The following is a 576,716-nucleotide window of genomic DNA, read 5'->3' as shown; positions in this document are numbered from 1 at the left end:
TTTGTAAAGAATCTGCTACATGCTAAGTAAATACACTCACGATTTTTCAAATTGCAGCTGCAAATTAGGCTCTTTCTTTGGTATCCTACTAAATTTGGGCATAAATGTGGTCTGTGTATCACACTCATGCCTATCATTTTTGTAGTGATAAATAAAGAATAGCATGAAACTTGGATACATAAAGTAAAATCAGGGCACTGCATATGCCCTGCAGCAGTTCCCTATAAACTATAAAAGTATTTTAATTAGTGTTGTGTTATGCAACAGTGGACAATAAAGCTTTTACTACGGAAAGCCAATATGGCTTATGGTCGAATTTCTATTTTAAGAAACATTAAAGAAGTTTTTATAACTTAGGGTTTAGGGTTGAGATCACTTGATAGGGAACGTTTAAAGAAATTTTAAAGGCATTGTGTGTACGCTGAACTCCAAGCAGTTAAATATAGAAGAGTGAGACAAGCACTCAAAAGAGGAGAGTCATTTGTAAGCTGTAAAGGGAAGTCAGAAATATACCATTCCAGGAAAACATAATGTCCAACAATTTTCTTATGATGCTTTTCTCTGAAATTGTAGGATCAATCAATGCTCTGCACAAAACTGCACAAAACTGGTATGAAATTGGTCCAAAGTGGCAGTATCATTGAACTTGTTGATATTTGAAAAAAAAAAAAAAAAAAAAATATATATATATATATATATATATATATATATATATATATATATATATATATATATATATATATATATGATTACACATGATTGTTGACCTTGGCTTTGTTTTTCGGATGCTGATATAACAGTCCTTTGTTTAAGCAGTAATACATGAAATAAAATTAAGGACTAAAGCTACTTAGGTATTATTGATAGCCAGGTGCATAACAAACGTAAGGGACATTAGGGACACGTCCCCACACTTTTGTAGATAAATGATTCTGTCCCTGTATTTTTTATTTTTTTTGGTACATTGCACATGCCCTGACTAACAATCACAAATCTCTGAGGGAAAAAAAAGCACAATACCTTAAAAAATTTTAAATAGCATTTTTCAAAAGCATTTTTCAAGGTATTGTTTATTTTGGACTGACTGAAGCAGCTGCAATTAAGCTAATCAGAACAATCAGAACTAATCAGAACTAATCAGAACTAATGCATTGCATGAAGTCAGTGGCAACTTTATGAAAAGACTTTCACATGAAGTTTTGTGGGAGTTATTAGCTGTCAGACTGGACTTGACAAGAAGCTATGAACACGCACAATTTGATAATGTTCTGGTATAAAAATGATAGGGACGCGTTTGGCACAGAGCACGCCTAAATGCACGGACTGCTGCCAGCTTAAGTGCATTGTAAAGAAGCTCTTTTATAAGCTAAGGTTAGTAAATGGTAATATTTAACCACATCCATTTTTTTGTTGGAACATACCAACTGTACATCTCAGTAAAAAACAAAAGACAATTATGTATTTTTTTTCAACCAAGCAAAGTCAGTGGAGGCTTTTTAGTGGATTTATTTCATTTGTTTAGACTAAAACATCTGTTTGGGAGCCTGGTGTTCCATACTTGAAATAAAAGTCCTCATCGGGATATCTGTCTGCTGCTAAAAATCAAACTCCTAATCAGAATCATACATTAGCCATGTACTGGTTGAAGTGTGATATTTTAGAATAGGTGAAATATATGCAAGAAGAGTCACAAATAAATTAAGAATGCATAAACAAATTCCAATATAAACAGAACCCAAATTTTATAATATGGATTGTGGATGTGGGGGGTGCGAGTCATATACTGATAGCTGTGTGCCCTTCACTTTTAAAATGGCTGCTATGCTCCTGTTGAAAGTAAATACAATTTAGCCCACTTTGTGAGTAATAATGTGCCAGTTTTGCCTACCAGAAGTGGTCCACTCAGCTCTTGCATTTTGACACCTGGCTCCAAGCCAGCAAGCTAGACTATTTATCCATTTGAAGTTTGAAAATAAGTTGAGATTTCTTTCAGCCCCAATGCCTCTAATGATTAGCTTCACCAGATAAAACTGAGTATGAGTGCCAGGTCTCTAAATGGAAACTTCAGAGGAAACAAGATGGTTTGAGTAGTAGGGGGTTTGTGTTGAAATGGAATAAGCCTTAAACCTAAATTGCAATTTAATGGAACCTGAAAGGAGATGGCAATTACACACATTATACTGACATTTAAAACTATACATTATGCCACATAAAACATCTATAGACAGCAGTTCTGCACTTCATTGGATGTAATCTGGAGGTAAATCACTGAATAATGCAAGGAGGTGTGAAATTAGCTGACATTCAATCAAAGTGCGTGGCCTACAGATGTAGTCTACATGGCTGTGGGTGACAGACCATGGAGAAAAGGATAATGTCATTTATATGGCCATATAGCATCAGACCTACCACAGACTGAGATTTCCTTTCCACAAGGGCCAAGAATGTACAATGCACTCCAGAATTATTGGCACCCTTCATAAAAATGAGCAAAAATGATTGCATACAATATCAATGTGTTTCACTTCCTACAACCACAGAAGCACTTTCCTAGAACAGCTGATCAACATCCTGTTTCTCTGGAAACTTTGTGTACTTCACCTAATTTTACTACATGTACTACAAGTGCTTATGAATATTTTAGCTTTATTTGAGTCATATTTATAGGCGATAATACAACACTTATATCGGAATAAGATGAATGGCTCCTCTACTCATTTCTAGCACTACATAAAGAAAAAGTATAAGTATTACTTACAAATGAAAAAGCAGGATAAAGCTGAAGGCCTGGCTGTTGCGTTTGCTCAGGAAGAGTACGCCAAGAACATGCAGGTTTGGATGAAGTTCTTCCTGAAGCTTCAGTACTGTGCTGTCTTTCTGCAGCAGACCTGCATCTGAATGCATAAAAACCAGAATCAGAATGAGTTTAACTGACCAAATAAGATTCACTTCTGTGGAATTTGACTTGGCGTTTGGTGGTGCAATGAATGGAATAGGAAAACAGCAGCTTTATAGTGGCGCAGCACAAGACAATGTTGCTTTTCTCTTTTTATTTGTCTCCCTTTGATAGCTGCTGCTAGTGACAAGTACATTTGAGACAATAAGCGTGCAGAATGGATGGGTCAGGGAGTGAAACGCCTCAATCTGGCAGCGCGAGCGCCATGGACGAGTGGAGCCATCCTTCAGCTACGCACATCACTCTTCATCTGGCGCTGTGGCCGCGTTCAACCACTTTTATGGGGTAAATAATGAATCAGGGAGCAGATAAATGGGAGGAATGGTGAGAACACGGAGAGGACAGATGAATATGGATGGAGATAAGGGAGGAAATGAGGATGCCTGTCAGAACATTGAGAATAATTCATACTCCTGCATGAGGGGGCTAAGAGACGAAAGAGAGGCCTGTTTACATTCATGGATTCTGCTCCACGTTTTCTACTTCCTGTCTTGCTACTGCTCCATCTCTGCCTTAAACATGCTCCGTGATCAGTGACGTTCTCTATCTGGGTATTAGCTTCATTTTGTCCTATTAATCCTGTGTCCTTGTGAAGTCATGTATGTTTTGGTATAACTGCAATTCCAAGCTGTTTTCCCAGTGCTTTAGTTTTCTAGCTCCTTGATTTTGTAATTAATAAATTCCTAGTCTCACACTAGTTCAGGATAGTAGCCAGCCACCTGCCACAATCTGTGGATAATCTTATTTCATTTTGTAAACCTGGATTTTGCAAATAAACTCAGAGGTGCCAAAATTACTAACAAGAAAATCCTAGCAGGCAGAAACAAACCCCCCTGAATTTTTCCATAAAAACTCTGGCATATGCTGGTGGACAAGATGGTTCCATGATCACAGCACAAACCACAGCCCCACTCTCTGTTTTTTTATTCACAAAACAGGGGTTCACAAATTCACAGGTCAAAGCTCACCTGATAAAGTCAGCACAGCACAAAGTAACTGCTACCAAAAGCAAACGTGTGTCTTCCACATCCAGATGCCCTTCCCTCTATTTGGCCCAGTTATTTGGCTTTTCCACTGGGCAGATTTTATTTGTTTTTAGCTGAAAAAGTATGGTTTTCTTGGGCCTTATAGCAAGGGACTGCAAATGTTGGCACCTCTGTCCATACCTATATCCTGAGTCCCTGTTTTACACCCAATTTTGCTGTTTTGTCACAGCTGGTCCTCTAGGTTTTCAACAAAGGATGGATTGTCTGCTGTTTTTGACTACAGTCAGGAATCAGAATGAACTTTGGCTTAATTTAAAAGGAACTTTGGCTTCAAAGGTGTGATGACATACTGGTATGACTGGTATTTTATAAGGAAATCAGAGTAACACTTTCTTCTGCAAATACATGTCATCTGACATAACCATATCATATATGTTTCATGGAAGATGGATGAGTTATCATGACAGTTTTGTCCAGTTCTATAGCAGTGTGGTGTTACTATTACCCAATATAGTCTTGATAGTTGTCTGATGTCATGATAGGTAACTCTAGTTAGCATCTCTTTTATTACATATACTATGACAAGTGTGATGAAACATACCTCATAACAGATATAAAAACACTCTGGCTGCATAAAAATGTCACCTGAGATACATAATGTCTCACAAAAGTTAAGGATTCTATCATGACATATTATAAGCATATGATACCATCATAAAGGGGTTAACATAGTGATTTTAACATGCCAAAATAAGAGATGCAGGAAAAGAGGGGTCTCATTACTTTTGAAAATCAAAAATTTGATGGGAATGATCTCAGTTGTACTATTGCTTCTTACCAGCATTTAAAACAGAGGCTTTTTTTATGTGTTGTATAAAATACATTATGACAGTTTTATGTGTGTATCCTGCACTATCTGTCATAAAATATGATTCAAATATGCAGGATCATAAAATAAATGGTCATGCCATCAAACATTATGGTACATATCCGGACGCTTACATCATGAGTGTAACATAATATTTTTAGATTATTGGACGATAACTCATGGCAACTGATGACAGCATATGACACCTTCTATGGCACGTTAATGACATTATTATGTCAGTCTTTGAACAGGATTGAAATGAAGTATTAGTGAAATGAGAAATGGAGAAACTATTAGTGTCATGCTATACTGATTACTTTGCAAAAAATAATTCCAAAGGGTATTGTATACCATAAAAGAAGCTATGTAAATGAACATTAATACAGAATAGCTTACTTTTTAATTAACTGTGACAGTGGGTCTCCAGACGCATAAACTGCTGCACGCTCCTCACCCTACTGCCGCCCGGGTGCTGAACAGACAGAGCTATTTCAGCACCGCTGCTGTGGGCCGCAGAAGAGCACGTGGCCGTGGGGCGGGGGAATGGATCACGGCTGGCAGTAGATAATTGCTGTGCTTCTTACACTCTCAGGGAAGACTGGAGAGAATAGAAGGGTGCTGCGACCTCAGCAAATTGAGCAGTTTCTGTCTATGTGGCTTTGCTTAGCCTTTCTATTCTTTGTCTTTCAGACAACAATGACAGCAATGACAACAACGCTCTCCCCCAGCGACGTGCCGAGAGCCCTCACCCCTGCTGCCTACAGGAGAGTCTCGGACCTCACACCACCACTGCACTCCGCTGCCAGCCACAGTGACCACTACCACGCTCTACCCTCACCTACAGAACTAAAAGCTTTCTTAACCACCAACCCAGCCTCTGTCTGTGTCTGTATCCTGCCTGCCTGCCACTACTGTGAGTTTCTACATTAACACAAAGAACAGGAAAAACTGTATTTTTATATGGTCTTGCTAAACTATGAAACTATGAAAAAATCTTGATAATGTAATAAACGCTAAATGTACAGTAGCCCCTTCTTGTTACATGTGGAGTAATGCTGTTCTTATAGAAAACGAGCAGATACCATAATACTATTATCAAACTGTTAATTTTTCATACATCACTATGTTTATTTCATATATGTTTAGCACAACTGAATCTCTTTCAGTCAAAGACTATTCGCATAGATATATAAATATTTATGAAGAGGCAGATATAAGTCAGTTGTATCAGCTGGAGATTGCTATGTATGCCTTCTTCAATGCATAACCAGTGGTCAGTAGTTTCAGGCCAAAGTCTGAAATTAATGCTGAGGACTGGACTAACTAAAATGTAAAAGGGTAATGGCAAGTAAGTAAGTAAGTAAGGAAGGAAGGAAGGAAGGAAGTAAATAAATAAATTGTTGGGTATTAGGAATATAATTACCTTTTTGTAAGGGGAATAAATGCTGATGCCTGAACTAACTGAAATGACACAGCTTTTCAAACAAATTAATAAACAAACTAATAAATGTATTTATATTAATGTGTATATATGAATGTGTTTATATTTAGCCATAGATAGACGCAGAATTATGAACTATGTTTGCGAGACTAACTGAACTGTAACAGAGTAAAGTTAAATGGGTTTTCAAACAAACAACCCAACAGACAAACAAACAATTGCCAATGTATTGGGAATTATGACCTTAATTACCTTTCTCTGAAGGGAATAAACATAAAATTTGGTTGACACAAGCAGAATTAATGTATTTATGGTAATGTGTTTATGTTTAACCATAGATAGATGCAAAAGTATGAAAGATGTTATAGAGTCTTCATCTGCATACCTTTCTAACTTCATCTAAAAAATTAGAGACATAAAACAACAGTGAAATGGCCTTTCAACTTAATTCCTAATGGCACACTAGTTTGTACCTTTCATTAAAATGACGAATAACTCTGTAAATCGTTTGTGTCAGTCAGCCACCAATCTCGGTAATTATACTTTGGTATGGCAATCAGATTGGAGTTTTTTTTCAGACATTAAGACTACTGTAAGAATGACAGGGGAATATGCATTGCAGGGATGAAAGCTACATCATTAATTTCTGAGAAGGGCCCATCTGCTCTGGAAAGAACGGACAGCCGAGTAATTAAGACAGAAAGCTGCTCGATCTCAACACCTGTCTCTGGATTTCTCACTTTGAGGCAGCAAGACGAAAGGAAAAAATCAGTAAGGAAGCACAATATAGCACCAGAAGCATTGGTAAGAAATCTCAGAGTGCTGTGGTATAATTATAAGGCTCATTATGGTTGCCAGTGCGGTTAGAGGTATAGCCTTCCATTAAATACCAGTTACGATGGCCTGTTCCCATGCAAGCCTTTTCTGATGGACAAACTAGTGCATCATGCTACAAATTATCAACACTAAGACTAAGATGAACATCTGGAGTAGAAGACTATCTACTACAATAATAATAATAATAATAATAATAATAATAATAATGATAATAACAATAATAAATTTTATTATTATTATTATTTTAAATAATTAATAATAATAATTCTTTATTTTACAATTTATAAATAAAATGCAATGATTGACACAGATGCAATAATTAATGCACAGACAACAAGCAATAATTTGAGCTTAAAGATATGTGGCTGTTATACAGTTTTCCCCCAATACTTTAGCAAACAACCATTTTCTTACATAATGTATCATTTTTTTTTAAAACAGTGTTTTCAAAATGATCAGCACCCCAAACATTAATATTTCTGGAAGCCTTCATCGTAGAGAAAAACAGCACTGGCCTACTACATAACACTTGTAAAGGGTCTTGGACCACTCCTCCAAAATGTTTAAAAAAAAACATTTCAAGATCCATTCATATTTTCAGTACGGTTCAAATCCAGAAACTGAGATGGTCACTGCAAAACACTGTGTTCCTGTAATGATTGACTTGGATGCATGTTTGAGTTCATTATCTTGTTGAAAGATCTGATAGAAGCTAAACTGAAAGAAGCCAAGACTTAACCTCCTGGCAGAAGCAGCCTGGTTTGGCTAAATATCCTGGTACTTAGCAGGATTCATGATGCCATCAATCTTCATAAAAGCTCCTGGACTACTAGCTGAAAAACAGCCACAAACCATCAGTGATCCACCGCCATGCTTTACAATAGGAATCAGGTGCGTTTCCTTGAATTCAGTCCAATTTTTTTTTTCCCCGCTAAACATGCTGATGTTAGATTTTGGTCTAAAAACAATATAGTCCTTGTTGCAGCTTGGAACTGAAGCTTGATCAGGTTTAGGTGCTTCCTTTTGAGAACTGCTCTCAGGAAGAGTGTTATGAGGGTGGTGTTTCATAGTTGATTTTAAAACGTGACAAATCCAATAATCAAAACTAAACTGTACAGTTCTGAAAGTGTGATCTTTGGGGTCTTTGCTTCAGTCACCATTGTCCACACTGAGTGGGGGGACAGTGTGTGCATGGGTCCAATTCCTTGCAAATTTCTAACCATTATAGACTTTTGAAAACAATTATTATGCCCTGATTGTGCTTTTAATGGTAGAATTTTTGACATTTTAAACAATATTTTAACTGCTTTTATTACTGCTTATACCTGAATTAAAAATATTTGTCTCATTTGTAAGTCTAAAACACATTATCGAGCCAAACACACAACTGCAAATTAGAAAACACAACAGCAAAAACTAAAAAGAACAAACAAACAAACATTAGCGCAAAACAGAAAGGGTAGGTGGTCCTCACATCACATGCTCAAACTAATATCATATGAATGGCTTTGATAAAAATGACTGTGAATAAAAGCACAGTAGATTCATTTAGGCTTATATTTCCTCGTGTGGTAAACCTTTTTTCAGTTCTCTGTTTTTGTTATCTTTCAGACTGACACATGCTGTAGCCAGGCAGCAATGAGCATGTGACGTGCAACAAGGACCTGCCTTGAGCTTGTGTTTCTGATTTAGCTGTTGTGTTTTTGGTTTGTTACGGGCCACCATAGAATCTATGCCAAGGTGCACTGAAGCTGTCATGGTGGTTTGCGGTGGCGTTGTGTTAGATTTTGTTGTGTTAGATTTTGTTGTGTTAGATTTTGTTATAGACATAATTTGTCACTCATCTTTACACGTGTTAATCCTGGTCAGAAGACAACAATTTCTGTAATTATTACAACTAAATTATTTATTTAGTATCCAGATATTTATTTATTTATTTGAAGAATTTTTTTTTAGGTTTCTGTGAGAATGATTTGTGTTCGTATATTTTCCTCTAACAAATTTCTGGTGTTGACTGCATGGTTCTTCATCTATAATTCATCATCATATTCTTGTTATGGTTTATTACAAGTTCATCACAAAAGCTCCTTTTCTCTTCTAATAAATAATAAAACACACAAATGTGCTTGTAAAGAAGAATAAAGAAAATGGTTGCTCTGCTTGCTGGCACTTAAAGCCCGTTAATGGTTGGGAGGAATATTATTTATAGTTTATTAGAGCTTTTCCAGAAGTCAGAGTCAGGCCAGGAAGTGCAGTCAAGAACACGAGTAGGTAAGTCAGAACAGGCAGATACATAACCAGTAACACAGAGGCAAGCAGAAAGGTCACAACCAGAATAACACAAAGCAAGAAACTAGAGTAAATAAGCTCATGTACAAATAGGTTCAGCAATGAATGATGCACTAGTGAGACTTGCAAGAACTGAGTCAAACTGGAAAACATCTGAGCATCATAATGAGTCCACAAACAAGTGACAGGAGCTAATGAGCAGGTGAAGGCAGAACAGAAAGAGCAATTAGAAACAGAAGGACCAAGCCTGAGACTTCAAAAGGTGCAGATACTCAGTGACAGTGTCCGAGTGAACACTCATTATCTATAGGTAATTAAAGAAATCAACACCTGTGGTGGATAGTAATGAAGTAAAAGTACAGTCACTGCTCATTTTAGTAATGTTTTTTTATTTTACGTTACGTTTTAAAATGTTTCAATCAGGTTTAACTACCACTACATTTTAAAAACTTTAGCTACTCTTTCTTTAATAAATCTCTCTAGATACATTTGTTACTTACTGCAATATTAACTTTTTTATGCTGCTTTAAAAAATCTATGACTTTATGACTTTAAAATCGAAAATGCTGGCATGTTTCCCAGCTCTTCAATCACCAAAAAGCCAACTGATCAAAAAGCCAATTTAAAGAGGCGTCTCATTCACAAACATCATTACTTTTTACCTCATCAAAACTCCAAATATAAGACTGTGATAAGAAAGTTAATCTATTATAATCTTTTAATCTATTAAAAGTTAAATCTATTATCGTTAACTATTACTACCCAAACTGACAATTTCAAAAATTGTCAATTTCTAGTTACCCACTGACTTTGTTGTCTTGGCAAGTTAGCATGTGTCAACTAGCTATCTAGTGTTTGACACAAACAATCAAAGCAGTAGAGTGACTGAAATGTGTTCTAAGACTTAAGTCTGCTGCAAGTCTGTTGCCCTGGTTAGGACTAACATGTGATAGACATATATTGATTCACCATGGAATGAAAAAAGATGAAGAATGAAGAAAGACTTTTTTTTGTCACATATACATTAGAGTGCAGTAATATTCTTTTCTTCATCCTAGCTTGTTAGGAAGTTGGGGTCAGAGCACAGAGTCAGCCATGATACAGCACCCCTGGAGCAAAAAAGGTGAAGGGCCTTGCTCAAGGGCGCCATTGTGGTAGCTTAGCAGTATTGGGGATTGAATCCCTAACCTTTCTGATGAGTAACCCAGAGCCTTAGCCACTGAGCCACCACTGTCCTAAAAGTGATCAATCAGAATAACTTTGTATTGATCTGCAGTGACCTTTCCTGACATCTGCATTTAGCTTGATACAAATAAGAATAAAGTGAGAGTCCTCCAAATGGCTTTTGCTTTCTCAGGTATATTGAAAAGTATTTTGTGTTCGTACTTATTAGTTTTATTACTATACATATACCATAAGAAGACTGGACTTGACTTGATTTGTTCAGTCGATAAAACATGTAAAACAACATGTTTACTGTTGTTTTCTCCATTTAAAAATATCTAAGTATATCTGATATTAAGTATGAATGATACCAGGTACTTGGTGAGTAGTCTGTACTACAGATCTACATAAGTGTTACTACTGTTTACTTATTCAACACTGATTACCATTACCATGTGCTATAGCCATAACACACAGTATAAAATCATAGCATATCAAATGCTATAGCCTAACCCAGGTCGCGGACTGGATGCAGACTCAACATAGAATTTCAGCAGACCAAACTGAGTGCTTGAAAAATATGGTAGCAGAGCTGGTAAACATATGAAAAAAAACTGCCAGTAGTTCAGTGAGTTTTCTAAACTTGAACCAGTAAGGCTTAAGTAGTAGATACTCTGTTATGATTCTCAGTTTATGCAATCAGATGCATTTATGTAAATTATTTAGGCAGCTCATCAGACCAGAGAGTAGCTACAGGGCTGGAGACATTAGCTCATAAAGGGATAACTTTTCACAGACTTTCATAGATTTTTCATTTTATGTTCCCTCTCTGGTCTGATTAGTGAACTCAGGACATGGCAAAAAAAATCAATGATGAAAATGTTTAAAAATGAATGGACAAAAGTGTATATGTTTTTCTCCCCATGTCAAATTCAAAACCGATGTGTCTCATCTGTTCAGAGTCCATGGCACTAGTCAAAGTGGTGATCTGAAGTATCACTATAAAACAAAATGTAACCACTTTGAAGTGTCTTATTTATGCCTATAAACTAATAGTTAGGCATTTAAAGGTAACTGTTGTTGCCATTCGCTCATGTTAATTGCTTATTTGGACCTTCGTAAGCAAAGCATTAACTGGACCATTACAAATTTAATGCCTAAACTGCTAAACCACCATACTCTCACAAAAACCTTCCCAAGATTTTGCATAAACCAATTCATATGAAAAGTTAGAACTGGTTAAGAAAAAAAAATCTGTCTGATAAATCTGTCTGATAAATTTCAAAAATAAAGATCAGTTCAGTTAAGCTTCAGGCTGCTATGTTTGAATTGAATCCATATTATAAAATTGCTTAACTATGGTTCACCTATGTAAAGCAAATAAATATATTTTAGCACAATGCAGCATAACTGATGCAAATTAACAAATTGCCACAAGTTCTAAAATGAAATGAAAGCACTACATGAATATATCAACCCACTTCATGTATCTGCCAATAGATTTCTTCCATTCTGAGAAAAGCACAATGCAGACATCCTAAAGTGCATGTCGTACCAAAAAAGAGCACAGTCATTTTCTTGAGCAGCTGTCACTTTTCTACTTAGAGATGCTGGATGACATTAAACCTCAAGGGATGTGGAAAAAAGGTTGCCTAGTTACAAAAATAAGACTACAATGGAGAAGCATGATAAAAAATCACTGTTGATACACCCTGTGGGAAGATGCACTGACATTGCATCTGAAGTCATCTTTGTCAAGGTGACTTTGTTACAAATTTATTATCTCGAGACCTCAGACCCAAAAAAACTACTAAATAAACTTTTCTTGTGCTTAGAATGAATGAGAAACACTACGGATAGTGCAAATTTTCATTAACAATTCATATATTACAGCTGGCTTGGATACAACTGAGAATCCCCCAGGAGGAGCTGGAATCTGTGGCTGGAGAGAGTGACGTCTCAGTGACAATTTTGGTGGGGCAGAAGGGTGGCATATCAGGTACTGTTGCTGCTACACAGCTCCAGGGTCCTGGGTTCGATCTTGAGCTCTGGTTACTGTTTGTGTAAAGTTTTGCATGTTCTCCCTCTGTCCAGGCAGGTCTCCACTGGGTTCTCCAGTTACCCCCACCTCTCAAAAACACTGGACATTTGAAATTTCCTTTAGGTGAAAATGCCCTGCAACGAACTTTGCAATCCCGTCCAGGGTGTATTCGTGCTCAGAGCGTTCCTGGGTTACTCTCCGGATCCACCATGCCTCTGACTAGGGCAAAATGATTTCTGAACATGAATGAATTTGTGATATTTCGAAATGTCACTGAAGACAATATCATCCTACTATATCATTACATATTTTGTAATCAATCTGTATCAGCATCCTTTCTCCTTTTTTGACCACTGAGCAGCTGTTAGTCTAGTAGTAATTAATCAAGAAGGCATTTCATTACTCATCCAAGGGCCTCAAGAGTTCAACTGACTAGTGGGAAGCTCACTGACATTTATATATCTGTGTGAGATTCACACCTATTATAGGTCACATGACAGTCATTGATGATAATAAATGATAGGTCGTGGTTTGTTCCACCTTGACTCATTCTCCTTTGTACTCCTTCTGCATTTTCTTCCACATTTTTCATGGGTAGTCCATCAAAATGGCACCTTGTTGAGCTTGAAAGCTCCAGCTACATTATTGTTCTTGACAAAACGTAGTTTCTGGGACCTGGCTTAATATTCCTTTCAAACACAATTACCTTTCAGATCTTTTTTACTGCCCATTCTCAAATTTAGTTGTCTCCTAAAAGTACTTCTTTAATTTCTCATATTCTTCATCTACACAGTCTGGAGTAGTTTAAATAGGTGAAATCAATTATGTATGACATAAGAGTAATATCATTAAAACACACTATATCTAGGGTATGTACTTGTATGTGTTTGCAGTAGATATGACCAAGAAAATATGCTTTCAGGTAGTCACTCTCACGATGGTAATTCTTCTTTTTTTAATCTATGCAGGTTCTGATTAAAAAATGAGGGACATATACTTTTTACACTCACTCCAAAAATTCAACCCAGACTTGAAGGTAATTGCTCCAATTGCAACTAATGTCTCTGTAAATGGTGTACCTTGCACCAAAAAATATTTATTTTGTCATGCACTTTGCACTGCCATCCCATGATGAATGAATATCTATTGCATATCACATTTTCTGGAACCTACATTCACCCTTACCATACTTAGCAGATAGCAGATGCACATTCTCTCCTCAGAGACATCCTTCTTTTTAATGGGATTCTTATCAAACTGCAACAAGCCGGTCTGTGCAGCCAGAGTGTGAACGCCTAATTGAATCATAGAATACCGAGCTGTTGCGAAAGATATCTGATGACACTGTCAACCTGGAATATAAATTAAGCAGGGCTCTGGCAACAGAAAATAGTGGTGTGCACATCAACCGGCTGTAATAAACCAAATCTTTAGCATTAACTTTTTATTTAAAAGTGCATTAACGCAGATAGGTTATCAATTTCAAGGATTTTACGAGTATAATAGACCGCATGGCATGAAAGGCACCTTCATCATGCGCTAACGGCATAAAGCAGCAGAGAACAAGTAGACCTGCTGAGGATTTACAGGGATGTAGGTGACTTTGTGGATTGAAAGTCTATTCACTCCCAGTAGTGCAGCTTTTGCTCATCTTTTCAGGGATGTTATTGCATTTGATTCACTCTATCTCCAAACAGGGTACAACTGAAATAACCACTGATATTAAATTTCTATCAAAAATGAATTTTAGCAGATGCAGTAACAGAATTGACTAATGTTAATTACTTGAAGGGGCAAATATAACACCTCGAATTAAACCTTCCAGACTGCAACATACAAGTCGTTAGTGTAATAATGATCAAGAAGCCAGAAACTAAAAGAATGCATTTTTTTAATGTTGACTCAGCCCTCCTGTTTTTGAATAAAACGCACTGCAAATTGCTCATTTGCTATAGTCACACTCACTTGAGGGGGAAAAAAAATGCTTATCCTCCTAAAATGATTTTCTTTGATGGAATGCTGACTCTCACACTTGAAGTCATTCATTAAGCATAGAAAAGAATATGCCAAGAAAGTGGGACTACTTTGAGTGATATTATTCCAAGTTAATTCTGTACATGGCTTCAAAGCCGCATCCAACTGCTGATTTGCAAATTGTGCCGAGCCAACAAAAGATGTGCCATGGCCATCATCATGGAGGTCTACTGAAGCAAAGCAATGACACCATTTTCAATTTTCGTGAACTGAAAAAAGCTCTTTTAGTTGCATTGCAAAACAATGCAGCATGTTTCACAGTAACAGAAAGATTAATATATGCAAACCACAGTGCTTGGCACATCATAATGATGTTAATACTTTAAATAGGTCACACAAGCCACTCTGAAAGATTGCGATAATTATTTGTGTAATCCTGATGCTTTGTTTTCAATCACTGATTTTAGCTATTTAGTTCTGCTACTTTCTAGATCCACTGAGCCCATACTGCTGCCATATTAATTCGCTTGAGTTATAGCTAGAGGTGGGCACACTATGAGTTGATTTATGGCCACAAGGTATATGCTGTGTATTTTGTATTCAATTAACATGTCAGGAGATACAGACATATTTAAATATGAATGCCAGGGAGAAAACGAAGGAGGTGAGCTATCAAACTGTCAAGGTGAATTATACGGTCAACCCCAGAATTATTGGCACTCCCAATAAAATTTGCAAAAATGAATATTTAAAATGGATAACACATACAATGAGTCATATTTTACAACAAAACATATGAGGGCACTATATTTTTTTATTTCTGCTGGAGAAAATAACAGCACTGAATTTCTTCCTGTAATGTCTAACAGGGTTGAAGGAACTTGTAGAGTAATTGTGGATATGTTCTTCATTTCAAGCTTCTTCTTTATGCTCTAGGATTTGTTTGTAAGTCTTCAATTCCTGATGTTTGTTGATTTGTGAAAACAAAATCATTATTTTTTTGAAAGGTTCATCAATGGCCACATTTTAACCTCCTGGCAGAGGCAGCTTAGTTTTTAATGGAACCCTCAAGAAACAGTTCTTGAGTCTTATATGCCAGTAAAACAACATCTATTGATTGGCTGTTGCAATGGCAGCTCAACTGTTGCAATGGCAGCTCAACAGTTAAGGCTCAGGGCTACTGCTTTGAAGGTTAACTGCTCAACCCTTAAACAAGGCCCTTAAACCATCAGCTCAGCCCAACCTAAGTTACTTTGGATAGAAGCATCTGCCAATAAAATTAATGTGCTGTAACCCACTGAGGTGGTCAGTGACCCTTGATGCTCACCATTAAGTGTATTATTGGGCATTGTTTGCCTTTTCTCAACTTCTAACATCCTTGATTGACTGTTCTGTGGCTTGTGTTTGTAGCACTCCTGAGTACTAGCACTTACTCCAAACCTTACATTTAATTTTAGCTTTCTCTTCTGCTAGCCCAATTTGTTGCTATTCAAAAGTAGACTACCAAATAACAAAGTGAGAACTGTTCAAATTCTATGTACATGCACAACACAAAGCTGCAAATCTGGCAACCAACATTTGAATTAAGATTTTCTCAATTCTGAACAAATTACGTATGATGTGATTAAGTGAAAACTTTATGTCCCAGGGCACCCTCATGCCTGTGTTACCTTCTGGGTCTTCCTTTTAGTTACACTGTCATAGCTAGTCTTAGCAAGCTCCTACTTGCAATTTTTTGTGCACATCCTCTTAAACCACTATAGGAAAAGAGCATAACTAATCATCTGTTCTCATTCTTTGTCCCTCTCCCTTCCCCTTCCTCTCTCTCTCTCTCTGTTGATACATTACTCCAGCTGCCTGACTTGATCCTGGTACCTGACCCTAAATGCTTCTCTCCTCTGGAACTCTACTTCTACATTGAGTTTCTTTCACCTGAGAATCACTTGCTACTGCTGAGGATGGCCCCACATGGATAGCGTAAAGATTGCCGTGAGATTGCTGTGGATGGTAGCACATGCAGATACCCTAAAGATGACTGTGGATCATTTTACTTGAATAAAATTGAAATCAATTGAATTGAAATTGGTTCCAGTGAATTTCTCAGACCAAACTTACAGTCATGGTTGTCCGTTGTCCTGAAACCTCTACTCTCACAACTTTAGCTGTTACTTACACTGACTGAGCATTTTATTAGGAACACTTACCTACTACTTCATGCAACTGTCTAATCAGCAATTGCAACTGTCTAATCATGTGGCAGCAGTGCAATTCATAAAATCATGCAGATCCTGGCCAGCAGCTTCGGGTAATGTTCATATCAACCATCAGAATGGGGAAAATATGTGATCTCAGTGGCATGATTTTTGGTGCCAGATGGGCTGGTTTGAGTATTTCTATAACTGTTGATCTCCTGGGACTATAATACACAACAGTCTCTAGAGTTTTCTCAGAGTGGTGCAATAAAGAAAAAACATCCAGTGAGCGGCAGTTCTGAGGAAGGAAATGCCTTGTTGATGAGAGAGGTCTATGGAGAATGGCCAGACTGGTTTGAGCTGACAGAAAGGCAACAGTAACTCAGATAACCACTCTGTATAATTGTGGTGAGCAGAAAAACATCTCAGAATGCACAACATGGCAAACTTTGAGGCGGATGGGCTACAACAGCAGAAGATCACGTCGGGTACAACTTCTGCAAGCCAAGAACAGAAAGCTGAGGCTGCAGTGGGCACAGACTCACCAAAACTGGACAGTTGAATACTGAATACACATTGCCTGGTCTGACAAATCTCGATTTCTGCCGAGGCACACAGATGTAGGGTCAGAATTTGGCACCAACAGCATGAATCCATGGACCCAACCTGCATTGTGTCAATAGTCCAGGCTGTTGGAGGTGGTGTAATGGTGTGGGGAATGAATTCATGGCACACTTTGGGCCTGTTAATACCAAACAATCATTGCTTGAATGCCGCAGCCTATTTGAGTATTGTTGCTGACCAGGTGCATCACTTCATGACCACAATTTACCCATCTTCTAATGGCTACTTCCAGCATGATAATGCACCATGTCACGAAGCAAAAGTCATCTCTAACTGGTTTCATGAACATGACAATGAGTTCAGTGTTCTTCAGTGGCCTTCCCAGTCACTGGATCTGAATCCAGTAGAACACCTTTGGGATGTGGTAGAAGGGCAAATTTGGAGCATGAAAGTACACCTGAAAAATCTGCAGGAATTGCGTAATGCAATCATGTCAATGCTAACAAGCCAAGAGTCTAGTCTCTGCCATAAATTGGCGCCACTGCTTCGTATAACTGCATTGCATTCTGGAACTTTGAGTCCAACATTTGCTGTCTCCACTATTTCTATGTTGGATTTGTCATTAATATGACATTCACTATCAAATCAAAGTGATTCAACATTAAAAAGAAGCTCTTTCTCTTTTGTTTTAGAAGCGAACAGCAAAACAGAAGTGCTATCCCTTATGATTGAGATTGGTAAAATTTGTCTCCTATTAAGCTCCACTGTAACTGTAAAAGCAATGTCCCCCTGTGACACCAGGGTGGCACATAACTGCTGACTTCTCATGGGAATAATGAAAATATAACATCAACAAATGAACATCAGTGTCGCTAAGCACATCACAAATGTTTCAATTATAGCATATTTAATTTGTTTCAGGGTGATTTTTTCCTTTAATATTTTATCCAGAGGCACAAACAAAGAACCCTTAAGGGTTTTACATTAAACCTTATTTTCTTTGTATGTTTGCTCCTTTAACTGCTCTTATGCTTGGGTTGTATCTACTTCACTGCTATGTTGCTTGGGGCAAAAGCATCTGCTTAAAAATAACAGAATATGTAGGTTATATTGTAACTAAGAATGCAGTCACTGCTTTTTAATCTTGCATGTTTTTCCCCTCACATTTTTCTCCATGCCCTGGCTTTAAGCTTTACTTAGCTGTTGTTCAAACTCCTACAAGGCAAAATGGGCAGACAATTTCTGGATAATCCCACTAATTAGCACTTTCAGCCTCTCAGGGTTCTGCTTAAATGATATCCTGTTGTGATGCTACATGTCAGGTGCTTCAGTAGGCCTTTGTAGAAACCATACCACCACCAGTAGCTATGATGGTAGATGATGTTCACAGGAAGCCCCTCCTCTTTTACGCTCTCTCTCTGACAGCATAGCCCTTTCCCTCTGTATCATTCATCTTCATTAGCTAACCGCTCCCTCCATGGCATGTCAAAAATACTTATTGCTTCTCCTCTGTGGGCCTCGGCTGAGCCTGATTAGTTAGCGCCGATGCAGGGAAATTTCAGCTCCTGTGCTCCGGCGGCATGCTGTTAACACTCCCCTCAGCCCTCTTAATGAAAAAACAATACAGCCACCATCTGCTTCTCCTGACTCCAGTCACGCTGCTTCTGTGTCACTCACTACACTCAAGGATGTTATGAGAATTCATCCCGTAATGAGAGATGCGAGACTAGCTTTTTTTTTTTTTTTTTTTTTTTAACAGTAAAAAGAGAACAGGCACAAGTAGAAAAAAACAAATACAAGTATATTTTAATTAGCAGTGGAGTTGTTTAGCATTCAGTCCAGGCGTATAAACAACAATGCTAAAGAGATATCATCCACACTATGTGGGGTGTTTTACTGGTATAAGAAAAAAATTTAATAAGGATATCTGAAATAAGGGTGTACTATGTCTTTCTGATTATACTACTGATGAAAATTTGTATTTTTAAGTCTGCCCATCTCTATAATGCTTTTAGAGGGTGGCCATGGTTTTAATAAACTACTCTTCTACTAGCTTCCCAAATTAAGTAATTTGAATACTTTACATAAACTATGCTTTATGAGGCTTTTTGCCTAGATATAATACAAGCAAAAAAAACATGCTAAAGTTATTTTGAAGATCAATTTACTTCGTTTTTGTTCATTTGTGCCTGAGTGTTAGGGCAGCTTTACTCTTATGATAATAATACCGTTAACAACAGTACTATAATTACAGAGTTCCACTATGACCACCAACAATACCTCATGGATTTGTAGACTAGTATGAGAGTCAGCTGATTCTTTTTTTTCTTATTTATTTCCTTTTTACAGTCATACTTTCTTTCTCAAAGAAGAGACGCGAATGCTGAATTTTACTGTGAATATTCATGCGATTTTAAAAGACTAAAACTGCTAAAAATTCCAAGGATTACAAAGGATTGATTATTTTAAGAGGCCTTGTACAATTTCTTGCGTCTCAAGACTAATCTTTAGAGGTTGCCAAAGGTATATGGACGTATATGCTAGTAGTGGAAACATCCTAGAAGTAAGTGATCCCTATAGACATGTGTTGATTTTATTGATACTGTATTGATATTAATTTTCTTTTTTAATCATAGGTAGGTAGCATTTTTGTTTTTCAAATGTAACAAACCATCAGAGCGCATTAGATTATACCAATAATTTCTTAAAAGAGGCATCCAAAAAGGCAAGATTAACTTAAAATCTATTTTAAAAAATCTATTTTCCTGCTCCACAGTACATGAGCAAACTTGTTATCTGTTATGATCTGCCATGTCTGCTCCTTTAGCTTGAATAATGAAAATTACAGCAGGGGTAGAGCTTTTTCTTACAAAGCCCACCAGCTGAGAAATAGCATTCCTGTCTATGTTCAAGATTCAGACACTCGCTCTTCAAGGTTAGGTTAAGCTGGAAAAACTAAAACTTGTTTAGTCATGTACTAGGCTTACAGCTTCTCCTGAAATAATGGAGGCAGATCTTGGGGTTTAAAGGCCTAAAAAATAGTATGTCCTTATGTACCTAGCATACATAGCAAACACTGAACCACCTTATATTTCACCTCCACCTTCAAGCTAAACCTTTATACTGGTGGAGAGAATGTGACATTTTAACACAAAATGAAATACTATGTTATGTGTGAAAAACTTGAAAATGCTGAAAATTGCCGTAGGACATGAGGTTTTGCTTAGATATCTCAGCTGTGTTATTTCCATTTGACAACTGGAGGTACTACAGCATATGCTTCCTTTCTATGAACAGCTCCAATGATACTGATACTGGTATTAGGTATAGGTCCAATACCGTGATCATTTATTCCTAATCGTAAAAAATGCTCTGATACAACATCTGATACCATGTGATACTATGTGACGTAAGCCTAGTGTATGTAGTCATGCTAATGAACAGATTGGAAAAGGCAGCAGTCTGGACTTATTTCACAATTACTGATCAAAGCAAAGAAGTGTGCAAACTGTGCTCTGTGGAAAAAATTAAGATGAAGCACCACAACATCTTCCTACAGTACAAGTAACTTTATAAAACTTATCGTGCTGGTGAAATGTGTGCAAGGTGCTTTAAATTGTGCACACATGAAGGTATGTGTGAATGTGGAGCAGTGAGAATGCAGAGAAACTGCTGCACTTCAGCTCTGCGAGCAATGAGCTCACTCACTTCCTTCAAAAAATGGCATTGATGCATTCCGTAGCTCAGTATATCTTGACATACTGTTTTTCCTGTTTGTTTTTGAAAATTTTGAATAAAAAATAAATTTAATTCAATTGAAATAAAAAAAAATATCTTGAAAACCAACAGTTCTTACAGACCGTGACTGGGCTCAACCACTGAACATTTACATGCAGGAACCCATTGGAGGAGTAAAAGAATACAAGATGCATTGCTCTTTGCACTGTATCTAAAACTAGTCTTTAAGTAATATTTAATGAATGAAGCAACTCTTTCAGGAAGCCAAAAAAAAAAAATCACCAAAAAGCACAATCTTTGGGCCCCTGTCTCTTCAAGGCACTTGGAAATGTCTTAAAGCAAAGATAGTTTCAAAAAATAATAACATGAAAAGTGTCTAAATATGAAAAAAGCTATAAAAAGCTCTGAACAGTAAGAAACTAAATCAAATCATTTTTTGCATGACCCTTGTTTGCATATGAAACCCATCAGTTCTTTTATCAGCTCTTTATGCTTGGATCAGATTCTGCCTCACGAGCAGGTCACTTTGGATAAAAGCCCCTGCTAAAATAAATAAAGGTAAATGAGATCAAGCTATTAGTGTAGTACTATATGTTCACAGTGTACCTGCATCTTCTACATCCTCTCTCTCTTCTACCTCCTCATTGTCAGGAATGGGGGATTCCACCGGGCTTACGTTCTGCATTAATATCCGTTCCGTCTCTAGAGACTGCAATAGAAAGCACCTCCTGTTCAGCCATTATTATCCTATCAGGGTTCAGCTGCTGCTAATAAATCAGAAAAGCATTGCTCAGTAGTACCTTTACTGACTCCATCTGAATGACGCGACATCGCTGGAGCAAATCCACAAAGAGGTAGATGAGCAAAGCCTGGTCAGAGTAAGCAAGCATGACTTCAAAGATCACATTTGTTCATATGATATATGAATATGAATTTTGAATTCATGAATATTAATTTTTTTGCTATATAAGACAAATTTCAGTCTTTTGTTTGATTTTCTAAATGTAAATATGAGTGCTATATAAATATGTCTGATATTACAATACAGGACATTTATAAAAAGAAAAGTTAAAATAACAATAAAATAACAACAACAGCAGCAGCAGCAACAACAACAACAACAACAACAACAACAACAACAACAATAATAATAATAATAATAATAATAATAATAATAATAATAATAATGTATATGTACATTATGTACATTGCTTTTCTAACTGTAAATATGGGTGCTACATAAATATATCTGATATCAGAATACTGGTCCCTCATAAACAAATGAATAATAATAATAATAATAATAATAATAATAATTATAATAATAATAATAATAATAATAATACTTTTATAAACCACCTTACATGCAAAAAGCAGTTCAAAGTGCTTATATTAAATATATATTTTATGAATGTATATAAATTTATATACAATTTTATTTAAAAAATGGCAATGGATATAGCATTTAATACAAGAAAAGCTTAAATAGAGCATAAATAAATAAATAAATAAATAGTTTATCTTTGAACATTCTTAACAATCATTGAATATATTACAGTAAATTGAATTGTATTGAGATAACGCAAAGCACTAAGGCAAAGAATTCATGATTATGTACAGTATGTCATCAAATGAGAACAGTTTATACTGTTATCTTCTTACCTGCATAAAGAAACCAATGAGGAACGAGACCAAGAAGGGAATCAGTCCTGCGCGAGCAATCGTTACTGGCAGTCCTATACAATCACATCCATTTCATCAGCGTAGAACTTATGCTCAGATTGTTCTATATATCTTATTCATACAACAGCAATGTTGAAGTCTAATATCTGATGGTTCAGAAGGTGTTGATTAATTTTCTAAAACAACAGTTCTGAAAACAGTGGCAGCTGTAATTCAAACCATGGGTTTACAACTGTTTATATGACTGTTTATTGTTGCTAATGACGCAAGTGACAACAGGAAGTAACTTGTTTCACAGACATTCCACATTAAATGTAACTATAAACAGTTAAAATGTAGAACGTGTTGTTCATTAATACATTAAACATTGTAATCATTGGAAAATTGCTATGGTATGAGAGGAATAAAACACTGCTGTTATAGAAAAATGACCAACTTACAGGAGTAACACCACACAGACAATAGTCACATTTACATGGACAATTTCTGTTTCAATCGGAATGAAATCAATCAGATTGATTAATCCGATCGCAGTGTTTAAAAGGACGCTGAATAAAGTAATCGGGTTGATATGCGCGTTTACATGACAGAATCGGATTTGATCTTCTGACATGCGCACAGTGCATGAATACACGTTTCCCGCCGTTCCAACATGCAGACACTAGCAGCCACTCTCTTGCCATTGCTTCTTTTTCCGTTTTAAAAAGCAGACTTAACATTTTTCACCTATTTCAGCTGCTAATTAGAAGACGATGAGCGTGTGATGTTTTATGTGGTACTGCGTGTATTTATCAAGCAATTAAAATGCCCCTTCCCGAGCCCAGAACAAGGCGTCTGTGGATGAGGGTCCGAAGCAAGGACCGGTGGGACAACGTCGTCTTGCACCACTTCACAGACGAGGAGTGGAAGGAGAATTTTAGGATGACACAACAGTCATTAATGACACTATGTTCAATGGTGAAGTGTTACATGGCACCTGGTGAGGCTACGGTCAGAGCGCCAACACCACTGACAGCCGTGCGTCATACGTCATTACGTGTTTTGTACGTCATTGCACATGTGCAGAACTATCTGGTTTCATTTTCAATCTGATGAAGTGTTTACATGTCCTCTCCATCGGATTAGAAAAGGTTTAAACCACCCCTTACGATCCGAATGAAATTTTAATTGGTTTTGGCCAATTCATTCCGATTGACGTGTTTACATGTGACTTTTTAGATCTGATTGTGCTTCTAGTCCAATTACGATCGGATTATTAGTGTCCATGTAAACGCAGATACTGATTATTCTCCTTTAACCGCATGTTTCGTCACATTTTAATCCTTACATAAAAGCGGTCATGATGTCTCTATCTGTGTAAAATTGTCTAGAAATGGACTCAACATTAAGACACTTCATAGCATCTGAATTACTTTGCACTGGGACAGAATGAGAAGTGTCTTATAAGAACTATTAAATCCTACTGAATACAGAACGGCTAGAAATAGTCTAAAAATGTGGACATTTTATTATGGCAATACCTCTTTTATGGTGAGAAGAGCATAATGCAATTATGTCAGAATGAGAAGTGTCCTATAAGAATTATTAAATCTTCGTGAATACAGAATAGTTAGATTCAGTGCACCATGTAATTGCAGTCCCTTATAAATACATATCTAGTTTTGCACAGCTCATGAAACTCAGAATATATCATTAGAAAAGGAAAACATTGTCTTGTTGAAAAGCGCACACGGACATTATGTTGAACTTTCTGTCTGACGATAATGTCCATAGATGTGGATTTTATTTTGCCATAACCAATTAAACCTGGCACATAAATTATAATTCACGTCAAGAGGTTTACTGTGAAAGCAGGTGACAACTGGGGTAAAGACCGGGAGTCATGTCAGATAAATATTACCTATAATTTTCTCCAGTCATTGTTCCCATTCAGAACGGTGAATCATGACATCCGCTTGGATGATTTAAATGTCGCAGTAGGAGATGAACACATCCTGAGATGTAACGTGTAAAATTAGTAAGTAATGAGGTGTTTTTCTGCTATAATCAGCTACTTCTGATTACGAATCAGACTTGATGTGGATGAGTGTGTAAGACATTCTAATCAACAAGTCTTTTTGTCCTGGAGCTCAATATACAATCACATTTGCTGCATTTATACTGAGGCCTATAGGACTTATATAGACCCAAGGACTAATTTAATGTAATCACACTTCATGGGTTTTCTGTAAGTCTGTGCCTCAAGGACGTCAAACTCAAATTTTGCCAACATTTTTGCCAACATTTTTGTGAGCCCTTGAAGGACCGTAAGCTAAAGCTATTAATTTTAACGTATTATTATTGATTCTGTTGATTAACAACAATTATCTGGCCTCTGAAAGTAGACTAGGACATTTTTGGAAAAAAAATTAAACCTATTAACTTTATACACTATTAGGTGATAACACTTATTAAACTGTTTGAAGGTTTTTTTTATGTTTTCTCCATTTTTCACCCCCAATTTGATCATCTGTCAATTCCCACCCACTATGGGGGAAGCCTATCACATGCTTTCTCTGAAACACTTGAAGTAAGCAAATCACATCTTTCTGAACTGCTGCTCATGCTGCATCATGGGTAGTGTAACTCACTCAGAGGAAAGCTCTATCCACCCTCTTCCACATACATCACAAATCATGCAAATAATGAAAAAAAGCCCAACAGAATAAACAAAAGTAAATCATTTGCAAATTTGCAAAAACCACCTTCTTTAAATCTGGTCTGGAGAGGAAGAGGGTTATGATGCTGATTTTTTTCTTATGTTTTGAATTGCTTTGTTATACACACCATATTTTTTCACGTTTTAGAAATCTATTTTTGTTAGGTAAATTGTAAAACACAGGTACGTTGTCCATTTTCCTAGTCAGTATCCATTGTAAGATGCAAACTTTTGCCCCTTAATTATATGAAAGGTTGGTGAAACCCCTGTTTTTAATGCTTAATGTGTACAATACGTGATATGTGATATGCTTGGATTGTACTTGCCTAAAATTCCAGTTCCCAGAATTGTTGCAACTGTAAGAAAATCTGTAAAGAAAGAGAAACATTTTCACCAGGTTTGCTCAAAATCTTTACATTCCTGTGTATCATATGTATTCCAATAAAACTAGAAAACAATGGACACAGCTGAAGTAGGCATGCTATTATTATTGATTCTATTATAGATCAAGATATTCAATACACACAAGGATAAACCAGTGTAATATTCTCACATGTGTACTGACAAGTACTGCCAGCTAAAACACTGGGTCAGTTTTCTGTGCTGTTAAACACACCACTGTTTCCACAAAGGAATGTGTGTCTGTGTGGCTTTGTGTCTATTCACAGAGAGAGAGGGAGAGTGAGAGAAACAGAGAGAGAGAGAGAGACTCCAGGGCCAAAAGAAGGCCTTGGCCCCAATCAAACCCAACTCTGAAATTCATTTGGATTTAATAATGCATGCCAGTCAGCATATACCTGAAGAAAATAAAGTGCACTTGCAGACAAAGGGCCTCTTGCAGTTTGTTTTGGAAGCTACGTGGCCTCAAGACTAAAATATTTCACACATAACAACCTCTTTTCTCTGACCTAATTAAAATACAACCCAGAACTGCTTTGATGCAAAGTAATAAGATGCTGTTGATTAACTGCTAACTAAAAGAGAAAGGCGGCTCTTGCAGACGAGTATGTGAAATTGACATTGCTAACAGCATGTGCACAATAACACAAAAACCTTCCTGAACCTTCACCTGCTTTTCTGACACAGCGTGATCTAATGCATTATCGAAAAATGAATGAAACATCACACACTAAAGTGATATGGTGAGATAACAAAGCAAACATTTTGCAAAGTAAGTGTGTACCTTGCTTTAAGAAGCTCATCCATTGGGACCTCTAATTTACACCCACACTCACAGTCAAAATGATTGATGACAATGTGAGCAGAAGCAAAGTAACCATAATGGAGCTTTAATGACACTTATATCGGTTCCTCTGGCAAACTTCCAACTTGAGTGACAGCTTTATAGTTGTTTCATTAAGATGCCACACGAATTTTGTAGGAGTATGCAGTTTCCCACAAAGTATTTCTGAGCAGATCTCTAATGGATGCTTGTTTGACATTTACAGTACATGTCCAGAAAGTACATGCGTTATTGTGGTGCTTATACCACAGTGTGGTTGAATGCTTGAATCTCAGAAGGTGTGTGTTACTTTTGTACAACAGCACAGGTAGTTCCGGCTGTAACATGTTAATATTAATGTGCTCATTGTTATTGTCATTGTCATGTTATTGTTTCTATAGTAACAGCTCATACACAGGGACTTGTATGGCTTGTAAGACTTGTAATAAACTTGTAAGACTATTAATAAAAGGATTTAAAAACAAAGTGTTGCTTAACAAAGTAACTCATAATCACTGACAATTTTGTTAGATTTTTATTTAACATTTATTTTAACGTGTGTGTGAATAAGAGAGAGAGACACAGAGAGAGAGAGAGACAGAGAGAGAGGCTGGTGATGGAATGACTGTTTATCACAGTAGTAACATAAGTGATAACAGGAACTAACTTGTCTCTTGGATGTTTCACAACATTAAATTTAACTATAAAATGTTAAAAAGCATGACGTGTCATTCATTAACAAATTAAACATTGTAAATATCGGCAAATCACTGTGGTATAAGTGGAATAACACACTCCGGACCATGCTGTTATACAAAAATAATGTCCCCTCCAGCGTGTAGTATTTACATATAACAGCACGGTATGTTGTGTGTTATTCTTTACTTTACTTTACTTTAATTAATTTCTGTGTATTATGGATAATAAATGTTGACAATGCAATGACAGAGCAAATCTTCAGCTGTCTGAATGGTAAGTTTGTTGAATGCTGAAATAAAAGAAAGAACTCTGTAAAATGTTAACTTTGTCATATTTAATTTTAGGTTATGGTTTTGTGCTTGCACTAATAAAGGATTGAAATAAAAACGCGGCACCGCAATTTCATATTTAACAACTATGAACTGCTTATAAAAGCAAAAGCTTGCTAAAATGTGCAGACAGTTAGTAAAGTCACATATAAAATGTTAGTGATTTTCTGATGTGGCTGTTGTAGGTATGTAACCAAAAACAAAAATGTGTATTAAACAGATACAAATAGGAGGTGCACTATTTTTTTTTCCTTTTTTTTTTTAAGAAACTTACCAGAAAGAAATTAAACAAGTGAACACACAAGCGGCAGTTTTACTTCCATGTGGGCGCGGGTAGTCAGATATGAGGCTCAAATAAAACCCACGTTCAATAATATGAATAAATAGGGATGGTTTAAATTAGATTACTAGTTTGTTGTATTTTGGGAAATAGAAACAAAAATGTGAAAAGAAATACAAGAAGAGTTGAGGAGAACTGTGTGAGGAGAAGTCACAGACCATGCTGACATTTCTACCTCTTGTTTTTTTTTTGTTCTAGTGTTTCTGGGGTTACAGCAGTAGGTTTCATATTTAATATTTGGAGCACTAAACAGATACAGATACAGATAGTGGCATTGCATTACACCCCTAGGCCCTTGGTATTCATGGTAATCTTCATTAGCCCACTTTTCTGGACACAAGCTTCAGAATCTTGAAGGCTACAATCTGCATTGCTCTGTATACACACATACTACATGCAAAATACATGTTTCCAATGGGAAAGCAGACTTTTGAAAACAGTAATGGTGAGCATTTTGTCGCAAAATATGAAATGCATTTATTTGCAAGTTAGTCCATGGGGAATTATATCTTTAAAAAAAATGAGAAAAAAAAACTGTTTTATTTAAAGCAGTTAGTGGCAAGTTTGTCATCAGGCTTCCTTAATTAAATTAGTAGCCCAAAGGGATGTCCAAGCTTTTTTTTAAAGGGGGGCAGGTTAGACCTCATCAAATTACCCGAGGGCCGGATATACACACACACACACAGTCATAAATATGTCTACCGCAGCGTATTAGAGTAGGAATTAAATAATGAGCTCAAAGTGCAGACTTTCACCTTTAATTTGAGCATAGCTAGATCCAAATCTGGCAAATGGTATAGAAATTACAGCACTTTTTTTTATATCTCCCCATCAAGGACCAAAATGAATTGGACTAACTAATATAATCATAAATTAAACTGCTGTTTTTAACAATTGGTTGCAAATCCACTTTACTTAAGGACTCATAAGCATAGATGTTTTTCGATGCTTATTGGTTTCTAGCTCTTTTGAAATCACTTAACTTTGTGCTTTTTGTCTGTAGAAAAAAAGCTCTTGAATTTTAGCTAACTGTTTAGCTAGATGTGTTAACACAGTCTGCTGCCACCTTCAGGTGAAAGGAAACATTGCAACGTGTTGGCCGACGCGCCGTCTATCATATGTTGTAATGGAGTAGTGGTGTTTCATTCGTGAACAAATTGGTGTTTTTGAATGAATCTTTTAAGTTAATGAATCATTCTCGTTCACTTCCACATACTGACTCATATTTTTCATTCACTTAAGTCCCACCTGTGTAAAACACGTGACTGCTTGGCGGCTTTTTCCTGCTTTTTAAAGACTGTATTAGAGTCACTTTGAAAAGTGTGTAGCACTTAGACAATTCTAATGTATTGTTCTTGTGTTGTTCATAGCATAATCCGCTATACACGAATATGTAAAAATGACTGGTGGCTAATTTTTTAAATTATTGTAGCATTGAAATCTACTTCAAACATGTATGTCATTTTTTTTCTAATTACATTTGTTACCACTCTCTCAACCTGCACTGACTGAAATGTCTTTCTTGAAAATAAATTCACCAGACCTTCTCTTTGTGGATTGGACACGCTAATTTTAATAAATCATAATACTAAAACTTGTCTCTTAGAAAACCTGGCATTTTTAAATGAATGTAATGAGTGAATAAAACAATAGCTGCGTCCGAATATCCCTACTACCCTACTATACAGTAGGCGAAAAGCAGTACGCCAAAGGAGTAGTATGTCCGTATTCTCAGGTCATAAAACAGTAAGCGAGAAATACCCGGATGACCTACAGCTTCTGCTGAGATTCTGCAGTATGGAACTAATGGACACTGCGCTATCCCATAAGGCAACGGGACTGGCGTGGAAGAGCTGTCAGAATCAAAAATGGTTGAAATCAGTGTGCCGGCTCTTTTTAAGTGTAAGTGCTATAGGTATTAAACGTTGTTCCTTGTGGTTAAACCGTACTTGTTTAACATCACTTGAGTAAATTGCTAACTTTTTGAAGGTTTAAACAAGGAAAAAAAACAGTTGCATTGCAAGTGCTCTAATCTGGCAGGCTCTTTAAGTTTTTGTGGTTATTATGATGTTGTAGGTCCAAAATGGCGGATGTAGTATGTCTGGATTGTATTCATACTACACACATATACTGATCAGTACGTACTGTATCAATGGCCGAGCAGTAGGTACTGAATTGAATGCAGTATTTACTGAATCAATTGTAGTAGGTACTGAATCGAATACAGTACATACTGAATTGATTGCAGTAGGTACTGAATCAAATGCAGTATGTACTGAATCGAATGCAGTACCTACTGAATTGATTGCAGTAGGCACTGAATCGAATGCAGTAGGTACTGAAATGAACACGAAAGGTACTGAATCAAATGCAGTATGTACTGAATCGAATGCAGTACCTACTGAATTGATTGCAGTAGGCATTGAATCGAATGCAGTAGGTACTGAAATGAACACGAAAGGTACTGAATCAAATGCAGTATGTACTGAATCGAATGCAGTACCTACTGAATTGATTGCAGTAGGCACTGAATCGAATGCAGTAGGTACTGAAATGAACACGAAAGGTACTGAATCAAATGCAGTATGTACTGAATCGAATGCAGTACCTACTGAATTGATTGCAGTAGGCACTGAATCGAAAACAGTAAATACTGAAATGAACACGAAAGGTACTGAATCGAATGCAGTAGGTACTGTCACAGTACACGATTTCGGATACACAGAATAACTGACTCATAATATCTAAAAAGACATTCACTGGTGCCACCTGAACGAATCAGAGAATGAATCTGAATGAATCTCCTGGTGAACGGAATCAAAAGATTCGAGTCACTGGGATGAATTGAAATTAGCACCGCTGTAATGGAGAAGCCGCGGGCCAGTTAACACCTCAATATGCATTCTTATGCGATCTTGCATCCTTTTGTACTCGTTCTACATCATCATCCATCACCGAAGCCCAATTCCAATACTCAAGAACACAAGTACTGAGGATGCATGAAATTACCTGGATGTGTTCTTGATATCGAGGATGCGTCATATGCAGTGCATCGAGTCCCAGAAGTCATTGGGGCAAAACAATGGTGGATGACGGAAGCCTGACCCATAACGTCTTTTTATTGACAATAATCTAAATATGCATCTACAAAGAATGATTTTGATATATGATTTAGACTGACTAATGTTATGTTTGTTATTTTATGAATGTTGCAGTGTTGAATTTATTGTCTGTTCGGTGGTCCTGTCCCACTACTAGAAATGTGCTGGGAAGGTCCAGTCTGCAACAGGAAGATGCAGCACATCTCAATTCTCGGAAAGATGTGTCCTATGTCCTCCTGTCCTTCCGAGTGTGTTCTTCCATGGTAGCATGGCAAGAACGGTCTTCACGAGAACGAAAATCCGTTCTTTGCGTTCCTATCCAAGTTGTTTGTGCACGCCCCTGCTCATACATCACGTCCGCATCACTGAATCGGAATGGATGGATTGTTTGGGTTAATCTCTCGTTTACTCCAGCTACTGAAAACAAATTGTGTTCGTGAACGAGGACAGAAGGCTCTGAAGGTTGCCATCCGTCGGATATTTGACTCACAAGTTATGATTCAGTAAAATCATTTTTCCTGTCACAGTTTTTTCAGTTAAGTAAGCTATTCAAATATATATACAGTACAGTACAGTAGTGTGTTATGTGTACAGTACAGTAGGTGTGTTATGTGTACAGTACAGTAGGTGTGTTATGTGTACAGTACAGTAGATGTTATGTGTACAGTACAGTGGGTGTGTTATATGTACAGTACAGTAGGTGTGTTATGTGTACAGTACAGTAGTGTGTTATGTGTACAGTACAGTAGGTGTGTTATGTGTACAGTACAGTAGTGTGTTATGTGTACAGTACAGTAGATGTTATGTGTACAGTACAGTAGGTGTGTTATGTGTACAGTACAGTAGGTGTGTTATGTGTACAGTACAGTGGGTGTGTTATATGTACAGTACAGTAGGTGTGTTATGTGTACAGTACAGTAGTGTGTTATGTGTACAGTACAGTAGATGTTATGTGTACAGTACAGTAGGTGTGTTATGTGTACAGTACAGTAGATGTTATGTGTACAGTACAGTAGTGTGTTATGTGTACAGTACAGTAGATGTTATGTGTACAGTACAGTGGGTGTGTTATATGTACAGTACAGTAGGTGTGTTATGTGTACAGTACAGTAGATGTTATGTGTACAGTACAGTAGTGTGTTATGTGTACAGTACAGTAGATGTTATGTGTACAGTACAGTGGGTGTGTTATATGTACAGTACAGTAGGTGTGTTATGTGTACAGTACAGTAGTGTGTTATGTGTACAGTACAGTAGATGTTATGTGTACAGTACAGTAGGTGTGTTATGTGTACAGTACAGTAGATGTTATGTGTACAGTACAGTAGTGTGTTATGTGTACAGTACAGTGGGTGTGTTATATGTACAGTACAGTAGTGTTATGTGTACAGTACAGTAGGTGTGCTATGTGTACAGTACAGTAGATGTATTATATGTACAGTACAGTAGATGTTATGTGTACAGTACAGTAGGTGTGTTATGTGTACAGTACAGTAGATGTTATGTGTACAGTACAGTAGGTGTGCTATGTGTACAGTACAGTAGATGTTATGTGTACAGTACAGTGGGTGTGTTATATGTACAGTACAGTAGGTGTGTTATGTGTACAGTACAGTAGTGTGTTATGTGTACAGTACAGTAGGTGTGTTATGTGTACAGTACAGTAGTGTGTTATGTGTACAGTACAGTAGATGTTATGTGTACAGTACAGTAGGTGTGTTATGTGTACAGTACAGTAGGTGTGTTATGTGTACAGTACAGTGGGTGTGTTATATGTACAGTACAGTAGGTGTGTTATGTGTACAGTACAGTAGTGTGTTATGTGTACAGTACAGTAGATGTTATGTGTACAGTACAGTAGGTGTGTTATGTGTACAGTACAGTAGATGTTATGTGTACAGTACAGTAGTGTGTTATGTGTACAGTACAGTAGATGTTATGTGTACAGTACAGTGGGTGTGTTATATGTACAGTACAGTAGGTGTGTTATGTGTACAGTACAGTAGATGTTATGTGTACAGTACAGTAGTGTGTTATGTGTACAGTACAGTAGATGTTATGTGTACAGTACAGTGGGTGTGTTATATGTACAGTACAGTAGGTGTGTTATGTGTACAGTACAGTAGTGTGTTATGTGTACAGTACAGTAGATGTTATGTGTACAGTACAGTAGGTGTGTTATGTGTACAGTACAGTAGATGTTATGTGTACAGTACAGTAGTGTGTTATGTGTACAGTACAGTGGGTGTGTTATATGTACAGTACAGTAGTGTTATGTGTACAGTACAGTAGGTGTGCTATGTGTACAGTACAGTAGATGTATTATATGTACAGTACAGTAGATGTTATGTGTACAGTACAGTAGGTGTGTTATGTGTACAGTACAGTAGATGTTATGTGTACAGTACAGTAGGTGTGCTATGTGTACAGTACAGTAGATGTTATGTGTACAGTACAGTAGATGTATTATATGTACAGTACAGTAGATGTCATGTGTACAGTACAGTAGGTGTGTTATGTGTACAGTACAGTAGATGTTATGTGTACAGTACAGTAGATATTATGTGTACAGTACAGTAGATGTATTATATGTACAGTACAGTAGGTGTGTTATGTGGTCGCTGTGATGTGAGCTGCGGTTCTGATACTCACAGCACTGCAGATAAATAAAGCTCCTCTTGCACTGCTGCTGCTGCAGTATCCGCGCTCTTCTGTAACACACCGGCGATGTTTCTCTCCTCTCACCGTTCTCTGCCATAACACTGCTGTGACACACTTCCTCCGCTGTAGCCTCCATCCCACAGCTTTTATTTATTAATACTAGTATATTTTAAACCCGGTGTAGTCCTGTCGCTTTCAGCTGCTTCTCATTGTGCTCAGTCTGCACTGTGGCTGTGTCCCAAACCACACACAGCCACACAGGCCTACTACATAGCCTGTTACAACACATCACCACTGTTATTTAACACACTACAGGGATCCTCAACCTTTTATCTTTCTCTCTTTCTCTCTTTCTTTCTTTTTTGGGCAATCGACCCCATTTAATGTGTGTTACATGTGTATAGAATCATCCAGGATTCATTTCTGTGTTTTCTTGCACTTGTTTAGTAAATATAAATATCTGTAATTATTATAATCATACATTAGCACTGTATATGACCAAGTTTGTTAACACACTGATCCTATGTTCTGTCTCAGTTACAACTTTCACAGTTGCTGCTACAGACTGAAAATCATCTGTGTGCTGTTTAGACACTGCAAAATATAGCACAAATGTTGTTATTTGTAGTGTTTCTGCCTAGAATCTATGACCCTGTGGTTTAGTTTTATTTTAAATGGGTACTTTGCCGTCTGGTGTAAAGTTTATATGCATAGAACTACATTTTAAATAACAGACAACCCTGTATGGGGCAACCCCAGGGCTGAGCCTTTTAGTTTATATGAACAAAATCATGATTGAGAAAAAAAATAATGAACGTTGAAATAGTGTTTATATTATGTGCTACAATACATATGTACACTTGCATTTATGAAGGCAGTTTGATTAGCGTTCAACTAGTTTGTATCATCAGTTAACATGCTAGCTAACATTTGAGAGATTAGCAATAAAGCTGTTGTTAGTTAGCCTTAGCTAATCATTTTCCATATTCTTTGACAAAAAGGCTCATTTACCATCAGTAACTAAAATGAGTTTCTTTTGTTAATCTTTCTTGTACTTTACTTAATTTAGTAACTTTCAGAAAGTATACTTTTCTTTTACTTGCATGAAGAATTTGAAGGTGTACTTCAACTTTTATCATAGTATTTATTTAGAAGAGCAATTGCACTTTTACTCAAGTAATTACAGTACTTTTACCACCTCTGTATATAGGTCACTGTAAGTATAAAACTACTAAACACAGCCCATCTCTTGTTTTGCACAATTTGTCATCTTTTTCCTGTCCATCAGTAGAATGGTTCCACCATAGGACCACTGCTACCTAAATGATTTTTCAGTGGACAATTCTCAGCACAGTAGTGACAACACCATACTCATGCCACACTACTATACGGGTATTTATGTACAGCAGTATTGCACGGATTTTAAACACATCAGTGTCACTGCTGGGTTGAGAAACAGATGATGATTAATACAACTTATCCAATTAAAAATTTATTCATGAGCAGTAGGTGACAAAAATGTATTCTTAAGAACATTTTGGGGATTTTGGGAGTTAAAAATGTAAAAAAAAATGTGCATGTAGTCCATTTTGAACAAGTAGATACTCTATTTCACTCCTGATAAAGACGCTGAATTCATTCAAATATGATTTCTGTGATAACTCAGCCTGAATGAAGCATTTCTCATTCTCACTGGTGAAACACTTCAGCAATAATGGACATAACATTAATGCCATCATTGCAAGTTGTTGCTATGGCAGCAATGAAGTAAAGGAACTGAAGAAGAAAAAGCCATCCACACTCTCAGAAGCCTTATATACTCACGAAATATGTGTTAAGCTTTAATCATCTACAAATTCTCAATGCTAGCTTGACACAAACTTGATTCATTCATTTATACACTTCAGGAGGACGGCTAAATAGATGTATAAAATAAACATTAAATAATTGGAAGAACTGCTTGCTTTTGTTCTAACAGGAATTATTCTATACAAATTTGTTTTTAGCACTGGTATTACTGGTACTTTAAAAAAATATTGGTACCTCTCCCTGAATATACTTCTGATTTCCACACTTCTGATTTGACTTCATTTATCAAGCTGGATATGGATGAATTGAATTGCAAATCATACACAGGAGCGTTTACACAAGAAATATGGTATTCCTGAAAATCCAGTTAGTTTTGAAAGAAAAAAAAACATTTTTATTCTATAAGATACTTCAAGATGCTCTTGCTTGTGTAAATTTACATATAAGGAGACTCACTAACCCGAGCCACAACTTATAGACTTTAAATTGTATTACTGGTGTGACTTAATGCAATATCATATACAGTAACATATACAGTAAGTTTAAATAGCTTTTAGTTTGTGAAACTAAATAGTTTTATATTAATGTCTTGAATGAAAACTATCCATAAATTAAGTCAAATAAGACTAGCCATTCAATTAGGACATAACAAATGCCACTCTATAAAAATAAGAGTTAGTGCGTGCTTATGGTTACTGATGAGCTGCAATGGCTGAGCTGCATTACTGGAGGATTTGCTCATGCTGTGCTTACGAGGGGCTTTTTGACCTTTAGTAATCATTTTAGTGTATTCAACTCTCTTTGCCTTTACTTGGGGTGTTGGCCATAACTAAATGTAAATCTGTTATGCAATGCACATGCTTGGTAATTTTACAGGTGATTGGCATTTATCAACATACACATGTGAGTATGAAGAAAATCAGTGTTACCACAACTTTTGGAAATGTTTAGTTCAGTTTGGCTTACAAAAACATTTACATACTTATAACTTAAGTAAATGATTGCTAAACATGGCCAGTTAAAGCTAATTCTGGAAATACATCGTATTTCTTGCTATGTTTTGGAATAAAATGATAGTGTAAATAATTTTCTTTAAAGCGGCCACCTACATTTTGTCCAAAACAACATAAATGAAAGTGCATCAAATAATATTATGACAGGGTGACTCTACAACAACTGGGTTTCGATAAATTTTGCTCCACCTCTCTAATTAGTGATCTGGTCATAAGCTGCTAAATGATGAGAATAAAATTTATACCTCAAATGCTAGAATTCACCTCTTCTTAGTTACACTGGTAATTTTAAGAACTATATGACATGCTTCTTCTTATAGTGTTGGTAGACAAGGACTACCCATAATGCACTGTGAGCATATGTCAGAAATTGCTCCAAGCAGCACTGATTGTGTTAAAGGTTATGTTAGGTATAAAACATAAAGCTAGAGGTCGTATTTGTTACACATAAACCTGTGCCCTTTGCCAGCCTTTAGCTGTGTGTTTTCCCACTAGAACACTGTCTCATACAAACATAAACATAAAAGTTTTAGAAATATAAAAGTTTAATAATAACCAGCTGATGTTTGCTGTTCTCCTCGCATGCATATCGACTGGTTAATCTGTCCTACTACATGCTATTTAACATTTAAATGCTATTTAATAAACAATTATTTTAAATTACTAGATTACTGATCTGTAAATCTATTTTTTATACTGAAGAGTATGTGAGTTATGCTTTTATGGGTTCAGTTTAATCCAAAATTACTGTGACATATGCTTCATTGCAGTTTACTCCCTGGACTAGATAGCTTAAGCTGTTAGTACAGTGATAATGTGTTCTAAACAAATACAAATACAGATATGAATAGTAAGTTGACTATTTTTTTTAACCTTCTTTAGAAACTTACCAGAAAGCTTCATGTTTAGACTAGGCGTGCACTTCAGGACTGGGATCCCAAAGGACCAAACAAACAAAGAAAAAAATTCATGCAAGTTTTTTACTTTTACTTTCATACAGAGGGTTGCCAGGTTTAACCAAAAGTTCCACCCTAAATATATCTGAAAAACCACACAAAAAGACTTGAAACTAGTGCCAATTATTCAGGCATTGGACAATGGAGATGCATATTTCTTCTTTTTCTCAGTCTTTGTGTAGGACAAGTTAACAGTGGTGTGAATTATCTATCTATCTATCTATCTATCTGTCTGTCTGTCTGTCTGTCTGTTTGTCTGTCTGTCTGCCACTCCATATAGCCCATACAGCAGCAGCACAACTAAGCTGAGGTGTCCAAAAAAGACATCATTGTTTTGAAACATACTTACAGAAACATTCATATAGAAGATAAAAGCATTGCCAGTAAGGTTCACGGTCATCTGGTTCAGGAGTTGAATAAAGTTTTTCAGTGCCTCCAGTGCACAGTGGTAGGATCTACTTGAAAGAAAAAAAAGCCCTTCCAGTCCAGACAATCTCCACTTCTGGTCTAAGTCTGAATATGTAAAATAAATAGAGATATACCATAGATAGTGGCATTGTATTGCAACCCTAATACACCAACCCTACAGCTTGTAATAAGTTGTAGTAATAAGTAATAAGGCTAATAAGTTGTGCTGGGCTGATAGATGAACATTTGGTTATGTTTAACATTAACAGCATATTTAATTGTGATTTGGCTTGTAGTGAGATTTGGCTTAGAATGAGTTGAGTGAATGATGGTGAATTGTCAGCCAGTGTTGATTGTACAGAATGGTTTTATTGAATGAACTTTAAATGACACCCATTACAGGGGACGTGGGGAATATGTAATTTAAAAGGGTTCCTGTAACAATCATCAGTATAATAATGACTGTAGGGTCAATATCACTATAAGAACCACTTCAGCTCTCACAGTGCTTACATATATTGGTGTTAATTTCCTTTTTCTTTAATAACAGTAAATTCAGAAATTCAAATTGCAGAAATAGAATTAGCAGAGCTCACACATATACCATCAAATGATTATGACTTACTGTTGTGCTGGAGAATAGCAGTGTGGGCACTGTGGACTCAGGATAATGTTACGAACTTAATAAATGCATAAATTCATAACTTTTTTCAAAATGAATTAGATATATTTGCTGAGTATGAATCAGAGCAAAAAAACAAACAAATAAAAAAAAAACACTCTTTCATTTTTTGGTCAGAAATACAGCAATAGCAATGGGTAAACAAATCTTTGCCAAGTGTGTACAGAAATAATAAAAATAACCCTAGTGTGGAGAACTCGGGCCAATGCTAAATAAATGATAATTGTAAAAATGACTAGTTCAAAACATTTTGTGTACATCACATCTAGTGTTTATTTTTCTCTTTTTGTTCATCGGGCCAAATCCCCAGAAGACACAACATTTTCGCTACACTTCAGTTCTGTCCTTTGGCTCAGTTTGTGCTTTGTGGCTCAGTTTAACAGCTTATCACCCGCAACCCAAAACACATGGCATGTTTGGTTCACTTTGTGCAGTTAGATCGATTTAGAATCAAATCAATTTCTCAAATCACTTCTACTTTAGCAGTTTTTATAGATTATTTGAATTTTTATTCCTCCCAGATTTATGCTTAATGGATAATGATTTAATTTGATTATTGGGATTATTATACAACAGTGATTACGTGTTTTCCGTAAATACCTGAAATAAGCATTGTAAAATATTGTTAAGTTTTAATTAAACACAATTTCAGTAACAATTGACTAGTGTACATCAAATAATCAGGGCCATGGTAATGTAATAATAACAAGATAATAATATAAAATACAATAATTTGGCATTTTTATTGCTCATTTTTGGCTACAAGTGGCTTAACACTGTTTTGTCAGGCATTACCAAACACATTACAGAATTCTGTTCATTAATTGTAATTGTCACTTTGTCAATCCTCTTATTCAACAAAAATGACTTATAACTGATCAATTTCATGGGGGGGGGGGGGGGGGGGTAACTTTACGTGTTCATGTATTTAATGTACAGTATGTATTTAAGGGTAAACACACTGCAACTTATATTAATTAACAGTGTTTACAAACATACACAATTCGCCTTTTCTACTGTTATATTTTATATAGGTGTCAAATAAGAGCTGTGGCTTTTATTACTTTTGTACTGACAGCATGCACATCAAGTTTTATTGTTTAATTTACACTTTCACGTTCAAAAGAAAAAAAACATCTAGTGCAGTCTGTGTTAATTGCATTTCTCTTTTGATATAAAAGGACACCATATAAATATTGTACAGCCTAAGACAAATCAGACCAAGTATTCATATGATCATTTTAATAAAAAGCTAACAGAAGCACAAACAGCAACTACATATAATTATTCCTTCTGTATGTACATGCCAGAGAAGAAAATGGCCAGAGGCAACATAACAAGCTGCCAGTTCAGTTCACTTTAGTGCAAATTTGATCATTTATTACATATAGTGCTAACAAATTTATTAGAAACTGTCCAAATGGAGCAATATTGCAAATGTGCAAATGCACATTTCTTTTGACCTAATGATGTTAATAACCAGATGTATCCAGACCGCATGCTTACCTCAAAGAAAATAGGAAGTACTGCCACAAGTAATACAGTTTTTTTTAATAAATATTTTTGATTTGAAAAAACAAAACAAAACAAAACATATTTCCTGTACAGCTGGCATATTTCACTCAAACAAATGTGTATTAAATATACAAGTGTACAGTGTTAATATTTTTGCATCTAAGCATGTATAAGCATTTAATTGAAGGCATGTCATTAACTTGACTGATAAAGCTGATGGCCAAAATATCCCTGAAGCATTCCTAAATCTCCTATTTATCAAAGATTCATCCAAGGTAAGTTCCACTATAGTAACAAGTAAGTTGACGGATGCAGATTCTTAACTCAGAGTTCTCCTAAAAATAACAGTAGTGCAAATGCTGACAACAATAAAAAAAAAAAAAAAAAAGCTATTTAATTGTAGAAACATCAATGCATGATTCATCACTCATAATTAAACCCTGCTTTAGTGAGATCTCTTTACACATGAATAATTTACTCTGAACTCTATATACAGCCCCAGAAGAATAAATCCTATATAATCACTAGCCTGGAAAACACAGCCATGTCAATGTCCAATGGTTCATACTTTTGGTATTTTCTTTTACATTAGGCAGAAATGTATATCTTAGGTCACATTCACTCAACAGCCTGTACACCTGCCCATTCATGCAATGATCCAGTCAGCCAATCATGTGGCAGCACCATATGACATAAAATCATGCAGATACAGACCAATAGCTTCAGTTAATGTTCACATGAAACATCAGAATGTGGAACATTGTAATCTCAGTGACTTTGACCATGGCATGGTTATTGGTACTGGAAGGGCTGCTGATCTCAGACACGATTTTCACACAACAGTCTCTAGAGTTTACACCAAATGGTGGAAATAATATCCTGTAAGCACCAAAAACATCCAGTGAGTGGCTGTTCTGTGTGGCAGAAATGGCTTGTTGATGAGAGAGGTCAGAGGAGGATGGCCAGACAGTTTGAGCTGACAGGACAGCTACAGTAATACATATGACCACTCTTTACAACTGTGGTGAGCAGAAATGGATTTCAGAATGCACAACACATCAGATTTCCAAAAACAGGAATCTACGTAGGAGGCTACAGCGGGCAAAGGTTCAATCAAACTGTTGCCTGGTCTTTTTCCAATCCTCAAATGCCCAGTTTCAATAAGCCTGTCAATAATATGGAAAAGTTGTTTTGTGAGTTGAAATCCCAAAATTGTTACACTAACACTGTCAAGACAGCCTCTAACCCTCAGCTGCGCCAAGTGGGGGATACAATTTTGATTATATGTAGTCTCAGTGGTCTGACTCAGGGGTGGTCTGGGAACAAAAATCAGCCCCTGAATATGCTGTAAAGTGGCTGTCTAAAAATGAAAATGCCAAATGAATTCTTCTGTTACATGAATCTAATGCAGGGCTCAGAATTAGATTTTGTCAAGTACAACTGGTGCTCCCATTTCAGGGAACCCCAGTGAGATACAAATTGTACAGTGTATATATATATATATATATATATATATATATATATACAATCAATATACAGTTATACACTGTGTTACCAGTAAAAGCCCCAAAGGTTATGTGTAACAAAAATTAGCCTTCCTAGCTAATATTAAGGTTGGTTGTTCATTGTAGTATCAAAGGACAGCCTCGACAGGACCAATTTTGCTAGCTAGTCATAGCTCAGCAGCCAGAATTTCCCTTTTAGCAGCTTAGTCAATTTTCAGAGAGACAAACAATAAAAACTGTCATTCTTACACAGCATTCTTACAAATCTTAATTAAGGCAAGAGAGTGTGCATGAGAGAATACATACATACATATATACAGTTAATAAAGAAAATCTAAATATTAATTAACATAAATTCATTCAAATAAGAATTCTCCTTCTACCTGTCCTGAGTTGAAAAATGCTTAGTCACCCTGAGGACAAAATTATGGTATCTTATAGAATTACTTGCCTGGAACTGAAAGGTAAAGAGACAGAAAAAATAATTTTAGTCTGCACCATCTTGGAGTGCCTTATTTTGTCCTTCAGGCCTACGGGACAGCTTTACCTTCTCTACAGGTTCACCAGTTTTCACTAGAATTTTTGTTCATCTGCCATCATACGGGTGAGAAACCGATATAAAGGACATATAAGATCTCCAGATCACAAGTAGCTTCAAATATCCGATTCCTTTGGAAGTACAGATTTCAGTCACATGTACCACACAATAACTGAGTGTGCTCCTCGTACTCCAGTTGTGCTGCTTTCATGCCTGAAGAAGTTTCGTTCGGAGCTTCAATAGCAGCATTATGCTGCGATTGTTTCAATGTGAGCTATTAGGGTCATTCTCAAAGAGCTCGAGACCACTTTGGATAAGCTTTTCAGCCGAGCAGATGGAGTTGAACACCTGGGACAAAGACCGATTCACGCTGCTGTGTTTGGAGTTTTCCACAGAGGCCTTCAAGATGGCAAAGCCTTGCGTTTTTCTATTCAGTCCATAGAGAATGTTCCTGCAACACAGTGAGGCAGAGCTGATTATCTTTTTCTTTAAATAAAACTACATGAAAAGATATTTTTCAAGGCAGGTTCCCCTGCCAGTACTAGTCATTACAATATGCTTAAGTGTGCTCTTGATGTTGAAGGCCGCTATTATAGAATAGATGATATAAAACAGATCTCTGGATACATATTTGCATCGACATGCTGAAGTGTTCTCTGCAAAAGTATATTTTAACATTTATAACCATGAAAATTTCACAAAAACGACATTTAAAAACAAACAAACAAACAAACAATTAGTCTAAGATGATTGGACAGCTTTTGGGGTGTTTCTATACTTCAGATTTACACAGCACAGTTTTAATAAAACAATGTCTGCTATGGCCACCTAGAAATACTCATTTCTGGGCAAGCACTCACACTTAGAAAATCAATGCTATGTCTCCCACAACCTTGAAGGACTTGGGTACGATTGAAGCTTGAAGCTGTGGAACTATTATTTGAACTTTTGTAGGGCAAAAATAAGATGCTTTGGGCCTTTCTCATAACAGCTCTGGGCCGCACATTGATTTTTTGCTGGTTCGCTGGTTTAACTGGCTGCACACACCTAAGCAGAAAAGAATGAGATCATTCTTTATCTGTAAACAGGTTAGGCTTAGGTTAGGGTCCTTGACACACTGGACCTTATCTAAAAATCAGGCCATTAACTCTCCTTCAAACCCCAGGTGAAATTAAGGTAACTTAAAAGCATAATTCAAGCATAATTTGATTAAGAGAGAACAAATACAAGTACTCATAATTATTTAGAACACATATATATTTGATTGTCTGCATCCCAGGTCCACCATGGCCCGGGTTCGATTCCCGGGCAGGGAACCAACTCAGCCACTGGGAGTGTACTCTCGGTGCCAGTCCCAAGTCCAAGATAAAATGGGAGGGTAGGCAGTAATGGCATCCTGCGTAAAAACTGTACCAGATCAAAACGTGCGGACCAATGATCCGCTGTGGCGACCCCTAACTGGAGCAGCCGAAAGAACAAAAACAACAAATTTGATTGACTGCAATTTTCTGTAATAAATCAGTGTTGCCTCTCTATTCATCTTTGCTTTGTCATATGATAATAATGTATATTCTTGTTTGTTAGGAAATCTGAGAGACATTAATCTCAGCAAATTCTTGACAAACAGTGGGGGGCATGCATGTTCTCCTCATGCCCCAGTGGTATAGAGAAGGGGCACGAGCAGTGGGGGCCCCTGTTGTTGGATTAAAAAAAAAAATCATGCAGCTAGACTTCAACATTAATGAAAATGTATAAATGTTCAAAAACCACAACCCTCCAGCTTGCATATCTGGGGGGTGGGCTTCAGAATTTCGCATTCTAGTACTACCATTCCTGTGTGCGTTTCCTGCTGGTTCTCCGGATTCCTCCCACTGTCCATAAACATGCAGATAAGTGGATTGGTTACACTAAATTGCCCATAGGTGTGAATGTGTGTGAATGTGTGTACGCATAGTGCCCTACAATGAACTGGCATCCCATTAGGGACCCCGCCTCACACCCAAAGTTCTGGTCCATCACAACGCTGACCAGGATTCAGCAGTAAGTGAAGGTGAATGAATGAATGAATGAATGAATGAATGAAAATCCCTGGCAAGCAGCCCCCTCTTAAAATAGAGAAGGAGTTCTGCATTTGAGAAAACTAAGGCAAACATTCCTGAGCAGTACCCCTTGTGTAAGTGAAGTGTTAATGCCATCTCCATAGTCAACATGAAAAATTACAAATTCAAGACGACAAGTGTGATGTGATCTTCATTCGATTTCATGAATGATGTTGTAAGAAAAGATATTAACGCTAACCTTGCCCCTAGCTCTAACCATATCCTTCATACCACTTTATATGACTTTGTATAAAAGCCATGCAATTTTCTACAAGGTCCTGCTGCTCAGCACCTTGGTGACTGTTTTAACTACAGTACCAGACTTTTAACATAGCATCAGTACATCAGTGATATAATCTCAGCCGCTTAGATGTGTGAGCTATCAATCTTTCCCTTTTCATTTCAGGGAGATAGCAAAAGATCTAAATTAGGTAATACTCAGGATACAGAATTTTGAACAGTGTGTCTATTGAAGTTTTAGTAATCCAGTAAATAGTGCATTGCTGTAGTCTAGACATGAAAAGACAAAATTATGGATCCATTTCTTAGCATCTTTCATATAAGGAAAGGCAAGAAATGCAAGGAATTTGTGTTGTTTCTCAAGTAAATAAGCTGTATTTATGACATTTTCTGTATGCAATTTAAAAATTAAAAAGCTTAATCAAGAATTATGCCAAATTTTACCTCTTGTGTAGGCCAGATTTCCTAGCCTACTTAAAACAGTTTTATTTTTTGGCTCAATAGCAATAATGCAGATTTCTTTCTTTTTCATTTGGATCTTTAATAGTGTGTTGCAATAGAAAATGTACAACAAAAAAATTAAAGTGGGCCTAGTACATAGCCCTGTGGTACACCATAAAAAGTACTGTATGAACGATCAAAAAATTTGAGACTAAAGCATTTGCCCTATCGTCAGGAGATCCTGAATCCCAATTCGAATCTCAACAATGTCACAGTCATCCATGGCCAGGAGCCAAGAGTGAAAAATTTGCCCTGTTCTCTTTGTGGGAGTGATGGTATACTCTCTCTCTTGGAAATCACAGCAACACTACCCAATTGTAGGTATCTATGAGTTCACGTATGCGGAAGAGGGTTGATAGTGCTTTCCTCTGATCACATTACGTTGCCCTGTGATGCAGCATGAGCAGCAGTTTGAAAAGAAGTATATGTCAGCCTTCATCTTGTTCATTTGTATGAACTTCACCTAGATAGTTCATTAGTTGTATGATAAGCGAGAGCTGGCTGGTAGGTAGGAATTGACAGGTGACCAAAACGGGGACAAAACTTAGAATTGTATAACAGAATATTTTCTTCTTTGAAGATATTAAGGTATATTCTGTGTCAATTGTCTCATTTTCTCTCACAATGGACAAATCCCATGTCTAGTGAAAAATAGGCATTGCACAACACAAGGGAAGGAGAAACTGTGAAAATTAAGAAATTGTAACAATATGTCTAGCTTTAAAACATTTTTTAAACTAGATGATAAAATTGAGTTAGAAAGAAAGGATAAAATTGAGCTTGAGCAAGCAGTTTCTGATGAGCCTAATCACCAATGTGACAGCAAGCGGTGAAAAAATCATCTACCCCTCAGCAGGTCATGGCCAAAGTTAGTGAGAAGCCATCCACCACTCGGCAGGGTATGTCCATAGGCCGAGTGACAGAAGGTGATGAAGAAGAAGTGCTTCATGAGGGATTTTTCACATGTGAGAATAAACCCAGTGATAAGGGGCCTGAGATTAGGAATTAAGCATACTTTGCATATAATTTATACTAAACCCAGCCCAAATGTGGGCTATATTATACAGTATGTGTAGAACAATGCAATGCCGATTCAAAAGAAATTGCAACTAACCAACCAACGAAACAAAAACAAGTAAATAAATACTAAGACGATGAAGGCAAGAGTGACATCCAGGTCAGATTAGAAATACTAAAATCATAATAATGTATAAATATACATATATTATTATTTGTTATTAATAGTTTTATTCTATATTGTATGTGTATTTTATGCATTTAATGAGTTTTTTAATTAAACTCTTTTATTATCTAATTTTTTTTTTATTAAACTGTTTCATAACAAAACAAAACATCAGCCACATCCATAATTTAAACCCTTATTCAGTGCTGTAGGCTATAATACGCTGCTAAAAATTTTTAAAAAAATGGTGAACAAATAATTATTTTAATACCACAGTACTTTTGAATTTTCAGTTCTGATTGGTCAGAAGGCATAGATGAATTTACGTATACAAATAATCTAATATGTTATCGTTTCTAGATTTATATTATAAATTATAATCATAATTTTTGGCAAATTGCTGTGGCATAAGAAGAATAAAACACTTCAGAACATGCTGTTATATGAAAATAACTGTGTTAGGCCATATAACGCCACCCTGTCATGGATCTCATATTTTATTCCTTATATCATTAACTCCCAGGTTATTGGTGGATTCCTTGAAACGAAGGTGGCTCCTCATTATTGCGTGACATGTAGGAGTTGGGAACAGAACGTATGTGCATGAGCTTTCTAAGCATGTTGCTTATTAGAGCAAGCCCAAAACTCAGGGGCAAAGTCCAGTGCAGGGGTCACAACACAGCGAGAGACAGTGCAGGATGATCCATAATCATAAACAAGTAAACACACAGAATTGAAACCAGGCAACACAAGCAATATAGAATATGGAACTAAAATAATCATATTAAAATGACGCTCAGAATTGCATGACCATGTTTATAATAATATAGAGTTTAAATATGAAAGGTAATGAGGGGAAGATTATCCATTCATCTTCAGTAAGTAGTTCATTAGAAGCCAGAGCTTATCCTGGAAACACTGGCCAAGAGGCTGGAACATACTCTGGATGGGACGGGATTCCAGTCTATCACAGGACATCATGCACACACATTCACACCTAAGAGACAATTTAGGGGCCAGTCCACCTACCAGCATGTTTATGGGAGGTGGGAGGAAACCAGAGAACCTGGAGGAACAGACAATAACCTGAGCTCAGGATCGAACCAGGGACCCTGGATCTGGGAAGCAACAACACTACACATAAAATTTATCCTAAATTAAAATGAATTAACAAATGTGTTCCAAACATATGGCAAAATCAACAGAACATAGCAAAAAAAACATTAAATTAACATTTTTACATAAGCATTCTGAATCATCTGCAATCTGCAAGCTTACTCTGCGTCATTTCCCAGAGTGGTGAGTGCTGCATATGCTTTTATGTTTGACATGCTTTTGTTCTGGCTTGAGTCCTGCCTCAGCTCCTGTCTTGCCACTGGTTTATTTCCCAAATGCGTACACCTGTTCTAAGCTGTCCTTGATTAGATTTTTTTATACGCACCTTGTTTATGATCATGGATATACCTTTGATGACCCTATCTGCCTGTGGTTTGACCTATGCATTATATTATGACCTTGGTTTTCTGGAAAGCCCAAGTGTTTTTTTGGAAACATGCTGAATATATATGCTCGAGACTATTGATGCTACTATTGGGAATTGCCAATAGATTCCATCTATCACTGCAGCTATCATGTTGGAAGATTTAAAGGTCTGTTGGAAAACATGCTGTCTACAGCTATAAGATCAACAAAAGTACTGTATCTTGTAACATGTGTTTCCTTTGAGTCTATTTTGTAGTTCTATATGTACCTTCTATAAGTAGTACTGATAGCTGTCTGACTTCGGAGCAGGGCAACAAAACATCTTTCTCTAATGCATCTTAGCTTCCTTTGTCTGTGCTTGTGAATTAGATAAAGTTGTGCTAGCCTTCCATGCATGGAATGTCTTTGCATGCAAAACGTGAACAGGGATTTAAATTAAGAAAATGAAATGTGTTGTTTACTTCACTGTACGAGAATTCAATAAGTATCTCTGCTGCTGTTCAACACAGAGCATGTGCACGTGTAGTTAATATAATTTACTTCAATTTTATAATGAGCTTATTTACTGCTAATAATTCGTAGATTTTATTTACAGTCCTGACTTTAGTTTTGCAAGCATTATTGATGTTGTTAATGGGTAATTAATCCAAAAACACAGGCTGAATACTTGTTTTTTATGTTGATATAATGATGGAAAGTGTACATGACAATTGTTACGTATATCTGGCCAATTCTTTCCCCCCCAAGTCTTTTAACCTGAGTCAGCATCGCTGCCACAATACCCTGCTGGTTTAGCCACACTCCTCAAAATCCATAAGCAATACTATCGTCTATCAGTGACACAATAAGAAGATGGAATATAGCACACAATCTCACAAGCCTGTGACTATATGCACTTGTGTCCTTCCTCTGACTGTATGTGACACTATACTAGGCATCAAGCCAATTGTTAAGATGGTTAAAAACTCACTACAAAACACACCAGAAAAAAAAAATGTAAAAACCTGCTAAAATTGGAGTAATTGCCCATTTTCAGAAGGCTCTGCACACAGATAGAGATGACTAGTAGCTTTCCTGTGAATGTCCTCCATTCACCCGTCGCTAATTTAATTAAAAACACTCCACAAAATTTTGATTAGCTTCTGATTATGACTGTCTGTCACTTAGACAATAGAAACAGCTTCCTTTAACAGAACACAACAATTTTTTTTTTCCTGTCTATAAATGTCATGAAGCAGTGAATGCCAAAAGCACATAGCCAGAGAGTCATGATTGAAGTAGATAAGAGGTCTTAAGCCAGAGGTCTCATCTGAGGTTACTTTGATACACCATGTTCATCCAGAATTGATGCAATATTACTAAAACCCAACACTCCCATGTGGCTCTGGTTGCACTCGTCTTTCCATCAGCCCCAAATCTGTATCTCTAAATCCCCCTGGCTCTGTGGGGAACTATGTAAAGGTGCGGCTTAGGAGCTCAGAGAAAAGTCACAGCAAGGAGAGACACACTGTTCTATTTGTAGAAAGCTCGATGCATGTCGACTTCTGATTGCATATTAGCATTCGCATCATTCATAGGCAATTATTTTTATTAGGTTTCCTTGCCAGCTTACTGCATTTGTCAATGACAGAGAAATGCATATATGCATATCATTAAACAATTTTTCAGGCTAGTAATATCACTAAGGCATTCAGCAGAGGGTCAGGTTAGATGGCTAACATAGAGTAGATGCATCTCACAAAAAAAAAAACACTATTATTAATTTGTTTTTCTGGTCAAATGACACTTTTCTGTTTAACTAATGAGTTTGAGGAAATGTGGATCATGTTATACTTTTAGAGAAAACAACAAGCTTATTGTATAAAATAACATAAAGAGTAAAAAGTTAAGGGGTTTAGCTGGTTCTTGGCTGTAACTTTCTAAAGAGGCACTGTTTGGAAGCAGTTCTGAAAGGAAAACCTGGTATATGTTTCTACATAGAAGCTTTAAGCGTGCTAGATGGAAGATTAGCACTGTGCAGAGCTCAATGACAGATGGTTAGCCTCTCACTGAGGTTGAAAGTAAAGTAAAGCCCATTGGGGAAGCTACAAACACTTATCCATCTAAATAACTCTTACGGAACTTTTTCTAAGAGTGTATACATTTATAACGCAGTAACTAACCAGTCCCATAGATCAGAGCCTGAAAGATTCCCTCGAAAGTTTTATATGAAAGTCACTGCCAGTGATTTCGCAAACAGACATTTGTTCCAAGAACAGCAAGGCAAATTAATCAAGTGCCAAAGTGTACATATGGAGGAACTTGAGATAATCATAATTTCTCCCTTCAACTGAGCATTTATGTACTTGACTTTTTCAGCTCTTGACATTAAACAGACAGAGATCGAGCCTAATCCTGGATTCAGTACAAAAAAAGGTTCACATTCTGTAGCCATTGCCACCTGGTAATTTGGGTATTCCAAGTGGTTCAGTTTAGCACGGTTAGTTCCAAAACAGTTTGCCATTTAACAGATGATTCATGGTGTTTGTGTGCCGCATTAGCTTCATTAATTATTATGCCAATGATAGGTTCTCACAAGTTAGCCATGTGTGTGTGTGTGTGTGTGTGTGTGTGTAATTAATATGGCTGACTAAAAAGGTCTGCAGACCTTTTGGATATATTGAAGAAATTTATACTGACATGACATTTCTGTGTTATGTTTCACAGATGTTCAAATGGACTTCAAATGGTGTATTTTATGATAACAGACAAAATATTTTCAGTTCAAAAGTTTGTCTCCCTTTGTGATATAAATATTCTAATAACTTGCAGAACCCCCCCGACACACACACACACACACACACACACAAAACATACAAATCGTTTTGAACAATTCTATTGAAACTCATACTATAACTCAGCCTTCATCAGATCAGCTCTGGAGATGGTAAGGACCTATAACACCTATAACATGTATTTGTAGATTTCTATGTATTTGTAGATTTACTGTAAAACATAGGTATATTTTTTCCCTTTTCCATTCATAGTACACAAAAACAGGACATCAGATGTGCAAGCAAAGTGAGACTATAAGAGCTGAAACTGGGAAGGACTTTTGTCCAAAATGTCCTGTTTGTTGTTTGCTAGATTTTAAGTATTTCAAAAACTGTTAATGAGTTTCACAGAGTGGGGGAAAAAAAAACCTTCCAGTGAGCAGCAGTTCTGTGGGAGGAAATGGCTTGTTGATGAGAGAGTTCAAAGGAGGTCAGACTGTCTGCTTTGAGCTGACAGAAGGGCTACAGTAACTCAACTAACTACACTTTACAACCATGGTGAGCAGAAAAGCATCTCAGAACGTACAACATATCAGCATAATGCACAACATTTCAGTATAAATTACGTTTCTGTGGATTTGTTTTGTCCTAAAATTATGCAGAGTTCTGCAGTCGACAGTGTGTGTGTATTTGTATGGCATGCCTATACTGTATATATGCATATATGATGTAGATGTAGTAAAAGTTAAACATTTCAGGCAAAAGTCCTTTACCAGCTGCGTAAGCTAAGTGCTTCTGCGGCTGGTTGGTGAAACAAAGTGTCATGTCAACGCCGGAATAGGCATCGGACTCCAGTTCCTATAATGCACCGCAGGCCCAGGTCACACAGCCATTGTCATGTTCACGTTCACCCAATTACTGATTATACACAATGTACTCATCACACACACCCATATATATATATATATATATATATATATATATATATATATATATATATATATATATATATATATATGGACTCCAAACACTTGCATAGTGCAAAATATCACTCAGTGATGTGCATTCACTTGACGTACCAAGCCTTTCATTTCCATGCATGTTTACCTGGTTTTGTGTTTGTGGTTTTTGATTCTGGTTTTGCCCTCGTTACTCTGTTTGCTAATTCCCTGACCTTTTGCCTGTTTTTTTGACCACAATATTGTCTTGAGTTTTTGGATCTGTTTGTCTGTCTTTAATAATAAAGCACTTCCTGCAACTACAGCCATCATCAGGAAGGACTTCTGTAGTATGCTTACTACATCTACTATAATTACAAATATATTGTTGCAACATCAGCTTTGTACATGGAATTCATACACATGAGCCATGCTTATTAAATAATTTGAAAATACACTCTATATGTTAAAACAAACCTGAAAATCTCTGGCAATTTAGCGAAAATACAATTCAAAAAGATGGTTTCTAACTGGCAGGCTTGAATGGGGTGAATACATTTGACAGAAATTCAAATAGGCATGTCTGCGCAGTCTTGAGTAGTCAGCCACAATAGACTACAGGGAAGTAATGCCATTATTCATTTCCTAATGAGAGCTTGAAAGATACAATTTAACATCAAGCCAAAAAGAGCTGTTGTCACATGTTGTAATGGGCATGCCATTCTATTAAAGAAGAGACTATTTAATTAAAAGTAAAAGTAACCAAAACTTGGGCTCAAGTTTCATTGGATTGATGGATGAATGGCCGTATTATCTATGACATTCACAAGTTGTTCTAAAGTTTGCTGCAGTATAAGCTCTTATACCCCAGAGTATTGGTTTATGAGGATGAAGGATGGGAGCCTCGAACCACATTATGGAGTCTGCACCAAGTCACTGCTTCTGTACATGCCCATAAAAATCCCTTGATGGTATATTTAAACTGATTTAGGCATACATGAAGCATGGATTCTCATTTAATATGCCCACATTATAAATAAAGCCTACATACCCATTACATCTGTTCCTTCATATAAACATTTAATTCAGTTACTGTACAGTCCAGTTCCTCAATTAATTATTGATCTCAGTATCTAAAGATAAAAAGAATTCTCTCACTGTTGCTTTGAAATATTTATACCTTTAATTATAGATAATATAAATTTTAAGTAGTGAAATTTGTTAATCAGTAAGAACAAATCATGCAAAACTGTAGTGAAACTCTAAGTAGCTAGCTGTGGGTGTTTAAACTGTACATTAGGCTGGATGTGTTTACCGTGAAAAGCCCTGAGGTGGGTCTGAAATGAGGAAGCTTTTCTCCAGGTCTCGCAGTACGTCGTTCAGCATGCGCACATGGGAAGGGTCGCGCTCCTTCGGGTCGTTGGCTGGGCGCATAATCTCTGACTGGAAGAAGCCAGAATTGTCTCGCAAGGATGCAGCAGCAGCCAGAAGATCAGGCCTGATTAAGGGGTCAGCTGTGGAGTGACACATGGAAGAGAGAGAGAAATTGAAAGAGTGGATAAAGGGATGAAGAGAATAATACAAGTGAATCAGCCTAATAGATCATATCGTCATAGCAAAGTGTCCTGCCAAAAATCCCAGAGGCTCATGATTTTTTTTATATACACTTTAGCTTAGATGTTTATTTTATGTCTTCTGCATTACTGGATTAGTAGAAAAGAGTCGAGATTTCTAAATATTCATTTTATAAGCATATTTAATTAGCCCAACAAGAATAGGGATATCCGACAGTTTTGAACTTGTGGGGTCTTTTGGCTGGCCCCCACAAGAAACATTATTATTATTATTATTATTATTATTATTATTATTATTATACTAAAACTGCAGCTTTTATATTAAATCATTATCCAAAAGCCTTCCATTTTGTTTACTGATATAAGGTTACTGTTAGCTGCATTAGAAGCTACATCAGAAGGTCCTTACAAGGATACTGAAACAAAAGTGTGTGTGTTTGTGTGTGCCCGACTTTCCATCAATGTATTTTAATGGGGAAGTTTATATTTTTAATGAGAACTTATACATTTTATCAAAACCAAAGATACAAAAGAAGAGATCCTTACTAAACAATTGAAACACAGTTTGTACATTGTTTGTGTGTCTGTATATTAAGGTGTAGGTGTCATCTCTACCCGCTACCATCAACTTCCCAGAATTCCATGCCATAACTGACTACTTCTGCAATGAACTCCATTTCTCAGAATCTGCAGTGACTTACAGAGCTACAAATTCTGCAACATGACCCCACCCCCCTGCGAAGTCTTGCTCCTAGCAGTGGTAGTGTGATCATTCAAAGCCTTCAGTTTATTGGGCTGTTTCTCTGGTCTGACCTCCGTTTGTTTGATTACTTTGATTCTCACTTTGCCTCACACTGTTTGCTGATCACCTGACCTTTTTTGCATGCCTGACTACAATACTGGATTTGCCCTTTCAGTTTTTGTTCTGACTGTGTTCAATAAAACCCTGCATTTACATCAAAACCAGTGCGTGATATGCGACATAAGGCTGTGTTAACTGTGGAAAAGTGTGGAATAATAATAATAATAATAATAATAATAATAGCAATTAGAAGAAGAAGAAGAAGAGGGAGAAGAAAAAAGAGGTAAAACATTACACGTACTGTTGCGAGATAAAGATCTACATTATTATAACTTCATAAATTCCATTGTTATGGTGGATAAACGAGCATATAATCTGACAGTTGTATTGTATTATAAAAAAATGTTTATATCTATGCTAAAGTGCGTGCAGGAAAATGAAGGCAACTGCAATGCAAGCAGGCTTTAGTAGGGTCGATAATTAGGGGAGGCTGTTCAGCCAGCGGAACGGCCATGACCAAATCAAAATGCAACATGCTACTTTTAATTTTGCTGTTGCACTCCAATTATGCAACACTGTCGTAAATTATTACAAGCTGCAATTGTTACATAATGATAATCCCCAGTCCATTTTAATAACCTCATGACATGTGACCAGACATGAAATGTTGATCCACAGTGAGCAGGCCTGGAGTGAGTGCTCTGCAGCAAAATATAATTAGGTGATAGAGATATCAATTGAACTTAAACCCCAGCCAAAAGTACAAGCCGCATCAGCCTCACTCCCAAGTTCCAAAGATGGTCTGTTTGTTTTCAGCACACAGAATATTCAAGTTCAGTTCAGCTTGTGTGTAATTAACCTTGGCTACTGTCAGAGTCTGTGCATGGGTGAGGTGGGTGGTTCTGCAGTATGTGTGTGTATGTGTGTGTGTGTGTGTGTGTGTGTGTATGCGTGTGTGTGTGTGTTTGTGTGTATGTCTGATAAAGTGAGAAAGATGTTAGTGGAGAGGATTCTAGCCGCTGGAGAATATGCATGCTGTACGAGTCTTCGGAGGAGAGAAAGAAAGTGAGGATAAATATAGCAAAAAGAAGCCGTTCCCACTCCACAAACTTCCACGTCCCTCTCTCTGCAGGGAGAGCAGCGCTTATGAAATATGTGGGAGGATTGCTGTAATCTATCACCCGCTCTGACACAGGGGGTGGGGTGTGTGGGGGGGGTGGCGAGGAGGGACAGTGGCGCTGGCATGAGCCCAGCAGAGCCTTAAGTGTAACAAATCAAAGGAGAAACTTGAAAATATCACATGCTTGAAAGCAAAGTGACTATGTGCAAAAGACCAAAGCCAAGGACACGGAATGGGAAAGCAAGACATAGAAAACAAAGCATCAATGTCCTGGGCAGACGCTAGCAAAATTGTCACGTAAGCTTTCAAATGGCATTTGGAAAACTCATTGTGCGAACGCCCTTTCATTCTGCAAGGACATTGTTATCTGGCTCTGCACCTTTTCATACCGCACCTGCACTTTCTTCTTTACATGCAGAAAAGTGTGCAACCATGGCTCTTAGTTCAAGTGCTTCCATGCACTGTATTTTTGTCATTTTCACTCTCTTTCACAGGTGACTCAGATAGAGATTGATCACAACCTGATGAGTTGCTTTAAAGGTAAAAAAAAAAAGAAAACAATGGGGAATGAGAACCTATTATGCAGTCTGCACCTCATCCATAACTTAATCCAGTGATGGTTTTCAAACTGCTTGTATAACCTAAAATGCAATGTGCACCCATGTGAATGATTTAATTGCACACAGCTCATTGCATTACTTCTATTTCATGTAGTGTTTGATCAGCTAGAGCAGTGGGTGGCCATATCTGAGATGAAAGAGATCACTCAACTGTCTGGAATTATTAATCTACCAAGCTTTTATTCTACATATTTATTGTTAACCAGAGGTATTGTGAAGTTAATTCAGTCTGCTGGTGGCCACAAACTAAAAGCATTAGTTCAGCAAATCATTTTATCTTCTTCACCGCATCAGACAATATAAATAAGTTATTCATTGTTAAGGAAGCATGACTGCTGGGCAAATGATGAAAAAGAGAAGTGACTCAGAGATGTTGCATGAATGTATAATTTATAAATGCTGCAAAGAAACCAACCTTCACCCCTGTACTGACAACTAAGAATGTTGGGTAACACTTTACTTAAAGGTTGTCTTCAAAGGGCTACCTGACACATACAAAGGATTTAAAAGTCTACACAGACCTGTTAAAATGCCCCCCCTATATTTTCAGGAAAAAAATCCTGTTACTTAGGGAAAAAGGAAAGATAAAAAAAACTTACAATAACCTAGTGTGCACATCCCTAAACTAATAGATTGTTGAAGCACCTTTTGATTATATTACACCACTCAGTCTTTTTGGCTACGAGTCTATCAGAGTGGCACATCTTGGCTTGGCAATATTTTCCCACTCTTTCTTGCAAAAACATTCTAGATCCATCAAATTGTGAGGGCATCTCCTGTGCACAGCCTGCTTCAGGTCACCCCACAGATTTTTAGCTGGATTCAGGTCTGGGCTCTGGCTAGACCATTCAAAAACATTGAACTTCGTTTGGTTAAGCCATTCCTTTGTTGATTTGGATGTATGCTTTGGGTCATTGTCCTACTGAAAGGTGAAATTCCTTTTCATCTTCAGCTTACTAGCAGACACCTGAAGGTTTTGCACTAAAATAGACTGCTATTTGTAGCTATTCATGATTCTCTCCACCTTGATAAAAGTCCCAGTTCTGCCTGAAGAAAAACAGCGCTAAAGAATGATGCTGCCACCACCATGCTTCACCATGGGTGTTTTTAGTGGCTTTTTTTTTTTTTTTTTGCACCAAACATACCTTTTGGAATTATGGAATTATTATACCTTTTGGAATTGGTCTCATCAAACCATAACACATTCTGCGACATGGTTTGGGGTGATTTAGTTGGGCACGGATGTTTTTTGCATGGATGCACTTCAAGAGCCACATACATGCTAAATTTCTAGCTCCACTGTTTTTAAAACTGATTAACAATGACACTAGATAAATAATAAGTAACATAACACTAAAATGATAATGCAAAATAATATGTATGGAATAACATACAACAGACAGAACCGAAAATAATTCACGTTGGGGTGATGTAGTATACACTACCCCTGAAGTGCATTATTTTTGTATAGTAGCACAGTGAGGGTGTGTTATTTTGCTTATACCACAGTGATTTTCCAGCGCTTACAAAGTTTAATTTATTAATTAACAAAATGTCACACATCTTAACAGTTTATAGTTAGATTTAATGTTGTGGAATGTCAGAGAGACTAGTTAGTTCCTGTTTTCACTTACATTATAGCTGTGATAAATAGTCATTCCCTCACCAGTCTCTTTCTCTCTCTCTCTCAATTATACTATATATATATATATATATATATATATATATATATATATATATATACTTAGTTTTTTCTGCTTTTACTTTTATTATATTATGTGGAGGGTCTGTCATACAAGTCCCTGTGTATGAGCTGTTGCTATAGAAAACATAAAGTAATCGAACAAGCTCATTATTATTAATCAATCATTCATGTTACAGCTGGTACTACTGTCTGAGCCATGCTGTTCCAGAGAAATACTGCACACCTTCTGACCAATCAGATTTGAAAATTCAACCACACTGTTTTATAAATCCATGTATCATTATACACTATTTAAGGGCATAGTATTTCTTTAAATGGACTCATGTGAATGAGGTGCCTTATCATCATCTGAAACCTAGTTTGGATCGGCCTTTTTGGGCTGGTATGCACCTCTGATCTGACCCTAACCTAGCTGAGTGGGATTTGATATGTGCAACCTGTGGCTCTGAAAACGCTCTTTCACACAGAACTGGTCATGATGGAATTCACTATTCCACAGTGCAAGAATTATTTTAATATAAATTTTATTTTCAGCTTTAAAGGACAACAGAGAGGAATTCCTTGGGGAGCTGGTGGAAGTGGGATCAAAAAACAAGCTCACACACACCTCTATACTGCATACCAAATGATATCAAGGTGTTAACGGTCCATTAAAGCAAAAGAAAATAAAGAGACTTTTCCTAGAGAAGTATTGCACAACTGACTAACTGACTTTAGCATTGGCTTCATCTAGTCTGGATATTTTCAGACATTCTCTCTCTCTCTTTCTCTCCCTCTCTCTCTCTCTCTCTCTCTCTCTCTCTCTATATATATATATATATATATATATATATATATATATATAGTCTCTTTATTTCTCTCTATGTAATATACTGTATAATACACTGTATATGTCAGTGAAACAAATATTACTATTAATACTTACATTACACAAGCTGTAAACAGTAGTTCAAAAAAGCAGCTTGTCATATTACCAAGATACCACAAAATCCTCCATCCTTAGACTTAAAGTTAAAGCTTTACCTCTGTCTGTTACAAAGTGCTGACACTGGAGACTCCTTCCATGTTAAATAAATGTCTCCTTACAAGGCCCTGTGAATTAGCTGAAAAAGTACATTAATATAAACCTGTGATTTGCTTCACAGTCAGAACTATTGTTAGAGCCATGCTGTTATTGGACAATAAATCAACACCTTCTGACCAATCAGATTTGAGAATTCAGTAGCACCGATATATAATATAAAATAAAAATATGCACAATAATGAATCATATGATCCAAGACATGACCCAAATTTATTACTTGCAGATCACCGTTTCTCTCATGCATCACAAGTGCCTGTGACACATCTCGCTTGCATCACTAAGCAGCTGCAGAAGTGTGGGTGCGTGCGTGTGTGTGTGTGTGTGTGTGTGGGTGGGTTCATGTGTGTAGAGGATGGGGCTGATGATATATTAATACTGTACAGCTTTATGGCTTTGCAGGCTGTCTGTATGAGACAGGATTATGTGGCAATTATGCACCTCACCTGTCCCGCTCTGTGTCTGCATGAATATTTAATGTCAGAAGCACAGCACCACAGAGAAGACTCAGGGGGGAGCCATGACTCTCCGTTACTCTCTCTGCAGAATGAGAGGTGACATGGATGGATATCCGAGGCCCTCAGCATCATAATTTAATATTATTGAAAGAAATTCAGCTCTGCAAGTAGGACAGTGTAGGCGCAAATGAATAGTAGGCCAGAGCTCAGAGCTGATTACGACCCCTGGGTTCCTCTTGATGAAGTTGTCTCATGATTAAATGTCACTTTTATTTTCTAGCTTTTGGGGCTAGTGTAATCGATGACTCCTTTTCCAAAAACTGTTGGGAATAAAAGGCAATCATGCCTGAGTAACCTGCTTATTTAGAATGGCTTTGGCTGGAAAAAAATGGTTCACCTTCATTTAATTTTTTTTGAGAATACATAAAAAACCATGGCCATTCTGCATTATGGGAATAAAAGATGATAGACTGAACACCTAGTTTGTGTTCATTGCACCAGTCACTGTATTTCACGTTATCATGAGATGGAGGTACAAATGCAATTTGAGGTTTTATTACAAGGGCTGCCAAACAAACTCAAAACAGTGTGCAAAATGTTATCCAAAAACAGGCAACGGTCAGGTAATCAACAAGCATCAATACTTAGCGAAATCCAAAATCACAAACAGAAGGCAGAACAAAGTCAAACCCAGACTAACACTGCACAGAAATAAAGGCTGGTTAAGCTCAGGTAGATACACACCAAGCATTACTTCACAATGTGTGGGCATTGGAGTCCTTATATACTGTGTGGGTTTGATCGTGTTCAGGTGTGCGTGATTAGAAATCAAGTGAACGTGAACGTGACAAAGTCCATGGGTTTTGGGAAGTGTAGTCCATGGCGGCCATATTTGTAGGCCGTGATGTGTCCTGGGAAACATAGTTTCCAGTTGAACACACAGGCACATTCTCCATCACTGTTGATGATGTTTTACAGATGGGTCAGTGACTTGGGCTGAAAAATATTATGCTAAATAGGGATTAAATCTAGGGGGCATATAATCACCTGACACAACTGTTACTGATGAATCTACAGTCAGAGCTAGAAAGAAGTCAGTCCCAGCCTTGCTTCTTTACTGTATAGCATTGTGTATGCTTTTCTTATCACCACTGTTGATGCTGTTCTGCTTGGTTCCACAAAAAAAATCTAGTTTAAGACATTTATTAACCGTATATACTCTGAGGTGAATGGTAAAGGTGAAAAATTATATTGATGTGTTGTTTTCTTAAAGGAACCTTGCTAGCCCATGTATAGCAGTTGCCCCTGGTAAACTTATTAAGTGACCATCTTACCTTTGAGTTTATTTTGAACGTCCAATGCTATGTCCAAGGGTGAGAAGGGAAGCACAGGATCATTAGCAAGTCGCAGGAGGGCCTCTGCTGTCATCTACATCAATAAAAGATTATTAAAAGACAATGTGAATGTTTGACCAGAGAAGTTGTAGTACTTTTATTTTGTACAATCTCTACACAGCTATGATTATCTTTAGGTGTTGGTTGGGTTCAACAACACTTTGCTTTCATAAGTCAGACTGAACTAAATGTGTTTGCATTTTTGGATTCAGTTATCCTTGTCTTGTCTCTGCCCTTTTTTTTAGTCCATGTTTTCTGCTGTAGGTCAGCCCTAAGGCTCTACTCCAGCACCTGCTGTACAGATCCCTTCCTCTGTAGCACAGTGACATCTGTTTCCTGCTATTCTTGGATGCTGATCACCTACTGAGCACCTCTGCTTTATCCATACACACATGCATGCATACAAGAGTATGCAGGAATACTTAAGCTGTCGGGTGTAAACTCCTGAATCCACCACCAAGAACTGCTTTTATTTAATCATTAATTAAAAGAAATCACCATGTCCATATGAGAATGTTAGTTCAAATAAGAATATGTAATTTAGGAATATGTTAAGATTTATAAAGAATATATTTTAAGCTGTTTTGGAAGTCTATATACACAGATGTTTTGATCCAGTTTCACAAATTGGTGACTTAGTTTGTTGATGGCAGTGTTGTTGTCTTGTCATGACTAACAATTAATTCTGACTCAATTAATATTAGGGCAATTATACGATTTGGGTGCCATTTGTGTCCCACTGATATTACAATTACAAATATGTATGTAAAGTAAAAGTAGAAGACATTTTAAACATACGTACAGTGTCCTTCACAACAACTTATGTGCATGTTTCTAAAATATTATTAAAACATTACTAAAACCTACAACACTTAGAAAAGAGCATATTTGCAAGTCCTAGCCCACTGCAACACTTTACCCTGAAATTTAATCATTATAATCTTTTTTTTTTTTTTGCACCAATGTGTGAATCCATTTAACATCTCATGCTTGAAGCATTCTTTTACATGGGTTATCCATTATATCATGAAAAAAATGTACATTTCATTCCACATCATTCACTCGACCCCTGTTATCTCAACACATTCACGCCTATGAAATATAAGGAATACTTTATAGGTCACATGATCAACACGTTACATCGTCTGAATTTTGTGAAGATGGACTGAAGAAAATTAAACTCTCATTCTTTTCTTCTTTCTTTTCATTGTTTCAATTGTGCTATTGGTTGATGAGGTACAATCCTCTTACCCAAATTACACATCAAAAGTAGTAAATTATTACTTTAAAAATGAATTTTATACAAATCATTAAAATGTCCTTAATGTCTTTATGTCAAACACAAAAAACTCCAACCCCATTACTGTCGATCTTGATACTCATTTAAGATCAAAATGCAGCCATTGTCTGCAAAGAAACCTTGTGAAAATGGGAAATAGTTTTGAATGGTTAAATGCTTAGAAGCAATTTTGAAACTGAAAAAACACAAATATTTTAACTTACAGAGTTACCAGGGTTAAATGGCACCCTGACTGTGGAAGCACCCATTATTTGTTATTGTCCTTACTTGTCCTTATTTGTTATACACTATATGGCCAAAATTTTGTGGACACCTGACCATCACACCCATATGTGGGTCTTCCCCAAACTGTTGCCACAAAGTTGGAAGCACACAATTATATAGGATGTCTCTGTATGCTGTAGCATTACAATTTTACCTTCACTAGAACTAAGAGGCCCAAACCTGTTCCAGCATGACCATGCCCTGTGCACAAACTGAGCTCCATGAAGACATGGCTTGCCAAGTTTGGTGTGGAGGAACTCGAGTGGCCTGCACAGAGCCCTTTCCTCAACCCCACTGAACACCTTTGGGATGATTTGGAATGCTGACTGTGCCTCATGGCTTCTCGTCTGACATCAGTACCTAACCTCACTAATGCTCTTGCGGCTGAATGGACAAATCCCCACAGCCACGCTCCAAAATCTAGTGAAAAGCCTTCCCAGAAGAATGGAGGTTAGTACAACAGCAAAGGGGGGTTAAATCTGAAATGGGATGTTCAAAAAGCACATATGAATGTGATGGTCAGGTGTCTGCAAACTTTTGGCCATATAGTGTAACTGAACAAAGTCCTTGCTTGCTAGTGGACTCAGATTTTGAACCGTGCATTATTCACAGGATCACAGACAAAGTTTGCTGGGTAACTCAGTGTGCATCAGTCTGCTAGCATTGCTGTTGCCTTGAAACACACAAATCACTGTTTAAAGCAGATATGAACCCAAAGGTATAAAAGAACCTATTATACTCTTTATTTGATCTTAACAACACTGTTGTTGACAATATGGTACCATTAAGACTGTGGGGTGCATATTTTCTACTTTGCCTAGTTTCCTGCAGATGCAAATTTTCTGCGGATTATTAAATCCCTTGCAGGGTAAGTTGCACTAGCGGGGAATCAATTACTGGGCAAAGATTTCAGTGCTGATTGGAGCAGAGTGAGTAATAATACCAGGAAAAACATTCATCAAGGCCAATAACACGAAGCCTGAGAAAAGCCTGTGATTACTTATTTATTTGGCCTTATTTTTTGGAGCTGCTTTCAAGCTCTTCCTCTTGAGAAGATGGAAGTAGCAGACACATGATGTGGAAGAGGCAACAGGATTGAGCAGACAGAACTATGCCAAATCTAGAAAGAGAGATTTTTGTGGCTGAAATAAAAAAGCAGGAACTGTAGAGAATTGATGTGTTATTACATGAGCTTTCATCTTGTGACATCTGCTATAGAACACAGTTGTCTGCTGTTGTGGTGATAGACAGAAACACGTGTGGAGAAAATGTTTACTGTTGATCTTGTAACACTTGTAACATGTTCTGAGTTGTAGGTGTTAAATGAATGAGAGGGTTGTACGTTTTTAAAAAATTTAAATATTTTAAAAATGGTACCGAGGAAATTTTTTACAGACATAGACTGAAAAGCCAGAATTCTGTTGCCACTTCCTTGTAGTCTTGGTAGTGTATGACTCAGTACTTGGTGGTTTCTTCTTAATTCCTATAATCTAACTGGCATTTCAGTGTACTTTACTAACACCAAAAGTATTAAACAATTATTTGGTGTTTATACCACACACTTCCCTACTTAATAGCTAAAAATTTCCCTGCATTCCAGTGTATTTCTGGAAAAATGTCCAAGCCCTTACCATCTTTTACTCAATAAATACCCAGTACTTCTTAGTTTATATACTACACACATATGCAATTAAGCGGGAAACTAGGCAGGTGTAAATTATTGGTAAAGGGATTAGTACTATTATTATTAGTAGTAGTAAATAGAGTAGTAGTAGTAGTAGTAGTAGAAATAGTGGTAAAGGGATTAATACTATTACTATTACTAATAAATAGTGTAATAGCAGTAGTAATAATAGTAGCAGTAGTGGTAAAGGGATTAGTACTATTATTAGTAGTAGTAGCAAATAGAGTAGTAGTAGTAGTAAAGGGACTAGTACTACCATTATTATTATTAGTAGTAATTAGAGTAATTTTAGTAGTAGTAGTAGTAGTAGAAATAGTGGTAAAGGGATTAATACTATTACTATTACTAGTAAATAGTGTAATAGCAGTAGTAGTAATAGTAGCAGTAGTGGTAAAGGGATTAGTACTATTATTAGTAGTAGTATCAGCAAATAGAGTAGTAGTAGTAGTAGTAGTAGTAGTAGTAAAGGGACTAGTACTACCATTATTATTAGTAGTAGTAATTAGAGTAATTTTAGTAGTAGTAGTAGTAGTAGTAGAAGTAGTAGACATAGTCGTAGTAGTAGTAGTAGTAAAGGGACTAGTACTACCATTATTATTAGTAGTAGTAATTAGAGTAATTTTAGTAGTAGTAGTAGTAGTAGTAGACGTAGTAGTAGTAGTAGTAGTAGTGGTAAAGAAACTAGTACTACTATTATTAGTAGTAGTAATTAGAGTAACGCTAGTAGTGGTAGTAGAAGTAGTGGTAAAGGGAGTAGTACTATTATTAGTAGTAATAGTAATTAGAGTAATGGTAGTGGTAGTATTAGTAGTACTAGTAGTAGTAGTGTACTACTAGTAGTAGTAGCATTACTACAGATTATAAGCAATAATGAAATAGGATCAAAATTCAGAGAATAAAGTGATCTACAAAAGTTGATTCCTGAATATTTACAAATGTGTCTACATAATAAAGGACATACACAATAAAGTACATATATTATTGTGTTGTGGTATATTACTCAAACCTTATTTCCAAGACGTATTTGAGATTCATAAGAGTAAATAGATTTGTAAAGTGTATAAAAGAATAAATGTGAGCATGTTGGTGAATTTAAAAAAACAGAAGTAATCAAAGCTTAAGCATCAGGTTCTTCCTGACAGCAGAGGGCTCTCTCGGAGAAGCTTAGCCACGCTGATAGAGTGATGAACACCAAATCACAAGCACAGAGAGGCAAAGACACTCTCAGTCTTATACCAGGCTTATGTATGCCAAGCAGATTTGCCTTTCCTGTCACATTACTTATTATTTTTTTTGAAAGCCATCACTAAGACATGCTGTGTTGAACACACTACTCGGAACACACTACTGACTGGGGTTTGGGTGTGTGGATATTTTATGCAGTGAATTTTTAGGACTGGCAGGTTGGTTTGAAGGGTAACTGTCCAGGAGAAAACACGAATAAACTCACGCTTCATCAATATACTGGCACGCAGCATGCACTAAAAAGGATAAACATATAGAAGCACATAAAAATCGAAGGAGCTTATATGTTAGGGGCCTGAAATGCATCTTCTATCTACCTTCTGAAAGATAACCTTCTGAGAAATTATGTTCAGGTGAAATGTATTTATGGCTGTCTAATGCATCTCCGCATTGCATTTAATAAATACTGACTTTGTGTAAGTATGTTGTAAGTGCAATAACAAACTGCTGTACATAAATGTACCCTTCTTAAGGTAATTCAAAATAGATTGTATTAATTAAATATATTTTAAAGAAAGGAAAAAATGTAAAAAAATGTTGGAGTTGGTTTTGGTATTCAAAATAACTGTATTATTTAGGGTTTGTAGTTATGTAATTATTTATGTAATTATTTCTTTGCAAAAGTTCTTTGCAAAGGTTTATGACAAACAAATAATTACATTCCAGAAACATTAAAGGAAGCTTACAATTATCTTTCTTACTTTAAATTTTTATAATTAAAATATATTCAGACCATCTATCTGGGTCATAAATAATCTTTTGATTAGGCTGACCTGTAGAACTCAATGTGTGTGGGCAGTGCATTGGGTTCTACATATAACCCAACAGTGTGTGGTCAAATTAACCCAAATTAATCTGGTATATTGACCCAGCACTGTGTTACAGAAATAGGTTACATTTAATTTTTTTTAGAGTGCAGTGTATTTAAAGAATACTTCAAATAGTACACTTAACACAGAGCTTAAAGTGTGTTGTAGCATAATCAAGTTTAGTGTATTTTAGTGGACTTTTCACTAGGGTAAGTCTACTACACTTGATTCACTAACATCTTTCAAGAAGCTAGTTTTCAAGTACATACTGAAAACCCACAGCCTCATTTGCGTAATCTACTTTCAAAACAAGTGTTTCATTTTTTCAAGGTTAAAACATTAGAGGAAGAAATATCAGCAGCACAACAGACTTGAAAGCATTTGTGAATTAAGTCTAGGTCTCACTCTGGACAGAATATTCTGAAAGAAAAAAAAAAAAAAAAACTTCAAAAAGAAAAAACTTTCATAAGTGGCTTATATATTCAAATGACCATTTAGCAGAGTCACATCAAGATGAGAGATTGGAAATTATGTGCAAAAAGTGTCCACAATCACAGAACTCAAGGTACAGTAAGACTCACGAAAGCACATGAACAAGCACAATTTGTAACTTATAGGTAAATATTTATTAAATGAAGAAAAAAAAAAAAATTAGAGTTTATATAACAAGAAACCAACAAAACACATACAAAAAAATTAATAAAAGCTGAAAAAACAATGTTGAAATTCCAAGTTCAAATGAGTTGCTAGTGAGCTGGACAATAAAATTCTATCAAATTATGTTAAAAATAGCAAATGAAAAATCTACACGTAGTGATCAAACCAAGTTAAAATTAGCTGAGAATGACAAACAAAACTGAAATAAGCACCTTCATGCTCTTACAAACAAAATTCTCTGGTGAAGAAAGTTAACTCTGATCTCTACGAGTTAATTAATTTATGGTTCAGTGACTGGACATATTGCAGATATGCAACATGTTCCAGAAGACTGAGTCTGGTTCATTAAGTTTCCACAATAACAAAAACAATGCAATTAGGAAAAAAAAAAAAAAAACTTGAACAAACAAATAGAAAAAAAAACCCCACCAAAACCAAGCAAACAAAAACCAAAAAACAACCCATAAACAAACAAACAAACAACATGAAATGAAATTAAGGCAGAATATTTTAGACTGTCAAAGTGGTGTAGCATGTTCTCAGAAAATAATCGAAACGTTGTTAGTATTGCTAGTCTGAAAGTTGCCAAGGACCTTGGAATTATGATATTCTATAATGTTTATAATGATTTTTTGTTTAAAAAAAATCAGACTCTGTCTTACTGAGGGTCAGAACTTAATGACTCATTGTCTTAAAATCACAGAATTATCAGAAAAAAAGTTATAATTCCAAGGTCTCAAATTAGATGTTAAATAGGCACAGTACACACTGACAGTGATTCATACCCAAGGCCAACTGTAAACTCACATTACAGTGTACTGGAATTCAATGCCCAGATATTTTAAATGGCCAACAATGCATATTACAACCTGATTTAACCACTGTTCAATTACTGTTCAATCACAATTCACAGATTTTTTTTTGCTAAGGTTGATTGACAGACCATGAGCTTAATTTGCCATCACAAATGGCATAAAATTCACTTTTACCTTTCAATGAAAGCAGAAATAGAAATGAAAGCTTGATGTACTGTAGGAGGAGGATGGCATAAAGGAAGTTATGACAAGCATCTGGCAAATGCAGGAATCAATTAAGCTTCTCATTCTGAAGTGTCACAGAAACTTGCAAGCCTGCCGTTTTACCCAACACAGGCCTGTTTTCCTGATTATTAAACACTAATTAAGGCATTGCATATGTTTCATGACAGTGCAGGTGTTCAATCTGAGAATCTTCAAAACTGTGCTGAGAGACGAACTGCAGTATTATGGTGCTACAGCAGTTACAAAAACTGGTTTGCTGATTCTCCAGAGAATTAAACACACATCAGTGAGGCATCTCATACAGCAACTGCCTTCAATGAACACGTGCAGCTTATCATAGTGACTAACATTAAATATTCCGTTTAACTCTTGTCATTTGTTCTTTTTAAAATGGTCAAATATCACTTCTAGTAAACAAACACACTGCAAAATAATATTAGTGTTAGACAACTACAATGGCACATACTCACCAACTTCTTTACACTAGATCGAAACTGGAAAGTTGAAGATTGGAACAAGACTGCATTTTTCCTTCTCCAGCTGCCCAGTTTTGTGACCCTTTGCCCACAGATTCTGAAGCTAATGTGATCGTCCACTGTTGTAGCCCATCTGCCTCAAGATTTGACATGTTGTACATTCTGAGATGCTGTTCTGCTCACCATGGTTGTAAAGAGTGGTTATTTGAGTTATTGTAGCCTTCCTGTCAGCTCGAACCAGCCTAGCTTTTTTCCTCTGACCCTCTATCTCAACAACACTGATGTTTTTATTTTTACCTCTTTTATTTTTACCTCTTCCTAAAGTACTTAAATTAGGACTTAAAAAAAAGTGTATTGCCTGAGTACTTGTTACTATATTACCTCCCCAACAGAGTTTTTGGACTGATAGGAAACCAGCATCAGCATGTATTTATTGAAAGAGACTTCAAAGCACTATTGTATGTCGCTCTGGATAAAGGCGTATGCCAAATGCCATAAATGTAAATGTAATGTTTTATTTTCTGCCCCATTCTGTGTAAACTCTAGTGCATACATTGCACTGCTGCCACATGATTGTCTGATTGGATAGTTGCTTGAATGTTCCTAATAAAGTGGTTGGTGAGTGTATGTGGCTTTAATTAGCAGGACACTCTCCACAAAGAGGATCACTTAAAATATTTCACGATTTTGAGCCTTTAAATAATGTCAACTTGGACCTAAATGTTCTGTTGGAAATGTTAAGAATAGAAAAAGCTCTAGAGTCACCAAATAAATAGCCAGCATATTACTGTACACAGTTGAATAATAAGCTCAATATTTTAATAGTTGGGTTAAAGGGTTAAGGTTTGAGAACCCTTGCCCTAGAATATAAAGAGTATGCAAGATCTATTAATTAATATGAAAATAAGATATAATGGGTAATTTTGAGTCAGTGCTTAATGGTGAACTGAACATGAGGGTTAATGGAGTGAGAAGACTATGAGTACACACATGAAAACCTTCTTTTTCAATCAAAACCATTAACATCTAAGTTATTGTGAAATTCCCCTCATAATTCAGTGATAAAAAGCTAAGGACCAAATAATTAAATAAATAACTAAACTTCAATGATCCAAGAAAAAAAAAAAACATTAAAGGTCTAGCCAGACAAAATGTTTGGTAAAAACCACAAATTATTAGGGAAAACCTATCTGTGAAAACATCTGCTGTACACTTTAAAATTCAGTGAACACAGAATTTTGTCAAATCCCTGAACTGCTATCGATCTCCTCTTTGCCTTGTCTGCTTCACAGAGGAGTCTGGCATTAAAAAGATCAAATGCACTTTGTGCTTTTGCGAGAACCATATGGTCCAGTGACAAAATCTGAGTGTGATGAGAAGAGCATTGTGCTTGGTGAATACATTCAGAGATAGTGCAGTTAGCTGCCAAAACTCGTGCCAGCACTGGATAGACAGGTATGAAGAAAACTGCAATTTAAAAAATGCTTTAATCAGTCCTGTTTGAAGCTATTTCTTGTCTACACTCTAGACTGTTGCTTACTTTCAAGATGGCCGTCACATATTCGTAAAGTAGTTGGACAAATCATAAATTCATTAGCTAGCCAACCAGATAAGTAAAAGCTCCAAGGTGCTGTCCAGTCCCATTTTTTTTTGGCAGGCCCTTGTCTTGACTAGGTTAAAAAATGGTAACAAAATGTAATAGCTAGTTAGCTAGTAAAGTCCATTAATACAAACACAAAATAGTATATAAAGTATGTAAATTTCAGCATAGGACACAACTCAGCCAGTGCCATTATCCTTTTCTGACAGAATGTTTGATGTGGCACATCATGTGTGCATGCTTGACAAAAAGTCAGCAAGTCGTTTGGCCATGAGCTATGGGGTTTTCTCTTCTCATCTCATATAAATGATGTTATTTGAGTCTGGCTAGTGGCTGTATTTTTTCTTAACATGCATGCTGCGCTAGCAGATGAATTATATAACAGGTTTGTTCTGCACTTTCTTTTACTCAGCTTTGTCAGTGCCAGGGTGTCCCTGATTCTGAAAACATTGTATATCATCCATGCATGTAATTAATCAGACTGGTAAAAACCTGATTAAAATGTGTGAGCCTGGTAAAAATGTGTGTAGTGCAGGTGGTGGGATTCAGAACCAGTAGCTTGCGCTATATTTACAGCATTTCACAACCTTTAAGCACGTTTTATATATCAATTAAAAACTCGGTTTGTTTTTTTTTATTTTTCTGGTTGTTGAATGAGAGAAGAAAAAAAACACAGCTTTGAATAAAAAACTAACAGCCTCGTAATATAATCTTATTGTCCTGGGTGCTTGAGCTACTGATTTGACCATCCTTGATGAAGTATTCAGAAAAATGTATAAGAAACATAGCTTGACCATCTCTTTTCCTTTAATACAAAGCCCAATAAAGTGTAGTCTAGAAATAATCAATGATCATCCTTCTGTTTTGTCTAGAAGCAGTATGCGTACAAAGCATGTCTGCAAAGTAAGAGGGAGCCAGTCCATTTGGGGCCTAAAATAAACAATAAAACCTTATATTTAATAATAAAATGCACTTTAAGCCACTGAATGGCTAAAACCGGGGTAATATGTTCTCTCTTCTTAGTACCCAAAAGTAGCCGAGCTGAAGTATTTTGTACTAGCTGCAGATGCAGTGAAAAAGATTTATGTAATAGAACAATAGGAAATTTAAGCAGCTTGTTGTGCTGTGTTAATTAATAATCATTAATGCATTTATATAGATAATGCCTCGAAGCTGTAACACTTCCAAAATTAGACTGAGAGAAGGTGCTTTCCCCATACAGCAATAAAAGACTCTGAAGTCAAGATCGTATTTGTGGCTTGTATATAATTGCATTGCATATAATTCTCTCTAATTTGTTTTTGAAGGACTTCAAAAATCTAACAGGGTCTACTGCTAGACTAGCAAAGAAGTAAATAATTGGAAAGAGATATACAATTTTGTGTATAAAGAGTTCAAAGTTGCCATGCTTCCCTGCTTAGAAATAATTCATATGCCATAAGAGGAAAAAAAAAAAAACATACACTGATCATTAATGCTCATCAACTATAATGTACATGACTACATGGTGCCACTTAAAATGGGAAAAAGTTAAAAATAACATTTGGTTTGGCGAAAAAAAAAAGCGATTTCCTGCAATTCAGCTGTAAACAGGGCTGAAGCCAAGCTTGGCTGTCAACAGCAATAAGCTTAATATGCTGACAACTGTTGAAGCCCTCAAGCCATACGTGTACAGCCAAAACTCTTCTGCAATTTCTGTACTGCTATCTTTCCTTAATAGTGAATTGCCATATTGTATTTCTATATATTTTATGAGGTCAACAAGGTATCATGCACCATATTAAAATAGAAATTTTAATGTTAATGTTACTAACAAGGTTATATAGATTATTTTTGAGAAAGTAAAAGGATAGAAGCATTTTTTTTCCACAGAGTCAAGCTCTTGAATATTTATACACTCTTAAAAAACTCAGCCAACCTCGACCAGGCTACGTTGACTCATTCTTGCATAACAACTTCATCATGAATAGTTCAATGCAAAAACTGATATCAAGTGAAAATATATATAGGGCTCTATTTTTGTGATCTTAGCTCATAGAAAAGCAAGACATAAGATCAGTGCATTGAATGTTTTGAATGTGACATGAATTACAGTGAAGTAATTTATGACAATGAAAATAGCAAAAGGGTAAAAAAAAATTGCCTTACACTCAATACCAGCCACATGCTGGTATTACCAAGCTAATTACAGACAAAGTACACCATATGGGATCTCAATTTTATTTTATGATATAATTCTGAGCTCACTTTTAAAATTTAAACTTCATTCTTGACATGTTGGTCTATTTTCAATTTGGTTAACATTTTCCTACCTTACCCACAATGCTGTTCACCTACATGGTGATGCTGGTTTCAGTGGGAATTAGCCCTTGCTTAATCTCTACCTAAAGAGAGCGATGCAGTGTTGCTTTAGTCCTTTAATCTGTCTTAACTCCTCATCTGTTCACTCTGCTCAAAAAGATCAGGTCCCAAAGCGTCAACTTTTACTTTAAAACTGCCATCAACAACATCATGCTTGTCACCATGTAGATCACTAACTAGCTAGGCCGAGTCTCTGTGTTGTATAGCTGAATTGTATTCTGGAACTTTGAGTCCAACATTTGCTGTCTCCACTATTTCTATGTTGTATCTCTCATTATTATGACCTTATGAATGTTGCTTGCAAATGGTGAGTGAGAAAAGAAGCTCTTGCTCTTTCGTTTTTAGGAGCTAACAGTGGAACCTGACTGTTATCACTTATGTTGGAAATTGGTGAATAATTTTCTCCAATTAAATGCTATTGTAACAGCAGTAGTGATGCATCAACAATACAGCACCACCTAACATATTAGCACCAGAATTGATAAACAAATCACAAAAGTTTCAATAGAAACATACAGTATATTAAGGTGTTTCAGTGATAGCAAATGGAAAAAAGAATAAATATACACACACCAGTTTTTATCAACTGAACATGCATAACCCCAAATTTATTTCAGTATGTGCCTGCTGCCAGTGTACACTTCTTTAAGGCATCCTTTGATTAATTCAATAAGTGTCAGAAATCGTTTAAGTGCATTGATTTAAAAGAAAATCCTGCTGGTAGAATATACTGAAATAAACTGAAAGCACTTGAGACAAAGACACCCAAAAAGACAATTTGTCCTTAAAAATGCCAGGGTAGCTCCCTCATGTCATCTTGTCTAAATTTTAAGTTTTCAATTTTGAACAGAAGAGCAAGAGGGCTTTTTAATCACCAGCAGTGATGGATGAGGTGGGAGGCTTCGCCACGCTTGGGACGAACACACCAAGTCAAGTGAGGGATGCCTGGACAGCCTCCGATCTGTGGACAAATTACACTCCTCCATTACAATGCGTGTCAGACAGGGCCGTGTCAGCTCTTATACAATGAGATGCCAGTTGGGCGAGCCAGGTGATAAAGGAGCACGTCGGAGAGTCCGCCATCAAAACACTGAGTTAAACCCCGAAGTGTCAGGGAAAATTACTCCATGACACCTCGTCATGTTATATATTAGGCTGTGATAAACTCCCCCTGTTCTGCTAGTGGTGTGTGTCGGGTAGGAGGAGGAGGAGGCAATGGGGTGGCAGAATGACTGCTCCAGTGACTGGTTTGAAAACTTGAAGGGCTCCCTAGGTCTTTAAGGTCTTGTCTGTTGTTATAAATTAAAATACCTAATCAGGCTGAGCAAATTATTATTGTTTTTTTAAAGTCCCCATGAAATGGCTTGAGAGCTGTGATTCTGTATGTTGGATTCTGTATGGAGGATTTGTCAATACTGCCAGAACTGTCAATGCTGGTGAGGATGATATCCTAGATGATAAGATGTCATGAGTTTTTTGAGTTTTGCCACACATGTCTGAGCCATGGTTGACCATCAGTGACACCGATGGTGATGGAGAGACGAATCTGATGCTTCTGAGTGGTAGGCTTGTAACTATAGTATTATTGTTATTGGTATGTAATTTTGTCCAGGCTGTTAGATCAAACCTTAATTCAGCAGGTTCCAGGTGTTCTTATTGGCAACCAACACCTCTGGCTGATGTCTAAAACATAACAATATCACTTTCTTTTACTGATAGAAAAGCCTGGATGGGGTATAAAAACAGAATCACGTACTCAGTCTGAGGTAGCAACACATTCTGGTGTTGAGTGGCCCCAAGTTGATAAAACACTCCTCCATAAAGTGTTTTGTCACATAACCATGGACATGTACAAATTCCACCCTCTTTGAAATAGTGGAAGTTTATTTTCCACCATGGGATAGTTTGAGAAGAGGTGAGAAGAGAGTGTGGGAAAATGCATAACCAAAAGCTCAGTGACATACCATGTTTGCTGTTAACTGTTAGGCCGCTACAATAGAGCAAAACCTGTTAGCGGGGTAGGACAAACAAATACGTTCAAGGGAGCATTTAATTGGACAAATAATGATAAATATCAAGCGATAGATATATTACAATCATAGATCTTTCTGATAGCAAATCCATTTGCCAGTTACGGGCAATGTGAAATCACAGTCAAGTGTGAAATTCACAATCAAAGCTTTTTGTGTTTCAGTCTTATCAGAGTAGGTCTGACAAAGAAGCAGATAAATGACAATTAGCTGGGTACACTTGCCTGTACGGTCTTGTTCTACATTAATAGCTAGTAAACAGGAAATGGACTGGCTCAATACATAATTGTGTCTGCTGTCATTTACCTCTGTCTCAGTTGTATTTTGCATAGTCATATTTCAGGATATCAGGTAGACACATCATAAATGTATAAAATAAACCTAACCTCCTGAGACGTGGACAATGTTCTTGGACACAAGCTGTCTTTGCTATTTGTAATAGAAACTCCCCACAACCATTGAACCTAAGCAATGTATTCAAGTAGAATTTGTGAAAAAGTTATGCCCTCTTTTAAAACTCTATCACCCCAAAGTACTTTGTAATTTTGTCCAGTGTTTGACCTCTGGCTTTTGGCACTTTGACTTTATGGGAGTAAAGTCAGGTGAGTCCACGTTAGCCCCTTCACAGTGAGACCCTCCCTATGTGTCACTGGCAGGTCAGGGAGCTTTTGTAAGACAATATGGGGTACGACTGCAGCATCAACCTGCCTGCAAGAAACCAACTTTTCTGGCCATAAGTGTCTGTTTATGAAACAATGATCTCAAGTAAGAAATTCATTATACTGGCTTTTTACCAGCGGTTTGATGCATCTTCCAAAATATGTTAGCGCTTTGATTTGAAATTGGCATGACCCCAGCATACATCTTTTGGGCAGATTTAGACAAATTTCCTGAACAAGTTTAACCTCCCACCCAAAGGTAAGAATGAATGGTCCTGAATGAATATTAAGATAAAAAAAAAAAAAAAAAATAGGCCAGTAGCTGACCATGGCCCTGATTTTTTTTTTTATTATTCAATTCACAGAAACCTGAATCCATGAAAACTGGGTGTACTCAGTTGTCGTCTGACGAATGTAGAGACAAGTAGATCTTCAAATCTGTTTCTACAATGGCAAATCAGGATACTTTATAATAACCTGTCCATTCCAGTCCCTAAGGAGCAGGCAATAACAATACATCTTACATGACTACTCTGTTCTGTCCTTTCTTCTCCTTACAAGAGTGAAACTTCCATATAAAATCTTCATAGAAATTATTGTGAATGAGAATATCATGGCACTAGCAGACAGTCTCCTGCTACATTATCAGGGTGTGGAGAAGAATGGTAAGGATCATAGATGCACTGCTTTATGTGGGTTTAATATCATCACTGTTATGTGCCAATATTGTGTTCTGTTAGTACCATTAGCTTTGGAGCAGTTGAAACAGGCTTTCAAGGATTTGCTAAATCTTACTGCAGATTTATCAGAAACTGTTTTTTTTTTTTTTTCTTCAGCCGAACCTTATGTACTCAACTTGTATGGCATGACTGCAGTGTGAAGACTTTGTAAGTACTCCTATTCTAAAGCATGCTAAACTTGAACTCCCTTTTGTGCTTGAAATAGATGTCTTGGAGTTTTTATCAGCTGTATAGTAAGCTCATGTGGCCTTATCTTATGAAGAATGGTACAAATTACCACTAGTAATTTATTTATAGTTTGTAACTGACCAAACAAAATCCTCTTATCAATTGTTTGCTGGAACTGTTACCCATACCCCATTGAGCTTGGCCAATACAGATCTGCTGCAATCACAGGGATTAACCATGTTGTTATCATCAGATTTTCTAAAGACTGTTAGTTACTTCCTACCAAGGGATAGTTAATGCCATGCTGGAACCAGAAGAAGCCTTCATCTATCATATATGTAGAACATTCAAGGTGCTAATAGATAATGTTACAGAAGGAGGACCACAATTTACTTCTAAAGCAAAGAATGAATCTTTTCATTAGTATCATTGCACAGTCATCCAGTGAAAAGAGATATAATATTTAACAGTACATGCACAAATCACTTTATATGTTCATACTGCTGCTCAAGAGTTTACATTATCATTACTACTATGCAAAAGAATATTCTGAGTGTTTACTGTACAGTTTGTTTACTATATTATTTATTGTATAGTTAAAGTCTACTGTTTTGTCTGTTGTCTGTATTTATTGTATTTATTGTCTTTTACACTGTCACTATGTTACTTATTGTAGGACGTCTCATGTTGTTCATGTTATCCCAGTATATCTGTATGTGACGAGAGGAATGACAATAACGCCCTCTTGACTTGACTTGATTTATAGTAAGACACCAGCCATCCCTATTCCTGAGGTCAAGGAAACCCTTTGACATGCCCACACTGGACAACACAGACAGCAGCCCAGATCTGGCAAGCTGATCTATCTGTCTCTCTGTCTGTTATTTTAGTTATAATCCTGTTTTAACCTTATTTTTAGTGATGTTTCGTCTCAAACTATATTGCTGCTCTCTTACTTAGTCATCATCAAATTTGTATTTTTAAATTGTCACTATGACCTCAACCTACCACTGTTTTTTTATGCTTCCTGGATTTCTGTTTTTACTATTAAACTGTCCCAGTATTACAGTTATAGTATTAGGACTGGGTATATTTCCCAAATGTTAGGATGACCCGAGGAAGCAGGTCTTGTGAGGTAGAACATACTGTATCTTAATGCCAACTATAACCCATACTGTAAATCCACAGACTATTATTCATAAGCAACCCAATTTGGTAGGATTTTGTGCTTTCTAAAAGACAGTGTGTAGTACTCAGAGAACTTAGTTGCCAACATCCTACCTTCACTGTGTCCTCGAGGGAGTGATTTCAAGGGCACTGGTCCTGTTAGCATCTAGCATCCACAATTTAGCATGTATAATAATGTCTGATAAAGTCACATATCCAAGAGTGATCTTCAGAACTAGCTGTTAGTTCAAAAATTGTGAGGATGACATGCCATTTCTTAAGCCAAGAGTCATTTTTAGAAATGCAGAAATATGCAGCAATGCCGAATGTGTATGACATTGATTACTATTTTCTAATCTCTGTTATTTTATCCTTATATTCTTCCATAATCTGCTCTGATTCCAGTTAGACTGTTTAATTTTTTATTGGCTTAATACATACAATAGTTAATTAAAGTGTTTCCATATTATATTTGACAACTAGAGCTAGGCTGTGTGTGTGTGTGGGGGGGGAACCTTCCAAAACTAATGAGGTCTGGACCTCGGTGTCCTCATAGCTAGTTATGGCCATGAGCCTCATAATAGGGGTTTATGAAAATTCAACTCAAATCTACTGTATATGTAGAGATTGATTATTAATCATAGAAAAAAATCTCTAATATGTCCTTCAGAATTTGTCTTATCTGCCTTGCACAAGGCTCTTTCAGTAAAATATTACTTCTCTTATTCTGTGGTTCCCAGTTTTAGTCCTTCTGCCCCATTGGGACTGAGGCACATCTGCAGAACCGACCTCATACTGCAACTCAGGCTGACAGCAATGCCGGAGAGAATGAGCACAGCCAAATCTGCCTCAGGTTGAAGAATCGACATGGCACTTTGCCTTCTGTGATTAAATCTCCTTCATGGACTTTGACACATTCCCAGCAGGAGAATAAGTGTTTAAGGTATTAATGAGTTGACCCCCCCCGCCCCCCCCCCAAGTAGCTCACCAAATTCTGTTCCAGTGAAAGAGAGATACAGAAAAAGAAAGATACATACAAGATTGATAATGTGTCTTCTATTTAGAGCAAAACAGCAATGGAAACCACAACCTCTACCTCTAAGATCTACCAGCCTATAGTAAAAATGTCAGCATCTATGTAACTTTTTCGTACAACCACCAGTCCATCATCTCAACATCTTCTTTGTTTTAATTGAAGACCACTTGAAAGCATTTACTTGGCCTGATATGTCAAAAGCTATCTAAGTGCAAAAGTAATTATTGTGAAATTATGTGCTTATCATTCAGACTAATATGACAGAAAAGAGCTTTTACAAGAAAATCTTCTCTATCCTAATGACAAGTTCATTTCAGACATTTTATACAACTGCAAGAATGAGTCCTTTCAATCACTAAAAAGCTAAAATGAAAAAGTGTATTAACTTCAACAATTCCACAGGCAGTAGAAGTGATAAGTTATCAGAAATGTGATTCATGCTCCATTTTAAATACTCTCTGTACCAAGGTGTCAGTCTCATTTGACGTAACAGGTCACATTAATTCAATTTAATCCACTTATTTTTATTTGTATAATACTATTAACAGTGGACACTTTCACAAAGCAGCTTTACAAAAATATATAAATCCCGGATATAAATTTTAAATTTAGCAATTTATCCATAATGAGCAAGTCAGAGGTGACGGTGGCAAGAAAAAACTCCCTGAGACGACATGAGGAAGAAACCTTAAGACTCAAAAGGAAACACTTCCTCATTTGGGTGACACCAGATTATAAATTATTATTTAAGTGCGATTATAAATAATTTCTCATTCTATAACTGTATACTATATAATCAAAAATGCAATTGTGTTAACAGGAACTTATGAGTATGAGCATCATAGTCATTTCTGAATTCATTAAAGTTACAATTTAAAGTCTATTGTATCGAACTGAAATTATAAACTGTTCAACAATGGAAGTGCAATAGCAATTGCAGTCTTAAAGCACCAAGGAACAACATCCACAGCCATCTTTATGGATTCTATGTGGTAACATCCACAGTAATCTCACGGTGACCTTTAGGCCATCCATGTGGGGCCATTCTTAGCCCAGCATCCAAAAAAAAATGAATTTATCTAAAATGTACATTCTGAACACATAAACAGATTGAACATGTATAACCTATGAAACAGATGAACACACTGTAATTCATTACCAAAAAATAATAATTATGCATCCATCCCCCTTGAACTTTTCCGCATTTTGTAGTGTGGACCTGAAACTGGCTTAACTGGGATTATATGTCATAGGTTTAGCTTGCTAATGAATAATTACATATTATTAGCATATTTTTCAGCAGCTAAGTTTACTACTATATTTTTGCTCCTAGTAGAATAACAGATATTAACTCTTTTCATGAATCTTGCAATTCAATTATGGTCTACAAGACATTTTTAATTTCGTTTCATTTAATTAATTTAGTTGAATGTTTTGTATGTTTTTCGACACTGCAAAACAAAATAATATTTGTCTTAGATTAAATTTGTTATCAGTAGAAATATTGTTTTAATTTGCAATAGCATTGGTGACAGTGGTACCAACTGTGGTACAAACTGTGGTGCTAAACATAATTTATTTTATTTTGCTCTTAGGCAAGTGGCACTTGATTTGAATACAACATAAATATCATTTAATGTATGTATTAGTTTTGTATTGTTGCATCTTTGCTAATCTGAGTTGTATGAAATTACTGCTTAGCTTCTTCAGTTCACCATACTGTCTGTACCAATACCACAAATGGGCTCTAAATGTGTTTACCTCGAGCCCAAGAATCTATTTAAGATATCTCAGGTCAGGTCAGGTTTTAGTGGCAGCTAGACTGTCAGCTACTCTTGCTGCCACTTGGATAAATCTACACTCCTTTGTCAACCATTAGTTTCTCAGCCCTGTGAAAGTAGCTTCACCAGAAAATCCAAGCTCAGTTAATTCATCCTATGTTGTGTCACTGTATTATCACAGGGCAAAACAAATCCATCACTCTGCTCTCCAGCTGTTTCTTTCTGTCTGACACTTTACCCCCTCCTCCCTGCAACTCCACCACCAGTGTATATCCAGTTCTTGACAGCAGCTCTTTGTTTCCTGATCTTCCTGGCTGACTGATTGCTGACAGGTTCATTAAAAAAGCTCCTGTCAAATTTAAACACATCATGGCTCAGCACATGTTCTGAAGTGGTGTTATAGTTTTTTCTGTTTCAGTGAGCATGGGGGTTCTCCCTTCTTTTCCATGCACAGAAGAGTTCATTTTTTTTAATTTGGGTTTTGTTTTAGTCTTAGGGTTTATGATTGCACAGTTGTATATGCATGGTATGTTCATGATCCTCAAAGCAGCTGGTAATGTGGTGCTTATGTAAAAAGGGGTTGAGTTTGAATGAATAACAAGAGGTACGGTTAGGTGTACTCATTTCTTTTAAGAACTGAATGTGTGCAGTGCAGCAGTGACATTTTCTTACAATTTTGGTATTAGAAATTACTAGTTGGCTTATACAATTTACAACACTTTTTTTTTCCACTGGAAAAAAAACAGGCAATGTTTTTTTCTAATCTTCAGCTCTTCAGTTTTGGTGAGCCTATAGCCAATGTAGCTTCAAATTCCTGTTTTGGTTGACAGCAGTGGAACCTGATGAGGGCTTCTGCTGTTGTAGCTCATATGCCTTAAGGTTATGCATTATCCATTCTGAGACGCTTTTCTGCTAATCATTATTTGAGTTCGTGTAAACTTCCTGTTAGCTTTGACCATTTTCCTCTGACCTCTACCATCAATAAGGCATTTCTGCCTGCAGAACTGCCACTCTCTGGATGCTCTAGAGACTGTTGTGTGTCTCTTGAGAGAGAGATTTTCCACTTGCTACAAAAAGAATATTAAAAAATTCCCCCAAAAGAACAAAATGTATTTCTGCATAAACTGATGCCATTTTTATGAGAACAGGACAAAGTTCCACACATCTTAACTTGAGAATAGCCTGTAGAATAGCCTGCTTGTAGATTGACTCTTTATGCTGAATGTCCTGCAGTAGGCATTTATATTAGGATTCATTAATATTTAATTTTTAGACTTTATGTTGTGAAACAAGTCAAAACAATTAAAGATGAGACAATTTTTTCATTTTTAAAAATAATTTTATGGAAAAAATAATTCATTTCCTATGTTGCCTGCCAAGGAAAACAAAACAAAACAAAAAACAGGTTCCTTGTTCTCCCATTTTCATGTATGAATACAATGTACACTGACCTACAACCCTTTTTAAAGAAGGAATCATCAAGGACAAGAAATGAGGCAAAAATAAAATAAATAAATAAAAACACTGTTAAACTTTCCTCTGATACCAAAAGCCTCAGTAGCTTCTCTAGGACTATTCATCCCAGAGGTCCTGGGCATGCACTATAGGGACTGTAGTTGGTAGGAGTGATTGAGTGTGTATGTGCATGTTTTGTCATTGATATGATCGATGCCAGCCTACAGAACAGTCTTGAGGGGAGCCAACTCAAACACACATTGTACTCTATGAAGCAATGGTGCTGAGCTGACTGCTACCTCTCCCCAGCTGCGGCCCGAAAAGCCCGGTGAAAAATGAGTGCGGAAAGTCTGGGTGAAAACTCCCCTGGCTCAAACAGCCTGAAGAAAAGAGAAAGTGGCCTGTGGGTGAAGTCCTCAGAGACCTGGAGGAATGGGTATGGCAGACTTATACAGCTCTAGCGTCAGCTCAGGGAATTCATTTGTATCAGCATTGGGGCTGGGGAGCTGTACAGGTTGCGCAGCCATTTCTCATCATTTTATCTTTATTTAACACAATGGCTTCAGGTGACTTGTAAGATTTATCTATAATGTAAGATGAATCTATAATGTAATGAAGTCTTAGTGTTTATTATTAGCCATTATCCCAGTTTCATCCCACATTAAGATGCAAGTCGGAGCTATTTTTTTCTAACTTATTACCACACCGAGAATTTTCATATGCTAACACTGCCTCTAGTAGAAACTAAACATCAAAGAACTATCATCTGTTTATGAAACAAACAAAAAAAAAAACACGTATATATTACAGATTGCATATTTTTTCACAAATATAAGTCAAAAGCAGTATAATGGTATAGCATTATTTATCCAATAGAGGAATTTTATAATTGAAGTAATATCAGATGTTGGGTGCTAAGAAACAACAGAAACAAACACTATATTTAAAGAGCATACAGGTTTCACCATGTGAAAGAAATATGGGGCATCACAAACTTTTTGCAGTTTTTTTTCCCTGAACTTTCCAACAACAGAACACACACATTATTTATAGGCCGACTTGTTTTATGAATTATTGAGGTTTGGATTAAACCCATTCAATTCAAGTGACACACACATGCACACACACACAAAATCTTTGATAAAGATGGGTTGTGATTTCCAGCACTGTACTGAAATGAATAAAATCACAGATCCCCTGGCTATGCTTTATGGATCCCTGGGGATCCCTGGACTCCACTTTGAGGACCACTGACTTAAGGGTAGTCTTCATAGGGTTACTTGTTACAGGTGAGCATGGGACTGGTTTTATTCCCACATCCACCTGCTGCTGATGGAATTATGATGAACCCATCCTCTCGGGCAGAAAGTTTGACCGATCCCGCCTGCTTCTGCAGTTATTATTTTTGTTTGCACCTGCATGCAATATTTTCTAACAAATATAACTAGTCTATTTTCTAAAAAAAAAAAAAATAAATAAAAAAATAAAAAAAAATAATTAGTAAATTAAACCAAAGCAACCCTGATCGTCATAAAGCAGTTACTAAAGATGAATGAATGAATGCTGTAAACATGTCATGCAGCACCGTTTGAGCACCCAGTATGCTTTCATGTTAATGAACATGGCATTTCTTTTTCTCAAGAGCTTCATAACTGACCATCCACATGAAAGTAAGAACCGTCCACTACTGTGACGTTTTTTATTTGGGTCCCGCAGGATCACAGTCCCAGTGCACACCTCTACCACATTACACCTACATGAGCTGTTTATGACAACAGACATAAACTTATATAAACATTTATAAAGGAATATTCCAATAGGTGTCAGCTGTCATACAGACATGCTTTTGTCATCTCAGTCAAGTGACAGATTCTAGTTGACATATGTTAGAGATAGAGGTACCATATATATAAAACGTATGGGTCCAGATGTCTGAGCCCACTCATGAAAATGTTCCTAATACATTCATAACTTAATACATAAATTTAATGACATCTTGTTTCACTTTATAACAAAAAGTTTTAATAAATTTCAGAATTTCTTAGTATTTGGTTTGTCTCCCTTTTGCTTTAATGATAATGTAACTCGAGCTGACATGGACTCCACAAGTTTGTGTAAAACCTTATGATCCATTTTAGATCAAGTCCATCAGATTGTCTTCTGAACACATGCTTCAATGGAAGGGATAAGTCTCAAGGAAATATCACATATGGTCAATATCACAAATGTGCTTAAAATTAAATACTGACCTAGAAACAGTGCAGAATCTAGAACATTTCTTTTCTTTGTTTTAAACTTTGGAAAATTTTAAACTTTCTAGTTTTAAGTGGAAAAATCCCAGATTTTCAGTGTGGTTGATATATTGTATATCTGGCCCTTAAGCAAAGTGTATTTCTTATATCTGCTTATAAAATTGCATTACGTGGCAACTTACAAGACAACATAATGTATATTTGCTCTAATTAGAGTCTGTTTTTGGTACTGATATTTGGTATTACCACCATTATAGCATCTGACCTGCCAGAAGTAAACAGAGCTATAAAATCAGTTGTCATTATGTTCTAACAATTATGTTCTATGAAAGTGTAATAATACAGCCTTAGAGCTACAGTGTCTAGGAGTTCTTTGGATAAAATGGAAGAAAAACACATTTATTGAGTCTAGGAGAAGAAATACTCTAAAACCTAATGTTCCTGAGCTGCTGTGAGTCACCCTGACAACCTTGTAAAAGAAATTCACAGTAATTACTGTTACTCTACAGGCATGAATTGGCAGGATAATTTGGACACACACGTCATATGCCAAATCACCAAAACCAGCTCCTATGTCATTATGCCAGAAATAAATACAGCCAAAGGCCTGATTAGCTGGCTAGCTTGCTACTATTGGCTTTGTGCTGTGTTCTGCCCTTAATGAATGAGCATGGTTAGACTGCAGCTCCTGTGATGAGGTACAAACACAGCACTGCAAGATCACAATAAAGCACAAAATTGCTGACAAACAGCTAGAAATCTTACATCTTGCACCTTTAACAACAACAAAGATGTATGTCACCTGACTTGGGTGTTACATCAACATGACATGAAAACTGATGAAAGCAGTTTTTACTTTGTATGCCTATTGGAATAAGTCTTTCTAAATGTTTATGTAGGTTTAAGCTAGTTGAAGAGCTTTATGGGTGTTGTGTAGCTCTATAAACACTACCCTTAGTTAAAGTAGTATAAATAGAGATACTATTTAGTATCAATTTAAATTTTGTATTAGTTATTTATAAAAAATACATTAGCAATTTCCTGATAGTAAACTCAGGCTTTTGCACATTATTGTGCTCTTGCATTAAAAAAAATAAATAAAAAAAAAAAAAAAAAAGAAAAAAAATTATGGTTGCTATTGATATGTTATTACTGAATAATTTCCACAAACTACAGAGGGAAAAAAAGAATACTAATACTAATACTACTACTACTAATAATAATAACTTATTAAGTCAAAATAATGAGATACTAAGTCAAAACTACAACTTCTGTACTTACCCAGAGCTCTTCTTAAAGCTAGTAGTTATCACACTGATTTTCCTGATAAAATGGATAAAACATAGCTGCCTTTGACACAGGGGCCAGCTGATTTTTTTTCTCCTTAACCTTCATGACCCAGTTGAAAAAAAAAGCTAGCATGTTATACCAATATTGACCACAAGTGGCAGAGCACATCTGAAAGGCTAACAGTAGTTATCCCGGGTTTTAGGGATTTTTAAAAACGGATAAAACCTAGCTGCTTTTTATGTTCCTTCAGGCAAACCTCAACACTGCAAAAAAAAAAAAAAATCAGTGGGTAGAGAAAGGTAAAAGGGTAGATAAGTGCTCATTTGTGATCTGTTTTGCTATGTTACAGACATATAGTATAAGACAGACTCTGAAACACACTTACATTGTATTTTTTTTTTTTTTAATCCTTCTGGGATTCTGTAAAGAAAACTGGCATCTGTTGGTCTAAATGTGCAAATTTGCACAAGGGACGCTTGAGAATAAAGTAGGTATGAGTGAGCACAAAGCTATGGACTGAGCACATGGGAAATATGCTTATGCTTATAGTGCACAACACCCATGTTAGAGCTATGAATCATGTGTTATTTCTGAAACATTGTCCCCGTGTGCTCACAGGATCCATGAGGCTGCAGGCATGATTTTATACAGCAACAAAACTTCTGCATGCATAAACAAATCCCATCGTGTAACTCACCAGAGGCACACACACACACACACACACACACACACAGAGCAATAAAACATTGCTTATTATGTGAATGAATAGATTGCTCCTGATTATGCCATCTACATACCTCACATTTTCCAAACCCTACTGGTTATGTAAAATGTGAATGAATTCTAAATTTTGTTTAAAAAAAAATTGGGAATTCTAAATTTGAGACACCTTTTAAACAGATGTGCACTGCAAATCCTCTCTTGGTTCTTTGAATGTTTCATGAAATTTTTCTTTCTTTGCTCTCTCAGAGTGTCCCATTTGGTATAGTCCCATAGGACCTCTAGACTTGGCTCAGAAACACAACCCAGCCTTTGTGTGTGTGTATGTGTGTGTGTGTGTGTGTGTGTGTGTGTGTGTGTGTGTGTCCCTGAGAACTCGCTCTCCTCTCTCTCTGTTTTTATTCAGGAAAGTTTTTCAGTCCTTCTGTGCTGATATTTTGACACTTCCAGTTTTACTCCTTGAATTCCAAATCAGACTGAAGCCTGCTTCTTTTTATTGCCATACCAATAAACTTTGAAATTTGGTTGAACATTAAGCAACAATAAAACCAAAATAGCTCAGAAAGAAAATGAAACTAAAACAGCTGTCGTCAACTGGTGTACCACAGTGTGGATGCAAACCCAGCAAAGTATTTAAATGCACTAAGTATTCAAAAAATATATATATATATATATATATATATATATACTATAGCAGTCTGTAGCTCAGCAACACTAGTTTTCTAAACATGAATCATCTTGGCTTCTGTAGTAGATCCTCTGTTGCAGCCAATCACCTGCATTTATGGAAATCATTTATGGCAGCTCATCAGATCAGAGGCTAAAGATATTAGCTCAGAAAGGGGCGAGACCCTTTCATTATGCATTCTTTATTCATTTCAAAGTATGCATTTCAGTAATCAGAGTCCATGGCACTAGTCCAAAGTGGTAACATGAAGCAGCACTTTAAAACAAAAGATAACCACTAAATCATTAATAGTTAAACTAAGATAAACTAATCATTAATAGTTAAGCATCAAAAGGTAACTGTTGTTGTCATTCTTTTATGTTAGTTTCTTATCCAGACCTTCATAAACAAGGAATCTTATGTAACTCAACTTTAAAAATTTGACTTGAATACCCCTGCACTAAACCATAAAATGAGTCACGTAAGTGAAAGTACTGGAGTGATCACAAGAGTTATAAGGGCATTTAGATTTTCAATCCCTAATGTTTATTCTGACAAACTTCAAAGGGCATGTTATTCAGTCTAAACATGCAAAAATGAACATTTTGTTATTTTTAAAACAAAAAGCAGTGAGTATGAAAAATGGGCTGTCAGGGCCCATCCTTTATCCAAGCAATCACTGTGTTTGGAGACAAGAAGGGTGAGCAATTGATTTTAATAAACTAATGCTGCAGATATGCAGCCACAAGCCACCTGCTGGTCTTTGTGCTCTCACTACACCAATACACTACAATATTCATAAGAAAAGTACACAGACACAGGTCAAAGGCAAAGAGAACTAGAACAAGTATACACAGAGACTATGGCTTGGTGACGTAAGATACTATCGTTGAGACTTTACGCTGAACCTGATCCACAGACACAGGGTATATACACTAATCAAAAACCAAACACAGTTCAGGTGAGCACAATCGGATAACAGACCAATGACAGGACAAGGGTAGAGACAGGACTAAAACAGAAAAAAAGGCACAATGGTGTAATAAATAAAAGCACATGTAGAACTCAGAACAAAGCACAAGACACGTTTTGGGAACCGTGATGTGTGCCAAGAGGAGGAATTCATGACAGTGTGTGAATACATATCTGTGAAATTGTGACAAATGCTCCTGTGTACTTCAAGTCACAAATAAAACATCAGCTAAAACCTGGTTTCGAAGCTAAATCCTAGCTGTTGAGTTTATTGATATACTGCTTGAAAGTACCTTTTTTACTATGCGCATTTATGTGAAGAATGAATTATGCTCATCCATCATGATCGCTGTGTCTAGAGGAACACTGTTGTTTGCTGGGTATGTTAGAGTGAAGAAAAACACAGCGCACTGCCTTTAAGCTTCTGTTCTAAAGTGACACATTTCGCTGTGTACTACTTTGAGACATGTAGTGAAGTGAAAAGAAAAATAAGTCTTCCAAGGTGAGAAACAGAAAGTCTTATATATTTAACCATATGCATCATCATTTAACACATTTGATCCAAAAATATGATGGTCTATATAAGAGTCTGAGACTATCATTGAGTTATGGGGAACTGTTTGACAAAGAAATAGTTTGCATGGAAATGAAGAGTCACAGCAATGCATGGGGCACATTTTTAAGATTCATAAACAGGAGAAATGTGAAAGTTTCAGTTTTAAGTAGCAATGGGGCAAACGGCTTGTCAGTAAGCAAAACTTTCACACCACACACCCCCATAAAGACACTACCTGTCCTCATGTCACATTTAGTTTATGCTCTTCACCTAAACTACATTTTCCAAATATGCAGACAATTCTTTATACTCACCACTCAAGAGCAATCTGACAAACAGATGAATAATTAAAGAGTCACTCGACTTGGAATTCTGTGGATGAACATACCTTTGCAACTGTCTCGTGAAGTCTGAATTCGGGGTCCAAGGTCTCTGCTAACGATGACTCGAAGGGGAAAAAGGCCTCGGAGAGGAAACGAGCACTCTAGATTTAAAACATATGCAGAGAGGAAAAAAAAACATGAACGATTTCAAATATGACTGAGGACCTTTCACGTTATGCTACTGCATATATAATGGATTCCAAAGGGGTATTTGAAACAAGTTTCTCATAGCAGTAACACATTAAGCCTCACCATTCAATAGCATACACCCCTTCCTTGTTCAATGACACTTCAGTAGCTTCTACAGCCAAAAGAGGGCTCATTATGAAATATCCTTTCCATTTCAAGGGTCACAGCATCATAACAGATATGTACTCCAATCAGGACCGTACCCTCCCAAACATATCAGGGGTCTGGCCTCTGAAGGATCATGTAGCTTCAATGAATGTTTTCGTGATCTGAAATGTAAACTATTGTATTCATTTATGCTAAAGATCTCCACTAGGATGCATCCTCTAGTACGTAAGGAATCATTGAGATACCATCAGGAACCAATTTCAGTAAGTCATTAGTATGCCGCAAACTATACACGTGATCATATACAGTACATGCACTAAGGCATGTAAATACATTATTCTGATTGCTGTAGAGTGGCATAAATATCAGGCAGTGACAAACCAGGAACCTAGGAAAATAAACAAACAAAAAAAGGCAAAACAAATCCAAGGCTTGTGTTGAAAGCCGAGGTTGCCTTGAAAAACCCACAAAATGACAGCTCTTTTTCCACTCCATCTGTTCCTTTATATCCTTTGTGCTAGCCATGCAGAATAGCACAACAAAGACAGATCCACATAGAAGATTAGAGGCATTAGATGCAGCCCCACATTGCCTACTCCACTCTTCATCTCCCTGAAGACCTGACCTTGATGTTTTGAAGCACAATGGCTTGCCAGAGTCTATTACTCAAGCATTTGTTAGGAGCCATCTTGTATCAGTTGATACTACACAACCTCAGACAAACAAAAGGCAGCACAGAACATTTTCTGTAATAACCCCTACAAGTAATAATACTCTTCTGGTGGTCTGATGGTTCATAAAAGGTTATTTTTGAACAAAGTGCATCTCCTTCACGGAGTTCGGTTACGAGAGTGCCAAAGCTGTGCTCTTCACAGGGCAATTTAAATAAAACCCCATTACTTTTTCTGAGATTTGAGAGCAGACTAAAGCTGTCAAGATGGCTTTTGAGAAAATATTGTAATCTCCTGACCTAGTTGAAGTAAGCCTGGGAATGTGCTGAGGTTCCTCAGGGCTGTGTCCTCAACCAAGTGAACTTTTATCTTTCAACTAATAAATTAGGGGACCAAATATATAGCCATGGGGAACTTCAGCAGGATTGTTGTAGAGCAAGTTATCATTATAACTAGCCTCTAAATCATAAAAGGATGATGGTTGCCAACATGTACAGAAGGGATGTCACTTCCTAGCAGTGCAGCCGATTAGAGTATCTCTGCTGGGGTCTCCAAAAACCTTTTAAAAATTGCAAATTAATAATTAAATTGTTGATGTACATTGTGTTAATGAAAAATTACTTCTTTTTCCAGCACTTTCTGGTTTACACCCAAATTCACATACATATTCGGTGCACTAAACATATACAAATACAGACAATGGCACTGCATTACACTCCTACTTCCAACATATACAAGCATATCACAAAATGTCTGCTGTAAGCCTTCCTCATTGCACATCTGCAGGTGCACCAGTAAAGGGAAAAACTGCTCCAATTTATTCACGAGACAACCAAACAATGTGTTATTGCTGGACTAACTGCTGAATGGCCAGATCCGCAACAAGTAATTACAAGCCAATGGCCGAAAATTGCCGTTTAGAGTCATACTGAAACACGTGCTTTGTAATTGACACTGCTACACAAGTAAATGAAACAATTAAATGGTAGTCATAAATAGCTGGATCTTAAACCAATACTTAAACCAAATACCTTTCAGAAACTACATCACAATTTTGGTTTTGGAGTCTTAGGGGTACATCTTTTGTATCTTTAGTGTGTAGCTTGTAAATTATTACTCAAAAAGCTAACTAAGATACAAGAGTGGTTGTTCAGGTGAAGTTATGTTCCTTAAATGCACCATACCACACGACACTACACCACACCACACTACATTCACATTAAAACATACATACTAAAGATACAAAAGACAAGGAAAGGTACAGTTACAGTAGGTACTTCTTTTCTGAGAGTGTAACCACACTTCCTCCCTGATCCCACAAGAGTTTCACAATCCCACATTTACATCTACAGCAATAGACAGTAATGAAGCAGTGAAGCTGAAGCTAAACAGTGTTTAATTCTGTAGTACTCTAGCACTCTCGTATATTTCAGTCAGCTGAAAAGGGACCCGCACAGTAACTGGGCAACAGCCAAATAGCTTACAAAATGGTTTTGCTGATGAGCATTCTTTACCCTTTGCAACATATCTTCAGAAATATGGAACAAACAAATCTGCGAAGTGCTTAGCACACAACTAAAATACATTAGTGCTAGCAGGCCTGTAGGCAGTGGCATGCCAGAGCTCACCAGAGGGCCAAGAAGCCAGTTGGAGCTGCTGGCGGATGGCAGGAGCTTGGAGGAATAATCACAGTCTCAACACCATGCCGAGTGGGACACACACGGTTTATGCAAGCTGCAAAATGAGGCTTTAAATGGAGTAATCAGCATGAGGCTATATATCAGGCTGCTCTAAAAAGTCTAGCTTTGAAGCATGGGACAGTGTGCCTGGAGCTGTTTAGCTCAACATCCTCTCCCAGCCACCAGAACTAATGTTCTATTGTTGGTAACAAGCTGTATGAATATTCATCCACAATGAGACAGCAATAAGTGAAGGTGCTAAGCAGCACGCAAGGCCAGCAGAGGGGAATCATCTGTCTTATCATGTAGCTATCACTAATTCCATCAGCTACACACCTCAAAGGAAATGTTAAAGCTTAAACAAGCCAGTAAAATACTAATTAGTTAATAAAAATCTTCTTTAAAGGCTGTTCAAAGGCAAAGGAAAAAGGTTTTGGCTTATTTTAGCATTCCTCATGGCTATATTGTAACTAACGTGTTTATTGAGTATATGAATATGGGAAGAAGTAAAACAAAACTAAAAAAAAAAACTGCCTGCATATTAGTTTGAACTGATGGAATGGAAGCATTGAGTAAACACCTTTTTTGTTTAAAAAAAAGGTCTTAGCACTTCAGAATAATACTAGCTGATAGTACAAACAAACATCAAATATGCATCAAATAAGATTTACTGCGATAGACCTGTGAGAGAACACACTTTCAGACCGGGAAGACACACAAGGATAACTTGCTAGAGCTGAGAGAAACTGTTGAATAAATGATGAGGTCAGGCAGTAATTTCTAAATCTCCTTTTTTATGTAATTCACAGAGCCAGGAAAGTCTTTTCTAAAAATCACTAAAAACAATTGAAGTTAACAGGCATAGAAGGACTTCAGAGACGTAAAATGGGGAAAAATACTACTGAAAAATACTTGCATAAATACTGAAAAAATACTTTGTTTAGGTCTAAAATATGACACACAACAAGTTTAATTTAAAATCTATTCAAATTTGAATAATCCTAAATTATTCAAAAATTGTGCAATTTAGGTCTGAAGCTATATGAGTTCTTATATGACATCCAAAGAAAAAAAAAAATTAATTAATTTAAAAAAGGATAATGCTGCATGTAACATTAGTGTGGTTTGAAGGTGATCTATGTCTTATATGTTTCTAAAAATAGCCTTAACCCTATGAGTGTGGACATCATACATGAAAGGTTTACAGTAGGTTGTGTCAAAACCAGTCAGTATTGATTTTTCCAAAGGCAAAATTATGGATAGTGGATGGATTGCATTTCTAGGAACCTTTAGTAGAAAAGCCTAAGATGACACATTTGCCTTTAACATTCAGATGTTTCAGAAGCCCTTGATTAGTTCAGTCAGGTGTGTTATACTGCACTTCAGATCTAACCATGACAGATGTGTCTGATCCAAACAGACCTGGCCAACTTAAGACAGTCAGATGAACTAATGATTGCTTTGTGTTTCTCTCTCATCTGGTCTCAGCAGCCTCTATCTGAACAGTCCAGATACAGCCACAGATGGGCTCAGGTGGGTAGCCATTCTGTTTGCTATTTTAGACCCAGGCACGGGAGATTGTGATCAATTAGACTGCTAGAGTTATGCGTGTCTGCTGCATTGCCTCAGGGTTTCTTTTCCTGAACTAGACTTCAGAGCTGCTTTGTTGAATCCGACTGCACCCTACTGGATCAAGACACAACAGAGTACCAATATATTAAGAAATCTGTCAGCAAAGACTTTTGACCAATGTTATTATGTCCTCTGTCCACTGCAACTTGCTGTGAGGGTGTAGAACTCAATTTCTTACAAAAATAGCATACTTTGTAATACTTCACACTACATTATAATTCTGTGGTCTGGTCTTTCAAGAGAAGGTCTGGAATGCTATATTTGATTCAGTTTTTCAGTTTGCCCAGGAGACCCTCTGCTGTGCCTTATGTGGCAGCAATGCAATGCATAAAATCATGTAGATACAGGTCAAGAGCTTCAGTTACTGTTCACATCAAACATCAGAATGGGGAAATAATTTGATCTCAGTGACTTTGACCAATGGGTTGGTCTGAGAATTTCAGAAACTGTTAGTCTTCTGGGATTTTCATCACAGCAGTCTCTAGAGTTTACACAGAATGCTGCGCAAAACAAAAAACATCCAGTAAGCAGCATTTATGAGGATGGAAATGCCTTGTGGTCATGAGAGATCAGAGTAGAATGGACAGACGGGTTCGAGCTGACAGGAAAAAACTCACATAATCACTCTTTACAACCGTGGTGAGCAGAAAAGCATCTCAGAAAGCACAACATGTCAAACAGCAAACGACCAAATCGGGTTTCACCACTCTCAGCCAAGAACAGGAATCTGGGGGTACAGCGGGCACAGGTCCACGAAAAAAAAAAAGCACAGTTGAAGATTGGTGAAAAAAAAGACATGTAGGCTAGATAGTAGCATATATCATAAGTCAGGAGTGATAGCATCTTGTCATGAGTGACTGCTGGCCATTGCAGTGGCTATGTTATTGAGATGACTGATTTAGTGATTGCTTTGATGTGGCTACCGAAAACTACTGAACATATATGAGTCAATAAGGTCATCAAGGTTTCAGATTTGATCTTTAATTTTAGCATTCAGAATTTTTTTCTTGCTGCCTAATATGCTTAGCTCAGGCTTGTCTTTGTTTAGTTGAAGGGAATTCTGATGCATCCAGGTTAAATTCAAGGTTAAGTTTGGAGTTAGGGTTGGTTGACTGGGCAGGCCATTCCATTACCGACAACACAGATTCCTATCTTTTGTAGAAGCTCTCCAAAGCTTTGAGGTGTGTATGGGATCACTGAACAAAAAGGTGAATGGAAGAGAGGGAATAAGAGGTGAAGAGAATAAAACTAAAAAAAGAGTGCCATTTGCTTCAGCGATCCCCCACTTCCTCTGAAGCCCATAACTTTTAAAGACAAACATGCCAAAATGATTAGCATCCAGCCTGTAGCTCTTCCTCTGAGCAGATGTTGAGGGCAGGCTGGGTTCCAGGCTTATACTGAGCAGATATTACCTCTCCCCAAACTGGGTTATTGGTTTATGACAGATCTTTGGCCAGACAGATCTTTTTTTCAGCCCCAAACATCTCCATCTATGATCACATTGCCTGCTAAATTCTGCTTTCAAGTTCACGGTGGAAGGAAAAAAAAAATTGAAACCTGTTTTTGAAATTGTGTAATTTCCAAGATTACAACATTATGGAAGATTAGTGAGTATTACTACATAAGCCAGTGAAGACTATAATAAGTAAACAAACAAATAATCAAGGAAACAAGCAACTAAATGAAGAAGTATTCGGTGTTCATCAGTGTAAAGTAAAGACTGTTCACAGTTCTGACTGGTGATGGGGCATTTTCAACCAAAAGCCCCTCTGGTGAGCTGTGATGCATGTTTAAATGCATTCAACATGACAAGTTTCAAATGATACAGACTGGTATTTCAGCACAACAAAGGTACAGTACATGCTGCAACATAGTTTAGCACTGACTCAGTTAAATAAATATAATATCACTGTTGAAAAATATGACAATACTTTCAAAAGTTATAAAATAATCTTCCTTAAAGATCCTATGGTATTTATATTTCAATTAGAACACTGGCTTCCTTCAAGTGTACAGTCCCAATTTATATCAGAAGAAATATTCTTGCAAATGAGATCATTTTTATTCTAATGGAAGAGATTGCATTGACTTCACAGACAAGTGAGTCATAAAATAAGGGACTAAAAGAATTAAAGGGAGTTCATTACATTTGTCATTGATTTCACTGATTGCTTTGATTTGTCATTCCACATCTGTAAAGTCAGTCTTGTACCAGCTTATTAACTGATTCTCAACAACATATCAAATGATGCTTATTTATCTTTCAATAATGTCACAAAATGTATCAATAGAGTCCACAAGAACTAGTAATGGAGATGGGTTGATAGTTTAAAGACGATGTGCTACATATAATGGACTATAAACTGGACTATGCAAATAAAATGAAAGCAAGAGGGATGGGATGCTAGTCTATAAATTATCTACTAGACATAAATACAAAATATCGTATTTATATTATATAGCCTGTAAGTTTGTCCTGACTAATCACAGAATTTAAACTTTTAGGCCCTAATTGACTAAAAATATGCAATATTTTTCATCATATATACAATGGCTTGCAAAAGTATTTAACCTCCTGGAATTTATCAGATTTGTCTGAATAACATTTTAAATACACATACATGTTCTTCCTGTCAGTATTTCTAATGCAAACTCATGTTCTCTTACAATACAATTTTTTACAAAGTCAAAATGAATTATTGCTCATCAAGTATTTAAAAAAAAACAAAAAACAAATCAAAAACTGAAAAATGGTGCTTGCATAAGTATTCACCCCCCAGTTTCCAGAAGCTCCAGATGAAAGATATTGTCTTAATGAGGATCCAGTTGTCTTATAATTGGCCTTCAGCTGTGAAATATTAAAACAGGTCCCATTTTCTGAATAAACACCACCTCAGTTGAACTGCCATTTCAGAGACTGTAAGTCTGAAGGAAAGGAGTGAAAATGAAGACTAAAGTGCATTCTAAGGAAGGTAAAGATAAGGTAATAGAATTTCATAACTTAGGAATAGGGTATAAAAATCAGATCTATGAGGTTGTACATCCCAGTAAGCACTGTTAGATCAATAGTGAGGAAGTAGAAGCTGCATCAAACAGCCCAATCACTACTTATACAAGGCTGCCCCTCAAAACTCAAAAACAAGCACACAAACAAGACAGAGACTGGTGAGTGAAGCCACAGTGATACACTCTGAGTCACTCTGAAAGATTTACAGAATACAGTGGCTGAGAGTGGACTGAAGGTGTACCGGACGATTATCACGATCCCTACTGTGAAATATGGTGGTGGTAGTATCATGCTCTGGATGCACTTTTCAAAAATTGAAGAGAGAATAGATGGAGCAAAATACAGGGGGATATTACAACAGGACCTGATTCAGTCTTCTAAAGCTTGAGAGAAACTTCACCATTCAGCAGGACAGTGGTCCCAAACACAAGGCCAAAGCATTGCAGAAGTGGTTAAAAAACAAAAAGGTGAATGTTCTACAGTGACCAAGTCCAGTGGCACTGTTTGAAAATTGCAGTCAACAAACAACTTCCAACCAACCTGACGAACCTGGAGCAAATTTGCCAGGAAGAATGGGCAAAAATTACTCCCAGTGTGTAAAGCTGGTAGGTACTTACCCCAACAGACCTACATCTGTTATTGCAGCAAAAGGTGGTTCTGCCAAGTACTAGTCTGAAGGGGTTGAATACATATGCAAGCAGCATGTTTTCTTTTTTTTCTTTTTTATTTCCTTTTTTTTTTTAAGATTTGCTGACATAAAATAATTTTGAATTTGAAAATGTTCTGGGTAAGTACATTAAAATTGAACAGTAAAAGGAAGCACCATACACTAATATATTAGTCTGTTCTCATATTGACAATGTCTTATTATATTATTGCCATAACGTGTTTCAACTGACCTTTCTCCTTAAACATATGGAAGTGTGAGCATTTTTCTATTTCCCATCTTGTTACTTCAAATAATGATTGAATTATGATGTATTTTATTATGTCCTTTCATTCCTAATACGTAAAACGTGTTAGGTATTTCAGTAAAATTAATTAAAACACCATGTTTCACACAAAAGGCTCACTTCTGTGAATAATTTTCTAGGCTGTCAGAAATAGCATGTACTGTACATTTACTATATCCACATCAATTATAACTTTTATATCAGAAATTGAAAGGTGCCACTTTGATGAATGATAGAACAGTTTCACTGTTTCTGGTGGCCCTAGTTGAACTGTAAATTAATTTTATATAAAACCATGGTGTATACTGATACATTTGTGAAAAATATGAAAAATGAAAAGCTACACGGGTTATTTATGTAATACTCTTCTGTGACGAGAGGAATAAAAATAAAAAAACAGCCAAGACCAGAGCCAAGTATAATGCATATTCACAACAGTTGTCATACATGTAATTACCCTTTTGACTAGCGGATCTGCTAAACTGTCAAGTGAGAAACAGTGTCCCACTAGACCTTAGCATGTACATTTTACACCCTAATCAGAAATGCGCCACAAAACAGGGTCACTTTGATGTGTGGGAGCCAGATGGCAGGATTTAGCTGTTTTTTTATGGTCCGTGCTCAACTGTCAATTTAGAACAATTTACCAATGCACAGGGCTGCCATATGATGCTAATTTGATTTGATTTGCATACACTGGAGGAGCATATCTGACCTCAAAACCTGAATGTCTTCCTAGTTCATGGCCAACAAACTCAAATCTTCTCAGTTTAAATCTGAATGGGTGGAAAGATGCTCAAGATCTTCTCTGCCTGAGAAGGTGGATTGCCATCTGGTGAGGGGGAGAGTTGGGAGCAAAAGTTAAACCATGCCAAGGAAGGCTGTCTCATCTGACACAATGCATTAGTGTGGAGCTTGGAAGTGGTTTCTGGGTTTCTAGCAACTAAAAATTCTGCACTAAAAATATCAGGGAAAATAAACATTACACTACTGAAGCATAAGATAATCATTCTGAGGTACTCTCATTTATTTAAGCCAATGTTTAGGTAAAAATCAGATGTATTACTTTAGAGTTTATAGTCCTAATTCAGTCTTATACACTTGTAGACATTTATATGCAAACTGACTTTTTTTTTTTACCACCGTTTTTGTTGGTTCTTACTCAACATGATCTTTGCAGGAAGACAGCCAAGAACATGCCCATGTTGTTTTATTCTTAAAGTTGAGGTGTCAAAATATGTTACAGGCAGAAAAACCCTATATTTCAAAAATGTTGGCAGTTTGTCAGAATTCAGCACCAGTGACATCTGATGATTTTTCCCAGACCACCACAAATATATTCTAACCCTGTATGTTAATTATTACCAGATCACAGAGGAAATAAATGCATAAAAATGGTAGTGTTGAAAGCCTTGAAGCCAATGTGTCATTTTGACTCCACTAGTTTACAAAGGTTCCTAGAGCTGTTTCATGCTGATGAGAGAAACAGAGGCTGAGAGTTCTGTCCTCGAACATAGAGAGTACCCTCTGTTCTAATGCAGCTTGATGGGTTGAATGCCAGGAAAAGGTTACTTTCACAGTTTAAGGCACAACAGTATTGCACAGCAGATGCTTAGCCATGCATGTGTGCTGAATGAGACAGATGCACAAACCAGAGCCTGGGAAATGTCACCACAACACACAAAGAGAAAGAGGGAAAGAGATTTAAACATGCTCGAGCAATTAGTTAAGGAACTTCTCCCTTGCACAGTTTACCGAGCCCACAAATGAATAAAAGCACAAAGTACATTCTCGTCTACGCAATCTCTAAATCTCAGAATCAATAAATGAGCTCGGTGCCAGAGTAAAACCTGATGCGTACCGGATCCATTTGTCATTTATGGTGTTTGAGATAGTAAATAAATACTACAAAAAGATCATACAGCACTTTGTAAGTTTCTACCCAGCTGTTTTTTTTTTTTTTTTAACTCAAGAGGTTGCACAATAAATGGCGGAAAGTTAACGGCATCGTGCTCACAGTGCTCTTCGGTAAAGATCACTAGTAATAGAGAATTATTTCCACACAACTCACTTTATCTATATGCTAACTGTGTTATTGTTTTATGGCTCTCCATTTTTGATACATAACAGAGATGACTCATGAGAAAATTCATATCATCCTTATTCCAAAGAGAAATAGGCTAAAGATAATAGAGAAAAGAGTTTCTGAAATTGTAAGAACTATAGGGCACTTTTAAAATAGGAATGTACTACACTGTACTGTTGTTTATTACTGTTTACAGCAAGAGTATATCACTGTACATTCACCTCAGAGCATGAATATGTATAGTTTATCTAAAATTAATCTAAGGTACAATGGTGGTCTGTAAGATTATGTGCACTAAATTAAATGTATGCTGCATTCACTGTCCCAGGCGAAAGATGCACATCCATACACAATTAACAATTTAGCTTAGCTGAATATTCCCGCCTCACAGCTCCATGGTCCCCAGTTCAATCTTGAACTCGCGTTCCTATCTGTGCAAAGGTTTGCTTGTTTCCTCTGGGTTCTCCGGTTTCCTCCCACCTCCCAAATACAGGCAAGTAGGTGAATTGGTTACTCTAAATAGCCCTTAAGTGTTAATAAGTGTTTGAACGTGTGTGTGGTGTCCTGTGATCGACTGGTGTCCCATTTGTGTATTTCCACATGGAGCAAGCTGGAGCAAGTGCTATTTTATAAGTCGTCGGTTAATGAGGGTGGAAGCCATATTGTCAAATTAAATTAAATTTGAAGTGATTAATGTGATAATTACAAATCTTTGAAAATATGCCTAACCATAACTTTCCCCATGTAAATATTGACATAACTTTTGGACTTTAAAGCCTAACCTTAGTTGAACCAGTTGAATATCTCCTGAAGGGTCTGATAACATTCTTTGTTAGCTGGGGTTAACAAGAGGACATTAGGTGAATAGGACATGAAATTACTATTCTTTGGATATCACTCAGAATTGTGGATAGCATCTCTTCTCCTTCCTCTGTATAGAAGAATTGAGTGTGACCTTGTTAATGTGGTGTGTTTCTCAATCTTTCCCAACCCCTTCAGCCCACTGTGCACGCCTCTACCTGTCATTTCACTCTCCATCTATCGTTTCCACATAATTAAATCCTGCTATCTGGTCAAAGTGCCCCTTCATGTGTTCCTCTTTACTTCTGCATCATTGCTTGGCATTTAGAGAGGGCACGCTCGCTGCCTTCACAAGGTCCAGGGCCATTTTGTACAGAAGCAAGGCTGCATTAATGGCTGTAGGTGCGGTAATTCTGTGCCCCTGGGTCATGTTTGGATGTTTTGCTTATGGAGCGTTATCTATATGAGGCATATCATCAGCTTCCAGATGCCTATAAAAGAGAATCAGCAACTGAGCAACTTGTAATGTAATGTAACAAGGGCCTTGCTCACTAGTGTATTAAACTGAAATTTGAGGGACCAGGAACTTCTGATGTTACTTATAAAAAGAAAAACCTACTGGAGACTTTGGCTTGGATTTAGGTTAATCAAACTCCCATTCAGGTTGAAACTGGGAACTGGGAAAGGGAGCTGTAGGAGGGCAGATGTGTAACAAGTACACAAATGTGCAATGGACTGAACTGCTGTCACAAGCACAGCTCTCATGAAAAAAAAAAAGAACATATGGTGCTTTTCAAATTTACAAGGAACTGTGAATCACCTTGCAGAGCATGTGCTTGTTCTTAAAAACAGTCACGGCTTTGGCTTTGTGAGGCACTGCAGCAGTGTCACACAAAAGCCCAAAGCCAAATTTAATTTTAAAAACCTTTTTGAAGGAGAACCCTATTAAAATATAACTGGGTAATGGTTGGAAGTTCTGGAGACTACATATGAGAATGAAGGAAAACACACTTTCTTTTAGTTATGTAGTAATTCATTTCAATGCCTGTGTTGTCATGTTGTAAATTGATTGGTGATCAATCTCTTGCAAGGTTACTGAAGGAAAGAATGCCTAAAATATGTGGAAACATACTGTATATCACCTGATTCAGATAAAGCTTCCTCCATCATGGGAGTGCTGTTACAAGATCATGGAAGTGACACAAACTAAAATACTATGTAAAAATACTGTACATTTAAGAAGAAAAAAAACCCAGTAAATTTCAGCAATGCACTGATGTTCCATTCAGCCCACCTCAAGCCCAGTGTTCCCGGGATAGGCTCTGGATCCAGCATGACCCTGACCAGGGAAAAGTGCCTACTAAAGATGAATGAATATGAATAAATGATCAATTTTCCTACAGCAAATCAAATAGACACAGAGCCATAACGGGGCATTAGCCATCATTGCTGCCAATTAAGCCATATATAGTTTGTATAACAGACTTGCACCATTCAATTGCACATTTATGGATCATTATGAATCCAGACATCATTGTAGTATAGATGAAACTTAAAACAAATGAACGCTTTAGACTCTCAGTGGATTGAAAATGAGAGCAATGAACTTAACTGACCTTAGTGGTTATCTGACTATTTCAAAACAGATGGTAAGATTTAATTTAAATCATATCAGCTGGGTATCTAACTGAATTTTGATAATCCTCTGGGCTCTGTCTGTGTGTGTGTGTGTGTGTGTGTACCTCAGTTGAATTGGCAGATGATGCAAACTCCACCAGTGGGGCAGCAAGCTGACTGGTGAAGAAGTCCATGACCACAGGAGACTGCAGAGAGCTGATGTTCAGGCCAGGGCAGCCTCCAGGATGAAGGCAACTTTTTACATGTTTCTGGAAGATATAATATCCATAATTAAGAAAATAACCAATACATGTGTATGAGTGAAAGATATTTATTCGTATACATAATTGCTTTTTTAAATTGTTTGTAAGTCTTATAGACAGAATCGCTAAGGAATAACATAAAATTGGCCATGCTATTATTGGAAAAGAATTCACGCCAGGGTGCTGTGGTACCGCTACCACCCCAAAGTGGATTTATCTATAACTTATTTATTCCTCTATTACCCATACTAATTTGCCACTAATTTCTTTTTTATTTATTAATCTATTAATTTATTTATTAACAACACGAATGGAAATGGCTTAGGTTCCATGTGCTGGAGGTTTTAATAAAACTTTACACACAATCTGAGAGGCAAAACAATCATGGCCAGGGGAAAATCCAAAGAGTGCAAATGCACAGATATATCATTCAGGAAAAAAATAACTCCAATCTAACACATCAATATGAATGAACAAAACCTCACAATGTGACTGTGAGTGTCCTTATGTAATCCTTATACAGGAAGTGATATAACAGGAAGTGATCATAGAACAAGAATTGGCAAGCAGGGTAGAACTAGAGTGACATGCTTTCTAACTGTTTATAATTACATGTAAAATTACTATAAAAATGATAGCATTAGAATGAATGTTCTAATAAGTATTAGGATGTGCACATTGATATAAACCTATAAGTTATGTCACAGCCTGAACTACTGTCAAAGCTGCTGTTAGAAAATTCATTAACATCTTCTGATTCGAGAATTCAACAGCGCTGTGGTATAAACACAACATAATGTTCACTGTAGAATTCTCTAGAACAGCATTGACTAAGACCTGCCCTAGGTTACTGCAGTGCTTTCTGGCTTTAATGTTAGTCAGAATTGATTTTCATGTCTTTCCATTAAAAAGGAGTAGATAAAACTAGAGCTCGATGCTGTGAGTTACAGTATGGAGTGCTGCATCAGAGGCGGTTGGAGCAGTTCAAATAAATCTTTTAAATTGAGAAAAAGTGGCTGCAGTTTAAAGATTAAGTATTTTGACTAAAGCCTTATTTATAAATACATTTACTGTAACACTCCGTGTAAGACTTGGCTGGTTTAAGTGAGGAAAAATGAGAGTGTTTGTAGTTATGCAGCAGACCACGACATCAGAATAAACAGGAATATACTCAATATACAGTATAACACAATAACATAATAATTAACTTACAATAAACTATTATCAGGATACTACCAATAAGATGAACAGTAATCATCGGTAATAATAATAATTTGATCCTGAGCTTTCTGTGTGGAGTTTCTCATGAACTCGCCATGTCTGTTTCCTCTGGGTTTTCAGGTTTTCTCCAAAAAATATTCAGGTAGGTGGACTGGCTACTCTAAATTACCTCTAGGTGTGTTTGAGCATCTGTAAATGTGTATGCATGGTGTCCTGCAATGGATTGGTGTCCCATTCAGGGTGTACTCCCACCTCACACCCAGTGTTCTTGGGAAAGGTTCCACTACCCTGACCAGGATAAAGCAGTTACTTAGGATGAATGAATGAATGAATGAATGAATGAAAGAATGAATGAGGGATATCTGTGTATACACATCATTTCATTCTCAATGAAAATATGCTTTTACTTTTACTATAAGAAATAAATATCTGAAACGGACCAGTATGGTCATTCATGTCCACAAAAAACAGTACATGTTAACTGAAGGAGGAACGAAAATACAGGAATATTTTTGAGAAAACAGTTCAGTAAACTTGCTATACGAGTTCACCATTTCAGACAATCATTAATCAGAGCCTGATCAGACATAGTTTGTCCTTGAGCCATCAGTTTATCCAAACATGTTATTGTCCAACCAATTTTAATTGGCAATTTATCAATTCTAAATGATATCCAACACATGTTCATCCTTATGGTTCAGTTCCTCTGCTGGCTGTGTGAAACTGTGAATCACTTTATCTCTGGAAGCAGTGAAAGCTATTAAATTAAAAATTAACCATGAAAACAGCAGTGGTGAGAATGCTGGAGAGCAGAGAAAGTGTACAATAGATGAGGGTGATCACCCCTGCTGCAGATTTTCCAATTATTTTTCCCTGTATAGTGATCTAAAAATTAGGCCTGAAATATCAATATCAAAGTCCAATATCAAAGAAGCAGAAATTAGGAACCAACCATCCTTTCTCCTTACAGAGCATTTAATAAGAACCACTATGTAGACAGCATAGCAAATAACTGAGTAAATAAACTACACATGGCTATCCAAAAGCAATTCCTTAAATGAAGCTGAAAAAGAAAAAAAAACAGCTAGAGATTCACTGAATCAAACTGTTATCTCATTCACTACACGTCAGTCACTAAAAAGACATTGGATTATGGAAATAATTCATTCTCATAGAAGGTGACCTTTAGAAAGGAATTGAAATAGCACATGCATTTTAAACGAGACAAAGGCAACCAAAATGTATGAACATGCCGGACGTTATTTGAGAAAACAGACACAATATGACAAACCTGGAGACGGTCAGGTGATGATGTGCTAGGGCCTGACAGCACACCTTATATCTTTGCTTAACACAACTGTTTTATTCAGAATGATTGTGATAAACACTTTTCTGCAGGACAGCAGTATAAGCTGATATCTTGAAAGTGCTGCCCAATGCATCACAATGACATTATCCTTACTGTCTCTTTGTGTTACAAAAACTGAATATTAGACTTAAACATATATTGCGGCAAAATGAAATGTATGGTGGAATTGCTAGTTTAGTGCCTGTAAGCCTCGAGATTTCTCTCTATGTTCCAATTTATGGCAGCATGTTTTTTCATACATTATCAGAACAATAGTGTCAGACTCTTGATACTCTTCATCATGTTAGATATTAAGAGCTACTGAACTGCAACATATACAAACCTGCTTGTACTTATTGATATGCAGTACCAAATCTACAAGAGCATATACTAAACATGTCAAGACAGTAACCAAGTGTAGAGTGTTCTCAGAAGTGTGAGACACTGGTTTGTCAGCAGAGAGACCCCTTGAAGGAAGGATGTCAATTTGTCAGTGAAAGGACTGTGAATCTGTAAGCAGATATTGATCGAGGACTAATGTATTACAGGGCAAGGATGACACAAAGTAGATTACACTTGAGTGCCTCTCTTTCATATGGTTACCAACACGGCACACCTCCTTAACAGTGGGGGAAAGAGTACAAAACATACTGACTCGAGTAAAAGTGTTGCTACTGTAGTAATAATTCACTTGTGTAAAAGTAAAATCACTCAATTAAGAGTAAGCAAGTTTCCTGGTGAAAAACTATTTGAGTAATTACTTTAAGAATTACTGTTTTTACATTATCACACTGTTTCCTTTGAAGCTTGTAAAATTGAAGATAGCTGATCTCTCCACTGTCTTAGACATAGCTGATCCTGTTGAAGCATTTGGCGTCTGAATTGTAGACTTTTGGAAGGAAACTGCTTTAATTTCAATTGGTTTCAAAATGGAATTATTTAAAATTTGCACATACTGTCTTTTAATTACAGTCTTCTGGGATTAACTGCATTATTATTATTATTATATTTTTTTTTTACCCTGTAAAAAAACTCACTATAAAGGACATTTATAAATGGGCTATATTTTAACTCACAAATAATTATAGTGCTCTCAGATCTCACTACACAATTCCTGATGTGTTAATAAATGAGAAAATATAATAATATATAATAATATAATGGCAAGAAATAACAATAACTAAACAATATTAAACTTTCCAGTGTGTGTTAGAATAGACAAAGAGAAACAGGTAATAGTCAACATCCCACCCTGACAAATGGGGTATCACTGGAAAGCTCAGGATGTCCTCTTTAGCGTAAAATAGTAGGGTAACTTAAAGGAGTAAAAAGAGGGATGCTAAAAAACGTAAACTACAGAGGACAGAAATGAATAGGCGGGGTCTCAGGAGGATATTTAGCTCCTGCGTCCAGTTTGCTAACTGGTTTGCAAAATGTTTCATCTTCAGATACATAGATATGGAATGGACATTGTGTAGATAATTGGTAAAATATGTAAAGAGCTTGGTAACATGCTTAACAGGCAGAGAACGCAACATTACAACTGATTCTTTAATGCTGGAAAAGAACTGAAGGTTGTTCTTGGCCATGTAGATGTCACTTTTAGCTACATCTTATTTCACAGAATTAAATTCTAACAAGTCTTGACACAAACGAAGTGCCAGTGGCTTTCTACATGTAGCTAAAATAACGCAGAATTGTTCTTCTACAGCTAATAGAGAAAGACTTACTAAAACATTGCTGTGTCCAATCAATAATAATTCAACAAGAAATATTCTCTATGCTCCGAGTAGCATCCATCAGATCACCTCACAAAATAGCAGGGATGAGAGGCTGTCCGTGGACATTAGAGCGTTCCATGTTAACACCAGAATATAACCCACTAAAGGCGTTATGGCTCAACTTTACAAACTTGTGAATGGCATCCAATCAAAAATCTGTAATACTGAGCCAGGCTTTAATAAATGTGTTATGAAGGTGTGCATTCTGCCGTATATTTCCTTTTAATCAGAATTGACTTCTTCTGAGAGGATTACATGTTAGACAGTTTTGTTTTCCCTAAATCGATTTCTCATCTGAACACAATCATCCTGTCGGGTTTTATATAGGTCAGTTTAATACAGTCTAATATGAGCAAGCTGGGATGAGGAGGGATGAGCAAAGCTTAACAGTTTTGTCCCTCATGCTAACATCTTAATTTTATTTATTATATATCTGGTTCAGAAGGCATTCATCAATGAATTTAAACTGGTGTATATATGACGTGTACCACACAAAATAGAGTTTTGGATCCAGTCTTTTTTCAATCCTTAGCCAGATTCAGTTTTAAATACACTAACAGGCACATGTGTTACTAAACAAAGCACAATTAAATGATTTCAGTCTCTTGAATTATTTGCTACGCTGTGCTCCATAATCCCCAAAGAAGTATCTGTTTTATTATAATTGGTTCCAAAGCACCCATTCTGAACATGACAGCAGTGGCATCTCCATTTTGAAGACAGCTGCAAAGTAAGATAAGTGGGATGTAATATTATTGCCATTTCACGAATGTGAATTATCGTCTGGTTAAAATGTTCTGAAATATTGAGCCTGTTAAAGCTACCTGAAGCCTCTCGAAGGTCTGCATTCAGAAATGAATAACCTGATTGGAATAAACCAATGTGAGGAGACTAAAATAACTGCATGTCCAATTAGGGCTGGCAGCACACATGGTAAAGAACTGGACGTGACCACAAAGCTTCACACACCAAGGCACCAACTGCCACAGCAGACATGCACAAAATCTTGAACAAACTCTTTTAATTCTATAGTCCAGTTTTACATTCTTCATTCTTTCTCCATTTTCACTTTCTTTGCATTTTTTAATTCAAATTCATGACAGACAAGATAAGCAGTAGTAAAGTGCTGCGAAATGATAATAAAGTGAAAAGAACATGCAAATCCATCAACTGGCGTCCATCTCAAAATCAGTGAAAGCTCTTTGCTTTTCCTGTTTTTTTTTCCCCCTATTTTTTTTCTATTGTTCTTCTAACAGGCTGAACCTCACTTAGTAGTAAGGATGTAACCAAATAACAATACATTATTAGGAATAAATGCATAATATTCATTAAAGCATTACTTAACTACACACCAGTTATATAGTTCAATCTGTACCTATTGCACCAAAATGCACTGACAGGAGGAAAAATTTACAAAAGCTTATACCACCTCCTCTACTATCCTAAATTTCCTGAGTCACTATCTGTCTTCTGAGAAAAAAAAGAGTACTTGACTTGTCTTCATGTTTATAAAATAGGTCAGAGTCTAATAATGCCATTAGGTTTAGTACATCAACAGAAAGAGAGAGCATGTTAAGTGCATGTGAAGATACTGATGCAGACAGCAGCGGCCCTTGACCATAGATTTTGGTGGGTCAGGATGACAATAACAACATAGCATTGAGCAAATTCAAGAGGTTATGCTATATGCTACTACCTAATGAAAATTTATAGATTAACCCAGTAACATACCCAACAACATACAAGCTAGCAGTTCATTTATATATATATATATATATATAATTAGTGTGATGATTAATATATAGTTAATAAAACAATAGTTTTTGCATTATTACCTTTACCCTTAAACCTATGATTTAAATTGCAGTCCTTCATTAATTTAGTAATCCACTTTAGAATCATGCCATGTGTTGTATAAGACAATCCTTAAACTAAAAAAAAAACAAAAAAAAAAAACACTTTGTTGTCTATTGAGAGCATATGTTTAAAGAAGCTTAAATGTCTCAATATATACAGATTAATGTTTGCCATTGAATATCTTTCTTCATTCCTCTCTTTCTTTCCTAATGCTTTTCCTCTGCATCTCCTTGCAATTGAAAAACAAAAAAACAAAAACAAAACAAGAATGTAGAAGAGTGGGAGTCAACTCACAGATTCAGAGTAAGGAATTTAAGGCTCAACTTGTTCCTGTCTGTTATGTATTGCAAAAGACATCAAGAAGTGAATGTTCTATCTTTTCATAAAAACATTCTCTGCATATGTGCACTCATCAAAGGGCACATCTTATTTAAAGTATATTAACTTTCTTTTCCTTTTAGAAAACTTCTTACAAGACTTGTGAGAAATGAAATCAAGGCCATCATCACTCAGATTCCTGGAAAGGGAAGGAAATAATTACTTCTGCAAGGTACAACCATTTTTCTCTTTGAAGTAGAGCTTTTGCATGTGAGAGTTACAGCATGTGAGTAGAGCAGGTCAGGACCCTCTTTATTACACTAAAATGTCACATGTGGACTGGCATTTAGGTTAATAAAGAGGATTATTGCATGCATGAATATAATAGGGCATCCTGTCCTTGGAACATGGCCTTTGACCCTCTCTGAACTAGTCATGACTTATACCTCAGGGGCTTATTAGGGAAGAAATTCACTGATGATATTTGAATAAGTTAACCTTTTCACCAACTTCTAAGGCACCAGGTGTGATTTTACAGGATAACAGGCTGTCACTATGAAAGAAAACCCAAAGGAAATCTGGTGGCCTTATGGGTATTATGTGGAAGTTGAATTTATTAAATAATTGTTTCACATATTAGTTCCTAAACCCTTAGCCTGGAATAGTAATGGGTATTAAGGATTAGTTTTGAATCAATGCTTATATAAAATATGATATAGCATGTTGTAAAACATCATGTATCTATCATGTGGCTTAAAAAATATTTAGGGTTTTAGGAAGTTTTTTTTTTTGACAAGAAAGGGTATACATTTGAATAAAGTGTCTTGCTCTTTACCTTATGGATGTCAGTAGCCAGTTGCAGGAGAGATGGTGATGCTGTAGACTGTGGTCCATATGCTCTAACTGGACTATGGAGGCTGACATAGGCCACTACCCTGTTCTCCAAAACCACCTTGTTCGCCTGGAACCACATTGAAACAGATCAGTAAATGGGTGAAATGTGCAGAAATGTAACAATTAGTTACCTTTTAGTCTGAGTCTGCTACCTGTTCTGTATTATCATTGGACTAATACTAATACAATACAATATAATTTAGGGGTGTAACAATGAATTGTGAAACGATGCATCATGATGCAAAATTTGATGATGTGAATCGTGGAAATGTGCGAATCACACTGTGGGAATCGGCATTCTATTAATTATGCATCGAGTGTGATTACACTGTTTGAACAGCAGAGGTCCCAATCTGCGTAAGCCATAGATTTAAAATATATAGAGAGCGTGCACCGGACATGATAGCTCCAGATCACAATGGCAATATAGGTTATATAGGTACACAACCACATTATATCTGTTAGAAAGAGCTCTTCAGTCGCTTTTAAACAGCACCGCTGCGATCAGTGGTGCCCAAGAAAGAAGTTACAGAAAACAGGCATTTTAACTGACGTTGGAGCTCTATTTCTAGTTAAAATGACGCCTCAGGCGCTGCTACGGAGCTCATTATGTTTCAAAGGATCACGTTCCCCAGGTCAAAGACTGGTTTATTCAAATAAATTTTGGGGATATTTTATAAATTTATTTATTTAGTTTTAAGATATGGCGAACCTGTAGTACATTTTGTTTACAATATTAAATCTGTTTGTAGCAATTTTTCACTAATTTTATACAGCCAAAAATGCAGATTGTTTTGCATTGGTTATGAGTCAGAAATTAAAAAAATATGTCTTTTAAGTCATAATTTTTTTTTCCATTCAATTTTTTTTTCAAAATCTTCTGAGAATCAAACTGAATTGAGTCATGAATCCAGTATTGTGAATTGAATCGATTCTTGAATGGAGTGTATTGTTACAACCCTAGTATACTTTTATGAAATTACCAAACAACAAAAGCCATTATGTGACCTTTTCTTCAAATATGGTTACTTTCTCAATCCCCCCCACTAAGCTACTGTAGCTCTCCCTTATCACACGACAGCTACACTCTGCAAAAAAAGGTACTAAACTGCACTTATCCTTGTTGCTGGGCTGCTACACTTATCTTTTTTACCTTTAATACGTATCTATTAACTGGAAATATGGATATAGTGTATCTTTAAAAGGGTGCAAGCTAAAGGGACAGCCCCAGCAACCAGAAATGGTGTAGTTTTGTCTGAGACCAGTAGTGATGGCAGAAATTAAACAGTGATTGGGTCTGGGTAAAACAGGGTAAAACCGTAAAACTCGGCAAAACAGAACTGGTTTTTGTGAATAACATTAACAAGTTAATAAGACCTGTGTAACTCCTAGATACAAGAGTGCTTTTTTGGGTCGGCCAGGCCCCCGTAGCTTCTCCACTGTTCTGAGAGTGTAACAACTAGAGGGTGCTTCCTCTGATCCACTGTATCTATTCGAAGATATATCACTTAATAGGAACACCTGTACATCTTCTCATTTATGCATAATAGTGCGAAAAACAAAAAAGAGTGGTGAACAGAGGGGCTGCAGGCTGATAAATGTATATTTCTCCTTCAATTTTACACCTTACACCTTTTGTACCTTCCCTACTTCATTAATTCCTGTATGAAATTCCTGTAATTTCCTCACCCTTGATATGATAATGAGAGGGGCATGTCCAAACCATGTCCATATCCAGGTGTTAGACTGGTCCAGGGTTTATGGTCCTATTATCTAAGGTTAATGCAGACTAGAGCAATCGAAAGTGTCTGTGTTGACCACATTGCCTTTGTCCACCAAGCTGCTACTGACTAGGATGGAATTTGACATCGCCTCTCTCATCAATGTCAATGTCATTTAAAGAAGACATCCTCATTTTTTCAGCAATGTCTTCAGAGCTATTCATAATGTCAGAATATGAAGTTTACTTCTCTATTTTGTAGCCCTAAATGGACAGGCTGGGAAATTGCTTTTCTGAAATACTTTTGAAATGGACACTGATATTTGCTCCCTCGCAATAGTTTTCCTTTCATTGCAGGTTTTTGAGATGGAAAGGTAAAATGTAGTTACCTTTTAACGTTCTGTGTCTCACATAAACAGGTGTGACATTCCTAGAGAAGTCTTATTATGTTAATTATTATTAATGCCCTGTAATACTTCTTAGACAGTCTTTAAGCTCTGTACCTATTCATATGAGTCACTGTTTAATAAAGTATTAATAGCATTAATAAAGCACTAGACTTTATATAGATACAGACAGATACCGGCTCAGCGTCAGCAGTGGAAACAGATAGATTCCAAGTAACTTGCTCACAATTTGGGAAAATGCACTTTAATGCTGTACTTTTTCATTGCTGTAGGGATTACTAAACAGAGATTAGTACTCTAATGTACTGTAATACTTCATACACAAGCTTTAGGTTCTGTATCTATTCCACTCAGCCACTGCTGCTTCCTCACGCCATCTCAGGGAGTTTTTCCTTGCCTCTGTCACCACTGCACATAAAGCTGTTTTGTAAAAATGTCTATTGCTAAAATTGCTACACTAATAAAGGTGAATTGACTTGAATTGAATTCAATTATATAAAGTCTTTTGCTCTATTAATGCTACAGAATTACTAGCAGCAAGCTCTACATATACATTTTCTATACAGATAACTTCAGAAATCCGAAATAGAACCTAACTAATCACAGACAGTCTACAGATAGATAATAGCTATGCAGTATATCATCAGCAGACTCGTGTTGGCTTGCGTTGTGTGTTGTGCACAAACAAGGGGTTTCACAGATTCCATTTCACATATGATATTTTTATTAAACATGAATACTTGATTAAAATGAAAATAAACCATTTTTTTCTAAACTCTTAGAAAAAAAAAGTTCCTTGAATGGTTACCAGTTCTACATTTATAACCTTTAAAAACTGAAAAACACAATGCCACTATCTGTATCTGTATTTGTATTTAAATCCAAAGTGAGCATAGCCTAAACTGGAAGCATTCAGTAAATATGAACCCTAAAACTGACCAGGCAGTTACTGACCAGGCAGTTACTAAGGATGAATGAATGACCTCTAAATGCATTGTGCATCGACTTATGTTCATGGTTATAAATGTGGCCTTTCTTCATTGCCTTATCTGTCTTTGTCCACTTGCACCTCACACCTACACGCTTCACATCTGACTGCTCACCCTCAAAAAAAATAAAAATTTGTATCTGTTTAGAACCTAGCATCTGTTCCGAATAGTGCAATTGTATTCGGTTAATGTGTAGATTATTAAGTATTGATCAATTACACAAAAAATACAAAAAATAAAAAAAAAACACTAACTGCCAGACTATTCACATTAATTCTGAAACACTTCCACTGTCTTACATCTGTCTTATTCAATTTTGCTCGGTTAACTGGTTACGTTCAAGCACAGTGTTTTTCCTCTTGCCTATGTTCTGTGGCTAGCAGCCTCCAGGGTAGCCTGTATGATGCACTTTCTTTCCTCCTACAGCTATGAAGACGGCTAAGACATAACATAAATATGCATGTAAACACACTTGACCTCCCATTAAACCTAATCTTGGCTCCCATGAGTGCTCTCAATTCATTATTCCCTATTCAAGTAGCTTCAGGAGATCATGTAATCATACACATGTGTAGCAAAAGCAGTGTGGATGTTAACATCGTAATAATTGGGGTGAGGGCTCTCGAGGAGCACAGAGGGGAATATTTAAAATTTTACCTCTCCCCACTCAAAGGAGCCGATGTTGCCGAGGGCAGAGCCTCCCAATGAGCAGAAGACAATAGTACGGTCCGGCTGCCAGAGTGCACGAGTCTGAGCTGATATGGAGGCAATGATCTGAGAGACGACTGCAGCACCACCACTCCAGTCTTCCAGGGTGCCCTCGTACCAGCTACTGTGACGAGCGCCAACGAGGACGTATCTATCTGCAAACACACACAACCCAGTAAGAGCTGACCCAAAGTAACTAGAGCTTATATGCATCCCTGAGGGTAGCTGTAATGAACATCACCTGCCTCTGAGTGACAACCACGAGGCAAAAAACTACCAATAAAAACTGACAGCCATTTGAACAAAGCACAAATATTTGAACACAAATACTATAATAAGATGTGGTAGAGGAGTCTTGAGGCAAGTTACTGGAATTCAGGGAATCAATAAATAAGAAGGAGAACAACAATCTATATTAAAAGCAAATGCTGGTTGGAAAGTCACCGTACAAGGAGAGGAACTTTTGAATCATATTTCAGCAGGTTATGACGTAGTAAAAAAGGCACAGTAAATCACAGAAGTAATACGGACTTTTAACACTGCACAGAGAGGGCAAACACTGGTCAGTAATTAAATGGCTATTTTCAGCTGCCAGCTGACCTGCATTTGGACACCGGTGGCAGACATTGTTTTAAGTGAGTAGTGTATCATGGTGTGGAAAAAGGGCTGGCTCAGCACCTGATGCTTTGTATAGTCCATGTCCTATATTTCACTCTCACTTTCTCTTCTACTCTCTCTGCCTAAAACTCTGACAATAACTTTAGGGACTTGTAGCTGAACCTATCATGTTGCAATACAGGCAGGCTTTACAGTGACCAAACACAGAGTATCTGTACATTTTTGAACATTTACACATCAATTATGAACACTGTATTGGTATTTTTCTGAAGGAAAGTGCTTGCAAGGAGTTACAAGTGAGGGAGGGATGAAAGAAAGAAAGAAAGAAAGAGGGGCAAATAAAAGAGGATGGGATGGAAAAATAAAGAAAAAAGGAGTAGAGAAGACAAAAAGACAGAATGGATGAGATAAACACAATGGAAAGAAGGAAGGAAGGAAGGAAAGAAGGAAGTACAAGAGAAAATAAATAGAAAAAAAGAGAAAATGAGAAGTATGTATCCCTAGAAAAGCAGAGAGCCAATGACACTGCAACCTTCAACATCCTGAAAGTTATGAACAAAAAGAGTGGGTTTAAAACAAAGTTGCTAAGTGGTTGGCTGAAAAGTCCATTATAATCAGAAGACATCACCAGTCAGTTCATTTTAAATTCAAGAACATTCTGTCATTCCTAAGTATCAGTATTCCAAAGAATTGATGGATTATCGGAAAGAATGTAGAGTTCTTCAATGAAACAAGAATTTCATTGTACAGTGTAATTCTATGTGCATATGACAATAAACTCTTGAATCATTGAACCTTTTAACTTTTTAATTTAACTTTTACAAACATTTAAACAAAAATAATATCACTTATTAGGTGAAAGGATAATAATAACAATAAGTATAATAATAACATTATTCTTTTTATTCTTATTTAATTTTTTTATTTATTTGCTACATCAGTCATTAATAAAATACTGTGTTTATGTGTTTAGCAAAAATATAGACAATTTCAAACCTGGATTAATCTTTCCTCTCAGGTAGCCAATGACATTATAGACTGTTCTGTATGAGGTTTGGGATCCGATGCTTAGCTTTATCCTTTGACCTAAAAATATAGAGAGACAGCAATTAATTAATTACAGGAATTTTCAAATGTGATACTTTCTTGACTTGAGCTTAATTTATCCATAATAAGCAGTGTGTGTGTGTGTGTGTGTGTGTGTGTGGGTGTGTGTGTATGTGTGTGTGTGTGTGTGTGCATGTGTGTGTGTGTGTGTGTGTGTGTGTGTACTTATGGTGGTATAACTTGTTATTAACAAAAGGGTTTTTACACCTGGTGGAGGTAATTTAATTTCCAAAAAACTCATGTCAGTGATTGCCAGCTCTATCATCACTAAAGCTCACCCACTTTCATTTTTATTATTATGGCATAGAGGATCCACAACACCTCTCATGCAGCATCTCTTAAAGCTGATGCAAAAGCAAATAAAATTCCTTCTACCCACGAGAACCTGATGCACGCCAGCCAGTGCATCAGTGAAATGAACAGGTAGGCGCTATATGCTCTTCTCTGTTGGCAATTACACACAAAACAGCACAGGGGTGAATTTTAATATAGCCAACACCCTGACAGATAAATGCATTCTGTGTGTGTGCATGTGTGTGTGAGTGAGTGTGTTCAAACAGAACGTTGGCAGATAGGATGTGTGATCTCTGCAGGTTTGGGGTGCAGACAGGATTGAAAATTCCGTTTCAACAGGACCCCCGGATCACAGGCAGATGTGCTGGCCTTGGGGGTGTAGCACTCAGACGCTGCCTTTTTACATACTATGTGAATATCAGAGGGAAATAAAGATGAAGTCGGCAGAGAGGATGCAGGATGCATGCTGCGTTTACTTACACAGCGGATGACAGCGACGGAGATGTGTGAGACTGGTTTACTGACGAGTGCTTCGCTACACACTTGGCGTAATTTAATTTAAGCTAGGACAGCAGTGGTCTCAACGCAGGCAACCTGATTTATCACTCAAAACAAGACACCAAATGACTTTAGGTAAAGAGCTAAAGCCATATTTAGCTCTGTGGAGGTATGTACAGAAAGTTTGCACATGCTAAAAGTACAAGTAAATCAATAAATGGGCTTGGCCTTGAATAGATTAACAGAAAGTAAGCATTTGGGTTCTGAAACTCGTTCGAAATGACTGTGAATATTTATATTTTTAGAATTTTATCAAAAGATAATAAGTCTAGAGTCTATATCTTGATATGAATTTATACCTCCATACAGAGGTGTGGAATCAAAACTGGGATCCCATAGGACCCAACAAAAAAGTTCATTCTCATGTGAGCATACAATCAGATATAAAGCTCATGGAACAATGATGTGTTGATTAACATCGGAGAGTATTGGACACAGTGAGATACACTGCAATGTACTATATTCATGCACTTTCAGGAAAAAATGCTTTATTCTAGTCAGAGGTAAGGTAGGTGTAGGTAAATTGTTAATTTGTTTATATTTTTTTGAAAATAGAACCAACTAAGTTTATTAAAAAAAAACATCGCAGATGGGTACAAATAAAAATAACTACAGGATTGGTCAGTAATCCTTTGAGAGCTAAAATTCTCTCTACCAATCTAGTAGAGAAAAATAATTTTAAAACTTCCAATGGATGTGGAAATATAGATATAAGTTACTTGTGCTAGGTGTACCACATCTACTGGGTTTGGAAACATAATGAAAACCATTAGTTCATAATGAGAGGTCGGTTAGTCGCCTGGTTTATTATCGTGAATGGAGAGAAACAGTAACCGTGACACCCACTGCTACCCAAGCTACTCGCCTGTGTTAATCGATACCATTATAATTAAAAGGGTTTCAATAAAGCTATTCCTTGCAGCTTCTCTGCTTGAGCACTGTAATTGCGCAGGCAATTTATTATACTTATGGCATTCATCGGGGACGCTTGGGGGAGTTGAGGTGATGTGGCAGGGAGCAGACATTTGCAGAAAATTCCAATTCGTTTGGGCCTTTCTCCCTTCGATTGCTTTTCTCTACGCTGAATAAGTGTGAGATGAATCCTGGCTGGGAGATGCACAGCAACACAAACCCCCCAAAATGGTGCAGTCATTCACATTCAGCTGCATACTGCGCTACACCAGATGTTCAGAATGTCATGAACAATACATCGCCTGGCTTTTAAACATCACACAGTGTGTCTCTTGAGAGCAGGTCCTCAAGAAGTCTCAATGGAAAGGACAGAGTAATATGATTAGAGCATGGTGGAGCAATATAGTGGGCTTAATTGAAAGGGAATTAAAAGCGAGGACACTGACAGATGGAAACAAACGATTTGAAACCTCGGGAGTGGTCAGTGTTCAGCCCAATCAATACAGAACAGATTACTAGTTTCTAAGCATTTGATCCTGCTAATGGAACACAGGTGGTGGATTGGGGCTGGAGTCATGGTTGGGGAGATGCAGAGCTCGGAGGTAAGGTGGACATAGGAGTTTGAGGCACGAGTTCCTCCTTTGCTCCAGGGAGTTTGCTCACATTGATTGCTGGACATTTGAGTGGTGAAGGTGATGTTGTATACCTGTCAGTGAAATATATCTCTAATGTCAAAATTTTCATCATATTGTGTCCCTGTAGAGCAGTTGACATATACACACACACACATACACCTACACACAAATAGGCCTAGACGAGTTCCAATTAAACACGTTCTCATCCAAACCAGTAAGCGCTGACTCATAATAACCCCAATACCAGCAGCCTTTAACTTCTTCATTCAAACTTTGGCAGGGGGATTTGCCTTAAAGCCCATGTCCTTTCATTTTGTCGCTGGAGCTGAAAATCCTTTACTGTCTATCAAGCTGAGACGGCGGCGCAGTAGCACAGGCTGGATCTCCAGGGCGACGATGCAAAGATAAGCGAGGATTTTAACTCAATAGCAGGAATTAGAGCTTAATAACCCCCATTAAAACCTGCTGCAAATGCCTCCCAGCATACACGCACAGCCAGAAGAGGGCCTCCATGAGCTGCAGCTTTATGTGTGTGTGTGTATACAGTATGTGTGTGTATGTGTGAATGTGTGTTAGAGTGAAAGCAAGTGTGAGAGGTTTTTCACATGTGTATTAGTAAGCTTAAGTCAGAGACTTTCAGCTTCCAATTTTGTATACAGGCTTTGTGGGTATTTTTTCAGTGATTTACGTAGACGGAATTGAATAGTCAAGCAATAATAACCATAGAGGGAGACAGATCAAGCTGGTAGGTGCTGTGAACTGCCATAACATGACATTGTATAACAGCTCATCCCCACAGCTTCACGGCTGCAATAAAAGGTCAGAAAAACCCATTTTCACATTTAACCTGCCGTTTACCTTCAATGATCTTTTTGTACCAACCATGACCCTTATGTTCACATGAGCAGAGCAAGCCGGAAAGCGACCATTTATTTTCTTTCTTTTTCCAAGGGATTTTTCATCATTTTTCTTCCCAATTTAATCACCTGCCAATTATCACCCACCAGCCAGTTCATCCCCATCAAACAGTGGCTACCAACCAAGGTTAACACATGTTTCCTCTGAGACATGTGAAGCCAGCCAAGTGCATCTTTTCAAACTGCTGCTTATGCTGCGTCACAGGGCGGCGTAACACACACAGCGGAAAGCGCTTTCTGCCCCCTTCTGCATACGTGAGATCACAGGAGCCCATGATTGGCACAGTGTCACTGTGATTGACAGGTGAGAAAGAGTATCTCCCACCCAGGAAGTGTGGCCAGTTTTTGGCTCTCGGCCACAGATGGCTGTGACATCATCAAGATTTAAATTCACAATCTCCAGAGGATAGGCTGAACCCATTTCTGTTGCACCACTCAGAGTGAGCCCATTCATTTTCGATGTATGTGCGTGACTGATGCCATGATTTAGTCAATAACAGAAGGAAACAAAGCAACAAGTGAAATTTGAATTGAGATTTTCTCAATTCTGTGTAAAGTAGCTATGATAAATCCAAATGATTGGCTCAAATGATTCCTCAGACCAATCAATTACCCCCCCACTCACTAATTTAGTTCCTACCGGCAATTACTTCCAATTTATTGTATGGTGCACAAGATGCAAGACAAATTATAACTGGAGTTTAATTTTATCTTGCCATGCGTGACCTCTTATTAAACCTGTATAGAGAAATTACAAAGCAAAATAAAACTTTGTAAGATGTAGGAGATCTTTCATGCCTCTGGTGACTGTATGTAGCTAGTACAGTTAGTTTGCTTTGCTAAACTGCTAATGAAGCTATTGCAAAGCCTTGCACATAATGTAAACCAAACTTAAATGCATTTTAAACAAAAGTGATGTTCATAACACTGAGTCACGTCACACGTCCATTTTTTTCAGGCTAACCCCTCTTTTGACAGGCCAAGACACATCATTCCCATTGTGGGACCCTGACATAACAGAAATAAAATTGAACTTTAAAGTCAGTTGCCATGGCAATCATCTAATATATTTCAGCCTGGAGATGTCACAATACACCTTTATGTCAACAAAATTTCAAAATAAACAGAAGCATTCTTGGTAACACTTTCTATTAAGGTCAAATTTATAATGAACTATGAACATGTTCATATAATGTTATAATGGATTCATAAGATATTATTGTCATTGTAATTATTTCTGAAAACTGTATTACACTTTATAGCTGTTCTTATTTGTGAATTATTACATTATTCATTATAAGTAGTGTTTATAATACCAGTATCAAGCTCACCCTTGTATAGTCCATGACAAGATCTGTCTTAATTTTTTTTTTCATTAAAAAAAGGAATCAAATCAGAGGGATTATTATTTAATTACATTACAAAATTGACAACTTCCGAAAGAACTTGTCAGTGTGTCTACAACTGAAGAAAATGCACTAAGCAAACTAGGACTGTTTCTTTGGTATTGGCATTATAATGTGTTATAAAAACAACATATATTGCATTCTGTTCATAATTTACAAATGCTTATAAGAATTCCCATAAACTGTAATGCCTTATCACAAACAATTATAACAATGTATATAATACCTAAGCGATGTATTATAACATGTTATCATGTTATGAATGTGTTCACAGGTCATGATGCATATGCATATGCATAGAAAGTGTTACTGTTTTTATATTGGAATAAGTAAGACTTTATTAAGTGCTTATGTAGGTTTCTGCCATTTGTCATGAACAGCTTATATAGGTATTATGTAACCCTATGAACACCACTCTTATGTATTTTATATAATACCATTATCATCTATCAGCTATCATATCTGTATATGTATCCAGACTGATGTATACTGATGATTATACTCTTCATATATTTTTCATTTCTCAGTAAAGAATGTTGCTCCATTTATACTCTGACCTTTTATCACAGACTTGTGGTTCAAATTAATTGACACTCCCATTTAATCCCGCTCTCAGTTAGCCATATTTATTGACTAGCGATAATACATATGTGGCAACACTGTTAAATCTGTAAGGTATTTCACTATTTTTCTAGCCACAGAGTCAATTAACAAGTCATTCCTGCATTCTTGCACACTGATACATAATGTATGTAGATGGTAACGGTCATAATAAATGATGATCAGTGTAGACAGATGGAAATCTGAAGAAAACCTAGCGTGTGTAACCAACTGTATATTTAAATAACATGTTGCTGTTCATATACTTCTCTAAAATAGATAACATTTATCCCTATTTATAATACCTACTGCACCTCCTGTATATAAGTCATCCATTCCCCTGTACATATCACCCTCATAGCTATATATCCTTATTTGTAATTTATTGTAAATATGCCACTTATGCAATTCTGGTTAGATGCCAACTGCATTTCATTGGCTTTGTATATGTACTTTGAACAATGACAATAAAGCTGAATCTAATCTAATCTAAAAGTGTTCAGAGTAACTGATTCACATGATCATTACAACGCCCTCTAAATTGATTATATACTGTATAGTGCTTTGAGATATGATGCCCAGAAAAAGAAAGTAATTGCACTAACACTTCCTATAAAGGTCATATTTATACTGTACTATGAGCACATTAATGTCATGTTAGGTATGATTAGAGGCAGGACTTATTAGGCATACGAAAACATTACAAGGCTTGTAAGAACAAATTTGATTCGTAAAACATTCTAGATATTGATATAATTATTTATGAGGATGTACACTTTATAGCAATATTTATTATGCACTAATTCCTGTTAAATGTTAACATGATACAGTAGGGCGTGAGTAGCATTCAAAAAATACTACAGCATCAAAAAAAAAAAAAAAAAAAAAAAAAAAAAAAAAGGACAACTTTTGTATCCACATGCATGTAAATGCTGTGTGCTCAGTGCAGATCTTCAATGTGCAAAGAAACTGAGCTGCTATTATTAATAAAAGGCTGCTGTACACTACTGTGGTGTCAAGTGCTATTTTACAGGCTGGCAGCCAATTAGTGCTGGTGGATTCCAGACTGCTAAATTGATAACAAATTTGGAAATATGTCAATTTAAGCCAGCTTTACACTGTACTATTTTTGGCCCAATTTGCTGTTGCAGACAAAAATGGCACACTGGGAAAGAATTCTTTAGTCATGAGTTGAGATTGGCAGTCTTAGAAGGCATAATGTGACATGCTAACCACTGGCCAATTTTGCCTTTGTGGCCAAAGACAGCCAATGACAAAGCTGTGGCAGTATCAGAAATTTTGATTGAATATTATGACACTTATTTAAAAGCCACCAATAGAAGGACAATATAGGATTCTTCAAAACTCATGGGATGGCTATATATATACAGTAGTGGCAATGGCGAAATGTAAATGAAAAATGCTAGAAAAAAAGAATCAAATTCCTTATTACCTTAAGCTTACATTGAAGAATATTTTCTGTTTACACAATGCTGTTTTCTGCAAGTCCAGATCGCAAGGACTGATGATGTAAGCAGAACGTAGTAATTTTTTTATCTTAGCGCTATCATTAGAGGATGTTCATCATATAATATGACATGGAGTCTGTTATAGAATTCAGTCAAGATCTTATTTAGATCATCTCATACATCTCATTCGGGACTGTTCATGACAATGAACCTCAATATATATTCTCAGTATACTTGTATACCACTAGATTTACCTGAATATTTGCTGTCTTCTAATTTGTATAGTATCCTCTTTGTTTTTATTTGTATCTCGATTTTATGCTACACTATATTGCATTTGAGGGGAAAAAAATCTGCTTTTTCAGTCCATCTTTTCCATCACTCGATATAAAGGGTTTAAATTTAAGTGCTTCTTTTGAAGAAAATAGTGTAGGTGCTATTGAAAAACTTGTGTCCTAAGAGCACTATACAAGAAAAAAGCCTGGCAGCACTGAAAGTGTGAACTGCAATTGCAACAAGCAATTTCAATAATCTGAGTGGGCTGCGGAGAAAAAAAAAAGTTTAGCACTCATTTAGGATGAATATGAAGAATATGAATATGGATCATTTTTCCTGTATGTATATTAATGTATCTTGTGAATTTAAATGGTTGATTTGAGTTGCTAAGTCTAAGTACGGGCCTATGATAAACAGGTTAGTTTTCTAAAAAGGAACAGAAGATGAATTTAACTATAACTATAACTCACACATTTATTTACTGTATGTCAAATTCATATGTTTTCTGACGCATTTGTGAACATGACTGACTTTATTCACAGAAAAACTGGCCAAAACAGACACTTTTGCCTGTAGAAATAACATGGCTACCTCTGGAGTAGTAAGCATTGGATCATGACAGGCTGAGGGGGGTGCATGAACTTTCTGCTAACTGTGAGCTGCGCCTCTGAAGGGCCTATTTCATGTTCTGTGTGAAAGCCAGCTTTATTCTGCAAGGGGAACGGCACTAGAAAATTGAATTTTGTGCAAGCAACGCCTCAGTAGAAGAGTTTACCTTTCACGCTTTCATCTATTCTTTCTCTCACTTTATCTCTCTCACACTGAGGCTCCAACACATACGTCAAGACTTCTTAATCTCTTGCACTACATTACCATGCTTTGTTTTTTATTTATTTAACTTTACCTACATCCTACAACCTTGTGATGCATTACAACAGGGGCTAAGCCCATAGGTGTAGCTAAGGGGCTTCCCTAGCATGAAGCAGGGCCACCCTTCTAACCACCCCAGGTAATGTCACTGTACTAAGCCAGTTTGAATAACAATGGAACCTCCATGACAACATTTCTGAGAAATTTAAAAACTCATTTCATCATTGTCCAACAACAAGGATTGTCAATGAGTATAATCTCATACAAGAACAAGCAAGTTTAGCTAACACAAAAAAGTGTTCACATATCTATTCCCTGACCAAAGTTACCACATTATTTGGAGGAATAGCATTTCTTCAGTTTGTTAGAAGCTAACGTTAGCTAATCATTTTGAATTCATATCGCTGTTGGTAGCGTACTTCATAAATTTTAACGTAATGTTATGTTAGCTATGACTTTTTGTAGCTTGCTAGGCAACAAACACATGTTTTCTGACACATTTGTGAACATGATCGACTCACATTGACTTTATTCACAGAAAAATTGGCCAAAACAGAAATAACATGGCTACCTCTAGAGTAGTAGGCATTGTACCACAACAGGTTGAGGGAGGTGCATATACTTTCTGCTAACTGTGAGCTAGCTGTCCTTCTGAAAGGCCTATTTCATGTACTGTGTGAAAGCCAGCTGTGTTCTGCAAGGACACTCATGGATGCTCTAGGAAATGGCACTAGAGAATTGAATTTTGTGCAAACAACGCCTCAGTAGAAAAGTTTACCTTAGCAGAATCTTTTACAACAGAGTTGCTCTAACAGTAATCACATCTGTATCATAAATGATGGTTTATATTAATGTGCCTGTTTTAATACATTGTTTCTATAGTAACAGCTCATACATAGGACCTTGTATGGCAGACACTCCACATAATCTAAGGCTAATAATAAACAGATTAAAAACATGTCATTGTTTGACAAAGAAAATGTATAATCATTCATATGGTGAAGCTTTCTGTAAGGAGATTTATTTATGGAAGGATTCTCCAGTGTCAGTGCTCTGTATCAGAGGTAAAGCTGTAACTTTAATTTATCCATCACAGGAAAATCATCAGGACAGTGGCTTTGTGGTGACCACATTGTATCACCCAGTCATGTATTCCCTATAAATCATAATGAAAGTATATATATATATATATATATATATATATATATGTGTGTGTGTGTGTGTGTGTGTGTGTGTGTGTGTGTGTATATATATATATATATATATATATATATATATATATATATACACTATATTACCAAAAGTATTCGGTCACCCATCCAAATGATCAGAATCAGGTGTCCTAATCACTTGGCCTGGCCACAGGTGTATAAAATCAAGCACTTAGGCATGCAGACTGTTTTTACAAACATTTGTGAAAGAATGGGCCGCTCTCAGGAGCTCAGTGAATTCCAGCGTGGAACTGTCATAGGATGCCATCTGTGCAACAAATCCAGTCGTGAAATTTCCTCGCTCCTAAATATTCCACAGTCAACTGTCAGCTTTATCATAACAAAATGGAAGAGTTTGGGAACAACAGCAACTCAGCCACGAAGTGGTAGGCCACGTAAACTGACGGAGAGGGGTCAGCGGATGCTGAAGCGCATAGTGCAAAGAGGTTGTCGACTTTCTTCACAGTCAATTGCTACAGAGCTCCAAACTTCATGTGACCTTCAGATTAGCCCAAGTACAGTACGCAGAGAGCTTCATGGAATAGGTTTCCATGGCCGAGCAGCTGCATCCAAGCCACACATCACCAAGTGCAATGCAAAGCGTCGGATGCAGTGGTGTAAAGCACGCCGCCGCTGGACTCTAGAGCAGTGGAGACGCGTTCTCTGGAGTGATGAATCACGCTTTTCCATCTGGCAATCTGATGGACGAGTCTGGGTTTGGAGGTTGCCGGGAGAACGGTACATTTCGGACTGCATTGTGCCGAGTGTGAAATTTGGTAGAGGAGGAATTATGGTGTGGGGTTGTTTTTCAGGAGTTGGGCTTGGCCCCTTAGTTCCAGTGAAAGGAACTTTGAATGCTTCAGGATACCAAAACATTTTGGACAATTCCATGCTCCCAACCTTGTGGGAACAGTTTGGAGCGGGCCCCTTCCTCTTCCAACATGACTGTGCACCAGTGCACAAAGCAAGGTCCATAAAGACATGGATGACAGAGTCTGGTGTGGATGAACTTGACTGGCCTGCACAGAGTCCTGACCTGAACCCGATAGAACACCTTTGGGATGAATTAGAGCGGAGACTGAGAGCCAGACCTTCTCGACCAACATCACCAATGCGCTTTTGGAAGAATGGTCAAAAATTCCTATAAACACACTCCTCAACCTTGTGGACAGCCTTCCCAGAAGAGTTGAAGCTGTAATAGCTGCAAAAGGTGGACCGACATCATATTGAACCCTATGGGTTAGGAATGGGATGGCACTTAAGTTCATATGTGAGTCAAGGCAGGTGACCGAATACTTTTGGTAATATAGTGTATATATATATATATATATATATATGAAATTTCAAATTATGTATAGGGCATGATATATGATATCTGCTTACCTGAGCCTGATACCATTTTGATAGGAACGCAGGGTTGGCTGTGGCTAACACTAGATGCAGAGAGCAGCTCTTTGGCTAGCTTGGCTGATATTGGCTGCACCAGCAGGGACGTCAGATTGCGACGATCTTCCCTGAAACTGCCATCTGTCATAAAAGGGAAAGTAAGAGAAACCAAAAAGTCGGAACCCCACTACATCATTGGATTTGATTGCCTTTAAACATTCTAAACACATCAGGAGAGGAGACGCTTAACACAGCATGAAAGAGCAAGCTAATTAGCTCAATCTAAAAGTTCTCTGCTTGGTTAATATCTCTAATGCAACTCCATCTAAGCAGCCAAATGTATTAAGGCAAACAGTTTGGACTTAGCTGTGCATACCTGTGGTGTGTATCCATAGATCTGTGCTACTATGAAATAAGAGTCGAGGGCTAAACAAGGTGGCTGTAATCCACCCTAAGTCCAGCACAGGAAATTCCACAGGGTTTGCGCAATGTTACTTAGGTGTCTGTTTGTATTAAAGCCCTTTCCCTGCTGCTGATTGTGGCTCACTGGTGCTACGCTAATGCGTTGGCAGATTTTAGGTTTGAAGTAATGGCTCTGGCAAAACCCAGTAGGGATTTTAGGTGGGTGCAATGCTCCACTGATTTGGCCTTATTAAAATGGAGGAAAGGTGTGCCTAATCCCACTTGAGGAGCAAATTTATTTAGCAGATTCAATTTTCCAGCAGCTCTCCCACACCGGTGTAATAGGTTGGCGTCATACGCTGCTAACAATCAGGAGACCACGGAGCTCTGCATACACTCGATTACTTTCCCCTGATAAAGCTATTTGAGACAAAAAAATTATTAAAAGCTGAAGTAGTGCCAAGACAGGAGTGGTCCTTGTGATGAGCTAAGTATTCACTCATTTGCCAGAGAAATGGGGATAGATCATATGGTTCTGAATGGCTCTTTTGTAAGCAAGGCTCTGATGAAATTATTTATACCTGAGAGTTGCAGAAAGAAAGATCGCATATAAGGGAATGAGATAATTTGAGTTAATTAGCTCAACAGTTATGAATGGGCATTGCAATAAAATGTTATTTGTGCCTGCATGAAGCATGTAGCAGCGTAATATACTAATTTGCCATAAATTGTGTGTATTTAATAGGATAATTCAACATATCATAAATGGATTTCTCCTCCTCAGGGATCTGATAATATGATCATGACATACAACTAGTTTGAATGAGATGGGGTTTAAAATTGAAACAGGCTGCAGTAAAACAGAGACAATAGAATTTTAAAAGAAGGAAGATGAAAAGCATTCCATAGTAAATCTACAGGGACACATTCAAAGCACGCTTCTTCCTCTGGATTGTCCAAGAGAACTTTATCTACATTTAGAAAGAATAAGCAAGGACATGGCCAGTGGCTCTTATCATGCAGTACCCAATTAGTTCTGCATCTTGAACAGCTAAAAACACTCTTACAAACTACACAGCACCCTGCGAAAAACAAAATCTTCCAAAATATTGCCCCTAGAGTGCTGCTGCATCAAAGAACATGATGGGTTTGTCCTTGGAAATCACAATGAGGCAATGTTGATGCCTTTCAATGGGCCACAGGCAGGTAGAAAGCTGATATAGTGGTCCATGTTATTGGAGTGTGTGAAGGAAAAACAAGGGCCTATTTTCTTTTACTCCTCTACCACTCTTTTATTACAGCAGACGTTATGCTTTTTCTGTTCTTTCTCTCATTTTATCTCTCACACACAATAGACTATGAGGCTCCAACACAATACTCAAGACTTCCTGCACTAGATCCCTTGCACTACATTACTAAGTTTTGTTTTTTTATTTATTTAACTTTAACTACGTCCTACAACCTTGTGATGCATTACAACTATCACAGCCTGCAGGTATAACTGGGCTAGAGGGACTAAGCCTGGATGTAGCTAAGGGGCTTCCCTAGCATGAAGCAGGGCCACCTTTATAACCACCCCAGTAAATGTCACTGTATTAGGCCAGTTTGAATAACAATGGAACCCCCATTGTTATTGAAAACTAATTTCATCATTGTCCAACAACAAGAATTGTCAATGAGTATAATCTCATACAAGAACAAGCAAGTTTAGCTAACACAAAAAATAAGTATTCACATATTTTTTTTTCTCTGACCATAGTTACCACATTATTTGGAGGAACAGCATTTCTTCAGTTTGTCAGAAGCTAGCATTAGCTAATCATTTTGAATTCATATAGAAGTTGGTAGCGTACTTTATAAATATTAACATAACGTTAAAAAAATATAAATATTAACATAACATAATGTTAGCTATGACTTCTTGTAGCTTGCTAGGCAACAAACAAATGTTTTCTGACACATTTGTGAACCTGATTGGCTCACATTGACTTTATTTATATAAGTTTTTTATGTCCAATAGGAATCCTACTCAAGCCATACATAGCCACATTACGTATTTTGCCCCACCCTAGATTGCTACCTCAGTAAAGTCATTGGGTCTATCTTGGCTACCCCATTAAAGGTCTGGCTATGCCCTTGGCTCAGCCTTCCCTCTACCGCTTAAGAAATACAAATAAGGTTATAATTTTTGCCATTAACATTGTCTTATTTGCTGTTAACTAATAGCTTGAAGTGGATTTTTTTTCACTTTAGAACCAAAAAACAACAGCACCAACAGTCAAAAGAACAAACACACATATGAAATAAAAGCTAGGGCTGATTAATTTCTAGCCCAGATTGTAGCTTCCCACAGCTTTACACAAGTTTACACATGGTGAAACAGCCACTGGGGCAACATTACTGTCACCTCCACTCACTGTCACATCAGAAGTGATTGCAAAGGCTCGCATGTAATACTAGTGGGTGTATACAATATGTATACAATGAAACACTTGACTTAAAAAAAATGGAAGCATGAATTGTGTTGCCTATCCCCGTGTGTATATGTAATAGTTTTACACTTATGCCTATATATAAGGCTTAACCCTAATGATTTCATAATAGTAACTACTGTAAATATAGTAAATATTACACATTGCATGAATATTGCTAATGAGTCAAGTTCATGCCGAGTACGTATCTCTCCATGCATCTATTTCCTGTGGGCATAGATGAACTACATGTAACAGTAAGACAAGCTATGGTAGACTAATGTGTGTCAGTCAAGGTTAGCCTGTTTACTCCATATGGTCTACTCTCTGAGGGAGGCACCTTTGTAGAGGTGAAAAAGAATTGCATAGTATAACAGATGGGTACTGGGATATAGGTTCACTTGGTTTTTTGGCTGAAATATATACTGAGCATTGGACTACAGGTTCTAATCAATGGTCTGTAGGTTCTAATATTTTAATGGCTTATTCCATAGTCTTTTCTATAAAGATGGGATTAGTCTAGACATGATGCAGGCACCAATGTTTACATACACACCTAAGTAACTTTTGTACAGCCGTACCATGTCACTAGGGAGCAGGTTTGCAATAAAAAGAAAATATCTCCCCAGCGCTGGAACACCTTCTTGACTACTTCCCAGATACCAGAGAAATCTGGGCCAAATATGGTTGTGGTTAAGCACATAAGGGTCAGTTATGACAAATGGTAATTGGCTAATTGCTGTTGTACTGTCTCCAAGCAGTAAGCAGCCACATTTAAGGTTTTAATGGCATTTGGAATATGGTCCAAAAATAGTGCAACAAATGCTTGTGTGACATTTCAATTTTGTCCCAGCCTTAACTTTTTCTTCAAGGCTGAGTAATGGCAGTGTTCTAGCAGCCAGATTTAGATGAATTCATTGCCATCATTGCACAGCGATATATGGGCCAGATAAAGTGGTAAGTGTGGGACATCACTGGGTCATTACTCATTTGCTATCAGGCTTTCCTTGCATGCCAAGGTAAATAGCCAAAATGGCAGGAGTTGAGGAGATTATGATAATGTGTATCTTCAGAAAATGGCAGAAACAGTGGCAATAGTGCCAATGTACATGGTATATCAAGCAATTAAACCAATCTTGACACAACAATGGAGAGTATATTTCTCTTGTCTCATACACAGTTTACCTTGTACAGTGCATTGATTCACATATTGCCCATGTTGTTTACTGTTGTATTGCACCATGTAGCAAAGTAGGTATAGCCAAGGTGAGAATTCACTCTGGATGGGACACAAGTCCATTGCAGGGCATCAGATACATCAAATTTCACAAGCAAAAAGCTAGTGTTATTGGGCCTTAACTAATTACTGATGCATCACAGTCTTAGAAAAGAGAGTTTGCTCTTCTAAGCTGATTAAATAATTTAGAACCAATGGTTACTTAATGGATAAGTGACTGTGTGAGAATCCTTAGATTTTTAAGCTCCTTCTTGCTGTATATTAAGAGGTTTGTTGTGACATTTGGGAATTCCAGTAGAAATTCAGATTCCCATAGATTCCCCTTGCTTCCCTTTTTGGAGTCGTACAATTTGAACACGTACAATATATGGCCAAAAGTATGTGGACGCCTGACCATTGCATTCATATGTGGTTCTTACCCAAACTGTTGCCACTATGTTGGAAGCACACAATTGTCTAGAATGTCTTTGTATGCCGTAGCATTAAGATTTCCCCTCACTAGTACTAAGGGGCCCAAACCTGTGCCAGCATGACAATGCCCCTGTCCACAAAGCGAGCTCCATAAAGACATGGTTTGCCAAGGTTGGTGTGAAAGTATTTGAGTTGACTGCACAGAGCCCTGATGTCAACCCCACTGAAAACCTTTGGGATGAACTGGAATGCCAACTGCGTGCCAGGCCTTCTTGCCCAGGTGATCAGTGCCTGACCTTACTCTTGTGGCTAAATGCATGCAAATCCCCACAGCCATGTTCCAAAATCAGGTAGAATGCCTTCCCAGAAGAGTGAAGATTATTAGAACAGTAAAAGGGGACAAAGGCCGCAATGAGATGTTCAACAATCACATGGGTGTGATTGGTCAGGTGTCCACATACATTTGCCATATAGTGTAGAATCAATATCAGAATTCAAATACAGAATACAATTTGCATTTGCTATAATGTTTCAGTCAGTCTGCAACTTTTCTCTAAGATTAAATTCACAGAAGAAGAAGTAAAAATAAGGATCTATTTATATTTCAAAAAAAGACATCCTCCCCAGAATATGCAGTAATTGAAGGCAGGATACGTGTGTAAACTCAGTGTGGTTCATTCAACTGTGATAATCTATATTCAGGAACCAGGAAAACAGTCAAGGGTCAAAAGTAAAAAGTACAGCAAGAAGCAATGAAATACGAACATAAGAAGTGAAAGCATGGAAATGCACAGAAACTATCAATGAGACTTTGCAATGATACAAAGTTACAGGAGAGTAGAAATAGACAGAAACACAGAACAGCCAAACACATTAGGGCAAAAGGATGAGCTGAGACAGGAGCAAAACAGAAACATAAGCACATGGCACCAGAAACAAAAGCGCATGAGAGTAGAGCTTGTCATACTGGAATATGCGCCACATGCTGGGAAGGGCAATTTGTGAAACACACCGTTGACTCAAAAATGTGAATGGTGATAAGCAAACCCTCATTAGAGCAAAATATACTGACAAACTAATCTTTAATAGGTTACTGCACTACACTTATATATATAGTGGATTTCACAAGCTAGCATGTCTGAGCATGACAGACATATGGCACTGCCATATGTACAACCACTGAGCTGTCATTCAAGATGTTTGCAAACAATCTTTGCATTCATTAAAAATGTCTGTAGTCTCAGGAATGACGAGTGCTTAAAGACTGTTGACTGAACTGGCTTGCTCCCTGTGAATACAAATGGAAAGGTGGTTTTCCAGCCATGTGTAATGTAATTATTGTTTCTAGCATGATAATCTAAGAGGCAGAACACTCTATATGCTTTCTCAGAGGCCTACAAGGCCTGAGGCATCCAAGATCGTTTTAAGCCACAAGGCACCCGGCAGGGATCTAGCCTCCCCAAGTACTTGGAATGGAGCGCTAAGCATTTGACTCGCTGTGTGATTATCTGGGCACCAGACTGATCAGTATTTAATGAGATGAAGGAAAGAGACCCCTACAGTCCAGTAGTTCCTTCTGACTGTCACAAATTGAATCCCAGCCACAGGCGACATATGGTACAGCTCAGAAATGATCTGCTTTATGTTCATTCATCGTTTTGACCTGTAGGCATCAGACACCTGAGAAATAAGGCCTCAAAATGTATGCTTGTAGTATCAGCAATGTTTAGCCAATTTTGCCACTGCTTAACAAAAGCGTAGAATAATCCACCCACTGAAATAGTACACTAGTCTCAATGTGTGTAATATGACTTCAACAGGTTAAAATATGGTGAATCCTTTTGCACTGGATGGTTCTGTCTCACTCACTCCCTAATTACTTAATTCAGTGAATTAAAGGAACATTACTTCAATGTCATTTGCTAACTATCAGGCTAGCTCATTGCCATATCACACCACTGTGAGGTGCATAAGAATACTGTAAGAAGGTTACGACACATGACCATCACAACAGACAAAGACACAAACATATAGGATCAGAAAATAAGGTTTTATTCATCTACCCATTAAAGTAATATTTTAATGGATTAAATTAGCAAGTCAGGTAATGACAATCAAAATACAGTCAATGTGTGACTCATTTCTAAGCCCCTAAGTCCCCATCTCTAATGTAAATGTTATAACCTACTATTTAGCTTCATTTACGATTTCTGCACATCAACCACATAGATCACATTAATTGAAGGTTATATTATTATTATTATTATTATTGAATTATTTTAGCCATAAATTATTGTTTAATATTTTGTTAACATTAAATACTTTGTTAATGTTACTTATATAAGGAAGAAAACACAATGGGGCATGCTGTCAGTGATGGGTTGGTGTGATGCCACATCAAATTGTTTTATTCCTCTTATATGACAGAAATGTTTCAAATTTTTATCAGTTTATACTTACATATTTTAATATTGTAGAGAATCCAATAAACTAGTTAGTTCCTGTTATCACTTATGTTATAGCAGCTATAAACATCCATCCCCTCAACCACCACTCTTTTTAAAATCTTTTTTAAAGACAAAAAAACACCCCTTGTAGTGTTACTTAGAAATTGCAAAGGCCTCCATTCTGAGAGACAATGACTGTTAAAGCAATGACTGTTACAATGCACTGACACTGGAGACTCCTTCCATAAATGCTAAATAAATGTCTCCTTACAAAAAAAATCAGCAATTACCCACAATTTCTGTGTGTGAAGTATCTGACATACAGATCTATCCACATATTAGAACAAGTGCCATATTATAAACCTGTGATTTGCATTATATCTGGAATCACTGGCCGAGTTTTGCTGTTATACAAAATTAATCAAAACCTTCTGACTATTCAGAATCGAGAAATCAAAAGTGCTTCAGAATAAGCTGCATTAATGCCATAGTGGGATTTTTAACATTAAGTAATTGTGCTAATAATATTAGGTAATATGCTTTTAAACACCAGTCTTACTCTGCAATGAATGCAAAATGATTTCCAAATATGGTGCCAGACTGACTATTAATCCCCATTAGAACAATGGCTTATTCCAAGGTGTCTCTTTTATATCAAGTGTTTTGCGGCTCTGCTTAACTCACTTTGCTCTTGCTTGCTTTTAAAAGCAAGTACCCTTGGATTTGTTCCAAAGCCTCACATGGCACTTAAAGATGTGCATTACAAACACTACAATAAAATAGACTTTCAAGATGAAGTTAATTTGATAATAGTTTTCCAAATAACAAAATGATAAGAATACATAATAGTTCATAATGAATGCACTATTCTCTTCCATCTCATCTATTCTTTTCCATTTCTTTTTCATGAACATTCATTCATGCAGTAATGCTAGTGGGAATTTGACAGTGTGTGACGACAAAATTTTATCATAAAAGGACAGCCTGTGTGTGAGCAGGTGAGACCGATGAAAGCAGCTTTCCCAGGCTGTTCACTAAAGTGAGAATTGCTTCAATCGATATGAACAAAGAGGGCCGTGATAAGCCTTTCATTAGCTCTCAGTAATGGAGGACATCCAAACGTTACTCAAGTGTGTACAGCCATGGTTCTTCTGGCCTCTGATGGCACACAGAAGCACATATTTCTCCTATGGTTCTCTAGTATCTGTGTCTGGATGAAAACAGCATGTCTAATCTTAGAACTAAAAAAACATCACAATGTACAGTAGGTAGAAGAAGAGGTAAAAATTCAGTTTCACCATGAAAACCTGTAGGACCACATAGAACATCAAAACATATTACTCACTACATAACCTCAGATAACCTCAGAGGAGACAAAATTTAAATTCTAAATACATTTTAATGTGAATGTCATCTGCAGTAGAACACAGAAAAACCCTCACATAACAATGATTTTTGTACTTTATTTATGCACAAAATTTTTCTATCAAGGGATTTTTCCCCCACCACTGGATCCCCTGTTTGGTCGCCTTCCAATTCCCACCCAACAGCCAGTTCTCCAGTACGTCAGCTACCAACCAGGGAGGGTGTAGGCTAACACGTGCTTCCTCTGAGACACATGAAGCCAGCCAAATGCATATTGATGAACTGCTGCACATGCTGCATTACAGGGCAGCATAACACACTTGGAGAAAAGTGCTATCAACCCTCTTTTGCATACATGAGCTCACAGATGCCCATGATTGGTTAGTGTCTCTGTGATTGACAGGGCAGAGAGAGTACACAGGATTAAAAACCACTGGTAATGTTTAAGTCTTCATACTCTTCATTTACTCTTAACATTCATCCTTGTTTAGAAAAGGACGTCTTTGACTTTTGTATGTAAATCTGTGATGACTTTTTTTATATTTATTTATTGATCTGTTAATGGGAGGAAAAGAAAAAGAAGGGAGGAAAATAGGGATGGAATGGAACAAAGATTATAGCTAAATTACAAATATATTTATCTGAAAATTTATTCCTCAAAAACAAAAAAGAAAAAAGAAATAAAAAGAACCCTTGTTTCAAAGAGATTACCTCCATATTTCTAGGCTTCTAACTTTATAGTTCCAAGAAACAGGCATACACACCATTTTTGGACACACTAAACCACCTCATCTCTTTGTGTGTAATTATTAGTATAATTTTATGAATAATATATTAGTTGGAAGGTATTGGGCATGATTGCATGTATATAAAATTTATATATAAATGCACTAATATGCATACACATAAATAAATAAATACATTTCAGGAATGAGTATTTGTAGGATAGGAACAGTAAAATTTTGCTCATAGAACATACTACGAATTAGTACTGACATTAAGTATACAATTACTGCATTCTATTTCATTCTTATATATATATATATATATAAACATTTTTTAAATAGGCATATTGGTCCTGAATAAAAAGTAGTAAAGCTTACTTGCTGTCAAAGTAATTTGGTAATGGCCATTAGAAGCAGATGAAAATAATATATGTGTGTGTGTGTGTGTGTGTAAATATATATATATATATATATATATATATATATATATATATATATATATATATATATATATACACACACATTAGTCAGCATTAATTTGGTTAAATTGGTTTTAAAGATTCAGTACTAACTATTTGCAATGCTTGTATTCATTTGAAAAATAAACTATGAATAAATATGAGTAACAAAAATACACTGAGAAAAGTATTTGCAGTCATGGCACTATTATCTCACAGAGACAGCTATGACACAAAGTAGGAAGTGCTAGTCCACAAAAACCTTTCATTTTGTTCATTTTCTCAATTACCAAATGAGATACACTATAAGAAAGATGCAGAAAGACAGTTTTTTTTTTTTTCAGGTGATGCTGAACATGTAAGCCTGAATTATTCACAGATACCTCACCACAGAAGGAAGCTATTGCTAGTTAAGTTTAGTTCTCACATTTCTAATGACATGCACTTTATGTCTGTGAGTTCTGACTAAATAATTCACAGAAACATGCTCAAGCTTTTTTGATAATTACTTAAGTTTCCATATTGCGGTGAAGGATTCACTAGTAATTGCTTTTTCAAAGCCTTTATGACAGTCCATCAAAGCTTTCAGCTCTTTGAAATGCAAAGGAGATGGCCTGAACAAGACATCACATGTACAGTATAATGCATTTGGATGAATCACTGTTAAGCGTTCACTCAGACAGAACCGGCCACGATTTTTGGCCCTATCAGAGAAGTGCACAATAGACGCACAAAAGAAGCCATAATTAGTTCACGTGGGCTTGGGCAAATTGGCACAGCCTGTAATAGGAACTGGTTAGAGTGAAGCATGCATAAACACCTAAAAATCCTACTTTTACTGTTCTTTAATGATAGTGCCATTTAGGACACTGACTGCAATCTCTTTATGAATAGAGAGGTGACTAATAGGCATTAGTGAAAAGGGAAAAAGAGGGCTTGCTGCACTAATGTGTGCTTCCTGGGTTAAACAGAGACAGGAACTGAGCACCAAGCGCAGACCTCACATTAGCCTTATTACCCGAGTGTCACATGAGCACAATTTAGACCTGCAAGCATGCTCATGCCCACCCTCCTCTGTCACATAATGGCCAGTCGGCATGATGAATAGAAAAAACCTGCACACGCTGAGCCACTCTGAAGCGAAGAGGGGGAGGAATACATTGCTGTTGTGAGAGTGATCAAAGCGAGTCCAAAGGACTAAGCATTAAAATTAATAGGACTGGTTTCTGAGTATTAGTCTGGAGGAGCTCAAGTGAGACGGCCATCACACAAATAAAGTGACATAAAGAAGAGGCCGACCTATACTGCATGGAGATGTGAATAGAGAATGGAGTCTTAGGAGGCTGTGTCCTCTATCTCTGACAGCAGCTCATTCTCTTAGACTGACGACGACTGATCTGAGTACACGGAGCACATGGCGTAAACTGCGAGGACAGCAGTCAGTGAGAAAGGAGATAATGAACAGCCCCATGAACAGAATGAGTCCCATTGGGCTCACAAGGTCTCTATCATCAAAATGTGTACATGCAGTGCAGCAGTGGGAAGTTTAACCACGGGCAGGAGATGAGCATTACTGCTGGCAATGTAACACATGCACAGGGTAGCATGATATCCTGTAAAATTAGGAGATGTGAGAAATGGAAAGGGAGATTATAGAAAAGAAATACATTTTCTGTTTTTATAACGCATTCTCAGTCTCTTTTAGGTGACACTAAAGTCTCTTACGTAAAGACCGTCTAGGGGTGCATCATTTAGAACTATGGCCTTCCTTTCTTCACTGCTGATAAAAGTGATGGTGTCCAATTGAGTCGGATGCTTCATTCAGGTGAGGGGAGACACCTTGCCCCTGGTGGAGGAGTTTAAGGCAAGATACTACAGCACTATAAGTAAATAGTGTCTTATTTCATTGTAGAGGCACTCTCAAGAGAAAGGCTTTTACAGCTAAAAAATGGCAAATTGCTCTGAAATATCCTTCTAATTAGGGATATGAATGGACATGTACAATCTCAGGAATGCAGGTCATCTAGAAACTGAGATTTATGGTATTATGGTACCATATGGTATATATATATATATATATATATATATATATATATATATATATATATATATATATATATGCGCAATTTTTATATGCTTGCAGTGGCCAAAACTATTGTTTTTACCTGTAGCTTCTTGCCTTAAATATATTGGCACATTATTCACTAATAATGAAAAAAGACAGTGTGAGATGGACAAACAGATTGGCTCAGTGCTAAAGTTGCTGTTGTGTGGTGGTGAAGCAGGAACTCAGTTTGTGGAAGAAGCTCGCTGTCTGCCGGTTTAGTGATCTATCCTCATGGGTTTTGGGTAGTGAAAGAAAGAATGTAGTTGAGAGTACAGGTGGTGGAAATAAGGTTCTTCTGCAAGGTTGCTGGGCTTACTCTATAATCCAGGAGATCTTCGTAGTAGAGCCACTGCTCCTCCAAATCGAGAGGAGCCAACTGAGGTGGTTTGTGAGCCCTGCCCTCTGGCCATCTCCCACTAGTAATGTATCAGATACGTCCAATAGTTGGTGTGAGAATGTCTGGAGAGCCCTAGAAGGTGGAATCTGTGGCTTAGGATAGAGAAGTCTGGACTGATCTTCTCACCCCACTGACACCATGACCCCCACCAGGAAAAGCATAATGAAAAAAAATAAAATAAAATAAAATAAAATGAATAATAATTAACAAAAAAAATGTAAAAAGGGCAACACAGTCTCTACTGGTTATCCGTAATTATAACCACCATGAAAATTAATAATACTTTTTTCCTCAATTAACGGAGTGCACAATAAATTTTAATCATCTGCAGATGGACACGATGTAAAATGGGCCCTCATGTCCAGCACACTTGCTGAGGCATCAAGGATCTTTAACATTCCATTGTTTTTTAATTGCTTTTTATTGTGTTTTCAGGCTAGAGTGTTCAAGTTGCAACCGACCTGGGGAATAGCAAATGCTTATTTAATGATGATTGGATTTTAATGACGGCTTAATGGCACTCTTTGTCGCCATATAGTCACTGGAAGGAGGCATATAAAACACAGGGATCACGTGGCTGTCTCCTTTAAATGAGCCAACAAGTGTGGAAATTAGGTTCTAAGCAATTTAAAAGCAGGAAACGTTGTCGGTTTCAATAATATGAGTACACTCAGACATATTCAGTAGTTATTTCTTATTCAATATGCAGTCTGCCTTCTTCTTGTACGTTTTCTATTTTTATAAAGCAAAGGTGGCTGCCAAAACAATCACAACATCATTTCGTTCAGGATTATTTCTTGAGATTATCTGGATCCTGTCCCCTCTGCAGTGGATGGAGTAAACAAATTACAAAGAAACAAGCAATAAGTGTGCTATTTCGCTTGAGGTCCCACTAGTTTTGTGGTCAATTCATCTAAACACTTCTTGAGAGCTGACTGCTGGTTTCTCCTTTTGTTATGCTTGTGCTACACAAAAGCTGACTCAGGTAAAAATCAATAAATGCACACAATTAAGGTGATTAATTAGTGAGGTATAGAAGCTCTGCAGAACAGACTATCATGGTCAGCCATGCTTGAAGTCCACAGCAACTGCAGTAGTTTGTGTAGGTTTCTGGAACCGTCACTCTCATACTTGGGTAATGTAAAGCTTTAAATTACACTGACGTGCAGGGTTATAACACACCCACATTGTTGTTTAAACTTTAAAACTGCACTAAACCTGAGGGTTCAAGCTGTATCAAACGTAGAGCCATGCTTCCTATTTATTGATGGTGTGCAAAAACACACACCTGGCAAGTCTACACACATGCTGCTTTCTTCATCAGGACTTGGCTGTCAGAGACGTATAAATCCTGCAGCTCTAATCTCCATGGCGTCCCCATGCTAACAGATAAATGGATTCAGCACCAAAGGGCTCACAGAAATGTACAACAGTAAATTCTTTTCAGGTAAAATTATTCCCATTTTGGCATGTCTCTCAGGCAATACAGCAGGGTCTGCGGGATTGTGAGTAGGGATGCCACAGAAGTGAGCAGACCATGGCTTGAGACAAAAGGCCTTGGATATATAGCAGGTACGTAACATTAAACATAAACACCAGAGCAAATACAAACCACCTTGCACTTCAGCATCTAAATCTGCCATGCAAAAGGCCCAAAGAAACAAAACTGAGACACAGAATCTGAGCACTGAATTAAAGCACTTCTCAACATGTCACAAAGCTAAATTTTAGATATTCATCCCAGGGCTGTCAAAATATATTTTACTGTTTGAACACTTTTACAGTATATTTATTCAATTCAAATGCATCCACATTCAAAAGTTTATAATGACATAATATAAAAAGTATAATTTCAATTCTAAAATCTGTAAAGCCATGTTCAATGCCATCCTCAATCCTCAATCAGTCAATCCTTGACACATGCACACCCGTGACTGCGTCGCAATAAATGAATTCTGCATTAATGCGCCAGGTTTTGAACCAATAAAACCTTTACACTTAAGACATTGTTCTGTCCATTGTCCAGTCCATTCTGTCTGTTATTTTGCTTAAAAACCAAAGCTTACTGTTAATAGACTACATGGTGTATTGAAAGAATTGTTATATTGTTTTTGATCTTATTTTTATAAAAACATCAAGGGATTTAGGCACTCTGCCTTGCATCATGCCTAAGAACACAGAGAAAGATACAGAGAGACACAGAGAATGTTCACCTTCTGTATTTTATGCTATTCAAATGTTAACATTTGCTCATACGGTGGCAGAAAAAACTACAAACTAATAAACATTTCAATATATTTGAATATTAAATCTTTTAAATAACCAAAATTTGAATGAAATGCAATCGATGAAGGGATCTGACAGCACTAGTATACGCACAGACGAATAGCCCATGCTCTATTTTTGGGATCTGAATTGGTAGCTGGTGCTATTTCCATCTGCATTGTAATCTGCTGTAGTTTTCTGTGCAATGAGGGTCAACATATGGGTACTGGCGTAGGACGCCTAATACAGTCAATGTGCTGAGCAGCAGGGGCTTCCAAATAATGGCATATATAGTGGGTATCCCTGTACAGATTGGACCTTGTCAAGCTGAGAATTGTCACGACCTTTTCAGAGTTAGGGTAATGATTCATGGCCTTATAGGGCTACTGTTGCTATTGCCCTCATCAAATGCAGAATAAGATGCCAGAGCTGCTTTAAAAATCTAGGCTTATACTGTGGATTCAGATTTTTTTTTCTCTCATGATGTTACAGACTTACATTAAATCTGCAAAAGCCTTACATTAAAGTCTGCATTAAAAAAAAAATCAGAATGAAAAGAAAAACATAACCAGGTTTTCACAAAGTTTTGTAAAAATATTAATAAAAAAAAGCCATCTTCATTGAACCTGCTTGAGAGTTTCTTGACTATAGTTCACCTGTAGCAAATTTAGTTATATAGATATGATTTGGAAAGGCAAACGGAAATGGAAAGACCAAAAACAAACCATAAGGTCAAAGCAACTGTCCATAGACTCTCGAGACAGCAACATGTTGTCATGCCTAAGGAAACTTAAGCCTGTAGACGCCTGTAAGGTGCTTTGACAAAGACTCATTAAATGGACTGAATACTTTTGTAATAGTGATATTTCAGGCTTTTTATTCATTCATTCATTCATCTTCAGCAACCACTTTGTCCTGTTCAGGGTCTCAATTGATCAGGAGCTTATCCTGGGAACACGCAGCATGGGACACCAGTTGGTTCCAGAATCCCTGCTTCTGTCCTGAGCTTGGGTCTGTATGGAGTTTAACATGTCCTCCCTCTGTTTGCATGTGTTTTTCCTCCTACTGTCCAAAACATGCAGTTAGGTGGATTGGCTGTGCTAAACTGCCCATAGTGAATAAGTGTGTGCATGTATGTGCATGGTGCCCTGCCAAGGACTGACGTCCCATCCAGGGTGAATTCACCCACGTTGCGCCCAGTGATCCCAGGATAGCCTTTTGATCCACCATTATTGAAGATGAAGTAGTATCCTTCTGTCTAATACACATTAGGCAGCCAAGTGTATTTTGTTTACACAGTGCTTCAGAATATGTATTTATAAAGTCTGATCAACCATTCAGCCAAAGCAAGCCTCAAAGAAGACTGTCACAAAGAATGTATAATACACTTATGCCAGTGTTTACCCATTTTGAACAAATTCATATAATTCATACAGTAAAATGTCATGCTATGCAAACAGTGACGTTCTTACCTAGGAAAACTGCAATGCAAATATAATGAGAATCAGTGTAATTTTAACAACTTGAAGACCATTTCTACTTCAGCACAGTGTGAAGAAATGCAAACACAGGGCTGGAGAAAGCTGTAACATTTCCATAATGCTGTTTACACCGTGTCTTACCTCTGTAATACACCCTTAGGTTTATTTGCATGTTTGTTAGTGGAAATGTCACATCACATGATGGCAATTTTCAGGCACTGTTTAAAGATGATGGTTAAAAAACGCTCAGTGGCTTGCAGTTAAACACTATCGCTAGAGTCAGAATCATCATCATCACCAGATAATCAGACATCAAATACCTCCTACAGTGTAGGCAAGTCATTTCATGTGTATTGCCTTTAATAGTTCCATGACTGTGATATATCTCACAACTTGCCGAGCTATTAACGATGTCAGATGCCTTAAAAGCAGAGCTGGCATGTTGCAGAATTTATTCTGTGTTACAAATAACCTTCACACATGTCCCTAAATCAGCCAATAAAAGTCTGGCCTGGAATAAGTTATTATTTGCGTACGTGTACTGAGTTTGACCAGTGTCAAGCCTTTTGAAAAACATTCTTGGATAGAGTTGAGAGAAATAAATAGGAGAGAGAGTGAGAAAAGAGAACCTCAAAAGAAAAGTCAGATGGGGACAGATGAGATATATTGTGATGGCTGCTATAGAAAACAACTGTTCTCGGACACTGGTGACAACCGTTTGTTCATTAAAGTCTTCAGTACAAGTCCCATAGCTGTGGTGTATTTAAATAAATATGCAAATGATTAAATTTCTATTCAAAGCCTCCTTTTGACTTCAACAAGGTGGCCAAATAACCCAGGGGAAACGATTCTTTTCGTGTGAATAGACCCACCTGTCAACTTGAAATTAACATGTAAAATTGTTTAAAAAAGGCTCACATATTCCTCACCATCTCTTTCTCAGACACGTAAAGAGGAAAAGGGCAGAAACAATAAGCAGACATGCCTTTAAGATTACCTTTATGGAAAAATCACATATATTGCTAATGTGATTATAAGCATTTCAACATTATGCCCTGAAATTGCACATGTGAACTGAAGTAAACACATATGGCATCATGTGATGTGTAATCTGAAAATGAAATCACATGCCCTATATGTGAAAAAATTAACATGTGAGAATAAATGAATCATGTGTCAAAAATCACATATGTAAACAAATTAATAATATGTAAAAATCACACTTTAAAATAAGCGAATCATGTCTAAAATTCACATGTGAATAAAAATTATGTAGCAAAAAATGAGAATAATCACATGAGAATAAATGGTGTGTCAAAAATATGATAATGCATGAGTCGTGTGAAAATCACATGTGAAAAACAAACCATGTGTAAAAACCACATGTGAAAAAATGAACCATGTGTAAAAATCAGATGTAAAAAATATAATACTTGCGTTATAATCATGTGATAATAATTGGATCATAAAAAAACCACATGTGAACATAAATGAATAATGTGGAAAAAGTCATGCACATCATGCACTATGTGTGAAAGGTCCACTACATGTGAAAACATAACATGTGAAGTGTTTCCAAACCACGTGTAAATTTGACATGTGAATCATGTGCAGTTACAATCCGAATCTCAGACACATTAGACACAGCCTAATAAAATAAGATTACAGGAAACATTTCATTTTGGTTTCCCACTCATTTGGCAACCAGAAAGAGGAAAGATTTATCCAAAATAAGAAAACAACGATGCTCTTTTAGATCCAGAGTACAAGATATTGAGTATTGATGCAGATACTGTAACCTTTCCACCTTTTGATTTGTTGTGTTTCTCTCATGGGTTGCCAGTTCATGAGAAGATAATGTCTGAAATAACTCTCCATGATTACTGTTGCTTTACTATCGGAAAAACAGGCATGGAGAATAAAACTCGCTGTGTGTTTTATGGATCATATCTGGAGATATGTCAGCTCCTATCAGACAGAAAAAAGTGCAGACCACAAAGGCAGTGGAATTTTAAGATAGCAGCAGGTATAAATGAATACATTTTGAATACTTGGTGGTCAGGATTCACAGGGCTACATGACACCTACATAAGATCTTCGGGTAACACTTTCTATGCAGGTCATATTTATAATGAAATATGAACGCATTCATATCATGTTGTAATACATTTCAAAGGCATTATGCATATAATTATTTATGATAATGCATGACATTTTATAACTATCTTTATTATGCATTATGCTGATATACATGCTAAGTAGTGTTCATAACATTATATAACCAATTGGTAATGCAGGTTGCACTTTGTACAGTGCATGGTGAGACCTATCTTGTTATTTTTCTTTAATAAATTAATGATACCATGGTGACTTTCATGAAATCCTACTATAAAACTTTACCTGAGAACCAAGGTAAAGGTATGTTAATGGTAGAAACATTTATAAATGTTGGCATCAGCTGTCATTATGAGTGATTTTGTCAGTATCATTTTTTTTTTGTTTGTTTGTTTTTTTTTGGTATGGCATTTTCCAGTCTAATGTCAGATTTATAGATTCATATAATGGTAATAATGCAACATGCCATAAAAACCTGTTTAATTTTCTAAACAATGAATTTAAACTCGCTTGACTGATGTAGCTCAGGACACTTCTATGCCAGATTAACATTAATGCAACATGAAAACAAAACCATCGTAAGGAGACTAAGACTTTTTTTAATTTGTTATTATTTCTTTTTTATTTTCTAAATAATGAACTAATGTCTCATTATAACCATTATGTGAATGTGACATCATCCTGGAAAATGTTATAACAGGAACCTATGTCATTACTTTCTACAGTTACGTCATCTTGACATTTGATGTAGCTTAGTGTACTTCTGGTATGTCAGATTCATATAATGATAATAATGCGACATGACATCAAAACCAAAGGCACTCTTAAACAGACGTGACTGTGTCATTAGGTGAATAAGGTAGATGTTATTATTTCATTTAAATTTTCTAAACAATGAACTTAATGAACTTACAAAGTCATATTATTTCCATTATGTGAAACTGACATCACCAAGGAAAATGTCATAACACAAACTTATCTCATGATTGTGCTCAGTTGTTGTGTCAAATTGTTATGAAAATTCAAGTCACTCTTATATAACTCTGTCATTAAACTCACTTGATAAGATTTTAAACCTGACATATTTTATCTGGGGCCTGATAAAATATGCATAGTTAGACTGTCATTACAGTGTCATAATTTTTCCTCATAAACAGCTTGTCAGCAGAAACTCACTTTCCTTAAGGCCCAGAGAAAATATACATAACTCTGTTATTATAAAATACTCACTGTGCTTTGTTCACTATTCACTATGCAACAGTGTTATATAGTATCATAACACAAGTATCACAACACAAACTCACTGTATGTCAACAGAAATCTACTTCATTTGACTCAGGTTTTATGTCGACTTGAGATCCCAGAACTGCTGTCTGTTACAATTTTTTTTTTTTAATATTTTTGTAGCTTTATGCCAGCTGTCATGAAGGGCTTATGTAGGTGTCATTCAACTCTATACATACTGACCTTTAATTAAATTTTATTTATTTATTGATCAGTCAGCAGAGTACTAAGCATTTTTTTTAATAAAAAAAAAATTATGAATACATTTTTTTTTTATTCAAAATCAACCAGCACTTTAAGTACTGAATGTCCTTTAATTAAAACAAAGATATGTTTACATTTATATTTATGGAATTTGACAGACACCAGCAAAACTTACAGAAGCAGATCGAAGTCTCTATCAATAAATACATCCTGATACTGGTTCACTAGGTCATGGATTAAGAGTACTATCCATCTAAAAAACTCTGTTGGGGAGGTGGTATGTGGTAGAGGGTCTAAAGCAAATACTAAAATCACTGCATAGAGTAGAGAGGTCATGTTAATGTCACCACTCTGTTTTCATTGTAAAGTTATGGTAAAAATCATGAATGCTAAAATAACATCTGGTCCCCAGTATACATGAAACATACTAATTTATCTCAGACGAACCTGCTGTGGGCAGTAAAGCACTTTTATTATTTTTTTTTTCTTATTTTTATATTTAAAAAGTGGCTTAGTTATTACAAATCTGGCCTTTAGTTATATGTTGTTTAATACTAACATAGAATTTCTGTCCGTTGTTACTGTATGTCACAGTCCAAGTCATGGAAGAAAAATCAGTGTGAAAGGAAAATGCTATGTATATCCCATCTCAAGAGTCTCATATTTTAACTTATTTATACAGGATTATGCATTATTATCTAATCCACACTAGGGTTTGTGAAGAATAATCAAATGACACAGCTTTGACCCGTACCGCTGAAACCCAGATTGCTCAAACTCACTCTCATTGTCATGCAAAACAAATGCGAAGACAATATTCCAGCAGGCTGAATAATTCATGCTCCCCTGGATGGCCATTCAGCTTTCAATGAGCGCACTAGGCTCTCTTTCTCTCTGAATACCTGACACAGAGATTTTACTAGAGAGGGAGTAGGCATGAAACATCTGCTAAGACATCTGTTTGCAACCTCCACTGTGCCCGCACTGAGCAGGCCCATGCCATCATTCTAGTAATGACATGTCCCAGGGATGGCAGACATGCGGAATGCCAGGGACAGCCAGGGCGCCGGTGAGGTCTACTGTCATGGGTAAGTGTGTTAAATACAGTAGACTGACCTTCAGAACTGTGCAGAAGCGATACACACTCTGGAATGACTTTTAAACCTGTTCATTTAGATACTGTGAGGTGCCAGGGAAGATTTAATATATGCAACTTCTAATTATGTGTTGGCACACTGGTTCACTATATGGTCTAATGGCATTTACAGTGATTCAAATACACACTGCTCAAAAAAATTAAGGGAGCACTTAAATCACACATTGGATCTCGATGAACGAAATATTCAAGTTGACAATCTTTACTTATGTACACTGTGTAATTTGCTGAGAACAAAATGATGTCATAATGGTCAGTGGAAGCCAAAGTCATCAGCACATTGAGGGCTGGATTCAAAATCACACCGAAAATCCAAGTAAAAAATTTAAATTACAGGCTGATTCAACCTGCATGAATTCCATCACGGCAACTCATAATGTAAGTCAGTAGTGTGGATGGCCCCCACGTGCCTGTGTGCACTCCCGACAACGTCTGGACATGCTCCTGATGAGATGGCGAATATTGTCGTGGGGGATCTCCTCCCAGACCTGGACAGTCTGTGGTGCTACTTGGCAGCTTTGGATGCTCCGATACATAACGTCCCAGAGGTTCTCAATTGGATTCATGTCTGGGGAAGGTGACAGCCAGTCAATGGCATCAATGCCTCCGTCATCCAGAAACTGCCTACACACTCTGGCCACATGAGCCCGGGCATTGTCATGCACCAGGAGGAACCCAGGGCCCACTGCACCAGCATAAGGTTTGACAGTGGCTCTGAGGATTTCATAACGGTACCTAACAGCAGTAAGGGTACCGTTGGCTAGCATGTGGAGGTCTGTGCGACCCTCCAAGGATATTCCTCCCCAGACCATCACTGACCCACCGCCTAACCGGTCATGCTGGATGATGTTGCAGGCAGCATAACGTTCCCAACAGCATCTCCAGACTCCAGATGTCACATCTGTCACATATGCTCAGTGTGAACCTGCTCTCATCCATTAAGAGAACGGGGTGCCAATGGCAGACCTGCCAATTCTGGTGTTCCCTGGCAAATGCTAATCGAGCTGCATGGTGCTGGGCTGTGAGCACTAGAGGACATCGGGCCCTAATGCCACCCTCATGGAGTCTGTTTCTGACAGTTTGGTCAGAAACATGCACACCAGTAGCCTGCTGGAGGTCATTGTGTAGGGCTCTGGCAGTGCTCCTCCTGTTCCTCCTCGCACAAAGGAGCAGATACCGGTCCTGCTGCTGGGTTGTTGCCCTTCTACGGCCCTGTCCAGCTCTCCTCGTGTAATGGCCCATTTCCCGGTATCTCCTCCATGCTGTTGAAACTGTGCTGGCAGACACACCAAATCTCCTTGTGACAGCGCAGATGGATGTGCCATCCTGGAGGAGCTGGACTACCTGTGCAGCCTGATTGGGTTGCAGGTACTGCCTCATGCTACAAGTAGTGACAAGGACTCTAACAAAATACAAAACTAGAGACAAATCAGTCAGGAAGGATAAGGAGAGAGCAATTGTCTGTGGCCACCACCTGCAAAACCATTCCCTTTTTGGAGGTTGTCTTGCTGTTGCCTCTCCAGTGCACCTGTTGTCACTTTCATTTGCACCAAAGCAGATGAAACTGATTCACAATCACTTATACTTCCTAACTGGACAGATTAATATCCCTGAAGTTTAATTTGGTTTTATACTGTAATGATTAAGCGGTCCCTTTTTTTTTGAGCAGTGTATATGTAGATTTTGCAGAATTTATATTCAAAATGCTCTCACACTTTCAAATTTGCATTGTACAATATAATTACCTTCATTAATACATCATTATGCCACATCACTGCTGAAATCCCATTGGTCAGAAGGTGTTGATTCATTTTCAATAACGGAATCTTCGACAATAGTGCTGGCTGTAATTCAAATCACAGGTTTATATTAAAGTGCTTTTTCTAATATGTTATTGTTACTACAGTAACATTCACAGTGACTTGTATGGCTGATGCTCTGAATAATCAAGGACTAATAACAAACAGATTTTTAAAAAGTGTTGTTATTTAAGGCATCTACTCATTGATAAGATGAAGCTTTGTGTAAGGAGAAGTTTAATAATATCTGGACTTCTGTTACAGGGGCAAGGTGGCTTAGTGGTTAGCACTGTTGTCTCACACCTCCGGGGCTGGGGATTTGAATCCCGCCTCCGCCCCTTGTGTGCGGCATTTGTGTGTTCTCCCTGTGCTTCAAGGGTTTCCTTCCCAATTCCAAAGACATGTGTTGTAGGCTGATTGCCATTTCCAAATTGTTCACAGTGTGTGGATGGGTGCGTGACTGTGTGTGTGAAATTGTGCCCCGCCCAGGGTGTCCCGCGCCTTGTGCCGAGTTCCCTGGGATAGCCTCCAGGCTCCCCGCGACCCTGTGTAGAATAAGTGGTACAGTGGATGGATGGATGGATGGACTTGTGTAAATAGTATGTTTTCCATGACGAGAACGTTTTTGCACAGACAGGGTTGCACTTTACGTTTACAGTTACATGACACACTGCTTTTTTTTTTTGATAAACAAAGAGATGATGAGGGAATGATGTTTATATATATTTGTATAATATAAATGTTTATATATTTATTCTTATTGTTATATTGTTAAATGTTATACTTATTTATTTATTTATATCCATAAGTGATAACAGGAACTAAAACTTGTCTTATGGATGTTCCACATTAAATGTTACTATAAACCATTGAAAGTACGATGTGTCATTCTTTAATAAATACACAGCTGAGATTGTTGACAAATGGCTGTGGTAGGAGAGAAGTAAAACACTTTGACATAACATGCTGTTTTTGGAAAATAATCAATTTCAAGGTGGTAACAGTAACTCCGCTTTGCATCTGGCCACATCACACCACCACGGCGTTGATTATTTTCCTTTAAAAGCATGGCCTGTCATGATTTTTTCCTTACTTACCACAGTGCTTCTGAATTCTCGAATCTGACTGGTCACATCATACTACTGATTACTTTCCTATAACAGCATTCCCCATTTTATCCCTGTTTTATTTAATACATATGAACAAATCCTTAGAATTTTAGAATTTAACAAGTAATAAATTATTTTTTCAAATCTATTACTGATGTATTAATGAAAGTTAATGAACAGGTTAGTGATGAGGTTAGAGTTTGTATATTTTCTTCATTTTCATAGTATCAAATGAAATCCAATCACATTAAGATGAGACAAATTTTAATTAATCCCTCATGGAGCTATTAAAGAAACAACATTGCAGTTGTTTGTTTGAATTCATACTAACTTCTCATGGGATTAGGTTTGTATATTGTATTTTGATCACAATTTATTGTGACATAAAAATGCAGCACAGTGAAATTCTTTCTTTTGCATAACCCAGATTGTTAGTATAATGGGATCGAAGGGCAGAGTCAGGAATGGTACTACCAGCCAAGCTGCCACTGTGAGGCCCTTGAGCAAAAGCACCATGGTGGCAGCTGCCAGGAGGTGCCAGGGCTTGAACTCATGACCTTCTGATCAGTACCCCAGAGACTAAACCGTTAATCCACCACTGCCCCTAAATATAGCACATATGGGCGTTTTATTAGCATAGCTGTTAAATAGTTGGCATTGGTTGATTTAAAATTATACTGGTATGCTGTAGTGTAAAAAACTTTATACTGTAGCTAGCTAGCTATGAGGCAGCATGACAGAGATTCTGCTGCACTGCTGCTTGTTGAAGATGTATTGTATGTAGTCAAAAGTATTAAGGCAGTTGATTATCAGAATAAATGACAATTAATGAAACAGAGACACAATAACATTGATGCAGTCAGTCCCCTATTGGGTCCTTTAAAATGGCAGCCATTATACAGGTGATGTCATGAAACATGCTATTGCACCAATATACAGTATGTTAATCAGTGCATTAAACTGTAGTGAACCAATGTTTCAGCACATATATAGAGAAGTTGTGCAAGTATATACTTATATATTTTTTCTTGGCACCCTATACAGTATGTAACTGTTATAAATGTACAGTACGAGGTTTTGTTTTGTTTCATGATTGCTATACATATTAATTGTTTTCTAATTTGATCATTACATATTTTTTAACAAACATGTATCACAGTAGGATGTTGTTTCTACATCAGCTGTGCGAAAGCTTGAATCTTTCTGTCTCTTGTCCTGATGAATGATGTGCCTACTACAGACAGGAACAATAAGAGCAGACGGTAAGTGAATGCACCATCACTTGTGAAAAATTACATGTTCCTCTTTTTAAACTGGAATCTTTTAAAAGTTAGAAAAGTACCCATTTCATGTATTTTCAGTTCCTGCTAGTAATGCATCTGATGCCTTGGCATATAGAGATAGTAATTCCAGCAGGGCTGAAGTATGAATGCTCTCCTTTTGTTTGTGTTAGGAGAGGAATCATTACTGCAGCTAAATGGCAAAACACAATGTCTTATTTGAAAATAATGATGGACCACCTTCTGATTAGCCACCTGAGATCAGATCACTGGAACAAATAGCTACACATGCAAACACATGCCACACTGAGCACTTATGAGAAAAGCCAAAGCAGCTGTACAGCATATCTAATGCTGAGAATATTTTAACCCCTAAACTCCCAGGACCTACTGTCAGGTACCAATTTGCTTTCCTCGGTCTTACAACGGCATACATTTTGCTATTAGTTTCATTGTAGAGCAGGGCTATTCAGGTACAATTTCTAAATGTCCAGCTACCTAAAACATGTTGCTTACAAGGTCAGGATAGGCAACTAACATGAATGAATGGCAACAGCAGTTACCTTTTAATGTTTAACCATTATTAGTTAGTTTTTGGCTATAACTGGTTATGTTTTGTTTTGTAGTGGTGCTTCATGTTGCAATTTTTGACAAATGCCATGCTCTCTGAACAGATGAGATATGAGGATATCTGTTTTGAGAATACTTCCTCATCCATTGATCTTTAAACATTTTGTTTCTGTCATTGACTTTTCTTTTTTAAAAGAAGCCATGTGGCCAATTCACTAATCAGACCAGAAATATAAATAAAATGAAAAATCTATGAAAGTCTGCGAAACTCTTTCCTTTCTGACCTTATGTCTCTAGCCCTGTAGCTAGTCTCTGGTTCGATGAGCTGTCTTCAGGTAAGTAATTTACATAAATGCATGTGATTGGATAAGCCACAACAGATGATCTACTACAGAAGCTGTAATTGTTCATGTTCAGACAACATGAACAATTCAGATTCAGGTTCCTGAATGGCACAACGGAATACAGAATAGAATAGAATTCAGACAATGCCACAGCCATCTGTGTCCAAGAGTCCAAGAGAACTAAATTAGTTGTGTTCTCTGGGTGTGTGTGTTCTCCTGTGAATCTGAGTGACACTACCGAATTGTGGGTATCTGTAAGCTCACGTATCCAGAAGAGGGCAGTTAGCGTAAGTGTGTTCAGCTACGCTGTGTTGTAGCATGTGTAGCACTTTTAAAAGATGAACTGGCTGGCTTTATAAATCTCTGAAAAAGCATGTGCTGGCCCTCACCCTCCCTAGTTGGTAGCTGGTGTATGATAAGGGAGAGTTAGCTAGTGGGTGGGCATCAATTTAAAAAGAAATGTTTGAAATGAATCATGGCAACAATTATAAATCAATTATTATTGACTATAATTTGATTCTTATTGATTAGAATTGATTATAAATCAATTATTATTGAAAAAGGACAGACAAATTGTGTGTAAAAAAACTGATGTGTAAATTGGCTAGCAAGGTGATTCCGTAGTATCATAAAATATTGAATTGTTGACTTAGATTTTTTTATACATTTATCCGCTCTGATAAAGTATTTTTTCAAGTACTCAGTACAGTCTGCTGAAATATATTGCTGGGTTCACATCCAGACCCACCTTGAATATAGTAATAAGCTGACACTTTAAGGAGTAAACTCCAAATGTTTGGAAAAATCCCAGTTCTAAATAAGTGTAATGTTATGAGAACAGGAGGAAAAGTTACACAGTCTGGTGTTTACTATTCCAAGTCATCTAGTGGCCTTGTAGGAAAACATTTTAGTGTTTTCTCTGCTCTAACACACCTGACTCAACTTATCGGCTAATTAACAAGCCCTTCATGAGGTGTGTTAGCGGTGCAGCGGGATTACAGGAGCAGCCTAAGTACTCATTTAGAGCCATTCATGAGCTCAACTTACTTCTTTCTCTGACTTTAAAGAACAGCCTTATTCAATGGATGTGTTGAATGTGAAAACTAGTAAACAAAAATGTGCAAATTACTTCCATGTGACTTTTCTAGACAAAAAATTTCATATCTCATGCCAGAATTTCAGTCTTCAGACATCGAGCCAAACAATGCAAAATTAGCAATGCCCAGCTATATCTTTGGTGTTTTCTCTTTCTCTGTTCTCTATATCTCACTTTTTTCACTGCGTCTCTCTCTCTCTCTCTCTCTCTCTCTCTCTCCTTACTCATTCCTTATGCATGTCTAATCAGGCACTCGCATATCCTGGAGGACTTCATTAGACTTTCAGATTGAGCTTAGCATTAGCATGCCTAAGTAACTTAATAATAGAGGTTGTTTTAAAAATAAGGTTTGCAGGACCAACGCATATAACTGATGGGATGCATACTCTGTACTCACCTGTGCTAGGGTAGTCTGGGGTTGATGGGTCACCTCCTGGGTTTAACGTCACCCCAAATGCCTTTTGCAGTAAGAGCTGATCCCCAGGGACATCACAGGGATCCACATAGATGAGACAAGCGCCGAAGCCCATCTCAGCCAGGAGAGAAAGCTGTTGAGACAAAGTCAGAAGTTTCTGAATGTATGCACTATAAACCCACCTAAAGGGGGAGCTATAGCACACACAATGCTGCAATTGATGGCATTTCAGAAAAAAGGGTAAACCAAGGGTAAAAGTGGCTAACCGAAGTGGGATATAAGCTTAATGTTGATGTGATTCTCAAGAAAGGGGGAAGTAAATGTAATAAAAATCAAGAGTAAAATTGTTTATAGGATGGACAGCTTATGAGGAGAGTGTGTGCTTGTGGATTAGAACAGTTTTTCACTGCAAAGCGAGCCACTTGAGAATTGCAATAGCCTCAGCAACTTAAGACTACAACACTTATGTGTTCTTCCAACAACACACACACACATTCAGCCCTAGACTAATGCATGAATAAATGGGACTAAGTCTCAACAAACAATTTCATCAAATACTAAAACTGCATTTCGCATTTCTGAATTTTCATTTAATGGTTAACATATGTGCCTCAGCACCTCCATATCAGATCAGATAATTGTAGAATGACTTTTCACAACCCTGCAATACCCTGTGAATCACCCTGGCAAGCCGCTAATAGTACATTCACTGACAAATCTATCATGGCCAATCTAATGGAAGTTTTCAGGTCTATGTGTCATATGCAATCTTTTTAATGCATAATCATGTCCCAAGCCCACTTATGTTATCTAATTAAAACACAAATTAGATCAACAAATTGGATAAAGTATACAAAGAACATGGATTGAGTAATAAAAAAATACACACACCCAGAGTGACCAGGTGTGAGAGGTTTGTTCTGGTAGCTCTATGCTGTGTTCTGATCATGAAGAATAAGAACAGTTACACAAAAGCATTGGCGATTCAGTCTATCTCTCAGCAGCCTCTTATGCTTCAGGTCACAGTACAGCACTCAGGTGTTCATTCTGTTTTGACAGAGTGAATATATTCAGGAGCTGCCGGAAACTTTAAACCAAGACACTGTAACCCACCTGAACATACTGAGCCATCCACTACCTCAACCTCACAAGTTCTATGCCATCGATGGATGACCTATCGGAGGAGGCACCGTCTCCCTCTTCACACAGCCCACTCTTGTCCAAGCCACCGTACTTCACCAAGAATGGATTTCTTTTCTGGTCAACGTCAAAGCCCATCATCCTGGGCTTTCCCTGGTTGAGGTTGCATAACCCACAGATAGCTTGGAGTAACAAAGAAATCACCCACTGGTCTAACGACTGTCATCACCACTGTGTCCTCACCCCTCAACTCTATGTCATCTCAACTTCTGTGGAGAGCCCTGAACACCATGCTCCTCTGGACATCCTCCCTGAGTATCAGGACCGCCAAGAAGTGTTCAGCAAGTCCAAAGCCAGCAGTTTGCCCCTCAACGGCCATACGATTGTGCCATGTTCTTAGAATGCTAACCTGATGGACTCACCGGCAATGGATGACTGGTTCCATAGGAGTGAACAGGTATAGGAGCACGCACACCAACAACTTGAACAGATAGCCCAAATCCACAAAGCCAACAGCAATCTACACAGAGGAGATAACCCTTGTTATCAGCCGAGTTTGGCTGGTGACCAAAGACTTCAGACAACCCCAAACTTGCAGAAAACTTGGTCCATATAAGATCCTCAAGCAGATCAACCCCATCACCTACAACCTTGATCTCCCACGACACTGTCGCATTTCACCCACTTTCCATGTCTCCCATTTAAATCCAGTCACCTGAGGTCCGTTAGCCACTAGCCTCCCGTCTGCCGATCTGCCAGCCCCAGTTGACATTGATGGCCAGCCTGCATACATAGTAAAAGCCATTCTCAACTTCTGGTGCAGAAATTGAAGACAGGAATACCTCATCCAGTGGGAAGGGACAAAACTGGGTTCCCGTACATGATATCCTTGACCCCAATCTATGACGTGAATACTATGCCAGTCACCCTGAACATCCAGGCCCACGACTGAGGGGGGCACCTTGTGCTCCCAGAGTGAGCCCTTTGGGTGGTTGGGGCAAAGGGGGTATGGTGCTCTGTCAAGACCACAGACTACACTTTCCAGAACACACTGCGGCCTACAAATATGGCCACTACGGACTACACCTCCCAGAAACCACAACATTTTACTCGCTCCCAATCACCGAGCTTTTGATCACACACCTATTTTCAATCTCACACACACACTCATACACACATGCTGTACACGAGACTCTCATTCACTACATTCTCCGTGAAGTAAACACTCAGTATGTGTCTCACTTCTGGCTTTACCAAGCCTTTTTCCAGTGTATGTTATTCTGGTTTTTGGATATTTTGCCTGTCTCTTGATTCACATGTTTTGTTTTGCCTAGTTAATCCTGTTTGCTCATCACCTGACCCACGCCTGTGTTTTGACATTGACTTAGGTTTGGATATGTCTGCCTTGATCTTATTAAGTGTTTGAACTGCACTTGCATCTGTCTCTACATGCCGATCTTTACCATTAAATTGGCCCTTTTGGTATTTAAGGGATTGCAAGACAGATTTCATGGAAATTGTTTTCTAATCAAGAGAAAAAACAAGTTAGGAAAAAGTTGATACACATATATGTGGTGGCCTAAGAAAACCCTTTATGTGGTAAAAACATTGACATTTTTCACTATATAGCTAACTCTCTACCACAAGTATCTCAACTACAAGTAAAGCTGTAGCATTTATGTAAGTGAAAAGGGAGAAAATTGCATTTAAAGAATCTTTTGCCTAAAAACAAATGCAAAACGTAATAATAAATTTGACCATGAAAACTTTTTCATAACTATTTTCATAACAACCCTTACTTATGGCTTTCAGAGTGATAGGCTTTTAAGTCCCGCCCATCCAGCAGTCATTGAATAGTAACTGAATGATCAATAATATAGTTTTATATAGAAAGGGCAAACAACATTTCTAGATTTCTAGCATTAGTATTATCCTGAGATGATAGGCAATAGCAAGCAAACACCCACCTACGCATGTTTAACCTAATCTACCTACCGTAAAACAATAAGGAGATATACAGTATGTTTATGATTGGAAATGAGTTCTCATGTTGATTATCAGCATCATCCACATCAGTCTCTGTCCCATCACCTGGGGTATAAGTCACTCGTGGCTTTAAAACAAGCCTCATCATCGTTTCTTCGCTTGACTGATCACGCTAACATGAGTGGAGAAATAATCGCTGAATAATTCAGCCATATACCATATTTTTCTAGGTCACTGAAACATTTTAAAACTTTGTCCAATGCTGCTCGTACAGTGTATAATCACTCTTCTGTGTTTTGATGATGATGTGATTGCGCACTAGCTTCAACGACATTTTTGACAGCTGATATTTGATAACACACTGCATTGATTAAGCTTATGTCCATTTTGTTATGGCATGTAACCATGACATTCACTGTGTGATGAAATCACACTTAGCTAGTAAGCTTTTAGACATGTTTGGGAAGGCAGACTGTTTTTAACTGCCGTGTTTGTTAAATTGCCTCCTTACCCAACATGATGTTTGCAGGCAAATAGTCAACACTAGGATGGAAAATAAGTAACATTTCCACATCATTTTGGTGAAATATAATTATAGTTTCTTAAAGCAGAAGTGTCAAAATATGTTCAGTCAGAAAATCCCAGATGTTTTAGTATTTTTGGGTGTCAGAATTCAGCTACAGTGACATCTGACAGGTTTTCCCAGACTAACACACATATTTTCTGAGGCACTGTAATTTGTGTAGTACTGCTTGAATAAACAGACAGACATTTTGATTTGTAATATAGTACCTGTAAAGTAGTCTGCGTAAACCCCATGTTATTTAATAACTCAAATCCAGTAATCATTATCAAAGTCCATAACAGGGGTCAGATCATAGAGAGACAGCAAGAAACCAGCTTAATCCATAAACAAAAGGGTCGAAAGGGGTAAACAAAAAGCACACGTCATGAATTCATAAAACATGAAAGCAGCAGTTGTCGCACTCTGAATCACGCTGCACTGGGAGGGGGAATTCATGACATTACATCATTTACTTGAAATAAGCATCACTAGCTTAACAAGACATGTACAACTCCTCTTCTGAAGAGGAACTTTAAATTTTTACTCAGATGGTATTGCATTTTGAGAGTGTACTACATCATGATCAATAATTTCAATATTTTCTTTTTCTCTTTTACAAGAGTAAATATGATCAGCTCTGTTTTGCTGTAACCAGTAGATTCTTATATGAGCTGATAAGTATCATCATTTTCTGACTGATCATTTAAGGAGGAGCAGTTAAAAAGCTTGATCCTCATGGACTACAGGACCAAGCACTCACTTTAAAGGAAATCAATAAACCTTCCTAAACAAATGCTGCCTGAGAGAGCCAGGGACACTGGTAGAATTTAAAGCAGGAGTGAAAAACACCAGAAGGTCAATATTTCCTCTGCCATTCAACCACAATACCTGTGTTCAAATGTTAAAGCAGGGTATGAATATACACAAAGTAAAATATATTCATAGTCATTCTTATAAAAGAAATCTAATTAGGCGTATGTAGATGTAAAATATGAGTAATAGGAATAATAATTTACCCTGATAATTGTCAAAGGCTTGCTTATTTATGTATACTGTATTAAAAAAATCTTTGGTGAAACTTTTTTATATCTATAATGATATGGTAATGGTAAGGTCATATCTATAATGAACTCTAACACATTCAAAGGTTATAATGCTTTCGTAAGGCATTATACACACTGTTATAATTACATAAGAACATTTATTGCCCTTTATAGCAATGTTCTTAATGCATGATGAATTGTTACAATGCATTATAAGTAGTTTTTGTAACATATTAAAATGACAGTATAGAGAAGTTATAATTTGCTTAGTTTATTATTTAATTTTCCCCCCTAATTATTAATTGCTGTGTTGTTGGGTATTATTTCATAAAGTAAACATTGCATTCTTATTTATTTATTTATTTATTTATTTATTTATTTATTTATTTATTTATTTATTTATTTAGCATTTTTAATATGTCACAAGTCTATTCTTATAAATGACATGCGAATCAATTCAGTGACACTTGTACATAATGCATGATACAATACAATAAATAAACAAATTGTACTTGTATGTGATACATGAGCTAATACTTCATTTTTCTGGAAAAATATAATTTTATATATTACATTATATAAAAATCTAGAATATTTGGTAACATTTTCTATGAAGGCCATATGTATATAGGCCTATGAATGCATTCATAACCTGTTGTAATGCATTCATTATGTATTATACATTATGGAAGTATTATAAGTAATTATTTATATTATAAATATTTATGAAATGGTGTTACAGTGTATAGCAATGTTTGCATAGCATTTATAAAATGTTAATAGAATGCATTATAAGCAACTTTGGTATAATGCATTTGTTAAAAGAAATCAAGGTCTTATGTTGCCCTATACAAAGTTTCTTTGGTATTGGTAATAATGTGTTATGAATTCACAGCTCAGTACCCCCAGAATAAAGAAGACCAATTGAGAGTAACCAACCAAACATACATCTTATGCCCTAAAGTCTCAAAAACAAACCTGAGTCGTGAGCAACTAATGATATATAATTAACAATTCATAATGCATACATTTAATGCATTTTCATAATGTGTATAATACCTTCTGAATGTTTTATAACATGATATGAATATGTTCCTAGCTATTTATAACTATGACCTGATTTTTCTTCCTCAGCAATGTGTTATAAACACCCCTTATAATGCATTATATAATGCATAATACAGGGTGTCCCAAAAGTCTCCATACTTAGGGGAATTTAGCATTTTTTAGCAAAATGTCTTCCAAAATTTGTCATACTTTGTTTATATTATAGATGTTTTTTCAGATAGCTTTTAAGAATGCCTTTGACAAAAAAAGAACGTATTGAATTCATTCTCATGGCTGGATCGGGAAGCTAAAGCAAGGATGTGGTGGACTTTAATAGGAAACATGGTAAGCACATCACACACAACACTGTTGCCAAACTGGGAGCCAAAGTTGGGAGAGATGACTGTGTGTGTACAAAGAAATGGCAATCATGTAGAGGATGTGTTGTAAATAAAGTTACATTTTGCAAAAAGTGTTAATTTCCCCTATATATGGAGACTTTTGAGACACCCTGTAGATTTGGATTTATAACATTTCATCACTAGTAACCCTTGAATCATATATTTTTTATTTGGGTGTTAGTTAGATAAGAAAATAAAACTGCTAAGACCCCCATCAAGGAGGTCAAGGAAGTTATATTTCCATTCGGTACATACAGTGAAAGAAAGGAAATTGAGGCACCAAGATTAAGCTTCATTTTTCTCTCTAAACTTCTTTTCCTCCAACTCTTTAAGAAGTGGTTTATGCTGCTGCACACAAGGTTTGAATCCTTTTTAAAGAAATCTACATGAAACTGTAATAATCACAGAAATCTTTCTCAGTTTCAGCTTCAATTAACAAATATCAGAATTAAGAAAGTGTCATTTAAATCCACAATGGTCAGAACTGACACACATAGTCATATCCAAGGACAATTTGGAGTCTGTTGTCTACCTACTTTTGTGTTTTTGGGAGGTGGGAGGGAACCGGAGAACCCAGAGGAAACCTGGAACTGCTGCTTACACTATATATATGTGCACAAAAGCAAGTGGCTACATTTTATATATAAGTCAAGTTAACTAAGAAAATTAGTTTATTTTATCAAAAGGTTTAAAGGCATAAAAAATTTCTCTATTTAAAAGTACAAACATGATTAATATACTATATACAGTATATTCAGTAATTAGTTTGGCCTGTGTAGGTATCTATAATGATCCAGCAACAAGAAAAATAAATGTGGCTTTCTTCCAGATTGTTTATATAGCACTTCCAGTTACTCCATGCACAAATAATTGGCTCATTAAAAAAAAAAAAAAAAAAATCCCCATTTATCAGACTAGAGAAGAGCACCACAGGGCTAAACGCTCCCCTTAAGGAAAATATGTGGCTGAAGTTACTAAGCTCAATAAAAAAAAAAAAAAATGGTTTAAGACAAACTCTGACACTAAGCCCAATTCCATTAGTGATAATTTGAGGTTTCTACTGCACAATGATGAGTATAGCACACTGATAGTCACAAGTCTTTCAACACCTGCAGTTGATTGTTTATTAAAGTGTTTTTTATTTATTTATTTATTTATTTATTTATTTAATTTTATTTTTTGCCACAGTCCAAACAAAATGACATAGAATAATAATCCAGTAAGGAAACCTAAATCTTTGTGAACGCTATTAACTGTTCGCACTTACAGATACAAATAGGATGCTAAATTAATGCTTATTTAACAGAAGACATAGTTGGAGGGCGAAACCTGTTAAGCCTATATATAAATAAAATATTCATTGATAGTAGTGTTAATAAATGTAAAACATAAATTGTAACATACTGTTAAAAAAGGGCAGGATGGTCAGCATGGGCTTTTTCTCACTGAATCAAAAAAATGTAGTCAGCATCCATAGGGAGGTCATTAAACATGTAGGTAACATCAAATTGAGGATAATCCATAATCAGTAACAATAATACGGGCACAAATCCAAAAATCAGTGTAGATGCGGGACAGGAAATAAGGCTCAGAAATGCACAAATACAATCGATGAGATGTTGGGAAGATACAAAGATACAGTAGGGTACAAATAGACTAATCAAGGACTTAACACAGAAAAGATGAACCCAACCAACCAAAGACAGGACAGAGGCGGAGACAAATATGAACAAAAGCACGTGGAGGAAAAGGAACATGTATAAGCAGCATTCACTGCTCTGGGAGAGGGAATCTGTGACATAAGTACTGTATGTAATGCTAGCGATTACAGTAGATCCAGATGGTTCCAATAAAATAAAGTCTTTTCTCACATTTCTCAATTCACTAAACACTTAATAATCAACATTTCCTGATTCAGTTATACCTATTGGTTTCTCCATTAGTAAGGCAACAGTTCTGACTGGAATATTACATCATATCCTTTTCAAGTGTTCAATCAATATTAAATACATGCATGGTAATTATAAGCCTAGTTACCAACTAACGCGTTTCAGTGACTCTTACTGCCTCATAATAAATCATCAATACAAAATCTCAAAACCTCTGACAGTACTTTATAATGTGAAGATAGAAATTTTTTTAAACATACCGTATTGAGTAAAGGTACTGGTCCAATTTTAAGCAGTGCTATTTTATTGGTCACGTTTATCTCAGTTTGGAATAGTCTCAAATCTTCAGAACTTCCATACTGTACATCCACCAATTCTGCCTTAGGAGAGAAAATAGATTAGACATAGATTATTTTTTTCAGCCACATTAGAATGCCAAATAGGTCTGAATTCATCAGTGGAGGATTTATATCAGCCTTTAGATAATTAGGTTTTATTTATATAGCACATTTAACAATAGACATTGTCACAAAGCAGCTTTACAGAAATCCAGATGTAGATTTAGATCTATAATGAGCAAGCCAGAAATGACGGCGGCAGACAGAACCATCCTTATCTGAGTCAGAATATAAATCATTACAGCATATATTTGTATAAAAGTGAAGTCAAACAGTATTAAGTGTGTTGAACGGATGTTCAGTATGAATGTATTGTAAGTATAAGAACGCTGGGATTATACACATCCATAACGTATTACACGTTATAATTATTTATGAAACAGTGTTATAGAGTATAGCAAAGTTTGAATTATTGGCATTTATAAAATGTTAACAGAATGCATTATAAGCAATATTTATAAGACATTATCTCCAATACTAAATAAATGCAATACATTAAGTCATAGACATCTTGACAAGTTTTGTAGTATGATTTCTCTGGTATAATTTATTTGTTAAAATAAATCAAGATAGTTCTTATGATGCATTATACAAAGGTCCTTTGGTTCTGGTAATAATGTGTTATGAATTCAACAGGTCAGCACCTCCAGAAGAAAGAAGACCAGCTGAGAGCAACCAACCAAACATACATCTTATGCCCTAAAGTCTCAAAAACAAACCTGAGTCATGATCAACTAATATCATTAACAATTCCTAATGCATAATAACATGCAATGCATTTTCATAATTAATTATAGCTGTGTTTAATACATTCTGAATGCTTTATAACATGATATGAATATGTTCATAGTTATAACTTTTCATAGTAACTGTATGTTACTGAATATTACTTTTTTACACTGGCAATGTGTTACACACTTATTATAATGCTTCATATTAATATTTCATAATGCATAATAGATTTGAATTTATATCTTTTCATCACTGTTCATCACACAACCCTGGGCATTCTTTATAGATGACTGATTTCAGTGTAATACTGTCATGATTTTCAGACAGCAAGGCACCATTGGCGTCCAGAATCCAACAATTTCACCAGTAAACCTTTAATCATATATTTTTAGGAGTGTATGGGTGTTTGGTAGATAAGAAAAAAACAGCTAAGAGCCCTGCCAAGGAGGTCAAGGAAGTTATATTTCTATATTGGTACATATATTCAGAGAAAGGAAATTGAGGCACCAAGATTAAGAAAAGCTTATTTTTTTCCCTAAACTTCTCTTCCTCCAACGCTTCAAGAAGCAGTTGATGCTGCTGCACAAGGTTTGAATCCTTTTTTTTTTTATTATTTTTTTTAAAGAAATCTGCATGAAAGAAACACGAAAGAGGCTGGGTGAACACAACCAACCAAACCTACATCTTATGCCCCAAAGTCTCAAAAACAAAGCTGACTTGAGAGCAGTGTAGACTCTGGTAATTTGGGGACAATGGTGTCTGCATATCTCACTATAAAAGTCTTTCTATTATCTAAGCTGTGTCTGGTTTATTAAGGGATTTTATTTGAAGCTGCTATCCTTATCAGGATATTCAAGTCAGGAACTGTAAACAGACATGACACTGCCAGTGTAAAGGTAGCAGGACAGTGTAGGTGCAGTGATGTATCAGCTTCTCCTGAGAAAGGGGGTGATGTAAGGAATAAAACTTGACGATCCGTGCTGTTATAGGGAAATAATTCACGACGAGATGGTATGATACAGCCTGACTTGAAGCTGACCTGAAGTGGATTATTTTCCACTTTCCACTTTTCCATATAGCAGCATGGACCAAAATGTTTTATTCCTCTTAAATCACAGTGAGCTGTCAGCAATTACAATTTCTTATTCATTATTGAACAACATGTCATATTCTTTAATCATTTATAGTTACATTTAATGTTGTGGAATGTTATTGCGACAAGTTAGTTGCTGTTATCACTGACTGATTGTTAGTGCCGACACTGAGACTCTTTAAATAAATGATGTTAATTAAATGTCTCCTATTAGAAAACTTCACCATATCAATGAGTTTTTCTTTAAATATGCAGTACGTATTTAAGTATATGTTATTAAATAACATGCTTTTAATTAGTCATTATTAGGCTTATGTAGAGCATTTGCTATACAAGTCCCTGTGAATTAGCTCTTATTATATAAATGATACTGTATTATAATAAGTGCATTAATATAAACCTGTTATTTGAATTACAGCTGTATCGTTATAGAAAATTAATCAATACCTTGTCAGTCAGAGTTGAGAATTCAATTACACTATGGTATAAATTTTTTAAAGATGTTTTCAGACATTCTTATGTTTCTTACATGCATACTAAATTCTTTATTCCCTCAATTTCGAATTAAGAATGATTAGTAGTTGAAGAAGTGAAAGAAATCTCTAGTGCAGCAAAGCTGAGATGCTATTTAAGGGCTGAAAATGGAGTAGAAAGGCATTATCTTTCCTCAATTCATTTGTCAGCAGAACTAAATGAAATGCAATTCCAGAGAGAAGAACAACATATTGTTTGGATTGGCAGAACTACAATGCTATGGACATGGGATATTTATAACATGTGTCAGCGCTGGCATCATACAATGTTCTCTCTAACTCTGCTCTAGAGGCAGATAAATTAGAAAAGGATTAGATGTGCACCAAGAAGCTGTCATGAAGGTAATGATGTTAATGAGGGCATTCATAACACAAAGCAGTTTGGTTCTGTTCACAAATCATCTCACACCCCCATCTCTGATTTTCTCTGATCTGCTTTATTGATGATCATGGAAGAATCAATTGAAAGTTCTACAAAACAGAGTTTTCAATGATAGCCACCATCATGCATTTTTAGGTAAATAGAGTGAATGGAGTCAGGCCTGTAGAAGATATTTACATCCATTTAACCTTTGAGCAATAGTTCAAGAGTGTAGATTTGGATATGAACAGTAGCAACATGTTTCTACCTGTCTCAATGGAGCACTGAATTGGCCCTGCCAATATTTTAATGATATATAAACAGCTACTGAAATTGTTACATTGACCTCTAACTCTCTTCAGATCTTAATTTGAGGAGACAGCACCATTTAGAAAATATTAGGAGCAAGAGAGAATGAGCTGAATAAAGTGAGCTAGCTGCTAAATCAACCAAATATCAGGCACTCCTGTCCCTGGCTGGGGGAATTCCGATCAGTCCCAACCACTCCAATGGACACTCTTGACCAACCTTGCCCACGTCCATGGACACTCTTGACAAATTCTGCCTGCTCCTGTAGACTTTCTTGCCCAATCCTACCAGCTCCTGTAGACACTCTTGACAAATCCTGCCTGCTCCTATGGACACTCTTTACTAATCCCACCAGCACCTGCCAACACTCTTGACCAATCCTGTCCAGTCCCACAAACATTCATGACCAATCCCACCAGCTCCTAAAAACACTCTTGACCAATCTGATCTGGGGTGCGTTTCCCAAAAGCATCGTTAGCCAAATACGATCGCAAATTCTGTCGTTATCAACATAGTTCAACGATTTGGTGTTTCCTGAAACCATACTCTGTTCTCATGGGCACTGACCCTTCCTGCCTGCTTCCACAGACACTCTTGACCAATCCTACCAGCTCTCAGGAACACTGTTGACAAATCCCACCAGCTCCCTGGGACACTTGACCAATTCTACCAGCTCCTGCAAAGTTTGAAATTGTTGGTGTAATCCAGGTGTTATACACCCCTGTCATTCCTTGTCATTCAGAACCTGCTGTCAATCACTGCCTCTGGTGGTTACTGCCCAATCAATGTGCAACAAACAAATTATCTAGGTTTTCCAATAAAAGACTACTAGCATATACTTTTCTAATCAAGTCATAGTCTAGTCCCACATTGATACCCTATAGATTTGCATTTCTCACTTTGGGAGTTTTTACTTGTCAGTGTTGCACTGACTTGCTAATTAGAAATCTAAATCTCCTACTAGATTTCAAAGAAGCTGCTTTGCAACATGTCTGTTGTTAAAAGTGCTATACAAATGAAATTTATTTGAATAACATAGACTAGCTAGTTAACTTTAGCAAACCAGCAACCCAATGCTGTCACCTAAGATTACTAACAGGTTACCAATTTATTTCTTAATTGTAAGACAATATAAAATTGGTTTAGATTTGAAAACTGGTCAGTCTCAGTATTGGAATTTCTATCCACATACAGTACATATGTATCTATGGAGAATACAGAATAAAAGTATAGAAGAAACTGTTAAAACAGCTTTTTGAAAACTGTTAAACATGTTAAAATCAAAGCCACACCCTGGCTGAAATGCAATAAAAGGTTCACTTTGGAATAAACATAGTTACTTTTCTAGGTAAATATCCATAAAAGAAAACATTGTGGTTGGTTTCCTTACATAACCCTCAGTAAATGTGCACAATATTTTTCTTTTATATTTATTCATTCAGCGGAAAGTTTGAACAAATTGCCTTTAAACATTTCCACAAACAGCCAAGAAATAACAGACAATGCCACAACTAAACACACATGGCTTAGTTGTAGCAAATGGTAGTACTCAAGAGAGCTATCAGTCGTAGAAAAGTCAGCTAATTGTAAATAAATCATTTTGCATACTCACATTTACACACATATGTACACACACCTGTTCATCAATGGCACAAAAGGACAATTGCACTTTGGTAATAGGAGTTAATGAGATTCTGTTGGGCTTCGTGCAGAACTACTAAACAAATTTAAATTCATAGCGCCTACATTAAGCTTCTATTGAGTCCTCAAGGATGAAACTGGCACACAGCTGGATAATGTGGTGGCACACACTTAGCTCTCTAAATGACTTTTATACAGAGTGAATACACAGTCGAAAGCAGCTCTGTCTCTTTCTGTTTCATTCTCTACCACAGTGGCAGCTTTACACATAGACGGATAGATTCTGAGACTACCCTTGTTAAATCAATGGCTAAATAACATGTATCAGGGAGAAAAAACCCTTCAATTAATAAGCAAACGACAATGTTCCCAATATAAGTTGATCGGTTACCAAATCCAATTTTAAAAGGAGCCAGGAAAAAAAAGCATACTATCAGACCTTAGCTACCCAACAGTTCTTTCTCTCCTTGAAATTAAAACCAGTAATTGCATTGTGGCAGGACCCGATCGTTGCTAATCTGCTGTGGGAAGAAAGTGAGCTGAGGATAAAGCTCATTGAAACTGATTACCCAAGGGACAACCCCATCCTGAACACGCTCCTAATGTATTACTGACCACTGCAGAAGTTAATCCTTGAATTGAAATAAAAAGGAATTACTGGATGAAATACAGTACAACGTTTTGTTTGGCTACAGAATTTTCTCTTTTTTATTGATTAGAATGACTATCTATTTGTGTAGATGGAAGAATGTAAAACAGATGTAAAAAAGTGTATAATCATTGTTATGATTAATTTTTTTTGAGGAGACATTTATTTAGTATGTTTGGAAGGAGTATCCAGTGTCAGTGCTTTGCAAAACGGATTGTAAAAAAAAAAAAAAAAAAAAAAAAAAACATTGTATAATCATTGTTATGATGAATTTTTCATGAAGTAGCATTTATTTAGCATTTTTGGAAGGAGTCTCCAGTGTCAGTGCTTTGTACTGTAATTGTCAGAGGTAAAGCTGTTACTTTTCTGACTTTGTGGTTTCTAGATAACTTGACAAGCTGTGTTTCTTTGTCTTATTAACTTTAAGAGAGAGCTAATGGTTGTTTACAGCTGCTATAATTATAGTGATAAAAGGAACAACATTTTTTTCAACAACATTAAACATAACCCTGAACATAATAAAAGTATCATATGTTGTTCTTTAATAAATAAACAATTGTTAGGTTTGGAAAAGTGCCATGGTATATGAGGAATAAAACACTACGGGACATGAAGTTATTGGAAATAACACAACAGTGCTTTATTTCAGGCTGCATCACACCACAGTGTCATTGATTATTTTCCTAGAAGCATGTCCCACCATGTTTTATTCTTTACTTAATTCATTGATCATATAAACAAATCCTTTCCCAATCCATATGTATGCTGTAGTTAAACAAACTTACTGTAGAATGAAAATAACTATATACAGTCAGCTCCATAAGTATTTGGACAGTGACACAATTTTCATAATTTCGCCTCTGTACACCACAATGGATTTGAACTGAAGCATTCAAAATGTGAAATGTGAAAGTGTAGACTTTCAGCTTTAGTTCAAGGGGTTTAACAAAAATTTTGGTTAAACCCCTTGATAATTGATTGATGAGCAGTTTAATGGCCAGATATGGCCCGTTTCCTCTTTATTTTATGACAAATTAAGGAGATAAAAGGTCTGGAGTTGATTCCAAGTGCTGAAAAAGTGCTGTATTTGTTAGCTGTTCATGGGTCTCACTAAGTGGTCCAAAGAGGAGTCGATGCAAGTTTAGGAGGACATCATTAGGCTGAAAAATAACAAAACAGACCTATCAGAGATAGCAGAAACTTTAGGAGTGGCCAAATTAACAATCTGGTACATTCTTAAAAATAATGAATGCACTAGCGAGACCGCAGAAGACAACTAAAGAGGATGATTGCAGAATTCTTTCCTTAGTAAAGAATAACCCCTTCACAACATCTAACCAAGTCAAGAACACTCTCAAGGATGTAGGCATTGTCAAAGTCTACAATCAAGAAACGCCTTCATGAATGTAAATACAGACGGTTTACTTCAAGATGCAAACCACTGGTAACACTCAAGAACACAAAGGCCAGATTAGACTTTGCTAAAAAAAAAAAAAAAAAAAAAAAAGCTTCGTGAAAAAGCCTGGCCAGTTCTGATGCAAGATTAACCAGAATGATGGGAAGAGAAGAGTATGGAGAAGGAAAGGAAGGGCTCATGATCCAAGCATACCACATCATCTGTCAAACATGGTGAAGGCAGTGTTATGGCATGGGCATATATGGCTACCAATGGAACTGGGTCACTGGTGTTTATTGATGATGTGACTGCTGATAGAAGTAATAGGATGAATTCTGAAGTGTATAGAGCTGTACTTTCTGCTAAGATTCAGTCAAAAGCTGCAAAACTTATAGGACTGATAGAACTCACAGTACAGATGGATAATGACCCAAAACATACCACGAAAGCAACCCAAGAGCTGGGAAAAGAATGTTCTTAAATGGCCAGGTCAGTCATCTGACCTCAACCCAACTGACCATGATTTTCAGTTACTGAAGACCAAACTGAAGGCAGCTGCAGTAAAGGCCTGGCAAAGCATCTCAAGGGAGGAAATAGCATTTGGTGATGTCCATGGGTTCCAGATTTCAGGCAGTTATTGACTGCAAGAATTTGCATCCAAATATTAAAAATAATCCTCATATTTATAATTATGTTAGTTTGTCCAATTACTTTTGAGCCTGTGTAAATGGAAGGACTGTGTAAAAAAATGGCTGTAATTCCTAAACGGTTAACACAATATTTTTGTTATACCCCTTGAATTAAAGCTGAAACTCTACACTTCAATCACATCTTGATTTCTTCATTTCAAATCCATTATGGTGGTGTACAGAGGCAAAATTACAAAAACTGTGTCATTGTCCAAATACATATGGACCTGATTGTATTTACACCAGTGTTTACAAAATTGAATGTTTTGTGCCCTTAAATCTGTAATGTTAATCTATTTATACTGCAAAAGCAAAAACCCAGTCCTGGAGCAATAGTGATGCTGTGACCAAAGTATAAGCAGGTAATGAACCTGCAATAATCTGAATTTAATCAAATGTACTAGAATCTTAATGTCTTATCTGTTTCAACTACACTAATGTGTTCTGTCTGTGACTGTTATTTAGAACTCATTAAACTTCTTTAATTTGTTGCTTCTTAGCTGAGATTCAATTTGCTGCCTCACAGGGGGAAAACAAGTTATCAAAAAGGTACTTTTCATAAAATATTCAGTTGATTAAAATTGAAATTAGGGAGGAGATGAAAAGGTGGCTAAAAAAAATTAAAGTTTATAACCTGCAGCGTTCATAATTGATGACCATGTATAAGTCATTTATAAACTACTCTTGTAGACTCATAACTACTTAAAATCAATATCAGTGGTGGCCATGAATATAATATTCATAATAATAAAGCATGCATCAGTTTTGAACACATCAATCAGTATGTTTGTATCAGTATGTGGGTAATTTTTAACATGCTGCATGGCATGGAATCATAAAGTAGACATAATGTGTGATTCTCAGTGACCTCTGAGGGATGGGATGCAGGATTCAGTCGTATTACTATAAGCTCCCCAGGCATTTCATCGATCAAAGTGAGCTATATTTGTTTTTTGCTGCTGATTGTTAGATATTGCAAATGTGGTTTCTATCAAAGCCTCAGTGGGCACTCTGAAAAGCAGCAGCTCAATGATAGATGACTGACCCCTTATTTGGCGAACAGACTTCAAAGACAGGATAAGTCAGAATTACTGCTAAATGCATCATTTTCGTCATTGAATCCTTTTAAGATGTCTCGTGCTGGACTTGAAAGGTGTTAATAGACTTTAAGAGATTTTCATTCACTTCTCCAGAGAAAGAGATCGCATCATCTAAAAATAGTGTAACTATCGTTCATTCCTGTGATGTGAACTGAATAGCATAATGGCTTTGCATTAACTTTCCAACTGGAGGACATATTCAGTGCCTGAGAAGTCCATTAAACTTCTCTTATTTGCTGCACTTTGACATTCTGTGAAGTAGAGAGGACAAGCAAGGCCATAATGCACGTTTTTACAGTAAATACTTGAGGCCTTTGAGTGTGACTTTGCTATGACCTTGGACTTTATAAGCAGCAAACAAGTAATACTGTGTTTTTTCTGTACCTCTAGACTTCCCACAGATGAGTAGGCTGCAAAGGCAAAGGACTCATTAATGGATATGGTGGTCTTTGTGTCACAGCTTGCTCCACTGGGCAGGAAACACTGCTTATTTGCCATATCAGTGATGGTATTCGGTAAGGATCCAGGAGAGCTGATGAGGACGGTGTAATTGATTATCTGGACGTTCTTCAGTCCAAACTCCTCCCAGCGTTGGGCGAGATACTTCACCCGGGCTTTCTCACTGAGTCTGGATAAGGAATCAAATTCCCTGTGGGGTTGGATGAAGAAAGAAGACATATTGATACATCTGTCTGTCATATTGAAAGCAGTCTCATAAGGCACTTAACAAAACCCTGATGAATATGCACAAGGCTCATCATCATTAGCTGAATCAGTACTGATTCACTGTTGGCTTTTGCTTAACACTGGCATTCATTAAAGGTATTTACACACTCTGTTGATGTGATAGCACCAATGAGCCACTACAAGAAGCCTGGGACTTAAAACAGACCTCTGTAATTTAGATTTTGGACAAGCTTCAGTTAACATAACTGATGAATACTGCTGTCCCTAGATGCATTTGTCTTCACACTCAGTGGAAGCACTATATTAAAAATGATATCAGGAAGAGAGAGTGAATTATCAATATGGAGTGTAACATAAAGCATGGAAATAAAGCTGTGCCTGTGTAACTTCATGTATTATGCAGATATTATGACAAATTGCACTATAGCATTGTAATTTCCAACTTATGTTGGGAAAGTTTCAAATTTGTAATATCACACTCTGTTATTTTAGGACAGCTAGGTGGCAGCTTCACCCACTAATTTGCTAAAAAAGAAAAAAAAAAAAAAAAAAAAAGGGGGCACAAAAATCAGCAGAGCACAGCATCTGGGCCTTTGCTCTGATTTTACAAATAGTATATAGTGACTGAAGCACAGAAACATAAATATTTATTGACCTTCATATTAATGGTATTTTAAGATATTAATATTAGGGGAAATAAAACAATTTGAATTATATTATTCAGTAAAAGTTGTGTTTTCTAATAACAGGTAAGCCCTGAAAACACATATATATATCTGCTGTAACCAGGACCATAACCAGTTTTTAAATATAAAATAATAATAATAAAAAAAAAAATCTGGTGAAGTCCACATTACAGAAATGTTTCATAGTTAATATTTCATAATACAGAACAATTATAAAGAACAAAAACAGTACAATTCAATTCAATTCAGTCTTATGTGTGCTTTTATTACTCCCCATTATCACTGAACAGTTGGGTCTTTTCTTTCAAAAGAGCAACAGAGCAAAGCTGTAATTGAAGAACTTTTCATATTTCTCAAAAATGACACAGTAAATTGATTTCATATTAAAGGCCCTCATAGGATAAGAGATCCATTATTTTCAAAACGTCAAAATCTTACAGAGCATTTTTTAAATTTTGCTTTGCACTTTTTTCAAAATTGCCACAACTGATTCCATAGTAAAGAACAAGTACAGATCTTTCCATTAATAAATTATCTATTTTTATCTACTTTTGATACATAATGGAACTGAGATGTTCGTTTTTTTAATATTTTATAGCCATAACAAAAATGGACTTTTTTGTTGAACTTATGCAAAATGAACATTCTATTCTAGGACAAAGGTGGTATGTACAGCAATTAATAGTAAAGCTATTCACTCAGCTTTTTTTTTTTACACATACACAATGTATAATTGCTCTTTTTCATAATCTATTAAACTATTAAACATGAACCGACATAAACTGTATCAATGAATAAAAAATGCATCACTCAGAATGAACAGATAAATTACAGAATGAACAGAATCAAATAGGATGTGCACTTTTTTGTCTACCTGAGATTTTTTTCACCCAGTGTTTTCCAGTGCTTAATAAAATAAATAAATAAATAAATAAAAACATACATAAATAAACCCTTCTTGTTTAGGCCACACCCACTTTGGGTTTAAATCTGAAACAGAAACAAATAATTGGAGCAGATACAGATAGTGGCATTGTGTTCCACCCCTAGATTTTTTTTTTTTTTTAAGAATCCAGAATTAGACCATGTAGCATCCACATTTTTATTACACCAAATGTGTTCAGGAGAGAGTGTTTCTATTTACCTTACTTTTTATTTCTTTATCATCAAAGACTCACGAGGGCATTGTGCTGTCCTTGCTCCAAGACAATAAAATACAAAGATGAATGAAATCCAACAACCTCCAAAACCTTCCAATCAAACAGATTGCTAACGTTTTCCCTCTGCCAATATGATACAGCCCTCAACAGTACAATTCAATTCAATTCAGTCTTATTCATGTGCGTTTTTATTACTCGCCATCATCACTGAACAGCTATACACCTGGGTCTTTTCTTCCAAAAGAGCAACACAGCATAGCTGTAATTGAAGAAGCTTTCCAAGTGTGACATTCTGCCAAAGGGAATGTTTCACTGTGCTGATGTACAGCACATCTTAACAATGAGTCTGTAAATCAGAATTTATATGTGTTCTCAAAACAAAAACAAACCTATTAGGAATATTATAATAGTATAGTAGCAGTAAAGTAGGAATATAATATTTTCATTATGAGCGATGTGCTATTGTTAACATTTTATGAGACATATGAATTATTTTAATGTTCACAAAATTAAATGGAAATCAAATTTATAACACTGTTATGAAGCACCACGCATACCTTCTACAAACGTCTGTACAAACTTCCTAGATAAAAAGTACCAATCTTTAAACATGTACGGTAGACAAAACAGTCACTAACATTATGAAGGCTGCTGTTTCGCATGAAAAAAAAAAAAGAAAGTATGACAGTTTACAATTTCCTTATAAAACTGCACAAATTGCGCCTTGGACTACTGATGCATTGTTAAAAAGCCTTTTTTTTTTACTGTTTACTGCTCTTTATAATGTTTTTTTTTTATGTCAATGTTTAATTTAATTATTTTTGAGGACATCTTTAATTTATAGCATTTCTTTGGATGTGCCTTTGCAAGAAGTTGGAACAGTACTGAATGTACAGAAAAACTTACAAAAAAACATCTAATGTCACCTTATGAGTTTTGGCATAAGCTTTTCATGAATTCTCCAGCACATCTACATAAATGTTTTTTTGTTTATTATTTTTTTTTTTTGGAATGCTTATATGTATATGTAATGAAGGCTTAAACTGTTCATAGGGATTATGAAGACCCTATCATTTATATAAAGTGTTACAGAAAGATCATGCTTAAAATCGGGAACAGCAACTTTTGAACTGATGCCATATAGATTTTATTCACTATTAATATTTTAACATGGAATTTAACTGAAATTGACACAACTGAAATGCTGTACTATTGCTGAGGACCAAAATTATACAATCTACTAATTCTTTATAGTGACGTGATCATTATGTCAAAATATATGCCATACTGTCTCAGAATATTCAGAAGGTTTCTCACAATAGTGACATTATTACCACAGTAATGTTAGTTATATATCAAGAATTCACAGCACATTCAAACCTCTGAGGTCAATAGTGTTTAAAATAAGAGAGAAAGGGTTTTATTTACATATTCCTGGATGAACAGAACACAATAATGTTTACACTATTATGCATTCATGTTGCAGGCTATTTGAAACAGTTTTTGACTGTTTTCACCTTAATTAAGGCAATAATTATGTATATCTGTGGCGACATGACACTTCTGTGAGTCTCATTGAGAACTTGTTGTGGTTATCAAGAACAATTATCATATGCAAAAGCATTATTTATATTGTTTTCTCCCCTAATTTGTGACATAACTGATGCAGTTATTCTTTGTAAATCACTAACAAACATCATTTATCCAATTGTTTACACAAAATAATACTCATTATTCAAGACAGCAGCAAAGTAAGGCCTAAATATCTTGCTAAAAAAAATACATTTCTTTGTCTTTTTCATTTTGTCAACAGGTGATTCAAACTACTGCACATAAGTAAGATATATAGAGTCTCTAGAGTTTACACAAAATAATTCAAAACACAGACTGACCTGTTGATGAGTGAAGTCTAAGCAGAATGGCCAGACTGGTTACAACTGACAGGAAATCTAGAGTAATTCAAATAATCACTCTTTGCATCCATGGTGAGCGGAAAAGCATCTCAAAACACAACATGCCGAACCTTCAGGCAGATGGGTTACAACAGCAGAAGACCACACTGGTTTTCTCTCCAGTCAGCCAACAACAGAAATCTGAAGTTATAGTGGGCACAGGCTCACCGAAACTGGAATATTGAAGATTGGAAAAAGACCAGGTATCCTTTTCTTCAGCTAATTACATTATTTATGATTAAAAACAGATTGACCTTCTCCATATCAACCTAATTAGTTTCTTCACAATTCTAAATGCCAAACATAAAACAAAATCTATTTATGAGAGTGAACCATGTATACACATTTGCACTTATCATTTAGTTTTAAAATATTCAGTTTTCTACATTTTTGCTACATTATTGTTCATTTAATTTCTGCCAGTTAAGCAAGGTGAAGAACATTTGGCTCATCAATTCAAGGCCAACTTCTCGACCATCTGTTTACCCTATCACTAGACATTGCATAATATTAATAACAAAAAAAAAAACCTTTGTGTTCCACATTTAAAATTCTGTCAAATTCAGCAAAAGTAAATTTCAATCAGTCTAAACTGCACTGTAGCTTTGAACCGAAACAGAATGGAGGATAGTGAAGCTCATGGCATGGTGTACAGAAGAAAAACAGAAATGTCTGGGTTGATGCCCACACAGCAGGGCGACATGCTCAACAGCTTGCCCTGGTGTTGGATACCCACTCCACAGCCTAGGGAAGAAGCACTGTGCTCTCACACAAGCCGAGCTTAAAGACTGCTGTCGGCCCAAGTTTTCCATGATGGCACACTTTTCATTTGGTGCCATCTGTTGTTGAGGAAAATATAGATATCATGGTAAAGCATCCCCAAGCTCGTGCGGAGAAAGAAAACCAAACATTTTCACAAAACCTGTCTCAAGGCAATTGTGAGGGGATTTTGGTTGTCTGTGTTTTGAAATGATTATCCTGTCAAACTAGATGTATTGTATTAGTGTCAACATAGCTCATGTTCGCTTCATGTTCTCTGCAGTTTGTTCTCTTGTTACAGTGAATGTGAGGGAGTAAGTGTTGAAGTCTAACTCCTCACTACTGACATTTAAGCAAGTTAATTAAATGCGGTTGAGCAGATTTGATTGACAGGTGGTGTATCCTTCTTGCCAGTGAAGGTGGTCACTAGAGGTTGCTTAGGCAGAGGCTATGCCACTTGACAGAATCTGTCTGGCTGGCTATTGAACTGTGTCAGAATGTTATTATGGATGATAATACCAGCAGCAATGAACCCTGCGCCATATAAAAAGTGTTCAGGCTTTACTTTACCCATGAGTCCCTGGAGAGGCTTGTAGTGTTTAAGGACACAAAGCCAAAGATGACAGATATTTGTGGAATCCTGCAGTTAAAAGAAACAATGGCTGACCTCACTGCTCTTCTGCTACCAAAGCTCTGATTTTAAAATGAATAATAAATTTATTGGAGCTAATCTATTAATTGAAATTAAAGTCCCATCCCAGGTGTAAGTGTGTTTTCAAGTTTGCACATAGCACAAAATTAATCTTGTACCACTTACTTGCATCCTCTTCCACCTGCAAATTCAATATTAAGTGAAAGAAGTCTGCCTACACAGTGATAGGCAGGAGCCACAGCCAATCAGGGGAGAGTGGGAAAAACTAGTGAATAATAGATGATAGTTAGCTATTTTCTCAACTCAGATATTTTCGGATGAGAGTTAGCAATTCGAGCAATTCTTTTTATCCTCTGGGAAGGATTTTAGCTTACTGTATGTGCTAATACTATCTGGTTGTGCCAAAAATTTGTGACAAGCTTGAGAACAAAAAACACAGATTTGAAAACTTCTGGAAATAAAAATATACACTAAATCGGACAAGGTGTTGTTTTGTTCTGTACACTATATATTAGCTAGCAAGCTAGAGTTAGCATGCTAGCAGTGTGTAAGTCTATGCCTTCAGTCTGCAGTCGTGTACCCAGTGCAGTGTGAGATTACAGTAGAGTGAGCAATCCTATTCCCTTCAAACAGAGATTATAATTTAACTAGCTAGCTAACATTAGGTGAATAGTTTTATAGGTTATGTGCTGTTTATGATATGAGCACAATTACACTGCAGAAGGTTGGCGATGCATGGGCATTTCTGCTTGATCAGGCAGTCTAGTAAGTGTTAACCAGTTGGTGGTAAATAAAGCCAAGTTCCTGTTGAGAAGTTTTGTGCTTTCATCTGGTATTTGGAAACTGTGACAGTTACATTAATGTGCACAATAAAGTTATTTTATTCTCCTAACACTTCTGTAATATTGAACAATCATAAGTCACATATACATGAGCTGCATCCCAAACTGCATACTATCATACTAAATAGTGTGTCACTACACCTTTGGTGTGATAACTATTTAGGCATTCTACTTAGTCTGCATTGTGTTATTTGGGACACAGCCTTAAATTCTATCTGAATGTATGCATACTCAGTCATGAGATTAATGCATGCAGTGGTAGAAGAACCTATGTTATGAAATTTTATTTCAATATATCTTGCAATAGCATTTTTTATTTCTACCAGAGAAGGTGAAATTCCAAAATCTTACATCCTGTAGCAACAAATTAAAGATAAACCCTTTAAATCATTGCCAGTGGTTGAGATTAACCTAGGCTAGGTAGTCTTGTCATTGGTACAAGCAAGTTTTATAGGGTTAACAAACTAAAACTGCACAAAAGCTACACCATATTACAACACGTAACTAATCCTTATAATATAGAAAATCAACAAGATCTCTAACAATCAGTAGATCTGATAATACTGTTCATTCGCTGTAGGTAGGAATGTACATAGAGTATGCATACAATAAGGTCTTTTTTGATGCTGAAATACAAGGCCATTATTCTAAAAGAGGGAGGTGGAAGAAGCCTTTGGAAACCCTACAAGAGTCTTAGAGCATTACAATAAATTACATTATGGAAGAGGTTTTTTGCTACCCATAACCAAGCTAATGACCTTCAATGGACAGAAAAATCAATAGGCTAGAAAACAAAGTGTGCTCATTTACTGTGGATAAGCAGGCTACATATGTATGCATGCAACTTGGTTTTCTTTGCTGTTATTTAACAAGGTCATCATTCAAAAAGAGAAGGCGGTGATACCTTCAGAGTAGGAGTATATGTCTTTCTGTATTTCTAGCATTCTGTATCTCTTATTGTAAGTGACTCAACATAGTTGAAAAAAGTACGGTAGTCATGCCAAATTGTCCAGTAACTCTTTTTGTGTGTTGGATATTTATAATACCTTAGAAAGGCATTCATAATGTTATATATCTGTCAAATTACCCCTCTAAACATATGACCCAATTCCCAAATTGGCAAGTGCTACTTGCACTTGGTTCCTTGTCCTCTATGTGTTTCTGTTTTTATGATGCTATGTGCCTTTGTTTTGGTTCTTGTCCTGTCTCTGCCCTTGTCCTTGTGTACCTGTTCTGTGTTTAGCCCCTAATTATGAGGATGGGTTCCCTTTTGATTCTGGTTCCTCTCAAGGTTTCCTCCTCATATCATCTTAGGGAGTTTTTGTTCTTGCCACCATTGTGTCTGGCTTGCTCATTAGGGATAAATTTAAAATTTATATCCTGTAAAGCTTCTTTGTAACAATGTTTATTGTTAAAAGCACTATACAAATAAAATTTATTTGAATCAAATTAATTGGTCTATTTATTTCCTTTTGTTCCTTTGTCTCATTGCAAAGTCTCCAAGCATTTCTGAGCCTTGAGCTTTATAGTTTGTTTTCCATGTTCTGAATCTCATCTGTATTACTGTTCTGTATTACTGTTTATGATCATGGATTAAAATGACACCTCCCCCCCCTTCCCCCAATGGATTTTACCATGATTGTTGGATTTGTCCTCATAACTATTATGCCAAGCACCTGCACTTATGTCCAGCATCATCAAGTTAAATGTTACAATATTATACATACTAACTAATAAGGTCTAGTAAAAACTTTTACAAAGGCTCATACGTACCTAGTTTTTGCATGCATGACACTTAAAACATAAAACATTATTTCATAATATCAGTTTACTTAACATGTTATATATGCTCATAAGAACATTGTAAGTGCTAATGTTATAATAGACTATAACATAGGCTCTGGCAGAGTAACTGCACTGCAACTTATAATGCATATATAATGCAATATTTCTTTTTTTCCTTAATTTGTACTGAATTCCTAGAACCGTACTATGAATATTGTACCAGTAAACTCTTGTCTTATCTGTTTATCAACAATGACAACCATAGTTAGTACAGAGCAAAATCCCCAGTTTTGAATCATCACCTATAGTGTTTATATATGTCCAATTGTGCACACTAAGAGTTAATTCAACACGCTATCTCAATATCAGCACATTCTGGAGTGTTTTATTCCTCTTATACCACAGCAAATGTTTCGCAGTGTTTATTGATCAAACAGTGGACTCTAAAGTGTGCTTTCCTGAGTAGATTAGGGGAAGAATATCTATGGCTAGAGCTATCACATTGTTTCTTAAACACTTGATCATGGATAAGCAGGCTAGGAGCTTTCAAAACAATTATTTATTATACAATTTGCAAGTTTTTGGCCTGGACACATGCAGAGTGTTATACACATCTCTAATGGACAGATCAAATAGAGAGAGAGAGAGAAGAAGAAGCAGAATGTACACCAGTTGTCAAAGCAGTCAGAAGAAATCGATAAAAACAAAGGTGAACTCCACCCGAACTCCTCAGAAACTAGATAAAAGGCAACATTTTCCTTTCAAGACGTAGGCCAAACACACTGTCTGATGGCAGGAAGACAATTGCATGGTTAATGTAAAGTGATGCCTAAGCGTGCCTGTGATCACCTCTTCTCATTGAGTCAATCCATCCCATTTGGAAGTGGTGACACATAGCTGGGTTTACAGTGATAAAGAAAGGCTTGCGGGGTCTCACAAGGGAGTCAAGCAGGCGTGCTTAGTTAATGACAGGCTTCCAGGGCTTGCTGAGAGCTACGTGAGCCCCATGGGAAAGGCAAAATGAAGTGATGTAGTGAATGACTCAGTTTAGCTCTGCATGTGTGTTAACAGGTACTCTAGAATAGGCTACATTGTTTTAAAATGTAGGCTACAGCCTAAGTTATAAAACCTAGACAGTGACCTGAGCTCCGGAATGAACTGGGGACCCTGGGGCTGTGAGGGAAGGACGCTACATTCTTCACCACTGTGCCATCCATAAAAATGTGTTAAAAACTTAATAAAGGCTTGATTTAATACATGTAATAAAGACATACTGACTTTGGCAGTTTTGATGACCTGAAACAACACCTGATTCAAAGAACATATAATAAAATATCAAAAAAAAAAAAAAAAAAAAAAAAAAGAATGTCCTGAACCAAGTGCTCAATTGGTTGTCAGTTTTTGCTGTGTTGAACTACTTTATGCAGGGTGTAAATATATCTCCCTAAGTATAGGTTGCCTGAATATTAAAACAAGAACATGGCCATGCAACATACCGATACAGTAAAAACAACAAAATTTCCAAGCTAAAAAACAATATCATTTTTTCCTTACCATGGGCAGACCTGCTGCTGTTATCCATAAAGGAAAACATCTTATCTATTCACGAGGTAAGCTGGTGTTTCCATTCTTCTAAAGTGTCTTGGCTAGTAGATGCAGAAAGGCAATATAGAAAAAAGAGACAGATTGAAGAGATAAAAACAGGCATCTACTGAGTGGAGATAAACTTACAAGAGAAAATAAAAAGCAATGAAAAAGAAGGGGAGAATATTGTGCTAAACTGAAAAATACACACATATCCTGTATATATATATATATATATATATATATATATATATATATATATATATATATGTGTGTGTGTGTGTGTGTGTGTGTGTGTGTGTGGTATGTAACCATCTTTAGATCTTTATGGGGAAAACTACAGTTTTCAACACACACACACACAAAAAACAAACATTTAATAATACCATTAAGCCTAAAGCACAGTCAGAGCCATGACAAATACGTTTTAAAGATTTGTAACAGCTAAAATTCTCACTTAAAATTAATTTCAGGGGAAGCAGATCATTTTGAAGCAAAAACACTTACATAAAAGCTAGCATAAAACTATATACTATAGCATCCCCTTAGGGTATAAACTCAATATATCACTCATTGCATGTGTTATCCATTTTTTATGACAGGTGCCAATAATTCTGATCTGGCCTCTATATCCTCTTTAAATGAAAATAGGTACAACTTATAATCAGCCAAGTAGACAGCATCTGCAAAGGCAAATGGTAGCCATCTGTGCCGTTTGGACTTGGGAATCCCTCATACTGTGGTAATAGCGACAGATGTGTACAGATATCAACCTCACATGTGTAAAGCAGTTTAGCCAGTTAAGCTATTAAGGATCTTAGAACTGTGATATATAAGGAGACATGGCCTCAAGATGCAGTACCTTACATTCTTTCAAACGCTGTCAGTTTGCAAACGAGACATGACCCTGTTCTGTACTATCAGGAATATCCCATTCCACTCGTCTCTCAGAACTGCTTGCAAACTGGCATCCATACAAGGCACAGAGAGATGGTGTTAAGGTCTTTGGTCTAGGGATTATTGTTGCTCTTGTCCTTCAAGACAAGCATTTGGCTCACTGGCCTCTTTCTCTCGCTGTACCACACTTACTCACTGCGTGCTATAATCACCTTTAACCATCAAGAAACAGCTCAAACCCATAACCTTTTTACCCTTTTACTGTTTGACTTAAAAAAAAAACTCCAAGCACTCACACTTACAATGCCACCATACAGCGTTGACACAAACAGCATTACAGGAATGAGAGATGTTGCAACTTTCCATCTTTCTGCTGTAAGACTGCATTTGTTCCAATTTGCCATCTGTTTGTTAACTCGTATTATTAGCCTATCAAATACAGCCTGTTAGGAACACATGTTCAGAATACCAGTATGAAAAGCAAAACTAGGATTTGTAACTATTTGAGGTTTCAAGAAACTAAATGCTTAGATGTAATGCAGTCTAATGTGTAGCTTGATTTCATGGTGTAAAAGACTAAGGCCTTAGGTTAATAAAATCCCAAATAAGGAGAGTGTTAATTTGTGTGTGCAACTGAATAAATTGTGTGAATGAACCTATATGTAAAATAAGAGTAGGAGATAATATTTACATAAATATTCTTATTCTTTTATTTAGACTTTGCAGCTAAGGAATAAAACACCCGGAGACAAGCAGTTATCAGCTGTAAGATAAACAGGATAAACTGGCTACTGAAAACAAATGAATGAATATTTTTAATATGTTTAATGTTGTGGAATGTCCATAAAACAAGTTACTTATCATTTACATTATAAGAACTATAAACATTCCTTTACACTTTTTTCTCTCACTTGCAGTTAAAGAAGAAAAAAAATGTAACCACAAAGCAGTCCTGAAGACTTTTCAGTGTTGGAAAACTTAAATAAGCAACTTTATATCTGACTGTTACAAAGTGCTGACACTGGAAACTCCTTCCATAAATGCTAAATAAACATTTCCTTACAGAAAGCTTCACTATATTAACAAGTATAATCTGTTTATGTTTACAGTCTGCCATACAAGTCCCTGCGGAAGCTGTTTCTATAGAAACAATAATTTATTAGAACAAGCACATTAATATAAACCTTGCAGCTGGAACTACTGTCTGAGATGCTGCTATAGAAAAATTAACCAACACTTTCTGGTGAATTGAGCATTTAACAGTGCTGATGTATCAGTGTCTCCCTCCCAAAAGACTAAACTGAAACTTACCACACATATGCATAATCGAGATTCAAGTATAATGCCAGTTAAAGGTTGTGAGTTACGGTGTATGCAAAATAAAAGAGTGTAGACATGTAGGTATGTTTATTCTGTCCAAAAGGTACAGTCCCCTCCGAAAGTACTGGAACGGCAAGGCCCATTCTATTGTTTTTGCTATACACTGAAGACATTTGGCTTTGAGATCAAAAGATGAATATGAGATGCTAGACCAGAATTTCAGCTTTCATTTCCTGATATTTACATCTAGATGTGTTAAACAACTAGAACATGGCACCTTTTGTGCCAGACCACCCAATTTTTAGACGAACAAAAGTATTGGATCAGATGGTCTTTAAGTAAATAGCACATAATATTTGTGTCATATCCGTTGCTTGCAATAACTGCGTCAAGCAGGCGACCCACTGACATCGCCAAACTGTTGCATTCTTCTTTTGTGATGCTTTTCAAGGCTTGTACCACAGCTTCATTCAGTTGTTAGTTTCGGGGGTTTCTCGCTTCAGTTACCTCTTCAGGAGGTGAAATGCATGCTCAATTGGGTTAAAGTCTGGCAATTGACTTGTCCATAAACCTAAAACCTTCCACTTTTTCCACTGATGAACTCCATTTTTTGGCAGTGTGTTTTGGGACGTTGTTTTACTGCATGATGAAGTTTCTCCCAATTAGATTGGATGTATTTCTATGTAAACTGGCAGACAGAATGTTGCTGCAGACTTCTGAACTCATTCTGCTGCTACCATCATGAGTTACATCATCAATAAAGCTTAGTGAGCCCATTACAGAAGCAGCTTTGCAAGCCCAAGCCATGACACTACCTCCACTGTGCTTGACCAATGAACTCGTATGTTTTGGATCATGAGATCCTTTCTTTCTCCACACTTTGGCCTTTCCTTCACTTTGGCAGAGGTTACTCTTGGTTCCAGAACTTTTCTGGATCATCTCTGTATTTATTTTTTTGAATTCATATCAGACCTTCTGATTCTTACTGCTGATGAATGGTTTGCATCTTGTGGTATGGCCTCTATATTTCTGCTCTCGAAGTCTTCTTCAAATAGTGGATTGTGATACTTTCATCCCTGCCCTGTGGAGGTTGTTGGTGATGCCACTGACTGTTGTTTTGGCTCTCAGACAATGTTTCAGTGAGACAGCTCTCACAATGTTTCTGTCATCAAGCACTGTCATTTTCCTTGGCCAACCTGTTTGATGCCTGGTTGTTGGTACACCAGTGGTTTCTTTCTTTTTCAGTACATTGCAAATTGTTGTATTGGCTATGCCCATTGCTTATGGAATGGCTCCGATAGATGTCCTCTCTTTTCTCAGCTTCAAAATGGCTCAAACCAAAATTAGATATTCATAACTATTAATTGTTTAAATAATCAATCTAACAGGACCCACCTGGGCAACAAGAATCACCTGTCAGTCACATGTTCCGATATTTTTGAGCTCTTAAACAAATAGGTGGATTCAAACAAAAGGTGCCGTGTTCTAGTTGTTTAACACATCTAGATGTAAATATCAGGAAATGAAAGCTGAAATTCTGATCTATCATCTCATATTCATCTTTTGATCTCAAACCCAAATGTCTTCAGTGTATAGCAAAGACAAAAGAATTGGTCTTGCCATTCCAGTACTTTCAGAAGGGACTGTTTATATAAAGAAAGTGTCTCTTTAAACAGAATAGGCATCAGAGCTGTGAATGTGCTGAGAATTCCAAATAAAACCAACATTATGTGGTAATAATGTTTATAATATACAAAGTATCTATAAGATATGTGCAGGCTAAGGGGAAAAACACCTATATACCTGCCACCTGCAGTGTGAATCAGTGGTAGAAGCACATCACGGCCAATTACATGCAGAGAAAAACACTTTACCTACCTTTCTTAAACTTTGCCTATTTCTACAAGAATGTAATATGTCAGTTCTGTGTAAATTTCTGATTTGATTTCTCACTTCCATTTGCAGTCCTATTTTCTTGTCTTGGCTGAGAAGGACCTCTGCTTCAAATGCAGCATTTATAAAAAAGCCATGGGAATAAAAAACAAAAACTTCTCCAACCAGAGACACTATAGTTTAATGTCTTTTTTTTTGTTTTCATATCTTTTGTACTTTTTTTGTAGCAGACATCTCAAGGCCTTGTCTTGGAGCAGAAGAGCTGATGCAATTTCTTAAAACAGCACTCATGCTCTGTGATGATTCATGTATACCAGTCCATAGCTCAGACATATACACAAACATCTGTATTCAGAATCCGAGTCCTGTTAATGTCTAGTCTAGCTCTTGTCATGTTCATGATTACCCTGCTTCCTTTTCGTAGTTTCACTAATCAATCCTAATCATTATTTTTGTGGTAATCTTTAACATGTTTGCTTGTGCTTCAACAGAAAAGCTTTTCTCCTATCCTCTGAAGATCGTTTCCTAACAATGCCACTACCATCTGTGGCTGGGAGTCCAAAAGAGCAAAATTGGCCTCCTCTCTGGGTGGGAGAGATGGCATACGGTCTCTCCCCTATTAATCACAGCGACACTAGCCTATCATTTGGTGTCAGTGAGCTCATGTATGGGGAAGAGGGTGGATAATGCTGTCCTCCGAGTGTGTTATGCTGCTCCATGATGCAGCATAAGCAGCAGTTCGGAAAAATGTGGTTGGCGGCTTCACATATCTCAGAGGAAGCATGTGTTAGCCTCCACCCTGCCGGGTTGTTAGCTGTTGTATGATAGGGGAGAGCTGGCTGGTGGGTGGGAATTTGCCAAGACTAAATAAGGGAGAAAAATCGGGGGGAGAAACATTTGCTTGTTTGTTATCTAGTATTTCTAGAAGTCAATGTAAAGCAGCTGTGCACAGAATATTGTATTATTATTGTTCAGTTGGGTCCTTTTTTGTAGTTTTGGATTGGTTTTATAATCACTCTCCAGTTGAGCATTTCCTTCTACACTCTCAGAAAACTCTCAGAAGACATACAGGCTGCCTGCAAATTAGCTTTACAACTTTTATCCAATATAAAAAGTCAAACAGGAAGTGTGCAAATACTGTGATTGTCCCATTTCACAGAGAAACACATGAAATTTTTCTTGTTAAGTTTGGACAAGTTTTCTCATCTTCCTTTTTAATATCTTAATTTCTCACTTCAGGCACAATGAATCCACAAGAGAAAACATAATGTGTTGAGTGGTTCACTGAAACAAAATCTGATACAAAGGTCCAGGCATTGATGATCTGAATGCAAAAATCACAGCCACTATTGAATTGTTGAATCTTTGTGTTGATGTAGATATATTTCAGCGTACATGGCACCATTTGAATTATGGCCTGGATGTTTTGCACATCACTCATTGTGATCGCATTAAATATTTCTAACTTCTTTACTTCAAGAAAAAAAAAATGGGGGCAGTAAGCAGGTCTAAATTTCCTTGATGTAATTGTGACTTCCTTTTCACAATTTTCACAATTTCAGGCTGAAAGGATCACATTTAGATTTCTAAATTGCTTTTAAACTTTAAACTCACACTACTTTGGTGCAGAAACTAAGCAAGGTTAATCCACTAATCAGTTTCTTTCAAATTTCTCAACCCCCCCCCAAGCTGCAACTTCCACAACAATGATCAATTAAAAAAAAAAAAAAAAAAAAGCCAAACACGCTGCAATTTTAGGGGCTTAATTACTATCATAAATCAATGGTTCACAAGCATAAACTTGAGCGGATACATGTCTCCATTTATCTCAGTGTGAATCATGTAATAAATAAATAAATAAATAAATAAATAAATTTAGTAGCAGTTTTGTTCTTTAATGAGTACAATGTTTTTACCTTCTGGGAAGAAACATATCCAGCACAGACTGAAGAAGATCAGAAGTGTTTTTGAGATGAGACACTCTAAGTCTGTTTTTCAAGTGTCTGTGCTTTACTTGAGTTTTTCTTTCACCTAATATTCTTCACTCTTACATACTACATAATCATATATTTGTAAAGTCATGAGGTGACAATTTCAGACAGTTTCAAGCATTTGATCTAAATTCTTAACAAATCTAAACTTTAACAGAAGTGCCGGTGAGAATGAGACCTAATACATATCATTGTAATCTATCTGTTGCTACATACACATTATATTTATCAAGGCAGTTTGTATTGTGACAGCAAGTTATAAGCAGTCAGCAAGTTTGCATTATTAGAGTTATTATCATGTTATGTAACATTTGGCAGATTAGGAACAAAGCTTCTCTTGGCTTTGTTTAAGACTTAGACTGAGATTTAGCTCATTTTTCTCACGTTACTGTGGTCCATAGTTGAAGTAGAACTAATTTACCATCAGTAATTAAATCGTTGTGTGGTTTAAAGTGGACATCATTTTCTTTTGTTGCTCTTTCTTGTACTTTCACTTTTAAAGTCCATTTAAAATGTCATACTTTTTTACTTTACCTTGAGTGAAGAACTGAAGGTTGTAGCACAACTCCTAACACAGTATTTATTTAGATAAGTAATTGCACATTTACTTGAGTAAACAATTTCAGTACATACAACTTGTAGCACTAATGTAACTCCACTACGCTATTGTATATAACTATTAGTGTATGTTGTAATTTTGAGAAAGTCTAACCTATTTTGAAAAACTTGTTCTGGAACTTAAACATGATGCATGTATTTTCAGTACAGTTTAGACACAGTAACCAGTTACCAAGTCTGAAAGTACAATGTACAAGGAAGGCAGTGCTGGAATAGCAAATAGGACAGAGGTGATGAATTAGTTTCTATCTTCTATGCAGAAGTACATTTTGAAGTAGTTACTCAAGTGTAGCCATTGCTGATGGCTACACTTAATCTAACCCTGTGTCTGGAGATAGAGTCTGATAGAGTTCCACTCCTAATCTAATACACCCGTATACAATATTCACATGCCCCTTATGGCCTTGATTATGTTGTTCATGTAAGTTCGATTAGGCTTGGAACTAAAGCCCTCAGGGAGAGGGATTATAAGGCTTGGCACCAAACCTCTATTTCTTTTCTCCTGTGTCATCAGTGATGTATGACTTTACTTACTGAAAGGAATAAAGATCTGTCTTCCTGCCGCAACATTTCAACATAAACCACCAATGTTTTCCAAATATTTTCTGTAACCCCTAGGAGAATGCAAAGTTCAAAGCCTTGTTTAATCATCGGGTCAAGACTGCAAATGTCCACAGGACAGGGAGAGAAAGTCATTATGAATTCATACAACTATATTTCTAAGGAAGGGGTTCAGTTGTGTGTAACTCTGCAGTTTCATTGCTGTGGGTCTGCAGGCTGGACGCAGGAGGTGGTGAAAGGGGTCTGATTGATAGCCTCCGAGCAGCAGTCTAGTGTGTGATTCCCTAGGGAACAGGCTGCAAACACATAACCTCAGCCTAGCAATGTGTCTCTGACATCCCTCCCTCCCATGCTCCTGCCCTCCTTCACTGTTAGTCAGTCCTCCCTTTCTGTTTGCCAGAGGTCCACGTCCTATACAAAGTGGCACTGTTAAGCCTTGCTAATATGTGGCTTTGAGAGCCACTCTCATCAGCAGGACAGTGTGAAAGAAACCAGTACCTGGATGTGTGTGTGTGTGTGTGTGTGTGTGTTGAGAGCAGTAGAGAGTGCATTAAGGATTAATGTGAATAAAAAAAAGGGGATTGGGGCTTTCATGAGACCATTAGCACTTCAAAGCAGAACATCCTGCAGAACATGGCATAGTGTAAAAATTACAGGGCAACAGATATTAGGCAGGTGTGTGGGGGGGGGGTAAATGCAGAATAGATACTATCTATCTATCTATCTATCTATCTATCTATCTATCTCTCACACATCATACATGTAACATAAAAATGTCTTTTCCTGTCTTTTAGACCATCAGTGGTCATGACAAAAACACCAAACACACCAGAAACAGTGTTTACTGTATTGTCTAGCCACTAGCCAATCTTTGAGTTCATGTATGTGGAAAAGAGCAGATAGCACTTTTTACCGAGTGCGTTACATTGCCCTGTGATGCAGCATGAGCAGCAGTTCGAAAAAAAAAAGTGGTTGGCTGGCCTCATGTGTCTCAAAGGAAGCATGTGTTATCCTTCAGCCTCGCCGGTTCGTGGTTGTTTGTATGATAGTGGAGAACTGACTGGTGAGTGGGAAATGATAGTTGACCAAATTGTGGAGAAACTGGGAGAAAAAAAGCTCACTAACAAACTTTATAATGACGCTTATGCTTCAAACATGAGTTTTGAAGAACACTTTCAGAAGCAAAGATAACTGATGAAGCTATTGTTTCTTCAAAATGTTAATTTTTTTTCTTTAGATGGTTAATGGTTCTAGCTTTCTAAAATAAACTTTTCTGAAGCCCTCTCTTGTAGAGTTACACATTAAATATTTAAGGGATCCCCGGGAGGAACAATCCGAAGAAACCTTGAGGGTGCTAAATTGAACATCTTTCACCAATAGTGTATTGTGGTAAATGGAAACACATAGAGAGTAAATCATGTTATTGCTGAGGGGAGCCATCAGGAGCATGGAGGCTGTACTGCTCCCCTAACTGCCCTAGTGCACACAAATCTGTCCCAGCAGGCCATCAGGTGGGAATGGACATAAAGCTGAGAGTCCATTAAAGTGTCTTTGAGTGTGTCTTATATAAACACAATATACTGTCTGTCTCTGACTAGATATTCAGATTTTGTCCAGTTATTCAGACAAATAGAAACCAGAAAAAGTAACTGTATAGTATTGTGTAGGGGGAATCTGTGTGGTGTGTGTGTGTGTGTGTGTGTGTGGTCAAAATGCCAGATAAGTTTATAGGAAATCTATAATGAAAAAATACATTTAGGTGACTTTGTTGTGCAAAATGATATACATTATGTACACTCCTACATACAAGGCAGCATCTTAATGGGCTCTTTGGTTTGGGAAAAGGTTCCAGGAATTTAAATTTAGGACAATAATTTAGGACAGTTAACCATCCAAAGAATCTGCAAGAAACCCTTTTTTTTTAAAAAAAGAGTGGTGATGGTAATGTAAATAATTTTTTTATGTTTGCCAACAAGAACTTTTCTGGGCTCCACATTCAGATTATGCAAATAACCTTCATGTAATTCATGTCACATTGCCAGCTTTCTTCCTAGAGATATAATCTATTTTATCACACTTTTAATTTTGAGATGTCCAACTAATAAAATAATTCCAATGTTTTTGTTAATTTGATGCTCTCGTGTTAAAAAAAACAATTAATTAATAGCATATTTTTTATGTATGTAATATTGGCCTCAGAGGGAACTGCAAATCGCACGTCAGGTTTTATCCTCTACTTATTACATCATAATAATTATTTATTTTTCCTAACTGTTTGTGTTTTCACTTCCGGAGTTCTTCAATGGCAAGGTTAGTCACATGATCTCAACCCAATAGAGCATAGTTTTCACTTACTGAATACAAGACTGAAGGGAGAAAGACCCACAAACAAGCAGCAACTGAAGGTGGCTGCAGTGAAGGCCTGGCAAAGCATCTCCAGGGAGGAAACTCAGCATTTGAGTTTTGAGAACATGGGGGAATAGAATTAGGGAATACCAATGCCAAAAAGGGGTGTACTTGGTCTACAACTATGTTTAGATAGGTTGTATGTGTCAGAGCAACATCCACATGAATGCCAGCAGAGCATTGCCCAGAGCATCACACTGCCTCTGCCGGCTTGCCTTCTTCCCATAGTGCATCCTGGCGCCATCTCTTCCCCAGGTAAGTGATGCACATGCACTCGGCCGTTCACATGATGTAAAAGAAAACCTGATTCATCAGTCCGGGCCACCTTCTTCAGTTGCTCCATGGTCCAGTTCTGATGCTCACATGCCCATTGTAGGTGCTTTCAGCAGTGAACAGGGATCAGCATGGGCACTCTGACCAGTCTGCAGCTACACAGCTCCATACACAGCACGCTGTGACGCACTGTGTGTTCTGACACCTTTCTATCATAGTCAGCATTAACTTTTTCAGCAATTTGTGCTACAGTAGCTCTTCTGTGGGATTGGACCAAATGGGCTACCCTTCGCTCCCCACATGCATCAGTGAGCCTTGAGCGCCCATGACCCTGTCACCGGTTCACTAGTTGTCCTTCCTTGGACCACTTTTGGTAGGTACTAACCACTGCATACCGGGAACATCACACAAGACCTGCCATACTGGAGATGGTCTGACCCAGTCGTCTAGCCATCACAATTTGGCCTTAGTCAAAGTCGTTCAGATCCTTACGCTTGCTCATTTTTCCTGCTTCCAACACATCAGCTTCTAGAACTGACTGTTCACTTGCTGCCTAATATATCCCACGCCTTGACAGGTGCCATTGTAATGAGATAATCAATGTTAGTCACTTCACTTGTCACTGGTTTTGTTATGGCTGATCGGTATATATATATGTGTGTGTGTGTGTGTGTGTGTGTATGGCTTAAGTATATTGGTCCTTACAGGAATGAAGCCAGTAAACAGGCTGACCTCAATGTATAATCCTGCATTGACTGAGGGGTCATGGCATGATCAGCGAGCACTAATGAAGTTACACTCCAAAGTGATAAGCCTATCCACTCCAGAGACTTTATATTCAGCCTTGAATCCACTTATGGATAAGAGCATATCTGCAGCCAGGCCTATGCTCTCCAGAATCAACCCCATTTTACGGAGCTCAAGGTCAGTGGCTCTCTCAGAGAAGGAGTGTTAGGAAATCGGGGTAACAAGTGGACACAACATATGCAGCATGCTAAACAAAAGACCTCTCTTTAGCGCAAATAGAACAAAATCTTTCTTTAGGCAGCAAGCCTTTAGCTGAATATCTGACAAAAAAAAAAAAACAGGATTTCAACAGACTCAAGACTGTCATTTTCATTCATGTCAATAATCAAAACCAAACCACTAAAGGAAATAAGACAGCTTTTCAAATTCATCATAACTTAAGGGCCCTTCTTGGATGGGCAGATTTCCAGAAACAAGGATTTGATTGGACGGTTTTTATCATTGCAGACATGAGCCCATTTCATTTTTATCTCCACTGGCGTGAGACTTAGGCAGCATAAATAATTGAAAATGTTTCTAAATACAGAACATCACAGCAGGCTTAATTTCATTGTTTAGAAAGCTAATATACTGCAATTCTTTTGCAAATAGGTTGTAAGCCCTGGCTACACTATTTAAACCGCCAAATCAGTACAGTTTAATAGCAATAGCAACAGCAGCGAAGCCAGATAATGCTGAAAATATCCCCTGTCTAGATGGCTAGATATTACAGATCTTCATCTGTGTGTGTGTGTGTGTGTGTGTGTGTGTGTGTGTGCATGTGTGTTAGGGGTGAGGATAATTCAAAAAATATGATATTCCAATTCTTGAACGCATTTCTGTGATACACAATATGTATCATGATATATAGGTGTTGCATTAAAAAACTGTGATAAATATTAATACATTTGTTTATTTTTTAATGTTTACTTTTAATAAACAAATGGATATTTTATATTTAAAAAAGAACATTTTTATTTAAAAAAAATTGATACTTAAAAAATACAATAAAAAATTATATCACAGCAGTTGCTTCCAATCAGTTTGTAAATAAATAAATAAACAAATAAATAAATAATAAAATTGTTTCTTAAAAAATACATTTTACAATTTCAACGATTAAGTACCAAAATTTGAACATGCCATCAGCTTCTTCTGGTCAGTTTGTAATATATATATTTTTTAAATTAGAAACATATTACACAATATCCACAATCTTTCAGAGAACATAATGCATCCCAGTGTGTGTGTGTGTGTGTGTGTGTGTGTGTGTCTGGAGGAAGTTATTATCATGGTACTCTCTGCTGCTCTGAAGTCACTTCAATAAAACAGAACCAGATATTTCCATATTTGCTATTTTGTAAGTGCAAAGCCTAGGCATTATTTTCTATTGGTAGGAAACAAGCAACACATCCACTGCCATGAGGCATGTTGGCAGTGTACTCTGCAACAAGTTACCCACATGCAGGGACATGTTTAAGAACTCTTCTGGCCTGACTCTCACTCCTGAACCCTCACTGAAATCCAGGATATTTGATGCTTTGAAAAAACAGTTTCTGCCACTTTTCTTTTTAGGACTTAGCAAAGGGGCGACATGTAGTTCTGGTTTCAACTGTAATGCATTATTTACTTTTACATGTACATTATCTCATTTGGAAAACACTTCATTCTCAAAACTCTACAAAGTGATTCGAAACAAAGTGAAATACAATCCTAGCATTTAGCCATTAATCTTCAGTAACTGCTTTATCCTGATCAGCGTTGCAGTAGGTCCCGGGCAACACCGGGTGTGAGGCAGGAATACACACCCTAGATGAGACGCCTGTCCATCTAAGGGGAACCATGCACTCACACATTTACACACTCATTGTACTGTACAGTGTGTACCTAAGAGCAATTTTTAGAATAGCCAAGCCAGCTACCAGCATGGTTTATCTGAGAGGTAGGAGGAAACCAGAGAACCCTGACGAAACCAACATTGACAAGGGGAGAACATACAAAAGTCTACATAGACAGCAACCCAAGGTCAGGATCAAACCAGGGAAACCTGTTGTGCTACCGTGATGTCCATTCCAGTCCAAGCATGTAGCTGTTACAAGAACAGACAGTAGCTGCAAGATAGTTATGAAAAATCAATCTTAGCCTCAGATGCACCACCCATAGGCCACAGTGTGGCTACATTTTCCTGGCCAAAAGCTTCAGAAAGGATGTAGAAGGTTGCAATCTGATTGCTTCCCCACATGTATGTGTATTTCTAAGAAGGAAACACTGTATTTCAAATAATGACAAAATAAGATTTTTGCACAAGATACAGCCACTAGATAAAAATAAAATGTGTTAATCTTGAGTAAATGACCCATATTTGCTGGAAATAACCCATAGTTATTGGAAATGGTTTCTGGTTGGTTGTTTAAAATGTCAGTCACATGGAGTTTCTCTGTGAAGGTAAACTGTTTTGACCACATTTAGTGAGAAGTTAAAAAATCAATACTGAAATATATACCTAAAATATACAAGTATTAAGGCTTGGGTTACAGTTAGTGGTAGAGTTTGTGTTTGTACCTTTTCTTACAAACTTCATTTGTATGAAACCAACAACAAAATACAACTATATCATCATCACTTTTTCGAATTTGTATGAATTTATCATGTGATCAGTTTATGTTTTTTACTACAGTAATTTTAATGTATGGAATGCAGGTGAGAATAATTGGCAGTACTTGCAAGAGGGTGGTTGTGGTATCCATCGATGGTTTAAATATATTTAAGAAATAACAGTTAAAATGTAGTGGGAAAGATTGAATTGTTACCTGACTAAAATAAAAAAAGCAAAAAATGAATCATGATCTTTGAGATGTATAATAGGTACACAGAATTTTTTTTTTTTTTTTAATGAAAAAGCAGTTGGGTCAAGCTTTACTATTCAATTATATTAAAGTAACCTACAAATCCCCTATAATAAAAGTATAGTAACAATGTACAATTATTTAAATATTTTCCTAATGGAAAAAAAATTATAGCCAGCTTTCTACTGTGAGATGACTTTGAAGAGTATTATGTCACACTGAGATTATCTCAATGTGATTAAAGAACATTAGTACATCGTCAATCAGCATGATCCAGGCATGTGGCAGAAAATGTGGTTGCATAAACAGAAACAAGCTCTATATAATAGTGGTAATGTTATGCTTACATAAATGACACTTTAAAAGCCAAAGAAGAGGAGTTTGGAGCTGTTTGTGGCTGGGTCAAACAGGACAGCATGAATGCCAATTCTTCAAAGTGTGCATTATATAATAAGGACACAAGAAGCTGTAATTCTTCCTCTTTTATATTCCATGGAAGAACTCAGCTGAAACGTCAAAGAGACATTCTCTCTGCTTCAACAATCCACTCTACTTTTAAATCTCATGTTTTATTTATGTTTTGCCACTGTCACGATCATATTCGTAGCTGCTATCCTCCTATTAATGGCTTTTAGAAGAGTATTGATGCAGAGGTCACTTTATTTTGACAATGCCAGAGCTCTGTTGTTGGCCATCTTCTACTGTACTGGAGATATTTTACTGTACTGGCGATATTTTACTGTAAATTTTCAGTGTAAATTACTATCAACTCTGCTGGCAGTAAATTCATGCAAATTATACATTAAAGAAATTGTTTTAAAAATTTGTTGCAGTGTTGAAATTCACGACACACATTATAAGAGTTATTATACTTAGGGGTCCAAGCACCAAAGTCAACTCAGCCCTATGTTCTATCAGTGGAAAATTCAGGAATAGAAAGCTCTATGTCTCTAACAAATAAAATATTATTTGACTAATTTAAATGGTTTTAATGACATAAATGTACTGAGGGAGGTCTGTGGAAGTTATTTTATAGTAGGATGCAAAAAGGCTGGGAACTATTGCAGTATAGGACCTTTAAAAGCAATCCTAGATATCCATTCAATATGGCGATGCATTCACATAGGTATATGCAAGTATGTGTGCCTGTGTGTGAGACAGTGGCAGAGTGAGACACTGCACCCACTAGGTGTATAGATATCAAAATAACTCCACAATATAATGCCTTCCTGTCCTTCCAATCCACTGTATGTAATCAGTCCTCTAGATCATTAAATACAATGAGAACACTAGGGGGGAGCTACTACTCTATACAGCTCCCTCTTTATCCCAGCAGTAGCACTAGGGAGAGGAAGAGACCCGATCTCGCTCCATGAAACACCACACACGCTCAGCGGGATTAGGCTATGCAATCACTATAAAATATCTGTTATTTCCTGATTTAAATAAATATGTCATGGAAAAAAAAATCACTGAAATATCACCCTCAAATCCATCCATGCATTTAGCACAGTGCCCTCTAGTGAAATATTCTTTTTTTCAGCCTGTCAGTCATCTAAATAGTTCACTGCTGGTGTAGTTTCAAGGATCTCATAAAGAAAGCCTGAGCTTACATTATGCTCATCTCCCTGGAGCATGACAGAGGTGAGAAAAAAAGAAGCTATGTTAAACTTAAAAAAAATGTAGAAAAGCTACAGTGCCCTTCAGTATCTGCTTAACTGACTGTGCTTTTCACATTCAAAGGCTGATTCCAAAAGACTAAATATTTGACATATCAGAGAGTCTCATTAATAAGAATTGTTGCTGCACCCTCATCAGTCGTCTTAACGAACCCTCATCACGCCCTTTTCACATGCAAACAATACGCCGAATCAAGTCTTTCTTAGCAGGGCTTAATTAGCTGAGTCGTGCTGTTCAGAGGAAGAACTTTAATAAAGATGACTAGGAAAAGCATCCTGCTATAAGACTGTCACCTGATGGTAAATGAAGCAGTGTTTGCTTCATAGGTGAGATTTCTGGAGTAGTAGGCACTCCAGAACCTAACACATGCTAGTCACACATGAATACATTGAGTGGTCACTTAATTAGGTGCATCTGCCTTATGGCTCCACTTATTGGCCATTTTATCAGGTACTTTTTCCATACACAGTAGGGTACTTTGTAGGTGACCTATATGGTAGGTCAATAAATGGAAAGTGACCACCATGGAAGTGGTAGACCATCAGTGTATATTCCCATATTATATTGTGTATAGCCAGCACATTGTAACACCTTTTCCACTGTAACTTCATTATGGCCATATACAAGTACATCACTTCTCCATGTCCATTTGAAAAAGCCAGAGGATTCGTCCACTCTTGCTGGAGATATCTTAGGAAAAAAATGGAACTATTGTTCTAATATTATTATTTCCCATCAAAAAATCTGTGCAGTTTCATACACATATCCCTATACTAATCATTAACATAGCTAACAGAGTTTCTGCATGCTCCTTCTGGTTACAAGATTGTGAGAAAACATGGGTGCAGCCTGCAGTACCATTATTACACTTGTTATAATTGTACAGCATCTTGCTTCAGGTGTCTCAGATGAAAGATGGCAGTACTGAGACAGAAAAGATGTGGATGAATTGGAATTGATACAAAGCCCATAAAGAATGATAGAATTATGGTTAAACTATAGTAAATGTGGTTATTATGGCTAATAGAATATAATCATGGTTACTATAACACAAAAAATGAAATGGGAAAAAAAACTAAAAACAAACACACAAACAAAAAAGGATAAAGTCATTATGAGGTCTGCATCATCAATCAATTAGAATATAGCTATAACAGTATGGAAATTAATGGGTGCATGCCTTTTTTTTAATCTCACTGCTTTCAATTTTTTATTACACCACCATGTATATGGGTGATAGGATGTGTGTAATACCAGACACCCAATGATCTACCGTAATTACTTAATATTTTCCAATCTACCCTTAAAGATATATCAAATGGAATAATGATATTTCAGATATTTCTTGATGTACACTATATGGCCAAAGGTCAACTCCTGATCAATCATACCCATATGTGCTTGTGGAACATCCCATTCCAGACTTAGCCCCCTTTGCTGTTATAATAACCTCCATTCTTCTGGGAAGGCTTTCCACTAGATTTTGAAGTGTGGCTGTAGGGATTTGTGCTCATTCATCCACAAGAGCAGTAGTGAGGTCAGGCACTGATGTTGGGTGAAGAGGCCTGGGGTGCAGTCGGTGTTTCAATTCATCCCAAAGGTGTTCACTCCATTTGTTCCACTACAGACTTGGCAAACCATGTGTGCATGGAGTTTGCTTTGTCATGCAGGAACATGTTTGGACTCCTTAGTTCCAGCAAAAGGGAAATTGTACAGCATACATCAGTAACACATGCTATTTAATTGTGTGCTTCCAAGTTTGTGGATACAGTTTGGTGGAGAACCACATATGGGTGGGATGGTAAGGTTTCCAAAAAAAACAGGTAGTATACTGTACATTTAAGTTCACAGCATTTTCTGAGTAGTGTTATAGTTGACTCACACAATGGTAAGATTGTGCCACTTTGCCTGTAAAGTTTGTAACATAGGACTCTTTTTGGTTTCAGTGAAAATGTACAGCACATGCTGGGGATATGGTAAACTTGCAGTTGATAAAATAAGCAAACATATGTATGTATAATGTTACTGTATGTGGGAAGTATGAAGTCTGTAAACTGAATCATCACAGAGTAAATTAACTCAAAACAAAAAATGGTAATTGTACAGGCTCTCCCCTATGTATTTAATTACAAAGTAATATCATTAAAAAAGAAAGAAGTAATAGAGTACGTATGAAAAGATTTGATTTTGATTTAAATGCAATCTTCTCAATTTCTTTGTGACTAATAACAATTTAAAGCAATAAACATTGTTTTTTTTCCCCTAATTGTTCTTGAAACAATAAAACATTTAGGGAGTGATGTTTCACAGATGTCCCATCATCACATATAACAAAAATGGTCAAACAGTGTATGTCAAGGAAATTAAATAATATTTTATAACTGCCTTCACGCTCTTTAAGAAACTTTTGAGCAGCTTTTGGATTCTTACAGTTGTAATATAGATTATATTCGAGGTACAAAAAAAATTGATGACAGATAAATAAATGGATGGGTAAGTGACCTACTGTATATGGTAGGTTGATCAATAGACCCATCATGTGGGTGGTGGACTAGCACAGCAGTGTATATTCATATATTATATTGTATAATAACAATATAATATTATAAAATAAGCATTATAAAACTGATTTTCCCCTAATGCTAAATGGCTTCCTGGTTATTCTCCACATTTTCTGACCAGACAAAATCACTGAAAAAAAAAAAAAGAAGAGCTGAACATAATTGAAATGGATGGGTAAAACTACTATTGTTATATTTACTTCTGATGCACTAAACACTTGTAACATGGTAATTACAATCCAATTTGACTACCAGCAGCTGTGACTGTCACTGAAAATAACTGCAATCAAGCCATTTCCTTTTGTGTCAAACATTGGCGGGAGAGACGAGAAGACGTTTGTGGATGTTGAATTTAAGTGAGAGCGGAGTGCTTAAAAAAAGCACCCTTCAGAGCCAAGGTGCTTAGTCCAAACCTGTTCCAGCATGACAATGGCCTTATGCAAAATGTGAGGTTCATAAAGACATGGTTTGTCAGGGTTGGTGTTGAGGAACTAGAGTAACCAAAACAGAGTCCTGAACCTAACCTCACTCAACATTTGGAGCGATGATTGCATGCCAGGCCTTCTCATCTAACATCAGTGCCTGAGCTCACTAATTCTTTTGTGACTGAATGGCCAGAAATCCCCACAGCCATGTTCAAAAATCTAGTGGAAAGACAGAAGAGTGGAGGTTGTTATAGCAGCAAAAGGGGGACCAACTCCATATTGATAGCCATTGTTTTGGAACGGGTTGATCAACAGGCACATATGGGTGTGATGGACAGGTGTCCACATACTTTTGACCTTGTAGTGTATCCCATCCAAATTTAGGTTCCATTATAGCTTACAGGAAACAAGATATTGTGCAATTTCTTCACTCCATGAGCTCTTTTTTGTTGTCCTGTGCCCAAACCAAATCAAAACCAGTTATTGCCAAGTTTCAAATATAGATGATGTTCAAAAGGACTTGCTCTATGTAACTTTACTGTAATCTTAGCATAGGCATAGCCTACATACAGTACATGTTATGCCCATGCAGCATACTACTGATCAAGCTCAACTTGCACTGACACACACCCTGCAATAATCGATTGGTTAAGGTGAAATAAAGAAGTAAGCTATTCGGCATTTATGCGATGATGCATTTTGGATATGTATTTGTGGGGGATTACAGTATGGCTTATAAATGTGGCCAGAAAAACAAGTCACTTTCTTCTAGGTCATAATAACATGAGTTGTGATGTGGCAACAATTTATACAGAGATCACTTGCCCCTTGCGAATCACAGATGCGATGTGTTATCCTGTCTGGATAGGAGGCTACTTTAGAACCGTAACTCCAAGCATGCAGTGCCTCCTAAAAATATTGAGCAGGTATTAAAAAAAATTAATAGGACTTTTGGTGCCAAAATGGTGCCCAATGGAGAAGGTACATGTCTATTTTTTTGGTGCCAAAGGTTATTGTATTTTGTATAGTAGAAAAGAGTCCAATTCTATTGCCATCTCTGAGTCATATGTTAATTGTTTAAACCAATGCCAGGATCAAGAAATGAACTCAGACAGAAAAGAGATTGTGACAAGCCACTGTCACACCTAACAATTAGAGAACAGGAGTAATGTTCATGCAGTCTGTTAGATGTTTCGAAGCATCCATTAGAGGCATACACACTCAATATATGTAGCATGGCATGAAATATAAATACATAAATGCAAATAGTGCTATGAGTAAAAGACCAATGAACAGTACAAAGGTACAACTTAATGAAAGGTTTTAGAATAATGGCCCTCTTCTTTCCTACTGAAGTACTTTCTACAGGATTGGATGGGGTTGTTTCTATTGAGTTGACATTTGACCCCTAGGATCCTGATCGACAGAAATTCCAGAGATGTTAACCAGAGAACAGTAGATCTTATGAGCAGCTCCTTGGAGACCAGTGGATCCCAGTTCCTCAATTATACCAATATATGTTGATCCGATTTTGCAAAAAGGCAATTACCTTGAGGCATAATGGCTACCAGTCAGCGTAAATGAATGTTTTAATGGAATAAACAGACACAAGGCAAATTGAACTGCAGCAGGTGCATCTGGTTTCCAATACCAAACATCACAATGAGAAGCAGCATATTTCACTGCAGATACTTGTATTCATTCATTTATCTTTGGTGAGTGCTTTATCCAGGTCAGGGTCATGGTGGAGCTGGAGCCTATCCTCGGAACACTGGATGCAAGGCCATCACATGGAACACTATGAACACACTCCTTCATATCTAGGGGCAATTTAGCATAGCCAATCCACATACTGGCATGTTTTAAGGAGGTGGGAGGAAACCGGACATCCTCTACATGAACATGCAAAACTCAACGCACAGACAATAATCTGAGCCCAGGATCAAACTGTGTACTCTGGAGATGTGAGGTGGCAATGGTACCCGCTGCACCACCATGATCAGACTGAGTGTACAAATGGACAAAAGAGATTGTGTGTCAGGGTTAGCCTTTAGCCTAGCACATATTGCAGTTTGATTTCAGAGACTCTTGTAAATATGCTATAGCTTGTTTGCTTGTGTGCTCACTGTAAACATTGTGCCACATACAGATTATGAGCGATTCTGTAGTGGTTTCAGGGAGTCAGAAACATCAGAAACACTTTTTTTGCACTCAGCTGTTTTCCAGCTCTCGGCCATGACCTTTGTTTGACATCTGTCTGTCTTGTCATGTCAAAGACGTGTTAAAGGAAGATGACTACATGTGGCTTGATTTGACAGGAGCTCAGACATGTTTGTTAGAAAATGTGTGTGTGTGTGTGTGTGTGTGTAAACTGTGAAAATTCAACACCAGCTGCCTTCCTCATATTTTTTTAATGCAAAAGTTTGCATAGCCTTAGGAAAAGCAAAGTAGATATGCATTTAAAATAACAAAACATATGGTGAGTTATGTTTCACAGATGTTCCGTCATTATCACAGATAACAAAAATGGTCAAATGGTGTACATTAAGAAAAAAAAATCAGTATAAATCATGTGTCTCTCTTTCCGATGTGATCTAAATTTTCTCTCATAACTTACTAAATATCGAACTATTCTCTAATAACACCCACACTTTTAATTTATACCTGCCTCCAAGCTGATTTTGGATCCTCTAAGTTGTAATGTTGGTAATATTCAAGGTAAAGTACGTTTTTCCATGGGAGAAGGCAAAATTTTGAACATTTGTACATTTATGCAACTACCAACTTTGTTTTTCTGCTGTTCTAGCCCATTCGCCTCAAGGTTCAATGTGTTGTGCACTGTAAGATGATTTTCTGCTCAACATGGTTGTAAAGAGTGATTATTTGAGTTAAGAGGGTGCTAATTTGAGCAGTTGAGTGGGTCCATGCCTGGTTTTTGAAATTACTGTTAAGTGGTGAAGTGTTTAAAAAGCATCACCAGAGCCATGTTGAGCCATATTCATCTTAGTGTGCAGAGTAAAACATAGCCGGACGCTCATTTATTTATTTAATATTTAATTCATTTAAATTATTCTTCTTAAAGCCTATTATTAAACATGTACAATGGAGTTTATTGGGTCAATCATTTTATGTCATTGTGTTCTACAGTACTTATACAGTATATATCTTATTCCTTTTTAATATTAATATAAAAAAGAGTTGTTCAGTGCCCTTTAGAAGACATTAAATGGTGCATTGCATGCCTTCATACAAATTAAGATGGTTTAATTTTATCCTTTTGTTATTTCACTGATGTATTAACAGGTAAATGTACTCCGAAAGTTGTATATAATCACGACTGTCATTCTAACGGTTCAGTGCTTAAATGAAACACTTAAACGCATTTATGCATACCTTTCTCTTTCTCTCTCTATCTTGATCTTTTAAGCAGACACCTGTGTAAACAGATGTTTCACTGTCACGGCATTGGTGGACTTCCAAAAAAAAATAAGAGTCATTCACGGTTAGTCATGGACAATTAAGACATATGCATGGAAAGTAAAGAAGGAAGAGAAAACTGGATTATGGAATTGTACTTTATTATCTTGTTAAGGTCAAAGTCATTTTTTTTATTGTCTCTGCAAACTTATTGCCCTTGAAAAAGAAAAACTATTGGAAAAGTCAAAGGAGTCAATAATTCTCTTCGATAAAAGTAATTAAAGCAAAACTTTGTAAGGTTAGAAATGTCTAAGGTTTAAAGATGCAGAAAGTGAAGAGAGGAGGAAGAAAAGGTGTGCTGAGAAAAGCCAACACTAATTTAATATGAAGGTCAAGAGGGGAAAGAGATAACTTCATGATGTTGAAAACATTATATTGTTATCTCCATGCTGTATTCTCTTTCCTCCCCATTATCTTGCATCTGAGAACATGGTTAAATAAAGTGGTAAGGTCCCTGATGACATTGCCTCTGGGCTTAGCTTGGTAGACAATTCTTATCTGCACACAGCATATCTGATTTCTGTATTGTTGTCCAGCGGAAAAAAAACAAAAAACAAAACGCAGACAAGCCATGAACGGAGGAAAGTGCAACTAGGAAGGGTGCTGATGCTATTCATTAACCTATAGGGTTTTCGAATACACGGTTTAGTGCTTTTCATACATGATGTAATGAGTTTTGCATAAGTATTCAAGGATCTATAAAGACTCAGCCTACTCAGAAATAGTGTAGGTGTTAAACTGTGAGCCGGAAATATAGAAAACTGATCACAGGATTGAGCCTATGGAGCATGTACATAATGAAATATAACAGTGTGTGTGTGTGTGTATTTGTGTGTGTGTGTGTGTGATTGCGCATATAAGGCACAATGCAAGGACTTCTAGCCCACGTATCATCTGCCAAGCTAATAATACAAATGACGTAAAGAGAGTCTAGATCTGGTGATCTCATATATAAAGAAGTGTTTGTTTTTTCTTCAGGAGCTATGCTTTCTAGCTTGCACTGCCTCACACACACACACAAACAAGGATGTGAATTACAGGGGTTGAAAATACTTGTGTAACTGTACTTTGTGATTGCACTTAAGTACTATTTTGAAAGATATGTACTTAGTATTATTGAAATTGAGTATTTGTATACTTACTCAAGTAAATTTACAAGAGAAAAAAAACATACTTTTTATTCCTTGCATTTTCAATTTTGACCTTCAAACTAGTTGCTAAAAATCTCAAATGCCATATTTTTGTCTGCCATGTTTTGCTGGATTTACCAATGATTCATACAGGATGAGATGTGGCCTTTGCCTCCCACATAAAACAAAAATTGGCTCTTAAAAATGCGCCACCAGATCTAAAGTATAAAAATAAATGTATATTCATTCATTATATAAATAATAATGGTAACAATTTCTATGAAGGCCATAAGTATATTGACTTGTGAATACATTCAAAACATGTTATAAGGCATTTATGAGGCATCAGGCACATTGTTATAACTATTATGAAAAGGTATTACAGTTTATAGCTATGTTTATAATGCATTAATAAATTAACAGAATGCATTATAAGTGGTGTTTCGAACAACTGCCAATAGCAAAGTGAGTGTAATCTACTGAGTGTAGACTACTAACAGACAGATTATAGCTTATAAATTGTATTTGTCAGCTTTAAGTAAAGTGTCATGTTTTAAGCAGAAATGTTTATTAAACCAAAAGCATTTCCAATGTTTTATTTCTCACATTTTTTTTAGCAACTTTATACTTCTACTTTTAAATGGTAAGAATTTAATTCAATACTCATACTTTTACTTATGTATACTTTCTCAGTACTTTTTTCCAATCATGGTGAATTAACACCACCCTCAAAAAATACAGACCACAGATTAGCATGAAAATATGTTTCCAGTTCCTAACTCATGTATGACGTCTTCTTTATGTAACCTAGTAAGATAGTAATGAAATAGATGAAATAGAACTGTCTTAACTGCCCTATGAGTTTATCATTTACCACAACAATGAAAAGTCTCAGTGTTTGTATGGAGTGAATATGTGGTGCTAGCGTACTCTAACATTAGATAAATGTCACTATGTATAAATAGCCTCTTATTTGCAGTTTAGCTGCTTTTTGTGCACCTTTTTTGCTCCTCTTTTTTCTGCTACATCTATTTTTGCCATTGCTAATATAAATACAGTTTCTTTTATATTTACCAAGAGCTAGCTGACCCATCATGGTGTAATTCACATTCCATTTCTCTGGGTTTCACTGAATGGCTTGTTTAGTTTCGAGAGGAACTGCCTGCATGTCACAGCTCATCCTTACTGGCATGCCACAGATCTATTCCAAAGGTCGATTAAGATTTGAAGAGGCTCATTGCTTAAAATAGCTCTTCCCCTGTAAGGCTAGGAGCTAGGTAGATATGGAGAAAATATGGCTGTGTTTTGTATTACATGTCGGTGTTCAGTGTAAGCCACTGAATTAATTAATACACACTCTATTAATAATTAAATAAGGTGTGTAGAACATGCAGTGTGGAAACAAAGTGTTCATAGAAATCAATTTTTTCTGACATTTGACTTAAGCAGCTGCGTAACTGAACTGTAAATACAATGAACTTTTCCTCTGTAAATAATGATGTAGTAACTTTCGGACTGAAGTCACCAACTCTGAATATGACCCATTGTGTACAAGAAAAAAAAAAAAAAACTTTTAACAGCCTCGCCAGGCTTCTCTACAATTTGCATTAGCCAAATGTTGATACACCGATCATGGTTTTTAGTCTCGACATAGCTGGTTAATCAAATTCTCAGGTATCTCTGAAGAATCTAAATAATCCATTTGGAATGATCATGATTAGTAAATCTGGCATACGTTAATTTATCTTTAATTTGTTAGGTGAATTATCATGAGAAATACAAACAGGTAAGGGTATGATTTCATTTGAAAATCGTGATATCAAGAACATGTACAGTCAGGTCCATAAGAATTTGGGCAGTGACTCAGATTTCATAATTTTTCCTCTGTACACCAGCACAATGGATTTGAAATGAAGCAATCAAGATATGATTAAAGTGTAGACTTTTAATTCAAGGACTTTAGCAAAAATATTGCATTAACCTTTAGGAATTACAGCCATTTTTTAACAGAGTCCCTCCATTTTCACAGGCTCAAAAGTAATTGGACAAACTAACATGATTATAAATATGAGGATTATTTTTAATACTTGGATGCAAATCCTTTGCAGTCAACGACTGCCTGAAGTCTGGAACCCATGACTGTATGTAAGAATGCTAATTCTGCCACTAACCTAGCTTTCATAACTCTTATGCCTTGAGTTGTGTAAATATGAATATGAAAAATATGAATTTGCAAGTGTGAGACTATGTTGGTTCAATGATCAGTGATAAGACAGGATATCTGGATTACTTAGAATAAGGTTGGACCCAATTATTTAAGTCCAGCAGACGGACTTATTTTTGTTTATCTCCATTTATCGATATTGCAGAAAGAGTTTCTTTATAGATAGCCCCTGTCCTTTTCTGAATGCAGGCTTTGGCTCTGCAAAGGGCACAGGGCCATACCACTGGATGTCATCACGAGTGAGCAGAGATTTTTTTCATTCTCAGAGCTTCTCCAGAGCGTTGACATTTGACATGAAAGATAAAGATAGTTATTTTACAACCAGCAAGTCAGGAGAAAAGTTCCAGAATGCCAAGTGTGTGTATACAAATTGCAAGGTGACAGAAATGACACTCCATCAGTATGTTTAAATTTGAAGTATAAGAGTATGAATTGAGATGGTTACGTTCTTTTTTTCTGGTGGTAACACTGAGCCGAAAGTCCATTTCTACTTATTAGATGGTCACTGTAACACTGGGTTATTAGTATTGATTCCCAGCCCAAGAATATTGATTTTGTTACAATGCTTTTGACTGCAGCATACATATCCTAATGTTGGAGCACAGCCTTAAGAGAGTGGCTAAAAGCAAACTCAGCAGCCTGCTGCAGGGAACAGAGCTGTGACAATGTGAAATACTCTCATGATTTAAAACAAAAGAGCACTGCAATGGGAGGCACACAGGACTTTTCTTTCTGCATGCTCTTTCTTTCTCTGTGCACATTTCTCCCATAGCTGCCATTGTTGGCTGTCGTGAATGTGCCATTATTGAAATGAGTGTCATACAGTAATAGCTTTGTTCTGTCTGGAGAATGGGACATGTTGACACCCGTGTTGTGTCGTTACTCAATTCCCATGGAGTTCCCTTGCTGAAAGGGTGCAGGCTGCAGAATATCTTAAAGGCGGGTGCCATATTCCACCCAAAGATACATCTATTTACTCAAAAGCATTCTATCATAATGTCATGTAGTTTATGGAATACAATTTCACAAGCTATGCTTTCCACATGGAGGCACAAGAAAAAATTCAAAGTTTTACATATAAAGGAAGGCTTTTTATCTCGCTAAGTAGAAAGTCACAGTGCATGGAGCATTTAATCTATTTTCTGTCATAGGTAAGAAACTACTATTCCAGTAAATATTGAAAGGATGTGCTATCTATTGAATCTGTGCATAGACATTAATCTCAGAAAAAAAAATGTAATTCAGTGGACCTTTTCTTGTTGCTGGAGTGGTACACTCAAGTGTGCACTTTTCATATTTCTAGAAAGATGCATTAATTGTACCTAAATATGGTCTATTTATGTAGCCTTAAATCACTATACCCACATTTCCAGATGAAAGATATATAATAAAGCTCTGTAAGATGTACTGTTAAGGGATCATGCCAGCAGCAAGGAAAGGTACAATAGTCCTTTTTTCTGAGAGTTATAGTTAATCTAATCTCTAATTTCCAACAAAAACCCATTACTATATTAGGGATGTAACCAAATTCAGATTGAACAGATAAACAGATACAAATACAGATATTAATTAATTTATTTATTTATTTAAAAAGCTGTGCAGTAAGGGTCACAAGGCATCTGGTTGAGACAAGAAGAATGCATCAGGATCTGTGGAAGCTTGTTTCTGCCACATAAGAGAAAACATACACAGACTTATCTCACACTTACAGCCTTTTATCTTGCAGTTGTGAGTTACAGTACTGTGACTTTGTGTTTCTGCTTATTAGGCTATCCCCTACCACTAACAAAGCCACAGCAACACTGCAGGCATGCTATCTTGTTCAGCCTAAGACATGGCCAGGTCCCATCAAAAAGAATCCTTTAAGGTGGTTATTTTTCTTGGTTACACACTGCTGGGTTCTGTTGTGGTTGGATTTTTGGAAATTGGAAGCACTACTTCACGAGTGTGTGATATTAATAAGAAATTTCAAGATAAAAAGTTATTTAGCAATTGTGAAATACTAACTTGCAGTTGCAAGATGTAACGTCAATATTGATGTAATATTAATTTGCATAATATTTTCTCATACATGGAAGAAACAAGCTTCCATAGCGATCCCATTCATGCAAATGCAAGCAAGCTGTCAGATATGAAGCTCAAATGAAGACCATGATCATTAACATGAGTGCAGTGTTTCTTAGTAACTACCTCTTCTGGGTCATGGTGGTTTAAATTAAGCTACTAGTTTGTTGATATTTTGGGAAACAAAACCAACTAATTTTGTTAGAAAATATCGCAGGAAGGTACAAACAAAAATAAAATAACCCAGCGGGCAGGATTAAACATGATGCTGTGCACATCTCCCGAGTGACGTAGCTGAGGTGGAACTATCAGAGCCAGAATTCATAGACCATGCAGACAGTGCTGGTTTTTCTACCTACGGTTTTTTTCCCAATGTGTTTTTCCAGTGCTACATTTACAGTATATAAACTTACAGTTTAAGCCATGCCCGATTAGGTTTAAACCCGAATACACATACACATATTTGGCGTACTAAACAGATACAGATGATGGCATTGTGTTACATCCCTATTGCCATTCATTTGTGAACCATACTCATGGGATTATGAGTAATGACACCACACAGTCAAAAGTCACTTCTAGACCTTACTTCAGTGTTCGACGTGGTTAATCATTCCACTCTCATCACTCATGTGGGAATCCGGGGCAATGTTCTCAATCGGTTTAAATCTTATTTGACTAACAGAAGCTTTTCAGTTAGCATTGCGAATTTCACCTCCTCCTCAGCACATCTCACCTGCGGAGTGCTGCAGGGCTCTATTCTTGCCCCGGTTTTATTTTCCCTTTACATGCTCCCTATAGGTGCTATCTTTAAGAGACATGGGGTGTCTTTTCACTGTTATGCTGAGGAAACCTAAATCTACTTGCCTCTGATACCAGGAGACTCAAAATACTCTTGAACCACCTTTGGCTTGCCTAAAAGAACTAACATCATGGCTGTCTTCAAATTTCCTACATTTAAATGAGAGTAAGACTGAGATTGCTATTTTTGGTCTGACGTATAAGACACCAAATTTAATACTTAATTGGATCAATTTGCATCCTATATTAAACCACAAGTAACTGGATAGTGATCTCAAACTTGACAAGGTGATTAATGTGGTTGTCAGATCAAGTTTTTTTCAACTTAGGGTCGTAGCCAAGGTCTAGTCATTTTTAACTTTTAAGGACATCTATGGCCTGATTACAATTAGTCCAGAATGCTGCCACCAGACTCCTGATGGATACACAGAAACGCAAACACATCACTCCTATTCTTGCTTCACTACACTGGCTACCAGTGCGCTACAGAATTGATTTCGAAACACTCCTACTAGTTTACAAATCTCTGAACAGTCTAGCTCCTTCATACCTTATGGAGCTTCTATCTGTTCGTAATCCCTCTAGAACTCTCAGGTCATGTGATCCATCACTACTAACGGTTTCCAGATCTAGATTGAAGCTTAGGGGTGATCGTGTTTTCACTGTGGTCAGCCTTAAACTTTGGAATAGCCTGCCTCTACACACTAGAACTTCTCCTACCATAACTATTTTCAAATCCAACTTATAAACTTATTTCTTTTCGTTGGCATTTGACCAGCTGTAGAGATAGTTTTAAATTTGTTGTATGATTTTTATGAAACAACAGTTATAATTTTAGTTTTTTCTTTTAACTGATATTATTTTACATTTTAAAATTAATTTCTAATATATATTTTTTAATATTATTTTAAAATTTTCTATTTTAGCTTTTGTAATTATTCTTTATTGTAAAGCACTTTGGTCAACCCTTGTTATTTTTAACGGTGATATATAAATAAATTTGACACTGACATAATGACACTGCAAATTGCAATGCTCTTTTCTTGGTCTTCAGGTCATCAATAACTTGATAAAAGTCACAATCAATTCCATTAGCACGCTGCTAATAGAAATAGCTCAAGAAACTAAATGAGAGTTTTGTAAAGATTGCCCCCCTGAGATAATTATTCTTAAATGCTGTATTTAGCCAGTCATTTCTCCTGTTGTGACTCTGATTGGCACCCTACCAGCAAGGTTAATACGGCTTGAGTTGATGATTAGTAGGAAACTGTCTATATAAATTGAATTTGGCACAGGCTCAGAACACATTACCAGCCTCACCAGGATTAGACAATCTTCTCTCAAGAGATACTTAAATAAAATGAGTCGGATTAGGCCACTATGACAGCCAGGGAGGGTATTTTACAAGTTATCATCCCTGTGTTCATTCACAAGGACTTGCATGGTGGACACTCATAATCTAAGCATAATGATAAGCATATTGAATATGTGATTGTTAGCATACATACAATCATTGGCACGGTGAAAGTTTCTGTTAGGAGTAGTTTATTTAACATTTATGGAAAGAGTCTCAGCGGTTTGTAAAAGTCATTAAGTGTTCAGACACAGGACTGGTAATGGGCAGTGGAATCCCAACGAAAACAACAAGCATCTTACGTTGTCTAATAGACAAAAATAGATCTGAATACATAAAAGTGAGTTAAAAATAATTTTAAAAAGTCCCAAAGTCTTCTCCTTCAATATCATTTACTGTCACTTTTTAAACTTCTCACTTTTCCAGCACATTTAGTTATTTATCAATTTCCTATGCAACATTTATTAATTTCCCCCAGCTGATATGATAATGAGAAGGGTGTGGCTAAATCTGTTGAGGTGTTAGAGTGGTCCCAGGTGTTTGGTTCCAAGATTAAGAGTTAAAATCTAATAGCAATCTAAAATTTGACAGCTTCATGATCACAACATGCTCTCATCATCACTTAATTAATGATGGCTCCATAAGCATTTTCAGAAATATTCAAACTGGTGATAATAAATGATGATAAAATTTCTCTCTTAAAGCCATAAATACACAGGCAATGTACTCCCATTGTTCATTTTTTTTTTAATTTCCTCACAAGTTATTGGTTGTGTAAAATGTAGCTGCCTTGTAAGTGCGTGTTCATTGCATAAACAAAGTGATATATTCTGATAGTGGGATTACTAATAATAATAGTCATATGTAGTTATATGAAGCCAGATTTATTCTAGCTCAGATAGATTGGGTCTGACCTGTAGTTCCAGCTTGCAGACACTCGGGGCGAATGTGCAGTAGTGTGATGCTTAATTAGTTATTTAAATATATTATGATTAAATAGGGAGAGTGAGAAATTGAAAAATAGAAAAGGACAGTAAATGACAAATGAAAGAGTAATATGAAGTTGTATATTTATTGTACTGACTGTTTCAGACTTTTGGAAATGCATATAGAAAATATCTTTGTGTTTTATTATAAATTTATTATAAATTGTATTATAAATTTATAAGCCTATTTATGACTTGTTTTTGGTGTTTTGGTGATGTCTTATCTACCCTCCAACCGATTTTGTGTTGTATAAACTGAACCCTTTAGGTATCATCTGTCAAAACCTGTGAGATTTTGTTTAGGATGTGACTTTTTATTTACACAAAAGAGACAACAGGGTTCAATTATATTTAGGGGCCGATTGTTCAATCTGGTTGTATCTGAAATTTTCTATCCTTTATAATGATTTGTTTGTGTTTATAGCACATTACTGATGCTTTAAAACATTTTCTCCCCAGTATTCACCTGTAATCTTACCTTATGGGAAGTGTATTTACTGTATCTACTTCAAACAGGAATGTGCAATTGGGTGTCTCTTAACTGAAGTGCTATTATGAAGCACCATTCACTTATTTAAATTGCTTATAAGCTTATGATTTTTATGTCCTCAATGCCAGGAATGCAGGGGAGGATGCAAGTGCAAGTTGACCGGTTTATTTTTATCCAAACAATCAAAACAAGAATGAGATTCGGGGTGCAGGCAAGGGTCAGGCGATCAGCAAACCACATAAACTAGACAAGGCAAGAGCAAGTCGAGGAAACGAGAAACAATGTCAAAAACCAGGATAGCAATACACAACCAAACAGCTTGGTAACCAACACAGAGCATATACTTCGCAAAGGTGTGTGTGAACTGTGAGTGCTTTTATACTGTGAATGTGGCTGTGGTGGTTATTGAGTCGAAGTGTGTGCATAATCAGTAATCAGTGGAGCATGAACGTGAGAGTGTTTGTGATGGCGGTGTGTTATAGTTCTTGGCGGCCATGTTTGTAGGCCATGCTGTATTCTGGGAGTTGTGGCTCGATGCCGAATCTGGCGTATCCATGACATTCAGATTAAAGTGGTGAAAAAAAAATCACACACTTAAAACACTTTTATAAAGCACCAATGTCTACAACATCACTTATTTAAGGAACCTGTTTGTCAGATAAATGGATACTGATAATGATACATGTGCTCAATGCTTTATGAATGGGCTGTTAGCAAAAATAAACCCAAGTTAAATAAGTTAAAGGTAAGGCTACAAACAAACAAACAAATAAATAAATGAGGGTTTAAAAAGGAAAAAAGTCAACCCAGGAGCCAGCCGTGAAATATACAAATAAGAAAGGGATTGCAGACTTTCTCTAATCTTGCAGACTAACATTGTTTAAGGCAAGACACTGCAGATAGAAACAACAATTTTGGTCATGATTCTTGGATAAATTTCATCTATATTACTTTGTCTCTTAAACTGTAGTAATAAAAATATCAAAACTGTACAGAAACTGTACACTCGTGACCACAGTGTTATCTAAAACTTAGCAACTTCGAAGAATGTTTATGCGCCAGGTCAAGTGTAATATCCTTGAAAAGCTTGTTTCCTGACATACTGTATACTGCATGCCAATTTATGTGTCATTATACCTGTTAGTTTCTTTTTTCAACCATATTTTTAAAAGAATATTTTTTTCTCAAAATCAGATTTTTTTTAATACCCTGCACCAAAAATCTCATGCAATCATCTAATTTCACATGTTCATTCCTATTTCAAAGAAGCATATTACAGAAGAACGACCCAATTTACATCCCGATTGACATTCGATTTTATATCAACCGGGGCATAAAATAATTTCATTATAAGAGTGCATGGTATTTTTTTGATTACACAATAAAGCAGTGGCTTTATCTTGACAGTGTATTCACATATGTTTTAATACACAAAGTGCACAAAGTCAAAATATCAGCAATCAGCTGCCATAGATGGATTGTGATATCTATTGTTTTACCCTATTCACCTTTAGCGCTTGCCTCAGTATACAGATGCGGCTGGGAACCTTGATCAGGGAGATCTGATGTGTTACATAACACTAGAACTAATCTGTGTTGCACACTTAAAGGATGAGACTGTCCACAGCATTCAGGGTTGCTAATATGTTTACGTGAAGCTCTGCACTACACACTATTAACCTGCGCGGTCTATTTTATGGTTGTTGCACACAATAGATAGAGCTATTGTGCTACAAAAGTTAAGCCTATCAGTTCAACAGCAAGACATGTTTACAGATAGGGGTTCCTATCAGGTAGAAACAGGAAAGCTTCCTAAATGTTCTATACATGTTATTATACCACAGTGCTGCTATATCCTTGAATCTGGTTGGTCAGAAGGTGTAGAATAAATTAATAATAATAATTCTATAACAGCAGCTCTGACAGACATTCTGGCTGTAATTCAAATCGTATGTGCTCATTCTAATATGTTGTTGCTTTTATAGCAACAGCTCATTCAGAAATATGTATAATCATTGATAGGGTGATGCTTCCTGTAATGAGAAATGGAAGGAGACTTCAGTGTCAGGGCTGTGTAACGGTCAGTAAATTTCCTGCCATATGGGGAGTCTTCAGGGCTTTCCACTTTATGGTTTCCATGTAATATGACAAGCTGCGCTTTTCCTGTCATACTGTATTTACTTCAAGAGAGAAAAAAGGTGAAGGAATGAATGTTTATAGCTCCTATAACGTAAGTGATAACAGGAATTAACTTGTCTCGTTGATGTTCCGCAACATTAGGCGTAACTATAAATGTTAAAAAGCATGACGTTTCATTTGTTCATAAATAAATTGTAATTGTTGGTGGTGTAGTATAAGAGGAAAAAAAACACGTTGTTATACGCAAATAATCCACTCTGTGGTGCTAAAATTAACTCTGTTTAGTGATGGGCCACCCCGTTGCAGATTATTTTCCTGAAAAACATTAAGTCTGAATCAAAGGTGCGTTTGTAAAGCACCTTTAGAAACAGAATAAGCTACGATGATAAATGTCTATGGATGACTTGCAAGTAATAATTTCGAGCAGATCTATTGTACCCTCTTATTGGTCCCTGAACATTATATTCTTCCACCTGCAATTTAATGCTGCTATTTTGACCCCTGAACACAAACAATCCAGCTTCATTGTGCAGAATTAATCACTGTGTTTCTGTGACGTCACAGCAGCTGAGTCTTGCCCCATATCCGTACCAACAGTCTGTCCCATCATTCTGCCATTAGCTTTAACAGCAGGGCTGGTCATTAGACAGGATGAACTGCGCACCAAGGGCCCCATAACTGTCTCCTCCATGGGACAGGCTCATGGCTCAGAGACCCCAGCATGGCTGCGTTGAACAGAATATGCCATCAGGCTCAGGTCTGTCTTGGCTGCTTCATAGAGTCCTCCCACTGTGAACTCCCCAGTCTGACCTTGAGATCCAGTATTTAAATGGCACAGGATGAAGAATGCTCACCAGGCCCACACTGTATCAATTACAAACCCCTAATTAAGAGTGAGTGTCTGCAGGAGATAAAGAATACCATTATAGGGGCAAAAACAGTAGGAAACAAGCTTTTTTCTTCTAGGGATTTTGGACTAATCTTATTTTGCTGGAACTGTTTTTTACCCGTGTATTCTTTGAAGTGTAAATGCTAAGAAATAAATATGTGTGTCAAAGAAACCCCTGTAGAAGAGGCTGTTTGTGAAGAAACAATAGAACAGGAAATAGGAAATAGGACTTCTGTATTCCTGTAAATTAGTCAATTAAATTGTAGTATCAATGTGTTATTGTGGTTGGATACACATTTGCCAGGATTCACCATCCAATCAAGACAAATGGCTACTCTAACATATTGGTAGGTTTTCATTATACTGGCCAGATTAAATGTTTACTCCAAACTTTGACACTTTTTGTCTACTAACTGAAGATCTATTGAGAAAATGAGGTGAGAAAAGCTGAAGCAAACCAAAGTAGAACTGAAGTGTCCTGAATTAGTTCTAATGAGGTTATTAGCATGTGCATTGAACCAGTTAGGGGAAGATCTTCAAAGCCTTTTCCAATCTCCATCCAAGCATCTCAGACAGGCTGGAGAGGCCTCCGCTTAATGTATGAGATGAGATTTAGCTCCAACCTGAGACAGACAGTCTCATTTCACCAACACTCTCATTTTCTCTAGGGCCCTCCTTCATGCTATATTGTGACTTATTGCCACAAATCCCAACAATAGATTGTACCATTTCCGACAATAGATTGTACCAATTTGTCTGCTTTGCTCACAGAGTAAATAATGCAATTATTGTTGTAAATCTTTCTATTTCCGCAAGCTACATTGGGAATACCAGGTCGTCGAAGGTGCTCTCTGAGTAAGCAATCAAAATATTTTGACATTTTGCCCATTGTTTTTTTTTTTTTCTGATTCTCCAAAAAGACCTGAGTGGTGCTGTTGGCACTGCTGCTTGAAAAATAAATGTGCCAAAATAAATAATGAATCAGCAATACCAAAAAGACTTTTGCAGACATAAGACTGTCTCAGCTGAGCGGAAATTGAATGGTGAGTTATCTTTCTGACACAAATACACATGCTTTCCATAATCCCTGGCTCTAAAACAATGTCGAGCCACTTGAGGCTTGTCTGCATTTAATTTTAACTGTAGTACCTAGTAGCAAGCATCTGTACTGCTGGGGATAGGATGTGATGTACTTTGGCTGCAGGACTGTGTTTGTCAGAAGCTCGAAGGTCCCACAGAGCCTGTCCTCAGACAAAAGCTGCATCTGTTTCATAGGGATGAATGGCTTCCTTTGGCAGGCCGGAATGCCCTTGAAGTTACTGCCACTGTGCTTCCTTCATTCAAAGTCTGTATTTGGGGCGATGATTTATGAGCTAATTAATTGTAATTGATTTAGTTGGTTTCAAAATGTAGAGATATGAATAGATGTTTGTGTCTTGTTATTATGACTCCTACATTCTACTCAAAAGTTCTTACCTGAATTTGGGACAATATTGCTAATTATGAGCTAATCAATCCAATTATAAGCTGAGGAATCCAAACTAAAACACCCCCAACATCTTGGTCAAATTCTATATGATGCAGTTGGCAACTCAGAGTTGAGTTACGCGCATGTAGAGAAGCTTTAAAACTGCGGGGTAGAGTTTGCCTAAAATAGAGGCATGTCTTAGTTACTAGCTTATTTAATTTCTCAATATTAGCTTGAGCACGTAAAGGTATAAAGTTGATGGTCACTGTCTGACAGTTATATGTAATATGTCATGATGAAATTTAGGTTTTAAAAAAAATCACATTACATACACATTACAATTTTATGACCTCAATTTAGTATCATGTGACTTTATTAAGATGTGTGCACAATTAACTTTCGGAGCATGACATATAAAAAAAAAAAAAAAAAAAAAAAAAAAAAAAAAAAGCAAACTAATAGGATGTGCTGGATCAAGTGCTATTTTATCCTTTGTCGAAAAATGAGCGTAGAAGCAATGTTGTCAAATTATACCAAATTTGCTGTGATTAATGTGATGGTCTCATTCATATATCATCATATTAGTCTTTTTATAATTCTTGTTTTGAAATTGTATCTTGCTTTTATAATAATACTTTTGACAGCAAAGGGAAAAAAATCCTATTTCCTCGCTCTGTGCAGTGTTAAAAGGCAGTGGTTGACATGCTATATGCTATTGAAAAACCTTGTCTCAGGCCCCACTAACCAAGAAAAAATCTGGAAACCTCAGAGGTGTGAACTACATGCAGGTAATTTGCATAACCTAAATGGAGAACTCAGAAAATCAACTTAAGCAGCTGTGTAACAAGTCTGAATACTCGTAACTTTCCCTGCATGAATTTAGACTTGGATCCCAAACTATAGTGATTATATTAAAAAAAAATTCTTACCTTTTTACTGCCTGGATCTTCTCTGCAGTGATGTTTTGTATAACCTTTTCCAGCATATCTGTGCTTGTGGTAGGCGTGGCCGGCTGCTCCTCAGTTCGCTTAGCATGTAGACCAATGAGCAGTCCCAGACAGAAGGCTCCTGCTCCAAACAGCACGTATTTGACAATGCAGGTAACACTCATCTTGTGCACCTTGGGAACAGTTCCACTGTATTGAAAGACATAGTTGGGGTCCTCTTGTAGTCTCTCGAACCGTCCATGGGGGGACATAGAGGGCTGGATGAACTCTTGGTCTTGATTCATTTCACCACTGGATGAGTTGCCCAAGGTCTCTGGGTCTGCACATTCTAGTTCGAAGTTGTCCAGTCCAGGCTCTTCCAACTCCTTTTCCATCTCCCACTCTAGATCAAGAGAGGCCAGCTGATCCTCACATTCTAGGTCCTGAGGGTGCATGGGGTTACCATGACTGGCAAGTGCTTTCCTGTATGCCATGTCCACACCTGCACACACACACACACACACACACACACACACACACAGACAGAAGAATTAATATGACGTTAATTTACAACAAATAAGACATAAAGAAAACACCACATAAGAAGAATAAATTAGATCGCCATCATTTTGTAAATTGTTTTTAATTGTTTAGATTAGATTAAATTCATAAAAAAGGAGACCAGTGTCAAAGTACTCCATTAAATTTAACTATCCCTTTTAAAGTGATCACCATCAAACCCAAACCAGCCCAATCGATAATAACAAAATTGCAAAAGTGCCCAGAAATTTCACAGTGGACAAAAGCTATTACTCATTTAAATTCAGCTACAAAGGAGATAAGTGATTGAAAATTTGCTGCTTGAAAACCTCAGTGTTAGGCAAAGTAGAAAACATCCACGGAACAGTTTTGATCAAACTGCAACACTTAAAGTAAAACATTCATTTGAAGTCAGGAGTAAAATACGCTCTGATAAAATGTAGTGAAAAACATCACTACTGCACACAAACACAGAACCAGCACACAGAATCATTCCATATTACATTTTATGCATTTCCAGAGTGTTTTCTGGGTTTCTGCTTCTCTTTTATTAAAGCATTAAACATAGACCAAAATTTCCTCAGTGCCGCGCAATATGTGGGTGAATCCATGAGTGAGGTGCCATATGCGTTCCAAATATGGAACAATACAGTATGTATGTACAGTAAAGATAAAAGGCATTTTAAACATAGGTAAAGTGTCCTTCACAACAACCTATGTGCATATTTCAGATAAATAACTTATTAATAAATAAATAACTTGTAAACATTAATACAACCTCTACAGCACTGTATCTTGAAATATAACAATTAAACACTTAAAAAAATAATATTATTATTGTTGCATTAATGTGTGAATCCATTTCTTGAAAAATCCATTACAAATTATTAGAATAGTACATTTTAGCTTTCCATAACTTTCACCCTGTTACCTGAATGTGAAATATTTCGAATAGTTCACAAAGGACATGTTCAACAGGAATTTGCATCATCCAAATTTCCTGAAGATTATGGCAAAAAGAAAATGAAGTTCATTCTTTTTTTTTTTTTTTTATTTTCAGGAATTGTTATTAACTGACAAGGTCAGTTTGAAAGTACGGCCCTGCTAACCAATTATAGATTATGAAATTGTAGATTGAGCCCAAACATGTTCCAGCAGGACAATGCCCCTGTGCACAAACAAGCTCAATGAAGACATGATTTTCCAAGGTTTGTGTCTAATTACACAGATGACCTGTACAGATCCCTGACCTCAACCCAACTAAAGACGCTGGAACTCCGACTGCATACACTGCCTTCATGCCCGACATCACAGCCTTCCCTCAATAATGCTCCTGTGGCTGAATGAGCACAAATCCCCACAGCCACATTACAAAATCTAGTGGAAGGCCTTCCCAGAAGAGTGGAGGCTTTTATAGCAGCAAAAGTCGACTCAACTCCATGCTAATGCCCATGGTTTTGGAATGAGATGTTTAAGGACAGATTGGACTGTGATGTTTAGGTGTTTCCAAACTTCTGGCCATATAGTGTATGTAAAAAATAACAAAAAAAAAATCAATACATTTGTTGTTGTAAGTCTTTCAACAGTATCAAGTTGTTGAAAGTCTAAAGCACAGGGAGATGGGGATGAGCTACTGAACAGGTTTGTATGGCTCATGAAACTTTCTTCAATTTAGAAGCGAATGCAAAGAAGAGATCCTCATTCACCCCCAGACCCCTGCTACGATACGGGTTGTCAAACTTTTCAGCAGAATTGACCCTCCTCCCGTCATCTCCTCCCTGCTTTCCCCTTCTTTCCACTCTTTTCCTGTCCTCTTCTCTCCTATCATTCGCTCAGGTGGCGATGGAGCTCGGCTCTCTTCTTTGCAGAATGACAGCTGACATTCAATCACCAGAAATGTCAGCAATTTAACGCTTCTCAGCTCCACAACAGAGCCATCAATTAAAGGCCAATGGAATGTACCATCTTTGACTTTTCCCCTGAGACTGATTTGACAGTGACACTAAAATGGAATGCCGCTGGAGTGCACACACTGCGCACGTTCATGCTGGGCTAAATCAATTTTCCAAACCATCCAAAGGACACATTCTGAGGAGCAATTTATTCATACAGCATTTTCCACTGGGTTATATTATATTAGATTGGATATCAAAAATACTGAATGTTATTTTTATTTTTTATCAAAAAAAAAGATACAAGTTCTTGTGACTGACACATACAAGATCCAGACAGCAAATGCTTCATATTTTCTGTGCATTTTATGCTCACCTTAACCAATGTTTATAAAACTTCTCCTTACATGAGTGTAGTTGAAATTGGTCAAGACAGGCAGAGTATCCAGTGTCACTCACGGCAGGGGAACGCTGGAGTGTCGCTTGTGGCAGATAAGACAACATGCCATGAGTAGCATGACTAACAACATCTATCAGGAAATGAATCCAAGCCCACCCCAAACAGGTATCAGACAACACTAAACTTAACTCCTCACTACGATGCAGCTCAATAAACCGCACACACTACACACCTGTCACAACATCAAAAAGGCCATGACCCAGAGTCAGTGAATGTCTCAATAAAAAATCACTGCAGATATAGAAGAAAAACAGGATATTGCAGGGAAGAATGGGAAACGCTCTCAAGAAACCTTCTCTCTGCCCTTGTCCAGCCCAAAAACCTTTCTCTCAGATGTAATTTCTTCAAATGTTCTATCAAGGCAAACAAATTAATAAAACGTTTATTCAGTCCATTTACTAAATATACATAGACTTTAGATCAACCGGAAGACAAATACATGCAGCTGTACATGCACATTTAAGGAAAGAAATTAACAATGAAAGAGGAAATAAAACATTCAAGTGAAGCTAATTTAGAGCTGTTTTCCAACCTGACCTTTTGTTTGTGAACTCTATTTATGGTTAAGTTTATATTCATTTTGTAACTCTAATAGGTCAGATTTATTTAAAGCTTTATTTATAAACACAGGTGAAGAAATTTCCCATTAAGAACAAATAAATCCTTATTTTATATAAACAGAACACTAAAACACTAAATAGACCAAAATAAATAAAATTGCATTTTGCATGTTGATAAAAAAATGTGATTAAAAAAAGCCCATTTGCCCAGGTTAGTGCTCCACATGCCTCTTCTACGTGAATGCAACTCAATTGAAGGACTAATGAGCTGATAAAGATCCACGTCTGAGCATACATTTTGAACTAAATCCCATGGCCTATATTTTAACACGAGGTTCTCATGTGCACAATTGTTATCTACATTATTTGTATTGTTATTACATATAGACTACTGCTTTATTTCCTTATTGATGATATTGATATTGATATAGACTATTTAACTGTAAATCAAACATTTCACTGGTTGTTAAAAAACTCTCTGCTGCTGAGTTTGTCAAGCAGTTGTTTTTTCTGATTGTATTATTTTATAAACTGCTTTATTTAAAAAAAAATACAGTATATACAGTATATACAGTACATATGCCTATGTGGTACCATTAATTTAAAAAGAAAAGGATAGGAAAAAAACAGTTTATGCTGTCATTTCCTCCATACAAACAGTCAGCTTTATTGACTGTTTATTCAGTGTTCCTTTTGTGCATATCTATTATGACATTTTTGAGAACACCAAATTTATACTCATCAACCTAAGACACAATCACCTCTAAATCAGCTTCACTGAAATTAATTTTTGACCCTTCATCCTTTCTCAGAGCTTGCTGAATGTTTTTTTTTTTACTGACTCACTATCACAACATCTGCATAAATTAGGGTGCATTTCATGTAAATTAGATGTACTGTATATAAGGATAAAGTTGGGATGTGCCATATGCATATTTTATATATATATATATATATATATATATATATATATATATATATATATATATATATATATATGCCATATTCTATTATTATACATAATTATTGTGTTTTTTATGCAGTTTATAGGAGTATATGCAGAATATATCCCTGGTTTTGACTCCACATATCCCAGGGTATCCCTTCAAGCAGAAAATAAAAGGGAATAAAGGGCAAATCTACATGTACAATTTTCATAATTTCATCCTTAACTCCTTGTTAAATGTAAGTATTTTTGGGCAATCCCAGAATATATGTGTGTGATCTCCTCCCTCCCCACATCCCCTCCAACATTTCTCTGCAACTGGAGTCTCAACAAATTTTGACATCACCAGTCACATTCTAAAGAATTTTATTTTTGTTTTCCAGTCGAACTCCTTTCAGATGTGACTATTGATGCCCTTACATATGTTCTCCCAAGTGTCATCTTCAGTAATTTCATTTAGCTCAAGCTCCCACTTTGTCTTTATTCAGTATGTGTTATCTATTGAATCAAGCAGCAGTCTACTGTACATGTGTGACACATGTTTTTTTTATGAGGTGTGTGTCGTTTCTGTATATTAATGAAATACTGTTTTATATTAAAATATATAGAAAACAAATATTGGTTGAGACTTCCTTTATTATTTCCCTTATGGTTTGTAATATGATGTCTTATTTGTAAATATCTAAAGAAAACACTGGATGACAACATATATTTTTCTTTAAGATTTTTTCTTTAAGAGAAAGATTGCATGTATTTCCATTAAATAATTGGTCAATTATGATAAGACCCTTCTCAGTCCATCCTGTGAAAGTAGCATCCCACCTGTTGGGTAGAAACTCAGGGTTGTCTGCTATGGACATAGCCCTTGATAAGGTTGCCGGACTGTCATCCAAACTCTCAGGGTTTGTTTAACCCAGATATTCATCATTTTCATCTTTTTCTGAGATTGGGGTATCTGAAAGGCTATTATTGACAGCGGGGTGCCTGGTATCAAGCTATGTTCAATGTTAACCCACCCCGTTTCTACATAATTGTTGATCCATGCCGCTATTGGTGTCAGCTGAGCAGCCCAACAGTAATATCTTAAATTAGGGAGACGCAGCCCTCCCCTGTCTTTTCCTAAGGTTAATGTTTTTAATATTATTCTGGGTCATCTATTCTGCCAGATGAATTTTGATACGAGTTTATCCAGCATATTAAATGCACTCTAGATGCAGAAACCCATACTGGGAAGGGTATGCTACCAAACAGTGAAAGTGTCAACACTTCCCATCTAAATAAATCATTTTTTAATAGTGTTAATTAGCTTATTATAATTTGCCTGATACAACCGTGATAGTCTGGGAATGGTAATGGTCATAATGGTCACTCCTTTGAATCCCTGAAAGATGCTCCGTCATTTAGTTCTAACAGCCGAGCTCCAGTAATCATGAGTGCTTTGAATTAACTTTGTACCCAGAGATAGATTCATATACTTCAAGACAGTCTAGGAGAGCTGGTATTGAGGAAATTGGATTTTCAATAAATAATAATATGTCATCTGCATATAGGGCAATCTTGTGACAATTTCCTCTCTCATCATCCTTATGCTCTCAGAACTCCAAACAGTGACCATTTACCCTAACAGTAGATTTAGGATTGTTGTAAAATATTTGTATACAGCTGTCACACAACAAATGTGTCATGAAAGCCCATGTATGTCAATGTCAGTTTTAAGTATATCCAATCCAGTCTATAGAACTCCTTCACTTAATTTTTACACATTGTAATTTCACACTGACGATGGAAAAGTTCTGACGATTTATCTTGGCTTCATTTTTTTACATTACAAAAACTTGCCTTTTTAACATGGGTGTGTAGACTTTTTATATCCACTGCATATATATATATATATATGTGTGTGTGTGTGTGTGTGTGTGTGTGTGTGTGAGAATCTCCCTTCTCTAATACATGATTATACATTCGAAAAAGAGTTGGGCTTAATTCATTTATGAAAGCTTTGTAAAATTCTCTGGGGAAGCCATCTACTCCCAGTGACATATTGTTTTTGAGTTTGCCAGTACTGTTCTTAATTTCTTCCTCCGTAATGGCAGAGATAATTGTTTCTGATTCCTCTTCTGTCAGTCTATTCAGTTTAATAGAGTCCAGGAAAAGTTTAATTTTTTCTTTCTTGATTGATCGTTTATCACCCTCATACAGTTTTTCTAATAATCTCTGAATGCATCTGCAATTCCTTTGGCTTGTGATGTTATAATACCAGGATATGGGTGTTTGATTTTCAGGACAGCTCGGCTAGATTGTGCTTTACGTGGTTGGGAAGCTATCAGCCGTCTTGCTCTGTTACTCATTTCATAGTATTTTCTGATTGTATACCTAAGATCACCCTCTGCCTTATATGTTAACAGGTAATCTATTTTCTGTCTACTCTGCTTCGATATTTCTAGAGTTTTCTTATTTCTGAAATTTTTATGTTGCTCCGTTGTGCATGTCTCCCTATGTCTCCCTCCAGTTCCAGTGGTTTGATTTCCCTTTGCTTTTTTATTCTGGATGCAAGTGCAATAATCTTTCCCCTTATTACTGCTTTGGCTGCATCCCACAACACAGAAGGGGTAACAGATCTATTGTCATTTATTTAAATGTAATCAGCCCACTCCCTCTGTATTTCCTTTTTGTGGACTGCGTCATTCAATATTGAGCGATTTAGTCTCCAACACTTGAACTGTTTATGTTGCCACAAATTTAGTTTTAACACATCAGTGCTATGATTTGAGAGGGTAGTGGGCTTTATGTTCCACTCAAATACTCTATGCAGCTCAGTTTTTGATATGGAGAAAATGACTAGTCTGGAATAACTCCCATGAACTTGTGACATAAAAGTAAAATCCTTTTCCTTCGGGTGGAGGTATTTCCATGCGTCAGTCAAACACAACTCATCCATCATCCCCAGAGCTGTGTTTGTTTTGTGTGATTGGGGTCTCTTTTCTATTGGTAACCTGTCCATATTCACATTCAGAGAACAATTGAAATCCCCACCTATCAGTATAATTCCCACCCCTTTGTCAGCCAGAAGTGAGGAGATTTTCTTCATTTGGTGCATATAAATTGTTATTCTAATACCCCCAACTGTTCCCACAAATTTGACATATATGCCATCTTTTTCCTGAATCGATTTTTCATGTGTAAAATAGACAACCTTACTAATAAGAATGGCAACTCCCCTTTTTCTCACTCTGTCATAAGGTACACTGAAAACTTGATCCACCCATTCTCTTAAATCCATTAATTTTACTACTGTTGATCTGGGTGGTTCCATATCTTTTGGCTTTGTAGCCAGAGCCCTGTGAGCCCTTTCAATTTTTATATCAACATTGGGAAGAGAGTTTAGAATTGAAGTGACTAGGTCTTTCACAAACTCGAACGGATTTGTTTCCATCCTCGCTATTTTTGGGGACTTGGTAGATTCTGATTAGCGGATTAGCGGACAGCTCCATCTTGCGTTGCAGCAGGTATCAAATTACCCTCCTGTGTCTCATCCCTGAGTCCTCGCTGTTGCTAATATGCTCATCAGCCTCTGTAATACATGTTTCCAGTTTTGGCATCTGACCTTTCAGTTCCTCGACCCATGTTTCCAGTCTTTCCAGCAACTCTTTTGTGCCGATGTGACCGTGTTGATTTTCCTTTTGAAGTTTTAGTTCACCAACCAGCTCTGCAATGGCTAAGTTGGGGCTAGCCCGTAACTCTTTCTTATTGTCTCTCTCTCTCATTCTCTCTCTCTCAAATTCTCATGTTTTGTCCCAGATTTAGCATGTCTGCTAATGAACTCATCTTTAGGATACAAGACATAGGATACGAGATTAATTTATTCTTTTAGTTGGTTTAACAATAAAATCACGGAGACCATGTTTTAAGATGCCTAATCGGGCATGACATCACTGGAAGTCTTTTGCAAAGGTTACTGCACAGTTACTTTTAAAATAAAATAGTAATTGTGGCATGTGCAAAGGTTTGAATACCCTTCCAGCTGTAAAGTCTAAGAAATGTTCTGCTGTGCAGCACTGATCTGAAAACATGATCTGCATGGGAGAGTCATCAGAAGGAAACCTTACATGCAACCTCAGTACAAAAGTGAACATCTGATGCAAAACAGCATATAGATAAGCCAGATGAAGATGAAGTAAAAATGGCCACAATCAACAAAGGTATAATTGGGGGGAAAAGGAGCAGCATTTGATGAAAAGAACAGCTTGCCAACTGTTAAGCATGGAGGTGGATGTATTTTGACAGCCAGTGCCACAGGAAACTTTGCACAGGTTGATGGAAGAATGAATTCCAGTAAATATCAACAAATTCTGGAAGCAAATGTGACACAGTCAGTCAAGAAACTGAAGTTGAAAGAGAGTGACTTTTACAACAGGACAGTGTTACAAAACATACCTCAAAATCCACCATGAACTACTTTAAGGGGATGCAATGCAAGGGGAAGCTTTTGGAAAGGTGTTCAAAGTCCTCTGACGTGAATCATTGAAAATCTGTGGGTAGATCTTAAATATGCTGTACATGCTGTACATATCTCAAAATTAGAAGTGTTCCACAAGGAAGAGTGGGTGAACATTCATTAAACAAGAATAGAAAGACTGGCTTGCTACAAAAAGCATTTGCAAACTTTGGCACATGCCACAATTACTATTTTTTCCCTATATATTTTTTTTAAATTCATCAAATATAATGGAACTCTGTATTATTATTTGCAGAAAGGTTTTTTTATTTGTTTGCTGCAGAGGTTGTGTTTACTTCTTTTCACTTGAAAAATCAACAAACTATGTAATTTAGCTGGGGTGCCCAAATTTTTGCATACAAATATATATCATTAAGTGTGCTCAAATCTGTGCTTGTTTCAGGGCCTAGACGTTTAGCCCTTAATTCAGACAATGTAAAAACAGATGCCTGTCATTACAGCTTTGACAAGCATTTGCAATCTGCAGCTTCTAAGAACAGAAGATCTCTAGCCAGAAGTATAAGAACTACATTTTTCTCTACCACTGTGGAGAAAAAGCTAATTGAGATTACACAAAAAGACACATCTGGTTTATCGAATTATAATTGTGCATTGATACAAGGTGCAAATAATCATCTGGTCTTCCAAAAAGGAAAAACTCTGCTCTGTGGTGTAGCACAGACAAGAATATAAGAATAAGTTGCAGTTTTTGTAAAATCTTCATTCACATCACACAATGTGCGTGGAAGCAAGATGAATATGCCTATTCTCCTAGATTCTGTAGTCACTGTACAGTGTATCCATAGAGCATATTTGCCTTCTTAGGTGGAATATAAAAATCAGGATATAATGGCATGATATAATTTTGAATTTGGAATCTTCATTAAAAAAGCACCACAGCTGAGCAAGCCATATAAAAATAAGCCTTCCTGGAAAGCAGTACCATTCATTAAAGAGTGCATAAAGCACTGACGAGGGTCCTTTTTCCTAATTCTTGGAAAAGACGCAAGAAATACATGTTCCCTATCAAAAGCTACTCTCAATGCTGCGTTTCAATAACGCTTATGAGAACATTCTTTGTTCGACTGGTTGTGAAGCAAGTGTGCCAAACACGCCAAGAATTGGCTTAAATAACCTCGGTGGATGACGTCATTTGATTACGTGCACCTGCAGGTTATAAATAGACGTGAAACAGGCATACCATCAGGTTAAACCTTGTCTTAAGAGACGCCCAGTCACGCCAACAGTGCGGCATTGAGGCGCAGCATCTCGTTCCTGCTTTTTCAGGGAACAGGGTTACAGTCAAGTAACCCGAGATGTTCCCTATCAAAAGCTACTCTCGATGCTGCGTTTCAATAACACTTATGGGAATGAGAATACCAACGCCACCGCACTGGAAGTGTCTGGACCGCTCAAGGTTGTGTAGTGTGTGCGCACAAGCATTGAAGAGGTCTCAGACATGACTCTGGGATGTTGACTCAAGGACATGCGAGCCCGGAGTAACATGGACATCCAAACTATAGAATCTGACAAATGTGTGCGGAGAGGACCAGCCTGCCGCATCACACACTTGCCGTAGAAGATGCAACCCCCCTGGTTGAATGGGCCCTTACTCCCAGAGGCGAAGCTTGACCATGCGCCTCGTAGACTAGGGCAATAGCATCCCTCACCCAATGTGACATTGTTTGCTTAGTGGCAGCCACCCCCCGGTTGTGGCCCCCATAGCATATGAAAAGCTGCTCCGACTTATGCCACTGGCTAGTGCGGTGGACGTAAATCTGAAGAGCACGTACTGGACACAGTAAGTGAAGTCTTTCTTGCTCCGGTGTCGTGAACGGCGGAGGGCAGAAGGCTTCAAGAATGACCGGATGTATGGTCGAGAATGGAACCTTCGGAAGATAATTAGGGTGAGGATGCAAAATAGCTTTGACCAGCCCAGGGGAAAAGTCTAGGCAGGATGGCAAGACTAACAGAGCCTGCAAATCCCCAATTCTCTTCAGAGAAGTAATAGCCATTAGAAAAACCATCTTTAGGGTCAGAAACCTGAGAGGCGCTGACTCTAGTGGTTCGAAAGGGGTGTCAACCAGACCCTCGAGCACTTATAGCTAAGTCCCACGTTGAAGTCAGCATTGTTTCTTTGTTTAAAAAAAAAGAAAGAAAAAAAAGGGAGATCATGTCTAGCTCATTGGTCAGGAGATGCTTGCCACCTTGTGTTAGTAATCCCTGACAACGATCCGCATGATTATTGCTTGGAGTGCCTCAGGGAAGAGCATGCCGCTTGTGCCCTCGAGGACGCTGAGTGTGAGCACTGCGAGTTGCTTCCTATCGGAGTGCTCCGCTCGAGGCTCGCTTTCTTTCAGGAGGGACAAGCCTCTGCCTCCGCGTTGAGATTGTGGGGCTCGCGTGTTGAGCTCGCTGAGAGACGAGGAGCGCACGAGCCTCCTCTCTCTCTTGAGCTCTCCCCAGATCGCGATGTCTCCACCCTCGCTGCTGAAGTGCGCCCCGGCGCTTCTTCAGAGCGAGCCGAGTACGCGGGTTCTCTTGCTTCTGGTGAAATGGAAACGGAGGGCGCTGCCTCTGAGCGTTCCTCACACGATGACAGAGCATTTGAGGAATTGCTGGAGGTAGCGACTAACGCTGTGGCCAGGCTTAAATTGGACTGGCCACAAGCGCAAGAGAACCCCAGGCACTCCAAGTTAGATGACAGATTTCTGTCGGGTGGCCAGAGGGAGAGATCCCAACATCGGTTTCTCTGTGGCGAGAGGGACTGGGGAGCGGCTCGCCGCTCTCAGCAGCACAGAGCAGCGGATCTGAGGACAATTATTTCGTCCAAAAGGAAGAAGTCCTGAGGGTCGAGCGCCCGGGACCATGGGAGTGTGCCAGACGCCAGGATCTAACATCCCCCCAACAGAGCGAAGTTTCAAAACTAGTGCCCCTTTCAGAGAAACTGGCAGCGTGGAAACTACTGCCCAATATCTCTCCATGGGTAGAAAGGACTGTAGGGAAAGGCTAATCAGGAATTGCAAGCTCTGCTGGACAAAGGGGCCATAGAACATATTCCCCTGCCAGACAGAGAGTCAGGCTATTACAGCCGGTATTTTCTGGTTCCCAAGAAAGATGGGGGGTTGCGTCCAATTTTAGATCTTCGTGGGTTGAACCGCTACCTCAGAACATACAAGTTCAAAATGTTGACAATCAGGTTGATTGTGTCTCAGATCCAATCAGGCGATTAGTTTGTGACGATCGATCTCAAGGATGGGTATTTTCACATAGAGATCTTGCCACAACACAGGAAGTTCCAGAGGTTTGCTTTTGGGGGCGAAGCTTACCATTATCGGGGTCTTCCATTCGGCCTAGCCTTGTATGTACATACGCAAAATGCATAGATGCAGCTCTGGCTCCTCTACGACTCCAGGGCATCCACATTTTAAATTACATAGATGACTGGCTAATTTTGGCTCAGTCTCAGGAGCTAGCGCTTCGACATCGAGATGTCGTCCTGGCTCATCTCGAATCTCGAATAAGCGCTCTCTTCCACCTTCAATACCACGACTGAGGTGAGACCCTTGAGCAAGGGTGTGTGTGCACTTGGATGGGTCACTACTGTGTGTGTACACTTGGATGGGTTAAATGCAGAGCACAAATTCCTAGTATGGGTCACCATACTTGGCCACAAGTCACTTCACTTTCACTTTCAAAGAATCTCTGGGGTTGAGACTCAACGCCAAGAAAAGCGTTCTCTCTCCTGCTCAGAGGACAACATATTTGGGAGTTGTAAAATGAAATACTTCCTCCAGCAGTTAAGAGGCTACCGTGTCCTAGTGTGGGTGGATAACACTGCGGTAGTCTCTTACATTAATCACCAAGGCGGACTGCATTCGCGCCGCCTGAACAGGCTAGCGCAGAAGGTTCTGCTTTGGGCACAGGACAAGTTCCTGTCCCTCAGGGCGATTTACATCCCCGGGCATATGAATGTGGGAGGAGACTTGCTGTCCAGACAAGCTGTGACACACGGGGAATGGAAACTCCACCCCGAAGTAGTCAGTCAAATCTGGGAAAGATTTTACAAAGCAGAGGTGGACCTCTTTGCTTCACAGGAGACAGCACAATGTCCCCTCTACTTCTCTCTGACTCCTCCAGCTCCCCTGGAGACTGCGTCTTTATGCATTTGCCCCAATCGCTTTGCTCCTGGGAGTCCTGGCCAAGGTCCGTCAACAAGGGTTTCACCTCTTACTGATAGCGCCCCGTTGGCCGACCAGAGTGTGGTTCTCAGATCTAATATCCCTCCTCGACGGCTCGCCATGGGCAATCTTCTCTCTCAGGCACAGGGGACAGTGTTTCATCCCCGGCCCGAGCTCTGGAACCTTCATGTCTGGCCCCTGAGGGGGACCAACTAAGAGATGCTGGGCTTCCAGCCGATGTAGTAGAGACTATTCTAAGTGCTAGGGCTCCCTCCACTAGGAGAAGTTATGCCCTCAGATGGCGTGTTTTCGAAAGTTGGTGTATGGCACACCATGCAGACCCAGTTCACTGCCAAATTGTTACAGTGCTGGGGTTTCTGCAAGAGAAACTGTCGACAGGCACATGTTCTGGTACTCTCAGAGTCTATGTGGCCGCTATTTCGGCTTGCCATGCTCTGATTGATGGGGTTTCTGTGGGAAGGCACCCTCTAGTTGCCCGCTTCATTCGTGGAGCCAAGCGGTTGAGGCCGCCCGCTATAGCGACAGTCCCTTTGTGGGACTTAGCTATAGTGCTCGAGGGTCTGGTTGACACCCCTTTCGAACCACTAGAGTCAGTGCCTCTCAGGTCTCTGACCCTAAAGATGGTTTTTCTAATGGCTATTACTTCTCTGAAGAGAATTGGGGATTTGCAGGCTCTGTTAGTCCTGCCATCCTGCCTAGACTTTGCCCCTGGGCTGATCAAAGCTATTTTGCATCCTCACCCTAATTATCTTCCGAAGGTTCCATTCTCGACCATACATCCGGTCATTCTTAAAGCTTTCTGCCCTCCGCCGTTCACGACACCGGAGCAAGAAAGACTTCACTTACTGTGTCCAGTATGTGCTCTTCAGATTTACGTCCACCGCACTAGCCAGTGGCATAAGTCGGAGCAGCTTTTCATATGCTATGGGGGCCACAACCGGGGGGTGGCTGCCACTAAGCAAACAATGTCACATTGGGTGAGGGATGCTATTGCCCTAGTCTACGAGGCGCATGGTCAAGCTTTGCCTCTGGGAGTAAGGGCCCATTCAACCAGGGGGGTTGCATCTTCTACGGCAAGTGTGTGATGCGGCAGGCTGGTCCTCTCCGCACACATTTGTCAGATTCTATAGTTTGGATGTCCATGTTACTCCGGGCTCGTGTGTCCTTGAGTCAACATCCCAGAGTCATGTCTGAGACCTCTTCAATGCTTGTGCGCACACACTACACAACCTTGAGCGGTCCAGACACTTTCAGTGCGGTGGCGTTGGTATTCTCATTCCCATAAGCGTTATTGAAACGCAGCATCGAGAGTAGCTTTTGATAGGGAACATCTCGGGTTACTTGACTGTAACCCTGTTCCCTGAAAAAGCAGGAACGAGATGCTGCGCCTCAATGCCGCACTGTTGGCGTGACTGGGCGTCTCTTAAGACAAGGTTTAACCTGATGGTATGCCCGTTTCACATCTATTTATAATCTGCAGGTGCACGTAATCAAATGACGTCACCCACCGAGGTTATTTAAGCCAATTCTTGGCGTGTTTGGCACACTTACTTCACAACCAGTCGAACAAAGAATGTTCTCATAAGCGTTATTGAAACGCAGCATCTAGTTCCGGCTTTTTCAGGGAACAGGGTTACAGTCAAGTAACCCGAGACGTTCACCCTGCTTACTATAAGTCGGATTTCACAAAAAGGCTTACTTTGAACATTCTACTCATATGTAAAGGTAAATGTGATAGCAGCATGATGGAGATATATCTGCTTCAAAAGATGAATCACCTGTTGCTGAGACAGATCCAGCAGAGCAACCAATCAATGATCTGCATCCATTATGTTCGGTTAGAAGAGAAAGAACCGGACAAAGAGTCAGAGCAAACATTTGTTTTCAACGGCTCTAAAGCGGGATCAGGGTTATTGGGTCCATTTATCAAGCTAAACTGCAATAAGAGATATTGTGTCCATTTGTACTGGCTGAAACAGAGGATCTGACATGTTAGATAAAAAGACAGACATCACAGCTTGGATCAACAAAGAGATTAAGGCCTTCTTATGATTAAATCTGGGATTAGACTAAAATTTGTTTATTACAAAATCACTGTGAGACAGCATGGACATGATGGCTAAAGCTGAACATCATAACTATTGTGGCTTGATTTCTTTTTCCAGTGCTTTCTCCCATAGGGCAATAAATTTAAGACATAGCTGTCTGGGGGAAAAAAATACATAAGTGTTTGTTGATTTGCTCCCTCGATGCCAAGAAAGAATTCTGTAAGACTACGTATGTCTGCACCATCAGATTTCAATTGGAAAAATAACATGCTTTGTTGTCTACATAATCAGGATGGACAGAAGGAGGAGAGCTTGCCTGCCATCAGTCATTCCTTAACTGTGTAAACGCCTACTCTGGAACGCCAGTGCACCTCTGATTTGAGTGAACTCTGGAGGCTCATCAGTCAACTTGCAGACTGCTCAATGGGAACATCAGGGAAGTTGGTGTGCTTTCATAGCAATCAGCAGATGTTTGTTGTGCAGTTCTGCTTATATCTAGGAATACATTGTTTTAATGCAGCTGCCCAACAGATAAATGGGAAAGCATTAATAACATCATGTCATGTTACAAGCTAGAACAACCATTTACATTAATAAAGCTAATGTACAATCATGGAAGCACTTTCTTCTTTCCTTCCTGCCTTCCTTCCTTTCTTCATTATTCTTCCTTTTTATTATGTAAGGAATAAAACATAAAGTATGTTGCTATAGGACAATGATCCATGATGGGTGGTGTGATGTGGTCTGACATGAAGCAGAGTGCATAACTTCATCACCCTGAAATTAATTATTTTGCAATAACAACACATCCTGTTGCAGTTTTTAAACATTTATAGACACATTTAATGTTGTGGAATGTCTATGAGACAAGTTAGTTCCTGTTATTACTTAAATTGTAGCAGCAATACACACTCCTTTCCTCGCCAGCCTCTTTTTTCTCTTATGAATTTAATAAGCAGCTTATCATTCTACTGAGGAATCAGAAATCACAAAGCCCTTCATCAGGAAGACTCTCCCATGGTGGACAACTTCCTGACTGTTACAAAGACCTTCCAGTGGAGACACCTTCTATACATGTTTATAATAAACCTATCCTTAAAGAAAACTTACAAGACCATGTGAAAAATGCCATGTTTTTCTTTGTTAAACAACATGTATTTAAAACTCATTTATTATAAGCCTTCGATTATGTAGATTGTCTACCATACAAGTCCCTAGGTTGTAACTACAGAAAGGAATATGTATTAGAACACGTACATTAATATAAACAAAATGAATTACAATAATGTAATTGTGATGTCTTTGGCAGCATGATAATGGGCTTGTCATGGCATTTGATATAATACATATGCTTAGTGGAATAACAGACATTTAGGATGTGATATGTGAAAATGGAGCAGCTGCATAACCCATCTCTGAATAAATGTAACTTTCCCTGCATAAATATTGAGGTAACTTTTGGACTACAGTTGCCAACTCTGAATACAGCCCATGCCTATAGGCGTAGCTTATATTTGTTACTTACTAGCCAAGACATGGTTGCATGCTTACATAGTACATATTGAAACTATTTAGAATTATGATTACATTTTTTTAAACATGTCTCAGTATTAGAAAAAATAGATGACTGCCAGCCAAAAAGAAATGTATTGTAACATTTTCTATACTATATATATCTATACTGAGCAAAATTCAGTATTCAGTATGAATATCATAAGCTTTCATGGCATCATTATAGCACATTAGGGCAGCTATCATTACCATCACAATTACCAGGTAACGTGACACTTGGATATAAAATGTCATGGCAAGTCAATGACAGCTTCCATGATATATTTATATCAGTCTTATAATGTAGATGTCAAGTAAAGCATGGGACTTATGCTCATTCCTCACCCCAGCCAGTGTATAATTTTGGCATTTGTACATAATCCACACAGTAAATTAAATGCTAACACAAAACTAATTTGCAAGCAACAGTTAAAGATTAAAGTATTAAGCAGTAATCCCCATGAGGAGGCCATATGCTACTCACTTGACTTTATAGTTACTACTTAATTTCATAGTCAAGGTATTAATTGGAAGTTGCCCTGGGGTGAGTTTCCCAAAAGTGTAAACCTTATAAGATTACCTTAATTGTGTAAAAATGTGTTCAAATGATATTCCCGTTAGCATCTTACTAATAATTTAACATTGCAAAACTAAGTAATGAGAGGATGAGAGCCCAGAATATGTGATACTGCTGACAGTGTATTTACTGCATCATGCCAGCTGATGCATTGCTACGAATAAAAGCTTAAATTTGACCAGAGATTGCACCATCAGCAGTTCTCATCAACAAAATTGTGATCATCTTTTAAATTAAAGGACAGTGTCCAACAAACCCTGCAATTTTATATCTGGCCATGTTCCCTTTTTGGTTAAAGTCAGTCACAACCAAGAAGAGTCAATGTAAATATAGCGTATCTCGCTAGTGTTCTGCTGTACACAGATCAGTCATTATCACCTAGCGCTGTCACAAACAGAATGTCACCTTCAGGTGTAAATAAGGTCTTCCACATCTGTGACACAGTGATAGATTGCCACAGTGTCTGTCAAACTCGCTACCAACAAAACCAGAAATAATGAACTGTACCTTTGAACCGACAAGCTGGCACAGAGCAGAGCCATCTTGTAGTTTTAATATTATTTTTACACACAGTGCTGGATTCAGAAAATATATGAACAGAAATGGACAAAAATACAGTCAAAACCACACTCTTATATGGTTGTGTGTGGCTATATTGGGGGTCTGACCTCCCAATTATTCAAGATGTAGTGGCAACGTGTATGAATTTGAAACTAACTACAGAACTTTGGAGGGTTTCTAAAAATTATACGTACTAAATAATTATTAAACCTGAAAATATTTTTCTAGTCATGACAGAAAGACACATATATAGAATTAACGCTGGAAGCAGCATTTTCAGGGGCCAAGAACCCAGACTCGGTGAGCCGCACATTCACAGACGCGCTACAGTTGTTACCTAATAAATCACAGGAAAGTAGAGCCATAACTTTAGGCAAAGGGATTCAAGAGTGATTTGTAGTTTTATTCATGATGCGTATGGTTTGAATACAGACAATGGTGGAATTCTCTGACTGTAGGAGGAAAGGTCTAGATGAACAATGGGCAGTGGCGTGGCATTGCTGCTGCAGCTGTTGCTACTGCTGTGACCTATGGTCATGATTGCTACTGTTTTTTTTCTTGCAATTTAAAAACATCTAAGATATTTATATTTTTTCTCATCAATCTGGGCCTTTTTTTCCACTTTGTGCAAGTATCTGAACTAAACTTATATCTGTTATATATTGTGTTTGTTTTTCAGTTGAAAATTGCTCAATAAGAATGCTATTTGATATTAGACACTGTCAGTCATGTGTTGTCTGTATGATAGCACACTGAAAGGCTAGAATGGCAGTGGACAGTTGTTTAGACAGGTCGCAAGATGATGTGAGCCAAATTTGGTGAAGATTGGAAAAAATTCAGAGAAGGAGTAGCAAAAAAGGCCCTTGGGAGCATTTTCAGCATGTTATTGAGAAGTAAGTGGCCTTGACACAAAATTTGTTGCTTAGTCTCAGGGCATGGTCCTGAAGATGCCTACCAAGATTTGTTGGCACATTATGGGCAAACCATTTGGAATATCAACATTCTTTTGATAACTTTTGTCCAGGTTGGTCTAAAGATGATGGATGCCAAATTTGGTGTTGATTGGACATAATTTGTAGGAGGACTAGCAAAAAAACAGCTTTGACAAAATCCAAGATGGTCGACAGGAAGTACACTTGAATTTCAGATGTTGGTGTGTGTTCACTTCAGCATACTCCAGGGAATTATAAGAAAAAAGAACTGTGAATTTAGCACAAATTCTTCAAATGATATAAGGAAAAAAATGAAAGTTTTTACAGTTTTTTTACCACAAGGTGGTGCAGTCACCGAACTTCTTGGATGCATTCAGGGTGTGGTCCCGGTACTTATCAAGTTTCATGATGATTCATAGATGCATTGCCAAGATACACCCTCACATCCTTACATTTGCCAGCATGTTATATGAGAATGGTTTTGAATATCAAAATTCCTTTTGTTCAAACAGGTCTCAAGATGATGTGTGCCAAATTTGGTGAAGATCGGACAAAATTTGGAGGAGTAGCAAAAATTGCAGTTAGTAGTAAGCATTTTTAGCATGTTATCGGAACTTTTCACCAGTAGGTGACGCTGGCACAGAATTTGTTGCTTCAGGTCATGGTCTTGAAGGTCATGGTCTTGATGTTTTGAAGTCTTGAAGTTTTGTGTCAGTGCGCAAAGTTGATGCTGAGATAAAGCCTCACTTCCTGTTTGGAGGCTCCACTGTCGGAATGGTTGTCCCATTACGGGGGGAAAAAAAAAAAACATTTGGAGTATTCAAAATTCTTTTCATAACTTTTGTGAGGCTTACTCTGAAGATGATATGTGCTATGATTATTGGACAAAATTTGTAGGAGGAGTAGTGAAAAAGTAGTTTTTGACAAAATCAATGGTTTTGACAAGATGGCAAAAAATCTAGGCGGAAATTGACGTCATAGGGTGCATTGAACTCGTCTCGACCCAGGGATGCTGGGCTTTGAAATTTTGGACAAACGGTTTAAAAATTATGACCATAAATATACTTCCAAAGGCCCAAATTTGACCCAATGCTGGCACTACAACGTTGGCAGCACTTGGTCCAAATTTGGTCAGAATGTTCCTTAGACCCTCCCCAATCAGTGTGCCAAATTTCACAACTTTTTACCAGACAGTTCTATGGGCTGCCATAGACAAACTAGCCAGAAGAAGAAGAAGAAGAAGAGGTACAATAACAATACAGTGCTTCGCCCCATAAATGTATCCACAGAAATTATTCTGACTTTTTTTTTTTTTTTTTACAAACCAGTCACAATACAGCCATCCCCATGAGCCAATCACACCAGCAGGCAGCTCCACAAGCCAATCACAATAAAACTGACAATACATTTTAGCTATATTTTTTGTTGCAAGATGGTGGTTTTTTGGAGGCATACATTTAATGTACTTTTGCAATAGAGACAGAATGATTTTGAGTTGTTAAGCAACGCTACAAGCAACCATTAAAGAGTCGTGTTCTGTTTATTTATTCATGCTGCTCAGCCATTCATTTAGTGGATTTGCACTCATGTACTGTACATTATTATAACTTTAGGCATTCACTTAATAGCAAATTTTATTTAAAGAATATGTAATAATGAGTGGCACAGTAGTGCAGTGAGTAACGTTGCTGCTCCAGGTTAGATCCTGAGCTCAGGTTACTCTCTGTGCATAGTTTTGTATGTTCTCCTCATGTCCGCATGGGTTTCCTTCAGGTTCTCCGGTTTCTTCCCACCTCCCAAAAACATGCCTGTAGGTGGACTGTCTATGATAAATTGCCTCTAGGTGTGAATGTGTGTGCATGGTACCCTGTGTTGGACTGGCCACCCCATCCAGGGTGTGTTTCTGCCTTGTGCCCAGTGTTCCAGGGATAGGCTCTGGACTCACCATGACCCTGAGCAGGATAAGGCGGTTACTGTGAGAAAGTGAGTAAAAGTCACAAAACTCCAAAACTCATCAGAAGAGTTAATTATAGAGGGCCTGAAGTGGGCAAAAGCTTTTAGCCAGACTTTCTTTGAAGAGACATAATGGGGTGCTTTAGTCACATTTAGTCATGCTACTCTTAAATACGTTCATGCCCATTTGGGAATATGAAGAGGCTGGTCTTTCTAGCCATCTGGCTGGCTCCCTTCCCTCCTCTCCCTTCCTTCTCTACACTGTGCTCCAAACCTCTGTATTTCAATCCACTCCGCTGCTCCAGCTTGTTGGCAGCCGCCTCCTTCAAGCATCATCAACAGATGGCTCTGCAGCAGGTAATAATGACCCAAGACAAACTCTTAAATTGATTATGCCATGCAGACAAAGGATCAGTCGTACCGGGAGGGGAAATGGCGCCATGTCAACACACGCCTACGCCACAGGCACAGGCTGATCCAAAAATGGAAAAAAGAGTGTAAATAGGGAGAAAATAAAGGCTAATGGTTCAAACTTCACCACCTAGTGTGTGAAGGTTCCACTAAGCATTCAAACAAGGGTTAATTAGCAATCTTATTCGAAACCTTTGCCGAATGCTGGCTTGAATTGAAATCTTTCAAAGAACATTGAAAAGGGTTGAATATGGTAGAGCAATGCTGTGAGCAAAGCAAGCCAGCCTCAAGTGTAGACATAATGGACTAATCAACGCCACCTGACAGCCATTACGCTAACAAAGCGGCCCCTCTGCTGGACCTATCTGCCACTTAAAGCCTCAACAACTGGCTTAGCGCCGCTCCCGTGCCGTTTCATCAGACCACATCAGGACAGCCTTATGATATCTTGCTTGGGAGCCCACATGCAGGGACCTGACACTTCAGATAAATAAAGGTGGCCACTCATTCCTCTTACGAAGCATCAATAAGTCTTGAAAGCATAACAAGCCTGCATTACCAAACAGCGACAGATTGTGACTACACTGTGGGAACCATACTTCCATACTTTCTCTTTGTCACTCTTTTCCAGCCTCTGGAACTACCTACAAGCGGCAATGTTACTAAAGGTAGCCATATTTCATGCTGCTGAAACTTGTCTTTAATCTTCAGTGAGAGTTCCTCCTTCCTGGGAGCCATAATTTGAAGCCCTGGTGTCAGAGCCAGCAAGAGCTGACAGCTGCTTGCTGGGTAAGAGGGTCTGATCATTTAGAAAAATCTATATTTCGTGTCCATTTATTTTGCTGCTGAAATTAGACATATTACGGTGGCTACAGCAGTGGCTACCCTTCATGCACATGCTCTTTCAAATTCATGTCAGATTTAAAAAATGGAGCAACAAAACCAGAAAGCAACATGAATGTAAAGTTGATTACAAAATCCTTAGCATAAAATAAATAAGATAAAGCAATTTATTTAAAGTCATTTAGTGTGCAAGGTAGATCTCACAGATGTTCCATTATCACAAGTAACATAATGTGGTGTCAGTGAGCAAAAAGCTTGCCCAGAAAGCATTGTAAAAAATAATGCACTTGTGTTTTTATTGGCTAACACACACATACAGCACCCAACAATTGGTGGTTAGCTATGGAACTGGCTAGTCAGGGAAAACTGGCAGAGAAAACTGGCACTGTAAGCACAAACAAACATGACACCTACTGGCATTGTGAAGTGTTAAGTGTTTATATGTAGAGTAGAAATGTGTTGTCTGGTTGTCTGTGCCGGTACAGTGGCCCATCAGTGAAAAAGTCAAAAATTAAAAACACAACAAATTCTGAAGCACAACAGCAGAACAAACAAACAATAAATCAATCAATCAATCTAGAAACGCAACAGCATTAGCTCCAAATGGAAAAATTAGGTCCTTATTGAACATCACATGTTTGTTGCTGATCGGACACAGTGTAAGACTATCACAACGAAAAAGATTTGCACTTTTTTCAGTCTGTTAGCCTAGTGAAATTTTGTTACTTATGTTATTATGGTAAGCTGTACATTTTTCTTCTGAATAACCTGGATTTTTTAGGCGGCTTCTCAAAGTTTACAGCATATTTAAAATAACATCATATAAATGCCCTTGACAAAAATAAGCACAAATAAAAGCAACAGTAGATTCATTAGTGTAAAAATTCTCCAGCTGTCTGTTTTCTGCAGTTTCTCAGACTGACACCTGCTGTAACGGATCAACAACGAACATGTGGTGTGAAATAAGGACCTACCCTTTCTGTTTATACTGTTGCGTTTTTGGTGTGCAGTTGTTCCAAATTTGCTGTTGCGTTTTTCCAGTATTTGCTTTTGTATTTCTGATTTGCTGGTGTGATTTTGGTTTGTGATTTTTTTGGTTTTAATGTGTTTTGTGCTAATGGGCCACTGTACTAGCACAGACAACCAGACACATAAAGTAAAGTACAAATGAGCACTTGCTTTGCATAGGTGCAATGGCTTTAAACTTAGAAATACACTTATCACTAATAATACATATGCCCACCATTTACCTTTACAACTCACTCCAGCCTCTTTTGTTTCCTCTGAACAACTTTTGGATAATTTCAGTTGTAATATTCATAACCCAACCTCCTGCTCTTTTTGCTTAACATACTGAATCTGTTGTAACTCTGCCAGATTGCTTGGGAAATCCATGAAAATTCTTGGCATAAATTATTTCTGCCATATGTCACTACATGCCTTCTTCATATCAAGTCTAGAGACCGAGAAGCACTTCTTGCTTTTGGATAATTTCAGTCTGTCAATCATCTTCTGTTGATATTGCCTTATGTTTTTGGATTTGCATCTTGTTGCATTTCATTTTTCATTTTTTTATAGATATATTGTAGATAAATGTAAATATGCTTTCTTCCCTCATTCAATAACCGTAGGGGTTATAAACCTTTGCACTCAGCTGGAACATGCACAGAGCTGAGCTCTTAGTACTTGGGACAAATCTTGAGAAAATCTACCTACTATTTGGCATTACCTCTCAGCAAATTTTTCCTACCAGGAATTTACTTTAAAATTTAGGTCACCTCAGGTGGCGTCTCTGACATGAACCATTTAAGTGTACTGGGAAAAATTTCCAAATATGCTCCTCTGCAAACCCAAAACACTGCGAAACTGCCTTGGAAACACTATTTCCTTACCATTTGTTAATTGTGACAAATCCTTAATCTCTATCTTTTGCTTGATTTCCCAGGTGTAAAAGAGGTGGTTAAAAACCCATGCTGGACAAATGAAAGAGGACATTGAAAATATACAACATCAAATAGGGCTCCACTGACCATGCCTTTATTTAGAGGTTTATAATGAAACAATCACCTCCCTGTGTGTGATAGATTTCATCCTCCCTGCCCAATTAATCTTCCACTGTGGTTGAATTATCACAGCAAAATATGTTTTTTTTTAAATGGATTAAAAAATAGCAATGCCAAACCAATTGCATGTTCAAAAAATGAACTTAAGTTTCATTTATTTTATTAATTAATGCACATGTGGTTAATTGTAATTAATTAAAAAAAAAAAAAAAAAAAAAAAAACAGCAAACAGTGTTACTAATAAGCCTCAAATTATAAAGCTATTACAGATGTATCCTGTTTTTGGGAACTCTTTTGGGAATACACTGTGACAAATGCCATGCTTAATAATTTATGAAAATAAACTGAATATGATTTTTCCTCATAGGCTACTTCAAATGTTGGGTCACTAACATTTAGTTCTGAATGCTGGCTCACTCAAAAACAAATGCTCTTTGAAATCTTTTCCAATAATATGATTTCTTTGCTAGGGAAATAAACATACATCACAGTTTATGAAACTGTAATTTATGGCCCCTATATGACATGGACCATTCGCAAGAATAATTGTTTGCATAACTACCATTATACCATCATTTCTGATCCAGAGCCATTGTATTTGCAAACACTCTACTCCTCTAGCAATGAAATGTGCACACTGAGAAGGAACCATACTCTTTAATTTCATGGCTCCTTAACTTTCATACAGTTAATTCTACTTGTGCCTCACCATATTCCCACCTATTGTGTGCAATTTCTCAAGAAATTATGGGAGGTTCAGGATAGAGGAAGATAAAGTCAACAAGTAAATCTACTGAAGCACACAAGAATGCTGGAACGTGGATGCATAATGCATTTAAAAGACAACACCATTATGTGAGTTTTAAAGAAAATTCTCGAAAGAATGACATTCATTTAGAAGCCATTCTTATTAAATGCATAAAAAGAATGAAGTAAAACTTAACTGCCATGAAATAGGGAGGAAAAAAATGGTCTATTTAAATTATGGGCAGATGTTTGCAGTTTGGGTTTTAAGCCTGTGTTTTGTGTTTAATGCATTGACCACTTTCATCCTTCAATGGATTTAAAATTCCCTCCAGATTGCTTAATCTATTCGTGATTATTTCAATGCAAACGAAACAAAAGGCACAATGGCAGCGTACACTTTTACAGGCCACGAATAATGAAGCCCCAAACACCCAGAGCCTTTTATAGAGGAACAAATAAACTCTCAGAGACCAGAAAGGAGAATAATGGGCCAGTAAAGTAAGTGTATTGAAGAGAAAATCCAATAATGGCAGACTCACACACCTATTGTATATTTAACACATCTTGCAATCCCAATATAATGTAAAGCTGAGATATAAAAGCATGCTTGGAAAAAAACAAAACAAAAAAAACCCTTTTTTTTCCTACAAACATCATGTCTATTGTTTGAGCTGCTGTCACACAAATACTAAATCCCATAGCACACTTAAATCATCCTGAGTGAATTATTTTAAAATAAAAAAGGGAAAATTTAAGTGAACAAATTCTGCTGAACTAAGCAACTGGAGCAGTGCAGTATATATGGTAAATAGTACATTCAGAAAGGATTACAAGAAAAACTAACAAAAATAGAAACCTTTATATCTTTAATATCATTATATACCATGCCTTCCAGTATTATTGGCATCCTTCATAAAAATGAGCAAAGATTTTTGCATAAAGCAAATATTACAGTAATTCACAGTAATTAACACAGTAATTAATTTCTCCTATTTTTTCCACTCCAAAAAAAAATAGGAGATACTATTTATCTTTGTTTTAACGAAAGCAATAAATAATTAGAACTACTTAAAATAAAAAGTATCTTCAGAATTGTTGACATGCCTAAGCACTACTTAAACAAATACAAACAAATTGTCATTATTTATTCAGTCTCCAGGAACTCTTTAACAATGTATTTTTTCTCCTGGAGTATAAATATGACATATGTGAAATCCCACTGTCATTCATCCATCCGTGAGAAAAACCAAATAACTTTTAACACAAAAGAAACAGATGGTTATTCACCTGCACAAATCAGGTAATGGGCCTAAATTAATGTAAAAAAAAAACAAACATTTAAGGCAAACAAGCTTCATTTTTCTGAAACAGTTGGAGCAATGAGAACACTTTTCCACCACATAGTGAAGCTGACAGTGAAGGAGTGAAACTGCATTTTTCAAATTGCACAGTTTAGTTGGCAAGTTGTTACCTGAGAGTATCATATGTGAGCCAGATCTAACTTTCTGCTCATTCTTGGTGATAAAAGGGAACAACATACAAGGAAAAGCACCTGATACGAACTATTAAACCTGGTTGCCTCTGCCAGGAGCTTCAGACCAAACATACTTCCAAATCCATGCAGAAATGGATACAAAACACAAAATCAGTGTTCTGCTATGATTATCTCAGTCTGGATTGGAAATGAAAATCTCTGGGCTCGATTGAAGAGGGAAGTTTACATATAAAAACTTAAACTATAATCCCTCTGCAAGTCTCTCCAACCTTGTTAGACGTTATAAAAGTAGAGTCTGTGCTGTAATTCTCTCCAGGGCTGGAGTCACAAAATATAAATTGCAAGGGTACCACCAATTTTGAGACCACTACTTTAAAAATTGTGAAGGGAAAAAAAAAACTATAAAAAATAAAATTATAAAGCCTATTAAAAACTCGACACATAAAACTATATAAGGTCACTGTATATTTGAGCTCAAAATGTCACTTATTGCATGTTTTTTTAATGTTAATTTTTGCTCATTTTTAGTGTCCTCCATAAATAGTGGTGCCCTTCATGAACAAATAGAGGAAGTCGCTGATAGTAGACCTTCCCTTTTTCCTGCACATAGTCAGAAATCCTACAAATCCTATTTCACACATTGCCAAAATATAGTGTGCTCACCACATCATATATAAAATGGGAGGGAAAGCTATATTAGTCCATGCTTCTACAGCTGAAAAATGTACTCTTGAAGGTAATCTGCATTCCTCAAAGGGCCCATGTCAAGAGAAGAGGGATAAATAGACTGGCTTCATATCACCAGACTGCAAACTCTCTGTACCTTCAAATAGGTCAGTGAGAGGAACATGTTCTCAGAGAAGAAGCTGGTTAGATGGGGCTATATACTGTACTGTTAAGCTGTATTCAGAAGCGGATAGCAATCTGTACATTGAGAAAGGAGAAAGAACACAAAAATGCTGCTATACAACTAGATAAAGCAGCGAAGAGCTAATAAGATTTTTTTTTTTGACACAATGGGGGGAAAATCTCCACTGTTAGGTTAATAATATATTGTGTACTCTATTTTCAATAAATTCATAGCCTGATAAGGAATAAAGGGAATATAACATGTTTGGTGATTAAAGTCTCATTATATAGTCTGGTGTGTAGAATTCTGTCAGAAAGCCTTTACACACATCTAAAAGAATGTAGCTCTACCATCCCACTGCTAAAGTAGATAAAATCTCAAAGTCCACTATCTCATTTCCCAGGGCGAACAAAGACATGTACATGACATTTAGAATTGATAAGCCCAGCATTACATTTTTATGGAGACCGAAAAAAAAAAAAAAGGTTTACAGTATACTGCAATTCACACGCTCTTAAATCAGTGCCATCAAACCCAAGTTGTTAAACACACATCGACAGTGCTCAAAATTTATTATCAGTTGAGCATAGATGTCGCGATATTACCTTTTTTAGCTAAATATTACCTTTTTTAACTTTGTGAACAAAAATAACTGCTTGTGTAATAAGGTTTTTGTGGAATTTCTAAAGCAACCAGACATTTAATAAGACTGGAGTAAACTGGAGCAGGAAACTGGAAGATTTTCTCTCAGAGATTAGGGAAAATACAAAATGCACCTACATTATTAATATCAACAGTGAACTATTGTTAATGATAACAGAAATGATTTTGCTTGGTGAATTACAGGTAACTGGAGTGTAACGCAATGCCGCTATCTCAATCTGCCTCAGTTTACTGCTCCAAATATCCTTTCCTCTATTCAGATTTAAACACGGCCTAAAACTGAAGAGTTTTGATTTTTTGGTTTTTTTTAACCGTATATGACCCTACCACACTGGAATACACTGGAGAAAATTTATAATTGGTCTAAATTTGTTTGTTTTTTAAATCATGCTTGTGCAGTTATTATTAGTGTGTACCTGCCTGTGATATTTTCTCACAAATTTAGTTGGTTCTATTTCCAAAAATATAAACAAACTTGCAGCCCAATTTAGACCACTACAACACCAGGCAGTTAATAATGAGTGCCGAACATGAGCATTGCTTTATTGGCTTTATTGTGTCTGCATCACATTCCCATTACACACCTCTAGTCTCAACCAGTTGCCCTGTGAATCCTTTCTGGCTTTCAAAAAAAAATAAATAAAAAATAGTGTACCTCCTATTCGTGTCTGTAATTGCATCCATTTAGAACACATTATCTATTCATTCCATATAATATATTCATATTTAGTTCCATCCCTAGCATGTACAGTATATTCAGTGACCCAAGTGTCAAATGTTAATGACTAAGCATATTACGAGTAAAGAATATGCATTCAGTGAATCAGCCATAAGACTGACAGTAGGCCTTTAAAGGTTTTTAGCACTTTAGAACTCTATACTATTTTCTATAGTACATAACTGAGAATATATGTCATATATATATATATTTTTTTTTACATTTTTATGTCAACTTATTTGCTGCATTTTAAAAGAGGCTATATTATGAAAATGGACCTTTAAGACTATAAGTAATTTCAGCAAAGCTTAGAACATATACAAAATCTGTAGTGCTGTTTCTTTAGCGCAGCAGTAACAAAATATTTTTACACACTGTTTAAAATCACACTTTATGTACATTACATGAGAAATTTATTTGAACAACTCTGCGAGATGCAATGCTACAACAGTTTATTAAAAATAATGAAACTAATATTGTCACTTCAGATAACATAAATATTGCAAAAATGGCTGAAAATAATGATATAGCTCCTTTAACACCTGCCAGAAATCACGCTGCAATCCATTGTACTCGGAAAAACCGACCCCCAACATTGAAAAGTGTGATGGAACGGTCATGCAATTCAGAATTCCCAGTCAGGAACTCGGGTGCCATCTATCTAACCTGTGTTTTCTGAAAATAAACAATACTGCAGCGTACACTCATCAGTAAACATGTTTTCCTTTGCATCATTTTATACTTGATAAAACTTGAGTTTACTTGATATGTAGCTTTTGTGTTGTGAAATGGTGTTTTAATGGCTTTGTTTGGATGGATTTGTAACATAATTCTGTTGATTTAAGCCCAGTTTTACTAACACAGATCATTTTTATGAGCAAAGATGAACAAGACAGTTAACTATTCTTATACATGGTTGCTCATCACTAAAAATGCAGAAATAAATAATGTAGATCTTCTTTATATGTTTATCAAATTCATAGACTAGTCATACAAATATGATCTTTCTCTGGACATCCACGTTTTTCCCAGCCGAAGCACTGGAAAATGCTCAGATCAGAACTCAAGAAAATCACCTTGGTAATTTCTATCTGCACAACTCTCTCTCTCTCGCTCTCTCTCTCTGTCGAGCTACATATGCTACTCCTGAGATACCAGTGATCCTGACCCCTTCAGCTCTCCAGACCTGCCTGATCCATCCTGATGCCCTACTTCTGGTAGGAGTTCTCATCACTTGGAATCCACTTGCTGTTGCTGAGGATGGCCCTACATGGACAGACTAAAGTTACATGAGATTATTGTGGATGGTACCACTTAAAAACCATGAAGATGGCTTTGAACTTCAATTGATACAAACAGTTTTGCTATGATAGCTTCAGCACTGCAATGTCCACGACCAGTTTTGCACTCAAGTCTCCATCAGTGAACAGCTGATACTTTCAACAAGATAGACTTCATGTGAAAACTATAATGAATTTTCCTGGTTACACAATTGCACTTTTTGACCATAGAGTAAACAGTTATAAAAGGGAATTATTTATAACTGCACAATCCTTTGGCACCCAGATGAGGATGGGTTCCTCTGAAGGTTTCTTCCTCATAGGAAACAGGGAGTTTTTTCTTGCCACGGTTGCCTCTGGCTTGCTCATTAGGGATAAATTCATATATATAAAATTCACATATTAAAAATTTATATCCTGGATTTATATATTTCTGTAAAGCTGCTTTGTGACAATGTCCGTTGTTAAAAGCGATATACAAATAAAATTGAATTGAATTGAACAACTATGTCAGATAGCTGCATTGCATTCTGGAACTTGGTGTCCAGTGTTTGCTTTCTTCACTACTTCAGCATTGGATTACTCATTAATATGACAGAAAAATGTGTGAGCGAGAAATGAAGCTCTTGGTCTTTTGTTTTGAGGAGCTAACAGTGAAACCTGACCTTTATCCCTTATCCACTGATTTTTTTTTTCTCTCCTCTTAAATGCCATTGCAGTTGTGACATCATCATAGCTGAAAGCGCTAACTTCTTATCGAAATAACAAAAATATAGCACCAACCAAAAGATTAGCACCAGAATCACTAAGTACATTGTAATCACATATAATGTGTTTCAGGGTGGAATGTTCCTTTAAACACACATTGGTGTGTCCATACTTAATTTCTCCAAATCACATAAACTTTTACTATTCATTACACTAATAGTATGAACTATTACTGAATAGCTCCGAGTAATTACTACATAATCCACTTTGAAGTGAACAACAGAATAAAAAAACACAATTATAAGGGTTTAAGATAAATGACTCTTTAGACATGGGGTGTCAATTTCAAGTCCTGTGTGGCCACATCCCTGCACAGATCAGTGTTTTTCCCTCTTCTAATCCTCCAAATTCAACTCGGTAAGGCCTGGGTAATTAGCTGATAAGTTGAATGAGGTGAGCTAAATGAGGTTGAATACTAAACACTGCAGTGGTGTGTCCCTCCTGGGCTAGCAACTGATACACATCCAATTCTATGTGCCCAGCTCTAATAACACAACATTTTGGCACTAAATTATTTGACAGCGCATTTTAGAAAGTGCATTGTTAAACAGGGAGTACATGTCAGTCATCATTTTCATCCATTGGCTTCATATATTAGAGGCAATCACTACATCACCAAGAGACAAAGGAGTGGTTTCAGTAAATACAGCAAAGGAGAGGAAGAGAAACCCAAGGATCATTATCTCTATAAAGGTTATAGAGTCAAGACTTCAATAGATGTTAAACTTATGAAAATCATACAGTTTTATAGCTACCAGCAATTCCTATTTAATGTTCATTTATAGACAGTTTGAAGTGTGTTTTCTTTTGTTTCATTAACTTCAAGCAAGAGGGAAAAAAGTGCCAAGTAGTGATGAAACTACTGTAGCAAAAAATATAAAAAGAACTAAATTGTTTTGGGGACAATCCACAAGCACTATAAAACATTTAAAAAAAACTATAAAAACATTACAACTATACATGACTAAAATATATCACATATGTAGTTCTTTAGTAAAATTTTTATAAAATGTCAGAGATGACAAACAGCTGTGGTATAAGAAGAATAAAACACTTCAGGACTTGCTGTTATTTAAGCAATATCACACAAGTAAGAGTGCAGTTATACTGAATATCAGTACGTCTGTGATTCTGCGATAGGCACGAGTCCGCATGGCAAGTGCTGTAACTCATCAGAGCCATGCCAATATTCAGTATACTCACACATTTGCAAGTACGATGTTGCTTTTATACAACAGTTCTATAAACATGAAATTAATACCGAGTAAGTGACTTCCAACACACAGTAGGCCTAAATGTTCTGTTTATTTTCGCTCCGCTAGCCGAAATAGATCCCTAAGAAGCCACCCTCACTTTAGCACTTTGGCTTGCTGGCTAGCTAGCTCACATTGATCTGTACATTCATGTTAAAGATGCTTCTGGTAAAAATGGCATCACTTCTTTCTTCTCATCTTCACCTGATGAGCTTTCATATTTCAAGCCAAAATGTATATTTCTAAAAAGTATAATTTGCCATGTCCACTGATGATGTCACTAACACTACTGTAGTAACAGTTTCAAACTAGGAAGTGGAATTTTATGTGGCGAACACAGACAGGCGGAGTGATATACACAATGAAACGTCCCAGTGCAGTTATAGGAAATAAAAGCACTATCCAATCAAATTAGTGTATAAAGGAAAACAGTTAACTTTGGATTGGTAACCATAACTCCATTTCGTGACAGACCACATCACACCACACTGTCATTGGTTATCTTCCTATGACAACCCACCCCATCATGTTTTATTCCTTACTTATTTAATATCCATTCTACCATATAGTGTCTAATATAATCCTGTAGAATTTCTGATAAATAGTCAGACACATTAGAATTTACAGGACAGAGACTCTACCAGACCATCTGTTGTAATCTATAAATTGTAGAATGCAGGGAGATGCTCAGCATAATATGTATTAGCGCAAATTAAAAAATGCAACACGTAAACACAAAGCTCAGAAATGCTTGATAAAGCTGAAAGAAACTTTGCAGTGAACCAAAGAAATAGCTGGTTATTTATAGACAAACTAATTAATGAACCAAACTGAAAAGGTGTCCATGATACAGGAAGTTTTCACTGCCATGTGAACCGCAATGCTATGACGAACTCTGTGACAGTATACTACAGCATGAGGGCCCACAAAGTTCTTGTGAATTAAGTATTGTGTTATGTAACCTGACTTTACAAAGGCATGCACTGTATATGTAGTTCTAAGTACTTATGAATGTTAGAGGCATATGCCAAGCATTATGTGTGCTCAATAACATTATAAATGCATTCATAATTTATTATAAATATAGGACTCATAGAAAGTGTTACCATAGTGTTTGTTAACTACTATAAATTTAATAGGAAAGGTAACATACTATGTAGTTAGGATAGTGAGGAATGTAAGTCTGGAACTCCCCATGAATAATGGAAATTTAATGAGTTAAGCACTTTCTAGCTCACATGAATCTAAGAATCAGACTGCAAAATCCATTCTTCTGAAGATCTCTGTTTTCTTAATAAAATATTTGCATACACACCACTTGGAAGCCTAAACTGTTTCAACAAAGGGACCCTTCATTATGGCACAGAGGCTTTAAACTGAAATTTTAACAGACAGCAAGCAATGTGGTATAGGCATGTAAAGTGCATTAGGTAAATAGCAACAAAACTCAAAAGCATTCCAACTTCAAATTAGTATAAGAAGTCAGGATCAGATCTTTGTGAGCTTAAATATTTCAGTCCACATATAAGGAATGTGTCATTCCTCAACTTCCTGCCTGCCAGCAGCTGTTGCCATGACAATGAAGAAAGGCTGTAGTGTATGTGCACCGTTCTCAAATATTGTCTAAATCTATGGCCTGAGATAGCAATAAATATGTGAAGCTATTAAGGGAAGCAGGGAAAGAAAGATTGAGCCTACATTTCACTCCTTATATGCTCTGTATTGTAGAATACATACAAGTTAAACACCATCCAAGATTTATTTGTAATTTTTTTTTTCTTTTAAATTCTTTCAACATGTGGGTCCATTTTCAATTTGGTTAACAGCTTCCTATGTTACACACAACACTATTGGACTACCCACTGATAGTGGTGCCAATAGGAATTAGTCCTTGCTTCATCACTACCTAAAGAGAGCAATGCAGCTGTACTTTAATCCTTAAATCTTTCTGGCTGTCTCACCTTCTCATCTGTTCACTCTGCTCAAGTTCTAAAATTTCAACTTCCATGTTAATCATGCTTGTCATCTCATAGATCGCCAACTAACCGAGCCGGGTCTCTGATGTAACTCAGTGCAGCTGCATTGTAAGGCTGCATTACAGTCTGAAACTTTGAGTCCAACTCTACTTTACTCAACTTTACTCTAGGAGTAAACTTTACTTTACTCCTACATCTGTGTTGGATTTCACTGGAAAATGGTGAGTGAGAAAAGAAACACTTGCTCTTTTGTTTTTCTGAGCTAATAGCAAAACCTGATTATTGAGAATATCAGAATGGCAAACAACCACTAACTTCTCACAGGAATAATGAAAACAGCAACAACTGACAATTTTGCACCAGAATTGTTATATACATCACAAATACTTCAATATAAACAAATTATTTTTCTGTAACTATGTAGTTTAGTAAATATCTCATTAGTAGAAGTTTAAAAGTATCAGGACAGCTGGGCATTTGACATTCTTTTTCAAATATATGATACTTCTAAGTAATCAGTCTCCCCCATTCTACACTGCCAGCCTTTACTGGTACTGTCAAGCATTTCCTCTAGATATTGGACTGTTTTTGCTGAAATTTAAGTCACTAGAACATTAGTTATGTCAAATAATGTTAGACAAACAGCAATCTATTCCCTAATCTAATCTATCTATTCCCAAGGTGTTTTTACGCCACTGAGGTCAAGGCCCTATACCAGCCAATCACGTCCTTTCACTCTCGATTTGGTGCCATGTTGAATGTCACAGAGCTCTCCAGAGAGAACCATATAAAGTTTTCTTAAATAGCTTTCCCACCTATATCAGCAATGGGTACACTGTAGTAAATGCACTAATTAAAAGTTAGGTCTAGACACTATTGAACATATAGCATTGAGTTATTGCAGGCTAGGAATCAAAAGCGTATCACGTCAAGAGTTTTGTAGTATTAAAAGTTTGAAAAGCCTAGGAGAGCAACCTAAAGTCACGGCCTGTGTCAGTTCCCTCTGCTGACTGGTTTTGTCCTCTGGGGTGTCTGGATCTTGCACAGGCGAGCTTCTTCCAATTATGAGTTTTCTTCTTCATTTCACCAACCCAGTTAATGAGTTCACAGTCCAAAACTGCTTTTTTTCAGGAGGACAAGGCTCTCCAGTCCACAGAGAATGATGGCCCCTTCCAGCTGTAGCTATAGATAAGCTTTCTGTACTATACTAAACTCAATATTTAGGAAGGGTTGGTGAAATTACAAAAATATTGTATTGCAATACTTCAAGACAATTATGCAATGCAGGATATGCATCAATTGAGCTCCAGTTACGTCTGTCTGGAGTTTTGCATATTCTCCCCATGTCCATGTGGGTTTCCAGGATTTCAAGTTTATTACCACCTCCCAAAAGCATGCCAGTAGGTAGACTGGATATGCTAAATTGCCTCTAGGTGTGGCTAAGTGTGGGAACGAGTGTGTGTGAATGGTTCCATGTGATGGACAGGTGTCCCATTCAAGTTTATCCAGGATAGGCTGCAGATTCAACCCTGACCAGGATAAAATGTTAACTGGAGATGATTAAGATGACAATATGTATCATCATTTAAAAAAAAGAAAAACTTCCAGTAAAAATGTAATGCAAAAACATAATTACAATAGTAGTAAATATTTGACATTAAAATGATTTAATTTATTATTTATTATTTAATATATTATTTAACACTGAAAATTAGAAAAATAAAAACTCAGGAAAAAGTTACAAAAGATATTACCATACTGACAATATGTTCAAAAATGTATTGACATAATTTATCATGGCATTGCTATTATATCACATCATAAGCTACACCTAGAGTAGAAGACCTTAATTGGAAGCCTGTATTTACACTCACAGAGTAGCTAGAATATATTTCTCCATTTCTGGAGAAAGTGTAAGCCGGTGGAGAATGTTCTGACAACAAAATCCATGTTAACAAAATGACACGGACTGAAACAAAATTACATTACTCTACCCATGCCACCTTTCTGCAAGCTAAGAATAAAACCCTTGTTACCACTATAGATCTTGAAGAAACTATTTCTCCTAGCTGCAGATTTGTGTTCTGCAAAGTGCTGTATTGATTACAATGTACTTTCCTTTTTCTGGCCTCTAAGCAAAGTGTGTTAATGCTGCTGTGTACACATAAAGGAAAGAAAAGATGCAAAATAGTATTCTCTCAGAGGAGAAATAGAAGAGCTGCTGAATGTCTCTCTGTGTCATACTAACAACTAAGGATTAACAGAATGAGCTTTTAGCTCGCAAGAGATCACTATAATTCTCAGAGGTATAAATTAATTCTGTTTCTGGTAACACTTTACTTAAGGATAATATTAATGAAAACTGACATAAACCTACATATGCATTGAAAAAAGGCATATTCCAAAACATATCAGCCATCATAGAGACTGCTGATGACATGATACCTGATTTAAGTGACATAGACATTTTGTTATTGTCAAAATAAGGTTGTTATAATGTTTAACTGGCCAGCTTACATCAGAGCTTCATGACAATTGGCTTTGACTTTGTAGCACAGTGTATTTTTGATTTGTCACATTAATACAATGGTGATAATGTGACATAAAATATCTAAACCAAAATAATAATATATTAATTCATTCACAAGCTACTGATAGATATTAGAGTTTAGCCTCCCATCTATTATTAGAATATATGCACATCAGAATATGCATGGCCTCCATCTTGCATCTAACAAGTGTAATAATTTAAATAGTTTTAATAGTGTTAGCCAGAAAAATGAGAAACTGCTTCTACAGAAATTGATTAAATGGTTAACAAGATATCTGTGGAATGGGTTAAGATGAGGTGGAGAGGGCTGGAGCCATTGGGCCCATGGTCATGGCAAGAGTGACTTAACAGGCTTTGGAGATGTAAAGGTAATAAATAAAGGAGATATTCAATTTAATTAGGTTTCAGATGCTTTGTTCAAATCATATGCTACTACAGGCAGGGGCATGTGCAGTGAATACTAAGCAGTGGCATCATTCAGACGTCCACATTCATGCAGATAAGTGGAGAGCACACATTTACATCTAAACTGTGCTTTCTTTACAGTGCTTTTCTGTGGAGCTTCATGTGTGAGTACACAGCTGTTTATCTTTATACTTTATCACTGTCATCATGATTCCACAGTAGGGAAGTGACACTCATTGCATGTAGGCGTGTGGTTGTGAATACTTGTTTTGTTTTGGGTTTTTGTGCAAGTGTCCAAGTCTGAACTGTGACAAGTTGAAAAACTAAAACGTTAACAGTATTAGCAGACCTCACTTCATGTGTCCCCGTGGGCCAATGAGAGAGCTCATTTAACAGAATGACGGCAGCTAATTAAGGAAACATTCAGGTTAGCACGACTTTTCCTAATATTTTCCGGTCCATCTTCTAATGATACAGTCCTAATGACTTAATTAGTCTCCTATGAGGGACATGGAGAGTACATACCAGATGTTCTTTGACACATAACTAAACAGCATCTGTTCTGCCTTTAAGCTCAGTGACTCCAGCTGAAGTTGAACTGCTTCATGATGAAGACTTACATGCACGCAAACCCTAAAAATAACAATAATGAAGAAACAGCATGAGAGTACATCTCTAGTCTCTGAGGCTCTTTGAAAAGGTCACAGATTCAGAGACAATCAGTTGCACTCGGGTGGCAGCTGGAATTAGAAGAAAAATATGCTCTTTCCATTTGAATTTCGCTATACAAGAGTGGCCTGATGCATAGAAAATAGCATGACAAAAGCTTGTGACTAGTCACACAAACATATAATTCTGGATTTCAGAGGTTCTTTATTTGTCATATAGTATATGGCCTAAAGCACAACTGCTCAAGGACTCCTTATCTGTTCGCCTTTGGAGACAGTTGCTCAGTGCAAGGTATTGATCATGCCTCTTGTGAAGCAGTCCTTGTAGACCAGCTGCTTCAGCAAGAATCACTTTGTGATACCTTTATTTGGAGGAAAATTGAGAGGTGACATTGCTGTGGCAGAAGGAAAAGACATGGACAATGGACAAAGGAGTCCTCCATCTGATTCCACTATCAAAAACTCAATCGCTAACAGCTGCAGGGAAACACAAAACACTGTCTGGTCAAGGTCAGGGTCAACAACAGATGATGGCTTCAACTACTACAGCAATACAATGGAGGAAGTAATGTAAGTAACTTCAGTTTATACTGCGTGTATATAAACTATTGTTTTGCAGCATACACCGTTAGACGTCTGTGTATCCTACAATTGCATGTTGGACAATGGCTACATTTACAGCCTAATAATCTGTTAATAATGAGATTAGCAGCTCAGTTTGAATAAATGTATACACTTCACTTGGAATAAACCAAATTAGGCCAATCCATATTATTTCTTGTGTTATTTCCAAAAATTGGTTTTTAAGCTTGTTATTAGAAAGACATTATACATTATACTGTACACATTATACAGTGGATATAAAAAGTATACACACTCTTGTTAAAATGGCAGGTTTTTGTGATGTAAAAAAAAAATGAAAAAGATGAAAAATGAAAGATAAATCATGTCAGACCTTTTCCCACCTTTAATGTGAAATTGAAAAGTATACAAATAAAGTGAAAAACAATAAGAAATTTTTATAGGGAAAAAAAGAAAAAGAAAAAAACTTGCAATAACCTAGTTGTATAAGTGTGCACATCCCTAAACTAATACACCGTTGAAGCACTTTTGATTATATTACACCACTCAGTCTTTTTGGCTAAGAGTCTGTCAGCGTGGCACATCTTGACTTGGCAATATTTTCCCACTCTTTCTTGCAAAACTATTCTAGATCTGTCAAATTGTGAGGGCATCTCCTGTGCACAGCCTGCTTCAGGTCACCCCACAGATTTTTAGTTGGATTCAGGTCTGGGCTCTGGCTAGACCATTCAGAAACATTGATCTTCATTTGGTTAAGCCATTCCTTTGTTGATTTGGATGTATGCTTTGGGTCATTGTCATGATAAAAGGTGAAATTCCTTTTCATCTTCAGGTTACTAGCAGATGCTTGCATGTTTTGCACTAAAATTGGCTGGTATTTGTAGCTATTCATGATTCTCTCCACCTTGATAAAAGCCCCAGTTCTGGCTGAAGAAAAGTAGCCCTAAAGCATGATGCTGCCACCACCATGCTAAACCATGGGTATGGTGTTCTTTTGGTGGTGTGTTTTTTTTTTTTTTTTTTTTTTGGACAAACATACCTTTTGGAATTATGGAATTGTTATACCTTTTAGAATTGTTATCATCAGACCATAACACATAGTTTGGGGTGATTTAGTTGGGCTTGGATGTTTTTTTGAGGAAGGGCTTACGTCTAGCCACCCTACCCCACAGCCCAGACGTGAAGAATATGAGAGATTGCTGTCACATGCAAAGAGCAATCAGTACTTCAGATATTCCTGCCTAGGGTTAGGCAGTTTAATGGTGCCTTTGGTCTCTTGGCAGCCTCCCCGTTAAGTTTTTGTCTTGTCCTTTTATAAATTTTGGAGAGACGTCCTGTACTTGGTAATGTTATTGCGGTGCTCCATTTTCTCCACTTGCTGATGATGGCCTTCACAGTGTTCCATGGTACATCTAACGTTTCTTTTGGTAACGGAATTTTTTTGTACCCCACTCCTGATCAATACCTTTTGTGAGACCCTATACAGCTTTTGACAGAAAGGTTGTATCCATAACCTTACATTTCATACATTATTTGGAATGAATAGATAGTGTGTTCTAGACAGATACTAATACAGATAAGGAGGTGCAGTATTCTTTTTTGTTTGTTTGTTTGGTCTATAGTCAGTGGTTTGCTCCAGTATCCCAAAGTAAAAACTGATCTGAAATAAAACTATATTTCTACCATATTTCACTACAACCTGGCCCTAAATGATTTTATTCATAAAGCTGCCACTCCATTCATATAGCCCACACAGATCATGCATTGCGAACAGGGCAGCATATCTCTGCTTGGGTCTCCAAAAATAATAATTTGAATAATTTTCAAAAACTGGTATTTTAATTGTGGTTTATAATGTTCTTAAATGAACTTTCTCCATCGTTATTACAAGAAAATCTTCCTGGAAAAATCATATGGGCTTTAAACTGAAAACTCTAGTTTTGATTAGCAGCATCACCTCCTCCAAGCTTTGTAATGAATCCTCATATCATGTCCAGCAAACTTTTGAAATCTTTCTGGAATGTAACAAACCCAAACCTAAAGTAAATCTGATCATTTATTTTTAGGTGGCTACTGTTGTCAACTATAATCGACAGTTCTCTGATTTAGGAAAGACCTTGTTGTTTTGAAAAGTAGTTTTCTAGCTTACTCAATCACATTAGGTTGAAAACTAGACCCAAAAAGGTCCACAGGGTGTCTGGTTGAGACCAATTATATATAACTCGAGTGAAGTAGAAAGTGCAGAAGTTCAAGAGTTGAAAAAAGTTATGGTCTGCAAATTGCTATTTGTTATTATATTTTGTCAGTGAAAAATAACGCATTTTCCAAACAGTCCTGTTTTTTTGTTTTTTTTTTGTTTTTTTTTCCCAGTGTTACTGGGAGCATAGTTGTAGGATTCACAATAAATTAAAAAAGGAAGCCCACTTTTGTTTCAGCCCACCTGAATCAGATATTTAGAGCACTAAACAGATACAGACGCAGATAGTGGTACTGTGTTACACCCCTACTTTATATTACAAATCTTTGATATCAGATTTTTATCTGCATTGAGCATTGTGTCTGCCCATTTTATGGTCATTCTACTCATTGTGGTGATGTGCATTGATGGCTGGAAACCTCCTCCCATTACTCTGAGCCATCCAGCACTCAATTAACAGTCCATTTGCATTTTGGCAGCACTCTGCTCCTGGCACTTGACAAATACCTCTTCTCCTTCTCTGCCAGTCAATCATGAATCATCCTCTCATCACAGGAGCCAGACCTCTGCTGGGAACAGCAGACGCCTTCCTTTCAACAACAGCTCCTCCTGTAAAACTTAACCTTCACAAACCAGAGCAAGATTGTGCATCACTTAATGCTATTAACTCTGTTCAGCCAGAAGGCCAAGTGCATGAAGAGAGAGGAAAGATGTGGTAAGAAAAAGGAAGGTGGTAGAAAAACATCAAAAAGAGCAACGTGATTTTGTTTTTAATTTAGCAAAACATATTAATTGAAATAGGTACAGCACTTCACTTTCATGTATGTATTCTTTATGTGAAAGGGAAAAAAAGTGTTTGCATTTCTTGCTCTAGTAATCTCAGATTTCTCAAAAAAAAAGACACAGCATCTAATTTAAACTGTAAATGGGACAAGGTATACTGAAAACACTCGGGTTCTTTCCTTTGGAGGTCCCCAAACATGCACATTCGTTCCAATTTTTTTGCAAACTCGTGCATTTTTCATCAGCTCATCTGCTATAGCCTGGATGCATCCAGGTAGAAAGCAAACAAGACCCTACAACAGCTGTGATTCTTCTACTCAGCCTGCGTTCACCCTCACTGACATGAAGCAAAAAAGACAACATATTCATCAACCACAGAGTCTATTTCAATCCACAAAACATCACACTGGAAGCAAAATTATATTTCTAAAGTATAAGGCTTCATCAGAAAGTCATTTTGTCAGGGCAATAACAATAGTATAATGATAAATCAAGAGGTTTACGTTCCTTGGACTTAAAATCTAGGAAAAGCTTAAATGGGTTAAGAACACAAATAAGAATCTTAAAAATGCACATCAGAGGCTTTTCTTTCTAGGCAGACTGAACAAATGGGGCATAAGCACCAACACACTCACCAGCTTTTATCACATTACAGTGGAAAATGTCCTTAGGAGCAGTATGGCAGGCTGGTACGGGGAACAACAACTCAGGACAGGAGGGCTTTTTGGAGTGCACTTTGCTAGACATTGACAACATCTACATATCTGTTGTTACAACAAGGCCAAATTTTTTACCCTCAGACAGTCTGCATGTTGAATAGAGCATTATTGAACACTTAAACAGTACCACACACACTCACTGGCCATTTTATTTAGATACAGAATTTACACTGTGGCCTTCATGCAGTGCTTGATTGGCATTAAGAAAACATTTCCCACACCATTACACCATCAGCATGAGCACAAAGTAGTCTGAAGTAGAAACTTCTGCTTCTGGATGTTATTTGATTTTTGCATCATTTTGTATAAACCCTAAATTTGGTGTGAGTGAAAAATCCCAGGAGACTAGCAGCAGTTTCTGAGATACTCAAACCTGGCTTCTGGGACTGATCTGGCACCCACAGCCATGACATGGTCAAAGTCACTTCTGAAGCTCCTAACCTGTATCTGCATGATTTTATGCATTGTGCTGCTACTGCTACATGATTGGCTAATTGGATGCTTGCATGAATGTACAGATATGCAAGTGGTCCTACTAAACTGGTCAGTGAGTGTATGTGCTGTTGTGTTAGACAGCTCTAGTTTGCACAAAATACTGCACATTAGTGGACTCATTATTCAGCTACACTAAATATCGCTCTACTAATTATGCTGCTGCTCAGTATGATACTCCACGTTATTTAACATTTGTTTGTATATCGTTATTTCACAGCGTTTTGATATGTGAATCTTGACATTGCTTATTTGCACTACATGTGCTGTTTTATGCTGTGTTTGTACTGTCTGAGTAATCGGGTAAGCGGAAATGAGTAAGAATCCAAATGCACTCACTGCACATGGCCAATAAACCTAGCTTGAATCTGGAACACAGTTATGGCTTACAACAAGCTTCTGGAACAGCAAAATTTAATCTGAGCTTATATGCATGTGCACCCAGAAATGTTTAGTCCAGTGGTCTGTATGCTGCAGGATCGGTTAATTACTTTGAGTACTTGGCCTAACATCTGCATAGGGAGGGCACTGAAGCAGTCTCCTCATGACACACAGTAAATTACTTGCATTAATCATTCAGATGCATTATTTGGTTGGTAAAGGTAAAATCAAAACAGTTTACTTCAATACTATTACCACTGCTTGCACAGGGACTGTACATTAGTTATCTTCATCGCACAATTGACTTGCAATTGATTTAAGGGAATTTAGCAGAAATAATATTTTTCCACAGCATTAACAGCTCACTTCACGTAGCCAAACATGGGCCATGTATGGAAAAGCAATAATTGTGGGTTTATATTTATGGCTACTGCTGGCTGAGTAATGGTGCATGCTTTATTTGGGCAAATCTAAGAATAGTATTAAGAGTCCAGAACGGGGGTCAGGGTTTCGGTGGATCAGGAGCCTACACTGGATGTGACGCAGGAATACACCCACAACAAATTAATGACAGGACAGGGATGGAGACAGGACAAACACAAGCAAATGGTGTTTGTTGCCATGGGAAATCTGCTGTGTAAGGTGGGAAACCGTGAAAAATGTGTTAGTGGAAACATAAAAGGCTTGTCAGTCAGGATACCTCAATAAAGATGGGTTTGGGGTTCTAATTACTGTGCTTAATGGGCATGCACTGTCCTGTGGAAATTAGCACTGCATGACAGCCATGACCTCTCTGAATTAACCTAATGATGAGCATTACATGGAGCTTGGCAGGCCTCCATTACATGGCTTTAGGCTTTTCCAGAGATCTAGCCATCAATAAACTCATTCAAAAGTCTTCTGAATGTATGATGTTCAGAACAGCAGAACATACTATGATGCTGATCTTACTTTAACACTCTGAGCACTCTTCCAGTCATTTCCTATGCAAAGAGATGAGAGACCGTATTTATGTTGATGAGACAACCAAGAGATAGAGTTTCTCTGGCAATTCTTAAATCGTACATGTGTGATTCCATTGCAGTGCTATTTAGCCATCTTTTTTAAATATTGAATCTAAGAAAACATGCATTCAGTCATTCAACAAACATGTTAACCTTCTCATGCTACAATATCATGTTTAACAAGGTTACCTGTAATCTATAATTTGGGTATCAGGTGTGTATTTTGAAAGTGACCTTGTTGGTCAGTATCACAATATCATTGAAAATAAATGAAAAGAATACTTCATTTTCTTTGTGATCTTCACGTATTTCAGACAATGCAGCTTCCTGTTGACCATGTGCTTTGGGGAATATTGCAAATATTTCATAGGGGTGACTGTATTCAGGTAGCAGGGCTGAATGAATGTTGTGGGGCTAGAATGAACTTTTTTTCATGAATTTTAATGGATGACTCATGAAAGAGCATATTTCAAGCATGATATGTTAAATAGATTCACACACTGATACAAAAATAATAACATGTTAATGTTTATAATTTAAGGTTGAGTATAGTTATTGTGGGCTGGGCCTGGCTGTTTTCTAAGTGCTGCAGAAGTTTTTAGTTATTTATCTGAAATATGCAAAGAGGTTGTTATTTAATATCAGTGAGACACAAATGTAATCCCATATACATGTTAATTGTCACAGGACCACATTAAATAAGAGACATTTAGAGACATATTTGGAGGCTTCAGCAGTTGTGCACTCAGGCCATAACAGCAGATCTACGTTGTATGTTCCTGTCTTCAACCTCTTCTACGTTATGCAGTGCATCAAGTCATTGTGTGTGCTGTCGCACAACAGCATGCTTGGCTAACGTGCTACATGCCTCCAGCCCTCGTTGCTGTCAACAGGACAGACACCACTCCAGTCATATGACAGGATTAGAGATAATGCCTCGAAAAGATGTAAGGCTGATGTCGTTTTTTTGGCTGCCTGTCAAACAGGGGCTTACAACAGAACAGTGGAGCAGCTCAAGCTCCAGAGGAAAAAGATGATGGTTAAGGGGTTTGTGGGAAGGGCAATTTGCCATAATGCACGGTGGTATTTTTTACAAGGTTTACAATGTTTGCAGATTGACCAGGAAATGCATCCACATCCACAAGGCGAACCTGTGTAAGATCAGGAAAACTCTTCTGATGACTGAATATGGCTTTATCCTAAATCTGCTGAAGTGTATCTTTATTCATTGTTAGTGTCTCATGTTCAAGATGCACAAGTCCAAGCAGATGCAGAAAATGCAAAACCGTATATATATATATATATATATATATATATATATATATATATATATATATATATATATATATATACACACACACACACACAGATCTATCTATCTGTCTATCTATCTATATATATACATACATATCAATCAGATATGCTTGTAAGCTTTTCTTTTGCAAACAAAATATATGCTTTTTTTTTAGATGACAAAACAAACCAACACAGGACATATAATTAAGCTGGAATACACAGCATTGTGTAATCGTCTTGCTAAAGGGCACCAAATCCCACAAGTAAAAGGGCACAAATTATTCACATCCAAAGAAACAACATCCATGGGAAATGATCAACATCTCTGGCAAAGAGGCAAGCTTTACAAATTTTACAAAACAAGAAAAACAAGCTTGTTTGTATATCTGAAGCCTTTCTGTGTTTTTGCTGCACATTTTCCCCTTGCCTAAAAAACTTCCACATCTCATAAAGCACATAGCTGCACTTGGCATGGTAGCTGAGAAAATAAGTCTGTTGAAGTCTATCCATAGCAGTATGGGACAGATAATAAACTCTACATATTAATGAGAGAAACTGACAGTAAGATGGTCAGCAAGCCAGATAACAGGTGCAGCATCGGGTTGGCTAACAGAAAGCACATGGGTGATCAAATAGTGACAGAACTGGGTAGGGTACCTTTACATTTTCATATTTTAACATAAGCTGTCAAATTAAAAATGATCATTCAAATTAGTTAGTACTGATGGCCTTACTACTCACTGTGTACACAAACCCTGATTAAAATGTCAGCTCTGACAGATGATCTACAGAATGAGAAGTGAGAAGAAGATGAAAAGTAACTCATTATTATCACAAGAAAACAATATAGAGTGGATTCTGTGTTTCAAGAGTAGATCAGCATCTTCTCATATCTTGTGTAGCGTAGAATTAGCTTTGGTAGTTTGTTCAACTCTATATAGTATAAATAAGGAGACACTATTTTTACTGGCTACTTTCATTTGTGTTTTAAAGGTGCTTTTACATATGCAGCATTTAGTCCATTTAATTAAAACCTTGGTGCTTTTTCCCTCTTGATGCAGTTGGTTTATACAAGTGAGAACACAACATTCGTCTGTAGATACGAGCTGTTAAACTGAATCGTGAGACATAAACTGAGCCAAAGGACAGCGCTGACAGAGCTGTAGTGCTGCAGAAATGCAATATGTTCTGGATATTTAGATGAACAAAAAGTGAACATAAAACCTGGATGCAACTAGTTATTTATATAATTATCTAATCATTTATTTAGGTCCAGCTCTGTGTACTCCCTGCTCAGACAATTTTTGTCATTTCTATACACACTTGCTAAAGATTTGTTTACTTTTTTCCGTTGCTGTATTTCTGACAAAAGTATCAATTTTACTCTGATTTGGACTGAGCAAAAGAAGCAGAGAGTTCTGTTAGTTTACTTACATACAGAATCACTTTTCTCATCTGTAAGTTTAACATACTGTAGTACAACTTGCCTCCAGAAAAATACATAAGCAGCAATATGCCAGGATATATATATCGATATATACATATATTTTAAATGTAAAAGATGTGACTGAAGTATTTGCCCCCATTGTTGTGAAACTGTTATGAAACTAAATCATGCTGCATTTGACTTACCTCAGAAGTGGGAAGTCGAAGCTCAGAGTGACTTCATTTTTAGTATCCCTGCATTACAGGTACATAATGAGGTGAAAAAAATATAGCTGCTCCGAATTCTCAAGAAGGAATTTCAATTTGAGGGGAATTTTCTTTGGCTTGTCCTGGTCGGAGAAGAGTTATCTCAAATCTGTAGTCGAATGCAGTATTAGTTCTGGTGCAGCTAGTTGCCATCAGAAGTCACATAATTAGTTGGAGTCCACCTGTGTGCAATGAAAGTGTCACGTGATCTCCATATAAAAACACCTGTTCCTAGAAGGATCCAGAGTTTGTTAGAGAAATAAATAGACCAATAAGACAAAGTAACAATCAAAAACAAGTCTGTAGTAAATTTCTGGAAAAGTATCAGTCAGTGTTTGGATATTTTTTTAAAAAATACCCAAACTTTGAACATCTAGTGAAAATTTAAAATAAAACACCCTTGTCAACTTTGACATCCATTAAATCCATTAAATTAAATTATTTAAAAAATGGAAACAATAGAACCACAACTCTGCCTAGAAGAGGCTGTCCACCAAAAGCCAGTTACTTTTTAAGGAGCTGGAGAGAGCCACAGCACAGATGGGAGAAGCTGTTCACAGGACAATCACAGCCTAGACACTCCACAAAGCTGGGCTTTATGAAAGAGTGGCAAGTTATATGAAAACCTATTTGGAGTTTGCAAAAAATGTTGGAGACTCAGCAAATATGTGGAAAAGGGCTCTCTGGTCCGATGAGAAATGTAACTTTGCACAAAATGCACAAAGTTCTACATTTGGCAGAAAAACAACACTGCCATCACCCTGAGAAAATTATCCTCAGAGTGAAGCATGGTGGTAGTAGCATCATGTTGAGTCACCCTTTGCCTCTTTGTTGCTTCTTTGACTAATGCCCTGTTTTTGCATTTTTATTTGTAAATAATTTTGCAAACTATATTGATCCCCTGGTCAAACTTATTGTACTCATTTTAAGTTATCCGATTTTTACTTGCAGGTAAATATAAAGAATATGTCTCACCATATCTTCTGGCATTATCATTGCATTTGCGTTACAATTACAAAAGCAGGGCCCAAACTCAACTATAACTTTCCATAAATCAAAATACCAGATAGAAATATATGAAACTGAATATTTTACAGTAGCACATATATTTTGGGTGAAACATCACCTGAACATTGGGGAAAATATATAATTTATAAATGCCAGTCTTTGGAAGTAAGTGCAGCACAATCTGAGTTGAGACAGCTATCTAGCACAGCAGCAACATGATTCCTACTAGTTCACTTTGGGTCACAGCCTCTGTATTTTGGAGCCTATTTCAGGCTGCTCCTGCTTATCGGTAAATGTTATAGACAGGGTCAGCAATTTGCCAGTAATCTAATTGCCCAGCATGTTAAGCTATTGCGTGAGGAGAGAGCAGCAAATGCCTCGGCATGTCAGCCACTACCAATCAAATCATCAAGCTAATGCCTGCCATAACCACGGTACAGCGGCCCTTATCACTACCCCCCAAGCATCTGCCATGCTAGTGGCAGCTAAACACGGAAGCTTGCTGCCAGCTTTCTGGGCTGCATGGAATGAGGCTACACCGAGACAAAAGACTATTTGAGAGCTATTACAGCAACACACATTATGTTGTAGAGATTAACATGGGAGCTACAACCCAGTTACAATTACATTTTATTGTGAAATGGGCAAGTCATTGTGTTGCTATATTAATCCACTGTGTGGGTCACTGGGATAAATGGCCTGCCATTTTGAATTCAAGCTTCAACACTTAAAAAGGAAAAGAATGTTTGACTCAGAGGAGAAAATAATACTTTAAGACATGGTGTTCTTGAGCTGCTAAGACAGTCAGAGTTTCTTGGGTCAGATTCAACAGGAGTTGTGGGTTGTGTGTATACATAATACACCATCATGGATAGCCTATCACACCACAACTCTCACAGCGGTGAGAAGTGAGAGGGAATATCAGAGTAGGTTGAAGAAGGATACCCCCAAACACCAGTATCCTCCTCTAGAGAGAGAAGTGGCACACAAAATAGAAAGAGTCAATTATGTCTAGTTATGTCTACAGTTATGAACAATTAAGTCTACAGTTATGAACACAGAGTCCAGATAGATTTTGCTTGTTTATTGCTGGAGATAAGGAGTGTATTTCTTTTGTAATTAGCTAGTTAGCCAGTTATTTAACTAGCCTTCTCACCTTGTATCTAGCTAGTGAATTAGCTATCCTTCTTACTTTGTGTTTAGCAAATAAATTGGCTAGTCATCTCACCTTGTGTCTATCTAGTGAATAAGCTGGCTGTCTTGCCCTGTTTTTAGCTAGTGAATTAGCTAGCAATCTTACCTTACTGTACATCTAGATACGGAATTAGCTAGCCATCTTCTCTTGTTAAGGAATTTGTTGGCATTTGTTTTTTTCTTCTCTGAGCCATTAATGATTAGGTAATGGTTGTAAATAAGACAATTCAAAGTGGTTTTAGTTTGTTTTGCAGTGGTGCTTCATATTATCACTATCTTTATAATAGTCTCTGAACAGATGAGAAGTTGACATGGGAAGAATAAAAGCGTACTCCTCTGTTCATTCCTTATAAACATTCTGTTTTCGGCATTGATTTATTTAAAAGAAGCTATGTCATCAGTTTGCTAATTGGATCGCAGCCTGCCAGCTAGACCGTTAGCGTTCAGATTAGGTAAACTCAGCACAAATCTATTCAGTAACTAAGACTGTAATTGAAGTTTTTGTTCTCACAACACTTCTGTAATACTGTGGAGATAACAATAAAGACAGCTGATAATTACATCCTCTTGAATAGGTAATAAACCAATAACCAATATGTCTTTGCACCAGTGGTGTTACTATTAGTATGTGGGTTGGGAGACAGTCTTGAATATTCCTTTTATGCATATAGACTGTCATTTACACCATTCAGCTTAATCCACATGGAGGAAGGGGCGCAACACAACCCAGCAAACATTGACAGCAAACATTCTTCTTTAGATTGTACTGAAATGTGCATCTTTGTTTTCCAACATATGTATATTCAGTAAAATTCTGGAGAGGTACAATGGCTTTTCTGTTATATATACAGTACAGAGGCAGGATTCTCCAGTTTCCACCTACTCCACCAGGTTCTAAGCAGAGAAGTGTTCATACCAAAGCAACAAAACATGAAACAGCACACGTCTCCTCTAAAGGTGCTGACATTTCTTTAATGAAGAAGCCTAAATGCAAGGCCCAGCCTTGTAATCCAATCTCAGGGAGCTTTGCGTCTTTGTGCAGGCCGTTATCGACTGTATTGGGGACCATAAATCATGGGAGCAGCACACAGTGTACAGCCCAGTAACTCAGCTGATGCGAGCACTTATATTCTGCTCTTAGGTCACTGATGCACTGAAGCATACACAGCTTAGATGCTATAGTAACTACAACATACCTGCCACGGGCACACTCTATCTGTTCATGACTGACCTGTGGCTGGAAGTCAGGGAGGAAAGGTGCTGTTTACTGGCAGGCTTTGACATTTCTTTGAATAGCAACCAAATGGAGAACTCAAGCATGCTAGTCAGGCAGGGTTTGACATTCTTTGTGTAGCACAGTGTAGGGGGAGGAGTAAATGACTTTTACACCTTTTATTTCAGTTCTACAAAAAACTTTCTATTCTGAGTATAAATGTTTCTATCAACTTTACATCTTACTTCAGTACATTTTCAAGGCTACACAGATATATACATATATATATATCTGACTGAGTCAGATATATATATATATCTGACTGAGTCAGATCATCTCGGAAATGGCAGGGCTCGTGGGGTGTTCCCGGTATGCAGTGGTTAGTACCTACCAAAAGTGGTCCAAGGAAGGACAACCGATAAATCTGCAACAGGGTCATGGGCGCCCAAGGCTCACTGATGCACGTGGGGAGCAAAGGCTAGCCCGTCTGGTCCAATCCCACAGAAAAAGTTAATGCTGGCTGTGATAGAAAGGTGTCAGAACACACAATGCATCATAGCTTGCTGCATATGGGGCTACATAGCCACAAACCAGTCACCCATTGCCCATGCTGATCCCTGTCCACTCCCAAATGCACCTAGAATAGGCACATGATCATCAGAACTGAAAGATATGGAATGAGACGGCACCGTGATGCACTATGGGAAGAAGGCAAGCCGGCGGAGGCAGTGTGATGCTCTGGGAAATGTTCTTCTGGGAAACCTTGGGTCCTGGTATTCATGTTGATGTTACTTTGACACATATCACCTACCTAAACATTGTTGCAGACCAAGTACACCCCTTCATGGCAACGGTATTCCCTAATGGCAGTGGCCTCTTTCAGCAGGATAATGCACCCTGCCACACTGCAAAAATTGTTCAGGAATGGTTCCTCAAACCTCCAAATTCCCCAGATCTCAATCCGATCGAGCATCTGTGGGATGTGCTGGACAAACAAGTCCGATCCATGGAGGCCCCACCTCGCAACTTAAAGGACCTAAAGAACTTAAAGGACTAGGCTTCTGTATGGCATACTGGAGGAGAAAGTAACTTTTATTTGTAGATGTTCTGTATACAGTATATGCTCCATGCGAATAATACAAAAGAGGTGTTAAAACAGATTATCTACATCCAGAAATTTGCGCTTGCAGAATAATACAATTTGATCTGTGTTTGACCACTGTTCAAAAATTGTCTCAAAATTGTCATAATGTAAATTTGAAGTAATCTTACTTTATAGGTTTTCTAACTAGAATTTCATAATTGTCCCACATCTTAAAATGGCTCTTCACTCAAATAGAACATTAATACTGAGGTCACAAATTGCCTTGTCCCTTTGGTTTGTCTGCTTTGGATGGTTTTAATAAAAACTGACACTTCAGCTGCGTTTATCCATCCACTGATGATGTAGATGATTAAATTTTTTTAGTTTACTCAAATTGTCAGTATACTACATTTAATAGCTAAAATCCTCTTGGAAACAGTCAGCGCTAACAAGTTGGCTTGTTATAACGTTTGATTACAGTGTTACTGAAGTGCATTGTGCCAATCAGCAGAAATGAACCAATTTACACAAACGTGCACATCGCTACATTTAGTTAATCATGAGTTAGGTTAGCTAACGTTATCATTCAGTTCAATTTATTTTTATTTGTATAGCGCTTTTAACAGAAGACCATGTCACAGCTTTACAGAAATCCAGATGTAGATTTAAATAACTAATGAGCAAGCTGAACAAATCTCCCTGAAATGACCTGAGGAAGAAACCTAGAGAGGAACCAAACTCAAAAAGGAACTTGTCCTCTTTTTTGTGACACTGGATAGTGGGATTATAAATTATTATGGCATACAGATGTATACTAACCATGGTTAATGACTACCTTGTTCTGGCAGCTCATACTTTAGAGTATGATCCATTTCAGCCCTATATGACAAGGTTGTGTGACTGTATTTGCTCTAACGTCCACATAAAGTCACCACAGTGTGAAAAAATAAAACCTTGAATTTCATCTATCGTGAAACAGACAAGAAATATGAGATGAATCTTCAAAATGTGTTTTGCCTTTTTTTTTGCCACACATAAATCTACTGCAGTTTCTTTGCTTTAACACTTATTTTTCACACAAAAACAAAGATGGTGGACTGGATTGTTTGCTGAAAGTGTAAAAGAATGGTTTTTGGTTTTTATAAAACAATGGTTTTTATAAAAACATGCTACTGCTTTTTTACTATTACAAGCACTTTTGATACTTAACTACATACACTGACCGTCCACTTTATTAGGAACAACAGTATATGTGCTCATTCATGCAATTATCCACTCAACCAATCCTGTAGCAGCAGTGCAATGCATAAAAGCATGCAGATACAGATGAAGAGCTTCAGTTAGTGTTCAGATCAAACATCTAAATGGGAAAAAATGTGACACCAGTGACTTTGACCATAGAATGGTTGTTGGTGCCAGACAGGTTCAAGTATTTCTGAAACTGCTGATCTCCTGGTATTTTTACTGTCAACTGTCACTAGAGTTTACACAGAGTGGTGTGAAAAACAAACAAAAAAAAACATCCAACAAGGTGGAAAAACCTTGCTGAGAGAGGAAAATGGCCAGACTAGTTCAAGCTGACAGGAAGGCTATGGTAACTCAAATAATCTCTCTTTACAACCGTAACGAGCAGAAACGCATCTCAGAATGCACAGCAAGTCAAACCTCGAGGCGGACGGGCTATAACAGCATAACTCCACCCACTGCGCCACCATGCACTACATAAATATATATAATATCTGGTCAGGTAAACATTCTAGTTGAATAGTTTTCTCTTGAGTTACTGTAAAATAAGAGTCAAATGTTTGTGAAAGGTGGATTAAAAATAACACTATTATGCAGAATTAATGTAGCATCCAGTTCTTTTAAACAGTGAGAACTAAGAAGTGACTGTGTAACGGGAAAAATCAGAGAAGCAGCATACAATGGCATGATGAAACCGAGGAAGGAGATTATGGGTAATGAAGGACAACAATCGTTTCTGATTCTTGTAAGTATTACTATGGAGATTTAGAGACGGGGTCAAGTTTCCTCTGCTCATCAGGTAAGTAGCTCTTTGTGCTAGAGCACGGCCTAATCCTCTCCCATGGAGAGAGACTGTGTCTCCGTGTAGTCGTGCGTGTCTGCAAACCACAAAGACACACTCGCATCTCTCTCTCTCTCTCTCTGCTTTTGATAATCTGTCTCGCTGTCTTATTCCCACACACACACTCAGTGTCACCCTCCCACACACCTCAATCTAAAATTGTACCTCCACTCTAGCAGAGCAAAATGGATTGCCATCAAATATTGATATCTCTTATCTGTTGCTTACACCAGTAACGACTTGGCTGCCCCACACACACACACACACACACACACACACACACAATGTCCTATTATTCACAAAATGGAACAATTTCAACTTGTTCTATGCTAGAAAAAAGAACACCACTTAAAGCAGCTAAAATAAGGAGTTGTTACTCCTGCAACAAAGACGAAACCTCTTCAAAGAGAAGAAAAGCATAAACTCTGGGTGAGTGCTGATACTCTTTATGCTTTATTCATGAAACGCTCACAATACTTCCTCTTAAAAGAGTGAAACAAAAAGAATGGTCTCTTTTACTTTATAGCAAGACTTAACAGCTTAGGAATTAAAATCCGGTGGATTACATAACTGCCATTCAAGCGAAGAAGAAAAGCTAAATGGACTCTATATGTTTGTCACACGCGAAACATATGTGATCGTATGCCCTGAAATCGCACATGTGAACTCACATGAGTGCATGTGACATCATGTGTACAATATGTGATCAACTGAAAAGTCACATCTCAATTCACATTGCCTGCATGTGATAAAATCAATCAACCAATCATGTGTAAAAATCACGTGAAAAATGTGTGAATTTCACACCTTAATCATGTGCTCATTCACATGTGGCACTCATGTGAGTCTTCTATAAGGGATCGCTGAAAACACACAAAAAAATATATATATTTTCCTAATCCTTCTCACACCAAGAGTGCTGATCCATAATTATTTAGTTGTCACAATACAATATAAATATTACACACAGAAGGCATGTGAGCATAGAACAGACCACTTAGCAGGATAGGTACTACACACAGGATCAAAACATCTAGGATACTGAAAACAGACCAAGAAGAAAAACAAAAAAAATCAGCAATGCTGTAGTTTCAGGGAGCCCTTATTATTCTACACAGAACTTTTAAAAGACTTTTTTTTTGTCTCCCTAAGAGTATCCTGCTCATAAGTTCAGTGTACAGTAAATTCACAATCTTTATTTTCTTTATTTATTCATTCGTTTGTTTGTTTATACATTCAGTGATTTACTCCATTCCTTCCTTATTTGTTTGTTTGTTTGTTTTTTATTATATTTATTGTTAGTTATTTTGTCCTTTTTTCAAGTGAGTCAGAGTTCACACCAAATAAACTTTACCAAATGCTTACAGTGAAAATGCACAGGCTTTTTTTTTTTTTTTTCTAGACTTCCAAACTTTAAATTGACTCCCATCTTGTGCCAATCCAGTGTTCCCAGGATTGGCTCCAGATCCACAGTGACCCTGACCTTGACCCAGAGGAAGCAGTTACTGAAGATGAATGAAAGCTGTTCCTACAGAGGAACCTTTCAGGGGAAATTCTAATAACGCTTTTTCCCTCAAGAATATTCTGCCCATTGGCATGTCCAGTAAATCCACAATCCAATTCCACTTCATTTATTTGTTTGTTTTGTTTGTTTATAGCAGAGGCTTTTGTCCAATTCAGTATTCAAGTGAGGCAGAGTTAACTCCAAGCTAATTCTCTTGCATCTTTTCACAGATGCTCTTTACCAAAATATTTTGTATTGATTTCTATGGATTTTAAATTTGACAAACTTGATAGAATTCGAATCAACATGCACATCAAAACTTTTACTATTTTTAAGCCAGCATGGCCTCAATTTTGCAAATTTGCAGTAATGAACTCTCAGTTCACATAAAACGTTGCAAAGTTTAAGGCTAGTGACAGACTGTGAAATCTAAACAAATCCAACCACACTGCCCTTGCTTGTTCAATAATTTCATCATATCACTTTCTTTTAACACAATTTTTAAAGGTGTTACTCCGACTGCATGATATTTTCAGCTAATGTTGAGTTGTAGCATAGGGGGGTTGATCATCAGTGTCTCCGTGTACTATGCGCTTGAGGGTTTAATGATGCGATTACAGCATGAAGGTCACTTAGCACATGTACAAACAGCAAACCTGCTACTCAAAACCCGAAGACACTACAGGAAATTACTATATGTAATAATACGCGCAGGCAAATGATAAGGCACGCATGAATACACTCATTTAACAGTGTTTTTGCAAAAATAATAAAAGTGCATATTGTACATGTATAAAAAGCATATAAATGGATGAGAAAACTATAAATAGCTTGACAGATGGCCAAATGAAGGAAAAGGTAGGGTTGATAAACATGCGTTATGTGAGGTTCAATAAACTGTGAACAATCACAATAAACTTCATAAGGGGGAGTGAAAATATTTCACATTTACAAGCAGCCAGAAGCTCCCATGCAAGTTAAATCAAAGCCACAGTACCAGCATGTAATCCAGCAGCCATAAATCACTTGTGATGATCTCCTTCTTAATCAACCTAAGCACAAACCACTAATAAAAGATGATAGCGTTACAGTTTTGCAAAGTCAAGGTAAAATATTATTTCAGTGAGGCAAGCCCAGAGAACACTTTGCATGTCAAATAAAATTTCACACCACGGTGAAATAAAAAATAGCTCAAACAATAAAGTGATTCGTTCAGTCACAAAGGTAAACTGTGTTCTCAATAACTTCTCCAGATTGATTGAATGGTAAATTGCCAGCCGCTGTATACTTGGCAGAATAAGCACCATGAAGATTGGAGCATATTCTTCCAAGAGAATAACAGCCAATATTTGCACAAATGTGCAACCCTCACAAGAAAAATCAACTTGAAAGAAATACCAGACACACCACAACACAAAACCAGCAAATAAAACAAAAAATGCACACACAAACACATGCACAAGCTGTCAAGTGTCACATAATGGAGCTAGTTTTCTTGATTTGCACTCTGTACACACCTGCCATGCTGAGACTTGGCTTGATGTAACTTTCCCGGCCCTCTGGTTCCCTAAAAACGAAGTCACCCAAGCCAAGCTCCAGTAATTACCTCCACAGTTCACCAGAGAGGTCTAATTTCCGTCACCTCCTGACTATTTCAGGAGTGGTGGCCACACATGATTGATGGGTTATGAAACCTTTTTTACAGTTCTGACATTTTGCTGAAACAAGCCGGGGTCTGAACTTTCCATCTGCTCCTAGCTGCTTCCTTTCAGCCCTCCGTTTTCCCCTGTCCTTGAGCCCCGGCACTGCACTTTGATCATGCCTCTTTAGGGAGAGGCCAGGAACCTGCAAGATTAATGCTTTCCCAGGGCATATCACAGCCCACTGCCAGCCACTTTAATCACTCACAGTCGCTTACTGTGGATGCAGAATGTGTGTTGAGCTGCTTACAAGTGCAACTGTGGCTAGTGTCAAATCTGCAACATGGTTCTGCAGGTTACTTCTACTTTCAAATCTGATGAAAGAGATGTGAAATAGGAATGGAGTACCTGGTCTATCATGCTGCTTCATCTAGCTGGCCCGATTTAATCTAAGTAACTATAAGGGCATGAAAAGGTTATGAGATGGAGGTATCTATATAAATGGATCACCATCACACATACAACTAAATGGCTACAGGCAGTTAGTAGGCTTATCAATGCCAAATGAATTTCAAGGACACTAATCTATTTCCTATTTGGGGAAAACAACAAAGTTTCATTTTACAAGGTTTCATTTCACACTTGACCAAATCTGATGACAGGCAAAACTGATTAAAACCACGCAAATTGGTTACCCGATTCAACCAGTCAGCTCAAAAAATGTTTGGAGGCAAAACAAGGAGTTAATTGAAGCAGTCATAAAAGAAACAAATAATAATAAGGTCCTTTCACTGTCCTTTTCTCCAGGAAAAGATTTATCACTTCTACAAATGAATATTTGTTTTCAAGAAGATATATAGCATCAGAGAGTGAGAAAAGGAGGCAGACGCATCAATAATCAGCGCATATCTCATCTCCCGGAAATCACCAAAACAGCAGCATTATCATAAAATAACCCCACTCATAACAGTCACTGTCATAAACCAGGCTTATTGGAACCTGATATGCCTATTTTCTGATGTCAAGAAAATGGCTCAAAGGAAGACGCAGTGTTTGCCTGCCAAGCCACTGCAAACACAAACAGGATGATTCTCTGTTTCCATGGAACACTTTAAATAATACTTTTTAAATACGTGGCATGAAAAATAGTGTCTTTCTGTCACAGTTTCTCCCTTCACATTGCAGTTCCCATGGCGACGATATCATATGTTTATATTTGTTTTGGTTTTTGTTCTAGTCCTGTCTCCACTACTGTCCTGTAATTGGTTTGTTGCCCTATTGTGGTCATCTGTTTTGTGTTAATTCTTGATTAGTTTGTCTATTTACTGTATATCCTCTCTGTAATTGCTCACTGAGAAGTCTAATCATGCTTTTGTACCACTAAGTTCCTCTATTACATTGTACTTCCTTGTTCTGACCCTGGTTCCCGTTCCTTATTTCTGATAATGGATTGCCCTATATTTAGCCTGCCTGTGTTCTGACTTTTGATACTGACTCACATTTTGAGTCTTGGATTCACCCAAATAAAAGCGCTAAAGAGTTTATGTACATGTGTTCTGCCACACCTTATGCTCGCTGCATGATACACTTGTATAGACATTCACTGGCCACTTTAATAGGAACACCTGTACCCTTGCTCATTCATGCAATTATGCAATTATATGTATAAATAGAAAATGTATATATTCATGATGAAACTATAAACAGATTAATAGACGGCAAATAAAGGAAAAGGTAGGGTTGGTAAATCTCATCCAAGATCCCTGTTCTTGGCTGACAGTGGAACATGATATGGTCTTCAGCTATTGTAGCACATCTGCCTCAAGGTTTCGACATGCTATGAGCTCTGATTCTGTTTACTATAGTAATATCAAGAGGTTATTTGAGTTACTGTATCCTTCCTCTCAGTTCAAACCAGTCTGTGCATTCTCTTCTGACCTCTCTCAACAACAAGGTGTTTCTGCACATGTGTTTCTGGATGTTTTTTGTTTTTCACACCACACTATGTGATCTCTAGTGACTGTTGTGTGTGAAAATCTGAAATAATTGAACCAGCCAGCCTGTCTGGCACCAGCAACCATGCCATAGTCAAAGTCACTGTATTCACATTTTTCCCCTATTCTGATGTTTGAGCTGAACATTACCTGAAGCTCTTGATCTGTATCTGTATTATTTTATGCATTGTGCTGTTGCAACATGATTGGTTGATTGGATAAATGCATGAATGAACAGGAACATAAGTGTTCCTATTAAAGTGGCTCTTGAGTGCATGACCACCATTATGCCATTCTTGCTAATTGAGTTACAGCTACATATTTTAACCCTTAAGCCATTTATTCGATTGGACCTATATGCATTTCTCAGCAGGTAGAATTTTATGCCACTTCTCCTTATGCAAGTAATAAAATTAAGTTTTAACATGAGACATTTTAGAAGTTAAAAGCCCATAAAACAGAGCTGTCAAGCTAGGTTCAGATTTGTAACCCCAAAAGCGCTGGGGGCAGAAAGGGTCAGAACACAAAACTATAAAAAAAAAAAAAAAATCCCACAAACTCAGAGAGGCCAGAGTGTGTGCATGTCACTCTTGGCAGAGCTGTGGGTGGACACAGTGCCTATCAGAACACTGACAGAATGGAAAAGAGAGAGAGAGGGAGAGAGAGAGAAGAGCGTGGAGCACAGGGGGCTTAAACTGCCCCAGCGATCAAAGGAACACAATTCAGATTAGGCTCCATGTCTGTTCCAGTCGCTTAGTATGCCATAAAAATAGATACCTTAATAAGGGGTGGAGAAAGAAGAGGATGAGAAAGGACAGAAAAGAGTTCAGAGAGTCAATGGTGAGACTGCATGCCAGTAACAGGACAGAAAAAGTTAGCTATCTACAATATGTCTATATAGAGAGTGACACTTAAGATGCAGTACAGCAAACAATATAAAAAAATAATAACTCTGGAGGAAAATGTATTCCATGCTGTAAAGTTTCCACATCTCTAAATGTCACTCAACACACATGGAAATTGAATACAACAGACTTAACTTATTGTTATGTTTTTCCCCCAGATTAATTATTCAGCATTGGCGTGGCAGTAACACCGAAAATACCACATGCATCGCAGTATCGACTTACTGTATTAATGACCAAACAAAATAACCATATTGATCTGAGGGGAGGGAACATTTAAGATGCCCGTTTTGTGATTAAAACAAACCACCATCTACTACTTTTTACTGGGCCAAATTTTGTGCATGCTTTAATTGACCTGTCAATAAAACCCCCACCAGGAAAAACAGAAGTAAATAATTAAGTAAGGTTTACATATAAAGCACATTTAAATACCTCACGCTGACCAAAGTGCATTACATTGAATAAAATGGTACAAGAAACCAAATAGCATAAGCAACATAAAAAAGAAAACAATGAAATAACTCAGAAAACAGCAAGATAGCAAAACAAACAAAAGTGTCAAAATATCGACCCTGCTCAAATGCCAGTGTGAACAGGTAGGTTTTAAGACAAGATTTGAATTCCAAAATAGAGTGGGCTTATCTAATAGCTGTTGGTAAGCTGTACTAGTGTCTAGGGGTGTAGACTGCAAATGCCTGGTTTCCTTTGAGTTTTAGGGCATTTTCACAATTGGCCTGAATATTTGAGTCCACAGCCAGGACAGATTCTGAGCTTGTTTTGGGGAAGTGCTCATAATCACAGGTTTACTTTCAAATAGAAGAATTCCTTCTGAACCGTGGATCAGTTTTTCAAGTAGGTTGGCAAAATTATCCCAGCGCTCAAGCAGAGAAGAGCAGTGCTTTTCACGTGCATGACATGTCATCATGCAGAAATAATGTACCTGTGAACAATTACATGAACAGCCATTTTCATATAAGAGGATTTTTAGGCTTGCAGGCTGACACAAGCTGTGCATTTTTTGTGATTCTGTCAATTCAAGTGCTCGCACCACATAGGTGAACTAATTATGATGCTTCAGTCATAAAAAAAGTTTGGTTTTATATACAGTATCAATGAAGCATTCCCTCTCATCCATAACAACCATAACAGCCCAGCACAAAATATGAAACAGGAAGTAACATGACAAGTTGAACCAATCGCATTACCTGAAATGAGGACCACACCATGAGTCCATGGAAGCCAACCCCAGACCACCAATTTCAAGAGTACCAGTGTTCTGTCTTCTGGACTGCTCCAGGGCTCAAAAACAGCTTTCACCTTTCACCAAATGTACTCAACACTCGGGGCAAATGGCCATGAGTCCAGGAAAAGAATGCAAATCTGACAACACCCTTAATTGTGACCGTTGCACAGCCAAAGCATTTTGTGAGAAAGACCTCAAGGATCTTTGCACAGTCAAAGGTGACCCAGCAATATAAAGAGGCGCCATACAATTATGAACTTTAAAAACTAATAACAAAGGAAATCAGGACAATGAATGACCTGATTAAATAGTAAATAAATGGTCCAATTCAATACATAAATTCCAATTTGTTTCCCAAAACGATTTGTCATGACTTTTCATCAGAGACCCCAATGAACCATTTACAGTCCAGCATTTATTTGGCTTTGATGCGACAGAACCCTTTAATCTGGTGTGCTAGCTCCAAACAATTTACATGTCAGATGAGGGTCAAGCACCGCATAAAATATAAGCAAACGTGTGGCAGATAAGAAGTCATCTTTGAGCAGAAAAGAGGAGAATGGTAAAAAGTGCGTACAATGTCACAAGCGGTTTGTATCTAAAGTCTGCAACGGCCCTAAGAGCACAACAAAAAAAGCATTTTCACATATTTATGTGTGAACTCTTGAATACCAAAGTAGGCCATGCACAGGTGTTCAGGGGAGATAAGACCTGTGCTTTCCTGGGTTCCCTTTTCCAAAACAGGATGTGGGTGGAGGGGTGTGATACATATTTTACTATCCATGGTTGTCAATCATTTTGAATGGATGGTACCATTGTGTGAGGCAGGGATTTTTTTCCCTTCTTTTTTGTAATTTAGAAGTGTGCTGTTATGGTGAAATATATACAGAATGGTCCGAATAGAAGATTGCCTGACAGCCACCTAAATATTTGGGTTGGGGTTATGAGACTCACCTGGGACCTGTCAAACCCATCACCGTCCATAGATGTGGGAAAAAGATATGAAGCTCTGAAAGCAGCCTTAAAGAAAACTCTCTTTGTAGAAATAAGGTCTGTTTTCAATGAATAAGTTCAAATGTACCACAATGAAGTACTTGGTATATGTCTTGCAGACCATAAAATTAGTTATGACTGCCAATGAGATATGACACTACAGCATATTGTGGGGTTAAACACAATCACTGGAACCGATTACACCACACTGACATGAGAGCACTCATAAATCTTGGAGGCTGTCAAAAATAATTCATGTAGTCTAATTCATGGCAAACAAATTGGTCTTTCTAGTGTGTCATTTGAAGCATTTGACAGCATCATTTCCAGCTAAATTATGCCACTCAAATCAAATACACTTCTACACCCTTGTCTTACTAAAACAGCCCATGCCTTACTTATACCACTAGTTGCTGCAGAGAAGAATAAATAAAGATGGTTACAAAGTCAGTAACTGACAGCAAAACCCTGACTTCAAGAGAAGCCGTACAAGCACTGTCCCATTTTTTTAATGTACACTTCAATTTTATCCTTATACGACAGCACTGTTGAATTCTTATATCTGATTGGTCAGAAGGTGTTGATTAATTTCACAGGTTTATACTAAAGTTTTCATTAAAATATACTATTGTTTCTATAGTAACATCTCATTCAGAGGTGGACGCCCCACATAAAGTAAAGCTTGCAATAAATGGATTTTTAAAAAAAAGAAAGAAAAGTGTTGCTATTTACAAAGAAAATTTATAATCGTCAATATGGTGAAACTGTTAGGAGACTTTTATGTACCATTTATGGAAAAAGTCTCCACTGGAAAGTATATTTTTATGTTTATAGCTGCTATAACATAGTGATAACAGGAATTAACCATAGGTCATTTCACAAATGTACGACAATATTAAATGTTACTATAAATGGTTAAAAAGTATGATGTGTCATAAATAAACCACTGTAATCATAGGCAAAAATGCTGTAATATAAGACGAATAAAACACTTTTTTGCTGTTATTGGAAAGCAATCAACTTCAGGGTGGTAACAGTAACAGCAACTGTGGAATATTTTCCTATAACAGCTCAACCTGATGTGTTTAATTTTTTACATAACACCCAGAGTAGTCTCTGGATCCATGACCCTGACCAGAATGAATAAATAAATGAATAGATAAACACAAACAACTTATTTAGTAATAGTTATGTGCAAATCTGCCACATGAAGAGTAATTTTGTGAGGAACATCATATAATTAATAGGATTAAAAAAGGTCAAACAAAACTAATTAAATACCAGGCCTGCTAAATTGTATTGCCTAAAGAAAGGAATTAGTCTGTATAAATATTACTTCTTAAAAGCTCACATATCTGAGGGAACAAAATCCAACAAAAAGAAAGAAAAAGCATTTGTTGTAACTTTACAGCCAGCTGGATATTTCTACCTATTATGATCTCACTCTCTGTTCTGCATATTATTTTTTTCATATGTCAATGATACTGTAGCAAGCAGGTAGGGTTTAGCAGAGTTTAGCAGGAGGATGGGTGTGATTTGGGTGATGAGGCAAAAAGGTTGAGGGGTGATTGGCACACCTGAAAATTACTCCCGATGCCGTATTTATGTTTTCTCTCTCTCCCATCAGTGAGCGGGTGTGTTTGAAATTGAGCTAGTGTGGGTAGCTGCCAGGTAGATGGAACTGAAAATCAGAGAGTTTTGTTTTGTTTGTCCCATTCTGCATGTAAGTTTAAGAGTTTAAAAGAGCCACAGGGTGCAAGCTAAGAATAAAAAAAAAATTATGTCCAAAGCTTACACTGGGTCTGCTGTGTTTTCTGATTGGTGTGCTCTCAAATGTGTTACATTGGTGCCAAATCCCGGGAACTGCTCAGAAAATGAAGTAATGTGGACAGTCTCTGGCTCACATCATCTAGTGCTAAACCTGCAGGATCAGCAACATCAGGCTGTAATCGATCTGCAGAAACAGGAGATGAAGCTCTTTGTAAAAAAAAAAAAAAAAGCCCTCACTGAGGCTCTAGCCCTTCTCAAGAGCTTCGTAACCCCCTGGTCCTCTCCTGCGACAACTGTAATAAGCTCTCTCATCCTGAAGAGGCACTCCAGGATGTTGGCGAGGTGTGTCTAGAAATGTTTCTGACTATGGCCTTGACTATGGTGACTGGATCTCCATATCCAAGAGCTGTTAACTGGTAGTCCACAGTCCACCACCCATGAACTAGCTTGACTTTTCGGCTATGAAGAAAGCCATGCTGGCATGCATCAATTTGACCATGGAAAGGCAGTCTGGACAGGAGATGTTGGAGGAAGGGGATTGGTCCTCTGCCTTCACTCAGAGGCTCCTTGACCCAACTGCAAGCAACCAGAGATGCTGATCATGCAGGTAATGTTGGAACAATTCATAGTGCAACTTCAGGATGGCACAGCGGAGTGGGTAAAGTGCTATCAAACAATTCTCATTTTACCTTTAAATTTAAAAGTGACAAAGAGCCATGGGTGCAATCTAAAAAATGAAAAGTTCAAGTTCAAACCTGGGTCTGCTGTGATGTCAGAGTGGGATGATGTTGAATTTATTACAGATACCAAAATGTCCCCGCACTGGGGAGTTTATTTGATTGGACATTTGACTGCTTATTTCCTCTTCATAATTTATTAATGCTCCCCCCATCCCTTTTTACAGTTGTGACGCATTTCACCAGGTTGCCATTGGTAATTAAAGCAGCACAGAAAGTGAGCAGACATACACTGCTGAATGGACAGCAGAGAAACACCAAGACTACAGGCAACATTCGGCAAACGATCAAAAATATTAAAACAATAGAACAGAAGACAGAGATCCAAAAACAAACATCAAATACCCAAACACAAGAGAAAAAAAAACAAACAAAAAAGAGAAAGAAAAAGCTCCACTGAGAAGAAGAATTTTAAAAAAAGTGCACAGCATAATCTCAACTAGAAAAATGGTTTAGATTAGGTAAGTGATGAACAGCAGTATCCAGTATCATCTTACAACCAGGAAAACATTTTTTAAATGACTAGTATGATTTTAACTGGAAAAACTGAAATATGTTAAGTTACGTTTGTGGCAATGCAATTGCAAAGGTAATAGCTACTGCACGCACACCATTTCTGCCATCATTTAAAAATTTGTTCAGGGACAGTATGTGCTGGAGGGCATCATCCTCTTGTTTTAAACAGCATGGAAAAAACTCACTCATATGCACCAATACTCTCCTGAGAAGAACACAGACTTGTTCAATTTAGGCATGACATAACTTTCCCCTTAATGTCCTTCAAGAATGATGGGTACAAATACATTACAGAGTGGACAGTATGAAGAGAAAATTGAGCAGCGCGAACCCACATTTCCATTAAGTAGGCTCAATCTAGAGGAAAAAGAGAAATAACTAAAATGTTCACCTTCATTTATTGGTGCCAAGGCCAGTGTCTTCTCCTCACTGATTTCATGGCTCTGTTTCATTTCTGAAGAACACAAGCTAAAAGCAACCAAAGAGCACTGCTTCTCATTCACCTCTTCCATATCCACTCCTTTTGGTGAAAAGGAGATCATCCTAGCATGATATTTCATGGCACAAATGGACAAGAGTTTGAATTTAAATGATTAAAATTGGCTTTTAGACTCAATCAGTTCTTGGTTGTAAACTCAATCAGTTCTTGGTGCTTGACCTGGTACCCTTGCATGCCCTGCTCAATCTTAGGAAATAAGGTGAAGCACCAAGAACTGATTGAGTAGCTACAGGAAAAGCTCTCTTGTTGGTTGTCAGTCAGATGGCCCCTTTCTGTGAAAATAGACTCTTTTTTTGTTATATTTAATAATGAAAAGTGAAATTCTAGCAAAAATCAGATGTCTAGCATGTGTGACATGTCATCCCTGTTATCACCAGAGTTTAATTTGTGTTTATTCACTTATTTATCATTACTGGCTCCAGACTTACATTTAATTTAGTTCCACTGTAGTTCCTGCTAATTCACAGTATTGAATAATACATTTACATTTACAGCATTTAGCAGAGGTCCTGTTCCTGAGCGACTTACAGAAGTGCTTTGTACTCTCTATCAAAAACATATCCTCATGCTAATTCATTACGTCAGGGACTAAGAGTACCATTAGCCTAAAAACCCTGTTGAGGAGGTTACCACAATATGAAAAGGGAACAAGACAAGGACTTTTTTTTTTCTTTTAATATATGCCTTACAATAGGTTATTGAATATAAGCAGAGTTTAGTAAGTGGTTAAAGACAAATGAGTTTATGTAAAGGAAAAAGAAGACAAAACAATGTCTGCAAGCCAGAATTATGATAAAAGCATATCGTCAGTTTTGATATGTGACATGAGTTAAACATTTATCCTTTACCCACAAGTGTTCTTATGTGATTATGTGTTTAGGGCCACACTTGAGACTTTGATTCCCTACGTGTCAGATTCAGTTTCATTATGTCATACTTGAACAAGCTCAGGGGGGTTTTGGAAATGTTGGATTTTTTCCCCCATGCTATTGGGAAAATTAAGTAAAATTCTCTTGTATTATGCATACAATAGCTGACATCCTCTGCTTTTCTCTGAGACATATAATGAACCATGAAAAATGCATAGGGCTGACCAAATTGGCCCTGATAAAAACATTGGAAAAAGGAAAAAATACTGATGTGCAGGCCACTAGAAAGCCAAAATGCAGCATTTTCTCTGTATCCCTTGAATTGCTAGGGCTATCGACACAATACACATTCAAATCTAGGAATCTCAACGAACTTATTTATATCTAAGCATCTTGTTATAGGGAATCTATACTTCAGTGGAATCTATGCTTTCTGAGCCAGCAGACAAAGTCAATTAGATATGGCAATTCTACAAATCTTCCTAAAATATCTAATAATTATTGCAGAGCTGGATCTTGGAACATTATTATAAAAGGCAACATCATGATGATAATTACTTTCTATTATAATTTCCCTTTCTATTTCACTGAAAGAGCAAGTTCTTCAATAATGAGTTAGAAGTTCAGGCTTTCCATTTATATTCCTCTCCACAAGAGACTGCTTCTTTAGCCAAAATCCTTGGACCTCACTTTGATAACCAACACTTTCCACTCCATCCCAGCTCTATTAGCAATCAAGCATGTCATAGCAGGTACTGCAATCCAACTTCACACACTCATAAATCTACTGGAGAGCTACAGCAGACGGAGGCCACTACTGACTACCATTGCCTGCATATTTACATCCCGACAAATATTATTGCTCCACATAGGGTGTCTTTTTTATTGTTTAAAATGTGTGTAGGTGAGATGTATGAGTCAGGTTTACATTATGTGGGAGATTTTCATGTACATTATGCACAAGAGAACTGTGTCATTGACATGTCCAGCAAAGGTTTGTTAGTCAAGTGACCATGAATAAGTTAAGTAAGCAATGTGGACATGGTTGAAGGCACCGGTTAACTGGTCACTGGTACTGAAAAGGTCAATTAAATAAAGGGCTGCTGAAGAATGCTTCTCTGCCTGAAGAGGGGAAATTACAACATTCAATTTGATAGACAGAGAAAGAGAGACAAAATGCAGAGCAGGCATAATCAACTAAATATAGGCCAAAGTCATTTAGACATTCTCCTAGAAAAAGTCATTTCATGACCTTTAATTAGACACTGAACATGACCAAACCGCACTTCACTTAAGAAGCCCTGCGCCTGAATTATTACTCATCAAACCATCATGCAGCTAATGCACACATTCAGCATGTGACCCCTTAGTACTTGACATAAACAGTTTACACCTTTTCCTGATTTGGTGTATGAGTCAGATTACACAGAATGCTAAAGGTTTGTGTATGCAGCTCCATCTCTGTATATAAACGGTAAAAATAGCACATTAATCACTCTTCACTTATGTCGCTTATTTAAATTGACGTATTTATACAGTTAGCATGACGCACGGATAAAAAAAGAGAGCAGAATGATCGCAACAACACTAAACTTCCGTCATCATAATCATGCTGCTCAAATATCCATTTGCTCTCAAGTTTCACATCTTCTCATAACTTTTTTCATACCTGTCAACAAACTCAATTACAAGCTTGACGAATCCATTACACACCAAGGGAGAGCTTTTCCTTTTCTAAAACAAGGAGGAAAGAAAAACCAAGAACATTTCCCCCCTCCGCCTGTTAGGCGAATGTCATACATAAACCAGGCACTCAGCTTAGTTTGATTTTTGCATAGAATAAAACTATACTCTTGATAAGCAATATTCAACTAAAATAATTTTAAAAATGTACAGTTGAATAATATTCCATGCTTACAATGTTTCAGATAAGCAACCAACATGACTGAATGGTGACAAGTTACCTTTTAATTCTTAACCATTAATGATTTGTTCATGGATATAAATTAGTGACTCTACACATTACCACTTTTGATTAGTGCTATTCAGCTAAATAATTTAAATAAATGCTTGTGATGGGCTGCAACAGAGGATCTGCTACATTGCACTGGGTAGTGTTTAGAAAACTAGAGGTGCTGACCTACAGCCAAAATGTTTATTGGCTTTGCTAAAGTATTCGTTCAAGTACTTGGTTCATTCCACTGAAAAACTTTGCTGGGCCCGCAACAGTCCACAGTCTGCCATAGGTTCTTGTGCAAAATATTGAGATTAAGCACAATGCAGATTAAAGAATGCTTTGCAGCAACAGCTATGGAAACAGTAACCACTTTTTCGTTTGGTGGTCCTTCATGAGACAATGTGAATAAGGCACGTTGGCAAGAACAAGGCAGTAGCACGACTGAAACCAAGGTGAATTACAACAACAGCAAAATAAAATGTTATATGTTTAGAGTTCACAAAAGGCTGAAAGCAACCTGTTGAGCTCATAAGTAATATCTATTTTAAGCCAAGAAATGTGCCTCTTACTACCTGCTTCCTAGTAATAAACATAACACAGTGAGGTCCCAATTGTTTTGTGTGATTGACAGGGTGAAACAGATTAACAGAAAATGTCTTACGCCAAGGTATCCATTTGCCTTTATGGTCTGGAGGCGCACAGAGCTTATCAATGGTCAATGATAATGCTCTGAGGGCTGATAAGAAAGGGCGGCCCACCAGGGCTGTGATACCAGACAACAGCGATGGGCCTCTGTTTCCTTTGTAATTCAAACGCTCGTGTTTCAAAAAGAAAAGGTGAACAAGAGTGAGAGTGAGAGAGATGATACTGGGCAGTATGTCATGAGAGTCTGGAAATAAAAAAGACAAGGATGAGTTATTAGTTCTCCACCACTGGTTCAGCTGCAGAAGTCTGTTCATACCGTGGGAGGAGTGTAGCACTCTTCTTATCATTGACAGCTCTTAGGACAACGTCTATGGTTTCAGATGGCTGTCCACTAGGCAGGTAACTAATAATGGCACCAAATTTGGTGGATTTACTGAAACTGGAGTTATTCTATCTTTAAAATATACTAAGCTTTATATATCAAGCATGATTGCCAGGAAGGTACCTGATACAGGCAAAGGTATGCAATACGCCTCCTGGCATTGTGAGTGTTAGGTGAAGGAAGACATTAATATGCTTTCTGAAACTGATCAGGGTTGTACTTTTGACCTGTAATGTCCAATGCACTTAGATTACTTCATGTGACAACAAGCTGACATTCATGGACAAGGTGACCAGGGTCTTAAACGGCAAAGCAGGAAACACATGCCCACACATGCACATACCTCTCTTTCTATTGTTCACCACTGAGATCTCACATTAAAGAACACTGCATATTAATCTTTACAATTAACATGTGACCTTCAGTGTCTAAGATTTATTGTGTAATCCAATTTTTGAGTTGACCTTTTTAGTTTAAACTTCTTTCATTGACATGTTGGTCTCAGTTTGGTTAACGGTTTCCTACATTACCCACAATGCCTGTCAACTAGCCATTGGTAGTGGGATTTAGCCCTTGTTTCGGCTCTGCTTAAAGACAGCGATGCAGCAGTACTTTAATCCTAGTCTGTCCAGCTTCTCTTCTTATCTGTACACTCTGCAAACAGTTCAGGTTCCAAAGCTTTCATGCTAATACCATCATAACCGTCATTGTGCTTGTCAGCTTGTAGATCGCTTACTAGCTGAGCCTAACTCAGCACAACTGTATAGTAGAACAGGAATTTTCTCCACTACTTCTGAGTTGCATTTCTCATTAAAATGACATTGAACGTCACTGGAAAATGGTGAGAGAGAGAGAAGAAGCTCTTGTTTTCAGGAGCTAACTACAAAACATGACTGTCTTCTCCTATGTTTGAGATTGTTGGATTTTGCTTTTTCATTCTGTTAAACACCATTGTAACTGTGCTAGCAATGTCTCTCTGTGATGGCAGACAGCTGCTTCGCTTAACTCACAGGAAAAATGAAAATACAGTACATCACAGCTACTTCAATGTAAACATATTTTATGTGTTTCAGGGTGGATTTTTCATATAATGAGCTACTTAAATGAAATGCCAACCCAAACGAGTGAAGGAATACAGAACAGCTTCTTTAACACACACAACCACACAGCAGCGTGAAGACCACACACTTCAGTCTTCCACAGAACTCTGTAACTTATTATTCACCCTGGGGCTAAAACTGGCAACAACAGGCTGCTATGCATACACGTCCCAGTTTTTTGATGACCACACATACTGCAAACTCCCCCATTCACATGCACACACACACACACACACACACACACACACACACATGGAAAACTCAATCAATTTACATTTAAATTGCGACTATATGTGTTGGCTCACACATTCCTTATAGCTGCCTGTGTTATCCTGCTAGTGCCTGCTGCCACATGTTGCTTGCAGAAATATGCTCTGCAAGCACACTCGGTGCACTGACAAAACACACGGGCATCTGTAAGGCACTTGCAAACATCAGTAAATGTCAAGACTTTGCTGAAATATAAGCTCCAAACAGCCAATAGTTTTAAACTGGCGTCTTCCAAGTCAACACACTTTGCAAAAGTGAAAGTGAAATAACAGCTGTTCCCCAGCTAGTGTCATCCCGTGACTAACCTAATGAACGTTATTTAAGACCGCACAGGAGGCTGCACCGCTAAAGCCGTTTAAAACAGACGGTACTCTGCATGAGTCTAGGACATATATCTGCCCGGATATAAAAGCCTGTTGCACCTTGCACAACTTCCCATTTAAACATGTCACTCCAGATAAGAAAGATTCTGAAACATTTACCTTCAAGACCTGAGCTGAGATGAGATCCTTGTGTGTGCTGTCCTCTGTCTCTCTCAGTGTCTTTGACAGGAGAATAGGCTAGCTAATAGCTTGCCAAGCAGTGAACGTGGAACACATTTACTTCTCTGTTTCTCCGAAGTCAAGAAATTACTCTAAACTGCGTCCTGCCTCACCTGGACTCATCTAACCTGTTCTGCATTTGATCGACACGACTTCCTCCTCCCCGCTACTCGTCTGCATGCACCTGTTGAAACCAGACACACCAGTTCCAAAATAATGCAGTATGAGCTAAAAGCTGTTTTAAAAAGCCCTATCCAATGTCAACTTGGACAGGACATTTTTTTCCTGTGTCCTATATTCTCTTTGTTGTTCTCTGCTTGAGACAAATGATACTTGCTAAAACATATTTTTGCACAAAATTCCATAATATATGATCATTTCTGACCCTCCGGGGAAGGTAGATCTTATCTTGTAAGAGGATAGGATGTTATCCTCGGCTTGTAAGCAGCCAGGACACTGGAGAAAATATTACGGTGGTCTTTGTATTAACTAAACAAACCCAAACAACAAAAACAAAGACACAACAAATTCAGAAAACGCAACAGCAGATTCAGAAACAGAACAGCAAAGTTAGAAACAAATTATCTTTGCAAAACATTGTCAACTGAGACATGTCTCTGTTTTCATCACACTCCTCCACGAAAGTAAAAATAAAAATAAAGCAATGAGCAACTATTAGTTATCACTATCAAACTATTGCATTTACAAAACTGTGATAAAGATGAAGTATGATAAAATCCAGCTTTTAATAAATAATTTCATTTATTATTAATAATATTCACTACAAACAGTTCTTCCACCATGCAAGGTAGTCTGATATCAGTAAACTTTGGCTGATTAGCAACATAATGGACAAAGATTTGGGGTATTTTATGGACAAAACAATGGCTTAAGTGTGACGTTTTCATTGGTTTAACCAAAAAAAAAAAAAAATTATTATAAGGCAGTCATAGTTGTACTTTTACAGATGTGATTTTATAACAAGTTCAAATGCAGATCAGCCAATCGGATTTTAAAACCAAAACTATCTGTTTATATTCCAGAGAGCAATTAAGAGCCATTTTCTAATGTTTAAAATTGTTTAATGCACAAATATGCAACCACATAACTTAACAATTAGTCAGACATGATTGGTGCTGAGACAACTTTTCTTTATGTAATTATTATGAAATATTTAGTAATGTTTAATAACTGATAGTTACATACTCAGTCACTCATGTCTCTATTGTTTATTTACACTTACCATATACAATGAAGAAATACATATTGCTTTAAACATGGTGTGATATATTTGTCATAATAATTATACATATATATATATATATATATATATATATATATATATATATATATATATATATATATATATATATATATATATATATATATTAATATACATATATACACATTTTAATTTTTCTTTAATAAATAAATTATATTTTATTATATTTTATTCTATTAATATAAGTACGTTTTTTAAGTATGCTATGCTAATTATATCAGCCTGAAAAAAGTGTAATTCTTTGGACAGAATTCATTGGACAGTCAACAACGAGTATGTGAATGCCTATGAGCTGGACCAACACTGTCCATTTTGAGTTAAGGTTGACATGTTTCTGTATTTGCTGTTTTGTGTTTGGATTTGTAGTTGCATTTTAATTTGTTGTTATGTTCCTTATTTGTTGTTGTGTTTTTGGTTTGCTTTGTGTTCTTTATTTGCATTGTGTTCATGATTTGTTTGTTGTGTTTCTCATTTGCTTTGTGTTTTTGATTTGCATTATGTTCCCGATTTGCTGTTGTGTTCCTGGTTTGCTGTTGTGTTCCTGGTTTGCTGTTGTGTTCCTGATTTGCTGTTATGTTCCTGATTTGTTGCTGTGTTTTTTATTTGCTTTGTGCTCTTGGTTTGTTGTTGTATTTTTGATTTGCTGCTCTGATTTTTTTTTTTTTTTTTTTTTTTAGTTTTTAGTTTTGCTGTTGTGATTTAGACCTGCCGTTGTGTTTTAAGTTTTGCTATCATATTTTCTGATTTATTCTGATTTGCACTTATTGGCTACCATATAACATAGCTGGTGCATATTGGATCAAGGATGTCCAAATGATATGACTGAATGAAAGAATTGCTCTTTTCACTTGGTGTCATAAAATCATGCTAAACTTGAAGTACAGTTTTCAGAGATGTGGCCATTTTTTTTGAACCACAAAAGCCTGAGGATTATAAACTGTGGTGTTCGTAGCTGTTCATACACACTACAAACTGTCTGCCGCCCTGTGACTATTGATCATTTTGGTACTGCGGTTCATCGAAATGTTATCATTTAAGTCACAGAGCTCAGTCCTTCAATGAATCTTTAATGTCTGTGTGTTCAAATAAATCATGAATAAAAAATGTTTCAGGGCAAAGGCCATCACCAAAGATAACTGCAAAGTTGTTTGTGTGTGTGTGTGTGTGAGTGTGTGTGAAGCTGATTAGTGTTCAAGCAAAATACATAAATAAATAACAATAAAAAATACCCTGAGCTCCCAAGTCTAGACTGTATATTTGAGCAAAATGTCTTTTAATGTGACTAATCTGTTTGCAGTGAAAATAAAAAGTAAAGTGTGGCTGGTTTAACAAGAGGACCCAGAGAGCTTGCTCTACATCTTCAGTTTTCCATTAACATATAATTTCATCCCCATTTGCAGAAACAAGCATGAATATAGTGCCTTCCATAAGTATTCATCCCTTGAATGTTTCCACATTTTGTAGTGTCATTCCCTGGAACCGAAATGGATTTATACAAAATGTCTAATGTTTTTAAGTTAGAAAATATTTTACCACTCTCACAAAGATTAATTAAACAAAAAATAAATATTTGTGGGTAGCATGAGTATTCACTCACATGGGTCAGTACGTGGTAGGACCATGTTTGGCTGTTTGGCAATTACAGCTGCAAGCCTTATGACATATATCTCTATCAGCTTTGCACATCTAGATTCTCATAATTTCACACTGTAAGTTAAAGTAAGTTAGAGTCAGTGTGACCATGTTAATATAGATATTGGTATTAAATTGGTATTAAACTGTCAGCTTAAAAAATGTTGGTATAAAAAAAAGAAGACCAACTACAGGCTATTGCATGATGATGGCTCAATAACACTGCCAGTGCATTCTGAGTAATGGGGTTTTGGACAGACTCACATAAGGTAGCTATGCACCTGATAATAGCATCTGCCCACTCCCATCTCCCGTTCTAGTGACAAAGAGTGATGGAAAAACAATCAGTAGAGCATGAGAGAACAGCCACTTCCAGCATTGTCATTAAACTTAGAGTACAATAACAGGATCCACCATACCCTGATAATTATAGGTAAGAGCCAGAGAAAAGAGTAAGGGTGCAAAAGAAATGAAAACAATATTTTTCTCACTACAAGGCTCATAGCAGGTGGCAAAAAGCCTCCCCTAAGTATAGCTGTATAATTGAAGAAAGCTGTTGGTCATCCTTGTTTAACATTTTCCATCTTGTGTTTTAAAAGCATTCTTCACAATGACTGAAGTGTCTAGAAGTGGACGAAAAAGCTTCAAAGGAAACAGCATCAACTCAAGCAGAACATGCAAGTATACCCTCTGTTTAACCGAAGCTAGGGCTAATTAGGCACTTGTTTAAGTTCGATAACAAAAAATAATATGCAAATATAGTCATAGGGCCAGATGCTGCTCATCAAGCAAAGTGCAGCTTATTTAACATGTCACAAAAATGTCACAAAAGTCCTTTTTAATGTGTTGAAATTCTTTTTTCGATTTGAGGAAAATTGACTTGCCTATTTGCAGCTGACATATAGCCTATGCTATGACCAGGTTATCTAGATAGAAGGCAACAAGGAGGAACAGCCTAAAACATGGCAAACTACCACTTTCTCAGAACCCTGCTGCCCACTTCAGAGCTTGTCAAATCAGCAGTGAGATGGCTACTTGGGAAACATGGGTGGTGGGATTTCAGAGAGGTAGGTAAAGTACAAAGGGAGGGATGGCAACCCATATCATTTGCTACACTGGCTCATTGGCCTGACTCTTTTATCCAAAACAACTTACAATTAAGGCAGGATATACCTCAGCAGTTGAGGGTTAAGGGTCTTGCTCAAGGACTCTACCATGGCAGCTTGGTGCTGTTGGGATTTAAATTCATGACCTTCTGATCTGTAGCTCAAAAACTTAACCACAGAGCCACCATTTCCCTCAAGCTATGGTATGGGAGGCACATGCCTGCAGAAAGACTAGGCAGAGACGTATGCAGAAAGACTAGGCAAAGACCCAGTTTGGTTAGCCTGAAGAACTGGAGTTAGTGATTGATACTCCTAGTGGGTAGTAGACAGTGCGTATTTTGCAAAAGGTAATGGAACACCAAGGGAGAGGTAATCCCTGCAAGCGGACAGAGAAGGAGAAGGTCCCAGAACCTACAGATGCAACAGTACTCCAAGCATTTCACATAATACAGTACAGTGTTGAATACCGTCATAGACCTAGGGCTAATAGCATAGGTATGATGACCATGGTAAAATGAGGGATTGCAACCATGACATTTCAGTGATGCCATGGAGGACTGGAGGTGTCAGCTGCACATTTCTTGGGTGTTAAGCTTCACAATTTGCAATCAACCTCCACCCTATCACTTTTAGTTCTTTAGGAAATGACAAAGTCAGTCACCTTTTTCACCATGTCCATGAGCTGTGAGTACAAGAGACTGATAACGCAAGTATTCTATGATTACTAGTTACCACATCAGTCATCACTGTGACATGTAAAGAATGATCATTCATCATAATGTTTAGGCTGCAGAGGTTACAGTACAGACACACATTGAATCTGAGAGGTTTTGGAGCCTGTTCTGGCATGATCTAAAACAAATTAAGCATGGGTTGTAGGCTTTTGGAAACAGAGAAGGTTAAGAGCTGCTGAAATATTCTAATAACTCATTCCATACTGGTCCCTAGTGGCACCATCTTCCAGGAAATATGTTATCCTATTTGAATATGAATTCAAAGCTGAATTGAATTAAGTTAAAATCTATTTAAAAGTTTGGAAGATTTCCTCAGTATCATTAATTCAAATTGGCTAATAACTGCAATGCTATTTCATATACGTGCTACAAAATTAGCAAAACATCTTGAAATAGCTCCAAAGGTGTGTAAGCTACAGGCCTGAAAAACATTATTACCATAAAATGTAGGTTTTCTAACTTCGCATATGTTTGTGATGGGCTGGAGCCAAATATGTTGAAATGCCTGAGCCTAGATTCAATGTTTATCAAAATTGTTTTTGAGGAGGCTGTCACTTCTTCTTAGTGACTTAATTTTTAGGTTAATTTCCACCAAAGTTCTATCAGTACTTCAGTTTACTTAGTCACTTCTGCAACTTCAAAAATAAAAATAAAACCCTCCTTGGCTGCATGTAGACTTTGCATACCAAATTAGGTGATGATACCACCATCATACCATTTGTTTTTTCATAGCACTATTTTAGCACATGACTAGGTTTGGCATCCTTTCAATTCCATCATGCTTGTGATGTTAATATATTGACATCGCAGCTAGTTTGTGTGCAAGTGGGCACAAATACATTATCCCTTTGGTGGGTTATTACTTTGATATTGCTATGATGGATATGATGGTTAACACATTGTAACAAGTCTTACATAACTGGTTCTGGTCTATCTCAGTGCATTTATTTTTGCTTTGCATTTAGACACCAAAATTATAAGAAAGGAATAGCGTGTCAGAACATTGCCTACTGGGAAGAGATTACTGACTCACTTGATGTGTCAGGCAGTTGACATTGTAGTGGCCAGTGGTTACATGTTGACACCAATCATGAAGCAAGTACTAAATGACAACACATCCTCTCAGGGTGTGAATGATATATTATTACTCTCACTGTATATTTCCAGAGTCACCATGCAGAGCATCTACTTTCTATGTCTGGGAATTAGAAGGTGCAGCCACTGTCTGAAATCAGAATCTAGTATATTGCCAATGAATTGCTCCTTGAATAGTCCTAGTTGTACAACAATCACTGGAAATTTGGTTTAATTTAACAACATGGCTTCCACTGAGGCACTGGACTTAATATTGCTCTCTGTTTGAGCCAATGTCTCACAAGAAAAATGGACTTAAGTGCAAGGTAGAATTGTGCGTAACTGAGACAGAACCCCTGTTTTAGGCAAACTCCACCATCGGAGGTCTGTGCAACATCTGTATTAAATGTTGACTACAAATATATAACTCAGCTCTGAATATGGTACTGTGACTGACTAGCTGTGCGATTTCTGCCTTTTTTAAAATTAGATGAAAATGATTGACTTGAACTTGACTGGACATCAGCCAGTGTTTAAGGTAATTCTTTAAAGTACAGCTACTTAAGATCATTCATCACTATGCTTTAAAAAAAAGAAAAAGAAGAAGAAGATTGGTGCTTTATTCCAGACAGGGATTTCTTGCTTTTGTCTTCAGACAAGGTTTTAACTTGTTATAACCCTGATCAGGTTTTGTGATTATCAGTTTAAACCTTTCAAACATATACGATTTTTGCCCATATACTTCTGACAAAATTAAAGACACATAAACCAGCAGCCACTTTTTGCTTTAGAGGAGCAGATGCACAATAGCTCATCAATATTGGCCGCTATCCGTGGCCAGTGACTTGTAAATGGAGAGCAAAACAATCAATCATGAAGAAGGAGCTTGTGATTCATGGTAATGCATTTCTATTAAAATGCCCTAAGAGAGCATCAGAGCAGAAGCTCTCCAGCCTTGGATTTCCTCTAATCAATACCTGCAACTTACATGCCTTGATGTAGCACTAAAGAGATGCATTAACCTATCTTATATAAATGGTCAAAAAAGTAAAAGAAAACCTTGCATTAAAACAAGGTAAGAGTGATGTATTCAAATGCTGCAAGTCCAATTGCAACTTAATTGGATTAATTTCAGTGGAGAGCTCTACCTGACGCCTGTGGTGCATAACGGTTGTCATGCAACGTGAATTCTGTATCTGTGTAGTGCTCCAAATATTTGTACATGTACAGTACATAACCTTCTGTTAATCACAAGTAGCAAAAAAGCATGACATGAACTAGGAGTGACATGCCTCATGATGGTTTAAAAGAGAATGATAGTATTGTGTTTGTGTTTTAAAAGAGAGTCCACTGATACCAATAGACTTAAAGGTTTGTCCTCGATGGACAGTCCGAGGGCATCTTACTTTGGGCAATGCTGTGTACCCTGTGTCAACATCAAGTTTTAGAAGAATGTGTTGAACAAACTTTGTTCTGTATCAGCATTAAGTGTGACACGGTGGCACAGTTGTTATCGTCACTGCCTCACAGCTCCAGGGATCCTGGTTTGATCCTATACTACAGTGATCCTAGGCATGCATGTGTGTACATGGTGCCCTGCAATGCACTGGCATCCCATCCTGAGTGTATTCCCACCTCACACCCAGTGTTCCAGATAGTCCAGATTCACCGTAACCCTAGCCAGGATAAAGCAGTTAGTGAGCATTAATTAATTATGCTATTATGGGTGTTTGAGAACCCATCTGGTTCTCCAAGGAATGGACTCTCAGTTGGATGTCTCATAAAAAAGCACTTATTCGTTAAGAATATAAATAAGTGTCAGTTGCCCTTTCATGAGAAATTCAAATTCAAACAAGTAGACAATATGGTTGGATTTTATTCCATTTCATATGAAGTCATAAGAGACTTCCATCCATAATGGAAGTCCAAAACTTTGTAATATTGCATGAAAATTGGTATTGTTAGCTTTCAAGCATGGGACCATGTTGTGTCTCAAGATCTTGTATGAAAGTAGTGATGCACTGAAATTAAGATACTTGGCTGAAGTCAAAATTAAGGGCTCTCTGGTACCAAAAACCAAAACTCAAACCAAGTGCTAGATATTAATTTTTAGTATTTTATTAAACTTATACTTTTAATATTATCACTACTTAGTCTGTTATATTTTTGCATAAATGATAATAATTTATTTTGGTTTTTATGCTTTCTTTTAAAGTATTCATTATATAATGTTTATTTGGAAAACTACACTGTAATTTAAAATAAACAAACACTATAATTAACAAGTTAGTCTTTTCAATACTACTTGAATAGGCTACATAATATGAAGCTGCAGGATGTATCTCTCCCACTTTTCATTACTTTGTTTTTGTCTGAAAATGCCTGTTCAGTTTGTAAGCACAGACAAGCTTGAGTGGGAAAACATATGGAGCTGTCCATTACCTCCATGTCTCTGTCTGAGCAACACCTCACCTACAGAAAAACAAGCTTGTCTACCAGCAGTCTTGTCCATGAAATGATCCCCATTCCCACTGCTTTTCCCTCCATAGTCTCGCTCCAACCTTGTGAATCTAAGGACCAAAATGGCCAGCCATAGACAGCTCATTTTACATGGGCTTAATGGAGCGGCTGGCGTCACATTTTAATATGAGCGCAACATCAAGGTATAGTGCTACAAGAAAGAATTCTCAACTGTCATCGATGACAGGCTCGGCTGAATTATTTGTCATGCTGTGACTTGATAAAGACCTGCCGGAGTGGTAGCTGGTGGTTCCGCCTGTATGACTTGGCACTCCCCGCACTTCACTCCAAATGTCACATGAATTATAATGCAAAGCTAACCTTTGTCACAAAGATTGTTGTGCTGATACCTTAGCCTGTCATACAGTGAAGGAGAAAAAAAAGAAAAGCTCCATGACAATCTTTCATCCTGTATCATCCTAAATGTAAAATTGCTCACACTCCTGTTGTTCAGGGTTATGGAGAAATTCCTTTTGGAAATCATTCACTGGCTATGTCAGACTGTATTCTCGTAATGTCCTGATGTCTGGCAAATGGATTTAATGTGGCAATTACTAGCAGATGAGATGATTCCCCAGTGACAATCTAACACACTACAATGAACAATAAACACATTAGGGAGGATTATAAACCAAGTTCTAATAAAATATTAGATTTATATCCATAGTTCTAATTAGTGCTGGCTGAAATAACAATATAATATCAATATCATGATAAATTATGTCACAATATTCTTTTCTCAAATATTGTGGATATGGTGATTATCTTTTTAATATAGATTTTACTAAATTTAATAATAAACTGACTAGAAGCAGCTGAGTTAATATTAAAGGTTTCTACTTAAGCTTTAAAACTGTAAAATATAGTTTTTTTAAAAACATATTTTATTTCCTCTCATTTCCAGTGTTAAATATGATATTTTTTAAAATTATGATTTTTTTTTTTTTTATATAATAAATTTCATTACAATGTTCAAAATATATTAGTGACTGAGCGAACTACCTAACTGCAATCTGAAAGTTAACAAAAGTAGTGTTGGAAGCTCCATGTTTTCATCAACAGTTCTGACTTGGATCTGTACTCAAACTGTAACTGTGTACACACTGTATGGTTTTAAAATCATTTCAGAAATCCTATCAAGTTCTATCATGTCAACTAGCTAGCTAGTCTTAGCTACCACTGAATAATATAGCAGCATATCTATCGTGTGGTAAAAAGTTTCAAAATATTTTGCATTGTTCTAAATTCACTCTGCTGCAATTAGCAGAAATAATCAAATATACACATCACTCAGGTAAATTAAGTAAAGAACATTAAGTTAGAGAAGACATAAATAAATATAAATAAATGGAATTCTGTGTGTTTATTATTATTACTATTTTTTTATTATAAAAGCTAACTACATTTAACTGTTTTTCTTCACATTGCATTATTTTAATACTCCCACATCTCTTGTGTTCTAGTTCATGTTCTGTGGAAATTGTAGCTAGCTAATTACATCTGTCCTGTGGCACTGTACTGCGTATGTAGAGATCACACACACACACACACACACACACACACACACACCCCCCACCCAAATTAATTTCTCAGCCAATTCGGAAAAACACTGTCAACAACTGCTTCCGGTGGGACAGTCTTGGTGAAATTGGTTTGCATTCGACATTGGTTTGCATGTCCCTGCATTTAATACTTCACACCATGTACAAATGTACACATGAATGGATTGGGTTTGATCTCAGCTGTAGTGCCTCTTGCTTCTTCTAACTCCACCAGCAACACTGTCATCTTTTGCCATTGACAGCAGGGACTCTTTAAAGCGTGTCCACCCAACTTTCCAATCTGGTTTCACTTTTGTTTGGAAGGCCACTCACCTAGAGGTTGTTTTATCACTTCCCAGCAAGAGGTTAAAAAACAGAGAAAAAAGTTTTAAACCAGCTGTACTGCTGTAAAGAAGTCCACTGAGTACAGACCTGATGCTGCATCATTAACTACCAATGTGACAGAGTGAGCACTGCAGGGTGTATAGAACGCCCTCAGATTTATGTCTCGCACTCTCTCTTGTGCACCACATTGTTTCATGTTCGATCCATTGTCATAGCCTCGATCCCCCATATCCAAAGATCAATACCTACCTCCACCTGTAGAGTTTGTTAGCTTTGTGAATTCCAAGAAATGTTCTACAATATCCACACTGGTTATCGTTACAACGAATGCAATAACAGTCATCTGTTCAGTTCTAATCACTTCAGGAGTACCATCTAAGATAATTGAGTAATGTTTAGAAGTTTGGAAGTTGCTTTATGCAGCTTGGAAGCTCCAATTCCAATTCCAATTTTAAAAATTTCTGATATTATTTAAATTAGGCCAAAGCTAGATGCTTTCAGAGTGGTCAAACAAATAAAAAAGTTTCTACGTACTACTCAAAGGCTTCTACAGTGATGTTAAACACTCACTGCTTAGTATATGCCCAGTGTAACTATTTAGGTAATGTTCTAGCTAGTTAGGCTATGCCAAAATTAGCTGGATAACAGGAATTTAGCTATTTCAGTGGAACATAAAAACTAATTTCAGTTTGTATATTCTGTTTTGACTCCACTTAACTCTACTTCACGTGTGTTCACTTTGCAGTCATGGTGTGAGCATGGCAGACAACTGTGACTGGCTAAATGCTGAGTTTGTATGCTTGGGAATTCCGGAGTGTAGTGGCTAGTTGAGTTAATGAGCTAGATGGTGGATTATCATCCGAAATCAATTCACCTCTTGGGGTGCTTCATTCTTCAACAGTCTACAGTCCTTTTTGTATTCTATGCCACTTTAATGAATAAGTCCACAGCTGCCTTTCTTAAACATTTCTGGTAATTGTAAGCTTCTGTTAGATTGGTGTGGCTTTATTATAGTGTTGTCTAAAAAAAAGACATACTGGAAATGTAGGCAGGAAAATATAAAGATGAATTTAAAAATGATGAAATTATTCTTTGAACAGGAAAAGTAGTCCTTTTCAATTACCCCATCAGTGAGTTTAGATTCAGTTCTTTGAGTGAGAAATATGCAGTGTATAGTAGAGTGTGTACAGTGCCATTCTGTCAGTGTGGATCATTTTTCCTCCATTATCAAACTGCCACATAATTTAAAAGCCAAAAACACAGAGTACATCTCACTACCCGATACATTGCTCTCAATCAGTTTGTATATAGAACCATTTCAGTATTCAATTTCATTCTACGTGTACAATGACAATAAAGATATTCTATCTATTTGATATTCTATTCCATTTCCATGGACCATCTTTTGGTGAAGTATAGAGATGAACTCACTCACTCACTCACTTTCAGTAAGCTCTTCATCCTGGTCAGGGTTGTGGTGGATCCAGAGCCAATCCTGGGAACACTGGGCATGATGGGATGCCAGTCCATTACAGGGCACCACATACACACACATACACACACACCTAGGAGCAATTGAGCATAGCCAATTCACCTTCCAGCATGTTTTGGGAGGTGGGAGGAAACCGGAGGAGACACAGGGAGAACATGCACAGAAACTCCACAGAGACAATAATTCAGGATTGAACTGGGGACCCTGGAGCTGTGAGGCACAAACGGTGCCCACTGAGCCAATGTGCCGCCCACAAAGATGAATTTAGGGATATTTTCTTGGCTCTGGTTGTGATAGGAGGAACTTATTGAAAGTCCAGTTGGTTCTGTAATAACATAGGCTGTGACTAAAACATGGGTTTCAATGCCTTAATGTAGGACTCAAGAAGTTAAAATAGAAATCACCAAGAAAAGACTACTTTACTGCTACTGCATTCACTGAACCAGATGGTCTGAACTAATGGTTGCATCATTCTATGAGGAATACATTATTTCAGCCTACACCGATTTGCCAGCATACAGTATTTTGTAAACATCAAATAAGGTAATAAAAAATGTGGCTAAATCCAATATCAAGATGCTTAATATTTTCATTCGTGTGCAAAAAAAATAAATAAAAAAAAACATTTATAACTATTGAAAGAAGGGTTCCTTGTCATTCATAACCAGCACTAACCCAATAAGAACTTTCCTGAAGAAGAAAGTTCCAGGGGAAGATGATGATAGCAGATTTCATTGCAAACCCTACGTCATACATCACATTGTGACATTGTTGAAAGGTCTCAGCATGCCTATTCATACACACAAGAAGATCTCCAGGTGATTCTCACTGCCTATGCTGGTTATCCAGGTGCATTCATTCAGTGTTAAGAATATGATGAAAATAAGTATGTAAGCCTATGTCTGAGAGCACATTAAAATTCAGCACAGGAAAATACACTTAGCTACACCTAACTAACAACCTCCCCATTAGCACCCTTTTTAATCATATTAGCAATTATATCCTCTTATGGTGATTTATTCAGCAAATCAAAAGCAAATGATGACAGTTTTTTTAATAAACTTGACCTTGAACTGCTAAAGAAATATTGGAAACTGAAGGAGAGGAGCTGATGTAACATTACAGAATTCATTGCATGAATGTCAATGCATGCTTAAAAGAGTCCCCTGACTGACCTTTAAGCTATCTAAAAGCGAATGAGAACATTTGAAGTTTAAAGGAACTCACATTACCTCTAGGGCTGCTGTCAAATTTCAATCAAGGCACGCAATGTCCGTGCATTCTAATATGGTTCTTCCCTATTGTTACAGCTACAGCCACAGGGTAAGCCTTCATACATGACATACACTCACTGACAATTTTATTAGGAACACGTCTTGTTCATTCATGCAATTATCCAATCTTATGACAGCAGCACAATGCATAAAATCAAGCAGATACAGGTCAAGAGGTCAAACTGGACAGTTGAAGATTGGAAAAAGACCAGGCAACTATCTAGTTTCAGTGAGCCTGTGCCCACTGTACCCTCAGATTCTTGTTCTTGGCTGACAGGAGTGGAACCAGTTGTGATCTGCTGTTCCACTCTGCCTCAAGGTTTGGCATGTTGTTCTGAGATGCATTTCTGCTCAGCAAAGTTGTAAAGAGTGGATACTTTAGTTAGTGTAGACTCAGTGCTCATACTGCTCACTGTATGTTTTTTGTTTTTTGCACCATTCCATGTAAACACTAGAGACTGTTGTCCATGAAACTCCCAGGAGAGCAGCAGTTTCTGAAATACACAAAACAGCCTGTTACTAGACCTGAATTCAAGCATAAGCCACTGAGTTTGCTGTCAAGCCTTTGTACACCTCAGCTGTGAAATGTTTCAGGAACGGCTAAGAGCATGGGAACCAGGTTGTATGGAAAACTTATTCACCATTCATGTTCAGGGAGGAGGGAATTAGAGCTTCATTCACTGTGCTCTATTCAGCTTTCAGTTGCAGCCCATCAGACAGGAAAGGTCACAACAGGTGTCCCATGCCATCTCTTTTCAAAAGCACTTGGCTATCCTCCATGGTTCCCATGGTGAATGTCATGCACCATTTCCACTCTCCAAATGTACAAACACCCCTGCAGATCCTTTTGGAACTCACATTAGTGCCCATTTTCACAGTTTCCTGACACCTACCAGCAACCTCTGCTGTCCTTGGAAGACTTAGAAAGCCTGCATGTGTTGAGTCTGGTTCTAATCTGGGTCACCATCTTTCCTTAAAATTTTGTGGAACTAAACAAATTATATTTGCAAGAAAATGTAAGTGAAGCTTTATTATTTATTCCTACATATATTGTCTTTGTTGCAAAGTAATTAAGGATCACCGTGTATGCAAGGTGAGTATAGAGTTTTCTGAAAACTGAAGATGTGCTGTTTGTCAAGATCTATTTTATATGGATAGAACATTTCACTCAGTAGGAACACTAAAGATAAATGGCAAAGTGGGTAACACATGTACTATGTATAGCATAAACCTTTAATGACTTTTGATGCTTCTAGAACAGCGTAGAACTAAGTTTGACACCATGTTTTTTTTTTTTTTTTTATCATCTCCTTAAAAACTGGTGAATGTCTTAAAAAAGAAGGTTTTGATTGGGGGGGGGGGTTGGCAGAAGCAGTATGTCAATATTGACTTATCTCAAAATTCTGGCTTATCTCACAATCCTGACTTATTATTTCAGAATTCTGACTTACTATCTCAAAATACTGACTTATCTCAATTTTGCCTTATCACAAAAGTTTGACTGGTTGTCTCAAAACTTGACTAATTATGTAAAAAAAAATTTCAACTTATTTCAAAATTCTGACTTGTCTCGGACTGACTTATCTCTCAGATTGATTTATTATCTCAGCATTTTGACTTACCTCAAAATTCTGACCAATAATCTCAAAAAATTCTGACTTATTTTCTTAAAATTCTGACTTATTCTCTCAAAATTGGGAATAAGCATTTGGCAGTTAAGAAAATCTAAACATTCAACATAAATCGTTATGTTGGTATAAATCAATTTTATGATATGTCAAACGTTTGAGATAAGAAGTCAGATGTTGGAGATAAGAAGTCAGAATTTTGGGATAAGTCAGAAGTTTGAGACAATAAGTCAAAATGATCACATCCTGCTTCCAAAAATAAAGGGAAAATGCTATTTTTTTCTTTTGTAACTGGAAGAAATGGGCTTTCATATTTTTCTGTTTAAACATAAGAAACATATGTTTAAACATCTGTTGAGTACATGTCTAAAGCAAATACATCAACAATGCAGATTTATTAAAAGAGCTTTCAAAGCACATACATTAAATAGAAAAGATTTTGTGTTGGAACTGACATTGGTTCATGGAAGGAAGAGGAGTCTCGGTAAATTAATATATTTTAACATTCAAATGGCAGTGAATATGTTCATACCTTTGAAATAAACCCTGTGCATCTGAGCAAAGGATACAAACCAGTGGGTGTGAAATTGATAAGTGAGATAACAATGAGTTCCTTTTAATTACACAGCTTAAATGGTAGCACTGGCTCATGCAGTGTGTTCTTCTTAACCTAGCAGGTATCAATACAGCGATTTAGAAATCACATGTTCCAAATTAAAATCAGCACACCTCATTACCTTTTTGGAATTAAATCAAGTACTGTCAAAAATGTAATGAAAAGACAGATAGTGAAAAGAAGACTGTTATTTATCAGTTTCCACTGGCTACCAGCAATACATATGAATTCTACAGTGCAAGAGGCAAAATTTGTACTACGCCTGCTTTACTATCAGCATGACATGCCATTTTGCAGCTCTTTTTCCCCCCACAATCCTCTTTCAACTTACCACTCATACCGGAGGCATTCCCAGCAGGTGGACTCAACCCTCCATAAAAAGGCATAATAGCAACGTAAACAGCAGGTTGTTGTCTGCTGGCTTTTCCTGGGCGATACAGAAAGGGCCTGAACTGGTCAAAACCACAATCGAGCATGTGTTGGAAGCAGGACCTGCAGAGGCGAGAACAACAAAGACAGTTTCTGACAAAGCTGACACGCTGTAGTCTCGGACATGCGGAATCCATTGTGACATTTTTCATTTATTTGTAAATGCATCTTTGGCAGCACACTCACTCAAAACGACAGGTTAGCTCTTACGAAATAAGCACAGCAATGGTAAAATAGAGGAATCCTGACAGTTAATTTAATGAGATTCTGCATTAGGGCCACTCATCTTACCCCTTCCCCTTTTGCTTAGGAGCACACCCTTCACTCTCGATCTTGCACCTGACTAAAATCTGGAAATGTTAACAAATAAAATTCTGAACAAACCTTAGAGGGAGTCCTTCCAAAATTTCAGGATTTTTTTCAGAATTTTTTTTTTATTGTCAGGAGGGATGGAAGTCCAAATAATACGTTCAAATTAATACAAAGATCCAGAATCTCATTAAATCAACTGTCAGGATTCCTCTAACATAAAATATTACATAAAATATAACAATAAACAGTATAAAAAAATTATTCCTTTACAGAGAATTAATGATGGAGTCTATTTAAGTCTGGAAGTTCTAATGCTCGTTTTAAAAAAAGGGGAAGACAAATAATAACTGAACTTACTATGTGTATTGCAAATGTAAATGAGGCAGTATCATGTTAATGTTAATTAATCATGTTAATTAATCAAGAAATGACCACAACAAAACATTAAAAAAGCCCTCTCTACATTTCAGCACTTTCTACTTTGCTTAAAATTGTGCTAAAATGTATAGGTACTGATAATAAAAATGAATAAATTAATAAATTAAACATGAGCAGGACTAGTCACCCTTGGAGTCCCTCAAACTTTCTTAGCCTGCCTCATAATGTGTAAATGTAGTGAGCTATATTACATCACAGTGCTGGAAATGATGAGCTCTGGTTCCTTGTAGTGACCTTGGATGACACTGTGTTAAATTGGCCAACTTTTTTTTTTTTTTTTGCAGGTTATTGCCATTAATTGCCCACCAATTTTTCATTTTATTCTGTCACTGATGGCTGGCAGGCTATAATTTTCATTTTCTCACCTCGCTTGAGCTCACTCAGGTAAAGATTATTGAGATAATGAATTTTTTAAGTGCCTGTCTTGCCTTTTTTTTCCAAAAAAAATGTAAAGTGCAGGCTTAAATAAAAAAAGAAAATAAATATGAAAAACATACCTACCATGCGGTGAAGCAGAAGAATGGTCTGTTACATGACTATTGAAGAACTCCTCTATAAAGTACTAATTAAATGTTCAGTGTCACATTTACTGATTTATGGCTCTGTTTTCAACAATTAGACATAAGACTGGTGCAGTGTATATTTATGGTATCTCCGTGATGATTATTAGCAGAGTGATGCAAAAAGAAGGGGGGTGGGGGTCAGTTAAAATGAACACATTGAGGTGTGGTTAGTTGTACTGTTGAGAAATCAGCTCCTCTCCTGTCCTTTAAAAACTGAATATGCACCATGCAGCTGTGACATTTTTGTAACATTTCTTATGTTTGGATTTCACTTACAGATTTTCATTTCAATTTTTGTGGTAGAAATAACTGGCTGCTTTCTGTTTTCTCATTCACTATTTTTTTCCTCTGATTTTACTGTTTTATAATATATATTGTCTTGGATACAAGCAGTTGATATTATTTTGAATACCAACAGTCCACAATTAATTAAAATAAAAATGCTGAGTATACAGATATCAACCTAATTCAAAGATGAAAACTTGCAGAAGGTTAATGATGTGACCCTACAAAATCCTATGTCTGTGCTAAACTGTTCAATCTACAAATGCAAATTCTAACAACATATCATCATTGTCTGATGGATTTAGGCACATTTCAGCTTAGGGAAAAAAATAGATCAGTCTTCCTATGATTGATTCTGAGTGATGTTTAATTCTTGTCTTTCTGATGTGCGTAAATGTGTGAGTTGGCTCTTCACTGGTAGGATTTGGTTTTTACTGTAAATCACATACCTGTGAGTAAACACTTAAATATATTTCCTGTAAGTTCTGTCAGACAGCTGTTTTTTTTCTACTACTAAAATCCATGTAAAATCTGTGAGAGAAATCTAATGGTATGTCATATAGAAAATGCTGCACTGCATTGGTTCTCAAAGGAAAGGAGAGGAGTTGATTTGATTGGATACATCACCAGTACAGCTAACCACACCTCTAATATATTCATTCGAACATATCCCCTTACAGCTTTACATCACTATTTGCGCCAGTCATCACAGAAAAAATTCTAAATTGTACAATGAGCCAGTCTTGCACCTTGTTTTTGAACATGCAACAAATGTCAGAAATAGAGTGTTTCCAGGGTGACTGATTTAACCTTTGCAAAGTGACCACTGGCCTTCATTTTTGCTCATGTGTTGGAACAGTAGGTGTCTTGACCAATGAAACAGGTTCATGGTGACATTTATAGTCATGAGGTCAAAACTATAACTCGAAATCAAACTGAAATTAGGATTAAATAATTGTGCAATTTGTGCAATTGCTCTGCTTTTGTTCCACTTCCTCATGAGGCATCCATCAGGTTAGCTAATGACCCCAATCTTTGCTATATATGCTTTTATGAATAGAAATAAACACCATTCCTGTCAGTGTGACAAATCAGCTTCAGTGGGTTCAGGTTCAGTAGGATTTTGTCATAGTATGAACTTGGGTATTATGATACTAATGTATATGATTCGAATATAATACGACTATAATGCTAGTGTATATCCAGGATAATACTATAGTAGCCAGTATATATCTATACTAATGTGTAATACTAAATGTAGCATTTCTCTTCTTTTCCTTCTAGGTCACCATGAAAGGAAGAAGGCATGGATTATCAGCTTGACATGTTTAATATTGGAAGCAGTGCTAAAGGCCAGTTCTTCCATCTCTTCTTGTGGCAAGCTGACCTCAGTATTAAAGAATGGAGAAATCAATATGGATTGCAAAATTATTTACAAACTTAAAAAAAAATGCAAATGTTGTGAATGATGCTACCACCACCATGTATCACTTGCAGCAATAGTGTTCTCGAAGTTATAATCTGTGTTTGGCTTTCGACCAAATGCATATCTATCTATCTATCTATCTATCTATCTATCTATAATGCTGGCGACTATAAAACTAATGTACTGTATTATACTAAATGTTGCACCTTCCCTTGTAGGTCACCATGAAAGGAAAATGAGTCATCAGTTTGTCATGTTTAATATTGGAAGTTTAATAATATCAAGGTTCAAAAGCTGGTTCTTCCAAGTCTTCCTGTGACAAGATCACATCAGCAGGACTTCCGTTATAACTGACTCCATGCCTCTGTGGGCCACTGTGATGCTCAAGACTTTTTGCTTCACAATTTAAGTAATGCAATTTGCTGCGTTCTGTTGCTTAATTTATGTCATTACTGGCAGTGTCAAGGCCCTGTTTTTGTAATTACAGGATCATGCTGAAATTGAAGCAAACCAGCATCAAAACATGCACTTGTCAGTGGAAACGCATGCAAAAAAAGTGTAAAATGTTTTTTTGTTATATTGTGTAACAGTGTAAATGTGTTTGTTATATTGGCTAATGCTAGAAATTATATATATATATATATATATATATATATATATATATATATATATATATATATATATATATAGACCTGTGAGTATAATAGCATTTACAAATCTACATGCAATTACAGCGATCTTTGTTTTCCTGTCTGTGCCTTCTCTTCCATGTCTATCTCACTGTCATCCATCAGTGGCTGATGGCTCAGTCCCCCTTTTTCACCGCAATGTCATAACTGACAGCTCTCTTCTGTGTCAAACTTGCAAAATGGTGACATTGACTCTGCCCTGTCAATTATTTATGTCCAGAGTTCAGGTTTAAGCCCAGCTCTTTCCACACATACACTCCATTCTCTTGGTCTGTCACATCCACCAACTATTACATTGTTTTCATGAGAGCATTTTTTTGAACACTACCAAGAACATTAGAATAAACTATCTATCAAAATGTTCATGCCACTTTTCTCCTCAATTCTCACTGGCATAAAACACACCTCAAATATGCAAAAGGTTTTTGAAAAGAAAGAAAGGTAGTTATGCTAACTGAATAGCCTACCTTGTCACCCAATCTTAACCCAGTCAGGTGAACCATCTGAGATGGCGTCCAAGCATTACCCAAATGCTGCACTTAGATATATTTAGGACAACATTCAGTCACTACCAAACATCAAAGTGACCTGTTAAGTTTAATACAGAGCTTTCATACTGTAAACCATCAAAAGATCTGGCTAGCTAGTCTAGCTCACTCAGCTAGCTAATGGCTTACCTGTACATGTTTCTGCAGGTTGGATGTTGAGCTGTGAAATGCCGATATCTCCACAGGGTTTTGACTCGCCTCATTTGCAGATTAGGATCACCCTGTTTGCTTTGATGCATTAAAAACTGACAATACCTGATAAGTTTGGCCAGGGATGCTTTTCTGTCTCCACCTTATCAGACACTGCAGTGGCTTTCTAAGAATTTGGTGCTTGAAGTGTAGACATTCAGCAGGATTATAATTGGCTCACAGTCTTCTGGGGTTAACAGTAGCATTATCGAGATTAATACAAGTATATAATAAATGTATTGTATAAAGTATTATAAATATAAAACATTTAATATATGTATAATATTGTAAAAACGAAACCTGAAATGATATAAAGTTAGGAACCCCTTTTTCCTGGAGATACAAGGTCTTTTTATGAAGCAATCCATTTTGGAACCTTAAACATTGTTTCAAGATGTTTGTATTTCTCCTTTTATATTGCTCGTTTAAAGTTAACAGGCAATTTCCTGCAGTTACTTTGAAGAGAAGCGTAGCCCACTTTCTCCAAATGTGTTCTTTGTCTGGGAATACAGTAAGTCTTAAAAGATACTACTCTGGAAAATCTCCATCTAATGCTAGCCCCAGCTCTTTTTTTAGAACCCTGGTTCATTGTGTAAAACAGTTTCACTCGCTTGCATTAAGGCTATAAGCTCACCCAGATAGTCACCATCTATCAAGGGTGGAATAATATAATCACAGAATCTCTTTAATTCTTAGTGTGTGCCTTCGTGTCTCTCTCTCTCTCTCTCTTTCCATTTCTTTCCCTTCAAAAAGTCTTGAGTTGCTTTCGTAGTATGTTTAGGGCCATTATCCACCTGCACTGTGAATCAGTTTTGTAGCATTTGGCTGAATGTGAGCAGAGAGTATAGCCCTATACACCTCAGACTTCATCTTGCTACTTCTGTCAGCAGTCACATCATCAATCAACACCAGTGAGCCCGTTCCATTGGCAGCCATACATGCCCATGCCATAACACTTCCTCCACTATGTTTGACACATGATGTGGTATATTTTGGATCATGAGCTGTTCCTTTCTTTCACCATACTTTTCTCTTCCCATCATTCTGGTACAAGTTAATCTTGGTTTCATCAGTCCAAAGAATCTTATTCCAGAACATGGGAGGCTTTTTTAGATGTTTTCTGGCAAACTCTAATCTGGCTTTCCTGTTCTTGAATGTTACCAGTGGTTTGCACCTTGTTGTAAACCCTCTGTATTTACATTCATGAAGGTGTTTCTTGAATGTAGATTTTGACAATGATACGCCTACCTTCTCCAGAGTATTCTTGACTTCTGTTGATGTTGTGAAGGGGTTTTTCTTCACCAAGGAAATGATTCTGCAATCATCCACTTTAGTTGTCTTACATGGTCTTCCAGGCCTTTTGATGTTGTTGAGCTCACCAGTGCTTTCTTTCTTTTTAAGAATGTACCCAACTGTTGATTTGGCCACACCTAATGTTTTTGTTATCTCTCTTATAGATTTATCTTGTATTTTCAGCCTAATGATGGCCTCCTTCACTTGCATTGAGATCTCCTTGGACTTCATATTGGTAGCTCCAGTCGAACAGCTGCCAAATGCCAACTCAATACCTGATATCAACTCCAGATCTTTTATCTGCTTCATTTGTGTTGAAGTAAGGAGGGAATGGACCGCACCTGGTCAGTTAACTTCTTGTCAGTCAATTGTCCAAATACCTTTGAGCCCCTGAAAATGGAAATACTTTGCTTAAAATGGCTGTAATTCCTAAATGGTAAATGCCATATTTTTGGGGAACCAAAAAAAGCTGAAAGTCTGAAAGATTATATCTTGATTGTTTTATTTCAAATCCATTGTGGTGGTGTATAAAGGCAAAATCACAAAAACTCTGTCATTGTCCAAATACTTCCGGACTTGACTGTATGCACACACACACACACACACACACATATATATATATATATATATATATATATATATATGTGTGTGTGTGTGTGTGTGTGTGTGTGTGTGTGTGTGTGTGTGCCTGCCTACAGTCTGCCACCACAGCTCTGTAATTTGTCTTAATCACATTTTGTCAATAATCATCATGTAAAAGCATATAAAAAACCCAAAAGGTCGGCTCAAGTCCTTGAGTGGTGACAGTATAGCGCCAGACTACCCTGCTGCAGCACAGCCTTAACAAGGTAAAGAGAGTGTCTTCAGATCAACGCTTCACAGCCTCTGTGTCATTTCATCACTCCGAGCCCAAGAGATCCCAACACAATAAACTTGTCAGCTTTCCAGAAATTACTGCAACCAAACTTATTTCCTCTCACACAGGGAGACTGGCTGACATTGGGTCTTTTATAAGACTGGGGAGGTCACAGCAACTGCTCCTGCTTGGTGTGGAATTAAGGTTATGTGTTGCAGTTGATTTATGGGTTACTGAGGAGGGGAGCAAGGTCTCATTTGAGCTGTTGATTAAGGTACACTGAGAAAGATTGAGTGCAGTAAATTATGATTGCATTTGCTATGCAACAAGTCATAATTCCTACAACCAAGAGGTATGTTGTGATTTTAAAGGACAATTATTTGTCTATCACTGAAAGCAGCTCAGTGGACGTGTAGCTGAAAAACTATTTCAGATGGTCAGGATATTATGAATTGCAATGCAGGTGCAACTTTAGATTTTTACTACTCATTATGATGAACCTGGCTTAGTCAGTCATGAGTATTTGAGCTAAAACAGTGTGTTACATGATACTCCTGTGCAGGGGTGGAAAAAAGCACTTAGAAATTATTCTCAAGTGAAAGTAGTTCAAAGTGGAAGTATACAGCCAAAATGTACTCAAGCGAAAGTCAGAATGTTACTACTTTGAAATGTACTCCAGTATTAAAAAATGAAAAAGTAAATGTTTTTAACTGATGAAATTAACTGTCATGTTTCATGTGAATAGGAACTTTTATTACTTTTGAATAAGGGACTGAAAGTAGAGAAATTAATTAATTAGATTTCTACAATTGTGAACAAAAAGGGTTGGAGGAATCAATCCTTACCTCAAATATTCTAGTGTTAATTAGTCAATATTTGAATTGCTGCCTAGCCAATTACATTACGCTGCTAGAACTGATGATAGTCTAACCTAGCATTCATAAAGAAAACAGACTAATTTAGTTGAATATTAGCAATTTAGTGAAACTCAATGTCAATTAAGTGTCACCCCAATGTCCATGCCTTCTAGGCAGGCGAAGAAGACGGCTCATTTTCTGATTTCGCATATGTCAGTATTTTGAAAAATTTTACTGCAAGTTCAACAATGTAGACTTGTAGCTTATCTATCTTCAGATGCACACAGATGGATGAGGGAAGCAGAGATCTTTAAATAAAAATGTAAGGAGTAAAATGTTTCTATTTCCAGTTTCAATAACACTCAAGTAAAGTATAAATACCCCCAAATAATACTTCAGTATAATAAAGGACTACAATTACTCAAAGGAGTACAATTTCCACCCTTGCTCCTGTGTGTTAGATCAAACAGTAATGAGTGAATGAACCTTAAAAATGAACCCAAGTAAAGTGTTGTTGAGTTAAGGACGACAACCATTAGCTGCTTTTTGTAATGCTTTTTTTTTTTTTTTGGGCAACCCACATGAGAGCACAATCTTTGAGCCTAGGCTTTCATAGGATTTTTGGTTTTTGTATGGTGCCAGCTGTGATGACAAAATGTCTGAAAATTACCAGCCTGTAGAGATTACAGATCAGAGTACAAATATCAGAGAGCTGAGGATTCAGAGTTAGCATTAGAGTCCTTCCAGCTCTTTCAAGTCTACCTCATGTGGGACCTCTGAAACAGAAAAGAAAAAAAGACAACACCCAATGGATCCAAAGTATAGTGGAGCAATTAGTTTAGCAGAAACTACCTGCTTAATAAAAGTCATTATCCAGGCAATAAGGAAAAACTCCCAGTACATAGAAAAAGTCCTACTATTAATTCCTAACAATAGCAGTTGTGGGTTAAATTAGTCTTTATATATAAATCATCAAAATGGAGCCAAGAGCTCAAGGTGATGACTCGAAGAAACATCAAAATGACAACTAATTGGTGAAAAAGGGCCTCCTGGGTCAGTGTGTGCTAAATCTTCCAGCAATGCAGCTCAGCCATTGCAGCACATCGGCTACCTCAGACTTCCAACAACTCTTCCTTCTTTTAGGAATGGCTAATCCTAATTGAATGGCTAGTCTTATTTGTCTTGATTTATGGATTTCTTTTGGATTACTTTCTTTCAAGTCATTAGTATGAGACAAACTAGTCTGACAAAATTTTCATTCCATTTGCACATACGTAATAAATAAATAAGCTATTTAAAGTTTACAGCGTAATATTTATAAAATTCCAGTAGCTCATCAAGGATCACAATAGTGAATCTTCCTATATGTAAATTTATACAAACTCAGGAGCTCAAATTTTTTTTCAAAACTAACATGATTGTCATGAATACAGCATTTCTTGTGTAAACGCTCCTGCAAACAATTTATGAATAAATTTGTTTATATCCAGTTTGATACAGTAATACAGGAAGGCAGAGACCTTACTAAAAACTTTTGTCATCATGTGGGTGATCAGATGGAAAGAACAAAAAGAGACAGATAGAGGAATATTAAAATAGAATCTCACTGACAGTGATTTAGTGTAATAATTTGTATAGATGTTAGTTTGTGTAGGCTTGTGTTCAGGATCCAGGACTGGATGCATTAGACAATTTTGTTTTCAGCTTATCCTCAAATACCTTTTTCACAGCATCAGCACAGGTGAATTGTTGGTAATCCCTGATCAGCTCAATGGTATTATAGTATTAACAGTGACAAACAGGTTTGAGAGCCCAGCGGTAGATTATCAAGTCCTGCAGATCTTCTGTGGGGTGAAATAATGGTGTTTGTGGATTAATGCAATGTATTACAATCAGGTCTCAAGGCAATATAATCATAGTTCTTTAACTGAGGGGGAAAAAACAGACAGTGCTGCCTAGTTTTTGGTAAAAACTGTTTGGGAAAAAAAAGATTATTTTTGTATTTTACACATCATTCTTGGGCTAAATTGTTACCTTTGTTTTTATAAACTGTGATCTAATCCTTTGCAGTGTCTGGTTTTGTAAATTTAATTTCAAGAAGAAAAAAAAAACAGAAATTTCTGTGTGTGACAGCTTATATTCAGAAAAGCAGATTTAATTGGATTCTCATGAATATTTTCTGGCATCAAAATATTGACACCTCAATAAACTTAGTGCTCTGCTCTGGTATTAGTTCTCCTTTATCCACTAGCCAGTCCTACATTTTCCCATCTTCAGCCCGTATCAAATAAATGGCAGGTACTCCATGGCCAAGGCTCAGGCTTGTGTTGTAATGTATGGCATTTCGGATTAAATTTATAGTGGAGGATGGGGTTTGCCTTGTTACCTTGTTTAATGGAAAACAATGAGTCTTCCACTGTAGAGTCTCCAGGCTGATGCATTGGCTTGGACAGTTCCACTCTCTCCTTTATTATCTAGAGTGCAGGCTCCTCCACTACCTAGCCATCAATAAATTTCAGAGAAAAAGGGATTAAAAAAAAAAAGACCCGGAAGGCCTTTCTATGTTAACAGACTGTCTACAAAGGTTACTCTTGCCAAGCTTTTATATCAATGCATGACACAGAACTTTGAAAATAGCTACACTCCTATTTACTAATATACCTATTGAATTGAAGAGGGCAGGACACTGCAAGGAATGGGATGGGAGGGGGGTAAAGACATGAGGCATTGGGACTGAAAGAGAAAACAAGATTGAAAAGAGTAGAAAGGAGACACACATATTAGGACACATCCCTTGACAGTGGCCATCCATCACAAGGTGAAACGTGGAACAAACACAATAGTCATCACACTCAAAAAAGAGTACTGTCAAGGGTGAGTGTGGATTCTACCTGACAACCAGAGACACACACAGTCCCGGTTTTGCTCTTTCTCAACATGACAAGCAGACATTCATTAGCTAAATAACTGATGGGGCATCCAAGCATCTATTCATCTCACAGGAGAGCCAGAGAGACAGGAAAGAAGGTTAGAGAGACATGATGAGATTGACAAAATCCCAACTGATTGGTAATGGTTCATCTTTTTAATTTCACTCTCCTCTGGGGCGGATATGAGAAACTTATTGGATACACGAACATGAAATGAGCAGGCAGTTTGACAGATTGGGATACGGTATTAAGACATGACAGCTAGGCTCCATCCTGACCAGACTGTGCCTCTGGCAGAACCTGTATTAATCCACATTAGATGGCATTTGAGGTCTAGGGATATAATGGAGAATGCCATCTGGCCAACAGCAATACAATAATATAGAGGCTTTGCATATGGAAACATGGAGGCACTATGAATAAATTACTGTGCAAACAGCAGGTACTACAGTATACACTAATGTTGATCTATGTGTCAATATGAACCCTGTATACATATAAGAGCTTCCCTCTGATCAGCACCATGACACTGGTGTTTTTCAAATACTGCAGATGAAACTACATGAGCTACAAACAGTATTTCAGTTGTGTATAACAGTATTTACAGTTGGGTGAGAGTTATGCATGAGGGGGAAATTAATTAATTAAAACAGACTTGCCTCAGTTATGTTCGATTCTGACCTTAAACTTAAGAGTATTTTTCTTGCACAATATTAGCTTGAGCGAAGAGCAATGCTTATTGCAGTTCCACTGCCTGACAGTTTGATGTACCTACAATATACCACACTTAAAATTATGTTTTAGACTGTAAATAATCTCACAAAACTACAGAATGCCATTTGAGGCCCATATTAAATAAACAAAGTATTGCCCCTTTAAAGCCCATCTCAACTGACTTAAATTGACTTCATCCTTGAGGACAGAAATTTTTGTAGATAAAGTTATGAATTAATTTAGAGTGAGCTGTGAGTGTAGTAGATGAGTGCTAGGTCAGCTTATCTTTCAAACCATTGCCATGGTTTCTTTACTGGAGACTACTTTAAATTAACAAAAATAACATTATTTTATTCGTTTGACAAATCAAAAGTTAATTTAAAGCTTGAAAAATAGCCTATATCCTGAGCACACATTATAATTTCATGACCTCGATTTACTATATTGTGACTACAGTAAGTTGTGCACACAATTAGGTGTTGTAGCATATATATAAAAAATAAATAAGTAAAATGCAAAATAATAGGATGTGCTGAATCGCATGCTATTTCAAAAGCTTTCAAATAATGAGAATGGAAGCCATTTCGTTACATTAAATCAGATTTGAAGTAATTAAAACTAGGACTAGTTATGCAGTAATGTCTTGGAAATATACTAGACTCCTAATAGATTTTTATTTCAATGCTTGCCATTTCTCATTCATATAATCACATGAGTCTTTTTTCAGTTTTAAATTTGCTGTTGCTTTTAATTTATATCGTATTACATTTGGCAGCAAAGAAAAAGCCACTATCTTAAATGCAATCTGAATGCACTCAGAAAACCTATGTAAGCACTTGCATAACCTAATTCTGAATACACGTAACTTTACCCATGTAAATATAGACAGAACTTTTAGACTTTTAGAAGTCAGCAACTCTGAACACAGCCCAGTGAGTGTAGACATGAGACAAAATAAGAATGAATTCCCAAGCAGTGCTTACAGCAAAACCCAGAGAAACTGTTATTCAATGATAACCTTTAAAAGTTAAAGAAAATACTATCTAATTATTTAAGAAAAGCATGTAAATGAAGTCACATAGCCGAAAAACGCTTGTATATTATCCATATACAATATTATTATTATGCTTGGATATTAGAGAATTGCTTATAACCAGCTCCTTCTGAGATCTGGTCATTAAAAAGCATTATACTCATAGCAAATTGTATGTAGATTTATGTCTGAACTTTGCATAATAAAGATCCTATTTTACTCAAACTTTACAATGACCAAAAAAGTGCTAAACATGAACAACTAAACTAGGAACAACTGAAATGTATATATGTCGTTTAACAAGGATCTATTCAGCACTTCATTAGCATCTCATTAATACAGTGTAAACTACAAAGCACACACTTAATGGAGAAAAATATACTTTGTAGCCCTCATAAAAAGCAAAATAATTCACCCGCCAGGCCAACCATGAGTCAGCTTCCAAATATCTAGCACATTCTAGCTTTGCTTACTTTTAGAAATAAGTGTTGCATGATATGTTATTAAAACATTGTAGAAAATAACCCAAACAACATAAAATATGTTAGTTATTAATTATATAATATCCATGTGAAGCCACTGAAGTCCAACCAAAGTGAATTCACTGAAGAAGTAACACATACTGTACATAGAATTGTAGGCTTTGTGGTGTGGGTTTATTATACTGTATATCTGCTCTGGTAGAAAGTAGGTCATGAGCCAGAGCCAAGCTGGACAGGTAGAAAATGAAGGAGAATTCCAGCTTTCCAGATGCTGCTACAATGAAGGACACATTATTTTCTGTTGGTTGATGATTGCACAAATTTCCTGGCAGATTTTCAGTTGTGGAACAGCCGAACATTTTTCTCTAGATAGTCTCGAAGGTATTGCTTTTTGTCATTATACTGTATATTAAAATGACGCAGTGTTTTTTTTTTTTTTTTTTTTTTTGAAGTTGTCCGTGCTAAGTGATCTATTCAAAGCAAAACATTGCTCATATTAGAGCATTCATTTAAGGTAGATAAAACAGCAACGCATTGACCAGTCAAACAGTAACTGAATGGCTCCCCATCAAAGGTGCAGTCTGATGCAGTTAAAATATAAACGTCATTTTTCTGCCTCCATCACTAGGTGCTGTCCATCCATCCATCTGAGATTATTCTAATTAGTGTGATATCTGCGGAATGAGTGGTTGAATGTTTGTAGGATTGATACGGAGTCATCATTGTAACCAGCAGATGAACTGATTAGATTTTGGAATTGATCCAAACAGGGTCAAGGTCACATCAAGATCAAATGTCTGAAAGGTCTGAACCTGTTTGGCAGTGAAGGCATCTGTTCTATTTGTTTTATTTTTGCATTGTTTATTGCAAATTGGTATCACAAAAGTTTACCATTTTTCTAAATTATTTCCATTTTGTTAAATGCAAGTGTTCCAGCACTTAACAAGTGTCCAGACTATTCTAGAAAAGAAAAAAAAAAAGATTAAATTCTAATTCGTCTCACACCCACACACTTAAGGTATTCATTTGACTGACCCTCGCACACTAGCATACACATAACTAGTGTTAATTCCCTTATTTCCCTTACACAGTAGTGCCTTGTGGTTATATAGTGTAGAGGAGTGATGCAGAATGTAAGCGTTGTATTTAATAGTTGCCACAAAAGTAAAAAAAAAAAAAAAGATAATTTTATTCCTCAGAACTTCTCAGAAAATGTCAATTTTCCAAGCTTCCAAGAACCACAGCAAGGAGTACAACTTTGACATCATATTAATTCAGTCTCACCTCAACAAATGTTTTAAAGTGGACAGTTATAGAAGTTGAACCAGCCTTTCCTTGTGTTAATCCAGATCTCTGAAGTCCAGCATGCAGCTCTGTTAGACACAGAGTGTAACAGGTGTCTAGAGAAGTGTTTTTAAATTACTGTTTTTAAAACACTGAAATACCTAAATCTATGAAAAATAAGTTTTTTTTTTTAAGATTTATAACCTAATTACAAATTTTGAGAAATAATGTTGCTAGACATTTTGTTAATGCTAGACTACAAAACAGAAATGTTTTAGTAAGCTACTTCATTTGTACTTAGAAGAAATTCTATTATGTTCACTTACACCACAGCACAGTTGAATGCTTAAATCTGATTGGTCATAAGGTGTGCATTATTTTTGTATAAGAGTGCAGGTAGTTTGGCACGTAACTTTGGCACGTAACTTTACCCATGTAAATAACATGAACAACAGGTTAATATTAATCCGCTTGTTCTAATACGTTATTGTTTCTATAGTAACAGATCATACGCAGGTACTTGTACGGGGGATGCTTCACATAATCTAAGACTAATAATAAACGGTATAAGAAAGTGTTGTTTAACAAAGTAAAACATGATTGTTAACTTTTTTTTTTTTGAATATTTATTGAAGGAGTGTCAGTCGTGAGCACTTGGTAACAGTCACAGTGCTTTGAAAAGTTTATCTGCACCGGAAAGTCTTCATGTCAGAGGAGTTTATGCTTTACATTTTCTTGGTAAAATGACAAGCTGCATTTCTGAAAACAGAGCGGGGGTGGGCTGGTGATGGAATGACTATCACGGCTATAACGTAAGTGAGAACAGGAATAGGCTTTTCTCTCGGACGTTCCGCAACATTAAATCTAACTATAAACTATTAAAATGCCATAGATTAATAAACTGAATATTAATAAATGAAATATTGTAATCATTGGCAAATCGCTGTGGTATAAGTGGAATAACACAACAGACTGTGCTGTTATGCGAAAATAATGCACTTCAGGGGGTAGTGGCACTTCACTGGCGCATTGTGCCACATCACTCCCTTCCAGCATGCATTACTTGCACATAACAGCATGGTCTATCATGTGTTATTCCTTCAATATTTAATAATGTACACCTACTGTCCACTTTATTAGGAACAACCGTATACCTGCACATTCATGCAATTCTCCAAACACATAGCAGCAGTGCAATGCATTAAATCATGCAGATACAGGTCAAGATCTTCAGTTAATGTTCACATCAAACATCAGAATGGAGAAAAAAACAGGAATGTTATGGCAGCTCAAATAATCACTCTTTACAACTGTGGTGAGCAGAAAAGCATCCTCAAGGATAGTAAGACAAATGTATGTGTTTTACCCTGCATACTTGGTGTCACTGTTTCTGTAGTAATACAATTATCACCTGCCACTACTACTATTACGGATTTTAATATATATATTGGCATTACATTCAACTCCGGAACTACTGGCACCCTTTTTGAAATTTAATATGCAGATTAATAACACATGCAATTAAGAGTATTCTTTTGAGTGGACTTTGTTTTAAAGGCTTTTTTTTCCTCCAGCTAGCTTTGTATTTTTTTTCATGGTGCATCCTTGAGGCTTGTCAGAAACCTAAAATCATTGTCTCATCTCATGCCAGTATATTTTCATCCATTCCAGATTGACTGATTTGTACTTTCTTCTTTTTTTTTTTGCCTATTTCTGATTAATTGTATTTTTAACATGTATTTGTGTGTTGTGTGTGTGTGTGTGTGTGTGTGTGTGTGTGTGTCGGGGGGGGGAGGAAGAGGAAGAACCAGAGAGAAAGACAGAGAGACCAGAAAGAGAAGACAGAATAAACTTCATACAAGCCAAGAGTAAAAAAGCAGTGATATAAATTCAGCTTAATAAAATCATTTATTGTGCTCCAGAAGAGTAAGTCCTATTTAACCAGAAATAAAGACATAATGACAAATAATCTACATTACAACTGCCCTCTGATATGGTTCCCATGAACAGGCATTCTGATCGTCCCTTTGAAGCTTAGATTGAACAAAAGGAAAAAAAGAAAAAGAAAAAAAAACAAACAAATTGTAAATGGCACTCGATGTTGTAATACATTCAGTCGTGAGGCTCATCTTGTCGATGGTGTGTGATATCGAGCCCTGCAGCTCGCCTCGGTAACTGATGTTTCCCAGCTCTCACCTTGGTCCTACATGCAAATATATGGGACAAATCCTCAAAGGAGCCCTCGTATGAACGGCTCATTAAATTTGAACGCTGCTCAAAAGGAGTCTCGTTTGGAAGGGAACTTGGGGCAGGGCTGCTTTGCATATACATACCTGTATTGATTGAGTGAGCGAGGCTGTGTGGTGGGCTTTAGTTAATGCTCCAGCTTCTCCTGCACTGTATTTACTGTGCTGCTCAGTAGGAACAGAGTGGACAGGAACGCAGCAGCCCAGTGGAGGCCGTGTTCTAGAAGGGAACATCTTGTTTGGGACCTGCGCCGTGTCACAGGTCACCTGGGCCCTGGGACAACTGCATAATTTTCTCCTTTTATTTTTTTGAAGTCCTCTGTCTTATCCTCTCTTTCTCTCCTCACTGGCAGTGTGCCTGTGTGTCATTGTGACTTTTCTGAATAACCCATATCTCTCTGAACTCACAAGCGCTTTAATTAATCACTCCTTGATGGCACTGTATTACTCATTGGGCTCTCAGATTTCAAATACGTTAAGGGCAATTGTGAAAGTGTTGCCTTTAGATATTTTTGTGGTGGGGAGGAGGAGTGGAGTATGTATGAGCAAAAAAAAAAAAATCATGGTCTAGTATAAAACAGTTATCAATATTTTTCATGATATAATTTGATGGTTCAAGTTCTTAACCAATGTTTTTGGTATTCTTTGGTTTCCTGTTAAACAAGTTATGAAACCAAACTGAACCCATTTCATGTTGAATATGCAAAGACAAACCAAATTAAATTTAAATTTGCCATTTGGGAAACCACTCCAACACTGAATGAACACTGCTTCATTTATATCGGTTATAAAAATAAACAGCAGCTTTTATTTTTAAGATTTTGTTTGCAATAGGCACACGAGCCAATCAAAACACAGCAGGCAGGTCCAATGCTGTGCATTTTCCTTATTTATTTCTATGCTAACCACACTGCTTATAATATGACGTTTACCTGCTATTTTGTAGACATTAGTATGTCCTAGTAAAATTTTTAAAATCATTAAAAGTGATTATTTAAACTAACAATCTTACCGGCAGTAGCCTTCAGTGCAGCCATAGCGCAGGACTGCACAGTTATTAGCTTTTCGCATCAGTACGAAAACACCTGACAGTATTTTTGTCTCTGTAACATCTCATCAAGAATCTGATCACTGACTGGCCAATGACAGCCGTCATCCTAGCTTTGTACGATAACTGTATGATATTTGCTACTTCCTCCCAAGCTTTTTTTTTTCCATCAAATCTGTATACACATCATCACAACATGAACCCATGGTTGTAAGATTTTCTTCCATTTTTGCATGTCAAACAGTAAAAGGGAACTAATTGCTGGTAGGAACTAAAGTTGTGAGTAGGGAACTGAAGAAATGTCAGACCACATGTGCCACAGGATTGGTCCAGGAAATCATCTGAGTTGATAAGTTTGGATAAGTCGCTTTACCACATCATACATAATTTGCATAGAGTTCAGAAAATCTCAATGCAAATGTCACTTGCAGAAATTGCGACTCCATGTCACGCACGTATATAGAAAACGAGCTGTCACTTGTTGCTTTGTCACTTGCCAGTGTGAATGTAGGGTAATATATTGTGTTGTTATGTAAAAGTGTTGAAAATCTACACTTTAATAAGAACTTCAACTGATTTATGGGATCGGCTGACATACCGCCCACTATTAGTATTCAAGAAGATTAAGAACGATGTCAGAAAAGCATTCCTGCAGTAGCCTTTTCTACTCATACAGATGCATGGAGGAATTTTGGAGAGACAAAAGAGACTCATGCAAAGCCAACTTTTATCTGCGTTTGACAGGTTACTTCGCCACAGTGCTATAACATGTTTAAGTGGAGAAGCAGAATATGGGCAAACTGAATACTAATTGCCTGTGTAGACAGAACGCAGAATTGCAGTAATGGAAGAACAGTTAGTCTTGTGTTCAAAAAAAAAAAAAAGAAAAATCTAATGCCTACCTAAGAATGACAGCAAAATGACTGAAGGAGGGCCAAAGTGAAAGTGACAGACATGCTAATCAGCATGGGAAATGATTTTAAAGGCGTTTCTAGTGACAGAGTGATATACTGTGGAAACTGATCCGCTACTAGTACAGCTCAGGTGAACTTTTTTTTTTCCTATTTATTTATTATTTATTTAATTTTTCACACCACCACCTCGGCACCTGCTGTGATCAGATGTGGGCAAAAGAAGATGAGAGGGCCTTCAAATCTACACTGTCAGCAGAGCCTCCCTGCATCAGTGTTCATTTTTAAGTAGGGCTACAGCGGGGGACTCAATAAAGGGGCACGCGCAAAAGAAAATCAATGCAACCAATCACATTCCAGAGAACTAAAGTTATGCAGAATGGTTCCCAGCAACTTCATTTCTTGGGGCTTCTGTTATGCAGGGGACTTCCTGATAAGTATGGCTAAGAAATAAACTAAATGATGAGGGTTATTTTCTAAGGTAAAATTGGTACAATAAAAATAAATAAAAATAATGTAATACAGCAAGCCCAAACAAGCAAATTAAAGAAAAAAAGAAACAATCATGATTATCCCACAAATGGGATCTCAAACAGCAAGTGACTCACCACTATTAAAAAGTTTTACCAAGACACATTGTACAAAACTAGTCCTTATAACCACGTTCACTCAAGCTATTTGTGAATGCACTCTATGTAGCATATCCCTGCCCCCCCCCCACTTTCAGTTTCAGCCACATCCTTTCGGGAACCGTTGCCTTTGTCCGTGCCAGCGTATTCCGATTTTGGTAGAATTGTGAGCCAATCGGAGCAGTATTTCCTCAAACGGATCCAATGGGGAATATTTTTTTTTAATAAAGACTTAATCAGCAGAACAGCCACCAAGCAGATAAATTGTCATGCGCTTCGTGCTAAAAAATATCCAGCTTCCCTTTTTTGTCCTTCAGTTCTCCATACAGACAGCACTTGTGTGATGAAGCTATATCTGCCAGAAAACCAGTGACGTTCCCACCCCAGTATATGAGCTGCTGGCAGATTCTCCAGTACTGATGCCCCAGAGTCAGAGCTTAAACAGCTTTGCGTACATATCTAGATATGTAAATAGATTCTATACAATAAAATTGTTCCCAAAAATAAATTGACAAAAAAGATTCCAAGACATTGTGCATATTCTTGAGAAGTTCTTGTCCACGCCTCTTTTTCCAGTAATGTTTTGTTCCGTATCTTACAATACCTCCATCTATAGGAGAACACATGCCTAAATTAGTAAGCAGCATCTCCTGTCCGCTCCAGAGAGAGTACTCAACAATCGAGTGCCTCTGGAAAACAATATATTTTCTTCATTTACACAGGGCCTCCCACGCGCCCTCTCTGCCACAGCCTCTGTAACTCAGTAACTGAATCAAGCCAATCTTTCAAGCCAACTTGTAGTGATACTTCTATGTCAGGAAATAGGCCTGGCTTTGTCTATGATACCAGGATTTTAAAAAAATCATCCATCTCTGTTTGTTGTTTTTCATTAAATCTGAAATTGTTTTGCAATTTTCTTCTCATTTCACATTTCTAATATAAAACGTTAGTTTTCCTCCGAATGGAGATAAAAGAAACCCCACTGTATTCCATGTTCTGCAAAATGGTGGTAGCACAGATATGCTTCACCAAAACCAAAATCCTTTGAATATATGTGTGCACGTGTGTGGCTATACTCTGGTTGTGGAATGCGAATGGGGATGTGGGTGGGGCAGTGTGTTGTTGTGCTGCACTCCTGCGTAGCTGTTGAACGGATGCAACGGTCCGAGGGCACTGGGCATGGTGCTGGGCAAGACGGTGATGGTGTTAGCGGACATGAGTGGTACGTCATCAGGTGAGCGACGCATGGCTAAGGTGTAGTCAGGTGGACAGCCGCTCCTCAAGACAAGAGGGCATTCACGCTCCAGCTCACCACGCTTCATCTGCAGCGACATGAGCTCCTCGTCGGGTACGGGTGCCAGTTGACTGGTGGCATTGGCGCGCTGAGGGCTTCCACGCCGATGCCCATCGTGCCGCCGCTTGTCCTTCTTGTAGTAGAGTGCAGCAAAGGCCAGGATGTTGAGAAAGAGAAGAGAAGCTCCAACGGCAATCGTGACACTCAGCTCGGTGGAGTAGTCACGCTGCTCCACCAGGAATGGTTGGTTGTGGTTCTGATTTTGGTTTGCATCCTGTGTCTCGGTGGGGAAAGGTGTGGGGAAGGGCCTCTTGGTGTTGGCTGGCATCTTCTTGGGAGTCTGTGGTGTCTCGTCTGGCGCAGGCACCTTGGTGGTGGTGCTGGTGGATGAGACAACCTGCGTGACCTCATTGAGGGTGTGTAAGTGCGGGACAAGCTCGAGCCAGAGGTTGACCTTGTTGGCACGGTAGTGCTCCTTGACGCGTGGTTTCAAGCCAATGTGCAGATACAGCTGCTCCTTCTGATTGTACCTTGTCCACGCCACCTCCTCAAAGCGGTTGGGCTTGGTGTGGATGAACTTGGTGTCCTGCGGCACTGGTTGGTTGGGGTCACTGCGAGTTAGGGGGAGAGGCCATGAACAATGAGTAAGAGATCACAGTTACACTGCTCAATACATTAAATATCTTTTCGTCCAAGCCTGGCAAAGACATAAGGAGCAAGTCAGCACACACTGTCAATTGCCTGCACTATGAAATATGACAGCAATTTACTGAGATCCTGCGCGATATGACAGTGCAGTGTTCTACTCTATATGAAAGTCATTAGCTGTCATATAGTCCCCGTGGGCTTGTGTGGTATGGCTGGGAAAAGGCTATACTGTCTCTTTATTGCTTGAAGAAACACTTACTGACATGAAGACATGCTTAAAGGCAATAGGGAAGACTGTATGTTCTCATTGAACATCACTGTCTCCTGACATCTGAACCTGTGTTTTAATTAACAGGAACGAGGCAGAGAACAGAAATTGCACATTTGCCAGTTACACAAATTGATTTTTCAACCTCAACTGTGATGACTTACTTCAAAGTCAAACTAACACTAAATTCACTCTGTCTCTAACTTTAACATCATTGGACAATATAAATATTATATAGGAAACCATACCAGGTATATGTCAGGAAAATTATTAGACAATTATTAGAAGTCAAGAGTCAACAACATGAATATTAGCAAAAAATGATGAAAGGATGAATATCACTTTCAAAAGAGGTGAAACTCTCTTTTATATAACATAATAAAATAATAAAATATAATTAAAATAACATTTAATTATATCTATAATATGATGTACTCTATTTATTTTTACTTCAAAACTGTTTATACAAAAATATATATACTACTATGAGTAAATGAAAGTCTGCTTCAAACTACCACTTAAACAATTACTTTTTAAACTTCTTCTCACTCACCCAGTCTTAGCAAAGTTGGTCCAGTAGGTCATGACCACAGCACTGAGCATCACATCATTCTTGGAGAAGTTGCAGGGAAAGAGCTCGGTAGGGCCGATCATAGGCAGGCCGAAGACATAAGGGATCTCATCTCCGTGAGCTGCATCCGCCCACGCGGGCACCTGCTCTGTCTGGCAGTGGTGGTAGAAAGCGTAAAAGTAAGTGGGCGAGCCGAAGCTGGAGTGCAGGTCAGCTGTGGCCACAGCAGGCGCTACCCACTGGTGGTCAGTGAAGAGCGCCAGCAGCGTTTTCCTACGGGTCTCTGGATTGTGCCGGTCAGCCCAGTCCGTGTACATGAACTTGATGGTCTCGCGCAGCACGTCTTTGCCCTCGGGGTAGCCGTACAGGTCGTCCACGAAGCTGGACACCGCATAGTCAAAGTCATTGGCCTGCACACCGCTGTCTCCATCCACCACCAGCTCGACAAACTTGAGACCCTCACCCTGGTTCACACCCAGCATAATGTCGTAGTTGAGGAACTCGCCCTGCTCCATGAGAATCTGGGGGTCGTCCGGGATCACGTCGCCATCGATGACTGGGCCGAAGGCAATGTGGTAGCGTGCTGGCTGGATGTCCTGCTCCACCAGCTCCTTGTAGTCCTTCTTCTGCAGGCACTCCACCAGTTCCATTGTGTCGTGATAGTCACATCCCACCTTTCTGGCCAGCATGCGTGCATATTTAGCTGGTTGGAAACTCACTGCCCAGCTGGACAGGGCCGTGCCGCTCTGAGCTATGGCTCTCTGGAACAAGCCTGGGAGAATACGACTATAAATTAATAACACTGATACACTGCTAACACTGATAATAAACAGAGAACATTACACAGACAGACACGGCTTAAATAAAACTCATAAGCAGGCACATTACATGCAATATAATTTCAAATAATTGAACAAAACATCATTGTTATGACAGCATTAATGTAAATTATAGCTTTTAGTACAAATGATGAGGCATAAACATAATTAGTGGTTGTCATGGAAACCTCATGCAAATCAATCAGTGCCAAGAGTGGATGTGTGCATCTGTGTGTGTGTGTGTGTGTGTGTGTGTGTGTGTCTTACATAGTGTGTTACTAAGTTAACATCTACCAAAAACCTTTGACAAATATTTGTGAGAAAAAAACTGTAAAACGTCACCAATTCAGCATGGCATGGGGCATATAATGAGGATGTGAATATTTAAATACACATTTCCCCGAGTTTAAACCTGTTTTAACCAAACCTGCACATTTCTCAGCTCCCCTGAGTCAGCTCATATACACTGAAAGTCTATATTTGATGAGTGTGTTAGAGGGACACAGAAGCAAGGGACACAGAAGCAAGGGTAGTATTTCCCATACAATTAGAATCAAATAGCAAATTTTACTAATAATATAAAATACTGTTCTACAACAATATGAAGTAAATAATTTATCCTAATGACCCACTACTGGTACGCTCATGCTACATACGCCAACAGAATACCAGAAATACTTCTCTGTATGAAAAATTGGTTTCAAAACAACAGTTATCTATTCCCGTTTTGTTATCTATTCCACAGCAGATGAAATAATTTAATTTGTGCGGTTGTAAATATGATTTTTCATTTGAGCCAAAATATATTAAAACTAAGTATATAAAACACTGTTCTTATCTAATTCAATTAAGATCCTGTCAAAAATCCTGTTTTCTTTTTGCTGTTTTTGAACCCTTACAAAAAATTTAATAAAAATAACAAAGTAAAAAATAAATAAATAAAATTAAAAATAAATGAACAAATAAAATAATGTATTAAATTAATATATTTTTAACTGCTGTACAAAAACAAAAAAAAAGAAAGAAAGGGAAATGTGATGGGAGACAAGGTACGTTTTAAGTTAAAATAAAACAAAACCAAATAAAATGATGCATTCCATTTATATAGTGTCTTTTACCACTCAAGGCTGCTGCTGTGTACACACACAAAAATTGAAAACGTAGGAGGAAAAAGTCTTACGGTAAAGTAAAATAAAGTTAAATCAAATAAAAATAGTCTGGTTAATGAAAAGAGCATCTCAATAATCATTTGAATGATGGTGATATTGTAAAGGTGTGCTAGCAGCTGGAGAGAGGTTTTGCGCAGATGGACACACGGGATGTTTATTAAAGAAAGATATATACACATCTAGAAAGAGGGATAATCAACAGTAGTTCACAAAAGATGTGGTTGTCTTCAGCCTCCACCTTCCCTGCTTGGTAGCTGTCAGATGATAGGGGAAAGCTGGCTGGTGGGTGGGAATTGGTCAAGACTAAATTAGGGGGATGGGGGGGAAAATATTTTTTTTTTCAAAAAGTTTATAATAATGTATAATAAAGGTAGCGATGACAGGAGAGGGAGAATCCAGTGGTTAGTAGGCTGGTGTAATGCTCAGCTCTGGAGAGTGTGAGGAAGAGACCAATGGAATTAATTGACTTTTCCAGGCCAATTGGTTATTTCTCCAGATAAATGTTAGGGATAAACTTGTGAAAATTATGTAAGTGACAATGTAAATACATGTTTTATAGGTAACTGCTTTCAGGTCAGACAGATTTAGCTCTTTTAACGTGTGCCAGCAGAAACAGAAATGATGAATAATATGATCTAATGCAGGAGCATCGAGAAGGCTATGACCTTGATACCATGACAATTTTGGATCCAGCAGGCAGTACGAGAACTACAGAGTCAACTCCAGATTTACTGGAACCTCTCCATAGAATGAGCGAAAATGTTTGTGTGTAAGGTCTATTTTATACAACGATCTTTTTCAATCTGTTGTTGCCTTTAATCATCATCTGTTTTTCTGGGGGATAAGAAACAGACAAGTCAACAAAGGGAGAAAAATAGATTTTAAAATACAATTAAGCAGAATTAAGGTAATTAAAAAAACAGAGAAAAGGTCTGAAAGTATTGGAAAGTTGCTGTCATTAGAAATATAGCACGGATCATATGTTGTGACCAAAACTGAACATTTTGGCCATGCTGACGTGCCATATTAGATATTACTTAAAGTAGGGATACCAATAGTGTTTTGCAAGAAAAGATATACAGCTGGCTGGGAAAAAAGAAAATAATTTAAATGTGTTAAAAGCATGACCACATATGTTTATGTGCAATCTCTAAATACTGCTCACTGCATATGCAGTATTTCAAGGAGGGTGCCAATAATTCTGGAGTCCACTACCAGTAAGTATTTTGTCATTATAAAAATCCATAAGAGTAGTAGTGGCAGGTGATGAATGGATGTATTACTGTAGAAACAGCAAAAGCGTGTATGCACTGTGCAGGGTAAACACACATCCACACACCCACACACACATCAGTATGCAGTGCTGCTGCTGGAAACAAAACAACAGAAAGTATGGATGGGTGTTGGTGCCAGATGTAGTCAGTGAGGACTGTAGCGGATTCTGCAACCGAATCAAAACCCATCTCTACACAGCAGGTTATTTGGATGAAAAGGAAAAGATGAATGAAATGCCCTGTGGTGATTTTCTTTGGGAGGCTTCGAAGTATATGATGCATACATCAAGTGTGTTGTGTTAGTACAGCAAAAAAATCCTGAGTCCATGCAAAAAGCACATGTGCATCTCAGACATATAAGAATAAGCATGCAAACAAACACAGCATGCAAACACCAAAAAGGGTCAAAAGTTGCAACCTCTGCATTGTACCTTTGGTCGAATTGCTCCAGCGGTTACCTTCAGAATAATGGGACAGCGTGAGGAGGTTCACACAAGATGCTCCGGCCCCAGATCCAAAAACTGTAATGCGTAGTGGGTCGCCACCAAAGAAGGCAATGTTTTCACTAGTCCAGCGCAGGGCTTGGATTTGATCTAAGAGCCCATAGTTGCCTTTGGCCGCCTGGTCTCCTGTGCTTAAAAAACCTGCCAAAAAAAGAGAAAAGAAAACACACCATGATTTAATGTTCATTTAACACAAACTAAAAGCTGTAATGCAAATGACCCAGGTGCTAATAACATCAGAGGGAGTTAAAAGATTCTTGTATTCATCCGCCTGCCTTTTCCACTACACCGTTTGGGCTTGTGTATGAAAGTGAGATGATGAGAAGCAGACTCGCCCCCTCTTAACATCAATTAATTGTTGTTATGACAGTTGGCCACCTCTGGAGAGCTTAAGTAACTATCTCTTAATGATTGTTTATTTCATAGAGCTCATGATTGCCTGACCTCCCCTGACAGACAAAAAATAGATCATTAACCATTATTAACCAGGAGATGGGTTTGTTTACACTGGACTTTTGGTTGTATATTGGATGAGGATTTTGTGTGTGTGTGTGTGTGTGTGTGTGTGTAGCTCCCATTTAAATCCATGCACAATTTAACTTCACATGGGAAAATTTTATCTTGTTACTGAAAATGCATTTCGAAGTAAAATGCTAGTTTATACCAGTAAATACTCTATGATACATTTTGGTATGACATTTGACATGTTGGTATGACACAAAGCATGCAGTTACGAAGTTAGTAAGATAGGTAGATACATTTAAAAAAAATACAAATGTAAAATGGAATACACACTAATAATACACACTTTTGAACACAGAAAGCAAACACAAATCAATTAAAATCATTTGTCAAAAAAAAAGGAAACCAAGCCTGATCTAGTTTATTGTACTTTATTTATAAATAAATAAATGTTAAATGATGAACTGCTGCAGCTTCACATTCTTCACATTAGAAATTCAAGAGCAGAAACTCTTAACTTTATTTAAAGCATAAAAGTACATGCACAAGAAAGATTCAGAAAAACATACGCCTCCTACCACACACTGATTTTAATTTCTGGTGGTTTAATTCATGCCTATTTAACCCAGGTGAAAATATTAGCTAAGGCTAGCTAACAACAGCTTTAGTCCTAATATCTTAAATGATAGCTAGCATGATAATAACTGCCTACCTATCACTACAACCTGCTCTGATGAGTACAGTGTGCACACAGCAAAAAAAGATACATCCCAGTGATGGAGGTTAGGTTTCATGCTCACTGTCAAAGTTTAGATTATGCTTTAGATTTGGATGTTAGGAATTTCAACTGAAGATTTGAAAAATAAAAAGTCACCTTATGACATTACAAATATATGATTATAGAGAACTGGAGTGTTTGAAAATGTAGTTAGTAGAAAGTAGAGATTTTTCTTTTGAAATGTAGTAAAAGTCAAACGTATTATGTGAAAGGAAAGCTTAAGTAAAGTACAAATGCTTAAAAACAAGACTTATGTATGGTACCAAAGTTATTGTATACAAGTGTGAAGAATAATCTCCAGCATATGAATTATTTTTTCTGGTTGAAAAGACAGAGCGAAATATTTCTTAAATATGAAAAGCAGGACTGAACAGGTTTTAAGCTGTAGTAAGCACAGAAAAGTTCAAATGAGAGTAATAAATAATGCCTAGATTTCTAGTATAAGCTTTGATAACTCAGACCAGAGGGATAGAGTTACCTTTACATCCTTAGGATTATTAAAGTTGATTTCCAGGATTACTGTTAAGATCAACAGCAAGAACTTCTGATTGGAAAACATTTAATGTAAATGAGGTATAATGCCTGCTTTCCTTAATGTACTGTATATAGCGCAATCAATAAGATAAAACTGACTATTTTAAAATCCACTTATTAATCCACTAGATGTCCAGGCAATGAGCCAAGAATTGACCATTGAGGCATTCCAGTTATTCCAGTGGTAGATTTAGAAATTTAACCTAAACCACTAGTGGCCTAACCACTAGTCCTCCAGAGACCCGCATAGATTGATATAATAACTTACAAAAAAAAAAAGTGCTGTAAAAAATAAAACACAATGTAGCATGCTGTTGTGGGAAATTAATCGACGACAGGTGCTGTGATATAGCCCGGTGAGAAGTGGGACTACTGTAACCACCCCAAAGTTGATTTTTAAAGTTATTTTCCAATAACAGCATATCCTGAAGTATTTTATTTCTCATCTACCACAGCACATATTTGTCAATTATTGTACAGTTTAATGTATTAATGCACATGTTCCGTTTTTTTTAACCATGTCCAGTAATATCTAATGTTATGGAATACACTCACTGACCATTTTATTAGAAACGCTATACTAATAGTGGGTAGGGCCTCCCTTTGCTCTCAAAACAGCACCAGTTCTTTGTGGCATGGCTTCCACAAGATGTTGGAAACACTCCTTTGAGATTCTGGTCCATGTTGACATGATTGCATCATGCAATTCCTGCAGATTTTTCAGGTGAAATTTCATGCTGCAAATCTCCCGTTTCACCACATCCCAAAGGTGTTCTGTTGGATCCAGATCTGGTGACTGGGAAGACCACTGAAGAACATTAGCATGCTGGAAGTAGCCATTAGAAAATGGGTAATGAAGATTGTAGCCATGAAGGGATGCATGTGGTCAGCAACGATATTCAAATAGGAATTCAAGTGATGATTGATTAATATTAACAGGCCCAAAGTGTGCCAAGAAAGCATTCCCCACACCATTACACCACCTCCACCAGCCTGGACTGTTGACACAAGGTAGGCTGGGTCCATGGATTCATGCTGTTGGTGCCAAATTCTGACCCCACCATCTGTGTGCCTCAGCAGAAATCGAGAATCATCAGACCAGGCTCTAGTGAGCCTGTACCCACTGCAGCCTCAGCTTTCTGTTTTCGGCTGACGTAAGTGCAACCCAATGTGGTCTTCTGCTGTTGTAGCCCATACGCCTCAGGGTTTGATGTGCTGTGCATTCTGAGATGCTTTTCTGCTCACCACAATTGTACAGAATGGTTATTTGAGTCACTGTAGCCTTTGTCAGCTCAAACCAGTCTGGCCATTCTTCACTGACCTCTCTCATCAACAAGGCACTTCCGTTGTGCATGAAAATCCCAGGAGATCAGCAGTTATAGAAATACTCAAACCGACAATCATGTCACAGTCAAAATCACTGAGATCACATTTTTTCCCTATTCTGATGGTTGATGTGAACATTACCCAAAGCTGCTGGCCCGTATCTGCAGGATTTTATGCATTGCACTGCTGCCACATGATTGGCTGATTAGATTATTGCATGAACGAATAGGTGTACAGGTGTTCCTAATAAAGTACTCAATGAGTGTGAGACATCTTCCTGTTATCAGTTACACTATAGCAGCTGCAAACAGTCTCTTAACATTAATAATAAAAAAAAAAAACGCTTAATTTACTGCGAAACCAGAACACGCAAAGTCCTCTGTCCTTTAGACTTTCCTGTGGTGGAAAACTTATTGACTGTTACAAAGCGCTAACACTGGAGATTCCTTCCATAAATGCTAAAAAAAAAGTCTACTTACAGAAAAAGTTTTATATGTTTTTTCTTTGTTATATAACATATTACTGAATGTATTTATTACTAGATTAGATTCGATTCGATTACGTAAATCAACCACTATAGTAGGAACAGAGTCCCTGTGAATGTTGCTATTACGATAGAAATGATAACATAAAACATTCTAATATATATATAAGAGAAAGGGGTAAGAGAAGGAGCATCATTTACAAGGGAATTAATAGCAAAAAATAGAAAACCATGGACTGTGTTTATTAGCAGTTAGTAACTCATTAAAGTAAAATGATGTTGCATTCTCAACCCTAATATTGTGCAAAACCTGTTTCCACTTCCACTTAAACTGTCTACATTCAAATACCCTCATTCACCCAACAGGAGGAATAAATGGTTTAGATCTAATCTTAACAGGGGCACTAATTTAAAGGCAATAAAGCAATGCTGTTAAAAGAATACAGTGATTCTGGGAAACAATAAAAGCAGAAAAGAAAGAGAAAAAGCTGTATACACACACAGATACACACACTCTCTCTCTCTCTCTCTCTCTCTCTCTCTCTCTCTCTTGCTCACACACATTACCTTTTAGAGCACTGGATATTTAAATCCAGCATGTATTTTAAATTGAGTCCTCTATTCAATTCTATTAATCTAGTTTTGTTTCTACATCAAAGGGCTGATCTGCTGGAAGTGGCCGTCATCTACAAGCATGCATTTAATTGATTCCATTTAGCCAAAGCTGCCTGTAGCACAAATCAAGAGGGCCAGCCACGGGCTTGAAAGATGATTAGCTGGCAAGCAGACATGTTGTTAGCTGCTGATGCCGTCTGAAAGAACATTTGAAATAGCCAGCAACAATACACTAGAACACAATGACAAAACACTGCTTCTGAATTCACAAATGCCATGTCCAGAGTGAATCTCTGAATGTGCATGATAGTAAGCACTCAAAAATACTGTTGCCATGGTAATATTTGAATGCTATACAGTTGGGCTTGTGTGATTATTTTTTTTCTGGCTCATTTCATGGAGAATGAGTATCCGCTGGAGACTATTCTCACTCCCAACACTCTGACTGAGGCTTGAGCAGGTGAGATCGGATACAACACACTGTCCTAATAACTGGTGCTGAAATATTTCTGTAAATACATTATTTACAGGATCAGAACATTCAGCAATGGATATAACACAATGAGATGTGATGTAGGAATACAGGAATATAATGTGAACTCCAAAGTTGAGTATTTTCCAATATCAGCACGTTATCGGAAATATTTTTGTTCCTCTTATACCGCTAAAATGTTTCAATTATTAAATAAGGACATGTCACACTTTTTATCCATTTATAGTAACATTTAATATGGTGGAAAATCCATGACACAAGTTCCTGTTGTCACTTACATTACAGCAGCTATAAATAGTCCTTCCCCTCCCCAGCCTCTCTTTTGTCTCTCTCTTGAAGTTAAGAATACAAAAAAAAATGCACCTTGTCATGTAACCAGGGGCATCATAAGTGGGCCAAAAGGGTGACTGAGTACACAGGGCCCTAGCATGTGAGGCCCTTGATGATGCTGAAATTATTATTATTATTATTATTTCAAAATTGTGAAATTGCACGTATACCATGTCTGTACTACCCGGTTTGTTCCTCACCTGTTCGACAAGCTCTGGCACACGTCTGTGTACACTCCTCCCACGAGCACAATATACGTGCAATTTGCATGATTTGATTGGTTGTCTAGGAGCAATTCCAAATGCTAATTGGCTGTGAGGGAAAGCGGACTCAGCAGAAAGAAGCCGTCATCCGAGTGTGGCTATTTTTCACGACGAGCACAATATCCAAACAAAAATCAGGATACCGGAAAAGAAAAGAGAGAGAGGAGAAGAAAAAGAAACAAAGTGATGGGAAACAACTCCTCACAAATTTATTCCCAAAGAGAGAAGGTGAGAACAAAATTGTTATTAGTGACCTAATATGCCACTGTTGTGTTGGGTAAATAGATGCTTGCTGCGTGGTAGCCTGCATTTCCCTACATGTGAGGAATAACTTGCTTCCAAGCCAGTGATAAACGCTCTTATCTCACTCTGAACACCAAAGTAATACGTAAAGTGTTTGAGCTTGAGACAAATCTCAGACAGACATGCTTTTGAAAGAAGGCAAATGCTGTTTTCAGTTGGTCTGTATTTTCTTTACTGTTAAATAGTTTGAAAGGATTGAAATGCTATGGATTACAAAGCATAATGTCTCTGTTAATAACACACACAATTCAAGTTAAATATTGTTAAATTGTCATTTTCTCTAAGGGGATGGCTGAGGTGCTCTATTTATATTTAAGTATAGCACAATTCACAAATATGGTCCAGAGTGCTGTATTAACATATATGCAAATAACATCTAATTTTATATATTATACTATACATTTACAAGATATACATCTCTGACTGTTACAAAGTGCTGACACTGGAGACTCCTTCCAAAAATTCTATATAAACATCTCCTCATAGAAAATGTCACCAAATCAACAATTCTAATTTATGTGGAGCATCCATCATACAAGTATAAATGTACAGCTGGAACTACTATCAGTGCTGCTGTTATACAAAATGAATGAACACCTTCTGACCAATCAGAATTGAGCATTCAACAACCCTGCCTACTCAGACTGTATCCAGATGTTTGCATGGTCTGGGATCCCTTCATCTGGCCAATTTATAAGGGCAACACTGTCTTTCCTATCCCATAATTCTGTGAGTGATCTCTGCTGCAGCAAAATGGCAGCAGAAAATAGCCACACAAATGCGCACACAGGTTATTTGTAATTAGTTTCGCTTTTTCAGATTTGAGAAATAGCTGGTGTAAGTGTACAGTATGTCATCGTGTTGGCAATATTGTTGCATATGGTGCCTTTGAAAGGTGTACCAAACTGTTTCCTGACAACTACATTCATAGCTGTCGAAGTGCTGCCTTCTATGACATTGACTTATGAGGCAACATAGGCAGAGAAGTGTAAAGACAGCTCACTTCTGTTGTGGACACACCTAAAAATCTACTTTTAGAATCAGGGACTGAAATCAAATTCACTAAGCAGCAACACTAACATGTCGGCAACGCTGATATATTACGCAAAATCCAAATAAATGTCATTAGATTGCATAGCTTCTCAAAAACAGGAAAGATTCATTAAAATATTCTTTGTTTAAAGAAAAAAAATACTTATACACTTTAATGATCCTGTTAAAAAGATTGCACTGCTATTATCTAGTGTAAATACAATTTTAATTGAACACAGTAAGCAATAAGGAATAACATGCAACAGTGCTGTGCTATTATGTGAGAATAAGGGTAATGTAATATGGCCCAACACAATAACAGCGTGGCCTGAAATGAGTTATACCACTTATACCACAGCAATTTGCCAACGATTACAACTTTTGAGTTATTACTGAGCGACACATCACACTTTTCAACCTTTTACCATTACATTTAATGTTGTGGAACATCCACTAGACAAGTTAGTTAGTTCTTGTTATCATTTATATTACAGCAACAATAAAAAGTTGTTCCCAAACTACCATTTCCTATTTCTCTCTCTTGTAGTTTTTTTATGGCATAAACTCCTCCTCAAAAAGCATAAACTCCTCTGTGCTGAAAACTTTCTTGTGCTGGGAAACTTTACAAAGTATGGACTCCTTCCATAAATGTTAAATAAATGTCTCCTAACAAAACAAAGATTGAATACTTACACAAATCCTCCCCAGATCTTTGTTCAATACCAAAATGCTTGCTTAATCTGTTTATTATTAGTCTTACATTATGTTGAGGGTCTGCCATAGTATCTTTTTTGGTTATCATCATAAATGGCAGGAATATGAGCGATATGAACACATTTTAAATTAAATGTGCAATTCCAGTATTATGTTACCCACAAGGAGATGACTAAAGTAGTTCAATAGGCATCTGTGAGTCGATGCCTGCAATGCACAATGAAACTAAAAGAAATTCGGATGGGATTTGGCTCCATGAGTCATGTTCTTTAATCATTTTCCCACCGAATGCCAATACGTCTGACATGTTGAATTACCATCCATTTCGGCTGAAGGAAGAACGGGGCAGTGAGAGAAAAATGGAGCAACGTAGCAGAAAATCTAATTGGGATCCCGCTTAACGTAATGTGAGAAGTATTATTCTCTCCTCTTTTCAAGGTTAGCAGACAGAACACAGCAGCCGAAGCCAGATGAGTCGTTCTATTATAGCATTTGCCACTTCTCACTTTGCAAAACCCAGCGCAGCAGCCGTCGCTGTGGTAGTGCTTTATTTGTTCATTCTTCCTGTTCCTGCACACTGGGGGGAGCAAATAGGACCCTTCACTGTGTATTGTGTCCCTAAAACTATTTAACAAAAAACAACACCTTCATATGTTTTTCCCGCTGCCATCACACGGGCATCATCCATCACCGAAGACCTCATGAGTGAGGCAGGAAGCATCTGTTCCCAACAGTTAGGCTGGTAACATAATACCGTAAGCTTCTGAAGGAAAAATAAAACTGCTATGGGGTGGATAAAGGTTTAAAAGATCCTAGGAGTTTAAAGTTGAGCAGCTTCTCTTGTTAGATGGTGTACTGCATTGTGATTTTATTACTCATTACATTATAAAATGTGCAGAATTGAATGAGCTGCCACTGAGTTGTATGTACAAGCCCTTACTGGTTGGTGGAGGTTAAAAAATTAAACCTTTTGTTAACCAGATTCAAGCTGATAGGACTATTCTTGCTTTTTTCTGCTCTGATATGCAGAAATATGAACCTGAAACATGCTGCCTTAGGCAAAATATACCCATTTTTATTCCTACAACCATCTCTTTTCCAGCCCACCCTCCCAAGTACACTTCATTAAAACAACATCACACATTGCCCAAATAAATGAACCCAAATGAAATCCATGATTTCCCCAAACAGACTTTGAGACAGGTCAAACACCCTTGGAACCATTGGAGAATAAACAGGAATATAACCAGAATGCCTAAATTTACCTCATAATGTTAGTTTATCAAATGTATATGCCAAAATAGTTATCTTCCCCTAGGTAAATACGGCTGATGAAAGCTCACTGTACATTTCAATGATGAAACAGATCATACAGTTAAACCTCCAGTCTGAATGCTGCATCATTTTGCATATATTACCCCTGTCAGATGTGTATCTCGCTGAAACCGTTCTCATCGTCTATTTCCACAGAGACTGCAAGTTTTCTCACTATGCCTACAATTTGCTAACCCGGATGAATCTTCCGGCTGCTTATCTTATAGAAAGTACTATTCAGACGGGATAAGTTTTCCGGACATATGTCTGTTGATTCACAAAGAATATGCAATGTCTGGAAGTGTTTTCATGTTCTTGCACTAACAATTCCATGTATTCTACATACACTTCCTGTTTCTGACCTTTATAATAACCGCTTGTTATAGTGCATGTGGCCAGGCAATTTGGGCTTCAGCATTAGTAGGTCACATGACCATAACTTGTACGTAAGCTATACCTGTTCTAGGAACTCAATAGCTTACCTAAAGCCCCCAGAAGTGTAGCTTCTCTGACAAATCCTTTGAAACTCTGTCTCTATTTCTGTTCTGTGTTTTTTGATTTGAGATGCTATAAAAGAACGAGCGCTTCCTGGAGTGTCTTTATACCGAAGAAAAAACACCAAAGCTCTTTTCATATAGTATATAATAGAATTTTTTAGCAACGTGTCAGTACTGTTTATGGGATATATATTACCTATGGTTATTTCCAGGTGTCTTTTAATATATGAGGTAAAATATGCCATCTGTCCATGTACATTCAGTAGACACAAGATGACAAAAATCCCAGAGATACTATGGTAATAATCATGATCCTGTAAGAAGTCATGGTTGGCTTTACGATTCATTGGAAAAGAAAAAGAAAAAACATTCAAATAGAATGCGAAATAAATATTATATAAATTCCAAGGTGATTATATCAGTTTCAGTCTAGGCAATGAGTGCAAAAAAAGTTGATTTTTTTTTTTCAAAGCCTCTCGGCTTAAACAAAAAAGCATGCATATTCATGTCCTAGTTGTTGAGGAGTATGTGTGGTTTCTTGTGTTGAGGTCTGCGAAACGGTGAGGTGTTAATTACCCTTTGCCCCCAGCTGAACAACACGAGGGGATTAATGAAGGCTAATGCAAACACTTGCGCAGCATTTCTTTCACTTGGGTGCCTTTGCTTAATTGATGCACTGTATCTAATGACACGACTAGAAAACGGAGGTCTTTTAGTCACCCCATGGAGACGCCACAGGCTCACGCTGGTTCTAACAACATTATGCGTCATGAGGTGTTCTTACACATCAACATTGATTCATTTATGTAATCAGATCATAACTGCCTATAAAAGGTGTTACTGTGTTTGGGTCAGAAATGGACATCAGGTAACTGCTTTGGAAAAGAGCATAATGATTATGGATGGTACACCTGTGTAATTTAGGAAATAAAGTAAAATAATACGATAGTTATGGTTAGAATATTGCAACCTGCACCATAAGCTTGTCCAATAGGAACTAATTGTAAATAATAATAATAATAATAATAATAATAATAAAATTCTAATCCCAATTCTACATGATTTAAGCATGTTACTAACCTGCTGCAACTCTTAAGGTAATCAAAGAGCCGATATCAAAAATGTGAGGGTCAAGTTTACATTAAAAGGATTCCTTCAGCAACCATATTGACAAACCGAGACAGATTTGCAAGACAGCTTTGACACTACACACTACACATACACATTTGTACACATATCAGCTCTAGACAGCATTCTACAGAGACTTTGACATGTAAGAAAACAAGAATTTTGTGGGGTTTTTTTGTATATTACCTTAAAAAATATTAAAATAAGTCAGTGTGTAGGGTAAAATTTGAAAATGTTGATAATGTCAAACATTAACAACATGATTCCTCTCAGAACAACAGCTTGAAACATATATTTAACTGAAACTGTGCAGCTGCTCTCTTCAAGGTAAAATCCTGTGTAGCTGCACTGCTTTGAAACCTGCTCTGAATGGTTAACTAGCTCCCTTTCCTTAGAAAAGGAAATACATACTCTCGTGCTCTTACACGCACAATACATACATACACACAGACATACATTTCCCACTTAAACATTCTAACAAATCTAATAAGAGAAGCACTAAGCAATCAGAAGAAAAAAGGAATATACAGAGAAAGAAATCTGTAGAAGAGAAAACCATTTCATAAGAAGTGAAAGTCTAAAAATAGCCCCCCATCTTCATGCTGAAATTTTTCCTCAGCATGGGAGTGAGAAACTGCAGAGTGCCGTTGCCGTTGGCCCGAAAGCTGTAGAAACACTGACCCAAAAAACTAACCTCAGCTAATGGAGGACACCCACATATTACAGACATGGTGCTGATAATGATCCAAGGCCTATCTAGGGAACAAGAAGTGTTCAGGCCTTCCCTTAGCACCAGGCTGAAATGACTCCAGAAACCTGCAAGGAACCTGCAGGCAAGGTGTTACTAATGAGCCCAGACGAAGCAGGAAATGGTGAGACAAGACCCCATCGTCTATGCTACCTCCAATAACAAAGCACACTTTTTTTGTCTTGTTTTTTTTTTTTTTTAAATTGTCATTTTGGAGTAGAAGTGGGACCAGCTTCCATATCTCAAACATTCATTGAATGAAAACGACTCCCTCTTCACATAAACTAGTTTCTCTCCTAGTGCAGTCAAGGGAGCTGCTCTGCATTTGTAGGCTTAGTCACAAAAGTTGCAAAATTACAAGAGGTAGTGTACTAATGTCAGCCTCAGACTCTCACAGAGCCACAGAGTAACTGATATCTGTTGTACACTTTTCTGTCCACAAGAATCTTTAAGGCTGAAATCTGACAGGCGTTCTGCTCTTCAATGTATACATGCAAGATGTAGTCACTGGACTGAACAGCAGAATTCTTAACAGAATCCCATCTTTCATTAAAAGTCATTAATAAGTATTGTTGTAAGAAGCTAGTTGTGAGTAAAGGATAATCTCCCCTGAGGGAAAATGTCTAAGGTTGGCCATCTGCCATGTCAGTCAAATGGACTCTTTCTGTAAAAGCAGGCAGCTCTTGGCCACATTTATTAAGGAAACATGAGGATAATGTGCAGAGTGCACACTAATGCAATGTTCCAGACTCTCTAGCAGATGTTAAAGGTCTGTTTTGTGAGACTAGTTTACTGACAACAAATAGTTCTTTCCATTATTTTCTGTATATTACAGGTGTTAAGCAATGCCACTATCTGTATCTGTTTAGTTCTCCAAATATTCTTATATGTATTTGGATTTAAATCCAAAGTGGAATTGACCTAAACTGGAAGGTTTTTTTTAAGGTACCCTACCACTATGCCCCCAGAACCACCAGAAAAAACCCTAAGGTAGCACTGTCGGCATGGTGTATGAATTCTGACAGGTCCTCAACCTCAGCTACATCACTCGAATTATATCTGGTCTCAACTGAGATATACACAAGAATGTTTTTTTTTTTAAATAATTGTTTGTACCTGCCCATGATATGTTCAAATGAATTTTGTCGGTTCTGTTTCCCAAAATACAAACAAACTAGTAAACAAACCAATAGCCTAATTTTAACCAACTAATTTAAAACTCCTGACCAGGAAGTTGCTAAGGATGCTGTGCAGTGTAACATCAACATGAACATGGTCTTTCTTCATTTGGCTAGATTTACATCTGGCCGCTTGCCTGCGCCAACACAAACGTAAAAACCTCCTGCCTGTGCAACTTATTTTTATTGTAGGATCCAAGTCCTGATGCATACCTTTAGTCTCAACTTTAGCCCTGTTAACCTTTCAAATAAAAAATCCTGAATAGTGTGCCTACTGTTCATATCAGTTTAATACACATTATGAGTTCAGGCTGAATTGTGCATTTGTACATACAACTTCTCTGCTATTAAACAATAAATAATATTTGCATTTGCAACCATCACCCATTAGTCCTCAGCACTGTTTTTTTGCCAAACTCACACAAGGATCTTTCATCTCCAGCTGCTGCCAGACTGATGGTGACAACAGGACAGTCGAGACAAGAAAGGCGGGAACTGTCTGTCCTCTCCTCTACAAGTTCCAGTCTGAGTCCTGCAGATCTGCAGTCCAGCTAAAATCAAGGTCTTTTCCCCCGCAATGAGTCCGGTTTCAATATCAAACTGAGGCAATCTGTGGAGCCAATCAGACTTTGTAGGAAGGTTATGTAGGAAGGATATCACTGTTGACTGAAGCTTTAATGAATGTTGCTTGATTTAATATATCTTACCTCAGAAAGACCTGGTAATGTAGATTAGCAATATGTAATCCTGTATGTAGACAGTGTTTTGTTTATCAGAAAAAGAAATAAAGGAGTCTTTTATCACCTGTCTGCTGAAGTGAGAGAGGTGTGTGATGTATTTGGGGGAAAAACAAGAGATGAGATGTCACTGAAGGCATGGCCGATGGAACAGTATTGAATGGTATCTCAGGGGTCGAGGCAGTTAACCGTGTTTGACAGCCATGGTTGCTGGAGCCATCACTGGACCCGCTCCTGCCCAATGGAGCACCAGGTTTCAAACCGGCAGCTGATGAAGCGCCAAAAATTCCCCGTTAGTGCACTCTGACAGCTACCCAAATGAAATGTCACGGGCTGCTCACACCATTCCGCTAGCCTGGTGCAAGGGTTAGACACAGCTATCGATCCATCCTCACACTTCTAAGGTTAGCTCACAATTATCGTCATTATTCAGTGCCCCTCTGTCTGGGGACTTCTGAGACTTTCAGCATTATGGAAAACCTTTACATTTCTTTACATTTCAGTGAAGCATCATTTGATGTTTCATGATGGGTTATGTATACATTTGCACTGCTGCTGACCTAGACATATGTGCAGAAAATAATTTAGAATTTTCTCATTTCATATTTTACACAGCTGATTTGGAAATGAAGCATTTAAGGTTTTGACTCTGTGGAAATTACTGGGTATATAAGTTAGAGCCTAAGGAAGCTAACAATGACCTGCCTTTTCTGGTGTTGAAAGCCCAATTGCATTTATTTAAAATATTCTTTAAGGAGGTCAGTTGTGTTTATGAGAAAAAAAGTACTATTATTTACAAAAGAAGCTCATGAGAGCTCATTTTTGTTAAAAATGGGGAGACATGGATTGAAGAAATATACTAAATAAAATCACTGTGTGATCTGTACAATTATAAGTGTGGTAAGAGAGAAATGCTCATGCATTAGTGGAAGCACGATTTAGCATCAACCAATCTTGCCATATTAATAACATTGATGGGCGTAGGAAATAAAATACCTTGACAGCTCCACTGAAAATGATTAAAATAACATGCCATGAATACAGCATAAACTAGGCCTACATCTTACCTTATAAAAGCAGATCTACAAGGAAAAATTCGGAATTCCAATTGGTCAATACTGTTTCTCACTATAGTGGCTGGTAGCCAATAAAATGTGCTTACACAAACTAAGAGACATGTTCATTTGACATCAGGGGTGGTTATGAAGGAATCCTAATGATGATCTGTAATTTGTTGACATTTTATGAATGTCATCATAGTGCAATTACTGTGCAAAACATGTAGACCTACCTCTTCACCATGCATTTACATGAGCACTAAAACAGCAACATTTCTGACTTATAACTCCTTCTAACACTGCTCTAACATGGTTTTAGCAGTGTTAGTACTCTTAGGCCGTTAACTATTTTACTAGCATGAAGATGTGATTTTGATGGAGATTATAAATCACTTCTGTAAGCCTGTCTGGATAAGGACTTCTGCCAAATGCTGTAAAAATAAATGCAAATGTATGCACTATAAAAACAGAATCAGAGTAATTCACAGTCTGACATACTGATGATCAGGTACTGATACTTACAAGTAATCACCTTCCTTATATTCTGCATCATTTAGTTTTACTAGGAAAAAAGTGACCAGTCGGTTGTCGAACGTTTCAAAAGAACGAGGTCACCAGAGAGTCATTTTAAAAGTACATCAAATACATTTCCAATCAAACATACAAAATAAAACATCCAGCAGACTCACATCTGAAAGAATAACCTGGCATTGTAAAGTGATATTAATTAGGCATGTTTCTTCTTGCTTGCCTTTTAGGAGTGTATCATTTATTCATATTTGTGGTGCTCTTGCATTATGAATGACTCATAAGTCAGCCGGTCCTGTTTGACAGTATTAGTATTGCAAAAATCCTGATAGATTCTGCTCCATCAAACAGCGTATCTGAAAGACTCGAGGTAAGCTTGGAAACGCTCACATCTAACAGGCTGTTGAAAATTTAAACAGAGATGGAGACCTTCTTTTGGGACTGGCTGTCAAACCTGTCTTAATATATGATATGCACAAACAGCCAGTGCTGCGGCACATGGTGGAGACTTGGCTCTCAAAGCCGGAGAACAGCAGGTCCCTGCTTTATTACGCTTCTTGAAGTAACTATGCACACACAGAATTTACTGTCTCCACTGAAAACCACACTTTACTCTAGTCAAAGGCAGATGTTTTCACTTCACGTACTTCTCTTTGAGGATGTCACAATCAAAATAGATTGCTTTCAAGGCTGCATTATAGCTTATGAATTATATGTCAGGTGTAATCTTGACTTTTGACACTTCCAGTGTTTAGATATACCCTAGTAGTATTGTTCATTCATCACTGCTTCATCTTTAGTAACCATTTTATCCTGGTCCATCAGAGCTGTTGTGGAACTAGATCCTATGCCAGGGCATGAGACTGGAATACACCCTTTTCATCACAGAGCACCATTCACACCTATGGGTACATTTTTGGGAGGTGGGAGGAAACCACAGAACCCATAGGAAACCCACATGGACATGGGGAGAACATGTCACACTCTACACAGAAATCACCCTGAGCTCAGGATCAAACAGAGGACCCTGGAGATGGGAGGCAGAACACTACCCGCTGTACCATCATGCTACCCAGTTCACAATATTAGTAGTGTTAATAGCGTTAATAAGAGTAGTGTTAATAGGACGGCATAATATCTAACAACTGAGATGATGCGATCTGTCAAAGACAGCATTCATCAATTTTCAGAATCAGGATTAGAAGCATGCTTTATTGGCCAAATACATCAGAGTGTACAATGAATTTGACTTGTTGTGCTTGTAGACATTACCCCTTTCTAATAAGGCAACAAAGACAAGGGCATAGACACCACTCATAATATAAAACATGTTGGCTATGAACTGTATATAAAAGCAGTTAGCATATACAGAAGTAGATACTAAATACAACTATTGCACTATAAGTAAGAAGAAGAAGAAGGAGAAGATTGTTGCACAGATAAATACTGCACATAAATGTTATTGTATCTTGAAGCTTTTCCAGTGTTTCGTCATGTTTATGAACACTAATCTGAATTTTGATGTAGGCCTGACATACCACTCAAGTCAGGTGACATTTGTTTGTTGACATAAGATTATACAGCACTTTCTGGGCTTACTTATGTTAGAACGCCATGAGAACTAGCGATTCCGGTATGTCACAGTTACGTGTCTCCAAAACGGGAGGTAAAAGGTATTTTGATCGCTCAGCTTTGTAGTATGGGGATACAGCCTGAGCCAGGGTTTTTCAAGGTGTTGTCTCTGGTCCAGTTCAGGGTGCGGCGGCGATCGATCCTGAATTTGGGCTACACATAGATTCTACTGAACCCTATTCTCCAGTGGAGGATCCATGTGTAGCAACTATGCTAACAGAATTGGAGCTGAGAACAGGAATTTGAGGCACAGTGCACTTGTTTGATCTTTATTGTAAAGCACTTTTTTTTTCTTATGATGCTCCGTTAGGTTTCCCAGTAAATCCCAGAGCAAAGGTAAAAACCAGTGGCATAGATAAATCAGAAGAACTGCAAAATGACTATCTTGGTAGGGAGCAAATTTCCCCAAAAAGTATAGGAATATCTGGCAGTTTTGACCTTGTGGGGATATTTGGCTGGGTTTTTAAATAAAAACTGCAAAAACTGCAGTTTTTATTTAAAAAAACTAAATGGTTTGCTTTTGGTTACTGAGGTTAAGGTTAGATTTAGGTGTAGGCATAGCATTAATTAGCTGCTTTAATCATAATGTCAATGAATCCATTCAATTCAAGGGGCCAGTCAAATAGACTAATAAGTATAATAACTCAGTAATAAATATAATAACTTTGATAATGGTAGGTTGTGATTTATAGTGCTATAACTAATTAACACACCCCTGGGGACCTCACTTTGAGAACCAGTGAACTACAGTAATCATTATGTCAAAGGAAGGTCCTCACAAAGATAGAAAAAACAGTGTGTGTGTGTGTGCGTGTGTGCGTGTGTGTGTGTGTGTGTGTGTGTGTGTGCGTAGACAGACATAGCTGGGCAACTCATGAGGGACTCCTTGGCTTTCCAATGCACCTCATGGCTTTCACTGAGCATGAGCATGGAGAGACAGCATGCCAATCCAGCGTGTGTGGCTCAGGGCCTGGCATTTTTCACCAGTGCACTTGATTCAAGTGCTCATGGGAGGCTCTTCAGCACCCTATCACTGGAGAATCCTCATTGGCCCTGCGCCTGTAACATAATGACTACACACTCCAGGCTGCAGAAATCTCAGGAATGATGTCAAACCAGAGAACGAGCACAAAGCAAGACATGAGGGATATTCCCTACACATACCTACCCCCCACCCCAAAGAAATACCCAAATCAATAAAACAGAAAAGACGAGTACCGTAACTGTTTTACCCTGACTATGTTGAACATGACTTGCTGCACAGGAGGTGCATTATCCCCATGGCTATTTCCTCCAAAATGGCTCACAGACAGCGAGGGCTTAATGTTCCCACACAGAGAAAACAGCATGCCAATGAGCACGGACAGGCCACTCTAGAGCCAGTAGATCCAAGCCCCTAACTTGGCCTTCTGTGGCTGAACAGTGATGTATGAAGCACCAACTGAGTAATAATTCCCCCCAGCCACAGAGACAGTTGGATAAGCCAGTCTCTTTCTCAATCTGTGGATGCTGAGAACAAACTGACACTTTCTGGGCTGCCCAGACATGCTTATTGAGTTTGATATGCCCAGTAAGAACAGACGCTGGGCTCAAGCCAGGCAGAGAACAGGCCAAGTGTGCCCCATGCTGTGATTATCCATGCTCGCCTGGGAAGAAGCCCCGAACCACCTCCAATTAGCACCCCGCCCAAAACATAGAGAACAGCTCCCTTTAATTCAACAGTAGACCAGCAGTACTCTGTAGGAAACAGTGCCAAGGTAAACTTCCTCCTCAGCAGACTCTCTATTGCAACATTATGGCATTACTGAGGGAAAGAAGGTACAATTTTTGTAATAGTTGAGGGGCAAAAATCTGCATCTGCATTCATATAAATCAGGTTTGGGAACAGGAGGGCTGCCTTTGAGAATTAAAAAAAAAAAAAAAACATTGAGAGAACATTCCGAGTGTAAGAAACTGGTCTTTTGAGACAAGGAGTTTTCATGCTCTCTGTGGCATCTGTGACAGCACGTCTTTATTAAATATCAAAGTAGGAACACTATGTCCAACAAGTGGTCTCATCGTGAAATGCAAAAAAAAAAAAAAAAAAAAAAAACATGCCCTAGATTTGCCAAGATTACAAGTTTGCTCAGAACCGTGAATATAACTTGTAGCTAGTCATTTCCAAACGTCCATTACTGAACCTTGAACCTTGATTATTTAATGCCTTAATGTGACCCAATGTGGTCTACATTTTATATACTTTAAGGGGAAAAAAATATACTCAAGGGGCCTTTGGATAGTAAAGGGTCCCTAGCTTCCTGAAGGGGTTCCATTTGGAAACACGCGTTAGTGTTCTAGATTTCTCAAAAATGTACACATTTCCAATTTTTTTTTGGTACATGGTAGAAACAATTAGCATGTTACTATTTTAACTAGGGATGCATCAATACTTTTTTCACATCAACTACCAGGTCAAGTACATGTTTTTTGGTAGTTGTCAATATTGATACCAAAATGAGTAACCTGCTTAGTAGTAACCAATCAGGGGCATCATGGAACATTTTATTTAGCTCAGTTTGCAGTCTGCTTTGCTTTGATCATTACTCGGGAAATACCTGCCAACCACTGTGATTCCGTATCGTCTGTTCATTAGCACTGCAACGTACACTAGGCTTACATCACATTATGAGGTTGGTACCAGAGCATTTTGTTTACAATTACAAGTAAACAAGCATGGTATCAGACTGATACACAATACAAGTACTGGTATCACTGCATCCCTAGTTTTTACAATCCTTTGGCCCAGAAATCTCTGCTTTTTCTTCAAGAAAAAAGCTAGAGTAATGTTTAAATCATGCACTTTCAGGGCAGCCCAGTACAAACCTACATCCCACCTCCCCCTATGCTGAGGCACTTTTTCACCCATGTGTTTTCACCCTTCTGACATGACCACATTTAACAATGCAGAAAGCAGCTCTTGTCAGTGTCGTGCTGAGCATTTGGATTGGGATGAAAAGGTCGAATTGGACTATTGTGAGGATCAGCAGTCAATCTGAACATGACTCAATATGGACATGGTTGTACAAGTTGTACAATTAGGTCTAGAAATCACACTGTATTGTATGTGCCATAATCATTGCCACTCCTGAGAAGTATTCATTTTAATTGCTATAAATTATAAATGCTCTGCCTGTGAAACAGAAATGACAATCCAAGGCAACCCTGACCAGGATAACGTACTTACTTACTACGAATCTTTTACTGCAAAGGAACAAAAAAAAAAAAAGGACTCCACCGTACATTACTCATAGGCCCAAAAGAATGATGGCTACAGAGAGAAGACCCTAATCTGAAGTGCCATCATTTATAGACATAAAATATCAGCCTGCACAGTAAGCATTGTATTTGAATTAACCAATTTCACCAGCTCAGGTCACATTATCATATTAGCATCGCTCCCTGGAAAGCCATCTCTCTGCAGGAAACGCAATCTATTCTCAGGCATCGTATGCAGAGCAGCCTGCAAGAGCAATGGCTTCTGGTTATGGCGAGTCTATCTGGTCCCTTCTCTTTAATCGAAATAAACAAAAACAGAGACATAAAGCATGCCAAGAGACATGCTGAGTCAGGCTACCAGAGCCATTATACCTGATTGACTCTCAGTGCTCTTATGATATGAGTGAGCTGATAGTCAGGTTTAAACAACTCTTGGCTGATGGAAGAGCCATGACACTTATGCTTGCGTGACTAGACTTAACACTGACCTCCTTGCACTAACGTGATAGATTTGTTAAATACTTTCTATAGAAGGTATTCCAAGCTCAACAAATAATCACAACAATTTTAAAAGTTGCAAAATCAGTGCTGGGCATCGATGATAGGAGATCAAGCAACAAAGCACTCAGCTTTAACAAGGGTAGCAAGCTTGTTGGCAAGAGATAAATGCTCTCCATATTCAGCTCCTCCCTCAGCCTCAGTCTTTCTCATGGCACAGCCGTAAGTGCTGGAACTCTACCTTGCAGTATTCTCCACAAATTTGCATTCATTGGCAAAAAGACAGGGCCTGCTACTGCTGCAAGTTTGAACAGGAAGTTTTGGCTCCTCAACATGCTCTGGGAATATTCTCAGCTAGGGGGCCCCAACTGTTTAAACAGGGTTCTTTGCCATGTAAACTTGAGAGCTCTGTCTACAGAGACAAACAACAAAGCAATAACAGAAATGAAGACAGCAAGCCAGCAACTCAAACCCTCTGACAACCAATCAACAGTGCGCATCATCTATTTGGCAGTTTCTTCTGGGAAAATGAAAAAGCAAGCTTTCACTCCACGTGTGAGTCAAGAAAATGTATAAATTATTTTAAAGACACTGCTATTGTGTTAAGCATTACTGCCTGATAGCTTGAGGTTTGATCTTGAGCTGTGCAGAGTTTCTGTGTGGGTTTGTTCTGGGTTCTCTGGTTTCCTCCCTGCTTCCAGAAGAACCTGTCAGTTTGTAGGCTGCCTATGTTAAATTGCCCCTGGATGTGAATGTGTGTGTACATAGTGTGATGGATTGACATCCAATCCAGGATGTATTCCTGCTTCATTCCCGGTATTCCCAAGATTCAGTCCCACCGCGACCCTTACCAGGATAAAGTGCCTACTGAAGATGAATAGATGGATGGATAGAGGGATGAATGAATGGTCTTGTGTTATCCACACCAGAATAGAGGCAGCTGTGGAAACGCATGGCCCAGAGAGTGTTCACCAAGGAGTATACTGGGATGTAACAACCAGCAGTTAAATAATACTACCCCTTTATATTCACAGTCTGGATAGTGAGCTAGGAGATTGTTCTAAATACTCAAAAATTAGGATAAAATAACGTGACAGGAGGACAGGAGGCGTTCTGGGCAACTCGCATTAAATATGGACAGAAAATCTCATCATACATAAAACCATTAAGAATTTATTAAAAAGTCACTTTATGTATACTCTATGAGTGCTATAATTTCACTCACTGTGTTGCTGCTTTCTGACCCTTTCCATGGGCTTGGGAGTAAAATGTTTAAGCAACTGTAGCAATCAGCTTAAAGATGCGGTAAGGATACTTTTTGAAGAACACCATATAATCTGTCTTAACATCTTGATAACTGCAACTGGAATAGAGGCTTTAAGGAAAGAAAAAGCCAGTAAATGTCCTAGCCTCTGAATTAACAACTAAAACAGTCACTGTGGTCCTGTTGTATTATGCCAGTCATGAAACTTCTCCCCATGGAGGTTATCGTTTATTTCTGTCAATTATTTTCCATGTACATAGACAGTCTAGGCTGTGATAGACCCTGAATTGGTTGGAATGGAACCATGACCTTGACAGAAGTATGAAATTAGGCTATTATTACAGCAGAGTTCATTTATCTTATCAAAACACTGGTAAAGAAGGCTGACGTTTGATTTAAAGTTCTGTCTTTGCTATTAACAACAAAGACTTCCACTACAAACCAGTCTAAAAAAATGAAAACAGAATGGAGAATGGATCGAAATGGAACCAAGCAAGAGCTAAGACAACAGTAAACACTTGTGTGTGTTTTTTAAGCATTAGACACCTGAAAGATTTGTAGGGCGTGAAAATGATACTAGGATACCTTTGATTCTGCTTGAGAGCCAATTATGTTGTTTGGTAAGTTTTGCTAGAATTCTGTTACACGCACAGCATACTAACGTTAGTTATGATGTTGTAGACTCGGCAGGCACACTTGTTATTTCTAGCTGTTAGCAAACAATATAACTGGCCAAAAAAGGAGAGCGAGAGGCAATGCAGACTCCTTCATTGATTAAGTCAGCTTACATTGCTTACAGCAGCTTTTGCTCTTGAGTAAATAAGACTTTTCTTTTTAACTCTATATCCAACATTTCTTACCATACCATAGAAATAAAGGTACCAAAATGTACTTTCCCTTGACCTTGTACCATCAATGATACATCATTGTAACGTTAGTGTATATCTTTAACATGGAAATGTGAATATACCTGTGATTTAGTTGTGTGTTGAATGAAAGCAAGATGCAAGTGTTAAAATCCAACATGGGCTTGATTTGGGCAAATCTGAGAATCACAAATCACAAATCCATTATCACAATCAGAATGTCAAGTGAGGGTCAAAACCAGAAAACAAGGCACTAGGGAAATAAGGCTTGGACGTAGTGACATGAATGCATGGTAAGACTTCGCAGAAAGGAACAGGAACACCAGGGCGTAGATAGACAATTAGAAATAGAAAACAATAGAAAATTAATTAAAAGATTTACACAGAACAGGTGAACACATTAGGGTAATCAACCAGTGTAAAAACAGGGGCTAGCACTAGGACAGAAACAAACGCACATAGCATAACAAAAGCCCATGGAGTGAACTCAAAACAAAGCAGAGCAGTGCTCGTTCTGCTGGGAAAACCACTGTGCACTGAGAAGGGGAATGGTATAGCTTTAAACATAATTTAACTTACATAATTGGACCTTAAGGACCACTAAGCTATACTCTAAGCTTTAATCTAAAAGTTTTTAAAGCAGGTAAGAGATACATACTAAAGGTACTTGACCAGCAACAAGGAAAAGTACAGTTTTGTAGCTTTATTCCTGAAACAACATTAATGGCCCTGAAAATCATCATGATTCCTGGAATGTGATGAAATCTGACAGTCCAACACAAACCCACACACAGACTTATGAAAAAAAAAAAAGTAGTGGTCAGCTAGTCTTTATAAATCATTTTGGCAGAGAAAGCTAACAAATTAGTAGCTAATCTTTGCCAGCTTCACTGCAATCTTGATACTTCCTTCTCTGAAAGGTTAATTGGGAGGGGGAGAGTCGCTGTGAGTCACGCATTACGGATGATTTCAAATAGAAGTGACATTTGTGTCTTTTTCGACAGAGTGGGGCATGAGCGTAAGACATCAGTACGGTGTGGGGAAGAGAGAGAAAGAGCAGGAGAGAAAAACAGACCATTATTTCTCCAGAATACATTCCATCTGAGCAAGAGATGGGGAAAATATGTGGTGCAGCTGAGGGAGGGGGGGTGTGAGATGGAGTGGAGAGGAGAGAATGAGAAGGCAGAGGAGAAGTGCTGGCAGCTGCTCGGGGGCCAGTAATGTCTGATCTACATCCCAGAGTGCTGTGATTAGCCCTGGCATACTGCGAAGAACTGCATCTCCACTGCAGGAGGAAGGGAGGATGCTGGGTTTGAAACAAACAGGACAACATGGTGTCATGATTGCAAATTAATATGAATTCACATGTCAGCAGTAGAGTTAGCCATAATTCTTATGGCTTCAGTCATGAGACACAGTGAATTCGCTCTCACTCAAATTTCTATGAATTGAGAGTGACATTAATTTGAACATCAGCAGGACGACTATGAGATGAGAATGTGGCCAGTGAGCACGGATCCATAGATAATTGAGTGGATCCTGCCATGTAACACAGGCCAAGCATGACAAACTAGTCCACTTAAAAGAAAAAAATCAAACATAAGGGGTAATGATCAGATTTTACTGTTAGCTCCTAAAAACAAAAGAGTAAGAGCTTCTTTTCTCACTATTCTTTTTTATGCAATGTTCAATGTCATATTAATGAGAAATTCAACATAGAAGTAGTGGAGACAGAAACTTGGATTGGTTAGTTATCAATCAATGAGATGACGAGCACGATGACATTAATGGCAATATTAGCATGAAATTTGAAGCTTTAGAAACTGATCTGTTTAAGCAGAGTGTACAGATTAGGTGGTAAGAAAATTGGACAGACCAAAGAATTGAAACATTTTTCTCTTTAGATAGAGATGAATGCCCAGTGGCGCCACCACACCTGGGGAGTTGAACAGCAGTGTGGGTAATGTGGGAAAATAGACCAATGTCGATGAAAGAAGTCTACACAAAAAAGTCAACTCAGAACTCAATCTTAAAATAAACCTTTTGCACAAGTGAAGATTAGTTAGAAGTGGTTTTGTATGAACCAATGTAAGTGTAAATTGATTTGTGTGCTGAAGCTTTTGAGATTTCAAATGTGACTGTCTCAGAAATAAACCTGTTTGACGCTTAGCAACTCAACTATCTAATCTAATACCTTTCTGCTAACCCCCATATTAGCGAGGAAAATAAGCCCCTCCCACCTCAGTTTCCACCTTGCACCCATCCAAACATCACCCCCCTTTTATTCTGGAAGGTCAAGTGCAGCTTCTCCGTCCCACTTGCATGCAGGGCAAGTTATAAATTATGGGCAAAGGGAGATCTCCACAATCAGCCAATTAACTCAGAATCCAGAAAGGCCAATGCAATTTCGTCTCCGCAGTGCTGCACTGGCACCAGCCACAGATTCATTACAGCTGCCTGCCTAGCTTTCCCAGGCAACTGCTCAAGCACACACATTCGCGCGCACACACACACACACACACACACACACACAGGGTCTACCAGACTCCATTCAGCTTCACATCATGACCGTACAGACCTCCCTTTCTTTCCTCTCCCACTCTCTTTTTAATGACTTTTCTTCTCCTCTAATCACTGTGATTGTAGACCAAAGGACAGTTTGAGAGCAAATCTTAATTAAAATTTAAGAGAAAAAAGTGCAAACTACATTTTTAACAGCTTTGCTGTAAGTGGGATTGTTTGGGTGAAGTTGGATATTCATGACAAAAAAAGGCAAAATATACAGTATAAGTTTATCTGTGGCTCGACCAAAATCTACAAATGGGTGACAGATTAATGGAAAACGTCTGTAGGTTATGTATGTAACCATTGTTCCCCGAAAGGAACGAGACGAGATGCAGCTCGAGTTCCTGAAGGGAACTGGTTGCTCTGTAATGCAGTGGGGGCATTTATTTTGCTGGGATAGTTTTTGTGTCAATAGAAAGTTCTTCTGACTGATCACCTTTATCCTACAATGAAACATTTCTATCTTGATGGGAGTGGTCTCTTCCAGGATGACCCCGCCCTCATCTACCATGCACGAGGTATGCTATTGGCCTTCACAGTCACCAGATCTCAACTCCATTGGACATCCATCATAACACTAATTGAGGGAATATTTTTGGAAGTATGGTGTTACAAGTACAGTTCTAGAATCTACGCCAAGCTGTTTTGGTGCCTCATGATGGCCCATGAGCTTTATAGAACAGCACCCACTTATCTCAAAGCACTTATCACACCTCACACGGCACCACGCTCCCTCCGATCCTCTAGCACTGCTCGACCGGTCCCACCATCTCTCAAGGAAGGCATGCATCGAGACTCTTCTCTGTTCTGGCGCCAAGGTGGTGGATGAACTTCCCCTAGATGTCCGAACAGCTGAGTCACTGGCAGTCTTCAAACAACATCTAAAGACTTACCTCTTCATAAAGTACTTAAGTTAGCACTTTCACAAAAAAAAAAAAAAAAAAAAAAAAAACTCCCCAACAGAGTTTTGGACAGATGGTATTTCTATTTTGTGACCTAGTGAGCCAATATCAGAATGTATTTTTGATAGACTTCAAAGCACTATTGTAAGCCGCTGTGGATAAGGGCGTCTGCCAAATGCCATAAATGTAAATGTAAATAGAAGTATGAATGCAATAAGGTCAGATAATATCCTTTCTGAATAGTGGAGATGTCTAAAATTGGGAATATACACCCAAATTTTATGGGTAAAAGCTTAAGATTGACTGCCGGAATTCTCATGTATTGTAGTTATCAACTCAAGTGGCATTAATGTAATACAGGAACCATATCAAATCTGATTTGCAGAGCACGATGGCAAATACATACAGAAGCAATGACAGACGGTTGAATGTACTGAGCTGAAATAAGCAGATAAGTACTCAGGCAAAAAGAAATAAATATATAAATAAATAACATCACCAGGAGAAGCCACTCAACTCTGCGTCCTTCTACAGTGCATCAGATTGGGGATGTTTATGTTTAAAAAAAAACATAATAATAATCCTCCATTTTTATCTATGGTCTTTTACAAGTGGTCTGTACACTTTATTTATTTTATTTTTTTTTTGAGAAGAGCACAAAAAGATGCAGACACCACATTAGCCAGTTCTTTTCCCTTCGCATATTTTCCTCTTCTCATCTCTGCATTCTTTAAATCAAGTGTTGCCAGAAACTCAGTGCTCACAAGCTTTATTTTCTGTTCTTTTTCTAAAAGCTGGTTCTCTGAACAAGATGTGTGTTGAATTAATTATCCAAATGACATTTCCTTTAGTAAGTCCCAGGCAGTCTTGTGAGATTTTGTAAACGGCACCAAGAATCAAAACACAAATGTGGCTTTTCTTTAATAGCAACAATTTTATTGGTTTTGATTATTTAGCCTCTGTGATGTGACTAAAGCCTGGGCAGAGTTTGAAGCTGACTTGCCCAAAAGGCGTCCTGATTTTAGGCTGATCTTGAACTATTACATTCCCAGATTAGACTGTGGAGTGGAGTATGGAAAGTCCAATCTTAACTCCTCTTATCTGGTGTCTTGGGTGAAAACACAATTATAAGATCATGAATCAATGACAGCAGATCTGCTATGTTTGCTTTGCTGTCTCGGTTCATTCCCAAGAATTTCAGCAAGATCCCAGGTTCCAAGAGCCACAATTACTGGTCAGGAATTGTGAGCCTAATCTGAGTGAGTGTTGTTTTATTCTTCTAGTTCCATATTCAGAATTGAGTTATGTGTGTGTAGTTTGATACACTGAAATGGTGCACATCGATATTTAGACCTCAAACGTAATTATGGACTAAAGTGCTATCCAGACAGTTCTGCTGGAGTGCTGAGTTGTGTCCTGAAAACAGAGATGTGTCACATTTACCCTGAGCTGAAGTTGATTGTTTTTGCATGATATCAGCAGTATTAAGTCCAGCACCGCTGTCTGACAGATTGATGTACGCACAGTATTTCATGCTAAAATTCATCTTTTGGGCTGTATATACACTCAACAAAAACTATGCAATAACATATTAGGACAATTAATTAATTGTAAAAAATCGAAAAAGTTTTTTCCCCTCCCACATGAGAGGAAATTGGAAAGATCATATCCAAAGAAACTGTTTATCTCAAGGATTGAATTTTATAATGATAAAAAAAAGAGAAAAAGAAATCTGTGAAATGTGGCATGATATCTGAGAGATATCTCTTACATTTTCAACATCTGTTAGGATTGTATAAATCTTGTAGATTGACACAGGCATTTGCATTTGCTTATTCCTTCATGAAAGATGGATTATAGAATCTCTGTGTATAACACTAACTTCTATGGGACATAAGATCCATGGAAAAATGTACTATATTGTACTATATTTATCTAATACTATATTACATAACTCACGTTTAAGCATATTGTTACTCAGTGTTGAATGTCATATATTACACTCTAACAAGAACCTTACAGTACCCTTGCCCTCACTGTTAAAATGTTACGCACAATCTTTAGGCTCAAGTGAGTTTGTTCTTTGTGAGATAGGCTTCATACTGCTGAGTGATGGTCCATGCTGTGTTTACTAGCCTGGGGAGAAAAAAAAAGCGAGCAAGTATAGTATGTTTGAACCCAATAAGGCTGATCTAACAGACTGCAAAATTCACCATAAACAGAGCAGCCTCCCCCAATTTAAGGCATTTTTTGCTCACTTTTAAGTCCACAGAATTCTCTGGCTGTAGAAATGCTGCTGTGTAATGGAGGGAAACATGGCTGAAGTTAAGTCATAGATAAATGAATAAAATGAGATTGTTAGCTGCATCTGGGGCTAAAAGGTGACTGAACAGTATCTACTTGACCTAAAAGTCAATTGCCTCCACTGCATTGTGTAATTGGGTAAAGATGAAAAAGAAACATGCTTCTACTGATGCTCAGTAGTCACGTTTACATGGACACTTTTTGTTTCAATCAGAATGAAATCAATCAGATTGATTAATCCGATCGCAGTGTTTACAAGAACGCTGAATAAAGTAATCGGGTTGATATGCGCGTTTACATGACAGAATCGGATTTGCTCTTCTGACATGCGCACAGTGCACGAATACACGTTTCCCGCCGTTCCAACATGCAGACACTAGCAGCCACTCTCTTGCCATTGCTTCTTTTTCCGTTTTAAAAAGCAGACTTAACATTTGCCTATTTCAGCTGCTAATTAGAAGACGACGAGCGCGTGATGTTTTATGTGGTACTGCGTGTATTTATCAAGCAATTAAAATGCCCCTTCCCGAGCCCAGAACAAGGCGTCTGTGGATGAGGGTCCGAAGCAAGGACCGGTGGGACAACGTCGTCTTGCACCACTTCACAGACGAGGAGTGGAAGGAGAATTTTAGGATGACACGACAGTCATTTATGACACTATGTTCAATGGTGGAGGGGAACATGGCACCTGGTGAGGCTACGTTAAGAGCCCCAATACCGCTGACAGCCGTGCGTCATACGTCATTACGTGTTTGTACGTCACTGCACATGCGCAGAACTATCTGGTTTCATTTTCAATCCGATGAAGTGTTTACATGTCCTCTCCATCGGATTAGAAAAGGTTTAAACCACCCCTTACGATCCGAATGAAATTTTAATCGGTTTTGGCCAATTCATTCCGATTGACGTGTTTACATGTGACTTTTTAGATCTGATTGTGCTTCTAGTCCAATTACGATCGGATTATTAGTGTCCATGTAAACGTAGCTAGTGAGGCGCAGTGTTTTTTTTTTTTTTTTTTGGGCTACTTGAACGTCCTAACGTACTTGGACGTTATGTGTTTTTAGGAAGGATGTAACTAAATAGGAAAGCATTATTTGTAATGAACAGATGTGTTCTAGACAGATTCAAATGCAGACTGCAGATACAAATAGAATGTGGGTTTTTTTTGCCAGAAAAGATCACTGAGACTGCGATCCCCCGTGACACAACAGAAATTTCACAAGGTTTTTAATTTCATGCAGATGCAAGCGAGCGGTCAGATGTAAAGCTTGTGGGATAAACAAAAAACACATTTGACATGAACATGCAGCGCTACATGATGCATTTACAGTGTTTGTTCATTCATCCTTAGTAACTGCCTGGTCATGGTGCTTTACTTTAGGCTGCTAGTTCATTTCTTTTTTTGCAAAATAGAAGTGAAATATTAAAGGCAGGTACAAACAAAAAATAATAACTGTGCAAGCTGGATTAAAAAAAGTGCACATCCCTAGTTGACACCAATTCTAAACTTTTTTTTTTTCAGTTATTTTTGGGTAGTGGTAGGATTCACATTTATAGTTAATAAAAGTAAAAAAAGTACGGTTTAGGCCATGTGACCCTTTAGGTTTAAATCCAAATCTGGAACACTAAACAAATCCAGATGGCGTCACTACTCTCACTACAGATACACGTCACTACACGTTAGGGAGGAATTTAAAATTAAGAACGATAGACAATGTGAGTGCCATTATGCATTTCTCTTCACATCACGTGACTTTGAACGAACACGATTCACTTACACTTCATTCTGCCCCTCATCTGATTGATTGCAATTCCATTTCTAAATAGCCCGCTGTGTATCACTGTCTCAAATATTTGCACATCCTTGCCTCAGAAAGGATCCGGAGACATTTGCTGGAGCCAGGGGGCAGCTTTAAATATTTCAACATGAGCCTTAGTGCGCTGGCCTGACAGGTAGAGGAGCAGGTGTTGGCGGCATTGCCAGAAGAGTTGTATCCACAAAAAAAAAAAAAAAAATGGAGCTCAGCCAGAGATAGGCCTTAACAATATGCAGGCATGGAGAGAGACAGAGAGATAGAGACAGAGGGAAGAGTCTTCTCAGAAAAATAAATGAAATAATAAAGAATAGTCTGAATATGTACTCATTCAATGATGATGGTGGTTGGAGAATGGGCAGAGTGCTGCAAGCTTTTACTACAGCTATTAAACATGTATTAAGAGAGGGATACTGCCTAGGGAAAAGTGACATGCATTTCATAGCATAAATGTCACCTTTTGCAGCTCCTGGTATTTGTTAAAAATGAGGCCTCTCTCCTGGGAAAAGAAAGCATTCATATTGCAAATATCAACCTGTCTTTAGATTGGCTGCAGACCCGAGAGGATCATGATAGAGAAGCATTTAAAAATGCAGCGTTGGTTTATAACCTATTCATCATCAAGGTCAGGGACAGTTCCTGGATGTTTGAAGGAAAGGACAGACAAGCATGCATACATGGCATTTCAAATGCAAGGTGCAAGACAAAATAATCCTGATACAAAGGAAATATGATGCACTTTAAAAAAACAAGCTAATCATGTCCTTACAGTGAGTCACAATTATGCATTAAATGTATTTTTTTAGTGCAACCTGCCAAATACCAGTTCCCTACACTGATCCTATACACTGATCAAGCATGAATAACATTATCTCATTACAATGGCAGCTGTCAAAGGGTGGGATATAATAGGCAGCAAGTGAACAGTCAGTTCTCGAAGTTAGTGTTGGAAGCAGGAAAAATGGGCAAGCATAAGGATTTGAGCGACTTTGACAAGGGCCAAATTGTGATGGCTAGACGACTGGGTCAGAGCATCTCCAAAACTGGTCTTGTGTGGTGTTCCCGGTATGCAGTGGTTAGTACCAAAGTGTTCCAAGGAAGGACAACCAGTGAACCGGCGACAGTCTGGAGTGATCCCACAGAAGAGCTACTGTAGCACAAATTGCTGAAAAAGTTAATGCTGGCTAAGATAGAAAGGTGTCAGAACACACAGTGTATTGCAGCTTGCTGCGTATGAGGCTGTGTAGATGCAGACCAGTCAGAGTGCCCATGCTGACCCCAGTCTACCGCCGAAATGATTCACGTTTTACATTACGTGGACGGCCGGGTGCGTGTGTATCGCTTACCTGGGGATGGCGCCAGGATGCACTATGGGAAGAAGGCAAGCCACAGAGGCAGTGTGATGCTCTGAGCAATGTTCTGCTGGGAAACCTTGGGTCCTGGCATGTGCATGTTACTTTGAGACATACCACCTACCTAAACATTGCTGTAGACCAAATACACCCCTTCATGGCAACGGTATTCCCTAATGGCAGTGGCCTCTTTCAGCAGGATGCATCGTGCCACATGGCAAAAATTGTTCAGAAATGGTTTGAGTAACATGACAAAGAGCTGAAGGTGTTGACATGGCCTCCAAATTCCCCAGATCTCACTCCGATCGAGCATCAGTGGGATGTGCTCAACAAACAAGTCCAATCCATGGAGGCCTCACCTCACAACTTACAGGACTTAAAGGAGCTGCTGCTAACATCTTGGTGCCAGATACTACAGCACACCTTCAGAGGTCTTGTGGAGTCCATGACTCGACGGGTCAGAGCTATTTTGGCAGCACAAGGGAGACCTACACAATGTTAGGCAGGTGGTTTTTTAAATGGATGATTGGTGTGTAATACATAGCACACAGAGTACTGTGCACCTGGCATTTGCTTTTTTAGGTTCATATTTTCACACTAATGAAGAGATTATGTTTAGCCCTGAAAGCCATGGTTGCATAACACAGGCACCTGTGAGTCACAAATGCTCTTTTGTACCATTAACAGTCTCTGACTACTAGAATCTACTAGACTCTACTTCAGGTAAATAATTAGATTTTTTTAAGGAACCAACTTCTGATCACAGCTCCATCTGCTGAATACTTCTTGTTTTTCTGAGATTCTTGATGTTCTAAACTATCAAGAGCTATCACACTGCCTGAGGCCGATTTCCAATGCCAGATACAAGCCAAGGTCAAAAGCATACATGGTCTGTTTGAGGATGGATTATGCTTAATTATACGTGTATGTTCAGGAGCAGCAGCAGTGCGAGTTCCCATACTCACTTGCGTATTTTATGTACGTCTAGAGGATTAAAGGCAATGTCCACTAGATGACATGTTAGAGCCAAAACAAAAAATCAACACTAAATGCAATAGGAAAACAAGTACTCAATAACTGTGTAGAACAGATTCAAGATTCAAGATTCAAAGCGTTTATTGTCATGTGCACAGTGAGGAAAACCAAGTTTCCCTGTACAATGAAATTCTTTCTTTGCTGTCCACATTGAATGCCAAGACAAATGCAAACTATGTAATAAATAAAAACAGACATACACATACATACAAACAAACATAATAAAGTGTAGCTATGTTGCAGAAGTAGAAATATAGATTATGTATATAGAAATATAGACTATGTACATCCATATGTGTGAGTGTGCAATGCTGACTTGTGCAAAACAATATTACAGTACATGTAGTAACAGTAATGTGTTCACATGTAGCAGTAATATGAAGTATATCTCTATGTGCAATATTGCTATATATACATATATATATATATATATATATATATATATATATATATACTGCAATATATGCTGCAATATATGCAGTACATAAGTATGAGATTTTTGACACAAAACTTGGTTGTTTATTCAGTCGCGGATGCTGAGTCACTTTGTTCTCCACTATTTCCATTGGTATAGCACCACATGGACACTGAGTGTTAATTCCTGAGGATGTGCACAAGTAAATGCGTGTAGATTCAAAGACCTGGGTTGGTCAAGTCTTTAGAGTTGAGTTATAAGACTTTGACAAAGAGGTGTAAAGATGGGCAAATAACAGGGAAGATTGTTCCAGTAAAAAAGAAAGAAAGAAAAGCAGTAAAAAAAGAAAAAGCACTAAAAAAACCCTAACACTGAACATTTTCTCAATAGTCCTTTTACAATTACTTGTCTAATGTCTCTTATAGAAACTGTAACATGGTTCCATGCTGCCAACAATTTCATTGTTGATCTGCTGCTCAAACTATTGGAACACGAATAAAACTGTTTTTAAATTATTTTCTAATAATTATTGCCTCAGAGACTTTACTGCATATTAATGAACTCAAAACTTTCTCTCTTCACCTTGACAGAAAGAGAGAGTGTTATTTTAGTGCATCTTTCAAGTGGGAAAACTGAGTCGAGACAAGAGCACTGGCCACAAGATTACTAATGGAAGATGGGGGAAGGAGTTGTTAGTTAATATCGAAGAGTTTACTCCTACGCAGCTGTCATTCATTCCAGATTCACATGTCAATTGGTACAGGCAACAGTTTTATTGGGGGGGGGGAAAGATAACTGCTCTTTTGGCGTATTTCTGAGTGATAACTGGTAGCAGCATACTCCAATGCTAAAACGTAGGCAAAGTTAAGAAACATCATAATCGTTAATTGATGAATCTGAATCATACAAGCCAAATTTTCCAAGGCTGCTTCCTTTATTTGTATTCCTTAGGGACAAGGTCCTTATGTCACCCAGATGGTCCCATATAATATGGACTGCATAACCTATCTGATTCCTACGCACCTCCCACTGAGTGACAACACTTCAGCCTGAACATATGGCAGATGTTCTATCATTAGAGGCTCATAGTCTGAGCTAATACCTTCCTGGTTCCCAAATGTGAGGAAGTTAAAAGATTCTAAATGCATACCAGCTAATTAATTCTCACTATTCTGCCCCAAAGCAGCCATTGCTCTGGTCCATGATCCTTAAACAACATCTTTATACATAATACAGTGATCATATTTTGTCTTGAGGAGACACTTCTACTGAATAGCAACTCCCCAGCTCCATCCAGGTGGTGTCAAACAATTCAGTTGAAAAATGGAAAGCTTATTTAATCTTTCCAATTTCTTAGTTCTTTCAGTCTTCCTCTCTCTTGCTCTTGAGGGGGGTCATGCCATGATGAAGGCCTATAATTGTATGTCAGCATGCCCTGTGGTGTGGCTGCATCATGCATGGCTGGCCTTCATTCTCACTCCCTATCTTTTTCTCATTATATCTGTCCAGTTCTGCAGACTGCACTGCTCTCCAGGCAGCTACTTCATGAGTGTAAGAAGAATAAAGTGAAAAAGGGAAAAAAGACAGACCGAGAAAATGTAAAAGAGTGAGAGAGTTTAGCTAGGTCTGCCCCAAGCAGCATTCCTCCTCTACCGCTTTCTCTGCTTTCTTTGCCCCGTCGACTCTAATAGACTATTGATTTTCTATCTGTTGTAGGATCAGACTCCACTTTTACCATTCACTCATGATATTTGCTGTCTATTAACCATGGGCTCCTCGGCTTAACAGCTTTCAGCATGCTGGCACTGCCCTCCACAGCCATGTCCCAATCAACTGATTAGGCTTGAGACTGGTTCAGCACAAAACAACACATCGGCATTTTCGTCAAGCTGTCTCTATCCTTGATATCATAAAGGTGAGCTGCACTTGGCAGAGGTAAGCTTTGTACATTTGAAAAATATCATCAAACAGGGTGGAGATCTCACTTAAGAAAACTGAAGTGGGTTTGCAGCACCATGGTCCCATGAGGCTTCTTCAAGAGTTAATTAGTAAATTAAAGCTTTTTAGCCTTAAAAAGGTTCTACTTGGAAACCTTCCTGACAGGAAACCACTGCTCTAGAACCCATAAGGCGTGTTATCTAAAAGTTTTTGCAGACAGAGACTCCCAGAGAGTTTTTTAATCCAACTATTCAAATATGAGGTGTATTATTTAAGTCTGTACTTTAATATATTGCCTATTTATTGGCATCATAGAGCTTTAAATCCCTGAACTTTACACCAACCAATTATTGGTGTAATTGGTAATTACTGGTTATTGAAGTTTGGATTAAACCCATTCAATACAAATGACCAGTCAAAATGGGATAATAACTTTAAGATCTTAATAAGAAATATGATCATCTTGATAATGTGGGCTGTGCTACTTAGTGACAATGGAAACTGGCAAATAAAACTGAATTGAATTGAATTAGCTATCTGTAAAGAATAGACCGCACAGATTACTGCAAATTATCACTCATCTTTTGGAGAAAAGGTCAAATAGGATAGAATATATACATATCTAATGTGGGAAGAAGTTGGTACAAAAAAAACTCACTACCATCTATGCTTGAAGTGCTGACAAAGTGATGAAGAGCTATAACTGTAACTACACAATTAAAATTCCAAAAATCCCCCTCTCCAATTTCCTACCTGTGATGTCACTCAATGCTGTGTGTGTGTGTGTGTGTGTGTGTGTGCGCGTGTGTGTGTGTGTGTTTCAATTTTGAGGAGCAGCAAGTCAGGCGTCTAGTGCAGGCTGAGCCCATGAAGTGCCAGTGGACCTCAGTGATTGCTAATAGACCTGTAATGAAGCAGGCATTCTCTCCCCAGCAATAACCATCAGCAGCACTTGTGGAAAATCATTCTTGTCTTTCACTAGCCATGCACCCTGGCCTGAGATTTGCAAAGCGCTTTTATTTGGAATACAATAGAAGAGAAACTCCCTGTACTTTAAGTTTTGTTTGGATTTCATAAGAATAGTGATGGTGCTTTCTGGTGCAACCTTGGTGGCAAAACGAAGCTGTCATGGGCACCATGGGTGTCTAATGTGATTCAAATAACAGCTTGGCGCAGCACCTTCTACTCCAAAACCTGTTTGTGGGATCTGTTTCAGTAAGGCCACAAGAGACTACTGCAAATAAAATTGCTGTATTAGGGCCAGATTTACCAAATCACAGTTACATTTTTTATATAGAGCTAACCTGACCCAGCTATAGAAAAAAGTAATGCTGTACTGTCTTCCCTGTTCAGAAGCATCAACATATTTTAGAGATCCTGTTCTGCTCCATTACTATAACCTTTAGAGGTGGAGGTTTGCAGAAATTCTAAGAAAAAAGTGCTGAATTAGGGCCAGATTTACCAAATCACTTGGAAAACTAATCTATTGAAGGAAAATGCATCCAAATAAGCCACTTACTATGAAGTCATTCATTCAATTGTTTTCATTGATTCATTCAGTAACCCATGTCATCCTGGTCTGGGTTGCAGAGCATCCAGAGCCTATCACAGTAATACTGGGCACAAGGGGGGAATACACCCTGGATGGGACTCCAGTCCATCGCAAGGCACCACACATGCACATTCACAGACATATTTCACCTAGGGGTAATTAAGTGTAGGCAGTTCATCTACTGTCCTGCTTTTGGGATGTGGAAGGAAACCAGTGAACTTGGAAGAAACCAACATGGACATCTGGAGAACATGCCAAACTCCCCACCGAGCTCAAGGACCCTGGAGCTTTGAGGCGGCAATGCTACCCAGTGCACCACCATGCCACCCTCATTCACTTATTTATCAATTGCAATTTTTTAAATTCCATATGTTCTAACATGCTCTAGTAAATATGGCCATAAATTTTTAAAATGTGCTGAGAATGGGATTATATTACAAAAAATATCCAGATATTTTAATGTACCTTTATTGTGTATTTAGCTATATTCTGTATATGACATATGTTTTTGTACAGGACTTGAAACAGTTTGTCAAATCCACTGCACTGTCACTCCCCGCTAAGATAACATCTCTGACCTTGTTCCCAACACCATCTCTACAGACCCGAGCAAACCTAGTGTCTATTGATTTTTCTAGGATTGCCTCTGACTGTGCTGGGGGCTCGATCTCTACTGAGACGGTGGTGGTGTAAAGCATAGCCTCAATGTGAATGCTCCTCTGAGCATTGGCTTAAGCTTAAGCTAGTGGTGGGCTGGGGAATACAAAACAGACTTGCTGTCAGCATGGGAGTAACACTCACACTGCTTCCAGCACACTCTGTGCGACACAATTTAGCAGCAGGAAAATATGCTGAAGGATTAAGCAATTAACAGCTCAACTTCAGGAAGACTAGCCAAATTTGCCTCAAAAGTCTTATAGGGCTGAGCTATAAAACCAAGCATGGAAATGAAAAGGCAATGGTAATGTGAGAGACTCAAACCAAATGTGAGAGACTCAAACCAAAACTTCTTCTCTTTTTGGACATTTGGTAGATGCTACAACAGCATGAGACAGCAGTTCAGAAGGAGTTATTTCCCATAAACAATTTGGAGTTTTTCACACTTTATGAAGTATGTTAAATATTGTGTGCACCTTACTATTGTCTCAAGTTGCCCTTTACTGTGGTCTTTCTTGCTTGTCTCCTCACAAACACATCCATCAAATTGTCAATGAACAGAGCTTTAACAACCACTGACTCAACTGCCAGCAGTGACAGTATGTTGAATTTTCCACATAGAGCTAACCTGACAACCCAGCTATAGAAAATAAAATGCTGTACTGTGTTCCTTGTTCAGAAGCATCAGCATATCTTAGAGATCCTGTACTGCTCTATTACTGGAACCTTTGGTGGAGGTTTGAAGAGATTCTAGGAAAACCACAGGGAGTGCCATCCCAAGCCAAGCCTAATTAGCAGCCATAAAGCGGCCAGCATGAAAAGGAAACAGGCAGAAATGCAGAGCGTGATCTCAGCATGGCTTCCTGGAATACAGATGAAACGCAGGACCCTGGAGATGGTCTCGAAAAACAAAAATGCAATCTGTCCCACACCCATACCTGTGCTGAGAGGCAGCGGTAAAGGGTGCGGCCAAGGGACAGCGATAACTGGGCAGTGGATATAAGCCTCCTGCTCCAGCTAAGGCTATTATATCCCGCTTCAACCAGCCCAAAACAGCAGAAGGTGACTGAGAGGCGGCAGGTGGCAACCAGCTAAAAAGACATGGAAGGACAAAATGTAATTGGCAGGCAAAATGGCTTCTTGTGCCTAAAAACTAACAAACTGGTGGAAAGGTTCACCTGCCTTCTACCGATGAGCTAATCCATATGGTCTCCCTTTCCCTTTCCCATTTTTTAAATTTTAATTGTCTTTTGGCTCATTGTAAAGTGCTATCTACATGGATTTACTTGTCTAAAAAAAAAGCATCCAGCCATTCTACAAGCCACCAAACTGTGATTTTGCACAGTGTCTTTAAGTTCCATAAAGTGCCAACTTTTAATTGTCTGTTAAACCATAATGCATTGAAGGGAGTTTTTCCTCAAATGTGGCTTGGAGAGGCTGATACATTTTCAGTCTATCAGAGACCTCCTGAACTGGTTTGAGGATTAAAGCTGTTTATGTTGCCTTTTTTGTCATAATCTATGTCACGTACATAATAATGCTACAGTTGTCAGGATAACAAATCACGTCAGAACCTACCAAGCAACCTAACTACCCATTATCAGATCATTCACTTAATTAAATGGAATAAGGCATACATATTAAAAATTCTCAAGTTACTTCTTTATATGAAAAAATCTCCTTATAATATCTCTGGCACTGTAAAAAACCAACAGCAAGTACTAGATAATTTTAGTATATACACTATTACGTAAAATTAACTTTTAGTTAATAATCTTTCCGTTACTAGTTAACTTAATTACACAAAGATAAATACTTAATGCTATTCTAGCAGTAACCAAGAAGTAAAGGCAAGTGGGGTAATTCATCAGACCAGGGTACTTATTGACTTATTGAGAACATTATTAATATGTAAAGTAACATTGATATATCCTTATCCTACAGAGATCGATATTCGTCGTACTCGTGCCACGAAGACGTCTTCCTTGCACAGAAGTTTTGTACTAGTTAAAATAGCTCAACTGTGATTAATTTATTTGTTGCTAATTACAAAATCTTTTTACATTAACTTCCTCAGCCTTTCTACTTTAGTGATAACTATCACAATGTAAAATCTTGTTTAATACTTATAGCACTTGTACCACTTCAGTGTTAAGGGATAAAGTACTTGGCATTCAGTTACAGTTATGCCAATTACCTGATGTGAGCTACAGTAGAACATGAACATGTCTGGAAAAGAGGAAAGGTAGTCCTTTCAGTAAAGAAGTAAACAATCAGTAAAGAAGTTGCAGATGTTGGCTGTTGGTAGAGAAGGCCTTGACATGTTAAAACACATATATACTGTATATGTCCTCAAACACAAATTTCTCAAAGCTGCTGGTTTACAAAATCAAGAATCGCTTACTGCACATGCACTGAGTACTTCCACATCAATGCTGCCTGCTAGTGACTTTGACACTAGACTTGGCAACTTGTTTAGGCCCCTTTAAAGACTTGTTCTTTGTTTTAAACTCTCTTCTTGGCAATAATTACCATTTCCTTTGTGTCAATCACTGATCACCATTGTTCCCAATGACCACTCACTAATCACCATTGTTCCCAATAACCAATCACTGATCACCATTGTTCCCATCGATCTTGCCATTGTTCCCAAAGACTGACCTCACCACTGTTCCCAATGACCCACTGATCTCACCATTGTTCCCAAAGACCAATCACTGATCTTACCATTCTCAATGAATAACCACTGATCTCATCATTGTTCTCACTGATCTCACTGATCTCACCACTGTTCCCAATGACCAGTCACTGATCATCATTGTTCCCAGTGACAAATCACTGATTTCATTGCTCCCACTGATCTCACCATTGTTCCCACTGATCTTCCTGTTGTTCCCAAAGACCACTCACTGATCTCACCATTGTTCCCAAAGACCAATCACTGATCTCACCATTTTTCCCAAAGAGAAATCAATGATCCCCATCCACACACTTCCTCTCTTCTTGGTGATATCTACAATAAAGGTGTGTCACTCCATGCGTAACCATTTCCTTCATGTGTATTTCCTGACTACTCACTACCACTGCTTCATTTTGTCTGCATTCTTGATAGAAACTATAGTACTTTGTAAAAACATAAATAGTTTGTGGTGCCATGACCAAAGATGTCTTCATTTTATAAGAAATATGTTATAATCTATTTTTTTCTATTCTGATAAAACTTCTATTCTTCTAAAAAAATCCTTCTTAATGTAAAGCATTTTGATATGCAAATGATCATGGTGATTCAATGAATACTCAAATTAGTCTATGATCTGGCGACTTCTAGCGACTTTTTGAGCATGCATTAATTACTTTCCTCTGAAAAGAATTGGCATAGCAATTTCACATTCTTTCTTGAATTCCAAATAATGAGAAAAAGAAACAAACAAAAGAAAACACAAAACACAAAAAGGTTAAGCATAATGTAATTAACACTCGGACTGTATAGAAAGCTTTTCATTACACTGAACAAACATGATTCTGGACTAATCCATCTGAGGCAGAGTGGGTGGCAAAAGAGTTAGAAATTCTCTGTCTTTCCCCCAGGTCCCCTTCTGAGCTCTCTCGCACACGCAGGGTCCAAATGCAATTTATAGCAGGAATCAGAACGTTTGCAGCTCAGCTCTTGGGCTGGAGAGATGGGGTTATCACCTCCATCTCCACGCTGGTGAGGGACACAATAAAATCATAGCACAGCAATGGGGCCACGGCAATGAGATTTGCAGGACAGCTGTAAATGCTCAATAGCTCTCTCTCTCTCTCTCTCTCTCTCTTTGTGCAAGGGCACTCTGGCATTTAACGCCACTTCCCTGCAGGGCTGGGAACTTTTACATGCGTGTGTTTGGGAGAGCTGTTTGCTGAGGTATACATTTTAATACAGGGGGCAAGAGCAAGTGCACCACAAGCTGATCGACTAACATAAATCTGTCCCTGTGGGCTGGTTCACTGGACACTGAGACACTGATTAAGCTCAGGACTGGGCTATAGAATATAAGCAAAGCAGAGTTACTATTCCCACCTGAAGTTGATTATTTTTTTAATAACAGCACATCATGAAGTGTTGTATTCCTCTAACACCTCAGCAGTTTGCCAAGATATTTATGGAAAAAAAATATATTGAATGACATGCCACTTTTTATCCATTTAGAGTTACATTTAATGTTGTGAACCCTGTCTGTGAGAAAATACATTACAGCAGCTATAAAAAGTTCACTCACCAGGTAATAAGAAAAAAAAACAAAAACAAACCCAGCTTGTCATGTTACTGAGAAACTGAAAATCGTGAAGTCATCTATCCTGAGTACTTCTGTCTGTGGAAGATTCACTGACTGTTAGGAAGTGTTGACACTGGCGACTCTTTCCATAAATGTTAAATAAACATCTCCTTAAAGAAAGCTTCTGTAACATTTTTCTTTATTAAATATGTTGTCACATATGCTAAATTTAATACACACTTTTAAAAATCCATTTATTGTCAGTCTTAGATCATGTCCAAAATTCAAGCCCATCTGAATTAGCTGTTACTAGAGAAACTATAGTAAAAAGTTACTATAGAGCTTGCATACAATACATTTCATAAAACCAATGGCCAGAGCTGCCTTTAAATCTCCCTCTTGTTCCTAAAATAAAGGAAAAGCTTCATTACTGGTCCAGGTAAATGGTAAATCTTATTTCCTTTATTTCTTACCCTCAATGTGAAGGCAAAGTGTTTAAAGATTACAATATAATTCACCAGCACACCGTGACCACGCAACCATCCATCACAGAAGAAGACCTGGCTGAGCACATCATATTCACTGAAACAGATGCTTCATCTCAATAACAGAAGCCCTCTGCTATTGAATTTGGAGAGGGATGAATATGGAAATCCATTTGGAAGGGGATATGATATTTTTTATTACCTCGCTAGCATGACACAAACTGTGTCAATATTCTCCCTATCTTGGGATAATGAATCACGGACAAAGTGCTGCATCTTAGAAATGCCAATGCATAAATAATGCAGGAGATCAGCTTAGGCTGCACGGCCCACGTGGTGCAAAATGGATGGTGTTGTGGTATAACAAGGCCTTACCGTCATGAAATGCTTTCAGACAAATGGCATTTCTTCCTCTCCAATAAATTACAAGATTCAGGAAAAGGATGTAAAACTGCAGCCTGAGTGCATTTCAAATAAGCCAGGAGAAGCCCGAATGAACTGTGTAAAGTTTACTCCTCAGCCTTTTCTATTTTAAAAGAAAACGATTTTAGGATCATATCGATTTTTTACTATAAAATCGAACTCATAGACAGATTTACTCTGAGAGTTAGTTTGTGTGTGAGTGTCTCTCTCTCTCTCTCTCTCTCTCTCTCTCTCTCTCTCGAGGAAGGCAGAGGGTGCTCTTGTTGTGTCCTCGGTAGTGCATACCCCACCTTTCAGCCTCCAGGACAGTACATCACTTCCACTTCGCTACCACACAATTTTCAAACAGCAGGAAGCTCTGCAATTACCTGTCTCTGGCTCTGCATTTGTACTCTTGCCTGCCATCAAGCAAGACAACAGGGGAGAAAAAAAAAAAAAAAAAAAAAACCTCAAACCATCTGTCTGAGGGAGGAAGCTGAATCTGTATAATCACACCACTCTTATGTTAATGGATAATGATTCTATATTAAGAGTACAGTTTCTCACGCAACACCTGATCTGCAAGCAGGAATAGGGATAAATTATTACTTTCATCTAACAAAGACCACCACATTTACCTACCCACAGTCCTGTCAATGCTGCTGTCTGCAACCGTTATCGCTGTCAAGGACTTTTTTGTCTTTTCTTTTAATCATTTGTTATTCATTGTTGAAAATGTTTGGATATTTGATCATTGAAAAACAAACAGAGATAAAGATGGAAATCTGATGGAAATTTCTTTATCTCTAATTGTTTTCACTTTGTGTGCTTGGGTGTTTTTAGTACAGCCCTATTACTAAGAACTACTGAAGCAATATTGAAGTCTCAATAGTCCTCTGAAGATGGTGGTGGGATGAATGATGAATGAATGAATAAATATGTGTGGCAGCCTGGGAAATCCCTTCATGTGGTCAAATTTTGACATTTTCTCCTGTAGAAAGTTCTGAAAATTACACACTTTCATGAACTGAAATATGTTTCTCTCAACTGTGGCACACAAACATCTCAGACAGTTTGACTACAAACTGAATTGATTAGGATTGATTAGGATTTCTATTTCGCTTTCCAACAACTTGATCAAAGACTAACATTTAGTATGTGAAGTAGTCATACTCAGCTAGCAAAGATTTAGTTGTTTTGGGCAATGTTTATGTTTTAGGCATCAGCATGATCTCTGCAGGAAGGTAGCATAGGAGAGATTAAAAATAATACAAAAAGGATTATTATAAAACTAATAAAGCATGTCCACTTTGTTTTGGTGAAAACAGAAGAAAAGTCATTGGCCAACGTTACAGCTGTGAGATATGGTGTTCTGTCCTTGAATTGTGCTTAAAAATGAATATTTGTGTCTGGTTAGCTTCTTTATAATTTCTCAATATGGTTACCCACAAGATAACCACCTATAGAAAGAAGGGGAGTTATATGAAGGCTACAATTTATTTTTTCCCATTTTCGTTCGTGTTTCCAGATATCGGAAATGTTTGACTGTCATCTGTATACACCAGTTAACCCACTTAGTAAAAAAAAAAAAAACAATAAAGTAATAATAATAATAATATTAAGAAGAAGAAGAAGAAGAAGAATCTGCTTGTCCTGGGCAACTGGGCTACTGATTTGTCCATCCATGAGATCAATATGATGGAAATTCCCCATGTTTTGATTGATCATTTTAATCTATAAACACATGAATACACATAATGTAGCTGTAAAAGCTCCAAAACTAGCTGTATAATCCAGTGTTGAGTCCCAGTTGACTGACAGCAGGCAGTGGTCCATGGTGATTCACCTCTACAGGTAGGGGTTCAGCTCAGTGGCCAACCACAGGGCCGCAGAAAAGATAAGTGTGGTGAAAAAGCCTCTTAATCTCTTCTCCCCTATAATCTCCAAGCTTACTCCCTGCCCAGCTCCAGTCTCGTCATCTTGAACATCAGCACATGCTGTCTGAGCCACATGAGCTACCCTCACATTAGCCTCTCCTGTAGCAGAGCACTGCATGCTGGGATCTGGATCTGGAGAAGAAACCTGGCTTGGCCTCTCAACTGCATACGCACTCTGAGTATTATATGCAGAGTGCTGGCATTTGGAGTTTTCAGATTTGCACTGTCTCCCAGATCATGACAATCAGGTCATAGATCAGTACAAGGAAGATGGAATTTCGGCATATCATTCTGCCTCAACTTAATATGAGCAGGATCACCAAGCAGCATATTTTTATCAAAGAATGTCTGACCCACTGAGCCAAAAAACTTGTTGGGGCCAATGAACTAAAATGTCTGGTTGCTGGTAAGGCAGTACAGACAAGACGTCAGCATTAAAACCAGTGTATATTGAAGTTCTGTTTGTGAGAGATGACCACAACAATAATTATGTTAATCTATCTAAGGAAAGACACTACAGGTAAAAATGACAATGGCAATGGCAATCAGATTTTTAGATACATTATATCTCCTCTTAAATTGTGGTAATACAACTATAAAAATGCAAAAGAAAATGTTTATTTCTGTGTTTATTGTTTATATTAATGTTTATTTTGTCCCCTCACAACCAACACATAATCTACAACTTAGCAACATTGCTTTTTCCTCTAAGCAACAAAGCTTGTTTCCTGAAATACATATCAATTTTGGATCAATTTCCTTTATAAACCATATAAACCACATTACCTAGAGTGGAAACATGTTAAACCACATTCTATTTTTAAAACTGTTTTCTCCAAAATCCCCCTTAATATTCAGAATTAAAAATCTCTTTTTCTAGATAATCTGCATTTATAAAATATTATATGATCATTCTTACCCCTAATTAGAAAGATATTACTAAGTAATTAGTATTATACTTAAATAAAATATTGATTATTGTTGGATTTATGGTAGGTTTTATGCTGAAAAAATGGTGTAAAATATTTTGTTTAATAGGACTGCATGGTATTTTCTAGATTAAACAATAATTTTGGTTTTTGGTTTACATAAATATGCAAATTTATACATATTTAATTAAACAAAGCCTGGTTTGCATAAATGTAAATATACCAGCAATTGATTAGTGAATACTGTTTTTTTTTTTTTTTTTTTTTAAATTACCCATCCATTGAGAGGAGTCTAAAAAGTCAGTTTGCTGGTAATGAAGCACAGTACACAAGCATGCCTATAATCAGCTGTGATTCCGACTTTAAAGTCACCCAAAAGATCATATTTTTATCCTGTCATGAATAATAAATTGCTTGACATAATGGATCCAGGAAAAAAAAAGTCATTAAACAAAAACATTTTAAAAAAGCACAGAAGTGCCTATACTTTTCTCTCAACGAGAAAGCCAGATTCTATGAATCTGCAAATTAGAAATGTCCCCAAGCCTACATACAGCCACACCCTTTTCCTGGTACTTGCACAATCACATGCTTTAGATTTAGAGCAAATATTAAACATCTAGGAGCCAGTTATAGTAAAAGCAAGTAATTATAAAGGGTTAATCTAAGGGGTAATATTTATTCAATTCAATTTTATTTGTATAGCACTTTTACCTTTTAACTTTTAGACAAAGCATCAAGGCAGATTTACAGAAATCAAGATGTAGATTAGATCTAGGAGTAAGCCTGAGATGATGATAACAAAGAAAAACTCTGAAAAACTCACATGGTTTGACATTACATGATAACGAGAATGTAGTATTTTGTCCACTCCAAAGCAAAACAGGCCCCAGGCAGGATTAAGGAATAGTAAAGGGTCCTAAACAAAAGGGAGGTGGATGACACAGGGTAGTGCATCGCTTCACTCCACTCCAAGCACACAGACACTAAGCACAGCTGACTTTCCATGGCCTTCTGGGTGTTGAAACAAAGTGTATGTGGCCGAAGGTGGCGCTTGCTACGTAAACACAGACCTCTTAGGTCTGCCTCCAAACCAGAGCCCTGTACATGGCACTGACGCTGCAACCAAGCTCCAACAGTCCGACAGGAACCCTATTGTTAAAGAGCCTAGTGAAATCCTCTCCACTGAGCCCAAACACAATAAAACCAATCTTCGCCAAGAGCTCAGGAGTTTACGAAATGTTTAGTTTGGTCTAGAAATCATCATCCACTCGTTGACACAGAGTGGCGCTAATAAGCTGGAACAAGTTTAATCAGTGCTGTTTGTCCCTGTGTAAATATGCAATGTGGATTTCTTTCATGCAGAGTTTAGTGAATCGTGCAGTGGCACTTCCTCACTTAACGGCAATAATGTTGAAAAAAGACATCGGCAGTAAACTCAACCTAGATGTAATTTCAACGATTACAGAAAATTAGACATGAAAATGGCTAAAATACAGCTCTGCAGCCTACCTACTGATTGCACTTAGATACAAAAAAGAAATCTGACAAATGAGGCAAGACTGGAGCTATAATGACTATCTAAGCCGGCTTCACCTGACCTTCTGTGCTTTGCAATCTGTAGTTTGACCTTTAAAGTCACACTCTCAGCTTCATTACCTCTCCTTAATGACACGCTGGACACAGCCAGTGCCACGGACTGAAATACACACGCAGCATGAAGCCATTTGCCTGTGGAAACACAGGACATTTCAATGTGTTCACTGACCACATGTGATATTTTAACACGACATGCTAAAACAGATATTGAAATGGCAAAAGTAGGAAGGGCAAATAATGGTTTAATTATTATCCTCCTTTATTAGCCAAATGTGCAATGAAAAGGAGCTGGAAATGCTGACATACTGTATGAAATACGCTCATTCATTCAGTGCTGTAAATGACATTTTAAGTAAATTATTAGATTATCCATAATGTTCTCATGCTATTTAAGATGGATGCTAGTTAACCACATTTTGTTCTTTGATAATTCTGTGCTAAAAACCCTGTTACTCATTTAAGAGTAAAATGCAGCCATTGTCAGTATAGAACCCTTGTAAAACGAGATAAACCCTTGTAAAATGAGATACTGGGATAGCACATTTTCTAAATGCATGTTTTCCAATAGTCATTGTTAAAATAATAAAAAAATATATTTAATTTTTAATTATATTCTAGGAGTTATAAGAGCTAAATGGCAATGGTTTATTTTGGAAAAGTGTTCACTCTATTAAAGGGAGATCGCGAGTTCAGATCCCAGTGATGCCACAGCCATTAGCAGCTGGGAGCCTAAGGAGCAAAATTGGCCACGCTCTCTGGTTGGGAGGGATGGCGTACTCTCTCACCCCTGTCAGTCACAGTGACACTAGCCAATCGTGGGTATCTGTGAGCTCGTGGATGTGGAAAAGGGTCGATAGCGCTTTTCTCCAAGTGATGCTGCATGAGCAGCAGTTCGAAAAAATGTAGCTGGCTGGCTTCACGTGTTTCAGGAACTACATCATATGACGTTTCCCCTTAATAAAGTCTATTGTATCTATATATCTGTTACCTATCTGTTTAAGATGGCTGGCTGGTAGGTGGGAATTGAATTTACTAAACTGAATTTACCCTGAACTATAAAGATCATACTGTAAAACAACTGCCAATTATTACAACTTAACATTGTCTAAAAAATATATGTCTGTCAATAATGCACTGTGGTCTGGGAAAATCCTTCAGCTGTCACTGAATTCTGGAAAACAGCTAAATTTGATTGGGGGGGGGGCGGGGGGGTTTCAACCAAATGTGAGTTTTCTTACAGAGTGAAAGACATTAATAATAGGAAATTTAGTCAACAGAACAGACCAGAACAGAACTAAGTGAATTATTCAGCAATTATTATTATCCTGGAGTTAGTGTAAAACAGAAATGTGTCGAGTGAAGAAGCCTTGCGTTTAAATGTTGTGAGTCACAGGTGATGAGACAGAGACTGATGTGGATGATGCTGAGAATGAATAATTTGCAAATTTGGCAGTAATGTTCTTTTTCTCTAAGTATATTAGGTTATAAATATAGAGCTAGGTTGAATTGGAATAAAATCTTTAAATGTAATTGTATTTGTTTTCACACTTGGGAGACTTTAAAAAGCTTGAAATACAGTGAGAACCTGTAGAGCTACAGAAACTGTCAAAATGTGATAATGTGAAGGCTTTTCTCAGGAGCCACACAAACAACTTCACCTTGTGAAATTAAAGGGATATCATATTATACTATAGTATACACTGATACTGTGAGATTTTTAAACTATACCCAGATACAAATTTTTAGCCAAAGTACACAATACTACACAATACTACAACACTTTGTTTCAGCCTGCAGGCGTTCCAGAACAGCTGCATCTGAGCTCTTTCACTGGTGGGAAAAAAGCTTCTCCCTAGCTAACAACTTAATTACACCTCCATTTTGTTAGTTGAAAGGGTGACTTAGGCATCTGTACCAGAGAAAAAAATCACATTATTGAACTAATTAATAACTTAATTATTGCCTCTTGCATGTCAAGCATGGTTGATTACATAATTATTAAAAATAATTGACGAGTTAGTTAATGGCACCTTGAGAGATGAGAGAGGTGAGAATGCAATTCAGCCACTGCTGATCCACTCTGCTCCTTTCATTTCATTTTCCCACCATCGCTCACGCCTTTATTTCATCCACTTTCCTTTATAGAGCTAGAGACAGAACATAATCCAGACACAGCCAGGTAGCAATCACTACGGGCTTAAAAACTGAAGAGCACAAAAACAAGCTTCTGAGCAATATCAGAAGTAGAGAGGACGAGTGTTGGTTTCTGGATGACTCTGAGACACTGTCCACTGGCTCGAGGCAATTTCCAAATCTTTGTAATATTGTTGGATTGCTTATTATTTTAAAGTCTGATTAGCAGAAGACAACTGTCTCTGCACTCCATCCAGCCACAGAATCATCATGCACTGACAGTGTTAATGAAATTAGTCTTCTACAGATCCGATCTGAGAATCCGCAGATCCTCGGTCCACTGCGTATCTTTCAATAGACTTTTTTTATTCTTCTGAAGGCCTAATAGAATTTCCGGCAACACCAGTTAATTCAAACGAACAGAGAACAAAAAAAAAAAAAAAAAAACGAAGAGGAATTTTCACATCAGCCAGAGCCATTATACATGGTGTGTATGGGCCTCTTTTGTTTTTCGTTTGAAGTCTGCCTAGCCTGAGCTTGCAGCAAGGCTGAAAAAAAAATGGACATGAAGAAGAGATGCCAGTGAGTGACTATGATTACAGGAAAGCCATTGTACCCAACCACACTGACAGACGTGTAAAAGTGGTGGAACCATTAAAGTTAGTATTTTGTGTGCGCTCAAAATGGGTCTGGTTGCCAAATGCAAAATCATTTACAAATCTGGACGAGATTGAAATGCACAAATGTTGACGTTGGGAATGAATAAATAAAAAGTGGTTTGGCAGTGTAGTGTTTTAGAGTGGCGTGGCCAGTCAAAGAAGCTGTCTAAACATGGCACATGCAAGGGAAAATATGATTAGGACAGAAATGCAAGCCATTTTGTTCTAAAATAAAATGGCCACAACAAGATAAGCATAATACAACAGTCTGTATTCAGTCTGAAATTAAAAAAAAAAAAGTAAATTTGGTTCAACCAACCCCAAAAAACAAAATCTCATCCTGCAAAACACAGGATCCATAATCCATGACCTTGTATTGTACACAGTAATTGAACATGTCCTTCTGTGTTTCTCAGTGTCTTTAGAGAGTTAATACCAAAAGTGCACCAGGCTTCATTAACACATCCTGTCTGATATGTTGGTTAGAGATGAAATGGAGTCCTTGGAGCATTAGTGACACCCAACAGATGAAATAAAAAGGTAAAAGATAACAGAGTGCAGTAAAAAAAAAAATCCATCCTAGAATGAGTTATAAAGTTATCTAGTAAAGTTTCTAAAAGGTCAGTAAGAGCCCTAAACCATGTCCAATGTAATGCTGTAGTGTAAAAGAGCAAAAACTGAATTACTGCCTGCTATAGTATTACTTCTGTTAAGAGAGAGAGAGAGCGAGAGAGAGAGAGAGAGAGATGGTATAAGGTGTGTGAAATGCTGAAGCAAACTCTAATCTCATCAAAGTTCAATAGGCATTTTTATTTAACTTCTTCTAAAATGTAGAAAGAAGACCCTAGCAAGGGCTAACAAAGGCACCATCCCTTGAATTTCTACAAATGGGCACCATATCCTTTGATAAAACCTTTTTTTTCCCCACCATCGCTTGTCAAATTATCATGTTTTACCTTTGTAGCATTCTTTTGTCTCTGATCTTAAATAGAAATGTATGCGTGGAAGGAGAGAGGTGCAATGGTTTTCTGCAGCAATGGCTGGAATAGTCATTCCTTTTGACTATGAAAAGCTCAACTATTACAAACGAAAATCTTCATTTTCCAAAGCGAGGACAGCTACGCAAACAACCATTTGAGCATGAAAAGACCCTTCAATTACATTCCTGATATGTAATAAAAACTGGCCATGGTTATAAAAGGGGAAAAAAGATGTGCGAGAGCCAAGCGTGAACAAAAGGATATTTTTTGAAGCTTGGACCATTTTTCCAAGGTAATAGAAACTAGCATCAGAGAGAACAGCATGACAGAACGATTTCCAGCAAAGCTCATGTAGTAAGGGTCAGAAAGCAAGAGCTAAATATACGATTATGATTCAGAAGTTTGGACACATGTGGTCATAAAAAGGTTTTCTCCATTTTGTAGGTTTTTCAGTTAATAAAGATAATGAATTTGTACAATGGTACAAATGAAAGTTTCTGAATTATATTGTATTTTTGAAGAAGCTCTGCTCATTCCTTTGCATCTTCTCACCCAGCTTCATACTAACATTTTTATAGGAAAATCCTAGCAGGCAATGTTTTTCACAAAAACCGCTACTGTATATTGGCAGACGTGACAAATCCATCTTTAAAAAATAAATGATCAAGCATATAGTTATGGAGCTGCTATTTAAATGCAAACTGCAGAAATGTTCAGATTTATCAGCAACCAGCTGAGAATATAAGCTTCATTAATTATGCTACAAACTGAAGGTAAGCAGTGAGGCGGTTCAACGGTTAAGGCTCTGGGTTACTGCTCAGAAGATTGGGGGTTCAACCCCCCAGCCCCACCAAGCTGCCACTGGTAGACCTTTGAGCAAGGCCTATCTGCGAGGAAAAAAAAGAATTTCTCTGTGCTGCAACGTATTTGTGACTAATAAAGTCTTCTTCTAAAAAAAATTAACATAAGTGCATGTCCATAATGTTGAACATAACAATAAACTGTCTACAACTGCTGTGTAAGACATTTACTGTTGATAAACTGACTTATCTGTAGATATTGGTAGATCTGAACATCAGTGCCATATAAACAATAGGTCTTTATATTACTGAAAAAAAAAATTTGCCTAAAGGGAAGCATGAAACAAATTGATGAAACAATAACACAAAATATGCATTGGATTTTTTTATTTTTTAATTTATATTTTTTAAGACAGAAATTTTAATAGCTTACATATATTCTAGAAAATATTAAATAGTGACACATAGTGCCTTCCACTCTGTACTTTATTATCGAATGGACAGGTCTGTTAATAATCCAAATGCTTCTTGTATAAAAAGAAAGCTTTCCCTTACTCAGATTTGGCAGCACATACACTAACCTATCATGTTTCACACCAATGTAGAAGAGAATGTACGACAATAACATTAGCTATATAATTTGTTTGGATTTTTTTCTCAGCTGAGCCCAAACAACAGTAAAAACAATAGCAAGGTCAAATCTGGTGTGATTGCTATTTAACAATAAGCAGCTTTTTTTTTTTAACCAACCAAAGAGTCCATAGCGCCACCTTCTAGTTTTCTGTTCACTCACAAGACAGATGTTTCTAAATTCACAGGTCAGTGAAATAAAGCTGGCGTGAAATGAAGGTAACCTCTACCAAAAAAAAGCTGCTTTCATGTCACATGTCCTTTACCCTTCGGTGAATTTGCATTTCCGCCAGGCAAATTTTATCTGTGTTTGGTCTGATGCTGCTTTAGCTGAAAAAGCAGAAAAGCATAGATTTTAGGTGGCTCCATATTTGTTTACCGAGGGTTCAAAATTCGTAAATGCTGAAGTTCTTCACCTGTTTTTTTTTAGTTTCAAAATTGCCAAGCACTCATTGGTGGCTTCTGTTTGTTGGGGGAAATAACATACAATGGGGTCCAAAAGTCTGAGACCACACTGAAAATCTGGGATTTTTTTTTTTAAATTTTATTTTAAATTAGAAGTAAACAGAATGTATTGGAATTTTTAAATATTTAAAACAAAGAAAGTAAATGTTCAATATCTTGAATATTTAATATTCAAGATTCTGCATTACATGTAGGCCCCTGTTTAAATGTAAGCAATTCTGTGATATTGACCATGTTAACTGCTTTGTACAGAAGGTCAGATTTTCCTCATGCCTTATCTCTTCTATTGAAGCATGTGTTCAGACGACACTCTGATGGATTTGAACTAAAATGGATCAAGGTTTTGCACAAACTCGTGGAGTCCATGCCAGCTCGAGTGCACACTGCCATTAAAGCAAAAAGGGGACATATAAAAAATACTGAGAAACTCTGAAATTCATGTCAATATTCCAGAGGTTCTACTTTTCACCCAAGCTAATATAATTTGTAATGGAAATTGTTGTATTCAGTTATAAAAGAATGCAAAATAGAAGTATTTTCACTAGTGCTCTCAGACCTTTGGACCCCACTGCAACTAAGTTGAAACTCCTTGTTTCAAGTAAAACCTATATTTAAAAAAAGTGACTCAAGAGCACATTTTGTTGTCTACTTAGGTCTTCTGTACATGTGGGTAAATATGGACAGAGCGCATACTGCCGTACATTGAGCATGCACAGCCAACCATTCATCTGAGCTGACAGGAGATTTCCATTAACTCCATGTGCAATTAATCAGCCTCCAGGACAAATGTTGTTTCCCCTCTGGCTTTGTTTAGAGTTCACCACACTCTTTAAAAAAGCAGGGCAGAATCCGATCAATGACAAATCTGCTTGCGTGAGGTGCATCGGTCAAGGCCCTGGCCACTTAACCATGAATTTATCAAAAAAAGATACTGTGATCTCCTTTGCCGCTCCCATTTGTACAACATCCTTGGAGAGGCTCTATTTTTATAGCGTAATGGTGTAAACAGCTCGCGCTGCTCAGTAGGTCAATCCAGGAATAAAGAGAGGACACTGGATGATCAGCCTTTCTTGCAATATGAAGGAATTCATTAACCTGACACACGAAGACAGCTATTAGAATTACATTTTCAAAAAGAAACATAAAATGGCTAAAAGGCTTCAATCTGGGATGAGAGAGAATATCGTTGTGGACTTACAGCGTTCTGAAGACATTTCACTAAGTGCATGAATGGCACTAGGATCTGTCACACAGTGTCGATATTAAAAGATGATATTAAAAGTGTCCTATAATGGCCTTCAACCAACATAAAGCCAAAAATATCAAAAGACCTTTCTCTGCATATACAGGACATGCCAGTGTAGACCTACATGCTATCATGGATTTTTTTTTTTTGCTGGAAGGGGGATCACCTTCAACTGCTGAGAGGAAGAAGAAAATATGTAAACTTGTAACCTTAGAAACAGTTCCCTTGGAAACAAGGAGGGGAAGTGGAGCTGCAGGTCCTTGAGAGAGACAGAGCGGGTGTGGAAGAACATAAGGACAGGCGAAGATTTTAATTTATATGGCGATCATGCTGACAAACATTAAATAAAGAGACAAAAAAACTGAGATCATCATTGGAAAAATTGGAGATTGGAAAAACTGGAGAAAAATGACAATTTGTTATGGTACATGGAAATATAGAATGTGGCTCTACATATGCCACAACTGTAAACATTGATTTTATACGGAAAAAGTAGACAAGTAATCGAAAAAAAAAAAAAAAAAAAGAACTCATAGCCCCCATATGTTCCTGCTGAAGCGCAATGAAATTCAACACACAGTCGAATCGCAATTTTAATATTTCCCTCTCTCACGGTATATGTATGTGGGATTAAAACAGAGATATAATTATTCCCAGGAGTTCACTTTCCTACTTGAGATGCTGAGCAGATACTCCATAGAATTTCTTACCCATATAAAATGCCATTTTGATGATGAAATTTTTAGCTCGGCACGTGTTAACGACAGTGTGCACACACTGCTGCGGCGCCAGACATCTGCCACCGGGCCACATCATTCACAGGAAGTGACACCGTGTTGAATCAGCTCGCCTGGCCCTCAGCACACTCCTGCAGCTGAACCCATGCACCACAAATCACTCTGCGCCGGAGTGTATGCATGTGTTTGACCATGTCACATGTGCGCTATTGCAGCACAGCCCCGAGGTAAAAGGATAAAAATTATGCACTATGTGTTTTTTCCGCATATCGGCACCGAGGGAAGGAAAAAGAACTATTTGACTTGGATGCACTTTGCTGATAGGGAAAAAAAATGTTGAAATATTTTGCACTTGCTTTAATTGCCCTTATTTGCTGCAATAAATTAATTTGGAGGAGAGGAAATGCAAATGTGCATGAATAAGTTACTAGATAAACCCATTTCACAGTTTAACAGCTGGAAGTTGTTTCTGTAATTTCCATTTTAAATTGCGGCGACACCAACACACATATTTGGGCTCGCTGTCTTCGAGGAGGATTAATCAAATTGCTTGCTACGTAAACATGCCTCCCTCTATCTAACCAAGCCAACCCGCCCCCAACCCCAACAACCCCCACCCACACACACCCCCACACACACACACACACACACACACACACACCCTCGTCCCAGAAGTGCAAAAAGCAAATCAGATTTCTCATCAATGGAGACAGAATGCTGTCTGCTAGGATCACTGGTATTAATGCAGGTTTATGAGTCATTCTGCGTGCTGGTGGAACAACTGTGAACTATGACGATGGCTTCTACGTGGGATTATATTTGCCCCAGAACCTTGGCTAACATTGCGAAGAAGCATATTTGCAAGCAGTGTTTTTCAAAACAGGAAAGGAAAAATCTCCCCTGAACTAGCATAACTACATTTAGAATGAATATATAATATTCAATGCCATCCTAGATTTATTTTATAATGAAATTTTTAAATGTTTAAATGTCTTGCACGGTTTCCTACATTACCCACGGTGCTCTTTGGCTGCCTCTTGATTATGGTGCCAAAGGAATTAGCCCTCTCTTCATCTCTATGTAAAGAGAGCGATGCAGTGGTGCTTTAGTCTTTTTAGTCTCTGTACACTCTGCTCAAACAGATAAGGTGCAAAACCTTCAACTTCAATTTCCTCCCAAAGGAATTCTGACCAATCCCAGCAGCTCTCACAGAAGATTTTACCAATCCTGCCCACTCCTGTGGTTCTTGGTTATACACATCCACAACATTTTCTAATGAACTTAGTTGGTCATAATTAACCTGACACACAGTGAGCCTGACCAGGATAAACCAGTCACTGAAGATGAATGAATGAACAATTTACACCAGACAAAATGAATGTGTCACGCAGCAATGTACAACCACCCCATACCTTCATATCTGACCTCTTGCTCCCACTTGCATGTAAAAAGTAAAACCCCATGGAAAAAGCTCCCATCACTAGAGACCCATGTCTAATATAATAATATAATAAAACTGAATAAGACTATATTTTTTGGAATAAACAGACACTGTGCTCTAAACAAATATATATATATATATATATATATATATATATATATATATATATATATATATATATATATATATATGAATAGAAGGAGCACTATTTTTTTTTTTTTTTTTTAGACAGCTTGCCAGAAGGGTTCACAGGGGATGTGGTTGAAACTAGAGGTGTTCAACTACAGGGCGCAAAAAAAGCAGGAGGTTTTTATATTCAGTGCAGGCATGAGTAGCGAGCAGACTGATATGAAACTCAGAGGACAAATAAAGACCATGTTGTGCAGTTTATTTCATTCATTCATCCTTAGTAACTGCCTGGTCAGTTACAACAAATGAGCAAACACATACCCCTTTCTGGTTGAGACCAGGTTTGCCCTCTGGTTGGTTTCCCCACTTTGGGTTTAAATCCCAGTATGGATAGAGATATGAATATTTGGAGCACTAAACAGATACATATACAGGTAGGGAAATTTCACTCCTACATTACACTAGCTAAAGGAACATTATTAGAACATTCACCAACGTATTTAAAAGTTCCTACGCAGGTTAGACTGTGATGAACGTTACAAGAATAACATTCTTGCAATGTTCTAATAACATATGCCACATAATCATGTGCTTCATAATGTTATTAGAATGCTGCTAACACACTGGTCTCACAAAAAAAAAAAAAAAAAAATAGCCTTATGGGAAACCTTATTGTTTCTACACCCAGAAATTCTGACAGACTAAAAGAACCGTAAGTAACTAGAACTGTAGCATTTTGGCAGAGGTAGTGGTGCTGCTGGTGGTCATTGCCACCAATCAGTGAAACACACACTGATTCCACACTGACAAATCTACCCTCTCATGATAACATACTGATGACAAGCTACACTGTGGTCCTTACCTCCAGCCATAACCACAAACCCATAATTCAATTAAACATCCAGAATCTCGCACATCCATACACACATGAATAAATACAACCCTACAAGCCCAACATAGACACACACCCTTCTAATGGGCTGCCACGGCAGTAATGTGTTCAGTCGAGACTCCCTGCAGACTGTCAATTTGACTGTTTCTATTGTTCGAGGTTTCGAAGTGTGCCCTATTCCAAATGTCAGCCGAGGTAATTTTAGAAGCATGAGACACAGAGCTAGACAGTTGTGCCTCAAAAACATCTAATCAAGTCACTCTTTCTCTTTCTCACACACAATACTATACAAAAACAACCTGTGCAACAGATCGCTGTTAAAACTAATGAATCTATTCTTTCCATGATCACACACAATATGACCTAAATAACTGCAAAAGGAACAGTGTAACTTCTCGAGACAAATCATGAAGCGATTTCAGCCTGACCTGCTTTAGTCTCAGGCAAGACTGAGACTGACATGGAGAGGAGAAAGAGAACGACAGCCGACAGCCTCCCATTTCATCGGCACACACTCCTCCTGGGCTGACGGCCTCATTCGGTGCAGCGAACTCCGACTCTAACTGTGCCACACTGTTGCTATAAGGAAGCTTGCTGTGTCCTGCCTGTTTATTTTTCTCATTCTGTCTGCAGGAAGAGAAGGACTGTCACTCACTGCACATTCTTCAGCTTTCTCTCTCTATCTTCCACTGTCTGCACCTTTGTGCCTTGGACAAACACGCAGCCTACATGTTCCCTTTCATTTCAAATGCCGAGTGGCATTATGGAGATCTGTTAGCCCCACAGCCCTCACACTAAACAAGTACACACACATCATGGGCCTCATTGATCAATCTTTTAGTAAAGTTGTGTGTAAATGTTTGTGTAAGCCAAACAGTACCATAAAACTTCCGCCAGATTTACAAAAGTTTTGGAAATGCTGATTTTTTCATACTCATATATGTGTATGCTGATCAAGCGCAGGAAAATTGGGTTTCACAAAATTTTCTTTATGGTATTCTTATGCTAGTGTATGCTAGTGAACTAGCAGGAAGATGTGCTTTTGAAAGAGACTACAAAGCACTTATGAGTCGCTCTAGACAAGGGTGCCTGCTAAATGCTGCAAATGTAAATAAATAAGCAATTTTAACTTGACAGTTTAATCCGTATATAAATGTGCAGTAATCTATGGAAATTATACGATCTGAATTTGATCAGTCAAGGTTTGCATTAGCGTAAATTTACACACACTCGGCTGCACGAGTAGGATACAAACTTTTTTCCCCAAAATTATGGGTTTTCATGAATGCCAAATTTCTTGTGTAAATGCTCCTATGAACGATTTATGAATAAATCTATTCATAACCAGCTTGATAAATGACGCTCACAATGTAAAGCCTTTAAACTCCCAGAAGCCATTAGAAGGTTCAGATTCCTCACTCTCATAATCATGAAGTTATAATAATTCATCATACTTATTGAATAATATACTTTAAGATGAATAACTGAATAACATGCTGGGACTTCAAGGGTTTAAAAGTCAGTAGGAAGCAGATTTTGTGTGGTGTTAGTTTTTTTTTGCAGTTGTGTACAACTAGCTTTAAGAAAAAAAAAGTTTTCATTTAATATGTAGTTATGTTTAAACTTAATGCACTTCACTGTGATGTGACTCAACTCGATGCTGTAATTACAGCGCACGCATTCTGAATCCCACCATCTGATGCTCTACACACATCGTCCGGGGCATGATCTGGCTGTCAGAAGAAAGTTTTTTACTAGCCAGATTAATTAGTTTGCACAGATGACAGATGAACCCAAGCAAACTAAACTGCAGAGAAAACAGCCATGTAACTCTCCAGCTTTCTAGAAGCAATCACCTCAAGTTTAAACATATAGAGAGAAAATAAAAGCAATAGCCAGACACAAATAATATATTTTATGTGCAATGTTGAGGACGGAAAACCACATCTTAACAACTTGCTGATTTTTTGCCATTTGCAACATTAAAACATTTATTAGAAGAGGATAATGAACTGTATATTCATTTCCCTTAGACTGTATTAATGCACTTACTTCAGTAACTAGCTTTTTATATGGTATTGTGCTGTTAGCTACCACTTTTTGCATATTTAATTACTTTTCCAGGCGAGTGAAATATGGGACTGGGCAGCACAGTGGAGCGTTCGCTTGCCCTGTGGGATAGATAATAATTTATGATTTGTTCACTCTTGCTTTTCACATTGAGAATACAAGAGGACAAATACAACAACAGATTTATGTGAACACACGTAAACCGGGCAACCACACACACACACACACACACCTTAAACTATGACTATTATAGCGTAGTAAACAAGAAAAGAAAAGAAATGAAATGAAAAGAAAAGCTCATTCCAAGGGTTTCTTAGCAACTACCTCCTGAGTTTGAACCCTTCTTGAGTTTGAATTACTCTTAAAATTAGGCATATTGATTTAGGTTGGTATTATATCTCATACTGTAGACCATGAAAAGACAGCATTCACATCCCACAATAGTTCAACTGTGAGAATCAACAATGATTTCATTCCCTAGAAAACTTCACTTCAATGCTATTGACAAAGACACAGACCTGAAAGCACAAGAACCAATCTAGACTTGGTGTGACAGTTTGTTGCTGTTGATCTCTCGGCTGCTCCTGTTAGGGGTCGCCACAGCAGATCGCTGGTCTGCATGTTTGATTTGGCACAAGTTTTACACTGGATACTTTTCCTGATGCAACTCTTTTGGGTTTTTTGGTTTATTTTGGTTTTTAGTCCTGTCTCTGCCCTGTCTTGTGATTGGTCTGCTCCCTGTGTTCACCTGTCACCTGCTGGGGTATTTAAGCCTTGTTGTCTCCAGTCCTTATCATGTAGTCTTGGATGATCCTGTTTTGAAGTTGCTTTTCTTTTTACTGATGATTTTTAAAAAAAATAAAATAAAATAAAGAACACTCTGAGTATATGCACTTGTGTCCTGCCTCATCAGCTCACACATTACAATGCATGAATGACAGATTATAAATGTTTTATTTTACAGGGCTGCATAGCATAAATGGATTAGCATGGCTAAGCCCTCTCTGTCAAGGCAAAACGTGTCAAAATAAGGTTTAATTGGCATACACGTTGTCTTATTTGTTTTTAACATATGCCTTGAAGTTGATTATTATTTTATAGAACCAAAAATGATGGCGCTAGTAACAGGCACACAAAAAATACACAAAATCATATGTAGTAAATGATATGGACTATATTCGTCTGGCTAATTCTTCCTACCCAAGACTTTAGATTCACTGACATTTGCATTAAAAGATTGAATGGAGTGAAACATCCCCTAGATTTGGTCTCCATTTGAGATATGCCCTCTATTTGCCCTCTTCACCCACACATCTATAACATGCCGTTAGCAGTGTTCAAGTGCACGTGACACACAATCGTGCAATTCATGAACAACAACATGAATGTGGTGGGTTACTTACACAACAGTCCATTTTTCACAATAGATAAATAAATAAATAAATAGACTAAACACAGATTGTCCAATCAGAGTACAAATGAACTAACTTTCATAGTCTAACTGAAGGGGCAGGCTAACAAATGTAGCTAAGGACTGTTTTCTGTTTATAATACTTGATAATTCAGAGGAAACACTTGACTTAAAATAAAATAGGGAACATGAATTCAGTTCCCTACCTGTCTTTCAATGTGTGTGCTTTGTGTACATGTAATAATTTCATTTATATGCATACTGTGAGGCCACATGCCATTAGGCTGAGACCTTGTAGTTTTAGTGTCATAACTGCAAGCTATTGATAGTAGCCTCATGCAAGCTATTGATTTTTCCCTGATAGTGATTTACCATTAAAACGATTTAATCATCCAGAACAGATTAAAAAATGACATGCCAAAAGTAAAACCTAAAGCCATGGAGTACTGCTTTTACGTGTCATTAGGTTACATGTATAAGACTCAGACATCACTGTGGCAGCGGTGGCGCACCCTGTCACAAATGGTAAGCCCAGCATCCTTGTGGAAAAACTTTTTTTAATTAGTTTTTTTCTTCCATATTTTTCTTTCCAATTTGGTCACCTGCCAGTACCCTACCACCAGCCACCTCTCCCCATCATACGACAGCTACCAGCTGGGAAGGGTGAAGGCTAACATGTGCTTCCTCAGAGAAGTGAAGCCAGCAACAGACACATCTTTCCAAAGTGCTGTGCATGCTGCATCACAGGGCAGTGTAACACACACAGAGGAAAGCGCTATCTGCCCTCTTCTGTATACACATGAGCTCACAGACACCCACCACTGGCTAATGTCGCTGTGATTGACAGGAGAGAGTATGCCAATCCTCCCACACAGACAGCATAGTCAGTTTTGCCATCAACCTTTTTACGTGCTACTATCTTTTCAGATGACTTGTCTGTTATAGATTTTGCATGTCACTTCAATCGGCCTGAGTGCTTGAACCTTTTCATCGGGTTTGAATCTAAAAAAATTGCCAGACTGGAGCATGGCATGTTGTGTTTCACAGGGAGTTGACCATTTTCTTCCTGCTTGGTATCTTTTTATTTTCAGTGCTCAGCACTAATACTGTTAAATGTCCAAAAACCTAGACTAAACATGGTTAGATTAAACATGGTTAGGTTAAACATGGTTTTAACAAGATATTTAATAATAAATGCAAAATTAACAAATGTGACGGGACATTCTTGTAGGAACAACTCTTTCCACATGATACTCAATATCATCACCAGCCATCACTAAATTTCCCACCCTCTGCCGTCAGTCTGCTCAATCAGTCTAGCACAAAAAGCTTTTTGTTCAGACGAAACGCAAACATATTATGTGGTTACAATAATGCAGCTAAGTGGCATTGTACAAAGCTAAAAAAATACATTACATAAAAAAAATTAAATCAATAAAAGCCACATCCCTAAACCCATCGCTTTACACTCGTACAGGAAACCACTCTAATCTGTGCTGTAGAAAATCAACACAAGAGTCACTTATACAAAGATGAGCTTAAGTAAAGCTAGCAATCAGACCCTATAGAGACGTGACTCTTTTTGGCATCTTTCCTAAAAGTGAAGAAAAAAAAAAAAAAAAAAACCTCTATCAAGTTCCTTTGCCCATCCCATTCAGCTTCAGAAATGGCACAAATGAAACCACACGTTTCCTCTGAAAGTGCTCCATTTCCAAGAATGAATCATCTTATAGTGTGTAAGATAATGAACTGTACATACTGAAAGGCGTTTTCCTCTAAATGAGAAGTGAATTAAATAGCATTGCAGTGAAAGTAATTAAACTTGGGTACTGATTAAAAATATACCACTTAGAGCTCAGACAAAACCTATTTTATTTTATCACCTTTACTGTGAAATTGCAGCATATAAACCTCAAGTGACAAACAACCAGAAATGTTTTATGGGAAAAAAAAGAAAAAGAAAAAACTTCCAATATCCACCTTGCATAAGTGTGCACACTCTTTTATAATTGGGAATGTGGCAGTGTTCAGAATCAACCAATCACATTCAAACTAATGTTAAATACTAATTAGCACACACCTGCCATCAATTAAACTGACTGATTAACACAAATAAGGTACAGCTCTTCCTGTGTGATTCTCCTGACATCTTCTTAGTAACATACAACTGGAAAAGCCATGAGCTTTCAAAATATCAATCAGGAGAAGGTTACAAAGACATTTCCAAGGCACTGGATATGCTATGGAACACTGTAAAGACAATAATCAACAAGTGCAGAAAATATGGCACGGCAGTGACATTACTAAGAATAGGGCGTCCCTCTAAAATTGATGAGAAGACCAGGATAAAACTGGTCAGGGAGGCTGCCAAGAGGCCTACAGCAACATTAAAAGAATTGCAGCAATTTCTGGCAAGTACTGATTGCTCCCTACATGTGACAACAATCTCGTGAATTCTTCATATGTCTGGGCTATGGGGTGGCAAGACAGAAGACTTTTTAACAAGGAAAAAAAAGCCATCCAATCTCCCAAACCATGTGGAATAATGTGTTATGGTCTATTAAGTCAAAAGTTGAACTTTTTGGCCATAATACCAAAAGATATGTTTGGCACAAAAAAACCCACAGCACATCACAAAAAGAACACAATCCCTCAGTGAAGCATGGAGGCGGCAGCATCAAGCTTTGCGGCTGCTTTTCTTCAGCTGGAACTGGGGCTTTAATCAGGGTGGAGGGAAAAAGAAATAGCTCCACCAGTCAATTTTGACACAAAACCTTAAGTCTTTTGCTAAAACACTTAAGATGAAGAGGAATTTCACCTTTCAGCATAACAACGACTGGAGACAAACCTCCAAATCAAACATCAAAGGAATGGCTTCACCAAAACAAAATCAAGGTTTTGGAATGGCCCCGGAGCTAAATCCAATCAAAAATCTGTGGGTGACCTGAAGAGGGCTGCGCAAAGGAGATGCCCAGCCAATTTAACAGAGTTAGAATGCTTTTTTAAGCAAGAATGGCACAATATTCCAAAAAGATTGAATGCCGTGATAAAATCTAAAGGTGCTTCAAATAAGTATTACTTATTATGCAACCAGGTTATTGTAAATTTTTTATTTTAAAATTTTTTCCTAAAATGATTCTTATTGTTTTTCACTTTCACAATAAAGGTAGAAAAGGTTCTGAAATGATTTATTTATCTTGGTTTCTTTTTTTTTTTTATCACAAAACCCTTTTATATACACATACATATATATATATATACATACATATATATATATATATATATATATATATAAATATATATATATATATATATATATATATATATATATATATATATATATACAAGCATAGAAATAGCCACAAAGAAATATCTGAGCTGAAAAGCCAGGCTGCTCCACTATTCGACGGTTCTCATCCTTTTTACCTTGTCTGGAGACAGCTGGAAAAGAGTGAGGCTTCAGATATGTAAACTGTGTCACCCGAGTGGACTGCACATCCACATATTTGATCAAATCCAGATTAGTTCAGCCTCATTGCTTCCTCAGAAATTGGGCACAGGATTCTATTAGCCAGCCGAAACTACAGATAATTAAGCTGACATGATGCTGTAGGACTGGAGAGGAGGAAAAAAAAGGGGGAGGAAAGAAATGAAAAGAGAGCGAGAGAGAAAGAGAGAAATGTGGAACATATGCAGAATTCTAAAAGGAAAGCTGAAAACTCCAGCTGCAGCAGTGTCCTTCTGGGATTTTCCATCAAACTGATTCCCAGTGAATCGAATAATGAACGCAGAATTAGGCGCTTTGCTCTTTTTGTTTAATAATCAAATTGAGGAGCCAGACTGGATCCCAATCTCCTGTTAATAACTCGATTTATATCACAGGGCTTTTGAATTCTTGAATCCCATTGGTCAGATGTTGATTCGTTTTCTATAGCAGCCCGGCTCTGATGATAGCGTGCAGAACTGGCTGCAGTTCAAATCTCAGTTTTACATTAATTCACTCATATATTAATGAACTCATTCGTATTTTATATGAATTCATTCATAGGGCTTTGTAAGGCTAATAATAAACATATTTAGGAAAACATGTTACTTAACAAAAAAAAAGTTTCATCTTTGATATGATGATTGTTTCATCATAAGGAGATTATTTATCACTTATGGAGGGACTGTACACTTCAGTCAGACGTAAAGCTGTAATGGTACATTTTCTGCCTTCAGGATGAAGGGCTTCTCTTTAACAACCTCTCTCTTAACTTGAAGAGAGAGTGATGGAATAACTTTTTATAGCCGCTATAACATAAATGATAACATGAACTAAATTTTAATTGTAACTATAATTGGATAAAAAGTGCATTTACTTTAATTAATATAACAATTGTACTGTTGGCAAATTGCTGTGATATGAGAGGACTAAAAAAACTTGTGTTTATAGGTATCAGGTATAGGTATCAGGTATAGGTATCACACCACCCTGTCATTGATTATTTTCTTACAACAGAATGCCACATTTAAAAAAGAAAAAAGAAAAAAGGAACGAAAAGCTATACATGAAGGTTTAGGGCAGGAAAAACAAAACCTGACTTCATAATTATGCAGCATGTCTCCTGATCTTTCCTTTCCTCTGCTTTCTCAAACTTCACTCAGCCTCCATCAGCACAGCGCTTGCAATCTCAAACCTCACGGCTATGAAAGGATTACATAAATAATGACACTCGGTTAGGAGATGTTTGCAGGCTTTTTAGATAAAAGCAATAGGGGGAAAAAAAACTGAGCTCTACCATGGCGTCGCTTTTCTCTTCCGTCCATTTCAATCAAAGGAATCTGTTAAACCATGTTGTTCTGGGCAGCTCAGGCTAAAGATAGGAGCATTAGGGCTGAGGAACAGCATAATTCCTGAAAGCTCTAATGTGTTGGACTGAGAAACAGTGCAGTTCTGATATAAGACCAGCCATGAATTAAGTATGCCCTCCTCTCTTAGTTATCCTCTCTCTCCCCACTCACACAGGTATCGTGGAAAAAATGATATGAATTATGCATGCGATTCACTGCAATAATAATTACACTATAAAAAGATCTCCATATTGATTCCTCCACTTTTTCTTTGCAAAAAAAAATAAAATAAAATAAAGAACTGGATGCAAATGTCATTCACTGATTACATGCAGGTGACGACTGACCTGAATTTGTTAAGTAAGGATTTAAAACACAATCAGGTGGGATGTTATAGGAAAATAATCCACAGTGGGGTTGGTCCATGTACAAGAAATCCATTACCATAGAGAAGCTGATTATTTTCCCATAACAGCATGTCTTGAAGTGCTTTATTCCTCTCATACCACAGTGATTTGCCAATGTTTCTAATTTTTTGAATTTATTAATGAATCACATCACACTTTTTAACCATTTACAGTTATATTTAGTGTTGTGGTAAAGTCATTCTCTCACCAGCCTCTCTTTTTCTCTCTCTTGAAGTTTAAAGAGAACACAGCTTGTCATGTTACTGAGAAACCAGAAAGTATCCTGAAGACTCTCCCATAACACGACATGTTTTTTTTTTTTTTTTAAAGATCAGTTTATTATTAGCCTTAGATTATGTTGATTGTCTACCATACAAATCCTTGCAAATGAGTTACTATAGAAATGATTATGTATTAGGAATGCATTAATATAAGATTCATTTTCTCTTGGTACAGAAAATGAATAAACACCTTCTTATGAATCAGATTCAAGAATTCAACAAAGGCAGTGCTGTAATATAATAAGAAATTAGTTAATGCAGACCTGACATGCTGCTTGTCCACAATGTCAGTGTGTGATCTGTAGTTAGGAGTGTGTGAGCTGAGCCTGGAGTTGTTGAATGCTGTCTCACTGGACTGTCTGAGTTTCACTCCCTCTGCTGGCCATGCACTCGAACTGACAAACACCCACACGCACACTGTTCTTGACACACAACCTTACATTTATGTCAGTAATCACATAATTATGAGCGATTAAAGAAAACCCTCAGTACAAGTGGCAATGAGGTGGCTTTCCATCATAAACCTTCCTAAAGAGAGAGAGGACAATATATATATATATATATATATATACATACATATATATATATATATATATAATTTTTTTTCAGATGGCCTTTAAGAATGCCTTAAGAAGGTATTGAAATCATTCTCATGGCTGCCACAAGGGTGCAAAGGACTTTAACAGGAAACATGGCAAGCACATCATAAGACACTGTTGCCAAACATATTAACAAAGTCAAAAAGACTGGAAGTGCTGCGGACCAACCGAGAAGTCCATGTACATCCACTAACGAAGGCACAACCAACGTAGTATATATATTTATAACATGTATAATACATATATATATACATATTTGTAAAGCTTTTCCTCCACACTGGATGAATAAGCATGTAGACTTGGTGCTTGCCATTTACACTCAAACAACATCAGAACTCTTTGACTGGCAGGGTAAACAGACAAAGCTTATTGCCAGTCTCTTAAACACACTGACATTTAAGGCTGTGTTGGTGGGTGGTGAGGGCAATCGGTGGTGTGTGAAGCCGGCGGCTAATTTGCTTTGAAAATAGGCGGATCGGGACAGAGCGAGGGGCCGCAGTAATGGAAGCCCTGCAGATGCCTGCCATTATACTGTTGGCCCTCCCGAGTAGCCAAACACACAAACAGAGGTCCATTCTCCTGGCGCAGCTCAACTGCTCCAGCTGCCATCATCCACTCAAACACACTCTCACACACAAACCCTCCTTAGTCTCCTCCGTCAATCCCCAGCACTTGGAAGCCATAAAATGTGAGCTTAACTTCACACACAACACACTCTGTCCCCATCACACACTTGAGTCTGCCTATCTTATAGTCATAACAACAGTACCTGATGTGTTCACTAACTGGACTGTAATATCTCCATGGCAATAAATCCGTTTTGAGAAAAAGAGTACAATGTTTTAGATTTAGGTCATCGTAGATGGCAGGTGAGACTGATTGAAAGGAAATTGGAAAGGTGGAGAGAAAAAAAGAGAGAAAACAACATCTGTCGTGTCTGAGTTGAGGCATTATCCAGGCGACTAAATGTGCTTTTTCAAATCTAGAGCAAAACAAATGACTTTAATCAAGTCTTTATTATCAGGCGAGATGGATGAAGAAACAAGACAGTCCTTTAAATTAACCCCCTGAAGACAGGGTTTGACAATTCCTCCATCTGTGAGCTGTTAGGATGGAGGCTCATGCAGAACACGACATGGATGGAGGGGCTGAATGGACTGGATGGAGGGGCATCAGCATGGCAACACCATTAGGTCAATGCCTTCATTAAGTCCATCATTAAAAGGTCCTGACCAATGTTTTAATGAGATAACAAGTGTGGTTATGTAATTTCACAAGCTCTGGGCAAGTGAGGGGGAATGCTGAAGACAGGCTGAGAAAGACAAGGCTGAAAGGAACATATTGGTTTTTCCAGGTTTTAACACTACAAAATGTGGAAAAATTAAAGGGGGTGAATACTTATGCAAAGCACTGCACACTAAGACCATAATTTGGAAAACTTGTTTTCTTGGTAATGAATTGCAGTCTGTTTATCGGTTTTGTAGGTTATTTGTATTTTCAATCCACCTGTGCATTTAGAATGCCCCAGATAAATGCAGAAAAATGAACATAATTAGGAGTCGTTGACGTGTTACTGGTCTCTAAACAGATTTTTTTTGGTCCAACCCACATGACATTGGACTTGATGTAATGTGGCCCGTTACTTAAAATGAAATAGACAGCCCTGGGTTAAACCAAGTTTACAGCTTTAGCGATACCTCTCGACCAAGAGAGAATGATAAAGATAAGCTTGTATAGAAGGACAAGGAGCACGGTGTGTGAGACAGTGATAGTGGCTGTCTACTTCAAACAACAAAAGAACTAAATGAAAAAAAAAAGAAAACACAGTCATAAGTATACTCAAAAAATCAAAAGAAAAAAAAATGTTGTCTGTCTGTCTCAGACACTCTGTACCAACAGGATAGCAACATGGTTGTGAGAGAGCTGTGAGCTGATGTGACATCTCAGTATTAGGTCTACAGTTCTGACACAAATAGGACTTCTGAGGTAATGTCCTTAGATTGTAGATGAACAAATTAGATACGATTAGATAGTATATTAGGCATATTCACTTTCAAAAGTATTTATTTACTCTTACACCCAATACATGGAAACACTCAAAGCCTAATTAATAGCACTAAACATAATTAATAGCCCTTCCTCAGTTGGGATTGAGTGTGGTAAAGGAGGGAAAACTAAAACGAAAATGTACTAAACTGCCCATATGTGATATAATTGTCCATGTATGAACATATAATATTGTGAACCAGTGAAAGGGTTTACTTATTCTCATAGTTGCTCTCTATTTATAACAACAAACTTAATAAGAAAACATACAATTCCAGCAAGGTGCCTATGCACCTTCGGTGCTTGGCCCCCTAATAAAATGAGATCACTGGTCACCAAAGACCTTGGTGGAAAAAGAAAAATAGGAAAACTGTGGGTCTTATATACTATTTATTTAAAAATGTATTGTGTGACATTAAATATTAAATATTACAATACATTTCCAAATGGCAGTCATGCCATTAGACTTTAAAAGCTTTAAAATGAAAGAAGAAACAACATCTGCCACTTAGACAAATTCAAGCTTGAAATTAGTAAAAAAAAATAAATAAAGAACAACCTAGAAACTATTTGTTTCATAGTAATATTCATTCTCACTCTTCCTCAGTAACAGCTTTTTCCTGTTCAGGGACCATGGTGGATTCGAAGTCTGTCCTTGGAACATGAAGCAGGAATGCACCAGTTGGGGCACCAGTCCATTGCAGGGCATCATGCACATACCCATTCACACCTAGAGGCAATTAACATTACCAATCCACTTGAAGGGATGATTCTGGAACATGGGAGGAAATTCGAGAACCCAGAAGAAACCCACACAGACATGGCAAAAACACGCAAAACTCACACAGTAAAACAAGCTCAGGAGCTGCGAGGTGGCAACACTTTCATAGCAATATATACATATTAATGAGAAATACACTCACCTTCCACTTCATTACAAACACCTGCAGACCTGAACATTCATGCAATTATCCAATCAACCAATCAAGTAGCAGCAACACAGATACAAGTCAAGAGCTTCAGTAAATGTTCACATCAAATCAGAATAGGGAAAGATGTGATCGCAGTGACTTTGACTGTTGCATGGTTGTCACTGTTCGATGGGCTGGAAGGAAGGCTACAGTAACTCAGATAACCACTCTTTACACCCGAGGTGAGCAGAAAAGCATCTCAGAATGCACAACACACTGAACCTTGAGAGGGATGCTCTACAACAGCAGAAGACTACATTGGGTTTTGCCTCTGTCAGCCAAGAACAGGAATAAGCTGGTCTAGCCTACAGAGAGCAACTGGACAAGTGAAGATTAGAAAAAGACCAGACAAATGTACTCAAATGTACTCATGCGCATGCTCCCACAAGCAAACTCTGTGCCTTGACATGATGTAAAAACCATGTGATATTTGAAACAATTGTTGACAGGGGGACGTCTCAAAACAAAAGACACAGTGTATAACTATACTGCTTGAGACAAGGCTTCGAGACTGTTCTTTGGGGCTCAGGAGTTGTGAGTGTCTTATGCTTACACAGGCTAGGGGTTTAAACCAGGTTACAGCATTAGCCAAAGCTTTAAACCAAGAGACAGAGTACTCTGGAAACAGGCTGAGAAAAAAAGAGGGAACGAGGGAATTATGCTAGATCTCCAGATTGTTCTTTTGGGGTCAGAAGGTGTAGCAGTCTTATGCTGTGGGGTTAAACCCAGGTTGCAGCATTAGCAATGGCACTAAACAGCAGCTTGACAATTTCAGTAAGAATGGAATTCCTCCAGGAGAGGTCTCACCACATTCATCATTTCCGCCACCCCAACAGAACATGGAGAAGGAACAAAATCTCTCAGTTTCTGCCCTCCATTTTGTAGGTCGCAGATTGGAGGATGAACTGGGCCTGGCTATTGCTGATCATCAGCACTCAGGTGATGTTTTTTGCCCCACACATGGAAATGGAAAGTCGGTTCAAATAAATGGGAAAATTCATCTGTGATGTCATTTTTTTGGCTCGTCGGCACACAATCTGTATGCACTAAGATGAGGTCTTTATAAAAATATGGATAACCCTTATGTTATGGGCCACTGGATGCTGGCCCTGTAACCCAACATTTCTTTAAATCGGTTGCTAACATGAAGGCTGTATGTGGCTATATTGCAAACAAATCCTTACAGACAAAGAGAGGAGCGAGTTCCTTAATATAAAAAGGCACTAATAGGGATGGGTACCAAAAATTGGTCCCCAAAAACACTGATTAAATCACTTCGGTACTACCAAATATTTAAATGGCTTTAAAAAATTTGGTGGTTATTTCTGGAAAAAAAAAAGTCCTCCAAGTCTGACTTGCTCCTTGATACATGGAGAATGAAAGGAGGAGACTAAAGTCTGGTTGTACTGAGAACATATCAGTTTGTCCATATGGATTTAGCAGATAGCACCTAAACTGTCATTTACTAGCTATCTATTTAGCTAGCATTCAGCCACCATTAACCGCCATTTTGAACATACATACTAACCTATTCTCCTTGGGTTTCATCAATGAGGTGTATCATGATGCCATATCATGTTGTAGGTGTGAGTTGGGGGTGGAAAGCACACGTTTCAATTTGAATATCAGATGAGAGGAGTGGGGTGAGAGCAGTAACCAGATTTCTTTTAAAGCTTTATAGTCCTTTAAGACTGTTGAAAGTCTCTGGTTTAGGTAGGCTAATTATGTATACAGTATATATTACACACAGGAGTGTAATTCAATTGTGGTCTTCTGCTGTTGTAGCCCGTCCACCTGAATGTTCAAAATTTTGTGCATTCTGAGATGCTTTTCTGCTCACCACAGTTGTAAAGACTGGTTATTTGAGTTACTATAGTCTTCATTATTTTAAATGTGTGATACGTCTATACATTTTGAGCGAACTTAGTTGTCCTGGGCATCTATACCCAGGTGGTATAAAGAGTTCAAGGTCAGGTATGGAGCTATCATCCTACAAAGGATAATCAGTCTGCTCACAATAGAAAAAAAAAAGAACATAAATGATATTACCACACTCCCAGCCCTCACCGGTGTGGTAATATCATTTATGTCCTCTTCTCCTCACAGTCAAATTTGGTGGTTTATTCGTCTTAACCTACCTGCCCAAATTTGGCACTATGAGGAGAGGTTAATAAAAGTAAGGCCTCTGACTGAGAAAAGGACCGCAATGTCAAATCACAGCAGACTATTTTAAATATAAAGCCAAAGTATTCTTTCTCCCAGATGATTTAAAGAGTACAAAAATTTTAACTCTGGATTCCCTCATTTGAATTTGACCTTTTACGATATATTGGAGAAAATGAAGGTGGGAAAAAATGATATGACAACTAGAACACCTTATTATTACTGCCCTTAAAGAAAGCAATATGACTTTTCCCTGAAGCAAAAACACAGTGGTCTTGATGGAGGCAAACACAAAGTCAGCATTTTTCCAATACACTCCATTGCACTCAGTTCTCACTGCCTCCCCCATACCTTTTTTTTGTGATGGCAAACCTGGGCCATTTTATATTTCATCTTCAAAACAGAAATGAGATTGTGTATTACCTCCATCATAAAAATGCATATTCCGATAATTCAGGGGCTTTTGCAGTCACACTCGGCAAAGGCCTTGCAGAATAATTATGACGGTCGATCTCGTTCTCCCCTGCAGCAAAGCATTCTGTCAATACTCATCCACCTTGGAGAGTTACAGACAGAGAAGACTCATCATTAGCATATATGCACGCCGTTGCCTGATTCACTGTGGCTGATATTGCTGAATAGGACCCCTGTCAGTGTGCGGTTGATCATGACCATGACGATCGTTTATTATGGCCACCAGATCCTTCATGTTGATGGATGCACCACTCCTTGTGTTTTAATTCATCATTCTGCTATGTGTCTGCTGCCATATATTAACAACAAGCAGAGAAAGAGGAAGAGAGGGAAAGAGGGAATATCTCCAGAACATGCCATTGTTCCATATAAATACAGACTGTCCTTTAGAATGGTTTTTATTTCATTATTTATCGAATGTAGACTTTTTTTTTTGACACTAGTTATTTAAGCATGCCTTATTTAAAATTGGCACATTGACACACCGACACATCGACCTGCATATTAATCTTTATAAATAATATCTGATCTTGGATGGAGTCCAAGATTAACTTTATAATGAAATTCTGAATGGACTTGTCATCTCTTGTCATCTATAACAGCACACCAGATTATGTTCTATTGCTTACATATTAGATATTAACAGCTGTTGCTGTTGCTGTTCCTCTTTCGGCTGCTCCTGTTAGGGGTCGCCACAGCAGATCACTGGTCCGTATATTTGATTTGGCACACTTTTTACGCCGGATGCCCTTCCTGGCCCAACCATCTCCAATTTTTCCAGGCTTGGGACCGGCACTGGGAGTGCACTGTCGTGTGCAATCCCAGTGGCTGGGGTTGGTTCCCTTGGCGGGAATCGTGGCGATGGTCTAACCACTAGTCCTCCACGGACACTATTAAATATTAACAGCTAATAAGACAAATTTCTTCAGGTACAGAAAAAGCACTGCATTCAAGGAATGATCCATACATTCAAACCATATTAGTACTATAGTATAGTATAGTATAGTATAGTATGATTATAGTAAGACTGATCTCTTACATCTTTGTAACTCAAAGATTTCTTCACTATCCCTATAAGCCTAATATATGAGCAACAGAGTTCAACAATCTAACACAATTCTTCAGAAGAGATGGAAATGCCTTCTTTAGAGTTTCTGCTCCACTTGCATGTCTAGTCTGCCAGTTCTTGTCATTCCACTGATGTGAATCCTTTCAAAGTGTCTTTCCAGTATTCTTTGACAGCAGTGATTCCCAATTTAAGTTGCACCACCCGAGGTCTTGGTAATTGAGGTGCCAGTTGTGAGGTGCTTTTAATGTCACCGTATCCCCTTTCACTACATGTTGCATGATGTGAAAAAGTTTGACTGCAGCAAAAGAGAAGCAAATGGCATACGCTTAGGCAAATGGTTCCAGGTGCCAAGATAAAGTTAATTATGCTTGATAAAAGGGAGTTGGTGGATGGAATGCTTGACCTATAACCAAAAAAAAAAAAAAAAAAAACACCTGTGGTACCTCCCACCTCCCAAAAGCATCCCTCTAGATGGACTGACTACTTGCCCCTTTGTGTGAATGTGTGTGTGTTGCCCTGCTATCTACTGGTGTCCAATCCAGGGTGTATTCCTGCTTCATGCCCAGTGTTCCCAGGAAAGGCTCCAGATCCTTTACAAACCTGATCAGGATCAGTGGCCAGTGATTAATTGCTTGGCACCCTGGAGAGTTGGGGGCACCCCTGCTGGCCTGAAGCAGTTGGCTGAATAAATTTGTTTGTTAGCTAGCTAATGGGCTTATGATTAAAAACGGAAAGCAAACATGGAGCACGTACTCAAGTGGCACTTAAAAAAATTAAGAAATTTCAGGAAATTTCACATACTGAAAGTAATATTTGCAACCACTAAAAAAACCCCCAAAATTTCCTAGTATACCTAAAACAGTGTGCAAACATCTTTGAAGCCCTAAGAAAAACACAGGAGGAAGACAAAGATAAAGATGTATAAATGAATGTGAGCTTTTAGTGTATACATGCGCAATAGTACTTAACATTATTTGGTGAGCAGAATACATATAGTGACCATCTAACAAACGTATCTTTATAGATGAACTGCATTAATTTATAAAAGGAACTCAAATTAAGTGGACTGAACATGAATCTCCAAACCCGTTAGCCTGAATAAGTAAGCGGGGGCATGCAAAGCAGCTTCATTTACTTTGCCACTATTCCAGAAATGCACTGTCTAGTCCCACGGCAGTCAGCTCAGCGCCTCCAAAAGTGCTGCTTAATGAAAATGAAAATTGCACTCCTTCGTCTGTATTGATTCTACACAGCTTTAAATCTGGGGAGGTCACTATCAAATCTATGTAGCTTATTTTGTGATACACAACCTGTTACTCCAATTAATTTGCTTTCGGCACACACCTGAGTTCCAGCCAAGGATAAACACTTGTGGGACGCCCCTGCACTCTGACCAGATTTTTCCTTCTTTTTTTGAGGAGTTAAAGCATTTTTCATCCTTTCTGCATAATAGCATCATATTAGTACTCCATCTTGAATCTTAATGGACACAACCGAAGATGATTATGGCTCCCCCAAAGCTATTTGTGTGGAGCGAAACTGAAGAGGCTATATGTCAGCCCTCATCTCGTTCTTCATCTAATTGCAGACAACCTTCTTTACCCTAAAGTACTAAGTTCCTTGTGCAATGTTGTCTTGCTTTTAATTAGCCAGAGGTGAAAAGAATCAGCCTTGAGTCCAGGTGATTCCATTCAGCCAGGCCAGGTTCAATGAGTCTAATATAGCTTAGATATTGAGTTATATTTGCAAACAGCTTCCTTTCTAGCATGTTCTGACTGGCAGGATTGCAGAAACCATTGCCTGTGATCTCTCCTGGACTTCATTTCCATTTAATATGATTACTCCCTCTGTCAATCACAAACACAAAGATACTGAGGAACCAATTTATCATGCCTGATATTTGGTGCGGTTTTGATAAGAGCCCATGTGATAAACAAATTCATTTTTAATTTCTGCCTTGTTATTTTTATTCTTCCTTCCTTTCAGCAGGCTGGAGTAAAATGCCACAAGCTTGTGGTGCAGTCTGCACACAGACCACCTACAGCCTCCTAATTAGGCTTCTTGACAAACCAGGTGGGCCTTAAACTTTGTAAAAACTGTTATTTCCTTCAATCTTAACATGTGTGATGATAAACGGGACAAGCTGCTCAAAGGTCAACCATACCAGAGCTACAAAACAATCGGCCAAGCTAACACGAAAAAGGTTTCGATATTATTTCTCAAGGATGTATTTAACCGTTTTCATAATTCAACTCCACAACTACTGAAGCTCTGTCACTCAAGTGGAAAAGTGGCAAAGCTTTTAGCTTGCAACATCACCAATAAGCGCCATGACGCTTCGAAATGTCTACAGCCGTCACTGTGTGGGTTTTGCAGGCTAAAAGGTCTTGAAAGGTGATGAATAAGCAGGAAACAGGAAATGTGCTGCCTTGTCAAAAACACTTCACTGGCCCCATTTACTGTGCAGCAGAAAGCTGCTTCATGAAGGTTTTGCTAATTAGAGATTCAGTGAAATGCGGCTTTTTTCCACAGATCCTCTTTTTTGCCTTTTTGTTTGGTTCCGATATCAAAAATGAAGGTACCAAGCTGTATTTTCTTTGTCGCTGGGGACATCTTTTGTACCTTTTGTATGTATCCTTTACCTGGGAAGTTGCATGTGGTGCTCCTTTAATTAGCTTTTAGAGTAAACCTTTAAAAGCTTTAAGGTCCAATAATGTACAAAAGATGTACCCTTGATGGTACCACACCAGCAACAAGGAAAAGTATGGACATCCTTGATTTCTGAGAGTGTATGTTTTTTGTCAAATTCAGATCACTGCTCATCCAGCTTTGACGGCTAACCAGGGTGACACCATGTAGAGAGGAGCAGTCAAGCAGTGTCTTCAAGGATATCCATGCAAAACTGATTTATGTTAGCACAGAGTAACCCCAGATTACACTTTCATCTTAGAATGCCTGTCACACAGCATAACCCAATTAAAAGATCCTATTACACCCTACTCTGAAGGAGAGAAAAAGCAGAAAACCACTTGCAGGTATAACCTGGCCGAGACAAAAAGAGACAATATGTGTGCCACTGAACTGACCTTGATCACAAGAAGAATTTCATATTTTTGAATGCTTGAATATGAGTAATAGAACAGAAGTGAAAAACATATGACCCACAGGCTTGGACGAGCCTGAAAAAGTTTTGATCCAGTCCATCAAATGAATCTCAAATCTGTGCTCTAAAGTAAAATTAATTTGTGGACCATGATTAATTCATGCAATTATCCAATCAGTCTGTCATGTGGCAGAATGTGTTGTTGGCATGGGATGGTTGTTGTTGCCAAACGGGTTGGTTTGAGTATTTCAGAAATTGCTCATCTCCTGGGATTTTGATGCACAGCAATCTCTAGAGTTTACACAGAATGGTGCGACAAACAAAAATCATCTGATAGGAGGGCTATGGTAACTCAAATAACTACCCTTTACAACCATGGTGAGCAGAAAAGCATCTCAGAACACAGAATACGTCAAACCTTGAGGCGGATGGGCTACAACAGATGAGCCACATCAGCTTCCACTCCTGTCTACCAAGAACACGAATCTCAGGTTGCACTGGACACAGACTCCCCAAAACTGGACAGGTTAAGATTAGAAAAACATCACCTGTTATACCTTATTATTGTATTCTTCCTTTGTCTGCTTCAAATCAAACGATGGTAATTTAGCACCTCTCTCACCAAAGAACCAAAGAACATAGGAAAACATTAGCCAAACACAAATAACAGTATATGGAATCCCAATCTTCTCCAATCTCTGATACAATGATACAAATGATCTGAATGATAATAGCTAGCTTTCACAGCTGACAGCTAGCAAATTGCCATGATAAATACAAAGTATGCATAGCAGCAGACAGATTACAGTGATGAGGATTAGGTCTCATTCTTGCTGTCACACTTTAAAGCTATATGATGCTATGTCTTGTATTAATTAAATGTTCCTGTAAAAATATGACCTACATGAAGTTATGTTACATGTCACCTTGCAAGGCTGCCTAAGAAATTACACCCCATCCTTCAAATGAATATGCAGACAATGTTGGATTTTGAAGTGACTAAAACAGTTAATGTATCATGTAATCATCTCAAATGGCCATTTTGCTGAACTGATAACAGAGGTGAAGCCGTCCTTGAATTGGGTGTTACAATGCACAGAACAAAAACAAACTCCCAAAAAGAATAATCTAGCCGAAATGCTAAGTTGGTTAAAATGAATGAAGGCAAATAGCCATCAATTAGCAACATGAGAATTTGACCATGATGTTCGATGTATACTAGATTCCGTTTATTGTTAGACAGATTAGTGTTTTTTTTCTTGAGCTAAAACTAGCTAATATGCTAGCATACAGCTGATGTGTTTCAAATACTATACAGTACTATGCATTACATACTATGCACTAGGGGTTGCATAGACTAGCTGACTCACCACTGTGGGGAGACATCAAACAGTCGGACAACGTATAAGACTATGCTGGGAATAGTCTTTTTCTTCTAGTGGTATAGTGGTGTGTAGAGGACTGTTTTTTTAGTCCCATCCACTATTGTCTTTTAAAGCTAAATAAAATGTAAATAAAATCCTTGCACTGTGGCATAGTGAATTCTATTGAGACCAGGTCTGAATGCAAGACCTCCTTCAGTGCCGCAGGTTGCACGTCAATTCCCACTCAGACACGTTTTCAGAGCCATCTTCAACTCCTAAGTCATTAACAACCTGGAAAAATCTCCATGAAAAGAAGGTGACTCATTGAGCCATTAGAACAGCTCAGTTGGAAGACATGGGCTTCCATGCTGCACAGTCTCAGTTCATTTGTGTTTTACATCCTTAAATAGCCTAATATGATACACATATTTATTAATTTTCATGTTTATTCCACTGATTTATTTATTTTTGACGTCAAGTTAAATCTAAAATGCAGTGAAGCTGGCAGTGTGCCTTATAGACCGTGTAAGGCTGTTAAGTAAAGTGTAGTTTTTGACGCATTCTTTACTGTTGTTTATCAGCATTTAACTGCACTAAATAAGTCAATAAATAGCCATGTTCTGAATTGCTGTAACTATGAAAAGATGACTACGTTTTTTTAGTAAAAATGTATAGCCAGGTAACCCTAAGTACTGTACATACTATTATGTAGTAGCTGGTTTTTCTATGGTGGTAGCATCTCAAACTGAACAATAATCTATTGCATTAAACAGAATTGATGAATTACTTTACGGCACCTCACATCATTAACCTCTACATGAGCACCCACTCATCGTAAACACCAAAATACAATCCCCGATTTGAATTGTAGAAGGCTTCCTTTACCCAAGGCTTTCTTTAAAAAATGTGCACCATGTCTGTTTTGGCCTGAGCTGGTATGCAAACAGAAATAAAAAATTCTCTTTAAAGCCTCCTCGATGCCCCTCTGCATTTCATTTACAAGTGTGCTATGAATTTGGTTGCATAATGCCTCATGGGGAGAGGTGGGTTTTTGTCTGTGCACGTACACTCACGAGGAGATGTTTTTTTTTTTTCCCACAAATAAAAGATGATACTTTGAGACAGACCAGACTTGTGTTCTATACACTATGCCTTTTCTCCTACAACCTGATTCCAGACACGGCCACCATGAATCACAAGTGAAAGAAATTTGAGAAATTTCAACATCCACACTGATTATGTTCATGACCAACAAAGTGATCAGGGAGACAGGAAGAGGGAGGAATACAGACAGACAGACAGATGGACAGGTCAGTTTAAAAAAGAGGTGTAGTTTTGCCCCTTCCATAAGACTGAGTCTCCTATCACCACTATGCCAATCTGGAATCATTCGGTTATGTAAACCCTGCAAGTTCCTATCCAATGAACTCAAGATGACAGCTCTGTGGCACAGTGTGTATGTGTGTGTGCGCTTTTGCTAACCCTTCCATCCACCCCCGAGCATTTGCACGGCAGCCAGCCAGCCTGTCACAAAGAGAAAGTGTTACTCGGCAGCACAGCTCGCTTCAGCGCCATTTAAATTCATCCACAGCCGACGGGCAAATGCACACGTGTTCACGCAAACACACGCAAGACACAAGCCACTTTTGATAAGTACAATTAAGAAGCTACATGAGTGTTTTGTGGGAATGTTGCAATGATTCGGAGAGAAAATCCATGGTTGGGAGGGGATTGTGTTGGTGGTTGTGGTTTTGGGGTTGTTTGTTTGTTTTGTTTGGCTCCACAGCTGGCTGTCATCGGTCTGCGATTAGGAGACGCTCCTTTCCGCTTGCCTATAATCACCACACAGGAAGCCTCTCTTTTAAATCCTCTCTTTTTATAAGTCACTGACAACTACTCAGCATAAAATGGCCAACAGTCACATGACACCGAAAGAACTGGGGTTGCCCTGGCAACAGGACAATGATAAATTAGCCTGTATGAGCCAAATACATGGTTCCTCCAAGCGTTTTGCCTACATCTGTTTTTTTTTTAATGAAAAAAAAAAAAAAAAAAAAAAACAAACAAGCTTATTTAATGAAGATTTGTGTACATGTCCAGAGGAAGATATTGTTTTTTTTATTATTATTATTTATTATTTATTTGATTTTTTTCAGTTGGGTCTTTTATTAAGCAACACAATTAACTGCAGTTAAAAAACAAAAAGACAAGCACAGAGGAGACACCTGTTCTGTGGCTTTATATTTAATGGCTTGTTAAACATGACTGAGGTGCTGCTATGCTGTTACTGATAAACTAATGTTCCCTCAGCTTGGCCAGTTTCCTCATCCTCATTTCTGTCAAATGATGTGGAGCAAAAATGGCACTGGTGCAAAGGGTTAGAACCATATGGCCATCTGGAGCTGTTTCACGAAACATGGAACTTTATTCGTAACCTGGGTAACCATCTTAAATGTCACCCACCGATGGTGGACATTCAGGATGATGGCTTTATATATCTCACTATAAACAGGTGTCACAGAGTTAAAAGCGAGAGTGTATCTGTTTTTACATACATTAACTAACACATGCAGCCGCACTGGGGGATTATTTAGATTCAGTTCTGTAAAACATTAAAATTCAATCCATCACACTTGCAATCAAGCTAAGAAAATGCTCTACAGCTGTAAGAGTGTTGCAGTAATTAGGATCCATATTGAAAAAAGTTATCAATTCTCAGCTCGAAGGGTCTTCTGTGCATGGAACTGCATGCAACTGCACACCCTGAAGTGTTTTACTCCTCTTATACCATGTCAAAATTGTCTAACAATTTTATTAATTACAGAAAGACATGGCATACTTTTTATCCATTTATAATTACAATTAATGTTGTGGAACATCCACAGAACAAATTAGTTCCTGTTATTACTTGTTATAGCAGCTATAAGCATTCATTCCCTCACCAGCCTCTTTTTTCATACTCTTGACGTTAATAAAACAAAAAAAAAGTGGCTCGTCATGTTACTGATAAAGCATGATGTCCTCCACCCTGAATAATTTCTCATACCAGAAAACCTAAAGAAACAGCTTTACCTCTGACTGCTACAAAGAGCTGACACAGGAGACTTCTTCCTCAAATCTTTTTTCAGAAAGCTTCAACATATCGATGATTATACATTTTTCTTTTCTTTCAGCATGTGTCCACTGCAGGCTGACATATTTGTATATTCCCCAGAAAACTAAATCCAAAATATGCACCCATTAATGTTCAGTAAGCATGTTATCAGGTCAGAACTGCGGTGGATCCGGAGCCTATCCCGGCATCACTAGCCATGAGAAGAAATACACTCCAGATAGGACGCCAGAACACAATGCATACACCTATGGGTAAATATCATAGCCAGTCCACCTACCAGTATGTTTTGGGAGGAAACAGAAGAACACACAGGAAACTCATATGGACACAGGGAGAACATGCAAAACTCCAGACAGACACTAACCCACGCTCATGATTCTCCCTGGGGCTGTGAGGTGGCAATGCTACCCACTGCACTACTGTGCCGCACACTTTGGGGGTAAAAATGATTACCATAATGAACTCTGACACAATACAGTGCCATCACACACATCCATAAATCTGTCCCACGACTGTAATTAAATGAGCAAAAAAAGGATTTAGAAAAACACAGAATCACAGATATGAGTGGTAATGTTTGTGAGCTGCCTGTGCACCTGAAGGCATGGATGGGGTAACAATACAGAGCAGTTTTTAATAAATGGCAAAGGCTGGAACTGAAACGCCAGCATTACAACTTTGTAGAGCAAACAGCATGACTATATGGAGCTTTGAATCAGCCTCTAAATCTCCACACTGTGCCCAATGCACTCAGAACCATAGGATCTGCACTTTCATTATATACTATTGTATATTAGAAATGTAACCGAATATAACACACAAACACACAAACATTATTCCGATAGATACAAATATGGATACAAATAGAAGGTGCACTATTTGTGTGTTCCATTTTTTTTTTCATCATGGTGATCATGGTGGTTTAAATTCAGCTGCTAATTTGTTTATATTTTGTGAAATACAACCAACTAAATTTGTGGAAAAAATATTGTGGGCAGGTACAAACAAAAATCAGTTGAAAAATGCATAACCTCAAGTGATGGAGCTGAGGTTGAGGAACTGTCAGAGCATGACACTGACACGGTTAGCATTTCTATCTTTTTTTTTTCCTAGCGTCTTCCAGTGTTTCCAAAGCCTTCCGGTTTAGGCCACCCCCACCTTGAGTTTGAATCCGAATACAGATAGAGATAAGAATATTTGGAGCACTATACAGATACAGATATAGACAGTCAAATTGCACTACAACCGTAATATAAATGTGAACATGTGATTTAAGTGAAACTTTGGAAGTTTGGTGCTAATACATTAAAGAAATCATAACTCGTGGCACATCTTACAGCACGGATGCATAATCACTACTGTCGTACATGCCTCCTATCTAATACATCAGACACAATGGACATTATGCCTGCATGCTGTACAGTATGTCATACCATTCTGCCTGCAGAACTCTAGAGGGTCAAGTCTGCCTCTGCACAGCTGAAAGACCTGCCAGTTGTCCTGTCCTCCACGTTTGCCCACTCCACTACACTAAATCTGAGTCTGAAACGTGCACGCTGAATTACAGGCCTCATTGCTTTCCTGCTTGCACTCTCCTAGTGAGCCACCACTGATAGCAAGCCTGTATGGTTTTATGCCTGTGCTCTTCCACTTAGCCTCAGGGAGGGAAATGTTTACACACACACACATACACATCACACTCCCTTCTTTCTCTCTCTCAGTAGATATGCCTGATGAGATGAAGTCCAATGAAATGAGCTCTTCCTGCTCCTCTCTGTTTAAGTCAATCACGGCAACTCATCTTTGGTCTGTTTAATGGTGCCAATTACACAATGAGATACGGCAATGACATGCCAAGCTTACTAGTCACACCCGCAAACTTTCTCATTGCCCAAATTCCAATCGCAAGAAAAGATTCCTTTGTAGAGAAATTAGTATCCAAGGGTTAGACATCACATAAATATACACTTATGAGCAAGGAGACGGGATACAGAGTGAGAGAGAGAGAGAGAGAGAGGGAGAGAGAGAGAGGGAGACAATAAAAGAGGCAGAGAGCAAGAGCTAGGACGAATAAGGAACAAAGAAAGTGAGAGACAGCGGGGGAGGTCCTGCTGTGGATCAGTGAGTGCACGCTCTGTAGAAGGATATTTTTAAAAATTCAATTCCTTTTTTATTATTTTTCCCCTTTAAAGTGGCTGTAAGATTTTCAGCCTGATTTTACTATAACAGGTCAAAATAGTACACTGTAAAAGAATCTTTTGGTTGTGAGAAGAGCTCTTAGAACACATAATGAGACATCCTCACCAGCTGATTGAGTGCCATCATGAAAAAAGTTGTCCGACAACAAAGCTCTGGCTGTTTTCATTAAAGTTTCAGAGCTTGCGCGCTGCTACGACGCTCGTCTAAAAACAACCAATAGGTGGATGATATAGGATTACGCAAAACCCAAAACGAAATGTTTATGTCCATGTTTGAGTAAGCAATCATTTAAAATATTGATGTTCTCACATTCCTAGCACCTTGCACAGCGTGTTGCAGCACTACCACACATGCTACTAGACAGAAAAATATCCTTATTACCGCCAAATCACTTTGAAGAATGGACATCCCATGTTGTCGTCCATGTTTTCCCAGACACAAACTGGTCCAAACTCCTCCTCTGTTTTTATAATGTGCTTTCTCGAAGCATAGCATTGTCACTATTATACCAAACGCTTTATGCGCGTCCAGTTTCTGCACGAGCCCAGATCATGCTGATTGATGACGTACTGTAAGCAGAATGCTGTTCTTTAATTGCAGCTCTATCATTGTATAATCTAAGGCAGGGGCACGTGATCACACAGTCTGTTAAAGATTTTTTTTTTTTTATTATTGAATTGGAATCATCTTACTGTAATTACACAGTGCAAAACTGAAAATGAGTGGAATTCTGTTTTTTAATGATTGTCTGGGTGTCTTCCACTTTAGTCAACCTTTGGAAAGGTGAAAAAAATACAGGGTAATTTTTTTTAGCAACACTTTACATTAAGGTTAAGTGATGTAATTAATTTATGAATGCATAATTAATACATAAAAAGCCCAAACTGGCGCTTTACTTAGTATGTTTGTAGTGATAAACTGGCAACATTGGTCAGTGAGGTTGAATGAGTTCAGTTAACGATTAATATTTAGTAACATGCTGTCATTTAATTTATGCTGAACTTGTTTTAAGTCATAGATAAAATAAAGATTATTTTACACAACTGAATGTGAAATCAATTCGTCCATGTGTTAACTTTTGTTAGATTTGTTAATGTTAACCACTGCACTATATAAATAATGTTATTTAAAGGTAGTGTTTACTAGTGTTTTATTTTCATACTAAATTAAAATCAGTACTAAATTTGAGGTAAGTGAAGTACAGTACCAGAGCTAAATCTTTAAGAATATTAATATTTTGCTACAGATGATATTAGATTTTCCCCAGCTTTCTTTCCTCAGGCTGTTACTCACAATTAATCTTACTTAATGTTGCATTCAGTGCGAGTTTGCGAAACAGATGATAACAATAATTGCTGCTAAAGAACCATCATGTGCGTCGGTGAAGCCGGCAGCAGGTCGTAAACTGTGAATCTGCTGCTGCTCTCAGTGGCTCCCCCTTGTTCTGCTTTCTGCCACAAAATAACACGGGAGAACCTCCAGGCAAAACTGATCACATTGTAGGGCATTTGGCCTTTTGTGTGTGTGTGTGTGTGTGTGTGTGTGTATAAAAACTGGGAAAGCTTCTCTGGAACTGCAGTAATAGGCAAGGAAGGTACTTATTTTCATTCTTATTCTGTCTCTCAGGCAAAAAGTTCAAGCTTGAAGTTCTGCCTAGCAAAACAAATGAAAAAATAATCTGTGTTATACTAACTTCAACCACAAGGAGCTACTTTTTTTATTAGTTGGATTTTTTTTTCTTACCCTTCATGAGAATAGTAAAAAAAAAAAAAGAAAAATTGTGCGAACTAAATGCTAGAAGTTAGCAAATTATATTCCAGGTTAAACACAAAGGGTCATTCATTTAAAAAAAATGAGCAGGGACAGTTTATATTACAGGATAACAGCTAGTAGGTGAGAGCTGCCACATTTGTAACATGGTGCAATTGTCTCTAAATTGACAAACTTTGCTGTGTGCATATACAACCACACTACCTTTACTTTTAACATAGCTTTCAGAGTTTGTGTGTACTACTTCTCTTCTGGCTGGTAAGAACAGTGATAGGTGGCAACACTGAGACAGAAAAGATGCACTAATTTCCGCACACTCCCGCACTGTTGTTGTTTCAATTTTCTCCTTTACAGACAAAATAATTTCAAAATTTCCACGACTGTAATGCATTTTTTCCAGTGGGCATCATTGTGATAAACAGCCGTTTCAACGTGCCTCTAGAGCAGAATGATTAGAGACAGATGTTATCTTCTCATGCACCAGGAGGTGGCTCATGTGAATCACGACTGGCAAGAGAGAACCAGAACTATAATCAAGCAGCTGTCTATATTGCATTATGTCAAAAGATTAATTTCTTTGGTTTTAAATGAAAAAAAATCAATCTGATTACTTTGTTTTTTATGTAACTGTAACGCCATTACATGTATTCCGTTACTCCCCAAGTCTGCAGGTAAGCAAGAATTACAATTGAAACAAAGCTGATTAAGATGTAAGTGATTATTACAGCAGCTTCATACATGTGCAGCCTTCAGGTGCAGACTCTGTTTGCCGGTGTTTACATGATTTTGTGTGGGCTGCTAACGAAATGTGGCCAAACCAGAATGAAGTTGTTGACATACACCGAGAGCCAGTATCGACCTCAATCTATATGAAGTCTAGTGCTCTAATATGCTGTGGGATGATATATTATTGATCCACAATCAATACTGTACTCTGGTACTTAATATGTGCAATTAAGGTCTGTATTTATCCCAATCGACTGAAGTGTACAGCTAGTAATCTATCCCTGAGCCAGATGGTGGCTCTATTCTACCTTTCATCTCTGGGGTTAAATTTCCCACCAGGACATCGACCACAGAAGGGCAATTTGCATACCTGGTGGAAAAGCCTTGCAAAATTTGGACTGATTAAGTCGAAGAGTACATGGCATTAAAAAAAAACCTCTACCTTTTAATTAAATACCCAAACTACGGCCGGAAAGCAATGAAGGGCAAATGCAGGCTTACAGGAGATAATTACAATTGCTCAGCGATGTCTGGTTGATTAGAAGCAAGGGCATGAAAACACAATGTTTTTGCACAAGTGCTTGTGGTCCTCTGTGATTGCTGAGGGAGTCTTATAGAAATAGATTTCACCGCTTGTCTCCGTCTGAGCCACATTCCTAACTTAAACACAGGACTTCCCTTAACGGTGCTTTAGACTGAGACAGTGTGCTTCAAGGAGAATAGAGGATAAGGAAATGTGTTACACAATATTCATCCTTGTTCATGAAGCCATAATCAATGAATTAAGGCAAAGATAAAGTGACAAGCAGAACATAACACCATTACATGGCAAGGCCAACAATGAAATCAATATGAACAGCAGTGAGAGCAAGTGGAAGGAGGAAGTGCTTTCATGAAAGCATCAACAACAGGAGTGCTATTGATTTCCAATTATGCTTTAAAAAACAAAAACCGCTGGATAGTCCTTGCATGTTTACATGTATTGTAATTGTAGCATATACACAGGGCTTGAGTAATTGTACTTTGTTACTACACCTGAGTATTAGTTTGACATATTAATACTTGAGTGTTTTTGGAATTGATTACTTGATCTCTTAACAAAAAATGTCCTTTTTACTTGTAAATTTTTATTTTTATTTAGACCATCAAAGGCTTCAATTCTTGAAAGGTCTCTTCTTTTCTCATCCAGCCAATGTACAATATAAATCAACAGAATGGGCTCAGTTTAGCCTTAAGTTCATTAATAGAGAACAAAAATTGTGCCAGTTCATCATCTGCAGTGGCTTTCTCCTGCTACACGATGTAGTTAGCACTATAGCTATCCGTGTGCATCTGAGTCTGGGTAAGCGACTGGTCTGCAGTGTGGAACTTGAGAATGAGCACCCCGGCCCTAGCTCAGTAAAATGTTTCAGTATGCTGGAGTAAGCACAGACTCACAAAATGAGGCATCTCCTTTGACCATCTAATTTGGAAAAGCTTGTTGAGGTAAGCGTTGCTAACATCAACTGGCGAAATTGAACTGCTCATCCTAGGTTAGACTAGCATCGATTCCAGTAGCTAACATAATTGGCTCGGCAGCAAATCAAATTCTAGATAGTGGCAAATACTGGTTACATGCTATTTTACTTGTGATTTCTACATAGCATCAGTCATGCATATGAACTGAAAACAAACAGTGATTGAATGATATTTTCAGGCAAAACAGCATAGCTGCTTTAAAACAAAAATCATCTTTTAACAGTTTTAGATAAGTACCATAGTTAGCTTTCACATGAAAACATGACATTAACTTAATTTCAGCAGTTTATTTTTTAAATATCTGAGTACATTTAAGAGTAGTTACTTTCACTTACGTATAATTTCTCAGTACTTTTCGCACCTGTATATACAGTACAAACAAACATTATTCATGTATAAATATGTGTACACTAGCATGGACACATTTCTATTTCTGTTTATTCTTTTTCTTCATATGCACTTAACGTGGATGCCTCTAGGAATAATATTGACAACTTGAAACTATCATCTAGTCCTTGTGTGCAAATAAATGAAGCGCAGTAATACGGGTCCTGACAAAATATATAATCTGCTGCGCTGTCGGTTAGTGTTAACATCCACACCCATCATACACCTTACTCCAAGTGAACTGAACGCTTCTGAGGACTCTGAGTGGATCAGACTGCGAGGGAATCAAATACATGCTAACTGTGCTTTACGTAGTGCTCAGGAGATGACAGTTAAGTGGCACTCAGGTGCCACACTCAAGAAAAAAATGAAATCACCCTCTCAGCTGAACGGAGTGATACCTTTCTTAATGTACTGGGAATTTTTTTTTCTCTGTAAAACATTCCAGCTCAGAAATATTAGTTTTTTGTTGTTGTTTTTAACCACAAACCACTGTTTTATACATACACACACACACACATATATATATATATATATATATATATATATATATATATATATATATATATATAGAAGTTGAGAACTTACACACACACATATATATATATATAGAAGTTGAGAACTTGAGATGCTCAATAACATCATTCAACTCCTGTTAATGGCCAAAATCAGATAAAAATCTACATTCCTTTTGTTTCAAAGACAATTCACACATAAACCTTACTGACATTGACAGCTCTTTAATGAAACTATTCATGGAGGAATCGTTCACAAAAAAAAAGGAAATAACCCTTATCCTGTAATTTTTATTTATCTGAAATATTGTGCTGTACTAATGTGCTAGCGAGCGCTAATAAAAAAGCCACTGACATCACTTTACAAAGCAGGAATGAATAATTGAAACAATACCTTGGAATGGGATTTTTTTTTATCATTATTATTATTAGCTCTGTTTAAAAATTCATAGCTGTGATTATGTCAGTAAAATGGCCATGAAATAAAAGTTTTCAGAAAAGCACTTTTTTTCAGGATAATTAGACTGAAAAAAAGAAAGAAAGAAAGAAAGGCAAGGTGAATATATTTTTGTGAATTTCTCTCTGGTATTAATAAAACTATCTATCTATCTATCTATCTATACTTACTGACCAGTTTAATAGGAAAACCTCTACTCCTGCTTTACATATGAAAGTATTCAATCAGCCAATCATGTGGCAGCAGCACAATGCATAAAATCATGCAGATACAGGTCAATAACGTCTGTTAATATTCACATCAAACATCAGAATGGAGAAAATGTGATCTCAATGACTTTCACTGCGGCAAGGTTGTTGGTGCCAGAACAGTTGGTTTGAGTGATTTAGAAGCTGCTGAACACTGCTGAATAATGTTGAAAACCTGTACCTGCTAGATGTTGTTGAGGGTGAAAGCTTTATCAAACATCTACAAATCACAGAATTGTCAAATAAAACTTCTGACACCGTAAAACAATTGCAAACTTAGAACTGTGGATTGATACACGTTGCCATTATGACCAAGGACTACTGTATGCACTATTGCATAAAGAGCATCTTGGCATCCACACGCAAGTTAGTCACACTGAATGTAGTGAGGAACATTTCAGAGCATGGACTAATATCATAATCCAGACATAAAATTAACTCTGTCATTACAGCCTTTCTCTGCCTACCATATCCAAGTCAACTCTGTATATTACAATGGGGTGCTAGTAAGAGGAATAAAGTCTTCAGCAGCATTTCACATGGATTTCACTCCACCCCCAGTGTCGAAATTTAATTGCGTGTCCTGTCTGGAAAAAAAACTGCCCTCTCCGCTTCACTTTTGTGAAGAAAAGAGGAAAATGTCATGGCATCTATATTCTCCACACATGATAATAACTTTCCCTCACAATGCCTGGCTAAGCTGCATCGGGGAAAATAATTCCTCCTTTTACACCGCCAGAAGATGGGGGATTTGTTTCCAAAGCTGCAGACAGATACTGCTGGAGCCTATGTAGCTATTCCTCATGCTGCCTTGCTGAGCTTTTATACAAATCGTCCCCCAGTGACTACTAGTAGAAGACACCTTTGCTGGAGTGTCTTTGGCAAGAGAAATTCACCACTCAAGGAAAGAGACTATTAGTGCCTATTACCCTGAAAGGTCCCTTCCCAGAGCTTTGGTGAGAGATGGATGGTGCATAGCAGAATTTTGTCATCTGTCACAGGGAATTGATGTCAATATGTCAGGCACAAGAGGTTACATGACAGAAAAGCAAAATAGTATAGGTATTGATCTTAGCGGAACATGGACAGTTCATGTCGCCTTAGACCTTACAATCAGCTACAAAAAATGAACTACAGTGCAGCAAACGCAGCAGAGGATAAAAAAGGCGCATCATTTGAAAAAAAAAAACATAAAAAGAATTATTCCAAGGCCAGTTTCCGTTCTAGGGGGGCTAGTCCATCTAAGACCGTCCATCACATGCCTTGCACTTGACCCCCACCCTTTATGTTGCAGATGATGAGACCGACCAGGTTACGTGGGTGACCTGGTCAGTAGATGCTTGCCTGCGGACACTACCCCAGGCCTGGCTCTGGGGTGGATCCCGGGAACCCTGATCCAGGCCAGGTACACATGGTCTTGTTTTTTACCTTTTCACCTACTGGTTCACCTAAATACACAAGCCCCTTCATCATGACAAGGTCTCATGAAGGCAGACATAATTATATAATCTATATAACTTCAAAAGGCTTTGCTGCATGACAGAATGGTGCTTGATAAAGAATGTCCAGCTCAGAGTCAGCCGATGTTGCAAAGTTTGCTCTGTAGCCCTAGAGGGGAAACTGTATTTTTAGTAAGTGTCCACTGCAGCTGGGTAAGAATATGCAGTTAGGGGTCAGACCCACAGAGCTTAGAGTGGCTTCGTGGCATACATCTAGACCATCACTCCTGAAAACACACAGCCATATGGTCTTATTACTGATTTCTCCTAGACCAACTACCTACAGGGACTGTGGTCAGAACATAGCCATGACTTTGCCAAAAGGAAAAAGGAAGAGAGGAACAAAAAAGGGAGGGTGAGTGGCTGAGCCATGGAGACAAATGAGACCAAATACTCATTCACTCACCTGCTCAGTCTCCCTCATTATGCATACACGAGCACATTATTTGAGAAGTATGAACTCGTTCACAGTTAATGGCTGCGTGTCTTAGCAGGTTGGAGGTGACTTGGTGGCATCAGGTGTGGAGCTCCTGGTCGCTGCAGACATCCCAGGAGCCAAGAGTAGGTTTATTAAACAAGATCAGCCTCTGGCCCCTTAGTCCAACCTCCCGCGTTAACAAGGAAGCGCTATCACCTCTCTGAGAATGCTGAGGGTTTCAAACCAAATGAGTGAGGATTACACTGGATTCAGATCTAAGACTCCATAATCTTTAAAAAAAAAGTCACTCATTCAAAAAATCAAAGAGAATGCCAGTATTGTGAATTACCACATGTAATCACCTTGACTTGCTGACTGTGACAGCTTTTGCTCTTTTTATTTTCAAGCCCACTGAATACCCTGAAGAAACCAAAAAAAGTGAAAACCTGGTTCATTCTTAACGTGCACTTATCAATGTCTTTCTGAAGTTCATCATTTGCGATATGGGCAGCAGGGTTACAAATGTGCTAGGAGAGCTAACCCCTCCCCAATGCTCCCTTACATCAGTGTAACCTTACATCAATGTAAGGTTTCATTTCTGGCATCTAAATCTGACTATTTGCTGTTAACTAATGTTTTAAAGTGGATTATTTTTTATTTTTATGGACGCAAGCCCAACAGCACCACCAGTGGTCATAAGAAAAATACACAGAATGTTATGAAGAAGTGAGGCTCAGTTGGATTTCTTTCAAGCCCAGACTCTAGATTCATGCAGCTTATCATTAATGAACATGAGTGACGTGGATTATTTACACTATCATTTTTTTTCCCCAAAATGCCTTTAGAGGAGAAGTTAATAGTAGTTAATATTTTAATAAGTAATTAATAGTACAAATTATCCAATCTAAGTACAAATTTGACAAAGGAAAGATAACAGAACTGTAAGTTCTGAGCAAGATCTGACAACTCACTGTATGTAACACGCCACAAAAATTGACATCACAACTACAACTGCCTATCTGTCTTTATGTGTATGTTTGTAATACTTTGCTTCACATTACTGAACAACGTGCCATTTATATACATGCACTAGACATGTATATATGCTAAACTGCAAAGGAACGTATCTGTTGCTCTCTATTACTATGTATATCAGAAGAATAAGGTATAAACAAAAGTGATGACAGTTATTACATCTTTAATTACACATGCAGCATGTATCTTAAGGGCTCGTGCAGTACAGAATGGATGGGAGGTAATAGAATGAATGAGATATATTATCTCATAAAGAGTCTTCTTTCTTCTTTAACGGCAATGCTATAAACACTAAATGAACTGAATGGAAAAAAATCATGTTGTGCTCAACATAGTAACCATGGTAACCTTGACTTATGAATCCTATACATCCACAACATGCAAAAGAAGCCAGGAGGAGTCAATAAGCCTGATCTCTCAGTAAAGCAGAGCAGGGTTAAGCTGGTTTCTGAACTCAGTTTGACGTCATTTTTTTGGATAAAGTGCACAGGTTCAAGGGTTACTGTCAAAGAAAAAGTACTAATGAAAAGGGAAGTAAATAAACAGAAATAAAACCAATGGAAGCAGTGAGAGAATGAAAAAAAGCATTACCTGCAAACAGAGGCAATCAATCTGACACCAAATTCCAAGAGCTCACCAGCTCCACTGTACTTTTAAGGCCTGTGTTTTTATAGATTGTCATAAATATTGTCTCGGCTCGTGAATTTCGATTGACCTCCAGGCGCATTGCAGTCAATGTCTTCCATTGCAGGACCACTGGAGCTATTAAAGCAGCCCCAATCTGCTTCTCTCTCCCACCTGTGCTCAACTAGGCAGGAGGCTCCCCCATGGCAAAAAATGTAAAGGAAATGAATATCGTTTCTCCTTCATTTTTACTACTCCACCTGTTGACGTATACGGGCGAAGATGTACAGTAACAAATCCCAAAGTTTGCGAAGGGCAAGTAAGTGGAGAACAATGAATGGTCATACCTTTTTTTTTTTTTTTTTTTTTTTATAGGTCTTCCTCCGGAGGCAAAAGATGCACTGGTAAAAGCAGATGAAAGGAAGACAAGTGCAAGGAAGGACACAATAACAGTCTCAGTATTTACTGCTCCTTCCAACCACCCAATATAGGACTTTAAACCCTGTGCTGGTTATTGCAATGCTCTTGTTATTGAGCATATGTCCTCTAGAGATTCCTGTTTTAAAGCCAGTCCCAGCGGAAATGGCAAGTGGTCATGGTTTTATTATTTTTCTAAATTTGAGATCAATTGTATCTATAACAGTTCTTCTCTTATATTGTGGTAATATAAAATGTTAAATCTCAACAGTAATGTTTATTTCAGAGTTTTGTTTGTTCAGTGTCTAATTACATTTCCTCCTGTCTAAAGGCTTTAGTTCTGCCCCATTTGGGAAAATCACATCATATTATATATTTCTGGTAAGCTTATTTTTCCCCAACAGAATTGAGCTAGCATTACCATGAAAGTCAGGTATGTCATGCCATGTGTGTTTCTCCTAACCACACTTACTAGTGTAAAAACACATGAAATCAGATTGAAATTTAAAAAAAAATAAAAAATTTAATTACTGTTCTTGTCATGCATTCTTGTTTAAGTTTAGAGGAATATTACAAAGGGATCTTTGGTATATTTTGCACAACAAAATTAATTAAAAACATTTTATAGGTCTTTTTCTTGATTAAACAATAACATATTGTGTATATAGCATAACAGATATATACTGTTCTGTAAAAGTCATTTTTCTGAAACATGTCTTCACAGTAAAATAAATACTCTAATTCTAACATCCATTACATTAAAAATAATGTTTGCTTGTTTAACTAAATGAAGCATAGTTTGAATGAATAATAGTATTTTTGTAGTCTTCAAAAATAAAAAAAATTGACAACACTTACTATGAAGGCTTTATGTATAATGATGTAATATGAAAACATTTATAACAAGTAAAAATGAATTTATAAAGTGCTGAGACTTTCAACATGTATCTTGTATTTTATATAACTGTCATTTTGAATGTAGATGTTTGACAGACATATGAAATTACAAGGTTAATTCATGACTTCAGAATTGTATTTGTGATCACAAAGCACAGAATGGTTCTGTCACGTAGGACTTCTTGTACATCACCCACTCAGTGATCTACCACCGCAACACCAATCCTTATAGTCCAAAATGGAGATGGAGGGCATCCTTCACTGAATTCTAATTCAGTAATCTATGTACTTGTGTGGTCATGATGTGTATAATGTAGCTGCTATCGTTACATTGATTGTTTGCTCCTTTAACAAGCTCATAAATGAACACAGGCATGAAGCTAACTCAATACCCAGACTATTACCAGATCTTTGTTACCCAACCGAGCAGTGGGACCTCGAATTCTGTTTATAAACCGTAACGTATACCATGCCGGCCATTTAGTCGCCGAGTCATGAAATGTTCTGTGTGGGTGGTTAAACTCTTGGACCATTTGGCAAAACATGTTCCCTTGCCTCCCACACCACCATACACATCAGTCTGGGAACCCTGCCTTCGCTCATGCCACTGACCTCTACAGCTGACTCTGCACTCTCTGCCAAGAAAAACATCATACACCATCTATATTGTAAACAAATGGAAAAGCACGGGGGAAAAAGTGCTGCATTTGAGAGCAACAGACTCCCACGTAGATCTTTTAAATGCTGCAACCAGCTGCTTTAGGGCAAAATATCAAAATCTAACTAAGGCTGCTTTTTTCCAACACTGGTTTATTCAGCTCTTGGTATTGTATAAGGCATTGTGTGGGAATAACCTTAGCACTGAAAGTTAGACGAGAGGCAGCGTAATGGGGTTTAAGTGTCATGTCATCTATACACAGTGAGGTTTGCGCCATGCATGCTAAACAAATAGACAATTAAGTCTTGTGCGCATATTTGCTGTTGAGGAGGCCTGTAGCTGAAAGGTTAACTGAAAGATCCTCCCAGATCCATCTAATGAATGAGCTGAGGTGGCCACTTTTCCCTCCCTTAACTCCCATATGTAATGGGGTTCATTTGTGGATGGAAGGAATGCAGGCATGGGATGTGAATGCTAAGGTCAATGCTTGCTGCAACCATCAAGCTCCCTTTGTATTCAATGAGCTTGTGCTTTCTGAAATTCTAATAAATCACTCCTTTGTCCAAATGCTCACATATTTTCCATAGAGAATCTGGAAATAGGGGTCTCCACTCAGCGGTGTGAACACTGTGACTCCTAACAATGCACCATAAAATAGACTTCTAACGACTTGCAATATGTAGAATTTTCCACTGAGAACTACTACAATGCTGCTGAAGATGCAAAGAAATAATTCAACATCAGTCAACCATTTTCTCATACACTGAACAGCTGAAATAAAAAATAAAAAAAAAAGCTAATCATTTGTGTCATTGAAGGTGGGTCAGTTAAAGGTCTCCTGCTACTGTGCTGGTCCTGCATTAACAAGCAGTATAATCTCACTGGAAAATGTAGACTTCTATAAACTGGTTCTGTAATCATAAACAATTTCCTGTTTTTATTCCAGGACTCCTATTTGCTTATATCAACATCCTTTAAATACGTTTAGTACTGCTTGTCTTTATAGCAAACCTGTCAAACTTTACACATTTTTAGTATATATAAAAGCTCAGAATTGTAACATCTGTTATGAGTTATCACTTAAACATCCAACAAAAGAGCAGTTCAAAAACTGCAGATCAGTCATTTGACATGAATCTTGAATGACTGACAGTTGCACAGGTTTTTGGAACTTTCCCAATGTAAACCGACACCCCCTGAAAGCCTCGCCCCCTTCCTCTCATCTCAAATTAGTAATCTTTCATCCACTGCTCTCAGCTCGACTCGATTTTACTGACTGAAAGATTCGGCCTTGATTTCTGTCTAGAGAACAATGAGAAACATAGATAATGTTCAGAGTTCATTAATGTGAAATAAAATTTATCAATGTACTGAAATTTTCTACTGTCTACCCTAGACAAGTGGTTAGTAAAATAGTGGACTATATTGAAAATGTACTGCATTTTTTAACCCCCTCCCACCACCATCCCTCGGAAGGACTTTGCATTATTTCACTTGTAGAACAGTAATGATTTATACTATCCAGTCTGGTTTTGTGTCTGGTTCCTCTAAATGTTGTCTCACAGAGTTTTTCATCACCATTGTCACCTCTGTCTTGCTCATTAAGGATCTAAAGGTAAATCTGGATTTCTGCAAAGCTACTTTGTGACAATGTCTATTGCTAAAGGCACTGTACAAAAACAAAAACATTAAATTGAACAAGCCTCATCCCCAATGATACACCTTGACTATTCCTGACCTCGGCTTCGCCATGCTAACATAACATGTTTGACTAAAAATATACCATCACCTCCAGCAAACCTGTAAAAATACAAATGCATGAGTGATAATATCAGACGGAAAGAAGGTCTTTTCACCTGAACACTGCATCACCTGAGAAGTGAGCAGGGACTGTTGAAGCACGCACAGGGATTTTACAGACTATAGCGGGGGTTATAATAACTCAGGACCCATGAGCATGTTATTATACCTCATGAGAGTAGGAGTGCAGAAAGCAAAGTGAGATCCATGCAGGCGATCATCCCACAAAGACTCAATCCCCCCACATCTTAAATCGGAAGCCAAACACACACTAACTAGACTTGCCTACTGACAATGGAACAGCTCACTTGCTGTGGGTTGCTGGAGTGCTGCTGCGATAGGGACATACTCTATAATCCCACAACATTTACATCAGTATTAAAGCAACTAACTGGAGTGGCAGAAAACAGTTACAAACTGCTGACGCTGTAAATATTTCCTTATAGTAAGCTTCACCATATCAATGATTCTACATTTTTTCTTTATTAAAAACAAGCTGTTTATTATTTCGAATATGTGGAGTGACTACCATACAATTCCCTGTGATTAAGGTTTAGTATAGAAATGATAACATGTAAGAACGAGCACATTAATAACGTATAACCCTGTGATTTGCCAGTATCACTGTCCAACACCTTCTGACCAGTTTGGAGAATTCAACTGTGCTGGAGTGTAATGAGAAAAATAAGCTTAATTAACACGGCAATTAGAGCTAATACAGGAAAAATCTATGGTTTGGGTGGGTGAAAGGTGTTCTCATATTATTAGCTAATTTGGTACTTAATGCCAGATCTGAAATAAGGCTAGTCGAATTATAGTGTATAGAGACAATGACAGGAAAACAAGAGGACATCCAGATCAACCAGACATTAATTGTGACAAATGCTTAATACATAAGCGGTAATAACTGCTCAGGTATTTATAAACATACCTATCAATCAATATTCATAGAAAGATGCCAAAAAAGTAAGCTCGTTTACCAATCTACCGACCAATCTCATTATGAAATTTCAAAGCTTTTTCCAAAGTGATAACTCATCTTGTAAACCCACAGAAACCTGGCGAAGGCAAGGGTTTTTATTTGCCTGTGACAACCATCTGTTTCCTCATAAAACATTCCATGACAAATTGGAAATGCCCATTCGTGGAGATGACAAGGACGTTGTGCTCTTTCTGACGAGAATGATCTATGCTCCAGATTTTATTCGGCTAAAGTCAGATTTTGAGAAGGGCAGCAGAATTGCTGCATCGGTTTTGTGCTATCAATCTATGCTACTGTTACATTTGTATTAGTTCATCAAGTACAGGAAAGGCACTGTAGGATCTGCATCTGTTTTATACTCCAAATGTATGTATCTGTATCTGTATTCGTCTTTCAACCAGATGTGATTTTGGCATTGCACAATGTTTTTGTTGCATCCCGCAAGGTCCTGGTCCCGATCCACACCTCTACTTTCAACAAGATGCCCTATGAAGCTTTCTGGCAAGCTTTCTCAGGGGAAAAAAATATTAGTGAGCCTCTTATTGGAATGTGTATTTGTATCTGTTCAATCAGAATATCTCAAGGTCCAGCTTGAAGTGAAGAGCTAATATTAAACAAGCCTTAATGTACACTATGTCAGGCAATGTAAAATAAGGCTAAAGTGCCCGCTGGCGTCCTTGCTGTAATGACAGGTCAGTAACGATAAGAGAAGAAATCGAGGACAAAAACATCTGAGAATGCAAGACATCATTAAGAGGAAAAGCTTAGAGATTGGAATTATATTTTTGAATAATCAAGGGCTTGACTTGCTTGCACTGCTTTACTACCATTTCCGGATAATGAGATGAAGCCCATGTGATCTGATTGTCCAGGGATATATGACTGCTTTTACAGGGGCAATGGCCCAAATGTTTTTTTTTCCAGATTCAATAGGCACTAGATCTTCGGAATGAGCAAGGCTTGTGGTACGACTGATACACCGTTGCATGTGCATTGCCTTTATAGTCCAAATGCTCAAGTGGGGGCTTCAGTGAAGTGGACAGGGTTGAAAAATAGGTCAGAGACAGTTAAGCTATATATGTGTGTGTGTGTGTGTGTGCGTGTGTAAAACAGTCTGAGTGGTGGATCTGCTTCTTTCTCTCCCTCCCGCCCTCTACTGAGCAATACAGAGAGGTCAAATAAACCTCAGCACCTGGGAAAGAGGCTACCGCATACTGCCTGTAAATATAAGGGTCCACTTGGTGCAGGCAGACAGCTTAGCCACTAGGGCAAAACTAAATTAAAAGTGTGCCACGGGCTGTACTTGCAGGAGATTATGGGTGGCACCGTCTCGGTGGCTCCCACACACTGGGGGATCTAATACAGCACACTGTTTACCCAGGCTTTGGAGATATTCCTCCGGAATTAAGCCAAGCCACTCACCTGTCACTCATCCAGCCCCTGCTCTTGGCTGGCTGAAACCCTGATGGTGAGAACGGCATAACTAGCACTCTCCTTAGAACAATAAGAAAAGAAGGATGGCTTTCTCTCACTATTGCTTAATGCAAAAACCCACCCAATGACTTGCATATTAATCTTTATATCTGATATGTTTAATGTTTTATTGGGTTATGAGATTCTGACAACTTTTTCTTGGTCTATTTTCATGTTGGTTAATGGTTTCCTACATTACCCACAATGCAATTCAACTACACACTCATAGCAAAGGCAGTGGAATTTAGCCCTTGCTTCATCTCTACATAAAGAGACTGATGCAGCAGGGCTTTAATCCTTAAATCTGTGCAGCTTTCATGTACTCAACCTTACACTCTGCTCAAACAGGTTCAAAATCTTCAACTTTCATGCTGACACCACCGTCAACATCATCATGCTTGTTTCACAGATCGCTACAAGCTGTGCTGAGTTTTTTTCGTAACTCACCACCACTATGCCAAATAGCTGCAATGCATTCAGAAACTTTGAGTCCAATGTTTGCGGAATTCTTCATTAATATGACACTGAATGTTGATGGAAAATTGTGAGCTATCAGCCAAACCTGGCTGTTTGAGATTGTTGATTTTTTTTCTCCTATGAAATGCCATCGTAACTGCGCTAGTAATGTCCCGCTGTGACATCAGCGTGGGCATCAACTGCGAACTTCTAATGGAAACTACGAAAATACAGTACCAGAGACAAATTAGCACCAGAGTCGCTAAGAACATCACAAATATTTCACATATTTAATGTGCTTCAGAGTGGAATTTTCCTATAACGGGAAATAAGAAACGTGTTAGTATTTGTCCAAGTAATTTGTATTCTGTGTGTGTTGTACGTGTATGTGTATGTGTATGTGTGTGTGCATGTGTGACTCACCAGCTCATGATAAATGACCACTTGGTGCTGGCATTCTGTTAATATAGTGGGAGGTATGAAAATTGGATGTACCTGTTAATATTGGTTTTGACTAATGATCTCTCCTGTTAGTCATGCACAAAAGGGGACTAATGAGGGTGACGTCTGGTTATTAATGAGGAAATACAATGTTTATCATGCACCATGTTGCCCGCAAATGAATGGGTGTGAAATGTGATCTATTTGGATATAATTGAGGCACAGCTATCCTCAGATTGCTTTCTTACAGTTCGAATGAGGAGGGCAGAGGGAGAATGGTACTGATTAGCTTCTCTGCAGTATGACAGTGAGGCCATGCCTCTATTTCACTGTTCATTCATCATTTCCTCATCCTCCATGCTTAATGTGATCAACAATCACATTAGATTCAGGGAGCTGATTAAGACACTTGCCACATCTCGTCTGTACGTGTCAGTCCACTTCTGCTCTTTCCTTGTGATTTCCTTATCAGCACAAAAATATACATTCAAACCACTGGAAATTAGACACAATATAATATGTATCCCAATATAGATATCTATTGACACGCAGATTACGTATCTGGGCTGTTAGTCTTTTATTCATAGTTGTCAGGGGAAAACAGGTTTATGCAGAATCTACTAAAGAGGATACAAGCATTTGATTTCTCCAATCCAACAACCAGAGAATGAAAAATAAACCCCACCCCCTATTGTCTGATTGTTCAAATTTTATTTTTGACAATACCACTGAATCTGCTGTGACCAACTTTACTCAGAATTTGGGCTAGGCCTACCATTAATTTGTGAATGATGATGTAGAAAATAATGATTTTAAGGATCAGAGTTATTGGCAAATCACCTTGCTAGCCTGTTTTAGTTTAAAAATATGAAATCTTTTTTACACACTAATAATAATAATTAATTTATTATCAATTCTAATTGGTGATAATGATTTTATGATTGTTGCCTTGCTTCATTCCAATCATAGGCTTTTAAAATCAAAGAAAAGTAGTAGTAATATGGCCCATGTCCAAAATTATGCACATTAAAAACATTCTTTTTACATTTAAAAAAATACACATTAAAAACATTCTTTTTACATTTAAAAAATACACATTATTTTACATAATAAAGCTATCGGGATTTTTATACTATATAAAAATTACTCTTTATTCGCATTATAAGCACCAGCTATGCTCTGGGTTTGACATAAATCTCCAAAAGGAAAGCAATACATTCTTCATCATGCTGCTTCTCTCTTAGGCATAGGCCTAAAATGCTCATTCAGTGACAAGGGGATGAAATTGAAACCCAGTCATCTGTTTAAATATCCCAGTTATTGTCAGATCCTAATGAAAACAATTTTTCAGTGTTAAATCTGAATAAGGAAAATTACATAAAAAAACACATAAACCAAGAGAGGCTGACTGATGAAATGGGAGGAGGACGATGATTGCATGGCTACACCGCGTTCCCCGATTGATACCACACTGCCTCTTCATCTGGGAGTATGATTTCTGCTCATTGAAAAAAAAAAAATGAACAATAGAAAGTCAGCTCACTGTGTTCTGCTTGCCTTCTCTCTGATGAATTTACCTAATGACAATGAATTACAGTAATGCTTCAATTCCACATAGACCTGCTGCTGCACAGCTTATATTTCCAAAGTCAACAGGTTTATTAACTACATGATATGTCCTTGAGATATAATTTGGTTAACTGGGAAGGAATTCCTCCTGTACATCAACAAGTCATTAAAAAAACCCACTATGCTCCATGTTTGTGTTCTATAAACCACTTTTGTCTGCACTCTCAGAAAAAAATGCTACTAAACTGTACCTTTCCTTGTAACTGGGGTGCCAGCAAAAGTATCTTTTCTATCTTTCACCTGTATAAGTAGTCTAAAACTAATTTAAGGTACAAGTGCGGTCCTTTTATATACCTTAAATCATTTTTAAAGATATAATTACATTCATACACTATATGGCCAAACGTTTGTGGATACCTGACCATAACACACATATCTGGTTCTTTCCTAAACTATTGGCAATATGTTGGAAGCACAAAATTGTATAGGATGACTTTGTATGCTTTATAGGAGGACTTTGTATGCTGTACAATTTCCCTTCAGCGGAACTAAGGGGCAGAGTGCAAACCTGTTCCAGCTCCATGAAGGCACGGTTTGACAAGGCTGGTTTGGAAGAGCTCGTGTGGCCTGAACAGAGCCCTGACCTCAACCCCACTGAGCACCTTTAGGATGAACAGGGAACACAGACTGCATCCCAGGCCTTCTCACCCAACATGCTAATTCTTGTGGCTAAATGAGCACAAATCCCCATGGCTCCAAAATCTAATGGAAAGACTTCCCAGAAGAGTGGAGGTTATTATAAGAGCAAAAAATGAAATTTTCAAAAAGTACATATGGGTACGATGCTCAGGTAATCATGAACTTTTGACCATAGAGTGTATATATAAAATGGCTGTTCATCATCAAGATGCCCTGTGCACTTGAATCGCCAAGCAGGTGTGAGCTAGCTAGCTCTGTGTTCAGACAGCTGTCCCTGTCGCCACTTTCACACCATGAAAAGTGTTGTCTCTGAAAATAGTACCACACCAATGGTAACCATTAGAGAGCCCCCATCTAGCCTGTCAGTTCCATTTCTCACAGAAAGGGAGGACTTAACCTGACAGACATTACGGTGCACTGACACATACAGACTCAGAGTGGAGTCAATCTGGTGACTAAATCGTGTGATTTACAAGCCATGTGCGGAAAAAAGCCAATTTACTTGCCAGCAATTTCCAGTGGTAGATTTGCCCCAAGACATTAAGTGCACACATATGGTAAAGTTGCATGTAATGTGGTTACTGTGATTAATATAGCTCACCAACTGTAATGTATAAAACGTAGCAATCATGGATGCCACACTCTTTCACTCCACCACTCCGAGGGCAGGGACAGCTGCCAGTCATTGAGAAATTCCTACACATTGAGTGCCAGTGCTTTATAAAATGAGTCTGGTTATTACAACGTGTTTCTCAATACAACTCATTTCTCGATAACTAAATGATCAATGTGGGTGACAATCATTATTATTTCCATATGGAGAAATGGAATGAAATGTAACCGTCTGAAGCAACTGCATAATAAAAACCAACATCAACTGTATCTCAGACAGTGTCAGAATTGTTTCAATCAGAATGCATAATGACATGTCAAGTGATGGAACTGTAAAATGGCAGTAAATGTGATCGACATGTTTGCAATGTCTGTTAATTGGGTGGACTGCAGGTTGAAAGAGTGCTGCCATTCTTTCAACCTGCAGTCCACCCAATTAACAGATACTCCTGCTGAGATTTTCCCCTGTGTATGAGCTGGTCGAACAGTATGAGTGTATCATCAGTAAAAATGCAGTGCAAATTCATCATATGTGAAGGCCAGCATGTAGCATTGCTGACTCACAGCTCTAGGGTCCCTTGTTCGAACTTTAGCTTAGGTTAATCTATATTAGGGAGGTAAATGAGTGTGTTCTAATCAGATACATACACAGATATGAATAGGGGGTTGATTGCCCCCAGTTGCCATAAAGATTCATAGTTTGTGACTAAGACTTGTGCATTGGGACTAGGATCCCACAGGATGTAACAAAAGAGCCGACTAACAAAGACCATGTTAATGCATTTACAGCATACACAGTAACTGCCCACAGGTTTGTTTATATTTTGGGAAATAGAACCAATTAAATTTGTTTAATGTAATGTAGCTGAGGTTGAGGAACTGTCAGAGCCAGAATTGACACCAAGAAAGAAAGTAAGGGAAGAAGGGAATAAGGTAGGAGGAAGAGAGGAAAGAAAGGAGGAGAGAAGTAGGTAGGAGTAAGAAAGAAAGGAAGGAACAAAGGACGTGACATCTTAAAAACACTCCGTACAAATCTGAATCTATTAAATCCTTCTGAGCCTTTCTGCAAACCATCCAGCTGATGATTAATGAGAAAGCAAGTAAGGGACAGTAAATTAATATTGCCTAACACAATTTTAACAATATCCCACAATAAAGTGCCCAGCTGCAGCACTTCCAAGAACCCAGAAATAAAGCAAGCTTGTGGTGTTCCTGATAACAACCCATTTCAGCAATTTTATGACATCATAAACCCAGACCTTCAACCAGCGCCTCACATCTCGAGTCCTGATTTCCAATTCTTAACGCTCATTCCGTTCCATTAATCTCTTTATGCAGTTCAACCTTGCAAAAAACAAACAACATTCACTGAGTTAATGTTTTTCATCTGGTGCAATTAAGCATTTATAAAAGACTGCCAAAGCAAACCAGCAAACCATAAAATGGCAGCCTTCCTTCTGTGTAGAGGGTCGATTTCCAGGGTTGTGGGCGAGATCGTGTGGCATTGCGGGGTGGAAGCAGATCGGCCAGCTTGTCCAATGAGTGTTGGAAGCATGCCTATGAGGATTTTGTGGAAATCTGCAGAGGATCTCAACATCTGTCCACTGGCAGGGGATGATGTCCTCACAGCCAAGAGCTTCTATCCCCATTCACTCGTTTCTGCCACAGACCATTGCACCAGGACTGCATGGTCTCCAAGCTCTCAGATGTGATATTCTCCTAACAGACTGTCCTCCTTTGTAAACCTCAAACTCCTTTACCTTCTGCTAAGAGGTCTGTTCTCGGGCTGCTAGAGACACATCTCATTATGGCCCTGACACTCGAATGAGTAACACTTCCACCAAATGGCACTGCCGACAATCTGGCTATCATGCCAAAATTAGACCACAGCACTCTCGATTTTTTTAATCCGATTCTGGTCAGAAGGTGTTGATTCTTTGATTTTTCTATAACGGCATCTCCGACAGTAGTTCCAGCTGCATACAAAATGACAGGTTTTATTAATGCTCTCATTCTAATACTTTACAGTTTCTAACAATTCGTAACAACTCATTTTCAGGCCAGACTCTCCAAGAAATCTATGTATAATAATAAACACATCTGAAAAATGTATTGTTATTTAACAAACAAAAATAGATAACCTATGAAACGGTGAAGTTTTCTGTAAGGAGACATCAATTTAACATTTTTGGAAAGAGGCTCTGGTGTCAGTACTTTTTCTCCACAGCAGTTTGTGCTTTCTGGTTTCTTGGTAACATGGCAAGCTACAGTTTTCTGATTTATTTTTTGATTTATTAACTTCAAGAGAGACAAAAAAAGAGAGAGGCCACTGAGAGAATGACTGTTTATAGCTGCAAACTGATAACAGGTACCAACTGGTTTCACATTCCACAACATTAAATGTAACTATAGACTGATAACTATGACAACTCATTCCTTAACAAGCAAAAAAATAAAACATGTCAAATGTTAAATAAAACATTTCAGGATGTGCTGTCATAGGAAAATAATCTACTTTAGGATGGTAACATTAACCCTGCTTATTGTGGAGCCGCATCACATTGATTATTTTTCTACAAAATAAAAACCTCCTTGTGTTTTATTCCTTACCTAGTGAATATATGGTGGTAAAGAATCTGAAAGAGTGAAAATAAGGAGATTCAGCAATCCATAAGCAACACTTTTATCTGATGTTGTGGTCTAGATATATGCCTATGTGATGTTTTTCAAGGAACTTTTGCTTTTTTTATTGAGTTTGAAATCCTCATCTTATGACTGTATCCCTCACTGCTATTGTTCTTTATGAACCAGTTGTGGACCTGCAAGGCCAAGCGTACAGCTGGCTGTCGCTCTCCTGTTGCAGTTCTGGAGAGATATTTCTTGATTACACTACCCTTTTTCTCAAAGCCCCAGCCAAACCCCACACACATCCATGCATATAACACACCCAACCAGCTGATCTGAGAGAATACAGTTTTTGAGATCCCTCAGTAACAGTCATTGCCATATTGATGTCAAGTGCTTATATTCAGCATGATTGACCTGCAATGAACAAGCTGTACATCTTTCCAGCTTCGCTGTTAGTAAACCACAAACTACCACACTGGCAGTTGTACTTACTAACCTTCATAGCAGCAGATAGCACACAAATTGGCAGCCATTATGTTATATGGATAAGCGCAACCCACAATCATCTTTCAGAGGAAATTTAATCCTTCACCATAGTCCAGGAGTCTCTGTGACTGACAGGAGTTTGGACAGGGAATGAAAAAAGTAGGAGGAGAAGAAAGGAAATAGGAAATAAAGAATGATGACAGATGATGATATCCCTGCTCCATAGTGGCACTTCACTATGCAATTTGAGAGATAGAAAATTAGTTATAATTGGAGTGATTAATATCAATGATTAAATGTTCCTATTAATGATGATTCATGTAATTGAATTCACTGCGATGCAATATGATGGGGCTGTAATTTCAAGATGCAAATCAAAATGTGTCCTCAGTACTACAGCGCATTCAGAGCATGAGACTCAACCATATGTCTACACCAGCCAAACGGTTGGTACAATACTCTATTTATGCTAAGACGTACACCTGTACACCTGGTCATTCATGCAATCATCCAATCATGCGGTAGCAGTTTAAACAAAAAACAAACACACAAAAAACATCCAGTGAACAGCAGTTCTGTGGTTGGAAATGCCTTGTTGATGACAGAGGTCAGAGGAGAGTGGCCAGACTGGGTTGAGCTGACAGGAAGGCTATGGTAACTCAGCTAACAACTATTTACAGCCATGATGAGCAGAAAAGCATCTCAGAAAGCACAACATGCCGAACCTTGACGCAGAAGAGCACATTGGGTTCCACTCCTGTCAGCCAAGTACAGGAATCAGAGGCTACACTGGGTACAGGCTCAATGAAACTGGACAGTTGCAAACTGGAAAAAGATGAGATAATGTTTTTTCCAATCTTCAACTGTCCAGTTTCAGAACATGTGCCCACTGCAGGCTCAAATTCCTCCCAAACCAGCCAGTTTGGCACCAAAAAAGATGCCACTGAGATCACATTTTTTCCTCATTCTGATGTTTGATGTGAACATTAACTGAAGCTGTTGACCTGTATCTGCATGATACAGTTGCATGAATGTGCAGGAGTCTCTATTAAAGTGGCTAGCAGGTGCATACCTTAATTTGTAAAAGGAATTAGAACATTTAGATATTTGTACGATTATGTTCAGTGAAAATATAGTACAATGGTACTATGGTCCATGACTGGACCATAAGCTTAAAATTTCCTTTAAAATAAGAAATGACCTTTTTTTCCTCACTAGTCTATAAGCCAAATATAGTCCAGCATATTTTAAAGTGGGTGAATCTTAGCTTTTTAAACCTGTTAAATCTAAAACCAGACTTATATTTGGTCACAAATATAACTACAACTACTACATATACTATAGTATATATACTTATAATATAACTAAGTAACTACATCCATCTCCTGTTCATTGTACTCTAGTTTCTTTCAGCCATATCGGCATATTCAACTAAGTTGAACTTAGTTCACTTCCTGACTGAGTGATTTTCACACTGGTAATCTGATATGACTCTGTCACATTATTTTTAATAATGCATAGTAATTATTAAATCATCAGTGTTAATATTAATAACTGAATAATAAGGCTGGACTTTAAGGGATTCTTTTCATCGTATAAATTAATGCAAATCAAATTTCCCTACAACGTTGAAAAGCTGGAGTGAACGCAAGTTTCTATGGCCAAGCAACCTAAAATAAATTACAACAGATATGAATCTTTATCTCCAAAGCCAGAGACTAAGTCATGATTAACTGCATTTTTGGACAATGTATGACTGTTGATATCTTCAGCAATAGATTAATTAAAAAAAAATTGATGGATTGAGGCAGATTACAAGGACCATGATAAATTTCTTTAACCTTTTCATGCAAAAAGGATACAATATTATATCTGAATTTTAAAAAAGGCATTCACTGGAGTCCTGCACAAAGATTTTTTATTTTTTTTAAGTGTAGAAGTATTTAGTGTAGAAGTTTGTAAAGATATAGTATATCAGATATATGCAGCACAAAGAATGGCAAATAATCTAGAAACAGAAATAGATGGATGGATGGATGGATGGATGATATTGATCCCCAAGGGGAAATTTGGGGTAAGGTTAAACTTATGGTAATGGTCTGAAGTGAGTTGGAAATGATTTTCATCTTTTCCTTGACTGTCAACAGGGTTAAAATTTTCAGAATTCAGTCACTGATAATCCAGTGTTAGAAGGCTTGGCAGGAAGGAAAATCACACAAAGCTGCTAAAGCTGATAGTTACTCCCATTACAGTGTGAACTTTCTATCCCCTTGGCTGAGTTCACCTTAATGAGGAAGGATATGTTCTAGCTATAGGCACAAATCCAGGAACTCTGGACAGAGTGTAATCCCCTCACTGTATTAAATGCTTATTTTAGTTAGATTTTACTTACAGAGAGAACAGGACACGGAATGACACAACCCTGAGGAACCCTGTTTTAGGTTTATGCTTCAGACCTCACGCTACCACAACAACATCGCTGTCCATGTCCATTTCATATGATGAGAATATCAGTGTGTGATTACAGCAAATTAAATGTCATAGCTCCTTCATCCACATTGCCATCTGCCAAAAGAGGGCATGGGGCTAAAAGTGCTGACTGACCATGGCAGTGAGCATCGTGTTCCCAGTGGGAGGTGTCTTTGACCTCTAAAATGTTGCAGGAGTTAAAGGAACAACAAGCTGACATGTGGTGATACGTCAGTAGGAGCAACCACTGTGCATCAGGCCACAGGAGATGACAATGATATTGGATTTGTTAGGAGTGTAACACATCTGTATCTGTATTCAAATTTAAACCCAAAATGGGCATGGTCTAAACCAGAAAGGGTTTTTATTTTTATTTTTTGGAAAACACTGAAAACAACAATGGTAGAAATGCCATCATTAGCATGGTCTGCGAGTTCTGGCTCTGACAGTTCCTCAAACCCAGCTACATCACCAAGTTCATAATTGGTCTCAATTAGACATATGCACAAGACTTTTTTCATTCCACTTGCACAGTTATTATTTTTGTTTGTAACAAAACAGTTACTAAACAGGGTGTTTCTTTGTCCCACAAGCCTCATATCTGAAGTATACTGAACTTGTTCATGCCCACATGAAAGTACGCCCCCCTAAAAAACATCATCTGTTCACTTCATTCATTCTGAATAATGTGCTCATATTTTGGGGTCATTTTCAAATTTCATAGCAGTGTAACTAAAAATCAACACACAGTAGTGGAGACATGTACAATCCTCACAACTTTTCCAACAAGTCCCTCTTGCACCACACTGGTGCACCTCATCTCTTAGGTGTTAAACATAGCCATATGTTTTCTCTAGGCAGAAGCAACATCGCCATGTGAATCCTGGTAAGCACCTAGTTCATCCACAACGGCAGTTGGTCTCCACCGAGTTGCCCAGGAGAGGGGCAGGACTTACGCCGAAATCCATGGCAGAGACGAATGCCTCAATGTGGCTTCATCCATCTGTTGATACCCCCTACCTGTCCCCTCACAGCAGCTGCTGTCAGCAAGCAAAATGAATGCAGCATTGGGGCCAGGAATGAGGGTGGCCAGCGTGACAGGAAGCCCCAAGCACGGAGATAACTCCTGCAGGCTCTGGGCTGTAAATTACAGAAGTTACATGTGAAACACAGCTTTGGCTGCAATTTCGCAGCCAGGGTCCTGGTATAGTAAATAAAACCACATCTTCTAAATAATGTCATGGAGAGACAGCCATGATCATCTGACTCCTCAGAGATGAGCAAGACCTTGAGATGTCAATGTTCATGTTTGACATTGAGATGGCGCTTACTCAGACACTTCGATTTGCCTGCCAGGTTTAGCCATTTATGGCAATTTTGAAATCAAAGCATACCACCTGATCTCGTCCAAAATTGAATATATTCGACAATCTAAAGGAAAGATGGCAAGATTGGTAGGGTATTTAATAGAAAGTAAGAGGCTGGAGAGGAAGAAGAGTAGGCCCAGATGGACACACAAGACACTGGCTCTCTGGAGGCAGATGGCCTCGTCTCTAGCTCTCGTCTCTTTTGCCCTCCACCAAAAAGGCCAGTAGACATGACATCAAACTGCCATTTCAGATAAAGTCAGCCACGCCTTATCTAGAGTGCTACATACAGGCAATTAAAGCATTCTGGGTAGCGGTGATAGTTAGGACACAGCTTACATTACATCTGCAAATCTTATCAACAAAGCACAGCTCATCATCCATGCAATGTTATTTGACGCTCACTATATTATCTCAAAGTATGTGACCTTGAAACAGCTAAGGAGAAAGAAAATTACAACAGCGATGTCTGAGATGGAGCTAAAAGATTAATAAACACAGAAAGGAAGCATCTCCCAAAAACAATGACTTCAGAATAGGGCTAGCATCATGAATATGCCCTCTTAGCATGAAACATATTTCCCAGTGCAATGACTGCTGCTTGTGTCATATTGTTTGTGTTCCTGTCGTGCTTTGTTTATGACTGTACGCCTTTGTTTTGATTTCAGTCCATTTTCCACCCCTGGCTTATCATTGGTTTGTTCCCCAAATGTGTGCACCTTTTCCGTGTTCAGTAGTTAATTCGTCTGCCTGGTTATACCCCATAGTTTCCATGTCTTGTTGTGAAGTCTTCTCAAACATTTTTGAATCTTGTTTCTGTGTAAGTCTGTTTTTTTGTTGTTTTTTTTTAAACTCATGCCCGGGTTTTGACTTTGTTCATTGTTGCCTACCTGTTCATTGACCTGTGCTACAGGCAATTACTATGGTTTTTGGAATGCCACGTGTTGCAGCCAGACATTTGACATGGTTCTTTAAAGACCTCAGAGCAAGCCCAAACTTAATATGCAAGAAAGTGTATAGAATGCAAAAGAGAAAAAGAGAACAGGAAAAAGACTAATGAATCCAAGTATCTGGTGTATTTGTTTTGATGAAGAAGAAATTAATAAGCATGAAAATAAATCACAACGCAGGGCATTTCAAAGAATGAAAACACCAAAACCAATTACTTCAGAGAGAACAAAAGCCACTGGTGAAGATTTGAAAAGCCGGTAAACAAAGGGGCTAACGCGCCTGCAAGCAAACACACTGTAGACACAATTAAACCTGCAGTGGCTACATTTGCATTGTATGACTCACGCTGACACACTAACATGACACATGCTCCTTTGCTGAACACAAGCAGTCAAACCACCACTGTTTACACAGAGTTAGCACCTTGGCTATAACCACGTTTGTCATCACGGCACAAAAAAAGCCATTGTTCTCTATCCACCATCATCAGGTGTTATGAAAGGCTCTACATTTGCATGGAGATAGATGTATACCACAGCAGATGTTCCCGCATGTGTGTCTTTCGTCTTACTATAAAGCAGCTTGGGAATACTGGCCTGGATTTTACTAAAACAAGTCCAAGCTGATCTGTGAAATTACTATCTGTGAAAAGAGATCTGCATGGGGGTGTTCAGTGGTGGGTGATGGGGCACAGCATAAGTTCATTTTGTTTGGCAGCTTAATTGTTCTCCAGGGCTGAACAGTGCTGTGTTTCACAAATCGGCACTTTGATTTAAAGATTGTGTCCAGAAGATGTGTGACTAAAAGCATATGGATAATCAATTTCACTGATAAAGGGAATCAGTCCAAGCAGAGCTAATGCCAAAAAAGAGAACATTTTGTGTAGAATTGCATGACAGATATGATATGCTCTATAAATCAACAACAGTACTGATAATGATACTGTACAGACAGTAGTTTGTGCTACAGTGCATTAAGAATCCTAATTCTCATTAAAACAGAACATAAGGTCACTATTATTAATAAAACATGGTACTTCACATTCACATATGTGGGGTGGTCTGGGAAAACCCGTCTGTGGCTGAGTTCTGGAAAACATCCAAAAAATTGTTTTTCTGCAAATAATATAGTTTGGCATCATTTTGGTAAATATATTTTGTAAATACATGTTTTTATTTTCATCATTTTCCAACCTTGCCTTAGCTATCTCAAAGATCATGCTGTCTAAAGGAGTCAGTTTAACAAATGCAATGGTAAAAACAGTCAGTCTGCATTGATAGCTAAGTTAAACCCTTCTAGCTGAGTGTGATATCCTCACACAGAGAATGTCAAGATTTAATCAAGTTGTTCAGTTTCTTGCCATAGTGAAACAGACATCAACTTATTCAAATCAGTTTGTAATCAGTCTCATCAATCTGTTAAAATGTCAGCGATGGTCCTGAGCAGTCACAGCCAAACAGAGAAGAGCACCTACACACGCTGTATAGATGAGCGTGAAGTCATCTAGGTCAAATGTTTATATGATCTAATAAAAAACATTAATACTGAGAAATTCAGCCAACAGAACTGAACTGACTGAATTAACTAGCGATTAGGCTCATGTTTAAACGCTGTGACTGACTTATACTGCGAGAGACTGAGGTGCATGATGCTGATAATCAAAGTCCATTCCCATTCTAAACTTACAATTCTTTCAAATTTGATAGTACTGTTTTTTTTTTCTTCCATAACTAGATTAGGTTATAAATGTTGCGGTAGACAAAATGTCTTTTAAATCTTCAATCTGCAATTTTCTATCTTCACTTTTGGGTTAACCAGAGTTTAAAATCTGGTTGAGATATGTGCAAAAAAAAGGGAAAAAAAGAGAAGGAAATATGGAAAATTTATTTTATGTCAAAATGAGCAATATAAAGGGTGGCCCTGGGCTGCCACATATATACACCTACATATTTTTTTCTTTCCCACATATCATCACTCACCAAAATTGGACTTTAAGTTGTATTTCTTTCCTATCTAGTACCTCGTTTAAGTGAAAAGAAACCAGCAGAATATTGCGTTATATCATTTCAACTTTGCACTTACCTGGGCACTCAATTCATTCTAGGTGGTGCAGAATCCTTGCACAACAACACTTCTAGAACAACATCGGAGTTCCCTTTTCTTTTTTTTTTTTTTTTTTTTGGGAGCAAACCCAAGCTTATAAATGATCACAGTTTGCTCGAGACTGCTCTGTTTTCCCTCCACTGTTAATGACCAAACTATCCAGGTAGAGCTCACATGAATAAGTCAGTTTATGGCCTTGCCTGAAGTAGCGCTCATAAAGCACTCTGGATTTACCGACCCATACTGCTGTTCATGTGACAGACGCATACTGCTGTTGAACAGATGCTACTAGTGGCACTATGACTATATGCTAAAGAGTGCCCTACTTCCTACAGGAGGCTGAATTCGCTCTCACAGGAGAATATGATATATTGGCGATAAGAAATGACAGAATCATCAAGGATCAGGCCTACACACTTCAGTCTGAGGCAACCTTGTCTGTGTTCATCTGATGCTTTGCAAAGGTGCTTTAAAAAAACAGCTAACACTTACCTAGCACACCAAGCCGGTAGTTCAGGGTTATGACAATGACATTGCCATAACTGGCCAAGATGCTGCCATCAAACATATTTCCTGTGCCTTCCATATAAGATCCGCCATGGATGAAAACCATCACCGGCTTGGGACTTCCACTCTCTCGGATATCTGGAAGGAGAGTGAAGGAGGAAATAATTAAACGTCAAATTCCAACTGTCAGCTGAAAATGCAATCAGAATTGAGGCTGGCTTTTACTTTAGGACCAATTTGCCACATTTGGCTTTTACTATTTAATGGGCTACGATATATTCAGCTTTAGATATTAGATCCTTCATTTCCTAAGCAACATGTGTTATGTTTCTTATGTTTCTTTTTTTTTAATGGTCTTTTGCCCATTCCTAGTATATTTTCTCTCATCAGTAACCAATACTGTAAATTTAAATTGCCATTTTAATTTCTGGATTCAGTGAGTGAGTTGACCGCTGATACACGTGACACATTCTTGAATATCATATAACAGAGAAAAAATTCTTGTTGTTCTGAATTACTATATACTTATAATTTGTAACATTTCCCAACCTATTACAAGTTATTTTTCTCCATTTTGTTGCTTTTTTAAAATTATTAATGCATCGCTGGTGCTTGGGCCCAGTGATCCACTTTGGGCGAATGGTTTCAGTCCACGTGGGAAGTAATTTCAAAATGAGAACGATGTTTGCAATAGCTTTCATCTTGTAAGGAGGAGACAGCTATTACACCACGGGTGCTATGTATCCACATAAATCTCTGATAATTGATTGAAGTTGGGCATTCAGGGACACTCCTCCGGGAGGTCCCATAACAAAGTGGAGAACAAATGAAAAAAGCAATTATTTTCCCAAAAAATATTTTCTCTAGGCCTAGAGACAAGGGGCTCTCAGTTAGTCCCAATTCACAATTTCCTTTTCTTCATACTATTTCTTTTTTTCTTTTGTATGAGGGTTCTATTTGTAGCACTTGATGCTATTACGTCAGGTGTATCTTTCAGAATCTTTTAAATAACCTTTTTCTCCTTTTTTTCCTTTTCTTTTGATACATCACTATCTATCGTTATTTTCCGTTCAGCTCTTGCGTCCTTGCTGCACTACCTTATAAACTTTTCTGGATCTACCTGCTTTTGAGTGATTCAGTTAATTCCTCAAAGTGAATAGGAGATGCGAGGATGCAGATATTGGGCAAAAAAGCAGCGTAGTTTTGCCAAGGTCCCTGCAACTGTTCATATTATCTAGCTTAGTTATAAAGTGTATGCATCTGCTAAAGTGCTGTGTACTTTTTGTCACTGGAATTGTTAAAAATTAAAACCACACAAATTAGAGTGCTTACTTTCTAAAACATGCTTTGTAATAAAGGTACAGGCTGGAAAAATGGTCCAAAAAAAAAGAAAACATAAAAGCGGTATTTCATTTGCAATAAAAACAAACCTGTATGCAAACAAGAGGTTTAAAACAGTTTAAAACACTAAATATTACAAAAAGCTCCCACATTTCTCCTTTGCTTGTTTCTCATCATTTCCAATTAATTTTGGGGCTAAAATTAATGAATGATCTAGAATGACCTGGATGTGTAGCAGTAATTACTGGGTAGTTAGTAGCTAGAAAGAGAGTATAGATTATAGATGTCTGTTTGTGCCTGATGTACTGCTAATATGGATCACTATGTGCTTTTTAAAAATAGCAAGAAGATGGCGGTAAAGGAGGACGACATTTTAAAAAAAATAATTTTATGAAAAAATGAATTAATTTCTAGGTTTAACTTGTGCCAAGAAAAACAAAAATAAAATAAAAGGGTGGGGTCCGTGTACCTTTTGGTCATTCAATTTTCATTTCCAAAGGAAGCGCATCCGGTGATTCCCCTGTTGCCATACAACCGGCATATTTAAACAGTATACCAGCAAGCTATGTGAAATGTACACGCATACTAGATTAATTACTAAATCAGATCAATTATTTAGTCAAGCTAGAGAGGAATTCTAGCCTCTTACCTCAGTGATAGCTTTTGCAACCTCAAGTTCCAAATGTGAGTCGGAGAGAGGACTCAAGCCTCGTTCAGCAAGAAGTCTCTGTATATTTCTTGTGGAAAATACCAGTGTTTCCCCAAATTCTTGGACCATGTACTCTAATATTAGAGGACAGACCTTTTTTGCCATATCTAAAATTATATTAGAGTAAGATTCAAAGGCTATTGTCAACTGATCTCCAGCTAAGCTATTTTAGAGCTATTTTTATCCCTGCTAAATAGTGGCAACGTCCTGTGTAATAGGGCTACTTGTACATGGGCATCAATGTCCTGTATCAACTTTTCATGTAATATGTGTAACGCATTGAAAAAGTCAGACATTTTTCTGTTTTGTTTTCTTGCAATTTTCTTTGTGCAGCAAAAGTGTTTTTGTTTTTGATTATTAATATATGATTGAAATACCTCTTGTTATTAAATTTTTTAAATTTCTTTTGGAAATGAAAACTGAATGATCAAAAGGTACACAGCCCAGTGGTGTTTCTTTGTTTTTCCATTTTCAATTCGAAACGAAAAATGAGTGAAAGCAACATACAGAAATTGAACGCAACATCCAGAAAGTCTGTGTACTTTTTTTGGTCATTCTATATTTGTGTAAGTATTAAAAATTAAGAAATAAAACACAAATGGTTCTTTGATTATTGTTTCAAAATCCAGGCGAGTTTCTATCATAATTAATATCACATTGTGTTTCTTTTCCTTGTTTATTAATTAAAAAAATAAACCATAAAAGGAATAAAACAGAAAAAGGGTTTTGTTTTCCTGAAAACTGCAGTTGCCTCTGATGGGGCCATAAGCCATTAGGACAAGGCCAGCCAATATATCTATATGACTCTAGCTTTTAGTTATGATTATAGATGTGGCGAGACGAAGACTGTCCTCCAAAAAAATCTCAACAAATGTGCATTGCAGTTTCAATTTAAGGCATTTTTATCACAAAATCTCTTAATAGTCCTTGAGGAAAGGCCTTTTGTTCCGCTGCAAACATACAACAAATTCTCTGATATTTTGAAATAGTGCTTGCTGCAGAACCAAAATTCCAGCAGTTAGAGATACTTAGAAGTTCAACTATGCCCAGGTGGGAGGAGCTGGATCACGTCTGACTCTAATGACTGGACTTGGTTCTGCAGCAGGGGGTACGTGGGTGTTTTTGTAGAGGACAATCCTCTTCTCACCATGTCTATAATCACTGCGGAATACAACTCCAAAGCCACATCTATAAGATAAAAGCAAGAGTCACAAGCATATTCAGTAGCCTTTATTTACCGCCCTATCAGCAACAATCTTCTTTGGTCCATTCATGATTTCATTTTTTGATTTACAGAGAAGGAAAAATTCTGAGAATAAAAACAAAGAATTACTTGTTTTTTATTTCTCCTGCCTAGATTTTGAAACAATAATTAAAGAAACATTCATGTTTTTTTTTTTTGCTTTTTTGTTTTATTTGGTACACAAAAATAGAATTTCCACAAAATATTGAGGCCCAAAAACCACTCTTCAAAGTGTAACTTTATACTACAGACCTTGGAGAATGATCCTTCTCTGTACTACTATGGCAGTTGCTCAGTATTGCTTTCACTATACAGTGCTTTAATATCAAAAAGAGCACTTGATGTTTTTGCTTTGCCTATTAGAAGAGACTTCTTTTTAAAGTGGTGCATTACTTTGGATGATCAAAAGCTTGCGTTTGCTCCAGAATAATTCCTTTAAGTGAGTGATCCAGGCCATCCCCATTCTCTCAGAATGTTATTGACTTCAGGATGCCGGGTTAGAAAGGTCCAGCAGGAGGAAGTGGTCCACAGAGGAGTGTATGCTGAAGTAAATCTATATTATTCACACACACAACGTCAAATCCAGAAGATTATACCTGATATCAGAGTCACCTTTCTGCCTTGACGGAACATGGAATGCCAGTCCAATACAAAGAGGAACCAGGAAGCAGGGAATGTCTCTGAGGAACTGGAAGTGTGGGCCATCCTGAGTGCGGCCTTTGCTGTTTTCAACCACAGGCCCAGGAACCATATTGTAAACGTATCCCTCTAAGTTCGAGGACTGTGCTTGGACCAGAATATTGTCTCCCAGGCTTAAGAGGATTATTTTGTGAGCTCTGAATTTTCGATGGAGTTAATAGGAGATGTTTGGCGGGATTCTCACTGTATATTTGTGCCACTCTAATCTTATGATGTGTGGATCAAAGACAGCTTTTTCCTGGTTTTAGATGGTGCTAATTGGTGCTTATTTCACTTGATTATACAAAATATGGCCTTGGTTAACTTTGTGGTCCAACATTAACTAGTACTTTTTTTTAAATACCACAACACATTTGAATTCTCAAAAGGTGTTGATTAAACAGCAGCTCTGACAGTAGCTCCAGCTCACTCATATGGACTTCTCTGACAGATGCTCCACATAATCTAAGGCCAATCAGTGCTTTTTTTAAAGGTGTGTTGTTATTTAACAAAGAAAAGCTTATAACAATGGATGTGGGGAAGATTTCTGTAAGAAGACGTTTATATAACATCTTTACAAACGTCTTGGGTGTCTGAGCTTTGTAACAGTCAGTATGTTTCCTGACCTGGGAGGGTTTTCAGGACGGACGAGTTTATGTGTTGTGATTTCTTGGTATCATGACAAGCTGCGGTTCTGTCTCAGTGAAAAAGAGCTGGTGAGTTAATGACTGTTTACAGCTGCTATAATGTAAATGAAAAAAAAAAAACCTAATTATTAATGTCACTACAAACAATTAAAAAGTGTGATGTACTGTTCACTAATAAATAAAAAAAAATTGTTTGCAAATCACTGTGGTATAAGAGAAATAAAACACTTCATGATTCAGGACTTCGAGGTACCTGATCATAGGTTTTCATATAAGAGCATGGCTCAAAACAGTATTTTAGTAATTTTAAAAATGCTGTATATACATATTCATACTCTAAAAATAGTGATTTATAGTGGGCAAAAGATCTTTAAGTGTAGCTCTTAATGCTATAAAAGTCTATCCATTTAGTACTTTTATAAATTCCAGGAACATGTTGCATAGGAAATGTAAAGAGTTTTCAGCAACCCCAATGATGCTGTATTTTCATATTTCTAACTTTTGATTCTCAAAACACAAGAAGGTTAAAAAAATCATGCAAAAAAAGGTGTCAAGATTTTGTATTATGGTTATTAGTTTTCTTTTTTCTTTTTTTCAGTGGGATGCAACATGAAAAAATTAAAAGAAAATCAAAGAAAAAAAAGAAAATTCAAGCCAAAACCTATGGAAGGTTAACAATTACATGTCTGGAATGACGAGAGACATGTGACATACTCGTAGAACATCAAGCAAAAAAGACAAAACACATCCAGCAAAAACACTAGGAAGTAAAAAAAAAAAAAAAAAAAAAACATCTCCACTCGCGAAAAAAGGACAAGAAATTTAAGAAAAAAAGAAGAAAAAAATTGGAGGGTTTCCTTGTCATGCATATCAGTTTGGCTTCAAAAAAATACCTTCATCCTCTGCACCGTCATTATCACCTAAATCATCATTCTGTTTCTTTGTAAGAGGACCTAGGATCAAGAACGGAGAAGATGGAGGAAACAGAGAATACAAGAACAACACAAGCCTTTAAAAAGGCGTCTCAGAGATACAAAGAGCTTGCATTGATATCCTTGATACATAACAGAGCAAGAAAAAAGTTGTATTGAAGATCTAAGCAATTAAATGTACAAACATTTCTGTTGAAAAGAGTCAAACAGTCAATAAAATAAAGAATATCGAAACGCAAACTACTGGTTCTGAGAATCCAGTGCAAAAAGTTTCAAAAAACATTTTTCTTTATAGATTAAATAGTCATTCTGTTTCATTTTTTAATACTTTGGATTTTTAGGTAAAAAATGCTGTAAATGGGAAATAAACATTATATTTCATCTGAAATATCATAAATACCCTTATAATATGAGGTTGTAATGGGGTAGCAAATAATACCCCTATGATTTATTATTTCAGAAAAGTAAAAGCTGAGTAAAAAAATATTTCACTAGTTTATGAGCTGACATGTTTACCTGATGAATATTTATCACTGAACTGGCCGTATGGATGTCATTATTTAATATTAGCTTATGTTATCTTTACTATTTGTGAACAAGTGAAGCCTAAAATATTTAAATAAAGGCTTCAGTTTCATTGAAAGGCCACAAACAGGTAGAAAAATAAGTGTAAGCAGCAAACTCAGGAAATGGCTCCAAACATATGGAGAGGGCTATAACTAAAGAACGGACTCAGCGTTCGCTTTTCTGCTACAGAATCTCACAGATGGGCTGTCAGAGGTTCTGCACACTAACATTCATCATTCAGTGATTCGTTTCATGATTTACACCACGGACATCATGACAGCACTCACTCATACACGGACATGCTTAAGCACACACAAGAATACACTCAGCCACAAACAGAAAAGCAAGTTTAAAAAAAAAGCCAAAAAGATCATGCACGAGTTGAGCACATGCAAGAAACTAGTCATGTGACATGGTAAAGAATGAAGCTCAAGGAAATGATAATGTGTTCACTTCATCACACAGAGGCAGCGCTGTGGATCCATACACTCTTACAGACAGGAGGACGAGAGGGAGAGAGCAGTGCCATGCACTGTCTACGTCCATTTCTTTTGATGAAGCTTAGTCTTTTGATTCCTTTGTTTTTTTTTTTAGTAGACGAAGCCTCTGTAACTCCTCCAGACTGTGGAGAAACAGTAGGTGTTATGAAGAAGGAGAAAATCAATGTTAATAACGTAAGTTTGGTCTCCCACTGCCCGGCAAACACATCGCCCTGAAACATAAACGTATTAACGTAAAAGTGAGAGTTCAGGTTGTTTTAGATGACACACTGTGACAAAATAACATTGCATCAATCCACAATCTAGTCCTGAACATAAATGACTGAATTGGATTATACATCAATATTACACCTCTGTACATCAATATTACACATCTACATGGCCAAAAAGCTAGTTAGTAATTCTGCATTTCTACTACTTGCTCGAAAAAAAAAAAAAAAAAAGGCGGCCAGCAGGACCTCCTTCAAGGTAAGGCAAAGAGATACATACTACCTAATGGCCTTATACCGTTATAAGTTATTATATCTACTGAATAAGTTTATGAAATAAATGAATTTAGCTAAGGTTGTTGAAGATAGCTAACTACACTGGCTAAAGGCTACCTTCACACCTGTATCAGTGCTTCTGTAATATAGAATTTTTTTGGATGTTATTGTAACTGGGAAGATAATTAAGTGCACTTTATTGGACCATTGTACAGCGTGTCCCAAAAGTCTCCATACATAGGAGAGATTAACACTTTTTAGCAAAATGTCTTCCAAATTTTTCATAGGCCTTTGACAAAAGAATGTATTGAAATCATTTTCATAGCTGGATTGAGAAGCTGTCAGAAGGGTGCGATGAACTTTAACAGGAAATATGGCAAGCACATCACACACGACTCTGCTGCCAAATTTATTAACAAATTCAAAAAGACTGGGAGTGCTGCGGACCAACCGAGAAGCAGATGTCCACGAACATCCTATGGATGGAGAATTTTGGGACACCCTGTAGTTTGACCATTTTACTGTGTTCTATAGTTTACTTAAACTTCAATCCTCATTGTACTGTAAACTAGGATTTTCTGACACGGTTTACCATGTTACACATGAAATTATATGGCTGCCAAATGAAAAATGTCTCCTGATTTCATTTCAGAAATCTGGTCACCTTAATGTAGTGATTGCTGCTGCTGTTGCTTGTGTTCATGCACTGTCCAGGGTTTTTATTTATTTATTTATTTTTTTTTTAGCTCCAGGATTTATATACATCACTTTTTTCTTTAAAATGCATTTAAGTTTGATTAACAAGTTACATTTTAGGCTTCATGCTAACTTCACTGCCTGCTTAGCTAAGGTAGCTAACTATGCTAGCTATGTACAGTACAATCACTAGAGGCACCAACACCAACAATCTCTACTTGTTCCATCCAAGCTTTAGTTTTCTTCATAACATCTCTATAGACATTTAATGAGAGGTCGTGTATGATGTATGACAGGATAAGATTGAACTGTGAAACTAAGATTATACTTTTTTCCTTCCCATTTTGCATGTTCGACAATAAATCGGAACTAATTGCAGATAGGAAATAAAGTTGAGAAAATCTCGATTCCAATGTTGCTTGCTGCACTGTTGGTTTGTTGTTTGTCTGTTGTTAAACTCCTGTCTCCATGTCGGGCATTTACATAGAAAATGAAGCGTCACCTGTCTCTTCCTAGTGTAGATGTAGAGTGAAGTGTTGTAGATTTAACAAGAGAATTGGGACTGGCTATACACACGTTCCAAGGGTTTCCCAAGGTCTCTTTGGTTGTTAAACTGTTCTAAATTTCTAATGAGGTTGTATTTGGAATCCGTTCCTAAACATTCATTCATTGATTCATCTTCATTAGCCACATTATCCTGGTAAGGTTTCGTGTGAGTCTTGAGCCTATCCCAGGAACACTGGGTGTGAGATGGATGTAATGGCACACACATTCACACCTAGGGGTAATTTAAAGTATCCACTTCACCTACTGGCATGGTTTTGCGAGGTGGGAGGAAACCAGAGCACAGTGACAGCAACCTGAGCTCAGGATCCAACATGGACCCTGGAGGTGTGAGATACCCTCTACCCACTGTGCCACCCTAAAGACAACTTGTTAATACATTGCAATCTACATCTAAGTTCCCCAAATGATTGGGCTCATGGCAATGAAATTAAACAGAACAGGGCATTTTCAACATTTATCTCTGTCAACCATAATCCATTAAGACAGAATTTTCCCCTAATATAGCTCAGAATAGCAGCCAGAATGTGGCCAATTTAAATAAACAGCAAATTCTTTACAAGATCACTCTGATAAAACAGGTAGCAGTACCATCAATTGTAATGAAAATGACCTCAATATTCCTGCTTGCTAACCTCTGTGGCTCTTTAGCATATAACAAAAAGGGATTTTTATCTGTGCCTAATTGGTTTGAGAGCTGGCTTCATTATCTTGGGTTCAGATATCATGCCAAGGCTGTATCTATGCCAGTTGATTTAATGGGAAGGATAAGACAAAACCGGACGAGGGCTGAAACCAGCTATGGCTAGCTTTTCCTTTAGTTGTGTTTGTGAAGACTATGATGCAGAATGAGAGAAACATAAATGAGTATAAGTCCTCAAAGTCTTCACAAACAAATATTATCTCTAAAATATTTAGCCCAAAGTTTCATTCTAACCATTAAGGTAGGCATTTAGCCAGCAACAACTCGTAGGTATGATGTGGACAGGCATACTAATATGACAGATTGGAATAAAGGTGGCCCAATGTGTGCCAAGAAATTTCCCCGCACCATTACACCACCACTACCACCAGCATCAGCACCAGGCAGGATGTATCCATGGATTTATGCTGATTATCTCAAATTGTGATCCTACCACTGCTGGGATTCATCAAACAAGGCAAAGTTTTGCAATCTTCAGTCGCCTGCTTTCAGTGCACATACACACTGTAGTCCTCGTTCTTCGGCGAAAGGAGAGAAACTCAGTCTAGTCTTCTATTGCTTGCAGACTGGCCACTTCAAGGTTCAGCACTTTGTGAGTTCAGACATATGTGTATACTTCTGCACAGCAGTGTTATAAGGAGCTGTTACACAACCAGTTGAAGACTCTGACTCAAACTATTCTCTTTTCTGACCTCATTGCATGGTGCTTTTACCAAACGTAGCTCACAGTAATGTGTGAAAATTGTTCAGACTGCATTGTGTGAAAATCCCACTGTCTGAAAGTAATGAGCAGGTGTACCTAATATGTTGTCTGGCAAGATTTATACAATGAAAATACAGTTAAGTGCAGGTTTCTGCATGAAAAAAAGAAAAAAGTAGCCCTGTTTGACAATAATAAAAATAAACCCAGCAAAGTATAAAGTGGGTATATTCAATATGAGAAAATGTATTTGTTTGTTCATTTTCAGTAACCGCATTATCAAGCTCAATGTCAAGGTGGATCTGAGCCAGTCCTGGGATAACCGGGCACAAGGCTGGAATACACCCTGCATTTCAAGGCAGTGGACTAAAGTCCCGAATCCACCTACTGGCATGTTTTTAGTTGATTAATTAATTAATTAATTAATCAGTTGAGCTCTCTGATGAATCGCCAGGGATGTCAATAGGCTTTATCTGAAATTGATCTGCCCCGAAGCATTAACTGCTTGTAAATCCAGGGGCAGGGGGCAAATGCCCGCAAATGAATTTATGATTGTTAAGGGTATGCAAACGTTTGCATTCAACTCTATATGAGAATATTACTGAATTGAGTTAATCTCTATCCCAATTTATGTCGTATATTACCAGCAATGAAATTAAGCCCAGTGTTTATCTGTGGATTAATCTTTAGCTCACAGTTACTATTCACCCTGTTCTGCGCTTCCTCAGTATAAGCAGGTTACTGCATCACGCCCAGTGTATTAAAGAGTCAGAGACAAGTGCCTCATTTCAAATAGATCAGATGGATGAGTCTAGGTGGCGGTCACTAGAGAAGAGCCCTCCATCACCCTGTCCAAGTGGCCTAGGGGTTGAGGAAAGTGAAGGGCATTAATCCCAGAGGAGAGGGACACTACCTAGCCACCTGTCCACTTTCTCTGTCCACCACATCATTAACCCCCCATAGGCTCAGTCCCCCCCTGACCTCAGAGATTGGGTTCACCAACTCTCGCTTTCTCCAGAAGCACCACACACTTTATTTTAAAGCCACAGAAAGACAGAACTACACACCTCATCTCTTTGTCATGTCACAGAGCGGTAGATTGATTTATCATTTGTGCTCCTCAGTGGCACTGGAATATTCCTCCTTGTGCCGCCATTGATCGGAATTTACCTCTGGCTGATAAATGGCTACTTCATGCCTGACGCATCTCTAATGCAGCATGCAGGTGAAGTCCGCTGCGCTACGCTCGCACGAAACCTGCGGTGAAAGCCAGATGGGGCAATTAATGTTTCGAGGCAGATCGATTTCAGATAGAGCCTATTGACATCCCCGGCCATTCATCAGAGAGCTCAAGTTCCAGCACACTGAACATCAGCCGAGCAAATCACAGAGTGAAATGCTGAGCAGGAGTAGCCACAAATTTGAGGTAATGACTAGCATCTTCAGACCATAACGGAGGGATGGAATTTAATACAAATTAGTATTTCAGTGAAACATTTTGCAATCATTGATGTTTAGGAGAGTGGGTAGTGTTGTCTCCTCACAATTCCAGGGTTTGGGGGTTGATGCTGAGCTCAGGTTACTGTCTCAGGGTCTCAGGTTTCTCCGATTTCTTCCCACCTCCCAAAAATTCCAGTAGTTGGATTGGCTGTGCTAAATTGCCCTTAGGTGCTCCCACTATCCAGGGGAAGCTCCGCATCCACTGCAACCTTGAGGACCACGATGAAGATACCAAAATAATTGATAACTAAGGTTTGGAGAGTAATAAACTAAGCATGAGAAGGTAGTCTTCGTGGGTTTAATCAGCCTAAACACAATAAACACTATAGAATGGAGTTCAATAAACACCAATCAGGTACTAGGTCTGAGCTTAGGCACAATATGTGTTTCACAACACGTTAAAATCTATGAGCTAATCTATTCAACAAAAGAGCAGTCCATCTTCTAAACAGCAGGTAACACCTGGACAAGAGTCAATATTTCTTCAAGTGCGCAACACTGCACACAGGCAATGCCATTATGCTCCTGCTGCAGCTTAGATGGAGTCTAATGAGTGCACAGAGCAAGAGGAAGCTTTCTGGAGAAGCCCGTGGACTCAGCAGTGCCACTCAACAAAGAACTGCCCACGAAAACGCCACAGCTCCTTAATGAGGAGAGTAAAGAAAAGCTCAGGTATGGTATTAAGAAACTGGACCCCTCTTCCCTGTTGCAAATTTAAGGACATTTTCACACCTATTAGTCGGTTTGCATAGACCACATCAGGGCAAAATTGGTACATTTGGTTTGTTTGCTATTTGGTTTGGTTGAGTGTCACACTGCACATCATTAAAAAAAATCAAATAGCTAAAAAAAACCTGGCTGACGTGTGTATAGGGCTAAAAAACGTATAATTTTTTCATAAGTTGGTCAGAATACAGTGAAGGAAAAGGTAAACAAATCTTGCATGTAGAAATCACAAAAATCATCTAAGCATGGAGAACACAGAGCTGGCACTGAATAGATAATTCTATTAATAACAAGGTTAAACACCACGAGTGTGTGGTGCATCTTCAAGAAATCACAAGTTTGAATTACTATGATGCCAAATATCAAATAAATTGGTATAAAAGTATCACGAACGCATTACATTTCTGCAGCGCTACAGCTCTGTCCTTTGACTCAGTTCAAGCCTTGTGGGTCAGATTAGCAGCGTGAGTCTAAAAAATGTTGCCTGCAACCCAAAATACATTGCCTTGTTAGTTCACTTCCTGCACTTTGGTTGATACAGAGTCGATCTGTTTTCTCAACGCACTCGAGTTCAGAGAGAGACCACCTCACTCAGACGCATCCTAAATAATCATCCATACACATGGACAGCCATGAAGTTAACAGCCGTACACCCTCTTCCAAAAACACAGAGAAGGAGCAGAAAGAGGACAGAGTCCCCCTCGAGCCACACATCTAAATGAGTGCATGAACATATGGATGGCATGTTCTCCGATTTCTGCCTGGGCTGAGTCTTCACACATATTCTCTCACACACTGCAAAAATGAGCCCTAGGCAAGCACACAAGAAGGGTGGAGCTGTGATATTGTGTATATGATGCCATGAGGGAGACATACACGGCAAAATAGATAGAAAGAGAGAGAAAGGGGTATCAGAGAGAGTGAGAACATTTCCAATACGAATGCAGCATTTACTATGCAGTGTTTATTCTTCACTTTTTCTACCAGTCATTTTGACAGCCTCTATTGCATCAGTCGTTTATAAAGAAAACGGATCTTCCTTGAGGAATTAAACATTATTTCCTGCAGGCATTGTGGGAAAAAAAACACACCTCCGTTTTGAGGCAGTCGTGTCAAGCAGGCATCAACTGTGTTCTCCATATCCAACTGTTTTACATGACAGAATCATGTTGACATCTTTTTACCTCCCCCACTTCTCCATCCAATAAAAACCTGGCATCAAAAGATTGCTCCTTCTGTGCCGCTAATTCTGCACCTCACCAGCATGAAGGTTTCACTGACTCTCAGTGCCCCTCTGCTAACGATCCGAGAAAGCAGCTCTAGAAACGTAGAAAGAAAGTGAGGCCTGTGGATCAACCCCTCATAAATATTTGATCCTGCCCCAAATGGCTGACATTCAGTGGCGATGGGGAGAAAAGGGTAGCCAGACCCGGCAAAGTAAGATCTAAAACCTCTGTTTGAAATATCAATAGCTGAAGCCACCAGCATCAGGTTATTTTCCTGGAGAGTCCCTGTGGAGAAGGGAATGGGAAAATGCAGTGACCAAAATGTCACGGCAGCTTCAGATTGTGCACTGCTCATTAGAAAGAGAGTGTGACAGGGCTTAAAGTCAGGTAAGGTTTGTGTGTGTGTGTGTGTGTGTGTGTGTGTTTCATTAAGAGCTGTCAGCCATAACCACATAACCACCGACATGGAGAGATTACAAAGCTCATAATGAGCATGCTTTCTGGAAAAATGACAGGAGAAAGTAAGTCTGGCGGCGACATAAGGGAATCACTCAACGCCTCATCTCTACACACTTTTACATTTCTTGTGTTTTAGACATTAATTTGTCTCAACTGTGCAGGTATTCTTATGTAAACCTTTTATTTCAAACAGAGTCATTCTGCCTCTCAAGCTATACTAAAACAATATAATTGCAATGCATATGCTTCTTACAGTGCAGATTTTATTAAAACACTTAAGCCCCGCCCAAATGTATATGAGCATTTTTGAAAATGTAGAGTCATACATTTTTGCCTTCCATCCACATAAAAACGACACTTTGGGTAACTAAAAACAAAGCTTTTCAAAAACAGGCCTCCAAGTTTTCACTGTATTAATGTGGATGGAAAAAAAGGCATGTTTGTGAAAACACTGTGTTAACCTGCGCTGTGGCATTGTGGTTCTGTGTGTTATGAATGTGCTAGGACTCCATTTATAACAGCTGCCGACCAGGTTGTTAGCTGGTGGCCTGTAATTTTGTATTTATTTCATAACGTGTTTGCAATTTAAATTCACTTTGGTTTAAAACGCTATGGACAGCAGCATTTTGAAAATGGAAATAATATTGTTATACATGTGGAGGAGGCAGAATTACAAAACAGAATATCATCCGAACTAAGTGGAACGGTTGTCCTTTTGGTCACGTGCTGTTATGCAGCCATTAAATTATGCCATTGCCATTAGGTTAAAATTATTAGTGACCTATAAAAACTGATAAAATGAATCAGACATAGCAAGGTTACTAGCATTCAAATACGGCCCTTGTTACCAACTCCAAATTAAAAAAAAAAAAAAAAACAGATGCTCACAGAGTGAAGCCTGCTCTTTTATGCTGCTCTGAAAGATTCAAACCTGTACTTAATCCTAATTTTGTGAGCACTATGCAGAAGGACACATTTTCATATGCGACCCCTGTATCAATTTTTTTTCTCAGAAAAATCTTTGACATTCCACTGATTATCATAGATTTTGTAGACAAATTATGGGTTGTTATGTGAAACGTCATTGTAAAAGGCCACATTGTCCCACTCTTAGCTACCAGCATGATCCATAACGGATGGCTTTTGTGGCTACGCTGACATTAACAGTGACAAAAAACATGGCAGGCAAATAAGACTTAATAATCTTACAGTCAGTAACCACAGCATGCATAGTAATCTCATAAAAAGACTGCCTTCAAGTGTCGGCACTGCAGAACTACTTTTCTGGCATGTGATAGCTATACAGATTAAACAAGTCACTTTTTGTGTTAACCCAATGATGTAAGCTAATATTAGTATGTGACAGCAGTATCAGAGACGGTAATCTAGTGATTTCCTTTCCTCCTGGATTTTCACGCCCACTCTTCTCTTCTCGACAGAGTATCTTCACAGTGACTGGCTGTAGCCCAGCTCTGCAGGTGCTGATCCTGGCCTCAAAGCAAGGAGCATACAGGTGATAGAGAAATAGCATGAAACAGATCAAGACAGAATGGGATAGAATGGGCAAGTAATGTACAGGGAGAGAGAAGGGTCTATTTTTGTGCCACTGGAAGCCTAATTTTGTGGTATAACACGACTGTGATGCCAGTATGGTTGCCTGTATTTACCTTTTTTCCAGTTTTCACCAAATCTGTCTGAAATGAACACATCTTTAATGCTGCACAACAGGGAATGTGACATTCAAAATCTTTTACATCAATGCTATTTTCAAACCAGCTTTGGTCCGAATTTGACCTTGCTTTTCCACCTTATGAGATCTCTTTTTAGCAAAACGTATTTTTCTGGGCAAATTTATTACAGCTCTGCTTGTTTTAAACTTAATTATTGCCCTAACATGGTGCTTTTTTACAGCCATTGCCTGGTTTATAAATCTCAACCTACTTCTGTCTCATTTCATTTGTGTGTTCTTTAATCTTCACAATGCTGATGAATGACTAAGGGAATCTGGCTCCTGTCTCACCTCATATTTACAGCTCAGGAAAACAGTAAGTCATGAATTACCGCTTAGGAGTTTCATTAACATTAATTAATTTAGTTTTAAAAAAGTGAAATGTAAATGTGAACATGCTTCAGTTACATTTTGTTTATAAGAATTTCTAGTAGTGCCAGTCATTTTTAAACATATATCATTTTATAAATATATACTTTGATAGGGATCTTTTTATTTTGTCAATTAAAAGTTAGCTTTCTCTCATATTTTCAGTGTGAGACTGAGCTAAGACATTTTTCATAAAATTTTTTTTACATCATCTCTAGCAAGGGTGCCAATAATTCTGGAGCTGACTGTATCACATCACCCTGTCGTTGATTAACTTCCTATTTCCTAACAGAATGGAATTTGTATACAGTGTGAGTTATGACAGTCTGAAGTAGGATTTTAGCAATGTTATGTAACCTAGTCAATATTAGCATCATATTTTAAAATTCATTGCCTAAATATGCATCACATTCAGGTCCTGCCTTCAAAACTCGTCTGGACATGCCACTGACCCAAACACAAGACATCTGTGCTTATCAGAGGTAAAAGTCAGGCTCTACTGATTAAAACCATCCTTGATTTATGAAGATGCTTAGATCCAGGCAGTGCTGAGCTTCTAACATGGCTGCCTGGGTGGAGGAGGAAGAGAGAAGCGTTCAAAAGGACTCTAGCATCAGCAGGACAGCAAACAGTCTAATTTGCCACCATATTATATTTCCTCATCATTTCAATTTCAAAGTGATCCACATTACCAAGCGGCAGGGATGAAAGGGGTGGGGAAAAAAGAAAGGAGGGGGCGCTGAAGTTCATTCCCAGTGCCGATTTCTGTCATCGACATCCATCGAGCTCGGGCCACTCATAGGCAGAATTATCCAGTGTCTCTCACTATAAAACAATCTCAAACACTGTCCGCTTTCCCCTCATGTGTATACCCTGGGATGCCTTTGATATGTGGCAACAAACTACAAAATTTTGTTTTTAATCAATATTTCATGCCTAAATATTTCATCTGATCTTTCATGCTTTGCAGCTGTTTTCACAGCATAAGGAAAACTCCAGCCACTAGTTATGTTTACTGGGAAAACACTCCATGTTTTTTCGTCTCTGTTTTGATCTTAAATCCACCTCCTCTTTATTTACAGTACTGGCACAACCAAGACCAATGAAGCCTACACTCACTAGGTACCCTGAATCAGTAACCCTCAATTACTTACAATACAAAGTCATAAGCAGAGAATTGTATATGTAAATGACTTCAGCTTTGTCCCAGTTTAGGCTTCCTTTTGCAAAAAAAAAAAAAAACTTTTTTCACTCCTATTATAAGCTTTAAAGAGAACCACATTTCCAGGCAGCCAGGATAAATAAAGAGCAAGCAAAGGTTAAAAGTGAGTTTTTCTTCATGCCAAAGAAGCAAACGCATTAGCATACCAATGCAAAAACATCTATGGTGTGTTTTTATTTAAATGACTACTGGTGGAAGGCAAGAAAATAAATTAGAGCAAAAAAAAAAAAATCATGGAAGCTGAAGATATTTCTTTTACAACAGAAGAACTCCTTCTCTATTTGCTGTCTACGGAAGCCCTGAATTGCAAGTTGTGAATAAAATGTTGAAGTGCTATTGTCATTATTTTGACTTAAACTCATGATATTTCGACGTAATAACTCATTATTTCAATATATTATGTGATTTAAGAACTGAGATAAGAACTTGTTTTTTTGTGTTATCTCAGCATATTATTTTCACAATTAATACTTAAATTGACAAAATTCCATCCAGGTCATTGCAGTAAATTTAACCATTTGAATTTGACGTACCATGCCTGAATGCATTGAAATGATTTACCAATCATTATACGTATGTGTGTCAGCTGAATTCCACTAAAGCAACCTCTGGCTTACTTCTTATCCGGGAAACAGTATATGGAGTAAGAATTGCTATAAGCAAATATTCAATACATTTATCTTATTTTTGATTTTGCAGTGTTAAATATCAAGTCAAAATAATGAGATAATATGTCAAATACTGAAATAATAACTCAAAAATAATGAGTTAGAAAGTCTAAATAATGTCATAATATCTAGGAATACCAAGTTATTACATTGAAATACCAATATAACACTTCATTTCTGTTTTCAGAACATGCAAGTCACGGCTTTCGTAATTGTTCATTTTGGTTTCTATTTAATATTTCTCTTACTCCGTCACTCTTTGGCCTTTTTGATGTGCTGTCTCAAGGAACTAAGCCATAAAGAGTTGATGATGAAACAGCTAAAATAGCTAATAACACTGAAAATAGATCTGACCTTCTACGTTTGACTAAATGCCAAATGCTTCATATTTAATCACATCAATCTGCCTATAGCCCGGTTTTGCATCTACTCATGCTTCTATATATCACTTTTCCTGAATGCTACTCCATCGTTCAAAGACTTAGCTTTAAAGAAGCCTGACAGTAAATCAGCTCACATTGCTATTTTTGAGTTAGGAACAGAAAACATGAACACCCCGCGTAGGTTATAGACTTCACATGGTTCAGCAAAAACAAACTGACTAAGGCCCAGCAAGCTAAAAAAAAAAAAAAAAAGATCAATGAGCACATCTTCAGATCATTCAATTAAATCAGCACCCAAGCCTTGCTAATTGATCTCTCCTCCTGCGGTGTTAATGAGAAGCTCCCTATGCTGCACACACTGGACATTGCTGTTCATTTGCTGACTCTGTTAACGTGCAAAGTGACAGAGAAATTACAAGTGAGCTGGATCCTGCCAAAACCAGCTTCAGGATATCTGATGGACAATCGATAAATAAAACAACACTGTCCAGCTGTGTGCATGAAGTGAACTGTGAACATGAACACCACTTTCAGCAAAGTTTAACAGCATATGAGCTGAGTATGAGGGTGGGTTTCTATAATATCAGATATGACAGCTATTATTAAGAAGACTGGATTCAAATGATACACACTGGAAAAAGCACAGATCTTGCCGAAATTTTGTCAACTGTTAAAGAACTGATATGACCCATCATTCCAGGCCAAATATGATTCAGTCACATAGATGGTCTGTTATGGCAATGGCAAATGAATTGCAGGTGGCCATATTGAATTTGGTTTCAAAAGCATGAACTCAACTCTATGGACTCAACCTGCCTTGTGTCAACGATTCAGGCTGGTGGTGGTGGTGTAATGGTGTGGGGAATGTTTTCTTGGAACACATAGTTCCAAACAAGCTTTGTTTTAATCTTTCCATAGGCTTTAATGTATCTGGAAATTCTGGCCACTCCACGCCGCCTGTTTTAGGATTAACGTCCAGTGGAGTGCAGGAAGTTCATATAGACTTATACGTGCATAGACATACTACACTGTTAATCAGTCCTGTATTGTGGACACAATGCTTCAGTCTTATCAGATGCTGTGCTCATCACACACACACGAAAATGGCACTGGTATCGAAATGGCGTCCACTCTGGCCACCAGGTCTAAATTCATTTTGAAGCCATTTGGTGTTTGCGTCAAACTGTATAAACACGCACCAGGGCAGTGCCTACTGTGACAAAGATTACTGTGTGCCAGAAATAAAAATACACACAGAGCCAGACAGAGAGGAGGACAAAAATAAATAAAAAGATATTGGAGGATACTGGAGAGACACCTTAAGTTGGAGTGAGCTACTAAAAGTACTAAGGAAAAAAAAGATGATGTAACCAGAACCAAATGTCTACATGAATAAATGAATAAAATATAGATGGTAAAAGAACATGGCACAGGGAGAGAGTAGTAACTAACAAAAGAAAAGACAAATATGAAAAAAGAATGTAAAAATACAGAGCATACCAATGAAAACAGAGACCTGCAACAACCGTCCATTTGGAGGCACTGTGGTCTCTTTCGGATAAACCCCCGCGTATTGCTAGCCAAGGGAAGAGTAATGAAGGAGTAAATTAGTCTCAGAAAGCTTTAATTAGTATCAAAGTATGCTAAACCAAAGTCTACCCTGTTCAACTCCCCCATTTCTTTCCGATGACTTGAAAAGTGCAGACCAATAAAAGACAAAAGGAAAATGGATATAGATTTTCTCACACAAGTGGCCGACGAGGATGATTAAGTAGTTCATCATGCAAAAATATAGAATTCTTCCCTCAGAGGAATCGACCTGTCCTATAGATACATTAAAAAGCTGGCAGGAAATCATTGAGCATACGGTCACTTATAGATTTTGTGGAGGACGTCGACCAATTGATCATCACTTCTCGCTGCATTTGCGGCTGCGGCTCTGCTTCTCCAACTGCAACAGAACACCCGGAGGCTGTAAAAGTACTATCCAAAATGACCCGGTGTGAATTACGCATTACGGATTACTTTCCTCAGCTCATTCACCTAACAAACACCGCAGAGCTCCATATCAAGCAACCACACTGCCTAGGCCATTAATATTCAGTCAGTGACATTTTCGTTTTTGCCATTTTTTCATGACTATGAAGTTTCATATGAGTATTTTCACCAAAACTACTGGAAGCATAGAAGGACGGCTCATACATGCTGTTTCTTGGCCAGTTGAGCTGTTGCATCATCAGGCCATGCACAAGAGAGCTAATAAAAAGACATAGAGTCTATTATACATGCAGCATTTGCATGTTGCTGTTGCACCGAAGTCTCAATGCCATCATAATAATTTAGTTAGTGATGCAGCTATATATTTTGCATTTACGTCAGCTGTGTTTTTAAGTGATCAAAAGCAAGCAGGGAAGAAATGACCTGATGTGATATTCTAGTACTGGGGGTGGTGGCCCAGGGGTGCATGGGGTTCTGCCTTGAAATGCTGTTTCTTTATCAAATCAGATTTGACATATTTCCTAATCAAATCCATAGCTATGTTATACGTTTATGCGGTGAATTTGTGTCGCTGGATGTTGAACATGAACCCAGGATACAACTTGTCATAAAGCATGTCACCATCACATTAAATAAGGAAAAAAATAAATAAAAAAAATAAATAAGGAATAAAATGGAGTTGTTACTATATAAGCAATAATGTAATAGAATGAGGACATTAAAATAAACCTGTGAGTTCCCTTGCAGCCAGCACTGCTGTTACAGAAAATTAATCAATATTTTCTGACCAATCAGAAGAAAAGAATCGGTTGTCCAAGAGGTTTTCAGTATGTCAGAGGTTGGGTATTAGCTAATACTCAGAGCTCGGATGTCGTTATCATATTAATGAAAAAAAGTGGATTCTGTGCATCCTTAGAAACAAAAACTGATGAGTTTAACAATTACATAAGAGCTGAGTGATCATGGAGGACCAAAATAAAGAGTGGTCAATAATGTAAAAGAAAGGGATAAAGAAAACTATTAATACTACTACTAAGATATCAAGTCCAAAACAGTGAAGATTCAACTAAGTTAAGTCAGACCTGAAGCCCATCAAAGACAAGACTGAAGGTAAAATAGTTTATGCTCAAGACTCTAGTGGATAATCTCACCTGGATGCTGTAGATTTATACCTTCAGAACTGCTGCTGTAATCAGAAAGACTGCCCTGTGCTCATCCCATGACTCTTATTCATCTTCAAACTGAACATTCTTTTAACACACTTAGCAATGTTATATTTACAGATATAGTATTCTATAATGATTTATAATCCCAATATATGGTGTCACTTAGAAGAGTCTGGTTCCTCTAGTTGTTTTTTTTTTCTTTTCCCCACCACTGTCACCACCAGCTTTTTCATTAGGGATCTAAATCTCCATTGGGATTTCTGTAAAGCTGCTTTATTATGATGTCTATTGTTAAAAGCGCTATACAAATAAAACTGAAATTGAAACTGAAATTGAATACTGACTCCAAAAGTACCAGAAATAAGCATGAACTGGAAAGCTGAATTCGTCTGGTAGGGCATCACCAAGGAAGACACACACAGTCTACGGGTGCAAACAAATGCAAATGTAGCATTTTGTTTAGGATTTTGTTAATTGGTTCACTGATGGATTGTGTGTTAAAATGGATGACTATTTATAAATAGTCTGTGGATTCTTACATAGCTCACCTAAAATTAAGAAGTAACCAGTCAGTCTGCTATTATACATGAACAGGGGTATTTAATCTTCTGTGTAAAGGGCCAGTGTGGCTGCAGGATTTTATTCTAACCAAGCCACTGCTAAAACATTTGAACCGTGCATCTGCTGTTCTTGCTAAATGTAAAGTCACAGTGCATTCACGATATGAACATCTAAAAAATGATATTCCATCATTATGTGTACTTGACATAAATAATTCATGAGTCTGCTACACTTTAATGAATCTCAGTGCTATATCCTTAAAAACTTCTAGATTTTGGTTCAAGCTTGGTGTTCAACTCCTGCTTATACAAGTAATCCTTTTAGCCTTGAGAGACTAGATTTTATATTAGAAAAAAATATTAAAACCCCAAAAGAAAAGCTGTCCCAGTGCTATGCATATTGCATAGTACACTTATAAATAAAATAACCTTAATGCTGATTTATTTAAACATTTAGTCATTTAACTTTTTTTTTATCTACACGCTGAGTCCATGAATTTAAGCAGTAATTACTGATTCCTTCCTCATCCTGAGCCTTGTGTAATGCATATTTAACACATGACAGAATTGAGTTCGTATCTGTCACTATGCTGAAGTAATGTTCACAGTGTTTCGAGTGTGTTGAGATGATCTACAGGGCAATACACTGCCAGAAATTTTCTGCTTGACCAACAAAACATCAAAAACTGTGGTCAGAATGCGTCACACAAATCTCACCAAAACACTAATGCACTAAGCGGTGGTAAGAGAGGGTCAGAAATAGGGTTGTTATGGTTTCACATTTTCATGGTGTGTGATCAGATGATTACTCCACTGTTGACTTTTTCTAAATGCATTTCAGTATATTTTTTTTTAACTCAATCATGTTCCTGGTTCAAACTCCACCAAACTGAATTTCTCCATCTTTGGCTGTGTAGCACATACCTATACACACAAAAGAACATGACATTCCTGACCAGAACTAAAGAAAGATAATGTATTAGAGCAGTTGATTATTACACTATATGGCGAAAAGTTTGAAGACACCTGACCATAACACTTATATGTGCTTGTTGAACATCCCATTCCAGATTTAGTCTCCCTTTGCTGCTATAATAACCTCCACTCTTCTGGGAAGGCTTTCCACTAGATTTTGGAGCATGGCTGTGGGGATTTGTGCTCATTCAGCCACAAGAGCTATAGTGAGGTCAGGCACCAATGTCAGGAGAAGAGGCCTGGAGTGCAGTCGGGACTCTGATTCATCCCAAAGGTGTTCAGTGGGGTTGAGGTCAGGGCTCTGTGCAGGCCACTCAAGCTCTTCCACTCCAACTTTGGCAAACCATGTCTGGACCTCGCTTTGTACACAGTGGGACAGGTTTGGGCCTCTTAGTTCCAGTGAAATTGTAATGCTACAGCATACAAAGACATTCTATACAACTGTGTGCTTCCAAGTTTGTGCCAACAGTTTGGGGAAGACTTACATATGAGTATGATGGTCAGGTGTCCACAAACTTTTGACAATATAGTGTATCTATTTTTGGATAAGTAGCGCTGACTTGCTAGATAGTAATTTATTTTTTTTGGCTCAGCATACCACCTTTCCTTGCAGCCACTCTGACTTTCAGCTTATAATAACAATGTAACAACAACAACTAACAACAATTACTGAATATTAACATTATTTCATGTAATTTTTAAATAGACAATTAATACAGTGAAACTGTGATATTTTTAAACTAGTTTAACATACAGTGAAAATTTCAAATGGTGACAACCCTGATCAGAACTACAAGTCACTCGATAGACTATGTGCCTCCTGCTGCTATAGGTAGATGACGAATCATTTTTTGAATATCACTATTTTTCAATCAACACTGAAGGTCAGCACACGTTTATTTTTGGAGCACACAACTTACTGGCAGAGTTGAGTCACAAATGTCCCTGAGGGCTAGTATTAGCAAGCTAACCTGAGTAAATAAATGTGTAGCACAGTAAATAAATATGTAGCAGTCTTGGTGACTCACAGCGCTTCTGCTTATATACACGTGATTGGTGGATACTAGCGACTCTTGATGAAGTTTGACTCATCTCGATCTATTCAGAGTGGAAGGGGTGGAAAGTGAGACAAATAGGCGGCAGAAGAGATGAGGTGTCCACTGGCAGCCTGACAGACATATTCCATCCTCAACAGATATTAAACACTCATTACTTTATACGTACCGGCAGAGGAGCAGGTGAGCGCCGAGTTGCCATGGCAGCGTACTGCATCGACCCACTCACTCCAACTCTTTTGCCTTTTTTTCTGTAATCAGGGCAGCTAAAGTGTGTGTGTGAACGCAGGAACACGCAGTCAGGCTGTGCAACCATCCAACACTGTTAGACAAACTCAAGGCATCTTTATGCTAATGCACTTGATTGTGTCAAAACAGACGGAAAGTGGAAACAGATTTAAGCAGCGGAAAAAGAAGAGGAAAAGTGAGCAACAAATTGAGAGCGAGAGCGAGAAATGCAGGAAAAGCAACCGTAAGACAGAAGAAGCAGAGATAGGGAAGAATCTCCTCTCTAAGGTTTTACTCACTACTGGTAACCAGAATAAAATTTCACTGGTCAAATATTTCAAATATATAAATCCATGTGAATTTTTAATGGTGCTTTCATATACGAGGGGTTTAGTCAGTTTGGATCAAACCCTGATGTGCTTTCACCTTTTGTGTGGTTTGTTTGCATCTGTGAGAATGCAGAGGTCACATTCAAGTGCAGACCAAAACAACTGAAAGCATCTGAGCGAGGTGGTCTCGGTCCAGTTCCAGGCAAACTCTGGCAGGGTTTGCTTACAGGGGCAAAGAGGACCTGAACCAAACATGCAGTGGATTTTGGGTAGCAGGCCAAATTTTTTGCTAAAATGAGCCAGGAAGCACAAAATAAGCCAATGGACAGAGCTGTAGTGCTGCAGTATTCTTAAAATTTGGACAAATAAGAACAATAAGAGAACCTTGAATGCACACACAACATGTTTAAAATAGTTTTAAATATTTATATCATCTATGAATTTATTGAGGGCGATTTTTGCGATTTCAATATGCACTTGGTAAAGATTTGTTTAAATGACTTAATAATTGAATGAATGATTGAATAAAAGAATGGATCAAAGAGTTTTACGAGTATGCTTTCAGCCCTACTTGAACCTCAGCCAACATTTTTTAGGTTTATTTAATTGTGTGCAGAGTAAAACTAAACCAAATCAAATTGTAAACCAATCAAAAATATCAATTTCACTGTGATTCAGATTGCAAAAGCCCACCAAGATCCCATGTTTCACTTTCAACTGCCTAATGCAAATCTAGCAAACCATAAAGTTTCTACAATTTTTGTCATGTAAGTGTATTTTCACACATTTTTTTAATTATGTGTTAATTTTAATTATGATAATGTTATAAAAAGATTCCATATTTGTGGTTTACTGTTTCTAATAAGTCACTCTTTTACTGTGGCTGAACATCAGGTATGCAGTGCAATGCCATAATTTTATATGTTGTGAGCATATATAGTGAACGAGAAACCATCTGGGAACTAATTCTTAAAAGAATACAAAAGTAAGCTATCAGATTTTTCTGTGGTGATTAAATTGCTGAAGATATGTACAGCTGACCATCAATGTCAAAAACACTACTGCATGTAAATAAAGGAAACATGAGAGTACAATATTGTTTCTATGGGATTATATGATTTTATGTGAAACAAACACATGCTAATTTTTGTTCTGTCTGTTACAGTATATAATTATAGACTTATTAATATTTCACAGCCCTGCTACTGGCCGTGTGTGTGTGTGTGTGTGTGTGTGTGTGTTAGATGAAGTGTGTGTGGTGGGACTGCAAGGCCTGAGGCTGTCAGTGTCTTTCTACATGCCAAGGTACAGCTCCCTCTTGGCCTAACAGAGCAGTCAAGCAGGACAGCATGACCAAAAGCAAGCTTTGAACAGACTCAGAGCAACGATATTCCCGAACAGTAACCTCCTTCACATACACTATATGGCCACAAGTTTGTGGACACCTGTCCAGCACATCCATATGTGGGCCATCCCCCAAAATGTTGCCACAAACTTGGAAGTACACAATTATATAGGATGTCGCTGTATGCTGTAGCATTATGATTTTCGTTCACTGGAACTAAGGGGCCCAAACCTGTTCCAGCATGACGATGCATCTGTGCATCAAGGTCCATGAAGACAAGATTTGCCAAGGTTAGAACTGAAGTGGCCTGCACAAAGCCCTGACCTCAACCCCACTGAACCTTGGGATGAACGGGAATGTCGACTGTACCCCAGGCCTCCTCACCCAACATCAGTGCCTGACTTCACTAATGCTCTTCTGGCTGAATGAGAAAATCTCCATAGCCACACTCCAAAATCTAGTGGAAAACCTTCCCAGAAGAGTGGTGGTTATTATAATAGGGGGAAATAAATCTGGAATAGGATGTTGAACAAGCACATATGGGTGTGATGGGCAAGTGTCTACAAACTTTTGACCATACAGTGTATACTGCTACATATCTGTATATAATGCACGATAATCAGCCGGTTTGTCAGGTACACCCACCTCATATGTACACTCATTGGCCATTTTATCAGGTACCAAAAAGGTGCAGTCTGTAGGTATACAGTTACTGATGGCAGTCCTTTTGTTTGCTATATAAAGGTTTATTCCCAACTCATGGAATGAGACCACCAAAGGACCAAAGTGACCAGGTATTATTTGAGTTGTGGATCGGTAGTGGCATACTAGTCCAAGCGCTAGTGTATTCATACGGGCCACTTTGACACACCTACCTTGTTGCTCCATCATGTAAGTGTATGGTTTGAGACTCTAGCTCTTCTTTTTCCATGTTACTTGTCTTCTACACATTCCGCAGTGTCAGTTTATCACAGGACTGCTAGTGGCTGGATATTTTTAGTTGTCGGCTGATTCTCAAGCCAGCAGCCAGCAACACTGCTATGCATAACACACTCATACAAGTGTTACACCTACTACCTTCCCACTACCTTGTCAGTATCACTGCTGAATATGTTCCAGTGACAGTCCTATGAATGGTCCAGTGACCACCACTTTCCCATTATGGATAAGACAGACGTGGGCTCACGAACTGTGCAATAAAATGGATGGGCTAGTGTGAGTAACTGTAAAACTACAAAATTATCATGATGATGATTAGTTATAATTATAATGATCAGTTTACCTCATTATGTGTAAGTACAAGGAACATACACGCAATAAATAGGCAACTCTGTGTATATATCTCTCCATGCTCTGGTGCCAAAAGCAGTAAGCATTTTCATTACCTCCAGAATGCACTCAAAAACAAACAAACAAACAAACAAACAAAAAAACAACCCAAAAATCTAAGGAGTCTCATTCTCTGTTCAGCAAGCTGAAATTCCCAGTTCCAAGTCAAGCTGGAGAAAAGGTTTCACCGGAGATTCAGCTCGCTCCTGCTCCATGATCTCACCTTGGGTTGAACTGCCTAAAAATCTTAAACAACGCAATTTATGCAGCGTCCCAGCGACTTGAAGGGCGATGTCAAGCTCGCTATCTGCATTCCCCCAGGCTTCTTATGAGCTGCCTCCCACTGGCCCAGAGTGCTGAGTCAAGGGCTACTACTGCAAGCTCAAGAGAAGAATACCCATTTATTTCTGCGGCACCAGACACATGCCTTGTTCTTGAAACAATGAATTGCTAAACACTGCCATATCCACACAGAAATGTGAGAATTGAAAGGAAAATGATCAATCTGTCACCATCTGTTGCCTTCTTCCTCAATAAATGTTGGTGTCACCCTCAAAGAATATCAGAGTAGCTCAGCAAAACATGAAGTCTGCTACCAAAACTCTCTGGAAATGGCAATAAAATGGCTCCTAATTAAGCAGGGATAAATGCAGAAAAGAAGGAAAGATTGAAACAGAGAACGGGGGTACACATTTCCTATTTCTGCATCCAAATCTGAAGATTTCTATCACCTTTTCTGCCGAAGCTCCTGATTAATGCAATCCCCTCATGAGCAGGATGGAAGACAAGAGATATCAGCTTAAAATGAGCCTCAGACTTCCATTAAATGTTAATCTCTTCCAGCCTGTGCACCTCACAGCTCCGCCACTCTGAAGAAGGTAAGACTTGCACCAAGAATAAATTGAAGCACACACCAAGAGCAATTCAGAGTTTAATAAGAAGTATATTATGGCCTCATATACACTATTAAACATTATAAGTGAGTGCCTAGTGCCATTCACCTTGTGTCTCACACAGCAGAATTAAAAGTGTCTGATAAAACAAATTATGAAAATTGTAATATGGTTAATGCAATTCCAAAACAATCCTCATGTACATTTGCTTTAACAAGCGAAGGAACTTTGCAGTTTGGGTACCAAACAGTTGATAGTCGTAAAGCTCCCATTTGGACTAGCTCTTCCATAATGATGTAAGCAAAACTGGATGGACAAGTTGACGGAGACATTGATAAAATCCTGTGATCGTATATATTTTAAGGCAAGCTGAGAACAGGATTTGCCCCAGCACTGCTGTATCTCAAAGAGAGTGGGGAAACTATCAGGAACGGGTGATGAAGCGATGAAAGGGGAGTTGGAGAGATTTGTCCACAAGGGCTCCTGTGCTCTCCCCTATTAGGTGTTCCATTGTCACTCTGGGGAGCCACGAGCACACTTCAAACTTCGTAATGAGGGCCCAAAGCCTGACCCGAACACTGTTACCATAGCAACAGAGATCAGGCTAAGGCGTCATGCCGCTGAAGCAGGACGTGCGACGCATGGGAATGCAGGTTCCATGTCCACTACCCCCACCCTTCCCACATCCTCTCGACACAGGTCCGGAAAAGAAAAAAAAAAAAAAAAAAAGACTTTCATCATAATCTAAGAAGGAGAGGTGCTTTCTGACATCAGGGACCAGTGAGGCCATTTACAGCATCCATATTAAACCTTACACCTCAATGGCTTGGCAAGAAAGCAAGGGCAAGAGAATGACCAAGGATGACTACAACTCTCTTTACTTTCAGCATTCCCCCGACAAACTGAAGGCTCTTGGATACTATCACAACACACAAAAGAGAGACATCAATTAAACAGATGCCAGTATAATGCCAAGTACACAAGGAAGAGATATGAAGTAGTACAGGCCAATGTCTTAGAGAGAATTACTATTTATTCTCTGGGACCAGTGAGGTAATTTCATGCTAATGTAGACTAAAGTTGTGGTTTTGGATGACCAAACCGTTGAATCAAGACCTGCTGTGTATGAAACAGAAGCTGTGGCTTTAACATACTATCAAGACAAAAAAAGAAAGCAAACCAGGAAGAGCAAATTTTAAAACCACAACAAACCAATTTACAGAAATCTGGGAGACAGGTTGAATCAGTGGTTAATCAGATATGACCACTGACTAAAAAAAAGCCCCAGAATTCAGCTAATAACCAATAGCCCTGGATAAACAAAGGTCAGAATTGGTAGGAATCAAAATATGAATTCATGTAACAACACTGCATGCTCATTACAAATAAAGAGAAAATAATTTGACATGTTGTCAGCCCTTAGCACTTTGTCTAATTATAAGATTTTGTATTAATGTTCTGTTTACATTCATTAAACTTGTTATTACAAATGTTACTATAATTCCCAACAGGCGTTATTCAAACATGTTATTCAATCAGCCAATGACTGAACTCTGAAGTCAGAACTGCTAGCCAGTCATAAGATAAATGATGCATGGTAGAAGTAGAACAGAAAACCTTTTTTTCCCCCTTTAGCACAGATAGCATTTGCATGCCAGTGGCGCACACTCGATGTGGTAGACACAAAGAGGAGCTAAAGTTTTTTCCCAGAAAAAAAAAATGCAAAAAAAGCAGTTACATGTACATGTGTATGTCTGTTATGTGTAGAAGTGTGCAACACTTCAGCCTGGAGACTTCGAGAGGGTTTTATAGAGTTACTGTGATATCCAATACATAAGACTCAGTAATACTTTATAATAACTTCTAATAAAGACTTTATTGCATAGGCTCTCAATGCCATGTCCTGTCATGTTAATCAAAGTGGCCTTTACACCAGAAACTGGCAGAGCACAGGGCTACCAGTAAAATGGGGTTTAAGCTCATGAAAATATCAGGTGAAATGCAACGTGGTAAGCCGACTAAACCAACCAACCCAACCATTTGCTAGCACTTATTTATGGGACATAGGGTTCAATGCCTTTGTGAGCATCAAATCAAAGTATCAATCTAGGCTGGATGTAACTGCTGAAATGAGATGCATACCTTTGACTACATAAAATGGGGTCACTAGCCAAAAATGTTGGGAACCCCTCAACCCCTCGAAGTACCAAGTACTGAATTTTGATCTTCATTCACCTGAGAATGTGGCCTGTGGATCAGTTTGGGCTGACTAATATCCAGAGCACTTCCACTCAGGGAGAAGTGAGTCTATCAGCACGGGGGGGTCTGTTTTTTTATTTTTTTAGCTGAGAAAAACATGAAGTGCTGGAGTGTAAGTATCTGTATTCAGATTTGAACCAGAAGTGGCTCTGGCCTAAACCGGAAGGCTTTTTTAAAATGAAATATGAACCCTTTCACTATGCCCTCAAAAATCTCAGTCCCTATGCAAAACCTCAGATCTCAACCAGATGCCCTTTCTGGTAATCCTTCCTAGCCCTAGTCGGTATGCTACAAAGGGAGACCTTTTACAGGATTTCAGACTTTTTGATAATTCACTCATTAACAACTTGGTCAAGAGCCCTACTGAAGGTTCCATTTCCACCACTGAGTAGTCATGTCTTCCCCTCAGTCCACCTATCATCTCTTCCAAAGCAAACTCTTTCAGAATCCTCTGCCCTTAATAAAAATTACAGAAGTTCAGGTTGGTGCCATGGGAATACTGCCTACTGATCACTCAACATCAACATCCTGCCACTTTTCTGTTTCACACGCGTTACATTAATAAATACAACTCAGACTGCTATAATGCACCTTCTTACTTCAAACTGTGAGCATTTGCACTGGCCCACTTTTGCACATCCTGCACTAATGTACAGTTAATGTCTCTATTTTTATTTTATTTTACTAAATTTTTATATTTTTATGTTTATGCTCATAGCTGTTTACCTTATTAATATTCTCTTTATTTCTTGTATTTTACTGTTATACTAAGCACCAGTACACCAAGACAAATTCCTTGTACATGTAAACCCACAATACTTGGTAATAAAGGTGATTCTGATTCTGACATTCCTCAATAGCTGACATTCAGCTGGGTAATTATGACACTTAATCGAAATAAATCAGTTGTCTTTGGCAGCACATGTATTCCATGCTAATGTTATGACTTATCTGAGCATTAGCAAAACCAGCTTAATGATCACACTGAGCATTAGCACACTGCTCCCACTCAGCGTTGCACTTCGGCTGAATCATTTCCCTGAGCTTTGTCATAGCCAGATCATCACGAATCAAACACCAGTGTGGCCAAAAAAATTATATTCAAACACAGTGGGATCTTTGGATTAACTGAGGTGTAGAGCATGATCAGTATCAGCTATTTCCAGGAAATGCTTTGATTCAGTGGCCCAAAGCAACAATTAGAATTACAAAGCAAAGTTGCAGAATTTTCTGTAATTTCTCAGGCAAAAATGTTTCTTGTAGGCTTAACATAATTATATGCTGACGTGCAAAATTGACAAACATTGACAAACAGAATGTCAGCGATGGCACTTTTATATCTTTCAAGCTTTAGAATGGGGAAAAAACTAAAAAAACATGATGTTTTTAAGTTAAAACCAATGGATCAGTGTGCTAACCGCTAGCATCTGCACAATACACATGTCATTTCTAAGCCCACTCAACTGAGTGTTTTTTGGCAAGGGTAACGGGGCTTCACTCTTTTTGGCTTAACTATAACCATGGCTTGCTAGCAGCTATTTCCTCCATATATTTTCTCCCTTCCACTTAAGGCTTTGACTCTACACTTGAAACTCTATGCTATAATCAAACTTGACAGAGATCACAGCATGAGTCCTTACACTGGTGTTCAAGGACTTCCAAGCACAAAGGAAGAAATACTTCCTTCATCTGTATTAATGCATTAAATATTGCAATCTTGCCCCCTCCATAACCTAACTTAATGTAGACATTATTAGCAGCATATATAACTTTATGGATAGTGGCTTCTGAAAGCATAATGTGATCTATATGAAGTACTCAGTTAGCTTCTACCACTATGCAGTGGAGATCACTCCATGAAATGTGTTGTAAACAGATAATAATACAAATAGCAGACTCACTGTTCAGCATTTGGTTAGACTTGAGGGTATGCATTGGAACTGGGATCTCGCAGGATGCAACCAAAAACTCGCACAAGTGGGAGGTTTTTACTTCCATGCAGGTGAGCGGTAAGATATGAAGTTCATGGGACAAAGAAAGATCACATTCATTAACACGAACATGAGTTGCTCTGTGATGCATTTAGTGCTCATTTATTCATCCTTAGTAACTGCCTGGTCAAGGTTGCTGTGATTTATTGATGTGTTGCTGCGATCAAGCAAAAAAACAAAAACAAAGCTGTGCAAGCGAGGTTAAAAAGCCTGAACTATCAACCTATCAAGAAGCAGAATTCACAGACCATCCTGACGCTGCTGGCATTTCTACCTCAGTTTTTTTTCCCCAGTGTTTTTCTAGTGTTTCCCAGGACAAAAAAAATCTTTCCCATTCCGGCCACACTTTCTTTGGGATTAAATACCAATACAGATACATATGTGAATATTCAGAGCACCAAACTGATACAGATATTGGAATCTTATTACACCCCTACTCTATAATCAAGAGTCCCTCATTCAAGCACTGAGCAAAATCAAAACTCAACTCTAACAAGCTGATGAATATTTGTGCAGATCCATTTCAAAAAGAAAATTTTTCCTTCCCATCTGACAAAGTCTATTATTCATCAAGTGATTTGCTTTTACTGTAAACTGCCCCTGAGAGAAACCCGTTTCCCTTGTCACATTTAATTAAAAGCTCGCTTACTCAAGTAGGTTACGATCAGTTAATTAGTGCAAAAAGCCATTAGTTTCACACAAACTACTCGCCAAGTATAAACAATCATTCCCACAATTACTTCATTAAACCGAGTGAAATGTTTGCTTTAAAACCCTCAAGGCAAGGAAGTCTATCAATAAGTAAATTAATTATGGCAATTAAAAGCACTAACAGGTGAAAAATGATGGTGAAGAGACTTGATCTGGAGGTGGGGGGGTGAGGGTAGCATGATTAGTATGTGATCAATTTCACTTAAGCGTAGTATTAATGCATTTGAACAAGCGAAATATACATGTTTAGAGAACTCAGGGGCAAAATGTCAAGTTACCTGAAGGTCAGGGCAATCAGAAGAGCAGTTAACAAGACATACAGTGTTTTTCCATATCAATCCTTAAACAAAATAATGTTCTATTATTATGTAAATTCTAAGGATAAACCAAAACAAACTGTTCTGAGGACAATGTTAACCGGTTCAGCTACTTACCAACTAGTTTGACATAAGATCATGTCATAATATTATTATCCATGCAACACTTTTCACATTTGCATACACTTAGGATGAACTGAAGGAGACTTTTAAGAAATTTCATTGATAGATATTTAGTGTGTTTGGTTTTACAGCTCATTCATTATCAGAAGTTAAAGAAAATATTAAAAAAAATGTATGTTAAATTTTCAAATAAGTATATATTTCATATTAAGTATAGGTTAATTTAAAAAAAAGTTAGCATTTCCTGTGATATAAATACTACCTTACAGCATTAGCCCTTCATAACCCACCATCCCTCACATTCTTCTGACATATCTATTCTAACGCCGCCAGATTGCTTGGCCAATTTTTGCCCAATTTTCTTGACATATCTGTTCTAAGTCTGCCAAATGACATACAGTGCCTTCTTTAACTCATGTCTGGAGACTGAGAGGGTCATGACACATTTTATATAAAAATAGCATTTTATATAAAAATAACATTTATTTATTTATTTTATTATTATAAAATAAAATAAAATGTCTTGTTGCAGGGCACCCTCTACTATTCTTTAACATATTAATATTCCCAGGAAACAAACTTTTACACTGTATACTGTGTGGGCGTTTCGTTTCCTGTAAAAGTGCACTGTATGTAAATGTATTCTAGCTTTCTTTGAAAAGTTAAAAAGAAAAAAAAAGACAACAAGTGGGAGATGTGCAGGGCTTTCAGTATTAAGACATCAAAGTCCATTTTGACGTGCATCTGATACATCCTTTAGAGTAAATCAAAAGAAACCTGTGAGAGAAGAAATGGAGGCGTTTCATGTTGCTGCTTGTGATGGTGGCATGTTTGTGTGTGGCCACGGAAACTGGAGGAAATTCATGGCATGAAAGCCTGAAGGTTCAACATCCCTCTGTAGGTTTCACACACTACACTAACCCACTAACCTTGGTAATACAGCAAAATAAGGTCTACACCAGTGGTATTTAACTAAAATTTTTAAATATTCAGTTACGGATAAGCTGGATAAGTCCGGATAAGCAACTAACATGACTGATTAGTGACAGCAGATATCTTTAAAGGCTTGACTATTAATGATTACTTTATGGCAACAAATAAGACAATTTCATGTGGTAAGGTTTTTGTTTCATTGTGGCAATTCACATTACTCCTCTGCACTAGAACATGCACATTAGCACAATGGTTTTGAATTTGATGTGGGTAGAACGCATCAAACACATACTTATCTGTCTGCTAGTCTTTAACCATTCTTAACTTTTTTTAAACCAGCCATGTTGTCTCTAGCCATGAGGCTAGTCTCTAGTCTCTTCAGCTAAATAATTTACATAAGTTCATGTGATTGGAAAAGCTGCAACAGAGGTTCTGCTCCATGTTTAGAAAACTAGAGGCACTGAACTACAGCCAGTTTTTCATACATTTATCAGCTCTGCTACAGTATTTTTATGCTACAGTATTCACATCCTGACTGCGGTCCACCAGTGGGACCCCTTGTCTACACAATAGAGCACAGTTTGAACATAATTTAGACCAGTTCTTTTAATACTTTATTCACTAATGGTCAGTGTAATTTAGTTATAGACTGTATACAATGTATTTTAAAAAAAAAAAAAGGTGCCACTGGAAATATCCTCAAGAGACAGACTGATGTAGTGTGTAGTCTTTAGCCAATGCTGTATTTTTCTGATTTACAAATAATTACGTGCTTAACTGATGCTCTGGTTGAAGTGATAAGCCGATTCTAAGCCCTAATGAGTTTGTCACATTCACGCAAGCTGATAAACTATTCTACTGACATAGTGTACAGAGGCGTGTTTCCGGTTCACTGGTGAGATTTTCTCACTAAACCCAAAAACCAAAAAAAACCTAAAACCTCAAAGCAAAAACGCTGAGCTGTTGTGGTGGGGGTGTTAATATGTTGGAGAGAGAACAGAGTAAAATAAACAGAGAAAACTGAGCCACTGGGAGATTAAACGGCTCAAGAAAAGAATAGCGTTTTTGTAATAAAAAAAGCTTTCAGTTGAAAAAAAAGGGAAGGAATATTTCTAACCAAATCTGAACCAGGTCTAAGTAAAAACCCGATCAACTGAGTAAATGCTTAAGCAATCCTTAATCACTTATCAACTTAATGCTTAAAAGTGTCTGAACAAATCTGATTCCAGATACTTGTCTCTAATATTAATCCATTCATCTGAGAAGTGCAGAACTACACAAAGATTATAATTGCAACTAATAAGGAAGGGAAACTCACTTGGTGATTTGAGGAGAAAATTCCAGAGCACTGCTAATTGCTCTTTTGGAGTCGCAGCCTTAAAAACTACGAAGCAGTGCCACAAAAAGGGCTGGGTTTGAGTTTGAGCTATAAACCCTAATTATGTCTCACAAAAGCAGCCTGTTCCATTTAGAACAAAGAAACCCAGAGCAATAACAGCTATGCCATTAACAATTAGTCACCACTGCACCTAATTAGACAGAGAAGATAAAAACAGGTTCTAAATTTAAACAGTAGGTTTTGTGTGAAGCTCAATACGCTCCACTAATGACATCTACCCGAGTACCCAGGCATGACTCGGGATCGGTCTCTAAATGGGAGCATGAGGGGCTAAATTTGTTTGCTGGCTTAATGGTAATAAACTCCTTTTGTTCAAATGGGGAAGAGGTTACAAATGGCCACTTCCCCTGAGGGCAAAGCAACCCTACATGGCTATTCATTCCATTCTAGAGCAAATGGACTGATGCTAAATTGGGAAATGCATCTCTAATTAAACTTAGGCTAATGGCAACATGCTGTTTACAAAATTGAGCCCTAGTTCAATGATTCAAATGTTGCCTTTGGTTACTTAGGAGTCTTGAGTCAAAGGTGCATATTTTGGTTTATATAATCAAAAACAATTCATATTATGAATCATTAGAAGAATGCATATTCATATAAGGATTCCTATACACATGTGTACATAATTATGTAATGCAAAATTCCACCAAGGATGTATAAATAATTTATAATACAAAACTGAATGAAAAAATTAAAGAAAAACCCAACATAGTGTCTTAGGCCAGAAGAGTTTCAATCCAGCATCTACTGTACAAGTCACTGAAACTGTATTAGAGGGATGAACACTGTTCTTCCCTTAACTGGTGTTTTGATGATGGTGATAAAGAGCACTATCTAACATATGGCTCCAAAATCTCTCACTGGGTTGAGAAGAGGAGATTGTAAAGGCTGTAGCGTATGATTTACATCATTGTTATCTTCATCGAACCATTAAGTGAGTTCTTATGCCCTGTGGATAGGGTGGGGTCATCTATCCCCTCATGATAGAAAGGTTACATCATAGGATAAAGGTGATCAGTTGGAATAACTTTGCATTGATTTGTAATGATGCTTTCCTTAAAGGAGCCTCAAACCAAGCCAGCAAAATGCCTCCACCAGCATAAAAGCCTTAAATTTGTGACCCAACTGTATATCACTTTTGCTTTCCAAAGGTACAAAGGTCTTAAATTTATACTAGTAAGGCTTACTCCCAATAAACTGATTTATATTAATTCCTCTAAAGATGTTTATTCAGTGCTTAAGAATGTCCAAGACAAAATCACAGCCTTGCAATACTAGTGTAGAGTCTCTTTCCTTTTTTAATTTTTAAAAACAATTCTATCAAATTACCCTGGATACCTTCTAGAGGAAATGTTAATTACAGTATTAATAATGTCTGCTAAATAGAAATTGGCCTCATATATAGTAAAGTGTTCTAGTGTTTGTTTGTTTTTTTTTGTTTTTTTTTTGTTAGGGAGGAATGATCACAACTAAATGGAAAGTGCATTGGTCACTCGAGTATTACAGTAATCAACACAATCATGAAAAAGCACGCCATTGGGCCAGGAAGAGCACTCTGCTCTCTGTCACTTAATCAATACAGCACTGATACCAATAAAGCCTCACATTTGGCCTGCTGTGGCCTGCTTAGAAAACAGGCAAAATACATCTCCTCTCTCCTTTATATGCCTCCAAATTATCCAGAGAGCTCCAAAGTCTAAACCCGTCTAAACATCATTGAGGGTGTTGCTCGGTGTGGTACAAATTTTCTTATTAAAGTTTTGACTGGTTGTGGCACTGAGAAACATCCAGTAGCCATAAAGCATAAACTTCCATATGCTGCTTTCTCCCGCATGGACACACACACACGCCCCTCAATAACACAAGGGGCCATTCTCATTTGGCAGCGAGTGCCATGGTCAGATTGTCCCCAACTTCTATTTAGCAGCCAGCCCCTTCAGGGTGTTTTTGCTCGATTTATTGCATGCGAGGGCAAGGATGTTGCATTAGTGTCTGGCAGAGAGACACACGCCGCCCCTTCTGGTCAGATGTGGCCGTATGGAATACTTGGACAGGCTTTGGATTGAATCTCTATCCTTTCCATGCTGAGCCTCCCATTTGCTCCCATTTTCTCCTTCCCTGAGCACGGCAAGGTGTGAGAAAGGCTTTCCGCAGACATGTTTCAGGGGAATCGGAGTGGACACAGGAGGTGGAAATGGAGAGGCTCGGTCTCTCAGGGTTCAACTTGTCTTATATTCGTGTCGTGAATATGCCACTCTCCTCCTGACACTGTGCCTCCTGTCACAAGGTATAGAAGTCCACTACCAAGAAGTGTTATTTTATCAGTCACAAAAACCTCTACAAATGATATTTTCTCTGGACTGAGAGTAGTTAAGACGATAACACAACATAGAGGATTGGAGTAATTCATTCAATATTAAGTTATAGATATTAAAATACAACTTTTGGTAAAATACATGGTTTGTTTCCCCCAAAAGAGTTCTTGTTCCCCAGAAGAAATTCTGAAAGGTCATTAGAATATAGGGTTTCTATTTCAGAATAGTATATAGAGTTTGTATTTCAGAAAGATAGTACTGTTTCTCAGAAGCTAGAACTATTAACTATCCAAAGAGCCCTTTTTCCCCGACACTGTACATGGAGCAAAAATATGTATCTTCTGTGTGTATGACCCAGTTTTAGTATGTAGTATGTATAAGACATGTTATCGTTTAAAAAAAGGAAAAAGAAAAAAAAAACTAGAAGTATGGGTACAATACCCCATCTCTCTCTCTCTCTCTCTCTCTCTCTCTCTGTGAGTTTGGTGCTAAATGGCTCATCTGATGATTATTAAATTACTTATTAATAATTCTTTTTCTATTTTTTTTCTATTAAAAACCATTTCCCAAGGAGCAAACTTGCACTATAAGAACCGGTCATAAATAAATACATTTTGTACTCAACATATTGCCTTCAGTGGCATCTTCCACATTACATTATTGAAGCGTACCAACAGGAAATTTCCATCAGCATGGTGGAGAGTCACAACAGCACCTGTCCCAATGAGACTAAACAAGCTTTGTTTGTTATAAAATGTCTTGAGCAAGATAAAACAATTGAATGAATGTTGCCAAAATAGCCCCTGCACACAGCAACTATTTGATTGGTGAGGTTGGAGCACAGTTGTTGTTTACAATTATAGCATAGCACTGTCTGATTGGTCAGAAGGTGTTGACTTATTTTTTATGAAAGTATGGCTCTGACAGTAGGCAAATCATTGGTTTATATCAATACAATGTGTAATGTGTAATAAAACACATAGTTTCCATAGTAATAGCTAACTCACTTGGACACTCCACATAATCTAACCCTAATAATAAAGAGATTAAAAAACCTGCTGTTATTTAACAAAGAAAAACGTATAATAATTGATATGGTGATAAGCTTTCTGTGAGGAGATGTCTATTTAGCATCTATGAAAAGAGTGTCCAGTGTCTCTCTTTGTAACGGTCAGTATGTTAAACATAACTATAAATGGATAAAAAGTATGATTTTTTTATGAATAAACAACGTAAACATTGGAAATTGCTGTGGTATGAGGCAAAAAAACACTTTGGGTTGTGCTGTAAAAGGAGAATAAGCAACTAATCATTGATTGCTTTCCTTTGATAGCACACCCCATTGTGTTTTATTACTTACTTATTATTTACATTCATCTGATACCCTCTACCAGAGAGTAAAAAAGTCTCTTTAATTTTATAAATAACTATCTAGGAATTTTGCAATACAGTGCAACAACAAAAAAGCAACTACAGTCCGTGTCAAGTTGTTAAGCTTTAGTGGATTGTTGCTGTGTTGCTGAATACAAACAACCCGTTTCCTTCAGGGTGTTTTTGCATGTTGTCTAGAATACAAAAAAGGATGGCAGTAAATACTTACACTTTCCTCAGCATATGGCAACTCAAAATGATTTAGTAACAAGGAAAGCATGGTTATTCATCATTTTGACAAAAATAAATTGCAAATGTAGTAATGTAAAGTCATTTAGTTTTGACCATTCTTTATCTGATGGGAGAATACAAAGCCACTGTGAGAATATGAAAATCGGAAATGAAATAAAATGTTCAAAATTCAGGAGTGAACTGCAGTTGAACCCATTAGCAAGCTGAGCTTTAACTTTAGCATGTATCAGTCATCATTTTGTATTGACATCAGTTCCATTTGGTTCCATCTGGAGCACAGTTTATAGGTATTGTAACTAAACATAGTTTTGTACCTAAATATAGACATCTGATTCTGTTTCTGTATGGAAGCGTGAGGGGATGAATTCAGCTTTAATGAAAGTGAGTGGGGATGTGTCAGACTTGCCCTCCCGTGTCTGGGACAAAAGGTTACCACAAGGTTAGGAGTCATGTTTCTGCTTGGGCATTAGCAACAGCATGCACGTCTGCTGACTTACCCCATGATGCTTAGTTATTAGAGTGTGCTAATTAATAAGTGTCAACACTTCTGGGCTTTCTGAATCCTTTGTTGCATTAACAAAACTCTTCTCTAATCGGCTCTTGACTGAGATGATCACTGGAGATCAGCTAATGATCTTTTAATGTATGCATATTGAAAAACCATTAAATGTAGCACAACCTAGCAAAAAGAACCAAAAGACAGATGTGTGATGTTAAAGTACCATGGCCTTTCTAATTATACACCTAAAGTCCTGGGCAAACTTTCCCTTCACTCTGAATGTGGACAAAGACAAAATTAAATTTCTAGTTTCCAAAAAGGGTTCTACTTGGAACCCTAATCTAGGGACACACTTTGTTACGGTTCTTCATGTAACATTTAAGGGTTCCACCAGAAGGACAACCAAAAAATCCTTAAGAGCTAGAAAATTTGTACACAAAGGGGCCTCAAGGGTTCTTTGGATGTTGGTTCTGGTTTTCAAAAGAGGTTCAACTTGTAACCTTATAGGCAAAAGCCTAGGCTTCAAACCATTATAGGTTGAAGCATAATGTTATATAAAGAACCCCTGAAGGTTCCCCCAGAGAATCAATTCCACTAAACTTTTTAGGGTACAAGATACAACTTTTATTAAAAATTATTATTATTATTATTATTATCATTATTATTATTATCATAAGATAAAGTATATCTATTGAAGGTAATGACATAATGATGATATAAATTAAAGAGCTCTTTTCAGCTGCTCCCTGCACAAGCCCATCTTCCTGTTACCCAAATCCCCTCCAACACCCCCACACACCTAACCACCCCACTCCCTCCCCTGCAAGGGTGACTACGGCCACACACCAGACGAGAATATAATAGATAATTTGGCCAGTAAATGGCAGGTATTATAGGAGTCATCTCCACTCGGAGGCATATGATTTAGAAAGACACTCTGGTAATAGCTTTGCAAATTCCCTCTGCCATTTCACAACGGCTCGCCACACTGCAACGCGGGGGAAAGGTTAGAAAGTCAATGACTATCCATCAAAACATCAATCTCCCTTTATTCTCCTCTCCACTCTTAAATACCAGACACGACCAGAGAGTGCTGTTTTGCTTTGCCTCTCTCTCTCGCCAGGTCAGCAGTAGGAGAAACTGCCCTCTGTACTGGCTGGAGATCAGCTCTGAGGTTTGTCTCATAATGGTTTCAGGTTAGCAACCAGGGCAGCGAAGCTGTTGTTGATCAGGAGAGAAGAAAACTTCAGAATCACTGCAAAGAACTCAGATTTTCAGAATGAAAAGAGCTCATTCTCAAACTGAAAAGTGCTCACATTCAAAAGTGTTTCTTACAAAGTGAAAATATGGTTGTATAAACTTTTAGCTTGTCAAAGTCCTTCAGTGCCTAATGGAAGAGGGTTTATTTTAAAAGTGCAGGCTTTGAGCCCTGTCCATTTTTTTCCATGATCTATGATGACTATAACATCCGTTGCCAAAATTATTCAAACTGTTAAAAAGCAGAAAATACACTGAATATATTTTATGACACTAAAGCAAACCTGTTACTGAATCTATTCATTCAGTAAAATAGAGCAACATTTTTGAAACAGAAAATGGCCTCTTTAGGGCTTTGGAGGTACACCAAGTATTTGTGGTCGCATTCAAGTTGGCACTAATCCCCCAACTCGACCCAACCCCCCCCCCCTGAAAAATAACTCCAGCCACATAAAACCAACTCAATCTCCATCTCTCCATCTCTTTATTTCTCTCCTCTCATCTCTCCCCCAACCATCTTGTCCTTCAAAAGATGTCTGTCGCTTATTACTCATCCTCACCCTGTAATTAGCCAAATGCAAATGATTGATTAGACCATCTTTCATTGTGTCAAAAACATATTTCCTCTTAACGGCACGGGGCAACCCTCGTCCGTTATTAAGTCTGTCAAAACATCATTAGGTTTCAGAGTGATATGTTGCAGTGCCAAGCTGAGTTACAGAAAAAGGGCTGGCATGAGGAGCCGAGAGGAAGGCCAACGGGCCAACCTACCAGCCAATGGCTTGTCTACAGCAGATCCTATTCAAGTAATTGAGCAAGACTGTAAGTTATTAAATTCCTCTTACTTTTTCATTCTTATTATTATTCTTATGGTTGTAACACTTTTTGATAATGAATTCTGGCTGAACCCCTTAACGTACATACTCATATTCAAACTTGGTTTCAATCAATACAATTTAGGAATCTATTTTGGTTTCAATCAAGCTTGTACTTTTTAAAATACAATTGTGAGATTTTCCAATTTAAATACATTGAAGGAAAGTCTATAACAGGGATTCCTAACTCCAGTCCTGGGAATTCCCTTCCCTCAGGATGTACACTTTATCCAACTGTTCACCTAATTGTTAAGTCCTTAATCAGCTGGACCTGGTGTGTTGTGGGTAAGAAAAAAAGTGCAGCAATGCAGATAAGAACCCCTGGTCTATCATTTAGAATTCCAACTGCCATCTGGTGATTTCACACTGGGTTCACAGCCAACCAATCAGCACAGGTGCATACTGTACACTTTTCTTTTTTTCCCTTTTTCCTTCATTTATTTCATTTTCTTCCAGCACCTTGCAAGCATTGTGTATTTCCTTCAGGAAATTCAAATCTAGTTTTCTGCTGAGTTCAAATGGACTCACACTAGACAATGAAAATTAGCAATTTTCACATTCCGGGGATGTATTTTAGACAATTTATTGAAGCACCTTTCATTCACATGGCACGCCCCGCAATGGTAATAACAAGCCACTCTCGAGTACAAATTGCCTTGATACCCAGCACTGTGGGAAATGTGATGTTTATGAAGTGCTGTGAATTACATTTATGACCAAAAATAAGACAAGTGTCATGTGAAACCTAATGACATGGCAATATGTTACCTGAAAAACAGAACATCATATACTAAGCCTGTCATGTTTGTACAAGATATAAGATGATGTTCTGAAGGCAATCATGGCTAAATAATGCCATGAATCAGACATAATTTGTGGTAGCGACTCCAGAACTGTTCACACACACCACAGCCTTGTACCACGTTCATCTTGACTGATGTGAGAGAGGTGAAGCACTTTTGTGGTTGGCAAACCTGACAATTTCCACTTAGCCAAAAATCAATACTGCTACAGAGGTTGGGACAATAACAAAGGGCTAATGTGACAGACCTGTCATTAAGAAGCTTCTCCCTGAACATGAGCTTCTCCCTGACTCCATGCGTACTTTAAGCAGTCGCAGTCAGCCTCTGTCTGAGCTCTTTCAGGCCTCCGCTTTATCAGGACGACAACCAATTAACTGACCTTTTCTGCATAAAGCCTCTTCTCAAGAATTCAAAACAAAAAGCATGCAAGGCAATTAGATGTCTGCCTCCATGACTTTTGCCAGATAAAGTGCACATATTAACAATGGAAGGCATCCACTGACACTCTACACAATTATATGATCGTGTTGCAAAACAAAATCAGTGGCGAAAGTAAAGCAGTGTTTTAAAGGCATTAGATGAGAAAGGATCTGAAGAAGCAGCCAAGCTTGGTGTGAGGCTTCCTAAATGTCAGCACCCTGGTTAATCAGGGCCTAGCAGTGAACAGAGCTGACAGCTTAAGTGGGAAAATGACACCAAGCTAATCTAGTGCAGAATGTTGCTTTATATCACCCAATGCACAAAGCCTTTAGAAATAAACACAGTCACGATATTGTCCTCTTTTAATAAAATATAGAAAATGAAGTGACTTGCATATGAATAATACATGTATCCCTAAATTCATAAAGGAACTGTCTGTTCCTTGTTTCTATACAAGCAGCGTATTCAGTGTTTTTTTTTCTACAGGCCCTTTTTATTCTTGGATGGACCTGGGAATATTATTTATTCATTTCTTGCTCCAAATTTCCATTTAACATCCTAAACTACCTTGTCAACCACAACGAAACTGCATCCAAATGGACCGGCCATCAATGCCATGCTGTGATTTGTCTCTGGAAAAATACTATGGGACATGCAGGGCTCCAATGGCTGTCCCAGCCGTGCTGTTCTGAAGACAGGAGCCATGCCCTGCTGACAAGGGATCAGGTGTGTTCCCTCAAATAAAATCACACTACACTGCCCTGGGCACTCACATAACCCAATCTGCACCTGGACCTATGAGGAAAAAAGTGACACAGCTACCTTAATGAGACACTGAGGTTATTGAGACATATCAGTTTATCTTATAATGAGTAAGGAATAAAACACAACTGGGCGTGCTGATATGAGAAAGTAATCAACAATAGGGTGGTATGATGTGGCCTGATACAAACCACAAATTTGATTATTTTCCAAAAACAGAATGTACTGATGTGTTTTATTCTTCATATAACACAGCATAATTTTTATATGTTTATAATTAAATTTCATGTTGTGGAGACAATTTAGTCCTTGTTACCACTTACATTATAGCAGATATACCCAGTCATGCCCTCTTGCAGTTGTCATGTTTATGAGAACCCAGAAAGAGTGAAGTCATCTATCCTGAAAACTTTCCTTGCAGTGGAAAACTTACCGACTGTTACACAGTGCTGACAATGGAGACTCCTTCCATAAATGTTTAAGTATTTCTCACATTAATGTAAACGTGTGATTTGCCTACAGTCATAGCTGCTGTCCTAGAAAATTAATCAACACCTTCTGTCTAGTGCTGTGGTTGAAATCGAAATAACATCTCTGCACCAAACCCTCCACCATTCAAATGACTGCTACATCCAGAGGCTATTTTTGAATATTACATAACAGGATATTAAGACTTTATATAACAAATAAAGCTTGCTAATGGAGATTCCCTGTTGGAACATTTCAATATTGAAATATGGAAGATGCCACTTAACATACTGAATACAACATATATTCATTTATGACTTACCAAGAACTGACACTGGTGACTTCTTAAATAATTGTTAAATAAACATCTCTTTACAAAAGGCATCACCATATCAACCATTATACACCGATCAGTCATAACATTAAAACCACTGAGAGGTGAAGTGAATAACATCGATTATATCATTACAATGGCACCTGTCAAGGGGTGGGATATATTAGGCAGCAAGTGAACAGTCAGTTCTCGAAGGTGATGTGTTGGAAGCAGAAAAAATGGGCAAGCGTAAGGATCTGAGCAACTTTTACAAGGGCCAAATTGTGATGGCTAGCTTGTAGGGTCTTCCCTGTTAGTACCTACCAAAAGCAGTCCAAGGAATGACAACTCGTGAACTGGCGACAGAGTCATGGGTGCCCAAGGCTCACTGATGCACATGGGGAGTGAAGGCTAGCCCATCTGATCCGATCCCACAGAAGAGCTACTGTAACACAAATTGCTGAAAAAGTTAATCCTGGTTATGATACAAAGGTGTCAGAACACACAGTGCATTGCGGCTTGCTGCGTATGGGGCTGCATAGCCACAAACCGGTCAGAGTGCCCATGCTGACCCCATCCACCACCAAAAGCACCTAGAATGGGCACGTGAGCATCAGAACTGGACAATGGAGCAATGGAAAAAGGTGGCCTGGTCTGATGAATCACATTTTCTTTTACATCATGTGGATGGCTGGGTGCATGTGTGTCACTTACCTGGGGAAGAGATGGCACCAGGATGCACTATGGGAAGAAGGATTCACTATGGTGGAGGCAATGTGATGCTCTGGGCAATGTTCTGCTGGAAAACCTTGGGTCCTAGCATTCATGTGGATGTTACTTTGACATGTGCCACCTACCTAAACACTGCTGCAGACCAAGTGCACCCCTGAGACCAAGTGGCCATAATTGTTGCAGACCAAGTGGCCTCATTCAGCAGGATAATGCGTCTACCACACTGCAAAAATTGTTCAGGAATGGTTTGAGGAACATGACAAAGAGTTCAAGGTGATGACTTCCAAATTCCAAATCAAGCATCTGTGGGGTGTGGTGGACAAACAATCCATAGAGATCCCACCTCACAACTTACAGGGCTTAAAGGATCTGCTGTTAACATCTTTGTGCCAGATACCACAGCACACTTTCAGAGGTCTTGTGGATTCCATGCCTCAAGGGATCAGAGCTAGTTTGGTGGAACAAGGGGGACACAATATTAGGCAGGTGGTTTTAATGTTATGGCTGATCAGTGTATGTTTCTTTGTTAACACATTTTTTAATGGTTATGTTGTTACTAAAGAAAGGATAATGTATTAGAAGGAGCACAATAAAATAACCCTGTGATTTAAATTACAGCCAGCTACTACCATCAGAGCCATGCTGTAACAAAAGACTAATGAAAACCTCCTGGCCAATCCAATTTAAGAATTTAACAGCTCTGTGGTATGTCTTATAAGACTAACATGGGCTTGAAAGTCATTAAAAATAATAAATTCATATGCTTTCTTGTACGAGCAATAGTAACAAGAAGAAGATGAATATCACAAAGCAAACATGCTTGAGCATTTTAAGCTGAGGGCAATATAACAAACACTTTTTCCTTGGTTACTGCGAAGCATAACTGGCTTTTTATAATATTCACAGGCATCTACGCTTTCTATCAACCAGCCAACAAGCACAAACATGAAGGAAGTGTATTCAGGAGTGAGGTGGGAAATAAAAATGATGTGAAAAGGCCAAGCAGCCCATGAAGACTTCTAGTAAATTCCAAAAGTCAGAGGTTTGGGGAATGCAGTGAATGGAACTAATTTCCTACCCTACACTGATCATTAATTTACTACACAATCAACTTTTTCTCCATCCAAACTCTGGTCACATGATCACAATTTTATGCTGACATTTAAGGAGCCAACACTTACTCCTCTCCACAGATACAAGGGGATTGGGAACATCAGTGTGTCTTTTGAGCTCTTATCACTGCACCCTGCAGACAGCAACAGTTAGATGACAGGACATGGAACTATAGGACACTTCACACGGGATATGCTGACGCTCCCTGAGAGTGCCTAGGACACAGGGAGTTTGTCATGTGTGACTCTCGACAGCCCGAGTGCAGCTCCGTATTCTCCTCTCACTCACTCCTTCAGTATTTGTCCTCATCTGTGCTTCCTGCAGCAAGGCACCGTGTGCCAGTTGAGTCCAACTCATTATCATGTTACAAATGCAATATGAGGCATGAAGCCTGGTTTTAAAAAAATTGCATCCTCAGTCTCATGAGGTTTGCTTTCATTCCGCTCCTCAGCCTTGCTCTGGAGTTGATGAAGGAGTGAACTTTAGTGCATTCACATGTCACCAACGAAGCTGATAAAGCAGGCTCTTGTGAAACGCAGTCCAAAAAAAAAAAATGGAGCAAAGCCATCTGTATTGAGAAAAAGCCTTCACCTCAGATTGCTGCTGATTTCTATTTTATTCAGTTATGCCTTCTCATTCCGTGATTCCTAAGAGCTTTGCACATTCTTCTGGCTTCTTCTTTAGCTTCCGCCTGCTTCTTCCGAATATCACAACCAACTGAGAACCCCCTCGGCTCAGAATACACTAATTGGTGCAGCTAAAAAAAATGGATGAAGAAACCGCTCCCTATTTGTCTAATGCCAGACTGAATCCGCTGAGGAAAATGAAGTGAACCGTTGCAAGATTCTAGATTCAAGAAACAAACTATTTTAAACTCGAAAAAGAAAATCAAGGGAGCACAACATAACACCACTTAAGATTCAGATACTGAGCTCAATAGATAAATTATACTGCACCATGCTAGTGGGACAGAATAAGAGCCATCTGCACTATTATCATCACTAAAAATTTTAACTCCTACCAAGAACACTCAAGGACCTAAAGCCTTCCATCTGAAGAAACATTGCTGCTTGTTCATCCCCACACTGGAAGAAATGCATGCACAAGAGGCACGCATTCATCACAGGCATTCACTACTTTGTTACCAATGTTGGCTGAGTTTCAAATGATCCCTTATAAAAAAAATAATTTCATGTAAATTTAATGCATCTCATACAACTGAACATGCACAGCAGAAACACTGTCTTGAGTTTGCAATACACTGGCTGCTTTTACTTATTGGGTTTCTTGTATTCACTCTAAGCAACATAATGGGATCAATAGCATTTCCAATTTCATTAGGCACTTGCTAAAGTCACTACTTTGTTAGATTGGCTGGGTATGAATCAACTGTATGGTTATTATCAGGTAATTTGGAAGAAATTTCACACAATGAGTATATTATATTTCCTGGCAGGATGTACGGCTTTCATATCCAGCTAATTATGCCATGGTAACAGTATGACAAGATGCTATCGCTTTTCTAATGACATGACATACTATACCATAATTGTGATCTTGACCCATTCTTTCTTCTTATATTTTAATCTCATTTGACTTCTGTGTTAGTTTAATATCTGAACTAATCTCACTTTTAAACTGCTAAATTTCCAAAGGCTCTTTAGCACCTCTTGCATTATAGCCCTTTATGATTTTCATAGCAATAATAGTTTTGTTTGTGATGGCTGATTCATGCCTTCCTTATAAAACCACAGTAGAGATGTAATTGACTATGAATAAATTATTCTGAATGAACAGATAATGTTTTTTTTTGTTTATTTGTTTGTTTGTTTTTAGGTGCCAGAAAGGTTCGCACCTGGATCAAACCACGTTGGATGAAACCAAAGTGTAATGTGACTGGGATCCCACGTAACGCAACAAAAATAAAAATCACATGAGCAGGAGGTTTTTACTGTAATGTGGGTGAGCAGTCAGATATAAAGCTCACAGGACAAAGATCACATTCATTAACATGATGCATTTTCAGCGTTCATTTATTCATCCTTAGTAACGGCTTGGTCAGGGTCACAGTGGTTTAAATTAGGCTACTAGTTTGTTTATATTTTAGAAAACAGAATTCAATTCAGAAAAAAATTTGGACAGGTACAAACAAAAATAATAACTGCGCAAGCAGAATTTAAAAAGTCCCGCACACATCAAGTGATGCAGCTAAGCTTGAGGAACTCATGGATCATGCTAACCGTGCTGGTATTTCTACCTCTAGATTTTTTCCCCCATTGTTACAGTGTTTCCAGGGACAAAATGGTAGGGTTCATATTTAGTTAAAAAAAATACCTTGTGGGTTTGGTCGTGTATATCTATAGACGTGTATATCTGGAGCACAAGCAGATACAGATACAATCCTAAACCACAGGCATTAGTATCCTCTGCTTTACATTTGTCCCAAAAAAACAGCAAATCATTGCTTGGATTACTAAATTACTGAAGTGCTGCACCCTGAACATCACAATCTGCCTTTGGAAGCTAAGTCTTCTTAATCAGATCAGTGGTCTTTTTACTCTTAATACTTTTTATATCGATGTTCTCTGAATCTGCAGTAAACAGCCTGCCTCCTTGTCACGTTAAAATAATTGCAACGCTCTCCGAATCAAGCAACTGCAGCATTCTGAGCTCTCCAAACACTGCCTCCCTCAAGGATTGATAGCATCCTACTGCCATTAATATTCAAGGTGAAGTCCCTCCGAGTCTTATGCCGACCCTGCCCACATGATCACGACTCACACAGCTCACTATTGTTCTCCCACACTCTCTCATTTTCACTTACCCAGCCTGTTTTACTATTCTCACTCATTTTGCCTTTCCTCCTGCCATCTTTCTTCAGCTTCGGCTCATGTTCTGATTCTCTGTTGATGCACTGTACTAGCCTTTATCATTTATTTTTGTCCCACTGGGATGCAAAAGGCTAGATAGCAAAGACTGTCTATCATTTGCACATTTTCAGTCTTTCCTTGGTGAGCACACCTCTTGGCATGGTCTCTCTGCTGCAAATTTAAAGAATTCAGATGAGCCAAGTAGTTGACTCCAAACTTATTGGCATCCTCTGTGAAAGTGAGCAAAAATGACGATTTTTTAAATTATTTTTTTAAGTACACCATCAAAGGGGAGTGCATGCAAGGATAAATCTACAACAATATGAAAATAGGCTGTAAATTGGCAACTTGGCTGTAAATTAATCTCTCAACAAGACTATGACAGAAAATATACACCTAAATCAACACAGAAATGGTTGTCGGGACACAAAGTCTCTGAACTTCAACCTTGTTTGAAACCTGTGTTCACAGTTGAAGAGGGCAGTCCACATGTCCAAACATTGGAATATTAAGCATGTTGAAATTGAGGATACTTGTAGTGTGGATAATGCATGTGATATTATTCTCTCCAGGGACAGGTTCTCCAGGGGGCCATGGCTAGGACAAGGGGCAACTACCACAAAACCACTCTCACTTGTGTAATTGTTATTAATTTTTCGTAAGATGTAGCGGCATTCTGGTTTCCAACAGTTTGCTTAGCTGCCTATGGTAACTATGCTAGCCTATGCTAACTTAGGTGACTTTTGGTGAGTTATTGAAGATGGAGTTCTGGTGTGGCCAGGTGACAAAAAGAAGCTAAATAATTTTGAGTTGCTTGACTATACCTGGTCACAGTGTTATGGAAAGCATGGGAAAGTGACTCCAGGAGGTATAATCCCAGGAAAACCATTGACTACAACTAGAACAAGGAAACATGAGGGGAAAAAAGGTTCAGAATCACACATATAATTAATGAGACTTTATGACAAAAAAGGAACATGAAGGTATATAAAGACAAACTAATCAAGGGATGAACTCAGAACAGGTGCATACATTCAGTAACAGACCAAGGATGGAGTGGAGACAGGACCAAAACACACATATGTATATGGTAAATAAACAAAAGCATATGGAATCAACTCAAAACAAAACATGGGAGCAGCACTTTGTCGCATTTTGACCTGTGCTGTGAGCTGAAAGAGGGAATTTCTGACAGTATATTTAATGGTGTTACTTCCTATTTTACTTGTGGCTGGATCCCAAATGGCATTCTATTAGGTATTAAGGGCACTACCAGTTTCTAATATGCCATTTTACATGCATATATATACTGGTTCGCTAGGTCACAGACTAAGACTACCATCAGTCCAAAAACATATATATATTTTTGGACTGATGGTAGTCTTAGTCTGTGACCTAGCGAACCAGTATCAGAATCTATTTACTGATAGAGACTTCAAAGCACTTCTGTAAGCCGCTCTGGATAAGGGCGTCTGCCAGATGCCATAAATGTGAATGTAAATGTATATAAGGAATACAAAGCCATTTGGGATTTGGAATAACTGTGTGTTCCAGGAGCTTAAGACAAGTTTAAAAAGCTTAATGTTCATTATGAAATAATGATTTTGCTTCATCATGATTCTATTTGTTTAAGAACATGACTTTATCTTCTGTAATACAACAGGTGATGTTTGGTCTGCCCAAAGCAGTATAAACATATTAGACAAATAATATTCAAATGTATTCAAATACTAAACCTTGTAAAGAATTAAAAACTTTGTTTAATGAGTAACACACTACTTGAGTAGTTGTTTTCATAAGACTTGTTTTTTGAACAACTATGTTTACTTTAGTTATTATTATATCAGTATGTTCACGTGCTGAAGGCTTTTGGCTGCTCCATCTTGTTGTGAGAGAGAAAAGAAAAAAAGAAGACAATACATAAAACAGAATAAAAGTAAAAACACAACGATAGACAAGAATGTGTCAATTAGGCTTTTGAGTCAGCTCCAAATTCCTGTTCCTGAATCACAAACTGTTCACAACTGCAGTTCCACTTGTTATTTTACTCTGCCCTTAAGACACTACAAATACTGCTGTACCCATTAATAAGCTTCGTTTAGGCACTGAGGAGTGAACCCCTGCTGAACCTGGGATTAAACTAAAGAAACCAAAAGGTGGGGTGGTTCAGAGGCTTGATTTTTAAACGTTTGGTTGTTGTTTTTTTTCTTCAAATTTCTCTTTTGCTTCAATAAACCATTAAAAAAGAGGAAGACTCTCAACCAGCTGCTAAGCAGGTCTGGGTTTCTGCACAATGCAATGTGTTAAACACATTGAACAACATAAAAAGTACACTGTGTACTTGTTTAATTAACAACAATATTGTAAGCATTGGCAAGTTGCTACGGTTCAAAGAGATTAAAACACTTCATGATGTGCTGTTATTGGAAAATAATCATTTTTTAATTATCTTTTTATCATTTTATATAACAGCATACCCTATTATGTTTTATTCTGTACTTATTTACAATGCATCCCATATATGGTGTGTTATAGTCTGTCATATTTTCTATTTAAGAGCTATTGTGTCCACATATGATAGAGTGAATATATCACATTCTTGGCTCCGATACTCCATCTTTCCTGTGCCTTGTGGATATGTGTGTGTGTGTAGTGAACACGGCCAACCTGAAGCAGGCACTAGGTCAATTGCTGTCCTTTCACTGCCAGCTCAAGGTGAACTACGCATTTAGTTAGACTCCACTGCATGCTCACCATCTGCAACAGCTTGTCGCTTCAAGTCCTCTCTCTTTTCTCTCTCTCCTCCAGGTTCAATAGTTGTCATTTGCTTTATGAGAAATCGCTCGGAGCTCAGCCGGGAACAGGGCCAAGTGCAGCACGCCCGTCTGTGTCTTCCGACGCTCTCCATTTTAGCTTAAACTGTAATTAAGGTGACTTGGCACTGTCGTTAGCACCCGTTTCCTATAGTTCAGCTGAATGAATGGAGGGTTGTTGACAGCGGAGCTCCAATAGCCACTTTTGCACGTTCAAAATTCAGCGCTCTTCACTGTGCGAGTTTTATCAGAGTGACAGCACAATTACACAAGTCCACTCGGAGGAACAGCAACTCAATGCAGAATTAATACCACAAAGCTTCAATCGTTAGTGCCTTATTCTTGCCAAAACCAGCACTCGTCTTATTGCTTGCGTTTTGTTACTGTAGAAGAGTATCTTTTCATTTAGAAATGCAATAAGTCATCTGTCCTTTTGCACAATGCACTAGCAGGCTAGGAAGGCAGACTGTCTGTTCTTTCTCTTTAAAGAGTTTTGCAACAGGGTCTCTGAATTTATCACAACTGCCATGAACCCAGAGAATGCCACCATCTCTCTGCAGTATTCAGCACCAGCACTTTCACACAATCAAAGTATAATACAATTCAGTATTGAATTAACTCCCAAGCTTGCCTACCTGCTACTACATATTTATGTTTTGCGTATATGGTGGATATGTATTAGATGCGTGTTTGGATTATATTGCACTAATCAGCTCAGATGTTGCTGTCCATCTCAATTATCTGCCAAAACCAAGCACCTACTCTTTACATGATAGCCACTAGAGGAGACAGGATCAGTATTTAATTAATACTCTCTTTTGTTCAGCTACAAATTAGCAGTTGCATTGACTAGACGACTAATACATTCACTAGTCACTGCTGTGAGAGTTGTTGAGTAGTTGGGGCAGTAAAAAAAAAAGCGAGGCAGAAGGTAAATGCAGCCAGACAGTAAAGAAAACAGGGTAGATGTACTTTGTTAGTCTGAAAATATTTCAGACTAGATAAAGTCAATCCTACAGTCATGAAATGTTTAAATAGTTTTTGGATGCTACTGAGACCGGAGTTGAACATGGTGGGGTCATTATCATTTGCTCTCCATACCTGACTGATCCTGCTGCCCTGCTTCTGTTTTGGTCACCTGAAAATCATTTACTGCTGCTAAGGATGGCCCCACATGGACTAAAGAGAGTGAGATTACTGACGATGGTAGCACACAGAAACCACAAAGATGGCTGTGGATGCTCATCCTTGGATATCTTTCGGAACAATTTGCACTTAAGACTTTAAGTTAAAACTATGATGAATTCAGAAATGACTAAGATGCTCATACTCATAAGTCGCTCATAAGTTCATAAGTTCCTGTTAACACAATTGCCCTTTTTGTCTCTATAGTATATAGTTATAGAATGAGAAATTATCTATAATCGCACTATTCGGTGTCACCCAGATGAGGATGGATTGCTTTTTGAGTCTGGTTCCTCTCAAGGTTTCTTTCTCATGTCGCCTCTGGCTTGCTCATTAGGGAGAAATTTTAAATTTAAAATGGATATCCAGAATTTATATAGTTCTGTAAAGATGCTTTGTGACAGCGTCCATTGTTAAAAGCGTTATACAAATAAAACTGAATTGAATTATCGGCATGGAAAGATCTACTGGACTCTGCTGTAGACATAACATTTTCCATTCGAGGAAGGTGCCTCATAATGTTGATGAACATGAGCTTCCAGAATTAGTGCTTTCAGCTAAGCTATATCTGCTGCCAGGTCACCCAAACGAGAGCATTTTAACATGTACGTCCTTACACAGTGTGATATGATACACTATTGATTCTTTTGCACATTTATTCCACTGATTTATTAATTCAATTTCATCATTAACTGTGTAGCCTAAAAAGCATCAAAGCTAGAAATGTAATTTGTAGCCTGTGTGTGTTTGCTAATTTAAGTGCAGGTTAATGTATTCCTTGCTGTTTTTTTAATCAGCATTTAGCTGCATTAATTTTAAAAAAGCCTAAAAATAATGATGTCTTAAAAAGAGTATTAATGAATTCCTTTTTTTTAAATAACTGGTCGACCGGCAGAAATTACTAGTCATGAAATCCCTAATACAAAGTGGTGAAACGTGAGGAATTCATGCATTTAACCATCTAAAACTGCTGTCCAACACAAATACGTCAACTTGAAATAATCTTATTTACGGTGGACCAATTTTTCACTTTCTGTCTGAAGAAGATTAGTGATTTTAAGCATAAAGCTTCTTATACTGTTAAAATATGATCTACTTTAAATGCACAGTTACACAATAATATAGAGAATGCCAGTCTGATCTAGCCATGCATGTAACTTCTAAACAAATCTGTACATTGTGTGTTAGCAAAACACACAGAATAAACTTTAGATATGTTTGTTTTCACCTCAACAATAACTAAATATGAATATGCTTAAATATGCTTAAATTTCAAGATTGAGTGTGTTTAGTTCCATATTTTCTTTCCTCTAGCTAATCTTCAGTTCTCCTCTGCTTTGCTAATGTATTTTTAAGCAACTGCCAAACTAATCCAGAAGATTATCATTACAAATAAACTTGCAGCTGCGTTACATATTGGAGTTATTATCTAAGATACTGACAAGTAGCAATATTGAAGTGGAAGCACACAAAATTTCAAACAGCTCTTCTTTCTTTGGCATTACTTAAGTAAGAAATGAATGGTTAGCATAGCCAGTATTTAAAATCTCACTCAAGGTAAAAGAAACCTCTTCATTGCTGATTCAAATGGCCATCATTACTATCAGCAAAATGGTTTTAATATTGCACTGGAAATGTTCCACAGTCCTAAAATGCCATTTAAACAGTCAAAAACTGTACACAAGTGTGAGAACTGCATATCAATTTCTACACATGCAGTTTAAATCAAATCTTACAATTATGTCAAGTCATTTATCTAAGTGCTGAAGGCGCAGCAATACAAACCCTTGATGGAATCTGCAAGGCTTCAAAACCTGAAAGACTACAGACTATTTCTGAAAAAGTGCTTGCTTATAAATGCAACCTAAGCACATAAACAATAATGCAAATAAGTAATATAAAAAGATGAGGAATGTCAATGTGTATATATAATATTCTGTTCCTTTGTAATGTTGAAAGAAAGCAGCCAGAAGCCTTGAATTTCCATCTAACACTTACCTAATTGCAATTTTCTCATTTTCATTACTAATGTATGAGTGTAAAATAATTACTCTTAACATTCTCTGCAGTTTAGCTGCCAAACAGCATGTGTGTTACATTAACTGCATCCATTCGAATCCTGTTGTATTTTCATATCAGTCATAATTAAGTTTTTTTCTTCCCTCAAAGTAACGCACTTGGGTTTCCAAAAATAAATATTGTAATAGCGATTCCTTAGTTTGCCAATTCATAATTCAGACTGATGGTTTGGTAAGCCAGGCTTTCACAATGCTGCATCCTCCACAGGGATTTATAATGTAAGCCAAATCGACTTAGGGAAACGGGTCATTTTGATCGCTCCAGGAATAATTCATGTTTGATTTTCTGGGTGAGTCAGACAGCAGAGAGGCAGGAAGAGACAAACAGCATCATGCTGCACTTTCAATATTCTGCTCTGTCTCCACCCACATTCACCTGCCTGCTGGATTCCTCCTAAACAATAAACTACACACACTCACACACATAGACACACACACATAATGGCCTCTCCATACCTCAATAAGCAGACTGAGTTCCAGCCTAAAAGCTGTATTCAGAGTTGAGTTAAGCATGCACAGTGAGGTTTTAATGTAGAAATTGCACATCAGGATTCAGAACTCAGACTTAACTACACACTTAAGCACTATTCAGATGGTAGATGTTATGTGAGACTTATGCATTCAGGGCAGAGTTTGAGTAAAACAGAGGTGATTCTCAATGTCTGTTTGAGTGAAGAGCAGTGTTAAGTCCAGTGCCACTGTCTGACAGACTGATGTAACTATAAATTCATGTTTTGGGCTGTAAATTCATTAAATACATAAATATGACTCTATTAATTAATTATTCGTACCGTCACTTTAAAGCAGGGGTGTCCAAAGTCCAGCCTCAGGGCCAAATGCAGCCTGTTGATAGATGTTAACTGGCCTGCGGCTTCTCTATTACAATGTATGATAGGTGGCCCACTGGCCAACTTGTTGCAATGTTTCTTTTCACCTGTAGGAGGCAGCAGACTGTGTTAACACAGTTAGCTAAAATTCATTTTTTTTCTCTGACTACACCTACAAATTAATTTCCAGAATGATATTTAGTCATGTCTACACAGTAGATAAGGGGTGGTTTCAGAAGAGCTAGAAAAACCTTGTTTGAATTCTCGAAAGAGTCCTTAACTAAAGTGGATTTGCAACCAAATGTTAAAAATGACAATTTAATTTATGGTTATATTAGCTTGTCCAAGTACTTACGATCACTACAGGACAAGATATAAAAATTGCTCTGATTCCTACACCATTCACCTGATGTGGATGTAAATATGCTTAAATTAAAGATGAAAGTCTGCACTTTAAGCTCATATTCATTATTTACGTATATAAGGTCAATGACCGGCCTGCAGGTATTTTGATCAGATCTAATCTGGCTTCCTTTGAAAAAGATTGGACATCCTGCTTTGAAGTCCACAAAAAGTATTTTTTGGATGTCATAAGAGATAGCAAATTATGGATAAAATTATGAATGATCTTAAAACGAGCTATAAGAGTAGCAAATGAGTGGTAGGGCATCTTACCCTACAAACACTTCGCACTTTCCTTTACAGAGCACGTCAAACCAGCAAAAACATTCATTAAACATTAAGGTATTGTGTGGCTTCATCAACTTGTGCGCATGAGTAGATGTCAGTGCACAATATAAAAAAAACTAAAATAAAATGCAAAATACTCTAGGATATGCTGGATCGAGTGCTATTTTATAAGCTGCAGAATAATGAGGGTGGAAGCCATATTGTTAAATTAAATCAGATTTGCAGGGATTACTGTGATATTTACAACAAGGACTATTTATACAGCAATATATTGGCAATATACAAGACTCCTATTGGACGTTAATTTCAATGCTTGCCATCATCTCATTCATTTATATCATATTGGTCTTTTTTATGTTTCATTTTTAAATTATCTCTTGTTTTTATAGTACATCGTATTACATTTGACAACAAAGAAATACTATTTCTGTCCACATTTTCTATCCCTGATTTTTTTTTAAGCTTGAAACAACTGCTTATGTTTAATGGCAGTGGTCTAGACACTGGTGAAAATCCCCCATCTCAGACAATTCAGCTCAAGAAAAATCTGGCAACCTAGAAGGCATGAACTACTTGCAGGTTATTTACATAATCTGAATGGATTATCTTTCTCTTAACTTTCCCTGTGTAAATACTGATGTAAACTTTGGACTTAAGATGCCCTAAGAACAAAATGACACAGGGCTCTAGACAAGGTGATAGAGAAGGACTAACAACAGATAGAGGAGAAAACAAATGAAGGAGACAGAGAGAGGGAAAAAAGGGTGAAAGAGGGAGAGATTGTGGCTGTAAGAATCCACTCCTGCCTCAGTTCTCTGTTGGAAGCCTACATCACAGCCCACCTCCCACAGGACTCCTGTCAACCATTGCAAAACTAGGACAGAGTGTGACAGAGAGAGAGAGAGAGAGAGAGAGAGAGAGAGAGAGAGTGTGTGTGTGTGTGTGTGTGTGTGTGTGTGTAGAAAGACTACTTATAGCACACAGCACATATCACTCAGTGCATATTTTCAAATTTGATCACATTTTACCAAAATTAGAAATTGAGTCAGGCACATTTCTGCAAGCATCATAAGATCAGTCGGTTAACGTCCCTATGTTGTCCCCTTCTGGCCTCTTTGTGAAATACTGAACATTTATACCCTCCTACTTAACAAAAAACAGTGTCAAAATTGGTTCTATACATGTTGTGTATACATATTTTTGTTCAGCAAAATACAAACTCTAACTTATGTATTTTAATAAATGTTCATATACTATTATTTTCTCTGACCAAATATACAAAAGATGCAACACTGTTTATCTTTGTTTATCTTTAAATAATTCTTATATAAAATCTCAAATCTCTTACATTTACACCCCAGCAGTGTTGAATGCTTAAATTTGATTGGTCAGGAGGTGTGCATTATTTTCATATAACAGTTTTATAAGTAGTTCTGGCTGTAACATGGATGTTAATATTAATGTGCTCATTCTAATAGGTTATTGTTTCTACAGTCACAGCTCATACACAGGGACTTGTACGGCAGATGCTCCAAATAATCTAAAACTAATTTTGTTAAAAACATGTTGTTTAACAAAGTAATTCTTATAATTGTTGATGTGGTGAAAATTTTTGTTCAGTGATGTATATTATTTTTATTAAACTAAATGACACTGTGAACTGTACCTAAGCCTAATCAATTTAGCTTGTAATCAGACATTGCCTGTCAAAATAGTGCTGTCAAATCATCATCAAAATAAAGAAGAGTGCTTATACACTCTGTATTGATGACAGCAGACAATGTTTCCAAAATGTTCACATGACCTAATAATAGACGTTAATAACAAAAAAATTATTCAACAGAACAGAACAGATTCTTTCCTGTTAGCATGAACAGAGATCAGTGATGTAAGGAGACGACGATGAGGCTCGTGTTTAAATGCCACCAGTGACTTTCACCTCAGGCGACAAAACAGAGACTGATGTGGATGATGCTGATAAAGTGAGAACTCATTTCTCATTGTAAACTGATTACTCAGTTATTAGATTAGGTTATAAATGTAGCAGTAGGAGGAACTGTCTTTCAGTGGAATTGGAATGAAATCTTTGACGAAAGTTGAAATGGCAGAACTTTACATCAGAAATTTGATCACGTGAAGGGTTTTCCCAGGCTGCCATTTACTTGCTGTTAACCTTGGTATGTATTGTTTCTTTTCTGAATTATGATTAGCATAAAGGTCATTATTTTAGGCTACAGAAAACTCACTAATACACTTTTTTCTGATCAGATTCCCTGAAATTCACCCAGGGTAAGACTCCAGTCCACTGTAGAGAAAATAATTCACATAACTTATATGGTTAAACTACTGTCCCTATCAAAAACATAAGAAGAGCAAAGAGAGGCCTCGGTAAAACCACAAAATAAATTCACTCCTCTTCAACTTGTCAAAATTGCAAAAAAAAAACACCCCATTTTTAAAATTATTTCATGCAACATAGTGTGTTTAAAATCATCAGCGTGTGCTTCATCTAATGCCTAGGGGCTAGATTTAACATCAACCACCAATTAGCACTAATCTCATTTACACTCATTTAAACATTACATCAACTAAGTCTTTGTGTTTTTTTAGGATATTTTCGAATGAATAAATAAAACCCGACAGTATAGCAGGAAAAAAATGAGCCAGTTGGCAAAATGTTTACACACTGCAAAGCAAAATCTTTTCTCGTTATTCACTCCAAGTGGATCAGATTTCTGACCTGAGATCAGGTCTCATTTCTGATAATGACGATGCAGTGATCCGTGAATGGCCTTCTCTAGAGCTGAAATAAGGCAGTAGAAATGAACAGCAGAACTGCTGAAGCATTGTAAACATTTAGCCATGAACAGTATAACTTAGTCACATTTCAGATTATACATCACAGCATTTTCACATTGTAAGCTAAATACGCTAGACACAAACAAGACAATACTATGAGTCTCCCCATTGGTCTCCACTCTCTTTCTTTCTTTTTTGTTTTCATTTCAATGATCTGATTATGTGAAATGTTAATCCTTTGTGGGGCACAGGCTAATTTCGCCAGCTGCCAGAACTCTGCAAACAGATAGCTTTGACAAACACACAGTGTTTAATGGGTGAAGGAAGCCGGTGGATTTTAAAAGGCTTGTGTTGTAATGACTGCTGAGTGTGTTGAAGGAGGAAATATTTGATTAGTGTAGATTAGAGAAGTCAGAGGACAGAAAAGGTCAAAAGAGAAGAGGGAAATGTTAACCTCGGTGGAATGGGTGGATGAAGGGTAGAGGTTAAGAGAAAACAGACAGAACAGGAAGTTGGGCCACAGCCATCTCCGCTCCATCTGCCATCTCCGTTTACATGTCAGAGTCTCAGCCATGGTTTTTTTTTTCCTAATTCCTCTTTTTTGGCAATGTCATAGCAAGAAAGGTCAAAGTGGAATCGTAAATGACTACATTAATCAAACAGGGTATATCAAGAGGGAGGTCACTAGACATGGTGTAGGCCATGCCGTGTGGGAGGGAACAGAGGGAATGGAGTGTGTGTCGGGCATTATCTTGATGAAGCCATTATCGATTTAGCTAGTGTAAGCCAATGGAATTCAGATAACGTCTCTTTTAATTGAGATTACATTTTGCAAGTTCAACGTGCACTCATCCAATTTAAGAGTGGGCATGGTCCCGTTTAACTCCTCATAGATGGAATCATTGATGCCAATCAATGAGCCGAGATCTTACAGCTTACTTTTTTTTTTTTTTTTTTTAATAAACTGTGGGATGGAGGGGAGATCTTTTGTCTTGTCTTTTTTTTGGTTTATCATGTCAGTGCATACATACCTCCTTTTCTACATATTTTCTTGCCCGGTTTCCTGGCACATTCCTTGGATATTCTTTTTACTGCAAAAATGAATAGAAGACTAAAGAATAACATGGAGCTCCGTTACAGACAGCAGGAGCATGCAAACAGCACTGAGACGAGGAGGGAAAAGAGGTTAACATGGAGAGCTGCTCTCACTGTCTTCCAATCCATCATTAGCATCATCATCATCTTCATCATGATGATCATTATTACTCTAAATGAGGTTCTCACTCTATGATCCTAGCTCATTGTGCCAGCACACACAATGGACACATTATGAACTGCTGGCAGATAAGTGAGAGTGAGAGAGGCGGGAGTTGAGAAGGAACCAGCTTCACCTAAAAAATGGACGTGCTACGGCACATGGGGGTGTGCGTGTGTGAAGGGATGGCGAGGGAGGTTAGGAGACATACAGCCACTCTTACGCACGCTCGCACAGGTCGTCCATACTTACTTACATATATATAGGTACTCACTCGCATCACACATAAACCTGTCCCCACATACACACACACAGACACATAAAAGCAGTGGCATGCATGCTGACATGCAGCGGTCATGCTTTCCTAGGTTCACTCACACAAAGGAGATACAGAGACGAGACAAACGGATCCATGGATACACACTGCAGCACACATACACACTCACCATCCTCTGTGGGCACGTAAATGTTTAGGAAAAGGCAGTCTTCGCTCTGCTCCTGCACGTAGGTTGAAACCACCTCCAGGCCGTTGGTGAACCATACAGGCAACATGACATCAGGCAGCCTGCCTTCCACAACACTCTGTGGGCACACAGGGCCAAAGTGTGTGGCGTTGCGGATGTCTTGCCAGGGCATGGGTGGCTCGGGGGGCTGAAATCGCCTCTCCCCTGTAGGAGGTGCCGCGTAGGGCACACCCAGGAACTGGATCACAGGCCCCAGAATCTCGTTGTTGAGTTCTTTCTTGAAGCCCCTCAGCTTGCCGTATGCCGTGGTCACCACAGGGTCCAACTCGTCCAGCTTCTCCGCAGCACCCACCCAAGTCTGGAGCGCCAAGGCCAGCACCCACAGCAGGGAGGGCAGCTCCAAGCCGGCACACATATCCAGCCGTGACTGCATGGCACTCCAGGGCCGACCGAGCTGGCCGAGCATAGTTCGCTAATTCCCCTCCCCTCCCCACAGTGATACAAGCTCCGACGCTGGTTTTATATCCGCTATATCCTTTGATTGGGCACGCTCAAAGCCGAGAGGTCACACCTGCGAAACGTAGGACTCTCGAAACGTCCAGTGGTTCTTTGCATGGCAAGGGTTCCCTCATCGAGTGCTATGCATGGCAAGACAACATCTTCGCCACACACTATTCGTCAGGTCACGTCCTATCCACGCAGCCGCTGTCCATGCTAGCCATTCACGGCTGGTTGTGGACAGATAAATCAAGCCCGCTGAGGCCCCAGGTCTATATCCTGCAGGAAATAAAAAAGAATTCATTAGTGCCTGGATAGAGGCAGATGGGGAGTGCAGCTTTATTGAGCGTTACGGTCCTGCACGATTGCCATCAAGCGGAATGTTCCAGGATCAGAGCTCAGCTATATGACGTTGCATCTATCATGCTGACCGCTAAGACCTGGTTAGTTTAAGAGAAGCTCTGAACTCACTGACATTGATGCAGTTTCAAAAGAGGGTCAATTGGAGGAGAGATGCTATAATAGGGTTATAACTGTGGCATGGTTTAAGGTATTGAAATAGAGGCATCATAGAGAACTGTAAATAAAGGCAACACAGAAGATTAATTTTCACTCAGCTGATACAAGGCCAAAAACAATCGTAGTCTACGGAGACTGACTTTAATTAGGATGATACAGTAGACAAACAACATCTAAAGTAGTTGAAGATAAACTCTAATACTTTCCAGCACATTTCAACTTCTTACTTAAGTACAAGGGCATATTTCACCCTTGCATACATATAAAAGCTATTTTTATATTCTCCACAGGAAACATGCCTTAATGAGCAAGACAAGTACATTTATAACTGCTTCAGCAGACACAGAGACAGCCGCGTTCAGATCTGTCCTTCATTTAGCACACTAAACGAATGAACCGCCACTACTCCCACAGCAACAAAATAGGGTTTATGTTCACAGACAACAGGACACTTGTCCTGAGCATTACTGTAGAGCCACACACAGACTGAAGAACACTCTGCTCCGAGCTTCCTAACAAGCAGATCATTCAGTTGCAGACATGGAGGATTCAGAATTTCCGGAGCAACCTACAGTAGCGGCTATGTCCGAAAAGAGACGCTGAATGAGAACCAATTTAGAGTGACCTGCTCTCTGGCCTCAAAACTGTGAAGACCTTCTACTATGTTTGATCCAAAATACGTCATTATGATACAGCCAAATGCCAAGGCATGGTCAGAATCATGGTCAGGAAATGTTTTTTTCAGAGAATGAGTACATGCTCTCGGTACTTATTGATACAGATAACAATGCTGATACCAACAACAGTAAGTTTCTCATTTAGTATTATTTAGCTCTGGTTAATTGATGTTAAAAATAAACACAATGCTATGCCATGAATTGCACAGGAGAAAACAGGAGAAAGGTGTGGACGATGAAGAGTGAGGGGAAAGGAAGCATGTGTCTCAGTGTTTGCCTAACTGAAGTGATCACACACACTACAGTTTCTCTGTACGATCACTTCACTGCTTCATGCGTGCACAGTTCATGGCACCTTGCATTCATTTTAATGACCATGCTCTCTGACACTGCTCTGGGCACTCTCTATTAAAGATATATTTTAAATGCCATAAGATTATTTGTATTGTAGGAAGACGCTCTAGTACTTTATTCTCACAGAGGTAGCGGATGTTTGAATCGAAACGTTTTTTTTTGTTTTTTTTACACGAAATAGCGGTATCAGTACTGTTATTGGACAAATCATATGGTACAACAGAACAACCACTAAAGCCCAAAGAATTATCGATCAGCATATTCGACATATGTAATATCATTTCCTGACATAATCATTTCTGGCCCAGTCCTTAGAACCTCTAAAGGAAGTTCCATTTATCTTACTGAGCTGTCAGATAATTAGTGAACACGCCTTGAAATTATCACCTGATTTATCTCTGGTTCTTTTATTTATCTTTCTATCTGTCTTATCTTGGCCTGGTCCTCATTTCTGCCCTTTGCACTTCATATTTCAAAACAAACTGCTGTTTATTGACAGGAGTGGACAAATGGTATGCATCCATACAAATGCAAATGACATCCTAAAATAATTAGGCAAACGAATAAACAAGAGGCCTGAAATACATTGATTGGGTGCTGTATTGTTAATGAGACTATAAAAATGCTGGGAGGTTTTCTACAATAGAGCAGGAAGAAAAACTGCGGCCGGGCCCTGCCATGAGCTGGGCAGGCGAGCCAAATATTTAGATTATGGAGGCAGAAATGGAAAGCCAGACACACGGTTTGGCTGGTAAATGATAAAACACTGTCAGTGTAATGAGAAAGAGTGTGTCAGAAATGATATAGAGGTGGTTTGGAATATCGCAAATCGCTATTTGGTTTGGTTTCACACTGCACCCAACTAAACTATGAAAAAAGCTGGTGTGTAGGGCAGAAAAAGTACTCATAAAAATCTTTCATTTAATGCTCAGAAATAAGACAATTAAATACCACCTGAGTGTGGAGAACACTGAGCCTGTACTAAATAAACTACTATATAATTATGTAAATAACCAGTTTAAAACATTTTGTGTGTGATATCCAGCATTCGTCTTCTCTTTTTATCAAATATACCAATTTTATAAAATACCAAATATCCAAAACACATCACATTTCTGCAGTGTTAAGGGTCTGTCCTTTGGCTAAGCACTTCATTGCTCAGTTTAGCAGCTCTCATCTACAAAAAATAAAAAATAAAAAAATTCACAACCCCAAACACACATTTGGTTCAGTTGCTTAGATTCAGGGTCAAATCGCGTTCTCGCTGCAATCAAAGTTCACTTTAAATGGGACCAAACCATGTCGCTCAGACGCTCTCGGACCTTGTGTGACTGTTATGTTCTCACTTGTAAAAACCAAAGGAGAAAACACATCAGACTTTGATTCAAACAGACTAAATGCTGCATATGTGACAGCACCCTTAATGGATTCTCAGAAAACATGCATGGGGTCAGTACCATTTAAACACCTGTCCTGTAAAGCTCCTCTTACAAACTCTTAACTCTGCAGATTAAGGTTCTAAATTTTTCTAAAAAAAATACAGAAGCCAGGTTGCCTTCTTAAAATGTTCCCAAAATCACTTCTTTGTATGTTCAGTAATTTCACAGGAAAGGTTTTTTCCCCCCTTCCCCCAGTCTGGGTGCATTTCTGACCCTTTTAGCCCCTTAAATTTCACACACATCTGAAAGAACACAGACATTTCTCACTCTTCCTCTCCTCTGTGTTATTTCAGCCCATTACAGGGAACCTCTATGTCTTGTTGGTGATTACGCGAACAGCAGCACATTTTGCACACTGGCACAAAACAACTTCTGCCATACTGCTGTTTTCAAAAAATACAACTTTTTCTGCAGCATACCAAATATGCATGGAGCCTACGCACTGAAGTAGGGAGCACTGCTGAGGTGAGAATTCAAATCAAAGAACTTTTAATGAAGTTCTGAATATTCGCTTTGCAGAAGCTGGAAGATGGTTTTTGATTAGACGCTAGTGCAGCGTGGAAAACAAATGACCTATTATTTTAGCACGAGCTGTCAGAAGCGCGGGACGTAGGGTGCGAAAGGCGGCTTATTGCCGCAGTCAGTCAACAGCCCGAACAGTCCATCACCATGTGCTTTAGGTCCACGCAAGCCTCACGCTGACCTTAATGATCTCATTCCACCTCCAATCAGGCTTTGTGGAAATTTATAGGCAGCGGCTTATATGCCTATTTTCACTGATGTGCTTAGCTTGCAGGACTGCCCGGCTGCCGCTGGAGGAGGAATGAGATTTTTTTTTTTTTTTTTTTGGCGGGGGGGCTTAGGGCCCAACTAAATTTGGTGAGGATTCAGGAAGCTTCCTCCCAGGCTCGTTAAAAAAAATGGACCACAGTTTGAGATATATTCACTGTATCATCAGTTCTGTGTAAAAGCTGTCACTTGGTCTTTGGGGGCCGGAGTAATGAGACGTGATGGTGCTGGCTGAGACTGGGTGTGCGTGTGTTTTTAACAGGTACACAGACAACGTGAGAACAGTGGGGGGAGTTATTCTTATAATATTCTTATAAGTGTGAAATGCACCTAGCACAAAATGAAAAGCTTGGGAATATGACATGACCGTGATAGGTAGAAATGCTTCTCTAACTCAATGCTGGACAGCATGTGATATTTGACTGACATAGAGGCAAATGCACTGGATTTAACCACATAATTTTGTGCCTGGAGGACAAATGAGAAGTTCAGACGAGGAGGTGGGGAATGTTTCCAGTGAAACTGCTGGTTACTTAGATAAACCTACCTTGTGTCTACACTCACTGTCCATTTCATGATGTAAAGCTACCATATAGACCACTTTGTAAATACACAACTTGCAAATCCATCCCCCAGAATATTTGAATATTCTGTGCACTTTTCTGGCCATAAGTTTCAAAATCCTGAAGAAATTTGTCTGTCTGTCCACATTTCCATGTATGAGCACTTCTGTGTGCCAGTTGCCTACTAGAAAACCAAACACCACCATTCAATGAGCTTTTCTTAAGATCACCAACTTTAAAAGCTTTATGGTTATTTTCATAAACAGGTATCAATTATGAAATACCCTTGTGAGTTTGCTTACAGAAAAAGGTCTGTAGTTGGTCTGCACTGTCAGTCAAATTGCCTCTTTCTGTGAAAGTAGGCAGTTCTTGGTCATGCTGAGTGACCAATGGGAATAATAACTGTAAACCTACACACTACATGTATTTGTGTACCTGAGAAACTCAGAGTACAGTATATTAACATGAGTCTCAAGTTATAAGGTTCCTGGAACCTGGAAGTTTTGTCTAAGAGTTTCTGTTCTAAAAACTCTCTTAAAGCTCTGTACTCACAAATGTGGAAAAAGATCTACAAGTTAATTCGCAGCCCCTGATTTAGTGCATGCCTGCAGTAACATGGTGAAGCAAACAAGATCCTGCAGCTCAGCATCTATCTGCAGCTCTGCACCATCTCAAATGACAGCTAGCAGGCAGCCCACGCAGACTCTGTGCTACCACTTTGTTAGTGTAAAAGTACTTTCTCTCATTCTCACCATCCTTCTATCTCACACTTTTCTCTCTCTCATGCCCCTCTCACTATCTCACTCACTCACTCACACACACTCACACACTCATCACTGACCATCCCTATGGCCTTGCAGGGTGTACATGTAGTAAGTAAGAGCAAGTTGTTTGTATGTGTGGGACGCCACTCATTTTCTTCTCTTTTTTTCACCTGGCTGCCATCTTGCGACTTCTGCTCTATGAGGTCATCAACGAAGCACACTGTTGGCATGGAAACCGAGCGGCTGAGCTCTAAACCAATGGAATGGACCCGAAAAGGAACGGAGCATCCTACTCACTCTCTGTGGGGCTTTAAGTCCACCATGCGTGGGAACGTCATTATCATGCGTCCAGAAAACAATAAGCTGCACAATTAAACTTTTAGCACTTTTTTTTTAGCATTTCTATGAAGCACAGGAAGGGGTTAGAACTCTCTGAAGTTTTGATTCTGCATAGAAAATGCCTCCTCTGAATCCATCAGCATCAGCCAGTCAAGTAACCATTAGGACCAATTAAATTATTTGACATCAAGTCTTAAGTAGTCAGTTCCTGGAGAAGGTTGATGCTTTAAATGGCCTTCAGGGTTAGAACTGTAACTTAGGGAGGAGGCAAATGGGTACATTATTGTCATGTTGCTTCAAATGGAGCATAGAGTACAGACACTGGGAGGGCCTAGACGGTCTCATAAAAACCAACATAATAATATTCTAATGCCCCCATCTTGTACCATAAGAGTGAGATACTGAATTAGCCACTGATTAATAATGATGCACAGCATAGATGTGAATAAATTATACAAATGTAACACACATACATATGAATAGTACTGTTTTTTTTTGTTTGTTTGTTTGTGTGTTTGTTTTTTGGGTGGGGGGGGGACCCTATAGGGGGGCAAATAACTGGGAGTTTTTTTTAAACTTTCATGTCTTGAGCAAGCAGTCAGATATGACCACATTCAACAAGAACATTGTATTTACATTGTTCATTCATTCATCCTTAGTAACTGCCTGGGCAGTGTTGTGTTGGATTAAAATTAGGATAATATTGCATATGTACTGCAAAATTATTAAAAACATTAAAACACATCTCTAGTTGAGACCAATTATCTCAAGTGATGTAGCTGAGTTTGAGGAATTGTCAGAGCCAGAATTGCTGGCATTTCTGCCTCTGCATTTTTTCCAGTGTGGTACAGTAGTGGTAGGGTTCATATTTAATTAAAAAAAAAAAAAAAAAAGAAAGCAAGAGAGACAAAAACTCTTCCAGTTTAAGCCACACCCACTTCAGATTTAAATCTGAACACAGACTCACATACAGATACACATAGTGACACTGCACTTAACCCAAAACTGCACAGAGATGATGGGATTTGTTAGGTGGCTAACACGTTGCAGAAGTACAGCAGCAAAAAGGGAAAAACTAGTTAACAGAATTTGCAGAGTATATTTGCCATTTGAAGGTGGACAGGTGTGCAGGTGAAACAATATTGCTGGCATAAAAGCAGAGGTAAAGCAAGTCGAGGAAATACTCCAGCCTCTCTCGTGTTAACAAGCTGCAGGATGCCCATTGATCCACCAAGTCCTCACACGCTCACACTGATTGAGAGGTGGAAAGTGGGATTCTGACTGCGCTGACCACGGGGAGGGGAATAAAAAATACACAAGTCTATTTAGTGAGTTTAGCTCTGTTTGGCACTCTCAGACCCCAGGACAACCTGTGCCCAACATCTTCTTGCTGTAAAAGGTGAGAGAAGAACATACTTTGCTCAGAATAGTAGAAGGAAGAAAAGTGAATGCCACTGAATGTTAGCAGGAAGGTCAACCTGGGCAATGCACATGAACAGGAAGAGAAATCCAGATGCTGTTCACATGTACTATACTCCGTTTATGATTAAGCCTTGTTGTCTGATAGATTAGACATAATCAGTTTAGCAAAAACACACTAAGCTTGAGCTCCAAAAGGAACTGCTCTACTACAGCTGTAGGCTGTTGATGAATTCCTTTATAACTAGTAAAGTTAGTGCAGGACATGTGAGGATGACATCTTACTCTTCGCTATAACAGCTGGCCTCATATTTTACTAAATGCAGTGCTTTGATGGCATGCCCCTACTTCATTTCCCTTCCCTTCCGCACCATTACCTCCGCTCATCTGCCAAGGCCAAGCCGGATCTAAGATCTGTCCTTTTGAATCATTTCTCCTGCTCCATTTATTAAGCTAATCCCATACACATTACAGTCCATTTGATGAGACCACTCTACGCTTTAATGTTTATGCTGCAATAGGACTGTTTAAAAGCCCTAAAGGACAGGTGTGCGATAAACGGGGCAACAGGTAGCATACCTACTTAGCCCTCCATCCGAGTGTGCACAGCGATTCTTAAGCACCACAGACATAAGAATGGGAAATTTTAAAAGAGAAACTGCTGTTGTTCTTCTTCAGCGTGCTGTGCACAGCCACGTCAGCCACACACAAACGATTATGGCAAAATAATCATTTTTGTTTGGCAAGAGAAAGACGAACTGTGCAGGAGACATTTAAAGAGAGCTTCTTGTCTGCTCAATGAATGGGAAACTGACGAGCCAGTAGGTAGGACGGCAACACACTGAGAGAGTCCCAAAAAAGGCAAATATACCTGTTTCTTGTGTAACTGATATATATATATATATATATATATATATATATATATATATATATATTTGTGTGTGTGTGCATGTGTGTGTGTGTGTGTGTTTGTGTGTGTGTGTATATATATACACACATATATTCCACATGACAGATTGTGAATCTGCCTGTTGCTCTTCCACCTTGTATTGCAAACTGGCACACACTATCGACTGAGAAAACCCAAATGACTATACTGATACATACATTATGTAAATACTTAAATACTATATATATATATATATATATATATATATATATATATATATATATATATATATATATATATATATATATATTTTGCTAATTCATCAACAATTCTTTAATTCTTTAATACAGGGGTATTACAGAATTTTACTAGCCAGCCCATTTGGCTAGTAAAAGCAGTGTGCTTGTCCAGTCCTATGTTTCAGTTGCCCAGAACCCTAACTGACTAGGCTAAAGTGGACGACTCTGGCTCCTCTCCTAACAATGTTTCTGAATTAAAAAATCATGTTTGCACCCTTGATAAAAAGCCAGCTAGATGTTGGCCAATATTCTGGTTATGAACTGTGTTCTTATCTCATATCGTACATAAAAGATTTTATTCAAGTCTGGCTAGAGAATTTCTTTTCTATATGTTTGAAATGTGAAAACATTATTCAGAATGATCACACAATAAAAAGGAAAAAATAACATGTTCGGATCCTGTGAGATGCAACAAAATAGTAGCATGGGTTATATAGCTTTTTTTCTTTTCCTTAAATACAGGTGTAAGCATGAACTTGAACTATATGTTCATGTCAACATGAACATACAGCGCTGCACAATGCATTCACTCGAGTGATGTAGCTGAGGTTGAGGAATTATCAGAGTTAAAATTCCCACACCATGCTAACACTGTTGGCATTTCTACCTCTGGGTTTTCCAGTATTTTTTTTCAGTGTTTCTGGGGGCAACAGTGGTGGGGTTTATATTTAATAAAAAAAATTTTTTAAAAATTGATTTAGGCCATGCCCACTTTAGGTCTAATTGCGAATACGATTATGGATATTTGGCACAATAAACAGGTACAGATAGTGTCACTGCGTTACAAGACTAATACATACCAAATAAAAATTGTTCTGCAAAAGTCAATAGGGTTCAGAAATTAGAGAAAAAGAAAGAAAAAAACAGAGAAAAAAATGGTTGTTGAACCTCCTTGTCTGCCTGGTATTCTATGAATAAAAAGTTAATAGCCTGGATACGAAATCCCGCTTACCCCAGATGGCTGGGCTTGTGAATTTAATAACTCAGAAAAACTCAGACAAACTACCTGACCAACTCAGAACTCAGTTTAGTAGGTCAGTGTGCATAGCAAAAAACAGTAATACTTGCTGATACAGACACTTTTTATAGTGTTATACTTTGTAGGTCCATGCTTCCCCCCTTGACAACATTTGTCGGATTTGTACAAGCACCTGCACACAAAATTTTGTCTAGATCATCGTAGAAGGGACTCCCCACTGCGTCGCATTTTGTCCTGGGTCCTCATGTACTTCTAGCATAACTTCTTTACTTTTACACGACATTGCAGTGCAGTTCTGCTGTAACCGCTATCCTTCAATTTTGGGAAAACAAAAGAAAAACTTCGATATTCTCATATATGTTGCGGATAGTTGCCGTTTAATGCAGTCCTCTCTCCAAATATCAATAAGTGCAGTGGTCTCCTCCTGGGACCACACAACCCCACGGCCAGACATTGTGAAAAGTTTTGTTTTCACCCGTGATGGAAGATGGCAGCTATGTATGGCAAGCCTCGAGGTACTTCTGGCATAAGTAAAAGCAAAGCAGACTGGTGTGTCTTTGCGCTCACATCACACAAATCAATCAAACCACAAAAGGACCCACAAACTAAGCATACTGAGACCGCCTCCTGTGGTCTGAGATCATTTGGAGTGTTAACATATACACGTTATATCGGTCCAAGACCGCTTTGAATGCTCAAATGAACTAGGTATGAAAACGCCATGAGAAACCTTGTCACCCTATCAGTTTCTTCGCCTGGCAAGTCTTTCACGGATGCAGGATATATTTTCAGTAAATTGAAGAGCCAGTAAAAAGCAGTATACACTTAGCATATTAAACACATGAGTAAGCAGTGCAGTATCTAAACATCTATCTAAAAGACCATGCATTCTGATGCACTTACAATACAGTATCTTATGAAGGTCATAGCAGATACAGTTTAACATGAAGTTATATACATGTAATTAAACATAAAGGTACCTCATCCCCATGTTCGATTAGGCCATTAAGAACTACTTTCCAGTGTATTTTTTTGCTTAGCAAATGCAATTTCAGCTTTCTGAAGGTCACATCTTTATGCACAAAGATGAGACGCCTGCTTTAGATTCATCCAGCATTAGACACTGGCAATCTACAGAGGATCAGTGTGCATGAGTTAACTGTTCGGAAGCTGATTTAATTCCGCTTAGAAGGGAAGCTGGAAAGGAAGGAGCATAAAGATGAAAGTTACAAGATATCAGTACTGATTTGCACTATTCAATAATGCGCTGATGTGTGTGTGTGTGTGTGTGTATGGGGGGGGGTATGTGTTTATATATATATATATATATATATATATATATATATATATATATATGTGTGTGTGTGTGTGTGTGTGCGTATATAATCGGTTTATTGAGTTCACAAAACTCATCTAGATCAGAATTTAGTACATATTTAGTTTTTATTTATTGTATGTCCAGTAGCCTATTTGAGCATTTCATTAAAGATATAGCCTATTTACATTCAAATTATTCTACAAGAATAGCAAAAGCTCAAGATTAATTCATTTGAATGTCTTGATGTTATTCTGTTTTCAGGTTACTTGGCTATACTTGAATATAAAACCTTTAGTGCAACGAAGAACAAGATTTTAGTGGCATGTCCCATCGAGTTCAAATCCCGATGATGCTACTGCCATCCGTGGCTAGAAACCAATTGAACAAAATTGGCTGTGTTCTCTGACTGGGAGGGATAGCATTACAATCACAGCAACACTTGCCAGTCACGGGCATTAGTGAGCTCATGTATGCGGAAGAGGGTGGATAGCACTTCCCTCCCAGTGTTTTATGCTGCCCTGTGACACAGCAGGAGCTGCAGTTCAAAAACATGCAGCTGGCTGGCTTCATGTGTCTTGGAGGAAGCATGTGTTAGCCTTCACCCTCCTCTGTTGGTAACTGTCATATGATAGGGGAGAGCTGGCTGGTGGATGGGAATTGGCAGGTAACCAAATTGTCTTAATCTGAAAATGTACAAAGCTGTCTGTATACGGTGAATTTTATTGCTCCATTGCTAATGTACACCAATGCCTGTCCTTGTACAGTAAAAAAACTTAAACAATGTATGGTTTTAAGCTGGAACACTAAGGGCAGCAGCTGTCACAGAGCCAGCCAACAGCAGAAAGGCTATAGCTTTACTCATAACAAAAAAAAGCACAAATAACAAGGAAGAAATATCAGCATCTTTACACTAGTAGAGTCGAACATGGACTATAATGTAGATGCTCTGTAGGGCGCTTGAAGTGGGATGCTCATGCAAGCAAGCCCTTAGGCATCATGTACTTAAAGCAGTTTGTATGAGCCAAATGTGTTCCTACCAGATGGAAAATGCTGGCAGACTGTTACAACAAGCTCATACATGATCCTATTTATGCCACCAGGGCTACACTTACTATTTCTGTCTGAAACCACATGAGGTTCCTTTCAAACCACAAATCAGCAAACAAAATAATATACAGGTAGAGATTGCAAATCGATATCCAGTAACAGTATTGAGTTGATATCAGCAGTACATGCTGAAGCAGCTGGCCTGATCTATCACATAATTGTAAAGTAGGTCACATGATCTTAGCACAGGGTTGGACAAATCAGTAGCCTGGGCACATTACGTGTCCAGGATATTATTTTTTTATTCCTAGTCGCCTAGCAGATAAGTAGGTTCAATGAGATGCTGATATAATGTTCACCAGCATCATTTAAAAAAAAAAAACTTTCTACTGACTTTACAAAAACAAAAGTTTCATTTGGTGTACACATTCACCAGCCATTTTATACGAGATAACTGCCCATTCATGCACATAGGCAGTTAGCCAATCATGTGGCATCAGCGCAGTGCATAAAATCATGGGGATACAGGTTAAGAGCTTCAGTTAACGTTCACGTCAAACATCAGAATGGGGAAAAATGTGATCTCAGTGACTTTCATTGTTACATGGTTGTAGGTTCCAGAAGGGCTGGTTTGAGTATTTCAGAAACTGCTGAACTCCTGGGATTTTCATGCACAACAATCTAGAGTTTATGGTGTGAAAAATGAAAAACATCCAGTGAGTGGCAGTTCTGGGTGCTGAAAAAGCTTGCTGATGAGAGAGGTCAGAGAAGAATAGCCAGACTGATTTAAGCTGGCAGGAATGCTAGGGTAACTCAAATAACCACTCTTTATGACCATGGTGAGCAGAAAAGTATCTCAGAGCAAAGAGGCTATAGTGTACAGGTGTTCCTATTAAAGTGGCTGGTGAGTGCATGCGTAAAACATAATGTACTAGTGTGATGCACTTCAATGTTGTAACTATAGTAAGAGCTCCTCTTTCGATATCCCACAGCCTGCTGCAATACACACATCAGCCCAGGCACAATCTGACTGATTAATTAATGTACATGAATTTTGAAAACACTGATGAAACCAGACAAAATAAAGGTTGACACAAAAACTGTCATGCAATTCTCCTATCACCTTGCAGTCGAAAATATCAAAAGATATGTTTATACAGACACTAGACAATCTTGAATAATATCTTTTATGTGCGACGCAAGGAAAGAACACCAAATCTTAGAGCTGAAACGTTGGCCAATGACCTCCTGACTTTTTTGTCAAAGGCACTACATTCGAAACATCTTTATAAGAGGATAAAGACTATGGCCACACTGTATAATCCCCTCCATGCGAATTTATACACTTGTTAATGTCCCCTATTCTGTATTAATTCACTTAACTGAATATTAAATATTGCCTATTTGTTTTTGTTTGTAGGATTTTATTTGAATAAACCAAGCCATGTTTCTGTGCAAGTCAGGGTGACAGTTCTGAATTTCTTCTTGTATGGTATGGTAGTTTCAACTAAAAAAAATCACATATTTTAAAGCTTGGTAATTTAAAAAAAAATATATCGTATTGATATCATGTCATCTCTGTATACAACCTCAGTCAAGAGAAATCACCCAAAACATTGCAAGCAGCCAATGTGAAAGGCCCACGAGTGCTTTCAGCTCGAACACCGCTCCATTTTCTAATCATGTTTGCCTTAGCTACATTTTTTGACATGGCGCAAAGGACTCACACTTTATCCTGTTTGAGTACTGAGAGAGTGGAATTAATCATCATTCAACAGACATGTCCCTCAGGTGAGATTTGAAGATGAATAATAAAGGAGGATTTTTCTACACAAAAAAGCAGCAGACCAGGGAATACATGATGAAGACACAAGAATAAAGTGGACACAGATTAAGCCTATGCACTAGCATTTTCTATTTAGAAATGGAAAGGAAACATATTTGACACATTTGTCACTGGCTCCTTCATAAGCTCGGGGCATTTGGTTGAAAGGCAGTGGCTCAGAAAAACCTATTGCATGATGTCAAACTAGAGCGCTGGAAGAGCAAATGAAGTAGGCGTAAGACCTGGGTAAACCATTGCAGTAAAGCCCATTACTTATGAACTAGCTCCCTCCCCTGTACAGATTCAGTAGCTGGACTTAAAACAACCATATAAACCTTTGAAATAGGCTCTAAGTCTTTAAACACAGTGAACTGTGACTATGTCCCAAAGTATACTATCCTACTAAATAATAGAGTGAAATAGTATGTCAATATCATATATTATAATTACCAGGCATGGAAAAAGTAATGTTCAATGTTCAATTTAACATTTGTTATAATTACAGTTGTATACATAAAGAAATGTGAAATGAAAAAATGAACATACCTAAAATATCAAGCCTACCCATTAACATGCAATTAACAAAAATCTGACAAAATAAAGGCTTTTGGTAACCATGACTAGTGATTGGTCCAACTGCTATTTCACGATATGTTGAGAAACGTCTATGGGTAAGCATCCTATGGTGGACAGCTATATGATATTTCCCTCCGTATGTACACAGCAATTATCATCATGCTAGGGTAATTACTGGCTGCTGAAATTTGATTGGCTGTTGGCATGCATATTTGATGATTGGTCCAGCTGTTATTTTAGGATATGCTCAGGCTTGTAATCTATAAAAGCCTATCAAATTTCAACTTCAAGTCATTTGGTTGAGGTTGGAAGCATTTACAGGCATCTTATATCACATCATCTATGTATTTACAAGGTTTTTATAAGCATTTATAGGTTACAGTGCCCCAGAATGGTTACATTCCATTTATCTGGTGACCTCAGAGTATTTTGTGAAAATACTCTAGATCATGGCATCTTACTTTAACCCCTTTACTGTAAAATAAATTCCTTGGACCCCCTCAGTATATATTTATTTATGAACATAATAAAACTATTCAAATATCAGACTCATTACTCAAATGTGTAAAATAATATCATCGTTATTGATTGGATAACCATACAGCTTTTTTTTATTCCTGATCTTTCCACCGAGAGAACACGTTAGTTCCAAGTTGACATTATTCATGGGCTGACTTGTTTTTTGAATTATTGAGGTTTGGATTAGACCCATTTAATTCAAGTGACCAGTCAAATAGGCTGATAACTATACGAACTCAATAATAAATATAATAACTTGGTGGATAGTATGTCGGCCACTGACTCCCTGGCTATACTTCATGGACCCTGCTTTGAGAACCACTGCTCTAGATGATACATGCCAAATTTCATGAAATAAGGATAAAATGTAAGTTTGAAGTGTAGAATTTTAAAGTCAGTTTCTAATATGTAAATTGGACCATTTAGCTCAATCTACTTTTATTTTGCCAGTTTGCATAATGGTGCTTGTGCATGGCTTTAACCAATATGTAACAGAAAAATCTCTACTCAAACACCACGACGGAGGAGGATAGTCAACCTTTCTGCCAAACATGGTGTTTTTAGGCCTTTGTAGGTTTTTGACGCCTACATACTGTTGGTTAGAAAACTATAATAAATAAATAAACAAATAAATAAATAACATAGAAATCAGCAAAAGAGTTCCATCAGTTGCAGTGCTTGGACCCCTAATACAAGGCAGTCACTGTCTACCACGAAGCTTAAATCGCCCATGTATGACAAGTCTATTAGACTATTACAAGCCAGCATTAGTCAACTTTGTGCCTAAAGCAAGCTGTCTGGGGGTTAATGAAGATTACTTTTGAATATTTAGTCCATATATTCTGCTCACCATTTTTTCTTATTTACTGAGCTTTTTTTTTTTTTAATGCACGCGAGCCCCATTTGTTTAAAAAAAAGGGGGGGGAGCGCAGTGCAATCTGAGGCGCGCGCGAGTCGCGAGTCTTCATTATCAGTCAGAGAACATTAGCTCGAGTAATTTGTCACATTAATTCCAATTAAGGCTGCTAAAACGGGATTCACTTTAATCAAAAGAGAATGGACTGTCCTAATACAATTTGCCTACATTTTAAATACACTTGGCTGTTTGGCTGTCGGGGTGTGTGTGTGTGTGTGTGTGAGAGAGAGAGACTGCAGGTGTTTATTAAATGGCTGATTATTGAAGCCCTCGTCTGATTTATTGAGGAAACAAATCAACGGACATCACAATAATTCCACAAGCAAAGTAGAGAACTGGGCAAACCCACCGCAGAAACAGACTCTAGGCTAGTTTACAGTTTGTGGGCAGGGTAAAATCTCTCAATTCACACACTAGAATGGGTAAATTTTGGTGAACTCGAGTGTAAATTTCTCACCAAGGCTAGCTGCTAAAAGGCGCAAGTTGCCAGCGTCAGTGCTCGGCTCTCCACACTTTCCCCTCAGGAGTGAGACACGACAGCCTCTTTCCCAAGTCAAACACCACAGGCTGTAGTGAAGACAAATACATGTATATATACATATTGTTTTTTTCTTCACATAATCACCTCAGACAGTTTTCCTCTTCGCCTTTTCCAGTTTTCAGAGCATTTCTTCTTGACAAAAAAGAGAAAGAAGAAAAAAAAGGAATCCGAAGGAAGCAAATCCAGCCAAGAAAAAAAAAAAACAAAAAACAGTAATACAGATAAAACCAGACTTCACTCAGACGGGCAGCATTATTCCGTCCAGTTTATTTCACAGAGTAAAAATCATTTTCCCGTACGCAGTTTTAAGAGGTGTCTTTAATCCACAGCGAATCTCCTCATTTCTACAGCAGCGGGATGCAGAAGCGCCTTTTATTTTGCGGCTCGTGCCCGAATTCCTCCCCGCAGTGATGCTAAACTAAGCTAACAAACCGAACCGGCTTTTGTTCTGGGTTTTTCCCTCCTTTTTATCCGTTCCTCACGATTTTAGAGAGTACAGCTTGATAACACGCCGATTTTCTCCCACTTGTCCCCAGCAAGGCAAAGATGAAGCCGCTTGTAAGAGCTTCAGAAAATGGAGCAAAGATTCGCCTAGCGGTGCTGAGAGGAACTTCAGCACTCTCCCAGACACGCTTTTAAAGGGACACTGAACTCGAGCTGCAATTTACATGACGAATCTTCTCTCACATAGCTACCTTCCTGCAAAATTTAGCTCCAGTCCAGCCTAAGGCAATCTGATTCAGCTATATTTAGAGCCTTCATGGGTTCTTCATTCAGTCATTCGTTCATCTTTAGTAACCGCTTTATCCTGGTCAGGGCTGAGGTGGATCTGGTGCCTATCACCAGAACACTGAGCGTGAGGCAGGGACACACCCTGAATGGGACACGAGTTCAACAGGGCATCACACACCTACATTCACACGCTCATTCACATCTAGGGCATTTCAGCATAGACAGTCTACCTACTGGCATGTCGGAGGTGAGAGGAACCCTGAGGAGACGCACACGGACCTGTGGAAAACGTGAAACTCCACACAGACAGTAACCCAGATCATATCTTGGACCCTGGAGCTGTGAGGTGTAAATGCCACCTGCCTTCAACAAGCTATGAGATATATATCTCCATGTCACAAACAAGCCATGTGTAGTTAAATCAGTCTTTTTATGAAACATCCCATGACAAAATTTAATCCTTAACATTGATTATTTTCAAGTCTAGATCTGATACGGGCTGTGTCACCCAGAGTGACCTTTCTGATGGGGACAAACAGCTATTTAGAGTTCAAATCAATTTGATTAGCCATAGCCAGTGTTCTGCTGTTGCACAATTGCTAACATTACTGTAAACAAGTCTAACAGTTTAACAATGAACTGCTGTTGCTTAGTCCTGTTATTTATCAATTATACCACTTTGCTGATTAATTCTCTTAATTATTTGCTGATTAATTCTCTTAATTCTCTTAATTAATTATACCACTTTGCTGATTGGCCAGCAGGCTTTGATTAATTTTCATTAACAGAAGCTCTGACAATAGTTTTGGCTGGTGAAGCTTTCTGTAAAGAGATGTTTATTTAACATTTGTAGAAGGAGTCTCCAGTGTCAGCACTTTGGAATAATCAGTAAGTTTTCCACTTCAGAACAGTTCATGAAAAGCTGTGTTTTCTTTTGTCTTCTTTACTTCAAAAGAGAAAATAAAAAGATGCTTGTGAGGTATAGCTGCTGTACTGTAAGTGATAAGAGAAACTAACTTGAAACTAAAAAAATTATAGCTAATAAAAAATTATAATCTTTGGCGAATTGCTTTAGTATAAGGGGAATAAAACAATGCAAACAAATACAATACACATGCTACATGTTATCTGAGGTAGCGATACAATAAACATGCTGCACTACTTTTTCCTATTACATTCCTTTTTGTTGATGTCAGTCAGTTGGTATCTTCAGTGACAAGTGTTTAGATTTGCCCTTTGACATCGGACAAAACTTTTTAAATCACTTCAGATGGCTGTCATGGGCGTTCCTCCTTGGTGTAGGTGTAATAACTTCAGAATAGATCATACCAGTAAAGTCAATGGAGGAGTGAGTGTGTGTACTCATTATGAACTGCCAACATGTTAATTTAACACTAAGAAATGTTCGAGAGTTGGATTGCAAATGTAGCAAGCATGTTGAACATTGTACAAATGGGTATCAATGCCTATTTAATGAAATAAAGACTAAAGTTAGCTTTTCTGCTAACTTAAATTTTTTTTTTTTTCATTTTTCTTTACTGAAATGCTTTCTATCAGGCTTACCAAAGTGTGCTAAATTATTTTACTATAATTTCCTGCTTACTGATTACCACTGAGAAGGATTTTGACACATTTCCCCATACTGAGAGTAGGACAAAATCATCCATGCACATCAGACCTATACAGCTATGCTTATAACCACAAATTCTCTAAAAAGACTAAGGGTAGATATACAGTAGGTATAACTAAAGAATTTACGAAAGCATTCTACAAGAATACAGATATAGAAATATAATACTTTTTATTATATTTCTCAATCAGAAATGTTCTTTGAACTTTTTGTATTTCTTTAGTACCTGCATCTTTCACTGAAAGTGTCCCTTCTTCCTGATGCACTTCTTTTTTGATGAATTTCTGACAATACTGCTCCACTCCTCTCCATGACATTCCAGGCTTCTTTGAGGTTGCGTCTTCTGATCCCTCAGGTCATTTTCAACTTGCTTGTTGCTCATACGGATTATTTAATGAAGCAAATCCACCAACCAGCATGTTTTTGGAAAGTGGAAGGAACCCAGAGGAAACCCATGTGGACATGGTGAAAACTCCTGATAGACAGTAAGCCAAGCTAAGGATCAGACCGCGAACCATGGAGCGCTGAGGTGGCAACACTACCCACTGTGGCAGTGTGCCACTATTCTAAAACTGGGAAGCAAATTTGATGTCCTTGATCTACATAAATGAATTTTTGTCAATTAGAAATTTAATTGGGCTGGAAGGTCTGCTTTTTTAATACAGTATATGAACAGAACATCTGGATGGAGTGAGACACCACTGGTTCACACCAGTGTAAACATAATGAGTAATGCAGTTCTGGGATGCTCATATTCCCAGTAAAGTACTCACTGACTACCTCTTTGAATCCCAATCATCCTAAGTCCAACTCAGAACAGTTAGTGATTTCCCTGCTGGAGTACTAGCCCTGACCATTAACTGATGATATTAATTGTGATTAAACAGGAGAATCATGCTATAATGAGGCATAGTGAACTGCAGTATGAAGGTATCCCTTGTAAGTTAAAATGTACAAGGTCTCGTTGTATATACTGTATTTTCTGCCCTGTACTGTTATCAGTTTAAGGTCAGTTTTAAGTTTAAGACATTATCCTTAATGAATTATTCACTGTACTGAATATTAGGAAAGGTTAGACACAGGTGTAATATAAGCTAGAAGCTCTAATGAATTCATGGATTCAAAAACAATAATTCAGCTTTAATATGCAATATATATATATATATATATATATATATATATATATATATATATATATATATGTATATATATATATGCACACACACAGCACAGGGTATCCATGCTGTCTGCTCTATTTCTTTTGACAGCATGACCTGTGAAATTAGGTGTTTTGAGCACTATACTGTTCAGGAATGGCAGTTGCATGGATGATATGGCTTTGCTCAAGGCAGTTGCATGGATGATATGGCTTTGCTCAAGGCTTGAGATATTGAGCATAAAAGGAGAACAAATCAGCATGACAATAATAAGACCAAACAGGGCCAGGGTTTGATTTGAAGGGTTAGGCAAGAAGCTTCTGTCTCCTAGTGTAAAACACACAGAAATCATCCCCTTATTAAACTATTATGTCCCTTCTGTTTGATTTTGTTATATCATTTGGTTGTTCTGTCAGCTGCTCCCATTAACAGTTGCCACAGCAGATCACCTTCCATTGTTCACATATTGATTTGGCACAGGTTTTATGCCAAACACCCTTCCTGTCCCAACCCTTTCCACTTCTCCAGGCTTGGGATTGGCACTGAAAGTTTACTAGCCTGTGCACCCCCAGTGGCTGGGGTTGGTGCCTAGCGTGGGGCTCAAACCCACAATCCTGAGATCAAGCATCCCATGCGCGACCAACTGAGCTAGCAGGTATTATTGCTGTAGCATGTACAACGCGTATTATCAATAACACAATGAGAATATGCTCTGTTAATGTTACAGCAGTATCAGTGAATTTTCTTTTAAAAGAATAAAAGTAAGTACTGTGTGATAACCAGTTAGTAAGTTGAAGTGTAAATTTAGACTTAAGTTATTAATACTCTGCCATGATGGAAAACTTACTGGCTGTCACAAAGCACTGACTCTGGAGACTCTTTTCATAACTGTTAAAAAAACAGCTCCTTATAGAAAGCTTCATTTCAACAATTATATGTTTTTCTTTGTTAAATAACATGTTTTAAACTGTTTATTATTCACCTTATATTATGTGAATTGTCTGCCAAGGAGAGAACTTATTAGAATGAGCACATTAATACAAACCTGAAAATACCAAAACTAATTGAAACCTTCTCACCAGTCAAATTCAAGAATTCAGTAGCACTGTGGTATAGGCGTGTACAGTATATTAGTAGGCTGGCTAGCTATATAACTAACTGGTTTATATTGTTTTTTCCCACTGTAACTATACTTATGGTGTCCTTTGAACATTTTTTTCCAGTTAAACCACTAGACAGAACATTGTGTGTTGTAAAAATTTTGTGTCTTTAATGTGATAATAAGGTCTTTGGCTCTTCAGTGCAAAACAAAGCAGCTACCATATATATATATATATATATATATATAACGTACCTGCTGGCCCTGTCATGCTACACTCATGCACTCACAAAGTTTCAGTAACCAATTTCGGTACTTTCCTCCTAACATTCAGTAATCCTCCTAGAATGAAAGTTGAGGCTGAGATACACCCTGGATTGGACGCTAGTTCATCATACCATCATGCAACAGCCTGTCTCTATTACTTGATACAAGGCAGTTTGCTGAGTACCACCGTTATATCATTTCTAGAAAGTGGATCGATTTGAATTCTGTATTCTCTATCATACTAATCATACCCTATGTGATTTCATTCGTGTTAGGTATTTTAATTGACACTCACATGCTCTACTTTGTCTTTTTGTGGATGCTACAGGATGAGCTGTTGAAAGTTTTTAATGCACCTTTCACATTAATGCACTTAGTCATTAAGAGTGAAACACAGCACCGACCTTGGGTTTGATTCATTCCTCCCACTGAATTTTAAAGCCGTATTTTGCCGATTGATCCGCAGATGAAAGCTGAACATTCAGCCACTGAGGCCTGTAATATCTGTTAAGAGCTACAAACAATGTCAATTACATCACTTATTCACTTCTCTTTGAGAATGTATGCTTTCAATCCACACCTTTCTACACACTATATCGACCATGATCATTGCTTTGAAACACCAGCTGAGAGCCCAAAAGGGCAATTGTGTGTAATTGCGAGCACTGAAGGGAAGCTTCTGAGTACCTGTTGCCTTGCCAGCCAATCTCCCATATGTTGCCTCTGCTGTCACTCATAGGCGTTGTGCCATTACGCAAATTGTTCATTTTTCCAGGCGCAATGTAGGGCAAACACACAGCCAGATGTTTGGGGAGCAGCACAGAGGCTTTGGATGAAAGGCTACAACACATGCCGCCATGGCCTCGAGCTGAAAGCGGCGTGCCAAAGGCGCTGGTGTAATAAGCACTACCCCCCTCCGGCAGGCTCTTAGGAGCCTCATGCTGGCTTCCCAGGGGCCACAGCTCCCTTCACAATCCCCTTTCCCTTCCTTTCACATTCCCCTCACTTCCTACTCTACCTCATCAACCACTGCTTGTGTGTCCTTCATTAAATACTATACTATAGTCTATAAATATTGAGCCACACACACGCTTTGGATCTCAGTTCTTTCATCTGCTGCAAAGCACAGGCCCACTTTTTACTTCTCTTAATCAAACAGCCCAATAACAGCCATAAAACAAACCCAATGTCCTCACTATTGTTCCTTTTCTTTCCAAACTGCTAGATGTCAAAATATAAATCACAAGACCACCTCTGGCATTTTCGCTACTTGGAGAATGACAGCAATCAAAAGCCCAGGGGCTTTGGGTAAAAAAAGGTTCTAAATTGTTTCGTACACATAAAATTTAGACTCTCATTTGCACAGTTGAATTGGGATTCATCAAATGTGTATACGCAATGAAGCTTAATAAATACTAATTGTTGTTGACGCCATGTGAATGCTCATTTAAACAGAGACATGCCCACAATTAACCATGTGGCATTGCTTCAGAGGGTACCTTAATAAAGAAGACATTTCGTTAGTGCCACCAGGAAATGGGCAAACACACGATTGTTTTTCTGAACCAGAGAGTTTGCTTGAGCTGGATAGGCTAGGCCAAGAAAAATTATGACATCCATCACTGCATAATCCTACTCAATGAAGGTCGGAAAATATCCACTTCATTCCCAATTTCTCTTTAAAATATGTCTGTAACCAAAAACACTACATTGAAAGCACTTGGACTTGCACAGGCATCACATTTGTGCCTATCCTTTCCCTCTGCAACTTGAGTCTCAAGTGTGATTCATACCTAATATAAAAATGTATTAGTAGTGGTTTCTTGAATGGGTATCTGCTGTAAACCACCACTCTGAGTGTACAGCTAAGAAATCTCGCCAAAATGTGATATCCTCCAATGAAGTCAGGTAAGTTGTATACTCTAACAATAGTTCTGTCCATTAAAGCAGAAACACACACATTTATTTTTAAAAGCAATTACATTTATTCAAAAATCATTAATGGACAACAAAGCCAATTCAAATTATTATCTAGATCCATGATTAAGCAAACACATAGTCTTAAGCCATCAGGAGGAGACACTCAGGAGGTATCATTTTGGGGAGGAGACACTACATTTTTAACTTGCAGCTTTATTTTCCAGGTGATTTGCATATGCATGGCCACGTAAATATAGGCAAAAGTTAGTTTTAATAAGCCAATGTTTTGTGTTGAACAGTTATTATAGTACTACAAAAATATTTCTTTTTATCCCATTAATTATTTCTGTTTATTAATAAAATCTCTTCTAGGTTTCCACAAGAAGACAGAAGTATAATTCTCCAGATCAAGGCAGCAGTCTGTCTAGTAAGTCAGGTGACTTATAAGGCAACACTTTGATCGCTACATACAATAGCTTGTCTTCAACAAGTGGATCGTCCTTGTCAAGCTGCCTCATAGCTATGTTAGCTAGCTAGATAGATCATTATGGGACAACAGGAAAGTTTAAGTCAGCAGCAAGATTTTCTGCAACAGTTAGTTAGCTGATATTGACTTACCCTCCCCACAATGATACCTCCTGAGTGTCTCCTCCTGATGAAATACTCTGGGATCCCACCTGGACCTGAAGAGCCAGTATGTTTCTGATCTGTTAAATGCTTTGAGGCATTGTCCAGAATAGGGAGAGGCGTTGTGTATGACATAAATATATATATTGAAGGAAAACACAATTTGGTAAGTTTTCTGCCAGGTTAAATGGAATCAGCAGTTCGGGGGGAAATGTAATGAGGCTCACAGTCTATTTTATCGATTTTGTTGAAGTGTTGGTTATTCTCTTTCTAACATGCTCTAACAATCACTAACCCTAATGGTTTATTAAGTCAGATGATATACCATGTCACTGGAGAAAAGAGAATTAATATTATGTAGCAACACCAGTCATTTCTCACTAGAAATCAATCTTTATCCAACTCATTTCCCAACAAACTGTTCCCTCTCTCACCTATGTTTTCCACTGCCACTTTTACATTCCGGCTCATGAACAGAATTATAGGATATGTAGGGATATGGATAAATGTATGTAGCCTCAAGAACTGGCCAGAGAACCTCAGAAGACAGCAATCTATTCTATGCAAATATTTGTGAAAATCCTGTAAATTCACAAAAACATTCATATTTTACACGTGCTCTGTCATAAAACACATACTCACGGTAGTTCACCAGGTCAGGGACTAAAAATACTAGTGAGAAGATCTTGTCGTTTTATATTATTGGCATTATTTTTTTTTAATAAAGAAAGCAAGCCAACACGAAACCATAAATTAAGACAAATAAAACTAATCATTCAATCATGAGAAAGGAAATGCCACCATATAAACAGAGGACGGGCTGGTCTGTTTGCACATAGCTGTAAGCCATAAACAAATATATGCAATAATAATATATTATTGAATATTTTTATTGGCATAGTAGTGAGTCAAAATAAATTCCACCTCTGCCTTTCAGGCTTTACCCTCATCATTCATTTCATGCTCCCATCTGTTTGTGCTCTTGAACTTTTATGGAGTTTTGTGGGCGTCACTACATGCTAATGTGCTGTGCTGGGAACGTGCTTTGCATTGTAATGGTGATCAACATATGCACCTGAATAGGAAAAAAATCAGCCTTTCAGAATCTTGTACATCTGACAGAAAATTTTAGCTCAGTTTGGCTTACTTATCAATATTTTATGAAGTTGCACATATATATATATATATATATATATACCTCTCATTGTCCACTTTAATAGGAACACCTGTACACCTGCTCATTCATGCAGTTATGGGCATCATGGGCACAAACTCACCCAAACTGGACAGTTGAAGATTAGAAAAAAATAAATCACCTTGTCTTTTTCTAGTCTTCATCTGTCCAGATTCAATGAGTCTGTGCCCATGATAGCCTCAGATTCTTGTTCTTGGCTGACAGGAATGTAACTCGATGTGGTCTTCTGCTGTTGTAGCCCATCCCCCTCAAGATTTGATGTGTTGTGCATTCTGAGATGCTTTTCTGCTCACCATGGTTGTAAAGAGTGCTTATTTGAGTTACTAAAGAATTCCTGTCAACTCAGACCAATCTGTTCATTCTCCTCTGATCTCTCTCATCAACAAGGTAGTTCAGCCTGCAGACCTGCTGCACACAGGATGTTTTTTGTTTTTTGCACCATTCTATGGAAACTTTAGAGACTGTTGTGTGTGAAAATCCCAGCAGAACAGCAGTTTCTGAATTACTCTAACCAGCCCTTCTGGTACCAACAACCATGCTACAGTTAAAGTCACAGAGATCACACTTTTTAACAAATCTGATGTTTGATGTGAACATTAACTGAAGCTCTTGACCTGCATGTTTTTATGCATTGTGCTGCTCCCACATGATTGGCTGATATAAACTATATGTATATATATATATATATGTATATATATATATATATATATATATATATATATGTATATAATGTGTGTGTGTGTGTGTATACACACACATAACAGCAGTAAGAGTACCGTTGGCTAGCATGTGCCGGTTTGTGCGACCCTCCAAGGCTCCAAGGATATTCCTCCCCAGACCATCACTGACCCACCGCCTAACCGGTCATGCTGGATGATGTTGCAGGCAGCACAACATTCCCTACTGCATCTCCAGACTCTTTCATGTCTGTCACATATCCTCAGTGTGAACCTGCTCTCATCCATTAAGAGAACGGGGTGCCAATGGCAGACCTGCCAATTCTGGTGTTCTCTGGCAAATGCTAATCGAGCTGCATGGTGCTGGGCTGTGAGCACAGGTCCCACTAGAGGACATTGGGCCCTAATGCCACCCTCATGGAGTCTGTTTCTGACAGTTTGGTCAGAAACATGCACAGCAGTAGCCTGCTGGAGGTCATTGTGTAGGGCTCTAGCAGTGCTCCTCCTGTTCCTCCTCACACAAAAGAACAGATACCGGTCCTGCTGCTGTGTTGTTGCCCTTCTACGGCCCTGTCCAGCTCTCCTTGTGTAATGGCCCATTTCCAGGTATCTCCTCCATGCTCTTGAAACTGTGCTGGGAGACACACCAAACCTCCTTGCGACGACATATACGGAGGAGCTGGACTACCTGTGCAGCCTGATTGGGTTGCAGGTACTGCCTCATTCTACAAGTAGTTACAAGGACCCTAACAAATCACAAAACTTGAGACAACTCAGTCAGGAAGGATAAGGAGAGAGCAATTGTCTGTGGCCACCACCTGCAAAACCATTCCCTTTTTCGGGGTTGTCTTGCTGTTGCCTCTCCAGTGCACCTGTTGTCACTTTCATTTGCACCAAAGAAGGTGAAACTGATTCACAATCACTTATGCTTCCTAACTGGACAGATTGACAGATTGATATCCCTGAAGTTTAACTGACTTGAGCAATATACATACATACATACATATATATATACACGTATAACATCAGGTTTGCCAAAGAGGAGCCCATCGTGGAGAACAGGATGCTGGATAATAGCTGCCGTAGAAAGCTACCCTGGGGCAAAGACACCGCAAATGCACAGCCAGGGTGATTAGTAAATGGGTCAGGTTATAATCCATAACTGCATTAATCAAAATGAAAATGCCTCCATTTGTGATTACACTCGCCTCCAGCACACAGAGCTACTCTTAGCTGGCCTCGTTTGTTAGGAGGGCTTGGGGAAGATCAGGTGAGCCAGAAGGGGAGCATTATCGCTCTGAAATCAGTGCTTTATCACAACTAATTACACTTCCATAAACATGTGACTTGTTCACGTAGCAAATTCATTTGAAGTCAGAAAAAGATAGAGCTGTTTGACTTGATTTATAAATAGCTTTTTGTTATGATTGCAAGGTCTGAGAGAACGAAAAGACATGTCTGCTTATTTAATATGTACACATCATACTAGCTTCCTGCTACTGGGAAAAGCTAATTTCAGTAATGCTTTCTACGAAAGCCATATCTATAATGATCTATAAATACATTCATAACTTCATAATATATCTGTACCTTATACATAATATGGCAAGCTTATATATAATTTAATGTGTTTCACATAAGCCTGCAGTTATTTACCTGTTTACTTTTTGAACTTACTTAAGCAGAAATCCTGCTCTTAATTTAAATACATCGATTTAAGAATGGCTTTTTTCAGTGCATTCAGACTGTAATATTGTAGTCGTTATAGCTATAGACACACTGAATCCTGTCTTTTTTTTTTTTTATTGTGTGTATTTCTTAAACAAAATCAGAAATTCATCAGAAATAACTTTTTTTTTAATCTATTGCAGCATATGATTGGTAGCATCAAGTAACATAAAGTAACAGAAGCTATACACTTCATTAATGAGTGTGAATTATTGAGAAAAATTATACTGGTACGTTCTAAAGTGAGAATTTTTGAAATGCTTACATACAACATTTACAAAATTACATTTCTCACAGATGTATCAGGCCAAAAAAATATACTGAGTTATCAACTGAGATAAAACACTGAATAATAAACAATCAACTATACTGCAGTTATTAATAAATGTAGAGCAATGAACTATTAAAAATAAATAAATAAATAAATGCAATTAAATTGATATAAAGTATAATTCTTTTTCATACATAATTATAACAAGGTATGTTAAAATTGTTAAAAATTTGTTTAACAATGTAAAATTTGTTTAACAACGTCAATAATGTGCCTTATGAATGCATTATAATGTGTTATGAACATGTTCATAGTTTACATATATGGCCTTCACAGAAAGTGTGACCTGAATTTCCTCTAGACTCATTCATTATGCTACATTTACCTAAGCAGATAGAACTGTATGCAGAAAAAAGGTGCCAATGCATTCATAATAACTCCGAGCAAGTAGAAAAAAGTGTGATTCATTGCCAAATTGACCCCTAAACTGCAACTGACAAGCTAGGTAAAAGCAGGGCCTGTTCACTGAAACAGACTCACTTGCTGTTGCTCTTTTTGTTTGTTTGTCCTCATCAGCCTTTGGCTGAGCATGCATCTGCAGCATGATAAATCACTTTAAAGACTCTTCTTGATATTCAAAAGCCATGCATTCAGTGAGAGTACCTGTCAAATTTCCCACACGTGGACACACGCTGGAAGTTTAAAAGTATATGACAATTTATTAAGATACACCACATACCAGGTGAAGATAAGAGGCAAAGAGATGACAGTTGATGTCTTTTAACTAACGCTTGTACAAAAGGACTTCATTGAGGGAGTGTTTTATAAAACATGTAGGGAAGTTCAATTAAATTTATTTATTATTTTTTCCAGTTGTATTCCAGTTAGGCAACTACCATTATAAAAACATATATAATGATACAACAGTGTCTAAATGTAAATGTTGCCTAAATGTTTCACATGGCAAAATACCCATGAAAGTATGGTTTTCATGTTTTCAGGCTTGGTTTCTATGGTGACTACTTGGTTGCAATCTGACTGAAAAATCTATTAAGATTTTTTTTTTTTTTTTTTTTTTTTTTTTTAGGAATCGGATTGACATTAGCTAAAATGTTACCCACTTATTATTATGGATTACCACTAAAACACAGGAAGTGCTATTCTTCCAAAAAAATATAATTAAAAAAAAAAATTCACATCAATCTACACTCCATACCTCATAAAGACAAAGCAAAAACCAAATTTGTGATAACTGTGCAAATTTATTAAAATGAAAAAACTGAAATATCACATTGACATAAGTATTCAGACCCTTTGCTATGACACTTGAGATTTAGCTCAGATGCATCCCATCTTTGAGATAATTCTACACTTTGATTGGAGCCCACCTGTGGCAAATTCAATTGAGTGGACATGATTTGAAAAGGCAACTAAGCCATGAGGTCAAAGGAGCTGCCTGCAGAGCTCAGAGACAGGATTGTGTCACAGACACACCTCTGGGGAAGGCTACAAAAAAATTCTGCTGCATTGAAGGTTCCCAAGTGCACAATGGCCCCCATAATTCTTAAATGGAAGAAGTTTGGAGCAACCAGGACTCTTTCTAGAGCTGGCTGCCCTCCAGAGCGCTCAGGACATCAGACTGGGCCGAAGGTTCAACTTCCAACGGGACAATGACCCTAAGCACACAAACTTAGGGCAACACAAGATTAGCTTAAGGACAACTCTGTGAATGTCGTTGAGTGGCCCTTTAGAGCACGGTCTTGAACCCAATTGAACGTCTCTGGAGGATCTGCAGGAAGAATGGCAGAAAATCCCCCAACCCAGGTGTGCAAAGCTTGTCACATCATACTCAAAAAGATTTGAGGCTGTAATTGCTGCCATAGGTGCTTCAACTAAGAATTGAGTTAGGGGTCTGAATGATTATGTCAATGTGATATTTCAGTTTTTTCTTTGCAAAGTTATCAAAAGTCTGTTTTTTGCATTGCCATTATGGGGTATGGAGTGTAGGTTGGTGTAAAAAAAATAATTTAAAGCATTTTAGCATAAAGCTGCAACATAAAATGTGAAAAAATCTGAAGGGGTCTGATTAATTTCTGAATGCACTGTATACGATTATCTGTTAGAAACTCTGAGCATTTATACTAGAGAGAAAATGAAGTCATAGAAGTTACTTGATACTTACTACTTTGTTGTTTGTGGGCACATTCAAGACATAGAATTTTATTTACTTAATTAATTACAACATTGAGGACATTCTGACACTAAAACCAGAGGTGCTGCCCAAACAGATGCCATAAACTCATTTGTTAGCTGAGCAAATTTAGCTAGCTAAACATGTCCATTATAGGCAACTCCTCGGGAGAACATGACCTAGCTATCTAGTTAGCTAGATGGTTTCTTTATGTAGATTTTAGGCAGGCTATGTTGGTTTGTTATAGAAATATAAATTAGGCATGTTGGCTAACTAGCAAACCTCTTAAATTCTTAGTTAGCAAGACAACTTCACTGATATGATGGTTAGCTATTTTGCTGAGATGAAATGGGAACTGCAAAAACAGAGCTCCTGGAAATTATTGTCCTGCCTAATTGCCCGTAACTACAGCTGTCTTCTTTCCAAGTCTTTGGCTTGGAAAGGTGTTTGATTTTATAGTATGTGGTAAAAACAAATATGTTTATGAACACTTTTCTAATTCTGACCCCCAATAGTGCAACATGACATTTTAGAAAGCAAATTCTGGCTTGTGCTTAAAAATTTCTATTTTATAGTCTCCTGCTTTTTGCAACCAGGAGTCACGGCTGATGTCAGAGTGATGCATATCACTCAGGGGTCAATATACTGTAAAACTATATAGTACCTGGATAATGTTATGTTCGGTCATTCACTGATTCATTCTTTTGTTGTTATTATTATTATTAATCGACATATTTGTTAGTTTTTTGTTTTACAGAGCTCTCAAATAAATCACACTCATAATTGCACTGAATTACTAATGTTTGCAAACATGAGATTCTGGGTTGCTTGATAGGACATAAAGTAAAAATAAATGCAATAAATAATGCACTTTTTTCATCATGTCAAATCCTTGCTATGCAGCTGTGGTTCACTTGCAGTGAACTTTCCACTGAGTCCCTTTCGTGTTCATTTTTAATTCAAGGAGCAATGCCTCGCTGCCTTCCAAAAGAATATGGTTAGAGGCAGACATGTTCTGGCAAAGTGACTCATACTGATGTCTCGAGGAGTGAGACGTCAAATTCGGATAAGATGCCAGGAGAGGCAGAAGCCCATTGTTTCTGCAACGAGGGGCAATCATTTGATATCATCAAACTGTAATGAATCTGCAAGAGGAAAGAGCTGCAGCTGAAATTAAAAGCCTCCTCCAGCACCATATAACAGATCCCGATCCACACCCCACTGCCCCTGGGCTAAACTCTGATCCTAAATTGGTGACAAATGCATGGGGATATTTGGAAAACTCAGTGCACCTCACTCTCAAACTTTAAATCACAACCCAAACCCGCTGGGTAAAAGCATTACAGAGGAAAGCAATACTTGCCGCACACACCGTAATGCAATAGGTCCAATATATCAGAGAATACAGGATCAATGTGTGAGTCTTGTAGACTTGACTTACCTCTAATTCTCATCCTAAGCAGCACAGATAATAGTTATGATGATGTAAACATTAATGAGAACAATGAAACCCTAATTCAGTAGTGGCCAAAAAAGAGTCACAAGACCTCTACCTTAATACTGACTACTGCCCGGATCTTCTACTAACACTGAGCCTTTTCCAATTACATCAAGCCAGCAAAATGGCTGAGGCTGCCCAGCACATATTGACCTCCCACTAAATCTTGTTTATACTCTGCCATGGGGTCAACAGCTGTGACAGCACTGGTAGAAACTCACCAGTGGCAAAAACGCAGCACAGGGGAGCTGAGCTAAACTGCTGTTTGAAACACCACTGTGAAGCCTTCCACCTGTAACAATGGGGAAACAGAGGTGGGTGGATGCAAGTGTAAGTTAATTTTAGTGGGGTATTTCCAAGAGGCATCATCTTTCCAAGTAGGTAATATAAAAAAATTGACAGACAAAAAGTAATTCTCTCAACAGTCTCTCTTTTTTTATCTCTCTTGAAGTAATAAGACAAAAGTTACCAAACACTGACATTGGAAACTCCTTCCATAAATCTCCTCACAGAAAACTTCACCATATGTTTTCCTTTTTTAAATATCAACACATTTTTAAATTATTTATGTGGAGCATCCACCATACAAGTGCCTGTGAATCAGCAGTTACTATTAAATATAACCGATTAGAGCAAGCGCATTAATACACCATATGGCCACAAGTTTGTGGACACCTGACCATTACACCCATATGTGGTGGTTGAACATTCCATTCCAGATTTAGTCCCCCTTTGCTGTTATAATAACCTCCACTCTTCTGGTAAGGATTTCCGCTCAGTTTTGGAGCGTGGCTGTGGGGATTTGTGCTCATTCAGCCACAAGAGCATTAGTGAGGTTGGGCACTGATGTCAGGTGAGGAGGTCTGGGGTGCAGTCGGCGTTCCAGTTCATCCCAAAGGTGTTCAGTGGGGTTGAAGTCAGGGCTTTGTGCAGGACACTCGAGTTCTCCCACACCAGCCTTGGCAAACTGTTTTTGTAAACCTTGCTTTTTGCACTGTTATGCTTGAACAGGTTTGGTCCCCTTAGTTCCAGTGAAGGGAAATATTAATGCTACAGCATACAAAGACATTCTAGACAATTGTATGCTTCCAACTTTGTGGCAACATTTTGAGGAAGGCCCACATATGGGTATGATGGTCAGATGTCCACAAACTTTTGGCCATATAGTATATAATAACATGGCCTCAAATTTTGCCCTTATAAAACTTTGCTCCAATACAACTTTGTTTCGCCAAAATAAAAAGTAAGAACTATCTAATTCCAAAGTCTGAAAATACCGAAATACAGTTGCATGACTCAGATTGGTAATGCAGCTTCAGTGTTGCAGGAGTAAAACAAGTAAAAATAAAATTTTCTGGTCATATTAAAGATAGGTAGCATGGTGGCATAGCGAGTAGTATTGCTGCCTCATGCTTTCAGGGTCCACGGTTCAATCCTGAACCTGGATTACTGATATTGCATGTTCTCCTTTTGCCCACGAGTGTCCTCCAGGTTCTCCAGTTTCATCCAGCTTCCCATGAACATACTGGTAGGTGGACATTATTGCAGTTATAAACAGTCATTCTCTCAACAGCATCACTTTTTTCTCTATCTTGAAGTGAATAAGACAAAAAGAAAACTTTTTTGTGGCAAAAACCTGCTTACTGTTACAAATCACTGACACTGGAGACTCCTTCCATAAATGCCAAAGAAACATCTCCTTATAGAAAATTTTACCATATGTTTTGCCTTTGAATTTTCTGTTAAATAACATTTTTTAATCCATTTGTGTGGAGCATGACTTGGGTTCATCCAACTCTGCCAAAATGCTTTTGGCTCAGTGATCCAATTCATAACCTTTCTGTGCTCCAGAGTAGTCTTCAACTTATTTCTCACAAATTCAATGCAAACCAGCAGTTACCGTCTGTGACAGTGGGCGCGCTCGTGTGTTGTCATCATTATTGTGAAGCCTCCATGACCTTTGCGATATAAACCAGATCCCTGCTGTGTTGTTTATAAACAATATAAATAAGTGTGGGTTTTAGTGACACAGCAATATTTGCGTCGGGGATAGAGTGGAATATAAACTCCCTGACCTTGTGTTATGACTGAATTGATGTGAGTGCGGTGCGTTTGTGATAGTTAGAAAGGTCCCTGATCAGGCAGGTTCAATATGAGGCCATGGTGGAGGCAAATAGCTAGCAGCTTGAGCAAACAAAGTGCGGGACAAAATGTGGGACAGGAAGCATGCTGCTGTTTTTCTCATCTGACGCAAGGTCAAGCATATGCAAGTACTTCAGAATTCTAAATAGGCCCTCTTTTGGCAAAAAAGGAGGCAACGTCATTGAAATCACATGAAGCGTCCTTGCAGGCTAGAGCTGTAACATCTTTGCTCAGTGCAGCCACTAATCTGTATTCCTAAACACTCGAGCTTTGATCTACCACAGTTATGAAGCTGGGAGCTTTATATCTTTTCTGATGTGTGAAAAGAAAGAATCTCTTACTTCGTTTTGACAAGAGACTGGAGAAAAGTGCCCAGTCAGGAACTTTGTGAAACTTGGAGAGAAGCTTGGGTGGATTTGTTAAGCCCCTGCTGCCGTGAGCAGCCATTGTGTGGCATAATAAGTTTAAACCTGGTGAAAAATCAAAATGGCACAGATATAATAACCTGAGTACAAGAGATCTAAATGGATTTAGCCTTGAGAAAGATGCCTTTTAGCGAAAGATCCTTTGCTCTGTTTGGAAATCTGATAAACATCTAACATCCTCCATTTGTTATAATGAGGTAAGAAGCCAGGAAGAACAAGTGCAGCATGTTTCTCAATTAGATTTCCAAACTTTATATTGATGTAACTGGTTGGTAAAAAGGAAAAATGTGCAGCTGCTAAAATGCATAAGAGCCCTGATCCTTTCCTGTTGTGTAATTTAGAGGTAAACTTGGGCCTGTAATGGAAGGGTATCTTATAAAATTTGCCCATAATCGGGAAGAGATACACATGGATTGTCAAAGGCTTGATCTTGGCTCATCCTGTCCATCTCTCGAGAGGACAGCAAGATCTTATTACTGCATTTTATGGACTCTCTACCTTCACTTACAGACCAATTAGGCTTTAGCCACCAGCCTACCTTACATCATGGTCAGGCGATGCAGTGAAGAGTGGGGCTGTCTTTCACTTCAAAGAATCTTTTTTACCTTCGTAAATGCTGGGCATTGATCTTAATGATAGTGGTAGATCTCAGTCTTCCAGTGCAACAAGCAGTCTGCCATGTAATGAGCCCATTAAGTAGCACAAAGCCGTGAATCATTTGGCAGTGAAAGATGGCAACAACAGAGCAGCCTGACAAAGCACAGACATTATTATACGGGAGGCAAGAGGAGAAAGAGACAGCCGCGGGTGGAAGACGACTATGAAAATTGTCCCCCTGTTATGAGGAGCCGTCGGTCGGCCGTTGCCATAGATACTCCAAGGCCCTCTTCCCATTTGGAGAACGCTGCTGATGCGACACATTAGCCCAACCCTCCAAGACAGGTAAACCCAGCAGAAAATCAATGGAGGAAAGGGAATGAGGCAGCTTCAGGAGAGGGCGAATAATAAAAGAGAGGGAAATCGCAAGGGAGGAGCATAGTAAAGTTCATGCAACTTCTCCCAGACAGAAGAGCAAGAGCTGTATATATTTGTAAAAATACTTCTTCTAAAACTCTTCTGTCCTGTTCTCATTTGGTTTACATCAGAACAGAGGCAAAAGGGGAGAGGGGAAACAAACAAACAAACAAATAAATAAATGTGTGCATGTATGTATGTGTATATATATATATATATATATATATATATATATATATATATATATATATATATATATATATATATATATAAAACATCTTTCTTTTTTTCTTCTTTTCTGTTTTTTCATTCTCAGCCTCTGCATAAATACAAGCAGTACCCATAGCCCTAGCCGCTGATTAAATCAGGAGCTCAAGAGCAAAGAACTGAATACATTCAATTCTAATCTAAAGGTAATTAATATGAACTCACTCCCTTCATTAAAGACCTTGTATGTGTGTTGATTATACTGTACATCTAAATGCAAGATGGTGCCATACACTGCAGCAGCACAACCCAGGTGAAAGACTGAACATTATAGAATGATACAGCATGAGACAGAAATGCTAACAAAAGTGCAGTTCTATGTGTAATACTGTATATTTTCAATATATTTATATGCATTTTTATAATCTGAATGCTAGCATATCCCCATAATAAGCAGTTGAGATTCGACAACATACAGTCATCCTGCATTCTAACAGCGTGTTTTGAGTGGTTTTAGACATACTCCTTAGGGATGTCATAAAACATTGATATATTGATTACTGATTGTCACATTCTCTTGATGCATCTTTGATCCATTGATGGTTTAAAATTATATTTAGATGAGTAATTTGTTTTGGCTAGCCGTTTCACATTGTAGTCTATTAGACTACCGTTCAATATTACCTGACGTAATAGCTTTGGGGAACCACAGGAGGGAGATATAACAGATCCTGTCGATATAATTGATCTCCATCACTCCTCTACGCATTATACGGCTCCTTCTAGTGGGCCTCCATCTAGTGGGCCTCTCAACAAGCCTCTTGTTAGCACTTGTTGCAGTTTCCATTTTTGAATACTAGGTGCAATAATATCTCTATGGAGCTAAATGGAGCAGTGAGCATGCTGTTCTACAATTGCACAACATCTAGAAAGGTGAGCAAATGAATGGAACATCAACTTATATCTGTCATATAGCAACATCTTTTTTAGATGAAGGAATTGTGAATGAAAACTTTATGAAGTTTAACATTTGTAAAATGGCTATGTGGTGGGGTTCTGCTCTACCTGCCCCTATGGATGAGCCGCCATTAATTTACATCCAGGGTGGTGTCTGGAGAAACAAAGTCCACTGGCATATTTTTGGGAGATGAACCAGAGAACACACATGGACATGGGGAGAAAATGAAAAATTCCATATAGACAGTAAGTGGAGCTATAAGGCACCAACACATCATGGCACCTAGTCTCACTTTAGTCAGCCTTTATTATGCCACAGTAAATCATTAGTAATCTACTTTGCATGGTGTTCCATTTTGCCAATTTAATGACTTATTAGACAGGTGCCTGTATAACACTTATAATTCTCTTTAAAATAGAGCCAAGAGCTGAGAAAAATGTAAAAAGAAATAAAGTGACTGTTAGCATGCGTCAGCTCTGTTGATGTCTCACCTCACTTCCTTTCATTTTACCAGGTTTTATTAGAACCTTCTTGAAAATTGTGGCATTATTCATGCAAGATCATTTTGCAGCCTGTGGAGAACCAATCCCTTAAAAAAAAGAGAAAATCACTTAACCATAGAATAAAACCATGAACATACGTTAACATAAGTCATGGAGTTATTCTGTTAATGAATGCAGTTAAGTCGATGAAGCAAATCTATTGCTGTTCCTATACAATATATTCTTTTAAATCTATGCAGCCTAATCAGTAACATGTCCAGACAAGCCATGAATCATTCTACAGTCTCATGTAAAAGTCACAGTTCTAATACTGACGTCGGAATACAACATTTGTCGTGCATGTTGTGTGAAAGGATTTGTTCAGTGTCCTGGTAGCTGCCATTTGTGAGGGGGAGTGAAAATGCTGAAAGGACACTGCAGCTACTGCTTGCTGCAAAGCCAAAGGAAATTCACAGGGAGTGGAAAGGAACTGTAAGGAAAAGGTCTGAGCTCTGATAAACTAGATCAAGGGTTCCCAAACTAGGAACTGATTTACAAGAGGTGTCTCTCCTCTTTTGTTTTATTCAGTTATTTTGCAATAAATATATTTAAATATTGCTCATACTGTGAAAACAGATTCTCTGTGCTACTATTTTGAAATTTTACTGCGAGTCACATTTTTGTTCAAACAAGCTGCATTTAAATGAAATTAAAGTGTAAAAAATAAATACATTTCTCTGTCCATAGTTCCTCAAAAACAGTGAGTGACTCTGACTCAGTGGAACAACAAGAAGTCAAAAAAACAGACACAAAAATACACCAAATGATTTATTGAATATAGATTTACAAACATGATGGTAAATAACAAGTAGAGTTTTAGTATACAGCAAAAACAGAGTAGCCACATGTGCGCTGAAGATGATGGTCCCCTTTGAAAGTTTATATCTGTGTGAAGTTGGATTTAGCATTCTTGCCTTAAAAGTATTAGAAACGAGATGCGCCCTTTCAAACACACTCTGTGACTATGAAAAGCTGTGCCAAAAAATCTAACCTCACACATTCCACCAGGGATATTCCATTGGTTTTTAGTTGTTCAACATATGTTACTAACATATGATAAAATATTCAGTTGTTACAATAGTCCTAAATTGTAAATCTAGAATAAAAATAGGAAGGTCAAGGCTTGGGGTCACAGAACATTCTTAATCTTAAATTTGCCCAAAAAGTTTGGGAATCCCAGAACTAGATCAAAAGCTCAACTCCTTTCACATTGCCAGTGTAGTTTTGCAGTATTCAGTTTCATTACTTAGTCTAGACATGATGATCTAATATGGTGGTCTATGAAAATAATATCTGTTCCACTGATAATACTTCAGCATGTAATGTCATGAAAGCTGGCTATATATGTATGTATGTATGTATGTATGTATTTATTATTGTTTATTATCTGATCTCAACATTTTTTAAAAATTGTTTTTGCAGAAATCTGATCTGACCATTTCCCTGTGAGTGAGGCTTCAGTAGTTCTTTACATTTGGGCAGAACTCCAGTCCCAGAGCAAAACACAACCATAAATTCAAATAATCAAATTTGCTTTTAAATGCGATGAAGTACAGGGTTTGTTAATAAATAATACTTTATAAGTATGGAAGACATATTAAGCTTGTCCATAATGTAACTAGACCAAAATTTTATGGGCCAAATACAGATGAGCCAAACTGAACTGCACACTAAATATGAATTTTTCTCCATAATCCTCTCCATAATCCCCCTTTCCCTCTCCAATTTTTTGCCATATATGTTATAATAGAAATGGTTCTGTACATCATGACATACTGTCTGTACTTACACTTTTTTTTGCAGAAATGTATTAGATTTAATTCAGATGATTTGCTACAAAACAAGATTTTGGATGCAGCAGAGTATTTCTGAACTAGTCCAATGGTGTAAAAACACTAGGGGTGTAAAAACCTCAACCCGGTCATTAACTGTTATGTCTGCTGCTTCACCTCTACTGAAAATGCTCACAATGTGAACATGGGGCAGCATAATTCCTGCCCCAGTGCGCCTCTATTAGCTCGTGCCGCAGTTCCCATTTTGACCACTAGGTACAATGATAACACTATGGACCTAAATGAGGCAGTGGGCACACTGCTACACAATTGTGCAACATGTAGAAATATGAGCAAATCATTAGAACATCAGCTTATATCTGTCAAATAGAAGCATTTTTATGTTGGTCACTCAAAAGAGGTAGTTAGTATTTCAATGTAATTTAAAATGTATGGAGTTTATAAAGATGACCATTTTTTGAACAACTGATATGGTGTGGCCCTTATGGACAAGCTGCCACTGAAGTATTTGTTGTTTTATGCCAATTTATGAGTGCCTCTGGATGCTTTTATTTTTCTTTTACTGATAGGAAAAGAACCACTTTTAACCACTGTGGTGAGCAGAAAAGCATTTCAGAACACACAACACATTCAATTCAATTAAATTCAATTCAGTTCAATTTTATTTGTATAGCGCTTTTAACATTGGACATTGTCACAATGCAGCGTTACAGAAATATATAAATTCAGAATCTAAGTTTTAAATTTATGAATTTATCCCTAATGAGCAAGTCAAAGGCAACGTGGCAAGGAAAAACTCCCTGAGATACATCAAACCTTGAGGCAGTTGAAGACTGGGAAAAGACCAGGCTATGTTTTTCCAATCTTCATCTGTCCAGTTTTGGTGATGCTGTGCCCACTGTAGTTCAGATTACTGTTCTTGGCTGACAGAAGTGGAACCTGATATGGTCTTCTGCTATTGTATCCCATCCAGCTCAGTGTTTGACGTGTTGTGTGTTCTGAGATGCTTTTCTGCTCAACACAGTTGTAAAGCGTGGCTACTTGAGTTTCCTGTAGTAGACTTCCTGGCAGGTCAAACTAGTCTGGCCATTCTCCTCTGACCTCCATCGTCAACAAGGTGTTCTGCCTGCAGAACTGCTTTTCACTGGATGTTTTTGTTGCATCAGTCTAATCTCTAGAGACTGTTTTGTGTTCCAGGAGATCAGCAGTTTCTGAAATACTCAAGGCAGCCCATCTGGCACCAAGAGCCATGCCAAAGCTCAGAGTCACTGAGATCACATTTTACACATTCTGATGTTTGATGTGAACATTAACTGAAGCTCTTGACTTGTATCTGCATGATTTTATGCACTGTGCTGCTGCCACATGATTGGTTGATTGGATAATTTGCATGAAAATGCAGTGGTGCACATGTTCCTATTAAAGTGGCTGGTGAGTGCATTTTATAATATTCTGAATGCATTAGAAGTTATTATTATTTATTTGTTTGTTGGTTTTCTTGCCTGTTTTTAAAGGTTGCAATATTCAGGGTTAAATCTCTTGATCTAACTTGCAACTTTTGTATAAGGGAAAAAATCAGCCATGGCTTTGTCAGTATACGTACTGTATATTAGCATGGATGCAAGGCCGCTTACTCTGTCCTGACAGTATTTCATATATGGAACACATTTAGAATACATTTGCCTGCACTAATTAAGCTCGGATTTGATTGATATTCTCATGCTTATTTTATCTAATTTTAATAGAATCAGGCAGGAGTATTTTCCTGCTGGTGAAATGAAAACAGCAAGAGTATAGTTGTCAGTGATGCTGTAAAAATGGAAAATATCTAAAAGGAAAAGTCCTGAGTTAAAATTTTTATAAAAAAAACAAAACAAATTATATACAACATGCTGAGCAATAAAATAATGACCACAGTAAATTGCAATCACGTTAAAGTGATCTGACTGCAATGAGAGTGCCAGAAAGCTACAGAGACACTGAAAAAATCAAAGCTATTCAGAAGCCACAGTTATGAACAATAATTCATACATTCTGTGTTTTTCTCTTTTAATTCTCTTTACGGCTCAGCATACCCAATGAAACTATAATTAAAGGCTTAGTTATACTTTTGATAACCCATACACTTCTCATTAGACATAATGAAATGAATTAAAAAAATTGCTCATTAAATTAACCCTCTATTCGTGCCTTTTTTCCATGTTGGAAAGCTACAGATTCTGGGATATGATTCCACAGTGCATAGTTAAAGCCTTCAGTCGATATAATAGGCTTTTCAATTATTCCTTTTAAGCCTCTAAAATTATCTCAATTTCAGATTTGTCATTGTCATTTAAACAACCAAAGGTTTTTACTTTCTCATTATGCACTGAAGCTCATGAAGAAAAACTTGCCTGAAGCTGTTTAATCATAAATGGCTTTCACCTTCCAACTTTCTGCTATTTATTTCACTTCCTGCCTTTTTAAAAAGTCTAATAAACAAATTTCTCCTGCCGTCATGCCATTCAAAGCAACCTCTACCCTGTAAAAGGGTACATACAGTTACATACAGTTCTTTTCTTTTGACTCCCAGTGACTTCCTCTGCCTCATGCACTTCACAGAGCTGTGAGAGATTATTTTATGTCAGCCAGTTGAACCTGAAGAAAAACACACCCTTATTAAATAACCCTTCTCTACTAAATAATGCATATCTCCGTTAAAAGGATTAGAATTTAAATGTCTGAGAGCAGGATGTATCTCAGCTGTTTTTCATACAGCATTAGCCTGGCTTAGGTCTTGTGAAGGGAAGCAGCCACTCCACTGCGATGTGATAACTCACCACAGTTAATTTCTCTTATTGTCACTGCAGACCCAGGCTATGTACACATCCTGATCTACTGGCCGAATATATAGTGGTATTCACCCCTTGAACTTTTCCACATTTTGTAGTATTACAACCTGAAACTGAAATGGACTTCATTGTGATTTTAAGTCAAAAATCCACACAAAATGACCAATAATATTTAAGTGGGGGGAAACATTTATATAGCTTGCAAAATTATTTTCAAATTAGAAAAATTTAAAAGTTGTGATTGCATAAGTATTCACTCCCATGCTATAAAACCCATAAAGTAGTTCTGGTGCAAACAGTAGCCATTAGAAGTCACACAATTAGTTGAATTAGTGAAATAAATTATTTAAAAATCGGTACTTATGCAAGGTACTATAAACACAGTTTTCCTGATACAGAAACAGGATGCCACATGATATCTTGATACGGTAAAATATATTTTAATATTTACTGTTTCAAGACCATGGAAATGAAAATCAAATATGTTTAAAATTGAGATGAAAGAAGGGCACCAAACTGTTTGAAGCAGGTCATATGAACAATGACATGCACACACTTTACTTCTTATTAGCAAGACGTTAACACAATTAAGTCATAGCCTTTTATGTGATGCCCAATTTGTGCCCAAATCAGCAATGACTGAATATATGATACTTTATTCTTTGTTTCATTGCTCATTATTTTTATTTTTTTCTGTTTGGTATGAGCTTGCAAAAAAAAAACACAACGCAGAATCATATCTAGCCAACATCAGGACCACAGACTATATTCATAGCTGCAACTTCAGTCCAAATGTTACATCAGTGTTTACCTGGGAAATGTTCCTCATATTCAGAAGTGGGTTACGCATGTGCTTAGATTGATTTTCAGATTCAGATCATGCCTCTAAGGTTTCCAGGTTTTTCTTGAGTAGAAATGTTTGACATTTTAAATAGCATCTACATCAATGCTTTTAAACACAAGCACTTGCTTTTAAGCCTGAAAACATTTGGTTAATTTGATTCACTCTCCTATAAAGAAAACATGCTGACAGTTTAAAGGATAAGCTGACCAAGCATGCATCTTCTCCATTTACAGTTTAATTCAAAATTTAATCCATTAAAAATTTGATCCTTGAAATAAGTAATGCTCCCATTAAGGAAAAAACTTTCATGCACATTAAAGGCATGATTCTATTAACAGTGTCATATTTATATATTTAACAGTGGCCTAAAATGGCATTACATAGTTTTCTGAGTGTATTTAAAACCCAACACATGAATAACAGCATGACATATTGTGGTTACATCAAACTGTCAGACAGTGGTGCTGGACTTAATACTGTTCCTCGCTGGAGCCGGTAACATGCAAAAAAAAAAAAAAAATGTCCAAGCCCAAGGTCAGAACTGCACATAACTGAGACGCGCCTCTGTTTCACTTGCGGCAAATCTAGTACAAGATCTGAATAGAGTTTAAGTCTGTAATTACATCTAAGGTCTGAATTTCTATATTAACTCCTTACTATGTGAAAATACAGCAATATATGCAAATTACATCTCAAATGCGTCACATGAAGCTTGCTTGCTAATTGGGAAGATGTTGGCACAAATTGGATGACTGTTAATACACGTTCTTAATATTCCTTTTTTATAGCTTTGAACAACTTTTGACAAGCATGTATTCATTTGTTGGTGATAGTGCCACCTAGGTAAAAGACACTGAAAAGTAGGTTATGATGATTAATCACGTGATGAGAGTATGGAAATTAAATAAATCATCACTTGGGAGATGGTGCTGTCTTGCAACACTGACAGCCTGAAATCATTATACTGTAGGTTGGCTGAAAGTAGCAGATTAATTTTAAAAAATGACAAGCAAACAAGGTCATTGCAGCATAAATTGCGCATGTTGCACCAACATACAGTATGTGTGGTATCTGCGGAGACAACAAATTGAAATCCTTTTCTAACTGTTTATTGAACTAATTTTGGAGTATTTCCCTCTTACCTCCTTTGATTTGTCACTAGGTGTGAAAAACTATTTTACAAAAAAAACAGTATTGATATTGCAAATTCAGGTCTTTTCATTTGAAAGAAAGAAACAAACAGCAATTATTCCATTGAGACTTGGTTCATAGCAGCAAAATATATATCTGCCAATACTTTGTTTTCACTCCAGCTGAGCTTAGATCCAATTATGGGCAGGCAACAAAAAAGCTTAGAGAGAATATGCAATGTTTCCATCTTTCCATTGTTACTTCTATACCTCTATTTTCTTCTATATCATGAACCACAAACAAAAGGCACCCAATTCTAAGCACTGAAGTACTAATGGAAAAGATTGCTGGTGTGCTCTACACTCTTGCAGTATGGTCACTAAAACTCATGCTACATTCAAATGGGGTTGTGTTCACTGCGTTTATGAGAAGAATCCATATGAAGATGAAGTTAATACGAACTAGCTAAAAATAGCACATCTGAAGACACCCTACCAAAGTCACTGAAAGTAAATAACTTTTATCAGATGTATGTAGACCTACACCTACATGCACTAGAGCAATGTTATTCCCACCTGCCACCACTCTTCATCATATGACAGCTACTAACAGGGGAATTTGAAGGATAACGCATGCTTTCTTCAAGAGATCTGAAGGCAGCCAACAGCTATGGCATTTTCGGGATTCAAACTCTTGATCTCATTTGGTAAATTCTTTTCTATTGTACCACACAGGAACCCCCATGTTACCACTTTTGACTACATCCATGAACTCTTAACAGATCTGAGCTTGTTGCAAGAATAAACGCATACTTTTCTGCCAAATTGTCTTTAAACATTCTGTCTTCATCATGGACTTTTTTTTTAACAAGGCATGTTGTCATTTCATTAATCAGACCAGAGAGGGTAAATGAAATAAAAATCTATGATAGTTTATGGAACCACTTCCCTTTCTCATTGAGCTGCCTTCAGCTAAAGAATTTACATAAACGCATGTGATTGGCCATAACAGGAGGATCTGCTACAGAAGTTGTGATGGTTCAGGTTTAAAAAACTGGAGTCACTTAGATATACAGTAGACAGTTTTTTCATACATTCATCAACTCTGCTACAGTATTTTTGAGTGCTCTTTCAATCTACTGAAATACTTTGCTGGGTCTGCATCCAAACTATGGTCCACCAGTTAAAGACTTTGCTTGGTAAGCCCATAAAAGCAATGAGCATTTGTAAAGCAAACTGGTGTTCCACTTAAAAAGGAATTAAAACTTGGTGAATTATTAATTTTCATTTATGAAAACTTAAAAATAGCATATTTGGGAAATTAGAAGAAAAAAGACTAAAAGCTTTGTGTTTTAATTGACTAAAACCATTCAGGTTAAGTTGACTGGAATTGCTATAACAACTAGTTATTAATAAACTGTAGTAACTTATTCTAGACTAAAATATGCCTAAAATATTCTATTATGTATTTTAGTCAAAAGGCTATGACTAAAGGTAAATCCAAATTGTTAAAATGAACACCTGTGACTTGGTTTGTTTCCTAAGAAAAACTTCCCACAGGGATTGGCTCTAATAATGGCTCTGTGTGTTAACCACAGGGCAGGATGGAAGACAAGGTTTTCCTTTATATAGTGGATATAAAAGGTCTACATACCCCTGTTAAAATGGCAGGTTTTTGTGAAGTAACAGAATGACACTAAGATAAATTGTGTCAAATCTTTTCCCACCTTTAATGTGCAATTGCCTTTTGTAAATTTGGAGGGATGTCCTGTACTTGGTAATGTCACTGTGGTGCTCCATTTTCTCCACTTGTTGTTGATGGCCTTCACAGTGTTCCATGATACATCTAATGTTTTGGAAATTCTTTTATACTCCTGATCATTACCTTTCAACAATGAGATCCCATGCATGCTTTGTAAGCTTGTTGACCATGGCCTCAGCAGTCAGATGAAACCAAGAAGATGTCAAGAAAATCCTACAGAAACAGCTGGCCTTTATTTGGGGTAAATCAGAATAGTTTAATTGATGATAGCTGTATGATAATTACTTTTGAACACGAGATTGACTATGAGTTGTTCATTCTGAACACAGCCGCATCCCCAATTATAAAAGGGTGTGCACACTTATGCAACCAGGTTATTGTAACTTTTTAATTTTTGCTATTTTTCCGTAAAATGTTTCAGAATGTTTTTCTTAATTTTTATGTTGTAATTTCACATTGAGAGTGGAAAAAGGTCTGTCATGATTTATCTTGGTTTCATTTTTTTTCTTCACAAAAACCTGCCATTTTAACAGGGGTGTGTAGACTTTTGTATCTATTGTATAACAGAGAGACATCTTGCTTGGTTATTGATTACAGGGGTCATATTTGCTATACTGCAGCATGAGGCACAGTAACACACTACTGATATGGTGAGGCATCAATTACTGTCAGAGTAGGAATGAATGACAACATCAGTGCTATTTATGCTCCCCAGCAGCCTTTTAAGCCACTACTTCAGCATGACAAGACATTAATTCATCAACCACAGCAATGACACTGGTTAGAATGAGAGCAACCCCTCTATTTTCCTTTCTAGTCAAGGCAACCCCTCATTCTCTCTGTTTATGGCCAAAGAAGTCCATATTCCGAAGCATGCATTTTTTAACAGGCGCTTTGTGGCGTGGGATGCATGATTTATTCATGCCATTTGCTCGCCAGTTCCACTTGATGTCTGAGTGCCGTGGCTCCATTAGTGACAAGGAGGCCTGGACTGCTCAGAAGGGAGCAAAGAGGCAGAACATCACATCAAAACCAGCACCATTACTGCAACTTGGGTGGGAGCATATCATAAAACCTCCAAGCCAACAGACCAGAAATCAGCCTCAGTCACTGCTCGGAAGGGGACAAAGAAATATATGAAGGCTGGCCCCAACAGCCAGCACAGAAGTGTTGTTTCACACTACTACTTAAATAAGGAGAACAAAAGCACCTGGTGCCCAAAAGATGGGGTCTGCAGGCAACCTCAGACTTGTCCAGCTCAAATCCATTGGGTACACTCCTCCCTGCATGTTCCTTCATGTAATAGAATCAGCATTAAGTCTCAAGGCTTCTTGTGTGCTTCCTTCTGAAGAAACTCAGCATCCACCTCTAACCTCTTGGGATCCACTTCAAATAAATCTCTAGGTGCCAATGAGCAGTGAACCAGATCCTGCCTCTGCCTGCCTTTCTCATTCTGTTCCTCCTTGTCAACACCTCCACATTTTATTAGAATTCCTGTTCCTGGAGCAACACACTATCCATTCCCAGGTCAGGCAGGTGGCACTTCCAAAACAAGTTCTGATAAAGTTCTACTTTTAAGTTGGGCACATATTTTGAGAATGAATTTGTCATCCTGACCCTTCTATGTTTACTTTCCTTGTATTATCTTCTGCCTACCTGCAGTCTAGATGAACACAGCTCAGACAACTCAGCCTTCGATTGGGGATTATTGATCAATGGCAGTGTCAACACTCCCGATTGAATGAGATTGAAAGCTTTTTTTCTGTCAGCAATTTGTTGTCAATAGTGCCAGTACAACTGAAAAGTATTAACAGCTATTAATCCCTTGGGATTGAGTCGTGCTCTCATTACTCAGTTATAATCCTCTGAGACCCACCTCAGGCCCACAAAGACTGCATTACTCGTCTTCTGCCTCCTTTAACACGATCTTTGCTGACAACAAACTAAAGTGATTTGGATATTTAGGCTGCACTGAAGACACTGCAAAGATCCTGCAGTGAAATATGGATTTTTTTTTTCAAACTGAACAGTTATAATTTCATTTCTTACAACCTAATATGAAAATCTGTTTGTCCCGGATGTTTCACTTTCTCTTTGTCTCTCAAATGTCAAATTTTGACTTTTCCAGTAAAAATAGTTGTAAGTCTGCCTTTGGGAAATTTTTGTCATCGTTTTAGTCCATCTAACATTTTGGAATAGTTGTAAGATGAATGTCACTGCTGTGCTACATCACCTGTCTATCCTTTTGAACAAATAATTTGTTCAACAATTAACAGGAAGATTTATCTGGGTTAAAGCATATGTTATGCTAAACCCAGGACATTACTAACAGCATAACATGTTTCTAGTCTGTGCTAAAGCTCATTCATTCATCTTCAGTAATCACCAAGGGTGGAAAAATTACAAAGAAACTGCACTTAAGTAAAAGTATGAGTACTGTGGCAAATAGTTTTAATCAATTAAAAGTAGAAATTTTTACAAAAATCTACTTAAGTGAAAGTCAAATAGTATCTACATTTTAAAATATTCAAGTATTAAATGTAAATAATATTTTTTAACTGATGAAAAGACCTGACCACAAGTTGATAATGCTGGATCCTTCATGACTAGCTAGCTTGTTAAGCAATCAATCATAAGGAGAATATTCTGCTAACTCAGACAAACCTAAAATTTGGCTAATATTTAATAACAATTTTGGAACAAATTACCAATGAAAACAAAACTTAACTCACTAGACACTTTAACAAGCTAATTTACAAAACCTAACTAGCTAGTTACATTAACTAACTACATTAAAAACCTTACTCAGCATACTTCTTTAGCTTTGACAACAAATTTTAAAAGACAGTATTTAATTTTTTACATAGTTGGCATATGAGCCACCCCATCATTTAGGAATCAGTAACTCCAGCAAAGACAACAGAAAAGAAAATAGAAAAAAAAAGAAGAAAAACCTCATGGCATTTAAGAGTTGTTTGTATACTCTGAAGGTCACAATGACAAAAAAAGGTAAGAAGTGTAAAATATGTTAGAGTAAGAGTAGAAGTATTAATTAAGTATTTTCCACCCCTGGTAACTTCTTTATTCTGGACACGGTTGTGGTGGATCCAGAACTTATCCAGGAAACACTGGGAGCGAGGCAAGAATGCTCCCTGGATGGACCAATCCATCAGAGGGCATCACATTCACACACTCCTTCACACCTAGGGGCAATTTAGCATAGTTAATCCACCTACTGGAATGTTTTTTTTTTTTTTGGGAGGTAGGAGGAAACTGGAGAATCTAGCTGAAACCCACACAGACACCTGGAGAACATGTGAAGCTTTAAACAGACAGTAACCCAAGCTCATGATCGAACCAGGAACCCTGGAGCTCTGAGGCAGCAATGCTATCAACTTTCAGCAAGATATGTCTTTATCTGTCTATCAACACATGGATTTAAAATAATATATTAACCTCTTTAGCATAATGTGTAAGCTGTAACAAAAGTAATCAGAAGAAAAGACCAGAGATGGAGCATCATGCAGAAATGTTTGTGTATCTTATTTGTTTCTTTAGTTTCCATGGTCATCCATAGCTCTGTACAGTGTGATTGTTATTGAATGTCTGTAGCTATTGAGAGTCTATGTGTAAAAAAAAAAAAAACTCAAAAAAGTTAAATTCTTGCTTTGCTTTTTCACAGTATTCTGATGACTCATGTTCATTACTGACAAGTCTGCAAAAGATTTATGAAAGCTTATGAAATACGTCTGAGATCAATAAGCATTCTTTCCCTCTGTGTCATACCTAGACAGTTGCCTTTACAAACTGTTGTGAGCAATGCTTAAGCAATCCTTACAAATGCTGCAAAACCATATCCATGGCATACAGACTGTTTCTATACATATATTTATTTTTCTTTGTTTTCTGCACCCATGCCTAGTCCAGAAGCAGAATAAGCTTTGGTTTTGGTCATTATTATGACTGTTTCTGCATAGTCATTAGGTACACTTCAGTAATTTACCGTATTTAACACCAGGCTATTGTGACATGCTGAGTATTTGTTTGACTCGATTATGGCTGTTGTGGCCACTGCAAATAAAGCTTGCTTTTCAACCATGGACACACACACACACACACACACACACACACACACACACATGCTAGGAGTCTAATGCAATGCTACAATCTGTATCTGTTTAGTGTTCCAAATATCTGTATGTGTATCTGTTTTCGGATTTAAAATGAAAGTGGACGTGGCCTCGCAAAGATGCTCATGCAGTTATTATTATGCCCGTGATATTTTCTAAAAAATTCAGTTGGTTCTATTTCCCAAATGTAAACAAATTAGTAGCCTAATTTATACTACCATGACCCTGACCTAAGGATGAATGAATTAACTCTGTAAATGCATCATTCACATTCATGTTAAAGAATGCACCCTCCGTTTCACACAACCTTTTCCTTGGGTCCTGAGTGATGCCAGTCCAGATGCACACCTCTAGTCTCAGCCAGAAACCCTGTAAACCTTTCTGGCAAGCTTTCTAAAATAAATCTGCAATTGTATTTTTTTTTCTCATGGGGACTGGCCAAATGTTCCCACAAGGTCAAAACTGTCAGATATTCCTATCTATGGGGGGACATTTGGTCCCCACCAAGAGCAGGAAAAAAAAGACCAGGCGACGTTTTTCCAGTCTTCCAGTTTGGGTGAGCCTGCGAACGCTGTAGTCTCAGATACCATTTCTTGGCTGACAGGAGTGGAGCTTGATGTGTTTTCCTGCTTTTGTAGCCCATCCACCTCAAGTTTTGTCGTGTTGTACATTAGGAGATCCTTTTCTGCTCTACACGGTTGTAGTTATTTGAGCTACGGTAGCCTCCATGTGATTGGGCGATTGGATAGTCTCACTATCCAATGAGCAGGTATGCAGATGTTCCTAATAATGTGTGGCCACTGAGCGTATTAAAAACATGCCCACACACCCCCTCCACATCCCCACATACACTTGGGGTTCTGCTCAAATACACTGAACTGGTGATGTAGTGTTAAAATATAATGTTGAGAAACATTTTACAGTATTTTAGCTATTTCTAAGGCATGAGTGTATTTCATATTCAGGGCAGCTGTTGAGTCTGGTATTATGCCATGACATTAATTGTGGCATATAATTTTAATTATAACATCATGTATGTTAAGTCCAAATGATGCAAATTTAATGTAATCACAAATCTATTTACAGAGTTCTTCAAATGTAGATGTTGTAGATGTTGCAATCTATTCTTAACTTAGTAACGGTTTCTAAATGGCTGGCATACAACCAAATGCAAATTACATCTTTTTTAAGAGAAGAATTCTATTGCCTTGTGCCATTCTCCTAGATAATGTGAGATGTTGGCAAAGAAAGAAATAAACTCAATGAGTATTAAATAAATAAGCATATTTCCCCCAGCTCAACTGTATACACTCTCAACCCTTAAGCATGTAGCATTCTCTGTGGTGCAGTTACTGACTAAGTAATCATAGAAGTGGGAGATGTAGCTAATAAAATCCTCAGTGTATGTTCTAGCCGCAAATATAGTGTTTATGTTTAATGGTAAAACATCAGGTTAGGTTTTTCAATCATGAGGCTTATAGCAGTGGAAGAACTAGAAGAAAAATGAGAGCTGTCTATGTGAAAGTATACGTAATCCACACACACTTACTGATTACAGCAACACTGCATTTAGAAAGCTGATGAATGTCTAGATTTATTACATTTATTAGTCTAAAATAGACTTGAGTCTAAGGCTACATTCACATTACCAGATGGAAGTGACATAAACACAATTTTCTGCCTTATGCGATACAAATCTGATTTTTTTTTTTTTTTTTTTTTTTTTTAGAACTGTGTAGACACAAAAATATGATCATATAATCAGACCTCAGCCACTTTTATATGTGGTCCTGTATCAGATACACATGGAACCAGTTAGATTGGAATTCATGTGGCTTTCCCCCAATAAGTACGTACATATCACAGTCATCGCCATCATCCAGTGTCAACAGCACAGCAAAGCAACAAGAAGATAGCAAGAGCAGTCACTATATTGAGTGGAAGGATAGGGAAATGGGTGAAGGAATCTACTGAAACTGAGCACTGTAATGAAAACTGGCTACTCTCAATTAGTGCCCTGTCCAGGGTATCCTCCAATCTCTCAGTGCTTCTGAGATGTGTTCATTTTTAACAAAAACCTATGGCAGAGTGATGTCATTATGTCCTCATTCAGCCCACGGACCCACAACATTCAAATCTAATTCCAATTCCAATTATTAATGTATTTCCTTTCTAATAACGTAACATAATAACGTAACGTAAGTAGTATGGTTAGATGACATTTCACTTCCTTCTTTGTTTCCAGCATTCATTGTTTCAAATGTAGTCATGAAAACATAGTTATAGTAAACTAAGTAATAGTCCCGAGGCAACTCTGAGGCATTGTTTTTGCATTAAAGAATGAAACCCTTTTTTTTCTAGAAGGTGAAAGGCTTTTTATTACCATTACTATGAAACTCTGTTGTAGCTCTACTGCCACTATCTTACCATTAGTAGAGTGTTCTGTGTAAATGCTGCAAATGATTGAGAATGTTTTAGAGCATGCAGCTATCAGCTATCATCTAAGTCCTTTTGGACTGTAGTAAGGGTGATATGAATATTAATAAGCATTTCCTTAGATCAGAGTTTATTACAGTATCTCACTGGGTTATGCAAATACAGCTCAGAAGAAATTATTGATTTATAATCCCACTATCTGTGTCAGCCAAAAACAGGATGGTTTCTTTTTGAGCTTCTCAAGGTTTCTTCCTAATGTCCTTAACATTTTCCTTGCCAGTGATGTCTCTGGCTTGCTCATTAGCGATCTAAATCTACATCTGGATTTCTGTAAAGCTGCTTTGTGACAGACTTTTGTTAAACTTACTATATGAAGAAAATTAGAATTTAACTCTGTATATGAGTATAATCACCATACCAAACTTGCATTTAACATTTCACACAGTAAATTTCAATAAGTTTCCTTTAACAGCAAGGTAAACATCAGGGGAGGAACAGATAGTGGATCGTAGTTCATACACACCCATTCATCACACTGCATACATTCTTTACTTGCACTAATAAAAAATAATAATAATGTAAGTCAAATCAATAGGTCTTGGTGCTAACATGCAAATCATCTGCACTCTTCATTTAAATCTCTACTTCATAATGCAGACCTTGTTGTCCTTCATGGTTTGTGATTTATGGCTATAAATTTCAGCAATCAAGCTCAAACATTAGAAGACTACTGTACATAATTTTGTATTCCCTGCTGACTGAACATGATAATTAACTAATTATTTGAATCAAGTGTGTAAAAACATGGAAAACACTGAAAACTATGCCCCACTGATGCCTTTCAGGACTATACCCTGACTTAATGATCCCTTACGCTAATTAATGATAATGACAAACATTTTGACACTAACACTTAATAAAAGTTTGCAAAAAATCCCACTGAGATATAGAGTATCTGAATAGTCTAACATAGCAGAGATATCAGAGGAAAACACTACCTTGATCTGAAGTGTTTTCATCTGATTGGTCAGAATAAACAAATTAAAAACTGTGTTGTCATTTAACAAAGAAAAACCTGCAACTGTCGAAATATGGTAAAGTTTTCTAAGGAGACATTTATTTAACATTTATGGAAGGAGTATCCCATGAAAGAGCTTTGTAACCATCAGTAAATTTTCTGCCATGGGACAGTCTTCAGGACAGAGGACTTTGTGGATTCTCTGTAACATGAAATCCCTGGGTGTTTTTTTTTTAACTTATTAACATAAATAGAAATAGACTGGTAAGGGAACGACTGGTTATAGCTGCTGTAACATAAGTGATAATAGGATATTGTTTATGTTATGTTTCATTCTTTAATTAATAAAAAATGCAGTCATTGGCAAGTTGCTGTGGTATATGAGGAATAAAACACTTCCAGATGTGCTGTTATTGGAAAATAATCAACTTGAGGGTGGTAATGGCCCTCTGCCTTTTATCGGGCTGCATCACAGCACCCCGTCGTTGATTATTTTACCTGGAACAGCACACCCCGTTGTGTTTTATTCCTTACTTATTGGAATGCCTGCCTTTCTTTTGTTCACCAGACCATTGAATGGACTGATGTACCTCCATACTCTAAAAGAAAAGAAAAAGAAATGAAACTGCATGCCAGCTACAACTGCTATGTTGTGCTAATCTGTGTTGACCCAAGGATACAAAATGTTTTTTTTTTTTTTTTTGTGATAAACCATTTTATTCAACTACTCTTGAGGAGGAGAACTAGATGTGCCCATTTCTGTCCCACTGATTAAATGCTCAATTTTTTTTTTCTTTGAAAACTTACTTTTCTCTTTCATCTGGTTTCCACACGTGTGTCTGCTCTTTCAGAATACAAGTAACCTGCGTGTCCAGGACAATACTTAAAAATGCAAATCCCTCTGCTGTTATCATCCGTTAATACACTTGTGTACAAATGTTGAAACCTTTTACAATAAGCCTGAACTTTGAGTGAAATAGAGCTTATAAGCAGCAGAAAATAATTGTGTTATTGTATACACACACCTCTTCTGAAGCAGCCTACCTTGTAAATGATCAGAGAGAAGTAGAGGAGAAAAAAAAAACGCCCTCATTTCAAAGGGTGACACAAGGAAAGTAATTCATATGCATGTTTAGAGAGATTATGTTTGGGGATGAAACTTTAATGCTGTGCAGGGGTGGAGGGCAGTGAAAGCGAGACTGTTTTCACTGTATAAACTACATATATATATGTTATATATTTACTGGTTATACATCTGGTAAAATTCCAGTGGTATTTTCATCTGGTGTACTTGTTTAACTGTTGTCCTTTGTATAGTTTCGATTCTATTTACTTTTTTGTAATATGTAATTAATATAATTGTGTTCTCATCTCATTTTGACTAAAGACAAATTAAAGTGGGCAATATTATTGCTTTGATTTTGCTATTCTTATGCTTCACAATCAGTAGCTTTCTATCACTTACAGTACTGGTACTTAAAACTTAATAGCTGCAAGGGTTTGGCCTTCAGATAGAAATTGGTGCAGTACTATAACGAAAGAACCATTATAACATTTTTTTTTTCCTGAAAATTCACTACTGGCTGTGGAAAATATTCTTCTCACATTTAAATAATGTTCCGCTTTTAAAAGTCTGCAGTGACACTAAGTGATTCACTCTTACAAAATGCATGCCCTTTTAAATTGGCACACAGGAATGTACTGCACAGCAAAACCCAGTTTTCATAGATATACTAATTATCTAACTGCAGCAAAAGAAATGTGGCACTGAGTTTTAATTACAGTGTGGTATGAGACTAGAGTAGCAATGGTTTGAGTAGAGTAGCAACTGTATGGGGCACTGTAGGAGAGGCAATGGATATTAGTATTCAACTGGCCATAGACATGGAACTCTGGAGTCTGGCCACAGCAGAAAACTAAGAGTGAATCATTGCATACCCTTGGGGTTTCAGTAGCACCCACTCGGTCTTGCTGGACATGAGGAGAGCAAACATCAGTGGCCCTGAAGAAAATAGCAGGGGACTAATGGAGGGTTCAGTACTCACTACGGTGAGTGAGTACTTGAGAGGTGCCATATCTGCTCCAAGACTATTGATAAGAGAGTCAGACAGACAGCTAGCACAAAGACACCAATACACTCCAAGATCCTGCTATAAACATTCTCAGAAAGCACATACTATCTACTCTGTACTTTTAAAATACTTTCTGCAGTGCCTCATGCATATATTCTATAGGACAGAGGACAGATTTCTGTTTGTGAGTGACCTGAGAAAAGATAACCCATTGTTTTTTTTTTTAGGAAAAATATCTCACAATTTGCTCTTCCGTCAACTAGTAATAGCGTCGCCTTTTCTTGGCTGCTTTTATGGTAGAGCGAACCCTGCCTGGATTCGAATTAGATATCAATAGTGCAGACTTCCTTTTATTTGAGATACAGTATTGTATGCTACATAAAAGTAGCTTTTTAGTGGATATACTTTGTCCATGAATGCACAATGTATAGAAACCTAAGGAATAGGTACTGGAAGAATGAGCTCAATAGCAAGCAGGCATAGACAATTCTATAGCGCTTTTAATTCATTAAAAAAGGTGAAAATTCATCAAAAATTTCTTCCCTGTGTGTAAAGAAATAAACCCATGTAAGTAAAACAAGTATATGTTAGAATTAAAATAGGATGTCTGTTCAATTAAAATATAAAAGAAAAAAAGAAATCGTTGAAACAGGAAAAGGGAGAATGTAAGCAATAAATGAAATAACATATGATCATATATAGTTAGTAGCCTGTTTATTAATGTTCTACCTACATTCACTGGCCATTTTATCAAGTTCACTAACCATATAGATGCACTCTGTGTGTATACATTTTTTCTTTTGCTCAATTTGCCAAACAGATTTTAATATAAAACATAATAGCATGAAAAGTATTCACCCTATCGTCAGGAGATTGCAAGTTCAAATCCTGTCGATACCACAGCCATCTGTGGCCAGGAGTCCAAGAGAGCAAAAATGGCCGTGCTGTCTGCGTGGGATGGGTGGCATTACTCTGTCTCCTGGCAGTCAGAATCTAAACAAATGTTAGTATCTGTGAGCTCATGTATGAGGAAGAGGGCAAACAGCACTTTTCTCCAAGTGTGTTCAGCTACCCTGTGATGTTGCATGAGCAGCAGTTTGAAAACATGTGGTGGCTTCACAGGTCTTGGAGGAAACACCTGCTAGCATTCACTTTCTGGTTGATGGCAGTTGTATAATGGGGAGATTGGGTAGGAATTGGCAAAACGACCAAACGGAGTAAAAAAAAAAAAAAGAAGGAAAAGAAAAATCCTACAAAGCCATTAGTTGAAAAAAAAAGTCAGATCGTCACCAGGTCATGTCAAGTGATTAGTAATTTTATGCAGAAGCATCATAATATGGAGAAGCTTCAGAAAAGAAATCATTTAATGGAAAAAGATTTAAAAGTATTGGTATGCTTATTATCATTAAAAAATGCAAATTGCCTCACCATCCACACTGCCTTGTTATAAACATTGAGAACTTTTTAAATTTTCTTGTATTATTTATTTTGTTTTCTTTCAAACCATTTCAGCTTTACAACAGTTCGTTTACACTTACAGACAGAACCCTTATTCAAGCAGTAGTAGTTTCTCAGTGTGAAGTCTATAATGAAATATTTGCATGTTTCCTCTGTGACAAAGCACTTTCAACCAGATGGCTATAAATTAAGGCAGAACAAATGCATTTCCAGCAGCTTTCTTTTTTGAGCAAACACAGATTTTTGCATATAATCTACAAGTTTTATGATATTGTGGCATATGTGACTTTATACTATAAGCTTTATACTTGAGTATATAGTTTACTTATTGTCATATTTTCCAAATGTGGCTTCTTTTTGAAGGTTATGATGGATTAAAATAACAGATTCAGGGGTACTTTAAAACTTTTAAACAAATCTTAAATCCATTATCTACAGTATGCATATATTGAGAAAATATGAAAGTGGCAGAAAATGCTGATGTTTGACCATTTCCAAGTCATACTTGGTTTAATACCTTCTCTAAGTTCTCTAATTAAATCAGTAGGCCTTGGCAACTTCGGTGCTAGAATATATAGTATGTATCCCAGTGCTGGCCAGAGGATGATGGGCTTCCCCTGCTGAGAATTGGTTCATTCCAAGATTTCTTCTTCCTCAGTTCTATCCTAGGGGGATTTTCCCTTTACTTGCTCACTGGGGGTTAAGTCACTGAAGACTTTAAAGCTGCTTTGAGACTATGTTTAGCATTAAAGTAAGTGCAATTCTAAATAAAAATAAAAATTCTATTTTTTCTATTTCCATGGTTTTCTCTGCTGTTAAAAGCCAGTCTTTCTCAGATGTCCCAGTTTGTTTCCTATGGGTTTAGTGCAAAAACTGTGCTAAACGTTCCTTTTCTTTAAACAGACAAACAGCCTGATATGATGATTGTGGCCAAAACCAATCTCAATTTTTAACTCTGAAGTTGAGATTGGAGCTGTTTCTAGGCAATTATCTAGGTTTTCAGTTCCCAGAGTTCAGCCCAACATTTTAATAGTGCCTTGATTTGCTTTTCCAGTAACTCAAATCCTTTGCTCAGCATCTGCAGTTCCTAGTCCTCCTCAGATGCCATTCACTGAAGTGCTCTCAAAATAAATTAGAAAGCAAACTTTCATCACACATTCATCTTCATCTTCTGGTCAGGCTCAGCATGGATCTGGAGCCAATCCCACAAACACTTGGAGCAAGACAGAAGAATTTAGCATAGCCAATCTACCTGTCTGCACATTTTTGGACAGTGGGAGGAAACCAGAGAACTCAGAGGAAACCCATGCTCACACAGGGAGAACATGCACACAAACTTCTCACAGACAGTAACCTGAGCTCAGGATCGAACGATGCAGCCTGGAGCTGTGAGGCAGCAAAAAGCAAATTTAAAAAGTCTGTCCATTATTCTCTGACCTCTCTCATCAACAAGGCATTTCCGCCTGCAGTACTGCTGCTCCCTGGATGTTTTGATTTATTCTGTAAATTCTAGAGACTATTGTGAGTGAAAATCCCAGGAGATCAGCAGTTTCTGAAATTCACAAACCAGCCCCATCTGCAACCAACAACCATACCATGTCAAAATCACTGAGATCACATTTTTTTTCTGTAGTTTGATGTTTGATGTGAAAATTATTTGAAGCTGCAGGATTTTATGCATTGCTCTGATGCCACATGATTGCCTGATTGGATAATTGGATAATTGACTGTCATCAATAAACATTACTAATCTTTTCTTGTATGCTTAGAGAAAGAAGACACACAGATTGAACACTATCTCATACTCAGCTGTTTCTCCAACTTGTGCTCTTAATAAAAAAAAACCTCAATACCTGACAACTGAAATAAGCAAGGTTCATCAGTACAAAAGCACCAGAGTGCTTATGTCCATGAAAAACCTTTCTAGTGGTTAGGAAACAAACAAACAAAAAGGGAATATAATATATCTTTCCTGCAGCAGACAATTAACAAATTTGCCAGGCAAAAAAAAAACAGAAATCCACTGAAGAACTAATGTAGGAAACAGAAGCAGAAGCAAATCATACAGATTAATGCACTGACTGCAGTTAGCTAGCTAGCTCAGGTGAAAGGCCGCTCCTATTGTCAGATCTGACAAGAATGCGCTACCTGTTTGACAAGCCATCATTGTTTCCCTAATCCAATAGTCGACAGGGCCTGCTGCCTAAGAAGTCTTGTCAGCAAATTGAAGCAGTGCTCCTGTAGGCATGGATCAAGGCCTGGCACCGCACGGCCATGTTCTCAGTGCATTTGGCCCAGCTCCAGGGTAATTTTCATAAGGACAAGTAAACTATGGGGCAGCACTAGACAGAGCATGCAGGACGATATCCCTGCAAGCATGAGCTCTCACTGCGTGCTCTGAATACTAATGCATCCATAAAGCAAACTCGCAGCCGTCTGTTCGGACTACTTCCAGCATTCTCAAGGGTTGCTTTAGCCATTTTTAAGAGTGTTTGTGCTCTTGACATTTAAAGTACAGAAAAAAGAAAAAAAAAGGCTTCGTAAATACTGTTCTTATCTAAATCTATGGGCTTACTGGTTCTAATATCCCTACAGTGCAGTGCCGCATACTAACAGTTATGAATAGGTCATAAAGTCAAACATTTCTAGGTTGTTTGGCTGTGAGGCAAAAACGAGGAGAGCTGAAAAATAAATGTTTCCTCTTAAATAACCGGCAAGCTTTTGACGCTTTTACCACTGCCTGGGAAACCGGAAATTAATGAATAACACAGCACAAGTAATAACTGACCATAAAAGTTGGACACATATAATCAGACGACTTTTTTATCGTTTCACTAAAGAAAGCAGCAATTTTGTTCATAAAAAAGCAAAGCAAATTAAGGCAGGATGTTTTAGGACAGAACAGTAAAATAATCCAGGAGAAATAGAGTCATTTTGCTATGTATGGCCTGTAATTAACTATCAAGCCCTCTGGCCCCACTCTTTGTGTTTTTATTTAATGGCACGTCACATTTATTCCAACCCCTTAATTAAGTTTGTACAAAAAGGTTTTGGGTTGAGTTATGGTTCAGAGCAAAGAATTGGATATTAATTGTTAGTGGTGTTATGTTGGTGCACTTTACAAAATCAGTAGAACAACCCACACACCAAAAAGCTTAATCAGCTGTTTACTGTATAGATATAGTACAGTTTTGTTCTTAATCTCTAATGTTGGATATAATTATCTGTAACAGTCGAAATTGCTGTTTTTTTTTTTTAAAGAAATAAAAAGTATCTGAACATACAGTAATTGACAAACTGTGTGTAAAAATGCTATCAGTATAATCTGGGGCTTGTTTTGAGAAATAATTGAGTCAGGACCTGTCTTAGAGCAAAACTACATGGGTCTTTATAGTAAACCGATTCAAAAGATTCAAAATGTTCCTCAGTAAGACTTAAAATGCCCATGTCTAGAGGGGCTGGCTGACATCATTCAACCAAATACTGTCTTTGTCTTCTCTAGTCAAGTAAACCTGGAAATAGGGCTTAGTACAGCTACACTTGTATTCAAGCTACCTGTAATTGTATGCCAAGAGCTCTTAATTATAGATGGATATCCAAGTTCCTAAATGGAAAAGTTCACTTCAACTATTAACAACAAAGTTTCCAAGGAAGTCCAAGGAACCAAAGAAGAAGGACACTGACACAAACTACGGGTACTGCAAGGAAAAATCAACCAAAAGTTACAAAGAAGGCTAGAACAAACATGGTGTAAGTAGCATGGTAATCAGGGTGTATTGCAAATCATGTTAGTGAATATGGCAACTGGTTAAAATTCAACAGACAGAACCTTGATGTTGGTGAGCAGCTGAATCACCCAGGTGCTGATGTGATGATGGCTGATATTCAAGATTCAGTATTTTTGATTATATATTAATTTCCAAAAGAGACACAACAGTGATTTTTTTTCCACAAATTTTAGATGGATGAAATCTGATGTCTGTCTGGATTTTAAAGTGGGAGTAAAGGTTGTGTCAAATTTCAGGATAGTAACTTGCAATGGAAATTGTCTTTCATTTTCAGAACTCTTCCAAGTCATAAATCCTACAAGTGCAGGCTTGGTTTGTTAGATGGCTTCACTGAATTGTGAATTGTGAATAAGATGTTTCTCTAACTGTCAATTACTATCTCACCAGTCAGACAGGCAAAAACATTTTTTTTCTCTGAAACTTCCATTAAGAAATGCTAACCTTCCCTTTCCTTAAGTGGCTGTCTTTTTTTCTTAGCCAAACATAGAGGGAAAAAGACTGATAAGAGTCTTTAACACTAGTTCATGTTGTATGATGACCTGACAAATCAGAGTTTGATTTGATTTGTGTATAAAATGATTTTCTGCTCATATAAGACAAAGATTACTTTTTACTTTTTATAAGACAAACATTACTTGTTTGTAGCCAGCATAGTTGCCTTGGGCCCTCTGTATTGTGAATATAACTTCAGCTCATGGCCAGAAATCCAGGAATCAAGAACATGATATCAGGACCAGCAATACTAGATGTAGTTGTTAGGATCTTTGCATTAAGAAGTTAAGAATTAAGAATTCCATCAGTGTTGGATGAATTTTTTACAAGCCGTCAAAAGACCATATCACCCATTCAAAAAGTTCTGCTCTCCAAGAGGGAAAGCACTGGTATAAACAAACTTTGTCTAGAGTAAAGTCCCTAAAGAGGGTTTTGTTGAGCAGACAAAACAGAGAAGTACAAAGACCCATGAGCAACATCTGTAAACTGGAGTCTGGCCCAGCTTACAAAACAAAAGGGAGAGTAAAAGAGAGGATGGCATACAGGCAACAGATTAATGTGTACTGCCTTGGGTTTTTTGCTTAGTACAGGATGAGGGCAAGTAAACAATTAGAATAATTACATTTCCCGTTCTATGCTGATTCCTTAACTAGATTGCTCTGAGCTCTTAGAGTAAGCTTATTAGTGGTCACTTATTAGAAAAGGATAAGTAGCTAAGGTGCATGGTGTAGTATTTATTACCCATTTAATACCTGTAAGAGTTTCCATTTGGTTCCATTAAGTTACAAAGAGAGACGATAAGACAGTATTTTATAACCAAGAGAATATTGGTTTAAAGCCAGCCACAGTTTGAATCCTGATGGTGCCATAGAGATCCAAGAGAGCAAAATTGACTGTGCTCTCTGGGTGGGCAGGATGGCAACACCCTCTCTCCTGTTAATAAGAGTGACACTATTCACGGGAATCTGTGAGCTCATGTACAGTCCCCTCAGAAAGTACTGGAATGGCAAGGCTGATTCTTTTGTTTCTGCTATACACTGAAGACATTTGGGTTTGAGATCAAAAGATGAATATGAGATATGAGTTTTCGTTTCCTGACATTTACATCTAGATGTGTTAAACAACTTAGAACCTGGCAGCTTTTGTGCCAGACCACCCAATTTTTAGATGAGCAAAAATATTGGAACAGATGATCTTAAAGTAAATAACACTTAATATTTGGTTGCATATCCCTTGCTTGCAGTGACTGCATCAAGCTGGCGACCCACTGACGTCACCAAACTGTTGCATTCTTCTTTTGTGATGCTTTTCCAGGCTTGTACCACAGCTTCTTTCAGTTGTTGTTAGTTTTGGGGGTTTCTCCCTTCAGTTACCTCTTCAGGAGGTGAAATGCATGCTCAGTTGGGGTAAAGTCTGGTGATTGATTCAGCCAGTCTAAAACCATCCACTTTTTCCACTGATGAACTCCATTTTTTGGCAGGGTGTTTTGGGTCATTGTCTTACTGCATGATGAAGTTCCTCCCAATTAGATTGGATGCATTTCTCTGTAAATTGGCAGACAGAATGTTTCTGCAGACTTCTGAACTCATTCTGCTGCTAACATCATGATTTACATCATCAATAAAGATTAGTGAGCCCATTACAGAAGAAGCTTTGCAAGCCCAAGCCATGACACTACCTCCACTGTGCTTGACCAATGAACTCGTATGTTTTGGATCATGAGTAGATCCTTTCTTTCTCCACACTTTTGCCTTTCTTTCACTTTGGTAGAGGTTACTCTTGGTTCCACAACTTTTCTAAATCATCTCTGCATTTCTTTGTGAATTCATATCAGACCTTCTGATTCTTACTGCTGATGAGTGTTTTGCACCTTGTGGTATGGCCTCTATATTTCTGCTCTCGAAGTCTTCTTCAAACGATGGATTGTGATACTTTCATCCCTGCCCTGTGGAGGTTGTTGGTGATGCCACTGACTGTTGTTTTCGGGTTTTTCTTAACTGCTGTTGTTTTCCTTGGCCGACCTGTTTGATGTCTAGTTGTTGGTACACCAGTGGTTTCTTTCTTTTTCAGCACATTCCAAATTATTGTATTGGCTATGCCCATTGCTTGTGGAATGGCGCTGATAGATTTTCACTCTTTTCTCAGCTTCAGAATGGCTTGCTTTTCTCCCATAGACAGCTCTCTGGTCTTTATCCTTTTTAATAACAAATACAGTCTTCACAGGTGAAAGCCAGGACTCAAACCAAGAGTAGACATTCAGTCCTATTAATTTTTAAACAACCAATCTAACAGGGCACACCTGGGCAACAAGAAACACCTGTCAGTTACATTTTCCAATATTTTTGATCACTTGAACAAATGGATGGGTTCAAACAAAAGGTGCCAAGTTCTAGTTGTTTAACACATCTAGATGTAAATATCAAGAAATGAAAGCTGAAATTCAGATTTATCATCTCATATTCATCTTTTGCTCTCATACCCAAATGTCTTCAGTGTATAGCAAAAACAAAAGAATTGGCCAATACTTTTGGAGGGGACTGTATACTGAAGAGGTTAGTCAGCACTTTTCTTCAAGTGTGATCAGCTGCCCTGTGATGCAGTATGAGCAGTGTGAAAAGATGTGGTGCTAGCTGCACGTGTCTCAGAGGACGAATGTGTTAGCCTTCACCCTCCCCAGTTGGTGGCTATCATGTGACAGCGGAAAGCTGACTGATGGGTGGAAATTGGCAAGTGACCAAATTAAGGAGAAAATGGGGGAAAAAAATCAGTTTCTTCACTTCAAGAGTGATCTCAAGCACAAATTAGGATACACCACAATTTTGAATTAATGTTACTTTAAGTTAATTTAATTTAGCAAGTCTACGTAGCATTACTGAAATGTGTACACTTTCAAGCCAGTAGGACAAATAAGGATAAATGAGCAAACAAATGTAGTATCCCACAGTGTAAACACTGTATTCTGATCATGGCAACTCATTTACCACTTTGGCACACACTTAAATGTACTGAGTATATTCCATTCTGCATGTGTTTGACAGTAGAGAAGTTCCTCCTCACTTGATGCAATGAGAAGACAGAGCACAGCGGACGGGAAGTCTGCAGTGGTGCATCACCAGCGGGGGACATGGTATGTCAATATGAGTAACCTTGGTGATGGACCCGTGAAAAGATCTACGACCCACGGACAAGCACATGGTGCCATATTACTCCTCCGGCCATGCCTTTAATCTACTGGAGTGGCCGAGGCTGCTTTTAAAAGCCAGTCAGCCAAAATGGAACGTAAAGATTCAAGGCAGAAAGGTCATGTTTCTCATTGTACAATATGAGGAATCATACTGCCATGTCCCTCCACACACAAATCAATGCAATCTGGCTTAAATAACATTCGGACCTTAACATTTGCTACATATACAAATGCAGTCATCTCTTCGCTGACAGGAAAGTCACACATAACTAATGCAGTTGTGTATTCATATTCTGTATATGACCTGTTAGATACACACAAGAAACATTAGTGCCTATTAGTGCTTAATTCTGTTATGCTAAACATGAAAAGAACTTTTCAGATCATAGCTTAAATTACACTCGACATTCTTTAAAGCAGTTTGTCACAGTACAAATTTTAAATTAGAATTAAAAATAATTATTTAAAAATGTATATGCACAAATTAAAATTAAAATGATCACAATTTTCAACAATAGATCAATCAATCCAACATTTTCATTACTGTGAAACAGTAACAGTAAATATAACACACCTTCTCTTTCATAATTGCCACATAAAATGACAGAAATATTGGCTGCAATTATACATTGTAAATAATCTGCAATTCTACGAGTTGACTTGAGCTCCATGTATATATTTTTGCTGATCCGCTTCCAGCCAAATGCAAAATTGAAAGAGATGACAGCATTAGTTGCATCCAAGCTGTTTAGAGTCAGCAAATAGTTAAGTGAGAAAATTCTCCTGAATTTTAAAAAAGCTTGTTCAAAACACGTCAGTTACTAGACAAATGTGTGATGTCAGCATTGGTGGTACAAATCAATATGACAGGCATGTCTTTCTCTTAGTAATGATTCTCAAGCACTTTACTCGAGTGCCTGACAATCATTTCAGCAGAGCATCTTATGAAGTTGTTGAGTCCACAGAGTTGCTTAAATAAAACAAGCTTATGTTAACTAGCCAGTGTGTTTGCAAATTCAGATATTCTTAATAGTTTAGTGAAATATCATCTCATACTGGTAAATTCATAACAATTCATTCGGCTAAAGTCGTATGAATAATGACCTCAATAATGATATAGCCTCAAACAAAATAAAGTCATATGTATCATATGTGACTTATGCTGTAGACTCAGAGACAATTCTAGGGACAGTGGAGACCCCAGGGAGGAAAATGCCAAAATGATGTTGGGCTAGTGTTATATTACTTTATAGCACAACTTGGCTGAATGCTGAATCTGACTGGTCAGGAGGTGTGCATTATTTGCGTGTAACAGCACCAGTAGTTCCGGCTGTAATGTACGATAGGTCAATATTAATGTGCTCGTTCTAATATGTTATTGTTTCTCTAGTAACAACTCATAGACAAAACATATTTTCGTATGACAGCACGGTCTGTTGTGTGTTACTCCTTACTTATGGCTTAGCCTACAGTTGTCATCCTTAATTATTTCAGTGTTAGGTTATCTCATTATCTCCACTTACCACAGTTCTGCTTCCTCTTTTCTGCTTCTTGCTTTCTCTTTCTTTCCTGGTTTCCAGAAAGGTAAGTTCCTTTCATTTTTAAAAACATAACAATTCAAAATTAACATTGTGCAAGTCCCGCATTCTATTGAGATACGGCCTCTCCTAGTATAGTGTTGTTCATTACCTACTGGGGGAGTCCTGCACGTTACTGTGATATTTTCACAGACTTAGCACCCAAGCAATTGCCCCATAGCAGGAAGTTGACAGTCAATAACAAGCTTACTACGTACACCAGTTTTCAATGAGAATACAGAAACATCTAGTCTGGTCAAAAGCCAGCACCACCAGCACAGATGAACAGCCTAACAAAAAGTTAAATAATATACCTTTTTAAGTTGATCAAACTAAACATCTCTGACATAACACTGCCGCCACACTGTTTAGTTTCCTTCATTTGTAAAGAAATTTAGCTCCTCGATCTTTCTGATGCACAAATTTTTCAATCACAGCTTTATTAAAAATCAAACTTTAGAATTTTGTAAGCAGTTGTTGCAATTTGAATGTTTTCTGGTTGCTGATGATTGTACACCAAAGACACACTTAACAACTTAGCTTATTATATATATATATTATATAACTATCATTTTGATAACAAATGGATTTTTAAAAAGAACTGTGCTCAATACAGCAGGTGTGGATCCTGTCACCAATGTCACAGTGTGCAAGATGAACGCAAAAGTAATACCATTAACGGTCCTGTCCTCTGCCCTCTGCCACTCATAAACAAAATGTTCAGAGAGGGACAATGGTGCAGAGTGATCTCTACTCCAGAGGGTCATGATTAGTGCTTGTTGTAGTTCCCATTTTAATCACTAGGTTCAATAAGAACTACTGAAGTATATACAGTGCTGAGCACACTGCCCACCATTGCACAACATCTACAAAGGCGAGCAAATCAGCTGATATAAATTATATAAATTATATATAAATTATATAAATTATTATATAAATCAGCTTATATCTGCCAAACAACAACATTCTTCAAATTTTCAGTCACTCAAAAGACATCATTAATATTGCCATAGAATTTAAAATGTATGGAGTTGTCAGTGAGGACTTTATGAAGATTACCATTTGTTGATACATATATATACATGGGGAGTGAAGGCTAGTCTGTCTGGTCTGATCCCACAGAAGAGCTATTGTAGAACAAATTGCTTAAAAGTTAAAGCTGGCTATGATAGAAAGGTGTCAGAACACACAGTGCATCGCAGCTTGCTGCATATGGGGCTGTGTAGCCGCAGACCTGTCAGAGTGCCCATGCTGACCCTCTGTCCACCACCAAAAGCACCTACAATGGGCATGTGAGCATCAGAACTGGACCACGGAGCAATAGAAGAAGGTGGCCTGGTCCGATAAATCACATTTTCTTTTACATCATGTGGAAGGCTGGGTGTGTGTGCATCGTTTACCTGAGGAAGAGATGCCACCAGCATGCACTATGGGAAGAACGCAAGCTGGCGGAGGCAGTGTGATGCTCTGGGCAATGTTCTGCTGGGAAACTTTGGGTCCTGGCATTCATGTGGATGCTATTTTGACACATACCCCCTACCTAAACATTGTTGCAGACCAGGTACACCCCTTCATGGCAACGCTATTCCCTAATGGCAGTGACATCTTTCGGCAGGATAATGCACCCTGCCACACTGTAAAAATTGTTCAGGAATTGTTCGAGGAACATGACAAAGAGTTCAAGGTGTTGACTTGGCCTCCAAATTCCCCAGATCTCAATCCAATCGAACATCTGTGGGGTGTGCTGGCCATCAAGTCCGATCCATGGAGGCTCCACCTCGCAACTTACAGGACGTAAAGGATCTGCTGTTAACATCTTTGTGCCAGATGCCACAGCGCCCCTTCAGGAATCTAGTGGAGTCCATGCCTCGACGGGTCAGGGTTGTTTTGGCAGCAAAAGGGGGACCAACACAATATTAGGCAGGTGGTCATAATGTTATGGCTGATCAGTGTAGTTTTGTATGAATATACAGTTCAGCTCTTTTATTATGCACAATGTCATAAGAACAATAATATAAAAATATTTCTCAACATATCTAATAACAGACCCCTGCTAGTCAATCAGAATTTTTTCTGTGGTCATGATATTACATGTTATGACAGTTTTCATAAAGTATGTGTCATAACATAATAAAACATTTGCTACTTACATTAGTCTTTAACATAACCGTGTTATGGCAGCTATCATGACAATTACCATTAATGATAACATAATGTAAACCATAATAACTACTCAGTTGACACAGTTACATAAATTGTATTACATAGTTATCAAGTAGAATATTACCAGCCAGAGTCATTATTTATTGAGAAACTAGACACTGGGCTATACCTGGCAGTTAATATATCAAAATACAAAACATCATACATATAGATTACAATGCATTGTCAGCTACTTTCTAAGCTCTTACACAGAACAATAATGGCATTATTTTGACATTTACATATTACACAGAGACTTTATCTCTTTCTTTTCAGGGCTTCCACAAAATGCCAGAGAAAAAAAATCCATGGCCCAAATTCCCAAATTTATATGCCCAAAAAAATCCATGGCCCAAATGTAGTCTGTAAGACAGGGGTTCTCAGGCGTTTCATGAACCACATTTAAATAATATTTTGTGTATTATTTTTTAGAGCTATAGAGCTTTTTATTCCTAAATGTTCCACCGACAGAACACATTAAGTCCAGGTTGAAATTATTTGTAGGCTGACTTGTTTATTGAAGTTTGGATTAAACCCCGTTCACTTCAAGGGACCAATCAAATAGGCTAATTGCTATAAAAACTTGAAACAAAAACAATAACTTTGATAATAATAGGTTGTGATTAAGGTTGCATGGTATACCGTACTACGGTAGTATCGCAATACTTTTCCCACTGCTTTTGCAGAATACACAAATGCTAGTGACACTTCATTTAACCTAAATTCCTTACCTTAATCTTTAAATCTTTCCTGTTCAATAGTAAGCGAGCTAACATTGTGCTAACCTCTCTGTATTAATATTAAAATTATAGCCATATTTGCTAGTAAGTAGGCTAACATTACCAATTTTATGATTTTTTGGAGTTCATTTCCAAATTCATTGATTTATTCCTAATGTTGTGTTCATGCTTAGTACTCTGAGGACAATTCCCATTTGCATGATTTCATTGCTTAATAGAGACAAAAAAATGAAAACATTAGATGAAAAAGGTGGCACATTTAACGAGTTGCTTGCCAACTGTATGATTGTTCTTGAGTTTTTTCAATAGCCAGTTATACACTCTTATTAATAAAGCATCCAGAGGAAAGTTTGGTTTGTCTGTTTTCATTTATATCTATGTTTTTCTGTAAATTTGGTTCATTTTGTAGATTTGAATTATGAATTAACACAATATTGCATGGTATCGTGATACTACTCAGTACAGCTATAGCTACAGACCCCCTGGCTATGCTACACAGACCTCTATAGGTCCCCAGAACCCACTTTGAGAGACAAGGGATCAATTTTGGGAAGTTACATAGCTGTCCATGCTGAGCAGGAAGACATCAGTGTAGACATGCTGGCCTGCGGAACAGAATAACTTATTTTGGGTGGGTTTAGTGAATGAAAACTCTTAAAGGAAATAAAGATGTTGAGCATGATGCACCTGACAGTTGATGGATCAGTGCTTAAAGGTTTCCTGGTCTTCATTCTGATGGGTAGTCAAACCTTTCATACACATACATAGTGGATCTATTTTGGCATATAAAGAGAAAACCCACCCTTAACATTTATTAAAATGTCACAGAACAGGTCCAACTAATAGCCTACTCATGAGACGCCAGTGATTGGACCCCATGCTAAGCTTGACTTAAGCTCCACCAGGCACTGAAAGTCAGTAGCAATGTCAGCATATGACACTTCCCAAGCATTGAGCATTGAGCTCATTGGATCAGGCTGGGAAGTGCATAACTCCTGCTCCTGAGCGACAGCACCAAAACAGAGCACATCGTGCTGCATTCTAATGAGGGCTAATGATCGTCATCAGCTCCTGTTGTTTGTTTCCATTTTGGATAGTGTTAAGCACAGTGAGCACTGAAATGAGGTCCTAACCATGTGCAAGGTGGGTGAGCAACAACGAGTGGGTTATGAGGCATTATTAATCACACTGGTGACTGGGCACAGCCGTGATAATTGAGCGGCAGGGGTCCTGTGTTAGTCAGCCAGAGAGACAGAGCAGTGAAAAGAGGTCTTACTGTGATCCAATGCAATACGAAACAGCTCCCAGCATGTCCCTTATACAAGTCCCGTCTCCATACAGCCGAGACATTCAGTCAAAATGAAAGACACTTCATTAATCAAGCGAGTGTGCATGTCTATATTACAGACAGATGTGTTTTAATTAACTTATTGTGTAGTGGGCTAAGACCATGATTGCTGTTAAGTGGCAGTGTGATGCAGTGACCCTTTCCAAAGAAAAACAACGTACCGTTTATATTAAGACTCTACACCTAAGGCAAATTGCTAACACATCACCATTTTAAAGTATGCTTTTTTCATGGGCTACCTGTAAATTATAAATGATATAAAATATATATAATAACAAAGACTGGTGCTAAAATCAGATCACTATTAGTGAAAATTAATATATTCAGTTTACTTTGTATACTGTTGTGCATACATCAGGGTATCTGCAACTAGCCTTCAACAGCACAAAAGTTTTTCCATATTTTGATATATTATTTTTATGTATTATTACACGTGGACAGTCATGTAATGTGATCAACTTTTCAACAAGATAGAACAAGATGAACCACTATATACTGTATACTGGACTATCTGTAAGTAGATTAAATTTCACATCTTGTAATCAGCCACAGACCAACACTGTTTCATGTCTACAGTACATATAGAAGTGAGTTACAATGTATTTGACATTTTGAGAGAACTGTCTGAAGCCCTAGACAGTTGTAACACATTTGTAGTCAAGATGTTTGACCCGGTGTCTGGTGGTAAAATATATTCAGCTACCGCAAGGGTTCACTGGGGAATAATTCATATGACGGACCATATTACTCTGAATAAACTTTAAGAGATGGGGCAAAAGGGTCATGTTAATGGTTACATTAGCAAAGCCTCAGAACAACAAATTTACTCTGTCAGTTCACTCTCTCAGTTCTCAGTGATGTTGGTAAAAGCAACATCTGGGGAAATAAAAGCTAAAGCAGATGCAGCATCTTAATTCCTAGATGATGTCCAGAAGGACACATAAGGTAGAATTAAACATGCAAGAAAGATGATCTACTCTTAATCATCCATTTAAAATCTAATTTAGAAAAACTTTCATCCCTGCACAAATGCATTGGGGTAAGTTACTTTTGGAAGTAACTTATCTTCCAAAAAAAAAAAAGGCGCTTTCATTAATTTAATCATGACTGTCCTAAAATGCTCCTTGGCTCTATTTGCTGTTAGAGAGAACAATTACATGATTGCAGACGTCACCATGCCAAAATGAGTAATACCCTATTACTTTGCAATGATGCTGCACTTACAAGGGACCTGGCAGCAACTTATCACAAGGAGTAATGAAATTGGACGTAAACATTAGAGGTACACTGCCATCTACAGGAAAAAGTTCAAGAGGTTGGTACCCAAATAAGGGATTGAAACTGTCACTAAAATGCATTGTCTAGTGCACCCTTCATGCATGCAGCAGATTTTTAATTCCCTACAGGTCTTGGTAGAAATCTACATCGTTTTCATTTGGGCCTAGCAGCGTGCAATCATATATCATTTCAACATGATGTGTGGAAAAGAGAGCTAGAGTGTTGACAATAAGGGTAATTCAAACGTAACACACCTGTATTACAAAACTTTTTACCCAGACATACACTCTTCAATCACTTCTGACTGATGATGAATGTGACTGAAAGAGGCAAGCGGTCATAGACACCTTCGATCTAATCAGTCTTCTTCAGGTGTCTTCAGGTGAGTTTTTAGGATTTATGTGGTATGACTGAGAGCTCAACTCGATAGGAATGCAGATCTCCAAGAGGAAGGTTGGCAGCCGTTGCTATAACTAAAATGGCCATGCGCTAAAATCATATGCAGGCCTGCTGACTTCTTGACAAGTTGATAAAGAGCAATTAAATCAGCACCACGGACAGCTGCACAGTTTCTGCTGCTGGAGACCGTCACAACTCTCTCTCTCTCTCTCTCTCTCTCTCTCTCTCTCTCACACACACACACACACACACACACACACAAATCACGCACGCATGCTTACAGCCTACACACATTGCATGGTTCATTCCTATTATCAAAAAAGGAAAAACGGACAAGAAACCATAATAAATAAATCTGTCTGACATTTAAACGTGCAATCATTGTTCAGTCAGGGTTGCAGCTTGCAGAAAGGCCACATTCTCTGCACTAAGGATGACCAAGAAAAAACCCCAAAAACACATCACACACACACACACACACACAAACTCAAACAGACAGCACGGCAAGTATGTATGAGACTATTCCTCATTTCGAGTTAACCTTTCTATACTGAAAGTTTTCTGAATTACGTAATTGCAAACATTAGAAGAGAAAAAAAACGCGCAAACGTTTGAGTGAGTTTCCTGTGCAGATCCACAATGCTCTGGAAACCCATTTAATGCTGCGAGAAATTACTGGCCCCTACCTTTTTTTTTGAGAATCAGACTCGATTCACGACTCAGCCAAAATCCTCAGTGTGATGGAACTATGTTCAAACGGTGCAGCACAAATTCCAAAAAAAAAAAAAAAAGCTTGCTTTTTTGCGCACTAAACGATCACTCGTTCAGTGTGTTGCGGTGACTCAGAGGAGAGAAGCAGAGAAGTGCTGGAGCTTTTAGGCTTACACATCCCCGAAAAGCATCAGCAGCATCAGACTCTACACACTCTTACGCACGACACGCTGGAGCATAAAAAAAAACCCTTGAAAAAATCCAGTTTCATTTAAATCAGCACTTTGCAGGACCGGTGCTAGAGTAGAAATGCCCACGCGCAGCTTCGACGTCCAGTCTGAGTCACTCCAGTCTGATGCTGTGATAAAGCCGAACGGAACAGCTGGAGGAAGACGTGTGGCTCTGAGATGCACACGCGCGGCTGATGAAGTTTGCTGGATAAGGAAACACAGCGGCTTGGTTCTGCCTCCAGTCGTTACAGTCACGCTCGAGCTCCAGCGTGGCGCGAGATTGGTCAGGGAGCTCCGCGCGCGCGCGCAACAGTGACGCAGACGGCGCTCAGGAAAACGCAGCCGTGCTGCGGGTCAGTGCACGTGCCGAACTTAACCGCGCTGTCGGAGGCTTGGCTGCGGGACTGGCTTTCTACCCCTTCACTTTAATTCGGATTCAACATCCGGAGCCTTCAAGTGCAGAGCTTTAAATACGGAGCAAATAGTGGCGCTCTGCTATACTGTACGGCGCACGCGACTCCGCTTCCCACACTCACAGGAAAAAAAATAGTAGAGTGAATTCAGATATATTGGGATATACTCGTTTTTGAATTTCCGTTTGTCTAAGCTTTCTTGCAATTAATAAAACAAATACCTCAACGTACAGTATAATACATTTCTGAGCTCCTTAAGGTCTTGAATATTTACACATAAAGGAAAAATGTTTATATCATTTCATATCATATCACATATATCATATCATATCAGACATAATGTTATGCTGTATTTTAATGTAAGCTATATTTAATAGGCCTGTTAACATCTGGCCAGGGACTACAGATGAAAAAGCCTTTTTGGGCTAACTCTGGCTTATTTGCAGTAAAATTGATACTGTTTATTAATAGCACTCTCCCTGACAAATATATCAGGAAATAAAATAAATAAATAAAATATTCTAAAGAAGCATGGCTTATACTGTGGTCAAGACTTGAATGAAAACTTTTTTTTTTTTTTTTTGGTACAGCATGTTCCAATTCACTGGTTTAGGTCTTTACTTTCCTTTAAAAATCTCTCCTCCAAATTCATCATGGACATATTGTAATATTGTATGAACACAGTAGTAGTCAAATTTACTTCATACTGTTTTAAGATGTTGGCATGAGTACCATTCTGTAAATCATTTCTTAATGCAATACCACAGTTACAGGGCTTTAAAATGTTCCAAATTATAAAAATGAGTTATGAACAGATTAAGTAAAAATCAGTTACAAATCACCACTAACATTTTATAATTATTTTTTGTAGAAGCAGCTTAACAAATAACATATTTTTTAAAAATTATTATTTTTACCACATTTTCAAACATGTGCTTCCACCGAGACATGTGAAGCCAGCCAACCACATCTTTTCAAACCCCTGCTCATGCTGTGTCACAGGGCAGCATAACACACACAGAGGAATGCTGTATCTGCCCTCTTCTGCATACATGTTCTCACAGACACCAGCGATTGATTAGTGCCACTCTGATTAAGCATCCACGCAGAGAGCACAGCCAGTGATGCTCTCTAGTACTCCCAGCTATGGATGGCTGTGGTGTTATTGGGGTTTAAACTGAGATCTCCCAATAATAGGGTGAACGCATTTCTGGTCCACAGAATGCACAGGATATTAAAAAAGAATGTTAAAAACACAGGATGTTAAAAATAAACATCAGCATCAATCTCTAACAATATATGAACACATTATACTAAGTATAAAAAAATCTGCATACTAAGTACTAGGCCTAAGTAATGTTCTACATTTCCCATTCTAATGTATTTCCCTGCTTTTTAACAACAGATTGTCTTATAACAGCAGAATTTAATGCACATAAAATCCATCAGTGTATCATTTAACCATCAATGCATCATTAGTTGTGGTGTGTTTAATGCATCCATTCATACATCCATTATATCCCCTCAGTTTCCTCTTCCACTTATTGTATTTTAAGACTGTCCCAATTAACCTGAACCCTGCTGAACCATGTTTGGTACATTGGGACATTTTGAAACTTATTAAATTACAAACATCTGTACAGGATTTGAACTAACTTTATGCTTAATTTTTTGAAGTAGTACATTTTATTTATATATGCATTATAAATATGTGTAATATATTAGTCCCGATGATTTTATAACCTAATCAGGAAAAAATAGCCAAAGGTCATGTCATTTTTCCTACCCTAAGCCTTTTCGGGTTAACTTCCTGTTTGATGTTATCATGTTATCCTGTTATCATACCCTGCTATATGTTATCACATGAATTAAGTTATGTTATTTGTATAATAACAAGGGTTTAGTAATATAAATTTTGATTTTCACTTATTAGACCAAAAAACAAATGCTGCTGAGTTAAACTGTTACAGTACCTGAATTCACTCTGGTAACCTGTACATTTCCATGACGATGGGGTTGTACGCTCAAGGCTGTCTTTTGTACCTTTAAAATTTATCTTTGACTTGGAAACATCAATATAGTGTACCTTTAAAAGTGATTTTAGACAGAGGATCTCAAATTTTGCAACTAGGGACCCCTTAAACTGTAAAATAAATTGGACCTGCTCCGAAGTATTAGGCTCATTATTAATGGCTATTATTAGAGCCATAGAGCTCTTTATTCTTAAACGTTCCACTCACCTAATACATTAGGTCCAATTTGACATTTATTTATAAGCCGAATTATTTTTGAGTTATTGAGGGTTGGATCAAACAAATTTAATTCAAGAAACCATTCAAAAAGGCTAATAACTATAAAAAGTATGTAACACATATGACTTTAATGATAGTGGAATGTATTTCGATCACTGTAAAAAAAAAAAATCACGGATGCCCTGGCTATGCTTCACAGACCCTACTTTGCGAACCATTCTACATGCACCTTTCTAGGTTGAAGATACAAACTAAATGTACAAAAGGTGTGCCACTGAGGGTACCATTCCAGTGACAAGCAAACGTACAGTTTAGTACCCTTTTTTGTGAGAGTGTAACAGCAAGTTGTGGCTGACTCTGAGGCTGAAGTCACAAGAAGTTGCCGCTTAAGTGCAACTTAACACTGACAGTGATGTGTGACTATATCAATTATCTCAGTGTTGACAAAAAATTAAGGCTTCACTGAATATGATCCCGGATGTTGAACGTCATCAGTACTAAAATAATTATTACATTTTAAGAAGGAAAAGCGTTCCTCAAGACTTTAAGGTTTTTCTCAGAGGGGCGAATCAAGGAATTCTTTAACGTGGTGGATTTAATGTTTTTAAATCATTTCAGTGAATAGAATTTCAGTGAATTCATTCATTCATTCATTCATCCTCATGGTCACTTTAAATACGGAATGCTGGGTACTAGTCGGGAACACACCCCGGATGGATGCCACACCATTGTAGGGCACATTTTTATGTATGTACATTTAAATCCAAAGAAAGGGTTCTACTGTAAAGTATAAGGGTATTGCTGTATGCAGAAAACCACAGTTTTGGCCCAAAAGCCTCAGGGTAGGGAACTCTTCCAATCTTTCTGTCTGGCTTTATACAGGCCAGTGACAGAGAAAGGATGCTGGGGAATCAATCAGCCATGGAGTCCAAATGTTCTAATCTGATATGGCTGTCTGAAAGTAGCAGCAGGGAACCTCTCTCCTCCTGGAGAACTCAGTAAAGTGGGGAAGAATAACATGCTGACCAAAGAAACAGCTTAATCAGGCAGAAATAACATGCCTTGTATGTTTAGTTGCATTTTATGTGGTTTAGTAGGATAAAGATCCCTATGTTATGAAGGATGCCTCTTCAGTCACAACTATCTCCCTGCAGTACTAACAGTTAGAAGTGTGAAGCCCCCAACATGCATCTTTTTGAAACACTTGTCACGCATCATTGTCAAACTCGTCATTGCAGTTGGAGAGGAACACTAAGTGCTTGACCCTGCCATCCCACCATGTAGACACCAACTGGCTGTTATGTCACATAGTGAGTGAGAGAGGCTCTATGCTTCTTTTCATTTTGGAACTCTAAGAAGACATGACACTGCACAATTGGGACCTGAACCTGACTTGCAGCTGTAGGATTTTTGACTATAGTGAGCGGTACCTTATCTATGTTTACCATTGAAAGAAATGACACTTTACTTATAGAAAATGATTTCCTAAGCATTTCAGCTGACACGGAAGAGTGAAAAGAACTGTTTTTTTCGCCAAATGTGTCATGGTTGAATCAGATATCAGATCAGATAGCCAGATTTCCAGAACGGGGCACTCCGACACTTGGACTTAGATGACTTTGAATTTGTGGCATAATTTAATCAAAATCACTGGCTTTTCACAGACACACTTTGGTTTTTCAAATGATTTCTTTTGTCAGATTATGATTGCTTTTCATTTTTACAGCAACAGCTATTGTTATTGGTATTTATAACCACAGTGTGTGGCAATTTATGCATACGCACATGGCTGGTGTAAAACAGTGGAAAATAAGTGAAATGTGAGCAAACGAGGTGCTAAGAGTCAGAGTGAAATATGACAGCCCCATGCTTATGGCTGCACAGAAAAGGTGGCATGGCTGTGAAATATTCATTAAGACGAAAGCCAAGCATGAGACATCATCAGAGATGCATTACAAACTGTGTACTAGTAACCAGTGGCACATGGTTTGAGTGATGGATACTGATTTTCATTTCATGAGAAAATGTACATAACTACATTATATGCATTTCTAAATATACACTATATGGCCAAAAGTGTCTAGACTC

General features: G+C 37.7%; 3 protein-coding genes across 8 annotated transcripts in view; all 3 read right to left on the bottom strand.

The window, feature by feature from the left end:
- si:ch211-51h4.2 (uncharacterized) overlaps positions 1–22,783 on the bottom strand; it is a 116,076-nt gene extending 93,293 nt beyond the window's left edge. Inside the window, exons 1-4 of the mRNA XM_026914759.3 lie at positions 22,713–22,783; positions 21,851–21,919; positions 21,657–21,759; positions 2,759–2,894 (exon numbers count right to left, since the gene is read on the bottom strand). Coding sequence (XP_026770560.3) covers positions 2,759–2,894; positions 21,657–21,759; positions 21,851–21,919; positions 22,713–22,718 — 314 coding nt within the window. The 5' untranslated portion in view covers positions 22,719–22,783. The remainder of the gene's footprint in view (positions 1–2,758; positions 2,895–21,656; positions 21,760–21,850; positions 21,920–22,712) is intronic.
- An 18,926-nt stretch (positions 22,784–41,709) lies between these two features.
- LOC113526284 (inactive N-acetylated-alpha-linked acidic dipeptidase-like protein 2) lies at positions 41,710–285,231 on the bottom strand. 2 transcript variants are annotated; one of them, XM_053238111.1, is made up of 14 exons: positions 285,050–285,231; positions 214,405–214,903; positions 168,474–168,738; positions 159,449–159,568; positions 151,100–151,250; positions 123,977–124,120; positions 113,335–113,424; positions 111,670–111,875; positions 107,838–107,963; positions 100,340–100,483; positions 87,477–87,572; positions 60,100–60,193; positions 52,721–52,919; positions 41,710–42,660 (listed from the first exon to the last, which is right to left on the bottom strand). In XM_053238111.1, the coding sequence occupies exons 2-14, from the start codon at positions 214,893–214,895 to the stop codon at positions 42,474–42,476; spliced, it is 2,313 nt and encodes a 770-aa protein (XP_053094086.1). In that variant the 5' UTR covers positions 214,896–214,903; positions 285,050–285,231; the 3' UTR covers positions 41,710–42,473. The 2 variants fall into 2 exon arrangements, with proteins under 2 accessions (XP_053094086.1, XP_053094087.1); XM_053238112.1 differs by lacking the exon at positions 285,050–285,231 and adding an exon at positions 260,896–266,647.
- Positions 285,232–316,570: 31,339 nt separating this feature from the next.
- On the bottom strand, positions 316,571–572,466 carry nlgn1 (neuroligin 1). 5 transcript variants are annotated; one of them, XM_026928425.3, is made up of 8 exons: positions 571,709–572,466; positions 499,973–500,767; positions 499,303–499,362; positions 443,683–443,742; positions 438,157–438,309; positions 325,989–326,201; positions 322,279–323,068; positions 316,571–321,420 (listed from the first exon to the last, which is right to left on the bottom strand). In XM_026928425.3, the coding sequence occupies exons 2-8, from the start codon at positions 500,454–500,456 to the stop codon at positions 320,586–320,588; spliced, it is 2,595 nt and encodes an 864-aa protein (XP_026784226.1). In that variant the 5' UTR covers positions 500,457–500,767; positions 571,709–572,466; the 3' UTR covers positions 316,571–320,585. The 5 variants fall into 5 exon arrangements, with proteins under 5 accessions (XP_026784226.1, XP_026784216.1, XP_034164865.1 ...); XM_026928415.3 differs by lacking the exon at positions 571,709–572,466 and adding an exon at positions 516,345–518,442; XM_034308974.2 differs by lacking the exon at positions 571,709–572,466 and adding an exon at positions 516,177–516,335.
- Between the last annotated feature and the right edge of the window lie 4,250 nt (positions 572,467–576,716).

The sequence above is a fragment of the Pangasianodon hypophthalmus genome, chromosome 11 (assembly GCF_027358585.1).
Source record: "Pangasianodon hypophthalmus isolate fPanHyp1 chromosome 11, fPanHyp1.pri, whole genome shotgun sequence".
Lineage (NCBI taxonomy): Eukaryota > Metazoa > Chordata > Actinopteri > Siluriformes > Pangasiidae > Pangasianodon > Pangasianodon hypophthalmus.
This window is presented reverse-complemented; position numbering and strand designations above follow the sequence as displayed.

Excerpts from the sequence above, each read along its gene's own strand:
- LOC113526284 (XM_053238111.1), bottom strand. The coding sequence starts at position 214,895 with ATGGCATACAGGAAAGCACTTGCCAGTCATGGTAACCCCATGCACCCT. Across the intron at positions 151,251-159,448 it reads CAGTACCTTTACTCAATACG|CTTTCTCTCCTGGCTGAGAT; the intron begins GTATGTTTAAAA and ends TTGTCTCAACAG. Across the intron at positions 107,964-111,669 it reads GCTCCTTTGAGTGGGGAGAG|GCGAACAAGGTGGTTTTGGA; the intron begins GTAAAATTTTAA and ends ATGTGGTTCCAG.
- nlgn1 (XM_026928425.3), bottom strand. The coding sequence starts at position 500,456 with ATGCTCGGCCAGCTCGGTCGGCCCTGGAGTGCCATGCAGTCACGGCTG. Across the intron at positions 499,363-499,972 it reads TTACGTGCCCACAGAGGATG|TAAAAAGAATATCCAAGGAA; the intron begins GTGAGTGTGTAT and ends TCATTTTTGCAG. Across the intron at positions 443,743-499,302 it reads GAAAATATGTAGAAAAGGAG|GTCCTCTTACAAAGAAACAG; the intron begins GTATGTATGCAC and ends TCTTGATCCTAG.